This window comes from Carcharodon carcharias, chromosome 4, assembly GCF_017639515.1.
Source record: "Carcharodon carcharias isolate sCarCar2 chromosome 4, sCarCar2.pri, whole genome shotgun sequence".
Classification (NCBI taxonomy): Eukaryota; Metazoa; Chordata; class Chondrichthyes; order Lamniformes; family Lamnidae; genus Carcharodon; species Carcharodon carcharias.
Window position 1 is genome coordinate 48,024,297 of NC_054470.1, and position 576,716 is coordinate 48,601,012.

General features: G+C 43.0%; 2 protein-coding genes and 1 long non-coding RNA gene across 10 annotated transcripts; 1 reads left to right on the plus strand and 2 right to left on the minus strand.

The window, feature by feature from the left end:
- Nucleotides 1-29,189: 29,189 nt before the first annotated feature.
- slc12a2 (solute carrier family 12 member 2) lies at nt 29,190-270,514 on the minus strand. 2 transcript variants are annotated; one of them, XM_041185697.1, is made up of 28 exons: nt 270,375-270,514; nt 269,386-270,078; nt 197,879-197,998; nt 184,174-184,249; nt 175,209-175,304; nt 162,217-162,356; nt 161,914-162,024; nt 161,112-161,220; nt 151,688-151,815; nt 144,574-144,658; nt 142,505-142,659; nt 112,306-112,413; nt 110,247-110,370; nt 108,700-108,801; nt 107,914-108,069; nt 83,056-83,155; nt 77,931-78,042; nt 76,970-77,110; nt 75,469-75,575; nt 74,789-74,868; nt 71,132-71,275; nt 56,830-56,877; nt 54,921-55,043; nt 54,640-54,751; nt 54,087-54,173; nt 53,703-53,838; nt 50,001-50,068; nt 29,190-31,841 (listed from the first exon to the last, which is right to left on the minus strand). In XM_041185697.1, exons 2-28 carry the CDS (start codon nt 270,031-270,033, stop codon nt 31,706-31,708), a joined length of 3,552 nt encoding a protein of 1,183 aa, XP_041041631.1. In that variant the 5' UTR covers nt 270,034-270,078; nt 270,375-270,514; the 3' UTR covers nt 29,190-31,705. The 2 variants fall into 2 exon arrangements, with proteins under 2 accessions (XP_041041631.1, XP_041041632.1); XM_041185698.1 differs by lacking the exon at nt 269,386-270,078 and having other exon boundaries at nt 270,375-270,498.
- A 143,650-nt stretch (nt 270,515-414,164) lies between these two features.
- LOC121277310 (coiled-coil domain-containing protein 192-like) lies at nt 414,165-563,238 on the minus strand. Of its 7 annotated transcripts, XR_005942854.1 has the most exons (8): nt 563,078-563,238; nt 562,828-562,882; nt 557,971-558,075; nt 491,985-492,116; nt 468,718-468,774; nt 466,359-466,491; nt 416,179-416,402; nt 414,165-414,596 (listed from the first exon to the last, which is right to left on the minus strand). XR_005942854.1 is itself a non-coding variant. In XM_041186603.1 (7 exons), the coding sequence occupies exons 1-7, from the start codon at nt 563,173-563,175 to the stop codon at nt 440,200-440,202; spliced, it is 984 nt and encodes a 327-aa protein (XP_041042537.1). In that variant the 5' UTR covers nt 563,176-563,238; the 3' UTR covers nt 439,617-440,199. The 7 variants fall into 7 exon arrangements, 6 of the variants coding, with proteins under 6 accessions (XP_041042537.1, XP_041042536.1, XP_041042539.1 ...); XM_041186603.1 differs by lacking the exons at nt 414,165-414,596; nt 416,179-416,402 and adding an exon at nt 439,617-440,609 and having other exon boundaries at nt 466,359-466,485; XM_041186602.1 differs by lacking the exons at nt 414,165-414,596; nt 416,179-416,402 and adding an exon at nt 439,617-440,609.
- Nucleotides 554,104-557,836, plus strand: LOC121277311. Its single transcript, XR_005942855.1, has 3 exons — nt 554,104-554,543; nt 554,803-555,260; nt 555,411-557,836. It is a non-coding gene; the product is annotated as an uncharacterized LOC121277311 (long non-coding RNA).
- Nucleotides 563,239-576,716: the final 13,478 nt, after the last annotated feature.

Sequence of the window (576,716 nt, forward strand, 5' to 3'; positions counted from 1 at the left end):
GTTCCAAATTTTATTTGCAGTGGTAATCATAGATGGTGGACTTCTCACAAGACAGATCAGGACATCAACTAAAGTAGTTAAGACAGCAATAAACTTGAATCTTACGCTGCTTTTATGAATGGTGCACAGGAACCACTGGGCTTCAGAACATCACCTGATTAAAGGAAGCGGCACGGAGGTGAGAGTTCAGTGCTGACTCTGCCAGACAGCCATCCAGAGATCCAGTGGGCAATGGAAGAGAGGATGGTGAACAGAGGGCATTGCCAGACAATGGCAGAAATTGTGTAAAAGTACCAGCATTGACTGAATTGCAAGTGTCATAGAGGAGCAGTCACATTTGCTCCCAAGGCACTAGGTAGGGAAAGATGTGGGGATAAGTGCACTGGACAGAATGCTCAGGACTAGGAGAGAGCCTACCCATGAAGGACCCAATCCATCCAGTCTTTGAAGAGGAGGAGTACCCAAAGGGTGGAGGCCCAGGCACCTGGCAGGGTACAGTAGGAATGCAGAAACAACAAAAGCAGAGTTTTGGTGGGCATGCTGGAGAAGGTGAAGAGGGGCATCCCAACAACCTCCTGCATGAAGAAGGGTCTATCTCAGGAAAAGAGTCTACTGTACACAGACAAATTATCGGCAAAAGTCCAAAACACAGTGCTAGCGCAGATGAAGCTCTCTAACGAGGTGAACATTAATATCTGTGCCATGCTTCAGGACAAGTTGAGACCCATGAGGTTCGGTGGACACCCAATGCCAGTGGCCTTGAAGGTCACCATGGCTTTCAACTCCTATGGCTCTGGATTTTTCTGGGGATCTATTGGGGATCTGCATGGGATCTCACAGGTTGCAGCTCATCAGTGCATCGAGGAGGTGAGCAATGCCTTGCTCAAGTGAGCCAGTGACTATTTGCTCTTCTGTACAGATCCTGACAGTCAGGTGAGAGGGCCATTGGCTTCAGGGCAATTGTTGGATTCCCTCAAAAACAAGGTGTCATCGCCAACATGTATGTGACTATCAAGGGTCCCACAGACCAGCCAGTGGCCTTCATAAACTGGGAGGACTTCCATCCCATCAATGTACAACTGGTCTGTAACCATGGAAAGCAAATCCTTCAGATGTGTGCATGGTTCCTGGGAAGCAGCTAAGACACCTACGTACTTTGACAGTGCCAAGTGTCACAACTTTTCCAGCCCCCCTGTGTGCCTTCAGGGAATGGATTCATGGAGACAAGGACTACCCATTGAAGACATGGCTACTCACGCCTGTGAGGAACCCACATACTGCAGCTGAGGAGAGGTACAATACCTGTCATAGGTCCAGCCAAGCAATCATCAGGCAGGCTATTGAGCTACTGAAGATGTGATGCAGGTGCCTAGATTAATCCAGTGCTTCAGTATTCTCCAGTGATGGTCTCACAGATCTTGGTTACCTGGTGTGCATACTTATACAGTATTCAGTGTAAGAAGTGTTAAAATTTCAAAGTTCACCATGCTCTTGCTGGCTCAGGGAATTTATCCAGTTAGTACCTAAGCCATACAGACATGGAAGGTCTGAGATTTATTTGTCAAGCTTGGTGAGGCACTAATTGGAAAATTACAAATAACATGGATTCCTGCTTCTAATTGTTAGAGAGAAATTATCATGGAGAAAGTGTGCATGTGAAGATAATAGGCTCAGCTGTAAAACACTCATGGTTAAAAAGCCATTTGACACTCACTGTTCAGGCTCAAGCAGGAAGAATGGACTTCCAAATGAGGACTTGCCAGAGGGCAATCAACTCCAGCAGAACCATCATCATGTTAGTATCCTTGGCAAAAAAAGGAGAAGCAAATTTTTCTTTTAAGTTCATGCAAATGAATGATTACTATTTCCTAATCTGAGTAGTGCCTACATCACAGCATATCTTATTGGAGTTAGCTGCACATAGCTAGTCATATCTCTTCTGTCTGATGTATCTACAATGACTCATTACTAACATAAGAAACCTATCTAGACTTCCAGCTGGAGTGTTGTGCACCTCCCATGTTTGCCTCTGAGATCTAGGGAGACGGTATGTAGGGCTTTCTTGGTCATTAACTAACCAAGATGCTTTGTCCACTTCACCTTTGTTTGTCTGTGATGGCATTTCCATTACTTTTTTTTATTCTGAACTTTAGTGCCTTCAGTTTGTTGTGTTCCCTTGTAACTATTGTGAAATAGTTGGCCTCTGCCTTCTAGCAGTGTTTATTCTATCATTATGTTCATTCCTTTGAATCTTAATTGCTTTGTTGTATGTTTGTCCGTAAGAGATTGTGGAAGAACAGCAACCTGACTGAGAACACCAAACTGTGAGTCTACCATGTCTCTGTCCTCAGCGCATTCGTCTACAGTGGTGAGGTTTGGATAACATATGCTAGGCAGGAGAAAAGGCTGAACAGTTTCCATCTTCCAATATATCCTTGGCATCTCTTGGCAAGACAAGGTCACTCACTCAAAGGTTACGGAGCATGCTAATTCCAACAACATACGCTGTTTGCTAAGCCAACAATGTCTGCTCTGGTTTGGCAATGCTCATCTCTTGGATGACAACCGTGTACCCAAGGACCCTCTGTATGGTGAATTGTCCACCGGGTCGCAACCTCCTGGGAATCCATACAAAGACACATGCAAGTGAGATATGAAGATGGCAGATAGTAACACCCAGAATTGGGAGACAGTCACCAACGGCCGTGAACACTGGAGACTGACTGGAAAGGCATTGGAAGGGATGAGCAGAAATGTAAAGCTCAGCTGGGGCCCAGACAAAGCAGAGGCCAGTAGATTATGCACCTTCTCAGCCCATTCTTTTCCTCTGCATCAAATACAGCAGAGACTGCCATGCCTGAGTGGGGTTCCAGAACCACACCAGGCGACACTTAACACAGAGTTGACCACCATGGTACAAACCATCATCTTACTAGATGGAAGGCTGGCACCGCCTGTCTCTGGGCAGAATTTTCCATGCCCACTGGCGTCGGGCATGTTCGATGGCGTGAGCAGACAGTATGGCGAGAAGGCCAAAAATCGTTTCACGCCATTGGGCATCAGGAATCTCATTGTAATACATCAGCGTATCAATATAAGGCCAGCCCGTAGGACTCATCCCCTCTGGCTGGATCGTCCACCAAAGTCGGCTGGAAAATATGCTGGTGCAGAACACGTCTTGACAACAATGACATGCAGAAGTCGGGACTTACCGCCAGGGCCTTGCTCATATTGCGGACATCCGAGGAACAGAAAATGCTGGAGCCCAACAGTGTTGGGATCCTGGAGGAATGGCCAGGGCATGCTGGTTGGATTCTCATGGACCTGGCTCCACCACAAAGCAGCTCACAAGGGGAAAAGTCACCATTGATGCTCACAATGGATGATGGTAGAGGGGATGGGAGAGGAAGGTCTAGGATCATCTGGGAGAAGAAGAGGTGTTGGGTGAGGTTGGGAGGAGGGGAATGAAGGTGTTGAGGGGGTGAGGTTGGGAGGGAGGGATTGAAGGTGTCAAGGAGGTGAGGTTGGGAGGGGGAATGAAAGTGTCAAGGGGGGAGCTTGGTGTGGGGAGGGGCTCTGGGGGAGGAGGGGGTAATGGGGGAGAAGATGGCAAATGGGGAGGTACATGGAAGGTGCAAGGGAAGGAGTTCAGAGGCAGGTAGGAGTGTGGAGAGGGGAGGGAGTAAGGGTGGAGGAAGGAGTGGGGTGAGGGCAGGGAGTCCAAGGGGAGGAAGGAATGCAGAGAGGGGAGGGAGGGTGGAGGAAGAAGTAAATGTGGAGGAAGGAGTCAGGAAGAAGGAAGGAGGAAATCTAGAGGAAGAAGTGAGGCTGGAGGAAGAAGTCAGAAGGGGAGAAGGATTAAGAGTGGTGGAAGAAGTAAGGGTGCCTGAAGGAATCAGAAAGGCGGAGGGACTAAGCTGGGAGGTGGGGGGTTGGGGTGGGGGGTGGGGGGGTGGGGGGGGGGGTGGGGGGTGGTGGGGGGGTTGGTGGGGGGGTGGGTAATCCGGGGTGGGGGGTTGGTGGGAGGACCAAGGTGGGGGGGAAGGGATTGGGATGGGGGTGTAGTCCAGGTGAAAGTGCAAGGGAGGGGTTTGATAAGGCCATGTTTGCCTCCTGGTGATGCGAACTGAGGGTTGGTGTTGTATGAGGGAATAGTGAGAAAGACTGAGGGTGAGGGTGCGGCGGTAATGGTAGAAGGGATGGCAGCGGTAGTTGGTTGTGATTCAGAGGCAGACATGGACTCTGGGGCTGAGAAGGAGGAAGCTGGGGAGGTTAATGTACATGGGGGTGGGATTTTCAGGAAGGAAGAGAATGTGCACGTTCACCAAGACATCCCCAAAGGAAAAGGGTTGTGGATGGCAGGTCACGGAGGGGAGGCGGAAGGTGATGCCAGGGGGTCCACAGTGATGGGGGAAAGGGGATGGCTGACTGGAGGAGGGTAAAGGATGGAGGAGTGAAAGTAAAACCGAATTAGCACCATGCTGTCCAAATCAAAAGTGAAACGAGAGACATAGTGCTGCAGTGAGTGGGCGGAGATGCAGGTCAGCTCAGATGGACATATGAAATCAAACCCTATCAGGCAGCGATGCAAATGATCAGGGCATTGAGATGAATGTGATACAGGAAGGATCCGCATGTGTGGGAGAGTGCTTGCACGAGACTCCAAAAGGCCCTACTGCACACATATTTCTCCAGAATCACTCGTGGGCCGACTGCTCCCTCTGCAGTGACAGAGGATGAGGTTGAGGGGCTCATAGGCAAAGGGGACTTGGTGGGAGTGGACAGCCTCTGAGGTTGCTGAGTGGATGATCCAGGGGCGTCCCACTGCTGCTCCTCTTCCCCTTGCGTGCCTGAGAACCCAGCCCGACTTCTTGAGGGGAAAGAGCACCTGGAGGGAGGTCAAGGTGACCTGTTTCTCCCTCGTGTTGCCACTGCAGGAACTCACTCATGGCTACCATGATGGAGTGTAGGTCTGTGTGCCTCTCCCCATTCTGCTGGACTAGGATCTCTGTGGCATCCACATCCCCCCCATAGAGACCGCCATACACGCACATATGGGCACCACGTTATCAGAGAGCAGGTGGACGCACTCCTCTGACTCACATGTTACTCTGTTGAAGGCTTCCAACAGCTCTGCATGATGGTCCCCAGCCTTCTGTTGACTCTCCAGGATGAGTTGGAAGGCCAAATCCAAAGGTTCATCACCTGACTCAGACCTCAAAGATGCCTCTTCCCCAGCATTGCTCTGAGTGTCGGGGAGCTTGGCTGAACCGGCCTCCTCCTGCTGCAGACACATGTCCATGAAATGACCACCAGATTGTGAACTCGAGTCTGCTCTAGATCTAGGTCCCACTGAGGTGTGTGTCTGCGCTGATGGAGGATGTGGGTAAGCGCTGTGACAGATCTTCCAGGCTAGTTATTTCAAGCTCTTCAATGGAGGAGGTGTCCTTTTGGCAAGAGGTGAGAACCTGTTGGGGTTGAGGGACTGGATTCCTGAGGGTGCCGGTTGCTTGGCAGAGCTCCCTGTGAACCAAAGTAGAGATAATTAGTGCATGGCAACAAAGTCAGAAGCAGGAGGGAGAGAGAGAATAATCACATTTGTGTTGAGAGAGGGATGATGTGGTGTAGGATCCTCAGGTGGGTGTTCACCGCCGACCTCACCATCACCGCAGGCACGATCCACATCCTCACCAGGCAGCACAATGGCACACTCCTCAAAGTGAGTGACGGTCCTAATGTGGGCCATTCCACTCCAGTCTGGGACCTCTCCCTGCTGATGTGAACAGACTTCTCCTGTGTGGAAGCAGATGCAGAGAGTGTGAGCTGGACAAATGGCACTGCATGGAATGTTTGCGTGGTGAGCGGAGACTTGGACAGGATGAGGATGGGAGCCTGAATGGATATAATCCTGTTGGAGATGTGAGGTTGTGTGTGAGAGTTAGTAGTGTTGTCCCTTGAGGTGTGAGATCCCTGTGGATGTGTGATGGGTTTGTGAGTGTGTGAGCTGAGAGTGATGAGGAGAGTGAATTACCCTGGCTGAACGGATGAGACCATTCATCCTGTAGCGGCACTGAGTGGCTGTCCTATTTTGCAGGGCATTGGCGCTGACCACCGCTGCCACCATCTCCCATGCTGGATTGGTGATGCCGTTGTCCCTCCTGTGGCCAGAGCACCGGTAGAAGATATCAAGGCAGGCCTCCACAGCGTCCAAAAGGCATTCAAGGGATCTGTCACTAAACCTGGGGGCTGCAATCTTTTTGCCGTTCAGGGCCATGTCTTCCTTGCGGCAGGGCTGGAAGCACTGAGAGGTGTGCACTCTGCTGGACTTTAAATATGGTGCCCAGCCTGAAGAAGTGGCGAGGTGGTGGTGTGGCAGGCGAATGAGAGCCTGCCTGTCATGGAAATGGTCCATTTCCCGGGGATGCATAATTAAGACAGCGGATTTGGGACAATACGGCGTGAAAACCTGCCATTGCAGCCGGCAGATAAAACGTTTTAACCACCCGCTACTGCACTTTGTGCAAATCTGGGACCAGTCCACCTGCTATCATTAAACAATTATGTAGCTTTAGAATGTTTGATTTGCTAAAATGATTGTACCATTGCTCTGTTTCCAGGCAGCTGTCTGTTCCTTTCTTTTGATGTGATTAAGGGTTTATTTTGTTTCCTTTTTAAATGCTTCGATGCTGTATCCTACCTATTATTATCAACCACTTCCTCTTTTTCTGGCAAAGCCTATAAACATTCACCCAGCTTCTGCTCCAAATTGCTACGTAATGTACCACATATAAGTTTTCCTATCTCAAACAATATTTTATTTTTGTTTCTAACTTGCATTCATTTGCAATACACTTAGAACTGAATAGGAATCGAATCCAGAATGTAGTGAGTTTCAGATATTTTAAATCTTAATTTCCACTCAATGTATTTGAGTTAATTGAGCCTTGGTAAACATAACTAAAATATTACTTATCGTATATAGCAGCTTTGCATGTTTTTAAGTAGCAACTACAAAGTAACTGCAAAGTATTGAATTCTAGTTTAGACACTGGTATTTTCCTGAAATAGGGAATTGTGAATTTAGAATTGATTTAACCTATTACAGTAATAAATGGAAAACAAGGAAAACATGAAAATAATTTTCTGAGCATTTTACAAATCTGGGATGCAAATTAAAATTCTAAACATAATGCTTGAGGACAGAATACTTGATAATAGCTGCTGAACCTAGTATATTGCATGGGACAAAGAAAGTGTGTCCAGACGATCAAAACAATGCATTTGGAAAGGAAGTTTCCAGAAAAGACATTTGAAATGATTACTGTTATGATTCCTGTAGAGGCTGATATCTTTTAAAGATATTTCAATTCCTGCTGACCAACACAAAGGAACCCCACGGCAAGATCTCAAGTTTTAAGATTTTTACTGTAACAAACAGATTAAAAGCAGTACTACTTAGTTGGCAAATAGAACTCTAAACCACAGAAAAGATATCACTTCTTTAACTTTTTAACATGATCGTAAGCCCCACATCACAATTATACTTCACGGCCTGCTCTCTGCAAAATTGCAGTTTTTACAGGAACCAGTTAAACATCACTTCCAGCTTCTCCCCATTTCACCAAGTCAACAAGTCGAGTGACCCTCAAAACTTCTCAGTTTGCAGACAAGTCCAGAACTGAATACCAGCAGTAAAGCCCACTCTGATGATTCTTCCTCCACCCCAGCCACACCAGAATGAATGTACCCAATTCCTTGGATTGCCATGAAATGTGTCTCTTTGACCAGAGACCATCTTCCTTCCCACATGCTGCTTGGTAGTTCACAGAAAGGCAGCACATGCCTCTCTGCTGACCACACTAGCTGCAGTTCTTTGTCTCTCTTGGAATACTCCCTCTCTCTCTCTTTCTACCTGAAATCTGTTGGAGAAAGAGGGCAGAATTTTATGGCCCCGTCTTGGGTTGGGGAGCATTCAGAAGTCCATTGACTTTGGTGGGATTGGAAAATCAAGCCAGCGGGAGGGGTTGTAAAATTCTACCCAAAAAGTCTGCCTACATTCAGCCCCAGCTGTTCTTGCCTTTGTTTCAGATGTGCACATTTTGCAACTTGCTCTAAACTCTTGACTTGGGCCCCCTGTCCCCATAGCAACCAAGCCACCTGGCCTATTGCTGAGCAGAACTCATAGCAGGTCACATGACTGTCTTTGGTACCCCCATTTTATATTGAATTAAAGAGACAGTCCCAAACATAAAAATCACCTTATAAAACTACATTCATAACATTATCAACCAAAATATACAAGTGATGATATTTCTCAGCCTAAATGTAATCTTCCTTATTTTCCATAAAAGTAGAACCTCTGTAGATAAATGAGATAAACTGTCCCACTCCCTTCTGTAAAGAAAATATCATTTTTTCCATTATTACTGCGGGGGCTGTGTATGTTTGCATATGTGTGACTAAGTTAATTAAACTGAAGACAGTCAGAATGCAAGGTTTAAATCATCAAAGAGTTAGGCATTTTGAAGTGGAGATGAACAAGCTAATATGGGATACCAGCAAATACATCACAAATAGAAATTTGCATTAGGAGATAAATGAAGAGTTGAATTTTTAGATGTTGAACTTCAAAGAAGGAAAACAGAAGTTTTACAACTGACAAAGATCATAAATGAATAAAGCAAAATTATTACGTTTATTTTTCCTGTAAGTAGTGGCCATAAAGACAACATGAAAGAGTTTTATATTTTGGGAAAGGTAACTTCCAAAGAAAGTTAAGAACAATGAATTTAAATATGAAAGAGGAAAGAAACATATTTAAGGAAAGGTTGAAAGCTGGATGGGGTGTGTGGCCTTGTGATCTTGAAGAGTGTGCTGTGCGAGAACAGACCGGTGAAGTAAGCAGCCTCTAGTCACCCCAGAGAATTGTTTGGTTGTTCCAGAAAGCAAGGTTTTGTTACAAGCCTTAGATTTCCACTATCAAGTGAGAGGGTGAGAGACACCTGTGAAATACCTCTCCTACAGCAACAGTGAGTGCCTTGTGGTAATATTACTGGGTTTTTTTATTGATAAAAAATCTATATGGAATGTTGCCTGGAAAAGGGTGTTTATTTGTGAGTCTAGCTAAGTAGAAATATTTTGGGAAAGGTTATAATACTAAACTTAACTGTGTAACTGTAATCTTGTGTGTTTAAATTTTCTTTTCTTTTGTTAATAAATGTTTTAATTTAATATTTAAAATCTCCAAAGGTGGTAGTGGAATCTTTACTTCTGATTTCAGTACACATATCTTCTTGTAATAAATATAAATCACAAATCGTTGGGATAGCTTAGCCAAATTTCCTTTTGGGATTTGGTCAGCCTGGCAATTATCACCTGCCATATCATAATAATTCTGTTGTAAGATGTTGTATGTGCCCAGATGCCATTGTAATGTAAAGGTGCTCGGCAGAGCAAGGTTTAACATGGGATTGGAGCATAGCACCACCCATGGCATTTTGTATAGTGTCACATGGTAATAGACTGCGAGAACAGTCTAGGGAAAACACTCTAGAAACAGCCTACCTACATGGGGCAGCACCATGCATGACAGTAACCTGGGATCTGTACATAGTTAAAGATTAATGACAAATTGTTCATGTTTAAACATACATGTCTCAAAATTTCATCATTGAGACACGACAGCTGGAACCCACACCACAACATGGTGCTCAATGATGGCATCATAATACAACATAATACTCAGCTGTGGTCATACAACATGGTGAGCAGCAGTAGTGATATCACAACACCTTCTAATAGGAGAATTATATAGGATTATATTATAAAAATATCTAGGAACACTTTAAGAACTTCATTAAAATCTGGTAACCCTTCTCCTTTAGACCATATATACAGCCTCATTTGGGAAAATCCTCAGTTTGTTTGATTTGGGAAAGCATCTATAATTGCTCCAGTCCTATAAGGTAAAGCAGAGTACAAGGGTTATACTCTAGCCAATCCTCCAGGATTGTCCTGGAGGCTCTAGGAATTAAAGAATAATTTTGTACACATTGCTGCAGGTAACCCAGCAGAAAATGGGAATAAAACAGTTGATTTTTGATCACTTATTTATTACCTTTAACAAATATTGGAGTTGGGAAGAAAGGCTGTTTGACAGCATGGGGAATTTGGAGGTAGGAGAACATGTGATGAATTCTCCAGGAATACATTGGCAATCCTTGTCAGGGAGTTTTGCATGTTAAAGCTGTGTTTCCTTTGAAGAATGAAGAAACTACGCTTGCTGCAAGTGATTCATGTCTTTAATCATTGTTTACAAATAGGAGTATGCCAAAGTATTACAAAAACCTAGAGGTAATACTCTGGTAAACTGAACTCAGGCAAACATACAGTGTGCTGTGACCTGTGGACAGACTTAGTACCAAGAGAACTTGTCTAGCTAACTCTACACCATCCTAGATATCTCTTAAATATTTTGTAAGCCAGATCTAAGATGGATTTCATTGGCTGAAATTGAAATGATACATTTTCAGACCTGTAGTAATTAAACAAAATTATTCTTCAGTGCAAATAGTTGCACTTTTTGCTTTAGTATCTCTAAGAGAAACCTGATGGAATCCTCAGGGAAATGGCATAAATGGCTGAAAATGAATGTTCAGGCAGGATTTTCTGCTCAGGAGACTAAGTGTGGTGGCTGGAGGGAAAGTCGGCCCGGTTCCTGCAGGCCCTCGTGGCAGATTGCCGCACCAGATCATCCACTTTTCACCTCAGTGTATGCATAAATGAGCAGCACGTCGTATCTCGTGGCAGGGTGGGCTGGGGTTCGTCTGCCCTGCCATCATCTCATCAGCTTATATTTCTGGGCTCCATATTCAAACAGCACCCATGCACACATTTACTCCCTGCAGCTCGGGACTTGTTATAGCAAGCGATGGCTCCCAGAAGAGACAAGCACTGAGCACCCAAGTTCAGCAATAAGGGACTGTGGCAGTTGAGGACTGGCAGGAGATCCTTTACCCCCATGATGGGAGTTGGAGGTCCAGCAACCTCACCACCGAGGCTTGGGATGAAGTTGCCAGGGTGGTCAGCACCAATAGTCCTCGGAAGAGGACAGCTAACTAGTGCAGGAAGAGGATGAATGATCTCCTCAGCTCCGCCAGGGTAGGTCAAACTTCTCAATCTCAACTCACACTCTCACAAGACCATCAGGCATTCACAGGGTTATAGTCCACTGGGGCCTCACACACGACCAGCACAAGGGGCATCATGACTGATTCTCTCACACACTTGACTTCTTTATCTCTTGTCACATCCTGCACAAGTTGCAGCCCTTACATAGGCCCATTGAGCAGCAGGGAGGCATGCTTACCATCTGCTTTGGTATCCATCCTGCTCACAGTCTGTCCATCTGTCCTTATGGAGAACACTGTCGCCCACAACAACAGGGAGAGAACCCAGACAGGAGGGGGTATCCTGAAGCTCAGGCCACTCAGCCGCCTTGAGGAGCAGGCAGCAGAGCTGGCTCGTGAGGACAGGGACCATTCCTGCACCGAACACGAGATCAGCATCTCCCAACAGGTCAGTGTGGTCCCATCCAGTAGTGTTCTCCCACCCTCCGAAACGGTGAGTGGTCTTTAATGCAGGTGACTATCCAGCCAATCACTAATTACCTCTTCTCTCTATTACAGCCACCAGAAAGACGAGGAGGAGACACACCGCTAGCCAGCCCATTATCCTCAGCCCCTAGACCACCTTGGCTAAGAATCCTGAGGAGCCACTAGATGTAGTGCATTTACCTGCACTCTCCACCAGCGCAGAGACATGCACCTCAGTGGGACCTAGTTTTAGAGCAGGCTCAGGGTCACCACCTAGTCAGCACAGCACAGATTCTGGTCCACAGCAAGATGGTTTGTCAGAGACCATCAGCAGATTAGAATGGAGGATGGACAATTCCATCCACGTTCTGAGAGATGTTGTGGCACTGACATACCAGCTCACTGAGGTGCCCATTGGAAGGGTGATGACTGCCATGGAGACCTTGTCCAGCAGCTTGTGCTGAATATGTACTCGGACCTGCACATCATCACTATAGCCACAAGTGGGATCCATCAGTGGCGAAACAAAAGGGAGACGGAGCACCCTGATCTCCCTCCAGGGGCCCTTTCTGCAGAAGGAGTGAAGGATGGGAAGGAGGAGCGTCAGCTGGGCACCCCGGAGCAATCTACCCAGGACTCTCGTGGGCTGTCCAGCTGCTCCAAGCCCCCTCTGCCTGTGACCTTAGCAACTCTAGGCCCTCAGACCAAGGAGGGTGCACCTGCCCCACAGCAGGAGACCCAAAGCAGGCTGGAGCCCTCCAGCCTCGGCCCTCCAGAGGACGGCTGCCAAGGTCATGACAAACATAAGGGCACAGCAGTCAGCAGGCTGCCTCCAGCTCTGCTGCAGATGTTCAGGAGATACCTAGATGTAGTGGTAGGGTAAGAAACATTAAGAAATATTGAGAGCACAATGGTGGCAAGTGTATTCACTCATTTATATACTTTGCACTTCTATAAATATATTTTGCTTATCTGAAAGTCTCATCTAGTGAATGGCTCTTCTATCTGATGCAATGCTTCGAGGTCATTGTAACAAGTGTAACGGGTGCCCCCACCTGACTTATCTCCCATTGTGTGCACAATCTCAGTACAGTAAGTCACCTTTCTGCCCACAGAAGTCACACGAGTAAAGCCTGTTGCTCTATCAACATGGTGGTTAGCAATGTATTTCTTAGGCTTGCCTCAGGGGATCATATCATGTAGTCTCATGAGTATAGATTTTGCAGTTTTGTTTATTCTCCTGATGCTGCTGCACTGAAATTTGGTCTATGGGAATGTTATAGGTTTTAATGGTGACCCGCATTGGAATCGTTCTAACTCTGTGCATCTTTCAATGGCCTCCATGTAATGTCTGTCAGGCTTGGATGTAGGTTATATTTCAAGTAATAGTCGGGCCCTGAGGCATTCATGGCAGCCTGTAGTGTGATAGTGTGATGTCAAGACCGTGTGTACAGCTAGACATCAGCCTTATAGTAGTTCCCACTTTCTACCTGCATGATGCAGAGCTATGGGCCTAGCTTGGTGACTCCTGAAATGTCTGCTAGACGGCCACGACTATGCAAGATTATAGGGGTGTGTTGAGGCCCAGATGCTGGACTATTAAATGGGAGGATGCTGCTTTGGTTGGACCTGAAGGTTTGGCTAGTGTGCCTTGACATAACCCCTGAGCCAGCTCTCCGTTGGGAAATCGGCATGGTTACCTGATCATGACGGTACCATCAGTGTCCCACGTTTCCTTGTGTATATCCATAAGTGCTGTGAAGAAAATGGGATCAGAACGAAGCGATATGTGCTCTTTAGCATCAACAAAGTTACTAAGAAATAGCTAAATGTAGTGTCGTCATTTACTGGGCCACCTCTCAGCCAGATGCCAAGGCAATACTGGACATGAACCTGGGAAGTTCCAGTGCCCCTTTAAGGGGTTATCATTTTAATTTAATTTGTTAATTTGCCCATTCATTAATTATTTTTGCTCAGAAGAGTATAACTGACATGCACCTGGTGAACTGCACTTGGCTCGTGACTTCGAGGTTTGTGTGTACAGCAGCCGCCTACCTTTCACTGCACTGCGCACAGGGCTGCTCCAACTCTGTTCCAAGGCTGCTCAGGCAAGATGAGCGGGAAGGGACATGGCTGGAAAGCACACGCTTGACTAGGGTGAGGGTGGGAGTGAGTGAGACTCGACAGAAGCAAGGGAAGGACTGGAAGGCACACACTTGACTGGGGGCGGTTGGGGGAGGAGGTGGTAGGGGGAGGGGGGGTTGCCTGGAAGGAAGGGGTGGATGGAGACACATGACTGTGGGTGGGTGGATGACTGGAGAACAGGAAGGAAGTGATGAACAGGGACATATGACTAGGGGCGGGGGGGCAGGGTGAAAGGAAGGGGGCATAACTTTGAGGCACTCCTGGGGCAGTGCTCACCATGCTGCAAAGCTGTGCCTGGCACATGTGTCCAGTTCCTAGTCCAGGGAGGGAGGGGCTTGCCTGTCCTGTGTCAGTCAGGCACAACATGGTGTGCAGGGCATGGTCAGTCCTTCATACATTTGGGTTCTGGGTTATGGCATTGTCACAGGGAGGCATCTGCAGCCTGTAAATGGGAAATTGGTAACTAAGTGGGGGCACTCAATGGTTTCATTGAGGGGGTTGTCTCAGTAGGTTGCATAGGGCTTCAAGATGGGGAGGTTTGAGGGCAATATGGGCATCAGGACGTCCACAGAAAACGGTTTAGGGGGAGGACAGGGATATGTATATGAATTATGATGGGCTCCAGGACTAGAGGGGGAGGCAGGAGAGTGATTGGAGGAAGGGAAATTTGCACATGATGCTCTTCCAGGATGATAGGAGGGACTTGAACAGTCACAAGGGGGTGGCTACCTGCAGGGGATGTGGCTGATGATGCCCGTGCGGTGACCTCAGAGTGCAGCAGAGAGATGGTACGATGAGGCTCATGCTGCAGCTTGTACTTTGGTGGGGCAAACCATTGGGATATTGAAATGAGGATTGGGTGCTGGGACCGGTCTGGTGATGCCCTGCAATACAGTCTACAGAGGGTGTCACGTATCGTCGTCACCTGCTGTGCCCTTTACACCCTGGCGCTGCAACAGGGGGAGGGGCTGCCTGAGGAGGAGATGGAGGAGTAGCACATCTCCTCCGATGAGGAGGACCTTGAAGGGGGTGAATGTGATGGGATCCTCAAAAGCCAGAATGACGGCAATGAGGGCATCACATTGTCCAGACGAGGCAGGTGTGCTTGGAAGGCCCTCATAGCTGCTAGATTCATGGAGGTTGATGGCTACATGCAGTGAGAGACTCCACAGATCCTCACGTTGCATCCTTGAATGTTTAACTCCTGTCTGGCTGATGGCAGCACACATACTCTCTGTGATAAGGCCCCCATCATGGACATGCAGTGGATATCCGTAGTCCCAATATCCAGGAGGATGGTGATGACATGCAATGGAGATAATCCATAGATCCTCACATAGCTAATGTGAATGTCTGACTCCTCTCTGGCTGATGCCACCTCGCTTTGCACTCTGTGAATAAGGTCATATCATGGAGATGCAGTGGGGAAATTTTAACTTGCCCTGAACCTATGGCATCCTTTGTAAGATGAACCCTTCAGGATCACACAGTCACCAGGCACAGATGCTGATGAGATGGGGGGCTAGCCGTACCTTAAAGGTGCTAGAGCACACAGAGAGAATGATGGAACAGTGTGCTGTTGGCCCAGGACATTCTGGCAGCAATGATAAGCCCCATCGAGGTGCAAGCGTGACTGACATGTCCATTTACTGTGATGCGCACCATCAATTTGCTTGGAAGGTTACACACTGCACAGGGAGGAGGCCCTGGACTGAGACACCTGTCTTTATCTTGTGCAGGAATCAAGCTTTCATTTCAGACTGACACAAATACTGCTCAACATAACAAGGCACCATAAACAGGGTGACATTGTTGGGAGTTTATTTACAATAGTCTACATTATGTACAAGAATTAATGCCAGTGCCCATGAAGCTACATTTTCTTAACCTTCTTAACCCTGCTGCAATGTCTTGGTGCTCCCCCAACATCCACAGCGGAGGTGGAGGCAGTCTGCTGACTGTTACCTGTGTATCCATGAGTCATCTGTGATGACCTTGATGGGCATCCTCTGGAGGGCTGAGACCTGGAGGGCCCCGGCCTGCTTTCGGGGCCCTGTTGTGTGGCAGTGGCACCTTCCTCGGCCTGTGGAGATGGAGATGCTGGGGTCTCAGGAAGAGGGAATTCAGATAGGCCGGATACTCCCAGAGTCACCTGGGTGGATGGCTGTGGGGTGTGCACCTGCTGATCCTTCTCCCTATGGGTGCCTGAGGGCCCTTGACTGACTCCTTGGGTAGAAGGGAAGGCTGGAGTGAGATCAAGCTGTCCCGCACCCCTCTCATGTTGACACTGTTGGAAGCCAACTATGCAGTCCACAATGGAGTTCAGGCTGCACAGCAGTGCAGGACCGATGTCCTGGAATAAGGTCTCTATGGTGGCCGCCCCCTACCAGTGCTTACCTCGACACATTGGCATTCTAGCGCTATTACCTCAGACCGAAGGCGGACGGACTCCTCAGTTGGTCCTTGCAATCTGAGGAGTACAACGGACACCCCTTCCTGATGTTCCCGAGTTTGCCTTTGCAGCTCCAGCAACTGAGGTAAGACCGAGTCCAGATGCTCCTCATCTGATTCGGACTCAGTAGATTTCTGGCCTCCAGCAGTGTTCCAAGTGCCAGAACTCTTGGAAGTCGCTGCCGGTGCCTATTGTGAATCAGAAAGTACAATGTGCTTACCAGATTGTGATCCTGAGGCTGCTCTAAAGCTAGATTCCAACGAGGTGTGCGTCTCTGTGCTGGTGGAGGGTGTGGGTGAGTGCTATGATGAGACTTCAATTAGGGTGAGATCAGATTCTTCTTCCAAGATGTCTTCGGGGCTTCAATCGAGGACCTGGGACCCCCCTCGGCTCTTTCCAGGTATGCCTGCGAAAGCAAGGAGAGATAATTAGTGTATGGCAGGGCCTGTGGAATAGGATACCTCACCCATGACATGGTTGTCTGATGGATGTTGCACTGCTGGATCCTCACTTGGTTGAGCACCGCCGATCTCACAGTCAGCACAGGAATGGTCCAGATCATTGTCGGCCAGCTGGATAACTCTATTTTCAAAGTCTGTGAGCACCATGATATTGGACATTCCTCCACCAGTCTGCGACCTCTCCCTGTTGTTGTTTGCCAGCTTGTCCTGCATGAATGCAAATGGAGATAGGGTGAGTAGAATGCCTGCCAGGCCAGAGGGCAAGTATCACTGGCTTTTGTGGTGGTGAGGGGTGCCATGGACAGGATGAGGACACGATCTGTAGGCAAATGAAGGCCTGTGTAAGAGCGAATGGTGATGTCGCTTGAACTGGCAGTGGGTGAGATCCCTGTGGATGTGTGATGGGCTTGTGAGTTGAGAATAATGAGAAGAGTGACTTACCCTGGTGGAATGGAGGAGATCATTCATCCTCTTTGGGCACTGGATGGCTGTCCACTTTTGCAGTGCGTTGGTGCTGACCACCACAGCCACCAGCTCCAACTGCTGGATTGGTGACCTTGCTTGGTGGTCTTTGCCCAGACCGGGAATAGAGGACCTTCATGGTGGACCTCCACTGTGCCCAGTAGGCACTCGAGGGAGGTGTCACTAAATTTGGAGGCAGCATGTTTCCGCCCTTTGGCAACCATGAGTTTCCAGCAGCTTCTGATGCCTTAGAGAGAGCTAGCTATGTGTAGGGGCACCCTTTAAATATGGCGCCCAGATTATCGAAGACCTGAGGTGACGGCAGGGTGGGCAAATCAGAGGCTGCCCTGCCAGTGATCTGGCATGTTTCCCGTGAATGCATTACTAATGAGGTGGAATGTGTTGAGAATAGGACAACATGACGCGAAAACCTGCCATTGTGGCTGGCGGGGGAAAAAATCCTTTTTCCCACCCCTTACCAGACTTTGTGCAAATCTGGGACACTTCTGCCCAGTATTTCAATGTTATGACCTGCCAGAATTTGGAAAAATTTGGACTATAGTTATTTTGAGCAAGTGAAAGGGTGGAGGGAAGGAAAGAATAAAAGGGAAGGTCTATCGTAGGGTGGGAGACAGGAGAGATTAAATGACAAAAGGTTTTATGGTGGTCAGAGGATGTATAATGGGACAAGTAAAGAAATAAAAAATGCCTAAAGAAGGTGAATGGCAGGATCCTGCCATACCTGCCATATTAAACAAAAAAAAGGAAATAAAAGAGAAAAAAAATTAAACTAGGAAAGAAAAACTGAACAAAGTTCAGGCAGAGGTTATAATTTGAAATTGTTGACCTTATAAAGTGCCTAATTGAAAAATCATGGGCTGTTCCTCAAGCTTGCATTGAGTGTCACTAGGACATTGTAGCAGGCCAAGGATGGGAAGGTCAGAATGGGAGCAACAGGAAGCTTGGGGTCAAGTTTGTGGACTGAACTGAGGTCTTCCGCAAAGCCATTACACAGTCTGATTTTGGACTCCCAAATGTGGAGGAGACCATCTCATGATCAGCAAATTTTCTATACCAAATTGAAAGAGGTGCAAGTAATTCTGTTTCACTTGGAAGGGAGGTGTAGGGCATTGCATGATGAGGTGAAGGGAGGAGGAAAAAGAGCAGGTATTGCATCTCCTGAGCTTGCATGATAAAGTGCTGTAGGAAGTGGATGAGGTATTGGAGGTGATTGAGGAGTGGATCAGGGTGTCACAGAGGGAATGGTTCCTTTGGAATGCTGAAAGGGTTGGAGTGGAAGTTGTGTTTGGTGATGGAAATGGCAAAGGATCATCTGTTGAATATGGAGACCATAAGACCGTAAGATGTAGGAGCAGAAGTAGGCCATTCGGCCCATCGAGTCTGCTCCACCATTCAATGAAATTATGGCTGATCTGATAATCCTCAACTCCACTTTCCTGCCTTTTCCCCATAACCCTTGATTCCCTTACTGATTAAAAATCTGTCTATCTCAGCCTTGAATATACTTAATGACCCAGCCTCTACAGCCCTCTGCAGTAAAGAATTCCACAGACTAACTACCCTCTGAGAGAAGAAATTCCCCCTCATGGGTGCCCCCTTACTCTAAGATTATGTCCTCTGGTCCTAGACTCTCCCACAAGGGGAAACAACCTTTCAGCATCTACCCTGTCAAGCCCCCTAAGAATCTTATGTGTTTCAGTAAGGTTGCCTCTCATTCTTCTAAACTCCAATGAGTACAGGCCCAACCTACTCAGCCACTCCTCATAAGAAAATCCCTCCATCCCTGGGATCAACCCAGTGAACCTTCTCTGGACTGCCTCCTATGCCAGTATATCTTTCCTTAGGTAAGGGGACCATAACTGTTCACAGTATTCTGGGTGTGGTCTAACTAGTGCCTTGTATAGTTTTAGCAAGATTTCCCGATTTTTATTCTCCATTACCTTTGAGGTAAAGGCCAACGTTCCATCTGCCCGCTGAACTTGTATGCTAGCTTTTTGTGATTCCCGAAGTCCTCTGTGCTGCAGCTTTCTGCAATTTTTCTCCATTTAAAAAATATTCAGCTCCTCTATTCTTTCTGCCAAAGTGCATAACCTCACATTTTCCCACATTATATTCCATCTGCCAAGTCTTTGCCCACTCACTTAACCTGAATATAACCCTCTGTAGACTCTTTGTGTCATCCTCACCACTTGCCTTCCCACCTATTTTTGTGTCATCTGCAAAGTTGGTGATAGTACATTCACTTCACTCATCCAAGTCATTAATATATATTGTAAATAATTGTGGCACAGAACTGATTCCTGTGGCATTCCACTAGTTACAGATTATCATCCGGAAAATGCCCCCCTTATTTATTTTTCATTGGGTGTCACTGGCTAGGCCAGCATTTGTTTCCCATCCCCCTAACTGCCCTCATTCAGAGGGCATATGTTTTAAGAGTCAACCACATTGCTGTCTGGAGTCACATGTAGGCCAGACCAGGTAAGGATGGCAGGTTTCCTTCCCTAAAGGGCACTAGTGAACCAGATGGGTTTTTACAACAATTGGCAATGGTTGCATGGTCATCATCAGACTTTTAATTCCAGGTTTTTATTGGATTCAAATTTCACTAGAGCATTACCCTGGGTCTCTGGAACACTAGCCCAATGACAATACCACTATACCACTGCCTCCCTTTATCCCAACTCTCTGTCTTCTATTAGTTAGCCTACCCTCTATTCATGCTAATATACTATCCCCAACACCATGGACTCATCTTATTAAGTAGCCTTATGTGCGGTATCTTATCGAATGCCTTTTGGGAATCCAAATATATTACATCTACTGGTTCCCCTTTATCTATCCTGCTTGTTGCCTCCTCAAAGAATTCTAATAAATTTGTCAGTCATGATTTCCCCTTCATGAAGCTATGCTGACTCTGCTTGATTATATTATGCATTTCTAAATGCTCTGCTATTACATCCTTTATAATAGACTCTAACATTTTCCCCATGACGGATGTTAAGCTAAAAGGCCTACAATTGCTTGTTTTTTGTCTTCCTCCCTTTTTGAATAAGGGTGTTACATTGGCAGTTTTACAATCCCCTGGGACCTTTCTAGAATCTAAGGATTCTTGGAAGATTACTACCAGTGCATCCATTACCTCTGTAGCTACTTCCTTTAGTATCCTGGATGCAACCCATCAGGTCCAGGGGACTTTCGAAAGGTCACATACCCTTGAATGTTTAGTTCCCGGCTTTAATCTCCTTGTCTCTTTAATGGCTATAAGATCATATCTATTAACCTCTATTTGGGGTGGGGTGATGTAAGATGAGAACAAGGGGATTTCTAATGTGGCTCTGGGATAGAAGGGTATGTGTAAGAGCAGAAGTGCAAGAAATAGAGTTAACACATTCAAGGGCCCTGTTAACCAAAGTGGGAAGGGAATCCTTGGTTGAGAAGAAAGGAAGACATATTGGAAACGTTAGTACGGGAGGTTGAATTATCAGAACAGATGCCACAGAGACAGAGATACTGGGAGAATGGAACAGAGTCCTTATAGGAAACAGATCGTATAGTAGCGGTGTGAAATAGCCAGCTTCACCTGTTGCTCAAATGGATAATGGCTACCACGATCAGATCATTGCTTGCTGCATATCATGCATACTCACAAATGGGCCTAAGGCCACCACTTTCCAGCCTGAATAGTGCCCAGTTTACCTCAAGTTACCCTGGAAGGGTAAAGTAACTCAAAAAATCCACTATGCAGCAGCAACACAAGTGATGTGTTCCACTAACAGGATGCTGCCGTCAAGCCAAAAGGATGCTCTGCCTACCACATAAATGGGCAATGTGGTACCTGAATTTCAGTGCCGGTATGATGCTAGGTATTTACGCCACACATCCCAATACTGCTGGATCATATCAAACAGCATGTCCCTTTGGGTCTTCACAGTAGGCAGAGTAGTTATCACATTCAACCAGCCTGTGCTTGCAAAACTCAGAACTTCATGATCTAACATTAGATGTGATTCTGCGATTGAACAGCACTTTGCTGAACAATGCCTAGAGTGCTAAGACTTACACTACCAACCAATTTAAGATTATCAGTCAGGCTTGCAATGTGGCTCATTGTAGAAGCTACATATATTTATATGCAGGGTCTTGTCCTCAGAAGGCAAAAAGAACGTCCAGGCATTGCACCATTTTTGAATTAAGCAAAGACGTGGGATACAATCGTTCTCTGGTGCATTTTCCATGGCTAAGCCTCAACCAATCAGTGCCAGCTTGCTAACCAATCAGCATCCTTTTCTCTTGCAGTATAAATTGATGCTCCTTTTGAAATTTGGCTCTCCTGCGGCTGTCCTAATGAGTACAAAATGAAAAGCTTTGATAGCATGTCTCTTTTTTCAGCAAAACTGGAAACTGTTAAAGTAATGGAGGCACAGGGAGAGTCACAGATGTAGGTGGGAAGAGATTGGATAAGGGGACAAAAAATTGAGTTGAGATAGGAACAAATTAGTTCAATGGGGCAGGAACAGGCTGAAACTATCCTGTTTGTGGGTTTCGGGAAGAGGGTAGAAGCTGGCTATTTGGGGTTGGGAGACTATGAGGGTGTAAGCTGTGGAGGGAAGATCTCCAGAAGAATTAAGGTCAGTGACTGTCCCAGAAACAATGGCTTGGTGCTCGATGGTGAGGTTATGGCCCAGGGGAGCTAGGAAGAAATGTAAGAGAGTTAGCATTTGACCTCTGCTAGGTAGAGGCCAATATGCTAGACAACATTAACATCACCCGTCAGCAGGTGTGATGAGCAAGAAGAGCAGGAAAATTGAGACGGCCCACGTCACACTGGCAGTTCTGAAAGAAAAGCTATAGACAGCCTAAGAGGTCAGAGAGAGTTCATGGTGGATGGTGAACACTGGAGAGAGGTAAACAGATCCACCATGCAGTGGGGGTGGGGGATGGTGCTCCTGGATAAAGACGTGGACATAGCGTGGAAGGTGACAGAAGAAGCACTCAGCCAGCTGCAAGTCATGTGCTTTGCAGATCTCAATCAAATCACACAAAGAGAGGCAACAATATTGTTTTTAAATATCAATGTAATTCAATGTAAAGGCAAAGTAATTAGCAAGAAATAGAATTCTATTAAGGTTTGCTACAAACTTTAAATATTAGTGTGTATTTAATATCATATAATAATGTATAATTCATGGTAAGTTTACAAAGCTGACAAGGAAAAGCTATTTCATAATTGAGAGTCCTAAAAACCTCCATCCTATATAATGTTAAATAATACACACCAGATATGTCAAAAGTGCAATTCAAACTTATGGATACGATGATGGTTGCAAACTACATAACTGATGATATCTGTACCCTTGGATGAGAACACTGCCTGGTAGCCATGCCACAGTATTTTCTATTTCTATACTGCCATACTATTTCTGTGTTTGTCTTTAGTTTTACATAATTTATATTCTACATCAATGCAAAAAGGTTACGAGTTACATCCTTCCACCTCCAGCCTAAAAACATGACTTCATTCCATACAAATAAAAACACTTTTCCATCTATTGTGTTATTACTTTATTTTATGCTTAGTACTCAGTGACGTCTGGACAGTGGCGCTCCCTTTCCTGTTGATCAGAGGACCCAATTGCTGTCCTCATCCCTTCCACAATTTAAAGCAGTCCTGTCAGGTTCCCATCCACCCAAAACCTTTTGCATATACATTGCTCCATGGAAACCCAAAGTTTTCTGTAAGCTGAAAAATGAAAGATTTTGCATTTTCTTTTCACTTTTTCACCAAACTCCCACCACCTCCACTGTCATGATGCAGTGACTGCATTTTGTTACATGCATTTGGATTGGAATTTCAATGCAGTGTAAGCTCTGTAACCTTTTGATTTTGGGAGGTGTTAAAATTTTTCTTCACAGATCATATTTGGCTTCTCCCCCAAAGACATAGGTTGCTGCAATGTAACTGTGGGAAAATGCGACCAGATTCCATATGCTCTCATGTATTTGTCCAACTTCTTAGTACATGAAATAAATAGGCGAGGTCAAAGTCAAATCAAGAAGCTGGTTATTTTAAAGAACATGTGATTTAACAAACATTTCTAGACCTTTTTTTAAAAAAAAATAACCCCTTGTTTCCTATTCCACACAAAACAACAAAAACACACGGTACTATCTTGAACAGCAAGCAGAGAGCTTATCTTTGAATTCTCCTTTGTACCTGATCACCTCCAGCAGTAAAAGCTGACCAGCCATTTCCTAATTTCCTGCTCAGGCCAAGAATTGCGTCTCAGAAACTTTGTTGGAACTAGCTGATCAGGGCATTCGCTTTTTCTTCTCAGCACAGAAAGTTGAGATTGGTCAGTAGAGCTGCCATTTCTTGCACTAGCTTACTGTTTCTTCCCCTCCCCAAAAACAGAAGATTCATACTGGCCAGCTCTGTGGCTTTGTTCATGGTCAACATTTTAAAAACTCAAGTTGCTTAACTTTTTTGCCTATATATCTTTCATTATTTTCCCCTTTCGTCATGTATATATATATATCACTAGCGGTTTTTGCTCATTGAAACTTTAACTGCTTGCCCATGACTATTTTCCATTTATCTTTTAAGTCTCTTGTCTTTTACTCTCTCTATATGCTGGACACACTTTTGCTCTTTTTACACATCTTATGCTTTCCTTTTCCTCTCCTCTATTATGTTGACTTCCAAACAGACGTGAGCAACTCTGATATAAAATAAAATTTGCATTGATAAAGCACCTTTCATATAATCACTGAACATTCCAAAGCACTTTACAGCTAATTAAATACTTCTGAAGTATAATCACTCTGAAGTATAATATAGGAAAAATGGAAACCAATTTGCATGCTGCATGCAGCCATGTAATAATGCTTTTGTGGTGATGATCAAGGAATAAATATTGACCAGGGCATGGCAATAACTCACTTGCTTTTCTTTGAAATAGTGCCGTGAGATCTTTCATATCCACCTGAGGGACAGGTTTAATGAGGACAGCACCTCAGTGCAGAATTCTCTCAGGACTGCATGGGAGAGTCAGCCTGGATTGTTGTGCACAAGTCCTGCTGGACTTGAACCCAGAATGCTGTAACTCAGGCGAGATAATGTCAGAAGTTATCCTTTCTCTCTAGAAGTAATTGTCCTGCTGCTTGTGCATGAATATGGGATGTAAAGCCTCCCGGCCACATATACAGCCCCGGTCGACCTCCCTGGCCCCGCTCTCAATCCCGGCCAGCAGCAGCGAATCCCACAGCGGAGGCAGCACCAGGAGGATGGCCCAGCTGAGAGAGGCAGTTTTCAGGTTCCATGTGGGGAGCAGCAGCAGCCTCTGCGTCTCTCAATCACAGGAAGTGAGTCAGACTGGTGTCAGATTCAAGAGAGAGGGATAGTGAGAGCTCCCCCAGCCAGGCAGAGGACAGAAAAAATGAAAAGGGCACAATTCCATGATCTAAAAGTCAGCATTCCGGCAAACAGCAGAAATTTCTCACCCCTGTATATTACACTTGGTCCCCTCAATGAAGTCATTGATATAGAATAGAAATAGCTGAGGCCCAAGCACTGATCCTTATAGCACTCCACTAGTTACATACTTCCATCCTGAAAATGACCTGTTCATTCCTACCCTGTTTGCTGTCTGTAAACCAATCCAGGTTATATATTAACCTCAATGCTACAATCCCTACTCTTATTGAACAACCTCCTGCATTGTGAAATGCCTTCTGAAAATCCAAACATTACATCTACTGGCTTTCCCCTCATTTACATTGCTAGTTACACCATCAAAATAATTCTAATTGATGTGTCAAACACTATTTTGTTCTCAATCATTAAACTGTTAACTCGGCCTAACTTTATTGTTTTTCTTGGAGTGTCATGTTACCACGTTTTTAACAATGGATTCTTAATTTCCCAACTCAGGACATCAGGCTAACTGGCCTTTGGTTCCATTTTCTCTCTCCCTCTTTTCTTGAATAGCAGTGCTACATTTGTTACCAATCAATTCACAGGGGCCGTATAGGACATAAAGTACTCTAGAAGATCAAAACCAACGCATCCACCTCTTTTAAAACCCTAGGATGAATGTGATCGGGATTTGTTAGCTTTTAGCCCTGTTAATTTGGAGTACAATTTTTTCACTAAACATTAATTACTACAAGTTCTTCATACTTTTTTTGGAGCTTAGTTCCAAAAAATTTCCAAAATGTTGTGCTCTCTACTGCAGACGACACAAACAAAACATTTGATTAATGTCTCTGCTTCTAAGCGACTCACATTATTTTCACTAACTTCTTCCTTTTTTACATACTTGTAAAGCTCTTAATATCTGTTTTAACATTTTTTTTGATAGCTTAAGCTCATTCTATTTTCTCCATTAATGTATTGGTCATCCTTTGCTAAATTTTTACAACCCTCCTAATCCTCAGATTTGCTACTCTTCACTGAGTTGCTGTAAAAGGCAGAATTGATCATAAATCTACTTAAATTTTTCAATCTTGCATCTATATTCTCCATGTCACACTTTCATTCCAAGTGCTGTAAAGTATTTTTAAAAGAGATAGCCATTTTATCCCGTGTCCTTCTGCCGTGGAGATGAATATGTCCAAGCCATTTTCATGTTCTCTAATATATTTCAGGAAATTACAAACAAATATAATTGCCCAGGTTCCCAAATGAAATAATGGGTCAGGTCAGGTTAAAAATTGAGTATTTTAAGTGATAGAATTTCCCAGCAGATTGCAATTGGAAAGCTATATCCTAAAGTATGGGTGGAATTTAATGCCATCATCCACCTCCCCTCCCCCCCCACCCCACCATCAAAAATAAGTTTAAGGAGGGGCATGTGATTGGGCTGGAGGGTGTGGGATGGGAATCCCGCTACCTTCCTCCAATTAAGTATGGGGTCAGAAGGCTTGTGGGAGGCCCAGAGGCCAATTGAGGCCCGTAAGTGGCTATGTAAAGGCCTCATCCCACTGTTGGTGGGGATGGGAGACTCATCATCCAGGGAGACTGCCCAGCTAGCTCTAGCTACATCCTTCTTGGTAGGCAGTGGGAGTTCCCTCATTCAAAGGCACTCTGTGCTCAATTGATGCACATGACCTTGGGGAGGGGTAGGCCAGTAGGAAGCCATCCCCTGACTTTGCCAGCATGCTCTCCCCAAGAACTCCATCTCATCCCACTTATCTGGCTCCAGAGGAGACATTGCTGATCCTCTGGGTAGGCCCCAGTTCAATACCAGCAGTAGTCACAACTCCTGGCGGTGCTGCTGGTACTGCTGTGCTGCCACCCTCTGATTGGTCGGCAGCTCACAGAGGTGAGATTTCCATTCTAAAACCGCCCTGGTTTTGTGAAAGGGAAATAGTGTTTAACCAACTTATTGCAGTTCTTTGAGGAAGTAACATGTGCTGTGGACGAAGGGGAATTGGTGGAGGTACTGAGATTTTCAAAAGGCATTTGATAAAGGGCCACAAAAGTTATTGCAGAAAATAAAAGCTCATGACATGGGGGTAACTTATTGGCATGGATAGAAGATTGGCTAGCTAACAGGAAGCAAAAAGTAGGCATAATTGGGTCTTTTTCAGGTTGGCAAAATGTAACAAGTGGTATGCCATAGGGATCAGTGCTGGGACCTCAATTGTTTACAATTTATATAAATGCCTTGGATGAAGGGATGGTTGCCAAATTTGCTGATGACACAAAGGTAGGTAGGAAAGTAAGGTACAAAGATGACATAAGGAAGCTACAAAAGGTATAGATAGGTTAAGTGAGTGGGTAAAGATCTAGCAGATGGAGTATAATCTGGGAAAATGTGAAATTGTGCATTTTGGCAGGGGGAATAAAAGAGGAGCATATTATCTAAATGGTGAGAGATTGCAAGCTCTGAGGTGCAGGGGGATCTGGGTGTCCTAGTGCATGAATCACAAAAGGCTAGTATGCAAGTACAGCAAATAATTAGAAAAACTAATAGAATGTTATAAATTATTGCAAGGGGAATTGAACACAGCAGTAAAAGGTTATGTTTCAGTTGTACAGGGCACAAATGAGACCACATATGGAGTACTGTGTACAGTATTGGTCACCTTATCCAAGAACAGATATAAATGCGTTGGAAGCAGTTTACAAAAGGTTTACCAGACTAATATCTGGATTGGGTGGGTTGTCTTATGAGGTAACGTTGGACAGATTAGGCTTGTATTCACTGGAGTTTAGAAGAGTGAGAGGCAACTTGATTAAAACATACAAGATCCTGAGAGCTTTTGACAGGGTGGATGTGGAGAGGATGTTTTCTCTTGTGGAAAAATCTAGAACTAAGGGTCACTGTTTAAAAATAAGGAGTCGCCCATTTAAAACAGAGATGAGGTGAAATTTTTTCACTCAAGAGGGTCATGAGTCTTTGGAACACTCTTTGAAAAGGTGGTAGAAACAGAGTCTTTGAATGTTTTTAAGGCAGGGGTGGATAGATTCTTGGTAAGCAAGGGGGTGATAGTTTATTGGGGGTAAGCGGGATGCAGATTTCAGGTTACTATAAGATCAGCCATGATCTTATTAAATGGCAGAGCAGGCTTGAGGGGCTGAATGGCCCACTCCTGCTTTGTTCGTAATGGGGCCTTAATTCAATGGGAGGCCCGACGCTCTCCAGGTAAATGTTGGATTATCTCAGAAAAGCACCAGGCCTTCCATGGAAAGTGACATGGGTTCTCCAACCAGTGTGTGGAACCCATATCACCACCACTAAATTCTGCCCTGTATCTATTTGGCCAATGTTAATTTACACTTAAATTTCTTGTCAATTTTATTAGCATAGGAACAGGAGTAGGGTTGATAGATGGGTGTACAAGATTGACGAAATTCAGTCATTAGTGTAGAAACAGGTGTAATCACTTACACCAATTTCCTTGATCTCGTGCACTGAACAATTGCATTACACTAGTATTTGAGCTTAATTTCATAGGAAATTTCAATCCCTGAATGACACACCAGGCTGTACATTACTCAAGAACAATATCATAAGAAAACTGCCATATTATAAATGTTTACCTATGTGAATGTTAATGTGCACATTAATTGAGTAATTATAAATTACATCAATAATCATTACAGTAAAATTAGTAAAATAGGAAATGTGTTCGACTGAATTTTTCAGTAGCTGTCTGCATCAGTAGCTGTCTGCAACATAACACTATGAAACTTGACGGCTGAAGACTCAAGTTAACAAAAATGCCAAACAAAACCTATTAACTGGTAATTTATTTAATTTTGATTGAGGCCCTAAGAAAACTAGCTAATTCATTTACCTACAAAACAACTGTCACTGCATTTTGAAACTGATGATTTTTGCACTTTGGGATGCTCTGAAAAGTGATACATAAATTGCAAGTTTCAATGAGTGTGACAAATTTTGCTGCAGACAGTGTAAAAAGACAAGCTCCATTCCACATGCTCTAAAACTGGTGTTTGGCTTAAGACATTTTTGAAGAAAACACTACACAGCAGGGTGACTCTGCTGTTGTGACTGCCGTGCAACTCATCTTAAGGTTCACAGATGTGAAAAGTCACAGGGCATTTTTGAAACATTCACATGGAATTATATGGCTGACCTCAGGGACACCATTTTCCATTTATACAGATGCTGTTTATGCATAACAGAGGGAGAGGATGTGCGTGACAGACAAAATCAGGCAAGCTTACATGTGATAACAAGTATGTTGTGATTATTTCACCCTCCTCCAACCTCTAAATATGTTACCAAGGCTCTTCCTATGTTCCATTTGTGGGATTTGAAGAGAGAGAGAGAGAGATCAGAACAATTATGCATTTCGAAATGCCCGATTGTGGAAGATTTCATCCAATGTTGCATCAGTAAAAGGCAAAGGAATTATATGAAACAGTGCTGAAACAAACTCAAAGAACATATTTTGGCATGTGAAATTGTTTGGATGGCCAAATATCTAGTTAAGTATTTGTATTATAATCTGATTACTACCGAGATAAACCAACCAAGACATAATGTGTTGTGTTGGAGACATAATTATGCCACGCAATAGTGTAACTTATTCTTTATTGCAATAACGATGTACAAAGTATCATCTTTAATACTTTTAATGTTAAAATAATTAGAAAAGCATTTCAGTGAATTATAGTACAGTTTATCAAAATGTTTCATTCAGCCTCTTTGGGTAGTTTACCCTCTGGAAAAAACATGGTCATGAAATCATTTCCAAACATAGCTTTGTTAAACAATTCTGTAGACGCATTTTTTAAAAAAAGATTGAAATTTACAGAATACAGCATTGAGTTTTAAAAAGAACCCCGTAAAATAACCAAATTGAATGTAAAAAGGAAAGGAATTGTGCTGATTTACACAAAATCATTAGATGAATAAATTAACAGAAAAATAAATCAAAACCAGCCATTTCTCCTAGTCACCCTCGCAGTAATTTCCTTCACAATAAAAGGTTAAATACATAAGTATTCAGTGTACGGTGCAATTTCACATTTGTGAAGATTACTTGTGTTTTTTGTGAATTGGTTAGTTGCCAATAATGAACTACAGTAAGTTTTAGCTTTGGCTACAAAACACTTTACAAAAGCAATGAGACCATTTCTGAACGTGGGTAATTGATGCCTACAGCATGGAATGAACACAACACCAGTAACAGCTACACCTTTTGGACAGAAGTGATTTCCGTTTCCTCTTGGAGTTAGCATAAATTGTTGAACAGTGGCAGTGTAGGATACATAAGAGACCACGAGAATGCACCCTGCAATTTGTAAGCTACTCTTTCTACATTTCATCTTTTATGCATATATACACAAAGTTCATTTGGTATTCATTTAAAAAAAAATCAACCTTTAGCTGGCTGAACTAAGCAGTACACTGGCTCACAGAAGATTAAATTTTTGTCCTCTAACAGAACTCTATGTACTGAGCATTATTAAATGATACTGTTCAATATCAGTCTATATAGATTTTTAAGAAATCATTCATATGAAGGAGGAAGCACAACAGCCTTTCAAGTTAGAACATTCCTAATAATTATAAAGATTTAAGAAATTGCTCTTCATTTTTATGGTCACTGTTTACAACCTTTAAGTAATTCAAATTAAGATATATTACTTTGATAATGATTTCAAATGTCATGCATTTAATTGCAATGGGAAAAGAACATAGCTTATTTCATACCCACTTGGTGCAAGAATATTAATGAGCAAAACTGTGATGAAGCCAAGTCTGGGCTAGTGTATACCAGTTAAAGTGACAATACCTTCATGAAAAAGTATTTGGCAAACATTTCAAATGTTAACATTAAAAAAAGTTTGTGAATAGAAATTGGGATAGCTGTGGCTTATTTTTTTTCCTTTAAGATATTACAAGCAAGTGATGCAACAATGCATTTCAGCACAATTCACATTATATCCTGTAATTAACATTTTCATGAAGAAGGTGCCCCTTTAACTTGTGAAGCAAAAGGTGGGGATGAGAGGTGCATTTTCAAGATTTTAGCTGTTTTACATTTCCACAAGTAATAGAAAGGCCAGCTAAAAACCTATAAAGCTGGTAACTTTTTTTAATATTCCCTTTTCAAAGTATTATTCTGCAGTTAAAAACATGTGACAGCATAACTATGATTTTCCTTAAGCCTCAATGCTGTTACAACACGCAAGAAATATTTGCATACAGTGTAAGCAAGTTAAATTCCCAGATTTTCTCAAATGAGGGCTGTGGGAGGGGTGAGGTGTGCACGACAGTCCGAGAGAAATACGGTACTCTTTACAAACCTGGCAGTTGCCCTTCTCTACTTCATCTTAAAACTTAAACTTCCTTTTTCTGATATACAGGCACATTACCACATATAGCAACAATCTTCAAAAATGATTACCCTCAAAATCACTCCCACAGTGCATTTCACAGAAATGGGGGAACTAAAGGGCAACAAACAAGCATTGCTGATGAAACTGGGCTACTTAAATATCAGAGTTTTTGAGTGCTGAACTTAGAACATGTTTTCAATTAATAGCAGCCCTGTGGAAGACCAAAGTTGTGAAAGCAGCTTTTTTTTGTGACAGGTGAAAAATACACCCTCTTTGAGAATTCATGTTCCATCTAAAGCACTAACTAGATTATATTAGACCACTTCATTTAACAACAATCATTCGTTATACATAAAATAGGGAATCAATGAAATTTGGTAAGCAATATTTTTTGGAAGGCACCTCAGTAAGGCTGTAAAGGCTTTTCATATCAATGCAATTTAATTAAGTTACTTCAAAAGAAAACTTATTATTGCTGTTGTTCCAGTAGCAGAAAGAAAACTTTCTGTGTATAGTCAGAAAAATATGCTTTCATTCAAATCAAACTCAGGCAAATTGACAGATCATCAGGGTAAAAATCAAGTAGTTCTTGGATCCTTGTAACTCAAGGATTTCTTCCTTTGTGTGCTTATTTTGTTTTTGATCAATTGGATATGTGAAACACACCAAAGCGCAGGACTCTTCATTATTTCCTACTTTCAGCTGCTGTACTGGAGTTATCAGAGCAATGCCCTGTGCTAAGCATTTAGGAGTAGAAAGTAAGAACGCTCTGGTGGTTTCCTCGCACAAGTAAGATGGGTGGCAAATCCTTTGACAGAGTTTCAATCCAGGCCATATACAGCGCACTGGATACAGCACCTTTTCGTGCCACTGGCAAACTCCTGCAAGAGAAGAAAGTTAGAATTAGCATAGTTCAAATTGACTGGAAAATTATTCTGGCATGTTGGAAGCATTTGTTGATTTATGGTTAAATGCTGATTAGATGGCTATTAGACTGTAGCATATTGTTACAATAAATGATTTTATATTGAACTACTTTACCACTGTCTGGAAAGTCTTTCAGATTCACCTCAAGGCAGATGCAAGCAAGGTCTTTACAAAGACTCTGAAAGTGATAGCCTATAAACTATTACTTATTTACTCACAGGTCCTTTCAGAGCATTCAGAAATGGCAGTGTCTGCATGATGGCACTCAGAAGAGAATGGAAAGTGCAATTCAGCTATTCATGAAACACTATTATAAATACCGGGGGATCGGTTAACTCAGTTGGCTGGACTGCTGGTTTGCGATGCAGGGTGACGCCAAAAGAGCGGGTTCAATCCCCATACCGGCTGAGATAGTCCATGGTCTTCTCAACGTTGCCCCTTGTCTGAGGTACGACGGCCATCAGGTTAAACTCATCTCTCTCTCAGAGAGCAGCCTATGGTCCTCTGGGACTACGGAGACTTTCATTATAAATACCACAGGACCAGAATTCCAACTGGTCAACTAGTTGGGAGCCCAACATAATGGCCATCAGGGAAAACCCGAAGGAATAACCACAATCACCAGACAGATTGGCTCCCTCTTCACTGCAATGCAATGAACGATCAGGCCTGGATCAGAGTCTACAGCCCAGAGCTGTGACACACTTTCTGGGAGGCACTCTATGTTGCTTAGAATTGGTATGGAATGTGGTATCTTCACTGTGGTGTCTAATGGGCTTAAAATGCACCGAGGATCTTTCGGCTCATGGGTAACATGCAAATTTAAGCAGAATTAATTTTTGATGTTTTCAGAGTGTGCATGTTCTTACCCCTGTTCCATGTGGGAACTCTAGGGCCAGGACGGGAGTGGGATAGTGGCATCTTCTGCGGCTCCTTCTGCCTTTTGCTCCCTTTCCTGGCCCTCCCTTCCTCCTCAGAGGAGGTGCCTCCAGTGGCGAGCACAACTCCCATTCCCAGGCTAAGGGAAGGCTTCCTGAAAGCTGCAGGCCCCAAAAATGATCTTTACTGTAGAGTCTTGACCAAGGCTTTTACTTCTGTCCAAGCAGCTGGTATGAGTTTTGAAGTATTCCAGCTCACACAGGCAAGTAGCAGTAACTTTCACACTTAAATATCTGCAAGATCACACTCGTGACCCCACTCACCCCTCTTATCCCACCGGTGGATGAAATTTATACCCGCCTGCTCATTGCACCCGTGCGACAACCTGAACATCGCATGGGCTACTAAAAATCATATTCAATTGCTGCCTCAGGAGCCTTAACTGGCCCATTAGTTGATGGAGGGCACGCATTCAAACTCATATCGTGTCCGCATTCAGAAATATTGCGAAGGCGCGCGGTGATGTCGGGACACATGCCCGACGTTTACTGGACATCATTTTACACGTTGGCAAGTGGGGCTCGCCACCGCATATCAATGGGAAAATTCTGCCCTATGTATTAATTGAATGTAAAAGGAGATTTTACAATCGTACATTTTAAACACCAATTACTGCTATGCACTTAAAAATTGTACAAAATATGTGTTACCTATTTTCTAATTGTTTGTATTAGTACTTTTCAATCTTTTGTATTAGGCCTACATAGCTTTAAGGTTATAAGCAACTTTTCCAAATCATTCTTTTGTTTTAAAAGTAAAGTAACGCATTCCAATCACCAACAACCACAGAGAGAAAAACGTCACCTAGCAGATGGCCTGTAAAGACAGTCACTGACAAATGTTCTGATTTAATGAGGAACCTGTACCAACTGAGCAGAGTCTGAGACGATGAGCTCAAGGTATCGTTTATGAGGACATGACAGTATGCCTCCCCTATCCTAAAGAAATGGTCAAAGGAAGATACCATAAAGCATCCTTTTATTTTAAAAATAAGTTATTAATATAACAGAAATAGACTTTAATGAGGAGAATAGTCCTATAGATAATTGGCATTTTAAGAAACCAGTCAGAACAGCAAGAAGTGATATGAATTGATGACCATCACCCTTGGGGCCAATCACAGACTGATCACGCACCCAAGCCAATTAGAAAATTGCCTCGTCTTGTGTAGGCCAATCAGAATACAATAATGTTGTACACTCCCTGATCCACTTTCACTCTGCCCCCCACCTCTACCAAAGGAACCCTGCTCACTCCTGAATCCTACCAATATGGAAGAAGAGCTCAAGGCCGGAGGGGGCAGTCAAGACGGGGAGCGGAAGGACGGAGGGACAGAGAAAGCGGAAGCGCGAGAGGCAGAGAGGACAAGAGATAGAGAAGGAAAAGGGGAGAGGGAAAAGGGAAGAGAGAGACAGAGACAGCATTTCTGAAGTGTGTTCAGGAGAATTTTCCCAACTGGCCCAAGGAAGAAAGCAGTGCTGGATATGTTTCTGGGGAAAGAGGTGAGTCAAATGGATCAAGCGTCAATCGGAGAGCTTATAGGGAATAGTGTTCATAGTATGATAGGATTTAGGATAGCCAGGGAAAAGGACAAGGAGCAGGCCAATGTAAAAAGTACGAGATTGGAGAAGGGGCCAGGTCTGCCCCAGGTAAAATTGGAATCCATGACCGGCAGGCAAACTATAATGGAACAATGAGCTGCCTTTAAAGATGACATAATTTGGGTACAGTCAAGGTGCATTCCCAAAGGGAGAAGTGGGGCAAGCTAAGCCTTGAGCTGCCTAGATGACAAGAAGTGAGAGAGGGTAGCATTTTGCCTGCAAGCTTTGGAACTGCACCATTAGGTTGAAACGCGCATTAGAAGAATGCACTGTGTGGTAAACAGTCACTTCTAGTAATTTTCCCTGGGGTTGACCAGCTACTGGTCAGGACAGGATCACTGTCAATTTAAGGTTGATGCTTCGGCTTTTGAGAGGCCTTCCAGCTTGGAAGGACCAGCAGCCTGCAATGGAATGTAGGCAAGAGGAGTGTTTGCTTCAAGATGGAGATACCCTCTCCCAAACTTCTTAAAATTTAAATTAAAAAAGGCAGGCAGGCCACAACTGTGTGTGGGGGGGGAGAGAGAGAGTGAGTGAGTTTGGGGGTAACTGGGAAAGAGCCCCACTACAGGGCTGTCCGTGGCTGCTGCACCATCCAGGCAGGGAGGATGGGATGGGCCTCCATGCTTGCCCTGAATGTTGGATCCTCAGGTCTGCCACCAGGAGGCCACCTCCATGCACCAAATTTGGCCCCCACAGTTTGTGACAACCTGAGGATCGACTGGAAAATCCCAGTTGGCTTCCTTTTATTGCCCTTTAAAGTGATCCTTGATGACCCTTGTTGATTGCCTGCTGTGGAAATGGCCCAGAGACAGGATAATTGGGGTAATTGGGACACTGGCCAGCCAGGCTATCTTGAATCCCTGTCAATCGCCATTCCAAGCCCAGGCTGAACATCCTGCCCAGACAAGGCAGAAAAAAGATACGTATGGCAGATATCAGATTGATAATCCAAGCAAGAACCAGGTTGAATTTTTTTCATTTGCCCATGGAATGTGAAAGTCACTGGCTAGGCCAGTATTTATTACCCATCCCTAATTGCCCTCAAGAAGGTGGTGTTGAGCCGTCTTCTTGAATCACTGCAGTACATCTGTAGTAACTACACCCAGAGTGCTGATAGGGATTTCGACCCAGCAACAGTGAAGCAACGGTAATATAGTCACAAGTCAGGATGGTGTGCAACTTGGAAGGAACTTGCATCTGCTGCCCTTGCCCTTCCAGGTGATATAGTGGTTGTGGGTTTGGAGTATGCAATAGGAGCCTTGGTGAATTGCTGCAGTGTATTTTGTATAGGGTATGCACCGGTGCCACTGTGTGTTGGAAGGAGTGAATGTTTAAGTGGTGGGGTACTGATCTAGTGGGCTTCTTTGTCCTGGAGAGTGTCAAGCTTCTTGAGTGTTGTTGGAACTGCACTCATCCAGGTAGGTACAGACTATTCCATCACACTCTGGATTGCTTCTTTGCAGCTGGTGCACAGAATTTGGGGAGTCAGGAGGTGAGTTACTCTCTGAAGTATTCCCAGCCTCTGACCTACTTCTGTAGTTACAGTTTTTATGCGGCTGGTTCAGATAAGTTTCTGCACAATGGTAAGCCCCAAGCTGATGATAGAGGGGGATTCTGTGATGGTAATGCTATTGAATGTCAAAGAGAGATGGTTAGATTCTCTCTTATTGCAGATGGTCATTTCCTGGCACAGAGTGGCGCAAATGTTGCAAAATTTGCCCAAATCTGAATGTTGTCAGCATCTTACTGCATGTCAGCACGGAATGTTTCAGTATCTGAGGAGCTGAAAATAGTACTGAACATTGCACAATCATCAATGAACATCCCCACTTTTGACTTTATGATGGAGAGTAGGGCATTAAAGAAGCAGCTGAAATTCATGGGGCCAGGACACCATCCTGAGAAATTCCTGCAGTGATATCCTAGGACTGAGATGCTTGATCTCCAACAACCACAACCATCTTCCTTTGTGCTGGGTATGACTCAACCTGTGCAGAGTTTTCCCCAATTCCCACCAACTTCAGGAGGCGAGTGGCCTGGGCAGAACCTAAACTGAGCATCAGTGAACAGGTCATCACTGAACAAGTGTCTCTTGATACAACGATTGATGACATCTTCCAGCGCCTTGCTGATAATCAAAAGTCGATCGATGTGGTGGCAATTGGCCAGATTGGATTTGTCCAACCTTTTGTGGACAGGAAATATCTGGGCAATTTTCCACATTGTTGCTGTACTGGAGCAGCTTAACTAAGGGTGGGGGTGGTTCTGAATTACACATTAGAGGATGACTGTTTCCTGATTTGCATGTTCCAGGAGATGGTCACCCCACAGGTGGAGTTTGTTCAGGGTAGTAGACGGCTGACCAGAAGAGTAAGAGGAGGCAGGAAATACAGGAGTCTTTGAGCTGTGTGCCACTCTTGAACCAGTACTCAGCTTTGGAGACTGCTGGGAGTGATGGCACATTAAAGGACTGCAGTCCAGACCATGACACCAATGCACAAGGGACTTCATAGGAGGGAACAGCAAAGAGTAGAAATATAGCCAATAAAGGAGATTTCATAATTAGGGAGCAGGCAGGCATTTCTCTAACTGTTATCGAGTCCTGAATGGTTTGTGTCCTCCTTAGTGCCAGGGTAAAGCACATCATGGAGGGGGTGCAGAATATTCTGCAGTGGAGAGAGAGTGAACTAGTTGTGATACATGTTGGTACCAACGACAGAGAAGGAGCAGTTATTAAGGTCCTATGTTCAGATTTTCAGGACCAAAGAGGAAGTTTAAAAGGCAGTAGAGTTAGTCATCTTTGGATTACTCCCAGTGCTACATGTTAGCAGGAGCAGAAATAGGAAGATGGGGAGGATCAATGCATGGCTTGAGGTATGGCACAGGAGGGAGGGCTTCAGGTTTTAGGGTGGGCTAGGGAAGATTTAAACTAAATTGGCACAGGGATGGATTTCAGCATATGGTAGAAGTGGTGAAGAATAAAGTGCATAAAGAAGTGAGAGTGTTGGATAGTAATAGAGAAGAAAGTAGCACCATATTAGACAGGAGCAGGCTAAGAAGAGTTACAAGGAATACAAAGACAGGTTCACAATACATGTGTGTAAATATGGTGAATAGGATTGGTGAGCTACAAGCACAAACAGCCGTGTGGGAGTATGATATAGTGGCAATAACAGAAAGGTGGCGTGAAAATGGCGAGGACTAGGTGCTTAATATTTAAGGATACAAAATTGTTCAGAAAAGATAAGGAAGGAAAAAATGGGAGGTGGGGAGGAGGTTTGATAAAGTATCACATAACAGACTTGTCAGCAAGTTAAAGCCTATGGAATAAAAGGGAAAATGACAACAAGAATATAAAGTTGGCTGAAAGTAGTAGTCAATGGTTGTTTTTCAGACTGAGGGAAGGTATACAGTGGGCTTCCCCAGGGGTTGATATTAGGGCCACTGCATTTCTTGATATATACTAATGGCTACATTTGAGAATGCAGGGCACGATTTCAAAATTTGCAGGTGACATAAAACTGAAGTACTATGAACTGTGAGGAGAATACGAATACTGATTTAGACGTCAAGACAGGCAGGCAAGCTGGGAGAATGAGGTGACCTGTGGTCGATGAAATTTAATGCATTGATGTATGAAGTGATGCACTTCGATAGGAGAGGCAATATAGAGAACACAATTCTAAAGTGGATTCAGGGACAGAATATACCAAAGGGTGTATATGCACAAAACATTGAAGGTGGCAGGGCAGGTTGAGAAAGTGGTTAAAAAGTCATATGGGATTCTGGGCTTTTAAACAGGGGTTTAAAATACATAAACAAGGATGCTCTGATGAATCTTTTTTTAAAAAAACTCTGGTTCAGCCTCAATTGGAGTATTGTATCCAAACTTGGGCATCACACTTTAGGAAGGAAATGTACAGAAAAGATATGGTTCCAGGAATGAGGGGCTTCAGTTATGTTATAGGTTAGAGAAGCTGGAGTTATTCCCCTTAGAGAAGGTTGAGAGAGTTGTTCAAAATCATCAAGGGTCTAGGTAGAGTAGTGTGTGTGAAACTGTTCCATTCGGCGAATGGATTGTGAAACAGAGGATACCGATTTAAGGTGAATGTGTTGACATGAGGAAAAAACTATTTTTATACAGCAAGTGATTAGGATCTGGAACGCAGTACATGAGAGTGTGGTAGAGGTGGATTGAATTGTGGATTTGAAAGGGGATTGCAAAAATGCCCGAAGAGAAAAAGTTTGCAGGACTACGGGAAAAGGTGAAGGAATGGGACCTACGTTTGCAAGGAGCCGGCACAGAACATGACTGGCCCAATTGCCATCTTTGGTGCCGTAAGCATTCTATGATTCCATTATTTCACTCAGGATCCAAACAGTGATTTTTTAAAAGTCCTGACAAAAACAGCTGAACAGTTTTCAAAAGTACAGTTAGCATATAATTTCTTCTGCCTTTGACTCTTTTGTTCTGTGCGTAAAAACTTTGATCCAATTTAAATTGTTGTATTTATATGTACGAGTTATTTTAGAATTTTTTTTTTAATTCCTCAAAAGCAAAAACATTCCTTTAAGTGATGAACCTTGAAATATAGGCCAGGATTTTCTGGCCCCGTTGTGGGTGGGGCCTGACATGGGCGAGGCAGTGTCCCAGCCAGAAGTCCACTGACTTGTGGCGGCACCGGAAGAACGCGGCGATGGGCGGGTGCAGAAAAACCCGCCAATAATAGATATTTGCCACTTTTCAGATTATACAAAATTAATTTGCGAATAAAGCCCAATATCTCAAACATGTCTAATTTTGACTATCTTTATTTCATCCATATCTATCTTAATTCAATTTTGTTTCCTGTGGCAAATGTGACAAGGGCACTTCATTTCTCAAATCACAACTTCCTACAATCATAGACTGCAGGCAATTGTAGCACATGTAGTGCTATCAGAAATTGTTAATTACTCACTGATAGCTATACATCTAAACAAACATTTGTTTTGTCACTGGAGACCAAGGGGTAATGAGAGCAACAGTAAATCCAAACACTGGTAACTGGATAGATCAACAATAGAGAAACAGAGGGCAAGTGATGACCTTGGGCATGACTTAGAAGGGAATGGAGAAATATAAATAATATATCCCCATATGCTTGGCTGCCTTTTGGTTGTACAGCCTATAACTGGACACGTTCTGATGGTACAGATTTTCCTCAATGTGAAGTTTTAAAAGTCCATCTCCAGCTGATTCTATGGCTAGAGAATTTGATACATCATCATCAAGTAGGAAGACAGTAAAGGAGATTATGGAGGAATTTTCCCCACCAGACAAATTGGCAATGGAATCAACTTGAATCAAACAAGGGGCTTAACACAGGGAGCCAAAATGGAGAGGAGAACGCACAATGTCTGACCAGTAACAGATCAAAAGCAAGCAGCACTTTTTTAAGTGCTTACTACTTGTATGACAAAAATATTAACTTTAAACAATGTCAATGACAGCAATCAATTGCTTGACCTAACCATTCAAACTACATTTTCTAAAACAATGTTTGTTTTAGGTGTATTTAGGGAGGTAAGAGTTTCTGAGAGTTCTATCAGTGCATCCATCAGCCGATCAAAGCACTGCAAAAGAACAGTAAAATTTAAACTGAAGTGAGTTATATCCAGTGCCACTTACATTTGTGTTTTCCACAGGTTTAACATGCAATTTACCTACGATAGAGTGGGAGTCCAGGAACCGGACGGGGATCGTGGACCGAATGGTGGCTGGAGATCTGAGCAGGGTTCCGAAGCAGAGTCATATTCGACTTAAAACATTAAACCTCTCCACAGCTGATGCCAGGCCTGCTGAGTTTTTCCAGCATTTTCTGCTTTTATTTTGTTCCAAAGGTTGTTTTTCCTGCCTGGTGTCAGGGATAACGACATCTTCTGGGCACAGAAGAACTTGGGTGTGGGAAGGGGAGGATCCGGTTGTCATGGTTCAATAAGGAACCAACAATATAGCAGAACATCATTCCTAGTTTTACCCAAGAGATTTTGAGGATTAAGGTCCAAATGAGAAAAGGGAACCACAGAAGTTATAATCTCTGGATTCTTACCCGAATCATGTGCCAATTGGCAGATGAATAAATAGATTAGAAAGTTAAATGTGTGTCTGAAAAAGTGGTGTGGGATGCAGGGATTTCACTTCATGGGTGATTGGCAGCAGTAATCAGGATAGAGGACGTTGTTCCATTGGGAGGGACTCCACTTAAAACAGGCTGGGATGAGCGTTCTGGTGAATTGAATTACATAGACAGTAGATAGGGCTTCAAACTAATTAAGGGAGGATTCAGGAAAGGGCAAATACAAAAGTAGCAAGGGAAATATCAAGGCTCTGGGGCAGAGCAATGATTTGGGTAAAAATAAGCAGAATGGATCAGGGAGGAACAGAAAAAGTAACAAATAATGGAGAACTAGTGACTAAAGTGATCAGGGAAAATATAAAAACATTCAAAGTCAAAAGTCACTGTATATGAATTTCTGAAGTTTTCACAACTCATTTGATGAATAAATGAATAAGTTTGATATAATAGCCATTATGGAGATGTAGTTGCAAAGTGACCAAGATTGGGAAGTAAATATTCCAGAATACTTGACTTTTAGATGAAATAGGCTGCCATGAAAATATAATACTTTGCATGATGGTATTGGGATTTATTGTAAAGTAGGAATAGTGGGGTCCGGAGTGGGGAGAGAGCGAGAGCGAAAGCGAGAGATTTAATTGAATTAAAGATAGCTGGTCTGAAGGCTTTGATGTATCAGAAGAGAAGCTAGGTTTGAAATGCTAAGTAAACATGGCTGAAGTTTTAGAATGTGAGGTGTAAAGGAAACTTTGCATTTTAGATAAATCAGAGTAATTTGAAATTTCAAAGAGAGGGTGAAACGTTACATTTAACCAGAAGAAGCCAAACTGTTAGTTTTTCCCAAAACTTACTGATAAAATCGGTATTAGGGAAGATTTATTATTAGAAAGGTAAAGTTGCAAAGACATATTGGGACAATAGGATTTACAATAAAAAGGGACAAACATGTATAAAGGAGATGAGGTTGTGTGTAAGGCGGCGGCACTCTAAGATGTAAGAGAAGCTAAGAGAATTCACTGTGAATATCCCTGTCCAAGGTATCATGTGCTTTGCCTGGGTCTATTAAAATCAATTATGTTTTTACTGTTGCCTTAATGGGGGTGTAACTGGGAGTCAGATTAATTAGGACAGCCAAAAGTAATTTGTAGACCTATGTATGTGCTTAAAATTATTTCTTTTACTAATAAATGTTTAATTTAGTTTTGTTAAAAAAGCTTCAAGACTTGGACCTATTACTACTGAATTCAAGACAAACATCTAGAAATAAAAATACAAATTGCAAAACAGTTGTGGCAGTTGTTTCAAGTTTCCCCCTGGGATTTGAGCATTTACCATCTGCTGTGCCATAACATAGGCAAAAGGGAGCAGCCCTAATAGTAAAGGATAGGATAGATAGTAGGGAGAAAGAATCTTAGTGCAGAAAATTACAAAAAATCAGTTTGGATGGAGCTAAGAAACAGCCTAGGGCAAGTGGGGGTAGCTCATAGGCCCCCTAGTGATCGTGTAGGGGAGAGCATAAATTAGGAAATTAGAGGTGGATGTAGCAAGGGCAACACAGTAATCATGGGGGACTTTAATCTTCACATAGACTAAGCAAACAAAATGTAAAAGGCGTAGCTGCAGAGATGGGGAATGCATTGGATTCCAGAGTAATGATAAGGGAGAGGTAAAACCAGGACCGAGAGGCCAGTTAGTCTAATATCAATAGTAGGCAAAATGCTAAACTCTATTAGGGATATGGTAACAGGGCATTTAGAAAATCATAATAAGATTAAGCAGAGTCGACACAAATTTATGGAAGGGAAATGGAAACAAATTTGTTTGAAATTTTCTGATGATGTAGCTAGTAGCATGGATAAGGAGCAACTATTGGATGTAGTGTATTTGGATTTGCAAAGGCATCCCATAAAGTGTCATGCAATTACATATGGGATGGGGGCAATATATGAACAGGTTGGGAGAGTGGACAAGGACATGCCAGGTAGAATACAATGCAGTGAAGTGTGAAGATATCCACTTTGGTAATAAAAATAAAAACAACAATATTTTTGCACTAATCACCAGATTACAACTTGGCTTGACCCCCTACTCCTCTGGCATCCTTTCCTCCTTTCAGCATCTCACTTTGTTCCACCCATCTCACCTTTCAGTCAAAGTCATTCTCTACTGCTCTCTCAAGTACAATAATTTTTTTTAATCAAGATATCTTGACTGCTTTCTCTCTTCAGCCTCTGCACGGATAGACTTCTCATCCTCATAGGTTTCATCCTCAACTCATGTTCTCTCTCCTCCAAGTTTACTGCCCTCTTATCTTAAATCTCTCCCTCCATGTAAACTCCTCAATCCATATCTGCACCTCCCCTTGGCCTTACCATTTCTTGTGGTCCCATTATATCAATCACAGATAAAGCCATTTCTGATCACTGCCTTACATCACTCTCCATTCACATCCTTCTTTCACTCACCAACCCTACTGCAGCTGTCCCTAAAAAAAAATATCGCTAATACACATACACCTGCACTTTCAAATTCCTGTCTGTCTAGCCTTTGATCCTGTACGTTTCTGTGGCTATTAATTTGCTTAACCACACCCTCACCTCCACCTTTGATACAGCAGCTCCAATAAAACCATTACACCCTCTCACCCTGGCCGTTCCCCCTGGTGCAACTCACATCTCTGCTCCAAGTCCAAGGGACACCAAAGGATACAGATTTAGACATCTACCACCAGATCTGGCTGGACCATGTAAAACACTATCAGATCCTGCTCTCGTCTGTTAAAATTGCTTACTATTCCTGGATCACCCTGGAAATGCAAAGATAAGCCCTAGATTATTTTCTTTGCTGCAAACAGTCTTTTTAAACACCTCTCTCCTATTCCACCCACCCTACTTTCCAATAATAAATACAAGGAGCTCATTGACTTCTTTGTTCCCAGGATCAAGACTGCCTGATTAGCTGCCTGTGCCACATCCCTCCCTTCCAATAGCCCACCTGGCTAAACCTCCTTGAATGCTGCCCCCGGCCCTACTCCTGAACTCACATCTCTCTCTAGTTTCTCCCTCATCTCCCTTCATGCCCACTCTGAGTTCATCTTGTTCATAAGACCCATCTCCTGCCCCTCAATCCTATTCTCACTAAACTGCTGACCACCCAACTTCCCCTCCTGGTTCCCATATTAGCCTCTATTGTTAAAAGCCTCTTTAGATGTTGCCTTCTCTCTCCTTTAATTCTTCCATCATCATCCCTCTCTTTTAAAAAAATCTTTGACCCCAACTTTCTTGCAAACTACCTCTACAAAGTCCTTGAATATGCTGTCACCTCCCAAATCCATTCCCATATTTCTCAGAACTCTATGTTTGAATCCCTCCAATCAGGTTTCCACCCCTGCCACAAATAACATCCTTATGTGACTGTGACAAAGGTAAAATTTCCCTCCTCGAACTTTCTGCAGCTTTTGACATTGTTAACCATACAATCCTCTGCTAATATCTCTCCACTGTTGTCCTACTGGGTGGGGCTTCTCTTCCAGGCCCCGCACTGTGACCTTTGGTGTCCCCACAATGAACGATCCTTGGCCCCCTCCTATCTCTCATCTACAGGTTGCCCCTTGGCAACGTCATTTGAAAGCACAGCTTTCATTTTCCACCTGTATGCTGTTGACACCTAGCTCTACTGCACCACCACCTCTATGGACTCCTCCACTATTGTTAAATTATAAGACAGCTTATCTGACATCCAGAACTGGATGCAGAAATTTCCTCTAAGTAAATGTTGTGAAGACTCAAGCCAGTTTTTACAATCCCCATTGTGATGATCCATGTGCTATGGAAAGCAGGTAGTTTCTTTTTGTGCAATGTCCCTTTAAGGACAAAATGGGCTGAGGAGTATTCTAAACAAGGATTAATTGTTTCTCTGGTTATGACATCATTAGGTTCCAGGAAATGTCCAGGTGACCGGAGGTTTCCATGAGGAGAAATAGTTAAGAAGCAAAGGGCAAACAGAAAGCTAACTGCAGTGGAGTTGCAGTTAGCCAATGTTTCGGTTTGGTACTTCAAAACACACTGAAAATTTGTGTGAAGAGGAAATAAATAATGTTCTCTCCAAATGGAACAGTTTTCTGTTTAGCAATCTTCAAACAGATCCTGGCATTGAAGCAAGTCTCTGAGAATACATCAGGGATTGTGCTACTGTTTGTATTATACAGTTAAAAAGATCAGAGAGCTCTTTCAGGAAGGGCAATGGATGGTGGATTAGACAAGGTCCATTGCTGCTGTTTCAGTGTTGTCAGAGCCCAACAGGCAGTTTTGAAGGGATTGGAATAAGGAGTCTCTCGGGATTCTGTGTCTTCAGAACTGTTGTGTCCAAGTGAAAGAGGGTTTACAGACACGCATCTTGTCATTGCTAACCACATTCAGGGACTTTGGATGGAATATTTCTATTGGTGAATGCGATTCAAGGGCTGAAACGATTGAGTGGGAAGTGAGATTCTCTACATAGCGGAGGCTGAGTTGGAAAGACTAAGATTGCATGTGGTCCTATATTTATGTAGGAAGTAAGGTGAGTGCTTGTAATATGTGAGGCGTATCTCTGTTGTATTGACTATTTAAAGTGAAGTTTACCTTTTCATTGGAAATATCCATCACCTGTTAATTAATGTTCAAATCATGTTGATTTTAGTTGGTTTGTTACAGTGAAAGTTTTAAAAAGTGAAGTTTTAAAATGTCCAGATGTCTTCTTTCCATTGGAATCACGGGGATTCCTTTCTTTTAAAAAAGTTATTGGTCTCAAAGGGGATCGTAACACCACTCCAAATTCCATTTCTTCGCTACTGACTCCATCCCTTTCCCTGGCAACAGTTTGAGATTAAACTCACCTGTTCACATCCTTGGTGTCACATGAGAGCCCAAGTTGAGCTTCCAACCTCATACTTATGTCATTAATATTGCTCATTTCCAGCTTCATTACACCGCCAGATTGGCCACTGTCTCAGCTCATCATCTGCTGAAACCCTCATTTATATGTTCATAACCTATAGACTTAATAATTCCACACACTCCTGGCTGGCCTCCAACATTCCACCCTTTAAACTGGAGGTCATCCAAAACTCTGCTGCCCATCTCTTAACTTACACCAAGTCCCATTCTCCTACCACTCGAGATCACTGACCTACATTAGCTCCCGGTCAAGCAATGTCTGGGCTTAAAATCCTTGCTTTCAAATCCCTCCATGGCCTCACCCCTCCCTATCCCTGCAATCGTCTCCAGTCCCACAGCTCTTCAAAACAACTGTGCTCCTCTTATTCTGGTGTTTTAAGCTTCCTCAATTTTAATCCCTCCACCATTGGTGGCCATGCCTTTAGTTGCATAAGCCCTAAGCTCTGGAATATCCTCCCTACAACTCTCCACCTCGCTAACCTTCTTTAAAGATATTCCTGAAAATCTTCCTGGTTGACCAAGTTTTAGTCATCTTTCCCAATATCTCCTTATGCATCATTTTATTTTATAATGCTCCTGTGAAGTGCCTTGGGATGTTTTATTATGTTAAAGGGTCTTTATATGTGCAAATTGTTGGTTCACATCAAAAATATGCTTCATATAGTAAAAAACTGAGCAGTGCACATCAATGAAACTACTAAATCATTTTAAAAAATGAATTTTTAGGAGATTTTAAAATTGGGTTACTCAAATGGAGGACTAAACTTGATCAGAAAACATTTGGTAATGAACCTATTTTTAGCTGTATTAATAAAATTCACCAGGTTACCAAGCTTAAACATATCAAAGAATACTCTTTACTGGAAAAGGAAAAATAACGATTATGTTCTCTTAGACGAATTATGCTGGTTTATTAAAGATTTCACTGTGCAATTTTGAAAATGAATTTTAGCGAACTGTATCCTAACTGGCACAACATGGAAGTGCATTTAGGGCCAATTTCTCAATTGCATGAAGTGGAAACTCTACCCGTAAATAAGAGTTTAGAAGGATGAGGGGTGATCTGAATGAAACTTACAGAATACTGAATGGCCTGGATAGAGTGGATCTGGGGAAGATGTCTCCATTAGAAGGAGAGACTAGGACCCGAGGGCACAGCCTCAGAATAAAGGGAAGACCTTTTAGAACAGAGATGAGGAGAAACTTCTTTAGCCAGAGAGTGGTGAATCTATGGAATTTATTGCCACAGAACGCTGTGGAGGCCAGGTCATTGAGTGTATTTAAGACCGAGATAGATAGGTTCTTGATTGGTAAGGGGATCAAAGGTTACAGGGAGAAGGCGGGAGAATGGGGTTGAGAAACTTATCAGCCATGATTGAATGGCAGAGCAGACTCAATGGGCCGAATGGCCTAATTTCTGCTCCTATGTTTTATAGTCTTCTATGAAATTCTTCCGAATTCTAAAGTTGCTTATAAGCACAATGTCTTCTGCAGGAGTTGCTCATCAGGTTTTAGAATAAAGATTCCTCAGCTCTGCCAAAAGAAGAAATAATTTTACCTCCAAATTGAGGTAGTTTCCATCTGACTAACTTAAATAAGTTATTTACATCCCTTCAGGGGAATTGTTATGTTGGCAGAGAGCAAGCAATATGATGCATTGCAGTGCAGCTTAGTAAAGTGACTAATGCTGTAGCAATTTATTGGACAATCTAATATCCATTTAAAAAACAATACTGCATAGATGAGCACTATTGGCAGCATAGTCATGCTACTTGAAAAGCACGAATTTCTCTTCTCTCGTGATGCAAATTGAGAATAGCGATTGGATAATGTTTAGCATTGTATGCTGATGTAATCCTGATGCTCTTTCCTTACTATGTTTACAATAATTAATTGTGTGTCCGGTGCTATGAAATGAAAACGCAAGCGGCGATAAGAATGTAAATCCCAATCTCAAATAAATCTTCCACAGCATAAATATTCTTGAGCATTTTCTTCTACCTAAATGACCCTAAGTGCACTCTCAAAAGCAACCAAATCTTTATATGCTTGTGGTGTATTTTGAGTTTGTTTGCAATAATTATGACCATTCAAGACTCGGCAATTTGAATTTCTTTTGCACTTTGAAGTTTCATAGTGCAATTTGCAACGCAAATACAAATAGGTTGCTTTCCTTTATAGATAGAAATTTATATCTGCATGCTTAGCTGGAGTTCTGATAAACGTAATCGCTCCCCTGCTGGGGTAAACCCATTCTATTCAAAATCTTTATAACAGTAATAGACAGGAAGTTTAAACGTGTGTTCACTTTTTTAAAAAACACATTGCATATCTGGAGTTAAGAAACTAAATACTCTCAAGCTTCGAGTTCATTCATGAGAATGCAAGGCTGAAACAAGTCTTTTGACAGAATTTTATGGCCCTGTTGCGGTGAGGGGTGGGGCTGTACAATCCGGTAAGCTGTTCAAAATTCCATCGACTTCGGCAGGACCAAAAGATCCCGCCGCTGCTGAGTTTAGTATTGCATTGCTTCTATTCCCATTTCTGCAAATGGGAAAAACAACTCATTTCTGTAATTGTTGGGTGGAGAGAGACAGATAAAAGGGAGGATGGTCAAAGTATTAAAAGGCGTCATTGGGAAAAAAAGACTTGCATAAATGTAACGCTTTTCCATGACCTCCCAAAGCGGTTTTACAGTCGATGACGTATAGGAAACCTGGAGTAATTTTAACACCCTCCCCCACAATAAACCAGAAACCCAATTCACCTATTTGTGGCTTTGATGGAGGCGGGCAGTGAGCTAAGTGACCAATTCCTCTCAGGAGACAGGGTTGGTCGCAGATATTTTGAGGGGTTGCACGCTTATATTTTTACAATGTTTCTATTTTTAAACTCATGTTGGTAGATAAAAAGAGACAAGAAGGGCCAAATCTATCACTTAAGTGCCTTTGCTGTAACTGTTGGGAGCACCAGTAGCAGGCATGTTCCCCAGATCCAAATTAATCTGTAAATAACCACATCCTCCTCACACCTGCCCACCCAACAATCTCCCAATAATCCTCAACCTCACATCACTGACCCGAAATCTGCATCTCTCCTTGCTCCAATCACTCCCCGATCTCAGATCTCATCGGTCTCCCCCACAAAACTTCTCTGCTCCTGGGCTGCGGCCCTTCCTGGCATGTTGCCAGCCCAACTGGCAGCCCACGCCCGTCACAGGCTGGCTTCAGGCAGAGAAGCCATTTAAAAAAGAAACAGAGCAGAATCAAACTCCAGGATGTTTGGGGAAGCCCACTTTCCCAATTATAATCATAATTCCTCAGCCTGTTCAGAAACTCCTTCCCTGCGTATAAACACAGACAATTTTTAAACAACCATCTGGAACAGAATTACTCCAGTACCAGTTCAAGCTGATGGAACAAAAGCTGCCTCTGTGTATTAACTAAACTAGTTTATGCAAAATGGATTTAATAACTATGGATCAGTTTATTCTATGAGTGGAATGAATACACTCTTTCACAACTTACTTCATTCAGAAGACATGGGTGATTTTTCCTCTTCAACACCAAGTTAAAAAACTGGGAGGATCATGGCATTTATCGCGCAAGCTCATTTTTTTGCCCATTAATTAATGGGCTAGAAGTTGTGGGTAGCTTTTGCCCAAATGTGTGAAAAGCACTTCTGCCTGCCCAAGCTCTTCTGTTCAGGTGATGGATAGTGAAGATATTACTTGATTATGTCTTTTTGAGTCGATTACAACAGACACCATGCTGTTTCCTCATTCCCAGGGACAGATCAGTTCTACAAAAGCAAAATTCTGCAGATGCTGGAAATCTGAAATAACAGAAAATGCTGGCATCGACATAAAATGTTAACTCTGTTTATCTCTCTACAGATGCCGCTTGATCTGCTGAGTATTTCCAGCATTTTCTGTTTTTCACATTAGATTTAATCTCTTCACTAGTGTCAAAGAGAATGGTAGAGTTGAAACTCTTTCATTTCCTTTATATAATTGAATGTAGAGTTGTTAATATTGGTAAACTATCAGCAATAAAAAGCAGTGCAGCCCACGATTGTCAGGAGTGATACCATTTTAAATCTCGAGTGTGATACCCGTAACTGGGTACAAAATCAGTTACCAAAGTTGCCTTTCATACGGAGGTTGGCATTCAGTCTGATGGAATGAAAGTCTCCTCTATTGCATCTGTAAGGCCCCTGTGTGAAATGAATTTGGGCTGCTTCCAACCATTTCCTAATGCAAAACTTGCACTAAAACGCAATCTCAGTTTCATAGGATCTCTTAGGTGGGAATAGCAAAGTTTTACAGTAGGGTCTGTTAAAGTTGGGTCTGTAACAGGGAATCTTCAGGTGTTCATAACATCAGATTTATAGTCATTTGGGAGTCAAATATACCAAACATAGATCAGAGTCTTGCACATTCAATATCTTACAATTTTTTTGGCTTGCAAGCACTGACTAACTATTCGCCAGTAGCATATTTTTGTGAAATTACTTACATGACGATGAGGTTAGCAGTGCCTGAATTCTCCCGCAGCAATTCATTCAGTCTGATCTGTCGGTATGTCTAAAGTGAAATAATAAATAGTTGGAAATATGCACTATTTTACCACATTGTAAAGTACAATTATTTGAATGGATATCTTCTGCACTGAGCCTGGACCACTGGGAGATTCATCAGAAACTATTCAGAATATCAACCCTTAAAAGAAAAGGCAGAACCTCATGTTATTTATATATATATATACTGATGCAGAATGTCTGCATCATGAAGGACTTGGGAAGCCCTTGTTGCATGTTGACTTTATTACAAATCATCTTTCGTGGATGATTTGTTTTCCCTAATATAAAAGAGATCATAGCGTAAGCAGCAAGCGTGGCATTTTGATTTGGAGGAAATACATGCAAGTTGCTATTTGACCCGGAAGCGGTGTTTGAGACTTTAGCTGGTAGGAAGGAGGAGAAGGTAAAAGGCCAAGTGTTGCATCTCCTGCGTTTGCATGGGAAGGTGCTGTGGGGAAAAAAAACAGGATGCCCGAGGAGTGGAACAGGATGTCAAAGAGAGAATTTTCTTTTGAAATGCTGAAGGGGAAGGGGAAGATGTATTTAATTGTGGTACCATGCTTGAGATGGTGGAAATGGGAGGATGATTCATTAAATGTGGAGGTTTAAGATCATGACAAAAGGGTATCTTATCATTGTTCTGGGAAGGAGGGGAAAGGTTTAGGGAGATAAAACAGTCGAGGGCTCAGACAAACATGGTGGAGGGGAAACTCTGCTGAAGAAAAAGGAAAACATATCAAGTGTATGGAGGTGACATTTTCAGAACAGATAGTTTCAACAATGCTTGCATAGTCACACTGCTCTGAATCTTGCTCACGTTCACTTCCCTCTGATCTCATCCCTTCTTCCAATCTGAGCTCTTGCTGTGTTTTCACCATCCCTTTGACCTCGAACAAGCAATCCTCAGCAAAGGCCTCAGTTTCATGCCTCATATGCCTCTGCCGAAATTAACTCAGCTTGAGCTTAACATATGTTGTTATTCTTCTGTTGTCTTTTACCACTGCTCCCACCTGTTTGGCCAGGAGTCTTCCCCCGACAGACTGGGTCATTTCTTTTGTCTGCAGAATTCTCATTAAACCAGGTCCCCTCCCCTCAAGTCACCACTCCCGCTGGTCATTTATCCTCTTTAGATATTTTCATTGGAAATTGTCAGCATGACATCACGCAATTTCTCTGCTCCCCTCATTAATCATCCTCCGAATGTGCAGCATTCCATTCTGACCTGACCCACTGTTTGTTGCTAACCAACCCCTACACAGCAAAGGCTTAATGTCACCTCTGATGACTGCTCCTATCTCCCCTAGACCATGATCCCACCACTGAAATTCATGCCATCGCTTCCAATAGTGTAAACAACCTCATCTCCTCTGGAGATCTTCCCACAGCCTCCAACCTCAGATCCAACACTGCATATCTCGCTTCTACCTTGGCTCCCAAGATACACAACCAGGACTACCCTGGTAGACCCATCGTTTCAACCTGTTCATAACCCACAAAGTTGATTTCTTCCTATATTGACTATTTTTCCCCTTTTGCAATATCTTCCCACCCACATCCGTGAGTCTTCTGACGTTCTCTGTCATTTTAACAGTTTTCAGTCTCCTTTTCACCATGGGCATCCCCAATTCTTCTACATCCCTACTAGAATATCCTGGGGTCTCTGATTCTTCCTTGAGCATTGGCACAACCAGTTGCATCCACCATTGCATTCCTCCGCCCTACTGAATTTGCACTCACGTTGAATAACTTCTTCTTTGACTCATGTCCTTCACTTCAGGGTCCTGGCTATGGCTGTCTATTCACAGGACACATGGAACATTCTTTGTTCCAGTCCAACTTGGGTCCCCTCCCTTCATCTTGAGACAATATATTGATGCTTGCATTGGTGCATTTCCTTCTCGCCCAGAGCTAGGAAATTGCAACAACTTTGCCTACTTCACTCAAAGGGTGTGAATCTTTAGAATCCTCTACTGTAGAGGGTTGTGGATGCTCTATCATTGAATACATTTAAGGCCGAGATAGGCAGATTTTTGGTCTCTCAGGGAGAGAAGGGATATGGAGGGGGCAGGAAAATGGAGTTGAAGCCCAAGAACAGCCATGATCATATTGAATGGCGAACAGGCTCAATGGGTCATATGGTTACTGCAGCTTCTATTTCTTGTGTTACTGATTTCTACCCTTCCCCCACCTTCCAATGGTCCATCTTAAACTCTTCTCTTTCATTCCTGGGCTTCTCTGTCTCTATTTCAGGGAATAGGCTGTCAACCAATATCTACTAAGACCACAGACACGATAACTACCTTGACTATACGCTCTCCCACCCCTCTTTCTGTAAGGGCTCTATTCTATTTTCACAGTTTCTAAGCTGCATCTATTCCAACCATGTCACCTTCCAGGTCTTCCTTTTTTCTCAACTGAGGATGCCTCCCTACATCAGCTCACAGGGCCCTTGATCACATCCGTTCCATTTCCTGCACTTCTGCTCCCATCTCCCTCCCTGGTTCCCCTTGTCGTCACCTTTCACCCCCACCTCCGTATTCAAAATATGAGCCTTCACTATTTACATTACCTCCAGCTCAATGCCACTAACACATCTTCCTCTCCCCTCTGCTTTCAGCATTCCAATAGGACTATTTCCTACTTGACACCTTGGTCTATTCTTCAGGAGAGAAGGGATATGGAGGGGGCAGGAAAATGGAGTTGAAGCCCAAGAACAGCCATGATCATATTGAATGGCGAACAGGCTCAATGGGTCATATGGTTACTGCTGCTTCTATTTCTTGTGCTATTGATTTCTACCCTTCCCCCACCTTCCAATGGTCCATCTTAAACTCTTCTCTTTCATTCCCACAGTACATTCCCATGCAAGCAGAGAGGGTGCAACACTTGCTCTTTTACCCCCTTCCTTACCACTGATCAGGGCCTCAAACACTCCTTCCAGGTGAATCAGCAACTTAATTGCACTTTCAATTAAGGCAGATTTCACAACTTCACAGTGCAGACTCCTCTATATTGGGAGTGACTAAATGCAGACTGGTTGACCGTGTTGTGGGGCAGTTCCATTCAATTTGTAAGTGTAATTCCGAGCTTCCAATCATTTGCATTTAAATTCTAGCCTCACTCAAGCTTTTAAGTTAGCCTCACTCCCACTCTGACCTCTCTCCTTGGCCTCCTACACTTCCATGAAGTTCAACGCAAGCTTGATTAGGGAATTTACAGCCTCTGGGCTCAAAACTAAGTTCAATAATTTCAGATCATAACCTCTGACCCCATTTTTTACAGAAGGCAGTTGTTAGTGATGATTGTTATTTTCATCTACCTCTAGATCGATCATTGTCTCCCTTTGCCATGCATCATCATTCCTTTTATCATCTGATCTCTCCTGTCTTCCACGCTTTCACAGACTTTCCCCACTCCCCTTTTCATGGCCTCTGTTGAAACTGAAATGCTATCTCTCTCTCTCTCCACAGATTCTGTCAGACCTGAGTATTTTCAGCATTTCAATTTTATTTATTATTGTAAACTTTGGTCCTGTGTTTCATTTTGCATTTGTTTGTTTCCAACAAGTACTGTTGAGGCCAAGTCTAACTGACACAGTGGCATAGCAGTTCAAACAATTTCCAAAATGACGCAGAGACCTTCATTTTGTAGATTTCGAGCTCATTATCCGTGATCCTCCATGGTTCCTCCTCCTTCATTTTCTCAGATGCTTCTTGTTCTTTGTCATCCTCATGAAGTCTGAATGGCTCAATCATTTCTTCAAAAGCTGCAATACTGTTTAATTAAAAACAAATTCTGAAATGCTTGTGCAACATTTTGATACAATACTGAATGGATTCCAATAACCATGGCCAGAAACCTCCACAGCTCAAAAATGTGCAAAATAACTGATTATAAGCTAATAGATTATACCTGAAAAGGTGAGAATTTAGTGACTTTTTAATACTTTTAGGATTATTAATTAATTATGTTCCAAGGCTGTATGATCATCCTGAAATCTATTTAGCATCAAAATCACTTACTTGTCTTTGCTTGGCTTAGTGTTCATATCCCCGAGAACAGTAATGTCTGAAAAATCTATCCTGAACTTGCTGAGTAAAGCGGCCATTCTGAAATTATAAGGTTATTTAATTATTGACAGTATTTTCCATACTCAAAGTGCAAAATAAATGCTAGTAAAGCTGCCCACATCACCACTTCTAGAGAAATTCCTACAGGCAATGTTGTTGTCTATATTGCAGCATAATGCCCCATATTCTGTGTGTGCTGAAAGAAGGATCAAAATTAAGACATCTATCCTTGTTACAGTTGTTTCAGAAAGTCTCTTACTGGAGTACCAGTGAAGTGAAATGCAAGATGTATTTAAGCATGCAACACAGAAACTGATAGGAAATGGTTACTCATGTTACCTTTGCACAGTACAAGTTTGCTCAGAAAATGTACTTGGATGTTTAGCTACACTAACTAAAATACTAACAATTTTATGAAAATAGAACCAGATGTCTACTATTCACACATCTGCAAGTACACATGCATTTAACTTATAGTTTTGCTAAAATAAACAAAATTACTCACGTTCTCCTGTCATGGTCTATCCTGTTTATTTTTCCACCAATGAAGACTCTGATCTTGCAATCTTTCCACTTTTTCTTCGTAGTGAGAAGATATGGGATAAGTAGCGTCAGACCTGTCAAAGTCGAAAACTGCTGTGACATTTAACTATCTCAAAACTTTCTTTTCCAGCTCAGTTCCAAAGTAGAACTTAGCAAACAAAAAAAAGAACTGGGAACCAATACCATATGGGACCAGTTTATTTGTACAACTTAAGTAAATGAATTGCAGAACAGAAGTTATACCTCCATCATCAAAAAGCCACCAGACGTCAATTGTCCCTTTTCCCTGTTTCTTCTGGAAGCGAGAGCTGGCCTGAAGCAGCTTCTGATCAGTCATATTCAAAGGCACAGATGGACCTTTAGCCTCTAAAAGGTTTCACATAAAATTAGGTACTTTTTCAAAGAAAAAAGTGAAAATCATTGTAATCAGTAATTAGAGTTCAGCATGGTAAGTCATTTCAAAAAGGAAAAGTTGATTACAGTGATTGAAGTCTTAAAGAACCAGAAAGATCACTTAAATTTGTATTTTCTGCATTTTTTTTGATGGCCCTTTTTCAGAAAAAAATAAAGTAAGTGATCGAGGACATTTTCTTTACGTGACAAATTCATCTGTATGAATTTATTTTACCAGGTCAGACAAATTTTCCTCCCAAAACCTTTCCTTATTTCAGTATGTCTCAAATTTGCTCAATAGCAGCTCACCACCGCCATCTCAAGGGCAATTAGGGGTGGGCAACAAATGCTGGCCTAGCCAGCAATGTCCACATCCCATGAAAGAATAAATTTAAAACACATTTTATTGTTTCCCTGTGCCCCCCCAAAATTCAAATATTAGCAAGTCACCAAAATATCTAAACATGCAGCAACTATCTCTTTTATAAATTTCTCAAACGGACTGATTATAAAAAGACACCCAGTGACTCTGGTTAAGTCTTGCAAATGCCAGTAAATGCCACCGCTAAAAGATCAGTGCTTGCATTGATTTGCATGATTTACTTCTATTGAGCATAACATTATTTAATTTTCTGGACCGAGATAGTTTATGCAGCATTTCTCTTTTTTTCTGTGCATTTCAATGAAACTCCTTTTTCAAAACAAGATTACATAGCAGACTTTCATTAACATACTGAATAGGATTTCCATTTTCTGATACAGTTAACAGATTCTTACTCTAAATGGGAGGGATAAGTTATTCCTGGGTCAATTACCTACCATTGATTTGAGATACTAGAGCTACATTCACATTTCCATGCACTCTGGTACAGAAGAAACAATCTCATTCCAATGAAGGATACCAAAGTAAAGCTAAACTTCATTGAAGGTCCAATGAGAAAGGTGGTCTCTGGTAACAAAGAGCTCTGCAACCCCACACCGCACCCTCCCAATATTTACAGGTAAAACAACAAACTTTTCACCTTTCGCCCTCCACCACAAACAAACTGAAAAATAAATTAAGAGGTTATACATACTTTGCTATATAGCTTGGAATATAATCCATGTTATATTGCAAACCACAAACACTAACAGAACTGATTGAGGAACACACAAGGCATCTTCAGCTTCTTCTACAATTTAAATTATTGTAAGCAAAGCAAAAGGTAGCAACAAATACAAGTGCTTATTAAATTGGTCAGTCTCTAAAAGAGAAAATAAGTTTCCATTTGAGTGTAGTCTTTTGTCATTTCTGATAAAGGGCTACACCTGAAAACATCAATTCGTCTGCTTTTAGGTGCTGATTGAGCTGCCTTATATTTGCAATGTTTTCTGTTTTTAGTTCCAATATGCAAATCTTCCTTTTTAAAGGAAATTTTTGACTTTAGGCAGCTATCATAGAACTTGTATAGGGCTGTTGGATTGCTATGAGCTGACAGTTATTGGCACTATTTATAAATTTGCAACTGAAGTGCTTAAGCAGGAGTTGCACAAACTTTAAAAAGAATCAGCACCAGCTAATCCAGGAGGGGGTCAGGGAAGGGGAGCAGAGATTTGTGCAAACAAGATACAACTGTTGAGGTATTCAAAATAAAAGGAATCCTTCCAAAATATACAACGGTACAAAAAAAAAGGGCAAAAACGAAAATTCTGGCTTTTAGCACAACTTAAATAATGATTAAGCAAATAATGAAATGAAAACAAAAGATGGGATGCCTGCCTTTTTTCAAGAGTGGCTGTGTTGATGCCTTGCCGTCATCTTCTTCATCTGCGTTATGTTCAAAACAACCAATAAAGTAAAAGTTAATTTCAAATGCATCACTGGATGTAAACAAAGTAAACATTAATTAGTTGGTTTAGAATGCGTTAATGGTGACTTACATTGTGTACGTTAGTTTATTACTTGAAGGATGTGAATAAAAAACATGGGTGAGCCCAAAGTAATAGGCTTGATATTTAATTGTGCTGTATTACTATATTATCTCAACCAAAATGCCAGCCCAGTCCTGAAAGTATCTGTTTGCTCAGAAAGCTATCAGCTAATTTACGTGAGAATTTATATCTGTGGTGGGGAAAAGATTTAATTGAACTACAAACCATTTAGTAACAGTAATCTCAAAATATCTTTTTGATAAACTTTCCCTTCCCCCATCCCCTATTGTAAGCAGTGATCCAGATATGGATAAGGAATCACATTGACACCAATTTGCCAAAAACATGGAGGGAGGCTAGTGGGCAGAAAAATAGGAGGGGGAGGGCTGAGACATGCTATACATGCAAAGTCAGACACACAAGAACATCCCTGTTTGAGGCTGGTAGCTTTTAGCCACCAACATCTTATTTTTGCACTTATTTTTTCCTCTTTACCCATATCTCTGCGCAGCACATGTACCAGAATAAGCATTTACATCAGCTTACACCCCAAATATCAGTGCTGAGGAAGTAGTTTCTCCTCTTGCTCCCTTTAAGTCAGCAAAAATAGGGACACAGTCACTGGTAGACCTCCCAGTCAGCCATTTTGTTCTATGCAGAGTCAATGTGCATGGAAATGTTCCAGTCAACCATAATCACAGTCTTGCCCACAACTTAATCTTGACAAAATGAGTTGATTTTTATTTATTTATTTTTTAAATCAGTTATGTTCAGATGGAAAGAACATTAGAATGCAATAATTATTTTCTTCATGTGTGCTGTGTAGTAGAATCATATAGTGCCTGATATAATGCAAAATACCCTTTAGTTATTTAACCACTCTGGAAAAAATGGAGAGCCTGTTGCCATCTAGAAAGGGAAGGTTTCACAGAAGCTTGAGATATCTTTCAGTCTAGTTTCAGCCAAAATGATGTGCAAAGCTGCAAACCAACAACTATTACTCGAATGGAAACAGATTTCCTGCAATACCTGACAGTACACACAATTATATTTACAAGGCACATTGAAATCTTGACATCTTCCTGTGTAACCACCAGCTTTTATCCAGAGTTTGCTTTAAGATCCTCAGGGTAGGTTTTTTTTTGGAGTCTACACATCACGAGCTTTCATAAAGTTAAACCACAGAATGCTGCTCATGATTTTCTTATGCAAAGACCTGGAAAATCTACCCTCTAGTGTCATCACATAATTAAAACCTATTCAATTCCTGAAAAATAATTGGTGGCGCTTTTTGTTATTAACCATTAGCTATGATAAACTGATGCATTCAATGAACATTTTAGTACCTCATCATTCTATTGTAAAAATGTATTTCCGACATATAGATTTGTTATATGTAAATGTCTTAAACCCATTTTATCTAGCAATGCTAAGTTTACAGAAAGTTAACCATAGTTCCTTTTGTGGCCAATGCTTTGATCTACCAGTGTCTAAAAATACTTTAGACAGAAATGCAAATTGCATTTCAGCTGCAGGACGTTAAATGATTTAAACAAAAATCACAATATATAGAACAAATTTACTTTTTAAATTCTTTGCTAGGATGTGGGCATCGCTGGCAAGGCCAGCATTTGTTGCTCATCCCTAATTGCCCTTGAACGGAGTGGCTTACTAGACCACTTCAGAGGGCAATTAAGAGTCAAACCCCTTGCTGTGTATCTGGAGTCACATGTAGGCCAGAACAGATAAGAATGGCAGATTTCCTTCTCTCAAGGAGATTAATGAACCAGATGGGTTTTTACAATAATCAATGATAGTTTTAAGGTCACCACATTACTGAGGCTAGCTTTTGATTCAAGATTAATTAATTGAATTTAAATTCCACCAGCTGCCATGGTGGGATTTGAACCCATGTCCCCAGACCAATAGCCTAGTGTCTAGATTACTATTCTAGTGACATCAGCATCATCTCCCCCTAAATGTTTCAATATATAATGTATTAATCTAAAATAAAACATTACATATCATTGATTACACATCCAGATTTACTAAAGTTTTAGAATTTGTAATATTTAGAATACAAATACATGTTGAGTCACAGGCACGCAACTAATAGTAACTAATATATAAAACATCATGAGATGCAGTTTTAACACTGGAGCTGCTACTCAAAAAGGATGTAGCATTTCTATCAATTGTATTGGACTTTCATGTTATGTATTTATGTTATACCAGTGAGTACTAATGACAAGAATGCAATTACTAGCCAAGTTTACTGAAGCACCCCAAATTAACATCCATGGTGGGTGGATAACCAGTTTCCCCTGTCTAGTGTAGAATCCAGTTTGATGAACACAAATACCAGATTAAGTTTTAATTCAGTATTTCACATCAAACGTTAGAGTTAAGCTTGCAATGATCTCTAGTTTGCTTTGTCAGCACAGATTCCATTGGGCAGGAAATAACCTTGTACAATAGAGAGCATTCACTTCCCAGGATCAAAACCAAACATATTCTCACCCAATCCAACTGTACAAGTTCTGCCTGCACTTCACTCTTGGAGAAATATGGGTGGTTTTATACATGCAGTGCCAATCATCTGGTGGGTATTGCACAGTAATCATTAAAGACACTAAGAGGTTCAAGTATCAACCCATATTCCATTTAACTTAAAATGGAACTTGTTTGATGATGCTTGAGCCCTGCAATCACCGTTTTCTTTCATATGACAAAAACGGCAGTGTGGCAAACATTTCTGATAACATGCTCACTTATTGTGGGAAAATGCAATGCCAATGCAATTTTGGTATGACAAAAAAAAAATCATTGCTGTTGTGAAGCTCACATTGGTGGAGGCAGGGAGACAAATAAGCATGCCACTTCAATAATTAATTGCAATGCAATTTAAGGTAACATAACATTTGTTGCCATCCCAAATTTTTTTGGTCTTGATCGCTTTAAACAATTCCCTTTCAGGCAGGCTTAATGTGTCCTGCAGTGCCAGTTTAAATTTTGTTCCCGGAAAGTACATGGCTTCCTGTTTGGCAATGCCATTGCTCCTTCTTTCTCTTTCAAACCTCATACTCGATGACCTTGCAGGAATCAATGGCTCAGTGTGAGGACTGGCAAGCATGGACCAGCAACTACTTCATGAAAAACATATCTATATGAACGAAGAAGTTAGATCAGCTACAAGAAATCAAAATTGACAACTCATGGAAAAAGAGAACCGTTTAAGGTAGTTGTCACAAATTAGATAATTTTATACATATTGGATAAAGAAACTACATACTCAATGATCTGCAGGCATCAAAGCAAGTGTTTGCTTTAGGTGGAGGTTCCATCAGTGCAATGGATACTCCTTGCTAACCTGTGCTTTTCAAAAGTCCGTCAAGTTTTTGGGTTACATCAGATGATCCAATAACAAGCTATCACATCTGTAACTTACTGAACCATGGTTATGGAACTAATCATTAGAGGACAGCTACTAAAGTATATTAGGTTTCATGAAAATTAAGATAAAAATCAGTTCCTCAAGGGAAATGAGGGTGCAATTATTCTAAGTTACATCTGTTAGGCAGCTGAGTTACATTCGTGTTTAAACAGTGCCTCACATACTTGCAGCGATCTGTTAAACCACAAGAGAAAAATATGAGTTGTGTCAAATTTGTACAAGAGAATGTTTATATCACAGCTGAAGGGTTGAGCGCTGAACTGGGCACTCCAATATAGAAGGGGCATTAAAGCTACAGAAAGCTTACAGTGTAGTTTTACCAGGAAGGAGAACTAAATCTTTCTAAATAGCAATCATAATACAATTGAGTTCAACATAGTGTTTGAAAGGGAAAGACATGAAACTAAGATTCTAGATTTAAGCAAGGTCAACTCCAACATGACAAGAGATAGCGACTAGTCCAAAGCAAACTGAGTAGACCCATTAATGGGTAAAATGGCAAAAAATCAGTGGGAGGTGTATATAAAGGATTCGCGATACAGAAGCAGTTTATACCTTTACAGCAGAAAAAGCAACCATTAAGACAGAAGAGGTAATAAGGGACAACATAAAATTAAAAGAGCAGGCATAAAGAATGCAAAAAACAACGCTCAGATCGAAGTGAATGAAAGAGGTACAAGTATCAACAATGTGTCAAAAGAGACAGTAAGGGCTTCAAAAAGGGAACGTGAGAAGAAACTGACAAGTGATATCAAAATTAAAAGTATATATTATAAAAAAAATGAGAGCGGTCAGGAGCAATGTGGGCCCCTTGAAAACTTATGACCAGGATACTGCCAATGAAAATAAGGAAATGACATACATGTTGAATAATTACGGATGGTCGGTATCGTAGATGAGGCCAGCATATCAGACATCCTAAGGAAACTAGGTATGGAATCAGAGTCACGAGCAAAATTATTGTAAGCAAAATATTTTGACCAAAGAATGACAAATCCCAGGACCCGATTATTGATTCTGATATCCCTTGCCAGTTTTATTTTTATATACTCACTGTTTGTGACTCTTACTATCTTTTTTATTGCCAATGACACAAATATAGGCATAAATGGTGTATTTGGAAGTGTAAAATTATAAATAGATTTTGATCAAATGAAAGGGAAAAGCTGTGGCAAATGGATTTCAATGCAGCCAAATGTAAGATCATCCACTTTGGACCTAAAAAGGACAAACAGAAAATGTGGAGGCCAAAAGAGACAAGGGTGTTCCTCCATTTACACAGATCATTAAAATGTCAGGGAGAAGTGAACAACATGATCAAAGGCAAATGGAATGCTGACCTTTATATTTAGAAGACTAGAATACAAGGGGACATTAAGTCATGACTTCAGCTATGCATAGCTTTGATTCGACCACACTGGAATATTGTGAAGAGTTTGTTGCACCACACCTCGGGAAGGATATATCTGCCTTCCAGGAAGTGTAACATCAATTTACCTGGATGCCAAAGGTTGAATTAAGAGGAGAGCTGACACAAATTGTATCAACGGATTTCAGAAGTTTCAGGGTGATTTGATCAAAGTTTTAAGATTTTAAGGGGAGCTGATGGGGTAGATAGAGAAATATTTCTGCTCGTTGGGAAGTCTCATTCTCGGTCGGAGGGAGGGGTGGAAGTTTGGAACACTCTTCTGCAAACAATGCTTGACCAAACATCAATTGCTAATTTAAATCGTGAGATTGATGGATTTTTGTTAACCAAAGGTAAAGCAAGATAGCAAAGGCAGGTATATGGAGTTAGGTCACGGATCAGCTGGACACCTCACTGAATGGCCAAACAGGCTTGAAGGATTAAATGGCTTACTACTGTTTCTCTGTTCTCAAGGAGAAATCTGAGATAGGAACACTGGAATTAGGAGGTGGTGGTCATTCAGCCCTTCAAGCTTGCTCCGCCATTCAATATGATCATGGCTGATCTGATCGTTGCCTCAATAGCACTTTTCTGCCTACCCCTGGTAACCTTTGACTCCCTTGTTAGTCAAGAATCTAATCTAACTCAGCATTAAAAATACTCAATAAGCTTGCCTCTACCACTCTCAGGGGTAAAGAATTTCACAGACTCTCGATCCTCAGAGGAAAGATTTCTCCCTATCTCAGTCTTAGCCGGCTAAGAAACGATTCAATAAAAGTTGCTTAAAAAAGATGAGGAATTTTAATAGAGTAAATAGGGTGAGCTGCTGCCTCTGATTAGGGAAGTCAGTGACAAGTTAATTTAAAATAATAAGGGAGAGAGAGGAGGGTTACTATGGAGGAAAGAATGCTTTGCCACAGGGAGATGGTTGCATCTTTTACATTAAGGGTGAATGTTTAAAGCAGGGATTATAAACAGGGAAATTGGGAAAGAGCAGGGTAGCAGGATTAGCTTTGGATTGCTTTAGTAAAGAAACTACACAGATACAATGGCCCAAATGGCTCTCTTTGATTCTGGGGACTTCTATGGCTCTATTCAGTCATTATTTATTATTGATTATACAAGTACCTAAATAAAACTGAAATGAGCACTGTGGCTCCTCCCCCTTCTAAGTGCCTACACACTATGATAACTGCATTGCTGATAAGATAAACAGCAATTTCTGCAAAAGGAATTGAGAGAGCTGTCAATTTATTGAAAGGTTGGGCTTTGCTTGATGGAGATAATGGGAAATATAATTTCCAGTTTGGGAAGTGACATTACCATGTTTGGAGAGGATGTCCGCTGGTTGAGTGCAATCTTCAGGAATTAAAATAAAACAGGGTCAGTGGAGTGAAATAGATATAGAATCCCAACTCTGGTGTCTTTACAAACAACAGGGTACATCCTGTTCACAAAAATCAGGACAAATCCAACCAGGCCAATTACCACCCCATCTGTCTACTCTTAATCATCAATGTGATGGAAGGGGCTGTCGACAGTGCTATCAAAATCTGTTACTCAACAATGACCTACTCACTGAGTTTGGGTTCTGCCAGGGCCACTCAACTCCTGTTACAACCTTGATTCAAACATGGTCAAAAGAGGTGAACTCAAGGGTCGAGGTGAGAGTGACTGCGCTCGACATCAAGGTAGCATTGGACCGAGGTGTGGCATCAAGGAGCCCAGCAAAACTGATGTCAATGGGAATCGAGGGGGAAACTCTTCTAATTGGAGTCATACCTAGCACAAAAGAAGATGTTGTGGTTGTTGAAGACCAAGCATCTCAGTCCCAGCACACTACACTGAGGAACTCCTGCAGCAATGTCCTAGGCCCAACAAGCTTCAGCTGCTTCATCTCCCCTTCATCCTAAGGTCAGAAATGAGGATGTTCACTGATGATTGTATGATGTTCAATATAATTCAAGACTCCTAAGATACTGAAACAGTCCATGTCCATAGGCAGCAAGACCTGGACAACATTCAGGCTTAAGCTGATAAATGGCAAGTAACATTCACATCATACAAGTGCCAGACACTGACCATCTCCAACATGAGAGAGAGAATCTAACCATCTCCCCTTGACATTCAATGGTATTACCATCACTGAATCCCCCATATCAGTATTCTGGGGATTACCATTGATCAGAAACTGAACTGAACCAGCAACATAAACACTGTGACTACAAGAGCAGGTCAGAGGCTGGGAATTCTGAGGAGAGTAACTCACATCCTGACTCCCCAAAGGCTGCCCACCATCTACAAGACACAAGTCAGGAGTGTGATGGAATATTCTCCACTTGCCTGGATGGGCGCAGTTCCAACAATCAAAGCTCTACACCATCCAGACAAAGCAGCCTGTTTGACTGGCACCCCATCTACCATCTTAAATATTCACTCCCTCCACCACTGAAACAGTGGCAGCAGTGTGCAACAACTACAAGATGCACTGCAGGAACTCACCAAGGCTTCTTCGACAGCATTCCAAACCCGCAACCTCTACCACCCAGAAGGACAAGGGCAGCAGGTGCATGGGAACACCAGCACCTACAAGTTCCCCTCCATGCCACAGACTATCCTGACTTGCAATTATATTGCCATTCCTTCACCTTTGTTAGGTCAAAATCTCCTGAATGACCCTTCTAACAACACTGTAGGTGTACCTTCACCTGGGCTACAGTGGTTCAAGGCAGCAACTCACCATCACCTTCTCAAGGACAATTAAGGAAGGGCAATAAATGCTGGCCTAGCCAGTGACACCCAGATCCCGTGAAATAATTTTAATAAGTACACAAAGTTTGATGTAATGAACCTAAAATGAAACAATATTGTTTATTATTTAAGACAGTATCAATCAATAAATAGATTATTGATTTGGATATAATGGTTATGAGGTGCACTAATACTCTCTTTTTTCGACTGAAGAACTCTGGGCCATCAGGAATGGGAGTACACACTGCAGCAAGGCATTATTAGGAGCACTGGCACATCCTGCAATATTCCCATCATGTCAGCAGTTATCTGGCCATGGAGTGTGGAGAATGAATGAGATACTGGTATGGGGAGGTGAACTGAAGAAACATTTTGTCTTCAACCTGTTGTAGCCCAGATACACATGGCTGAGTATAGAAGTCTGTGGTTTGTGCTCGAGCAGCAACAGAATATGCAGAATGTATCTATTCAATTTCATAATTCTGGAGTGTTGAGGTTAGATAATATAGAAAACTAACTGCAACCTATGGAGTTGCTGATTTATAGACTGGTTCCTACTAATCCCCATTATAAAGGCGTTGGGGGGCTGGACCATGCCCAGTAACAGCGGCTAGAATCCAATTATAGGTAATACATGGATTGAACGATAAAAGGCAATACCTTCAAATGCTCTGTAGCTATATCTGTCACAAAGTCAAGGCTCCCTAGCAACTCAAAGGGTTGAACTTACAGGTATTGGAGAACACATTTAATTATCTACTGCTACAAGTATTTATATAGTGACTTTAACGTAATAAAACATCCCACTGTGCCTCACAGGAACATTTAAAAAAATTACAGCAAGCAATATGAGGAGATATTGAGGCAGATGAACACAAGCGTGGTCAAAGAGGTGGGTTTTAAGGAGCAGTTTAAAGGAGGAAAGTGAAGTAGAGGGGTTCTGGGACAGAATGCCAAAGCTTAGGGCCAGGGCAGCTGAAGACACAGCCACCAAGGTGCAGCACTGAAAAATTAGTTTTCTTGAGCATCCCTATCTACAATTTAAGGAGCTCCTGATTTATGGACTGGTTACTACTGACCCCCACTTTAAAGGCATTGGGGGGACTGGACCGTGTCAAGTAACAGGGTGAGGGGTAAAGGGTGAACAGGACATGGGCAATGTTTTGGATGACCTCAGGAGGGTAGAACATGCAAGATGGGCCTGGGGTGTGTTGGAACATTCAAGTTTAGATGTAACAAAGACAGGAATAAGGATTTAAGCAGAAGAATTGTGGCAGGGGCAATGTTATGGAAGTGAAAGCAGGTGGTCATAGATATGGCATAGATATATGGTTTCAAGTTCATGTTAGGGGTCATATATGATGGCTAGGTTGTGTACCTCCCTGACCATATTTGGTCATCTGCCCTAATATCGCCCTATGTGGCTTGGTGTGAAATGTTTCTTTAACGACCCTGTGATGGACATTGGGATGTTTGATTATGTTAAGGGCACTTTATCAACACCTGTAGCAATGGATAACCAAATGTATTTTCCAATACCTGGTTCAACATCAGGCTGTTGCCAAGGACAGAGATGGGAGTTGATGACTGGGGAACAGAGTTTGTAATGGGGATCAAAGACAAAGACAATGGCTCCAATCTTCCCAATATTTAATGAGGACATTTCTGCTGATCCAATAATGGATACCAGATAAACAGTCTGATAATTTAGAGACAGAGGAGGGATCATGACAGATGATGGGGAGGTAGAGATGGGTGTCGTCAATGTACATGTGGAAACTGGCATTGTGTTTTCAAATAATGTTGCCAAGGGGTGACACCTAGTTGAGATCCTTGGGGGACAGCAGAGGTAATGGTAAGGGAGTGCGAAGGCAAGCATTGCAGGTGATTCACTGGCTCCAATTTAGATAGATAAGAATGGAACCAAAAGAGTGCAGTCCTACCCAGCTGGACAGCAGTGGAGAGGCATTGGGGAATGGTGTGGTCAACCATATCAAAAGCTGCAGAGAGACTGAGAAAGATAAGGAGGGACGGTTTACCTTTGTCACAGTCAGGTAGGGTGTCATTTACAACTTTGCGCCATTTCGGTATTGTGGCAGAGATAGAAACCTGATTGGAGGGATTCAAACATGGAGTTCAAGGAAATATGGGCACAGAGTTGGGAGACAGCAACATGTTTAAGCACTTGAAGGGAGGTTGGAGATCGGGCAGCAGTTGGCAAGGACAGAGGGACCGAGGAATGATAATACATTTAAAGGTGAAGAGGATTGTACATGAAGAGAGATGCAACTAAACATGGAAACTAGAAAGGAAAGTTGGGTCGTCAGCAATTTAGTGGAAATAAGATTGAGGGAGGAGGTAGATCTTGTGGACAAGCTGAATTCAGAAAAGGCAAGAAGGGGGATAACAGGGAAAGTTTTAAAAGGGGCAAAGTTTAACCCTCTGAGTACAAAAAAAATTGGACCAATTCACTTTAGCGATTTGCGGATTTCAGGTGATAAAAGGTATATTAAGTGTTCATAAATGGGATGGTTAAGGTTCATATGTATAAGTTACCCAAGGCTGGGCCATGTTAAAACATTAGACTGTTCTTTCCACAGACAGGATAGATCTTAGGAACAAATTGCCAGTTTATGCATTAAGTGCAGACTCTCTGCAAACTTTCTAAAAAGAGTTGGACTAGTTCCTAGCTGAGATGCAGACTAAGGCCTGGATTTTCAGAGTCAGACACACTGCGGCATATCCAAAACAGTGCTGGGAATATAGACCCGGTTTCCCATCCCCACTTCCGACAGATCCTACTCTTACTGGAAAAGGAAAAGGGAGGAACTAAATTCACATATGGGGGCGGGGGGAAGACCTGAACTCAGCAAAGCCATCTGTATTATGTGCTAAGTTCAAACCGACCCCATTTTCACTGCTGCAAGCGCCTTATCCCACTGTGTGAGCTACAAATTTTTTAAAGAGTAGACATAAATGCTTGGGAAGGGCAGATAAGATCTGTGGTGATGTCAAGTTGTTTAAATAGCCTGTCTTAAAATAAAAAAAAGCAGCCTGCCTGTGTCTGAGAGCTGAAAAGAAATCTGTGCTATTAGTTTCAGTAGGTTTTCATTGACACAACCCTAAGTGCCACTAGTATAGCATTATTACGGCTTGACTGCTTCTACAACAAATCTTTATCATAGTGGGAGGGCTGCAAATTCAAAGTTTGATTGACAGCTCCAAGAGGTTATTAAAGGGCTAGCTGTCTTTGATTTGTGGTATTGAATATATAGGTTTGTTTTTAATAAGGGATGAAGTACTTGAGTGGATTTAAATATGTTGAATGGATTTCATGAATGGGAGGTTTTTAAAAAAAAAATATAGTGAAGTCTAATAGATATTTAGAACTTTATTTTATTTAATCTCAGCATGGCTCACAAGGTCTGCCCATGGTGGACATAAGGGGTCATGATTTGGCATTGGGGTTAGGGCGAGTGTGGGACATACGTTGGCACTAAGTTTGCATAGGAGCTATGAGAGCCCAAGGGGGTGGGTGGGTGGGAGGCATGGATTGGCATAAATGGGCATGGTGAGGCGGTGCGATGGGCGAGGCCTAGAGGGTCTAATATTTAGCAAAACAACTGGGACCACGTCCCAGAGAACCCAAGCAGGTCATTTAACCAGCCTGCCTTCACATCCAGAACCTAATGTGGCCACCTTCGGTCTGCACCTGAAGTGAAGTGCAACTCCATCCTGCAGCCATGGCCCAAGAAGGAAGATCCTGCCATTTGAGATGTATTTTCCCAAGGCAGGTGCAGCGAGCCAGGAGATTTCCCAACTCTCCACAACCACCTCAAGAGCAAAAAATTCAGGCCTATGCCTTACAAAATGTGGGTGATATATCAGGCAGTATAAACACATGTGGTCTCCTGGTCTATTTTTAAATGGCATATGGGCATCATAGAGGATTTTAAAAGAAAAAAATCCACAATATACCTTGGATTTTCATCTCTCGCTGGAGATTACACTGCTGCTGATGGGTGTCTAATATGATACTTCACAGCCCATGCTGTATTTTCCTAAGATCATATTTTTGTCCTCATGTCTCAAGCACTATTGTTCAAAGCTTGGTTACAATGTATGAGACACAGGTTCTTACGCATGGACTCTTGTTAACTAGCCTGGGTAATACCTCATTAAAACTACCCCATAACTATTAGCCCCACACCCAAAAGGAAAAGGCTCTATACGCCCTCTACATATTCCAGTGCACATCCCAGAATTGAAACTCCTTCTTCCTCCTCTGCTGCTGCTACACAAGGGATTCATAAACATTACAAGCAGAAGTAAGCCAGCGCTCAGTAAGAATATTGTGTTGAGCAAACCATCAAAATACATACAGTAGGGATAATTTTTACATCAATTTTTCACTTGATTTTGTACATTTATTTCATGTATTGATAAATGATTGCTTAACAAAATTTTGATCTATAATATTTGGAGTGAGGTATTTTATACATTGCTTCCCTCTGCCATTTAATTCAGTGCAAATTTTGCCGTGTTATGATTATATTTAGCAGTATTGTTTAATCAAATGATGTGATAAAATTATACTATGTGAATTGAGATCATTGACAAAAAAAATCTCAAACTGAAGTGATGGGCGGTGAAGTTGTCACAAACCTCATTAGTTTAATCACGTCACCCCCCCAGCACAGGCGTTTAGATCTCCTCCTTGTCCACAGCCACGGCGTGGATCCATCCTTCACTCATCTTGAAGTTAATGCGCCTCTAATTAGCTAGGTTATGTGGCATGTATTAACCACAAAGAATCTGCAACAACTCAGTGGAAGCAATTTTAACTTTTATCGCCAGGTGGAAAGTGAGCAACAGCGAATCGATAAGAGATTTTACACTCTGCCCGGTTTTCTTTTTCATTTGGGAATGCCTTTTTCCCAGCAATAAAAGTTAAAATTACCCAGAGGCTTAGACTGCAAGGTACAAAAGATGACCAATGTATATAAATTACAGCTTCAACAACAAAATATAACTGGGCATGCAGAGGTGTATTTGGTTGCTCTTACAAACAAGCCATACTTAGTGATCCACAAATCCAGCTTTGCTGTTAGTTTTCCTACTGAAACAGAACTCATGAGATTGTTGTAGGGTAAAGGAATTCAGCAGTTATTCTTATATTTTTTTATAAAGATGATACACACCACCTGCATGCTGAAGGAACAGAAACCCTTACAGTGGTTATACTCCATATATTTTGGTGCAATCCAAAGGAGTAAAAATCTTTCCATTAATTTTACCAAAAAGTCATGAAATCCCACTTTGTTCTCATACCAACATTTTTCTCCCCACTACTAACAAGAAGCAATTTACTCCTCTTGTGGTAAAGTTCATCACATAGTTGAAACTTTGTGCTGCTGGATATAATCAACTGTTCTCAGTGAAATGGGCCCACCCAGGTCTTTGAAAGCAGTGAGCCCTTGAATACAGGAAGTGCCCTGACAATACTACTGTACTGACTGATGTCCAGAAGGACCCAATTATTTTTACACCAAAAAAACCCAATTGTAGTCACTATGCAGCCATCCAAATCTAAAGCCAATTTTTTTATGTAACCCCATTTCTCTAGTCAGTGACTTACACTCAGAGGACAAATTATTAATTCTTGGCCTACACCAAAGCTAAAGGCAGTAGGACTTCCTCTTTAATCCTTTTCACCACAGTGCCCACTCTTAAGTGTTTCTTACAGAAAGGGAAGATGTTTTCAAATATGTGTAAAAAGTGTATTTAGGCTGGTTTTTGTATAGTGTCATAAAGTTTTAAGATACTGAAATATGGTCGATTTAGAGGACAAATCCCCTATTAATTGGCTAAATCGACATAATTATTAACATTTTAAGCCCAGATCAGAAGGTGTAGACTATTGCTAAAAGTAGCTTGCTTTTTTAAAAAACTGGTAGCAATGTTGGTTACATTCTGAATTAATGGGGCTATTCAAGTACCAAGTTATTATAAAACAAATTATCGCAGTATGCAATAATGTCTGTTCAAATAAATGGGCTATTTTCTACCCAAGGAAATAGGCTCTCTGAACAGGCGCAGATGTAGGGAGAACCTGAAAATATTGGAAATATACAACAGGTCAGTTAACATTTGAAAAGCAAAAAAAATGAAGACTGACGAGTTCACTTAAGAAGTAACCAAAAAACAAAAAAAAAGACCAGTCGTTGCTTTTGCCAGTCCTATAAAAAAGGGCCCAGCTGTTTCAGTCTTGGTGAAGGGGCTATACCAAAAAAGGTTGCAAAATTGATCTCTCTCTAAAGATATTGACACATCTGCTCTACAGTTGAGGTTTTATTTTCCTTTTTGCATTCACATTGTTTGGTACATTGAAACAGGTACGTGGAGATGAATTTTAAAATGAAAAAAAGTGGTAGTTTTAGTGTTAAACATGTTTAGAATAAAATATTAAACTTTTAATTGAAATTTTAAAAATACAATGTTACATTTTCACTCCATATTAAATTTGTGAATTCTTACCTTTTTGGTCTTGTGACACTGCTGGGCTGTTGGTTTCACTCACTGATTTAGAAGATGGCTTGGAAGACTCTGCATCAGAATGCTCCAGATTCACCACTATATCCTTCGGATGAGCAGATTTCTCCTGAGAAGTGCACAGCTCTTCTGAACATAGGAATAAGACAGACATTGACCATCTCAAAAAGATTAAATGCTCAAATGAATACCATAATTAATTGTGAAACCATTATTGCTTTCACATAAAATGAGAGCATGCAATCGAGTGAATGTGGACAGGGAAAAAACAAACAAAATCATGATTTATTTGAACTAACCTGCTCATATCTGGGCAGACATGTTCAACAACCCCCATCAAGTAAATGGAAATGCTAGCAGTAGTGAGGACAGGAAAAGACAGCAGGGTACTAAGTCACTGAGGCATTTACCACATTATTTTGTTGCCTCTCTGATATACCTCTAGTAGAAGATGTAGGCCAATTCCAAAAGCAGCCAACTAAGAGATGTTGGAAAAGGATGGTCTGGTTGACATTTTCAAACACAGAAGATTAAGTTGCCCAAAGAGAGATATCATTTGTGCCTTTGGCTGAGGTGGATTAGTAATGTGACACTATTTTAAATGCCTGAGAAAATCTGCTATCTGACTAACAAATCTGATGCTGGTAGTTACCAATATACTGCACTAAATTCCCACTGTTCATTAAGGGGCTGGTTGGGCTGGTCACCCCTGACAACATCTGTACTTGGTGATCACAAATATCAACTGCAATTAAGAAACATAAAAACTCTTATTTTGAGAGGCTCTTAATTCTTGTTCATCTGCCTAACCACACAGATACTATTTTAATTGTTATGTTTTCCTTTGGGACTGTTAACTTTTAAAAAGAAATTTGAACTTCCAGTTAATAAATGAAAGGATTACAAGAAGATTTCACATTTTAAGACCTTTCACTGTAAGAAAAGACTAAAAGCACGATTGACTAAACACTAACTTTGCAGGCTACTTATACAGTAAACTGCGATACAGAACATTCTCCTTTTTCTTTTAGCACAACCAAAAACTCACTTCACAGATATCCTTTACACTATCCTTTAAGTAAATGTCCAATTCTCCCAGAACCAGTCCAAAGTGATTCTTAGCTTCTGTGGGTTTACCTCTATTATTTTCCTTTCTTAGCCTGGGAACTTATAATCTCTGAAATTTCTTTCAGTGAGGTTTTCTCCCTGGAGATTCTTCCTCTAGTGCAAACAAGACGAATCTTTCAGCCTTGTTTTAACTCCCCATGAATTCATCTTTTTCAATCTGACTGCAAGCTCTCAGCCACAGTTGTATGTGTTGAGCCAGTGTCTAGTTGCCTATGGCTGCTCTCCCTCTCCTAGATCCTTGCAGACTAACATTGTCTGCAGGTTTTCTTTGAAATCTTAGACTCTTCACCTCTCAAATCCAATCCCCATGGCAGTGAGAGTCACATGGACTATGTATCCAGGTAGAAATGCTGATCAGCTATCCTCAAGACCCCAAAACCCTGGAATCTTAGGAAGTAAATGGATAGTTTAAAGCACAACTGTTCACAACCTAACATTCTCAACATTTTTTCTGGGTCTTTGGAGTTGCTCAGTCTACCAAGTGTTGTCACACAAGCTACTGCGAATGTCTCCAGTGTAAACACCTTGCATCTTCTTCCCAGTAAAACAATCTGGGATCCTTTTAATCTCTAATAATCAAACCGCCCAGACTTTTTGCCAGGCAGACTTCAGAGAAGGTCACATGATCCCCTACATTTTTCCTTAAATGCACAGCACAAAACATAATCTTATAAATCTCATAATTGTAACACAATACCCCCGCAAAAGACGACAATGATGGTGAATGGGAAGGGGTTTGGTCCATTGAGATTCTGTACCCTGGGATGCAGGGTCATTGAGCATATTCAAGTCAGAGGCTGATAGATTTTTGGACACCAAGGGAACCATGCATCTGTGGATAGCGTGGGAGGTGTAGCTGAAGTGGAAAATCAGTCATGATGTTATCAAATGGTGGAGCAGACACAATGGACCAATGGCCTCTTCCTCATGTTCCTATATTCTTATCAAATACAACCACAAGTCATGAGATCTAGGCAAGCTGTCTTTTCCAGGATACTATAACACTAAATACACCAAAAGTGATATTAGTTAGTAACAAGAACAAACCAATTGCAAATAGGATAGCCAGTTTTTAAACACTATCCCTTTACCTCTGGATGCGAGCACAAGATAATCTTATTAGGCTGAAATCCTTTTGCTGGCTGCAAGAATGTTACATGGTAGTTAGACCATAAGACACAGGAGCAGAAGTAGGCCCATCAAGTCTGTTCCGCCATTCAATGAGATCATGGCTGATCTGATAATCCTCAACTCCACTTTCCTGCCTTTTCCCCTCATAACTCTCAATTCCCCTACTGATAAAAATTTGTCTATCTCAGCCTTGAATATACTTAACAACCCAGCCTCTACAGCCCTCTGCGGTAAAGAATTCCACAGATTGACTACCCTCAAAGAAATTCCTCCTCATCTCTGTTTTAAATGGACGTCCCCTTACCCTGAGATTATGCCCTCCGGTCCTAGAATCTCCCACAAGGGGAAACAACCTCTCAGCATCTACCCTGTCAAACCCCCTTGGAATCTTATATGTCTCAATTACGTCACCTCTCATTCTTCTAAACTCCAATGAGTAAAGGCCCAACCTACTCAACCTCTCCTCATAAGGAAATCCCCCCATACCCGGGATCAACCTAGAGAACCTTCTCTGGACTGCCTCCAGTGCCACTATATCTTTCCTTAGATAAGGGGACCAAAATTGTTCAAGGTATTCTAGGGGTGGTCTAACTAGTGCCATGTATAGTTTTAGCAAGACTTCCTTATTTTTATACTCCATTCCCTTTGAAATAAAGGCCAACAATTCAATTTGCCTTCCCTATTAGCTGCTGGACTTGTATGTTAGCTTTTTGGGGTTCATGCACAAGGACTCCCAAACCCCTCTGTGTTTAAAGCATTCTCAACCTGGCTTCTAAGGGCAAGAGCTCAGGACACAAAACTGCATACTGGGTGACACTAACAGGCAGTCTCTGTAAGGAAATAAATATTTATATCCCTTATTGAATATATTAGTGGGGCAGTTAGCTCAGTTAGCTAGATGGCTAGTGTGTGTTCAGAATAATGCCAACAGCACAGGTTCAATTACCATTCCAGCTCATGTAGGTTTAGGACCTGCCTCCTTGCCCTGACCAGGAGAGTGGAAGGTAATGGCAAGGATGAAACATTAGCCAACAATGAGCCAAGGACCTGCCTTTGGGCAGAGCTTACATGAATGAATTGAATAAATGGGCACTTTTCATTTCTCTCTCCTATCCTGAGGAGTAGAATTAGAGTCTTCCTTTCTAGACATTGGGTCTGGATGATGTAAGTACAGAACTAAACCAGGATAAAGTCTATAGCCGTGACACATCCTCAAAGTTGTTCCAATACAAGGCGATTCCCCGCATCAACAGTTCCCAGCATCAGCACAAGTGCAAACCGTGACCAGTGTGGGAGGAAAAAAATTGCAGTAGCATGCTGGTGTTCTATAACACAAACCACCTAATGTAGCGATATTGGAGGATTGCATGTCAAAAAACTCACCTTGCGCTTGAAGATGAGAAATATTAAAACCTTCCTTTAGTCTAATGACGACTACTCCATACTGATAGTCAAATGCATCACTGCAAAGAAAATATGCATTACAATAAACAGTTCGTATACCAGAAAAAGGAAATAATATTCTTATACCAGATCAGGCATAATATTTCACAAGGACTAGCCATATATAGACCTACATTTATACTGCAAAGACATTATAACTATCCATAAAGGGAAATATTACCGGAAAGTTTACTCCCCAATACATCCAAGGATGCACTATCAACATGTGTCAAATGTAGAAGAAAACTGGCTACTTAAGATAATGGGAAAAAATCTATTTGGTGCAAAATGGTCAGGACTTTCTCATGCTTGAACAAAGGTCTTCAAAACTAGCATTGGTATCATTATTTCTCATTTACTGCACTACGTTGAACTGTAAAAAACTAAAATGGCTATATATCTATAATCTCCTCTTTCAGAATTAAAGCTAACAAATTATCTCACCACAATTTTGATTATGTTAGCACTAAAGAAATAAAGGTGTGCTTTTCACTCAACTTAAAACAATCTTAGGGAATTGATTCCTTTGCAGGTGGTTGTGACCAAGGGAAGAAAAGCTTGCTTTTGTTTTCAAAGTTGTGCTTTACTCTACGGAATGGCAATTAGTAAGATTAACTCACTGAATAGTATTGATGTAATTTTCCACATCCTTCATAAGAGCTTGGCGCCAGTCTTTTTTAAAGCCAAAGACTAGTGTGTTGGGCCGCATTCGACCAAGTCCTACAGCCTGGAAATAGACCAGAAGCAGAATTAAAAAGTCACTTCTTTATCAGACGTGTCCTGAATGTGGATATGGGCTGCAGTACAAATTAGTTCCTTTATGTGGCACTATTTGGCAATCTAATTCATAGATCACAAGGCAACTGGAGTGGGAAACAGAAAAGCTGTCACACTATACAAGGGATAATCAAGGTTAGCGATGAGCCATGTGACTGTACTTCTAAATGCAGTTACTTCCATATTAGTTTCACTGATTCCAGGAGCCAAGAATACTGTGCATCATCTTCCAGCATTTGTGCTGTTAGGTCAGTTTCCCATTGGCTAGTGGCAGACTTGTAAATCCAATTTTACCTGGTTTATGAACCTACTGCCAGGCTACAGAAATTTGTTTAACAGCATTAGTCCATGAGCTGGGTTCTCAATATTCAAATTAGGAAAGTATTTTTAAAGACAGTTTATGGAATTTTACAGAAAGAGAGATAAAGGGAATGAGAGTGGAAGAAGAGAGACAAAGGGAAAGAAAAAAGTGAACAAGAAAAGCGTGAGAAAGGGAAAGGGAGAATATTCAGTGTTTACAAAGTGGCTTCCAATAAGAAACTAAACACAGAATGCCAATGCTATTATCATTCCTTATGCTCAAAATGGCACACTAAATATTTCAATATATTATTAATACCATCCAATTACAATGTTTGAGATTCTTACACCAAGTACAACGTGTAGATAGGCTTTGAAAACTTGGTTTCAGTCTAAGAATTTATATATAGTTTTTAAATTTCTGTCATGCTCTATTTTAAGTAGCTATTTTGTTTCTTTGAGGTAATGTACAATATTGTATTGAGGGTGTAGGTAGCAGGCTTTCTGCTGGTTCTGTTCTTTAACCAGTTGACAAGAACCATGCAAAAGCAGCCAGGTAAAACAGCTCTCAATTTCTTATTATCCCCCTTCTTCCACTTTCCCTCCCTACAGATCCTTCCCCGAGGAGATGGAGAGCATTAGAAAATGGCTACACGGTGGAAATATATATGAGAACTTGAAACCCATAGCCAATCTTATTTCACTGATTTAATTTGCCATAAATATAAACAAAAGATTGCTAACTGTGGGGTGTGTTTAGCTTTTTGTTGGTCTTCAAATTTGAATTGTAGATAAATGGATTTGTCCACAAATACTGAAAGACTATTATAAAGAGAGAGAGATTGATCCCATTTATAACCCAAATACAAGAGTCAATATAGGTTGGTAAAACGTTACCTATACGCTTTCAGATTTTTCTTCCTGCCCCTCTGCCCTCCACCATAAGTATTATAAAACTATTATAAAAGTATTATAACCATAAAACCATATCAGATGAAATCAACTTATTGGAAGCAAAACTGTTAATGTGCAAAAATAACTTACCTGAAGCAAGAACTGTGTTCCCTCACGCAGATCTTCTGCATAGACAGGCGCATAGAAGGCTTTCATTTTGTTTTTGATTAACCACCGTTGGTACTTAGCCTGATCGGTAGAAATTTCCTTCAAGGCTTGTCTACGAGGTCCCTAATTGAAACAAATATGTCGATTTCAGCAAACCGCATTTAATTTTTGACACGTTTCTAAAGTATTAGATCACAAAGCTTGGGTTTGTCATGAGTTCAAATGGCCCCAATTAACCAAGGTTACAGTTGAACAAGCAAATGTGAAATGCAAGCAGACTTGTGGAAATCATTATCCAGAATACATTCTGAATGGAGTGGTCTGACCAGGGAAGCGATGATGGGTTCACAATCAGCAATGCTATGATGCAGTTGGATATGCATTTGGCAAGCAAATTAACTGAGTGACATAAGAATTATGAATTCTGTTTCTGAAATCTGGAACTATTCAGAAAATCAAAATGGTCTTTTTCTGTTCTATTCATGCCTATGTTCCTGACTTTACAAACAAGGCAACTGTTTAAAAAAAAAATCAGCAGCACCAAATTTATTCATAACTACTTTTGCAGTTTTACCACGGATTAAAGATAATCTTCTACTGCTGGACATTTATCAATATTTCCCCTCCCATGCTGAAGCATTTGGCCATTGTGAAGGAAAACTGGCAAATTAGTATAAACTAATGCAGAATAAACATATTTTGTGCAAGCCATAATTATAAAATCTTGACAGACCTGAAAAGAAAGGAAAACATTTATCCCATCAGTATAAACTGGATTCAAACCGGCAATCCAAGAAGTGAAAGAATCAATTTGACCATTCAGTTAAGGATTGATAAGCCCTGTGCATACCTCATCAATCATATATTGGCAGTCCAATGACAACAAACTAATAAGATGCTAAAATCTGCTTTAATTGAAGATCAGTTTATCTACTGAACTCACCATATGAACATGTCCACAGACCACTAGTCCAACATTTTTGGTGAAGGCATGAACTAGATGGAGCAAAGCTGGACGGGATGTAGGAGCACCTGTCATCAATAGGCATTGGGGCCTACACAAAAAAGATGCAGTAGTTCAAAATAAAGTCAAGATAGAGGTATTACATTTACAGTGAACCTTGCGTCACATTGATACATAAACTGGATTTTAAAATTCTCATCCTCATATTCAAATCACTTCATGGACCTGCATTGGAGACCTCCTCCACCCCTACCAATCCTCCAAGATTTATGCAGTCTTCCAATTCCGACCTCGTGCACATCCCTGATTTCATTGCTCCACTATTGACTGACCAGTCCCCAGGTGCCGGAAATCCCTGCCTAAACCTCTATCCCTCTCCACTTTTAGTAAACACCTGAAAACTTACCCCTTTGACTAACCTTTTGGTAGCCTCTTATATGGCTCAGTGTCATCTTTTGTCTGATTATACTTACCTAAAGAATCTTACAACATCAACCTGAAACATCGGGGAGGATGTTTCCCCTCATTGGGCAGGCTTGGCGGGGGTGGTCGGGAAGCTGACCACCATTGGTACTGGACCACGATTTCACACTGGCAGGTCAATTAAGGCCGGCCCAGCATGAAATGCGAGCGGCAGCGCTGCCTGTGTGTAAAGGGGGGCGGGGGGGGGCGCGGTGGTGCGAACTTAACGTATACGCGCTGGAAAAACTCCGAGGCACAGAGCTGCCTCAAGGAGATGGATATTTTTTGAAAATAAAAAATAAAAATTTTTGAAATGTTATAAAACATGTCCCCTCATGTGACTCTGACACATGAACAAGGACATGTTAAATACAAGTATTAAAAGTTTAAAAAAAAATTTTAATGACTGGTCGAAACCTCATCCTGCCTCATCAACCACAAGGTTGGACAGGCAGCGAAAAATTTAAATCAATTACACTGTTAACGGCCTTAATAGTCCTTTAAATTGTCAGCGGGCCCGCTGCCGATTCCCGTGTGCGCCCATCAACCGTAATATCGCACATCATTTTACACTCGAGCTGGGTCGGGCGTGCTCCCACCCTCTCAGCGAAAAATTCAGCCCATTAGCTCTGTTTCTCTCCACAGATGCTCCCTGACTATTTCCAGAACTTTATAGAAAGTGAAATATTACCCAGGTATATCCTGTCCGCATAAAGCAAGACAAACCAATCCAGCCAATTACTGCCCCGTTAATCAACTCTCAATCATCAGCAAGTGACAACAGGTGTTGTTGACAGTGCTATCAAGGGACATTTATCCAGCAATAACCCACTTACTGAAGCTCATGTTTAGTCCCAGGAGAACCTCTCGGCTCTTGGCCTCATTACAACCTTGCCCCAAACATCAACAAGGGAGGAATTACAGAGGTGAGGTGATAAGAGAGTGCCCTTGACACCAAAGCAGCATTTGATGTGGGGCACTAAAGAGCCCTAGCAAAATTGAAGTCAATGGGAATCAGGGGAAAAACTGCACTGGTTGGAGTCATTTCTAGCACAAAGGAAAATGGTTGTAGTTGTTGTTGGCCAATGATGTCAGTCCCAGGCTATCACTATGGGAGTTTCTCAGGGTAATGCCCTTGGTCCAACCATCTTCAGCTGCTTCATCAATGACCGTCCCTCCATTATAAGGCCAGAAGTGGGCATGTTCACTGAACACTGCAGTGTTCAGTACCATTCAAGACTCCTCAGATACTGAAGTAGGCCATGTCCATATGCAGTGAGACTTGGGCTGACAAGTGGCAAGCTACACAAGTCCCAGGCAATGACCATCCCCAACAAGGGAGAACCTAACCATCTTTCCTTGACATTCACCGGCATCACCATTGCTGAATTCACAAGTATCAGCATTCTAGGGAAGCTGAACTCTGGGCCAGTCCTATTACTACTGGGGCTAAAAGAACAGGGGCTGCATTTTACATGACTCTGCCGGGGCTGTTTCCAGCAGGGGTCATGTAAAAAAGTTGTGTGCCCATCCCACCCAACTCCGAGCTCAATCCCATAACACGGCGGTGGGATGGTGCTGAAATCAATAGCCCGCGTGTCATACTTAAAAAGGTAATTAGGCTTGTTACCAAGTCAATCGACCCTGATAATATGCTGCTCAGTCCGTAAAATATTTGGGTTGGGCAGTCAGGCCGGCGCTGGCAGCCCAATCTTTTTAACTACATTCAAAGGGCAGGAAGGAAGACAGGGTTCGATCTTTGGGGGCTGCCCTTTGTGGGCTGCAGGGGGAAGGGGGTGATCCACCTAATATGGAACCCCACCTCCTTTTCTTCCTAACCCCCTGCAGCCTTAAACCTAACACCACCACCATCAACCACCAAAATCCTCCCTGCCCAAGACTCCAGACTTACTGGTTTCAGGGTCCACGAGCCTTCTTCCCCCTCTTGGAGTCCCGGCAGCATCCACTAACGTGCTCTTGTTGCTGCTGGGATTGATGGAGCTGCCAGTCAATCAGATTGGCAGGCAGTTCCAGAGGGTGGTGACTTCCTCCTCAATGAGAAGCGGAAACTCCACTTGGCCTTTGTTAAGCCCACCCACAGTGTGTTATGGCTGCAGGGCAGGCTGACATGGTGCAGGTTGGCTCCACGCCAACTTTCCTTCTGTGGGAGTGAAGACGGGAATGAAGGTGGGGGTGAGGATGGGGATGGGGATGGGGGAGGGAGGGGGGTAGGTCAGAGGCTGGCAATTCTGAGCTGAGTAACTTACCTCCCAACTCCTAAAGCTTGTCCACCAACTATAAGACACAAGTCAGGAACGTGATGAATAGCCTTCACTTGTCTGGATGAGTTCAGCTCCAACACTCAAAAAGCTCGACACGATCCAGGTCAAAGCAACCTGCTTGATCAGAACCCCATCCACTACCCTAAAAACTTTCACTCCCTCCACCACTGATACACGTTAGCTGCAGTATACACCACATATAAGATGTATTGTCGGAGCTGGCCGTGCCTCCTTCAACAACACCTTCCTAAACCACAACCTCTACCACCTAGAGGGACAAGGGCAGCTGATTTTCCCACTGGGAACGCCATTTGCAGTTGCTCTCCAAGCCACACACCAGCCTGACTGGGAACTATATCATTGTTTCTTCAGTGTCTCTGGGTCAAAATCCTAGAACACCCTTTCCAACAACACATTGGGTGTACCTATACCAAATTGACTTCAGTGATTCAAGAAGATAGCTCAATACCACCTTCTCAAGAGCAATTAGGGATAGGCAACAAATGTTGACTTTGCCAGTGAAAGAATTACAAACTCACCAATAACCTGTTCACTGATGCTCAGCTTGGGTTTTAGCAAGGATCATTCCAATCCTGACCTCAATGTAGCCTTGGTCCAAACCATAACCAAAGAGCCAAATTCCAGAGGTGAGGTGACTGACTGTCCATAGCCTCATGGCAGTATTTGGCTGAGTGTGGCATCAAGAAACTTAAGTAAAACTGAAGTCAATACAAACTGGGGGCAAGCTCTCCACACTCTCCCTTTGTGCTTACCTAGCACAAAGCAAGATGGCTGTGGTTGATTGAGGCAATCATTTAAACCCCAAGGCATTACTGCTAGAGTTCTTTAGGGCGGTGCTTTATCTTCAGCTGCTTCATCAATGACCTTTCTTCCAACCTAAGACAGAAGGGAGGATGTTTGCTGCTGATTACAGTCTTCAATTTCATTCGCAGCTTCCCAGATACTGAAGCAATCCAAGCTTGCACGTACCAAGACCTGGACAAAATCCAGACTTGGGCTGTTAAGTGACAAGTAACATTTGTGCCACACAAGTGCTAGACAACGAACTGCTCCAATAAAAGAGAATCCAACCATCTCCCCATGACATTCAAAGGCATTACCCATTTGAATACCCCAATATAAATATCAGAGGGTTACCATTGACAGAAACTGAACTGGACTAGCCATATAAATACTGAGGCTATTTAAGCAGATCCTGGGTATCCTGCAGCAACTGACTCACTTCCTGACTGCACAAAGCCTTGCTACCATCTCTAAGGCACAAGTCAGAAGTGTGATAGAATACTCTCCATTTGCATGGATGAGTGCAGCTCAACAACATGCAACAAGCTCAACACCATCCAGGACAAAGCAGCCTGCTTGACTGACACTCCATCCACCATCTTAAGCATTCATTCCCTAAACCATCTGCTCACAGTGGCTAGTGTCGACCATCCATACGATGCACTGCAGCAACTTGTCAAGGCTTCATCAATAGCACTTCCCAAACCTGCGATCTCTACTATCTAGAAGGAGAAGAGTAACAACTGCATGGAAACACCACCTGCCATTCCCCTCCAAGCCACACACCATCCTGACTTGCACTGTCATGGAGTCAAAATCCTGGATCTCCCTCTGTAACAGCACTGTGGGTATACTTACATCACATAGACTGCAGTGGTTCAAAACGGCAGCTCACCACTACCTTCTCAAGAGCTTTAGGGATGGGCAATAAAGGCTGGCTTAGTCAGTGAGGGGAATTTGCAGGCGGTGTTCCAGTGCATCTGCTGCCCTTGTCCTTCTTGGAGGTAGGGGTTACTGGTTTAGAAGGTGCTGTTGAAGGAGCCTTGGTGAGTTGCTGCAGTGCATCTTGTAGATGGTGCACACTGCTGCAACTGTGCTTCAGTGATGGAGGGAGTGAATGCTTATTGTAGTGTAGGGGTTGCCAATCAAGCTGGCAGCCCGGTCCTGGATGGTGTCAAGCCTGAGTGTTATTGGAGTTGCACTCATCCAGGCAAGTAAATTAAACACAAAAGCTGATAAGATATATACTAGCTTTGAGCCTACAATTTTGTGTAAATTTACAAAATATAACTTATTTGTTGCTATATGAACTGACAAAGTACCTCAATACAATAGACAATTGTGCCCATATTAATAATGTGCTCAGTATTCCCCATGGTTAGTTTCAAAGTCAATATCCTTGAGCACCAGTCAAATTAACATTCACATTTTAAAATGATTTTTGTTACTGCGAAAAACCATTATAGATTTTTGAATTTTTCAGGTGGACTTCAGTTACAAAGACAAGCTTTGCCCCCAGTAACTCTGCATTGCAGATTTGAGAGATTTGCAATTACCTGAAATTTTTTACATGGTCCTCAACACCTGTAAGCCGTATGGCATGTTGCAAGGCATTCAGGTAAGTCAAAGCCTGTGTGGAAGAACCCCAATTCACGTCTGCAGAAGAAATATTTTGAGTTTAGTATAACTAAATTAGTTGTATATATCACACTTATAATATTCATTACATTTATAGCTTTAAGCATTCAGGCAAATTAGATCCTAAACAAAATATTACAGAAAACACTGCAGGTCTCATCTCTTATACATCTACTTACTGTCTGCCTTATAGAACAGTATCGCATTATATCTTATACAACCCTTTCACATGGTCTAAATGCTTCTGCATTAATGTTGACTTCATGCTTCATCTCTAAAGGCGCCATTTCAAGCTAAATATCAGTGGTATTGTTCTTTGTGTATGAAAACTCCAGAGGGAGCTTATGTCAAATGTAAGTTCATGTTATTGGGTAATATTCAGATTCCTTTCATCATTTAAAAAAAATGAATGATTTTTCTGAAAGAAATATTATTTAAATTAACTTGGCAGTGGGATTTGAATTAGGATGCAGTATTAGAAAGGAGAAATATGGCATACAAAGAATTGGGAGAGCCAGATCGTACCGGAAGAAATAGTAAGGCATTAGGTTGGGGTCAGAGAGTGAACGTAATAAGATCCAAGATAAAAGCAAAATATTGCAGATGCTCAAAATCTGAAACAAAAACAAAAAGTGCTGTAAAAACTCAGCAGGTCTGACAGCATCTGTGGAGAGAAAGACAGAGTTAACGTTTTAAGTCCGTATGACACTTCTTCAGAACTAAAGAGAAGTATAAGTGTGGTAAACGATCTTATTTCACCACATTTCTACTTCTCTTTAGTTCTGAAGAATAGTCATACGGACTCAAAACGTTAACTCTGTCTTTCTCTCCACAGATGCTGTCAGACCTGCTGAGTTTTTCCAGCACTTTTTGTTTTTGTAATGAGATCTAAATTGGGTTTACAGTGCATGCTTGTTAACACAAAGTGTAGTAAATAAGGTTGGTGAGCTGCATGTAGACAATCACATAGGAATATGACATTGTGGCAACAGCTGAGTCCTGGTTTAATAAAGGGCAGGAATGGGTACTAAATATTCCTGAATACAAGCTGTTCAGGACAGATAGTTAAAGGAGGAAAGGAGGAGGGCTTTTAATATTGATCAAGAAGAATTTTACAATTCTGCAGAGATAGGATGCCATGGACAGATTGAAAACTGAATCTATTTAGTTACAGTTAAGGAACAATAGAGGTACCATTACATTACTGGGTGTATTCAATCAGCCAACTACTGGAAAAGATAGAGATATAAGGTTGCAGGGAAATTAGAGAGGTGCAAAAATTATAGAGTAGTTATAATGCGTGACTTTAATTTTCCAATATAAAGTGGCATAGTAATAGTGTAAAGGGCGAAAAGCAGGAAAAAGTTGAAGTGGGTTCAGGAAAACCTTCTTGATCAATATGTTTCCAGCACAAAGAGAAAGGAGGCATTGCTGAATCTGGTCCTTGGGAATGAGGCGGGTCAAGTTAATCAAATATCAGTAGGGAAAACATTAAGGGACCAATGTTCAAAGCATCATAAGGTTTATACTAGCTATGGAAAGGACAAGGAGCAGTCTAGAATAAAAACAATTAATTGGAAGAGGACCAATTTCAGTGGGGTGAGAACAAATCCAGCCTAAAGATTTGGAATCAAAGATTCACACGGAAAACTATAATGGAGCACAATGGGCTGCCTTTAAAGAGGAAATGGTACAATCAAGGTATATTCACATGAGGGGGAAAGGTAGGGCAAGCAAAGCCAGAGCTCCCTAGATGACAAAAAGAGAGTAAGATGAAGCAGAAAATGGGTGTGTATGACAGATGTCATGTTGTTAACATATAAATGAGAACCAGTCTGAATATAGAAAATTCAAAGCGAGGGAAAGTGGAAAAGGAAATAAGAGAGGCAAAGGGGGAGTATGAGAAAAAACTGGCAGATAACATGAAAGGGAGTACAAAAGTCTTTTCAGGTTTACAAATTGTAAAAGAATAGTACAGGTGGGGTAGGCCCTGATGAGGGACCAAAAAGAGGTTTACACAGGGAGGCAGAAGACATTGTTGAGTGCTAAATGAGTACTTTGCACCTTTTTTCACCAAAGAAGATACTGTCAAAGTCAAAATGAAAGTGGAGTAAGGTAAGTTACTCTTTGGGCTGCAATTTGATAAAGAGGTGGTATTTGAAAGGTTGGCTATACTGGAGGGCTAGATCAGTTGCATCCAAGGATAATGAGGGAAGTGAGGATGGAAATTGCAGAGGCACTGGCCATAATCTTCCAATCCTCCTCCGATACAGGGATGGTGCCAGAGACCAAGAGAATTGCAAATGTACACCTTTGTTCCAAAAAAGGGCAAAACGGATAAAAACAACTTCCACAAGTCAGTCAGTTTAACCTCAGTTGTGGGGCAGCTTTTAGAAACGATAACCTGGGACAAAATTGTCACTTGGACAAGTGTGGATTAATTAAGCCAGCACAGGTTTGTTAAAGGCAGATCGTGTTTAACTAACTTGGTGTTTTTTGATGAGATAATCGAAGGTTGATGAGGGTAATGCAGTTGATGTGATGTACATGGACTTCCAAAAGGTATTTCTTAAAGTGCCACATATTAGGCTTGTCAGCAAAGCTAAAGCCCATGGAATAAAAGGGACAGTGGGAGCATGGATACAAAGTTGGATGAGTGACAGAAACAGAGGGTCATGTTTTTGGGTTGGAAGAAGGTATGCAACGGTGTTGCCCAGAGGTTAGTACTAGGACCACAGCTCTTCTTGATATATATAGATGATTAAAGACTTGGGTGTGCATGGCACAATTACAAAATTTGGAGATGACAAAACTTGGAAGTATTGTGAACTATGAGGATAGTGATAGACTTCAAGAGGACAGGCAGGCTGGTGGAATGAGTGGACGCGTGGCATATGAAGTTTAATGCAGAGAAGTGTCAAGTAATACATTTTGGAAGGAAGAATGGGGAGAGGCTATACAAAATAAATAGCAGGTACAAAAACCGAGGTCTCGGGGTATATATGCACAAAATATTGCCAGGCAAGTTGAGAAAGTGGTTTAAAAGCATCCTTGGCTTTATAAACAGAGGCATACAGTAAAAAAGGAAATTATAATGAACCTTTATAAAAACAGTGCTTCAGTCTGAACAGAAGTATTATGTCCAACTCTGGGCACCTCATTTTAGGAAGGACGTGAAGCCTTTAGAGAAGGTGCAGAAAAGATTTACGAGAATGGTTCCAGGGATGAGGGACATCATTTATGTAGACAGATTGGAGAAGCTAGAGTTGTTCTCCTTAGAGAAGGTTGAAAGGAAATTTGTTAGAGGTGTTCAAAATCATGAGTGGTCAATTGAACAGGTAGAAACTGCTCGGAAGGGTCGAGAACCAGAGGACACATATAAGATGAATGACAAAAGAACCAATCGTGACAAGAGGAGAAAACCTTTATACATTGAGTGGTTAGGATCTAGAATACGCCAAGTTTGGTGGAGGTAGATTCAATCATGGCTTTCAAAAGGGAATCGGATAAGGAACTGAAGAAAAAAAAAATTGCCGGGTACTGGGCAATGGCAATGGTATGGGACTAACTAGGTTGCCCTTGCAGAAGGCCGATATGGACATAATGGTTACAGCACAGAAGGAAGCCACTTAATCCATTGTGTTTCTATTCAATGTCATATGTAGACCTCTCACCTCTAGCGAGGAGGAGGGCAAGTGAGAGAAAAGAAAGAATGGGTGGGGAAGTGGAGAAGGTGGAACCACCCTAAATTGAACTTCAAGGGGATGAGGTATATTCCAACTGGACAGATTAGGCAATATGATTTCCCCTTTCCCTGTAAATCGGTTATGAACCTTTCAACTGCTTAGCCCAAAATAAATCTATCCAAGGGACGATAAGTGAAAACCTGATGGCACAAAACACACAACTTTTGGGGACAGCAATAAACCTTTCAAACTTTTTCTATAGATATTTTGGCAAGTCAAATATCTAGAGCAACATGGCCCCAATTCCTGCCGTCGTTTGGGGATCCAAGGTCCTTTAGGATCTGTTAAAATCAGAATATTGAACCTATCACTTCTGATAATCATCACAAGTCACAAAAATCCAGGTTAGGCTACAAAGTGTAGGATAGAGACATCCAATTGACTTCACAGCTATAAGACAACTGGCACAGATTCAAGCCCTTGCAGTGAAGTGATTATTTTGTCTGCTTTTAACATCAGTTAGCAAATTGCTGTGCATAAACAAACAAGCGATTTATTTTTCATCTCCGCAATGCATAGGTCTGAATCAAAAAATAATTGCTAAAAAGGAACTGGACTTTCCCATTTCCAATGCTTAAATGTATGCTTATCCTAAAATGCATAAATGCTATGCATCATTTCCCCTTAAACAATAGACAAAGAGCAAATAACAAGAAGCACCATTTCCTGAAAGGTTTTGAAACAACTGACAGTTATACAACTTAGTTGTAATTTTTCCCCAGTTGATGCACAATTATTAGAGTGATGGTGTGGTGAGGAGGAATGGTTAGTGGATAAGAACTGCAAGAGAGAATTTGTACAATTTTTCCTCCCCCAGTAAACAATGAAGCACTCTGGTTTATGTCTGAATATTCTGTTTGACAGTAGCTATAAAATAAATGAAAGCGACCAAGTTGAGGAATTTTTTTTTAAGAATAACACTGCACACATCGGTTGCACTATCAACAACTATCAACAAAAAAGCAAAAGTTACAGAAAGCTGACAATTACAATTACTTTGTAAAGTAAATGCCATCATAATTGGCAATAAAATCTTTTCTATTTAAAGATTATGGGTACAATTAAGTACAAAGAGGGTCACTCATTCAAAAATAAATATTTTAAATTAAAAAGCAGCTCTTTGGTTTCAAGTTCCTTTTCTCAGCTTAACTATATTTCCTACACCCAACCATTTTCAGCTGCTTCATCAGCGACCTTTCTTCCATCGTAAGGTCAGAAGTGGGATGTTCGCTGATGATTACAATGTTCAGCACCATTCGCAACTCCACAAACACTGAAGCAATCATGCAAATACAGCAAGACCTGGACAAAATCTAGGCTTGGGCTGACAAGTGGCAAGTAACATTTGCATCACACAAGTGTCAGGCAATGACCATCTCCAACAAGCACGAATCTAACCATCGCCTCATGATGTTCAATGGCATTACCATTGCTGAATCCTCCCACTGTCAACATCCTGGGTACAAGGCACAAATCAGGAGTGTGATGGAATACTCCCCACTTGCCTGGATGAGTGCAGCTCCAACAACAATCAGGAAGCTTGGCACCATCCAGGACAAAGCAGCCCACTTGATTGGCACCCATCCACAAACATTTACTTCCTCCACCACCGACACAGTGGCAGCAGTGTGTACCATCTAAAAGATCCACTGCAGGAACTCACCATGCCTCCTTAGACAGCATCTTCTAAACCCACAACCATTATCATCTAGAAGGACAAGAGCAGCAGACAGATAGGAACACCATCTGGAGGTTCCCTCCAAGCTATTCACCATCCTGACTTGGAAATATATCACCATTCCTTCACTACTGCTGGACCAACATTGTGGAACTTCCTCCCTAACAGCACTGTGGGTCTATCTACACCACATGGACTTCAGTGGTTCAAGAAAGCAGCTCACCACTACCTTCACAAGGGCAACTAGGGATGAGCAATAAATGCTGACCTAGCTAGCGCCACCCACAACCCACGAATGAATAAAAAAACTCAAACCAACATTTGTATACCCCACTTACAATTTACAGAACAGAGGTGAATTTCAACATGTCAATAAAATGTACAAAATAATAATGCAAGAATAATCTTGCTTTGTTCAAGTAACTAGCTACATTATAAATTTATGACATTAAAAACGATATTCAAGTTGTTCAGTGTTACAGTCCATGTATAGACTTGCAGGTAAATTACTTCAATTAGTCCTCCAAATTATCACAACCACATTTTTGTTTGCTGATGCTTAACTGCGGTGTTCATGTTCTGACAATTATTGCCAGTTATACTACAACTCCCAAGGATGAAATTGCAATTTGAAAAAAAAAACTGTGTAAGAATGCAATAGCATATACAGCAGAGCTCAGTCAGCACTGCCAGTTGGTTAATGCTAATGCATGATCATTTTACCATTGAATGTTCACAATCTAACAATTAATTCCCAAGAACACAATTGCATTTTCTTTTTATCCCTTCCCTTATTTTAGTTTTTTTTTTAAGCGCTTAAAAATAATTTTTCTTCCAGGCAGCTTTGATCCTGACCACAGCCTCCACGTGCTGGCTGACCCAAATCTTTATTCCAAGTCTAGACAGTCAGCAATTTACTGACCAGCTCAACCTCTGGCTTTCCTGGAATCGACATTTCCTGCTTCCAAATACAGCCACATGCCAAGGTCCCAGCCCATACAAGGTGCCCCCTCTACCCAAAACCAGAATGGCAGTGTGACATGGGTCTAGTCGACTCATCATATCTCAGCTTCACAATCTATGTTGTCACTCTATTCTGAGAGGAACTATAAAACCAGGGTTGTGGAATCAAAGCATTTAAATAATGAAGTTGGTCAAATAAATCCACAAGAAAATCAATGAATTAAAGATCAAATAAAAAAAACAAAGCGAAAAGGGGAAAGAGTGAGAGAAACAGAAGGCAATGACAGGAAAGTTATGAGAGAAGCACCTAAGCGGCAGCACACAATTGCTGCTCAGTTACTAAAACAGGAAGAAAATTCCATCGTTCAGAAAGTCCCAAAACCCGATTACCCCCTCCACGTCCACCTCCACTGTCTCCCTGTGCCCCAGAAAAGAGCGATTTAAAAACAATCTTGAAGTTTAGGATGTTTTCCCAGCTTTCCCCATTTCATCTACATGCTCTGTTCTCAACTTCATATTGTCCTGTATTCTCCACTTCAAAAAGATAGGCCTCCAGCCACTCCAACTCTTCTCAGACCACTTTCGCCAATGTTGACCCTCTCCTTCTGAAGGCAAGACCTTATGTTGAGATACTTGATTTCAAAGTGTCTTTCAACGTATTTGAGCTCAGAAATGTTAGCATATTTAACCTAAAAGCATCACAGGCAAACCCTACCCTGTACCCACTCAGATCCCAGCTTTTCCATCAGTAATCATTAGATAGCAAAGAAGAATCAAAGTTCTGTCAAATTGTTCCTTTCCCAAGGCCCTGGGTGTTTCTCAACTGGAGCATCTACACGGATATCCTGGTTAAAATCAGGTAAAATCAGCAGAGCTCAGGAATGAAACCTTGGACCTTTTTAGTTTGCACATCACAATTATCCAAGACAATTTACAAAATATAAAGTACCCCCAAAGAGGAATTACATAGCTGGATTGATGGGTTCTTGGTATATTCAGATCTGGCAATACAGGGATGCCTCTACAAGAAAGTAATTTTCTTATCCATTTTAGCATTGTGCACATTCTGTATTATTACTAGTCAGTAGTATCAAGACAATGGGAGACTCTTTTAAGTAAAACAGACTCGATTGAAACCACATAAGTCTTGGCTGTTAAAGGTAACCAGGAATGCATGGCAAAATAATGGTAACTACTCCAAGTGGTGGTGTTACCAATAGAGACATAGGAGTTGGCCCAAAGTAAATATAATTTCAGAGAATTTTTCCTTAATATTTTCAGAAGGCCTACCAGTTAGCCTTGGCTCAGTGGTAGCACTCTTGCTTCAAGTCCCACTCAACTTCAGGAAATCATCTGGACTGACATTTCAATTCAATGCTGAGGGAGCACTGCACTGAGTTGCCCTCTTCCAATGAGATGTTAAACCGGCACTTTGTCTGCAGCTTGGATGAACATAAATTCAAGGGTTACCTGGAAAAACTCAGCAGGTCTGGCAGCATCGGCGGAGAAGAAAAGAGTTGACGTTTCGAGTCCTCATGACCCTTCGACAGTACTAGTTCTGTCGAAGGGTCATGAGGACTCGAAACGTCAACTCTTTTCTTCTCCGCCGATGCTGCCAGACCTGCTGAGTTTTTCCAGGTAATTCTGTTTTTGTTTTGGATTTCCAGCATCCGCAGTTTTTTTGTTTTTATAAATTCAAGGGTATTTGCCTCAGTGCACTAGCCGATATTTTGCTCTCGATCAATACCATTGACAATTATTTTTTAAACTCAGCTCATTGCCATTAGCTGGAGTTTGATGCATACAAATTGGTTGCTACATCTCCCTATATTCTATATTCAAAAGTACTTTATTAGATGTAATGTGTTTTAGGATGCCCTTAGGCCATATCAAAAAATATTTATGAAGAAAATGACTAGTATTAAATAGCTTAGTATAGCTTCTTTGAAGTTATTTTTAGCTATTTTGAAATTGGGTTACTTACAGGTGGAGGTCTAGACACCCTTATTATTAACTTTTGCTGATAAACCCATTTTCAGCTGCGCTAATAAAATACATCAAGGAATATATTTTAAGTGGAAAAAAACCCAATAATACTACCTGGTTGCATTGGTTCATGAAATAATTTATTTTTGTAATTAAAGAGATCAAATTCAGGGGAAACTTGAACTGCAACTTAACCAATGTAATTTCAAGTGCATTTTGGGTATGATCTCCATATTGCGCTGGAAGTGGAAACTCTACCCCACAATGACCACAGCACTATTTTACAGCGAATCCCATTTTCTAATGGTACCCATTTGCTCACTGTACATTTTAAGCATCATTAGTGAAAAAAATAATTGCTAGAAGCCATTATTTGCCCAACATGGTAGGAAGGAGGCCTTCAGCAAACTGGCTGGTCAAATAGAACCTTATTTGGTCTGGATTAACAACTGAACCTAACAAAGTGGACAGAACTGGGCCAATAGAAGAGTGTCATTATTCTATGCTAGATTGTCAAAGAACTTACTTCAGTGATAAAATTCTTCTCATTGCATGAGCCTTTTAGAGTCCATTATTAAAGATGAGATTTCAGAATACTTGGAAGTGCATGGTAAAATAGGGCAAAGTCAGCATGGTTTCATCAAGGGGAGGTTATGCCTGACAAATCTGTTAGAATTCTTTGAGGAGGTAACGAGTAGGTTAGACAAAGGAGAACCAATGGATATTATCTACTTGGACTTCCAAAAGGCCTTTGACAAGGTGCCGCACAGGAGGCTGCTCATTAAGATAAGAGCCCATGGTGTTAGAGGCAAGGTACTAGCATGGAAAGAAGATTGGCTGTCTTGCAGGAGGCAGAGAGCGGGAATAAGGGGGTCCTTCTCAGGATGGCAGCCGGTGACTAGTGGAGTTCCGCAGGGGTCAGTGTTGGGACCACAACTTTTCACTTTATACATTAACGATCTAGATTATGGAACTGAGGGCATCCTGGCTAAGTTTGCAGATGACACAAAGACAGGTGAGGGACAGGTAGTATTGAGGAGGTGGGGAGACTGCAGAAGTATTTGGATAGGTTAGGAGAATGGACAAAGAAATGGCAGATGGAATACAAGATGGGGAAGTGTGAGGTCATGCACTTTGGTAGGAAGAATAGACGCATAGACTATTTTCTAAATGGGGAGAGAATTCAGAAGTCTGGACTGCAAAGGGACTTGGAAGTCCTAGTCCAGGATTCTCTTAAGGTTAAATTGCAGGTTGAATCAGTAGTTAGGAAGGCAAATGCAATGTTGGCATTTATTTCGAGAGGACTAGAATATAAAAGCAGAGATGTGCTGCTGAGGCTTAATAAGGCTCTGGTCATACCACATTTAGAATATTGCGAGCAATTTTGGGCCCCGTTTCTCAGGAAGGATGTGCTGGCCCTGGAGAGGGTCCAGAGGAGGTTCACGAGAATGATCCCAGGAATGAAAGGATTAACATATGAGGAACGTTTGAGGACTCTGGGTCTATACTTGATGGAGTTTAGAAGGCTGAGGGGGTATCTGATTGAAACTTACAGAATACTGAAAGGCCTGGATAGAGTGGACTTGGGGAAGATGTTTCCATTAGTAGGAGAGACTAGGACCCGAGGGCACAGCCGCAGAGTAAAGGGAAGACCTTTTAGAACAGAGATGAGGAGAAACTTCTTTAGCCAGAGAGTGGTGAATCTATGGAATTCATTGCCACAGAAGGTTGTGGAGGCCAGGTCATTGAGTGTATTTAAGACCGAGATAGATAGGTTCTTGATTGGTAAGGGGATCAAAGTTTATGGGGAAAAGGCGGGAGAATGGGGTTGAGAAACTTAGCAGCCATGATTGAACGGCAGAGCAGACTCGATGGGCCAAATGGCCTAATTTCTGCTCCTATGTCTTATGTCTTAAGAGCTTTTGCTTTTGAAAATCGATCACCAAGTGGAAGATTGTGTTCTTGACATTAATCACAGCTCAATCTCTTGATCAGACTGTCTGAGATTCAAGGTACAATAATCATTTTGAACTGCTCCTTCCTGTGAAGTTTTTCAAGGGTTAAGTTCCAGATCAGCCAACTACGCATCCCCAAGTTTTTATAGGTGGGGAGGTAATGAGAATACAACCCTTCCTCCTACTCACCGGAAGGTTTTCATATCCCTAGAATAAAGTAGCTCAGAAAGCTGAATCAGGGACTGTTAATGTGAAGAAACTTCAACTTGCTGATTTCTCTACTTAAACACAAGAGACAACCATTCCCCCACAAAAAGGTTCGCCAACTCGTGTTTGTATACTTCCTCATGAGTCACAGAAAAATGTAATCAATTGAATACTTCAGAATTGGAGTTGGGAGTATGCTGTCACTGGCTTATAGAATCAGAGTCAGACTTGTATTTTCACCTACACTGTGCCTGGCCACGTGCAACCTCAACAGTCGAAAATGAAAACATAAAATGCTGGAAAAAACTCAGCAAGTCTAGCAGCATCTGTGGAGAGAGAAAGAGACAGAGTCAACGTTTTGAGTCCCTACGACCCTACAGGGCTCTGAAGAATGGTCATACGGACTCGAAACGTTAACTGTGTTTCTCCACAATGCTGCTAGACCTGCCAGCATTTTCTGTTTTCGTTTCAGATTTCTAGCATCCACAGTATTTTGGTTTTACCAGGAATCCCAAGATGCTTCTGTGACAAGCTAAGCATCCTCACCCAGGGTCATCACCACCCTCCCACAACCACAGAAAAAAAAACTAACAAAGTGCCAGTATAAAAATCCAGCCGGGTTTTCATTTTTTGAACAACACCCTCAGGAAGGTTTTAATCAAGATAGTGCAGCTTCAAAGATAAACTGCTTTTGTCATATCCAGGGGCTGTTGGTAAATGACTGTCAAATCACAATGGAGGCTGTCTATTGATGACAACATCTCCAGAAGATCGTTGTCACATTTACGGATGATTTGAAGTATATATATTTAGCAGAGATCACCAGACATGGGTTTTCAGATAAGTGACCTTTCATGTCACATTAAATGCAGATGAAGAACTTCCAAAAGTCTCAAAAAGCGACAAAGGGAATTCTTTGTCTTCTGCTTCATGATAGAAGAACATAACAGCCCTCCTGCTCCTTGTACTGAAAGATACACCACAACCTCAACTGCTGAGGCTGTCAATGCTCTCCACCAGCTCTTGAATGGATATACTAACAGGAGCAGCAGGGGAGGCAATGAATGTGGAATGCAGGGAGAATCCTGCAATCAGGAGTTGATGTAGGTGCCTAGAGTCCTTGGGAGTTGAAGCAAAAGTCTTAGTGCTTACTCGGTAATTTATGAAACTCAAGAAATAAGTGAAAATCTATTCAATTCATTTGTTTGTGGCTATCTGTGGGGGGTGGGTGGTGCAGACAAGGGAAGTGTCTAGGTTTGGAGGGCATTCAGCAAATCTATTTTCAGAGATTTTCATCTAACACCCAAGGGATGAGCACTAGTACTCATGTTACCAAACATTTTGCTCTAGTGGAAAAAAAACATTTGCTAAATAGCTAGAAAACAGACAAGGGAAACTGGTAATGTCACAGTTGCCAACCAATATTGTGACCACTTTCATCTCCTCCTTGGAACAGAAATAAACTAGGCTGTACCAAGCTGATCCAAGTGTAGAATGAAACCATGGGTATGAAGAGAACTTCAATATAGCAGATGAAGCCACACTCTGAGCATCAATATCTTCATGGATGGTCTTAACTAACATCAGCAGCCATGGCACTTAATTAATAATCTGACCTATTTTCAGTGGGTGTATTCCTCTAGGATTTTATTTAATTTTTTTAAAGAGCAGTCCCTATGGGTCTTAACAGGAAGGTTAAGCAGTTCTGACAGACTTTTGTATCGCATTTAGATGACACATAGCAGATGCCCACTATGCTCATCTGAAATACTGTAAATCTTTGACAATTTGGTAAAATGCTCAAAATCCAAAGGGTAGAGTGATAATTGATTAGGCATAGCTTTATTCAATAGTTGAAAATGGAAGATCAAATAAGCAACATTCTAACACCACAATAATGTTTGGATCAGTAGTTGCCAATATGATTTTTCCCCACTGATTATTATTGCAGTCGAAATGAATTAGTTGATTGGAATCTCTATGAAAGAGAGCACAACTCCAAAGAATTTTGATTTTTACTACAGTTCAACCACTTTAACAGAAAGCTAAGAATTTTTAAGCACTTACGCTCAAATCCACTTATCCCATCTTCAATTACAAGCTACATCAAGTTACCTGGTTACCAAGAGCAGTCATCTACCAATCCTGTAAATAATTGATTAGTTTTACGCGCTATGAACCAGAAATTAAGACAAAAGAAATTGGAAATATTTGTTTCTGCCAATCTTGGCAGAAGTTACAACCTGACATCTAGAAAACACAGCCACAGAGAAAGTTATTTATGAAGACTATTAAATCTTAACAATGATATTAAGTTCCATACATGACAACAATCTGCAGACAATAGCATAATAAAATAACCACATTTTGTAGTCAGGGTTTTTTTTTTAAAAAGAGGGACAAACATTGAAAAGATTCTTGAATAAAGATCCTATCACACAGAAAATGAGTACCACCTACACAAGGAATTCCACAAAAAGTTTACAAATTTAGCCCAAAGTTCAAAAACCAAAAAATCACCGAAAAAGAGCACCAAATCAAAAGCTTATGCTAAAATTTCCATTTTATATGTAGGGATTTACTTCATATGCAGTTTTGCAGAAGTGTTCCTTTTGCCTTGTGTAAGCTCAAGTGACAAGAGGCATATGATGACATTTGTATACAACAGTGACAAGAGAATTAAACTCTAGACATTGCACTAGAAAAACTGCAGAGAGTTGCAGTTCAATAGATACCACTTTTCAAAACTATTGTGTAAACTACAATGTACTGTTGAAACAGCATTGATAACTAAACAGTTAGCAGTCATAACCTCTGGTCACAGGTAATGTTTCAGCAAAATTAGCGGACCTGTTCAATGCTTTTAAATAAAGTGCAATAGCAAACTAAATAATTCAGACTAGCAAACTAACATTTTTAAAATAAACTCTCTCCATGGCACCAATTCCTTGCTGGAGTATGGTTCCACAGGCAATAGCCACCCTCCAGTACTTGCCCGTTTGGTCATGATCCATGTACAGGGCTAGACAGAGAGTGGTAAAGCAAGCTATTCAACTAGTGTGGCATATCATCTCATTCACTGGCAACACAACTAAGCATTTTGAGTAGTAAGTACGGAATAGTGATTAAGAGTAAATGTTGCAGACAATTTTCCCCTTCCTAATCCAAATCATCTGCACCACTTCCCCGGCTCGGTTCATTTAACTCATTACAGAACAGAAATTAAACCTAGGACTTCAGTACTGCTGAAAAAAAGGAGAGATGCTGTTGAAGCTTTTCATCTTGCATTCATCAGGACAGATACATAAGAATAAACAGAGTCTCTTCTCGTATAGTACAAATTGTTGTTCCTTTTAGATTTCATATTCTTGTTCTCAAGTTCTGTACTACCAAGTGTTAGAATCATATCTCTCAAGACCGAATTTTTCTTCTACAAAATGGAAGGACACGGCATGATTTGGGCATTTGGATGCTAATCTGGGATTTTCTTTTAAAAAGGTCATAACCTCACCTTGGGAATTGTCAGCAAGCAGGCCCCTTCAAAGAAATCACCTGACCTTTTTGGTACTTAAGGAAGACTTGTTGTTTGTTTGTAACTGCATATAACTTTAATTGATGGAGAAAAGAAACTGAAAAGGAAGGTTGGTAACTTGCTGGAAATCACATGGGCGAGAGGGAAAAAAACTTAAGCTGTGAATCTACTTGTTTTGAAGGCAGTCTTGGTGGGGAACAAGCTGAAGGAAGGCAGGCTACCCGAACTGGCTCCCTCTCTCCTCCTTGCCTAAAATTGTGTACGGCTATCAACCTGTAGCCAAAGGACATTCATCTGAGTGTAACTGGTCTGCATTTGAACCTGCAAAGCTGAGACCAGTTGGGTGAGAACTTCCAGGCATTCAACAGGACTGGCAAGGGAACTCCAGGCCAACAGCATCGAGGCCCTGTGGACGTTATCCTTTATTTTATAACACCCATCCTCCAAAGCCCATCTCTGCAGACCTGATTGCTCTTTGTTTGTCTGCACACTGGGGGAATTCCTTAGGAAGAGGTAGATAGTTACAGTTCCCAATTATATTTTTGTTAACCAGTACTTGCAACTTGTGAAAAGAGGTTTTGTTTTAAAATAAATTAATTACTGACTTTTTTTTGGAAAGTAGCCTGGTCATACTCACTTTTCTTCTGGGTACTTGAGATATATGTACACAATTGGCCATTTCAGTGAGAAAATTAAACATGCGAATTAATGGTACTGCCTGCAGAGTAGTGGGGCTTGATAATTCACGCACTCCTCCCACCCAGGTCATAACATAAACTGGGGCTTGTCTGGGATTTGAAACTCAAGACAGCAGGTGATAATAATCAGAATAATAATTGGTAAGGAATAAAAGGACAGAGACCAGGTTTCTTATGTTATGTTAGTAAACTAAAATGGCATTGGAAGTTGCTAAGACTTCTCAACAGATGAAAACTGTAAACCTGACTGATTTACCAAAGCAACCAAGACTCAGCTAATAGAATTTGTGGATAAGTTGGAGTTAGAATTACCATAAAAGAAAAGCAGAAATACTTGAGATAATAGCACAGCATTTGAAATTAGAAGGGATACCAGAGAAACCATGATCTCCAGGATGGGGGGGGGGGGGGTGGTGGGGGTAGTCAATTGAGTTAGCTAAGATCAAGTTGTGAAAGAAGCAACTTGAACAGGAAAAGAAACCAAAAAAACTTGAATTGGAGGCTGAAGAAGAAAAAGAAAGAATTGGAATTGAAAAGGCTAGAGGCAAAAGAAAAAGGAAAAGAGAGGAAAGGAAAAAGAGAGCGCATTTCAAAGGGAGCAAGCAGACAGGCAGGAAAGACAAAGGGAGCAAGAACTTCACCTCTAGAGGGAGAAGTTAGCAATGGAGGAAAGAGAGACGGAATGAAAAAGAGAATACTAGCTTAAAAGGCTGGGCTTTAAAAAAAAAGCCTCCACCACGCTCCCAGGCAGCGCATTCCAGACCATCACCACTCTCTGGGTAAAAAAGTTTTTCCTCACAGCCCCCCTAAACCTCCTGCCCCTCACCTTCAACTTATGCCCCCTTGTGACTGACCCTTCAACTAAGGGGAACAGCTGCTCCCTATCCCATCATGTCCATGCCCCTCATAATCTTGTACACCTCGATCAGGTCACCCCTCAGTCTTCTCTACTCCAACAAAAACAACCCAAGCCTATCCAACCTCTCATAACTTAAATGTTTCATCCCAGGCAACATCCTGGTGAATCTCCTCTGCAACCCCTCCAGTGCAATCACATCTTTCCTATAATGTGGCAACCAGAACTGCACACAGTACTCCAGCTGTGGCTTCACCAAGATTCTATACAACATGACCTCCCTACTTTTGTAATCTATGCCTTGATTGATAAAGGCAAGTGTCCCATATGCCTTTTTCATCACCCACTAACATGCCCCTCTCCCTTCAGAGATCTATGGACACACACACCAAGGTCCCTTTGTTCCTCAGAACTTCCTAGTGTCATGCCATTCATTGAATACTTCCTTGTCAAATTACTCCTTCCAAAGTGTATCACCTCACACTTTCTGGGTTAAGTTCCATCTGCCACTTATCTGCTCATTTGACAATCTCGTCTATATCTTCCTGTAGCTCACGAGACTCAACCTCACTGTTAAGCACCTGGCCAATCTGTGAGTCATCCGCAAACTTACTCATCCTACCTCCCACACAGTCATCTATGTCATTTATATAAATGACAAATAATAGGGGACTGAGCACAGATCCTTGTGGTATGCCACTGGACACTGGCTTCCAGTCACTAAAGCATCCTTCTATCAGCACCCTGTGTCTCCTACAACTGAGCCAATTTTGAATCCACCTTATCAAATTACCCTGTATCCCAAGTGCATTTGCCTTCTTTATAAGTCTCCCATCTGGAACCTTGTCAAAGACTTTGCTGAAATCCATATAAACTACATCAACTGCACTACCCTCATCTACACACCTGGTCACCTCCTCAAAAAAAATTCAATCAAATTTGTTAGACATGACCTCCCTCTGACAAAGCCATAATGACTATCCCAGATCAAACCTTACCTCTCCAAGTGGAGATAGATACTCTCCTTCAGAACTCTCTCCAATAGTTTCCCTACCACTGTCATGAGACCCACTGGTCTGTAGTTCCCTGGCTTATCTCTACAACCCTTTTTAAATAGCGGAATCATATTAGCTGTTCTCCGGTCCTCTGGCACCTCCCCCGTGGCCAGAGAGGAATTAAAAATTTGGGTCAGAACCCCTGCAATTTCCTCCCTTGCCTCCCTGAGCAGTCTCGGAGGCGAATCATCTGGACCTGGAGATTTGTCCACTTTTAAGCCTGCCAACACCTCCAATACCTTGTCACTCCCTATATCAATTTGCTTAAGAACCTCGCAGTCTCTCTCCCAGAGTTCGATACCTTCATCCTCATTCTCTTGGGTAAAGACGGATGTGCAGTATTCATTCAACACTCTAGCGATGCCCTCTGGCTCCACCCATAGATTGCCCCCTTGGTCCCTTATGGGCCCCATTCTTTCCCTGGTTATCCTCTTCCCATTGATATACTTATAGAATATCTTGGGATTTTCCCTACTTTTACCAGCCAGAGCTTTCTCATATCCCCTAATTGCTTTCTTAAGCTCCACCCTGCACTTTCTGTACTCTACTAATGCCTCTGCTGATTTGCTTTCCTTGTACCTGCTAAAAGCCTCTCCTTTCCTTCACATCATAACCTGAATATCTCTAGTCATCCATGGTTCTCTGGGCTTGTTACTCCTTCCTATCACCCTAGAGGGAACATGTTGAAACTGTACCCTCCCCATTTCCTTTTTGATCACTCCCCACTGTTCCTCTGTAGATTTCCCCACAAGTAACTGTTCCCAGTTTACCTTGACCAGATCCTGCCTTATTTTACTAAAATCCACTCTCCCCCAATCCAAAATGTTTTTCTGCAACTTGTCTATTTCTTTGTCCATAACAAACATAAACTGTACCATGTTGTGGTCGCTTACGCTAAAATGCTCGCCCACCACCACCTCAGCCACCTGTCCGGCTTCATTCCCCAGAATTAGGTCCAGCCCTGCACCATCCCTTGTTGGACCCTCTACGTACTGACCTAAAAGTTCTCCTGTACATATTTCAAGAAATCCACTCCATCCAAGCCATTATGTCTATCCCAATTAATGTTGGGAAAGTTGAAATCACCTAATATAATTACCCTATTGTTATTTTTTTTATATACACCTCCGCAAATTGTGCACATATTTGCTCCTCAATTTCTCGCTGACTATCTGGTGGTCTATAATAAACACCTAACAATGTGGCTACCCCTTTTTTATTCCTAAGCTCTACCCACAAAGCTTCATTTGATGCCCCCTCCAAGATATCATCTCTCCTTACTGCAGTAACTGGCTCCTTAACTAATAATGCAACGCCTCCTCTTTTACCCCCTCCCCTGTCTCGCCTGAAGATTCTAGATCCTGGAATGTTGAGCTGCCAACCCTGCCTTTCCCTCAACCATGTCTCAGTGATGGCTACTATATCACAATTCCACGTGTCAATCCTCACCCTTACCTCATCCATTTTACCTGTAATACTCCTGGCATTAAAGTAAAGGCCATCCAGCCTTGCCTTACTCCCTTGAAGCTTAATGCAGCTGTACTCCCTCTGACTTGATTGTTTTACTGTATTATGATGTGTCCCTATTCTGCTAACATTCTGTGTCCCCTCCCCCTGCCGAATTAGTTTAAACTCCTTCCAACAGCACTAGCAAACCCGACTGCAAGGATGTTAGTTCCGCTCTGGTTCAGGTGTAGACCGACCCGCTTATACAGGTCCCACCTTCCCCAGAAACGGTCCCAATGATCCAGGAACCTAAAATCCTCCCTCCTGCACCAACTCTTAAGGCAAGTATTCATTTGCACTATTCTCCTATTTCTGAGCTCGCTAGCACGTGGCACTGGGAGTAATCCAGAGATTACAACTCGAGAGGTCCATCTTTTTAGTCTACTGCCTAACTCCCTGAATTCTTGATGCAAAACCTCATCCCTCTTTCTACCTATGTCATTAGTACCAACATGTACCATGACCTCTGCCTTATCACCCTCCCCCTTCAGGGTCGTTCAGTGACATCCCGGACCCTGGCATCAGGGAGGCAACACACCATCCTGGAGTCACGTTGATGGCCACAGTAGCACCTATCTGTTCCTCTGACTATAGAATCCCCTATTACTATTGGTCTTCCTCCCCTCCTGTACAGACAGGCTGCTTTTGGTGCCAGAAGTTTGGCTCTGTCTGCAATCCCTGAAGGAACCAGTGCCCTCACCAGCCTCCAAAATAGAATACCGGTTTGCGAGCGGGAGCCCAGGGGACTCCTGAACTACCTGCCTGTTTCTCTTGGACTGCCTGATCACCCATTCCCTTCCTTCCTCAAGTCCCTTCATCTTCGGTGTTAACACCTCTCCAAACGTGCTATCCACAATGCTCTCAGACTCGTGGATGCTCCAGTGTCCCCAGCCACTGTTCCAGCTCTGAAACCCGAGCTTTCAGGAGCTGCAGCTGGACACACTTCCTGCACACATGCTGGTCCCGGGCACAGGAAATGTACCCAGCTTCCCACATGGAGCACACCATGGCTTTGAGTGCTCCTGCCATGACTTATCCCTTTAAATTAAACCTTTAAAGTCAATTACTCTAGGGCCCTTCTTTCCTGATTCTCGTTACTATAGAATATACAAACTATAAACCACAAAAAGACCTTAAACTATAAGCGATTAAAGCAGTAAATACCTTACCATTACTTACCAGTGATTCCTTTCCCTTGTAGCCTCTACTGCTGCAGCAGGGCAAGACCCACACTCTGAAGATTTACGAAGTTGGATAGCAAGGAAAAAATGCAAAGAGCACCTCATCCCCTTTGCAGCGAATTCCCGCTTTGCACCAAATTGCCAATACCCACTCTGACTGTGCCCCACTCAGGATGTTCCCCCCCCACCCCTGTTAGTGTGTAAACACTTATGCTGGGGAAAGGCATAACTTTTCCACCAGAGCGCGCATTAAAAGCCAAAGTTTTAATTAATAGTATTGACAGAGAGTATATATACCCATACCTTTGAACCAGGTGCACCTGGAGTATGAACTAATGTCTGAGGCAGTGACGGCTGGTATTGTTCAGAAGTTACCCACAGGTGGAATGGATTTACTCCTGGGAAATGATTTATCTGGAACGAAGGTAGTAGCTTCTCCCATAATTACAGCAAGCCCAAGTGAGGTTAAAGAGATGGAGCTGTTACAGGAAAAGGTTCCAGGAATTTTTCCTTTGCGTGTGATGACCCGAGCAATGGCTAAGCAAAGTCCATCATCGAAGGTCAAAGTGATACCACAGACAGATATGTGGCTGGCTGAAACTTTCTTTAAAGAGCTAGATGGTCCAAAAGAAATGTTTAACAAATTTTCTCTAGTCAGGCTCAACAAGCTGATCCAGAGTTAAGAAAGATATCACTATCAGCCCAAACTGAAACTGAAGCTAAGGCAGTTCCAGAATATTATATTATATTAGAAATGGAATTCTAATGAGGAAGTGGAGACCTCCTCACTGACCTGCAGATGAAGAGTGGACACTTATTCATCAGGTAGTGGTACTGCCTAAATATCGTAGAGATATTACGGATAGCACATGAAATTCCGATGGCAGGGCATACAGGGATACGGAAAATCAAGCGCAGATAAACCGGCAGTTTTAATGGCCAGGTCTTCATAAGGACATGGTGCAGTTTTGTAAAACGTGCCTTATGTGCCAGATGGTAGGAAAACCACAACATGCAATCAAACAGGCATCCTTAATTCCTATACCAGTTTCTGAGGAACCGTTCAAGTAAGGTCTTGTGGGGCCGTGACCAAAAACGAAAGCAGGACACCAGTATGGCCTTCCTATTATGGATATTACAACTCAATTTCCAGAGGCCATCCCTTTAAGGACCATTATGGCTAAAGTAGTGGTCGAGAAGCTAACCCAATTTTTAACTCGATATGGATTACCAGTAGAGGTCCAACTGGATCAAGGTTCCAATTTTATGTCTAAAATTTTTCAGAACACAATGAGTAGCTTGGGTATAAAACAGTTCAAGCCCACAGCGTGATTAAAGCACATTGTCATGAATATCCCCATGATTGGGGCAAAGGGCTGGATTCCCTTTCATTTGCTACCCGAGGTTCACCAAATGAATCTACTGGTTTTAGCCCTTTTGAATTAATTTACAGACATGAGATAAGAGGTAACTCACCTCCTGACTCCCCAAAGCCTGACTCCACCATCCACAAGGTTCAAGTCAGGAGTGTGATGGAATACTCCTTGCTTGCCTGGGTGAGTGCAGCTCCGAAAACACTCAAGAAGCTTGATACCACCCAGGACAAAACAGCTCACTTGATGTGCATGCCCTCCACCACCGATGCACAAGAGCAGCAGTGTGTACCATCTACAAGATGCACTGCAGAAACTCACCAAGGATCCTTAGGTAGCACCTTCCAAACCCATGACCACTACCATCTAGAAGGACAAGGGCAGCAGATAGATGGGAACACCACCACCTGGAAGTTTCCCTTCAAGTCATTCACCATCCTAACTTGGAAATATATCACCGTTCTGTCACTGTCGCTGGGTCAAAACCCTGGAACTCCCTTCCTAATAGCACTGTGGGTGCACCTACAACAAATGGGCTGCAGAAGTTCAAGAAGGCAACTCACCACCACCTTCTCAAGGGCAACTAAGGATGGGCAATAAACGTTGGCCTAGCCAGAGAAGCCCACATCCCATGAATGAATTTTTAAAAATTACAACCAGGGATGAAGTGTTCATATTATTGCCATTACAGGGGAACCTCTGAAAGCATGGTTCAGTGTTCCACAGAAAGTAATTAAGAGGGTTAGCAAAATAAATAGTTTGATAAATACACCAAATCATAGGAAAATGAAATGACTGTCATCTCAACATGTTAAAATGATATCATTGTACGGAGGAAGATAGGAAACAGCAGGTCACATTGTAAGCGTAGTGGAGGATGAAAAAGACAGTGAGAGTGAGGAAGGAGGGGACATAGACAGTTCACAAATTGAACCTCCTACTATCTGTTTAGCTAACACTGAAATATTAGGACAAATAGATACCATATTTTCATACTTAGGGGTCGAACAATGAGAGGAGCTAGTGAGGTTAATTACAGAACTTAAGAGGATCTGTAGGGATAAACCAGGGTCTGCAACTTTAGCCACACGTGATGCGGAGATAGGAGAATTTTTTCCTATATCCTTATCACCTAAGTCCAGAGAAACAAGCAAAAGTGACAGCAGAAATTCAATAAATGTTAGAAAATCACCAAATTGAGCATAGTCAAAACAGTTGGTGTTCTCCAGTAGTATTAGTGCCTGAAGCTGACGGGTCAACCAGATTCTGCATAGACTATAGAAAGATTAATGCAGTAACACAAACAAATTACTACTCAATCCCTCGTCTAGAATATTGTATTGACAGGATTGGCAGTGCCACATTCCTTGCTAAGATAGATTTGTTGAAAGGACACTGTCAAGTACCTTTAACATCGTGAACGAAGGAAATATGAGCTTTTGTTAGGCCAAATGGGCCATACCAAAGCAATTGATGCCCTTCTTACTCAAAAATGCTCTAGCCACTTTCCAAAGACTACTCAGGTGATCACTAATGTTCCTAACTGTGTGGTTTACTTGAATGATGTACTGGTTTATAGCAACACATGGAAAGACCATTTAAAACAAGTGGAAGCCTTAGTTAAACAATTACAGGAGGAGATCTAGTAATAAACCTTGCAAAAAGTGAGTTTGCAAAGGTGCAAGTAACTCGTTTAGGGCACATCGTAGGGCAGGGTCAAGTCTTGCCAAGAACAGCAAAAGGTACCGGCTTTGATAGAATTCCCTGGTCCTAAAACTAAATGGGAAATCATGAGATTTTTTGGGATGTGCGGCTTCTGTCGTAAATTTGTGCCAAACCTCAGCACGATAGCGGCTCCACTAATGGATTTATTGCAAAAGAAAGCAATGGTGGTATGGTGAAGAGTGTGTGCCAGGCAGCTTTTGAGAAGCTAAAGGCTATTTTAACTAATGAACCGGTTTTAGCCGCACCTTATTTCGCTAAACCCTTCAAGCTGGCAATTGATGCTAGTGACTTGGGAGTGGGTGCAGCCTTATTGTAAGAGGATGAATCGGACATAGAGAAGCCAGTGGGTTACTTTTCTAAAAAAATTAAATCGGTATCAAAAAAGATACTCTATGGTAGAAAAGGAAACCCTGGGATTGTTACTGGCTCTTAAGCATTTTGAGGTACATGGCTGTAAAGAAACATTAGTATATACTGACCATAATCCTTTGGCCCCTGTGGAAAAATTTAAGACTCAGAATGACAGACTGTTCCAATGAAGCTTCTAATACAGTCTTATGACTTAAGATTGTTCATATTGCTGGAAAGGATAATATAATTGCTGATGCATTATCAAGAATGTAATTTTTTCATGATTATCTGAAAAGCAAGGAAGTCAAAACTGTACAAACTGTATAAGGAAGGAATGGCTGAGTGACTGCATGTCTGAATTTTGTTTGTGTTGCTCATATCTTTTTCTGCATACATTGCAATAAAACACATTTGGGGATGGTGGGCAGGTTTTTCCAGTTGGCGAGCAGGGGCGGGGCCCGCTCACCGATACATCAAATGACGTCGATATACGTCGGGCGTGCTTCCCGACATCACCCTGTGTCATTTAGATTTTCAGTTCTGCGGGTGTGCAACCGATTCGCCTGCTAGACTGTCGACAGCCTATTATTTGATGAACATTTAAAAGCCCTCATGAAACCTCATCCTAAGGCTGGATGGGCAGGTCCATCAAGCGAGTTAATTAGTTTCTTAATGGGCACAGTGCTTCCTGGCGGACATCACGCTGGGAGGGCCTTAATTCCCACACTTCCCCCCCCAACGGGGTGGGGGGGGGGGGTGGCGGTGGAGAGAGAGAGAGAGAGAATGTTCCCCGGTGTTTCATCTCTTAGGGGCGGAGGTATGTTAGAGTCATATCTCTGAAGACTAATTTTTTCTTTTACAAAATGGAAAAACATGGCATGACCTGGGCATTTGGATGCTAATCTGGGATTTTTCTTTTTAAAAAGGTCATAAGTTCACCTTGGAATTGTCAGCAAGCAGGCCTATTCAAAGAAATCACCTGACCTTTATGGTACTTGAGGAAGATCTGGTTGTTTGTTTTGAACTGCATATAACTTTAATTGATGGGGAGGAAAAAAACTGAAATGGAAGGTTGGTAACTTGCTGGAAATCAAATGGGCAAGAGGCAAAAAAGAACAAGTTGTGAACGTTCTTATTTTGAAAGCAGGCTTAGTGGGGAACAAGCTGAGGAAGGAAGGCTACCTGAGTTAGCTTTCTCTCTCTACTTTGCCTAAAATTGTGTGGGGGTTATCAACCTGTAGCCAGAGAACCCTCGTCTGAGTGTAACTGGTCTGCATTTGGACTTGCAAAGCTCAGGCCAGTTGTTGAGAACTTCCAGACATCCATGGCGACCAGCAGTCTTCACACGGGGGAACTCTAGGTTGACAGCGTTGAGACCCTACAGACTTTATCCTTAATTTATAAAATCCATCCTCCAAAGCTCATCTCTGCAGAGAGACTCTGTTCGTGTGTGGGTGTGCGTGCGAGTGTGCGTGTGCGGGAGAGAATTCTTTAGGAAAAGATAGATAGTTATACTTCCTTATAGTTCCTGATTACAATTGTGTCTTAACCAGTACTTGCAACTTGTGAAAAGAAGTTTTGTTTTAAAATAAATTAATCAATGAGTTTTTTTTGAAAGAAGCCTGGTCAGAGTCTTCTGGGTACTTATAGGCACACAATTGGTCATTGCAGTGAAAAAATTAAACATTCAAATTAAAGGTATGGAAGGCAGAGTAGTGGGGCTTGATAATTTGTGCACTCCTCCTATCCCGGTCGTAACTCAAGTGACTATTTGTAAACCTAGGACCTTCCTGCTTAATACTGGTTCTCCTGTTCCCTTGTTTGAGCCATCAAGAAAGATTCAGTTTTCATGGTCAGTGAGTTTGGAAGTTTTTCTAAACACACCTGTTAAATACAAGTTATCGGCAAGTGAATTGACACAAAAAATTAAAAGCTTGTCCACAACTGATTTGTGTTAACCATACCTGGCTTCTTGTAGGTGACGTAGATATATAAAGCAAGAACAATAACATTTGTCAATAGCGCTGCCCACCAATTGATGACAAACATTACTCCACAGCACAAGATAGCACCAATCAATGAAATCCACATGTTATAGAATCTAAAGGCAGGTCGCCAACCTAAGTACAAAAAGTAAGGAAGAGGTCATTAAATACAGGTAGTTATGAGATTGTGTGAGATATTTATTTAGTAGAGTTTAAGATCTGTAAAACAATAATAGCTGCAGGCTGTGAGAATTATTACATACCATTGGGCTAAGTAAACCATACAGATATAATTTCAAGTCAAAAATCACAAACACACAACAAAACCAAACCATTTATTACTTTACAGAGTAGTGTTGACACTATGCTAACCTTAATAACTGGTGAATACAAGTTGATTATTGAGTTCAGTTGGCAACTGGTGGGGGTACAGGAAGCCAACTGAAAAGGCCGAATCAAAAATGTTCTCAAAACAAAACACAAATGATGGTGCTTGTTTTTCCCAGGTGGGGATGCAGAAAGAGAATTTATTACCTGTATTTTGAATCAATCTCCACAGAATCATTGCCAAGAGTGCAGCAGGCATTTTCAGACCATTGCATAGCTGAAAATATTACTAGCCGGTTTAAATGCAATTTGTTTCTGGTACTACGCCACTCCCTCTCTAATTTGAAGTAATCTCAAAACACAAGAAAACAACAGCACGCAAAATATAAATATGTGCATTCAGCCAGCCTTATTTCTCACTGCTGATTTAATTCTTACCTGGAGATTTAGCAAGTGAAGCATGGAACACTGAGAAATTAATCAAAGCATATGAAGCCAGGAAAAAATTGGAAATAATTGGCGCAATGACATTCAGCTCAGCTGAAAAGTAAACACACAAAAAACATAAAATGTAGTAGGAAGTAATAACTACAAATACCCAAACTATTGCCAGACCAACAAACCATTTAAAGAACTGTCATTCTTACATTGCAACAAAACCTACATTAATAGAAATAGATACAGGCAAACTACAAAACATACTAAACCCAAAAACCTGCCCCTCAAATGATCATAAATTAAGCACAACTGAATCCAATTTAAAATTCGATTTGAAGTAGTGAGCAGTTCTATTTGTTTGTCACTTTGGGTCAGTGCTACATTGCCTTTCTTGTACGTGTGTACACAGACAGAAGAAAACAGATTGAACAGACTAGCTTAAGTGCACACAGTTTGAACACAATATGCAAATATAATTCTCTACATCAGTAACAACATGACAAAATGCAATTCATTGGTTCTGATGCAATTTGGGGGTACTGAGGATATGATAGAGCAGAAGAGTGAAGTTATTCTTTCCTCCCCCCAGTGTAGTTTTCACCTAATGTTGTTGAGGATCATTGTGTAATACATTTCAACCCATTTTCAGGATACAATTATTCCCTATTTCAGGCAATTTACCCCCTCTGACCAATCTTTTCTCCACTTTTGAACACAACCACTTCCTCCCCTTTCATCAAGGCACACAGCCAAGGATTCTGCAATTCTCTCAGCTCCACTACTCTCCTGAGGCTCACCCAGAGTACAGCCAGTGATTTGATTAATACTTTCCCATTTTTTTTAAGCATTTGGAGAAATCTTAGTGCTAGATCAAGATCCATTGTGAAGCACGCTGCCATGGCAGAAACATAGAATGGTTACAGCACAGAAAGAAGTCAAATCAACCAGTCATGTCCACACCAGCTCTCTGCAACAGCAACTCAGCTAGCACCACTCCCCTGCCCTTTTTCACCATAGCCCTGCAAACTTGCTCTCCTTAGATGCTTATCTAACCTCCTTTTGAAAGCCCCAATTGTACTTGTCTCCATCACATTCAGGCAGTAGATTCCAGATCATGACCACTCATTGTGCAAAAATTTATTCGTGTCACTATCGATTCATTTGCCAATCACTTTAAACCAGTTTCCTCTAGTTCGCAACCCTTCTGCCAATGGGTACAGTCTCTCTCTACTTTTCTCTAAGCGCTACCCCAGATTCTCCAATTTATCCACGTAACTGAAGTCCCTCATCCCTGGAATCATCCTACCAAATAGAGATCAATTAAAAATTAGTGGTCATATTTTAAAACTGTAGATTATAGAAAGAAGGGAAGTTAAGATTTGCTGAGATTTCCTTTCTTGCTGATATGAAATGTTTGCCCCAAACACAATGTAATCATAGACAATTGATTCTACTTGATAGGAAGTATATACTAATGCAGTCCATTAGATTAAAATTGCATTTTTTAATGTTTTACAAGTTTGCTGTTTTTCTAAATATTCACTAACCAATTAGTATGAATCCCAGACCAATGAAGAATGTGAGAACATATCCACGTAATGGTTCATTGTTCTTGCCATAACCAACTGAAAAAATGTGAAGACCGGGATATATATTATCCTTACACAAAGCCTGAAGGAAAGAATATTTATTACTGTAGTCCAGGTGTTCAAAAAACCACATAAAAGTAAACACAAACCAAAAAGTTTATAAAAGTTGAATTACATACACAGCAGCACCTCAATGCTCTCTACCTCAGTGTTGTAAAATCTCTCAATTTTCTAGATTGCTGGCAACACAAAGACTGAGATTGTGAAATCTTTATTGATCCAGATGTGCTTTAATGACAGACTAGGTCAAGACAGAATGGTTTTTGGTCAAAAGTAGCTTTGCTTCTTAGGATTGTTTCCTTAATTAAACTGAATCATACCTACAAACAAAGGGTTCAGTGTTATACCTGACTCTGGCTAAGAGGACTAGTAAGCAATAATAATAAAACCCTTGAGAAACAGTCACCATAAACTAATTAGGCTCACATTGAAAATAGAGAGAGAAAAGATTACAAGATAAAGGTATCGGACTGGAATTACTTTACATAAAAATGACGAAGAGGAACAGTCAAGGCTAATCAGTTATAAAAATAGCAGATCAATGTGCATGCAATGGAAGATACTGTAGTACAAAATGGATGATACATGCAACTAGGTGTAAGATGGGTGTGTCAAAAACAAGATTTCATGGTTAAGAGTTTAGAGTAAAAATTATTTTGAAAAGAAAGAGAAGGCGACCTCACCTGTGCTTGTTGTAGAGCATTGGCAACATGAGACCAATTACTTATCAGTGTCATTGGAAGGTCACAAAGATATCAAACTACTGAATCAAAGCTTCCTTAATTTATAAATGATGCAAGCCTCAGTTACATTATTGCTTTTTGTTAGCTTTGTTTAATTTTATACAATTTTTGGTTCAGATTTTATGCTATCACCAGCCATCTATGTGTTTCATATCCAATACATTGACCAGTTTTGTGTCCATGCATCTCTTAATAGGCAAAATGTGCAGCATACACTATTTCCCCCATATACTTCATCTGTCACCTGATCAAGAATTCTATCAGGTTTGTCAAGCGCAATCTTTCTTTCTGAAGTTAGTATTGGATGTTAATTATCTTCCTCATCTTGGGAGACAATGCAGTAATGGTACTGTCGCTAGACTAGTAATCCAGAGACCCCGGGTAAATCTCTGGGGACCTGGGTTTCTAATCCCGCCACGGCAGCTGGTGGAATTTTAATGCATTAAAAAAGCTGGAATTAAAAGTCTAATTGTGACCATGAAGCCATTGTTGATTGTTGTAAAAACCCATCTGGTTCACTAATGTCCTGTGGCGTCCTTACCTGGTCTGGCCTACATGTGACTCCAGACCCACAGCAATGTGGTTGATTCTTAAAACACCCTTTGAGCAAGGGCAATTCGGGATGGGCAATAAATGTTGGCCTATCCAGTGATGCCCACATCCCATGAATGAATAAAAAAAAAATCTGCACTAGGCTGCTCCTTATCTAAAACTTCGTTTTTCAACCACCCTAATGTACATCTGCTGTTGGAAAGTGCCACAGGAAGTGCAGCTGAAACTTTCATTCATTTACTTTTACTCCCCCACACTTTTAGCCAATATAACAGTGGTGCATAATACTAGCTGTATCTGAACACTGTCTTATTGCTGCTATAACATGTTTTGTTAAAGTTGGATTACTCAGGTAAACAAACACCGAGTAAGCATCATCTTAAAACTACTAGCAATAGTTTGCTTGGTTTCTCACTGCAAGAGATTAAAAAATTGAAGTATGAGGAATTTTTAAAATACAGCTTTTACACTTAGGGCAAATCGCATTTCAGTATTATTCACAAGGTTTATGAAATGATGTTTCAAGAACATTCATAATTCACAGACTGAATCAATATACCGATAAGAGTCTTAGGTTAAAATCACAAATGAAAATTACATTTTTCAGGAACCAAATCTACACACACACACCCCACACAAAACATTTGGAATTGTGTACTTACCTGGAATATTTTGGGAGCACTCACTAATGACGCCAGGGCAGAAGAAAGTGTAGCCGAAAAGATTCCTGCAGTAACCAAAGGCCCAAATCCAGATACCAGGCTCATGACCTGAAAATAATTCAGGTTAATATAGAATTATATTACCAATCTCAAGTATTTTGCTGAATAGGGAAGGTCCAATGTTTATTTAGAGCAGTTGGCCACTGTTATAGAGTTAGTTCATTTTACCAAATGAAAACCATTCATCAGCCACTAATGAAAACTGTTACAAATGAGTATTTTTTTAAAATCTGGGGATGAGTAGGGGTGGGGTAAGAGTTTAACCAAACAAAATTGACTATATAAATATACATAAAAACAGTTGTTTGTTCAGCCCTAAAAAAAGCTGTATAAGCTTTTCCTGAAGGCAAAGACACATGTTAATGTCATATGGCAAGAAAGCTAAGTAAACATGCATAGCTCAATGAAAGGCTCCCCCAACCGCAAAATGTGGACAATAAGCAATTCAACTCGTACATTATCAGGAAGCATAAATTACTCAATTCTGCTGCTTTAACTGCTTTGAGTCTGGAGGAATTAAATAAATATTTCTTTCCTCCTGGCCTCAGTGCTCTGGAAACAGCTTTCCATAATAATTTTTTAAAAGGACTCCCAACAATGGTTGAGTCATATACAAACATAAAAGCCACACCTGTCCTTTAAATCAGAATGGGCTGCTATTGAAGCACTCTGACAATAGCCAAATACCATTAAGACGCCCTTGCAGACCTTCTGTCTGACATTTTAAGTAGTCTGACGTTTCAAGTTTATTTTCAGCTTTTCAAAGTATCAATTAGAGACACTTCATCCCATTGTTTTCATGTATGCATTTTCTACTCCTCCATGAGTACCAAACTGGTAATTAAACATCGAGTAAACATTAGATAAATCAAAAAGGAGTATTCATGGGATAAACTAATAATGAAATAAGGTCTCTTCATGACCAGAGAAATACATCATGAATAGGCAGCCAATAGGCTTGCCCCAATATTCCCACAAAACCAAGATCAAATGCATATGAATGTAGAATTTAGGAGCGAGCAACCATCAAGTTTATCAAAATCAATGATGATGGGCTGCCACCGAGCCCACAGAAAAAGATCAGTCTGAAACGAGAGTCAGTGACTTTCAAATTGGGCAGCATTTTTTGAGAAGAACTTTTTCCTCATGCTTATAGGAACACAGTGTAACTTCCTAATACAAAAAAGACTAATATTGCACAGGGAGAGGGTGGGAGATGTGCTTTCCTTTTTCAGGCACTGGAAGGGAGCACTCATTAAAATAGTTTCCCCATGTATTTTCAACATTTTTCTGCACTCCATTCCTGAAGGCAACAGTTCTCTCCAAGTTTCTAGATCAGAGAAATTACTGCCCAGCTTTAAGCATAATTTTCAAACTGAAGTCCTTAGATTCTAAGGATTGCAAGATAGGATTTCTTTATTCCCCCTTTCCTTGTTGATTTCCTGGCACGTCATTTGTTGACTATAATAAAAAGAGGATTCTACTATTTTCCTTTGTTTAGCTGGTTGGGACATTTCAGAGTGGGTCAATATATGCACAAAAGGTCTCCCAGGAGGACCATAATGGAATAACAACTAAATTATTCTCATAGTTTCCGGCTTGTGCAAAATATCACTGATTAGGAGGCCGCAGGGTAAAGGAAGAAGGAATATTTAAGGAGGACCATAATGGAATAGCAACTAAATTATTCTCAATTTCCTGCTTGTGCAAAATATCTCTGATTAGGAGGGCACAGGGTAAAGGAAGGAGGAATATTATACGGGAATAATATATGCTGGCACCATCATAAAATAGCTTTTTAAAAATGACCATCAAATAATGAGAAACTATGCTGAAGTAGTCTATGGCCAGAATACAACACTCATCGGGCAGGCACATGCCTGACCCGACCAAGCATAAAATGACCCGCGATGACGTTGGACGAGCATCCCGACATCATTGTACATGTGCGCGATATTTCAGTTGGCAGACGTGCGTGGGAGTCGGCAGCACGCCTGCCGACAATTAAATGGCCTTGATAGGCCTTTTAAAGTTATAATGACGGGCAGGTGAAAAGGTCAAGCAGCCTTTGCATTTTTAGGAAACCTCATCCACAGGCAGGATGAGGTTTCCAACAGCAATTAAACATAAAATAAAAATTTTAACTTTTCATTAATAACATGTCCCTGCTCGTGTGACAGTCACACGACGGGACATGTTTTGTAACATTTTAAAAATCTTTGTTTTTAATTTTTCATATCTTCATCTGAGGCAGCTCTATACGAACTTGCGCTCTCATCCCCTCCCCCCACACATAGGCAGCACTCCGTGCTGCCGTGCGTGTTTCACGCTGAGCGGGCCTTAATTGGCCCACCAGTGTGAAATTGTGGTCCGGTCCCGATCGCGGGCAGCCTCCTGACTGCCCCATTGAACCCGCCTGACAAAGGAAAAATCCTGGTCTATATAGTTACATCTTGAATTTTTAGAAGATATCCCAGACTTTGTTTTGCCAAGCAGTGCATAAAAAAACTTTGTATGTTTATACTGTAAAGAGTCAGATGGATAGACTTAATAGGAAAAAAACAGCACAACTTTTCATACTGCTCGAAAACAATAGATTTGGGCAAATCACTAACTGCACAAAAGCAGTTTAACAGATTTTACTGCCCACCTCTTTTTTTTTAGTCTGTTAAGGCTCTGTTTTCCCTGATTCAAGGACATGCATCAACTATTAACACCTTTTAATTTTTGCTACCAAGCAAAGTTGAAGACAGAAAATCAATTTACATTAAGGCTTAAAAGAATCACAAGGTTTTCACTTTAACCTTCCAGTAACTATCAGAAGGCCATCTTGCAATTTTAGTGGAAAATTCCCTGCTAGTTCAATGGCAACCTTTTGTTCTTACACAAAAGAGAATTCTGGAAACAGTTCCGCATTTTTTGTAAGCTCCTCAGCAATAACATGGAATAACTTTCACGCAGTAATCTGCTTCTTTCTGTCCGACAGGTAATCAATGCCAATGGCCATTTCTTCGTGTGAGCCAAAATCACATTTTGCTATGAAGCAGTTTCACTTATGTTACAATATATCAAGACATAAAACTGTGAACACAAAAAGTACTGAGACTCCATCCATTCCATGACCACTAATTCAGGCCCAAGTCTTTAGAAACACTATGCTTAGAAACCCGGGGCAGTATTTTATGCTCTCCCCTACGGTGAGTTTGTAGGTAGGGAGGGCATTTAAAAAAAATTCTTCCATGGGATGTGGGTGTCACTGATTGCCCTGATTTCCCTTGAGGTGGTGGTGGTGAACTGCCTTCTTGAACAGCTGCAGTCCATGTGGTATAGGTACACCCTGTTAGGGAGGGCATTCCAGGATTTTGACCCAGTGACAGTGAAGGAATGACAATATAGTTCCAAGTCAGGCTGATGTGTGGCTTGGTGGAGAACTTGCAGGTGGTGGTGTTCCCATGCAGTTGCTGCCCTCATCCTTCTAGGTGGTAGAGATTACCAGTTTGGATGGCCTTTAAATCACAAGGATGGTGGCGGGTAGGGGCCCTACCACACTCCCGCCTCCATCCTGATTAAGTCAGTGACAGAAAGGCCTATGGATGTTTGGAATATTTCCAGATGTATCTATTACATCTGTAAAGGTTCTTCCAGAAGAAATATTAGGTAGAAGCATGGTGGACAGAGCAAAGCCAACAAGGCGGCAGAAAAGGTATTGGGGAAGGAGGTGGGAATTGGTGATCAGTGCTGCCATCCCTTATTCATTTGGAACATCTTCCAGTTGCTGAACCCAAGGCCCTTTCCATACAAGGATTGATCATTTTTAAAACTGCAGCATGATGTTCGAAACCTTTCAAGGCTGTACCGCAGCACTTCCCATAGTGTTAACTAGGTGCTTGAAGCAGGATTTCAGTATCCCAATGGCTTGTTTAATTAGCATTTTTATTACACCAAATATTTCACCGTGCCTATTCTTATATCACCATGTGGCATCATCAGCCATGGTTATAGAGGATTCCCCTGGTTACCAAACAAACTTCCAGCTGAATAATCCTGAGGCCAATAAAGTACAACAGCGTGGCAGCTTGCCATTTAGTGCGCACTTAACAAGGAGAATAATATGGGTGACTTCACACACCAGCTGCCCAGTGAGTGAATAAAATCTCTTTCGGTTCATCTAGTTTCACTCAGTCCTTGTATTGAACCTTTATTTTCATTGATGGAACCCTAAGTTCTGGGAAATCAAGACATTCTGAAAGCTAACTGCATAAGCCCGGTTTTGCTGAGTTCATGGAAAACAAGGTGAACAACGATGCACTGCAAACCAATTCAAGTAGCTTATTTTCCTTGAAGCAGCCTGGAAAGATTCTGTGGCATAAACTTTACAGCCACCAACAATACTGTAACATTGGTTGAAACAGGCTGCAATGTAAGGGCCAGAAGGTAGCAAAGTATAACCTTCTCAGCAATTACCTTAGAGACAGAAAGGATGGCTCGTGTATACATTCCAAACTGGGCATCTAAATTTAGGAGCTAGCATTATGCTGACCTCTAAACTATTCCACTGCCTGCTCAATGGTACCATTGGCAGTGTGATCATTTGGAAGAACTTGAGCAACCACCCCCACCCCCTCCAAAAAAATGTTGAAATTGCAATAGAAACTCTCTGCCTTCATTTTCAATTTTGCACTTCAAGATAAATGGTACTATAAGCAATCAGGGCAGCCTCAGAGTAAAATGTGTGCCAAAATCCTTAGTCACCATGAATTCTTACAATCTTCAATGGCAGTTAAGCTTCTCTATGTAAAAGACTGCATCTGAAGCATTTAATAGCTAACCCCTTATCTAAACTTTATTAGCGCTTTGAAAATAAATAAGCAATTACTTTTTTTCACTCAAATTATACTGAAGTGCCCTTCTGTGCATTTAGGATTCTCAGAGCATTCAAAATATTAAAGGTACTTATATTTATTACAGTTTATTAAAGTTTTCTGTAGCATTTTTAAAACAATCTAAGAAGCCACCATAAACAAGTTAACCAAAGTTAATATGAAGCAAAATTCTTAATCATATAAATTAGTTTACTGTTTATAACAAATCTATACAGCAACAAGCTCTTTGGTATTTGGCTGTTCACAGAATGTGCAACTGAATCTTATTGGACTTCGAATAAACACAATTAAAAAATACACGCATGTTTCAATAATGTTAGTAGAGCAGACACCAGTGCTTTGGTAGGAGTGTACCAACATTAAACCTACCAACAGTGGAAGATTTTTACAAGCCTAAATGCAGCCAACATTTCATGTTTGAAGGTTTAGGACTTTTGAGTTCGCCCTCATTTCTTGAAACCTGTAATTACTACAATTCTCTCAACTCTCACATCATTTCCTTCCATCAGCTGCATCAGTTACTGTAACTAGTTGCTTTTCCAATAGACCCCTGGATCTACCATTGGCATTATCTCCTCCTTTCATTCAAGTCAACTTCAAGCATAAAATGGCTTTGGCCTCCATGTTCTCCCAGGACACAGGCTGCACTTTTTGAACTGTGGCTTGGTGCAATCTAATTATGAAGTTGGATTGGATTCTTATAGAGCTGTCAGTCCCCTGTCATTCCAAACAGCTCATTTGTGCTCTGTACCAGTATACCCTCACAAAGCATTTTGATCTTTATGCCTCTCTGCTTGTTAGCGTCAAAGTAAGGGTGCCAATGTAAGGGCATCAGCGTTAAGCCTAAGCACTCCCTGAACCAAGATAGGAAGAATTATTGTTAGGTACTTTTGTCATAGTTCCCACCATCTAGATACCCTTTATCCAAATGGGTCCAGTTAGGGTAAAGATCAAAGGTGATCTCTTTGAATGGTGAAACAGGCTTAAGGGACTGAATGACCTGCATGTTCTTTTGCAGTCAAAATGAACAAGTCTTAATAAAGGTGTACATAACAAGAAGAGTCAGGATCAAGTGCCATTGTTGGGGTCAACACAGGCTCTAGGCATTGCTGTCGCCAAGAGCTAAAATGTCCCCAATCAGTCCTAACAGGAATGTTCTGGTAGTCTTGGTGGCAGTGAAAAGGATGAGGGAGAAAAATAACGCAAATCAGTACTGCTAACAAGTTCATTATGTTGACAAATCAGTTTAGTTTGTGGCCACTGCCTTAAATTTCAAATAAGGATCTCATGTTCCCATTATCCTTTTAAAAAAGCAAAATTTGCATTCTCGTAGCACTCCCATCCAAGTATATAATGCTGTCAACTTCCAAAGAGCATTTAATAAAATACTACATATACTGCTATTTGAAAATAAATAGCTATCATGAATAGCTATTACAATATAGAATGTAGCCGCTGGAAGTCAAGTAAGCAGAGGTTTGTTATTAATGGGAAGAGTGGATCTGATCCAAGCCAATTATTAATGGATTTTTACAAGATTCCATTGGTCCTATTTCAGTGTTACCAATTCCAAAAGCTTAAATAGATGCAAACGTTTTTGTATCATATATAAATTTAATATATGCAGAGTTAGTACTTCAGGCCATATCAATAAGTTGTAGATGATTTCAATAATTGGCAAATTGGCTTATATGGCAGATACTAGGTTTGTCCATAGAGATAAAAACAAAAAAACTGCGGATGCTGGAAATCCAAAACAAAAACAGAATTACCTGGAAAAACTCAGCAGGTCTGGCAGCATCGGCGGAGAAGAAAAGAGTTGACATTTCGAGTCCTCATGACCCTTCGACAGAACTTGAGTTCGAGTCCAGGAAAGAGCTGAAATGTAAGCTGGTTTAAGGTGTGTGTGTGGGGGGCGGAGAGATAGAGAGACAGAGAGGTGGAGGGGGTTGGTGTGGTTGTAGGGACAAACAAGCAGTGATAGAAGCAGATCATCAAAAGATGTCAACGACAATAGTACAATAGAACACATAGGTGTTAAAGTTAAAGTTGGTGATATTATCTAAACGAATGTGCTAATTAAGAATGGATGGTCCTGCGGTCTGTCCGCAAGAATGACCCAAACCTCCCTGTTGCTTGCCATTTTAACACTCCACCCTGCTCTCTTGCCCACATGTCTGTCCTTGGCTTGCTGCATTGTTCCAGTGAAGCCCAACGCAAACTGGAGGAACAACACCTCATCTTCCGACTAGGGACTTTACAGCCTTCCGGACTGAATATTGAATTCAACAACTTTAGGTCGTGAGCTCCCTCCCCCATCCCCACCCCCTTTCTGTTTCCCCCTTTTTTTTTCCCAATAAATTATAAAGATTTTCCTTTTCCCACCTATTTCCATTATTAAAAAAAAAACCCACTAGAGCTATACCTTGAGTGCCCTACCATCCATTCTTAATTAGCACATTCGTTTAGATAATATCACCAACTTTAACTTTAACACCTATGTGTTCTATTGTACTATTGTCATTGACATCTTTTGATGATCTGCTTCTATCACTGCTTGTTTGTCCCTACAACCACACCAACCCCCTCCACATCTCTGTCTCTCTATCTCTCCGCCCCCCACACACACGCCTTAAACCAGCTTATATTTCAGCTCTTTCCTGGACTCGAACTCAAGTTCTGTCGAAGGGTCATGAGGACTCGAAACGTCAACTCTTTTCTTCTCCGCCGATGCTGCCAGACCTGCTGAGTTTTTCCAGGTAATTCTGTTTTTGTTCTAGGTTTGTCCATGTTAGCTGTATAAGAACGTGTAGGTCATTCAGTCCCTTAAGCTTGTTTAAGCTTAGATCATCTTTGATCTTTATTCTAACTGCATCCATCCACCTGCCTAGAGTACAGCTCATCAGTACTAAACCTTCAAACTGAAGTGTTTGCTCTAAATGTCTGCTCTACTAATATTACTGAAGTATGAGTTTATATATTGTATCAATTTCTTACAAAACCCAAAACCTCCTCAATTAAATCACCCCCTAACCTTATATACCCCAAGGAACCAGCTTTATGAAATCCCACCACATAATTTAACCCTTGGGGCCCAGCTAACATACTGGTGAATCTGGACTGTACTTCTTCTAAGACCAATATACCCAAAGGTGCATGTTCAGAACTGTAGGCAGTAATACAGATGTGAACTAAATAGGACTTTGTATAGCTAAAGCAAACCTTCCCCCTTTCATATTCTAGCTTTCTAGATAGAATACATATAAAGGCTAACATTCCATTAGTCTTTGATTTCTTTTATATATCTGAACACTACATTTTATTGATCTATTTACAGGGACTCCTAAACCTTTTTGGATCTCTACTATTCATAGCTTTCTACTTTGAAAAATCTTCTCTGATCTACTCATATTTGGGTCCAAAATAGATGACCTTACATTTACCTGCATCAAAATTCTCCTATCACAGTTACTTAACTTATCAACGTTTCTGAAATATCATACTCCCTTATACACTACCTACTGTGCCATCAATCCTTGCATCATTTCGTAAACTTAAATTTATGGTTCTCAATCGCATTAAGCGACTTTGCATAAGAAAACTCCTGGCATATTTTTAACCATAAAGTACAGGCAAAAGGTAATGGAAGCAAGAAAGGGACCCAAGACAATTGTGGATTCCAATCAAGATGAACAAGCACTGCAAGCAGCTGTAGGGAAAGTTAGGACCATCAAGTCCAAAGGAAAAAAAGCACTATATTTAAACTTCATAAAACACTGGCACTTCTCATACATGGCAACATTGGGCCTAGTTTTGGTCTTTGTATGGGAACATTGAGTCTAGTTATGAATCCTGTGCATGGTGAAGGAATGTCAAGCCTCTGAAAAATTCAGAAGAGAACTAGAATGACATAAGATCTTCAATCTTTATGATCTCTGGATACAGCTACTAGAAGGGAAAAGTGTGTCAAACCAATGGGAGGGATTCAAAAGCGAGTTTCTATGGGCAGAGTGTAGACATGACCCCACTAAGAAAATAGTACTGCCAAATCTAAAGTCCCCTGGTTACCAAGAAGCATTTTGGGTAAGATAAAGTAGGAAAAAAAAGCTTCTGACAATCACAAAAAGCTTAATACGTTGGAAAGCCTAGAGGAGTATGGAAAGTACAGAGGTGGAGCAAGAAAAGGAAATTAGGAAAGCAAAGAGGGTACAAAAAATTGATAGGTAAAAATCAAAGCAAACCCAAAGATGTTTTACCAGTACATTAAGAGCACAAGAATAACTAAGGGAAGGGTAGGCTCTCAGAGCTGTACATGGTAACTTGTGTGTCAATGCTGAGGATATGGACAGGGTTCTCGATGAGTACCTTGCCTCTATATTCACTAAGGAGGGGGATGATGCAGACATTCTAGTTAAGGAGGAATGTGAAATATTAGATACAATAATGAGAGAGGAAGGGCTGGAGGGACTGGCATCCTTGGAGGTGGATAAATCAGCAAGGCCGGATGGATTGCGTCCCAGGTTGTTAAAGGAAGCCAGGGAGGAAATAGCAGATGCTCTGCAGATCATTTTCCAATCCTCACAAGATACAAGCGGGGTGTCAGAGGATTGGAGGTTGGCGAACTTTGTACCAATATTTAAAAAGGTTGCAAGGGATAGGCCAGAAAATTATTGGCCAGAGAGTCTGACTTAGATGGTGGGCAAATTATTGGAATCAATTCGGAAAGAGAGGATAAACCTTCACTTAGGCACGGATTGATTAGGGATAGTCAGCATGGCTTTTTTTTCTAGGGCAATATTGTGTCTTACTAACTTAATAGAATTTGAGGAAGTTACCAGGAGGATTGATGAGGGTCGTGCAGTGAGTGTAGTCTACATGGATTTCGGTAAGGCATTTGACAAGGTCCCACATGTCAGACTGATCAGAGAAGGGAGATCCCATGAGATACAGAAAAAGATGGAGAGTTAGATCCAAAATTGGCTCAGTGTAGGAAACAAAGAGTAATGGCCAATGGATATTTATGTGAATGGAAAGCAGTTTCCAGTGGCGTTCCACAGGGCTTAGTGTTGGGGCCCTTGTTGTTTGCTGTATATTTATTGATTTGGACTTAAATGTGGGAGGCATAATTTGGAAATTTGCAGATGACACAAAATTGGCTGTGTGGTTGATAGTGAGGAGGATGGCTGTTGTCTCCAGAAAGATATCAATGGTTTGGTTGAGTGGGCAGAAAAGTGGCAAATGAATTCAATCCAGACAAGTGTGAGGTAATGCATTTGGGGAGGGCAAACAAAGAAGGGAATACTCAATGAACAGGAGGATGTTGAGGAGGATTGAGGAAGTGAGATACCTTAGAGTGCATGTCCACAGGTCCCTGAAGGTGGCAGGACAGATGGATAAATAGGGAATAATGGATGAGGTATTGAAGGCAAAAGCAGGATGTAATGATGGAGCTGTATAAAACGTTCGTTAGGCCACAGCTGGAATTAACTGTACAGTTCTGGTCACCACATTATAGGAAGGACATAAATGCTCTGTAGTATGGAGGAGATTTACAAGACAGGGCTCGAAAACTGCAGCTATGAGGAAAGATTGGATAGGCTAGGATTACTTTCCTCAGAACAAGGGAGGATGAGGGGTGACCTAATTGAGGTATACAAAATTGAGAGGCCTGAATAGGGTAGACAGGAACGATCTGTTCCCCTAGTTGAGGGGGTCACTTAGCAGATGGCATAGATTTAAGGCAATTGGTAAAAGGATTAGAGGGGACATGAGGAAAAACTTTCACCCAGAGGGTGGTGGGCATCTGGAATTCACTGCCTAAACTCAGTGGTTGAGGCTGAAACTCTCAACTCATTTAAAATGTATCTGGATTTGCACCTGAAGTGCTGTAACCTGCAAGGCTAAAGGCCAGGTGCTGGAAAGTAGAATTAAAATGAACAGCTAGTTTAATTTATTCTTTTTTTTTTGGCTGGTGCAGACATGATGGGCTGAATGGCCTCCTTTCCGCACTGTAACTTTTCTATGGTTATAAAGTCAGTAGGCGAGGAGCTTGTTTAAATGCCAGGAAATGTTAATTTGCTGCAACAACTGTCGAGACCTACGTAGAATATAGAGTTGTTAGTCTTGTTAAAAGGAAGCTCGGCAAGTTCCTGATAGAGATGGTTGTGGGGGAGCTATGTTACCAGCTAGTTACTACAGTGTGCATGACATGCCATAATCATTTGGAGCTTCTTGGTTGCCCAAGGAAATCAGAGGAATTTCTCAGTTTTTCTTGAATTAGCCAGTGTTAATTTTCCCTTTCCCAGGCCATAGGATACACTAGTGTAGTGTAGAATACAATAGAATAGTGAACAGCATAGGTCATTTCCCAGATAGAGCAGGCTGAAAGGACTGTATGTTTTTTTCCTGCCCTTTTTCATATGTGCACACGAAAGTTGACAGTCAAAGGGAGTTAGCTAATTAAACATCACATTGCCTTAAATTAGACTTGTATCATATCATTGCTTATTGAAGACTTTATATAAGTTCTTAAATGCATGAATAATCCAACATCTTCAAAACTGAACAGGAACATGGCATACCTTTAGCTGACTTGGAGGGTTCTCAAAAGAAGATTTCCCCAAGGCAACCAGTGCAATGCTACTAATGGCAATACTTTTGAAATCACAGAAGCATCGAATGATTACTGCACAGAGGCAGCCGTTCGGCTCATCATGTTCATGCCTGCTGTCTGCAAGAGCAACTCACCTAGTCTCACTCCCTGGCCATTTCTATGTAGCCGTGTGGATTTTCTCTCTCCAGAAAATTATTCAATTCGCCTTTGAGGTCATGATCGAATCTGCCTCCACTGCACTTCAGGTAATGCATTACAGATCCTAACCACTGTCTATGTAAAAAAGTCTTTCCTTATGTTGCCTTTGGTTCTTTTGCCATTCACCTTAAATTGGTGTCCTCTGGTTTTCAATCCTTCTGCCAATGGGAACAGTTTCTCTCCCCATCTATTCTGTTCAGACCCCTCATGATTTTGAACATCTATATCTAACCTTCTCTTAATCTTCTCTTCTCCAAGGAGACCAATCTCAGTTTCTCTAATTTATCCAAGTTACTGAAGTTTCTCATCCCTAGAACCATTCTTGTGAATATTTGCTGCCTCCTCACTAACCTTCACAAATTTTCTAAAGTGGGTGTCCAAAACTAGACACAATACTCCAGCTGGCCAAACCAACATCTTACACAGGCTTATCTAACTTTTGTTTTTGCACTCCATGCCGTCAGTTCTAAAGCCCAGGGTCCTGTATGTTTTAATAATTGTTTTCTTGACCTGCCCTGCAACCTTCTGATTGCGCACATATATCTCCAGGTCATTCTGCTCCTGCATTCCTTTAGAATTGTACCTTTTATTTTATATTTGCTCCCCTCATTCTTCCTACCAAAATAAATTAACCCAGAATCTCAGTCTCTGATATAAAGGCTGATTATCCTTAATTCCCATCTGAAAAACACTGTCTAAGCCTGCCACTTGACTTAGTCCTGAAATCCACAAGTATAAGTTGACTGTAGCATCAATACTGTGATACCACTACATAGGAGTAGCGGAAATGCAAACTGGAAACACAAACCTTTTCACAACATTTCTGCTGCGGAAGCAGTGAAGGGGACAGAATTAAATAGAAAACTTGCCTTCAACAGATTCATTTTTGTAAATGTCTCACTAGATAACTGATGATTGGGGTCACTGGCTTTCACAACAAACCAAGAATAACCTTTTACTTGAACTGATCGAATGCAGATCCTTCGATCAACTTCCCCAGAGATAAACAGCTACAGTACCTGCCTCTGAGCGGTAGTTCTGCTGCTAAATATCTAGGTATTATTCAACAATTCAGAATCTTCTCCCAAACGATGCTTTCTCTCTGACTTCTTCAAGAAGGACCTACCTTCAGAGTTTTGATCTCTCTTCCCGACATTCCTCTCCCCAGATCACCATGTGCATTCAAGCTTCACCTTCCACGCACCCTGAGATACTCAGCTATGCCAACAAAACACCACTGCTTCACAAGCCCATAGTAAGGAGTCAACAACCTTGTCTGCGTCCTCTCAAACCTATTTTGCTTTAAGTTTGCTTCTTGCAGCTCTCTTTTTAACTTGGAGTCTTTTCATCTGCTCCTTACTTTCAATTCCACTGAACAGGACCTTGTTCCGATTCCTGCCCTGGTTCCTTGGCTAAGATGTTTTCTTGGGGCCTTTCTCTGTCCCATTCCCTGGTTTTTGGAACTTTCTTCTTTGCTTTGGGATATGCTCCCTGAAGCTCCCATTCTTTGTGTCCAGCTTCTTCTGCCACATAGTGTTCGCTTCTGGGTCACCTGAAACCCTTTCGTGCTGTTTCACTTCTGGGGTCTCCTTTCCCTTGTGTAGGTGCAAGGCTGGCTTTAAACCTTAAAACACTAAAAAAACAAACTGTGTATGCACGCAGGGCTGTTTACTGACCTAGCGCCAAGAAACCCGACCAACTGCACATGTAATGTCTCCCTAGTTTCCTGGAAACCAGAATCTGACAACGCTATGCGATGTGTGATATCACCAGAGTACGGCATAGTTTGAACACATTTTCTAACCTATTTGTGCAGTTCAACAGTGTATTGCCTTTGCTGCCCCATAATGGTTGAACATGTTGAACATTTTCCACTAGGGCATCCAGGTACACTACAATATGCAGAGTAAAAGAAAGGAATATACCACCATTTGCTGTAGTTGCAGTGCACATTCTTCCACCATTCGAAACACAAAATTTATAGGGAACCAGTTTCTTACTTTCCAAAACATTGTGGACAAAGATAAAATTGCTTTTGCCCCAGGACTGTGTAATGCATTTCTTTTGAAAGGGCAAGAAGTAGGGCTGAGTTCACACTGAAATTATTACAACAGCTTAATCTACAGCATGTGACCAAGTTTACATTGGATTAGCACCCTCGCCTGTTTTAACAGCAAATCTCTAAAACAACAGGCAACTGTACTTGAAGATTTTCAACATCTAGACAAATCTAACTGGTACATCACAGTCTAACAATGTCATATCAATGTCAAACTAAGGTTTGGCACAATGACATGATATGAATGCCCGCTTTCATCTAGATAACCCTTGCAAGTCTTATGACTGAAAAAACAAACACCCATTATTTGAAACTTCAATATTTATCACTTATTATTCAGCATTGACGTTTTTAAATTTGGAGTATAATGTAAGCATTCAAGAAATTGAAATGTTCATTGTACTGGAATTAAACTAAGCATTCTAATTATTTATTGTGTTACGTATTTTCAATAAAAACCTTTAACTTTATGCATTCAAATGGCTTTTTGTGTCCATAGACTAGTAATGTTAAAACATTAGATTAGTAGTTTATTTTAAACACCATACAATCTCAGCTAAAGTTACAGCTGTTTCATTATTTCAAAAAATGAGAGATGGTGGCGTGGTGGTAATATCACTGGACAAGTAATCTATTGGCCTATGCTAATTCACTGGAGAGAGTAATTCAAATACTATCATGGAAGCAGGTGGAATTTAAATTCAATGAAAAAATTCAGTTAACTGAAAACTAGTTTCAGTAATGGTGCCATGAAAATCAGTGATTGTCATAAAAAGCCATCTGGTTCATTAATTTCCTTCAAGAGAGGAAATATGCCATCCTTTCCCAGTCTGGCCTACATGCGACTCCAGATCCACAGCAATGTGGTTGCCTCTTAACCACCCCCTGAAATGGCCTCGCAAGCCACTCAGTTCAAGGGCAATTAGGCGGTTCACCACCACCTTTTCATAGGCACTTAGGGATGGGTAACAAATGTTGGTCTTGCCAGCACTGCTCACTTCCATTAAAGAATTTTTAAAAATCCAATTCACTTTTGGAAATTATTGAATCTGCTTCCACCACCTTTTCAGATTGTGCCTTCAAGATTGTAACTTGTCTCTTAATTTCCACCCGCCTTTTGTGCTTATTGACGTGTCCAAATTCTCACATTTGATGTCATAGAATACGAGCATGGGAGAAAAAAATGGCAAACTTCCATGTTTCCCTCATGGCGGACAACATATTTGGATATTTCCATTTAGCTACTATTGGAAATGACAAACCTACAACTACATGCAAGATCCTCAGCAGCTTTTCAACACTTAAGAATGAATGTGAAATCCACCTCTCGTCAATATTATAAAGCAGAGAAGAAATCGTTTCCCAGCATCAGCTTAATTCAGTTGTACCATTTCTGTAAAATTCTGAAGGTTGCAAGATCAAGTCCAACTTTGGGACTCCTGCAGATAAATCTAGGCTGACACCATCCTTCTCACCTAGTGATTTCCTTGGATGTTAAAGAGCCTATGACTGTATTGAAAAACTCAATATTCCATTATGTGCCACCACCAAAAGAAAGTGATAATAGCTAACTCATCTCATTACTGTTTGTACGATTCTGCTAAGCTGTGATTGGCCTCCAAAATAGTCCAGGACATCTGGGGTATGTCAGTATTCCCTGGAAAGATCCAGAGGTGAAAACATTGAGGCCAGTGGTCACTTTCACAACCACCGGTAATGTATGGCCACTAGGTCAAGCAGGGAAGTCTTTTGTTGATATCTGGCAATAACAGTCTGCAGAAACACTGCTCTTCCAAGAGATAAAGAAAGCAGAGTTTGTAAATCCTGGTGGTGTGGTTAAGTGCCTCCTGCAATTCAGCCCCTCTCCTCACCACATGGCAAAAGAAGATATGCAAAATTACAAAGTCAACAAGCAAGTCAGTTCACGGCACTCATTCATTTTGTGCATTTCCATTCCTTCAGACAGCAATAAAAGCTTCATGTCCAAATTGCAGATTATATAAAAGGGCAGTGCTAAAAATCAAAAGGTGGCATTTGCTCAGTTTGCATCTGTAAATTTTAGTGCAACAATGCCATGTTTTGTTCAACTTGATTTCTAAACTATATAATTTTATATTAACCACAATCACAAAAATAGGCAGTAAATTGTTGATACTTAACCAAATATTGGTCTTTAATGTATCTGCATTTCATGATGGGGTGTAGGTGTTGTAAATGCCAGATCAGTTCTGCTTGTTACGTGATAACGCAGCACAAATATCACATCCTTAATTTTGACCATTTCTGCCAGTTTTATTTTAGCAACAATGCAAGTACATAGCAGCAAGTAGATTACAGACTAAATGAAACTAAGGAAGTTAATAATTCAATTAACATAAAACGTATAGTGTCTAGAATTCCTCTCAGTCACAATGGAGAACCATCAATCCCAATTGGGGTGGGGAAAACAATGCCATTTTTCCCAGATAGCATTGTTTTCTAAACTGCTGAGTGTCTAACACACACAAAAAATATTACTATTTATATTACTGAAGATCCCAACCCCTGCAGAAATAAATCTGCTTCCAAACAATCTCGAAGGCAAGCTAGCGTGAAAAGTACATAGATAAGAGATTATTTGTTATTGAGTGCAGAGGACTGTAGGGACCCATCCTTTCTACACCATATTAGGTACAGGTTGGCAGAGCAGAGACCTGGGTTCGTACATGGGTACTGCCAGAGTATAGTGCAGCCTGTCAGTACAGTACTGGTAAACGTCTCTCAGCTTGTTAGCCATAACTATCTTGCCAGTTAGCCCTATAAAGCAACACACTATTTGGTGTCAAGTGGAAACATCCCAAGCTCAGTGATAGGTCTACCCCTCCAAGTTTTATTAGTGCCTTGGTGTGTTGTTGGCTCATGTATCCAATTGTCAAGTCAGCCACAGAAGGTTGACTTGATGGTGCAGGAGTAGAGTGTACAAGCCCCTCCAGCCTTCAATGTTATCTAATACAATCATGACTGATCATCTGTCTCAATTCCATCCACCCACCCACTCCTCATATACCCCGACTTCCTCAGACCCCAAAAATCTGTCTACCTGCTTCAAAGATATTCAACCTATCTCTCTCATTCTTTCTCCTGCTCCCACCCTTCCCAAGGAAAGCAGTTATTAGCAGCAATTGGACAATCGGCAAGAACAGGCACTGAAACATGCCACAAACAATATTGTGATCAGCTCCCATCAGTCAGTCAGCTGTAAGCACATTTCCAGCTTTGCCCAATCACAATATACCCCAGTTACAGCTTCAGCAGCGGCTGCTTGCCTTTCTACAACAGAATCACGATAGTGGCTCGGTTACACCTCTACTGACTGAGCTTGCCGAGTCCTAAAATGACATAGCTGCTAGACTGGGTCTGCGGCAGGTGGTGAGGGAACCAAAAAAAGGGAAAAATATACTTGACCTCATCCTCACCAACCTGCCTGGTGCAGGTGCACCTGTCCATGACTGTAGCGGTAGGAGTGACCACCGCACACAGTCATTGTGGAGACGAAGTCCCGCCTTCACATTGAGGATATCTTCCATTGTGTTGTGTGGCACTACCACCGTGCTAAATGAGATAGATTTCGAACAGATCTAGCAACTCAAGCCTGGGCATCCATGAGGCGTTGTGGGCCATCAGCAGCAGCAGAATTGTACCCAAACACAATCTGTAACCTCATGGCCCTGCATATCCCCCACTCTACCATTACCATCAAGCCTGGGGAGCAGCACCAGGCATACCTAAAAATGAGATGTCAGAGTCATAGAGGTCTACAGCACAGAAAAAGGACCATAGGCCCATCGTGTCTGCTCCAGTCAAACTATTACCTAACCATTCTAATCCCATTTTCCAGCACTAGGCCCATAGCCTTGTATGACATGGCATCACAAGTGCACATCCAAACACTTCTTAAATGTTATGAGGGTTTCTGCCTCTACCACCCTTTTAGGCTGTGAGTTCCAGATTCCCACACTCTGGGTGAAAAAATTCTTCCTCACATCCCCTCTAAACTACCTGCCCCTTACCTTAAATCTATGCTCCCTGGTTATTGATCACTCCACCAAGGGGAAAAGTTCATTCCTGTCTACCTGTCTATGCCCCTCAATTTTATATACCTCAGTCATGTCTCCCCTCAATCTCCTCTGCTCCAAGGAAAATAACCCCACTCTATCCAATCTCTCCTCTTAACTAAAACTCTCCGGCCCAGGCAACATCCTGGTAAATCTTCTCTGCACTATCTCTCGTGCAACCACATCCTTCCGATAATGCAGATTCCAGAACTGCACGCAATACTCTAGCTGTGGCCTAACCAGCATTTTATACAGTTCCAGCATAACCTCCCTGCTCTTATATTCTATTCCTCGGCCTGGTGAAGCTATAAAACAGGACAGCTTGCGTGCCAAACAGCATAAGCAGCAAGTGATAGAGCTAAGCGATTCCACAACCAATGGATCAGATCTAAGCTCTGCAGTCCTGCCACATCCAGTCATGAACAGTGGTGGACAATTAAACAACTCACTGGAGGAGGAGGGTCCACAAAGATCCCCATCCGCAATGATGGAGGAGCCCAGCACATCAGTGCACAAGGTAAGGCTGAAGCATTCGCAACAATCTTCAGCCAGAAGTGCCGAGTGGATGATCCATCTCGGCCTCCTCCGGAGGTCCCCAGCATCACTGGTGCCAGTCTTCAGCCAATTCAGTTCACTCTATGTGATATCAAGACACGGCTGAAGGCCCTGGATTCTGCAAAGGCTTTGGGATCTGACAACATTCCGGCAATAGTACTGAAGACTTGTGCTCCAGAACTTGCCATGCCCCTAGTCAAGCTGTTCCAGTACAGTTACAACACTGGCATCTACCGGGCTATGTGCAAAATTGCCCAGGCATGTCCTGTACACAAAAAGCAGGACAAATCCAACCCGGCCAGTTACTGCCCCATCAGTCTACTCTCAATCATCAGAAAAATAATGGAAGCTCATCAACAGTGCAAGCAGGTGGCACTTGCTTAGCAATAACCTGCTCACTGACATCCAGTTTAGGTTCCACCAGCTCCTGACCTCATTACAAGCTTGGCTCAAACATGGACACAAGAGCTGAACTCCCGAGGAGAAGAAATAGCGACTGCCCTTGACATCAAGGCAGCATTTGACCAAGTGTGGCATCAAGGAGCCCTAGCAAAACTGGAGCCAATGGGAATCAGGGGGAAAACTCTCTACTGGCTGGTGTCATATCTAGCACAGTGGAATACGGTTATGGTTGTTGGAGGAGAGTCATCTCAGCTCCAGGACATCACTGCAGGAGTTCCTCAGGGTAGTGTCCTAGGCCCAATTATCTTCAGCTGCTTCATCAAGGATCTTCCTTCCATCATAAAGTCAGAAGTGGGGATGTTCGCTGATGATTGCACAATGTTCAGTACCATTCACGACTCCTCAGATACTGAAGCAGTCCATGTCCAAATGCAGCAAGGTCTGGACAATATCCAGGCTTGGGCTGACAACTGACAAGTAACATTCGCACCACACAAGTGTCAGACAATGACCATCTCCAACAAGAGGGAATCCAACCATCGCCCCCTTATGTTCAATGGCATTACCATCAGTGCATTCTCCACTATCAACATCCTGGGAGTTACCATCGACCAGAAACTGAACTGGACTAGCCATATAAATACTGTGGCTACAAGAGCAGGTCAGAGGCTAGGAATTGTGTGACGAGTAACTCGCCTCTTGGCTCCCCAAAGCCTGTCCACCATCTACAAGGCACAAGCCAGGAATGTGGTGGAATACTCCCCACTTGCTTGATTGAGTGCAGCTCCTACAACACTGAAGGAGCTGGACACCATCCAGGACAAAGCAGTCTGCTTGACTGGCACCACATTCTCAAACATTCACTCCCTCCACCACCAACGCACAGTAGCAGCAGTGTGTACAATCTATAAGATGCACTGCAAGAATTCACCAAGGTTCCTTAGACAGCACCTTCCAAACCCACGACCACTACCACCAAGAAGGATAAGGGCAGGAGATAGATGGGAACACCACCACCTGGAAGTTCCCCTTCAAGTCATTCACCATCCTGACTTGGAAATATCACCATTCCTTCACTGTCGCCAGGTCAAAATCCTAGAACTCCCTTCCTAACAGCACTGTGGGTGTACCTACACCATATGGGCTGCAGCGGTTCAAGAAGGCAGCTCACCACCACATTCTCAAGGGCAACTAGGGATGGGCAATAAATGCTTGCCCAGCCAATGAAGACCACGTCCCGTGAATGAATATATTTTTTAAAATGCCATCGATTGGATACACAATGCATTCTCATGCCAGCCTCCTGGCAAATCCTTCGGCAAGCTATCATTCCAAGAAAGTTTCCTTATAAGCCACACAACAGTCTTCTGCCTTCAGCATGGTGAAGAGATCTACGTAGGATGGTTTTCAGCATGGCTACTTCACCTTGCATTCAGTTTGAACACTGGAACATTAAAGGGCTAAACAAAGACATGTGCCTGTTGAAAGTTTGACTCCCTTTGCAGGAAATTGAGCAACCGGTCTGTATAGGCTGTTAAGTCCACCCTACAGCTTTTAGCTGGCTTGCACATATGGGCTAGGGCAGGGTTCTCAACCTTTTTGCTTCTGAGGTCCTCCTCCTGTGTTATCAAAATTCCAAGGACCACCTGTAACACAGCACAAGTACTTTCTCTGTATAAAAATTGTACTTATATTTAAACTTAAATGTGAAACTTGTTGCTGATGCTGAGCAGCAATTCATATCAATATTTGGCAATATGTTCAACAAGCACATGTGCAGGTAACACAATGCAGCTGCACAGATCCCTGGAGCTTGAAAAAGCCTTTAAAGTACATCTGGTCATGAAGGGCAAATGCTTGAATATGGAAATAGGAAATACTCAGATCAGGCAGTGTCTGTGGAGAAACAAAGAATTAACATGTTCTGACAGGAGGTCAGTGGTCTGAAACATTGGCCTAAATTTTCCGGTCCTGCCCGCTGTGGTAATCGTTGCGGGCAGGTTAGAAAAAACAAGGGCGAGAAACAAATGGGGTCATAGTGCAAAATAAAGCTAAGATGACTAACAAGGCAAAAAAGACAAGCCTAAAGGCATTTATCTTAATGTGTGGATCATTTGCAGTAAGGTAGACGAACAAACAGCGCAAATAGATATAAATGGTTATGATGTAGTTGCAATTACGGAGACATGGCTGCAGGGTGACCAAGATGGGAACTGAACATCCAGGGGTATTCAATATTTAGGAAGGACAGACAAATAAGGAAAGGAGCTGAGGTAGCATTGTTAGTAAAGGAGGAAATCAACGCAATAGTGAGGAAGGATATTGGCTCAGAAAATCATGATGTGGAATCTGTTTGGGAGGAGATATGAAACACCAAGGGGCAGAAAACATTGATGGGGGTTGCCTGTAGGCCCCAAACAGTAATGGAGATGTAAGGGAAGGTGTTAACCAGGAAATTAGAGACGCATGCAATAAGGGAACAACTGTAATCATGAGTGACTTTAATCTACATATATATTGGACAAACCAAACTAGCAATAACACTGTGGAGGAGGATTTCCTGGAATGTGTGCGCATGATGGTTTTTTAGACCAATACGTTGAGGAACCAACTAGAGAGCAAGCAATCCTAGACTGGGCCTTGTGCAATGAGAAAGGATTAATTAACAATCTTGTTGTGCAGGGTCCCTTGGGGAAGAGCAACCATAAAATGATGCAATTGTTCATTAGAATGGAGAGCGAAGAAGTTGAATCTGAAACTAGGGTCCTGAATCTAAATAAAAGGGAACTACAAGGGTATGAGGCACAAGTTGGCAATAATAGATTGGGGAACCTTACTAAAAGGGTTGACAGTGGATAGGCATGGCTAATATTTAAAGAATGTATGCATGAATTACAACAATTACTCATTCCCATCTGGCGCAAAATAAAACAGGAAAGGTGGCTCAACCATGGATTACAGAAGAAATTAGGGATAGTATTAGGTCAAAAGAGGGGGCATATAAAATTGCCAGAAAAAGTAGCAAGCCTGAGGATTGGGGGCAGTTTAGAATTCAGCAAGTGGACAAAAAGATTGATCAAGAAAGGAAAAATGGAGTAAGAGTGTAAACTTGCAAGGAAAATAAAAACTGACTGTAAAAATTTCTATAAATATGTGAAAAAGATTAGCAAAGACAGATTTGGTCCCTTGCAGTCAGGAACGGGGGAAATTATAATGGGGAACAAAGAAATGGCATAAAAATTGAACACATTTTGGTTCTGTCTTCACAAAAGAGGACAAATAATTTCTCAGAAATGTAAGGGAACCAAGGGTCTAGTGAGAAGGAGGAATTGAAGAAAAACAGTGTAAGTAAAAAAAAAAATGGTGCTAGGGAAATTAATGGGGCTAAAGGCTGAAAAATCCCCAGGGCCTGATAATCTACATCCCAGAGTACTAAAGGAAGTGGCCCTGGAAATATTGGAAGCATTGGTGGTCATCTCCCAAAAAATCTAGAGACTCTGGAGCAGTTCCTACAGATTGGAGGGTGTCAAACGTAACCTCACTATTTAAAAAGGAGGGAGAGTCTATTAACTAGCAGAATAGATAAAGGAAAACCAGTGGATGTGGTGTATTTGGATTTCAAGGTGGTTTTGATAAGGTCCCACACAAGAAGCTAGTGGGCAAAATTAAAGCACATGGGATTCGGGGTAATGTACTGACATGGATTGAGAATTGGTTGACAGACCAGAAACAGAGTGGGAATAAATGGGTCTTCTTCCGGGTGGCAGGCGGAGACTAGTGGCGTACTGCAGGGATCAGTGCTTGGGCCCCAGCTATTCACAATGTTGGTCTTCTTTGCAAGAGGGTTTGAGTTCAGAAGTAAGGATGTCTTACTGCAGTTATATAAGACTTGGTGAGACCACACCTGGAGTATTGCGTGCAGTTTTGGTCTCCCTACCTAAGAAAGGATATACTTGCCACAGAGGGAGTGCAGCGAAGGTTCACTAGGCTGATACCGGGGATGGCAGGGCTGTCATATCAGGAGAGATTGGTTCCAATGGGCCTACATTCACAGAGTTTAGAAGAATGAGAGGGGATCTGATTGAAACATTTAAAATTCTAACAGGGCTAGACAGACTGGGTGCAGGGAGGAGGTTTCCCCTGGTTGGGGAGTCTAGAACCAAGGGAACAGTCTCAGGATACGGGGCAGGCCATTTAGGACTGAGATGAGGAAAAATTCCTTCACTCAGAGGGTGGTCATCATGTGGAATTCTCTACCACAGAAGACTGTGGAGGCCGGGTCACTGAGTATTGCCAAGAAAGAAATTGATACATTTTTGGATATTAGGGGCATCAAGGGGTATGGAGAGAAAGCAGGAATAAAGGCACTGAGATAGAGGATCAGCCATGATCATTCTGAATGGCAGAGCAGGCTCGAAGGCCTACTCCTGCTACTAGTTTCTACATTTCCAAATTTGACAGAGCAGCAAGAGGTCCATCGACTTCAGGCAGGAATTTCCCATCCCTCTTCTCTTCACGGATTCTATCCGACCTGCTGAGTATTTCCAGCATTTTGTGTGTTTTTTTTAAATATCAATTTCCAGCATCAATTGTATTTTGCTTTTGTATAAAATGTTTGGATATATCTTGCCTATCACAGGCTTAATCTGCATTGGTATTTTGGTCTCTTCACATTTCTTCAGTGACAGCAAATATCTTTCACACTTACTCAGCGTGAGCGTGAAGGATTGAAGACATGCTGCAAGTGACACCCATAGATATAAAAATCAAACAACAGACGTAGATGCCCCTCATGAATTCCAATTTATGTTTCAGTACCAGGGTGGAAGTTCTGGGCAAAAAGAATGGGCAAAATACCCAAGGATTGCTTGATAATGAAGGGGAAAAAAGAGAATTGAAATACACCATAAACAGGTTAAACAATTTCCTATAAGGCCTTAAAAGTTCATAGCACAGAATGGGGCAGTTTAACTTATGTTTTATCAGCTCTTTGCCACACAATCAGTCCAAAAAACGAAATCCCACAGCCTAGTTCTTGATTCATGTCCCAGTAACTTCTTCCATTTCAATAATTTATTATCTCCCCTTACAAACTGCAATGGTTTCTTTGTCCTTCCTATAATGGAAATATCTGTAAGAATTGTACTATTCCTTCCTTTTATTACTTAACAACAAACATGGATTTTATCATAACTCAGCTCTCCACAACATCCTTATATTCAAGGGGCAGTGATGTTTCACTAACCCAGCTACCCAACTTTCCTGAAAAAGTTAGGGCCAGAAATATATTCCCAGTCCTGTGGCTTTTATAGCTACGCTATATTCCTTCATAGCTATTAACTCATTTAACTCTTAATTGTTTTGAACACTGAATTCACATACCTCTCAAGTCTTTTGGAATTCTGACCTTTATTCTTCATCCCAGTTTAATTATTTCACGCTCTCATTTCTCTTGCTCCTTCTATTTTATCTCTATCTCATCCTGTTTCTTTCACTTTCTCCTAATATTCTCACTTTTATTTTTAAAAAACCCTTTGCTTCCATTCTAATGCCCTTTTTAATCCTACTTTCCCTCTCCAATCTCAAAATCAAACTCTCCCCACCCACCTTCCAAATTAAATCTTCCACCGCTGCTCTACTTGCCCTTTCTGCAAGGACATTAGTGAATGTTATCCCTTTGGGATAGCTTTTTTTAATTTCAATATCATCTTCAATACCATAAAAATGTGAACTCTTCGCTCCTGTACCAGCCCATCAACCACACGTTGACTTACCTAATCTTTCTCTCTAACCAGTTAATGTATGGTGCAGGAAGCAATCTAAATATTACTACACGTGGAGGTTTTGTTTTCCCATTGAAAGCCTACTCTTTTAAACTATCTTCTATGGTGTTTCATCTTTAGCATGGAGCAAATCAGTGAAGTTTTCAAGTTCATTAGATTTTTTAAAAAATATAAAATATTGTTTGTAGCAATGAAACGCCCATTTGCAATGAGTGGTTTGCTTCACTGACCAGGTTTCAACTAGCAACTAAAATTTGTACAGAATTCACATTAAAAATAGGGATAATTAAACATAACCTTTAATGTACAGCACTTTGAAGTTATTCCACATCAACACCAATTGTTTTGCAATGAACCTCAAAGCAATTCAATCTAGCAAAATAAATTAAACCAAAGAAAAAACTATTCAACATGAAAGCATTTCAAAATTAATAATTGTCAGAGCCATTACATAAGTAGACTGTTGTCCCTCCAATGTTTCTACACCATCTACAAAACACATAATAGTAATAGTAGCACCGACAGAAAACAATAGATTGCAATTCCAATCACTATTTCATCAATTCACAATTCATTAACCCTATAAACAATTTACTTTAGAATTTAAGAACACAAAAAGATTACTGGTCAAGCTTTTTAAGAGAGTATTAACTTTTATATAACAAACATATTGCTTTAGCTTGTGTCAGGAAATATAGTCTCCACAGAAAATGGAATATGCAAGAGACACTGCTGTTTTTGGAAGTTCATGGCTAGCATATCATGTTGGTCCTACCAACTGCTCCACTCTGCTGTTTTACACTTCTTCAACTAAAGGACACATCAGGGTTGCAAACTTATAACAAGAGGGGGGAAAAGAAATTGGATAAAGTTCGATAACACCATGAGTGATTTACGTGTGTCTGCACATCACAATGCAGGCAGCACACAAAGCTTGCGGTGCCTATTCATTGAAATGATAATAGTGGACAGCCCAACAGTAAATGCATTGCTGAGTGGCTGCAACATCTAAGTAGCCAGAGACAGGCATAGCTGCACATCCATACTCCCATAGGGAAGACTGTGCTAGCCATCATTAGCCTGCCACGGCCATTGACGGTGACAGTAAATTCCTCCCTAATTCATCTTCTCATTTTCCATTTCTCCCTTATCCCACAAAGTCTTCTGATATACAAGCTGTAGATGGCATAAGCACAAACATTTTACGTTCCCCACCTCCACCCCCTCCCGCACTGCAATCTCCCCCTGCATCTCTTTTTAGATACCCAAGGGCTGCCACCTGGCCAAGTACAGATGTGGGAGTGTGAAATACAAGAGAAGTAGGACACAGATGATGCATAAATGCCGTCACTTAATCTCGCACATGAAACCACCACCACAAATGCTGACACTGTATAAACATAAGGGTACCATAGAGGTGAGGTCTGCATGTGGTGAGTCACTAGGCACAAGTGGGCTGTAGCCCGTGTAAGGGGAAAAGAGTAGTGCAGATGCTAGCTCAGAGTGCGAAGTCACTCAAAGTTTTGCTGTAGTGAACTCAGATGTGGACTTTGATGGGGCAGCCTTCCAAAAACGCTGATGGACATGCACAATGAAATGCTTGGTACATTAGCAGGCCTGCCAGAAAGCCTATTATTGCTATCGAAGAGTACGGCAGAGTCCAGGATCAACCTGACACATGACTTTGCACAGAGCTTGGAAACCATCCTTTCCAGTGTGGAAGTGGTGGCCAATTCCATGACAGCACTTGTGAATCAGACCACAATATAGCATCTGACAGTTCATGTCTCAGCTTTCATTGTAGCAGAAGGAGAAGCCACGGGAGATCTCAGTTTGCTGTCATGCAAGCAAAACACGCCATAATGGTTGCAGATAACACTCAAAGACAGCTTGCAAGATCTCGCAAGAACCTAGCAATTTTTTTGCCCGACAGATGACTAGGATTGCTGAGGAATCGCTCGGGGAATGCAGCTAGAGCATGTAGCTCTTGCTTCCCTACCCCATTCCTCACTGCAAGCTCTGACCACTGCCTTCTATCAGCCAGCCTAGACAGTCGCTATGTTGGGGTGGTATAGTCTGAAGGCAGGCATTCCAGGCTCAGAGTTGCTCGAAGCTGTCCTGCAAGGCCAATTACCGGCTCCCGTAATGAAAGTCAGCAGCCTTCCACCAGCCATGCTGCAGCCACTGGAGTAGCACTGGCTAGGCAAAGATACCCACAAACAGTGTTATATTTATGTCCCATGGGGGTCAACAAACCAAATTTATCAAACAATCCCAATGAGGAAAGCAAATGGACAAAATTTTACTTTTTATAAGTTTCACTTTAACAATTAAACCAGAAATCAAACATGAATGAACAGATCAAGTTCTGGGTCAAGTTCTGTCGAAGGGTCATGAGGACTCGAAACGTCAACTCTTTTCTTCTCCGCCGATGCTGCCAGACCTGCTGAGTTTTTCCAGGTAATTCTGTTTTTGTTATGAATGAACAGATTCCCATTCAACAGCAGCTCCAGTACAGCTCATGTTCCACAGGTGCAATTTCTTCAATAATAGAGCATACTTTCCAAAATCTGTTCAGCTCTGCTTATGTCAGTCTTGGTTGTGTGGAGAACTGTACCTGATCCACCAGTTAACCTCGCACTGTCTGACCAATTCTGGTTATTCACTTACTTCAAAGTAAACAAAACGGTGGCAGCAACTTTGCTTTTGCTTCAGAACTTTCTTAGCTTAGCCCTAGTTCCAGTCTTTGGGCTCCCCTTTTCCAACTTATTTTCAACTGTAATATCTCCATAAGAGATTGATCCTTCAAATGGCCAATAGCGCACACCTTTTTTCAGCCTGGAATACTCTCTTGCTTCTGCACGCAAGTAGTTAGTGTGCTACTGGGCTCAAACTCAATGCCCCAGCAGCATCTCATTGCCCAGCTGCTCCACATATCCACTTTACTCCAGTTCCCAGGCTGTGCCTTGAGCCATCCATCGTCACACTCTTACTTCTCGGACCCCCCCCCCCCAATTCCTCGATGCATTGAGTCAACAATCACCGCTCACCGTCTTCTCTCATGCCAAAACCAATCACATGGGATGCTTCTTGTGCCATTTCCCCACCCAGACACATTGCTGCCTCTCACCGAGCTTGGGCTGATGTCTCTCAGAGCCCAGTCCCAGAACGCTCTCCCAAGGTTCACCCCTGCACATTGGTTTCCATGGCTACAGACCACCGCTTCAATCACTAACAGCAGCCTTTCCAACACCCAGCTCAGGCTCACACAGGTCAGGGGCTAGATCAGAGACCCGGGTGCCATGACAACATTTCCCCACTCCATTACCGTGGTTTCCATCACAGCAGGCACTCAAAATACACAAGGGTGATTAATTGACCTGGCTTTTCTATAGGATATTGGATGTTAAATAATTTTGTAAGTAATGGTTATTTTGTAGCAGGTTTTAGTTCAGCATTGTGGCCAAGACGGATCTGTGATGGTCAATGGCAGAGGGAAGGTAAGGTTTGACTGTTATAGAGTGGGGACTTCAGGGTGTGCTCAGTGAACTCCCAGCTGAATGAGGTGATTACAGACAGCCCACCTCGAAAGAGAATATTCTGATCCTCTCCCTTGCTTCTTCTCCTCCTTCTCGTTGCTGTGCCCTTGGTGACAGGAGCTGTGTGTGCCCTCGTGATGTCAATGTTATACAGGGCACAGCAGGCCACAACACAAGTCCGAAATTTATGTTACAGAAGACAGCCATTAGGTCCATCATGCCCAAATGGGACCAAAAAAAAAAAGCTACACAGCCTAATCCCACTTTCTAACTCTCGGTACAAAGCCTAGTAGGTCACAGCAGTTCATATTCACAACTCAAGTGCTTTGATATCAGCGAGATGGGTATGCGCCTGCTTCTCAGAGATTTTCTATCCTTGGTGTGATGTTCAACAATGACACTTGTTCAACAATGACACTTGTAAATCATTCGATATGAAAGCCAGTATTTCTTGCTTTTCAAGGGAAACTGGGCGGAAATCCAGAATGTGGCTCCCCAGCTCCCTTCACACACCCTCAAAAAAAAACCTGTGAAATCAGTCTGATAAAGCAGTGACCTTGCAGAGCCATTTGTGGAGACCAGATGGCCTGAGACCATTGTTCCTGACCAGACTTCTGAGATTATGAGAATTCAGTTTGCTGATTTTGGTCTCTCTTGCAAATTTCCTTTTTTAGTCTTTTTTTTCTAGTACTTATTGTTTTGTCACCCTGTGCTGTTTTTGTATCTTTCCCATTTTCCAGGATCTGTACTATTTATTGCATTTTGGAATGCTTTTTCTTTTAGTCTATGTTGCCCTTTACCTCTTTCAATATTATTTCACAGACCTCTGCTGAAATCTGTCCAGATTGTTGGGAACTAAATATGCCAGTTTGAGAACAGCTGTTTTAAAAATTACTCTAGGCTAAAGTTGTACACTCCAATCTGCACATCAAAAATGACAGAAGCTACAGGAAGATAAAGGAAAACAAGAGAAACCTGGCAATTTCATCTGATTGGAAAAATGACAACAAGATTGTAAAGTTAAGCCATCAAGCTGCTTTCTTAATTGAGATCTTAGTCCATCACAATTGATTTACAGACAATCATTTATGTAAAATGTTGGCAGTTAGACAAGACATATTCATTAGGGCCTAACTAAACTAATCAAATTATTTGAATTAAATATTTTATTGGATTAATATTTCAATGAATGCCTGCATATTGCCAATATGCTGAACGCACTGAGGATTTCAGATCAGCCATGATCTCAATGAATGATGGAACAGACTCAATGGGCCGAACGGCTTACTTCTGCTCCTACGTCTAACAGTCAACAGGCCAGTCAGTTGCAGCCATATTATAACACTAGTGCATGTAGAAGGACTTGACAAAATCTAGTGCTCAGACTACCTGAATTAATGCAGTTGGAAATTGTGACTAAAATAATGCTAGTTTGCAATAATATCGGTGTTCCTCTTTTAATTGACTCATTTTTCACCGAAATCACCTGTGGGCAGCATACACCACCATGGCGATCAGTCACAACAGTAGCTTGGCAACGAGGTGCCAATACCAAAAAATAACAACCCACAACGACATCTGATAACTTCATAAGTGGCACTTGGGGCAGAAGGTGCCTCGCACGGACTGATCTCTTCAGCCATCAGCAATGCTGTATAATATGAAGCTACCCAATCCCCAACAGTTTTGATTTGGTGCATGCCCATCATTACACAGATGGAAGGATGCCAAAGATGACAACTCAATTTAAAAATTCGCTATTTTCTTCCATTTCAAGTCAACAGTCAAGACTTATAAGACTCCCAATACTCTTTAACTTATCTCTGGAATTGGATGCTATCCAGGAACACCAACTCCTAATGGATTATGATTCACCATCAGGACTCAGTGAAATGCCAAGGAGCCTACAAGCATAGCTTGTTAAAAATCACATACAATTTCCTGACAAATTAACCAGGACAGTACACATTTAAAAAAAGGACTTAAAAGATCAGTCTCATTTTTTTCCCTCACCTGGAAGTCATTCATTAAACCATACGCGCATTTATTTGTGGCACAAGAGGAAAAATTGAAGCCCAGTTTACAGGCTGCGGTAGTGCAGTTAGTCACTGTTCCAGGAGGGATAGCATCAGTAAGATTCCCTGTAGCATCACGTACAATACAGGAACCTGACGGAATAAAAATTGGAAAATTAAGTACGTGTTCTGGGCTGAATTACCGCTAAAATCTTTATTCCTGCTCCCCATCTCATTTCAAGATATTTTGCTAAAGATACAAAATTACAGTGCTGAAGATTGAATAAACAACAGCTAATGAAACATTTCTTCACTCCTGTCCATGGAAGAGTTTTAAGTTTGCAATATAGAAACACTTAAATAAATGTAGTCATCTTTGGAAGGTGCATTGAACCTGTCCCTTTAAGATAGACTCAATAGAAAGAAAGTGACATTTCTGGTATTGCATTTAGTTAACAATTAATTTAAAAATAAAAATGCACACGTTTCTGAAAAACAATGAAAAGTTAAATGAATTTCATAAAAATCAAAATCAATTGAATGTTAAAGTTTAAAAAAGGCATCCATCCTAGCATTATTTAAGCAACCTATTTATTAAAGCCTTTTAGCTCTTCTTCTTTTATGATGCAACTAAAAATGTGCTCACCTGCTTTTAACAGTCATTAAAAATGCTTTTTGTTACTCAATCCTTGATTAATCATCCCCAAATACATCAAAGCAAAGCATTGCTGTAACATCTTACAAACTCAGGAGACAAAGTTAAAATTAAGTGGTTTTGTTTTAATTGTACAAGAAATTTCCCATTTAGATATCAAGATTCCTCAATATATTGTTTTTGAAGATTGGCCGTTTCCCAACCAGCAAGAGTTTCATTTTGAGCCTTTCCAGCTGAAGCAGTCTCCATCATAAATCAATGCTTCAGCACTCTTAAAATAGACCAGCAAGAACACTAACATTTCAAGCTTTTACATCATACAGAAAAAAAATCTGTTTATCAATGATGTTTCAGATCTCAGCAGTGGTCAATCCTCCCCCATGATGGCAGCTATTAAACCACAGCAATCTCATATTGAGTTGAGTGTCCCAGGAGAATGGTGAGAACCATTCATTTTGTTGGTTATTTTACACAACACTATTTAGTATACAAGAATTCGCATCATCAGGAGGTGCATTTTCTTCTCCTTAAGGTTACAAATTTTGGCGATTATAAATGCATTTTGCCATCATGAAATCTTGTGCAGATTATTCTAGGGGTCAATATTCCAGGTTTCATTGTAAATTTCATTGTTTTGCTATTCACACCCATTAGAGGCTGCAATTCTAATGAAATAATGTGGAGTGTTGTAGGAGTTAATTATCAACCGTTCAACAGAATTTTCTGAGGTTTTACAGAGTGATGGACATACCAATTCCCTAATGAGATTACTGAGTCAAAAAAAAAAGGTCCTGGGAAGAGGTCACACTGATAAACATTTCTCCATCTTTTACTTCAAAAAGTTAACTCCGAACTCCTACATACAGATTGTTTACTAATGCATAATATACAAAAGACAAGCACTTTTCAAGACATAGATGCTCACGACCATAAAAATGATAAATCCATGATTAAAATTTTTTTTAACTCTGCAGTAACTAAAAAGTTTTGGAACCAAGAATTTACAGGCCACAGGAAATAACCACAATTAAACAAATGTCACAAATCCACTCTGTGTGATTAAAATAAAACCCATGGCCTTGTTAATAAGTTAAGGAAAAGATTTTTGTCAACTTTAGGTTGAAAAGAGAAAAAAATACATAGCGGAAGAACCAGCCACCGCAAACAATTCCAACTCATCATAGGTAAAAAGGTCATAACCAGGCAATTTTAAAGAAACACTCCATTAGTACCCTCACTAATAGTTGTTCTGCAATCTACTTTTGAATGGGATTTAGAATTATAAAATACAAGAAAAGCATTATAAAATTGAAAACAAAGAAACCAATTGCAAAGCCAATATGGAAACACTGATTTTTAATTGTTACAGCATCTTTAATTTAAAAGGTTATGAACAGATGGAGAACCCTTACCTGTAGAAATGGCAGCTCCTGCATAAACTATTGTGGTGATTAAAATAGCCAAGAGTGTGCCTTTAGGTATGGCTGATTGTGGATCCTTTTTAAAAAAAAAGTTACATTTTTTTAAAAATATGTATTGCTTCACAAGCTTATTTTTTCCTTTGTTCTCCCTAGTACTAAAACTGCTGTACAACTATTTTATGGCAACATTTGTTCTAACAAAGGATTGGTATGCAAGAACAGAAGATTTTAATGATTGAAATTAGCACCATATATAAATTGAGAAAATTCAAGTGTCTAGAATCAGAATTGGTAAATCTAATTAGGAGACAACTCCATAGCTCAGTGGAGATTACAAGAGGCAGTGCACATCTTGACCTGGGGGACAGTGACCAGAGTGCTAAATCCAGATTAACATGATCTGGACCCAATTAAATCCATGACGATGACTTCATGTTTATGACTTCAAAAATAGCTAAATTAAGACAGGAAGGAAACATTAAAACAAATGGAGGAGGATACTTCCGTTGAAGAGAAAAGGAGTGCAATTAAATTAATAATACTATGCATGCAAGATTAGTACATGCGCAAGATCAGCAATTTCAGGCTATACGAAAACAAATTTAAATGGATTAAGAAATCAAAAAAGTGAAAAAAAATGTTGTTACATAACATATGGGGAGAGAGTAGGAGGGGGCTCAAGGGGAGAAATATGATCATGCAAAAACAAGTTGAAAGGGCAGAGTACTCCAAAAAATTGGATAAATGCAAAGCAAAATAACAGTAAATATTTCTCAGTACTGCAAAAGCAAGATGATTGCCAGAGAATAAATGAGAACGTTAAAAACAAATACACTGAAACAGGTGAAAAGCAACACAGTAAATATTCAGAACAATGTCTTCCATTAAGTATTCAAACTAGAATATGCCTTGCTGAGGAGAGGACTGGGGGGGGTTAGGGCAAGGCAGTCATGGCGCAGAGAGGCGCTGGACGCAGGCAGAGGGAGAGGCGCTGGACGCAGGCAGAGGGAGAGGCGCTGGACGCAGGCAGAGGGAGAGGCGCTGGACGCAGGCAGAGGGAGAGGCGCTGGACGCAGGCAGAGGGAGAGGCGCTGGACGCAGGCAGAGGGAGAGGCGCTGGACGCAGGCAGAGGGAGAGGCCGCTGGACGCAGGCAGAGGGAGAGGCGCTGGACGCAGGCAGAGGGAGAGGCGCTGGACGCAGGCAGAGGGAGAGGCGCTGGACGCAGGCAGAGGGAGAGGCGCTGGACGCAGGCAGAGGGAGAGGCGCTGGACGCAGGCAGAGGGAGAGGCGCTGGACGCAGGCAGAGGGAGAGGCGCTGGACGCAGGCAGAGGGAGAGGCGCTGGACGCAGGCAGAGGGAGAGGCGCTGGACGCAGGCAGAGGGAGAGGCGCTGGACGCAGGCAGAGGGAGAGGCGCTGGACGCAGGCAGAGGGAGAGGCGCTGGACGCAGGCAGAGGGAGAGGCGCTGGACGCAGGCAGAGGGAGAGGCGCTGGACGCAGGCAGAGGGAGAGGCGCTGGACGCAGGCAGAGGGAGAGGCGCTGGACGCAGGCAGAGGGAGAGGCGCTGGACGCAGGCAGAGGGAGAGGCGCTGGACGCAGGCAGAGGGAGAGGCGCTGGACGCAGGCAGAGGGAGAGGCGCTGGACGCAGGCAGAGGGAGAGGCGCTGGACGCAGGCAGAGGGAGAGGCGCTGGACGCAGGCAGAGGGAGAGGCGCTGGACGCAGGCAGAGGGAGAGGCGCTGGACGCAGGCAGAGGGAGAGGCGCTGGACGCAGGCAGAGGGAGAGGCGCTGGACGCAGGCAGAGGGAGAGGCGCTGGACGCAGGCAGAGGGAGAGGCGCTGGACGCAGGCAGAGGGAGAGGCGCTGGACGCAGGCAGAGGGAGAGGCGCTGGACGCAGGCAGAGGGAGAGGCGCTGGACGCAGGCAGAGGGAGAGGCGCTGGACGCAGGCAGAGGGAGAGGCGCTGGACGCAGGCAGAGGGAGAGGCGCTGGACGCAGGCAGAGGGAGAGGCGCTGGACGCAGGCAGAGGGAGAGGCGCTGGACGCAGGCAGAGGGAGAGGCGCTGGACGCAGGCAGAGGGAGAGGCGCTGGACGCAGGCAGAGGGAGAGGCGCTGGACGCAGGCAGAGGGAGAGGCGCTGGACGCAGGCAGAGGGAGAGGCGCTGGACGCAGGCAGAGGGAGAGGCGCTGGACGCAGGCAGAGGGAGAGGCGCTGGACGCAGGCAGAGGGAGAGGCGCTGGACGCAGGCAGAGGGAGAGGCGCTGGACGCAGGCAGAGGGAGAGGCGCTGGACGCAGGCAGAGGGAGAGGCGCTGGACGCAGGCAGAGGGAGAGGCGCTGGACGCAGGCAGAGGGAGAGGCGCTGGACGCAGGCAGAGGGAGAGGCGCTGGACGCAGGCAGAGGGAGAGGCGCTGGACGCAGGCAGAGGGAGAGGCGCTGGACGCAGGCAGAGGGAGAGGCGCTGGACGCAGGCAGAGGGAGAGGCGCTGGACGCAGGCAGAGGGAGAGGCGCTGGACGCAGGCAGAGGGAGAGGCGCTGGACGCAGGCAGAGGGAGAGGCGCTGGACGCAGGCAGAGGGAGAGGCGCTGGACGCAGGCAGAGGGAGAGGCGCTGGACGCAGGCAGAGGGAGAGGCGCTGGACGCAGGCAGAGGGAGAGGCGCTGGACGCAGGCAGAGGGAGAGGCGCTGGACGCAGGCAGAGGGAGAGGCGCTGGACGCAGGCAGAGGGAGAGGCGCTGGACGCAGGCAGAGGGAGAGGCGCTGGACGCAGGCAGAGGGAGAGGCGCTGGACGCAGGCAGAGGGAGAGGCGCTGGACGCAGGCAGAGGGAGAGGCGCTGGACGCAGGCAGAGGGAGAGGCGCTGGACGCAGGGCAGAGGGAGAGGCGCTGGACGCAGGCAGAGGGAGAGGCGCTGGACGCAGGCAGAGGGAGAGGCGCTGGACGCAGGCAGAGGGAGAGGCGCTGGACGCAGGCAGAGGGAGAGGCGCTGGACGCAGGCAGAGGGAGAGGCGCTGGACGCAGGCAGAGGGAGAGGCGCTGGACGCAGGGCAGAGGGAGAGGCGCTGGACGCAGGCAGAGGGAGAGGCGCTGGACGCAGGCAGAGGGAGAGGCGCTGGACGCAGGCAGAGGGAGAGGCGCTGGACGGCAGGCAGAGGGAGAGGCGCTGGACGCAGGCAGAGGGGAGGGAGAGGCGCTGGACGCAGGCAGAGGGAGAGGCGCTGGACGCAGGCAGAGGGAGAGGCGCTGGACGCAGGCAGAGGGAGAGGCGCTGGACGCAGGCAGAGGGAGAGGCGCTGGACGCAGGCAGAGGGAGAGGCGCTGGACGCAGGCAGAGGGAGAGGCGCTGGACGCAGGCAGAGGGAGAGGCGCTGGACGCAGGCAGAGGGAGAGGCGCTGGACGCAGGCAGAGGGAGAGGCGCTGGACGCAGGCAGAGGGAGAGGCGCTGGACGCAGGCAGAGGGAGAGGCGCTGGACGCAGGCAGAGGGAGAGGCGCTGGACGCAGGCAGAGGGAGAGGCGCTGGACGCAGGCAGAGGGAGAGGCGCTGGACGCAGGCAGAGGGAGAGGCGCTGGACGCAGGCAGAGGGAGCGGCGCTGGACGCAGGCAGAGGGAGAGGCGCTGGACGCAGGCAGAGGGAGAGGCGCTGGACGCAGGCAGAGGGAGAGGCGCTGGACGCAGGCAGAGGGAGAGGCGCTGGACGCAGGCAGAGGGAGAGGCGCTGGACGCAGGCAGAGGGAGAGGCGCTGGACACAGGCAGAGGGAGAGGCGCAGGACACAGACAGAGGGAGAGGCGCAGGACACAGACAGAGGGAGAGGCGCAGAGAGGCTGGACACAGACAGAGGGAGAGGCGCAGAGAGGCTGGACACAGACAGAGGGAGAGGCGCAGAGAGGCTGGACACAGACAGAGGGAGAGGCGCAGAGAGGCTGGACACAGACAGAGGGAGAGGCGCAGAGAGGCTGGACACAGACAGAGGGAGAGGCGCAGAGAGGCTGGACACAGACAGAGGGAGAGGCGCAGAGAGGCTGGACACAGACAGAGGGAGAGGCGCAGAGAGGCTGGACACAGACAGAGGGAGAGGTGCAGAGAGGCTGGACACAGACAGAGGGAGAGGCGCAGAGAGGCTGGACACAGACAGAGGGAGAGGCGCAGAGAGGCTGGACACAGACAGAGGGAGGCGCACAGAGAGGCTGGCACAGACAGAGAGAGGCGCGCAGAGAGGCTGGCACAGACAGAGAGAGGCGCGCAGAGAGGCTGGCACAGACAGAGAGAGGCGCGCAGAGAGGCTGGCACAGACAGAGAGAGGCGTGCAGAGTGACTGGCACAGACCGAGAGAGGCGCGCAGAGAGGCTGGCACAGACAGAGGGAGACAGACTGACACAGAGAGAGAGAGAGAGAGAGAGAGAGAGAGAGAGAGAGTGAGAGAGTGTGAGAGATAGAGAGACAGATAGACAGGGGGAGGGAGAGGCAGAGATTGCAATGGGATAAATACATTCCAGGATACACTGGGATAAATGCACAAACGAGTGGTATACCACAGGTATCATCAATGTGTCCTCAAAATTTTTACAAAATATATCAATGTCTTGGATGAAGAAACTGATGGAATAGCTGCTAAATTTTCTGATGATACAAAAATACCTAGGAAAGTAAGTTGTCATGAGGACATAAGGAGTCTACAAAGGGACATAGATAGGTTAAGTAAGTGGTGAAAAGGTCTGGCTAAAGAAGTATAATGCAGACAAATGTGAAATTATTCAATTTGGCAGGAAGAGTAAAAAAGTTTATTATCCAAATGGTGAGAGATTGCAGAGTTCATATTCAGAGGGATCTGGGTGTCCAGTGAATGAATCACAAAAGGTTAGTATGCAGGTACAGCAAGTAATTAGTAAAGTTAATAGAATGTCATCAATTATTGAGAGGGGAATTGATTACAAAAGTAGGGAGGTGATACTTTAGTTGTACAAGACACTGGTGAGACCACATCTGGAGAATTGTGTGCAGTTCAGAGAAGGATTACTGGACTAATACCAGGAATGAGCAGGTTGTCTCATGAGGAAAGGTTGAACAGGTTAGGCTTGTATCCACTGCAGTTTAGAAGAGCAAGAGGCGACTTAATTGAAACCTTAAGATCCTAAGGGGTCTTGACAAGGCAGATATGGAGAGGATGTTTCCTTTTGTGGGAGAATCTAGAACTAGAGGTCACTATTTTAAAATAAGGGGTCACTCATTTAAAACAGAGCTGAGGAAAAATCTTTTCTCAGAGGGTTGACACTCTTTGGAACTCTCTTCCTCAAAAGGCAGTGGAAGCAAAGCCTTTGAACACTTTTAAGGCAGAGCTAGATAGATTCTTAATTAACAAGGGGGTGAAAGGTTATCTGGGGTAGGCAGAAATGTGGGATTGAGGTATCAGATCAGCCATGATTTTACTGAATGGCAGAGCAGGTTCAAGAGGCCTACTCCTAATTTGTACATTCGTATAAGACTGCGTGTGGGCAGGGGTCAGCATGTGAGAGTTCAGGGCTTGTAAGTCCTAAGTTAGACAAAGTGGCTTAAAATAACCCATTTCCCAGAATGTATTTACCCCAGTGTATTCAGACTAGGAAATAGTTGCAATAATCATTCTGAATTAGTCAATGGACATTGGTGAGGTATTAGTAGATTGGGAATAAAGTAACATATTTGTCCAACCCCCAAGTTTCAAAATAGACATTTTTTTTCTATTAACAGTAGAATTTTTCAAGTCACTTCACTAGAGTATTGTCAGATAAAATTTGACAGCGAGCCACAAGTAAACAAAAGTTTGGCCAAAGAGGTAGCTCAGCTCAGGGTCAACTTGTTCACAACCTTGCTGTTCTGTCAGGTTCAGCCTCAGACTATTGTCAGGACAAGGGATGGAGTCCGTGACTGCAGGACAAAGGTTGTGATGCAGACCATAGACAATGGCTTTCATTTTCCCAATATTTAATTGGAGAAAGTTATGCTCATCCAGTACTGAATATCTGACTAGTAGTGTGATAAATCAGAGGCAGTGAAAAAAGCGTCGAAAGCGGTGGTTGCAAGGTACCATCGCACGTCGTCAGCATACATGTGAAATCTGGTGTTGCTGTGCAGCATCATGTAGATGAGAATTAGGAAGCAGCTGAGGACAGAACCTTCAATTCACAGAAATAACAGTGAGAAGTGCAGGAAAAGAAGCCCACGACAAGACATTTTCCAAGTATGACTGAATAGATGGGAATGAAGCCAGGCGAATGGGAATCCCACCCAGTTGGTTAACAGAAGAGAAACACTGCAGGAAGATACTGTGATCAATTGTGTCAAATGCTGCTGAGAGAGAAAGTTGAGGAGAGATGATTCACCATAGTCAGAGTGATAAAGGATGTCATTTGTGACATAGATAAGGGACATTTCATTACTGTACTGGGGGCAGAAACCTACTTTGACATGTTCAAACATTGAGTTGTGGGAAAGATAGGCATGGGAGTCAGCCTGCTGACAGTGTGAATAAAGCTTCAGATGACTCAGTTCATTGGCTCAAAACTTTGTGCAACAGTAACAATAATTGTATTTAAATGGCATCTCTAACATAGTAAATTGCCCCAAGGCACCTTGTGTAAGTGTAATCAGGTTAAAAATTGACACCAAGCCAAATATTATTGACTAGAAAAGGTTTCCAGAAAGCAGGAAGTTCAAAACAAGGAGATAACTTTCAGAGAGATTTGCAGGTGAATCACAAATGGTAACTGATTTTGAAAAATATACAAGGAAGTATCAAATACATGCTCAAGGACAATATCTACAGATCCATTAGCTTTACTACAATATAGAAATGAGACTTTTTTATTACAAGCAGAGGATTATGTGCACAGTGACAATTAATAAATAGAATTTAAATTCAAATAATCCTAGCATCTCAATGTTGTTTCCCAAAAATATCTAGCCCACTTTTCGTACAATACCAAATTCTGGTAATAATGACGTAATAATGGTTTGAGTCAAGCCTTCAACAGAATAATTAGTCATTAGGTTTGCAGCTGCTGACATTACCGGATTTCACAAATAACAAATCCTTTTCTATACATAAGCAAACACTTACTGCAAGATCACCAGAGATGTTTGCTCCAGCAAGGATACCAGTAGCAGCAGGGAAGAAAATAGCAAAGACAGAGAAGAAACCTTCTCCTTCTCTAAAATCTGGCCCAAAGTTTTCAGAAAATATTTCACCTGAAATAAAAATGCAAAGATTGTAATTATTATTTTACAAAATAATTTTACCAAAATACTTCTGTGTTAAGCTACCATGCCAATACAATTTAGATTTTCAATATAAATTAAGAACCCAAATTCCCTAGTTTTGGTGATCATTGTGAATATTGTATATATAATGTTTATAATGCCTTATACACAGTAATTTGGATCTGCATAAGTGAACTTCTTCTTGCAGCATGTCCACAACAATATGATTTTCCAACACACAATGATGCATACAGGGATCTGGGCTGCAAACACCTCCTTCATATCACTGATCAGCTGAAATGTGCAATTTAAAAGCAATAAAAGGATTTTATCCAAAACTTTGACACTCTATATTCCAATACAAGTTAACCAAACTCATTATTCAGCATGGTCTTCTGTTATGACACAGCAGATGGTAAATACTGAGCTGTTCAAATCCCAGAGGGAAACTTGAAACTGTCACAATTAATTTTCAATTTGTATGCTTTGAGATGCGGGCTTTGAATTCAGTAATAAAGCCACCGGGTCTTGAGGTTTTTATAAAATTAAATTAAACATTTATTAGCAAAGGAAAAGATTGTAAGCTCATACATATATCTACAAAATACTGCTACAATAACTTTTAAATCTCCTAGTTAATCTGATTCCCTGTTACACTTTCGGTAAGACAACGGTAAGACAAAAACATTTTAAAAGACCCAGGATACCCTGAACAAGTCAAATTCAAAGTGAGTTTTCTTAACTTCAGTTCTTTGAAGATAGCAGCTTGGAGGTGTAGATGCTGAAGGCTTTTCACATTTGTTAGATCTCAAAGTGCCTACCCTCACACACAGCTTTCGCTCCTTTATATATATTTTCCCCTTTGAATGCAAATTCCCATTGTTTCACTGTGTCTTTGGACTTCTTCCTGATAATAAAAATCTCTCATAGTACTAAATTTTACCAATAACCTTTGGGGAAAAATAAACACACTGTTTCTAAACTTCACTTGCCTAGGTGACACATTTCACCCCTCCTTTGAAAACAATCTAGTCTGGTTTACTTTAAAATGCAAAAATCCTTATACCTTACATTCTAACTTCGCCCATGTTTACTATGTTTACATCAAAGCCTTAAGACCAACCAACTTTAATCCAACTAAGTCTCTCTCACTCACACACACACACACACACAATTACTCTATTTTACAATAAATTCCAACATTATGAGAATGATTATATCTTCCTGACATTCCTCATTTTTTCCCTTATACGAATCATTCATAGGCAAAGGGTTCAGTTTGGAAATAATTTTGTGCCAAGTTCCCAGAGAATCTTCCCATCACTCAGCTATATGCATGGACTTTGTTCTGGCCATATTTGGTGCTTGACTAGGTTTGGCAACATCATAATTGCATGCACCCAACATGAGAAACACAACAGCAGTATCTAAGTCCCCAGAACACCAGTGTCATTAAACCATAAGAGAAAAGGACTAGATAAGGTTCGAGCTTTATATGTGCAGATTGGAAGTGACATGTGTCCACATTCAATTTATAAATGTATATTACAAGTACAGAAGAGCACTGCAATTCTAAAGACCCAAATCTTAGGATCACGCTCGGGCTCAATGAAACATGCAAACAGTTTCAAGGAGGAATTCCAAAAGAAGTCCATTTTCTCCTGCCCTTACGCCCAACCAAGTAAATGTTATTTCTTGGCGAGCTAATAGATGAATTTCTCTCTGGATGCACATCATTAGCAAAAGCTAATGTTGCTTCTGAGAAAATGATGTGCATCTTTCTGCATGCCTGCTGTTGTTCACCAGTATAGTTAACTGCAAGTCTTTTAATCGAGAAAAAAAAATACTATTTTTCCTTGCAAGGCAACTTGACAACTGCTGCACAAATTGCTACATTGCCCATGCATCAAACAATTTTAACTCAAGAAATAGACATGCAACATATACAGTCACTCCATGTATTTGGTTTGCAACTAAAAAAGAAAGCCCAAAGATCTACATATGGGTTGTATAAACAGGGCTCCCTCCACTACCTGCTTCCAGCAATGTCAACATCTGTACTACAACTAGTATTTAAAAAGCACCTTTAACATAATAAAACATCCCAAAGCTCATTACAGGAGCATTAAACAAAACTGGACAGTCACATTTGGAGATATTGGGCCAATAACAAGATTTGGTCAAAGTGGTAAGTCTTATGGGGTTTCCTAAAGGAGAAGAGGCACACAGAGGAGCACAGAGAGGGAATTCTAGAGCTTAGGGCCTTGGCAGGTAAAAACAATGGTGGGGTGATTAAAATCGGGGATACTCAAAAGAGGCAGATGTGCACAGATATCTCTGAGGGTTGGAGGGCTGGAGTGGATTACAGAAATGAGGAGGCATGAGACAATGGAGAGATTTGATTTAAAAATTCTCAGCCTGTTTTTCCCCAAGATGTTACTTAACTGGCAGCCAACGTAGGTCAGTGAGAACAGAGGTGATAGGTGAAGGGAGCTTGATCTGATTAAGGTTGCAGGTGGAGTTTTAGATGGCCTATGGAGGGTAGAATGTGTAATGCCAGCAAGGAGTGCATTGAACTAGTCAAGTCTAAACTTAATAAGAGGAAGAATGAGGGTTTCAGCAGTTGATAAGCTAAGGCAGGGGCAGAGTCAGGCAAGGGCAGTCAGGCAGCGTGACAGATGTGGTCGTGAGACAAAAGTAGATGTGTAGTAGAAAGCTCATTACTGGGTCAAATATAAAACAATATTACAAATAGTCTGATTCAGACTCAAAACATTTGCCAGGGAGAAGGATGGAGTTGGATGCTAGGGAAGAGTTTACACAGGGACCAAAGGCAATGATTTCAGACTTAGAACATTACATAAGAAATAGGAACATTTTACCCCTCCAGCCTGCTCTGCCATTCAATAAGATCATGGCTGATCTTGTGTTTCAATTTCCACATTCCCATCTAACCCCACTAACCTTTGATTCCCTTGCCTAAGAATCTTTCTACCTCTGCCTTAATATTCAATGACCACCTCCACCACTTCTGAGGCAGCAAATTCCAAAGTCACACAACCCTAAAAAAAATTTCTCCTCATCTCTGTCCTAAAAGAGACCCCCACCCCACAGTTCTGGACTCACCCACAAAAGGAAACATCCTTTCAATGTCCACCTCGTCCTATACTTCAATCACATTACCCCTCACTCTTCTAAACTCCAGTGGAAACAAGCCCAGTCTGTCCAACCTTTCCTCATAAGACAATCCACTCATTCCTATCAATCTAGTAAACCCCTTTTGAAGCGTCTCCAATGCATTTACATCTTTCCTTTAATAAGGAGACCAAAACTGCACACAGTATTTGAGGTGTGGTCTCACCAATGCCCTGCATAAAAGTAAGGATGTTATGCTTCAGTTATGTCTAATCCCTCTCGTAATAAAGGATAGCATTCCATTAGCCTGCTTAATTACTTGCTGTATCTGTATACCAACTTTTTGACTCATGAACTAGAACACTTAGATCCCTCTGCACCTCAGAAATATGCAGCTGTTCTCCATTTAATTAATACTATGCTTTTTTGTTCTTCCTGCCAAGTGAACAGCTTCACATTTTCCCACCTTAAACTCCATTTGCCAGATCTTTGCCCACACACTAAACCTTTCTACATCCATCTGCAACACATGTCCTCTTCACAACACACTTTCCTACCTATCTTTGTGTCATCTGAAAATTTAGCTACCACATCTTCACTCCCCTCATCTAAGTCATTGATGTAAATCGTAAAAATTTGAGGCCCCAGTACAGACCTCTGAGATGCCACTCGTCATATTCTGCTAATTCGAAAAAGGCCCATTTATGCATTCTCTCTTTCAGCCAGCCAGCCAATCTTCTATCCGTGCTCATATGTTACCCACTACATCACGAGCTTTTATTTTCCTTAATAATCTTTGTTGTGGCACCTTATCAAATGCCTTTTGGAAATCCAAGTACAGTACATCTACAGGCTCCCCTTTATCCACTGTGCATATTACTCCTTCAAAAAAAAAAACAACTCCAATAAATAGATTAAACATGATTTTCCTTTCACAAAACCACGCTGACTCTTCCTACTTTCCTTGAGCTCTAAGTGCCCAGCTATAACCTCCCTAATGTTTGATTCTAATAACTTCCCAATATTTAATTTTTGACAGGCACAAAGAAACGCCATGGCACTATTCAAAGAGTTCTCCCCAGTGTACTGAAAAATATTTAAACCCTCAACCAACAGCACTGAAACAGATGATCTGGTGATGGGTTCTATGTCTGTTGTGTCAGACTATCCTGTGTGCAATTTGGCTGCTGCACTGCCTACATTACAATATTAGCCACACTTCAAAAGTATTTCAATGGCTGTAAAACTGCAAACTAACCCCAGAATCTAAAGTTCTGAAAAAGCTACAGAAATGGAAGTCTTCTCTTCTTTTCAGCAGGAGTTTGATAGGCCAGAGGGAGGGGGGGGAAGAGAGAAGAAAGATGCAAAGCACACATCACTGTCAAAGCCAAGTGGCAGTGTGAGCCCAGGAATATTGCGTTAAGAAACAGAAAAACCCAGAATGCTGGCTTGAAGTGGGAGAAAGAGAGAGAGAGAGGGAGAGGGCAGGGGCCGGAGGGTGCGCGCCGCGGGGGGCTGGAGGGCGCACACCGTGGGGGGGCGCGTGCCGCGGGAAGGTGGGGGGGCCGCAGGGCGCGCGCCGCGAGAGGGCGGGGGCCAGAGGGCGCGCGCCGCGGGAGCCGGAGGGCGCGCGCTGAGTGAGAGATGGCGCACGCTAAGAGAAGGCGAGCACTAAGAGAGGGAGATGAGAGATAAGAGAGAGAGATAAATGCCAAGCCATTTATTATTCAATATAATCAGTTCTATATCCATGAGGCCTGGAATGTCACGCGAAATTGGAAACACTTCTATTCACTGTTATGGTTTTTTTTTCAAATATCTACATTACGCAAGTGCTCTCAGAGTTCAAAAAGCAATACCATGTACAGAAGTGGACCCTACTGCAATTAGCTAAAACACTATAGGATGAGCAGGAGAAGATCCACTTCATGCTTTTGCTCAGATACAGCTCCTCAGGGAAAGCCCAAATTCGAAGAGGCAGGCAATGAATAGCAACAAAAAAGAGTAGAAAAGTGCTAGATTCAATTCACAATCAATCAGTGCCAAATTAGCTCTCGGCTGGAAGGGTAGAAGAACTACAATCATAAGGTTTAGGTTAATCATGGAAAAGGGCAGAGAACAATCCAGAGTAGGGATATTTAATTGGGGGAAGGCCAATTTCGATAAGATGAGAATATGTTTGATTTAGAATCAAATGTTGGCAGAAAAGACAGTGGATAAACAATGGGGCACCTTCAAAGAAACATTATTGCAAGCCATGTCAAGTTACATTTCCTTGAAGGGGAAAGGTAGGACGAATAGATAGTGAGTGAGTGGCAGACAAAGGCAGACAGAGAGGGGTAAAGTTGAAAAGGAAGTGCATGTATGACAGATAAAAAGTGAAATGGAGAATCAGGCTGAATACAGAGGGACCAGAGGGGAAGTAAAGAAACTAATAAGAAAAGCAAGGAGAGAGCATGAAAAGAGGCCAGCAGCGAACATAAAAGGGAATCCCAAGATCTTCTATAAGCGTATAAATAATAAGAGGGTGATAAAAGAAAGAATAGGGCAAATTAGGGTTAAAAAGGGGACTTGCATGTGGAGGCTGGAGGAATACTGGGAGGTGTTAAACGAGTACTTTGCATCTGTCTATACAAAGGAAGAACTTGCTACCCAGGCCAAGGTGAGAGAGGAGGTAACTGGTACACTGGAAGAACTAACAATTGAAAGGAAGGTGGTGTTGGAAAGGCTAACTGTATAGAAAATAGATAAGGTATCAGGATTAGAGAGATGCATCCAAGGGTACTGAGGGATGAGAAAGTGGAAATTGCAGAGACACTAGTCTTCCAGTCTTCTTTAGACACAGTGGAGGTGCTGGAGGACTGAAGAATTGCGAATGTTAAACCCTTATTGAAAAAGGGGTGCAAGGATAAAGCTGGCAACTACAGGTCAGTCAATTTGACCTCCGTGGTAGGGAAACTTCTGGAAAGCATAGTATGAGACAAAACCTAAAATCACTTAGGCAAGTGCAGGATAATTAAGGAAAGCCAACATGGATTCATCAAGGGAAAATCGTGTTTAACTAACTTGGAGTTTTCTCAAGGAGGTAACAGAGAAGGTTGATAAGGGAAATGCTGTTGTGATGTAATGTATATTCAAACAGCATTTGATACAATGCCACACAACAGACTTGTGAGCAAAATTCCAGGTCATGCGATGAAAGGGAAAGTAGGCACTTGGATGTGAAATTGGCTGGGTGACAGGAAACAGTAGTAGAGTAGTGATAAATGTGTTTTTTTTCCAGATTGGAGGAAGGTTGGTAGTGGAGTTCCTCAGGGGTTAGTGTTGGGACCCTTGCTCTTCCTGATATATATTAGTGATCTAGACTGGTGTACAGGGCATGATTTCAAAATTTGCAGATGATACGAAGATTGAAAATGTTGAAAACTGTGATGGGGATAGTCTTGAACTTCAAAACGACAGACACGTTGGTGGATTGGGGAGACAAGTGGCAGATGAAGTTCAATGCAGACAAGTGTGAGATGATTTGTTTTGGCAGGAAAGATATGATGAGACAATAAAGGGAGAACCTCTAAAGGAGGTGCAAGAACAGAGGGACCTCAGTGTATATGTACATAGGCCACTGAAGATGGCAGAGCATATTGAGAGAGCAGTTAATAAAGCATATAGTATCTTAGGCTTTATTAATAGGGGCATTGAGTACAAGAGTAAGCAGGTCATATTGAACTTGTATAAGACACTAGTTGGGCCTCATCTGGAGTACTGCATCCAGTTCTGGGCACCATGCTTGAGGAAGGATGTGAAGGCACTGGAGAGAGTAGAGGAGATTCACAAGAATGATTCCCAGAATGAAGAACTATAACTATGAGGTTGGGACTGTTTTCCTTGGAGAAAAGAAAGCTGAGAGGAGACGTGACAAAGGTACTCAAGATCCTGAGGGATATGGATAGGGTAAATAGCAAGAAACTGTTCCTACTGAGAGATCAATGTAATGTGAAGAAAAATGTTTCCACCCAGAGGGTGGTTGGAGTCTGGAACCAACTTCCTGAAAGTGTGGTGGAGGAAGGTTTGACCAAGGTATTCAAAAGGGAATTGGATTGCTACCTGAAAAGAAATAATGTGCAAGGTTACAGGGATAAGACAGGGGAGTGGGACTAGGTGGAATGCTCTTTCAGAGAGCCAGTGCAGACTTGATGGGCCAAATGGCCTCCTTCTGCACTGTAAAGATACTGTGAACGTTTTGAGTTACATGACCCTGAGCTCTGAAGAAGGGTCATACAGACTCAAAACATTAACCCTTTCTGTCTCCACAGATGCTGCCAGGCCTGAGTTTTTCCCGCATTTTCTATTTTTATTACATGAATAATTACAACCTGGGCTAAAAATAGACCATCAAAAAAAATGAATGCTAGAGAAATGGCCAAGACAAATGCAAAAATCAGATGAGAGGAAAATTGACGATGCGAAGGCCTTCATATCCTCAAATGAAAGGTCGCCTTGAGAATGCTGCATTGTGTAAAATGGACAGTATCCTCAGGAATAAATAGGAAAGAGGAGAGAAAATTGAGCTACGTGATAAATCCAATATCAGTATGTTGAGGAATGAATGAGCCTGAAGCCAGTCTGTACTTTAAGACTGATTTATTTCCAAGCCTACCGAGTAAAAAGATGGACTCCTCCAATTCCCTCCCAACATCCAGCGTGAACATCTTTTATATTCTTGTAATGAAACCCTAATGCTTCCCCAGTTGAGGACAGCTGCTCCTAATTATCAACTTGAAGCATGAACTTTCTTGCAGCAATTGCAACGTTAACAATGTGGAGAATGAAGGAAGACAAAAATAAATACTTCCTCATTCAAATGGGATTTTCTGGATTTTCTCAATATTTACCTTCTCCCAAAGTGACATACCTCTTGCATTACACTCAATCCACTGACTAGACAATAAGCGGGTCCACATTCACTTGAGTTGGAATGACAGGTGTGCTCCTTACGTGGCTGACACTGAACTGTGCTAAAGTTCATGGTACAAACCTGTCTTTTCTTTTCAAGCAGCCATACTGTAGGATAGCACTCTAGAAGAGCATTTAGCAGGTTTTTTTTAAAAAGCATTAGTCACACAGAACCAGGGTGTCACAAGAATCTTTTCCTGTCAATGCAGTTTCAGCGTCAATGAGGGCTGCAGTATGTGACCCCACCAAAATGATGAAATATGAGATGTGAAAAGGTAGTAATTATACACAGCAGTGAATGGGGGTTGGGAGGAAAAAAAAGAGAAGCCAAGAAAAGTCTAAACTGACAGTACAAGTCCAGAAAAGGAAAAAAAAAACTAAATAACATTAATCAAACAAACCTGGGTTTGCTGAGTCACAGCACAGACAGTATTGAAGCTTACAAGGAACAGAAACAAAATGCATACAGGACTCTATGAACCCAGTAAACAGAAACTCCAAATGCATTGGATTCTTTACTGATTTAATCCACAGAGGAAATTACCCAAGACTTGGGTGCAATTATTAGAGAATAATATAAAGTTGGACGTCAGCAAGTCAATGTTTAGAGACAAGAAACTGCAGTGATAAAGACATCTGAAAATTAAAAAAGTAGTTTCCCCAATGACTCAGCAGATTTGCACAGATGGTAACCAAACCATTTGGATCAGTAAGGTTCAGTTCAATCCGCAGCCTGTGTTGCGTTAATTGGTCATTGATGGGTTGACTATATTGGCATTGATGGCAGCAATGATGATGGCTTAGGGAGAAGAGAGAAAAAAAAATAGCATTTTGCTCCTGAACGCTGTTGAACTACCCCTGCTGCTGGAATTTGGAGATGCCCAGTTCATGTTACCTGTTGTTTGCAATATTAGCTACCATACCAACACCCATAGCACTCCATTCCAAGGAACCAACACCTTCAAGTAGAGAAAATTTGCAAGGAAAAAAGATGTGGAGGTTAGATAGAATAGCTATAAAACCTGTCAGGTTCATAATTTTAAATGACAGATTTCAAACCACTTCATCCAGTTGTTCCAGTAACATTGCTGTATAGTGCATTTTCTGCACACTACTGTCAGAACTACTTACTTCAATGGCAAGTTTCCACTGTAGAGCTACTACCAATACAAAATGTAATTATATCTTTCACATACCTTGATAATTAAAGAATCCTTTCGCTCGTTTGTCATTGGCTGGAATGAAAGTTCCCACAGTGAAGTTAAATATAGATATCAGCAAGATTCCCAAAAGCACAATTTGAGCCTGCAAAGAAATAAATAATAATAAGGAAAACATTTAAATTACAATTGTTATTCTGAGAAGATCATGAGATATATTGTGCAAAATCCTATGCAAAAGGCAGGCTTCAATGAGCAGGCATGGATTGCATCACTGTGGCATAAGAGATTGGCATGCGGCTCACTGAAAGAGGCTTGCCAACAGGATTAGGCCTCAAAATTTACTCCGATCTGCAGTCCCCCAGAATGTATGCTGGAAAGCTTACAAATTAAAAGGTGTAATAATATTATTATACGCATGTAAAACTGCAATTCATGGATCGCTAGAAACTGGAGTTTATTTTCACAAGGGGACTATACAATTTACAACTGTCTAATTTATGATATTATATTAAAAGTCAACAGTCAATGTTTCCCTTCTTACTCCAAGATCTGAGTTGTCTTTTACTCTATGCAATATACAGGCAATATCCAACCACTACCCTCACTCCCATGTTTTCAAACATTCCTGCGTTCATCACTGTAGGTTTTTACCCCAGATACTTTTTTTTAAATTCAAGCATCTTCGGTCCTCTTCTACCCACCAAAACACAAATTTAAAACAAAATGTCTAAACTTGATGTTGACATCGCAGAAGTTAAGTCTCAGACGAAGCATTTATTGAAGTGTTGCATTCACCTGCCAGTATTCTTTCTGAAAGCATGCGACAGAATCCTACCTTAGCTTCCCATTCCATCCCTGCGACAGATATGCCAAACAGGACTACAATAGTAATGGTTCCTATAATCCGGATGTCACTCATTTCGTCAATCATGAGTGCATTATGTTCCTCAAGAAATGAAAAGAAAAGTCAATGTTATGAAACAAAACAGGTTAAATCATTAACTTCCCACTACTGTAATAAAAAGAGTTCAATAGTTAAAAAAGTCAAATATTGAGTCATATGGATCTGCATATTTGATTTGTGCTTTTCTCTTAAATGTTCGAAAGCGTTTTACTGATTTAACCAAATACAACTTACCAGAAGCAGATCTCGAACTGTCTCTGCAAAACCAACCACATACATGGCTACAGCTACTGCATTGGCAAAGGCAAAAATGAGGCCAATTGCGCCACCAAATTCAGGTCCCAAACTTCTGGAAATCAAATAGTATGCTCCACCTGTAGAGGGAAATGAAATTTTATTGGCATCCATTTTGGGGGACATAGCATTTCCTTTTCCATTTTGGAACATCTTAACCTGGCAGAAAGAATGAATAATATACCCAAATCAAGCCAAAAATCTAAGTTAAATCATTTGAATCTAAAAGTGCCATACTGCTAAAGCAGCTAAATAGACTTGGATGCATAGGGCACAATTTCAAAATTTACAGATGGCACAAAACTTGGCAGTATTGTGAAATGTGAGGAAGCTAGTGACAAACTTCAGGAGAACGTAGGTTGGTGGAATGACTGGACAAGTGATAAAAGAAATTTTACACAAAGAGACAAAGTGATTCATTCTAGTAGGAAGAATGAGGAGAGGCAATATAAAACGACGAATACAATTCATAGCGGGTACAGGAGCAGAGGGGCCCCAAGGGTATATGGGTACAAGCCATTTATGATGGCAGGGCAGATTGAGAACACTTAATAAAGCATACAGGATCCTGGGCATTATAGGAGCATAGTGTACCAAAGCATGGAGGTCATGATAAATTTGTATAAAATGCTGGTTCAGCCTCCATTGGAATTATGTCCAGTTCTGGGCACCATACTTTAGGAAAGATGCGAAGGTATTAGAGAGGGTGTAGAAAAGCTTCACAAGAATGGTTTGATGAATGAGAAACTCAGTTACATGGATATATTAGAGAAGCTAGGGCTGGTCTTGATGAAGAGGAGAGGTTGAGGGGAAATTTGATTGAGGTATCCAAAATCACAAAGGGGCTGGACAGAAAAACTGTTCCCACTGGTGGAACTATCAAGAATCAGACACTCCCAAGTTTAGGTGATTGGCAAAAGTGCTAATGGCAACATGAGGAAGAACTTTTTTTTAAAAAACGGAGTGTTTAGGATCTGGAATGCAGTGCCTGAGAGTGTGTGTAGTGGAGACAGATTCAAAAATCGATAATTGGATAATTATCCGAAGAGTAGAAATTTGCAGAGATTCAGAGAAAAGGCAGGGGAGTGGGACTCGGGGAGTGCTGCTTTTTCAGAAAGCTAGCACAGACACGAAGGACCAAATGTCCTCCTGTGTTGTAACTATTTTGCGATTCTATCAAGCGCAGAGCCCCGAAAAGTTATTAAGTTTTCGGGTTTTACAAAAGCCAATTTAAACATCCACATCCAGGGCCCCACACACATACACACATCAAACTGAAAAAAAAAATCTGTGCTAGATGGTGTTGTGTTACTCAGTAATAAAAGTAGTCAGATTCTTTTTATGAAGATGATTCATCCATGATGGGAACTTCACAAACAAGCGGGGACTACATATGCAACTCTTTGTTCTGTGGTACAAAATAGTAACCTCTTGCTTTAGATCACATGTAAATTCTTCCAATTTAGAATGCTACCAAAAACCCTTGATTACATTAAACCCCTGGAACTCAACTCCAAGTGGGCGTTAGTATCTTAAAAGCCATATGAAAGCAATTCACAAACTCAGCATGAACCTACAAGGAACAACTGCAATCATAATCTAAATGCTCAGTTCTACAAGTTAACTCATTTGAATTAATCATCTGGAGTGGCTTGTTGCCAGTCACTTATCCAGCATGACTCACAGGCAGGGTTATTGGGAGGAACAGGCTTGCTATTCATATTCTGTTCCTTTGCCCTGGCCTCAGTTGGTTCCTACCTGCATACTACCACCTGTAGTGAGATAAGAAGTCATTATAAATTATCCCATTCAACTCTCCTGGCATTTTTTTTTGGATGACCTTCATTCTATAGCAGTAAGAAATATGCCAGCAACAAAATAACATTAAAATATGTCACAGAGCAAGATAGGTGAATCTAAGGTCCCAAAATACTCTGGTTCTAAAACTAAGGAAAAGAAGCCTCAACATAGCTGTATATAACGTAATTTTTAGTTTTGAGCAAAGTCCATAAGCCCAGTGCTGCCGGGAAAACTGGTGACTACTTTAACGGATCTTCTTATTTCTCAATATACTTGTGTGAACTTGCTAAGGCCATGCCTGTTGAGGTACCAGGACTAATGCAGAATAGAGGCATACAGTTCCATGATATCTAATGGTCAATGCAAGTATCATGAGATTAATTAGTTACTACTGGTGGGCAATATAATTAAGTCAATCTATCATCTGCATTAAGTTCGTTAATACATATGGCTCAGGCCTGCTCCTCTATTATTGAATGCAATAAGTACTTATACATCCTGGTGATGGATGAGGATGTATTTGCAATAAAACTGTCCTTCCCTGTCAGCAGAACTAAAATATAATAGTTGCAGCAAGGTAACACTATGAACAGTGTCAAGGAGTTATCATATTTTTCCAAATATTATTGTGGGATACTATATGTAGGGGCATGAGTGGCTAATTTAATTAAACTAGAGACAGTTAGGCTGCAAGGTTTAAATGATCAAAGAAGGGAGGTGTAAAACAGGCATTTGAAATGGAGATGAGTAAAGCAAGGGTGAAGTCTCAGCAGAGACGGCATGAAAGAAATTTGCATTTTTAGATAAGTGGAGAAGTGTTTGATTTTCAAAAGGACACGGAAGATGTTTACAACTGGCAAGATAAGTAAGGCAAAGCGATTACATTTTTATTTTCCAAAAGTACTGGTCATAATGATAACATGAAAGGTTTTTATATTCTGCGAAAAGTAACTTTAAAAACAAGTTGAAATAATGGGATTTACAGATCAAAAAGGGAGAAATATGTTTAACGGAAGGCTGTGTGAAGGATGGCAATGTGAGATCTGGGAAGGTGGCTGTGTGAAACAGACTTGGGGAAAAAAGCTTCGAGCCACCTGCAGAAGTTTGGTGTTCCAGTGACCAAAGTTGTGTTAAAGGCCTTTGGAAGTCTATTGTCCAGTGTGTGCTTGTGGCAAAATTGCTGGATGACTTCATAAATTTGAAATCTATTTGGACTGTTGCCTGAAAGGGGGAGTCTGCTTAAGTAGAAATTTAGGGAATGGTTATAACTATGTAATGGTAACCTTGTGTGTGTGTTAATTTTTTTCTTTTGTTAATAAATGTTTTAATTTAATCCTTAAAATCTCTGAAGGTGGTAGTGGACTCACTGCCTCTGACTTTAGTGCACAAGCCTTCTCGTAATAAATACAAATTGAAAAATCATGATAGCTTGGCCAAGTTTCCCTTGTGGATTTGGTCAGCCTGGCAAACACCACCTGCCATATCATAACAACAAAAGCTCAAAACATATGTAGCTGAGAGACTGTTATAGGCTGCAAAATAAGGTCATCTCCGAAGCCTCAACCGAATTCAGGTGAAATATAGAGCAGCAATCCTCAAAAAAGCTAAAAACTAGCAGAATACCCAATTAAAATTAAGCTTGTAATTTGGTTGTCCTTTTTAAGTCATTTGCAAGAGTTCACCAAGCATATGGTGCTTCTTTACAAACATGCATGAGTCTTTCCAGGGTTTCAAATATTTCAGGAATCATATACTAGTTTTCTAGAGAACAAGTGGTGCATCCATTTACTTAAATTCTTTAAAAAAATGTTGCCGTGTATCTAAAAATCAATTTCTCAAATTAAACCGAACAATTCTAAAGTAACATGATCTTATAATGTAAAAGTTAAAATTTTAATGTGAGCTGTCAACTCTTCCACAGCAATTCCAAACTACTTTCTAAATTTGAACTTTCAGGGGATGAAAGTGGACATTGGCTGGAGCACAAAAGCTATGATTAAAAATAAAGCTAATTAGTTAATTAGTGGATAAATCAAGAGTAAATAGACAATTCCTGATTCTATTCACACTTTCCTGGTCTATTTCATCTATTAATTAAAATAACATTTAATATTTCAAAAGTGCTCAAAATGTAATTACTGTTTGTAACTTGATACAGTTATGGGAAATCATCTATTTGTTAAACGTGACAGCAACTTTATAAATTTGTACATATCCTATTTTATTAACTTGTGATACACAGCACTGAGCTTTTCTGTGGTATGCAATTATTTCTCCAGCATCATCACAATCACGTGAACATAACTACATCAAGAACATTCCCTCTTATTGTATTGCAGAATTTCATTGACGCAGGAAAAACCTCAAAGATAAGGCTTTCATCTTCTCTGGGTCTTTTTTTTTTTGCAACATCATGACTAGAATCTTTAATCAATCAACTAGACTAAATGAAATCTAATTTAAAGTACGTTGACAGGTTAACCACAGATTTAATAAAGATGCTCACATTTTCATAAGACTAATCATAAAGCGTTTCGTTTTGATTACACAAATGCTTTGTTACTCGGGTTCACGTGATTTTGTCAAACATTGGACTGGATCAGATAAGCTTGCAGATCAGAGGACATAAAGGTCATAAATCCGAAAGTAGAGATTGAAACAAGTGGGGGGAAAAAAACAAGGGGAATTACATAGAATTACACTTGACAATGATGTCCCCAGCAATCTGTACCATAAGTGGAAGCTTTGGTGTTACTGTAATAATTAGACTTGTATACTTCATTTCATAAAGAAGAATGTCCTCATGCCCAGGTTTAGTTACTGCAAGTTCTGAAACTATTAAATCAGAATTCCATGGATAGAGATTGCACAGTCAAACCCGAACACAGAACGCCATAGAAGAGAGGAAAGTCAAAAGCTCAGTGCCTCACTTTGTTCAATTCCTGGTCTGAGCTTAAAAGGACAAAAAGCTGCAAGGGAGTAGCAAGAAGAAGAAACAGGATAGGTATTTCCTAAATGCACTCTACCCTGGCAGTTTACCAAATTGGATCTAAAAACAGTCTGGGTACAAGCAGTTTTCAAAAAGAAGGAGAAGACTCATCCACATCAAGAGGAAGAAATAAAATGGCAATATAAAAAGTACTGTGTTTCATTAATCTTTACTTCCAAACTGGTTCAATGGTGGATTGGACATCTTACAAGGCATCAATATTTACAGCAGTACAGGATGTCAAATTCTCAAAATCCTCTCTATATTTGCAGTTTTCCCTGACTCAAAATTCCTATGATTCAACCATAGGCATTTCACTTCAACGTTGTTGAATGTGGGAGTGAAGGAATTGGGTCTTTGCTAGGAAATAAAGCTAATGCAATGAAATTTCCGTGCATTTCCTAAGCTGCTCTTTAAAATATTATATTTTGCTAAATCCTTTGAAATAGAATATTTCCTTTTCTCCAGCTCCAACTATTTTGGCAATCAAGACTCAAACTGTGGGTTAGAGTTTCCGCTTTGGGCGGTATTATCAAACTGGGTGCTTGAACGTGCAGTGTTTTTCTGAAGCAGTTATGGTTCAAGTTTCTACCAAAGTCATTTGCATTATCGCAAACACAAATCCTCCATAAGCCATGACAAGCAGGCAGCATAAAGCATAATTGCCTTTTCTTCCGCATTCAAAAAAATTATAGATGAGTGGCAAAGTGGTGCAGTTTTAAGGGTAAATGTATTTTTAAGTGTTCAACACGAGAGTAGCTATTTTAAAATCGACAAAGATTAGCTTAAAAACTGTGACCCATTTACTAGTTTCATTGTTCAACGCTAGCCAGTTTCTTAACAAATTAAATATTTAACTACTTAAAATTATTCAAAACATGTGTACAATAAGCCCTCGCTTAACGCTGTGGTTACATTCCTGAAAAGTGCAACTTCAAATGAAACAACATTAAGCAAATCAGGAATCTAGAGGCCCAAGCTAATGCTCTGGGTACACGTATTCATAAATTGAATTAAAAGCTAGTCTAGTAATGATGACCATGAAACCATTGTTGATTGTCATAAAAACCCATCTGGTTCATTAATGTCCTCTAGGGAAGAAAGTCTGCCATCCTTATCTGGTCTGGTTTACATGCGACTCCAGATCCACAACAATGTGGCTGACTCTTCATTGCCCTCTGAAATAGCCTAGCAAGCCACTCAGTTGTATCAAAACGCTACAAAGTCTAAAGAGGAATGAAATTGGACGGACCACTTGACATCGACCAAGGTGCTAGAAATGACAACGGCAAACCAGGCCCTCTTGATCCTGCGAAGTCCTCCTTGAAGTACTGGCTTATTTCATAGGAGTACTGCATTCAAATTAGCCCCAACATTTCTAACATGGACAAAGTTGGTTTTTCTTCTCAAAACAAGCCAAAGTTCCCACTCTTGGTCAGCGTGTGGTTACAGGTTCCGGCTTGACTGAGATAACTTGTTAACATTAATTGATAAGCCTCAAAGATTTGTGCACTTAGTTGATACTGAAGATAGTCACCATATTTTAAGTGACTTCCTTTGAGGAACCAGAGAAATAAAAGCAATGAGGGGACATTTTGACAACTTAGCCCAGGAAGGCTATAAAGTCTTAAAAGATGATTAGTTTATAATTTGTGTAAACTGTTTTGATACAGTAAATTTTGGGTTTAGCCTGGTTGCAAAGAACATTTTATGCAAACATTTTAGTAAAAAACCTAACAAGTTTATTAATAATGATATAGCCATCAAAAATGTAGAAATAAACATTTTCAAACAAATTTTTCTCATTTAGTATGGGTGCCTCTCAGTTCTCGTATTGATAATTTAGCATTTTTTGTTTCTATTTTAGTCACTGTAGCAATTCTTGAAGTAACAAAAAAAAACGAAGTTACAGAATTGAGTTCCAAATACCCCGAGTGAAGTGTTTCAAAGAAGCAAGCCAAGCAGCCCAACTAGTACTTATGCTCCAAAACGCCAGCTCTTTTCATCTAACCATGTCAGCATATCCTTCTATTCCTTTCTCCCCAATATGCTCATCTAGCTGCTTCTTAAACAAAGCAATCACACTGTGAACTGAGGTCCCATAAACTGCACTGGGATGAATGATCAATGAATTTGCTTTTGGTAATGTCAGTCAAGGGCAGAATGCTGGCCAAGGCAGCAGGTATGGCAAATCAGCTATATAATTGTTTAATGACTTCAGGAAATGAAAGAGAGCTAAGAGACAGAGTAATGTATCTAAGTTTTATGATATAAAGCTAGGTGGAAATGCAATTTGTGAGAAGGATACAAAGAGATATTGACAGGTTAAGTGAGTGGGCAGCAAGATGCCAGGTGGAGTATAATGTGGGGAAGTATGAGGTCCCTCACTTGGGTTGTAAGAATGGAAAAACAAAACTTTTTTTTTCAAAAAAGATGCATGAAACCTGTAAATTTTGACATTCAGAAAGAATTGAGTGACTCATAATGGAACCTGTATGCAGGTACTGCAAGCAAAGAGGAAAACAAATGGCAAGTCGTTATTGCAAGGGGATTGGGGGTACAGGAATAAGGAAATTTTGCTACAATTGCACAGGGCTTTGGTAAGACCACACTTAGAATAGTGTGTGAAGTTTTGATCTCCACATTTAAGGACGGACATACTTGCATTGGAGGCAAGTACAGAAAAAGGCTCACTTGATTGGTCCCTCGGATAGGAGTGTTGTCTTATGTTGAGGGGCTGAGTAAAATGGGCCTATATTCTCTCAGCTTCAGGGAGTAAGAGGTGATCTCATTGAGACATTCAAGATTCTAAAGGGTAAGCAGAGGTAAGCTGGCTGGGGAATCTAGAACACAGGGGCAGTCTCAGGCGTTGATTATTTAGGACTGAGAAAAGGAGAAATTTTAGGGAGGGGGAGGAAGGAAGGAAAAGTATAACCGTTTGAATGTCCCATTTTAATTGTACTAGAGACAGTGAGCACAGGAAAATGCAAGGGAGTGACAAGAGGGTATCCTTTCCGAGCAGTGAGAGCTACAAAAATAGAATCAAAGAATAAATAACAATCAGAGCAAGTGAGCTATATAGATAAGAGCTGAAGCCGTGAGATAGAAATGGGTAAGGGAACAAAAGCAAGAGGATAAAGAGTGAGTGTGATAGATATGCACAAGAGAAACTTCTAATCTGTGGAATTCTCCTGTTTTTCTTTATTATTCCTGATCTGACATTACCTCTATTTTCAATATTTGTTCTGCATCGAGTTATACCATTTTCACCACATTATTGTGATGTGTGGGCGCCCCGCCGATGCTGCCAGACCTGCTGAGTTTTTCCAGGTAATTCTGTTTTTACCTTGATTTTAGTCCTCCAATTGTAAATGTGAAAAAATTGATTGTTCTTTCCAAAGAAAAATATGCTTTCTTTGCATTTACCTACCTACATAATGGCCAAACAATTTTGCAACAATGAGCACTGCAGCTTTAACAAGGAGGGATTAAGCATATCATTAAAAAAAAGTTACCCTGCACAAAATAGCACTTGTTCTAATGATTATATATTATATAATATATATTATATATATATAAAAAATCAAAATGATAGTTAAAGAACTAATAAATCTTACTCTGGAACATTGCTCCATTGTCTATCTGTTAGAGAAATATTGAAAATCCTGATTGTTTGGGCCCAAACATCCCATTTTGGCAAGCACAATTTCATTATTACAACTTTTCTGCTGAGAACCAATGTGATCTTTCTTCAAAAAAAAGAGCCAGGAAACATTTGGGACTCAATCTTGAAAAAGCACTGAATTCTAAGTAAAAGGTAAAGGCAAACAAAGCCAATTGCGATTCATCGCCGAGGCCATTTACTTCCACTCCTAGTCACAAACCAATGACCCCTGTTGGAATGTGCACACAGCTAGGGCAGGATCAGGCTTAGGTAGATTTCCATATAGGTATAGCTAGCCAATACAACCTATGCTCACACATTTAAAAAAAATGAATACTTGCACCAGTTGTGTTTCAACCATGTCTCAAGTTGGGAGCACCCTTGTCTCAGAGTCAAATCAAGACTGACACTCGAGGGAGTGCTGCATGTCAGAGGTGCTGTCTTTCTATTGAGACTTTGAAATCAAGACCATGTCTGTCGTCTCAGGTGGCACTGTTTCAAAGAGCAGGGGAGTTATTCCCTGTATCCTGGCCAATCAGCATCACACAAAAAAAAAATTCTGGTCATTATAACACTGCTGTTTGTGGGAGCTTGATGTGTGCAAATTGGCTGCTGCATTTCAACTTCAAAAGTATTGCATTGGCTGTTAAGTGCTTTGGGACATCTGGTTGTCATGAAAGGCACTATATAAATACTGCAAGTCTTTTTTCTTTGGAATAGTTTTGGCTGCTGGTATTTGCACATCCTATAGGTTGAATTTTTCCAACCTAGCTTCCCCCCTTCCAAGAGGTAGGGACCATTTTCAGGCTGAAGACCTTATCACTGGAGTAGCAAGCCTTCCGATTGCACTTTGTCAGAGCAAACCAATTAGGAGCCTGCCTCTAGGCGTTGTGTGTGTCATCTGTGGCTCCGCTGACAGCACACTCACCGCTGAATCACAAGGTTATGAGTTCCAGTCCCACTCCGGGGCTTGAGCGCAATATCAAGGCTGACATTCCAGTGTAATGTGTAATACTGAACAAGCAATCAAAAGCGCTGTCTTTTGGATGAGGCATTAAACCAAGGCATCCACCTGCTCAAGTGGATGTAAAAGATCCCATGGCACTACTTTAAACAAGAGTGGCTGTGTTATCCCTGATGACTTGGCCAATATTTATCCCTCAATCTACATAAAAATTATCTGGACATTATAGCTTAGTTTTGAGGAGTTTGTGGAGTACAAATTAGCTGCCACATTTCCCACTTTATAATAGTGGCTACATCTCAAAAATTACTTTATTGGCTGTAAAGCACTTGATGTCCGGTGGTTGTGAAAAATGCTATACAAGTACAAATATTGCTGAAGAAAGTTTTGCACTCAGAGCAGACACAAGAATGCCAAATTTCAAAGGTAACAACAACTTCTACGCCATGAAAAAGGGGGTGTATATTCATTGACAAGTTGACTCTGATTGGTCAAGATGTTGCCATGGTGAATGCACTTGGAAGCTATTGTCCCCCATGCTTTTGTTTATTCAAAAAGGTGCTATGTCTGGACATATTTCTTTTGCCTGCAGAGGCCAGGCTCCTGCTTATGGATAGATGTAGTTTCTAGCAACCACAAGCGAGCTCATTGCGAGCTTGACCAATAATCTTAAATTGGTTGTTAGTGTAATTGTTAGTGCACACTCAGGATTGCTCAGCAGATGCTCAGCATAGTCGTGAAATCACATCTAACGTTATATATGAGTTTTGCAAGCACAGGTTGGGTCAGTACTGTCAGTTCTCTGACTATTGCAAACAGCCGAAGGGATGCCCTGTTTGATGTGATCTGCCAGTCTTTGAGACAAATGGCCTATATAGCTGGCATCACAACCGCAGTGAAATTCGTATACATTTGTGTTATAGGCAGAACATCTTTTTAGCTTGACAGCAGCATTCTATTAGTGGAAAATACCACTTGTATTGTCACTGCTTAATTGTAGTATCAAGTGGCTAGCTTCACCTATTGCTCAAACACATACATTGACTAGTGAAGGTAGACTTGCCTCAAAACGCAGTCATATTGCCCTCGCACACTCATCGCACACAAATATCTGAACACAAGCCTAACAATCCTGAGGGAGTGGTGGTGCAAGAGGGGGCAGGAGAGTGCGCGCAGGGAGAGAGAGAGAGGAGAGATAGAGAGAGGAGAGATAGAGAGAGAGGAAAGGGAGAGAGGGGAAAGAGAGAGAGAGAGAGAGAGGGGAAAGAGAGAGAGAGGGGAAAGAGAGAGAGAGGGGAAAGAGAGAGAGAGGGGAAAGAGAGAGAGAGGGGAAAGAGAGAGAGAGGGGAAAGAGAGAGAGAGGGGAAAGAGAGAGAGAGGGGAAAGAGAGAGAGAGGGGAAAGAGAGAGAGAGGGGAAAGAGAGAGAGAGGGGAAAGAGAGAGAGAGGGGAAAGAGAGAGAGAGGGGAAAGAGAGAGAGAGGGGAAAGAGAGAGAGAGGGGAAAGAGAGAGAGAGGGGAAAGAGAGAGAGAGGGGAAAGAGAGAGAGAGGGGAAAGAGAGAGAGAGGGGAAAGAGAGAGAGAGGGGAAAGAGAGAGAGAGGGGAAAGAGAGAGAGAGGGGAAAGAGAGAGAGAGGGGAAAGAGAGAGAGAGGGGAAAGAGAGAGAGAGGGGAAAGAGAGAGAGAGGGGAAAGAGAGAGAGAGGGGAAAGAGAGAGAGAGGGGAAAGAGAGAGAGAGGGGAAAGAGAGAGAGAGGGGAAAGAGAGAGAGAGGGGAAAGAGAGAGAGAGGGGAAAGAGAGAGAGAGGGGAAAGAGAGAGAGAGGGGAAAGAGAGAGGGAGGAGAAAGAGAGAGAGAGGGGAAAGAGAGAGAGAGGGGAAAGAGAGAGAGAGGAGAAAGAGAGAGAGAGGAGAAAGAGAGAGAGAGGAGAAAGAGAGAGAGAGGGGGGAAAGAGAGAGAGAGGGGGGAAAGAGAGAGAGAGGGGGGAAAGAGAGAGAGAGAGAGAGAGGAAAGAGAGAGAGAGAGAGAGAGGAAAGAGAGAGAGAGAGAGAGAGAGGAAAGAGAGAGAGAGAGAGAGAGGAAAGAGAGAGAGAGAGAGAGAGGAAAGAGAGAGAGAGAGAGAGAGGAAAGAGAGAGAGAGAGAGAGAGGAAAGAGAGAGAGAGAGAGAGGAAAGAGAGAGAGAGAGGAGAGAGAGAGAGAGGAAAGAGAGAGAGAGATGCAGAGAGCGAGAGAGGAAAGAGAGAGCGAGAGAGAGGAAAGAGAGAGAGAGGAAAGAGAGAGAGAGGAAAGAGAGAGAGAGGAAAGAGAGAGAGAGGAAAGAGAGAGAGAGGAAAGAGAGAGAGAGGAAAGAGAGAGAGAGGAAAGAGAGAGAGAGGAAAGAGAGAGAGATGTGAGGGGGGGAAAGAGGGTGGAAAAAAAAGAGATGAAACACTATCGCCATAATTTTTCAAAAATTTCATTCATGGGATGTGTGCTTCGCTGGCTAGGCCAGCATTTATTGCCCATCCCTAGTTGCCCTTGAAGTGGTGGTGAGCTGCCTTCTTGAACCGCTGCAGTCCATGTGGCGTAGGCACACCCACAGTGCTGTTAGGAAGGGAGTTCCAGGAGTTTGACCCAGCGACAGTGAAGGAACGGCAATATATTTCCAAATCAGGGTGGTGAGTGACTTGGAAAAATTGCTGGCATGTGTGTTAATAGCAGTGTCAACCTATTTAGTTACTTAGCTACTATTGGTCATAGCTTCTTGGGAGATGAACTCCATATACACAGCTGCCCTTCTCACAACCAAAAGAGTGTCAGGGTATGTCTGAAAACTGGGTAATAGCCAAACCAATTTTGACTACTACAAACATGAAAGTGGGCATTACATGCTTACTATCAAATTAAAACACACCAGTGGGAATTTAATATAAACCTAGATGATTTTTGCTTTTTGAATACAAATGATCAGACATGTAAATGCTTATTTTTCCATCAAACTTTAGATATATATTGAACAAACTAGACAACCAGTGCCCTGTATTCAGTGTTTAAAGTACCATCAACTAGTCAAGCACATTAAATTCTGTCATTGTGTTTCACTGCAGGAAGTTAAGTCAGCTAAGTGCAAATCAAAGACAGTCAAAAATAAAAGTTCACCTTGAAGTGAAGTTCACACCCATCAGAGGCAGCTGCTTTTCAGCTGAAAATAATCTAGAAATTATTTCTAGAGCAATAAATATACTAACTGAATGCATGAATAAAAGCATTGTTGCATTATTTTTTTAAAATTGTTTCATGGATGCCAGCCATCTTTTTTTTTCCTGTTGACAAAGGAGTGAAGAAGGGGAAAAAAACAAAAGTGATCTGAAAATGATTCCCATCAGTCCTCAATTGCTCCTTTTACATCTGATGCAAATAATCACATGCAGAACAGAGGAAATGTGATGAGATGCTTTTCAGATCCTGGAGATACAGAATATCAAATACACTTCATTGACATCAATACACTGCAAACATGGAAACCTGAAACCATTACCTCCACGAACAAATCCATTGGTAGTTATAGCAGACGTTGATAGTCCTGTAATAGTGGTCACAACAGTCGCCGTGCCAATGACTACAAGAGCAAGACCTGTTTACAGAATAATAAACGTTATTCGTACAAAGAGGTTTGAAACAAAATTCAAAATCATGCTTCAGCAAACAATAAGATCATTGTATATTTAAAACATTGAAAACTACAATGAGACAGGTGCTAGAGACAGCAATTTGAGGCATAATATTTACTTGGCAGTAAAGAATAGATTTAGACAAGACTGTAATGGAGAGGGACTACAAACCAAAGGTATTAGATTCCAATGTGACTTTAAATTTTACAAAATAATCAGCTTTAAAGTTAATCACTACCCCCCTACAATGTAGCCAACATACATTGTTCTGTTTATAAGCCAGACTAATACTGCTCCTATCCGTCACTGTACCATAAAATTCAGTCCTTTCAACCACATTGTTACTTCATGCAGAGTGGTGTCAGGGAACAATCTCCTATTTCATACAATTAAAGAGCTTGGGTCAAACATCCAAGCTGCCTTGCATTTAAGCAGTTAAAGAATTTTGTTAAGTACCATTTTAAAAAAAATCAAGATCTTCAGTGTAGTTGTAAGATTAATCTGAAAGGTATAAAGTTGCAACGTTAAATCTAAGCTTTTTAAGATTATGCTAAGATTCACACTGATGGCACTGGTTCCTAATGTTTGGGAGTCTCAGGTACAGGTGTTGTTAGCACTGATCTTCAGCAATGTAGGAACAGCTTTAACAAGCCACTTTAAAACTATCACTTTAAAAGAATCACTTTAAAACTATTTTTCCCGGTCCTCCCGATTTAGTTAACATTTCCGCAGCTCCCACATTGAGCAAGTGAACAATGAGAGTGGTCTGCATTGTATAGGAAACAGGCAGTTTTCTTTTAAATCTCCAAAGATCTATTGTCTATAAAAAGAATGTTATTTAGCAGATCCATATAACAAATGATTAAAAACAAAGGAAACATAATGGGCATCCAGAGACAAAAATGCTTCCAGATGTAGAAGTAGATTACCATATAACTGAACAAAGATAAGCGCACAAAAGATATCACCAACACCCTGTGCTTGAAAGGTTAACATTGCATTATTTTACAAGCCCTTCCCCTCCAAGGACTCCCGTTTAGCATTGAGCTAAAATATTTCCTAAATGGCAGTTACCTCACATTTGATTCTGGTTTTAAACGCTGAAGGTTAAAAAGCAGATTTAACTTTCAAAAGATAATGGACGGGATTTTCCACACCCACCCACTGCCTGGATCGTCCGGCCCCGCTGCAAGTCAATGGACTTCTAGTTGGGGAGCCGCTCTGCCGGAACGGGGCTGGAAAATCCCGGCCAATGTCTGCTACATATAATAAACAATGCTCCCATGGCACTAAACACTGCTGTAATGTCAATTAACAAATATAGAAATGTGATGGAAAAGTTAAAAATCCAACAGTATTGGGGCACTTTTTTAAAAAAAGTTTCGCAACCTCCAAAGACCTAACATCTCCTTCATGAAACTTATGATATAAATACAAGCTTACAAGCTATACTGCCAAATTTCCTTCACTCCCCATTTGCACTGCACCAATTACTAATTCCAGAGTGAAATATTACACACTCATCTGAACTTAAGCTACCATGTGACCAATCTACAGCCACCTTTTGTCATTGGTATACTGGCTAATCAGGTGGAAAATATTTCAGTGCATAGAGAGAGAGTTAATGTACTACACAGACCACATATTTACTGTCCAGGCAGACTTTTATTAGCAGATTTATAGCAGGCCCACATACAACACTGCAGCACTATCAAGATAAAATTAGAGGAGGAAAAGTAATGACAAGTTTGTAATAAAGAAATGGCAGTCCAATAAAACCATCATTCCCACTTTTAACCTCTTTTAGTGGAAACGGGAAAGGTCTGGGATGTGGAAAAGAGACACCAACAGGGAAAGGAGAGTAAAAATAAAGAATACAAAGCCATCATCAAACTTTATTGGAGTTTGTCGAATTTTAGTTGTCCTGTGCATTTAACGACAGCTGCTACTCAGGTTGTCATAAACAACTCTACAAAATAACACCTATTCGTGAACAGCTGAATGTCAAAATACACAGGAATTCATTCCACACATTACAAATCATAAATCTATAGACAGTTCGGCAGTTTAATAGAACAATCAGAATGTATACTAGCTATCAGCATTCTCCTTGCATCAAATATTTTCATGTTCGACTGAAGTAAACAATGTGGATATGGAATACACACCAAGTGCACTACAGAAATAAATATAATTTGCCCTGCATCTAGTGAAAGAAAAAACCCTGTAAAAGTAGTACAGCGTGTCTCAATGAAAGATATTACAATTTATGTTGGAACTCCGCTTTCAATTAACAGCATTTTACACATTTATTAACTCAGTAGCCAATTCACCATATGTCATAAAAACAAAAAAACTGCGGATGCTGGAAATCCAAAACAAAAACAGAATTACCTGGAAAAACTCAGCAGATCTGGCAGCATCGGTGGAGAAGAAAAAAGTTGACGTTTCGAGTCCTCATGACCCTTCAACAGAACTAGGTGAATCCGAGGAAAGGGGTGAAATATAAGCTGGTTTAAGGTGTGGGGTGGGGTTGGGTGAGGGGGAGAGAAGTGGATGGGGGCGGTGTGGTTGTAGGGACAAGAAAGCAGTGATAGGAGCAGATCATCAAAAGATGTTACAGACAAAAGAACAAAAGAACACATAGGTGTTGAAGTTGGTGATATTATCTAAACAAATGTGCTAATTAAGAATGGATGGTAGGGCACTCAAGGTATAGCTCTAGTGGGGGTGGGGGGAGCAAAAAGATTTAAAAAGATTTAAAAATAATGGAAATAGGTGGGAAAAGAAAAATCTATATAATTTATTGGAAAAAACAAAAGGAAGGGGGAAGAAGCAGAAAGGGGGTGGGGATGGAGGAGGGAGTTCAAGACCTAAAGTTGTTGAATTCAATATTCAGTCTGGAAGGCTGTAAAGTGCCTAGTCAGAAGATGAGGTGCTGTTCCTCCAGTTTGCGTTGGGCTTCACTGGAACAATGCAGCAAGCCAAGGACAGACATGTGGGCAAGAGAGCAGGGTGGAGTGTTAAAATGGCAAGCAACAGGGAGATTTGGGTCATTCTTGCGGACAGACCGCAGGTGTTCTGCAAAGCAGTCGCCCAGTTTACGTTTGGTCTCTCCAATGTAGAGGAGACCACATTGGGAGCAACGAATACAGTAGACTAAGTTGGGGGAAATGCAAGTGAAATGCTGCTTCATTTGAAAGGAGTGTTTGGGTCCTTGGACGGTGAGGAGAGAGGAAGTGAAGGGGCAGGTGTTGCATCTTTTGCGTGGGCATGGGGAGGTGCCATAGATGGGGGTTGAGGAGTAGGGGGTGATGGAGGAGTGGACCAGGGTGTCCCGGAGGGAGCGATCCCTACGGAATGCCGACAGGGGGGGTGAAGGGAAGATGTGTTTGGTGGTGGCATCATGCTGGAGTTGGCGGAAATGGCGGAGGACGATCCTTTGAATGCGGAGGCTGGTGGGGTGATAAGTGAGGACAAGGTGGACCGTATCATGTTTCTGGGAGGGAGGAGAAGGCGTGAGGGCGGATGCGCGGGAGATGGGCCGGACACAGTTGAGGGCCCTGTCAACGACCGTGGGTGGAAAACCTCGGTTAAGGAAGGAGGACGACATGTCAGAGGAACTGTTTTTGAAGGTAGTATCATCAGAACAGATGCGACGGAGGCGAAGGAACTGAGAGAATGGGATGGAGTCCTTACAGGAAGCAGGGCGTGAGGAGCTGTAGTCGAGGTAGCTGTGGGAGTCGGTAGGCTTGTAATGGATATTAGTGGACAGTCTATCACCAGAGATTGAGACAGAGAGGTCAAGGAAGGGAAGGGAAGTCTCAGAGATGGACCACGTGAAAATGATGGAGGGGTAGAGATTGGAAGCAAAATTAATAATTTTTCCAAGTCCCAACGAGAGCATGAAGCAGCACCGAAGTAATCATCGATGTACCGGAGAAAGCGTTGTGGAAGGGAGCCGGAGTAGGACTGGAACAAGGAATGTTCCACATACCCCAGAAAGAGACAGGCATAGCTGGGGCCCATGCGGGTACCTATAGCCACACCTTTTATTTGGAGGAAGTGAGAGGAGTTGAAGGAGAAATTGTTCAGTGCGAGAACAAGTTCAGCCAGACGGAGGAGAGTAGTGGTGGATGGGGATTGTTCAGGCCTCTGTTCGAGGAAGAAGCTAAGGGCCCTGGTGGGGATGGAGGTGTAGAGGGATTGGGCGTCCATGGTGAAGAGGAAGCGGTTGGGGCCAGGGGACTGGAAATTGTTGATGTGACGTAAGGTGTCAGAGGAATCACGGATGTAGGTGGGAAGGGACTGGACAAGGGGAGAGAGAAGGGAGTCAAGATAACAAGAAATGAGTTCCGTGGGGCAGGAATGTCACCATATGTCATACAGACTTGGCAGGTCCCAGATTCATTTCCTGGTTTGCACTAACTATCAGAGAGAGTCAATATGAACATACAAATGAACAAGGAACAGAGTAGGCCACTTGATTCAATAAGATCATGGCTGATCTGATTTTAACCTCAACTTCACATTCCCATCGACATCCAAAAGCCTTTCATCTCCTTATCAAGAATCTACCAATCTTTACCTTAAAAATATTTAAAGACTCTGCTTCCACTGCCTTTTAAGGAAGAGAGTTCCAAAGACTCTCAAACCTCAAAAATATTTCTCATCTGTCTTAAATAAGCGACCCCTTATTTTTAAATAATGACCCCTAGTTCTAGATTCTCCCACAAGAGGAAACATCCTCTCCACATCCACCCTGTCAAGACCCTCAGGATTTTGTACATTTCAATCAAGTCACCTCTTACTCTTTTAAACTCCAGCGGATACAAGCCTAGTCAGTCCGAACTTTCCTCATAAGATGACCGGCCCATTCCTAGTATTAATCTAGTAAACATTCGCTGAGCTGCTTCCAATGGATTTACATCCTTCCTTAAATCAGGAGACCAATACCGTATACAGTACTCCAAATCTGATCTCACCAATGCCCTGCTACTTTTGTATTCAATTCTCCTCACAATAAACAACATTCTATTGGCTTTCCCAGTTACTTGCTGTACCTGCAGACTAACCTCTCGTGATTCATGCACCAGGACACCCAAATCCCTCTGCATCTGAGCTCTGCAATCTCTCACCATTTAGATATGCTTCTTTTCTTCTCGCCAAAATGGAGAATTTCACATTTTCCGACATTATATTCCATTTGCCAGATCTTTGCTCACTCACTTAGCTTATCTATATCCCTTTGCAGTTTGCTTGTGAACTTTTCACAACTTGCTTTCCTACCTATCTTTGTGTCATCAGCAAATTTAGCAGCCATACCTTCAGTCCCTTCATCCAAGTCATTTATATAAACTGCAACAAGGTTGAGGCCCCAGCACTGATCCCTGTGACACGCCACTCATTACACCTTGCCAACCAGAAAATGACCCATTTATGCTTCGTTTCCTGTATCTAGCCAATCCTCTATCCGTGCCAATACATAACCCCGTACACCATGAGCTTTTATTTTCCACAATAACCTTTGATGTGGCACCTTATCAAATGCCTTCCAGAAATGGGGTACCATAATTGTCTCCGCAACCCTCCCCCACCCAATATCCTCCCAGTACTCATCTTGTAGAAGTTCACACCCACAGAATAGCCATGTGCTTGTGATACTGGAAGACTAAATAAATGTGGAACAATGTCCCAGCACCAATCAATATTTTTTGGAGATAATAGAAGAAAAATAGATGCTCCTCCACTACACTACAGTGGAAATCAAGATTTAAACTCTCCAAACTACAGCTGGCAACTTTTTGAATCTGTTCAGCTTAATTTTAGAAAAAATTAACACATTAAAAATCCTAAAATGAAAACAAAATTATAAAAAGAGACTGATCACATGACTTGAATGTCATTATTTAATGCTGAAAATCAATGTTAAACATTGGTACTCCTGTTCAGTGACCATGAAACTTAGGAGCAGTGGGCCCTTCAGCCCATCAAGTCTGCTCCGCCATTAATGAGATCATAGCTGATCTGATGATCCTCAGTGCATTCAGCACATTGGCAATGTGCAGGTATGCACTGAAATATTAATCCAAAAAAATTTAATTTAAATAATGATTAATTTAGGTAGATAAGACACATTCATCAGTGCCTAGCTGCCAACAATTTACATAAAATAAGGTTGTGTCTGTAAATCTGATGGACTAAAATCTCAATTAAGAAAGCAGCTTTATGGCTTAGCCGTTTAACACCAAGATTGTAAAGTTAATAATGTAAATAAGTCCCAACCACAATAATAGAGTTGCCTCCAAGAGGGATGACGGTGGATAGGCAATGGCAAACATTCAAAGAGCACATGGGTGAACTGCAACAATTGTTTATTCCTGTCTGGCACAAAAGTAAAACAGGAAAGGTGGCCAAACCATGGATTACAAGGGAAATTAGAGACAGTATTAGATCCAAGGAAGAGGCACACAAATTGGCCAGAAAAAAACAACAGACCTAAGGATTGGGAGCACTTTAGAATTCAGCAAAGGAGGACCAAGGGATTGGTTAAGAAGGGGAAAATAGAGTATGAGTGTAAGCTTGTGGGGAACATAAAAACTGACTGTAAAAGTTTCTATAGGTAGGTGAAGAGAAAAAGATTGGTAAAGGTAAACGTAGGTCCCTTACAGTCAGAAACAGGGGAATTTATCATTGGGAACAAAGAAATGGCTGACTAACTAAATTGATACTTTGGTTCTGTCTTCACAAAGGAGGACACAAATAACATACCAAAAATGTTGGGGAACACAGGGTTTAGTGAGAGGGTGGAACTGAAAGAAATCAGTATGAGCAGGGAAATGTTGTTGGGGAAATTGATGGGATTGAAGACCGATAAATCCCCAGGGCCTGATAATCTACATCCAAGAGTACTTAAGGAAGTGGCCTGAGAAATGGTGGATGCATTGGTGGTCATCTTCCAAAATTCTATAGACTCTGGAATGGTTCCTTCAGATTGGAGGGTAGCTAATGTAACCCCACTATTTAAAAAGGGAGGTAGAGAGAAAACAGGGAATTATAGACCAGTCAGCCTGATGTCAATTATAAGAGATTTAATAGCTGAACTCTTGGAAAACAGTGGCAGAATCGGACACGGTCAGCATGGATTTATGAAAGGGAAATCATGCGTAACAAATCTACTGAAATTTTTCAAGGATGTAACTAGTAGAGTTGATGAGGGGGAGCCAGTGGATGTGGTTTATTTGGACCTTCAGAAGGCTTTTGACAAAGTCCCACATAAGAGACTGGCGTGTAAAATTAAAACGCATGGTATTGGGGGTAGTTTATTGAGATGGATAGAAAACTGGTTGGCAGACAGGAAACAAAGAGTAGGAATCAACTGGTCTTTTTCTGAATGGTAGGTAGTGACTAGTGGGGTACTGCAGGGATCGGTGCTGGGGCCCCAGATATTCATAATATATATTAATGATTTAGATGAAGGAACTAAATGTAATATCTCCAAATTTGCAGATGACACAAAGCTGGGTGGGAGGGTGAGCTATGAGGAGGATGCAGAGATGCTTCAGTGTGATTTGGACAAGCTGAGTGAGTGAGCAAATGCATGGCAGGTGCAGTATAATGTGGATAAATGTGAGGTTATCCACTTTGGTAGCAAAAACAGGAAGGCAGATTATCTGAATGGATATAAATTGAGAGATAGGAATGTGCAACAAGACCTGGGTATCCTAGTATACCAGTCGCTGAAGGTAAGCATGCAGGTGCAGCAGGCAGTAAAGAAGGCAAATGGTATAAAAACAAAAAAAACTGCGGATGCTGGAAATCCAAAACAAAAACAATTACCTGGAAAAACTCAGCAGGTCTGGCAGCATCGGCGGAGAAGAAAAGAGTTGACGTTTCGAGTCCTCATGACCCTTCGACAGAACTAGATCTAGTTCTGTCGAAGGGTCATGAGGACTCGAAACGTCAACTCTTTTCTTCTCCGCCGATGCTGCCAGACCTGCTGAGTTTTTCCAGGTAATTGTATTTTTGTTAAGGCAAATGGTATGTTGATCTTCATAGCCAGAGGATTCTAGTACAGGAGCAGGGATGTCTTGCTGCAATTATACAGGGCTTTGGTGAGACCGCACCTGGAATAGTGTGCGCAGTTTTGGTCTCCTTATCTGAGGAAGGATGTCCTTGCTACAGAGGTTGTGCAGCGAAGGTTTACCAGACTGATTCCTGGGATGGCGGGACTGACATATAAGGCGAGATTGATTCGGTTTGGATTATATTCGCTGGAGTTCAGACGAATGGTGGGCCGGCGGCGGTGGGAGAGATCTCAGAGACCTATAAAGCCATCAGGTGCTTTTGATGCTTATTTACAAAGATGAAGATGAATCTTGAAGAACAGAAAGCAAAGCATTCAGTTTTTCCCTGACACAGGGGTATGGGAAGGACATGATGCTCATAACCATGCAGAATAGCCATTTGAAAGGTTAGCTGATTAATTTACATTATATTCAAGAGTTGCAAGATACTTGGGAAAGGTTCACAGATCTTTTAACAATTCTCCCATGAACTAGATAATTTGTAGTTAGTTGTACCATGAAAAATTATAAATGTTTCATTGCTAACTGTAAAATGTGCTCAGTTTCAACACCTAGCATTTAATTAAGATCAGGACAGAAGACAACCACATGTTACATTTAACACACTACTGCAAATGACTGAACCATTTAACATGTGAATTAGCATTCAACACAAAGGTGAAATTCACACTTGAACACTAGTGCACATAAAAAAATTAGAAATCAACAGAAAGATCAGTAGAAAGAGTTAAGGTTTTCCACATACCTATTCCAGCATGGCCAACAATCCATGTCAAACGGATAAAGAGCATCACACCCCAAATATTTAGCATACATCGCACCTAGTGGATAAGGAAAGGTTCCAAGAAAGAACAAAAAAGGTTGTAAATCACATATTCCAAATTCTTACCAATCTGCAGTGACAGCCAAGCAGACAGTGAATTAAGCATAGCCAAATCATTCTGCTTGAGTTCCTTCTTAACTGCATTTAAAATGTTATGATTTAATGGTATTGTTTTGCTGATTATGGCCTCTTGTGCATCCCCAATTTTAAAATGCTCCAGCAATGGTGGCCACGTCTTCAGTTGCCTAGGCCCCAAGCTCTGGAATACTCTCCCTACACCTCTCCATCTCGCTTGCCACTCCTTAAAACCTACCTCTTTGCCCAAGCTTTTAGTCATCTGACCTAATATCTCCCTATGGGGCTTAGTGTCATATTTTTATAATGTTTCTGCAAGGCATCTTGGGATTTTTCATTACATTTAAAGGCACGACACAAATAAAAGTTGCTATTGCTCAGAAGGCAGTAAAGCCTAAAATATGGGCACCAACTACACAATTGATTTGAAAGAAGAATAAAAGAGACTGACATTTATATAAAACCTTTTGTGATCACCAAATGTCTCAATGCTTTACAGCCAATTAAGTATTATTTTGAAGTGTAGTCATTGTTGTAATGTAGAAAATGCGAGAGCCAAGTTGCGCACAACAAGCTCCCACAAACAGCAAATGTGATAATGATCAGATTATCTGTTTTTGTGATGTTGATCGAGGGATAAATTTTGGTCAGGACATTGTGAATAACTCCCCTCCTCTTCTTCAAAATAGTGTCATGAGATCTTTTATGCCCACCTAAGGGGCAAATGGGACCTTGGTTTAATATCCCATCTGAAAGATGGCACAGCCAACAATGCAGCACTTCCTCAGGGATTGAAACCAGAACCTTGCAACTCAGTGGTGTGAGTACTACCAACTGAGCCACAGCTGACATGAAGGTATTGAAAAAATTATCTACATCTGTCAAAAGAAGCTCTCAATTTTCAACACATCACTGAAAGTCACCTAGTTTTAAAAGGATAATTGAAACAAAAATTTTGATAAATTCTTTGAGTCACAACTTGTAAAAGATAAAAATTTTAATCAGTAATTTTATAGAATTTGTCTCCCTTTGGTTATTGTAATAAGGATAATGCACTCTAATAGCTGTAGATTTCTATATGAACATGAAGCATTTTTTCACACAGGCACTAATAACAGCTACAGCTGTAACATCATTTTTAACTAAGTCAAGGAACTAAAATAGCCCTATTAGTTTCATGACTCATTGTTGATAATGATGTTTTGAAGACTATAGAATCTAAATAACAAAAGTTCTGTTTACTAAAATGTCATAAGACATCAAGCTAAATCACATCAGCGGAGTGGCTCCAGAAGGGGAGGGTGCAGGAAAGATAATAATGAATAATTTCATAGGGCAGGGGAAGCAGTTATAATTAGATGTTGAGGCTAAAAGTCCATTCAACAGCTTCGGCTGGCACAGTGTGAATCGTTGTGATGCCACCAGGAATGGATCTCTCAGGGAAGAAGTTCTGTGTTTGGACAATGGTCTGGCTTAGATGACCAGAGTCACAATTTGAGCTATTCTCACATTGCATTCATAGAGCAAGTGGTCACAACTTCCCTGGCCTGTCCTCAAGTGTCAGAGGGTTGCCAGATTTTCCACGGAAGGTTGAAACCTGGGACTTCACCACTCAGGTCAGTTACCAGGTTGCAGTTGATGTTTGCAGTCGGTCAATCAGTCATCAAGAGGTGGGGTTGTCATTAGTTTCTAGGGTGTGGAGTGCATTCCAGTAAGGCTAAGGGGATTGCAGAATGATGCATGAATTTTTTTGAGGCCCTGTGTCAGTGGGAGTGCTTCGCTGGCTGTCAGCCATTGGTGTCTTTTGATGAGGATGTTTTCCCTGCAGCCATCACGAGGTTCAATGTGTGCTAACACAGGAAGCCATTTGAGCTGTTTTGGCCTCAATGCCCCAGAAATAATCCTCATGACTTCTGGGAGGTGGGTATCTACCATGTGTAGCAGCTCCTGAGTCAGGTTGAATAGTAGTACTCTGCTGTTGGATAGACAAAGGTGAGTGAAGCAGTGTGGTAGTGTATTGGAAAGGATTGTCCCTGCTGGAAAAAAACTTCTCAAAATAATTGAATATCTACATTTCTTCTTTAAAAAAAAAGGAAAAATGAGTTGTGATGGAAAACAAAAAAAAAGTGACTGCATGAAGAACTACACTATGGAGGGTGCTGTTGTTTGGCAAGAGATGCAAACCTGAGCGCCCCCCCCCCCCCCCCCCCCCAACTACCTTTTTATTTATTCTTTCACAGGATCTCATCAGTAGATAAACGAGCATTTGTTGCCTATCCCTAATTTCCCTCGAGAAGGTGGTGGCAAGCTGCCTTTTTGAGCCTCTGCAATCTATGGGTGTAGGTACATCCACAGTGCTGTCAGGGAGGGTGTTCCAGGATTTTGACACAGTGATAAGGAAGGAACAGCAATATTTCCAAGTCAGGATTGTGTGCGACTTGGAGGGGAATTTGCAGTGGTATTCCTGTGTGATTGCTACCCTGGTCCTTCTAAATGGTAGTGGTTGCAGTTTTGGAAAGTGCTATGAAAGGAGGCTAGCTGAATTTCTTCAGTGCATCTTGTAGGTGGTACACACTGCTGCTACTGTGCATCAGTGCTGGAGGAAATGAATGTTCAAGGTAATTGATGGGGTGCTGATCAAGCGGGCTGCTTTTCCCTCAATTGTATCGAGCTTCTTAAATTCTGTTGGAGCTGCATTCATCCAGGTAAGTGGAGAGTATTCCATCACACTTGTGACTTGTGCCTGGTAGATGGTGGACTTACTTTGGGGAGCCGGAAGGCGAGTTACTCACCGCAGAATTCCCAACCTGCACTTGTAGTCACAATATTTATATGGCTAGTCCAATTAAGTTTCTAGTCAATGGTAACCCCCCAGGATGTTGATAGTATGAGATTCAGTGATGGTAATGCCATTGAATGTTAAGGAGCGATGGTTAGTTCTCTCTTGTTAGAGATGGTCATTGCTTGGCACCTGTGTGTATGTGAATGTCACTTGCCATTTTTCAGCCCAAGCCCAATGTTGCCCAGGTCTCACTGCATATGGACGCTTCAATATCAGAGGAGTTACAAATGATACATTGTGCATTCATCAACCAACATCATCACTGCTGATCTTATGACGGAGGGAAGGTCATTGATGAAGGAACTGAAGACAGATGGACCTAGGACACTACCCTGGGGGACTGCTGCAGCAATGTCCTAGGATTATGATTATTGGCCTCCATCAGCAACAACCATCTTCCTTTATGCTAGGTATGACTCCATCTAGTGGAAAACTTTCCCCGATTCCCTTTGACTTCAGTTTTGCTAGGGCTCCTTAAAGCCATCTTGGTCAACTGCTGACTTGATGTCAAGGCTAATCACTCTCACCTCACCTCTGGAGTTCAGCTCTTTTGTCTACGTCCAGGGCAATGCTGCAATGAGTTTAGGAGCTGAGTGGCCCTGGCAGAATCCAAATTGAGCATCAGTGAGCAGGTTATTGTGGAGGAAGTGCCATTTGATAGCACTGTTGACAATACCTTCCATCACTAATGATGATGGAGAATAGACTGATAGGGTGGTAACTGGCCAGGTTAGGTTTGTCCTGCTTTTTGTGGACAAGACATACCTGGGCAATTTTCCACATTGCCAGGTAGATGCCAGTCTTGCAACCGCAATAGAACAACCTAGCTAGGGGAGCAGCTACTTCTGGAGCGCAAGTCATCACTATTATTGCCAGAATCTTGTCAGGGGCCACAGCCTTTGCAGTATCCACTGCATTTAGTCACTTCTTGATATTACACGGAGTGAAGTGAATTGGCTGAAGACTGGCATCTGGTGATGTTGGGGGCCTCAAGAGGAGGCTGAGATGGATCATCCACTCAGCACTTCTGGCTAAAGATAGTTGGAAATATTTCAGCCTTGTCTTTTGCACTGATGTGCTGGGCTCCCCCATCCATTGAGGATGGGGATATTTGTGGAGCTTCCTCCTCCCCCCATTATTTGTTTAATTGTCCACCACCATTCACAATTGGGCATGGCAGGACTACAGAGCTTAGATCTGATCTGTTGGTTGTGGGTTCACTTAGCTCTATCTAATGCATGCTGCTTCCACTGTTTGCCATGCAAGTAGTCCTGTGTTATAGCTTCACCAGGTTATCACACCCATGCAGTTATACCCATTGCTATATAGAAAAATGGACAGTACTTTCATAAATGAAACGGAGAAGAGACCAATTTGCTTTAAAATAAGATGGAGTTGAGAGACCTAGTGACCTCTGTTCTCATCTGCCAATATACATGGACAATATACATGGAACTGCATAAGGCTGGAAGTTATGGACCATTTGAGTGGAACAATGTGGAAACATATACTAAGGTCACCTGGCAAAAAAAGCTTGTGATAAAGGAACATTTATTAACACACATTTTGGAGGGCAGTCTGAGTCATCAGTCTGGGAGACAAGGGCCGGGATTTTCCACTCGTTTGCGACAGGCAGGAACAGAAAACATCGTGAGAAGGCCAAAAATCAGTTTTATGTCATCGTAAAACTAATTCGTGATTCTGTGATGCAGCCTTCAATGGTAGACCATGTTTCCTGCAATGGCATGTCAGGAATGTAATTTCAATACATTTGAATCTCATAAAGGACTCGGCACTGGAATCATCCTCCACCCTGGATCATCAGGGCACTGCAACATGCAATTAGAACGATGTATTTCACAATGGTAGACAAGCGATGTGCACCTGGCGACCTGCACTTCGTTAGTGACTTCGAGGTTCATTCGTCTGCTTTGCGTTGCACAGCTGTCGCGATAATCAGCGCCCGGCTTTTCAGGCAGCACGTACTGCTTTTAGGGGGCTGCCACAGGCTCATCTCTACCTACCAGACCAGTGGTAAGGGAAGGGTGGCTTTTAATGGGTTGCAGGGTAAGGGCTTTACTGTGGCAGTAGAAGAATGGGGAAGGTTGCACTCAACAGATACATGACATGGGGTGGGGGGGGGTGGGGGGGGGGGGGGTGTAGTGCACATGGTTAGTGCCTTCAGTGCCAGGATGACAGCGGAGTGTTACAGAATTACATAGCGCACCTCTCAATCTGGTTCCAAGTGACCTTAGTGAAGAAGCGCTTTATTTTATATTGCTGAACTTGCAAAGGCTGTCCTTGTCCCAGTCCAGGGAGGAAGAGGAAAAGAGCACGTCAGTGTAGTTTCCATCATTCTCATCATATTGTGCGCAGGGCATTGTCGGAACATCATGCAGCTCAGTCCATGGGACTTCTGGCATCTAAGTGGCTTCAGGATGGGGAGGGGTGAGGTCTACATGGGACATAGGCACATCCAAGTCAAAAACATTCAGGGGCTAACAAACGGATATCCAACACAATCACAACGGGGTCAAGGAATACAGCAGGAGGACTGAGGACCTCTCCCTAGGAGGGAGGCAAACCTGAACACTAAACTTCTCTGAGGTGAGGGAGAGTTTTCCACACTCACAAAGGGAGGGCCCAAGCTGATCTGGCAGTTGAGAGCTCAGCACCACATCTTCAAACCTGTGGCGATTGGCGCAGCACAAAATTAAAAATGAGGAAAAACTCTGCTAATGAGGGCTCTGACAGCCAACTGGAGGACAGGTGCAGGTACCGGGGGGCCAATTAAAAGGGGCACCCAACTGAACTGTGTATTCCTAAAATGAGAAATGCACCGCTGAGACATGTAAGGAGCTTTTCAGTGACAATGCAGGGAATCAGGAAAGTGAAGCAACGATGTGCTTTCATGTGAGACTAATCCAGGAAAAAGTTACTCTAAAAATCAATCTCCTTTTATTAAACCCCTGTTTTCAGCACATAAGATCGCCAGAGCAATTGGGCAACTGGACAAGCTTCAAATGTGTGTTAGAATCGTGGCACTGACAGGCTCACGGAAGAGTTATGTCTCAGACCCCCCCTCAAATAATCTCATGTCCTTACTAAACATTTCCCCTCATGTATATTTTAGAGTGTAGTATTAAAGTGCAGTGAATGAGGATCCCAGTGCCAAAGCAATCTCATCACAGTCAAGTCATAAAATGAGGTGGGAAATGCAAGCTGCGCTGGCCAGGATTTTAGCAGTGAATGGTTGTAGATACTGGAACAAGCCCCTTAAACCTACATTCAATAACAAGTAACTGACAGAGATAGGATGGTGATTCATGGCTCTCTCTCGAGACCATCAGAAAGATGGAGCCTGGCTTTATCGCTGCCTTCATAATTGAGGGCGATGAGGACAAGACAAAAGGCATCTGGCTTGCCAAAGCGAGGAGCCAAACCCTCAAGACCAAAGGACAGCAGCTGGACTAGAGGATGGCATTCTCAGAAACATCGTAGTAGGCAGCTCACAAGACCGAGGGCATACAGAACTTATTTATCATCTGCAGATGAGTGAGACAGTGTTGTTGATGCTGTCACATGTTCAGGGATCTGATGACTCATTTGACACATTCTCCAGAAATTGGCACCATAGGGACTGGGAGGGCATCAAATGCCAATGGCTCTGAAAGTAACGACTGCTCTGAACTTCTACGACAGTGGCTCCTTCCAGGGCTTTACTGGAGACCTCAGCAGCATCTTTCAGGTGTCCACACAAACACATACATGAGGTAACGGCAAATGCAACAGAGATCAAGCAAGCCAGGACACCAGAGCACTGGGCTTTGCAAAGATTCCTGGATTCCATAGGTGCAGGGTGTTATTGACTGCACCCATGTGGCTGTAAAGGCTCCCTGGCAACAGGCACTGCAATACACAAACAGGAAAGGCTACCATTCACTCAATGTCCAGCCGGCCTGTGACCACAAGAAAATTATGCAAGTTTGCAAAAGATACCTAGGAAGCATCCAAGGCTCATCCATCTTGAGTACATCGCAGATCCCGGACATCTTCAAGGGACCACAGAGAATCCAGGGCTTGCTCCTCGATGAAAGGGGGTACCCGCAAAGGGAGTGACTGATGACACCCATGCAGCAGCCACAGCAACCTGCAGAGTGAAGGTGCAATGAAGCTCATGCCGCTACCCGAATATTGGTGGAGCACACCATCGGCATCTTAAAGATGCAATTCCAATGCCTGGACAGATCTGGTGGACCACTCCACTACACTCCCCAGAAGGCCTCGTGGGTCATCGTGGCTTGCTGCGCACTGCACAACCTGAAACTGCAAAGGTGGGAGGACTGCCGGATGCTAACATGGAGGAGCTGCATGTCCACTCCAATGAGGAGGGCATCTAAGGAGATGAGAGCATTGAGTTCAAGGATGTTGAGGCTGCAGGGGAAGAAACCATAGCATGGGCCAGACGAGGCAGGCGTGCACATGAGGCCCTCAGTCACCAGATTCCACAAGGAGGATGATGAGTTGTAGCGAGTACCTTCTTGGACAAGTGCCCTCCATCATGGGCCAACGTGAACACCAACATTGCTACTTCTCTCATTTTAACCGTGCACTTCAATCTAAGAGCGAATAGTTACACACGAGGCTCACAGTGTCCTGATCTTTTGAAGGATGAATCAGCCTCGGGTGTCCTTGCGGAAAGGAGATGCTAACTGGAGGGGGGCAGCGTTCTGGCATCAGAAGATGCCGCCACTTCAAGCATCTCTCCAGCATGCTAGTCACAACGGCACCCTACAAGAGCCAGGAGCTTTGTTTTTTAAATTTGTTCATGGAATGTGGATGTTGCTGGCAAGGTCAGCATTTATTACCCATCCCTAATTGCCCTTGAGAAGGTGGTGGTGGTGAGCTGTCTTCTTGAACTGCTGCAATCCATGTGGTGCAGATACAGCCACAGTGCTGTTAGGAAGGCAGTTCCAGGATTTCAAGCAAGCGACAGTGAAGGAATAGCAATATATTCCCAAGCCAAAATGGTGAGTGGCTTGGAGAGGAGGTTCAAGTGGTGGAGTTCCCATGCATCTGCTGCCTTTGCCCTTCTAGATGGTTGCGGTCATGTGTTTGGAAGGTGCTGTCTAAGGAGGCTTGCTGAGTTCCTGCAGTGCATCTTGGAGATGGTACACACTGCCCCACTGTGTCAGTGGTGGGGAGAGTGAATGTTTGTGGATGGGGTGTCAATCAAGCAGGCTGCTTTGTCCTGAATATTGTTGAGCTTCTTGAGAGTGTGTTGTTAGAGCTGCAATCATCCAGGCAATTGGAGAGTATTCCAGCACACTCCTTGCTTGTGCCTTGTAGATAGTGGACAGGCTTTGGGGAGTTTGGTGGTGAGTTACTCACCACAGGATTCCTAGTCTCTGACCTGCTCTAGCAGCCACAGTATTTATGTGGCTAGTCCAGTTCAGTTTCTGGTCAATGGTAACCCCCAGGATGTTGATAGCGAGAGATTCAGTGATGGTAATGCCATTGAAAGTCAAGGGGCAATGATTAGATTCTCTTTTGTTGGAGACAGTCACTGCCCGGCAAGAATGTTACTTGTCTTGCCAGCCCAAGCCTGCATATTATCCAGATCTTGCTGCATTTGGATACGGACTGCTTCAGTATCCTCATCTGTTCCACTATCCTCAGTGGGCTCATAGCTGTATGCCTACAATGTGACAGCTCCTCCGCTTGCTGTGGACCAGGTTGTGCACTGTGCTCACCAGATTGTGTGACCCTAAGGCTACTCTAGAACTAGGCCCCACAGAGATGTGTGCCTCTGTGTTGCTGGAGTGTGGAGGTGACCACTGTGACGGGTCTTCAACACTGCTGTCCTCAGGTTCCCCATCTGAGGTGCCATCGGGGCCTTAGGCGCTTGGCAGAGGTACCTGTGAAAGAGATAATTCATACATGGCAGGCAGCTGTAAAACAAGACAGTGCACTCAAAAGTTTCATTGTCTGCAGGATGAGCAGGGTCTTCATTGTCGTCAACCTGACCATTGCCACAGGAACAATTTGTGTCCTCTCAGGACAGCTTGGTGGTCTGTTCTCAAAGGCAGTGATGACCTTAAATCCTGGAATCCCCACCCCCCCCACCCCCCCCCCACAAGTCAATTGAGAGAGCTTGTCCTGCAGAAAGGCAGATGGAGATTGTGAGCAGGGTGCATGCCAGGGCGGATGATAAGGACTCCGGTCATGCATGGATGGTGTGTGGAGCCACGAGGACAAGCTCCAGAGGAGATCGCTCCAGATGGAGAGGTGGAGGTGGTGTGCGCCCGAGAGAGAGAGGCAGGCAGGCAGACGGACAGAGAGAGAGACACAAAGGGGTGATGTCCCTTGAGCTGACAGAACGTGATATCTGTGATTGTGAGATCAGCTTGAGTATATATGAGTTGAGTGCGATGAGATGGTTAACTTAGCCTGGCAGAACAGATATCATCTATCCTCTTTCTGCACTGGTTGACTGACCTCTGTGCAGCATTAACATTGGCCACCACCGCCACCGCTTCCTAAACCCGAGTGCTGAGGTTGGTGGATCTCCTCGAGCCATCATCGGGATAGTAGACATCACAGTGGGCCTCCAGGTGTCCACATTCATCACTAAATTTGGAGAGTGTTGTCTTCTTCCCTTTTGGGGCCATCTTTCTCATCTGTGGCAGTCCTGGGTTGCAAACATCGACAAAGCTTTCATGGGTGCTGTTTAAATATGGCACCTGGAGTGAGGAAGCAATGAGCTCACAGCGGGGCAGGCAAAGCAAAGGCCACCCACCCGCAATCCAGCATGTTTCCCGTGCATGCACAATTAATGTGGCAGGAAGCAGACGATACAGCGCAAAAACACACCATTGTGGCCAGCTATTTTTCATGCCCTCTACCGCACTCAGTGCGATCAAGGGGAAATCCCGCCCAAGAGATTCATTGCAGCAAAGATAGGTCCTAACTAAAATCCATTCACAGGCAGAGAATTGGGGCTAGCTTGTTACCTGCTGATTTTAAGAATCAAACCAGATTTTCACTACAGGGGTGCAAATGCATCTTAACTGGAGCAAAGCCCAAAACCTGCTGCTGTAAAGAGTAAACCACTGCAGGTTTGTTGCCAAACATTTCCAGCTCCCCTTCAGCAAAAGAAAAGGGAATCATCAGGCCTGCAACATTTCAAGCTTCCATCTCAAATGGCTCGAGTATAACAGTGAAGTGCATGCTTTACCTCTTTTATAATCACTTTTTCTTGTGTACGTGTGTTTCTGTGCACAAATCAGTGGGTGCCGTTGCAAATACATTCAGGTGTTGAGAAATAAATAGTTATTCTTGGCGTATGAGAAAACCTGTCCTTTGTCTATTCTGGAGAATCAGTGCTCAAGTGGTTAACACTTCTTTAAAATGTGTCTATCTGCAGTCAATTGAGAGGTGAAAAAAGGAGGAACCATCCGAACATCCCTGCCCTATCCAGAACAAAGCGGACACCTCATTTTTAGGTATTCCATAGTGCTGTCCCTAGCATGCTCTCATGCGCTCGTAATTGAACCAGGACTGATCCCCCAGCTTGATGGTAATGGTAGATTAAGGGATATGCCAGATCATGAGGTGACAAATTGTGGTTGAATACGCTGCTGCTGCTGCTGATGGCCCACAGTGCCTCATGGATGCCCAGGTTTAAGTTGCTGGATCTGTTCTAAATCTATCCCTTTTAGCACGACGGTAGTGCCGCACAACACAATGAAGGGTACCCTCGATATGAAATTCGGATTTTGTCTTCACAAGGACTGTGCGGTAGGCACTCCTACCAACATTGTCACGGATAAATATATCTGCAATAGATAGATTGGTGGAGACGAGGTCAAGTGGGTTGTTCCCCTCACCACCTTCCGTAGGCCCAGTCTAGCTACTATGCCCTTTAGAACTCACCCAGCTCAGTCAGTAGCATGCTACTAAGCCACTCTTGGTGACTGAAGTCCCTCACCAAGAATACATTCTGTGCCTTGCCACCTTCAGTGCTTCTTCCAAATAGTGTTCAACATGGAGGAATACTGATTCATCAGCTGAGGAGAGCTGGTATGTGGTAATCAGCAAGAGGTTTCCTTGCCTATGTTTGACCTGATACCATGAGATTTCATGGTGTCCAGAGTCAACATTGAGGACTGCCAGGGCAACTCCCTCCTGACTGCATACCACTGTGGGTGGGTCGGCCCTACTGGTGGAACAGGACGTACCCAGGGATGGTGATGGTGGTGTCTGGGACATAGTCACATTCGCCAAATCATACCTTACAGACATCAGGCTGTTGCTTGACTAGTCTGTGAGGCAGCTCTCCCAATTTTGACACAAGTCCCCAGATGTTAGTGAGGATGGCTTTGCAGGGTCGATAGGGTTTGATTTGGCATTGTCATTTCCGTTGCCCAAGTCAATGCTGTGTGGTCCACCCGGTTTCGTTCTTTTTGACTTGGCCTAATTAAGAGAAAGTAAAAAGTTCCTTCCCAGAGGGGAGCTCTGTGCCTTGGCCAACATTCCTCTCAACTGTCATTTATCTCATTGCAGTTCACAGAATTGATTCTCAAGTTCATCAACATGACAGTGAATATACTCCAAATGGACTTCATTGGCTGCATGACATCTGCATGGTGCTATATAAATGCAGTTCTCTCATGGTTTAAAAGCGTTTCTCTCTTTCCTCAGTGATAATCTGTGCCTCTAAAATTCTTTCATAAATTTAAATTCAAAACTAAGCCTTTTAAAAGCAAAACAAAGCTCATATAGATTATTGCAAAAGCCTTTCAGAAAGTTTACTATAATGCCCTTGGGGAAGTTAAAGGGGGTGGCAGCCTACATTTGCTCTGATTTGTTGCTGCTGGTGCACCAAATACACGTTTGTTTTGAATTGGAGCAAATTTCTCCCTGGAAATTTATGACTGCTTTGGTAGGAGAGAAAATCTCAAGTAACCACCAAGTTCCTTTTTAAATTCAGTGCCAATATTCAAAGAAACATCAGGGAATCCTTAGCAATATATATATATATTATTTTAAAATACAAATCACTTTGAGAACAAAAGACATACAAATAATTGCATTAGTGAGTACAGAAGTTGTAGGTCATGGAATGCTTTACTACAGGAAGTGGTAGATGCAGGGACCATTTCATATTTTAAATGGAAAATTGGATGAACATTGGGAGCTGAGCAAGTTACAGGGGTATGGGGAAGTAAGAGGACAAGGGGGTTAATGTTGGATTACTTGACGAAAGTCCCAGCAGAGATACAAGGGGTCAAATGGTTTCATCTTGTACTGTAATCAATGGTTTTAATCAATACAAAACATTTCTCAACTATTCATTTCAAATCTCTGGCAGTTGATTAGAAACACAGACTTGCATATTTGTAACTGTTCTTTTAAAATAGTGGTTGTCAAACTGGGGTCCATAGGTACCTTCCAGGAGATCTGCACAGGGCAAGCCATATGGTGGGGTGACTACCCAGGGCATTGTGGTCAAGTGTAATATAGCCCTCATGGCCTCATGGTGCCTGAGTTTGGTGTTGGGGGAAGAGGAGAAATGGATTAGGTCAAGGGAGATGTGTGTTCTCCTTCCCCCAACGCTCTTGTTCTGGATAGACAGTGTACAGTGAGATAGGCAGAATGATATTTGTAAGTAAATACCTCTTTTCCTAAAAGCATTTTTAAAGCAGCCTTTTTGCACATAGCAGTTCATATCACAAGTATTCTATGGTTTGCAATTTAATTGGGGTGTCCATGATCACTAATTCGTTTGAAATGGGGTCCTTCAACCATGAGTTTGAAAATCACTCTTAAAAATCTTTAATACATTCAGAATCATACTGATTTAATGAGTCTTACATTATTAATAGACTACTCTGATATAGTTAATTCACTCTTAAAATATGATTGAATTGAAAGCAGCTTTAATTAAATTCATTCCTCTTGTCCATTTCTTTATGCTGCAGATTGCCATAGTGATGTGGTGTCATGGATTTTCTAATAATTCCAAAAATGTTACAAAAGGATAATTTCACATGGCTCATGTCTATGAGGTCTTGTACAATACACTAAAGATAGGCATCAACTAAAAATCAACTTTGTAATTTAACTAGTTAATTTCCTCACATGCAAATTTTTTTTAAAAAAAGGATAGAGAGAGCACCAAGTGGTCACTTGCAGTAACATTACAATAAATGATGAAGCTCCTCTCACAAACATCTCGTCTTTGTAAGAGATCATCTGCTTTTATTTTTTCCTACTAAGTCACATCATGATCAAGTCACTAGTATAAGGCAACAGTTTTGCATGAGCCTCTACAATAGATTTTTTCCCTAAAGATAAAAAGATATGGGAATATGGTTGCTATGCCTTCAAAGTCCAGAAATTATCAGTTACGCAAAAGAAAGTAATTTTTTCACCACAAAGATAAAAGGCATTTTGCTTTAGCCAGCCATTTAGCAGTTACTCAAAGCTGCACCTGCAATGCATGCTTAGTAGAAACTTTACAGTTTTTAAGTTGATAAAGGTTTCTAAAAGACCCCAATAGCAGTCCTATCACAAAATTATTCCAAAAAACACTTTTCAAGGACAATTGGTGATGGACAATAAAATGCTAGCCTACCCAGTACCACCCACATCCCATGAAAGAATATGCAAAAAATCAATTGAAAACAAAGCTGGCAATTTACCTACCAGAACACCTTTAACCCAGCCAAACTTTACAACACCTTTATTGTCAACAACATGCTTTGACACAGCCTCCACAGCTGGACTGGTTTCTTCTCCGTTTACATAGCCATCCTCAAAAGGCTCCTGAAAAGCAGATGAGAAAGGTTTTAGTTTTATTACCTGTCACTTCAAATCATATACTATTTATAAATTCATGCTTAGGTGTCTAAAACAGTTACTCCAGATTTATCTTACGAGACAACTGTCAATTATTGAATTCCAAGTTTAAAAAAACAAATTGTGCACATGCCAGCACCAGCTTTTCAACCTGTGTCATTACATTGAAGTGAATGCAAGAACATAATATATAGGAGCAGGAATAAACCACACCTCAAGCCAGATCTGTCAATCAGTAAGACCATAGCTTCAACATTGTTCCTGGTAAGTATTAAATTGTGGTTCAGGTTCTGAGCTGGCATAGAGACAGAAAGGGAAAGAGCCAAGTTTCCAAAAGAAATTGTAGCCAAAGCAACAACTTTATTCAAAAAAGAGAATTAACTGAGTAACTATTAGTCAAGTAACACTTGTAGGTGAACTCAGAATCTATAATTTGATTGATGCATGAAATAATCAAGTGCAGATTTCATGAAAGCAAGTTATGATTCAAAAGTCTAAGGCTTTTTTTGAGAAGATGGGTAATGGTACAGGTAAAAGGAAAAGCATTTGGATTTTCAGAAGGCACTCCATAAGGCGTCTCACATGAGGGTCTATACCATTACCTGATTTTTTTTCTCAGAGAGCAAAGCAGAGATAGAAAGTTAGTTGTTAAAGATTAGGGTTGGTTGCTCAGGTTGGAAATAAGTGAGAAGTTGCGAGGATACGTCAGGATACTTCAACTGGGACAGAGAAGCCCATGAGAATTTTTTTTAAATTAAGACAGATTTTGATAGGATGAACAGGGAAAGACTGTTGCTTTATAGTGGGGAAGTCAATGATGACCAATGCCAATTAAAAAGATGCAGAGTGAGGAGCAGGGTTAAGAGAAATTACCATTATGGAGTATGGGATGCTTTTACTATATAGAGCAATTGAGACAAAGACAATAGGTTTTAAAAAGGGAAAAGTTGAAGCAGAGGAAGATACAGGGACCGACGGCAAAAAGAACGCACAATGGCTTGAATGGTCTGCATCTGCACTATAAACATTCAAGTTCCTACAGAGTGGCAGGACAGAGATTTATGCCCACTATTTCTTTATTTTAGAACTTCCCAACCCAGCTAGATCTGCAGGGGAGGTAACAATCCCTGCAGCCATATCCTGGGGCTGCTGTAATTGATCTTGAATAATAACCGCCCTCCTTTTCATGCTTATCTAGCTATCCCTTAAATGCATAAAAGGGGAACAGAGTAGAAGAATATACCAATATGGTTGGATGAAGACAGGTGGGAGAAGGCTCAAGTGGGGTATAAATGCCAGCACAGACCAGAATTGGCTTATTCATATGCTTTGAAATCTGTTTAACTCTAATTATTTTATCCTTGCCCCACTTCGCTCACACACAAACATAAACACAGTTAGTATGCACGTACAGCAAGTAATTAAGAAGGCGAATGGAATGCTATCCTTTATTACAAGAGGGATTGAATATAAAAGTAAGGATGTTATTCTTCAGTTATACAGGGCATTGGTGAGACGCACCTCAAATACCATGTGCAGTTTTGGTTTCCTTACTTAAGGAAGGATGGAAATGCATTGGAGGCTATTCAAAGGAGGTTTACTAGGTTGATACTTGAAATAAATGGAGTGTCTTATGAGGAAAGGTTGGACAGGTTGGGCTTGTTTCCACTGAAGTTTAGAAGAGAGAGAGGTGATTTGATTGAAGTATAAAAGATCTTGAATGACCTTGATAAGGTGGACCATCAAAAGGACGTTTCCTCTTGTGGCCGAGTCCAGGGCTAGGGGGCACTGTTTTAAAATTAGGGGTCAGTCTTTTAGGACAGAGATGGGGAGAAATTTTTTTCTCAAGAGGGTTGTGCGACTTTGGAATTCTCTGCCTCAGAAGGTGGTGGAGGCAGTGTCATTGAATATTTTTAAGGCAGAGGTAGATCGATTCCCTTGCCTAACAAGAACCAAAAGGTTATCAGTGTTTGATGGCAATGCGGAAATCAAAACACAAAATGATCAGCCATGATCTTATTGAAGCAGAGCAGGCTAGAGGGGCCGGATGGTCTACTCCTGTTCCTATTTATGTTATGATCAATGCAAGTTGCATTTATATCTTGACATCACAGACTCCAGAAGAACAGAAAAAAAACAACCTGAATTGCTGCTCAGTTGCTTTGGAAGGAGAAGCATGACCTCACTTAAATTAAGCACTGCCAAGGACATTGATGATACATTGTCAATGTGCCATTATAGAGAACATGATGATAGATATTGGCACTACTCTAAAGAAGTGTAACATCCAAAGCTTCCAAGGCGATTACCATATTCCAGTATACATAAAATTGAGAGTTTTGACATTTAATAATTCACAGTGCTCCTGCGCACCATAAAAATACAACCAAGCTACAGACCGATTTCATTTTTTAAAATTATACACTAATAATCACAAACAAGACCAAGGTTAAAACCAGATGTTACCTGTAGCACCTATGAAAAATGAACTGTGTGCAAACATTAACTGTGTGCAAACAAAGGAGTTAGCATGTTCCCTTTTACAATGTGGTGATATCCAGTATTTCCATCAGCAATCAACCTAGATAGAGAATGTTGCTTTTTAAAGATGCACTCCACTTTAATACTAATCATTAACTGCATTTGGATCATAACTATGTCTAATTGAACCAATAAAGATATAGCTCATAAAGGATACTCCTTATTTTTTAAAAAATTATTAATTTATTTGCTTACAAAACTAGGTGGTGACAAAAGTTAAACTGCATCATCAGGTACTGTGATAAAAATATACTGCGCATTTCCCTTGGCCAAATATTCCCATAAAAGCAAAGACCAAAATTACATTGAATTATGATTAAATGTATACAGTACCACTCTCACCAAGCATAAAAGCTTTGCTAAACATTCAAGACAGTGTTTCTTGAAAATGTTTTGTAATTCCAATTCCTGTTCATGCAGCTATGACCAAAATATACCTACAAGATCATCAATTTATCCATCAGGGGACAACTTCTCTTGGAAGGAGAAGATGATCAGGGAGAACTGCAGTATCCAAATGTGCTGCATGATCATGTTTTCTGCCAGCAATAAACCAAGACAGATTTTCAACATACAAGATGAGGGTGTCATGCTTTGTCTAAATTTAAACTTGGACTGAAACCACTCTTCAGCTTTTATCTATTTTTATTTGAATTCAAAGCTTAAAGAATCAAACTGAACATCCTGCACCGCAAACTAAATACAATATTTTGATCATGAATGGTTTTTGATATTGAAATTATGATTTCTACAATCAAATAATGTTCAAAAAATTATGAATGGAGTGATTAGTTATACTAACCTTCAGTGAATACTTCATAAATGAGCAATTTGGAGTCACTGCTTAATTGTCACAAGTCACCTTATCTACAATTCACCAAAAGTCTATATTGGCAAATAATTTTACTTGTAACAATTTTACATGTAACATGAACTAAGGTCAAGTTATAGCAGTGGGGAACGATGACGTCGTAGAAATAGATTATGATTACCCTGGTATGTGGAACAGAGCACAAGACAGGAGTTTTTTTAAAAAAATTCATTTATGGGATGTGTGTGTCACTGGCAAGGCCAGCATTTGTTGCACATCCCTAATTGCCCTCAAGGGGGTATAGAATGTTTAGGAAGAATAAACTAGATTTAAGACAGATTATAGTGTGTAGTTCTTTATGAGACACACATGGATGCTTAATAAAGTAGATCCTGTTGGAAGGAAAGAAAGTTATCTAGTAATCTGGCCAGGGTTTCTAAAGCAAGCAGAATATAGATAGTTCGACGTTCATTACAGATTGCCAGCTTAGAATAAGAGGGAGGACAAAACACCAAGTTTAAGATGAATGTGCAAATAAGGCGGCTGCATTTATTGGGGAATATCAAATAACTAAAAAAAAGGGTGATCTTGACAGTTAGAATTGGCAAATACAATGCACAAATGTTTTGTAACAATACTAGGAAGTCAAAAGAGGGAATTCAGTGTAAGCAATTGACCCTGAAAAGAATCCTGAAAATAGAACATGCAGCACCATTGGGTGACAACAACTACAAAATGAGGAGGACATCAAGGATCATGCGCTGGAGTTCCTATGCAGTTTAAAGCTCAAAATTATCAGAGCCCCGAGGATAGACTGTATTCATCCCAGAGAATCAAGACAGACCAGAAATGAGATTAGCAAAATGTAATCACATGGAAGTCAATGAGTGTTGGGAGAAATTCAAATAAGATAACCTAGTATCCAATTTGAAGAAAGGGAATAAATGAATACAAGCATCCACTGATGCTTTAGTCTAAAATCAACACAGTGTAAGTTAATCAATCATCAGGGGCAAACATACCAGAATAAATCAAATAAATACACACAACATAACATTTAAAAGATGCCCAACTAGCTGACTTTACTTTTGAGCAGGTGACATCCCAGATGAACAGGGGAATTCCATATAATTTACAACACTTAGACTTTCAAAGAGGCTGTGATAAAATTAGTCACAAAAAGCTGCCACTGAAAATAAGGTTAACGTATAACCTTTGCGTAGAGAAGTTTAAGTATAGAAGCAACAGGTGCAGATATGGAGATGCTGAAAAGGTATTCTTTAGGCAAGTGATATCAGGGGAGTGGGAAAATAATGGTACTGAGCAGAATGCCACAGGGTCCATTGCTGGAACCCCTAATCTACAATAAATGACCAAAAAACCCATGCATCCTAGCCAAATTCACAGATGATTATACAATTGGGGAAGTTGTTGAAATGAGTGAAGCAGTCAGGAACTTGCATCAAAAAATGTGGAGATAAAATATTGGAAATGGATTTACAAATATGCTATGTACTTTGCAGAATTAACCATTTAATTTGAGAAATTGCACACTGCAAAAATATTCCCATCAAGAGACAGCATAGAGAAGAGGTACAGGATTGATCTGGATTACTGTAAAAAGCTGAGGTATGAGGAATGGCATGAAAAGGAGAGATCCTATAATCTTGAATTGGAAATGACAGAAAAGGGAGCTTTACAGAAGTACTATCGGATATTAAATGACAAAATGATGTTCTGGATTAAATTAAAGTTATATTACAACAAGGGCCGACTGACTAAAACTGACAAAAGCAAACTTGAATAGACTTTAGAAAAATGTCATACGAAAGGGTGATTTACATGTGAAAAGGTAGTGAAGGTGAAAACTTCAGATTTGTTAAAGCAATCAAGGACATGAAGTCAGGGGGCACTTTTGTAAACAGTTATAGCAACTTGCCCATTCCTGAAAACTTTTCACTTTGATTTCTGGTAGCATATAAAATGTATATTGTGTTTAAAATCCATTTACTCAGTAATATACATAATGGCATTATATATTTTTTTTCAAAAAGTGAAGAGTCCATTTGAAAGCACCATTATAAATTGGTTACACTCTCATTTGTCTACAAACCATGTACTTTCAAGATTTGATATAAAAAAGACTAACTTGTGTGCAACTGCATCAGAAAAAAGCACGTACATCTTTCTTTTAAATGCCTCAAATTTTTAAACTTATAGAATTCAAAATTTAATTTCAAGTATATAATTTAGTTTTTCTGATATCAACTTTAGTAAATATTTGCTCCTATACTACCAATTAGATTGTAGCTTATACCTGTACTGCAGCATAATTTCATGGAAACATCAATGGCATGAAGTCTCTGTAGATAGATTTAACTTGCTTCACTAATTAGCATTCAATGCAATGCTTGCCCCACAGCAGCGAGAACATGTTCATAAATCTTTGTTCCTATTGTTAATGCCAACAGCTCTCTACACTAGACATCGCTTCATCTATAGCTCAACATGATTTAGTGTGAAAAGTGCTGTATCATAGTTTCTAGGTTATAGTAATCGAGAACTTAAAAAACTGACACTAGAATAGTCATCCTAAAAAAGAACTTCAAATCTCCATTAAAAATTCTCCGAGTAGTTGTTCCTCCAATCACGCTTGACACCCAAGCAATTTGAAAGAGAAGTCCAGTTTTGAATATGCACTAACCTATTCATGTGAACTCATTACCTTATTGACCTGCCACTTGTTCCAGTGTGGATTAGATATAACATTTTCCCCACCCTCCAATTACAAAAGTCACAATTATTAGCGCCTACCACTCAATAATCAATCACCATGCAAACCATCGAAAGTACATTAACTGGCTGCGGTTTTGCAATATACTGCAGTTTTAAGTTATCCAGATGCCATAAAAAATATCACAATAGTAGTCAGATGCACATCATAGAACATGATAAGAATTGAGGCAGTTTGTTTCAGCCACAGTTTTTGGCAGCACAAAGTGGGATTTTCTATTGCTGGCTTCAAATTATGCAGTTAGTCTTAGTGCAAGAGCAATACAGAAGTTTGAAACCAAAACCCCTAAAAGCACAAGGGAATGTCAGAAGAATTTTATACAGTGTCACAAATTGTGCTTCATAGAACAAGTCTTCCGAAATAGAATAGAAACCATAGAATGAACTGGGACTAAGTTCCACTGGAACAGAGAAGCCAGGTTTAATAGAGGTTTTAAAATTATGAAGAGCTTTTGTTACAAGTTTAGTGCTTGCCTCAGATTATCTCGAGATAAAATAATGCTGGGTCGCACCCATAAATGGTCTGAGCATCTTAGTTTAGCAGTACAATGGTTTTGCCAAATATCTAAGAGTACAATAACATAACTCAGGGATACAGTACAACTTCCTATGTGTCTTTCACACCTCTTCTCACATGGGATTCTTCAATCTTTTTAACTGCGGATTGAGAAATGCTTGACAAAACGAGGATAGGTATGAACTGTTACTATTGCATTTGTTTGCTCTCAACATAACATTCAAATCAAGTTTCATTTAATTCAATTTCACAATTTGCAAAATAAACTACACAATCCTTCCCTTTAGCAGGCTAACTGAGGAATATCGAAACAAGAGTAGGCCTTTTTAGTCTCTGGAGTCTGTTCTATCATTTTTATATCCAAAGTGGCAGATCTCATTCACCTACATTGTAATCCAACTTTTTTTTTAAATCTCATGTCCTTTTCTCTAAAAAAATGTCTAATCACAAGACCTAATTTGGTTTCATCCCTGATCACTCAGGCAATAGATCTGGGATTAAAACCAGATGAGCCAGCTTTGAGAGATGTTACAACTCAAGACTATTTCAAACAGACCCATAGGCCTCAGCCTTAACCCCATTCCTCTCAAGCTAGTCAGACAGTGGAATGGGAGGTTAAACAATTAAATGTGAGTAATGTATCTCCAACACATCGAAGAAGCCACCTTTACTTATAAAAAAATACAAACAGCAGAGTGTCCAGCCAGAGCCAGGTGAGAAAATGTTATGGGACAGCAGGTGGTTATTCAGCCCATTGTGTCCATGCCAGCGGGAAAAAAAAAGCTAGCCAGTTTAATTCCAACTTCCAGTTCTCCATCTGTAGGTTATGGCACCACAAGTGCGTAGCCAGGTTTTTTTTAAATGAGGGTTCCTCATGGCAGGAATTCTTCATTCCTGGCAACATCCTCTAAATCTCCTCTGTACTCTCTCTAGCGCAATCACATCCTTCCTGTAATGCGGAGACCAGAACTGTACACAGTGCTCTAGCTGTGGTCTAACTAGCAATTTACACAGCTCTAACATAACCTCCCAGCTCTTACATTCTTGTCTCAGCCAATAGAGGAAAGTGTCATGAATGCCTTCTTAACTACCTTATCTATCTTTCCTGATACTTCCAAGGTCTGTGGACTTGCGCTCCAAGATCCCTCCGTTCCTCCACACCTCTTAGAATCCTATTATTTATTGATCATGCCCTGGTATTGTTAGTCTTCTATAAATGTATTACTTCACATTTCTCTGAAAAGAATTCCTTGTGCTACTTTTCTGCCCACCTGACCAATTTATTGACTTTTCTTCCTTCAGTCTAGAGTTACTTCCTTTTTTACAAACCACCTGGCCAATTTTATAGTGCCTGCAAACTTCTTATTCATATGCCCTACATTCAAGTCCAAACCATTGATACATACCACAAAAAGCAAGGGACCTGGCACTGAGCCCAGCAAAATCCCACTGGAAACATCCATCCGGTCACAAAAGCATTCATTATTACCCTTTGCTTCCTGCCTCTGAACCAATCTTAGATTCAGCTTGCCACTTTGTCTAGGATCTCATAGGCTTTATTTTTGTGACCAGTCTGCCACATGGGACCTTATCAAATCCTTGCTAAAATCCATATAGACCGAATCAAATGCATTACCCTCATCATTGACTTTTTTTTTGGGTGATAGGAGGGTTAATCATATTAGTCAGACAACACTCAGGCACAACATTCCCACCAATGCTGACTGTTCTTGATTAATCTGTGCTTTCTAAATGGTGCTTATTATTACATAATTTGTCCACCAAGGAGGTTAGGCTGACTGGCCTGTAATTGTTCGGGCTACCCCTTGCCTGCTTTATAAAATGGTACAACATTAGCAGTTGTCCTGCACCAGGCCTGCAGCTAGAGAGAATTGGAAAATAGTGGGGGGCTTCCACTATTTCTTTCCTTGCTTCCCCCAGCAGTCTGGGATACATTTCATTGAGGCTTGGGGATCTATCCATGTTCAAGGATACTAAACATCTAATATTCATCATGCTTATCCAACAGAATATTTCACACTCCTCAACTACATGTTTGCATCATCCCAATTTTTTATGAAGAGAGACTTGAAGAATCTACCTTTTATCATGTCTTCTGCAAGTAAACGTTTTGGTCTCTACTTAGTTCTGCTCTTTTTCATTCATTCACGGGATGTGGGCTTCGCTGGCTGGGCCAGCATTTATTGCCCATCCCTAGTTGCCTTGAGAAAGTGGTGGTGAGCTGCCTTCTTGAACCGCTGCAGTCCATATGGTGTAGGTACAACCATGGTGCTGTTAGGAAGGGAGATCCAGGATTTTGACCCAGCGACTGTGAAGGAATGGTGCTATATTTCCAAATCAGAATGGTGAGTGACTTGGAGGGGAACTTCCAGGTGGCAGTGATCCCATCTATCTGCTGCCCTTGTTTCTTAGTTATCCTCTTACTCTCTAATTATAAAACATATTTGGGTATTTATAAAACAATTTTGGGTTTTCCTTGATTTTACTTGCCAATATTTTTCATGCCCTCTCTTTTTGCTTTCCTCAATTTCCTTTTTAATTTCACTCCTGCACTTTCTATACTCCTCTAGACTTTCTACAATATTGAGCGTTTGCCATCAAAAGTTTCTTTTTTTGCCTGATCCTATTCTACTCTATCCTCATCCTACTCTATATGCACTCAAACACAGGGTTTGGGGGTGGGAGTTCTAGATTGGAGATTTCCACCCTTTTTCTTTGGAGAAACATATTTGTTCTGAACCGTCCTTAGCTCCTCCTTGAATGCCTCCAAATGTTATTGGCACGGATTTACCCTTGAGTAGCTGTTTTTAGGCCCACAATTGCTAAATCACATCTCAGATTGGCAAAATTGGCCTTTCCCCAATTTAATAATTTACTCTTGGTCTAATTATATCCTTTTTCATAACAGTTCTAAATCTAACTGCATTATAATCACTACCACTAAAATGCTCCCACTGATACCTCTTCCACCTGTACATGCATTCCAGAACTATCCTCTCTATTGTAGGGCTTGCTGTGTACTGGCTAAAAAAGAAATTCTCCCCAATACACTTTAAGAATTCTATGTCCTCTGAACCTTTTACACGGAATGTATCCAGTTAGTTAATAGTAGGGTAGTTGAAATCCGCTGTTACTACCTTTGCTTTTTGCACTTCAGAATATTGCTCATCTAACATCCTCCAACTGTTTGTGGACATACAGTATACTCCCAAGCAGTGTGACTGTCCCTTTTCCTTTTCTCAGTTCAACCGGTATGGCCTCATTTGATGCACCTTTATGATATCATATCCCTCCTCACGGCTGTAATTGTTCAAAAAAGTGTTTCACAGAAGTGTCTCATAGAAAAGTCACCAATAGCCTATCCTATTATTTGGAGGGAAGATTCACCACACAAATCAAAGTTCATCTCCAGATTTTGATGTACCCAACAGCCTTTTACGCAGTTTCATCAGGAGAACATTCTCAATATATTCCTCATTGCAGCACAAGATTTATTTTAGAAGTTACCATGCATATTATATTCTCTGGAAGAAAAAAAATCTTTCAAAAAATACATCCATTCATTTGGCAACGCTTTGATATGTTAAATCAGTCATGCCTCATTCCTTTTGCTGAACTGTTTCTTTCATGCCTGTTTCCAGTTGGAAAGTTATAAAAGGGATCCCTCTAAATTCCTCTGATTATAAAATTGTGAAAAGCAGTAAAGTGGTCACTGATGAAACAGTGAAAATTCTCTAAACGGACCAGTTGAACAACTTTTAAGTTGAAATATTCTAGTTTTTAAAACCACACTTCATCAACGATGAAGTTTGAAAAGTATCAAGTTACAACAAAATTCAACCCCATTGCCTTGCCCACTCATTCCTTGGCAAATACTTCCATTGAACAAATCACTGAGATAATTCAAGGTGGAACACAAGATTATTCTGATATTTATGTTTGGGCAATGTTTAATAGGAAAGTGGTTTCGCTGAAGAAAAAGTATAGTACAAACCAAACAAAACTGATAGTTCAGCTTTTGCATCGTGTGAAACAAAAACAAAAATACCTGGAAAAACTCAGCAGGTCTTATCTTAGCGTTTGCATCTTGTGATGTGGTGCTGATCAGTATTTCAGGTTACACCTGGTTTGTTATAAGGTAACTGATTAGCTGTGACACCCTCACAAAGTGTCTGATGAGATCAACTGCCTAAGCTCACATACAAATAGCCTCCAGGGTATGCATTAGATAGAAGGCAGGAGCGGAAGTGGAAGAAAGGAGGAGAAAAAAAAAAGCTACAGTTCAAATGGGAATGGATTTCTGCATTGCTGCTTTGTACAAGCCTAGCTTTGTAAAGTCACTACATCTAGGATGGTAGCAGCTTGTCATTCAGAAAACAAAATGCATAAATAAATAAGAGCTGGCTAGAAATAACATTTCAAAAAATGTGATTAACATTTTCAAAATAATTCAATTTTGGACAGCACAACATTAATAGCATTTTTTTCTGAACAAAATCTTCATATGCAAGTTTAAATGAAGTAAAATTTCAGTTATCAATTCAAATTCACAAAAGAAATTGCACTTCTTTTCAGTGGCAGTTTGGTATATTTTGTTATAACAAAGGTGAAAGCAATTGAAAAAGTTATTTTAAAATAGATCTTGTTATGGTTATCCATTCTGCAATTCCAAGTTCTATTTACAATGTTGCAACACTCAAATTAACAATACTTTCTGACATCTCTTCCAATGTTAAAAGGGTAAAGCATAATTTTGCAATAAAGCATTGTTTAATTCAAGTTGGTTAAGATATATTGAAGCATCTAGATCAGTTTCAATTATAAAAATTGCAAAATTTTCCAGGCCAAATGCAAAGTTTTTTGAAAGGCTATATTTTGTGCCCCGGATTGCAAACTGATTTAAAAATGTAATAGCTTAGCCTAACAGATCAAATAAGTGCCACTTTCAATTCCCAGGCTGCAGCAAATTAGCACAAATAGACTGTTCTTAGCTTTAGGGAAGCCTACTTCTGGTTATTATCCAGTCTTCACTGCAATGGCTAGATCTCAAATAATGACCAGAACAGACTCAGTACGCAATAAAAAAATGTACCAACATATATTGCAGTGCTTTGCCCTTGGATGAGGTACCAGAATACCTGTGCAACCAGCAAGGGCAACGTTTAAGAGTGTGTGTGAGAAAGTGAGAGAATGTGCATGTAGAAATTTGCCTCAAAAAGTTTTAAAAGATAAAGTCAGTAAGCTTCACTGCATTAATCAAGTAAGTTATTAATGAAATTAGAGAGATAACTCTGGCATCTGGCCAAGCAGGTGACAAGGCTCTTTGTATTCCATTTGGTTGCAACCTCAGTTTAGTACAACCATTGAATGCACTAGCAAACAATGGAGATTGGTGAATTCAGCTTTTATCGCTAAATATTGAACAGAGTAGTAATCCAGTGCCGAGGGAATATGAAAAATACTATTATTATAAAGCAAAACACCATTATTTTTCTGCACTGTGCAATGTTTTATGCTAATTGTGAAGTCAATTGCACATAACTGGATGCATTGTTCAGTCCTGATGCATGTGGGTGCCATTTAATAATGCACAAAACTGTCAACAAAAGTGCAATTTGGAAAGCGTTCCACTGTGGGAGTATAAAAACCCACAATGTATAATACCAGGCTATTGTATAATAAACAACTGGTTTACAGGAAGCTACAAAATATTGTCTGTTACATAAAATAACTTGCTCACTTTCTGCCAAATTTTATCAAGGTAACAAATTAAGAGATGCAGTTGGACTACAACCCCGAGCATAATACAAGTTTGTTCTCCAATAAAAGAACAAGAGTGGGGTGCAGTGGGGGGGGGGGGGTGGGGGTGCGGAAATATAACTGATCAGAGAATGCAGTTAAGTATTTGTGCACAGAGCTTACATTTCCTTCTGTAGGTTATATGGTGGGTGAGAGTCATTCTAGTCACTTTTTCCAAAAAGTTACAAGTGTTTGTGTATTATTAAAGCTACTCACGTATCAAAGACCTTAATGAACATTTATTTCCAACCAGATAAATTTTTTAGATTGTGCCCATAATTTAAAATCGATGTTTCAAAGTCTGGATTGGCCCAGTGCACATGCAACTACTATCTGAAGTTGCTTCAATTTTTCAGTGAACCGAATACAACAATCCTATCCTGCAATTCAGAAGAAAATCATTGGTTTCTAAACCGCTACTATTTATATTTAGTGGTAACTTAAGTGCAGCACTTGTATACCTCATTTGTCTTTTGAGAATTACCGCTATTAAATCATATAATTAAGTAATATTAAGATTACTGAAAACTTGAATCCTGCAATCTTAAACATGTGCTCTTAAGACATAGTTGCATATTACTGAAGGTCGGGCAAATACTGAAAATGCAACATAAGCCACACTTGCTATTCTTAGAAGACTGCAGCTGCTCAAGAAGCCACTCACCACTTGCTTCTCAAGGGCAATTAGGGATGGACAACAAATGCTAGCCTTGGCAGTGATGCTCGCATTCCATGAACGAATAAAAAAAAAATTTTATATAATGACTTGTTGTACGTCGCAGAAACACGTGACATTTTCTCACATCCACTAGAATTTTAAAAAGGTTCTAATTTTATGGCAGATATACATACACAAATATGAAAAAAAATTGTAACATGATCAGAAACCCTGAGCTTAATAATTAGCTAGTTTGAGATTTTTAGCCCTTATTCTTCGATATTCTACCAGTACACTCCAAACCCTGAACTCAAAGGAGGTGGAAGGCGGGATGCAGGTTTCAGATTACTATCAGCCATGATCTTATTAAATGGCAGAGCAGGCTCGAGGGGTTGAATGGTCTACTCCTGCTCCTTGTTTGTATGTTCAGGGTTGGTAGAGCGGGCTGCCATTTTGAGCGCTCAATGTCATCTTCCAAAAAAAAAAAATTGCCTAATTTTAGTAGCTCTAATCTAGCATTGCAGTCACTTTTATAATGGTTGCCTTCTCAAGGCATCAACTCCTTGCTAAGGAGAATGTCACACAACCTATCTCACCCAAGTAGCCATTATTATGTAAAAGCAGAATATTGTGAAGCTGAAAATCAGATAAAAACAAAATGCTGGAAGTACTAAGGTCTGGCAGTGAATGTGGAGAGAGAAACACATAGCATTTTAGGTCTGTGACCCTTCATCAGAATTGGGATGAAATATCAGTGGCCATAAAATTCAATCCTATTTCTCTCTCCACAGATGCCTGCAGTGTATTCCAGCATTTTGGTTTTATTTCAGCCATTATTGACATGAAAGTTTTCTACCATGGCAGCAGGGAGTGGGGCAAGGAGGAAAAAGGATGGCATCACAACCAAGTCACATTTTGTTCTCAATGGTCATTGTTGGATGTGTTTATGTAAAAGTGCATGATAAACACCAAGTACACCAATCCTAAAGCAGAGCTCAAGGCCAATGTAGAAACCGCAGCAGAGATCAGTGAACAGGCCGGGAATCAAGCTTGGGACCACCATGCTCCATGTGTTTCAGCACTGAAGCATAGTTAGCCAAGAGGGAAGCTTGACCAGAGATAATCTGAACGATACCCAGGCAACAAGAACAAACAATGTTATGGTTTTCTTTTCCTTTTTTTAAAAAAAGGATGAAATGACATAACTCCTTCCTTCAATCAAATTAACAGCTCAGCAGGCTGATGCCTCTTGCTTTCTGTGGAGAATTCAGCACATCTTCCAGAATAAGCATTTACAATTTGAAAAGGCAAGGCTGCCTTATGGAATCGGGCTCACATGCTGTTACAGTCAAAGATGCAATGCAATATCACATGACCTGTAAGGGTCCCAACACCTGAGAGCTTGTAGAGTATCCAGCAGGCAATTGGACGTTGCATCATGCTTTCTAGATATTGATGGTTTTAACATTTTTAACCAGGCCACCCAGAGCCAACAGTATGAAAAAATTGCATAATTAAAAGAGAAGGTTAACATTAAACTGATCCATGGAGTTATATTATTACAGGAAGCAGCCAACAAAAACTCAAAATCCTGTATCCTCCTTGGTATACTGCCAATGACTAGCAAGGATCCCCTTCTTGGCAATATGGCTTTGGGGAATTACCCATATATCACTTCTTTGCATCCTATCCTATGATGAGATCCAATTCAGCCAGCCACTGACTGGGAGACTTACTCCATTGTTACACAATAAGCTTCTTCTCCATGCCCATGAAACTGAACTGGACTCACCACATAAACACTGTAGCTACAAGAGCAGGTCAGAAGCTAGGAATCGTGCAACAAATAACTCACCTCCTGATTCCCCAAAGCCTGTCCACCATCTACAAGTCACAAGTCAGGAGTGTGATGGAATACTCCCCACTTGCTTGGATGAGTGCAGCTCCTACAACACTCAAGAAGCTCGACACCATCCAGGACAAAGCAGTCCGCTTGATTGGCACCACATCCACAAACATTCACTCCCTCCACCACCGACGCACAGTAGCAGCAGTGTGTATCATCTACAAGATGCACTGCAGGAATTCACCAAGGCTCCTTAGATAGCACCTTCCAAACTCACGACCACTACCACCTAGAAAGACAAGGACAGCAGATAGATGGAAACACCACCACCTAGAAGTTCCCCTCCAAGTCACTCACCATCCTAACTTGGAAATACATTGCTGTTCCTTCACTGTCACTGGGTCAAAATTCTGGAACTCCTTTCCTAACGACACCACATGGACTGCAATGGTTCAAGAAGGCAGCTAGATAACCACCACCTTCTCAAGGGCAGCTAGGGATGGGCAATAACTGCTGGTCCAACCAGCAAAGTCCACATCCCGTGAATGAATTTAAAAAATGCTTTAAGGAAAACAAAGTTGACGACTACATTAGCAATTGTCATTTTAACTGGTTTCTACTGGGTGTCAATAAACAGAATATTGGCTGTCAAAGCAGTTTATGTAACAGCACAGATTCCTATAGGGGTACTTATCTCAGCGCTTCTCCTGGGTCCCAGAGATTTAATTTCACCTTCTACAGCTGCCAAAGCTTGGTACCACAGGTTTAGCTAGGCTGCAGTGGGAGCGGGTGGCAGGAAGGCTATTCTTATGTTTTAGCTCTTCCCGGCTACACCTCAGTATGATTTACATCACCTTTCCATTTCATTGATCACCAGTTTTACAATGAAATTAAAAACTAATTAAGTTGAAAGAGTGTAAAGTGCCTTAAGGTGTTAAGTAAAGCAAAGCACCATAAAATGCAAGTTTATCAATGAAATAGAACTAGCATGGCACTCTGTGACCTTAAGACTTGTCAAACAGCTTCATAGCTATCAATTATCTTTTAAGTGACGGCACAAGGTGGAAAATGAGATTTGAACAAGTTCCCACAAATAGCAAATAAGATGCTGCTGGACCTGCTGAGTTTTTCCAGGTAATTCTGTTTTTGTGATGAACAAACAGTTATTTTGCTATTGGTGGCATTCAGGATCACTAGCCAGAGCACTGGAAGAAACTCCCCTAATCTTCTTTGAAATAGCACCTTGGAATCTTTTACATTCATAGAACCATAAAATACAGAAGCAGGTCATTTAGCCAATAGATAAAAACAAAAAACTGCGGATGCTGGAAATCCAAAACAAAAACAGAATTACCTGGAAAAACTCAGCAGGTCTGGCAGCATCGGCGGAGAAGAAAAGAGTTGACGTTTCGAGTCCTCATGACCCTTCAGCAGAACTGGGTGAATCCAATGAGAGGGGTGAAATATAAGCTGGTTTAAGGTGGGGGGCGGGCGGGGGCGGGGGGTGTTGGGTGAGGGGGAGACAAGTGGATAGGGGTGGTGTGGTTGTAGGGACAAGCAAGCAGTGATAGGAGCAGATAATCAAAAGATGTCACAGACAAAAGAACAAAAGAACACAGAGGCGTTGAAGTTGGTGATATTATCTAAAGGACTGAGCTAATTAAGAATGGATGGTAGAGCACTCAAGGTACAGCTCTAGTGGGGGTGGTGGGGGGAGCATAAAAGATTTAAAAATAATGGAAATAGGTGGGAAAAGAAAAATCTATATAAATTATTGGAAAAAACAAAAGGAAAGGGGAAGAAACAGAAAGGGGATGGAGGAGGGAGTTCAAAATCTAAAGTTGTTGAATTCAATATTCAGTCCGGAAGGCTGTAAAGTGCCTAGTCGGAAGATGAGGTGCTGTTCCTCCAGTTTGCGTTGGGCTTCACTGGAACGATGCAGCAAGCCAAGGACAGACATGTGGGCAAGAGAGCAGGGTGGAGTGTTAAAATGGCAAGCGACAGGGAGGTTTGGGTCATTCTTGCGGACAGACCGCAGGTGTTCTGCAAAGCGGTCGCCCAGTTTACGTTTGGTCTCTCCAATGGCTTGATGAACCAGTGCTTCCAGGACTGTCACTGACCTCATCTCCTCTGGAGATCATCCTCCCACAGCTTCCAACCTGATAATCGCCCAACCTCGGACGTCCCGCTTCTACCTCCTACCCAAAATCCACAAACAGAACTGTCCCGATAGACCGATCGTGTCAGCTTGCTCCTGCCCCACAGAACTCATTTCTCGTTATCTTGACTCCCTTCTCTCTCCCCTTGTCCAGTCCCTTCCCACCTACATTCGTGATTCCTCTGACACCTTACGTCACATCCAGTTCCCTGACCCCAACTGCTTCCTCTTCACCATGGACATCCAATCCCTCTACATCTCCATCTCCCACCAGGATGGTCTGAGGGCCCTTAGCTTCTTCCTCAAACAGAGGCCTGAACAATCCCCATCCACCACTACACTTCTCTGTCTGGCTGAACTTGTTCTCACACTGAACAATTTCTCCTTCAACTCCTCTCACTTCCTCCAAATAAAAGGTGTGGCTATGGGTACCTGCATGTTCCTCAGCTATGCCTGTCTCTTTATGGGGTATGTGGAACATTCCATGTTCCAGTCCTACTCCGCCCCCCCTTCCACAACGCTTTCTCCGGTACGTCGATGATTACTTCGGTGCTGCTTCATGCTCTTGTCGGGACTTGGAAAAAATATATTAATTTTGCTTCCAATCTCCACCCCTCCATCATTTTCATGTGGTCCATCTCTGAGACTTCCCTTCCTTGACCTCTCTGTCTCAATCTCTGGTGACAGACTGTCCACCAATATCCATTACAAGCCTACCGACTCCCACAGCTACCTCGACTACAGTTCCTCACACCTCGCTTCCTGTAAGGACTCCATCCCATTCTCTCAGTTCCTTCGCCTCCGTCGCATCTGTTCCAATGATGCTACCTTCAAAAACAGTTCCTCTGACATGTCCTCCTTCTTCCTTAACCGAGGTTTTCCACCCACCGTCGTTGACAGGGCCCTCAACCGTGTCCGGACCATCTCCCGCGCATCCGCCCTCACGCCTTCTCCTCCCTCCCAGAACCACGATAGGGTCCCTCTTCTCCTCACTTATCACCCCACCATCCTCCGCATTCAAAGGATCATCCTCCGCCATTTCCACCAATTCCAGCGTGATGCCACCAACAAACACATCTTCCCTTCACCCCCCCCAGCAGCATTCCATAAGGATCATTCCCTCTGGGACACCCTGGTCCACTCCTCCACCACCCCCTACTCCTCAACCCCCACCTATGGCACCTCCCCATGCCTACGCAAAAGATGCAAAACCTGCCCCTTCACTTCCTCTCTCCTCACCGTCCAAGGACCTAAACACTCCTTTCAAGTGAAGCAGCATTTCACTTGCATTTCCCCCAACTTAGTCTACTGCATTCTTTGCACCCAATGCGGTCTCCTCTACATTGGAGAGACAAAACGTAAACTGGACGACTGCTTTGCAGAACACCTGCGGTCTGTCCGCAAGAATAACCCAAATCTCCCTGTCGCTTGCCATTTTAACACTCCACCCTGCTCTCTTGCCCACATGTCTGTCCTTGGCTTGCTGCATCGTTCCAGTGAAGCCCAACGCAAACTGGAGGAACAGCACCTCATCTTCCGACTAGGCACTTTACAGCCTTCCGGACTGAATATTGAATTCAACAACTTTAGATTTTGAACTCCCTCCTCCATCCCCTTTCTGTTTCTTCCCCTTTCCTTTTGTTTTTTCCAATAATTTATATAGATTTTTCTTTTCCCACCTATTTCCATTATTTTTAAATCTTTTATGCTCCCCCCACCCCCACTAGAGATATACCTTGAGTGCCCTACCATCCATTCTTAATTAGCACATTCGTTTAGATAATATCACCAACTTCAACACCTCTGTGTTCTTTTGTCTGTGACATCTTTTGATTATCTGCTCCTATCACTGCTTGCTTGTCCCTATAACCACACCACCGCCCTCCACTTCTCTCCCCATGCCCCCCACCTTAAACCAGCTTATATTTCACCCCTCTCCTTGGATTGACCCAGTTCTGCTGAAGGGTTATGAGGACTCGAAATGTCAACTCTTTTCTTCTCCGCCGATGCTGCCAGACCTGCTGAGTTTTTCCAGGTCATTTAGCCAATTATGGTTCTTTGAAAAAGCTATCCAATTAGCCCTACTTGTCCATATTTTCCCTATAGCTCTGCAGATGTTTTTCCTTCAACTGCTTATCCAATTCTATTTTGCAAGTTATTATGGAAGTGGATTCTGCCACCTTTTCAGGTAGTACAATGCTGATCATTGCAATAGGCTACTTAAAACCTTTTCATCTCCCCTCTAATTCTTTTACCACTTGTCTTAGTTCGCTAGCCTTGGGTTACTGCGCTGCTACCACTGGAAACAATTTCTTTTCATTAACTATCAAAACGCTACATAATTTTGAAGACAGCTATTAAAGCGCCCCCTAACCTTCACTGCTCTGGCAGAACAATCCCTAGTCTCAAATAACTCAAGTCCCGCAACCCTGGTACCATTCCAGTAAAGCTTTACCACACCACCCTCTTCAACGTCTTGACATTCTTACTAAAGCATGATGCTAGAGTTAGACCAAATGCTCCAGCTACGGCCTAGCCAGTGATTTGGGAGGTTTAGCATAACTTTCTTGCTTTTGTGTTCATTGTATCTACTTATAAAGCCATGTATTGCATTTTTTAAGCAGCTTCATCAACTTTCCCTGCAACCTTCTGGTATGATAGCCAAGTGGTTATGGTACTGGGCTTGTAACCCCAAGATCAAGAGTTCAAATCTCACAATGGCAAACTATGAAACAATGTAACTTCATCTGAAACAGATGGAAACGGGTTTGTACTTGAAAGAGTTACAGATTTGTGTTATGCAAATCCCCAAATTTCTGTGCTCCTGCAATCCCCCTTTAAAAAGTTTATATTTCCTCTCTTCATTCTTTCTTCCAAAATGCATCGCTTCACCTTGCAATGCATATATCATGTCTTTTATCTGCTCATTTCACCAGTCCAAGTGCTCCTAAATTATGCTATTTTCACTCAGGCAGGCCCCAGTTTTCTCATCTGAAAGGCAACTGTCATTGTACACAATAGATGGGAGGACATTCAAAAGTCAAATCAATTGAGAGGAATTTATCTATAAAGCTTTCAATTATGTCCAGATATTATTGTCCATTTCTAAACTAGATGTAACCTAGTTTGCAAGAAACAAAACAATAATGGCAGCATTATTACAGACATGGATCTACTTCCTATATTTCAAAATTCAGCAACTCTTCAATGGAAAGCCATAAGCAGTTAGAGGAAAAATAGTTCGTTCCAATAAAAATCACTTTGTTCAGAATGTATTCCTGAGATTAAAAGTCAGGACTTACTATGTCATGTGGCTAGGAACTTTACTGAACAACACACCTATCAAGCAGTGAACAAGTACCTGTAGACAATCCAGTTCTGCAACAATGCCAAAACATCAGTCTCTGAAATATCTGTATTCACGTCAGGACATGACTGTGCATCTGTTGCATCTTGATCCATTCCCTCAAATCTTTTACACTTGTGGCCCTTGCCACTCTACTCAGGCATGAAATATAATTTTCTTAAGAGGCATTTGCTAACGGAGAGGTTTATTCTATTTCAAGACTTGACTAGAGATATTTTTCACTATTTAAAATGCTTTGGTTTATTTTCAAAAATGCTTCAGTACTATTTTTAAGTTTGTACACTGGATTTTTTTAAAAATTAAACAAAAGGACTAGAGTACACTAGTAAAATGGAATTGGTGGTAAAAATGAGGTGGCCAGTTCTGGACATAAATCAGTCAGTCAGTTTCAAACCATTTTATTGGAGATTTATGCTTTGCAAAGATAAAATCAAAATAGCATAACCACATTTGGTTGACCAGATTAGACAAGGTGAAACTTAATTCACTGCAATTTATTCAAAGTCCTTCCAAAACAGTCAGAAATTTCCAGAATTTCCTGCTCCACTGCTGATGCCCTTGGGCTGAACAGCAGAGCACAATGCAATACTGTTCTTGTACACGAATCACAAAAAAATTAAGTTTGTTCCTGCATTCTATGAAGGCACGTGGAATGTTGGCCTTTATTGCAAGGGAGATGGATTGTAAAATTAGGGATGTCTTGTTCCAACTGTACATAGGATTGGCAAGGCCACATGTCGAGTACCATGTGCAGTTTTGGTCTCCTTCCTTATTAGACAATTCATCCTTGTCTGTACTGTGGAGAGTCACGCGAGCCTGCAATCAAACTCCACAGCCACATTAGAATGCACAACAGATGATGCTACACATACAAGAAGCGGCTATCCTCAATAACAAAGGCACAGCAACAACGATGACTTGAAACAATACTTGCATTGGAAGCAGTCCAGAGAATCACTTGGCTGATTCTTGGGACGTAGGGTTTTCTTATGAGGGAAAGTTGAGCCTATACTCATCGGAGTTTAAAAGAATAAGACGTGATCTGATTGAAACCTAAGATTCTATGGGGGCTCGATAGGATAGATGTTGAAAGTATGTTTCCCCTTGTGGGGGAATCTAGAACTAGGGTGCACAGTTAAAAATAAGGGATCTTCCGTTTAAGATGGAGATAAGGAGAAATTTCTTCTGAGGGTCGTTAGTCGGTGAAATTCTCTTCCCCAGAGAGCAATGCAGACTGAGTTATTGAATATATTCAAGGCTGAGTTGGACAGATTTTTTCATTTACAAGGGAGTCAAAGGTTATGGCGGGGGGGGGGGGGCAGGAAAGTGGAATTAAGGTTCCAAATCAGATCAGCTATGAACCTACTAAATGGCAGAGCAAGCTCAATGGGCTGAATGGCTTACTTCTGCTCCTATTTCTTATGACCTTACATCATATCAGTTTCAATAATGTTCAGGTCTATGGGGCCTCCTGGGTTCTTTACAAAGAAATGTAAAATACATTTTTTTTCTAAAACATTTTAAAAAAGAGGTTTATTGCATGGTCTCAACACAATATAAGTTGATGAACTGTGAACAGGGCTCTGCTGCCATATAGCTGCATGGAACTCTGAGCACCTTGAATGCAAATCACAACTTGTAATACAGCTCATATAGCTGCAAAGTGAGAGTTACAGCTGGTCGAACAAGTCTCAGAAGTAACACAATGTAATCACAATACAGACAGTTTGGAGAAAGTTTGTCAAGGAATATCATAAGCATTTGCTTACCATTTTCTCAAACATTTGTTTATGAGAGGAGACAAAATGGCTAATTTTTTTTCCCATTGATCCAGTTGGGACAGCAAGACATTCAATGGTCTAACTAAAATGGTTAACAGTACGTTACAGTATTCACAAGTAATGCTATTTTCATTGTGGCAGCAATTTGAAAGACCAACCGTAGCAACCTTTTCCAAGCTTTGGATAATGCTGCTAAAGTATGTACATGGTCTACACAACAATTCTAAAACTTCTTGACCATCTGTTGAAACAACTATCTGTAACAAAAATATAATTACTACTCTGGCCAACAGATTCTGAAAGAATGATTCACGTCTTCAGTCTGTCAAGTTAAAATGGTCAATTATACAGATATCCTAAAAGTGAATTGGCTCCAAAATACCGTAGTCAGCCCATCATTACCATACAATTGAAATAACCAAAAGTATAGGTCCGAATTTACTGGAATCATTAGTCAAGTGGTGTTTGAGAAATGCGCCCATAAAAGGAATTTAAAAATTACAGCATAATTACACAACTTAACAGGTGCTCACGAATGGACCACTGAATGCTCGTAACTGCTTTCATATAAGTTCACTTCAAACATTAAGAATTGGGACCCAACAACCACAAAAGATCAATCTCATAACTAAAAGGGCTTGGTTACTGTGCAGCAACATACTGGATAACACTAAAATTTCCCCTCCTAGAAGTATTTAGAATTAAGGGCATAGTTTCAGAATAAGGGTCACCTATTTAAAGGAGAACTTCATCTCTCAGAGGGTTGTGAATCTTTGGAATTCTCGACTCCAGGAGAGCTGTGGAAGCTGAGTCACTGAATCTATGTTAAGACTAAAATAGGCAGATTGTTGAAATATTTCAGAATCGAGGTTTATGGGGAACAGACAGGAAATTGGAGTTGAGGCCAAGTCCAGTTCAGCCATGACCTTATGGAATGGCAGAATCAGGTTCATGGGACCATATGGGCAGACTCCTGCTCCTGTTGCATCTCATAATAATACCATAAGACAACTTGGGAGCCCACTCCACCACTCAACGAGACCATGGCCAATCCAAGAATCCTCAACTCCACCCTCCTGCCCTCTCCTCACAACCCCCGACTCCCCCACTGATCAAAAATCTGTCCATCTCAGCCCCAAATGCACTCAACGACCCAGCCTCCACAGTCCTCTGCATTAGAATGGTCAAAACAATAACAAAAAAAAATCTTCCAATTTCTGGAAGAGTACATTTGAGGCACGTGGCATACTCCAATCTATAGCAACTGAGGTGTTTAGGGAGCAAAAAAAGTAAAAGAAGCAGGTTGACAAATGCCAATTTTTTTGTTAGTGGGTTCTGATTGCAGCTAGAGATGTACATCCATTGACATATTAAGGCACTCAATCATGAAGGAAATATAGGTAGAGGGGGTTCCGAATCACCTTTCTGCTGCCTATAATGCCTCTGTATTTTGAAGTAAAGGGGATGAGAGGGTGCGTTGCACTAGCATTGAACGCTTATGCAAGTGATGAAATGGAAAGGATTTGAACATACAGCAATTTTGCACATAACCCACCTGGGTTTCAACTCCATTGTGTTGCGTGCAAAACAATCATGGTATCAAGGGACAATCACCAATCTGCCTGTTCTATTGTTCCAGAACTGGCCAAAGCAAAATTTCAAAATACAGTTATCTCAACAGATATTTATTGATACTTTGCTTTGAAATACTCCCAAAGCAACCATCAACACACATGCCAAATGCTGCATGATTAGTACACGACAATGGAATCAGAGGCAGAATCCAGGATAAAAGCAATCGATGTTTCATCATACAATCTGGTTGGCTGTGAGGCTCTAGGATCTGTATAAAAACAAACCTGCTCAAGCAGTTAATTTGATTCCACTTATGTTTTTTCAAGGAGAGATCCAGAAGAGAACAGTGATTAAAACTCAAATGAATCTGCTTTGACAACTTCCCACTGAGATGGAGGCAGTAAGGTGACCCCCCTAGAGCACAGATAACACCAGTATAATAATCATTGATTTTTCTGATATGGCTAGATTAGCTGGTCTCTACCAAAAAAGCAATGTCAAAACAGATCTTTATCCTTACAGTATTTTGAGATAGTGATTTTTTAAAAATTCAGAATTTACTGAAAATAGATTGGGTGACAGGAAAGACCATATTGCAACTTACATGTGTTTTTTTTAAAATTAGGACTTTCAAGTTCAATGTGCTATGAAACATACCAGTTTTTCCATTCCTACAAGCTAAAATCAGGTGCAATATTAAAATGTTAGTACCATTGTTCAAGCTAGGTTTGATATGTGCTGACAAACAAGCTTTAAAACACATGCAAAGGTTGTCTCAAATTAGTTTGTCATAAAATTTCCTCCAACAGGACCTTAGGTGATCAAACACAGGAAAATCCACCTTGTATTATGTATAACCCACTAGATTTCCTAGTTTAAAAGGAAATCATTACCGCTCTCCATTGCATCAGTTGGTTGAGACAACAGGTAGTTCAGCTCAAGAGCCCAGCTAAGTTCCAACTTCAATCCTCATTCTGCATGCAGTTAATTGATCTGAAACAAGGCTTACAAGTGGCCTCACCTCCTGATCTCAACTCAGCTGTACCCAAGGTGCAGGTATATAGACAGAATTAGATTCTAGAGTATGTTCATGCGATTAAGTAACCTGCTGACACTTACTGAGCTCATATAAACAATCCATGATTGAAATCAGCATAATGGAGAAAGAAAAATGAAACTGGACAAGGTGTTACAACGGAGCCCTGCACGATAGTTTTAATTCATTTAGTCTGTTCATTTTCATTTTGCCTGTTTTAGGAAAAGCACAAACAGAAAATGAAGTCTTTGCTATCAGCTTATGGTTAAGATTCTGTATTTAAGCCATGGCAAACGATGACTGGATGAATGTCAATTGCTTGAGAACAAAAGTTTTGAGACACAAAATAAGAGAAACAAGCACTTTAATGCACCCTGGGATCAGTTCGATGACTGAAATACAACTATATATTACAAAATGCATTTCAGCACATATAATGAATAACTTCATCAGAGCTCATCACAAATTAGTGTAACCAGTTAAATAAATTTTGAACAAGAGCAATATATGAGTATTCTTTCTTCCTGGCATCAAAGGCTGTGCAGTATGTTTGGGTATGCCTTATCTACAGTTTTTTTTTGCCCCTTTTTTGAAGGAAGGAACCAGATGTAGTGAGGAGGACCAAAAAAAAACGTTCAACCTAAAATCATGAAACTTTGTTGGATTAGCCCAACAAAACTCAATATTAAAAGAGTTTATTACATATTAAAACTAAAACCAGGTCCTTACAAAAATAGCTTATTTTACTATAGCTGGTCTCTAGGATATCAGGTGATAAGCCTGCAGTCTAACAGTAGAATACCCCAACAACCTTTTTCTCAGTCATACTAAGTTATAACCACTATGTAATGACGACAGCGGGGAGGTGAAAAAGCATAGAAGGAAAGCAAACAGGCTGTATGAAAAGAGACTGTCAGCCAACATAAAAGGGAATCCCAAAGTCTTATATAGGCATATAAATAGTAAAAGGGAGGTGAAAAAAAAGAGAAGGGACAATTAATGACCCACAAAGGGTTTTACAGATGGAAGCAGAGGGCAGCTGAAGCATTAAATGAATACTTTGTATCTATCTTTACTAAGGAAGACGATGCTACCTAGGTCATGGTGAAAGAGGAGGCAATTCAGACAGGAAATATTAGGCTCTCTGTATTAAAAATTGGTAAGGCACCAGGATTGGATCAGGTGCATCCAAGGATACAAAGGGAAGGGAGAATGGAAATTGCAGAAGCACTAGCCATAATTTTCAAACTTGCATAGACTCAGGTATGGTGCCAGATAGCTGGAGAACTGCAAAAGTTACACCATTGTCTATCGAGGAAAAAAAAAGGATGTAAAGATAAGCCTAGCAACTACAGGTCAGTCAGTTTAACTTCTGTGCTGGGGAAACTTTTAGAAACAATAATTTGAGACAAAATTAATAGTCACATGGACAAATGCAGGTTAATCAAGGAAAGCTAGCATGGATTTCTTAAGGGAAAATCATGTTTAGCTAACTTGGAGTTTTTTTGATGAGGTAACAGAGGGTTGATGAGGCCAATACTGTTGATCCGGTGTACATGGACTTTCAAAGGCATTTGATATAGTGCCGCACAACAGTTATTGAGCCAAGTTATTGCATAAGAAATAAAAAGGGACAATAGCAACATGTGCATAAGTAATTGAAAGTGGCAGGACAGGTTGAGAGTGCAGTTAATAAAGCATACAGTACCCAGGCTTTATTGATAGGGGCATAGAGTATAAGAGCAAGGAGGTTATATTAAACTTATATTAGGCACTAGTTCAGCCTCAGCTTGAAAATTGCAACCAGTCTGGGTACTGCGCTTTAGGAAGGTTGTGGAGGCAATGGAGTGTGTGCAAAAAAGATTCACGAGAATGAGGTTTCTCATCCCTAGAACCAGTTATAAAGATAGACTGGGGAAGTTAGGAGTGTTTTCCTTGGAGAAGGCAATGAGAAGACCTGATAGAGATATTCAAAGTCATGAGGGGTCTTGTTAGAGTAGATAGGGAGAAACTATTTCCACTTGTAAAAGCATCGAGAACAAGAGGCCACAAGTTTAAAGTAATTGGCGAAAGAAGCAAAAGCAATATGAGGAAAACCTTTTTTCTCATGCACAAGTGGTTAAGGTCTAGAATGCGCTGAATATGTGGTGGAGGTAGGTTCAATTGAGACACTCAAAAGGGAATTAGACTGCTATCTGAAAAGGAACAATGTAGGGTTACGGGGAGAAGGCAAGAGAATGGCACTAGATAAACTGCTCATTTGGAGAGCCAGTGCACCATGGCTAAACAGCCTCCTCCTGCACTGTTACAATTCTATGATTCTGAGATAAAGATTCAGATTGCGAAACAGAAACAATTGCTCCATTCTACAATTCAGGAAGTATGAACTTATTTCCCATTCTTGGCTCTAGTAAAAGTTGTTAAATCATGAGGATTGGATGAAATGAATCCAAGGATATTGAGGGAAGTAAGGGATGGAAGTTACTGGCCATAATTTCTGAATCCTTTTGAGAAACAGGGTGCCAGAAGACTGAAGAAAAGCAAAACATTGCACCTTTTTTTGAATAAGGCTCTATGGATAAGCCCAGCAATTACAAGTCAGTCAGTTTAACCTCAGTGGTGGGAAAGCTTTTTGAAACAACAAAGATAAAATTAAGTCATTTGGACAAGTACCAAAATGGATTAAAGGCAAATAGTGGTCAACTAGCTTGAATATTTTTAATGACAGAGAAGGTTGATGAGGGTAAGGCTTTGGATGTGGTGTTCATGGACTTCCAAAAGGTGTCTGAATAAACACCACATAAAAGTTAAAGCCCACAGAATAAAAGGGGCAGTGGCAGCAAGAATAAGATATTGGCTGAGTGACTGGAAACAGAGCAGCAGTGAACGGTTGATTTTCAGACTGGAAGAATGTATATTATGTGGTCCCCCAGGTCAGTATTAGGACCATTGCTTTTCTTGGTCTATATTAATAACATTGAATTGGATGTATAGAGCAAAATTTCAAATTTTGCAGATGACACTAAATTTGAAAGTATTGTGAACTATGATGATGATAGTAATAGACTTCAAGAGAACATAGACAGGCTGGCAGAATGGGCAGACGTCACTGAAGCAATAATGCAAAAGTGAGATACTTTTGCAGTATGAAAAAGCAGAAGTAATATAAAATAAAGGAAGCATTGGGACCTGGGGAGTATATGTGCACAAATCATTGAACGTGGGAGGGCAAGTACAGAAAGCAGTTAAAAATGCATACGGAATCCTTGGATTAACAAATAGAGGCATAGAGTATAAAAGCAAGGAAGTTATGGTGAATCTTTATAAAACATTGGTTTGGCCTCAACTGGAGTAGTGTGTTTAACTCTAGGCTCCAAACATGTAGAAGGGTGTGAAGGCTTTAAAGATGGTACAGAAAAGATTTACAAGAATGGTTCCAGGGAACCTTCATCCCTGGAAGAGGGACTTCAATTACAAGGATAAATTAGGGAAACTGGAGCAGTTTCTTAAAAAAGGTTGAGAGGAGATTTGAGTGTGCTCAAAATAACAAGGGATCTGGACAGAGTCATGAGAAAACTATATCCATTGGCGGAAGGATTGAAAACCAAAAGATAGAGAGAGACAAAAAAAACTCTAAGTGATTAGGATCTGGAATGCACTGTCTGAGGGAGGCAGATTCAATCATTGCTTTCAAAAGGCAATTGGTTAATTATCTGAATAGAAAAATTTCAGAGTGGGATACTGGGACTAGCAGAATTGCTCTTGCATGGAACTGGCAAGTATACAATGGACTGAATGATAGCAGGACTGAAGGAGGCCATTCTATGTAGTATTATAGCATATGGATATCTAAACACATAGCAAGGCTTGACACTTCACTGCAAATCTGTTGAGTGACAGACATAACATGGTTATGGTTTATTCTGATTCATATATCTGCAAAGCCAGTTTACATCTTGCTTATACTAAACAATACAAGGAATTGCATAAAAATGCATTGTGTATACTGCCAGAAACACTGACAGTAATTCAGGAATCCCCATTTTGCAGAAAGTCCACAACAAAACCAGGATGAGACGATGGATGGCAAGACAAAAGAATAGTGAGTAATGATGTGGTAGAGAGAATCAGAGAGAATAAAAAAAATAGCATAACAGTCAGACCCCAGACATAAATAAGAACAAGCACAAGAATCAAGAGACAGAGAATTGAGGAGGAGAAAAGAAATTCATGAGATTTAAGAAAACGCACAATTTACAGAAGGTATCCTAACGGTCAGGCTAGTATCCTATTGTACTGGGTTGGGAGAAAATTCTGAGGACTACATAAATTTGTTCCACTTATTCTCAAATTGTTCACATTATTGAATAAGAAAAAGTAGAGTAGATTGTTGTAGCTCATGATACATGAATTCTGGATGGGGGTGCCAGACTCTCAAATAACCCACCACAGGCAGATACTGAGCTCACAAGGGGAAATTTCAAATTCCACCCATAACAGGCATGAAGTCAGTGGAAAATTTACACTGCTTACCTGAAGTCAGGGTTGGGAGGCCCCAAACATTTTCAGATTTATGATTCATGCTGTGGACACCTCAGGGGCTCCACTGCAGCTTACCAAATGTGGGAGGTGGGAAATTCAGCAAGCTTTTAGGCCAAAATAGCCAAGTCAGCAAAAGCAGAGTGGAAAGAAAATGGAAGGTGGTAAGGAGTTTCTCCTAACCTTTTAAATTTACCATCATTCTACAATGCTGACTTCCACCATTTAATGCTCAATTATTAGATTTAAAAATAATTTAGGGAAGTGGCACACGTTACAAATGAGGGGGTTTTTCTGATGGAAGTAAAATAACCCACCTAATTTCTGGCTTATTTTACCATAAACCATTGTACAGTTACGCAAGCAGACAGTTAAATCGCTTTTACTGCAGCAGCCTACCTACGCCAGAGGTCTAAAAATTGAAATGATCCACTCAGACAAAGCTATATTAATTCAGCCTGTTCTTACTACTACCAGACTAAGTTGAAGCTCTAGAAAAAAAAGTGTCATGCAAAACTGAATTTTCTTTGAACGTAAAGTGAAAAAAAATTGATTAAATGCAGAGTGCTTTAAAGATGCATATTGCTAATATTTAACAAAGCGCTAACAACAGAATAAATTGGGATTTAGAAAGCACATTTGACAAGATGGACGAAGGATAGCGAATTCAGGAGGAGAATGCAAAGGGATCAGAGTTGGAGATTAAAAACTCTCGAGACAATCACTCAGCGCATATATGAAAAACCGATTTTAACAGTGATCGTTTCTGCATAGGCATTGCTAAATATCACATTTTGAAGTATCTTGAGGTTGGCATAGAAATTCACCAACTGCAAGACTTTAAATAGAAGAATGGTTATGTTGCAACTGAGTGAATAAAACATTTATTTCTCAATGGATTCAGTTCCATGTGTGTGCCTTATAGTGGTCATTAGTTGAACTATATCAATATCAGCTGGTATGTCTAGCAAGTGAGATCAAAAAATGTGGGTCAGACTGGCTGTTTTCACACAGCTACATTTTAAAAAAAGGACTTGCTCCACAACATTACTGATGGAAGCCTGGGGAGGAGGTCACCTGCCTTCCCACATGGATGGAGATAGAAACAAATTAGAGTCTCGTCCATTACAATTGTATTATGTAACAGGATCTGAACCAAATTAGGCACTTACTGTACATTCTCCATAAGGGCAATTTTAATTAAACTCCAAAAGTACACAAAATCTAGGATTATAAGGCTAGTTACAAAAAGTATCTGTAAAATCACTGGCAAACAGGCTTACTCGATTCACTGATCATTCCCATAAATAAACTGATATGTTATGACATTCCGCAGAGATAAAAAAACATACAGTTCATGCAATTTTATGCGTACTTAAAAATAAAGGTGTCAACCTGACAAGGCTAGAACACAAAACTACTTGTGTGCCAAACAACGGAAGCAGGCTGCAATAGACAGAGCTATGCGATCCCACAGTCAACGTATCAGTTCTAAGCTCTGCATCGTGAATGGTGGTGGACAATTAAACAATTAAGAGGAGGAGACAGCTTCACAAATATCACCATCCTCAATGATGGGAGAGCCCAGTAAATCAGTGCAAAACACAAGGCTGGAGCATTTGCAATCATTTCAGCCAGAAGTGCTGAGTGGATGAGCCATCTCGGTCTTCTCCAGTGGTATCCAGCATCACAGATGCCAGCATTCAGACAAATTGATTCACTCCAGGTGACATCAAGAAATGGCTGAAGGCACTGAATACTGCTAAGGCTATGGGCCCTGACAACATTCCGACAACAGTACTGAAGACTTGGGCTCCAGAACTAGCCATGTGCCTAGCCAAACTGTTCTAGTACAGCTATAACACTGGCATCTACTCAGCAATGTGGAAAACTGCCCAGGTATGTCCTGTCCACAAAAGGACAAATCCAAACCAGCGAATTACAACCCCATCAGTCTACTCTCGATTAGAAAAGTGATGGGAAGGCATCATCAACAGTGCTATCAAGCAGCACTTGCTTAGCAATAACCTGCTCACTGACCCTCAGTTTGCTCTTGCCAGGGCCACTTGGCTCCTGACCCTATTACAGCCTTGGTTCAAATGTGACCAGAAGAGCTGAACAAAGGAGGTGAGGTGCATGTAACTGCCCTTGGTACCAAGGCAGCATTTGACCAAGTATGGCATCAAGGAGCCCTCGCAAAACTGAAGTCAAGGTGGAATCAGGGGAACCTCTCCAATGGTTGAAGTCATACCTAGCACAAAGGAGGATGTTGCAGTTGCTAGAGGTCAATCATCTGAGTTCCAGGACATGGCTGCAGGAGTTCTCTGCCTCAGAAGGTGGAGGAGGCAGGGTCATTGAATATGTTTAGGGCAGAGGTAGATTGACTCCCTTGCCTAACAAGAATCTAAGGTTATCATGGATAGAAGGGAATATGGAATTTGAAACACAAACAGATCAGCCACGATCTTATCGAATAGCAGAGCAGGCTTGAGGTGCCACAGCTTATGCCGGCTTCTATTTCATATGTTTGTGTGTGTTTCTCAGGGTAGTGTCCTAGACCCAACCATCTTCAGCTGCTTTATTAATGGCCTTCCATCCATCTTAAGGACAGGAATGGGGATATTCACAGATGATTGCACAATATTCATAACCATTTGCGATTCTTCAGATACTGAAGCAGTCTGTGTACATCTGCGGAAAAACCTGGATAACATTCAGGATTGGGCTGACAAGTGGCAAGTAACATTTGTGCCACACAACTACCAGGCAACGACCATCTCCAACAAGAAGAGAATTAACCATCCCCCGCCATGACATTCAATGGTATCACCATTGCCAAATCCTCCATTATCAACATCCTGGGGATTACCATTGGCCAGAAACAGAATTGGAGTATAAATACCATGGCTTTAAGAGCAAGTTGGAGGCTGGGAATTCTGCAGTGAATAACTCACCTCCTGACTTCCCAAAGCCTGTCCACCATCTACAAGGCACAAGTCAGGAATGTGATGGAATACTCTCCACTTGCCTGGATGAGTGCAGCTCCAACACCATCCACTCGACATTTGATTAGCACCTCATCTATCAAACATTCACTCCCTCTACCATCGATGCACAGCAGCAGTGTACTGAATATACAAGATGTACTGCAGCAACTCCAAGGTTCCTTCAACAGCACCTTCCAAACCCACGACCTTTACCACCTAGAAGGACAAGGGCAGCAAATGTAAGGGAACACCATCAGCTGCAAGTTCCCCTCCAAGTGACACAAAATCCTGGCTTGGAGTTATATCACTGCTCTTTCATGGTCACTGGGTTAAAATCCTGGAACACCCTTCCTAACAGCACTGAGAGTGCAACTACACCATATGGACTGCCACAGTTCAAGGCAGCGGTAGCTCACTACCACCTTCTCAGTGGCATCTAGGGATGGGTAACAAATGCTGGCCTAGCCATCAATGCCCACATCCTATGAAAGGATTGAAAAGAAAACAATTCTGCAAGCTAAATCTATTCCAGGGTTAGATCAAGAGCATATGCACTGTTCGATCCAGTCCTGAATCCATTGTCAAATTCTAATTATACTGTGCTTCACAGAACTGAATGTTAGTCATCTGTGAATGTTGTGGTCCTGCAGGCAGTTCTTTGCTCCACATGACAATTAACAATTCTCAACTAATGCATATCTGATTGGTGAATTTCAATGGAACCAATTAACATTCGGAAATGGATCATCAGAACTGACGTAAACGATGAAATTCAGTCAGGGTCAAATAAAAGTTGCAACTTTTCAAACAATTTATCCCAGTGGAATATAGTACTAAGAAAAGAGATAAAAATTTGGATCTCAAACACTCCACAACAAATCACCACTGTTATGACTGCTTACATGGCAGCTAATTTGCACATGCAATATAGGGTACTTGGTATTGGTTCAGGGATGAGTAATGTCAGCCAGGACACAGAACTGCCATGAAAACTGAAATCAGTCTTATATTTTTCCCGTTCAACTAACACAATCTAGTCCTGCAACAATTATGTCTAGGATAACCATAGAGCCATTTGACTCAAATAACCATATTGTGATCCAATAGTTTGTAGCAATTGTGCTTCTCTCCCCCACCCCCCAACTCCCAAACCCCCACCTGAAAGAAAAGGAGATTACAGATCAATGAGATTCGAAAGACCGATCTTTGTTAAAATGGTCTTACCCTGGCACAATAATAGAGCTCAACACTAAACATTTAAAAACATTCCATTTAATGCATCCAAGAATCAAAAGTGAATAAATGTTCTTAAGTCATTTTCCTCCATTCCTGTTTGAATCTAATCTATTCACTTTTACTCTTTGCATCTAGCTTCCTCCCAATAATAGTTCTTTGCGCATGCATAGCATAAAGTAACCAGTCTGAGCTTTTGAGTTTGGGTGGGTGAGAAGAAAAATATTGCACAATCAAGATATTTTTAAAATTAATAACCAAAATTCAACAATTAGTCACTTGATGTCTATATTTACTTCCAAAAATAAGCTCTTTTGCCTCTACCATTGTACAATCATTGAATATTTGAACATTACTGACAAAACATTAATACTGGAAACTTAGTCAACCGTACAAAAAAGTGTCATCACAACCGAGCACAAAAAAGGTGCAGATAGCAAAAAATGGACAAGGGTTTAATGGTCATGGTTAAGAAACAAAATCAAATCAAACAAATAAAATATGATATATCAAATGTTGTACTGGACCTTCTGGTTGAAGAGTTGTTTGTACCACGTGGCTGGATCAAGTTGGAGTTGCAAAATATGGGGCTAAAGATGCATTAATGTTCTAGCTTGCACCCAAGTTATTTTGGGAGCTTTATTTCAGCTAGATTCCACGACACAGAAACTGGCAGATGGCCTGTAGAGAGAGAAAGCTTGCAGAGCCTCTTATTTAGTATTCTTATACACTCCAATTTATATTGATTTAATAAAGACTGATGCTATGAAAGCATATCACAACACAAATTTCAAACAAGATGGGAAGTCTAAAATCCATTGCGAAATATACATATCTAAACATTTAGTTTCTGTTCCATCTCGAATAGGATTAACTACTTGGGTATGTTAAGCACATTACAGTTCTTTTGAGCATTAATATTTCACATGTTAATACTTCCCTGCAATGGATGCAAAATATTAAAGCTATGTTTTATTGGTCTTTGTTACTTTGGCTTTTGCAAACTCCAGCAGCAAAATATTTGTGATAGAATTAAGTGGGAATAGAAACAGAAAGCCTTAGAAATTGCCATTGTATCCTGAATCAGGGATGCTCGATTCAGCAGTGGAATTTTTTTTTTTTAAAAATTCATGAAACCCCCACATTTTCTGAAAAAATAGGTTTTAGTCAGTTTTAATTTTTTTTTAAAAAGGACCAAAAAACTATTCCAGGGTGTTATATGGATTTTCAACAGAATAATGAACTCAAATAAGGTAAAGGTTTAGAGTTTATCAATGTAATATAGTGCATTGTTAGACTTCACCTTGTTGACACATTTGTGTAAGTAGTAAGTAGTAGCCTTCCTACTTAATGATGAAAAGCCTTAATTGAATGTATTAGTGGAATATTGTTAAGTCTTTAATTTGACATCTCCAAGTGCCAAAATACCATAAATGAGACTTTAAGAAAGAATACATGTAGTTACAGCTGGAGCATGTTTGCACATTTGGGCTCCAGTGAGTCTAACACTGGCCAAAAATGGGATGCTGACTGGCTAGAAGGATGATCTGAGGGCTAGAACTACAAGGAAAGGGTACAAGTTAGTTTGTCGCAGGGAAGCCAGAAGCACTCTTCCCATTGGGGAAAAAAATTACAAATATAGGGTACAAGTAGAGGGAGAAAATAAACTTTGAATGTAAACAAGCAAGTAATATAAAAACAGATAGTAAGAGCTTCTTTAAATATCTAAAAAGAAAGCGAGAGGCCAAACTGAACATAGGCCCCTTAGAGAGGACAAGGCTGGAGAAATAATAATGGGCAACCAGGAAATGGCAGAGATGTTGAATAAATACCATGCATCAGTCTTCATGGTAGAAGACACTAATAGCATTCCAAAGCTACTAAATAACCAAGGGGCAAAGGGGATGGGGGGAAGAAACACAATAACTTTAACTAAACAAAAAAGTACTAGGGAAGTTAATGGGGCTAAAGACCGATAAGTTCGCTGGATCCGATGGGTTGTATTCTAGGATATTAAAGGAAGTAGCTACAGAGATAGTGTATGCACTGGTAATAATCTTCCAAGAATCCTTAGATTCTGGAAAAGTCCTAAAGGATTGGAAAGTTGCCAATGTAACACCCTTATTCAAAAAGGGAGGGAGACAAAAAAAAAAGATAACTATAGGCCAGTTAGCTTAACATCTGTCATTGGGAAAATGTTAGAGTCCATTACGAAGGATGTAATAGTAGAGCATTTAGAAATGCATAATGTAAACAAGCAGAGTCAACATGGCTTCATGAAGAGGAAATCATGCCCAACAAATTTATTAGAATTCTTTGCGGTGGTAACAAGCAGGTTAGATAAACGGGAACCGGTAGATGTAAGATATTTGGATTTCCAAAAGACATTCAATAAAGGTGCCGCACGTAAGGCTACTTAATAAGATAAGAATCCATGGTGTTCAGGGTAGTATATTAGCATGGGTAGAAGACTGGCTAACTAATAGAAGACAGAGTTGGGATAAAGGGGGCATTTTCAGGATGGCAACCTGTAATTAGTAGAGTGCCACAGGGATCAGTGCTGGGGCCTCAATTATATACAATATATATTAATGACTTAGATGAGGGGAGTGAATGTACTTTCGCCAAGTTTGCAGATGACACACAAATAGGTGGGAAGGATGAGACAGAATCTAGATGGATATAGACAGGTTAAGTGAGTGGGCAAAAACTTGGCAGATAGAATATGATGTGGGAAAATATGAGGTTATGCACTTTGGCAGGAAGAATCAAGGAGCTGAATATTATTTAAATGGAGAAATACTGCAGAAAGATTTGGGGGTCCTCACATATGCTAGCTTTTTGTGATTCATGCAAGTTCAGCAGGTAATAGGGAAGGCAAATGGAATGTTGGCCTTTATTTCAAAGGAAATGGAGTATAAAAATAGGGAAGTCTTGCTAAAACTATACAAGGCACTAGTTAGACCACAGCTAGAATACTGTGAACAGTTTTGGTTCTCTTTATCTAAGTAAAGATATACTGGCACTGGAGGCAGTCCAGAGAAGGTTCATTAGGTTGATCCCGGGTATGGAGGGATTTTCTTATGAGGAGAGGTTGAGCCTGTACTCATGGGAGTTTAGAAGAATGAGAGGCAACCTTATTGAAACATAAGATTCTTAGGAGGTTTGACAGGGTAGATGCTGAGAGGTTGTTTCCCCTTGTGGGAGAGTATAGTATTAGACAGCACAATCTCAGAGTAGGGGGCCACCCATTTAAGACAGAGATGAGGAGGAATTTCTTCTGAGGGTAGCAAATCTGTGGAGTTGTTTACCATAGGGGGTGGTAGAGGCTGGGGTGTTAAGTATATTCAAGGCCACGATAGGCAGATTTTTAATCAGTAAGGGAATCAAGGGTTATGAGGGCAAGGCAGGAAAGTGGAGTTGAGGATTATCAGATTAGCTACGATCTCATTGAAAGGTAGAGCAGATTCGGTGGGCTACTTCTGCTCCTGCGTCTTACAGTTAGGTTGTAGTTGAAAAGGATACTTCGGGCTTCCTTTTAGTCAAGGATTGCAAATATTTGGTTAGAAGTTATTAGTTGTGCTGACACAAGTGCTCAACTTGGGCTGCATGTTGCTAAGGTTTTCTGCAAAAAGGGTATAAAAATAGAACACTCACCAGAGATAACATTAATCTCAGGACATTTTTTTGAAGGGGGCTCTTGCTGGGGAAGAAAGTTAGAAGTTAGTAGTAGGGCACTTGCTGGGAAGTTGAGCATCTCAGGTAATTGCTCTAAGAATCCAGGTGCCCGAGAGTGGGCGCCTGAGCAAGCTGCTGTTAAACATGCATCTACAGCAGTTAAAGTAGACTGGGAAACTACGGTTGAAGACTTAAAGCTGCAAAGGGGTTTTTGCACATTTGTTAGAGCTAAGTTGACAGAGTTAAAATCTCAAGAACGTTGAGAGTCAAGAGACCAGGCTTGAGGAATCAAAAGGCCCTAGAAGTCCCAGGATCCACAGAAAAGAGAGTGCATTGTGGACTAATGGAATGTTAAGCATTAATCTTTGCTGTCCAATAAAACACATTAGTTTGCATTCTAAATTCGTGATTTTCCTTTTTGCCAATAAGACTATTTCCCAACAAGAACTTTCTTACTATGAGGTTTAGTATAGAGTTCCAATCCCAACAGCATTCACAAATCCAGCACTCAAATTCTTATCATACATTTAGTACACCACAAATCAGTCACTAATAGCCATAAGATATTTAAGATTCCTTTTCTTCCTCTCAATATTTAAAGTTTTAACCTTATTGCTTTTCCTTAAATATCAATACTCTCATTGATGCATGAGGTTTCTTTGCTTTTATGATCCTCTAAAGGTTGCTCGCACAACATTTTGTTGGACAAATATAGTTGAAATCCCATCATCATATTTCAGTACAACCCTGCCAAAAGAGATTCTGCCAATATAAATTTACCTTGTTTGATTATATACATGGTCACCCCGCAATGTTTTTCCATATTTTTTTTTTTAAAAGCATCTATTCTCAATACAAGCGTTGAAGGAAAACCAATCATCATATAATCACACATTGATCTACACAGAACAGATGAATAGGAGGGTGGACACAGATTGACAAGAAGCATGAAAACGATGGGGCATACAATTTCCTGCTGGCAACATACAGCTTTAGGATGAATTTTATCATTCAAGGGGAATGCAAGCTTTGCTCCTGCTGTTTAAGCAGATGGAATGCGTTCTCTACTTGCAATGAATCAGAGGGGCATCTTTTTTTTAAGGTTCACAATACACCACATTCCATATCTGTTGAATTCCCTCCACAATCTTGTCTACTTGCCAGTAGGGATCAAAATGTAAAAGCAGCCCCATGCTTTTCAGCCCAGCCAACTTCTCACACAGGCTACTCACTTAGGTGAAGGCAATTTATCAAATAGAGGCAATGTATAATTGACCCTTCAAGACCAGGGTACCTCAGGGTTTATACTAATCTCAGAGTCAAGGCAGCAGGAAAAGACAACTTCTGAGCTGACATACATAATCTAGCATCCCCTTCACCCTGTTTAATGGTTACCCCATAATGTTTAGAGATGGCAAGCAAGTTTCTTTCAGCTTCATCCTACCCCATGCACAGGCTACAAATGACACACAATATCACACAAATGCCTAATTTGAATTTCATTTGTCACACTGATCAAGCTAGGTGTAAACCTGTCCAAACTCCTGAGTCCACAATCCTCAGCTTCATGATTAAACTAAATTCTCTTGTATCAAGACTGCAATTCCAGGTCATTTATGATTTGTAATAGGAAGAATTATTGTGTCTCTGAAGCTGCTGAAACTTCCTTTCCTCAATGGCCTAGTTCTCCAAGCAGAAACTTCTGACTTATTCCGCTGAGCCAACAACTCGCTAATTCCCATCTACACTTTATTCTTAATAGTCAATTACCTTATTTTGTTACAAAAGAACTCCTGTAGTATTTTAATTGGAGACCTATTAACATATCAGTGTTGTAAATATAGTTAAAGCAGTGCGCAAACTAAAACAGAATTTCTGAATACCTTAAATGGCATTCTGTGACAAGTTAAGCAGAAATTTAAAACATCAAAGAAAATGTAGATGCTTCACAACATCAAGATTAATGAGCTCAATGCGGTAGAGCAAAGATTAGAAGTAAATTCTTATGTGAAAAAAAGTTTATGAAACGGGAGGAATACTTCAAGAATATAAAGTTGCTGAGGGAAAAAAAAACTATGATCCTAGCTGGACAATTAACATGGAGATAAAAATTAAGAAAATGTGACATTGTTCATTTTAAGTGTTTCTTGAAAGAGGAGACACTGAATCAGGAGAGTGCATGAGGAATGGCACAGTTCATTGAACTAAAATATTAAATTGCAAAGAATGAAGATAACTTCACTATTCATCTCAGTTAAATCAATTTTTTTGGACTTCTTGCATCACTGGGCACATTTTTGTAGAGTTTGCATATTCAAGCTTCAGTCATGGCACGCAACCAATTATGTTTTATCAGTACTTCATGTATTTTGTACCATACTCTAATTGGTCCCAAAATTTTCTGATCTCCATTAGATTTAGATGGGGTTCTCCAAGATCAAAAACAAACAGAAAATATTGGAAATACTCATTAGGCCAGGAGGTATCAGTAGAGAAAGGAAAATTTAGGATAGCATTTCAGGTTTAGTATGTGACCAGGAGGAGCAGGTGCTGAGCAAGGTCAGAGAGGAATATGAAGCGCTAATGGGGAGCTCCATAGTGCTCTGATTGTGCTCCAGAGTTTGAAAAAAAAATCAGTGCAAGGTCACAGAAAAGCAGGTAAATGATGAGTTGGTAAGTATTCATTTTGTTTTGCTTTTTTTCTCTCTAAACTAGGGCATTGCTTTACACTAAGAACTGAGGAATTAAAAAATTCAGTTGGGGTAAAAAGGTGAATTAGTAAACATATCAACAGAATAGCTTCCTGCAAGCACGTGAGCATTCAGTGAGGACAAGGTGTACTGCTTGATTGTAAAAATACATATCAACAAATAGAGTTAAATTAGGACTGTGGGCTAAGTTACAGTAAAGACCTAAAGCATATTACTAAATTTAAAGTAAGTAAATCAGGTTATTAATCTAGATTAAAAACTATAAATAGACAATAGAGCGATATTTCAAAACTTGACAACCTAATTAGTTAAATAAAATAGAGGTGACAGGGCAGATGTGTTGCAACTATAGCATATAAGGGGCGCGCGTAAGATGACAGGTAATGGCACTGGAGTGAGACAGAGATCCAGTGAGTAGCGTATTACTTTTACGTGGCCAGTTCAGCCATTTTCAGGTTTTAACTATAGATTAAGAATCATAGCCTTACATAGTAACAACTGTCAAGTAATTTAGGTTAGCTTGTTAAACAGAAAACTGTCTGCAGTGGCAGTTATCTGTCAAATCACCTGAAAGCAGTTGGTTCAAGTGATGTTAATTTTTAAAAATTCATTCACAGGATGTGGGCTTCGCTGGCTGGGCCAATGTTTATTCACCATCCCTAATTGCCCCTGAAAAGGTGGTGGTGAGATGCCTTCTTGAACCACTGCAGTCCATGTGGTGTAGATACACCCACAGTGCTGTTAGGGAGGAAGTTCCGGGATTTTGACCCAGCAGTGAAGGATTGGCGATATATTTCCAAGTCAGGATGGTGAGTTACTTGGAGGAGAACGTCCTGTAACAGGAAGCTAAACTAGCTATTGACTCAGAGGATCCATAAGAAAGAGAGGCTTTTCAAACCACACAATCAGTAAGGGTTGCACAAGGTAACAGTTGACTACACCGAAGTGAGACAGAGACTGAGTGAGTAGTGAATTAAGTTCACATAGAAATTTGATGCATGGAGGAAAGAGGTTTAGTAGAATAATTCCTATGTATAAGTTAATTAAGTAAGTAATTGAATTAAGTTAACTAAATAACATAAGTAACAATGAAAGGACAGGTGTTACGTTGCAGCTGTGGAATGTAGATTCTTTTTGGACACTAGCACAATCCATGCCAAACACTTTTGCAGAAAGTGTAAGCAGCTAGAGGAATTCCCAATCAGGATTATTGATCAGGAAGCCGAACTGCAGACACTGCGCAACATAAGGGATGGGAAGATATACCTGGACCCTGTTCCAGAAGACGGTCATGCCTCTTAGAAGAGGGTCATCTGTTTTGGTCAGCAACAAGAGACAGGAGGATGTGACCAGAAGGCAGGTAATGGGGCCAAGCAGACAGCAGTGGAGGACTTTACAGTTGTCAAATAGGTTTGAGGTACCCAAAACCTGTGTGGACAAAAGCAAGGCCTGCAAGGTGGATGAGCAGGCTGACCATGGTACAGGAAGCCATTCAAGCAACGGGGGGGAGCAAGCAGGAATGTGGTGGTAGTAGGGGATTGACACTATTCTCCTCAACAAAGAGGAAGAGTCTAGAATGTTGTGTTGCCTGCCCAGTGCCAGGGTGTAGGACATCTGCTCAGGGCTGAACAGGAACTTGCAGTGTGAGGGTGAAGATGCCTTTGTTGTGGTCTATGCAGGTACCAACAACATAGGCAGGACAAGAAAGGACATTCGGCATGGTCAGTATGAAAAGCTAGGTACCAAATTAGGAAGCAGAACCTCAAAGGGAATAATCTCTGGATTATTACCTGAGCTATATGCAAATTGGTATAGAGCAACTTAGATTAGAAAGATGAATGCATGGCTCAAAGGCTGGTATGGGAGAAGTGGGTTCCAGCTTGTGGGGCACTGACATCAGTACTGGGGAAAGTGGGGATTAAACCATCAGGAGGGTCTACACCCTAACTGTACTGGGACCTGTGCTCTTGCAAATTGCATAAGTAGGGAAGTAGAAGGTTTTAAATGAAATGGGGTGGGGGGGGGGTGCAAGAGCGAGCGATAGCAAGCTTGGGTAGATGTGGCAAATCGAAGGGGTAGATTCAAGATAGGACACCATAAAAGTCATATGGGAAATGAGGGTCGTGGAATAGCAGGGAGGAACAGAGATAAACTCTAAGAATATACCTATAGTCAAGATTATAATGTTACAAAGATAACAAAAGGACAAAAGTAAAGTTCTGTAACTGAATGCATGCACTATTCAGAACAAAGTAAATGAATTGACAGCACACATTGAAGTAAATAAATGTGACCTAATAGCAATTACAGAGACATGGCAAGAGTTAGGTCCTGAATATTGAGGGGTGTATGATATTCAAGAAAAATAGGGAGCTAGGTAAAGGTGGAAGGGCAGCACTGTTGATCAAGGATGGCATTTGTGCAATGGTTAAAGAGTTTACCTTGGTTCAGGAGAGCAGGCTGTAGAAATATTTGGATGCAGACGAGGAATAGTAGGGGAATTATTGGGGGTGGTCTACAGGCCCCACTGCTTGTTTGTTTGTCCCTACAACCACACCCCCACTCCACTTCTCTCTCTCTCTCTCCGCCCCCCACACACACACCTTAAACCAGCTTATATTTCAACTCTTTCTTGGACTCGAACTCAAGTTCTGTTGAAGGGTCATGAGGACTCGAAACGTCAACTCTTTTCTTCTCCGCCGATGCTGCCAGACCTGCTGAGTTTTTCCAGGTAATTCTGTTTTTGTTTTTGTTTTGGATTTCCAGCATCCGCAGTTTTTTTGTTTTTATATTTGAGGAGTTCATAGAATGCTTTCAAGATAGTTTCTTAGAGTAGCACATTCTGGAACCAACCAGAAAGCAGGTTATATTAGACTTGGTATTGTGACAGGATTAATTATGGCCTCAAGAGTGAAGACACCCCTAGGTAGCAGTGACCACAATATGATTGAATTTTATATCCAGTTTGAAAAAATGAGGAAGAATGGGTCTAAGACTAATATTTTAAGCTTAATTAAGGGCAACTTGGCGGGCATGGAAGCTGAGCTCGCTGAAGTGAACTGTGATACTAGGCTAGGGGGATGTAGAGAAGCAGTGACGGACATTTAAGGGGATATTTCAGAATACTCTAAGTGTATTCTTACTATAAAGAAAAATTCTAAGGACCCATCATCTGTGGTTAACTAAAAAAAAGTTGAGGAAAGCATCAAACTTAAGGAAACTGCGCAAAGATGAACGGCAGGTCAGATGATTGGTTAGATAATCAAGCACAGCAGAGAATGACCAAGAGGTTAATCAGGAGAAAGAAATTAGAGTACGAGAGGAAGCAGCTAGAAATGTAAAAAAACGGGTAGCAAGTGTTTCTACAGGTACTTAAAAAGGAAAAAAAGTGAAGTGTGTGTTGGTCCTCAAGAGAGCGACAGTGGAGCTTAATAATAGATAAGGAAATGGCGGATGAAATGAACAAATTTTGCTTCTGTCTTCACTATAGAGGATACAAAAAAATTCCAGTAATAGCTGTAAAAATCAGGAGGTGGAAGGGAGAAATTACAATCACTAGGTACTGAGCAAACTGATGGAGCTGCGAGCTGACAATCTCCAGGTTCTGATGGACTTTATCCTAGGGTCTTAAGAGGTGGCTAATGGAGGCAGTAGATGTGTTGATGTTAATTTTCCAAATTCACTAGAATCTAGAAAGGTTCCATCAGACTGGAAAATAGCAAACATAACCCCTCTATTCAAAAAGGCAGGGGAGGCAAAAAACAGGATATTATAGGCCAGTTAGCTTGTTGTCTGCTGTGGGGAAGGTGTTAGAATCAATTTATATGAAGTTACAGCTGGGCACTTAGAAAAACGCAAGATAATCAGGAAGAATCAGCATGGTTTTGTGAAAGAGAAATCATGTTCAATCAATTTATTAGAGTTCTTTGAAGGAATATCATGTGCTCTGGTTAAATGGGAGCCTGTAGGTGTGCTGGACTTGGATTTCCAGAAAGCATTCAGTAAGGTACCACATCAAAGGTTGTTGTGGAAAATAAAAGCTCATGGTATAAGGGATAACTTACAAATTAGGAGGAGTAGACCACTCAGCCCCCTCAAGCCTGCTCCACTATTCAATACGATTGTGGCCGATCTCAACGTAACCTCAGCCCCACAGTCCTGCTTAGCCCCGATAACCTGTTATCCCACTGTTAATCAATAATCTATCTACCTCAGCCATAAAAATATTCAAAGGCTCTGCTTCCACCACCTTTTGAGACTCAACCCTCAAAAAAATTTCTCCTCAGTCTTAAATGAGCTATCCCTTATTTTTAAACAGTGATCTCTAGTTCTAAATTCCCCCACAAGAGGAAACATCCTCTGCACATCCACCCTCAGGGTCTTAAAGGTTTCAATCAAGTTGCCTCTTACTCTAAATTGTAGTGGACATAAGCCTAACCTTTCCAGCCTTTCCTCATAAGACAACTCCTTCTCCCAATTCCCCTCTCACCAAACTACAAGTCTTCATTCAGTTTGCCAAGGCTGCACTAAAGAGCCCTGAATTTATAGTAAATTGAATTGGCGCTAGTGACCAGTTTCAATCAGTCAGCTAATTAACTACTCAGCTCCTACAGCTGAGAGTGAGTTTAATCCGTCTAAACTGCAAGAAACAATTTAGCCTGCTTACACGGTGCTTTCCAGTTACTGCTAATTACAGACTAGATTAGATTTAAAGATCAAAATTTAAGGACAAAATTAAACACTTAAAACTCCCCTCTCACCAAACTCAAGTCTTCAGTTAGCTCAGCTGCACACCATAACATATTAGCATGGATAGAAGATCCAAGAGTACCACCCAGTGGAAAATGGGTCCTTTTCTGATTGGCAGGATGTGGCAAGTGGAATCCCACAGGGGTCTGTGCTGGGGCCTCAACTTTTTACATCAATGACTTAGATGAGGGGAGTGAAGGCATGGTAGCTAAATTTGCAGATGACACAAAGATAGGTAGGAAAGTATGTGGGGAAGGAGGAAAATATGTGGAGAAGACAACATAAGGTGGTTGCGAACAGATATAGATAAGTTGAGTGATGGGCAAAAATCTGGCAGATGAAGCATCATGCAGGAAAATGGGAAGTTGTTCACTCTAGCATGAAGAATAAAAGAACAGGGTATTAATTAAACAGGGGACAACTGCAGAATTCTGAGGTGCAGACGGATCTCGGTGTTCTCATGCATGAGTCACAAAAAGTGAGTATGCAGGTATAGCAAGCAATTAAGGCGGCTAATAGAATGCTATCCTTTATTAAGAGAAGAATTGAACATAAAAGGATACTATGCTTCAGCTGTACAGGACACTGGCAAGACCACATCTCAAATAGTGCACGCAATTTTGGTCTCCTTCTCCAAGGGGTGATGTAAATGCACTGGACGCTGTTCAGAGGAGGTTTACTAGATTAATACCTGGAATGAGTGGGTTGTCTTATGAGGAAAGGTTGAACAGACTGGGCTTGTTGTTTCCACTGGAGTTTAGGAGAATGAGGAGTGACTTGATTGAAGTGTATAAAGGTCCTGAATGGTATTGACAAGGTGGAAGTGGAAAAGATGTTTCCTCTTGTGGAATAGTCCAGAACTAAGGGACAATGTTTTAAAATTAGGGGTTACATTTTTAGGACAGAGATAAGGAGAAATTTTCTGAGGGTTGTACAACTTTGGAACTCTGCCTCTGAATGTGGTGGAGACAGGATCAGTGAATATTTTTAAAGGCAGAGGTACATTGATTCCCTTGCCCAAGAAGAATCAAAAGGTTCAGGAGGTAGATGGGAATGCGGAATTCAAAAACAAACAGATCAGCCACGATCTTATTGAATGGCAGAGCAGGCTCAAGGGGCCGAATGGCATACTTTTGCTCTGATTTCGTATGTTCATACGTGACAGCTGGTGGATACTGGTATGATCCACAGCAACCACATCAAGCATCAGCAGCTCAAGGAACTTCAGCTGAGAATTGATGAGCTGAAGTCCCAGCTTTTGACACTGCAATGCATCAGGGAGGAAGAAAGTCACCAGGGCATTTTGTTCCAGGAGGTAGTCACACCTATGGAGGTTAAATACTTCAGATTTGATCCATGGCAAGGATCAGGAGGGTGTGGCTGAGTAAGACAAGTACTGTGATCCAGAAGCACTAGATAAGGCTCAGCCCTTGGTATAAGATACAAGGTTCTTGCAGCTTGGGAGGATGACAGCAGGAACTGCAGGGAGGATAAGCAAACTTATTACAGCATCTCAGTACAGGGAGGCATTCAAGTAGGGGAAAGTAAAAAGAATGTAGTTTTAGTAGGGACAGCATTGTTTGTGTGGGGGGCTGTGGGGGGCAGGGAAATAGTATATTCTGCTCTCTGCAGCCAAGAGCACAAGTCCCGAAGGTTGTGTTGCCTGTCCAATGTTAGGGTTAACTGAAGACTTGGCTCAAAGTTTGGTATGGGAGCAGTGGGTTTCATGGGGCACTGGCACAAGTACTGGGGATAGAAGAAATTGTTCCATTTGGTTAAGCTTTACTTGAACTGAGCTGGGACCAGTATCCTGGCAAATCAAATGACTAGGGTTGTAGATAGGGTGATATATTAGTGTAGAAAGAGAACTGGCTAACTAACAGAAAACACAGTCAAGATAAATTGGTCGTTTTCAGATTGGCAAACTAACTAGCGGAGTGCGGCAGCCTCAACTATTTACAATCTATACTAATGGCTTGGATAAAAGGATCAACTGTATTGTAGCCAAATTTGATGGTCCAAAGATAAGTAGGAAAGCAAATTGTGAAGAGGACAGAGTCTGCAAGGGGATATAGATAGGTTAAGTGAGTGGGCAAAAATTTGGCTATTGGAATGTAATGTAGAAAAATGGGAGGTTTTCCATTTTGGTAGGAAGAATAGAAAGCCAGATCATTTAAATGGAGCCTGATTAGAGAATGTCACAGTCTAGAAGGATCTAGGTGTTCTCGTACAGGAAACTCAAAATGTTAGCAGGCAGCTAAGGCAAGTAAGTAAGAAAGCAAATGGAATGTAGGCCTTTATTGCATGATGGATGAAGTGAAGTAAAGAAGCCTTGATACAACTATATAGGGTGCTTGTGAAATCACATCAAGAGTACTGTGAACAGTTTTTGTCGATGGATATGTTTACATTGAAAACAGTACAGAGAAGTTTCACTAGGATGATTCCTGGGATGGAGATGTTGTCTCATGAGGAAAGGTTGAGCAGGTTGGGCCTATACTCACTGGAGTTTAGTAAAATCAGGAGGTTGACCTTATTGAAACCCAAGATTTTGAGGGGGCTTGAATAGGTAGATGCTGAGAGGATGTTTCCCCTCATGGGGAAACTAGAACTAGGGGGCATAATTTCAGAATAAGGGGTTGCCCTTTTAAGACAGATGAGGAGGAATTTGTTCTTAGCAGGTCGTGAATCTGTGGAATTCTGTACCCCAGAGGTGTGCAGACAGAGATCGACAGGTTTTTGAACTATAGAGGAGTCAAGGATTATGGGAACTAGCAGGAAATCAGTGTTGAGACCATGGCTTGGGCAGGGTGGGGGGGGGGGGGGGTGCTGACGGCAGGTTCACCTAGTCTTGCTCTTATGTTTGTCAGAAGGATTACAGATGTCAAATATTTCTCCGTACTGAGATGCTATTGAAAACTGAAATTAAACCATAGATTAACCTTCATGGTGTAATAATAAGAATCAACAGATCCATTTGCGCATTCCTCTAACCAGCAGTTACCATGTAGATACATTTTGTTCATGATCAGTGTGGATGTATATCTATAAATAGTTTAATAACAAAGAAAGGGATTACAATGCATTCCTGGATGGAGGTGGTGGATGTGGTGGTAGTGGATGTGGTGGTGATGGTGGTAGTGGTGGCGGTGGATGTGGTGGTGGTGGTAGTGGTAGTGGCGGCGGATGTGGTGGTGGTAGTGGTAGTGGAGGCGGTGGATGTGGTGGTAGTGGTAGTGGAGGCGGTGGTAGTGGTAGTGGCGGCGGTGGATGTGGTGGTGGTGGTAGTGGTAGTGGTGGCGGTGGATGTGGAGGCGGTGGTAGTGGTAGTGGAGGCGGTGGATGTGGTGGTGGTGGTGGAGGAGGAGGCAGGAAAACAGTACATCTGCCAGCATTGATGCAAAGCAGCTTTAGTTCATAGTGATGCCAAGAATCTGATTTTTCAATTTACATGAAGCTTAATATGCAATATCAGGATGACAGACCATACAGCATAAGAATGCAATTTTTTTGCATTGGCAGGAAGTGCAGGATATCACAGGAGTCCTTCCAATGCACTTTTGACTCTAGGTTTCAGCACAACTCAAATCGCAGAAATAGATCAGCAGAAGCTAGTAAGGTATGAATTCCAGGTAACAAATAAGAGTACCCAACAGACTGTATTTTCCAAAAGAAACCCAATATCTAATAAAAGAATGTTAAATTTAATTAATAATTTCTTGTTTATGGTTGTACAATCGTTTTGAGTGCAATTACTTAAGGAAAAGCAGCACTGCTTCAAAATGTGATACATGGTCTGAGAAAAGAATGATGTTGGTCAGGACACCATGGTACTGCCTCCTCTTCCATTTCAAATAGTGTCAGGGATTGTTAAAACATCCAAATCACCAGATCAGGTAGACAGGACTTCAAATGTAATGAAGATTTGAAGGAAAGCATTTCTGGCAATGCAGACCGTAATATCACACTGAATTGCCAACACATTATCTGTTGAAGTCTCATACTACAGATTGTAAATTCAATCTTCTAACACAGGCAAGAATGCTACCAACTAAGCCAAAATGACAACTGCCATAGACTATAAGTTACAGCTGCCAAGTTAGCTAATTTTAAAAACACAATGGGAAAACTACAATTGGTCTGTGTTAAGGAGTGCAAGGGAGCAAACAACTGTATACCTTGCTGAAAGTAAGCACGCATGTCAAGTGAGGGCAGAATCAGACTTAATTTTGATACTCACTGTAATTAGCATGCACCAACTATACACAAGTCTCAAAGTTACTGTACCAAATTTACTTCAAATATTACTCTAATAAAACTGCATTTATTAAAAATAAGATCTTATGCAAAACTTGTTTTCAATCTCAGTTGAATACATATTTGAAAGCCAATACAATGTATTCTGCAATTTTTAACAGAATAGAAGTAGGTACATCTTAAGCTGCTTGTATTCAGAATGTCTAATATTAGGTTAGATTCTGCAATTAAACAGCACTTGCTAAACAATCCTGATCATGCCAAGAGTTACACCAGGAACCAGTTTAAGCCATGGTACCAGGCTTGCAGTGTGGCTTACTTACATGTGCTAGAGGCTACATATATTTACATACAGGGCCTTGGACTTTGTAAATAGAAAGGTCACGCCCATGCATTGCACCTTTTTTAATTAAACAAAAGCCTGGGGACAGCCATTCCCTGATTCATTCCTCATGGCGATACCTCAACCAGAGTTGGCCAGCCTGGTTTGAATTTAAACAAAAGCCTATCAGCTAACTGTTCCCTGGTGCATTCTCCATGTCAACCTCTACCAGAGACCACTTGCTAACTAGCTAGCAGTCTTCTCATGGAGTATAATTGTTGCTCCCTTTAAATTTGGTATTCTTGCAAATCTGTCCTGGTGAGTGCAAGACGAAACTTTTCAAGCAGCATGTCTTTTTTCAGCAATATAACATTAGTTGTGTCAGGAGGACAGCAACATGGCATTAAAATTAAAATTTAAATCAGAAGGTGGAGTTTTTTTTTAAAAAAGTAGGGGATAGCTTTAATGCCTTGTATGCTCTGGACAATTGCAGAGACAAACTGGGAAGTCCAATGGGGACCTAGAAGAGGATTTTGATATCTGACAATAAAAGCTTTTGAGCTATACAAGAAAATTGATCAAAGGAAGAGTAACATTTCACTTTTAAAAACTGGCTTTGGATTTAAATCCAGCTTAAAGAACAAGTGTCCTCTGCTGGCTGCAAGGGTTCCAAGTAAAGCGAGTTCATGTAGTTCATCACTGGACCAAATAGACAAAGGCTCAATGTTAATTGGTAAAGCCATAAGGCTGACCTTTGTAGGAACAAAGCTTTTTATATCAAGTGTGCGCACATTTTATCCCTCAGTGGCTACAAATTCGGAATGGTGGCGGCTTCTAACCTGCAGCCTCAAACCAGCAAGCAATTTTCCAATCTCCTGTTCCTTCACTGAACCATTAAACTTAGATTAGCCTGAGATTGCGCTTATTTAAACAGAGCACTTGTCCAAGGTGCTGATCATTTGATATTTGATTGATGTAAAATTGAGACAATAAAATATTTAGCCAAAATTACAAATCCAGTGTAAGAAATAAAGGAAATGTTTTAGGAATATATGTACAGGATTAAACACTTTGGCTCCTTTTACCTATTCTGCCATTCAATTGGATCAGCGTTGATCTGTATCTTGATTCCAATTGAATGGCAAAATAGGTAAAAAAAGCCAAATAGCTTAACTCCTGTACATCTCCTTATCATAGGATACCCTTATTGAAAATAAAAACTATTCACATCAGCCTTGAAAATTTCAATTGAACCAGCAACCACAGCTTCTTGTGGTAGCAATTTCCAGATTTCCCTGAACCTTGGCACAAAAAAAATTACTTCCAAATTTCATTCCTAAATAGGCTAGCTGTAATTTTAAGATGATGCCCCCTTAGGATTCTCCCTGAGTGAACAGTTTGTCTAGTAAATCCCTCATTTTAAAATACCTCAATTTGATCACCCCTCAACTTTCTAATCATGAAAATGAGAACAACTTCATCTTTGAACACTAAGCCTTAATATCATATTGATGAATTTGTGCAGAACTTGCTCAAATCTCAGTATATGTTTGAGGCTGTGAGAATAAACAAGGTACTTGCATTTCAAGCAATCAGTGAAGACACATCGTAGGAGGCAGTGAAATCATAAAAGCTTTTGCAGCAGTTACTTTAAAATTGCAAGTTTTGTTCAGTGATGTGTTATGGTACTACCAATTTATCTGCACGTTCCTTTCCTTTTGCATTAGAAAAGGTGTACTCTAATACCTTGTATAGTATAGGGATATGACAGTGTGTCATGCAACAAAGTTACTGCAAGCAGCTGAAGTGCTACTGCAGTTAACAGCACCTGCTCAAGGGCAATTAGGGATGTGTAATAAATGCTGGCCTAGCCAGCAACACCCACATCTCAAAAATTAATTTTAAAAGCTGCATTCCATCCTGCCCTATCACTGCCCACGGGCAACAGAAAGAACAAATATAAACTTATATAGTGTACTTTAGAAGTAAAGGATGTCGTAGATAAATGGTAGCCAGAAGACCAATAGAACCACCCTGCTACTCTTCATATAGTGCCAAGGGATATTTTGTGTCCAGCTGAGGCGAGTTGGGGTCTTGCTCATCTGAAAGAAGGAAGCTCCAACCGTGAAGGACTCTCTCGGTAATACACAGAAGAATCAGCGTACGTTATGCACCAAGTCTGAGGCTACTCGAAGCAAGACTGAGGAAGCCTCTCAATGCTGTAAAATGTTTTTTTTTAAATATAGAATTCCTCAAAAAAACTGTTGAGGTGCATAAAAATAAGATTGCATTTAAGCAGTCCTAGAAGAACTTCATGACCCATGAAGTGCAATCACTTGTTATGCAGCCAAACACAGCAAGTGAATAAAAGAAAAGTTAATTAGTTGGTAATGATTGAGACAATGGGAAATTTTCTTGATATTCTTGTCATGTACTTTGCAAAAACTAGACAAAATCCATCAATTACTAAGACAAGTTACTACATACATTAACCTGGATTAGGATTCAAGCACATTCATGAGAACATGGATACAAGGCATTTCTTGCCAAAAATTAGATTTAGTGCAAATATTTGAACAAATCTTAAGCTTACTCTACACAAAAGCCAACATGATACAACAATGCCTGAAATTATATTCTGATTTTGTATCTGGACAACATTCAAAACATTGGAGATAAAATTATTACTGGTCCAAGTGCGTAAAGTCAGAGAAATGGTTTGCATCCTACAAAGTACCCAACAGCAGATAAGCTGGATGTGGAATTCCAACAAAAACGGCCCTCCTGTCTGAAGCTAGGTTGGCATACAATGTCTCAGTTTATACATGGTGATATTGCGGCAAAATGTAAATGATCCCTTCCCCTACCCCACCCCCACTAGGGCTATCTGTCCCTTGCCCATCCTGTTTTCTACCCTTAATGTCACCTATTAGCACATTTCTTAGCTAATATCACCACCATCAACACCTCTTTGTCCTTCTGTCTATGACATCTTTTGGCAATCTCCACCTATCACTGGCCCTCTATCCTGCTCTACTTGTCCCACCCCCCTTAAACCAGCTTCTATTTCACCTCTCTTCTATTTTTTCTTAGTTCTGTTGAAGAGTCATCCGAACTCGAAACATTTAATGTGTCCCTCTCTGCAGATACTGTCAGATCTGAGAGTTTTTGTTTTGGATTTCCAGCATCCGCAGTTTTTTTGTTTTTAGCAAAATGTATAATTGGATATGGGACTGCTTGATAGTATGACTAAAACTGCTATTGCAATAGTATGGAAAAAAAAATGTTGGCAGCCATCAATAGTACCCAAATTCCTCAAATGATGAATGGTATCTTAGAGAGTCTGGCAGTTGATCAAGTTAGTGCTGACTGTGAGGTAGTAAAAGGAGGCAGGAAAAATGTCCTCAAAAATGTTACTGAAGAAGTGTTTTCTCTCAATTCCTGCAGTGAAACAGTCATCAGCATCGGGTCAGATAGAAAACTTCTGTCATTTTACATGGTAAATGCATACCAGTCTGCATGTTTTTTGGTAATAATGCTCTGAAAAGAGTAAATTATTAGCTTAAAATTCGTGACTACCATAGTATACAAAGTATATTTTCTGTGCATATTTCAATTTCACATTGCATTTTTATATAAAGCAGTATGAGCTTCAAAAGGAGAGACAGTGATGTAGTGGTAATGTCAGAGGCCCAGGCTAATACTCTGGGGACATGGGTTCAAATCCTACCATGGCAGCTAGTGGAATTTGATTAATAAATCTGGAAAGAAGTTAGTCTCAGTTTTGATTGTCATAAAAAAAACCCATCTGGTTCACTAATGTCCTTTAGGGAAGCGAATCTGCCATCTTTACCCAGCCTGGCCTATATGAGACTCCAGACCAGCAGCAATGTGTAGTTTACTCTTAATTGCTCTCTGAAATGGCCAAGCAAGCCACTCAGTTCAAGGGAAATTAGGGATGGGCAACAAATGCTGGCCTTGCCAGCAATGCCCACATCTTATGAAAGAAAAAAAATTAAATCATACCAAAAACTGATAAGACCACGCTATTTTGAAGATTATAATAATCCAAATAAATATGTTCTAAATTAGTATTAATGCAGGACAGTCCTCCAAATCAGACATTGGGCATGCATAATTACATTGTTTGCTTCACCTTTGCTGCATTTCCCATACAAGATGGATGTTTGCACAATCTCTAAAAAAGTTGCTTCAATGTTTTGAATCTCAAACTTGCCTTAGTGTTGAGTTCAGAAGAACGCAAAAGAAAAAAAAAGAGCAACAGGCTCCAAGTTTGAGAAAGGGCTGCAGGGAGCAGATTTCAAGTAAAGGGGGCTCATGAGAAGCCCCGATAATTGAAAAGGGCCACTAGGGCAAAGGTACTCCTTTGGAGTAGTAGCGTCCTGATCAGCGCAGTTGAAGATTTGAAGTCTGCCTGTAGTTTCGTGCTTGGGTGTATACTCGGGAATCCAGGGAAATGGAATTTCAGAAGGAGAGATTGAAGCTCTGCAAGTTGAGCCATCGTTGAAGCCATCTGAACTAGAGCATCTTTTGTTGAAAATTCCAAGGCAAGATCTTCAAAAGATGAAGATTGGAAACCCTCATGAGAAAGAAAGTTTCAGAGACATTAGTTGACTCTGTTATGACATCTGGGTGGGTTTTTGAGAAATATATGGAATCCATTTTGGTCGCATTTGGCATTTATTGTGCAGTGTGGTGTGTTCAACCACAGTTTGCCTGTTAATTCATATGTACCTCATAGTAACCTTGAATGTTGGAGTATAAGATAGATGTTGCAAATTGTTTTATCTTTCTGACCTTGTAATGTAAAGTCTTTTTCGTTTGTTTGCTCAAAACCTGTGGAATCTTCTGGCTTTATTCACTCAACAAGTGTTTTCAATCTCAAATTTTGTTGACTTTAAAACAAAACATTATCAGTCACTAACCGGATCTTACCAGCAACTTGGGGGTCTGGCCAAGGATCATAACAATGTGCATGGATGCTTGTTAGATCATGTACTTGTAGAACAGGCGTTTATAAAATTGTAAAGACCATGACATTTAAAAATCACAATACCTCTATTATACTGTTAAAGCCATGCTTGATATCAAAAATGAATTTATGGATTTACTGGCTGAAGACCACGGAGTTTTAACAGACTAAAACCACATTCTAGTGATTTGATATAGCAGTTTCTAAGATGGCTGAACATTTGCATGACCGCAAGTACATTCCAAACCCATTAAAATTGGGAGTCAGCCTGTCTAGAAAACCCCAGTGATAATTAGCTTGTAGGAAAGTGAACCCACTCACAGAACAATCTAGTACATCATCTGGATGGGGACTATACATTAGATGTAATCACCTCATACAATGAACTCTGTCTGAGAAAGGAATTCAGCCAGTCATAATCTAATCATGTAAATTATGGAGCTGGAATCCACTCGCCATGACCATATTTTGGGTCACTGGTTAGTTGAAAAGGGAGGAGCATGTGACAAACCAACTAGCACTTATTTTTTTTAAGAACTGTTTTTCCGCAGGCCACAAGCCAAAGAGATGCCAGAGAAGCAGGACCCATAAGTGGGCCACTCTCTCCATCCTACCTGCAAGTTTGAGCTCTGTCTGCTGATTGGCCATTCACCCACTACAGGTAGGGATTTAAGAACTAACCCAGCAGCTGCTGACTCTACCAGAACAGATATAAATTATCCATCAACATATCTAAATTGTCTCAACGTTGGATCCAGAGGAGCCATCCAACTCAGCCTACAAGACCAGTAGCACTTTTACTGCATTCTAAAGACTGCTTAATCTATCCTCCCACTAATGACTGGTGCACATGCGTGAAAGTTGGTGTGTTTTATTATTTTTACTTAGGACAATTAAGTACATTAAATTTTACTTTATTTTTAAAAAACAAGGAAACCAGTCTGTGTGTCTTTTACCATCACAGCACAGTTAATCACTCAATGAATTAGCAAGCATATCCTTTAAAAAAAATCCTGTTGCAGTCGAAATAGGAGTGGGAAAAGGAGCCATTCCACCTCTCCTCACCTAATCATAATGCTTAAGACAATTTTAGATGCTAAAAGCTGTAACATGCTAATACTTGCAGTAACAAACATGTTACAATTATAAATCATTTACCTATACACAAATTGAGTCATAAATCTTGGCATTCTGTTACAGATGGTTTACAACAGATATTCTGTGGCTTTATTATTCCCGCCCCCTGTATCAACTTATGCAAAATTGGCCATATGGGAATATCAAACAACAAGCAAGTTGTTTGGGTTGAATTATATTCTCCCAAGACTCAAATATTAGGCAAAAGCAGAAATCTGCATTGCCAGGTAGGGCACTTCTCCAACAGGCAATGCTGTTCATCTTTTTAAAGGGACTTTAGACATTTTCCATCAGTGTACACTGGGCAGGCAACAATTAAAATACTGTTCTCAGGTTAGAGATACCAGAAATCCATGATGCCGAGTACCTTGCATCCTCAAGGTGCATCAGTACAGCCAACCTGCTAAATGACTTAGCACGCTTGTTCAGGTGCTGCATTTAAAAAGCTAGAAACAGAACAACATACTCCAATAGCTAGTGCTGTAAATTTATAAAGAGCCATCTACATATGAAGTTTTCCATTTTGCTGGTGTTATCATAGCACAAAGCATTCAGTGACCTACAATAATGAATTTATCACAAGGAACTTACAATCCTATAAAAACTTGCATTCAGTTTGAACAATTAGATTGGAATAACAAATACCAGAAATTACTGACTCGATGTTAAATAAGTGACTTCTGGAGCAACACAGAAGTAAACATCCAGCGGAAAAAAAGCCACAGGAAAAGAATTGCACTTCTTACAGAACTATTACACTGCTGTTTCCCGTTTAGTAATCATATATAGGAACCAAGCAGAATATTTCAAAATTTCATATAAGCAGCCCAAGTAGCGTGTACACTAAAAGTTGCATTTATGCAATGTCTCAACACATGTCAAAAAAACCCATTTCAAAAGCACTTCACCTACAAATGAATTTGATGTGCAATGCCCTAGGAAAGCAAACAGCAGCCAAAGCTCACAGATGAATCAACCATTCAGAATTTCACTTTTTTGAAACATACACTACCATTGCCAATTTCACAGATCAGAGGCTGGGATCACCATTCGTAAAATTAAGTTTACCTGACATCCAATTACCAATGAGTGATACAAAACACAAGTTCAAACTGAAATGATTCCCATGACTCAAATGTTCAATGTTAGCTGTTCTAGCATTATATTAAATTGTGCAATGAAGTTCTAAAATGGGTCAGAACAAAATTTGTGTAGCCTAAGAGGTGTGAATTCCTATGGCACTCAAGAAATATTGCAACTTGGAGACTAGATTTGCTTAATTTCATAAAATCATTCCTTATACAGCACAGGAAGCTATTTGACCCATAATTCCTCTGCCAGCGGTTGAAAGAGTTATCCAATTAGTCCCACTCCCCTGCAAATTTTTTTCCTTCAAGTACTTATCCAATTTCCTATTGAAAGTTACTACTAAATCTGCATTCCTCATCATAACAAAGAACAAAGAAAAGTACAGCACAGGAACAGGCCCTTCGGCCCTCCAAGCCTGCGCCGATCATATTACCCGTCAACTAAAACATTTTGCACTTTCAGGGTCCGTATCCATCGATTCCCATCCTATTCATGTATTTGTCAAGCTGTCTCTTAAACACCGCTATCGTACCTGCTTCCACCACCTCCTCTGGCAGCGAATTCCAGACACTCACTACCCTCTGTATAAAAAACTTGCCCCGCACATCATCTCTATAGTTTTCTCTTCTCACCTTAAATCTATGTCCCCTAGTAATTGACTCTTCCACCCTGGGAAAAAACTTCTATCTACTCTGTCCATGCCACTCGTAATTTTGTAAACTTTTATTAAGTCGCCCCTCAATCTCTGTCGCTCTAGTGAGAACAATCCGAGTTTCTCCAACCTCTCCTCATAGCTAATAACCTCTAGACCAGGCAGCATCCTGGTAAACCTCCTTTGCACCCTCTCCAATGCCTCCATATCCTTCTGGTAATGTGGCGACCAGAATTGCACGCAATATTCCAAGTGCCACTTATTTATTTTCCCTTCACGTCACCTGTGTTTTTTTTTAAATTTGGTCATGGGATGTGCACATCACTGGCAAGGTCAGCATTTATTGCCCATTGCTAACTGCCCTCAGGTGAGCTATTGGATAGGGAGCTCCAGGTTCTTTTGGCTATTTCTGAAAATTATCTAAAATTATGCCGAAAAGACTAAAATGTTATGCTTAAACAGTTGCATTCTAGTTCCAACACACCAGCAAAAAAGTTTTCTAAAAACCAAAGCATAGAAATCTCAGTTCAAGTCCCCATCAGCAAGATAGGAAATTAGAAAATTATCTGCCAACTACTATATTGATCTGCACTTAATTACTACTTAGAGTTAGCTACGGTGTTCTGTGATAATCCCTTAATAATGGAAGAGAAAGAGGAAAGGTACCTATCAATGTTACCATTTGCTTAATTTTAGTATATAAAAAAATGTTTGATTGTCTAACCAGGATAGTCCAAATAGAGTTCAACATGGGACTGAAGCTCTGCTCAAAATGAAGTAACAGGTTTATATTTTGCAAGAAATTTCCTCCCATATATTCCAGGTCTACAAATACCAAACTCAATAGGATAGCATTTAATCTAAAAATTTCGGAAAAAGGGATCGGCCCTTTTGGTATTGCTGTAATTAAGCAACTCATTTTCTCAATTATAATCTGCTCTTAATGCTAAAGAAATGGCAAAAACTTTGAGAGCTATTATTATGAGCTAACCAGCTGTAAATTCAAATTCTCATTTGTATACAAACTGTATTGTTGTTCCTTCATGGTAGTGGGTCAAAACTTTTTAACTCCCTCCATAACTGCCCCATGGGTGTACCTCCACCAATGGACTACTGTAGTTCAAGGCGGCAAGCTCACCACCACCTTCTCAAGCACAATTAAGGATAGATAATAAATGGTGACCTGGCCAGTGATGCTCACATCCCAAGAATCATTTTTTTTTTTAAAAAAGCTTTAAAGTAATCTTCACCATGGACGATATAGAATCTTTAAATTATTCTTCTTCCTTGGGATGTGGGCATCATTTGTTGCCCATCCCTATCTGCCCCTCAGAAGGTGGTGAGCTGCCTTTGTGAACCGGTGTAGTCAGTATGGTGCTGCTAGGAAGAGAGTTCCAGAGTTTTGATCCAGTGACAGTGAAGGAACAGCAATATAGTTCCAAGGTAGGATGCTGTGTGACTTGGAGGGGAGCTTACAGGCGGTGCTCCCATATGTCTGCTGCCCTTGTTCCTTTAGCAGAGACAGTGGTGTAGTGGTAATGTCACTGGACTAGTAATCCTGAGGCCCAAGCTAATGTTCTAGGAACAAGGGTTCAAATCCCACCATGGTAGCTGGGAGAATTTAAATTCGATAAATAACCTGGAATTGAAAAGCTAGCCTCAGTAATGGGAACCATGAAACCATTGTCAATTGTCACAGCAACCCAGCTGATTCAATGACACTCTTTGGGGAACGAAATCTGCCGTCCTTACCCGATTTGGCCTACGTGCAACTCCAGACCCGCAACAATGTGGTTGACTCTTAACTACCCTCTGAAATAACCTAGCCAACAAATGCCGGCCTAACCGGTGACACCCACATCCCATGAAAGAATTTTTTTTTAAATGAAGCAGCTGAAGTTAGTTGGGCTTAGGACACTACCCTGAGGAATTCCTGCAGTAACGACCTGGGGAGGAGATGATGGACCTCCAGCAACGACAACCATCTTCCTTTGTGCTAGATATGACTCCAACCAGAGAGTTTTCCCTAAAACTCCCATAAACGTGTTGCAGATGCCATGCCTTTTACAGGCATGAAGATATCACAAACTTTAAAGCTATATTTTTAAAAATAATTACCAAAAGTCATTTAAGATAATATACCATGTGACTAGACAGTATCCTGCTCCAGACAATCCTGAAACTCAAGCAAATACCCAATTAAAATATGGACAATCACATCTACTTGTGAAATTCACACATCCCTTTTGTTAAGGATGGATCATCAATAGAAAGAACCGTGAATAGAGACATCGAAACTCAATTGAGTGGTAGACGAATATGTAATGGATCTCATCAACATTTCATTGTATTGTGATGACTCCTCATCCCAAACACACAGGCTTGGCTGTCTGAAACATGGAAAAGCCACAACACAATAACTACACAGTCTAACTCACCACCCTATTTGGAAAAGGGCTTTGGGCTTGTAACAAGTCACATGGGTTAGGCAGCCATATTTGCTACCTCCTTTAAAAATATAATAGCTATCATAAATATAACATATCATCAGAAACATCATTTGAGCTATCAAACCAGCTGCAAGACAACTACACAACCAATGTAATTTAGCGCTCTGGTTCGAAAGGGGGAGAAGGACTCTTCCCCCAGCCTGTTCCAACTTCAATTTTACCTGAGAGCTGACCTCTTGGCAATTCAACTACAAGAGGCCTCATAGGTCACTGAGAATCCTCTGCTTTTACAAGATCTCCACTCCAGCTAAAGCGTCAATTTGTCCAAGAAATTACAGGCCTGCTACAAGAGACTGAAATGATTCCAGATTGTAATTATATTGCTTTTTACTTCATCTGTGTCTAACATGTGTGTGCGAGATAATGTAAGACATTGCATTTAAACTTCCGGGACACATGCGTGCTAATAAATAATCTTTATTTTTAAATTCACAAAAGCTTCCTACCTGAATCATTTAAATTGGGACAAGTCACGGAGGGTAAGAAAACACACTAGCCTCCAACATTAAAACACTTTGATCACAGACAACAATAAACCCTGTCCCTGACACAGACAATATCCATTCAGACGTGTCAATGATGGGGAGTTGGTTCAATTAAAAATGCTATATTTACCCATCATACTTTATTTATTGCACTGCTTGTAAAAGTAACTGACTATATTCAGTACAGCATTTGATCTCTCAAGCCTTGGGTCTGAATTGAAGCCATTGAGAAACAAAAGAAACAACAGTCCAGCATTCTCTTTTTTGGAGAGAGTTAGCTTGAATCACTAGTCATTATTTGGCAAGGAGGGAAAAAAGGTCATTAAACAAAACATGCAGAGATAAACATAGGGGGAAATATGTAATTAACTTGACTAGTTCAAATTCAATTTCAATAATTTCCAATCTGAAACAGATTAAAATTAATGCTGGAGATGCCACTAATTCTTATAACTTAATTTAACTAGATATAGAACAAAATTAAGAGGTTAGTTCAAGCCTAATTTCCAGTCACAAATTAAAATAGAAAAAAAAATTTATACCCCAGAACAAATGCAAATTATGGTACTTTTTATTTAAGACCACCAATACACCAATTAATTTATAACTGCAAACAATATTAAAATGTATTTTATTAAAATAGTTAGCTTTCATCCAAATCCATCCATCTCCAAACTATAAATTGCATAAGTACAAAACTGTACAGGCTCCATGTTCACAAATTGCATTCGTGTGGATCAATCATTTTATTCTGTTAAAGGCACTTCTGTGTACCCACCAATGGGAGCATAATAGTCTGAACAGCTGCTTCCCTTTTCTCAGCCTCAGAAGCAGGCTTTCCAGGAACTTAAAGGGATCAAGAACAGGGGCCATAGATGCAACAAAATTTACTACTCAGACAAAAGAACCTGCAAAATTAGATTAGATAGTTGGATGGGAGAAAAACAGCTGGAGAGAGAAAATAGCAACAGGGCAGCACCATCATTTCATGATGGTGAATGTCAGCATGGACAGATTCAGTGCAATGGCCCATTTCTGTGTCGTAACATTATGGACGTATTACGCTGGCTCAGAGCTCAGCAGCACCTCCCCTTTCCCTACTAAATATCCCCCCATGCCATAACACTCTATTCTTCTGACTTTGGTCTCTTGAGCATCTCTCTTTTGCATATCATCTACCACCAACTATAGCTCGGTTGGTAGCATTCTTATCCAAGTCAGATGCTTGTAAGTTCCAGTTCCACGCCAGAATCTGAGCACAAGACGACTGATGCTCCAGTGCAGCACTGAGGGAGTTCTGCACTATTGGAGGTACCGACTTTTTGTTGAGACATTAAACAAAGGCCCATTTGTCCTCTCAAGTTGATGCAATGGATCTTGTGGGAGTATTTTAAATTATAGCAGGAGATTATCCTTGGAATCCTCGTTAATAATTATCCCTCAACAAAACCACAAAAAACAGTGTGTGTTTGTGGGAGCTTGCTGCTGCTGTGCATGCAATTGGCTGGTTTCCCATATATCACAACAGTGACTACACTTCAGAAGCACTTCATTGCCCCAAAGTGGAGCAATTCAGCCATCCTGCAGTCATGAAAAACACTATAAAAAAAGCAAGTCTTTCTTTTAACTTTGGCATTATAAGTTATACATTCTAGAAGTACCTAAACCCATCTCTGCCTGTCCACCCCACTACATTCATTCTGAAAACCAGCCTGCTTGGCAATGCTTCTGGTTACTTGTCCTAATATCACCATCTTGGGCTCGGTGGCTAATTTAATTTTACTGCAATTTGGGTAGGTCAGGGCAAGAGCGAAAAGTTGGTTCAATTAAACATGGACATGAGACACAAAATTAAAACTGAAGCTTTTGAAAAACCAAAGGCTTTATCAAGTTTTAATGTTTGTTCTGATTGTATATTTTGCTCAGTTTTCTTCTGCCATGGAGTAGGAAGGCAAAAGAGGCAGTAACCTGATATAATCTACCCATCAAGAGTTGATTTTCCACTATTTGGAGAATGGTTTGATTATATGGCTTTTCCCTGTGAGACAAAAAAAATGACAGCCAGTTTTAAAATCCTACCAACATTAAATGTGACCTTTGCAGTATCACCAACACCACTAAAAAGAAAATACTTATTTATAAAAGTGCCTTTAACATAGAAAACCATCATAAGGTAACTTCAGAATTGTACTCCAAACCAAAAGAGGACATATTTGTATGAAAATACTTTGCTGCTCATACATTAATCCTCCATAGTCTTCAATTGGTCCAGATTCTTTACATATCGTGTCTCTCTCAGCCACCACCGCTGTCCTTGCTGGGTCCAGATACCCAGTGCCAAAGATTTTAAAATTATCATCCTTGTGTTTAAACTCTTTCATAGATTCACCACTTTTAATCCCGAACATTCTTCAACCCCAAAATCTCAATCCCTCACTTCAACTGCGTGCATCACAACAATTTACACAGCACTTTTAACATAATAAAATGTCCTAAGGTGCTTCACAGGAACATAATGCAACAAAATACGAGCCACAAATGATATTAGATCAGATGATGAAAAGCTTGGCCAAAGAGGTAGGTTTTAATGAGTGTCTTCAAGGGTAAAAGTGAGTTAAAGCAGCGGAGGGGTGTAGGGCAGGTATTCTTGAGTTGAAGAGCAAGGCTCAAGGCACAGCCACCAGTGATGGAGCATCCCCAATTTTCCATGCTTAAGGGGAACCAGAATTTGAGGAGCGCAGAAATCTGGGAGCATTGTGGGGTTGAAAGAGCTGAGAGATAGGGAACAGCGAGGTCATGGAGGGATTTGAAAACAAAAGCGAGCATTTTAAATTCAAGGCATTGCTTGACTGGGGGCCAACATTAGTTAGTGAACCCAGGCATGATAGGGGAATGAGATTTGGTGCGAGCTAAGACATGGGCAAAGTTTTGGAATGACATCAAGTTTATGGAGGATAGAATGTATGAGATCAGCCAGGATTGCATCAGAATAGTCAAGTCTAGGGGGAGCAAAATCATGAATGAGGGTTTCAGCAGATGAGCTGAGGTAGGGACAAAGTTACAGAATAGAAAAAGGCAATCTTAGTGCTGCTGCAAATATGAGGTCAGAAGCTCATCTCCGGGTCAAATGTGACACCAAGGTTGCAAATAGACTGGTTTAATCTCAGGCTGTTGCTAAGGAGAGAGATTGAGTCAGTAGTTAGGGAACTGAATTTGGACTTGGGACCAAAAACAATAGCTTCAATTTTCTAATATTTTAGATCAAGGAAATTTCTGCCCTGCTCATTAAATACTGAATGTCAGAAAAGTAGTCTGATAATTGAACAATAGTGAGTTATTGAGAATACTGTAGTGGTGAGGTGGAGCTGGGTGTCATCATTATACATGCGAAAACTACCTCTGCTTCTGATGATGTTGCCGAGGGGCAGCATGTTGATGTGAAATGGAGGGAACCAAGGATAGATCCTTGGGGATACCAGAGGTAACTATGCAGGAGCAGAGAGGTGGCATAATGAGTGATATTCTGGCTTTGATTAGATAGATAAGAGTTGGCTGGGCAACAGTGGAGAAGCGTTGGAGAAGGATGGTCTAAGGTGAACCATTTCAAAAGCTACAGTCAGATTGAGAAGAATGAGGATGAAAAGTTTACCTTAGTCACAGTCACACAAGATGTCATTTGTAACTTTGATAAAGACTGATTCAGTACTCTGGCAGGGACAGAAACCCAATTGGAGGGATTCAAACATGGAGTTGCAGGAAAGTTTGGAGCAGATTTGGGATCACCCCACCAATGATAGCTTTGTCTTAACTATGCCAGGTTCCACTTACCCACCATTCTCTGCTTTAACCTGTTTAGGCACCCAGTCCCTCAACATTTTTTTTTAAAAACAATGTCTCTCTCTCTCAAATCTGTGCCTATAGCAAAATTATGGTGCCAAGTTTCCACGTAAACCTGGTTAGGCCCCTAGTCCCACAACACCTCAATTTTTTTTTTTACATTCCCACCTAGTATTAAATTTTTTCCCCCCATCTGTTGCAATTGTATCCACCAGCCCTGCTACCGCCTCCACCCACTGCTAAAACAAACCTGAAACTCTTGTTCAACTCTACTGTCCCTTTGCTGCATCATTTGCAGCCATGGCTTCAGCCTCCTAGATTCCAAGCTCTGGAATTCCTACCCAGTCATCCTTTTATGCATCTGCTGCCCTTGTCCTTCTAGGTGGTAAAGATCACAGGTTTTCCACCATAACTTGGCTGAAACCTATTTATGGGCCTAACCAGGATTTCTGAAGGTGTGGGAAAAGCACTTAGGGAAATCCACCTTCCTCTTTAAAAACTTTTCATCCCCTTCCTCCATCTCATACCCCACAACCAACTTATAGCCTTCCAAGTTATTGCAGAGTGTTCTGCTATCAAACTTGGAATTTTTCACAATCATTTATTTGGCAGTCTTGATCAAAGGAGTTGTCAGTATTGTTTATTGCATTGGTTAGAATATCGAACAAAGTTCTCAGCGTGTAAGTCGACCTTTAAAGCCTCAAAAAAGTCCTTCCAAAAACAAGTCAATTTACACACCAAGTATAAAAGTGAAACTGCTGGCTTGGGTATGGGTGGGCACCATTTTGAAACATCAGCATCTGACGCAAGCAGTGGGCATGCCTTAAAGTCCCACAACACAGCCTGTATCACCAGTTTGATCCTTTGCACCCAGTTGAAAGGTACAAGTAAAATATGCATTTTTGCAGCGAAAATTTGAAGCTTTACTTGCATTAGTCAGCATGCCATGGCTAAAAAGGAGAGGAGAGTGGGAAGGTTGACTTATACATGAATACATGCAAAAGCATGAATTTTGGGGCTGGAAAAAATGTGGTCATCATATGCACCACAATTTATAGCGTCATTTCATTTCTTTCCCCACAATGCATCTTTTAATGACAAGAAGTTAATTTCAGGTAGGCAAAAATTTGGAAAATGCTTTCGAAATATCATCTCCAGGTGTCTCAATTTTGGAACCTCGAGGCTATTCTGATATCCTGTTCTTACAAATTTAAGAACTCACAAATTGCAAAAAGTCCCAAAAGATAATAAAAAAATACTGGGCATAACTACAGTTCATCACTTCAGGTACTAAAAATAATAGATGATCAAGTATGGAGAATTATTGCCATGTGAATGCTCCACTGTTTTTAGTGGGAGTGAATACAACAAGCACAATAGAGTCGCAGTGCTAACATTGTGTTATCATTAGACATTTTCAGATGCATGAAAGACCTTGCTCATAGTTTTGAAGAGCTTCACGAGCAAAAGACCACTGGAAATGAAACCTCACACAATGAAATTCCTTATTTTTGTGGGTACTATCTCAATAGGCTTAAACTGCCTTCAGTGATTGAGATGCTATTGTTTGCAAAAACAAGTCTGTAATACAGCTGGGAACTGTACTGTCCCAAGGTCAACTGATATCAACCAATGAATCTCACATAGCCCAAAAATGGCATAATATGCAAGAGATGCGAATTAGCATCAAATATTTTGGAGTATGGGTGCAAAGGGGAGCTACTGAATTAATATGTACAATTAGACAATTCAGGCACATATCCAAAATTGGATAATTTTGAAAACAATCACTGTAAAGTTTCATTGCCACAATGTGACTGTTTACATTTCAAAGTGAAAGATGATGGCCATATTAAATGGAATGTTAAACAATTTGATGCAAAAGATATGCACATTCATATCAGTGATAAAACACAAAGTTACAATGATGACTTAAAGGTAAATGCACTGTGTGTTGTAAAACTAAAGAGATCAGAAAACTTCCACTGAAAATCTGCACTGAGTGTGGCACCTCTACAGTCAAAATAGCTTGATGTTTGCTGCCTAGACTTAGACTTGAGTCACAAGGATAAGGCACCAGATGATGGGTGACACCAAAAGAGCTGCATCCCAGCATAAGCCATTGCCTTCTGGATAAAGGCCTACTTCTCGCAGAAGAGAAAGGCACCCATTACACAATGGATTTGATTTTACTGCTGGAAATGACCACAAGTAATAAAAGAACTGACCATCAAAAAGTCAAATTTCAAGTTGTGGTTGCCATCAGATTCTTCTGCCAGAATTTCATTTTGCTGGGAGCAGCTAATTAACAAGGAGCCCCAGCGGCAGCCACTTAAGAATGGTAACCACCCCAAGAGCTGCCAGTCCATTCAGAGGGCCAGCAACACCACTGCTAATGGTAGTCATTGCTGGGACAGCACCTGGCAGGAAGGTGACATCATTACTGCAAAGATGGCCACTGTCACCAGGGGCCCTGCTGTGGGCCATGGAGCCCCCATATTTACCTTGCAGTCTCTCCACACAGCAGCAGGCCCTTCCAATGTGGGCACAATGCCCACAGAGACAGAAAGTGGCCCTTGGTTAGCCACTTAACTGGCTCAGACTCCTGGCAAGGTGGCCACCCTGACACCTTTCCCACCACTGGCAAAATGACACGGTGAAGTCAGTGGTGGGGTGGGGTGGTGCAAAGAAAGGAAGTCCTTTTCCCATCAGTTTGCCTCTCAGTCTAGCACCTATTAGCCAGTAAAATTCCAGCCTTAGTTATTTTATCATTTGATGTCAAAGAGGAAAAAAAAATTCTAAATCCAAAAAGGCGGCAAGGAGTTTGGCAGTCAAAAGTGGAGGCCAAGTCTATCCGTTGAAGGCTGCAGCCATACCAATCTTTCATCCCTTTTGATAACGCCAACAACAACAAAAAACAAAAATGAATCTCATGTACATTATGGTTCAATGTTCATTCACAGCTGGAATTCTAACATAAGCAACTTTTACTAAAAACAAAATCTATATTTAACAGAGCACATGTTATATTTGAGCAGCAGAGAATGGAGTCTACAATTAAATGCTGTTATATATTTTTGAATTCATTCATGGGATTGGAGTGTTATTGTCCATCATTAATTGACCTCAAAGTTGGTGGTGAGCTACCATCTGGCACGGCTGCAACCCACATGCTGTAGGTATACCCACAATGCCGTTAGGAGGGGGAAATCAAGGATTTTGATCCAGTAACAGTGAAAGAATGGCAATATAGTTCCAAGTCAGGAGGTTGTGTGACTTGGAGGGGATCTTGCAATTGGTGGTGTACCCTTGCATCTGATGCCTTTGTCCTTCTCGGTTGCAGAGGTCACAGGTTTGGAAGATGCTCTTGAAGAAGCCTTGGCGAGTTGCTACACTATATCTTGTAGATGGTACACACTGCTGCCACTTTGTGCTAGAGGTACAGGGAGTGGACATTTAAGGTGGCAGATGCCATTAAGCTGGCTGCTTTGTCCTGGATGTGGAAAGATTTCCCGAGTTGTTGGAGCTACACACATTTAAGCAAATGAAGAGTATCCCATCACACTCCTGACTTGTGCCCATATCTTTCACCACATACAGTATTTTATGAAGTCGTGACGCAATTTGAGTTAACAATTGTTAATTCTTCGAGTTGAAATCCTGTTTTCTGCAGATTCAGGAGCTGTGTTCTTTGCCACAGGATACCCAGCCTCTGAATTGCCTTGTAGCCAGTATATGGCTGGCCCAGTTAATCTTCTAGTAATGGTAAGCCCCCGGGATGTTGGTGGTACAGGATTCAGCAATGATAATGCCATTAAACGTCATGGGGAGATGGCTAGATGCTCTCGTGTTGGAGATGGTCATTGCCTGGCACTTGTGTGATGTAAATATTGCTTGCCACTGATCAGCCCAGGCCTGATTATCGTCCAGGTCTTACTGCATGTGGACACGGACTGCTTCAGTATCTGAGGAGTTAAGTGATTATTAAGAAATAACAAAATGGTTGCTGCTAGGGAAAGGAAAATTTGCAGAAAAATGGTATCAAACTATTTTGAAGTCACCTTGTTTATAGGGTTTGAAGTCAAAGCACAAAGAATATTTAACTTAATAAACTGCATCAGGGCTTCATTAGATACCTCTGCAATTAGTGTGCATGCCGTGAAAGATATGGAGTACTTTAATTTTGGTGGCTAAGGTCGTAGCTCCAAAAACATGGTAGCTAAGACAACATGGCATCCAGCTCCTCTATTTTGTTTTAAAATACTATGGTACAGATTTTACAGTTAGCAGCGAAGTGATAGCTCTCACCACTGACGAAGAAAAATGGCCAGAAAAGATGGTGTTCTGTGGTATGGATTTCACTTTGGCACCAGCTGCAGCATCCAGTAGGGGATGTTATCGTGCAGTGTAAGCACCCAATAACATTGAAGAATTCTCACAGACAGCAACATCAGGAAACAAAAAGTGCAGATAAACCTTCACTTTTTATTCATGCTAAAGAAAGCAAAATAAAAAAGTCAGATATAGGCTGTCTGAAAGGTAAAAGCTGAAATTTCAAACATTAAAAAAATCTGTGGTTTTAAAAATCTGTGGATTATCACTGAAGAAATTTGACATTCCTGTAGTGGTTCAAGACAGCAGCTCACCACCACCTTCTCAAGAGCAATTAGGGATGGGCAATAAATGCTGGCCTAGCCAGTGACACCCACATCTAATGAATGAATAAGTATATAAAATTTAGTTTTTGTTGGACCGTAGAGGCTGTTTAGTAATAATGGCTTAGTACACATTTAAAAATGCAGTTACACCTCATTTTGAAGCAGCCCATGTCCAAACGCAGCAAGGCCGGGACAATGTTCAGCCTGGGGCTGACAAGTAAGATTCGCCCCACAAGTACCAGGCATGACTATCACCAACAAGAGAATTTAACCATCACCCCTTCAACAGCATTACCATTACTAAACCCACTACCATCAACATCCTACGGGTTACCATTGACCAGAAACTGAACTGGACTAGCCATATAAATACTGTGGCTACAAGAGCAGGGCAGCACTTCTGGAGTTCCATGTTTAGCTGGGTATGTCTGGACAGCACAAGTTGCTGTTGGTTTCACAGTTGTAATAGCTGTGAGTGCGAACAGTTGTGTTATTCCACCCACAAAACCCAGGCTAATACTATCCAGGTGATTCATTTGGAGGCCATAGTTTAGGTATTCGCAAATGAACTTTGAATGTATTTTTACGACATTCCAAACAGTATGTAGCCATTTTAAATAATTGGGTTAATGCTCCAACTTAAAAAAGGCAAAGAGGCATGTCATATGAATGCACTGTGGTTGTGCACGAACAACAATTTCTATGCTCAAAATGCATAGTGCTGTAGCAAGAAATAAATGTATTATCTTTGTTTACCAATACACAATTCATCATTATATTTTGGACCAGCTCAATGGTATGCACTCTTATACAAAGTACTGTATATATCAGAAAATATCTATACATAAAAATGTCTACACCCAAAAACTATAAAATGCAGGTAAAGTGTAAGAAACACTGGGGGTTGGTTAGTATATCCCTATTTTACATCACCGCCCCACCCCCACACACTGACCCCAGAAAATGAAGTTCATGTCTAAATAGCATGTTCACGAATAAAACTGCCACACAAAATGGTCCTTATCACTATTTTTCAATCATAGTAAACATTTTAGTTTTTCATACCCCTTTCCCACTATGTAATGAAAGGTCAAAGGTCACTAGTATTACAATCAGCTACTGTCAAAAACACTACCGCGTGCACAAATTGGGAGGAAAGATTACCCTGTTAGTAAAGTAGCATCCAATATGCTGAACTTTTCACAAGGATAATAATCTACAATATCCTTTATCCTCAATTTAAAATGGAATTCAGATTAGCACTACCCAAATGAAGTGCAATAACCCCTGTATAATCCTTAACATTTCAACTAACTACAGCAGGTTAGCAGAAATTGAATTCCAGTCTTCAGCAATTGCCAATGTGACTTCTATGAAGCCAGTTTCGGATAAGGTGCCTGTGAAGAGAAAAACTGCCCAGAAGATCCAACATCTCCTGGCATGGTTGGACCATGTGGGGATGTTCAAAGAGCTGGTTTACTCTGAACAAGCCACAAATGCAGATAGATAGCTACAGAGAAGGAAAAGAGGAGCAGGTCAAAAGAAAGGAAGAAAAGAAATTCCTTCGCAACGCCTCGACCAGAGTAGACATGCTAAACAAGCAGCATCCCTTTTCTCAGTATAAACTGTTGCTCCTTTTGAAATTTGGTATTCTTGTCTCTGCCCTGATGAGTGCAATTTGAAAAGTTTTGACAGCATTTCTCTTTTTTCAGCAAAACCGAAGAAATTCAACACCCCATGGATACATTTTAAGAATAGTGCACAAATGTCACCACAAGGCTTATTACATATACTTATTACAGCACTCCCACTTTCTCAAAACAATAATGGAGTCAAAGCCTTAACATGGTTATTTACTGAAATTATTTATAAACCACTTCAACTTCATCTTCAAAATTAGACCTTAACACTTTGGATTCCAAATCAGACTCTGGTATCCATTTTGTATATTGTTGCAATTATGGCTACAGATGATTGCTGAGTGAATGTCATGTCACCAAAGCAGCGTTCTTTCCATACACCTAGAAATCTGCAGCTAAGGTTCAACAGTCTTAGGACCCACATATGTATACAACTTTTTGAGAAAGAAAAAGTAATTATATGCATGCATTTCCAACTAACTTCCCTATTATACATGTCTTTAATGGAAACTATGCAACCTTGTCACACCAAGTACATCACCACCATATCCCATCCAGCATATCCAGCAGGAGGGCAGAATGACAGATTGCACAATTTCCATTATAAATGTGGACATAGAGATTTTTTTTTTTAAAAAAGGTCAGAATATATGACTTTACTAAATTGCATCTAATCCCTTGGCCCAACTAAGTTCCATCCACGTAACACCATTTGACCTAAAGACCACAATTGATTTTCACATTCCTAGTGAGCAGTGCCACTGGGGATCAACTACGCTATGTTACAAATCTTGGATGCCGGCATACCATCATATGCCAACACACCACATTTACAAGAAAATAAGGAAAGGTATTGCCAGGGTTTTATTGAGCTTCATCCAAAGCTTCTAACCACCAAGGTTGTGTAAAATTGCTGCTTTGGAAATGGTAACCCTGCACCTACATGTATTCTAGAGAGAGATGTGCTAATGTACCTTGTCGAGCTCATCGTGCAGTTCAGCCAGACTGGGTCTGATGAGCTTCTCTCCGAGCTGAGCCACCGTGTTCCTGTAGTGATCGATCCTGGGCACCGCATCGATGGTGTTGTGGCCGAAAGTCCTGAGATAGTAAGTGTTGCTGTGCGTATCGTAGTAATGATGAGTTGCGGTACCGGCCGAGTGCAGGCTGCCCTCACTCAGCATGGTATCGCCATTCTGGGGGTAGCCGTTCATACTCTCGCTGGCGGCTTGCTGCGGCTGACCGTGTAAGTCCGATGCCGAGCCGTGGGGCGGCGGGGTGGACGCCGGCGGCTTCTCCGCAGCTGGGTCGACGAAATTCACCCGGAATCTGCCTTTCGCCTCTTCTGCAGCCGCAGTGGCGGCGGTGGAGGGTGGCTCGGGGGCAGGTGGTGAGGCTGAAGACGGAGCTCCCGCCCCGCCGCCACCGCCATCCCCCCGCTCCTGGGCTGGGCTCGGAGCGTCACCCTTCGGCCCGTCTCCCCCTCCTCCCCCCTCGGTCACCAGGTCGACCTGGAAGCGGCTCTGACTAGCTACGGGACGTAGCGGCATCGCGGGCTCGGGGGGGCCGGCCTGACCCTCAGTCTGCTCGCCACCGGCCGGGGAAGCAGGAAAGCCGGACTCCATCCTCTCTTCTTGTCCTCGATCCTCCTGCCCCGCTTACAGCCCGCGCTCAAAAGAAAAAAAAACACACACACACCAGTCAAATTAAATTGAACAAAAAAAAAACCCCGATACCAATTCCTCCTTCCCCCCACCCCCCCTCTCTAAACTTTACACCGGGACTTGGTGCTATTTTCACCGGTCCTGCACCGTCAGCCTCGATCTGCAGTGTAAGAGCGGCCGCTCCCGGACCCCCAGCATTAATGAGCTGCTTGTCGGAGCCGGCTGCCCGCTCACTCCCTCCCTCCCTCTCAATTCCGGCTACTCAGTAATCCCAGCCCTCACACACTGTCTCACTCACTCACTATCTATTTATCAGTCTCTCCTTCTTTTCCTCCTTTATCTCTCACATCCCTGACCGGCCTCAGCTGTTATAAGCCGGCGCTCTCCTCTCCTCTCATTGGCGGCTGCAGAGTGCGGCGGGGGTGTTGCCGCTGGAGACAGCGCACAGCCTGATACACTCACTCACAAGCTCAATGCTGTACAGCACAGGGCAGGGCCAGGCTAAATATCGCGAGAGACAGACAGACAGGCTGCTCTCAGCTGCGGTTTTCTCTATCTCTGCTGCTCCGTTCCGGGGCTTTCAGTTTCAAACACGCTCTGTCCCCAGTGCTTCTAAACGTCGACCCACAATATGAGAAGACACGAGCAAAACAAAATTACTGCCGAAGCTGGAAATCTGAAACAATCCAAGGAGAGAAGAGTGGCCAAATTGAGCAATGAGTACATTGTTAAACAATAGCCTGTTCAAAATATTTTCTTACGCGTATTGTGTTTCACGGTAGGTAGGGAAGCTCAGTAGGCAATGGCAGGAAAGGTGTCCCCTTTTTAGCCAAGGGTTGGAGACATCTTAAAGAGAAAACCCGTCCATAATTTCAATTTTTAAAAAAATGATGAGGAAAATAGCCTGCAAATGCTGAACAACTGAAATGCACAGCACGTCAGTCAACATCTGTTCAGAAGAAAAGGCAGATTGTGTGGTTTGGGGTTTGCAGATAGGCCAAGCGTAAAGAAGTAAATTGAAGAAGTAACTGCAAACTGTTTACTAGAAGATTGTTAGATGACACAACAGGTCAAAGGTGAGATGATACAGATATCTAAATAAGACCGAAGTGTATGTAAATACCGAGGAGTTAAAAAGGAAATCAACACAATAAGAAAAGGGAAATGGGGAAAAAAAACAAGGGGCAAGTTCAGCAAACCGGAAATTACAAAAAATTGAAGCAGGGTTCGAAATAATTTTTTCTCAAGGGGTCTTGAGATTTTCCAAGGGGCCACTTTTTGGGTTTCAGGGCAACTCTGGTTTTTGGTTACTCTTTTTTATTTTCAAAAGAAGAATTCAGGATATCATTCATCCTTAGTTCCTTGTTTTTTTTCCTCAAATTTGGATTCTAAATACAACTCCCAATTCACAATAATAAACTTAAGAATCAGATTAATCTCGGATTCCAACTATTTGATACAATGAAATGGCAGATCTATAGAGAAAGACCATGGGTTTAAATCTACAGAAAATGTTTAACATATGGAATGAAGTTCAATAATGTAACCTAATTAAGAATTTCAATTGTAAGCCAATTGAGCTTCACTGACAACTTAGATGAGCGTTTCCTCACTCTGCAGGACAAATAACATCTTTGCTGCTCAATTCTGGCTTATGGCACTTGTTTGGAATATCAGTTCAAAGTACCAAGTTACTGCACAGAATTAAAAACAGAACCACAAGATACGATAATGCTCTACCACCTGTCTCCACCCACCACTGGGATGGGAGGGAGACATAGATACACACAGCCTGGCTGCTGCACGCCAGTGCCAGCTGCTCCCAAAGTGCAAACCCTCCCTAGATGAAGTTAGGCCTAGACATAGTTATAAGCGGATTCCCCAGGACATGCAACCAGCGCCTAGCGACCCTTGATTGGGAGGAGAACAAGCACAGGAGAGAACCAGAGCCCGCAGTGGTGCCTCCCTGTCAAGCAGCAGCCCTAGCCAAACAACCTAGCTGCTCCAGCCAAAACTAAGATCCACTCTTCCGGAAGTGGTCTCCATCAGCCACATCCACCTCTACTGCCGAGCATGTCAAGGGGCAGTGCGGGGGGCGGGGGGGTGGGGGGGCGGTTCGCTGCCTACCTGACTGCCGTGGAGATCTTAGAGCTGGCCAGCAATGTGGCCCAGGACAAGAAGACTCACATCATCCTCTGCCACCTCCAACACACCATCAATAATGAAAAGGAGCTCAACCAGCTGCTGGGAGAACTCACCATAGCCCAGGGCTTGGTATGGTCCTGACCAACATCCAAGTTGTGCTGCTGCCCGAGAAAAGAGGACACCCAACAAGGTAAAAGGACAAGATCAGAAATAAAAGAGCAGGAAGATAGGGACTTGTGATTGGAGGAGCTGGAGAGACAGAATCTGTGATTGGAGGAACAGCTCCACACAGATTCTGCCTCCCGCACTCAGTGCTTCTCCAAAATATACAGGGGTGACCTTATTGAATTTTTCACCCTCATCATTGAGTTTTTGGGCTATTTGTGAGGTTTTCAGGGTGAGTTTGCCCACTGCCCCCATGTATTTTGAATCCTGCAATGAAGTGAAACTTGGACCAGTCAGACCAGAGGTCCAAAGGAATGAACGGTCAGAACATAAGCTAAGCCCTCTGTCACTGCTGTCCTCTGATGAATGGTCTCTATCCCAAATGCCAACTTGCCTCCTTCTCTCGGGTATTGATAAACCCTTCCTGCATCACAAGCACCCACTGCTGTGAAGAAAGCTGAGGGTAAAACTAAGATCTGGGCCTGAAACAGGCCTCCAGCCGTGATTGGCCCCAGACCGCGATTGGCCCCGGACCACAATTTCACGCTCGCTGACCAATTAATGGCCAGCGGATGAATGCTTCTAATGAGCTTCCTGAAGGCAGACAGCTGCCCCAGGGAGCTGCAGACCTCCACAAAATAAAGGAAACAACAAAAATGCTGCAAAATATGTCCATGCAGCACTATCAAGCACCTGAAACCATACCTCATAAAAAACTAGTCCAAGGATATCTCTTTTTACTTTATTTCCCCACGGAGATTTCATCCCCCATTGGATCGAGGTTTGAGCAAAAATGTGAATGCCGCCTGGGAGAATGGCCCATCCGCCAACTGTAAATGTGGACGGACCACATAAAATCGATGTAAATTGCCCGACGTCATCTTGCACTATTTTATGTCCGTTCAGGTTGGGCGCACATCTCCCCGCTGGATGTAAAATTCTATCCCTGAAGTTGCTAAATTAACTTTTCAGTCCAGAGTGTGCAGTGTGCTCAGGAGAAAGATGAACATTTTCCTTAACCTTGCATTGAGCTTCAATGGAACAGGGTAGGGGAATTTAAGGTTGAAAACTTGGAGTCGGAGTCAAAACTAATGTGGCGAGCAACATGGAGGTCACACTTGTGAATAGAACTGAAATAAAAACACTCAGCTGGAAACACTCAGCAGTCTGGCAGCATCTGTGGAGAGAGAAACAAAGTCAACCTTATGGGTCAAAGACCTTTCGTCAGAACTGAAATGTTTGCCAGTCACCTGAATCTAAGTTTGCATCACTGCGCTCACCCCTCCATCCCCTTTCAACCCGACCTCACAATCAGAAACAGAGACTGAATGAAATAAGTACATGAAAATTGCTGTCTGAAATGGAAAGAGTATTTGGGGCTCTAGTCAGTAACATCATGAAGATAAGCGGGCACCTCAGACTTGAGTAAAGAACTGGAGCTCTTTAGAAAGAGAAAGCTGAGAAGTAACCTGATAAAGATCTTTAAAGTTATGAAGGGGTTCAAAATGGTAAACAAATAGAAGGTACTGCCATTTGAAGGGGTGTGCAAAACTAGGGGCCGTAAATATCAGATAGTCACAAATAAATCTAATAAGGAACTTCTTTACTCCGAGTGCAGTTAGAGTGTGAAACATGCTACCACATGAAGTCGTTGAGCTGATTAGAATAGATGCATTTAACAGGATGCAAGCTAGGTATATGAGGGAGAAAGGAATAGAAAGATGAGTCAAAGGGATGAGATTTTTTTAAAATGGCAGGAGCTTCATGTGAAGCATAAGCAACAGCATAGGCCTGATGAGCCAAATGGCTCTTTTTGTGCTGTAAATACTATGTAATATATATTGTGTAATCTGAAACTGCACGAGATGTTACAGCAGAAGGTTAGATCGACATAGAGGCCCATAACTTCCGATCTCCTGGAGGGTTGTACCCAGGAAGTACCTCAGGACTTGCGCTGTGGACCCCCATAGGTCCCCATGCAAGGACTGTACAGCAATTGCCCAGAAGTTCAGACTTCCGTTGGACAATTACCCAGCACTGGGGACTATCCAAAACTCAGATTTAAATTGGAGACTTCCGATGTTTCTGTCTGTCTTACCAGAATAGTCACCGAGGAAAAGTTAGAAAAATTAAAACCACTTCTAACTCCTGGGTAACTATAGTACTGAACCCCAGGGGACCCCACCACCGCTACTAACCCTCTGACCCTCCCATTGACTACCCTCCACTCCCCCCAATTACTCCTCTCCACCCCCCTGACTATCCTCCCCCCCTCCCAACTACCGTCCTGACACCACCCCCCCCCCAAACTACCCTTTTGACTCCTAGATTACACCCCACCAACCCGGCTACCCTTCCAATCCCCAGCTAGCTCTCCAGCCCCGACTACTCCCACCATACCCCTCCAGGTTGCCCCCAGGCACTCTCAATGACCCCCACCCCCGACGCCTTACCCCAACTGACCATCCTGACCCTTCATTCCCCCCCCCCCCCCCCCAACTGACCACTGGACCCTCTAACCCATCCTACCCCTGCCCCACTGACCATCCGAACCCTCCCCCACCCCGGCTCTTCTCCAACTGACCATGCAACCCCCCCCCATTCGATGTACTTACCATACATTCACCTTCTCCCTGGCTTCTCAAAGTGGCTTTAGTATTTCAACTTACCTTCTGTATGACAGACGGTGCTGTTAAAATAAGGATCGTGGCTTCCTTTCCTCCAACTCTGCAGCACTCAACTGAAGGCCTCAGGAACTCCCTCCACTGCACCTTTCTCACCCAGCCTGAGTCAGGAGGTTGTGCACTAGAGGTGTGGCTGTATTCCAGTAAAAAGGAGCGGAGCATAAAATCTGACTGTGACTGCCATTCCTTGGATGTTCTGGCCCATTATACTCGAGGATATAGTGGAATGACCAATCTGACAATAAAGTGAGGCGGAGAAAAGAGAGGAAAATTTGATTTGTAGTGGTATAATATTTTAGGTGGTGGAAATAACAGATAACCTGAAAGATTGGATGGTGAGGATAAAGAATATTCTGTTGTTATATTGAGAAATGGGGGGAAGGGGATAAGGTCAGGGACCTAGTGAATAACACAGGTTCGGTCAAGAATGCTGTGGAGAAGAAACCTCAACTCAGGGTAAAAAGGACAATTCAGAAGCTCTGATTTGGAAATGTAAGCATGCAAATATGAAGAGAGAAACTGGAAGAAAGGAATAGAGTTCTTAATGAGGTGGAATGGGAAGACATATGATCAAGATGGCTGTGGGATTTGGTAGGTTTTTGATAGGTGTCTGTAGAAACCACATCAACAGGTTGCAGGGCGAAGTCTAGGAAGGGAAGAGGCAGACAAGCATGGGATGGATGGAAATTAGAAGCATAGCAATTGAAATTATCCATATCAGAGCAAAAACAGAAAGCAACACTAATATAGTCATCAACATGATTAAGGTATTGGGAGGAATTTAAATGTAAGTGGACTCGTGAACTAGGGTACGAGTGGGGCTGAAATCCAAGAAAAATAGGAAAGCATTAGAAAAGCAACTCCCAACTTGCTTACTGCCACATTTCACTTTAGCACATTAGCAGGCATGCCCGCAACCCCCTTGGGCGAGGGGGGCTTTCAATTTCAAGGTGTTAATTGCTTAATTAGAGCTATATTTACATGCTTTCTGACTCCACAGGTTTCCTGGGCTTCCTGGAACTCACCAGTGAAAACAAAGTGAGAAGCAGCAGTAAGTGAGGAAGCTGAAGCCATGACAAAAAATATGCCAGTCAGTACTCACAGCTGCTTTCTTACCTGTTTGTTCGAAACTGTTTGATCACATTACTTGTACTAAAATGTTAATTTACACACTTTGGAGGTAACTTTCCCCACCCTTTGGAAGTTTGATGGTCTGATCTGCACTTTTCAGATTTAATCTATCAGATTAACATGGATGCTGCATGCAGTGTTACTTCAGGCCTCAGATGAGGACCAAGGTGGCCAGTAGCCGCCTGCAGCACATAGACAAGCAGTCCGCACAGTAAAGAGGGAAGGAGCAGACAGTGCAGCTCGGAGTAGGTCTTGCCCGGCACATAGGCTTTTCAGGCGGTGGATAAATTTCATCAGCATGTCGGAACGCTCGTGTCTCAGGTTGCTTAGAGTGTCATGTCATGTGGGGGCAAATATTTACAGTCTGGTGGAGCAAGATCTGCGCAGCTGAACTTGGTGGCCATATACTACCAGTGACTACCACCCTCTTTAACTGTATATCATTTGTGGTTAATTGTATGTGGGTAATGGACATTAACTGGAAATTTACTTATGCTCCTATAAATAGAACTGACAAACTGTGGTGGTGCTTCAGGAGGTGCACATTTGTAATGTGTAACTTTGTAAATAAATGCTTATGGAATTATAAATATTGGCTCCACTTGTATCCTTCAACACTATGTTTCCTGGAGTATATCATGGTAGTAGAGGATGGTTGCCTAGACTGAAGATTGGAAACTAAGATAAAAAGTTCAGACACAAAGCTAAAATCCTAATGTCCTATGTGAAAAATGGCAAAAAAAAGATATAAATTGTCAAGTATGATTACCCCCCCAATGTTCTTGGAGTTTGAACCAATTGGAGTCAATGGCAATCAAGGGAAAACTCTCCACCAGTTGGAGTCATACAGGGCACAAAGGAAGACGTATGTGGTTGTTGGAGGCCAATCATCTCCGTTCCAGAACTGCAAAAGTAGGGTAGTATCCTAGGCCCAATCATCTTCAGCTACTTCATCAATGATCTTTCTTCCATCATAAAGTCAGAAGTGAAGATGTTCACTGATAATTGCACAATGTTCGGCACCATTTGCAACTCCTCAAGTTATGAAGCAGTGCATGGTAATATGCAGCATGATCTGGACAACATTCAGGCTTGAGTTGATACGTGGCAAGTAACATATGTGCCACACAAGTGACAGACAATGACCATCGCCAACAAGAGAGAATCTAGCCAACTCCTCTTAACATTCAATGACAGCATCGCTGAATCCCCCACTATTAACATCCTGGGGGTTATCAATGACTGAAACTGAACAGGACCAGCCATATAAACACTGTGACTACAAGAGCAGGTCAGAGGCTGGGAATTCTGAGGCAATTAACTTACCTCCTGACTCCCCAAAACCTGTCCACCATATCTACAAGGCACAAGTTGGGAGTGAGATGGAATACTTTCTACTTGCCTAGATAAATGCACCTCCAACAACATTCAAGAAGCTCAACACCAACCAGGACAAAGCAGCCTGCTAATTGACACACCATCCATCAATTTAAATATCCACTACCAACACACAGTGGTAGCAGTGAGTACCATATACAACATGCACTGCAGCAACTTACCAAAGTTCCATCAACTGCACCTTCCAAGCCTGTGAGCTCTACCCCTAGAATGACAAGAGCAGCAAATGCATGAGAACACCACCACCTGCAAGACCCCTCCAAGCAATACAACATCCTGACTTGGAACAATATCAGCATTCTGTCACTGTCATAGGATCAAAATCCTGGAACTTTCTTCCCAGCAGCACTGTGCTGTACCTGCACCAGATGGACTGCAACAGCTCAAGAAAGTGCTCACCACCACCTTTTCAAGGGATATACAGCAAATGCTGGCCCTGCTGGCGATGTCCACACACCATGAAAGAATATGAAAAATGGCCAGTGGAAGAATTAAATGGACATGTGTACACGGATTACGTCCTTACCAAAAAGAAACCAAGGTATGGTCTTGGTGTTGTCGCTTCCTACAAGAAGTAGAATCAGAAGTAATTTTTGAGCTGGATGCCTGTGGTTTGGATAATGATGAAGGTCTGGATCTTATATTAAAATCCCTTGATAAAATCTACAAGAAAGATGGTCTGTTAAATGCCTGTGAATCATGGTCATACTTTGATAGATTTCGGAAAACAGATGCTCATTCCATAAAAGAATATATCATGGACTTTAATAGATTGTATCAACGATTAACACAATTCAATTAATACTATTTAAATTGCTGGATTGTGTTAAGTGTCTCACATGGACAGGAAACTGGCTCTAACAAATTCTCTTCATCATGTCTCATTCTGAACTATTTTGAAATCTGGCAATCATCTGTCACCATGGAATGTCTCATTATGGTTCTAACTGCTGTTCGGTTCTCAGAAAAAAGACTCAGTTGGACCAGATGTCTGCTGCCTGAAAAAAAATCCTGGGGAAGGAGTCATTTCCTTCAGCCTCAAGGAATAAATGAGACATTCTATGGTGACACAAAGAGTAGAAGACTTAATGATTGCCAGATTTCAAAATAGTCCAGATACCAGATGCAAACTGCAATACAACAGTAGGATTAAAGATGGGCTGAATGGGGATGAAAGCACCTTTAGTAGATCTGGGTATTACAATAGAAGACACAATTGAAACAGAGGTAATAGATGAATGAATCCCAGGAATGTTCGAGGAACATTTAAAAAGTGCTTCAAATGTGACTGAAAATATCATTATGTGGTGAACTGCCAAAACAAAGGGGCATGGTTCTCAACATGAGACATGATGAGAATTTGCAGGAAGAGGAAGAGGATAATGATGAAACTAAATAAATTATACTGGACACAAGGAGTTTTAGATGTGCGATGAATATGTTTGTCACTGTCTCCTTTAACTGTGTGGTACTAGGTAGTGTTGTACTTCAACAGTATGTGGGAAAATTGGTTAAAATGTTATCTTGATTCACTATATATTAAGGATCAATGCAAGATTAAGGAGTATACAAGTACTACTTGCTTTAGGTTTGACAATGACAACACATTAAATTCACTAAAGAGAGTTGCAATTCCTTGTGAAAAGGCTAGAGTAAGTCATTTTATAAATATGGATGTAAACTCTAGTGAGATGTCTATCCTGTATGGTAAACCTTCTATGATAAGGATACAAATGAAACTTGATATGGAGTATTTTTGGAAAGTCAGATGATCTGCAGTTTATCCAGGGAAGACATTATTGCACCCCCTTAACAAAACCTATTGTTTCTTATTCGAACATAAGACAAATATTAATGTCGTCAGGTGATAAGTATGAAAGAGAAGAAACAGATTTTCCTAACATTACATTGGCAATTTTTTCACCCTACTTTTCAAAGGTTACAAACCCTGCTAAAAAATAATGCAGGTATTGTTGATGAACAGCATACAAGGCTAACAGAAGCAATTCATGAGAATTGCAAAATCTTCAAAAACTATGAACGATGCCACCACGTCCTATCATAAACTTTCTATTGGCACATTAAGAAGGTAGATGCCATGGATCTAACTATATAGGACAGGGACAGAAATATTTGCTTTCTACATTTTATAGCTTTGGTGACCAGATTTAGTATCCAATAATTCATAGAAAGAACAAAAGGGTTGTCATAGACAAAATCATGAAGAAATGGATAAGGATTGAACTTGACACATGTGCAAATTTCCTGACTGAAAATGGAGGGAGATTTGCCGATCTCATTCAGACATGTGAAAATATGGACATCTTGGCCATGTACACCACAGCTGAAAGTCCCTGGGTGAAATTCCAAACGGCCTTCTGTTTTCTCCAATAGTCCTCCTACTCTAGAAGGTCCTACAATTAGTTCAATTTTTTTCTCCACAGTTGAGTGCTGCACATGCAGGGAGGCAGGCTTTCATCAAGACTGAAGTCTCAGAGAAAATTCAGAGAGCATTAAAGCATTGTATAGGACAACTGAAACAGAATTTAATTCAGAAGATTTGGCATACTATAAAAGAGAGGGTTATAGGGAATGGAATGGCCCTGGTAAGATAAAATACCAGGGGTGGCCAACTCTTCTGAACCACATACGATAATCTTCAGGCATTCAAGAGCCACAAGACACAGACATGGACACACATTACAGACACACTTCTGTGAGGAAACCTCCCAATTTTTTCCTCTCTAATCTTCCAGGTTTCCTTCACAGACAATTCAGATCAAGGCAAAAACAAATCTGTTAACTGACACACATCAGAGCTAGCACATGCTCACTGCTTAAGTGACTTTGGCGGCCTTGCTCTTCCATTGTGGAAAATCAGTCAAGAGGTTAAAATCACGTACTGAACAACAAATTTGATTCAGAATACCTGTGTCCCAATACACTAGATTCTTACATTCCTGTTCTGTATTAAAAGTTTTCCTCCCATTCCAGATAAAGGCCACAATTTAGAGGGTCAGCAGCAAGAGGGTGGGTTAGGGAATCATAGAAATGCGGCTGGGGTCACGTGGCCCTATGTAAGACCAGCAGAAAACTACAAAAGAAATTTTGCGATGGCACTGGAATGAATTATTGACCTTAACCCTCATTTAGTAGACTCGGTTGGATCAGGTGTCTGCAGCCTGCTCTCCGGTTCTCTCCTTCTGCAAAGCTGTGCATGGCCAAGGCTGCAACCGATTGAATACCTCCCTCCAATGCATGATTTAACAAGTTTTACAGCACAAGGAATGAACGCACTGTGTGTGTCAAAGAGCCACATGCAGCTCACAAGTCACAGCTTGGCCACCCCTGGAATAGGCCATAATGGTAAGACAGTACATATCAGTCATGCCAATCAAACCGATAAGGGGCCTTTAACAGTGAGAGAGTGAGAGAAGAGTGTGAGACCATTAAAGAGAGGGAAAAGAATGCAGAGAGCAGCTGATTGAGTAGGATTGGTGAGTATTTCTAGTCTTTAAATAAAAGTAAGGTCTTTAGTTCATGTTTAGATCTCTTGTCTTTTGTTCCCCTTTTTCTTAAAGATAGCTTGTTAAGTATAAGGTTAATACTGGTGTGTATAAAAAATAATTATAATAAAGCCTAAAGAGTGGGGATACTAGAGTAATTAATTAATAAATTGAATAAAACATGATAGTGATGGCAGCACGGGTGACGTGTTGCTGCTGCAGCACGTGGAAACTGTTGGACACCAAGGTGATCCAGAGTGAACACATCTGTACCATGTGAAGGAATGGCGATATAGTTCCAAGTCAGGATGTTGTGTGACTTGGAGGGGAACTTGGAGGTGTACCCTTGCATCTGCTACCCTTGTCCTTCTCGGTGGTAGAGGTCACAGGTTTGGAAGGTGCTCTTGAAGGAGCCTTGGCACGTTGCTGCAGTGCATCTTGTAAATGGTACACACTGCTGCCACTTTGTGCTGAAGGTGCAGAGAGTGAACATTTAAGGTGGTAGATGAGAGCCATTGAGCAGGCTGCTTTGTCCTGGCTGTGGAAAGATTTCCTGAGTTGTTGGAGCTGCACACATTTAGGCAAGTGAAGAGTATCCCATGACATTCCTGACTCGTGCCCATAGCTTTCACCACATCCAGTTATTGCACAAGTATTTTATGAAGTCGTGATGCAGTTTATTGAGTTAACAATTGTTAATTCTTCAAGTTGAAATCCTGTTTTCTGCAGATTCAGGAGCTGTGTTATTTGCCACAGAACTCCCAGCCTCTGAAATGCCTTGTAGCCAGTATTTATATGGCTGGCCCAGTTAATCTTCTAGTAATGGTAACCCTCAAGGATGTTGATAGTGCCGGATTCAGCAATGATAATGCTATTAGACGTCAAGGGGAGATGGTTAGATGCTCTCGTGTTAGAGATAGTCATTGCCTGGCACTTGTGTGAAGTAAATGTTACTTGCCAAGGATCAGCCCAGGCCTGAATATTGTCCAGGTCTTGCTGCATGGGCTTTGACTGCTTCAGTATCTGAGGAGTTAAGTCGTTATTAAGAAATAACAAAATGGTTGCTGCTAGGGAAAGGAAAATTTGCAGAAAAAAGATGGTATCAAACTATTTTGAACTCACCTTGTTAATAGGGTTTAAAGTCAAAGCACAAAAAATATTAACATAATAAACTGCACCAGGACTTCATTAGATACCTGTGCAATTACTGTGCATGTCGTGAAAGATATGGAGTACTTTAGTTTTGGTGGCCCAGGTCATAGCTCCAAAAGCATGGTAGCTAAGACAACATGGCATCCAGCACCTCTGTTTATTTTTAAAATACTATGGTACAGATTTTATAGTCAGCAGCGAAGTGATAGCTCTCACCACTGACTGAAAAAACATGCCCATAAAGGTAGTGTTCTGTGGTGTAGATTTCATCTTTTCTGACATGGATTTCACTTTGGCACCAGCAACAGGGAAACTGCAGCATCCAGTAAGTGATGTTATCAAGCAGTCTAAGCAGCCAATCACATTGAAGAATTCTCATAGACTCCAAATCTGGAAGCAAAAAGCACAGATAAACCTTCACTTTTTATTCATGCTAAAGAAAGCAAAATAAAGAGTTGGACATACATTGTATGAAAGGTAAAAGCTGAAATTTCAAACTTTAAAAAATGTGTGGTTTAAAAATCTGTGGATTATCACTGTGAAGAAAATTGACATTCCTGCAGTGGTTCAAGACAGCAGCTCACCACCACCTTCTCAAGGGCAAATAGGGATGGGCAATAAATGCTGACCTAGCCATCAACACCCATATCTAATGAATGAATAAATATATAAAATGTCATATGAATGCACTGTGGTTGTGCACGAATAACAACAATTATGCTCAAAATGCATAATGGTGTAGCAAGAAATAAATGTACTATTTTTGTTTACCAATACACAATTTATCATTGTATTTTTGGACCAGCTCACTGGGATGCACTCTTATACAAAGTACTGTATACATCAGAAAATATCTAAACATAAAAATGTCTACGTCCAAATCCTATAAAATGCAGCTAAAGTGTAAGAAACACTAGGGGCTGGGTAGTATATCTCTATTTTACATCACCACCCCACTCCCGCATACTGACCCCAGAAAATGAAGTTCATAAATAGCATGTCCACTTGTAAAACTGCCACACAAAAATGACCGTTATCGCCACTTTTTGGTCATAATAAACATTTTGGTTTTTCACACCCCTTTCTCACTATGTAATGAAAGGTCAAAGGTCACTAGCAATACAATCAGCTACTGTCAAAAACACTACCATGTGCACAAACAGGAGGAAAGATTACCCTATGTTAGTAATGTAGCATCCAACATGCTGAACTTTTCACAAGGATAATAATCTACAATATCCTGTATCCTCAATCTAAAATGGAATTCAGGTCAGCACTACCCAAATGAAATGAAATAACCTCTGCATAATCCTCAACATTGCAACTAACTACAGCAGGTTAGCAGAATTTGAATTCCAGTCTTCAGCAATTGCCAATGTGACTTCTATGAAGCCAGTTTCAGATAAGATGCCTGTGAAGAGAAAAACTGCCCAGAAAATCCCCAACATCTCCTGGCATGGTTGGACCATCTGTACCAAGTGTTTGCAGCTCGAGGAACTTCAGATCTGTGTTGAGGAGCTGGAGTGTGAGCTGCAGACATTGCGCCACATCAGGGAGGAGTAAAGTTACCTGGACTCTTTGCTCCAGGAGGCGGTCACACCCCTCAGATTAGGTAATTCAAATTTAGCCTGTGATCAGGGCAGCCGGGTGTGTCAGTAGGTGAAGCAGGTGTGGGGACCCAGGGGGTAACGTTCGAGGAGCCTTGGACCCTGCAACTGTCCAACAGTTACAAGATTCTTGCAAGCTGTGTGGACGAGAGCGGGGACTGCAACAAGGATGAGCGAAATGACCTTGGCACCATGGTACAAGGAGCCATTCAAGTGTGGGGAGGAAATGGGAGCATAGTAGTGTTAAGGGACAGTATAATTAGGGGGATACTGTTCTTTGCAGCTGTGAGCATGAATCCCAAAGGCTGTGCTGCCTGCCTGATGCCAGGGTTAATGACATCTCCTCAGGGCTGGAGAGGAACTTGGAGTGGGAGGGGAGGGATCCAGGTGTCATTGTCCATGTTATTATCAATGACATTGATGGGACTAGAAAGGAGGTTCTGCTGAAAAAATGCGAACAGTTAGGAGCTAAATTAAAAAGCAGAACCTCCAAGGTAATAATCTCGGGATTGCTACCTGAGCCACAGGCAAACTGGCATAGGGTAAATAAAGTCAAGGAGTTAAATATGTGGCTCAGCGATTGGTGTGGGAGGAATGGGTTTCAGTTCCTGGGCACTGGCACCAGTACTGGGGTAGAAGGGAGCTGTTCCAGTGGGAAGGGCTTCACTTGAACCGTGCTGGGACCAGTGTCCTGGTGAACCGAATAACTAGAGCTGTAGAGAGGGCTTTAAACTAAATAGAGGGGGGGGGAAGGGTTCTGGAAAGGTAATAAGTAGGCTTACAAAGCAAAAGTAAATGGCAGCCTTGCAAAGCAGCTGTTTAAGTAATCATACCCAGAGTGTGACAGGAAGGGACAGAGTGCAAACATATTTAAAAAAAACAGCAAATAGGGTAGAAGGGGCAAAAATGGTAATAAGGCAAAATTAATGGCCCTTTATTTAAATGCACGTAGTATTCAGGAAAAAAAATGAATTAATGGCACAAATAGAGGTTAATGGGTATGATCTTACGGAAACGTGGCTACAAGGAGAACAAAGCTGGGAACTAAATATTCAGGAGTATGTGACTTTTTGAAAGAACAGGCAGGAAGGAAAGGGTGTTAGGGTGGCTTTATTAATACGAGATGGAATAAGTATGATAACAAGAAAGGATCTTGGATCAGAAGATGTAGAATCCATAGAAATGTGGAGGTAAGAAATAACAAGGGGAAGAAAACACTGTGGGGAGTAGTCTATAGGCCCCTTGACAGTAGCTATACTGTAGGACAGAGAATAAATCAGGAGATAATGAGGGCATGTAAAAAAGGCAGTATATTAATTACGGGTGACTTTAATCTTCATGTATTTTTGGAAAATCAAATTGGCAGAGGTAGACATGAGCACAAATTCATAGACTGTATTCCGGACAGTTTCTTAGAACAATATGTTGTGAATCCAACTCAGGATCAGGCTACTTTTTTTGGATCTGGTAATGGGTAATGAGGCAGGTTTAATAAATGATCTCAGAGTAAAGGATTCCCGAGGAAACAGTGACCATAATCTGGTAGAATTTAGCATTCAGTTTGAGAGTGAGAAGTTTGGGTTGGAAACAACTGTGCTAAACTGAAATAAGGGTAATTACAAAGGAATGAGGGCAGAGTTGGCTGGAGTGGACTGGGAAAGGAGTTTAGCAGAAAAGACGGTTGATGAACAATGGCAGACATTTAAGAAAATAGTTCATGACTCTCAATAAAGATATATCCCAGTGAGGAAGAAGGATTCAAGGAAGGGGATAAACTAACCATGAAAGTTAAGGACAGTATCAAATTGAAAGAAAAGCAAACAATGTAGCAAAGATTAATGGTAAACTAAGGGATTGGGAAAGTTTTCAAAATCAACAAAAGATAACCAAAGAAATAATAAAGAGGGAGAAAATAAACTTTGAAGGTAAATTAGCAAGCAACATAAAAATGGAAAGTAAGAGCTTCCATAAATATACAAAAAGGAACAGGGATGAGTGTTGGGGCCTCAATTGTTACAATATATATTAATGACTTAGGCGAGGGAAGTGAATGTACTATCACCAAGTTTGCAGATGACACTAAAATAGGTGGGAAGGCAAGTGGTGAGGATGACGCAAGGAGTCTACAGAGGGATATAGACAGATTAAGTGAGTGGCAAAAACTTGGCAGATAGAATATAATGTGGGAAAATGTGAGGTTATGCACATTGGCAGGAATAATAGAGGACTTGACTATTATTTAAATGGAGAAAGACTGCAGAAGGCTGCACTACAGAGGGATTTGACAGTCCTTGTGCATGAATCCCAAAAAGCTAACATGCAAGTTCAACATGTAATAGGGAAGGCAAATTGAATGTTGGCCTTCATTTCAAAGAGAATGGAGTATAAAAATAGAGAAGTCTTGCTAAAACTATAAAAGATACTAGTTAGACCATACCTAGAATACTGTGAACAATTTTGATCCCCTTATCTAAGGAAAGGTATACTTGCATTGGAGGCAGTCCAGAGAAGGTTAGAGAAGGTTCACTGGGTTGATCATAGAATCACAGAATCATAGAATCACACAGTGCAGAAGAAGCCCATCGGCCCATCGAGTCTGCACCAACACGTGAGAAACGTGACATACCTATCTAACCCCATTTACCAGCACTTGGCCCATAGCCTTCAATGTTATGATGTACCAAGTGCTCATCAAGGTACTTTTTAAAGGATGTGAGGCAACCCGCCTCCACCACCCTCCCAGGCAGACCATTCCAGACCGTCACCACCCTCTGGGTAAAAAAGGTTTTCCTCACATCCCCCTGCTAAATCTCCTGCCCCTCACCTTGAACTTATGCCCCCTTGTGACTGACCCTTCAACTAAGGGGAACAGCTGCTCCCTATCCACCCTGTCCATGCCCCTCATAATCTTGTACACCTCGATCAGGTTGCCCTTCAGTGTTCTCTGCTCCAACGAGAAAAACCCAAATCTATCCAACCCCTCTTCATAACTTAAATGTTTCATCCCAGACAACATCCTGGTGAATCTCCTCTGCAACCCCTCCAGTGCAATCACATCCTTCCTATAATGTGGCAACCAGAACTGCACACAGTACTCCAGCTGTGGCCTCACCAAGGTTCTATACAATTCCAACATGACCTCCCTACTTTTGTAATCTATGCCTCGGTTGATAAAGGCAAGTGTCCGATATGCCTTTTTCACCACCTCACTAACATGCCCCTCCACCTTCAGAGATGTATGGACACACACGCCAAGGTCCCTTTTTTCCTCACTTCCTAGTGCCATGCCGTTCATTGAATACTTCCTTGTCAAATTACTCCTTCCAAAGTGTATCACCTCAAACTTTTCAGGGTTAAATTCCCTCTGCCACTTATCTGCCCGGGTATGGAGGGATTTTCTTGTGAAGAGTCGTTTAGGAGTTTGGGCCTGTGCCCATTGGAGTTTAGAAGAAGCAGAGGCAACCTTATTGAAACGTTTAAGATTCTTAGGGGGCTTGACAGGGTAAATACTGAGAGGTTGTTTCCCCTTGTGGGAGAGTCTAGGACCAGAGGACATAATCTTAGAGTAAGGGGGCACCCGCTTAAAACAGAGATGAGGAAGAATTTCTTCTCTCAGAGGGTAGTGAATCTGTGGAATTCTTTACCGCAGAGGGCTGTAGATGCTGGGTCATTAAGTATATTCAAGGCTGAGATAGACAGATTTTAATCAGTAAGGGAATCAAGGGTTCTGGGGAAAAGGCAGGAAAGTGGATTTGAGGATTGTCAGATCAGCCATAATCTCGTTGAATGGTGGAACAGGCTTGATGGGCCGAATGGCCTACTTCTGCTCCTATGTCTTATGTTCTCATGGTTTTATTCATTCCTCACAATTAATCAGAATTGATTAGAAAAACTCAGACCTTGAGCAGCTGCTAAGGCACCTTGTACCTCAAGTGCCACTTGCCAGCCAGCAACCAAGAATGGGCAAGATGTGAAAGTGGTTTAAAATAATGCTATTAAATGGCTCACATTTAAAACACAACATTGTGTAGCAGGCCAGTGTGCACATCTCTGTGCAACTATCAATTTTACTCTTCCTTTTCTGGCTTCTATGTGGTGCAATCCTTGTTGCTTCAACAGTGGTAGAGGCAAGTTGCTCAAATCCTTGCTCTGCTTGCTGAGATGCTTTTGGCAGATGTCCTCTGGGTTTTTGAGCCCACAGGACCCTGCCAAAGACTGGTCCTACACAGGTGCAGCTGGAGCAGACTCAGCCATTGTGACAAAAGCAGCATTGTGGGGGTGAGGGGAGATGGTAATGGCCGAGAAATGAAAGTGCTTTGAGCCAAACCCCATTTCCATCTCCCCTTTCACCATCATCCCTCATCCCTCTCATGGCCCAGCATCACTTTCCTGCTAGCAATGAACTATGGAACATCTCACTACAGATCAGCGGGCCAATGAACAACCAAGGCTAGGATGACATTCATCCTAATTAAAGTTGCATTCATGCAAGCCATTGGTAAGGGATTGCATGCACTTGTATGATTGCTGTATTTGATGATCCACACAGGTGGCCACTTCTTTGATGCATCAAGATAGCATCACAAAGGCTTGCGACACCAGGCCACTCATTTTTGAGATGGGCTCCTGTAGTCTCGCTTCAAGCGTACACAGTGCAGCTGGAATGCCTGCTAGTATACCCACATTCCTGTCCATCAATGGCCCCAAGGCACAGCATTTACATCTAGCAGAGCAGATTTTGAAGTATCTTATGATCTTGGATGTGGACTCTCCACTATTGTCCCTGTCTTTAGTACCTTCCGTTGCTCACTTGTGATGTACAACTCACCTTGTGAAAACCCAACTATCTGTTTTATTGTTCCCACTGAAGTGTAAATATCTGAACTGGTGAAGGGTTTGCATGAATCCAGTGATGTTGCATCCTCAGAAGGAGTGACCTCCTCTGAGGAATTGGCAGCAACATCAGTGACCTGGATCATCTCCTGCGTGAAGGCCCCATGGGAGGTAAAAGACATAAATGAGTTCTGTCAAGATAAGAACATTTGAGCTCATTGTTATGCACCTGACCATATTTTGTGTGCTGTCAAATCAACATGAATGAATCGTATGCCATGTGGCTGTCTGATATTTAATTCGATCACCAAGTAGCTAGGAAGATCCATCTCAGATGGCTGGACAGACCTGAATGCCACTGATTTCCGGAATCAGCTCTTCTGCACTTGTTAGCTGTGAGATGACTGGGGGGCCAATCTCTGCTTCTCCCTCGTGTCCTATGCAGTGTACTCTTTCAAGGAGGTAGGGAAAAGACCTATGGCTGAGAGTAATAGTATGTGTTGACTGTATGGATGGAGACCATTTGTTGAGGATGACTATGAGGGAAAGACTTGACATTGCATAAGGATGAGGATGAATGTTAATGTCAAAGTCAATGAATGTCAAGGATGGGCAAATGGGGTATTGAGGAAGTACATAGACAGAGAGTGATGTTAGTACCTGTGTGGTAATTTGTTGTGATGATTGGCTTGAGAAGGCAGCGTGAAGGGGTTGACATGCACATCAAGACATTGAATGTACCATTGTTCTCACCTTTCTTGTCCAGCTTAGGTTATTGAACCACTTCCTGCATTGTTTCCAGGAGGGTGGCACCAATTTCCTTCTGCTGACTTCTTATGTCACCTCTAACCACACCTTCTTGGTGTCCCTAGCTGGCTTCTTCTTCCTATCGCTAGGGAACAGTATTTTGCTACGGGTTCTCATAGTCCCCAGCTGCACATCCAGGAAGGCATCACTGAAGTGGGTAAAGCCTTTGCTATTCTGCCTTCCACAGTAAGACTTGTTTCTCTTTCCTTTCCAGAATGTCCAAATGTTTCACCGTCCCTGTTTGGAGTTCCCTTTAAATGGCGGAGTGGAAAATCACATTGTGCAGGGTCATCATCATGCCTCTTGATGTTCATTGGTCAGGAAACCTGGAAATCATGGCCCAGATCTTCTGGTCTCAGGATTGTTAAGAGTATGATTCAAGAAGAAAGTCAGAACCCAGTGGAAGTCCTGACACAGTGACCTCCATGGGAATTGTCCAGGAAGTTTCAATTTCTGATGGGCAATTCCTCTGCCCCCGGGGACCCTCCACAAATGTCTCCAACTCTGAGTTAGAGTCGAAGACTTCGGACAGTCCAATTTACTTACCTAGATAGTTACCCAGGAAAGGTTGGACAAATTAAAACCTAATCTAACATCTGGGTAACTACAGAACTGATTCTGCAATGGGACTGAACTGCCCCAAATCCCAACCACCCCCTGAACCCCCAACTCCCAACCAATCCCTGATCCCCCGACTACCCCCTGACCCTTGCCACTCCTCAGAAGATCAAGGCCAATATGTTAATACAGTGGCTAGTTTAAAAAGCTCCTGACAGGTGTGCTGCACTCACTTTCAGGTTTCCCATGCCATAATTGATTTCCTCCACTCCCAGCGTGTCACAAGCATAAAATCCAATCCACAGAGTTTTGGCATCCCTGGTGAAAAAAGATGCTGCTAATGTCGTACAATGTCCCAATGTGCAAAGAACGTCAAGAAACATTCTCAAATAGGAAAAGGTCATTCCATCATACAACAGAAATGCTTCCCTTGTGAACAAGGATGTTCTACTGTTCCCTACAGCTGGTGAAATTGTAAACCTATCTATAAAGCCCCATTTCTCATTAAATTGTGTATTTGCAAAGAAATAAAAATGGTTTGCCAACGTTTCATGAGGACCACGTTTATTTTTGAATAAGCATAAGTTATTACTGGAATTCTTCAATGTTAATTTCATTGTATAAAAAATGTTAAGCACATGATGTTTCAAAAACATGAAATGTCATTATTGCATTGCCTATTCTAAAAATGCATCCAGTTAAATTATGTTTAAAAAATCTTTGGCGAGGTTACTTTCCAATTACAGTAACTTCATGAGAGCTGTGAGGCAAAACCAGCATTGGTGTGCTGTTCAACACCTTTTAACTTACTTTGATTTCAGTATGCCAAGCTGCAAGTCAATAAATGTGTTGGTTTTCAACAAGTCTCTGGGTGCTTCATTAATTCTGCAGGTGAAGGGCAACCCATGATGTTATGAACAACTTGTTTGAAATGGCACATAGTTTATGTTGCTGACCAAGCAAATGTTCTTGTCAAGTATTGAGTACGGAGCCTGCAGCCCTGGCATGTGTTGGAGGTTCATCTTTGGTAGGCTAGCTGAAGGAGTGTTAGATCAAAGCCTCCCAGGTGTCCCTGCCTCCCTGAAGGTTGCCCAGGTCAGTGTCTATCCCCTCAGCGTTCTCCTGAGTGTGCTCACCCTCGGACTCACTACTGGACTCATTATCTGCTGCCAGAGCAGCTGCGTCAACATCTTCTTCCTCTACTGCGTCCTCCCATTCCAGCGCCAGATTGTGGAGAGCGTAGCATGCAACCACTATCAGTGACGCACTATCTGCGGAGTATTGGTGTGCACCCCCTGAACAGTCCAGGCATCAGAAGCGCATCTTGAGAAGACCGATGGTTCTGTCCACCACAGCCCTTGTGGAGGCATGGCTCCTATTGTACCGCTGCTCAGCTTCTGTTCTTGGATGGCAGAGAGGCATCATGAGCCACCTTTTGAGGGGATAGCCCTTGTCACCCAGCAGCCATCCATCCAGCCAGGCTGGAGCACTAAAGAGCCTCAGCATCTGCGAGTGTCCCAGGATCTATGCGTCATGGGAGCTGCCTGGGTACCTTAATCAGACTTGTAGAATCAGCATCCTGTGGTCACACACTATCTGCACATTCATGGAGTGGAAGCCCTTCCTGTTGACGAAGGCACCGGGCTCACCTGCTGGCACCTTGATGGCCACATGTGTACAGTCTATAGCACCCTGGACACGGGGGAACCCAGCAATCACGGCAAAGCCTCTGGCTTGCTCTGCCTGGCTGGCCTCATTCGTGTGGTAGTGAATGAAAATCAACGCATGTCTGAACAAAGCATCTGTCACCAGCTTGACACAACTGTGAACAGCTGAGTGGGAGACTCCACAAAGATCATCCACTGACCCATGGAAAGAGCCGGAGGGATAGAGGTTGAGGACAGTTGTGACCTTCAGAGCCATTGGCATGGGGTGCCCACCCACACAGTTGGAGCTGATCTCATGGCTGATCATCTGACAGATGGAGGTCACTGTCTCCCTTGAGGGACGGAGCCTCCTTCAGCATTGCACCTCAGACATATTGAGGTAGCTGCATCGCTGCCTGTAAACCCTGGCAGCAGGATAGTGGCATCTTCTGCAGCCCCTTCTGCCTTGGACCTCCTGTTGGCCCTGTGCCCCTTGTGCCTGCACCTCTTCTCCCACAGGTGGCACCCCTGGAGGATGAATATGGATTCCTGGCCTCCTCCCCCTTCTGCCCTTCTGTTCCTCCTCAGAGGAGTTGCCTCCAGCAGAGACCAGAATCCCCATTCCCAGGGTAAGAGAAGGCTGTCTGATACCTGGAAGGCTCCAAGTGTTATGATTTCTCCAGAGTCCTGAACTGAAGCCTGTTCTTTCTGTCAAAACAGCTCTGAAGCTAAATGAATTGTCCTGTTCACACAAACAAGTAGCAGTAAATAAATAAATTAAAGTTCTAACAACTCGCATTAGCAAGCCTACTCACCCCTCCTATCCCAACTGTGGATGAGGTTTTTAAAAATGTGGCCTACCCGCCTGCCCACTGTGCCCGTGCGACGCACTGAAAATCACACAGGTTACGATAAATCATATTCAATTGTTGCCTCAAGGCCTTGACTGGCCCATTATTTAATGGCGGGCTGCCTCTGAACTCATACTGCGTCCACCTTCCGAAATATCGTGATGGCGCGCGATGACATTGGGACACACGTCCGACATCATCATGCGTCATTTTACACGTTGGCGTGTCGGGTCCACCCCGGCACGCTGACTGCAAAATTCTGCCCCTGGAGTTTTTGCTTAATTATCATTTTTAAGGGGTGGTGATCAGGGAACAATTTTGGCATTCTATCTTTTGTTATTCATCTGCCTCAAATGATCACATTTGAGAGAGTAAATGCTAATAATGTACACAGACCCAGAGTGAGGTAAAAAATAAAGATGTGTGAATAATGTGCGTTATTATTAAAATGAAAATTAGGCAACAACTTGTGTCAAGGAAGAGATAACCCATGAATTCTGAGGTGCCACAAGTTTCTGTCCATTTTGTTCTGCGCCAGCGGCAACTTCATAAAAATGGTACCTCCCTCTTAACTTCCTCGTGATTTCATAAAGTTGCAGCATTTTCACATTAATTAGCTATTAAATTCAGTATAAGTACACTTTTATTGGCACGATAATTGTTAATGATTGCCAATCAACCTCTCTTACCCAAAAATAAAACAGTTAAAAGTATACTTCTCAACCTTTGAATTGGAAATTTTTAAAGCGTTAAGTTTTATTTTAAAAAAATAAGTTCTTGGTCTTTGTCACTTTTTTCCTCCCTTATTTCAATTTCTATTTCCATCTCTATTTCTCTTTGAATGATTGGACATTGAATTCACTCAATCTAGTTCCCCCTCCTGCTCAGTTCTTTCTCTATTTATTATATTATTTATTTATTTTGTTTCTCAATCTTTAAATCCCACTGTTTAAAGAGATATACTGTTTGTCCCATTTTTTTCACCAAGGTCACAGGAGGCCTGTTGCTCTCTCTGCACCATTAACAGGTCATACTTCTAGAAATTTTGAAGGAAAACTTTTATTCAGCTGAAGGGTGTATGAACAAGTTTAATTAACAGGACACATCTTGAAATGCTCCACTCCAGAAAATTCTGGCCAAAGTGTATGGTCTGTTGGAGGATTGTCTATTTCTCTTTCTATACTTCATTTTATATTCAAATCAAGATGCATGAAGTTGGCGCTGGGAAATACAGCTTTATTCCATCTTGTACTCCCAGGTCAGCTTTATATAAATTTCCTTTTAGCTTGCTCCAATAATGCTTTTAAAAGGTTACAATTTGCATTGATATAGCATCTTAAATGTAGTAAAAGTCCCAAAGTGCTTAACAAACAAGAGCGAATTGACGAAAAGTCATTGACCTTATGCATTAACTCTGTTTCTCCATAGATGCTGCCTGACCTGCTGAGTATTTTCAGCATTTTATGTTTTTATTTCAATTTTCCACCATCTGCAGTATTTTGACTGTCTAAGAAGAAAGAGATGCTGAGCATTAATTGTAAATTTAGTGAAGATAACCAAAGCATGGTCGACGAGATAGTTTTTAGACCATAAGACCATAAGACATAGGACCAGAAATTAGGCCATTTGGCCCATCGAGTCTGCTCTGCCATTCAATCATGGCTGATAAGTTTCTCAACCCCATTCTCCCACCTTCTCCCCGTAACCTTTGATCCCCTTACCAATCAAGAACCTATCTATCTCAGTCTTAAATACACTCAATGACCTGGCCTCCACAGCCTTTTGTGGCAATGAATTCCATAGATTCACCACTCTCTGGCTAAAGAAGTTTCTCCTCATCTCTGTTCTAAAAGGTCTTCCCTTTACTCTGAGGCTGTGCCCTCGGGTCCTAGTCTCTCCTACTAATGGAAACATCTTCCCCAAGTCCACTCTATCCAGGCCTTTCAGTATTCTGTGAGTTTCAATCAGATCTCCCCCTCATCCTTCTAAACTCCATCGAGTATAGACCCAGAGTCCTCAAACGTTCCTCATATGCTAAGCCTTTCATTCCTGGAATCATTCTCGTGAACCTCCTCTGGACCCTCTCCAGGGCCAGCACATCCTTCCTGAGATACAGGGTCCAAAATTGCTCACAATATTCTAAATGTGGTCTGACCAGAGCCTTATAAAGCCTCAGCAGCACATCCCTGCTTTTATATTCCAGTCCTCTCGAAATAAATGCCAACATTGCATTTGCCTTCCTAACCACCAACTCAACCTGCAAGTTAACCTTAAGAGAATCCTAGACTAGGACTCCCAAGTCCTTTTGCACTTTTGAGAACTTTTGAGGAGGTTTTTGAATATGGGCAGGGACAAAAAGGCAAAGAGATTTAGTTAAGAATTCTATGCCTAAACTGATCTCAAAAAAACTCCTTTTGCATCCCTAGAACACTACTGTTAACCACACTAACATCCCTTGTATTCTGTTTGAGTGAGATTCCTAAATGTTACATTGTGAACAGTTTTGTGGGACCAACGCCTATGGAGTGAATGGGAAAACTATTTTAGTCAGAATTCTTGGAGCTGATATAGAAGCATGCGAATGTAATGATGATTAAAAAACATAAACCTAGAAATTCCTCTGCCATTAGTCTAACAAAAGTGTGATCCCTCTTATTTTAAATGGGGTAACAATTCAGTTAAAATAGCAGACAGAAGGGTGTCATATAAACACACTGACTGTTCATCTGCTAATACATTCATAAGTAATTTCTAGGCTACAGTTACAATAAAATTTATATGACAGCATGTCGTTTTAAATAGAGTACTTTTTTTTCCTGTGCCTACTCCTCCCCTCTTCTGAAGCAGTTGCTTCACGTTGGAGGAATAAAGCACTATGTCCTGAGATTCCTAAAGTATATATTTAATGTGTGAGACAAGACAGATGATGTTGGTGGGTTCAGCCATGGTGGACATCATAGCCCAGTCAGTTTAACCTCAACAAATGAGCACTTGCCAGCAGAGGTCCCCTTTTGGTTGCTTAGCTGGAAAAGAAAACCCGGTTAACTTTATTCGCTTTAATCTAGGAACATGGAGGCCCTTTGTAGTGCTGCCACTATTGCCCCAATGAAATTAGTTATGTCAGCACAGCTTGGAAAGTGTTGGAAAGTACAGGTTGCATGATTTTGTTATACAGCAGAGTTTTAATAATCAAGTTGTTTGGTGGGTGCAAGGTTATTCTGCTATCTTTTTTGTACAATTGAAAAATACTTATTTGATTGTTCATATTGACATGTATTCGTAACTTGATTTTTTTCTATGTATGCCAGATATAAATATTTAACTAAAGCAGCATTGTTTAAGGTCAAAGGCTATGTTAGGGGCCCACCTTCCATAACCACCATTGTAATCTAAGCACTATTAATTCAAAAGACAAAGGGAAGGATTTTGCCCTTGGCGGGGGATGATTGGGAAGCCGACCACTGCCCACAATCAGCTCCGCACTGCGATTTCAGGCTGGCGGGCCAATTAAGGCCCACCCTGCATGGAACACGAGCAGCAGCACTGAGCGCTGCCTGTGAGGGAGGAGGGGGGAGTGTGAGCGGGCCTAGTGCGATCTTCATGCATGTGCACAAAAGAGCGCTTCAATCTCCCTGAAGCACGGAGCCGCATCGGGGAGATGAAGCACTGTTTAAAAAAAAATTAAAGGACATAAAATTGTCATAAAACATGTCCCCTCATGTGACTCTGTCACATGAGCTGGGGCATGTTTTTAATTCAAAAATAAAATTTTTATTTCATGTTTATTTGCTTTAGGAAACATCATCCCGCCCATGGATGAGGTTCCCTAAAAAATGTAAAGGCCGCTTGGCCTTTACACCTACCTGCCAACTGTTAGGTTGGACAAGCAGTATAAATTTGAATTTAATTAGCTTCTTAATGGCCTTATGAGGCCTTTTAATTGTTGGTGGGCATGCAGCCAACTCCAACGCGTGCCCGGCAAATGAAATATCACGAGACTGCACGATGACGCTGGGACACTCGCCCGACATCATCGCGCGTCATTTTACACTCAGGCATGTTGGGCCCGCACAAGCCCGTAGGCCGGGATTTTCCGTGCCCTCTGGCGTTGGGCGTGTTTGGTGACATGAGCAGACAGTATGGCATGAAGGCCAAAAACCAGTTTGCCATCAATGGCGGACCATTGGACATCAGGAACCTTATTGGAATATATCGCCATATCATGATAAGGCCAGCCTGCTGGACTCAACCCCACCCCCCCACTGCTGGATCATCTGCCCACATTGGTGGGAAAACATGCTTACATATTTCACAACAGCATATATAAGGCATGCACCTGGTGAGCTGCACTTTGCTCGGGACTTCAAGATTTGTTTGCCTACATTGCTTCGGTCTGCACTCAGTCAATTCACAGACAGCACCTCATCACTGTTAGGGGGACTCACGGGCTGGTCTGTGCCTATTAGATCAGCCACATGTGGGTAGATTTTCAATGGCTGCAGGGCAAGGTCTTGCTTGGGGAAGGGGGGAAAATAGCCTTTGGCAAGGGAAGAGGCTGCAGGACGAGGGCTGTACTGGGGAAGGAGGGTAGCCCAGGGTGTGTGTGGGGGCCACATGTTGATCTGTGCAAGTGGCCTCAAGATGGTGATGGCTGAGGAGGCTGTACTTTAAATATGGTGCCTGGCGATGTGACGGCACTGCAGGCGAATTGCAGCCCACCTGCCATTGAAACGGTGTGTATCCCAGGAATGCATAATTAATGTGGCGGGTTTGTGATGACACGGCGTGAAGAACTGCCATTGTGGCCGGTGGGTAAAACATTGTTTTTCCCGCACTTAGTGCAAATCTGGGATGATTCCACATATATGTTCTGGATGATAACATAAACATAACCATAGAATAATAAGTTACGCAATACATTGAGAAAAGGCAGGAAATTTTATTAATTGACAGAAATGTCTCATTTTGTGGTTTTAGGTTTAGTCTTCAAGTTGTGGGACAGATGGAACTCCATGGTGGACAGTCAGACTAATGTAATGTTAGATTAAAATGTTCATTTAGTCCACATAGTTAAATGGTATCCAGTGTTCTGTCCTCAACCCAAGCTGGATTTTGAAATTTGTAAGAAATAAAGATAAACTTACATTTACATAGGGCAGAATTTTTCCGTCAGTGAGCTGGGGGCGGGGCCCGCTCGCCGACGTGAAAATGATGTGGGATGACGTTGGGGGGAACCCCTGACGTCATCCCGCCCCATTTAAATATTCAGGAAGGCGGGCGGACAGCTCAATCAGTTGTCCGCCCGCCAACCTGCCAATGGCCAATTGAGGCCATTGACAGGGTAGTTAAACCAATTAAAGGCCCTGCCCGTCCAACCTTAAGGTTGGTGGGCAGGCCAGGAGCCCTGGCGGAGAATAGGAAAAACATGCAACCTCATCCACCGGTGGGATGAGGTTTCATGTCGGTTTTAAAAAAGTTTAATAAAGTTTTTGTGATATTTATTAACATGTCCCATCTCATGTGACATTGTCACATGAGGGGGACATGTTAATAATTTTTTTATTTTTCTATTTTTAAAGTTTCAAACACTGTCAGCGCTCTCCGTGAGGCAGCACTTAGTCTCAGGGAACTGTGCGCATTCTGACAGTTGGGGAATCCCTGCCCCCTCCCCCCAACCCCCGCACAGGAAGCGCATAGTGCTTCCCATTGGTGGCCCGCTGGGTGGGCCTTAATTGGCCCGCCCACTTAAAATGGCTGTGGGGCATATTTTGGTGGTGGCGATCAGCTGCCCACCCGCCGCTGAGCCGGTGGGGCCCACCCACCCATCAAGGGCAAAATTCTGATTATGCATTTTTCACACAGCAAGATCCCACAAATAAGAAGTAAATGAATCCTCAGCTAATGACCTGTAAATTCCACAAGAGGGTCTCCTGATCATTTGCTGTAATGTTGGCAGGAGAAGGGAACCCCCTGAGAAATAATTAAGATTTTCCATTGTTTGCACCATTTCTTTGGGGAGTTCTGGTAATCTGCTGACCAAGTTATGAAGAAGACTTGGAGAACCCGACTGAATGTGTTTTAGGTTTTGGTTGAGAGAAAGGTATTGGTCAGATATCGAGAACCCCTTGCCAGCCTTGTCTGGTTCCCTGTTCCACTTCCACTTTGATCTCTCCATCCTTGGTCTTTTTCACCCTTCCAAACATGCTCAACATAAGTTTGAGGAACAGGTGATCTTTCAAGTAAATACTTAGCAGTGCTCTGGCCTCAACATCAACTTTAATAATTTCAGACCTTAACTTTATCTCCCACTTTATTTTCAGCAGGCGATGCTGCCAAGTGGGGAGCTGAATGTGAGTGTGTAGGCATTTCATTGAATTACAGAAATAAAAAATCTATGGTGCAGAAAGAGGCAATTTAGCCTATCATCTCTATGCCAGCCAAACAGAGAAAAAAGAAACTAGCCGCTTATTTTAATTCCACTTTCCAGCATCTGGTCTGTAGCTTTGCAGGTTACAGCACTTCAGATGCAGATCCAGGTCCTTTTAAATGAGTTGAGCATTTCAACCTCAGCCATCAACTTAGGCAATGAATTCCTCCCTCTGAGTCAAAAAGTTTTTCCTCATGTCCCATCTAATTCATCCACCACTCACCTAAAATTGATGTCCTAGGTAATTGACCCCTCACCTAGGGGAAACAAATCTTTCCTGACTACCCCATCTAGGCCCCTCATAATTTTGTACACCTCAATTAGGTTACCCCTTAGCCTCCTCTGCTCTAAGGAAAACAACCCTAGCCTATCCCATCTCTCCTCATAGCTGCAATTTTCAAGCCCTGGCAACATTCTTGTAAATCTCCTCTGCACTCTCTCCAGAGCAATTATGTCCTTCCTGTAATGTGGGGACCAGAACTGTACACAAAATTCCAGCTGTGGCCTAACCAGCATTTATACAGTTCCATCATTACATCCTGGCTTCTGTATTCAATACCTCGCCCGACAAAGGAAATCATTCCAAATGCTTTCTTGACCACCTTGTCCACCTGTCCTGTCACGTTCAAGGACCTGTGGACATGCACGCCAAGGTCTCTCACTTCTTCAAACCCTCTCAATAACTTCCAGTTTATTGTGTATTCCCTTGTTTTGTTTACCCTCCCCAAATGCATTACCTCACACTTTTCCAGATTGAATTCATTTTGCCACTTCTCTGCCCACTCAACCAACCGATTGATATCATTCCGGAGTTGAAATCTATCCTCTTCACTATCAACTACACAGCCAATTTTTATGTCATCTGCAAATTTCCCAATCATGCCTCCCGCATTTAAATCAAAATCATTAGCATATACAACAACAGCAAGGGACCCAACATTTGAGCCCTGTGGAACACCACTAGAAACCATTTTCCATTCACAAAAACATCCATTGACTGAATCTAACTATATTATGGTCACTATCTCCAAATTGGTCACCCACTGCTACTTCATCCGCTTGCCCAGCTTCATTTCCTAAGACTAAATCTAGAATTGCACCCGCCCCCCCCCCCCTCCCATTGGGCTTGTTACATGCTGGCTAAAAAATGTTCTCTTGAATGCAATTCAAGAATTTTGCACCCTCTGTGTCCTTCACACTGTTCGTATCCAAATTGATGTTAGGATAGTTGAAGTCCCCAACGATTGCTGCCCAATTGTTCTTGCACTCAGAAATCTGCCTACATGTTTGCCCTTCTAACTCCCTTCCACTATTTGGGAGTCTGTAGTACACTCCTAGCAGTATGCCAGCCCCTTTTTTATTTCTGAGCTCAATCCATATGGCCTTATGCAATGCTTCATTCAGTATATTATTCCTCCTCATAGCTATAATTGATTCTTTAACCAATAATGCTCTATATCCAGGGATGTTGAGCTGTCATTTTGCCCCTCCTTAGACCTAGTTTCCATTATAGCGATGATATCATGTTGCCATGTGTCTATCTGTGCCATCAGTTCATCGGCTTTATTTACTATGCTCCTTGCATTTACATATATACCTTTTAACGCTGCCAAATTCCTGTGCTGTACAGGTTTTAACCTGTGCTGCTTCTGTCTTTCAGAGCCTCTCACTAATTCTCCATCTCCCATTCCCTGCTCTGAATTTGCCCTCAGATGCCCATACCCTGCCAATCTAGTTTAAACTTACCACAATAGCACTAGCAAATCTCCCTGTGAGGATATTCATCGCAGTCCTGTTCAGGTGTAGACCCTCTGGCTTGTACATGTCCCACCTTCCCCAGAACCAGTCCTAGTGCCTCAGGAATCTGATGTCCTCCCTCCTACACTATTTTTCCAACCCTTCTGTTTATTTACTCAATTCTCCTATTTTTATACTCGCTTGCATGTGGATGGAGAAGGAAATAATTTGGTGTTTGGGATGGGAATCATCTGTCAGATCACCACATCGGCTGGGCAGCTGGTGTTCCACATGTCCACAAGCTTCTTTCTTCTCCTAGGCTGGACAGATTTGCCCCTGTCTAGTTCAGGCCTGACTTGCTGCACACCAACTCAGCCATACACGTCTTATCAGTATCTTGTAAATGTCTTTAATTTCTTTTATGCTTTTTCATATTGTTTCATGCTACAAACACTTTAGTCATGTAACCATCTCATGTTTTCCATTTAGATATTTTACAGGTCATTGTAATCTCATGTATGTTTTTCACAACTCATGCAGAACATCAAATTGCCAATGCAACTACCTAGATACCAGGGCCTGGATTTTCCTCCAGTGATCTACCCAAAACACTTAGATTATTAGCAGAACCAGCAAGGAAATCTGTGTGGTAAAACATGCCATCACCTAGTCACCCTCAACCTCAAAATATAACCCTCAACCTTGGTGAGACTACTGCTGGCTGCCCTTTCTCCACCAGCTAAATGTAAATACTGGTAGCGGGGCCTGAGTTCTGAGCCGATTTCCCTCCCAGCTGCAATCCCCTTACCACCGCTCTCTCAGACTGCTTTATGAAGGATGGTGGTTGTCCCAGGATCATGGTAATTATAGCCCTGAATGTCAGGATAGTGCCTAGAAGAGGCCTCAACTCTCTTCATTTTGCTCACCTGGTGCTGAATGATCTCAGCTGATGCCTATGGTGAAAGAATTGATGGAGTCATTGGGGCATAATGAACCCTTAAGTTATCTCCTACTTTTACTGGTGTTGCATTGGAATTCCTGATGTAGCCTTACTCATGTTCCAGGGAGTACTGGTTGCCTCCTACTTGTTAGCAGGCATCTTGCCAGGAGACCACGATGAACACCTAATCCCAACCCCAGAAACAGAGATGAGGTCATGGCAGGGTCAAGGTAACAGACAGAAACATTTGTAGAGGTATGTAAAGGAAAATCGACTTCTGCCTGTCCAGCAATTAGAGATTGTCCCAGAGCTAAAATAAGAGGGAAAGCAACTAACCACAACACATAATTTTATTGTTTTGTACACAACACAAGTTGATTTTTATTTTACAAATCTATACGTGTGTTTTTCTTTTGCTCCATTACTACAAAGTAGTTTACACTTGAATAAAACAAGGGCCTAAGCTGTACTGCAAATTACCTGTATGTCAGTTTTATTTCTTTGACAGGCTGTACAACAATACAGTGCAATAGGAAATATCTGCTCATAGGCATATCAATTCTGATCGCATGTTTTTGACTTGACAAACAACCATTATCCCAAGAGATTGCTATTATCTAATCAGACAGTTATTATCCTTTCTCAGGAGCTCAGAGTTAATTTGAACTCAACCTTCTGATAATAGCAAAGATGCTAATTAATTGTAACTTCTTTGCTTCTAGCTTCTCTCAGGCCCTCCTAGAAGGAAAAAAAAACAGTAAAAACTGGGAAATAAGAATACTGGTCCGAACTGGTCTTGTATACCTTAAAGTGGAACACCAGTAAAAGCTGGGAAATAAAAGTACTGGTCTGAACTGTTTTCTTTCGTTCTGTGCTCCTAGTTGTTACTGCAGTATAAGACCCAGTCAGCTCACTATGTGTTTGTGTAAGCCAGGTGACAGCTGTTTCATGCAGAGTGGCAGTTTGCCATATTTGTTTTCCAAATACAAAGGTTCGGTCAGGAAAAACACAGATGGATAATATTGCTAAAGCTCACTTCCCAAGAGTAATAGGAGCAATACATTGTGTGCACATTTGGATTTACAGAACCAGATCAGGGATCAGTAGTTTCTGGAAAATAAACGCCAAGTGTTACTGGTTATACAACATATAAATGTTGTAGGAATAAATTATGTCAGTTAAAAGGCAAGTGAAAATTCTGCCCAAAAGTTAATAGAACCACATCTGGAGGAAGTTAACAGGTTACAGTAGCTTATTGAAGGATGCTTAACAAAATGGTGGGCCAATTAAATATGGTATAATGTGAGAAAATGTGAAATTGTCCATTTTGACAGGAAGAATAAAAAAGAAGCATATTATCTAAATGATGAGAGATTGCAGAGCTCTGAGATGGAGAGGGATCTGGATGTCCTCATGCCTGAATTGCAAAAGATTAGTATGCAGGTACAGCAATAAATAAAGAATTATTTAATAAAGAAATCTAATAGAATGTTATAATTTATTGTAAGGGGAATTGAATACAAACGTAGAGAGGTTAGGCTTCAGTTATACAGGGCATTGCTGAGATCACATCTGGAGTACTGTATACAATATTGCTCTCCTTATTTAAGGAAGCACGCATATGAGTTGGAAGCAGTTCAGGGAAGGTTTACTAGACTAATACCTGGAATGGGTGGGTCATCCTATGAGGAAAGGTTGGACACGTTAGGCTTGTATTCGCTGGAGTTTAGAAGAGTAAGAGACTACTTGATTGAAACATAAGATTGTGAGGGCTCTTGACAGGATGGATGTGGAGAGGATGTTTACTCTTGTGGGAGAATCTAGAATTACGGGTCACTGTTTAAAAATAAGGGGTCGCCCATTTAAGACAGAGGTGAGAAGAAATGTTTTTCTCTGAGGGCTGTGAGTCTTTGGAGCTGTCTTCCTCAAAAGATGGCGGAAGCAGAGTCTTTGAATATTTTTAAGGCAGAGCTAGATAGATTCTTAAGCAAGGGGCTGAAAGGTTATCAAGGGTAGGCAGGAATGTGGAGTTGAGGTTATAATCAGATCAGCCATGATCTTATTGAATGGCAGAACAGGCTCAAAGGGTCGAGTGGCCTACTCCTGCTTCTAATTCATATGTTCGCATAGGAGGCCCTGCAGCTATTCAAAACTTTTGAAATGCTGTGAAAGACCTTTTGCTTGTTGTTTAAGATTTCTACATCTACTTACAAAATATGGGTCTGTTATGTTTTGTTAATACATTCATTCAGAATTTGATCCCTTCTTGAGTGTCAGAAAACAATCTGACCTGTTATTTACTCCTGTCACTCTTGTTTTTATTCTCAATTCAACTTGATGCATTCTGACACAAAAGCAAAATACTGCCGATGTTGGGCCATCTGTCTATAACCTCCCACCCTGGCTTCCAATAACCTCCCTCATGGCCTCCAATTTCTCTACACCCAGCCTACAACCTTATCCCAATGACTTCGATCACTCCCTCTAGGCCAATGATACACTATTCAGGCCTCCGATCACTGCTCCCCTCCACAAAGGTTTCGAATTCCCAGCCTCCTCCACTAAGTCTCTACCCTGCCCACCCTGCAACCCTGAGATCAGCACTACCGCCTCTCAGGACTGGCCATCTTCCCAGCCCCCCAACCTTGCCTAACCCCCCAAAATGCCCAGCCTACCAGCCTCAATCCACCACAGGATTGGCACCTGCCAGGGATCAGCATTTGTTTGCCATTTGCATCCAAGGCATGGACCAAATTTGTCCTGCTGCCTTGTCTGGACTGCTCCCTGACCAACTGGATGCCAAGTCTGTCAAATCAGGCTAGCTTCCGATGAGCAATCTATTGGTGACATCACATAAAACTGTGGAGTTAAAATCCCACAATATGCGATCCCTGACTTTCAGGTTCCCTGTGCTCTTCTGACAGGGAGGTTGCAGGAGTTTCTGCCCCATATACAGTTGACTTCTCCAGCCACTTGCTCTTATTCCTTTCCTAACAATTGTCTTGAGGGCCTCCTGTCCCCCTGTGGAAATGTTACTTCTCTCCACCTTTTGCCATCTTACACTAATACCTCCAGGGAAGGTATGTGGCGCAATGGGTAGCACCCCTGCCAGTGAGCCAGAAGCTCTGGTTCAAGTCGCACCCCAGGACTTGATGGCCAAGGAAGGTGTGTTCATAAACAGCCTGCGTTTCAACACGGTTTGTGCATCAACCTGCATATCCATCCAACACACACCAGTGGCAGGAGGTAAGAATGGAAGAGATTCCTGGTCAGCCATGTTATGGAAAGAATGTTGGGGCCTCTACCATCACTATCCATAGCTCTAGACTACAACATGTGTGTAAAAAAGTGCATGTTGCCACAGCAACTCAGACTCTGAACGAACTATAACATCCAGCACCACATCCAAAAACCTGACAGCTCTCTCTTGGCTGTTGCTCCATTGGCGTGCTTCTCCTTTCAATAGTCAGCAGCAGCTTCTGTTTAACAAGCACAGCTTCTCTTTAAGCACCAGGCTAGCTGAAACACATGCTAGGCTAGGCACGTGTGAGGTGATTCATTTGGCAGGAAGAATATGGAGAGACTGTATAAAATAAAGGGAGAAACTGCAAAGGACGTGCAGGAACAGAGGGACCTCAAAGTATGTGTACATAAGTCATTGAAGAAAGGCGGCAGGTTGAAAGAGCAGTTAATAAAGCATATAGCATCTTAGGTTTTATTAATAGGGGCATTAACTACAAGACTAAGGACGTCATGTTGAACATGTATGAGACACTAGTTAAGCCTCATCTGGAGCCTGCATTATGTTCTGGGCACTATACTTGAGGAATGATGTGAAGGCATTGGAAAGAGTACAGAGGATATTCACAAGAATGATTCCCAGGATGAAAAACTGTAGTGACGAAGATAGATTGGAGAGGCAGGGACTGTTTCCCTTGGAGAAAAGAAGGCTGAACAGAGACTTGATAGAGATATTCAAGATTCTGTGAATTATAGACAAGTTGAATATTAGAAACTGTTTCCACTCAACAGAGCATCAAGAGCTAAAGAGCACAATTTAAGATAATTGGCAAAGGAGTAAAGGTGATGTTAGGAAAATTCTTTTCATGAGAGGGTAGTTGGGAGTCTGGAATGAGCTTCCTGAGAGGGTGGTGGAGGCAGGTTCGGTTGAAGTATTCAAAGGGAATTGGATTGCTATCTGAAAAGAAAAAATGTTCAAGGTTTTGGGGATAAGGCAGGGAAATGGGACTTGGTAGAATGCTCTTTTCAGAAATCCAGTGCATACTACATAGGCCGAATGGCCTCCTTCTGCACTGTAAAGATTCTGTGATCCTGCTGCTGGGCCTCTTATTAAATATGTAGCTGCCATCAATGTGTTCAGTGCTGGGCTGCACATGCAATCATTCAGATGAGTAGCCAGCATGAAATTTGCATGCTGCCTGTCTCAGCAGGACCAGCGGCGTGGGCTAATCTAGAATTCTGACCCTCGTGCCCAAAAGCAGAGGTGATCAAATTTTTACCCATTATCTGTTTCTTTATATGCTGCCTGACCTGCTGAGTATTTCCAACATTTCCTGTTTATAATTTATGATTTCTAACTGATATTTTAAAAAAATCATTCATAGGATGTGGGTTTCGCTGGCTGGGCCAGCATTTATTGCCCATCCCTGATTGCCCTTGAGCAGGTGCTGGTGAGCTGCCGTCTTGAACCGCTGCAGTTCATGTGGTGTGGGTAGAGCCACAGTGCTGTTAGGAAGGGAGTTCCAGGAGTTTGACCCAGCGACATTGAAGGAACGGCAATATATTTCCAAGTCAGGATGATGACTAACTTGGTGGGGAACTTCCAGGTGGTGGTGTTCTCATCTATCTGCTGCTCTTGTCCTTTTATGTGGTAGTGGTCTTGGGTTTGGAAGGTGCTGTCTAAGAAGCCTTGTTGAATTCCTGCAGTGCATCTTGTATATGGTACACACTGCTGCTACTGTGCGCCGGTGGAGGAAGTGAATGTTTGTGGATGTGGTGCCAATCAAGCGGGCTGCTTTGTCCTGGACGGTGTCCAGCTTCTTCAGTGTTGTGGGAGCTACATTCAACCAGGCAAGTGGGGAGTATTTCATCACACTCCTGACTTGTGCCTTGTAGATGGTGGACAGACTTTGGGGGGTCAAGAGGTGAGTTATTTGTCGCACGATTCCTAGCCTCTGATCTGCTATTGTAGCCACAGTATTTATATGGCTAGTCCAGTTAAGTTTCTGTTCAATGGTAACCCCCAGGACGTTGATAGTGGGGGATTCAGTGCTGGTAATGCCATTGAACATCAAAGGGTGATGGTTGGATTCTTTCTTGTTGGAGATGGTCATTGCCTGGCACTTGTGTGGCATGAATATTACTTGCCACTTGTCAGCCCAAGCCAGGATATTGTCCAGGTCTTGCTGCAATTGGACATGGACTGCTTCAGTACCTGAGGAGTCACAAATGGTGCTGAACATTGTGCAATCATCAGCGAACATCCCCACTTCTGACCTTATGAAGGAAGGAAGGTCATTGCTGAAGCAGCTGAAGATGATTGGGCCTTGGACACTACCCTGAGGAACTCCTGCAGCTAAGATGACCTCCAAAAACCACAACCATCTTCCTTTGTGCTAGGTATGACTCCAACCAGAGGAGAATTTTTCCCCTGACTCCCATTGACTCCGGTTTTGCTAGGGCTCCTTGATGCCACATTCAGTCAAATGCTGCCTTGATGTCAAGGGCAGTCACTCTCAGCTCACCTCAGGAATTCAGCTCTTTTGTCCATGTTTGAACAAAGGCTGTAACAAGGTCAGGAGCTGAGTGGCTCTGGCAGAACCCAAACTGGGCATCAGTGAGCAGGTTATTGCTAAGCAAGTGCCGCTTGATAGCACTGCTGATGACCCCTTCCATTACTTTACTGAAAATAGTGAGTAGACTGATGGGGCGGTAATTGGCCTGGTTGGATTTGTCCTGCTTTTTGTGTACAGGACATACCTGGGCAATTTTCCACATAGCCAGGTAGATGCCAGTGTGGCTTGGCTAGGGGTCTTTGCAATATCCAGTACCTTCAGCCGTTTCTTAATATCACGTGGAGTAAATCAAATTGGCTGAAGATTGGCATCTGTGATTTTATATATATGTATATATATTTGGATTTTAAAAAGGTCCACGTAGATCCATGACTTGGGATTCAGGGGAAAGAATGACTTTAAAACAGAGAGTAGGGATTAATTGTAACTACTCAAATTGCAAAAGGTGAGAAGTGATGTTCCACAGGAGTTGGTTTTGGGTCCACTGTTCATAATTTACATCAACAATTTGAACTCTGATATTGAACATACAATTTCAAAATTTGTAGATTGAGGGTATAGTTATTATTAAGGAAGAATCCAACAAAATACAAGGTAAAACATTACTTAACTCTTAGAATGGCCGTGTAATTGGTAAATTAGTTTTAATATTGTTAAATATGAGATGGTGCATTTTGGTTGGAAAATAAAGCGGTCTCATACTGTTTGGATAATAATCATGAATGAGTCAGGAAGAAAAGGGAACTCAAAGTTAAGAGTAGCAACACAGGTTAATCAAACAATTAAAAAGGAAACCAAAGAACTGGGGTTCATGCCTAGAGAGACAATATTAAAAAGTCGAGAAGTTATGTTAGACTTGGTTAGATCACGCATCAGTTTTGGTCTCCACATTATCAAAGTGATTGAGGCATTAGAGAAGGTGCAAACAAGATTCAAAGATACTGGAACTGAGAAGCTGCAACTATCAAAAAAGAATGAAGAAACTGAGGCTCTTTTCTCTAGAAAAGTCTAAGTGACCTGCTAGAGGTCTTTATCAAACACTTTCATTTATCTTAAGGTAGAGTGGAAAAATGTTTCCACTTGTGAGGAAGAGCAAATCTAAAGGCCATAAATATAAGACATTATTAAATCCAGTGGGGAACTCAGGAGAAAATTCTTCACCTAAAAAGTGGCAAGATAGTGGAACTCGTTACTACAATGAGTATTTGAGACAAACAGCATGGATGCATTTAAAGGTAAACTAGGTAATCACAGGAGGGAGAAAGGAATAGAAGGGTACGTTGATGGGTTTAGATGAAGAGGGGTGGGAGGAGACTCATGGGGAGGATAAATGCCAGCACAGCCGAGTTGAACCAAATGGGCTGTTTCTATGCTGTAGATTCGATGTAACTTGATGTACTTAATAAAAGATGTCAGGCCACCTAAGGGAAAAGCTAGAGACAATCAACTTAAATTTTTCCTGTGTCCAAAAATTGCAGCACAGCATTCAAGGGAAACAGAATGTAGGCAAAATTCCCACCCAAAGTCAAGTGTTGTTTGGCTGCCTCTCCAAATTTTCTGTCCCACCTGTGACAGATCCTGCCATGGAAGGGATTGGAAAATCCCAGCCACAAAGCTGAACATGGCACAGGCCAGGGGTGGAAAATTTGACTTGTTTCTTTTTTGAGGTGACACATGCACTATACTTTGCCATCATATTTTACTTTCAAACCAGGTCTGGCTTTCAGGGCTAAAAATGTGTTGACACTTGCTTTCAGGCATGAAAGTGGCAGTGCCATTGCAGTGGTCACCCAAACTTGGAGATCCCAGGCTGGTATCATTTGCTTTGGGTTTCATTAATTAGCTGAGAAAGCTGTAAGGGCCTGTTGTGCCCCTGCAGGCAGCTTTCCCATTTGAACAAAATGAATACTGGGCCACCTGCATTGTTAGTGGCAGCCACTGTTCCAGGCCAGCTACTTGTATTTATATAGTACCCTTAATGTAATAAAATATCCCAAGGTGCTTCACAAGAGTGCTATAAAGCAAAATTTGACAGTGAGCCACATAAAGTAATATTAGGGTAGGTGGTCAAAAGCTTGGTCAAAGAGGTAGGTTTTAAGACGTGTTTTAAAGGGAAAAAAAGAGAGTTAGAGAAGTGGAGAGGTAGGGAGTTCTAGAGTTTAGGGCTCAGGCAGCTGTACACACCAAATTGTGGAGAAATTAAAATCAGGGATGCTCAATAAACCAGAGTTAGATAAGTGCAGATATTAGAGTGTTGTGGGGCTGGAAGAGAAGGCCGAGGTAATGGATGGATTTGAAAATAAGGATTTGAATTTTAAAACTGAGGTAGAGTTTAACTGGAAAACACTATAGGTCATGGAGCACAAGGATGATGAGTGATCAGGACTTGATGTGAGTAAGGATATGGGCAGCAGAGTTTTGGATGACCTCAAGTTTACAGGAGGGATCAGAATGTAGGAAGAGTGCATTGGATTAGTCAAGTTTAGAGGTAACAAAGGCATGGATGAGGGCTTTAGTAGTAGATGAGCTGAGACAGAAGTGGAGTCAGGTGGTTATGGGGTGGAAGTAGGCAGTCTTAGTGATGGTACAGGAATGTAGTTGAAAGCTGATAGAGGTCAAATATGACACCAAGGTTACAAAGTTTGATTCAGCCTCAGACGGTTGGCAAGGAGAAGGATAAAATCGGTAGCTACAGAACAGCATTTATAACAGGGACTGAACACAATGGTTGTAATCTTACGGCCCCGTTGGCATTGAGCATCACGGCAAACAGGGCGGGGACAATATGGTGAGACGGCCAAAAATCGGTTTCATGACATCGCGAAACAAGTTTGCGATCGTCCTCTCCACCTGTCAATGGTGGGTCATGTTTCCCGCCGCCGTACAGCAGGAAACTAATTTCAATACTTTAACATCTCATTATAAGCCCAGCTCGCCGGAATCACCCCCCACGCTGGGTCATGTGGGATTACGCAGACGCGTTTCACAACTGTGCATAGCGATGTGTATCTGGTGAGCAGGACTCGCAGTCATCACTTTTTCCCTGCCTGCAACCACACTTTGTGCAAACCTGGGACAATTCCATCCAATGGCTTTGGTCTTCTGAATATTTAATTGGACAAAATTTCTGATTATCAGTGGTGAATGTTGGCTAAGCAGTCTGATAATTCAGCAATAATGGAGGATTCAAAAGAGGCAGTGGTGAGGTAGAGCTGGGTGTTGTCGGCTTACATGTGAAAGCTAGCGCTGTATTTTCTGATGATCTTGCTGAGAGGCACTATGTAGATGAGTAAAAGGAGGGGCCAGGGTGACACCAGAAGTAATATGAAAGTGGGAAGAGAAATCATTGTAGGTGATCCTCAGGTTATGATTAGATTGATCGGCATGGAACCAGGCAAGTGCAGTCCCACCCAATTGGATGACAGTGGAGAGGCATTGGAGGAGATGGTGTGGTCAACCCTATCAAAGGCTGCAGATAGCTTGAGAAGGACAAGGAAGAATAGTTTTTGTCACAGTCATATGGGATGCCATTTGTGACTTTCTTAAGGACAGTTTTGGTACTGTGGCTGAGATGGAAACCGGATCAGAGGGATTCAAAAATGATTTTCAGGGAAGATGGGCAGTGATTTGGGAGATGCTTTCAGGTGTTAGCCCCTCATTAATGTATGAGAGGGTTATAATGCCTATTTTAGGCGATTGCCGAGAATGCCTAAAAATGGGCACAACTAATTTAATCGTGACCTGAATACCTGCACATAATGGGCATGAGCTGCCCTGTTTTCCATCTCCCATTTTCTCATGTTCTACATTTCTTTACTTTGTTTAATGCCTCTTTCCATTGCTTGATTGAATTGACCTGTTCCATCATCAATCATTCACTAGTATTTCCTCTCATTATTTGTTTTTGTATTTGTTCTTTTCTTCCAAATGAATGCTTGCTCATCCCTTATTTCTCAGTTCTGGCCCAAAGCATTAACTTGTTAGGTTTCTTTTCAGATGCTGTGTTTTTCCAGGTTTTTGTATCATGTTTCTGATTTCCAACATTTACTGTATTTTGCTGTTCATTGAAATGCTGAGCCATTTTACCAGTTTAGTTGAGTGCAAGTCTCAAACCATCGTATGTAGTATTCTGATCACATTGACGAGAAATGAGCACAATATTCAAGTTGCGAAGTATAGTGGAAAGGTCCAAGCCCTGGAAGTAATGGAGACAAGGGCTATGAGGCTGATCCTAAATACTAAGTAGATATAGACCAGGATTTTCCAGTCATCGGGTAGGCTTGGTGGGAGCAGGTGGGAGTGGTTGCGGAGCTGACCGCCAACTGTGATTGGCTGTGCACCAAATTTCACGTGGGCAGGCCAATTAAGACCCACCCTGCGTGGGCTGCGAGCTGTTAGCCCTACCTGTGTGGGTGGGGGGGAGGAGGGACTGTCGGGTCAGCACTCTTTTGCACGTGTATGGAAGAGACCTTCAATCTCCCTGAGGAACGGAGCTGCCTCAGGGAGATTGAAGTGCTTTTCAAAAAAAAATATAAGGACTGTGTCATATGAGATGCGACATGTTTTTATTTTCAAAGTTATGTTTTTATTTCATCAGTATTAGCTTTAGGAAACCTCATCCCGCCCATAGACGAGCGTTATTAAAAAACGTAAAGGCCGCTTGGCCTTTTTGCCTGCCTGCCAACCATAAGGTTGGACATGCAGTGTAAAATTCAACTTAATTACCTTGTTAGTGGCCTTGATAGGCCTTTCAATTATTGGCGGGCGTGCAGCCATTTCTGGTGCGTGCCCGCCAAATGAAATATCGTGTGAGTTCGCAATGATGTCAGGACGCCCGCCATTTTATGTTCCTTTTACGTCATTTTACATTTTGGCATGTCCGGTGTGCACCCGCATGCTAAATGTAAAATTGTGCCCTTAGCTATGAGGAATCATTAGAAAAACACACTAACTTGCAATGCAATAAATGACAGAGACTTTGCAGTGACATATATTATGTCAAGTGGAATACATTATTTCAAATTAAATGAAAAGAGGGAATATGTACAAGCTTGCAAAATGCAAATTCTGGACTGATTAATCACAAAGAGTGATTAATGCCTGGAATGATGTCTGGCTAAGGTTATGATGGAAAGACCCTAGTATCATTGAAGGGGCAACCAGACGCCATGGTGGTGGTACTTTCAGTTTTTATGGAAGGATAAGCCAAATGAACTTAACTGAACTGAACTGAGACATCCAATTCCATTAAAATGGTGTTGTTCTAGTGGGAATGCTGAAAATATTTGTGTCAAAATGAAGACTCTATCATTGTTTATATCAATACCTTCAACATCTCAACATTGTACTGGTACCCAGGGCTACCCTTTCCAGAGCACATCAACTGCCACTTTCAGAAAATGTGTTTCCACAATATAACTAATAGCACATGACTATGTCTAACGGTCTAGTTAGAATGCAAAAGCTAAACTGTAGGAAATGTCATATTTCAGAATCCCAATACAAGTGGAATATTTTAAATAACCATTCTTTACCAATCATAGGTTTCTAAAATTGGCATAAATTTTCTAAATCTAATCCCAGATTTATTTTTGTTTTTTTCACTTCATCATATATTTAATAGTTTGACTGGTTTGAGAAATACAATAGGGATGAAAAATGAAGTCGTCTGCTTCTATTAAATGACACCTCAGTGTCTCAATACTAACTACAGTAATCTTAAAGTATATGTGGACCTAGATTGCCATATACTTCCCTGAAAGCAAGGTGGGGAAATTTATCTTCCTGAAACTCTGAAATCAACTTACTATCAAACAGTCATATAAAGAGATCAAGTCTTTCTCTCATCCTTCTAAATTCTGACTTACTACCAATTTTCTCCCCACCTTTTCTAGCTTTATTGCAGATATGAAAAAGGTTTCAAAAGACTGTGATAGTTGAAGACCTGAAGTACATTTTTAGGTTGCAAATATGCAGTGATGCCAAAAGAATACATAAAGATAAATAAACTCAGATTAAACAAGTGTAACCCTAAATAGATTGACAAACAAATCTGAAGTGAAATAAAGAAGAAACTTACCTTTATAATTCATGCAGGGAGAAAGTAGAAGGTGCTCACTGGGATAAATACAGGATTATGCAGAAACAAGTTAAAATGTAAGTGACACAAAGGGATACCAAGAGAAAGCATGGCTGCAGAGGCAAAGTATGGTAGCAAAAAAACCTTTCAGTAGCATGATGGTAAGAAAACTATGAAAAAGAGCTAGGAACATGACAAGATACAAATGGGCTCACAACCAATGAGCCCAAGCTTGTAAATATTCCAAATATTTACTTTCTCCAAGAAATCACAAGAGAAGACTTTAACAGCTTCTTCCCCTCCAAAAAAGCACCAAGGTCTAATGCAAAACTTCAACACAGGAATGGATTAAGTATTTGACAGGCTCAAAGGGCTTAAATCATCTAAGTGCCAAGTGTTAAATATTTGTTCCAATGTGTTGAGAGAGACTAGTGAGAATATTTGTAAAGCAACCAAAATTAGCGAGTTAAAGTACAATGATGAGGTGTGAGTAAATTAGAAAGTGCAAGCATAGTGCCTATCTTCAAAAAAGAGTAACAAAATAGGCATGGGCAACTGCAGACCCATTTTTCTTTCTATTGCAAGTAAAATAATGAGATTGAGTTTCAGATGTAACCTTGAGGATTATCACGCAAGAACATAGAAAGGTGCAGTCAACATGGCTTGAGACAAGGAAATTCCTGCCTGATCACCCATGTAGGTTACTTTGACAAGTCACAATCTATGAGGCCTGTAGTATACATCAATGGGTTTACCTAAACTTCCTAAAGGCATTTGATAAAGCTCCACAAATAAGATTAAGCTCAAACATATGGGAATTCAGTGCAAAATATGAGCACACATAAGAAACTGCTGGAGGCTAGAAAATTATGGATCCTGGTTAGAGGAATAATGTCAGGCTAGGTGCAAGTACTCAGTGGAGTGTCTTAATGGTTCAATATTGAGACCACGACTGTTTCTAACTTACATTATTGATTTTGATTTTGAAAGTCAATTAAAGTTAGTTAACTTTAATACAATACCAAATTGGGAAGGGCAATGAAATTGAAGGAGCCAGATCAAAAATGATAGAATGAACTAAGTAAAATTGGTAAGTGAGCTGAGCAAAGGCAGATGCAATTTAATATTGACAAATATAAAATATAGTTCTCTAAGTTTCTTCATCTCTGTTGCATCTATTCTGATGATGCCACCTTCCAGAATGGTACTTCTGACAGTTCTTCATTTCTCCTGAACTGAGGATCACCCCGCACCACCCCCTCCCCCCAAGTGTGAGTGACAGAGGCCTCAACCATGCCTCACCCCTTCCCATCTCCAGAACCACAGCAGTGTTCCCTTTTCCCTCTTATCCACCACATCAGCCTCCGTATTCAAAAGAATTATTCTCTGCAATTTCTGCCACATCCAGCTTGATGCCGCCACCAAACACACCTTCCCCTCCCATGTCAGTATTCCCAAAGGACTATTCCCCCCGCATCACCCTGATCCATTCTGTCACCCACAACACCTTAAGCCCTTCCCATGGCACCATCCCACACAATCGCAAGAAGTGTAACACCCGCTCCTTTACCTCCTCTCTCCTCTCTGTCCAAGGCCCCAAACACTCCTTCCAGGTGAAGCAACAAGTTACTTGTACTTCTTTCAATTTAGTCTACTGTATTCACTGCTCACAATGCGGTCTTCTCTACACTGGAGACTGCAGACTGAATGATGGCTTTGCAGAATATCTTCACTCAGTCTGCAAGCATGACCCTGACCTCCTGGTCACTTGCTATTTCAATTTACCATCTTGCTCACATTTTTGTTCTTAGCCTGCTATGATGTTCCAGTGAAGCCCAATGCAAGCTGGAGGAACAGCACGTCATCTTCCAATTGGGCACCTGACAACCTTCTGGACTCAAAATAAAGTTCAACAACTCCAGGCCCCCAAGTGCCAGTTTGTATCTTGTTCTCATGTTTTTTGCTTTCAGACATAGCTGACCTTTATTCTGCTATTAACACCTAATCTAGACCAATGCTTTGCTTCTTCACTACTACAATTACCACTCTCTTTGCCTTTGGCTCCAGGACATCTTTTGTATTTAATCTCCCCCACCCTCTAGCCTATCCCTGAACTTCCCTTTTGTGCATCATGACCCACTCCCCTTTTTCAACAGCGTAAAACCCATCACATTTCTACCTCCCTTCAGTTCCGAAGAAGAGTCATATTGAACTCAAAATATCAACTGTTTTTCTCTCCACAGATACTGCCACAGACTTGCTGAGTTTTTCCAAGACTCTGTTTTTATTATAAAATATGGGAAAGAAATTGGACAATACACATACTTCATGAACAATGTTGAAATAGCTAAGGATGAAGCTAAAGGAGATCTGGGATTCTTGATTGACTTTATGCACAACGCCACCAACTTTCATTTACATAGGCCAGAATTTTTACCTCATCGGGCAGGTGCACATCCGAGCTGAATGAGTATAAAATGACATGCGATGACATCGGTCGAGCGTCCCAATGTCATCGCGTGCTTGCGTGATATTTTGGTCGGCGGGCACGCGCGGGAGTTGGCAGCATGCCCGCCGGCAATTAATAGGCCTATTAAAGTCCAAATTAAATGTAATTTTTCGCTGCCTGTCCAACCTTATAGTTGGTGGGCAGATGAAAAGGCCAAGTGGCCTTTGCACATTTTAGGAAACCTCATTCACAGGTGGGATGAGGTTTTCAACAGCAACCAAAAATAAACCAAAAATTTTAATATTTCATTAATAACATGTCACATGAGGTTACATTTTTTTACATTTCACAATTCTTTATTTTTCATTTTCAAAACTCTTCACCTCTTGAGGCAGCTCTCAGGGAGCTTTGCCTGTGTACACCCGCATGCATGCGCGAACTTGCATGCTCACCCTCCTCCCCCCCACCCCTGAAACAGGCAGTGCTGAGTGCTGGAGCATGTGTCTCACACATGAAATCTCGATCGCGGTTCAATACAGGTGGCGGTCGGCTTCCCGACCGCTCCCGCCAGCCACTGCTGAGCCCACCCAACGAGGGAAAAATACTGGCCATAATGTCCCTAACATGGTAAAACATTCCAAACCATTTCACAGGAGTGCTACCAGAAAAAATATGACATTGAGCTATACAAGTATACTAGGATAGGTGACCAAAAGCCTGGCCAAAGAGATAGATTTTAAAGACCGCTTGAGAGTAGGAGAGGGAGGTAGAGAGGCAAGAAGTTTAGGGAGAGAATTCCAGAACTTAGAGTTTAGACAGCTGAAGTACAGCCACCAATGGTGGAACAATGGAAATTGGGGATGCGTAAGAGGCAAGAGTTGGAGAAGTGCAGAAATCTTCATATGTAACAGGACTGAAGGAGCTTACAATGATAGGAAAGGGTGAAGGCAAGGCAGGATTTGAACATAAGGATGAGAATTTTAAAATCAGGAGGATTAGCAAAGATACATTCCAGGAGGAAAGAAATACTCTAGGAGACGGATACGCCATCTGTGGTTAAGGAAGCTAAAGAAAGTATCAAATTGAAAGAATAAGCATACAATTCTGCAAAGATTAGTGGTAGGTCAGGAGATTGGACAGAATTTAAAAACCAGCAAAGAATGACTAAAAAAATAACAAGGTGGAGGAAACTAGAGTATGTGGGAAAACTAGCTAGAAACATAGGAGCAGATAGTAAGAGTTTCTACAGGTATTTAAAAGGGAAAAGAGTAACTAAAGCGAATGTTGATCCTCTAGAGCGTGAATCTGAAGAATTAATGGGAACTAAGGAAATGGCAGGAGCAATAAATAGATATTTTGTGCCTGTCTTCTCTGTAGAAGACACAAATAACATCCAAGAAACACTTGTAAATCAAAAGGTGAAAGGGAGGGAGGAACTTAAAACAATTACAATCATCAGGGAAAGGGTAGGGAGAAAACTATAAGTAAGTAAAGTAAGCTTATTGTGTAGGGGTAACATATTAGAGGGTTGGTTAGCTAATAGGAGGCAGACAGTGTGGATAAATGGGTCATTTTTAGATTGGCAAGCTGTAACTAGTGGAGTGCGACAGAGATTGGTGCTGGGACCTCAACTATTTACTTCTGCTCCAGGATATTTTGGGTATTTAATCTCCATTACCCTCTAACCAATCCCTGACCTTCCCTTTTGTTCTATATCAATGATTTCGATAAAGGGACCAAATGTATGGTTGAGACTTTGCTGATGATACAAAGATAAGCAGGAGAGTAAATTGTGGGGAGTCTGCAAAGGGATATAAACATGTTAAGTAGGCAAAAATTTGGCTTAACATGGAAAATTGTGAACATATCCACTTTGGCAGGAAGAATAGAAAAACAGTAAGTTATTTAAATGGAGAGAGATCACAGAACTCAGTGGTACAGAGGGATCTGGATGTCCAGGTACATGAACCACAAAAAGTACAGTAAATGATTAAGAAGGCAAATGGAATGTTGTCATTTATTGCAAGGGGAATGGAATAAAGAAGTAGGGAAGTTTTGCTACAGTTGTACAGGGCTCTGGTGAGACTATATGTGGAGAACTGTGTACAACTTTGGTCTCCTTACTTAAGGAAGGATATAATTGCATTAGAAGCAGTTCAGAGAAGGTTCACTTGAATGATTCCTGGGCTGAAGGAGTTATATCATGAGGAAAAGTTGGGCCTATACCCATTGGAGTTTAGAAGATTGAGAAGTGATCTTATTGACACATAAGATCGGAGGGGACTTGACAGGGTAGATGCTGAGAAGATGTTTCCCCTTGTGGGAGAGACTAGAACTTGGGGACACAGTTTCAAAAATGGGGCCTCTCATTTAAGTTGGATTTGAGGATAACACCTTTCTCTCAGAGGATCATTAGTCTGTGGAATTCTCTTACCCGGAGAGCAGTGGAGACAGGGCCATTGAATATTTTTAAGGCCGAGTTAGATAGATTCTTGACTGACTACCGAATTAAAAATTATAGTGGATAGTCAAGAAGTAGGGTTGAGGCTACAGTCAGATTAACCATGATCTTATCAAGTGGCAGAGCAGGCTTAAGGGAATGAATGGCCTACTGCTGCTCCTAATGTGTATGTTCATATGAGGCTTTGCCGGCCTGGGAGACAATGTAGGTCAGCAAGCACAAGGGCTGGGAACACAGGTGAACAGGACTAGAATACAGCCAGCAGAGTTTTGGATGAAGTCAAGATTGCAGATGATGCAAGATGCAAGAATGGCAAGAACAGCTTTAGAATATTCGAGTTTGGAATAATTGAGTCTGGAGGTAACAAAGGCATGGAAGAGCATTTCAGCTGCCGATAAGCCAAAGCAGTTGATATAGAGCAGCAATCAGCGAAATCAACAGGATGTTGAACCACCCAGTTAAAACAGAATACCGGGTAGAGGAAGCTGTGTTCAAATTGTGCTGTGTCATTGTCAGCCCTTAACCTGAGTACTGCTAATTCAGTCTGAAGCCATTTAGTGATGTTGGAAGCCAGACACCAATATTTTACTTAATACTGGACTTATTTACAGAATGTAACATTACAAATGTTTACCTCCTCCCTAACCAACATCCAGTGTTCCAGAAGTCTCTCTTTTTATTGTAATCATATGGTGGTGGTGTTATAGTTCACCCAGCGAGTCCAAATTGCTGTGGAAACATGCACTTTTTACATGCATGTTGTAGTCTGGAGCATAGCAGTGGTAGAGGCTCCAACTTTCTTTCCATCACATGGTTAAACTGGAATCTCTCCCACTTTTACTGCCTGCCTTTGGTGTGTGTTGGAAGGATTTGCAGGTTTTACTCAACCCTGTTTGGCCACATTATGAATACATCTTCCTTGGCCATCAAGTTCTGGAATGGGATTCAAACCCAGAGCTTCTGGGTCAGAGGCTGGGACACTACCCACTGCGCCATGAGACCTCATTGTAAGTCTTTCTTACATGTGCTCAAGATCTTAACCAGTCAATGCCCTCTACCTGTATACCTTTAACCTTAATAATACAATTAACATACCATTAACAAGCAATTAGCCTAGGTCCAGTCCCTGAGAAACAAAGGAGACATTAGTATAGGGATTGTTGTCAGCCTGGTCGAATATTACCAGTGGAGTACCAAAGGGGCCTACTTGTGGGATCTCTTTTATTTAATATCTTTACAAATGACCTGAAGCTAGGAATCACAAGCATGCTGGTTAAATACGCAGATGATATAAAGGGAGTGATTTATGCGGCAGCGGTCGGGTGCAGAAGATCCTGCAGCAAATCTGAACAAGATGAAATACAGTTGAATATACTTGGAAATTGAGCAGACAGTTGGCATATTGGCAGGTGAAATTCAGTACATAGAAATGCAAAGTTCTTCACAAGGGGAGAAAAGTCTATTACTTAAATGGAAAGAAGATAATGTGGGTGGAGTATTAAAGAGTTCACGGGGATCCAGATAAATAATAAACTAAAGCTAATGCAACAATATTCAGTCAAGGTGAGTAAAGCAAATTAGATGTTGGGATGTAGTTTAAAAAAAAGTCCATTTTGAGCTAAAATAGTTAAGTAGTCCTGTGTCTGTGGTTAGAATGTTACATACAGTTCTGGTCACAACAGTCTGAAAAAGATAAATAGTTATTAAAAGGATACAGAAGAGAGCAACCAGAATGATGGATGGGTTGGAAGGATTGAATTAGAAAAAGCGATTGCATTAATTGGGTATGTTCTCGCTGGAAAAGAGAAGGCAGATACCTGATATGACTATAGTCACTGCTGTACCTGACCTTTCATATCCTTCCTTCTCATCATTCAAGACTCCAAACACTCTTTCCAAGTGTAACAGCAATTTAACAGCATTTGTTTCAGATTAATGTACTGTATTTGCTGCTTAAAATGCAGTCTCCCCTACACTGGAGACCAAATGTAGAGTGGGGAATCATTTTGCGGAACACCTCCATTCAGGTCAGACTCTGAGCTTCTGGTCGCCTGTTATTTTAATTCTCCACCACACTCCCAATCTGACCTCGGCCTCGTACACTGTTCCAATGAAGCTCGAGGAAAAGCTCCTTGGGTAGAAGTTAATAGGCATGGTGAGGGGCCCTTTTATAAGTTGGAAAATTTTTGGGAGGCCCAATGGAGTTAAGTATCAGTCAGACACATCTTCCCGCCATCGGGCTTGCCAGTTCCTTTGAAGGGAACTCCGCACCCCCCCAGGAAATCCTGCTGCAGAGCGGATGTCCTGCCCCTGAAAGCTGCCAGTCAATCAGAGGCTGGAGACTCTCCAGTATTGACAGTGCCACCAAGAGCAGTGGCCACCATCAGTTCTGCAGTACAGCCAATACCAGGGAGCCCAAGGATAAAGGTGAATGGGGTAAGTTTGCCAGGGCCAGACATGGAGGCTGGTAAAGTGGGGGGGACAGGGGTTCAATTTAAAGAGCAGATGGGGGTCATTCTCAGGTCCTTTCATTCCCATTGGCAGGTACCTCCATTGGGTGCAAAGTGTCCAGCAAGGAGGGACCATCCCCATCAGGTCCCAGGTCTACCCACCAGAGTTTTCCTGACGGTAGATCTATATGGCGTGACCCCCGTCCGCTGCTGGTTGAATACCAGCTGCCACTTCAGGGTTCAGGATCTCAATTGGCCTCCTGGTGGGAACGCTGTTCTCAAGGCTTCACGTCCTGGACTAAATCGGAAGAAGTTGGGAAGGCTGCTGGATCACCATCCAACACCTTCCCGCTTAATCACATGCCCTCCACCAGCCTCCAAACCTGCTTGTGGAGTGGTGGGGGGATGGTGGGGGGGGAGTGGTGTGGAAGTGTTCATAAGATTCCACCTCTCATCTTTCAATCAGGAACTTCACAGCCTTCTGGGATCAGCATTGAGTTCAACAATTTCAGATGATAACCACTGTTCCTATTTTTTTGGAACAGCAAGTGATGCTAATGGTTCTCCTCTTCCAATTTACATCTCCTCTGGATCCATCTTTTATTTCTTTACTTGTCCAATTTTCTCACCCCATTTTGCCATGCACTATCATGCTTTTTGACATTTAAATCCTTTCTGTCTTCTATCCTATTACAGATCTTCCTTTTGTTGTTTCCTTCCCTACCCTACATTCTTTGCCCATTGTTGGGGGATTTTTCAATTACACTTCTTGGGGTCTATTAATTTGCTGAGGGCTTCCTGTCAAATTAGTGTGGCCTAGAGAAAACAAGAGAAAGCCACGAGACCCCTGCTGGAGGCAAAGACACAGTTGATTTTATTATTGTTGCAACGTGAGATGTGGACTACACCAGAGTCATATCTAACGAATACAAGAATGTATCCAGTTTTTATAGTAAGACAGTTTCACTCATTGCTATGCCTAACAATACAGCGGAGATAATAAACAATACGCGGAGATTGCTTCCCATTTCATATTAACAATTGTACACAGTCAAGTTCATGTTACAATGCAGTCGGAGGTAAACTCTGATAAGTATTGATAGCCTATTAACGATTGGAGGTGAACTCTGATGAATATTGACAGTCTATTATTGTCTACTTACAGACATCCATCTCTCTTTAACTGCCCTCCTGTAACAAGATTATGGGTGTTCACAATGCCCAGACGATTCTGATTGTTTTAAACACACAAAATACACAGACAACCCATGTCAACGTCCGTCCCTATCTTACACAGACTTACATTATTAACTATCTCAGCCTATTACCTTTGTTCTCAACTGACCCAGGTTGGTTCACGAGCAGCAGGGCCCGAGCACCAGCACTAAGGAGTTGTCCCTACATACCTTTTCGTCTAGCTGATGTCGGGGGGACCACCACACAGCCAAGGAACCATGTTCCCTGACTGAAAATTCCCCACAACACACACTTTCTTAAAACCTGTTACATTTGTAATATTTTCCAGTTCTGACAAAATGTTACAGACCTGAAGCATTAACTCTATTTCCCGTTCCACAGATGCTGGATGAGCTGCTGAATATTTGAGTATTTCTGAATGGAGCAGTCAAATGAGCTCCCTTTCCTCAATGTGCTAGTTGAGAAATCTGCCATACCACAAGTCTACTTTCACTGGTCAATATACACGCTGGGATTCCTACAGTTCCACTTGATATAAGGTTGGCCTTATTGGCAAGCACATAAATAGAGCCCAAGCCATTTGCTCACCATACAAACTTGATGCTGAAATAGGGCACATCAAGGCGGGATAATGGCTACCCTGGTCAGATCGTTGCTTGCTGTACATCATGGAAACTCATGAATGGGGCCTAAGGTTGCCACTTTCGGTCCTGAAAAGTGCATCAGGTTATCCTGGAAGGGTAAGGAGTCCCAAAAATTTGAGCAACAGGTGAAGCTATCCATTTCACCCTGCTACTATGCCGTAGCAACACGAGTGGTGCTCTCCACTAACAGGATGCTGCCGTCAAGCCAAAAAGACCACACAAGTGAGCAATCTGGTATTTAAATTTCAATGCTGGTGATGCCAGGCATGTAGGCGGTACGTCCCAATGACTGGGGAATCGTATCCAACAGCATGTCCCTTCAACTGTTTGCAACAGGCAAAGTACTGACCATACTCAACCAACCCATGCTTGCAAAACTCCGAACATAGGGTGGAATCGTCCCAGATTTGCACAAAGTTCGGTAGCGGGTGGGAAAAAGGATGTTATACCTGCCGGTTGCAATGGTGGCTTTTCGAGCCATATCATTCCATTCTCGGTGCATCCCACCTCATTAATTATGCATTCACAAGGAATGTGCTGACTCACTGGGGGACAGCCTCAGATTTGCTCGCTATGCCATGACCTCAGCACTTCCTCACTCCAGGAGCTATATTTAAAGATCACACCTACTTTAAAGAGCATGCCTACTTCCTGTCTTCAGACCAGGACTGCTCCAAGCGACAGATGGCCCTGAAAGTAAAGAAGATGACAACCCCCAAAGTTAGTGATGCCTCTCTGGGGCGCCTGCTGGATGCAGTGGAAGGCCTTTGCAATGTCCTCTATGCTGCTCTGGCTGCAGGAGGTCCACCTGAGTCACCAATCCAGCCTAGGAGGTGGTGGCAGTCAGCGCCACAGGAGCACAGAGGAGGTGAGCCATCCAGTGCAGGAAGAGGATGAATACTCTCAGCTGTTCCACAAGGCTAAGCCAACCACCTCACCGCTGTCACAAACCCATCACACATCCACAGGTATCTCACACCTCAAGGGACAACACCACTAACTCTTATACACATACCCTCACATCTCCATCAGGCTCGTCCTCTGGAGCTCATGTCCTCATCCTGTCTATGGCTCCTCTAATCTCACAAACATTCCATCCTGCTCACATTCTCTCCATCTTTTATCACGGAGGAGAAGCTGGTTCACAACAGCAGGCAGAGGTCCCAGACAAGGGGTGGATTGGCCCACATTAGAGCCCTCACTCACTTTGAGGAGTGTGCCACTGCACTGACTGGTGAACATATGGACCATGCCTGTGGCAACATTGAAGCTGGCGGCGAACACCTGCATGAGGATCCTGCGCCGCATCATCTCTTTCTCAATGCGACTCTGAGTGCTCTCTTTCCTGCTTTTGACTCTGCTGCCATGCACTAACTATCTCTACTTTGGTTCACAGGGAGCTCTGCCAAGCAACCAACACTCTCATCCAGCCAGTCATTCAGCTCCATCCAGGTCCTCATCTCCAGCCAAGAGAACTCCTCCATTGAAGAGCAGGAAATAAGTTGCCTGGAAGACCTGTCACAGTGCTTACCCACACCCTCCACCAGCACAGAGACACACACCTCGGTGGGGCCTAGATCTGGAGCAGACTTGGGTTCACAATCAGGTGGTCACCGCACGGACATGTGTCCGCAGTGGGAGGAAGTCAGTTCAACTTAGCTCCCTGACACTCAGAGGACTGCTGGGGAAGAGGCATTTAGATTTAACCTTCCAACTCATCGTGAAGAGTCAGCAGGAGGCCAGGGAACATCATAGAGAGCTGTTGGAAGCCCTCAACAGAGTGGCTCACGAGTTGGAGGAGTGTGTCCACCTGCTCACTGATGATTTGGTGCCCACCCGTGCGCATACGGAGGTCTCTATGGGAAGGATGGTGGACACCATGGAGACCCTGGTCCAATAGAATGTGGAGATGCACACAGACCTGCACTACATTGCGATAGCCATGGGTGAGTTCCTGCAGTGGCAAAGTGAGAGGAAAATGGGGCACCTCAACATCCCTCCATGTGCTTTTTCCCCTCAAGGAGTCAGGCTGGGGCTGTTGGGCATCCGAAGGGAGGAGGAGCTGCAGCTGGATGCCCCTGGGTTATCCACTCAGGAATCTCAGAGGCTGTCCCCACTCTCTGAGTCCTCTGTGACCCCCTCAACCTAGTCCTCTGTTTCTGCAGAGGGAGCAGCTGGCCCGCAGGAGGACAACCAAAGCAAACCGCGGCCCTCACATCCTTGGCTCTCCAGAGGACACATGCCAAAGACACCAGAGGCCAGCCATTGCACAGGCCTCTCCTGCAGATGTTAGGGCAGCACCTAGAAAAAGTGGTAGGCCTAGAAAAATTAATAAATTCTGATCACAAATGGTTGCATGGGTAAACACATTTTCTCACATTATAATCTGAAATTATGTTCACTTTCACTGAATAATGCGTAATGTTGCCTTTCACCTTCATTTACAGGCTTCACGAGTCCTCACCCTGCAATCCCCACCACTAACAATTCAGCTGCATGAGGGAGAAGTGTATGTGGCAGGGCCTTTCACAGCCTTGTGCAAGCACGCATGCAGAGCCTTCCTTAATCACACTCATCTCAATGTTTTGAGCATTTTCAATGCTGCATGCTGGGGTTCTCTTTCAGTGGTCCATCTGAACTGACCTGCATCTCCACCCACCCACTGATCACATTCCCATGCAGCACCTGTTCCTGTCCAACAAAAGGCTCCGCTCACTTTCGATTTTGACAGCCAGTGCAGTCGTTAAGTTTCTTCTCAGCTACCCCATCCTTTCCCTTTCCCCAGTCACCCACGTCCTTTCCCCTATCACTGTTGACCCCATGGCATCGCTTTTCACCTCCCCAACATCACCTACCAACCAGAGCCCTTTTCTTTCCAGGATGTTCAGGTGAATGTGCATATTCCCTATCTTCCTGAGAATCCCACCCCTATCCATACTGACCTCCCGAACCACCATCTTCCAATCCCCAGGGTCCATGTCTGCCTCAGAGTACCCACCAACCACCCTCACTGTCCCTTTTGCTGCTACCGTTGCACCCTCAACCTCCCATCCTTCTGACTCACTCTGTCCTCTCTCATTCTCACCATTCCCCCCTACCACACCCACCCTCAGTTCACTCTCCAGGAGACAGTCATTGACTCCACAGACCCCTCCTTTGCATGTTCATCTGGACAGCCCCCAAGCTTGCTGCTCCCTCCTGCACCCTTATTCCCTCTTCCCCCGGGGCTCCTTAGCCCCCGGACTCCCTCCTCCCCACAGACTCCTTCCCCCCTCTGAACTCCTTCCTCCCCCCAAAGTCCTTCACCAGCCCCCTGGAACACCTTCTTTTACAACTTCCTCGCCACTTACACCTAGCACCCCAGTTGCCACATTCTCTCCCATAACACTGTCTCCCCCTGGGTACTCCCTCTTCCCACAACCTCACCACCTGACACATTTTTTCCCCTCTTCACAACCTCACCCCCTCCCCAATACCTTTGTTTCTTCTCCTCCCAACTTCATCCCTCCCAGCCAGTACACCTTCCTCTTCCAGTCAGACCTCGACCTTCCTCTCCCAACTGCCCCTGCCGATACACCTTCCTCTCCCACTCACAGCTGGACCTTCCTCTTCTGCACACTCATTAATCATCCATAGCAGGCCATGGCCAAGACCGTGATGTCCCAAAGCAGACCCCAGAAATCAACGGAGACTCCCATCTTCCGTGAACTGCTTCAGGGCAGAGCCATGGCCATGCGAATCTACCCAGCATGTGATGCACATGTTCCTGCAGGGTTCAGTAGCTGTAGGGCTCCAGCATCTTGTGCTCCTCGGATGTCCACAATGTGAGCAAGGCCCTAATAGTAAGTCCTGACTTCTGCACATCACACTTGTCCAGACATGTTCTGGGCCGGCCTGTCTTCCCGCCGACATGGGTGGTAAATTTGATGTGGGGAGATGATTCTGGTGAGCAGGCAAGATGATGAGATGCAAATTAGGTTCCTGACATTGGATGACAGGAAAGGCAGCCCACCATTGATGTGCAGAGCAGACGATCGCAAACTAGTTTCACGACAGCATAAAGCCAATTTTTGGCTGCCTTTCCGTATTGTCTGCTCATGCCTGCCATTACACCTGGTGCCAACAAGGACGGAAAATTCCGGCCAGTGTCCAACATTAAATGTGATTCCACAATTGCGCACCATTTGGGAAACAATTCTGATTGTGCTAAGAATTGCACTGACAATTGTTTTAATATTAACAGTCAGGCTTGTAGTGTGGTTCACTTACGCTTGCTAGAAGCTGTATATATTCGCACACAAAGCCTTGTCCTTTGCAAACAGAAAGAACATGTCCATGCACTATACTATTTTCAACTAAACAAAGCTCAGAGGACAGCTATTCCCTAGCTCATTCCCCATGGCAATGTCTTGACCAATCAGAGTTCACTTGGCTGGTTTGAACTTAAACAAAAGCTTGGCAGTTAACAGTTCCCTGGGGCATTCTCCATGCAAATGGCTGTATCAATCAGAGACCACTTCACAACCAATCAGCACCCTCTTCTCATGCAATATAAATTATTGTTCCCTTTAAGATTTGGTATTCTTGTGAATTTGTCCTGATGAGTACAAGATGAAAAGCTTTGACAGCATGTCTCTTTTTTCAGCAATACTCAAGTTCTGTACTCCCAAGCGGCTGTATGCTGAGTATTTCTAGCATTTTCTGTTTATACAGCTAATATAGGGAGGTCTTGCGGTGCATTGGTAGTGTCCTCCAGTGCTTTAATAGGAACGTAAGGATTGCCAGATGGAAAATGACCACGGTTCACCTAGTTTTAGGAACCATATTCCAAAGTCACCTATTCCTCCCAAGCATGCTACACACATGCCATGCTACATATTACTCATATACTGTATCTTAAAATGTTAATTTCTGTATGAAATCTATTAAATTTTCATTTGAATGAATCAATGCTGGCTGCTTCTACTGTCTTCCCAATGAACCTGTTCCATAGATTGAACACTTGCTTATGAAATACTGATTCCACAGATTTGTTTTGAATTTACCTCCTTCAATGCAGATCATTCTCTGGTTCTACTGTCCTGGACAAGAGAAATTGCTTGTGATGTTCTAGCTGTATAAACAGAAAATGCTAGAAATACAGCCGCTTGGGAGTACAGTACTCCTGTGAAGAGTCAGAATTCTCATCTCTAGCATCAGAATCCTGAATTATGAGGGGAGACTTGGGCTTTCATGCACAATAGGACATTTGAGAAATGGAGGCATGCAAGAATAGTGAGATGTGTGGAAAAAGTTAATCTGGAATGCTATAAAATAATTTGTGAGTGTAGGAAAGGGGATACAGGTTAAAACTAGTAAAAAATAACGTTAGTACTGATAGCGGAAGTTTATCCTTCACACAGAGAGTGATCAGCATGTGGAATGAATCTCTGCACAGATTGATGAAAGCAAAAACACTGCAGATATTTAAGAAACAATTAGATTTAGCCACTGGGAAATTGTAATAAGATCTATTAGGATTGATTAAATGGTCTTTCTTACCCTTAAGGATCTTGTGATTTCAGTAATATGCAGCTTCTTTTAAAAAAAAAAGATTGTACACCTGCCAAAATTCTGCATAAAACAGTAGTAATATTTTCAAATTGCAAGCTTAATTGTGCAAAATCAAAGCATTGGAAGCAATCTTTTTATGTGTATAACTGAATTGGTGCCCATTGTGTACGTCTAAATGATGTGCAATGTGGCATATAGAAAGGGCTGTGACTGATGGGTAACCCGTTTTGCTTGTGATTTTTTTTGTTTGTGTCTATCCTTATCCAGCAATCCATGAAAACTTGGCAATGGATAACTTTTGAAGATTTGTAACTGTTGTAATGAGGGGACATGGGGCAACCAATTTAACATACGAACATACAAAGAGCAGGAGTATGCTATTCAGCCCCTTGAGCCAGCTCCACCATTTAATAAGATCATGACTGACCTGATAGTAGCCTGAAATCTGCATCCTGCCTACCCCCAATAACCTATCAGCCCTTGCTTACCAAGAACCTATCCACATCTGCCTTAAAAATATTCAAAGAATCTGCTTTCACCACCTTTTCAGGAAGAGAATTCCAAAGACTCACGACCCTGTGAGTGAAAAAATTTTACCTCATCTCTATTTTAAATGGGCAGCCCTTTATTTTTAAACAATGTCCCCTAGTTCTAGATTTTTCCACACGGGGAAACATCCTCTCCACATCCACCCTGTCAAGACCCCTCAGGATCTTGTATGTTTCAGTCAAGTCAACTCTTACTCTTCTAAACTCCAGCAGATACAAGCCTGGTCTGTCTAACCTTTCTTCATAAAACAGCCCACCCATTCCAGGTATTAGTCTGGTAAACCTTCTCTGAACTGCTTCCAATACACTTATATCCTTCCTTAAATAAGTTGACCAATATTGTACACAGTATTCCAAATGTGGTCTCACTAGTGCCCTGTTCAACTGAAGCATAATCTCTCTACTTTTGTATTCAATTTCCCTCACAAATTATAACATTCTATTAGCTTTCATATTTACTTGCTGTACTTACATACTAGTCTTTTGTGATTCATGCACTAGGACACCCAGATCCCTCTGCACCTCAGAGCTCTACAATCTCTCACCATTTAGATATCATACTTCTCTTTTATTCTTCTTGCCAAAATGGACAATTTCAATTTTCCCACATTATATTCCATCTGCCAGATCTTTGCCCCCTCACTTAACCGATCTATATCTATTTGTAGCCTCCTTATGTCCTCTTCACAACTTACTTTCTTACCTATTTTTGTGTCATCAGCAAATTTGGCAACCATCCCTTCAATCCCTTCATCCAAGTGATTTATATAAATTATAAACAGTTGAGGTCCCAGCACTGATCCCTGTGGCATGCCACTTGTTATATCTTGCCATCCTGAAAAAGACCCATTTATGCCTACTCTCTGCTTTCTTTAGCTAGCCAATCTTCCTTCCATGCCAATGTGTTATCCCCCTATACCATGAACTTTTATTTTCCGCAATAACCTTTGATGTGGCACTTTATCAAATGCCTTCCGGAAATCTAAGTACAGTACATCCACCAGTTCCCCTATATCCACAGCACATGTTACTTCCTCAAAGAATTTCAGTAAGCTGGCTTAACATGATTTCTCTTTCACAAAACCATGTTGACTCTGCCTGATGACCTTGAGCTTATCCGAATGGTCTGCTATAACCTCTTTAATAATAGCTCCTAACATTTTCCCTACAACAGATGTTGATCTGTCTGGCCTCCCACTTTCTGTCTCCCTTCCTTTTTGAATAATGGACTTACATTTGCTGTCTTCCAATCTATTGGGACCTTCCACAAATCTAGAGAGCTTCAGAAAATTAAAACCAATGCATCAACTATCTCACTAGTCACTTCTTTTAAGTCCCTTGGATGAAGTCCATCAGGACCTGGGCACCTGTCAGCCCTCAGCTCCAACACTTTACTCAGTACCACTTCTCTGGTGACTGTAATTTTCCTGACTTCCTTCCTCATTTCCATTTTCTGGTTTATAGCTGCTTCTGAGATGTTATTTGTATCCTCTATAGTGAAAACTGATGCAAAATACCTGTTCAATTCATCTGCCATCTCCTTGTCTTCGATTATCAATTCTCAAGGCTCAATTTCTATAGGACCAACACTCACTTTGTTAACTCTTTTTTAAAATATTTATAAAAACTCTTACTATCTGTTGTTATATTTCTGGCAAGCTTTCTCTCATACTCTATGCTTTTTTCTTAAGTTTGATGCTTTTCTTAACTTCTTTATTAATCCACAGATGTTCGGTCCTCCCCTTAGAATTTTTCTTTTTAGTAGGAATGTAATTATTCTGAATACTCTGAAATATCCCCTTAAATGTCTGCCACTGCTTCTCTGTTGTTCTATCCTCTAGCCTAGTTTCCCAATTCACTTCAGCTAGCTCAGCTTTCATCCCCGCAGAGTTGCCCTTATTTAAGTATAAGATGCTAGTCTTAAACCAATTCTTCCCCCATTCAAACTGAATGTAAAATTCAATCATATTATGGTTGCTGCTACTTAGGGGTGCCTTTACTCTGAGGCCATTAATTAATCCTGTTACATTACACAATACCAAGTCTAAAATAACCTGCTCTCTGGTTGGTTCCAGAACATGCTGCTCTAAGAAACTATCTCAAAAGCATTCTAAGAATTCCTCATCCAGGCTACTACTGCCAATCTGATTTTCCCAATTTGCGTGTAGATTAAAAACACCCTTGATTATTGCCATCCCTTTATCAAAAGCACACAATATTTTCTCTTGAAGACTTTGTCCTACACTGTGGCTGCTGTTAGGGGGCCTGTAGACCACTCCCACCAATGACTTTTTTCCCCTGCTATTCCTCATCTCCACCCAAACCGATTCCACATCTTGATCTCCTGAATCAAGACATCTCTAACTATTGCAACGATGCCCACTTTGATTAATAGTGCTACCCCTCCACCTTTACCTAGCTTCCTATTCTCCTTGAATGCCATGTCCCCCTCAATATTAAGTGCCAAATCCTTGTCATCCTGCAGCCACTTCTCCACGTCACTCACTGTATGTTCAAGTCATTTGCAAATGCTGTAAGCGGATCTTGCAGGTGTGCTTGATGTTTCCAGGAAGCTGCCATAATGCTTTCATCCTTAGACAGTTCCAAAGATCTCAGCTCTTCAGGCCACCTGAACGCTTTTGTGTTTGGATACTGGGGTACAAGGGGCTATCCGCTGAAGACATGGCTGCTGACACATGCATGCAGCCTTTAACTCTCTGCAAACATGTTAGGTTGTTGCATTGAGTAAAGAAGTATCACCCAGTGAAACCCCAAGTGCTCGTTGGTACATTTACATACTCGCTAGCAGGTGCTTCTACTCGATTCTCACCATGTCTGGCGTTGACGTGGGAATTGCCTGCTGACTTTCTTGCTCTTGTGCATGAGATGACTGCGGTGTGTGTCCTCTGAGCCCTACAGGTATCCGGTACATTTGCAGCCACTTACATCAGTGCAGGGCCTGTCTCAGTCATCGGGCCAACATGCAGCATGCATATAACTGCCAAAGAGATCAAGGCTCTGCTTTCAGTGACTGAAGCACCTTGAGAGCAACCCCCATTGCCTTCAACTTTCCACTCCTCTGCACTTTCCGGACCCACATACTTTCCACAGGTTGCCTGGAATGATTCAGTTCCTGGCAACAGGGAGATGCATGGTTGTCCCATCTCGCTTACCCATCGCTGCACGCATTTCATGGATGAGGCCATACCGTGGAGATCTGTGCACGCCTTGCATCTACACAGTGCTCTGCTCCATGAGTCTCTCCATGAGGGTTGCCATTCTGTCAATAGAGGAGGCCACGTGCTCACAAGTCAGAGATCGTCTAACGTTTGTGCATGGGGGTGTACAACTTCTGGAAATTCTGACAGACGTTCACAAATTTCATGAGGCAGCTCCAGCATTTGCTGCTTTGCTGATGGCACTCAAAGCTCACCATCTACATGAAACTGAGCAAAGCAGAGCTTCTTATCACTCTTCCAAGGGTAAATGACTGTCAGAGTCACTGCCTCTGTTACCACCTGTGTATGTTTGTGCATAGGATTACATAGGATATACAGCTCAGAAACAGACCATTCAGCCCAATCGGCCAAGGTCAATGTATATACTCTACTCAAGCCTCTTCCTATCTTTCCTTATCTAAATCTACCCTCATAACCACCACCAACCCCCCCATTCTCTTCTCCCTCATATGCTTGTCTAGCTTGCCTTAAATGTGTTTATACAATTCGCTTGAACCATTACCTGTGGTAGCAATGCTCACCAGCTGGTGTCACCATTTCTATGCCCACAACAATTGTCCACAGACGTGAGGGTATCTGCACTGGTGGAGGGTGTGCTGGACTGAAGTGATGATGACTCCTCAGATTTCAGGAAACCCTCTGAGTTGTCCAATGGAGCAGAAGCCCTTGTCTCTGTCTCATCCACTGCTAGAACTGCTGGGGAGACATATTTTACGTGAAAGATCTGCTCCTTCAACCAACCCCTGGTGCCTCCCCTTGATCAGGAGATTCCAGTAGTGTGAAAGGCCCTCTCAAGGCCCCACAGGTCACACATGATGAAAAGAATGATGGATGTAAATATTGCTTTACTCACTCTCCATTGCTTCCACACCTGTCACGCCCTCAGGGCAGGCTGCCCTGCCGCGACCCGTCCCATCCCATTTCTATTGCTTCCTCCTCCATTGGCATCACCACAGCGATGAATGGCACTCCATGTCCCATCCCTTTAGTCTCCCTGACATTGTGGGCAGAATTGTCCCAGAATGCACTAAGTGCAGTAGCAGATGGGAAAAAGAACTTTTTACCCGCCAGCCACAATGGTAGCTTTTCGCACCGTACCATCCCATTCCTGGTGCGCCTACCTCATTAATTATGCCTTTATGGGGTGGATGGGGGGGAACACTGGCTCGCTGGTGAGCGGGCTCAGATTTCCTGGCCATGCCATGACGTCAGCGCTCCCTTGCTCCGGGTGCCATATTTAAAATACACCAGAATGCATGCCTACTTCATGTCTTCACCCCAGGACTGCTCCAGGTGACAGATGGCCCTGAAAGCAAAGAAGACGGCAACCCCAAATTTAGTTACTCCTCTCTGGGGTGCCTGCTGGATGCAGAGGAAGGCTGCTGCAATGTCATCTATCCCTCTCTGGTGCAGCAGGCCCATCAGTGTCTTCACTCTGGCTTGGGAGGTGGTGGCAACAGTGGTCACTGCCAAAGCTGCACAGAAGAGATTGGCCATCTAGTGCAGAAAAAGGATGAATGATCTCATCTGTGCCACCAGGGTAAGGCAATCATCTCACCACTCTAAACTTGCACATTCAAGCCCATCACACATTCACTGGCATCTCACTTACTGCCAGCTCAAGGGACATCACCACTCACTCTCTCACACACACCCTCACATCTCCATCTGGTGTCATCTTCTCTGGGGACTGTGTCTTCAGCCCTCACCCTCTTGAGGCCACTTGCAAAAATCAACATGTGTCCCCAACCTTGGACACCCCCTTCCCCTGTACTGTCCTCGCCTTATAGCGCCTTCCTTTCCCTGAGTCCATTTCTGCCCCCTCCCCAGGAAAGCCCTAGCTCTGCAGCCATTGAAAAGCCTTATGGCTGGTCTGGTAAGTAAAGACCTGCCCATGAGTCCCCCTAAAAGTGATGTGGTGCTGCCTGGTGCTGATGACTGTGAGTACAAGAAAAGTAGGCAAACAAACTTCAAAGTCCTGAGTGGTGCACCTCGCCACATGCACATCGCTTATGTTCAGCTGTGAAACACTTCGGCATGATTGTGCCTGAATGATCCAGGGTAGGAAGATGATTCCAGCAGGCAGGCAAGATGATGAGTCTCAGGCCTGATAGAGCAGAGGGCAGTGGTGATATAACAGAATTGAAAATGAATACTGAAGCGCATTACAGAATTGATAATAAGACTTCAACTACATTCTACAAGACCAGTATGTAGTTTTATAATTTTTTTTTTCCTTTTGTGACTGTACATGAGCCTGTTATGTTTTACTGCCATACTACTTGTTCCATTTCTGTAATTAAATCTAGTTAGTTCATTCTATATCTGATCCCAGCTCAAGTGTGGCATATTGAGAATTCCGTGTTCCAAAGTAGAATGGATAAAATAGAAGGGGCGCTAGCAATCTCATATGGTTTGACTCTTAAATGGCATAAGGTTTCTGCCAAAGCACAAAAGTTCAAGGCCCAACTTCTGGCCCAGGTGATGGGAAATCTTTTTTTGGGAAGTGGAGTGAGATTAGGACAAGAAGGACATGCTTATTAAATAGCTTGCTGGTGTCAGCAAGTTGTGAGGTATATCTTTCTCATCACATATGAAAAAGGATGCCCTAGATTCAGTATAGCTTCTTTGTTGATAGGAGACCCATTATTTTATATTTCTCTTGTTGACCAAAGCCCTAATTATTCATCAAATATGCACTATATCCTTGTTCTTCAAAGGCAATGTTGTACTTTCCTATGTCAGCATCGTCATTATCATTTGAATCTTTTTCTCTTCCTCTAAAGTCATTTCAGTGCACTGAAAAACCAAAGGATATGAATTTGGCCAAATCATCTGGAGACAGGAAAAAGAACTTTCAGTATTGCTTTTCTTATCATTTAATGCTGCACCAAGTGGTCAAAAGGAATAAAATTTATACATTTTTAATAAAAGGTCATACCTTAATTGATTTCATTCTGGAAATTGAAATAGCATGGCTGGTACCGAGGCCTAAGCTTTGTATGATTTACATTTATTAGATATAAATCACACTGTTCCTATTTAAACCCATTAGCTATAATGAACTACAATAATGCAATTAGAATAATTTGTTTGATTTTATATACACATACAAAGTTGTCATTTTTGCCAGTTCCCAATATTGGGTGCCATGATAAAGATCATTTCAAATCAGACCAAAGCAAATGATCATATTGTGTTTTTTTTTAAATTAAAGAGGCAGAAAGATTTCCTTTGAAGCATGAATAAAGAATGTGTTTATAAGATTTTTCTAAAAATAGCACACAGAGGAAACCTTGCTCCAAAATATCTACAGTTCCCAGACAATACTGAAGCAGGTTAGCTTGAGGAAAAGCTTAGTTTAAAGAGAGACTGTAATTTGGCAGATGAATAACAGATGGTGGTTAATGTGATGAAATCTAAAATAATGAACATTGGTATTAAAATAGCAGAAAGGTTTAGTGAGTAAGTGAAAGAGGTTTACAAAACATTGAAAATGCTATCGTAGTGCCATTGTTTCATAATGATGCAGTGAAATTCCAGTTTAAGTAAATGGATTCCAGGAATTTTACCAAAGTTTTGAGAATTTTGTTTGATAATTCAAAGGATTCAGAAATGGCCCATAAAGATGATAGCAGGCTTTAGAATGAAGAGAGGGGAAGCATTGGAGAAAAGATTGAGAGGGAGATATTTCAAAGAGTACTTTTTGTGCAAAACCGGAACAGGAGAGCCAAAATTCTAATTATGAACTGACACAATCAGAAGCTAAACTTAACAGATTATCATTGGCCAGGTTTTTTCCAATGCCAGAATGCCAGAAGCCAATGTATTCTACACCCTTATTTCATCTGTCTGAAAATATTGGAAGTACCAGGAGGAATGGGGAGTTTACATAATTCCAGAGGAAAACTCTGCTCATTGAATGAATACAAGGCCACTGATATGGAGCAAGGAAAAGATAAAACACAATATAGCAGTTCCTGGTGCTGTTGTTGAAACAGGACCTGCATAGGAGAGAGAACTGACTGCACTTAATGGTTTTGTTCCTATATTCTTGTTTCTTAAAGTATGTTTGAAAAAGTAAGGATGTAATGTTCAACAGCCACAGAATAAGTTTGTCTGCAGATATTTTCTTTGAAGCTGTACTGTTTGAGAAGAAAATAAATTTGTATTGCACGAGATTAAAGCAAGCCTTTTATGTATATTGCTTGCAGTACATGCAATGCCACTTCATGAAGCCTGATGATCCAATGTAATGTGCCACAAACACAATTCAATCAAATATATGATTGTTTCATGGAAATAAGCATTAAGTCTTGAAAACTGAATATAAAAGTCTTCTTAAAACAACCTGGGCAGCAGGAAAAACATTAACGAGATATCATCATTAACCAAATATTGCATATGCTAAACAATAAAACTGAAAGAAAGGAAACTCATGAGGACCAATCCTGGCTGAACTGCTGGAAGGTGCTCCTGAAGATTCCTTTAAAACAGGAGATCGGAGTAGCGCTGGTCATGAAGCCAGTAGAGCACTGAAGCACTTCTAAACTGGAGACTGTTCTTGAACAAAGTGACACTGGCAAGGAAAACTCTGAATGATCTCATGGCTCAAAGGTACAGAAAACTTTATTATGGGAATATTCATGGGCAATCACATATTTTACAGCGAAAATGATGTGTTTAGAAATGGGAAGAAAGCCGAGGAAACCTGATGATACTCAGGGATATGAAAAAGAGATTGAAAGAGGGAGACTGTAAGTACTAGTGTTTTACTAAAAGGTGATTAACAGGTTGCACACATTTTATTATTATATTCATACAACTCTCTATGTGATTACAGAAATACGAGAAAAATATCTGAGACTTACTAGAGAAAAGAGTTATCAAGAAAATAATGTTTACAGAAATAGGTCAGTCATGATCTGGAAACACTATACAAGTTAGCTATCCAGATACTTCTTTCGTGTTTGTACTTCATTCGGTTCGGAATGCTTACAAACTGTTCTTCACGGATGTAAAGAACTGCAAAGAATGCAACAATGAACAAAGACAAGTCTCGTGCAGAATCTTAAAAGAACTACAATATCAGGATCAGTAGCCATGTAGAACATGCTTTGTTCTTATCTTGTGCTACGAGTCTCATGCTCAATTGTTGTACTTGGCAAGCTTCATATATTAGTCAAGCATGAGACTGGTACTATACATCAAGAACCGACCTGCTGTGCATAGCTACCAGTATTCTGTTTATTGCAGGTGATTTTAAAATTGATATCTCACTTTTTATTAATTAGTTAACAATATATTTGAATTCACTTCATGTTTATTTTAAATTTAAATTTTATGAGTTGATTTCCTGTGTTATTGCAAAAAATAACATTGCAAGCTTCTCTCCCTGTAACTGTCTCGGTTGTTTTCTTGCTCTAATCCCTTTTGTCTAAGACATGTGTCTCATTCTCTTATTTGCTTTTCTTTCTCTCTCCATATGGTTCTCAAACATTTCTCTCATTATATATATTTATTTCCAGTTGTCATTGCTTTTCTCCTTTTATCCTTCTTTCTGTCTCATGTTCCTTTTGTATGTGTCACTCTTGACCTTTCTGCATTTGAGTGTGTGTGGCTTTCTCTGTGTACATCCTCTCTCTGCTCACCTCCTAAAAACAGCACTGACCTAAGGCACTATGAAATTCAGGGACTCCAAATGCAAAGGAACCACGAGAGTGTTTAAAGTACGTCGGGCCTCACACCCGTTGAAAACATCTTGAAAGGAAATTGAGGCAGGCCTCAACTCTTTTCCCCAACTCTTTTCCCCATGGTTTAAGGCCTCTAAACAATTATCTACTAGTCATATACTAATCTATGAGAATTCCACTTGTGCATTAAGTATTTGTTTAGAGCACCCTGACGTGATTTAAGTTTTTGTCAGCTGAATGGGTATAAGGAACTATTCCTTTTGGCAACTTAAAGCTGCCACGTTGTAACACATTATTACGATGTGTAATGTGCATTGTGTTTTTTGAAGTTTTCAAAAGGTTCAATGAGGCAAACGGGCCAAAATAGGTTTTTAAAAGGCTAAAATTTTGAAGTTGCTAATCACCTTCCTTGTTTCATACCTAGAAAAGGAAATAAATCAATATATTATAGTCACGCCCAAATATCAAATGGTGTGTTATGAAATAATTGATGTAAAATCTTTCACTGATGCAGTCATTTGATTGCCTCTCATTTCTCATTCCACTTGAAGAAGTTTATACAAATAAACATTTGCTTACTATAACTGACCAGTACCTGCATCTTGACAATCCTCAGTTATCTGTCATCACTTTGCTAATGAAAATCTCCTTCTCAGCGTTACATTACATTGGATTAATCAGATCAGGACAAAAACAAATAAGCCAGCTATTTTCCATGCTTTTATTATCAACCTCCTGTTTTTCAACATCGTTTACTTCTTAAGTGATTTAAGATGCTATTTTCCTCCCATATGCCCAGGTTCATTTAGAATATCGGTTCCCCACACCCCTCTTGCAATGCTTGGGCAAGGTAAATACGTACATGTACGAACCTTTCTAAATACAACAATTCATGACCATCAAACGGCCCATTACTGTAAGCACAACATTTCCTTGTAACCTGCCCACGTACACTCAAATGGATCTGGACCATTGTGTCTCGGTATAAACACTGTAATATAAACACTATAATATGTAGTTGCTTACTTCCTAGTTACATTGGAATAAGTTTAAAGAATTGAATTATTATGACAATAAAAATGGACCCCATTTATAGTGAGGCACATTGTTTTCATTCAATGTTTGTTTTTGCTCTGGCTCCCTCTCCCATTTTCTCAATTTACTCCACTTCTCCGATGCTGTAGTATGGTACCGTTACAGCTTGTAGCCCTTAGTAACTAAACTCAGAGCCTTAAACTTGGATTCATCCTGAAACGCAATCAGATTAATTTGAAAGTGCTTTTTAAAATATGGAGTGGAATCATCCCAGGTTTGCACTAAGTCCGGTAGTTTACCCGTTGGATGCAACAGCGGCTTCTTGTGCCGTATCGTCCCAATGCTGCCACATTAATTACACATTCCTGGGAAACATGCTGTTTCGATGGCAGGCAGGCTCTTATTCGGTGCTTCATCATGCTGGGCGCTATATTTGAAGTGCATCTGCGCACACACCTCTCAGTACTTCCAGCCCAGGGCTGCAGCACGGAAAACATGGTTCCTAAAGGCACAAAGACTGCAGCACCCCCCACCCCTCCCCGGTTTAATGATGCGTTCCTCGGGTGCCTTTGGGATGCAGGGAAGCCTACCATGATGTCCTTTACCCCCACTCTAGCCATGCGAAGGGCAGCAACATCACTAATCCAGCACAGGAGGTGGTGGCAGCGATGGTCAGTGCCAGTGCCCTGCAAAAGAGGACAGCCACCCAGTGCCACTACAAGATGAATGGTCTCATCCATTCTGACAGGGTAAGTCACTCTTATGACAGTCAACTCACCCAGTCACAAACCCATCACATATCTACAGGGATCTCAGACCTCAAGGGACAACACCGATAACTCTCACACATACACACCCTCACATCTCTATCAGGCTCATATCCTCTCGAACTCGCATCTTCATCCAGTCCATGGCTCCGCTCACCACACAAACATTCCACGCAGTGCCATGTGTCCTGATCACACTCTCTACATCTGTTTTCATGCAGGAGAAGCTGGCTCACAACAGCAGGGGGAGAGGTCCCAGACCGGGGGTGGAGTGGCCCACATTAGGCCCTTCAGTTACTTTAAGGAGCGTGCCATCACACTGCCTGGTGAGGACATAGATTGTGCCTGCAGTGATGGCGAGGTCGGCAGCAAACACCCTCATGTGGATCCTGCACCACATCACCCGCTCTCAACACAAATGTGAGATCTCTCTCTCCTGCTTCTGACTCTGCTGCCATGTACTACTTATCTCTACTTTGTTCCACAGGGAACTTTGCCAAGCAACTGATACCCTCAGCCAGCCACTCCCTCAGCTCCATCCAGGTCCTCACCTCCAGCCAAGAGGACTCCTCCTCCGTTGAAGTGCTGGAAATAAGCAGCCTGGAAGACCCATCACAGCGCTTACCCACACCCTCCATCAGTGCAAAGACACACACCTCGGTGGGACCTAGATATAGAGCAGGCCCGGGTTCCCAACCAGTGGTCACTGCATGAATATGTGTCCCCAGCAGGAGCAGGCAAGCTCAGCCGAGCTCCTCGGCACTCGGAGCACTGCTGAGGAAGAGGTACCTGTGAGATCCAAGTCAGATAATGAGCCTCTGAATTTGGCCTTCCAACTCATCCTGGAGAGTCAACAAAAGGCAGGGGAACATCATGCAGAGCTGTTGGAAGCCCTCAACACAGTAACATGTGAGTCAGAGGAGTGCATCCGCCTGCTCTCTGATGAAATGGTGCCCACATGTATGCTTATGGAGGCCTCCATGGTGAAGATTGTGGACACAATAAAGACCCTGGTGTCATGGAACGTGGAGATGTGTGCAGACCTGCATTCCATCACGGTAGCCATGGGCGAGTTCCTGCAGTGGTAACGCGAGAGGGAAACTGGGCAGATCCAGGTCTCGCCAGGTGATCGTTCCCTCAAAGAGTCAGGCTGGGTCCTCGGGCATCCAAAGGGAGTAGGAGCAGCAGCTAGCTACCCCTGGGTCATCCACTCAGGAGTCTCAAAGGCTGTCCGCTCTCTCTGAGCCCCCTTTGCCTGTGACCCACTCAACCTCATCCTCTGTCATCGCAGAGGGAGCAGCTGGCCCACAGCAGGTCTGCCAAAGCAATCCAGGACACTCAAGGGCTCGGGTCTCCAGGAGGCTCATGCCAAAGGTATCAAAGGCAACAGGGCCAACCATTGCACAGGCTTTCCCCACTCCTGCTGCAGATGTCAGGGCAGCAACTAGAAGTCTAAGGCGTTCAAAAGTTAAGAAATTCTGATCACAGTTGTTTGCATGGATGAACACATTTTGTAACTTTACAATCTGGAAATATTTTCACTTTCACTGAACAATGTGTAATGGTGTCTTTCAGCTTCATTGACAGGCTTCATGAGTCCTCCCCTTGCATTTCCACAAACCTCGCCCTCCCCACCCCACTAGCAGCTCAGCTAGATGCAGCCACTCCATGAGTGATTCTGGAGGGAGAAGTGTGTGCGTGGCAGGGTTTTTTGAGCCTCGTGCAAGCACTCTCCCATGCACATGGATCCTTCCTGTATCACACTCATCTCAATGTCCTGAGCATTTTCAATGCTGCCTGATGGGGTTCGCTTTCAGTTGTCCATCTGATATGACCTGCATCTCCACCATCCGCTGATCACACTCCCATGCAGCACCTGATCTTGCCCACCACGACTCTCATCTCACTTTTGATTTATCCAGCATGGTAGTGCTACATCACACCATCAGTTGCCCCATCACCTTCCACCTCACCTCTGTGATCTACCAGCCACAACCCTTTTCCTTTGGGGATGTCCTGGTGAATGTGCACATTCCCTTCCTTCCTGAAAATCCCACCCCCATGTACATTAACCTCCTCGCCCTCCTCCTTCCCACCCCCAGGGTCCGTGTCTGCTTCCAAGTCCCCATCAACCACCCTTGCCGTCCATTCTACCACTACTGTCGAACCCTCACTCTCTCACCCTACCACCTCACTCTGCCCTCAATCATTCTCACCATTCCCCCATTCCATGCCCACCCTCAGTTCGATCCCCAGGAGGCAGTCATGGACTCATCAGACTCCTCCCCTGCACATTCACCTGGACATGCCCCACCCCTTAGAAATCCTTCCCCCATTGGAACTCCTTCCCTCCGCTTTGGCCCTTCTCTGTCCCCCAACTCCCTTCCCCCACCTTAGTCCTTCCCCCTTCCTGACTCCTTCAGACACACTTACTTCTTCTGCTACCCTTACTCCTTCCCCTCTCTGCACCCTTTCCTCTCCCATGGACTCCTTCCTATCCCTGGATTCCTCTGCCTCTCTGCACTCCTTCCCCACTTTGAATACTTTCCCTTACATCTTCCATCTGCCTTACATCTACCTCCCCGGTGGCCATCTTCTTCCCACGTTACCCCCTCCATCAACTGTAGTCCTTCCCCCCTCCCAACCACCCCCAAAAAATTTTCGTTCCGCCCCAAAGCTCCCCGCCCAACAGCTTCGCTCACCCCCAACCTCACCCTCCCAACACCTTTGTTTCCTCCCCACCAACCTTAACTCCCTGACACCTCTTCCTCTTCCAGTTGATCCAAGATCTTCATTCCCCACCCAACCTTACCCTCCCGACACCTTTGTTCCCTCCCTCACAATCTATTCCCCTGCCGACACCTCTTCCTATTCCAGTTGATCCTAGACCTTCCTCTCCCACCACCCTCTGGTACATCTTCCTCTCCCATACACAGCTGGACCTTCCTCTCCACCCCTCGACCATCACCTATTGTGAGCAGACCCTCAACGATGTCTTTCCACCTTCTGTGAGCTGCTTCACGGCAGAGCCATGCCCATGAGAATCCACCCAGCATGCCATGGACATTCCTGCAGGATCCCGTTGTTGTTGGGCTCCAGCATCTTCTGCTTCTCGGATGTCCGCGATGTGAGCAAGGCCCTGGTGGCTAACTTCTGCACGTCACACTTGTCAGGACGTGTTCTGCACCGGTGTGTTTTCCTGCCGACGTGGGCGGATGATCCGGGGTGGGGGAGATGATTCCAGCTGGCCAGCCACCTTACAATGATATGCTGATGTATTACAATGAGGTTCCCAATGCCTTACACCGGGAAACACAGTGTGCCATGATGAGCAGAGTGGATGATTGAAAACTGGTTTCACAATGTCGTGAAACCTATTTTTGGCCTTCTCGCCATATTGTCCGCTCACGACATCAGCCCGAAAATTCCATCCATAATTTTTCTGCAGAGAAATAATTAGATTTTGGTAAATTTAGAGCAATCTGCCATTACCTTTTCCAATTACTCATTTTTCATGCCCTATCCTATGCCCAATGATAGTGCAGCAATATGACTTTGCACTAAAGAAGTATTTGCAGCAGAAGCTCACATGCCAACGGACTCACATGCCCTGCTACTCTTGAGGTACTATAAATGGATGACAAGAGACAAAAGTTGAAGTCAACTGTCAGCTGGGGTCTGACAGGGTGGTGGCTACTACAAATCAAAGTTGTATGGCTAGGGAAGACCTCATCTTGGTTCAAGTTTCAGGTCAGATAAGTTTTAGGTTGAGCATGAAGGCCAAATTGGTATCTTGTTAGGTGAGCAAGCTGGATTAGGATAGATTTGGTTTGGCCAGAGAGACAATTAGGCAAAACAGGTATTCTTGCCAGTGGAAAATAGCATTTAAAATTGGAAAGGAAACTAAACAATATTGAAAAATAGAAAGCTAATAATAAAAGCATGGAAAATGACCAAATTATTTGTTTTTGTCCTGATCTGATTAATCCAATGTAATGTGTGATTAGTACAGAACACCTAGAATACTACAATATTAAGGGGGCAAATTGTGTAGATATATTGGGGGAATGCAGACTTAACGTTGATTCCCCGAAGGTGGTCAACACCATGGCTACTATCTGCTCAACAAGCGTTGTGTTCTTATATGAAAGCACACCTTTCATGGTGCATTGAAATGTTAGTGTTAGATTATATGCTCAAATCCATGGTGGGACTTGAATCCATAATCTTAAGAATTTTGCTTTATAGAAATGGCCACAGATGAACATAATAGTTACCGGAACCATCAAAATTTACAGGTGTTGACTTTCATCACAAAATGCAGAATTTTCAGGTCTCTACGCCTCTCTGAAAATTTAACAGGATATCCTTGGCAGTTAGGCAGCAGAAAACAAACTTGAAAATTACAACTTTTTTAACAATTGTGACATTACAACAAGGCACCACTAAACAGTTGCAACAGGTACAATATGTTGTAGTGGTTCTCTCTATGTGATATGCAGTATATAGAGAGGGTATCCTAGGGGAATCCAGGACAGAGTCTATTTGGTTAGAGCTAAGAAACGATAGAGGTATCATTACACTACTGGGTGTATTCTATCAGCCACCAATTAATGGGAAAGATATAGGGGAACAAATTTGCAAAGCAATTACAGCAAGGTGCAAAAATCTTTTAGTAGTTATAATGGGGGATTTTATTACTATCCAGTCAGTAATAAGATAATTAGTGTAAAGGGCAGACAGAAGGAAGAGTTCCTGAAATGTGTTCATGAGAATTTTCGAGATCAGTATGTTGCTGGCCCCTTGGGAAAAGAGGCATTGCTGGATCTGGTTCTTGGGAATGAGATTGATCAAATGTCAGTAGGGCAACATACCAGGGGACAATTATCATGGTATCATAATGCTTTGCTTAGCTATGGAACAGGACAAGGAGTAATCCAAAATAAAAATAATTAACTTTTGGAAGGCCAATTTAAGTGGGGTGAGAATGGATTTGCCCCAGGTTGCCCCAGAAATTGGAATCAAAGATTGGCAGACAAAACTGTGGACTACCTTTAATGGGGAGATGGTTCGGGTACATTCAAGTTACATGCCCACAAGAGGAAAATGTAGGACAAACAAAGCTAGGGGCTCCCCAGATGATGAAGGGAATAGAGAGTAAGATGAAGCAGAGAAGGGTAAGTATGACAAATGTCTGGTTGATAATGCAAGTGACAACTTAGCTGAATGTAGAAAATTCAAAGGGGAAGTGAAAAAAGTAATGAGAAACAAAGAGAGAGTTTGCGAACAGACGGTAGTTAACATAAAAGAGAAGACAAAGTCTTCTATAGACATATAAATAGTAAAAGGAGGTTTGGAGTCAATTAGGGACAAAAAGGACAATTTATGCTTTGAGGCAGAGAACATGACTGAGGTACTAAATGAGTACTTTGCATCTGCCTTTACCAAGGAAGAAGATGCTGCCAAAATTATAGTGAAAGAGGGGGTACTTGAGACACTGGATGGGGAAAAAAATGATAATGAGGAAGTATTAGAAAGGCTGGCTATACTTTTAATTTCTTAAGTCAACAGGACTGGATGAGATGTATCCGAGAATACTGAGGGAAGCGAAGGTAGAAATTACGGTGGCAGTAGCCATAATCCTCCAATCCTCCTTAGATACAGGGGTTGTATCAAAAAAGGATATAAGGATAAGCTCAACAACTACAAGCCAATCAGTTAATCTCGGAAGTAGGAAAACTTTTAGAAACTATAATCTGTGACAAAATTTAACAGTCACTTCAACAAATGTGGATTATTTAAGGGAAGCCAGCATAGATTTGTTAAAGGCATTTCATGTTTAACCAACATAGTTGAGTGTCTTGATAAGGTAACAGGGAGTGTTGCTGAGTGTAATGCAGTTGATGTGATGTACATGGACTTCCAAATGGCATTTAATAAGGTGCCACATAACAGGCTTATCAACAAAGTTGAAGGCCATGGAATGAAAGGAACAGTAGCAAGATGGATACAAGGTTGGCTGAGTGACAAGAAACAGAGTAGTGCTGAATGCTTGGTTTTTGGACTGGAGCAAGGTAGGGCTCTCCAGGGGTCGGTATTGGACACTACTTTTCTTGATCTATATTAGCGGCCTAGACCTGGGTGTGTAAGGCACAATTTTAAAATTTTCAGATGGCACAAAATTTGTGAGTATTGTGAACTGTGAGGAGGATAGTGATAAACGTTAAGAGGATATAGGCAGGCTGGTGGAATTGGCAGACACGTGGCAGATGAAGATTAATGCAGAGAAGTGTAATTATTTGTTAAGATACCCAAGAAACAAAAATCAATGGAATGCAATCATTTTAGAACTATAAGCTTAATGAGTGATCTCATTAAAATTGATCTTGAAAATCATAATAGAAAGAAATAATAGCACATTTGAAGCAGGAACTGGTGAAACACAGTCTGGATTCCGACCTGGAATAGGAACCAGAGAGAGTATTTAACCTCAGAACAATTATTATCTGGAAGTAAACAAGAACATTTACATATGCTTTATAGACTATGGGCAGAATTTTGCCCTTGGCGTGCGGGCTTGGTAAGGGTGGGCGAGGGAGGGGCGAGGGGGTAGGGGTTGTTTGGGAAGCTGACCATCGCCTGCGATTGGGCCCTGAAGGCAATTTCACATCGGTGGGCCTGTTAAGGCCGCCCAGCATGCAATGTGAGCTGAAATGCTTAGCACTGCCTGTGTGGACGGTGGGAGGAGTGCGAGCCGGGCAGGCACTTGAGTGCTCGCTACATAATCTCCCTGAGGCGGAGAGCTGCCTCAAGAAAATGAAGAGATTTGAAAAAAATTAAAGATTTGATAAATGTTATGAAACGTTCCCTCATGTGACTCTGTCAAATGAGCAGAGACGTGGTATTTATGAAAAATTTAAATATTTATTTATTTTTTATTTGCTTTTGGGAATCATCCTGCCCACGGATGAGGTTTCAAAAAATGTGCAAAGGCCGCTTGCCCTTTTCATCTGCCTGCCAATCGTAAGGTTGGATGGACAGCTAAAAATTTACTGCAAATACCTTTTAAATAGCGTTAATAGGCCTTTTAATTGTTGGTGGGCGTGCTGCTGACTCTGGCGTGCGCCCACCGACCGAAGTAGCACAAGAGTACGCAATGACATCAGGACTCACGCCCTACGTCATAATGCATCATTTTACGCTCGGTCGGGTTGGGCATGCACCCACTCACCAAGCTAAAAATTTTACCCTATGAAAAGTTGTTCAATTTTATTTATCACCAAAAACTAATAGACATGTTGCCAAAATGTGGCAGTGACAGATGTGATTAAAGATGTGAGATTTATCCAGACCCTATATTGGGACAAAATAGTGAGCATCAAACAAGAGAATGGACAATCAGAGAGAAGTTTCAAGTGAAGAGAGGAGTATGAAAAGCCTGTGTATTGTCACCAAAATTATTCAATCTATACACAGAACAAATAGTCAGAGTGTCAGATGTACTTCCAGGGGTAAAAAATGGAGTCAAGAACATAACAAACTTGCGGTACAATTATGACATAGAGCTACTTGCAGAATCAGAAGAGGCTGTACAAAATATTGTAGATCAAATAAAATCTAGAAGTGTAGAACATGGTTTGAGTATGAACACCAAAAAGACAAAAGCAATGACAGTTAGAAGGAATACATTCGAAGAAACTAAAGTGAAGGTTGAAATGGATGGTGTCACACTGAAACAAGTAGATAAGTTTGTCCAATTAGTACAAATGATGAGAAGATGGCAGATGCAGTGCCGAAGACAGAAGGATAGAGAAAACCAGAAGTGATTTCGTGAAGATGGAGGTTGTGTTAACAGCAAGAAGACTCAGGCTTGTAACAAGGGAAAAGCTCATATGATGCTACATTCTATCCATTTTCTTGTCTGCCTCAGAAACCTGGACAACAATTAAAGATCTGCAGAAGAAAATAGAGGCCTTTGAAATGTGAATACCAAGATGTCTGCTTAAAATTCCATATACAGACCATAAGACAAATGAAGAGGTGCTTGAAATGGCATGAGCGAAAATAACTCTTAAAAAGTGCCATCCAGAAAATAAAATGCCAGTATTTCAGCCATTTGATCAAAGCTGAAAAGCTACAGAGATCCCTTCTAGAGGGCAAAGTGGAGGGCAGCAGAAAGAGGGGTTGACCAAGGTGTAGTTGAACTATGAACATCACAGAGCCTTCACAGAGGAGCTACAGTGGATGTGTGAGGGTGGAGCAAGACAGACAAATGTGACATACCATGATAGCAAATCATTTGGTAGGAGTAACTACAAGCAGAAAAATTTCTTTCTCTAGAAAATGAGTTCTAGGAATGTTATACTCATTAAAATAGGTAGGTGTTATGTTTGCTTTGTACAAGATTGGAGTAATTTTGCCACCCTTTTTGCTCTACTTATGTTAGAAATTTAACTTCTGGTGCATTGTGTGTCAAATTGTACCTTTTCTATATGCAAAATATGTTTTGTTGAGTAAAACATAATTTATCAATAATGTACTTTCAAGTCCTCATGGTATAATGCTCCAATTATGCTGACTATGCTCAACAATGTCTTTTTTTATATATTACCTACAGCTGTGAGAGTAAGCCCTCAAACCTCTGACAGGCCAGAGCCTACACTTTCTGTTGCAGCCACTTGCAACTTTCCCCTTCCCTTATAAAGAGGTGCTATAGCCTCTGAGTGGTGTGTTCCTGCTCAATGAAGTTAAGATGAGGAATAGAGCGGAGACCAGGCGTGAACAACTTTACAATACAAAGTGTTAGCAGCACTCCCCACCATCCTGAAAATTGTTTAACTGCTAGTGTGTGAAATTTACTGGGCACTACTTGTGGGGCAGGCCTGGGGTGGTGGGGCGGGCCTGGGGTGGTGGGGGGAGGAGCGGTTAATATCAGTATAAATTAGGGGAGACAATACTTTGTTGCTTTGATTATTTATCAATTATTCCTGTGAATTATGATTGGGTACTGTATTTTCTATGCTGTACAAATATTTGTTCCAATACCATGAATGGAAAGTGTCTTGCAATTTTCTGAAAAAAATAGAGATAACTCATGCCTCAAACTGGCCTTCAGCCTGAAAGAGTGACCCCATTTCCCTAAAATCTTCACTCGAGTCAAATATACAGTTAATAGTTTAGATTTAGGTGATTAATGAAATGAAACAATGGCCTGAATCTTAACTCTGAAAACGGGTGAGTTGGTTTGAGTCAAGGGTAAAAGTGCAAAAAGTTGTGAAGCAAGAACCAAAACCGCCTTAAATCCACTCACTACTGGTTTTAATGGAGGTGGGATGAGGGGTGGGCCCAACCAATTCCTTCACGTGAAACGATTGGTCATTTAAATATTATATCTGCCTTCATTTAAACTGTCATTCCATTTTTAACCACAGGTGGTTGGGGTTCCCCGGCTTTGCAAAACTCAGCAGCTGAAAGATGCCAAAAAGCTGATTCCATGAGTTAAGTGCCTTTACAACATTGCTTGTTGGCTAGGAGGAACAGGAGTATTTCCTGCGTGCCTGACACACTTATCCAGTAAACCACTTCTGTGCAATCTGTCTGCACCTCCCAACTACCAGTTATTACTTGCCTCTTTTGTGTCAACAGTTGCCTCAGCATCAGGAAGCTTTCTAAATGGCCAAAACCCACAACATTTCACAAGTCTAAAGTTTGCAAAGACTTGACAGCGGCTTACCTGAGAGCAGCTCAGGATCCCTGTAAAAATCACTGGAACTGGTGTCCTCTTGACTCATACCGCCCATGGGGTATTGGTGGTTAGTAGATTTATCAATAGCACCATAAATGGTAACCAAAATGGGGTTTCAATTGTTCAAGCAGCACAGGCCCCAGATTTGCATTTATACATTAGTCTCTCATTGGTTTTGGGTGGGAGCACTAGCTTCCTGTTTCAAGACTTGTTTGAAATCATATTGAGGGCAAATTAAAAAAAAAAGTTGTGCTGAAAAGCAGGGTGGTGGGCAGATAAAAATTGCCCCCATTTTCTCTTTAAAGTTCGGAACGCTGCGAAGCACAATATTTCTCACAGGGGAAAAGTACAGAGATCTCAATGTCACCCAGCCGAATATACTCATCATGCGTATGGACTCATTTTTTATTTAAAATAATTCCAAGCTGTTATGTGATCATTTTCACACCTGTGTTATTGTTTTTTTTTATTTTTATTTGTTCGACGCACCATTTCCATCTGTGGAATTACAGTAAATGGCCACAGGGGAAAAATACACACAGGATTAGCAGTATCAGTGACACAGCTGCATTAATCAGTCTGTGTTTAAATTCAGTTCTTCTTTCACACACAAAGCAATCCTTCAAGTGCTTTGGAAATGCGTTCATTGATTTTTCTTGTAAGCATTATATTATTGTACGTTTTTGAAAACGCAACTTCCATTAACAAGTAAACAACATGCAGCACAGACTATCCATAGACCAATTCTGAGCATTGCAGCACTTGCAATGAATTGTGATTAGAACCACAAATTAGTAAATAGTGTTTCTCTACAAATAGAGTTACTGATTAAAATGGATTTTTCCTTTAGCCATTGGATTATTTACTAGAGTGGCATGCAGGATTTTTTTTTGAACAGCGGTGAAAGAAGTTCTGTCATGATCTTGTTATATTGGTATTAGGATTCCTAATAATCAAGTGTTCAATGATAAAGGAAAAAGCATCTAGATTTATTATGGCTGAAAACAGACTAACGTGCTACAAGCTCCAAGCTCTGTTTGCAGACTGATTAATTGCAGTTTCACTCTGATTGGTTGCTTCATTATAACTTTCATGCAATACTTGCTGATTTTAAGGGAACATCTCTATGTGCTTGTATCAAACTAACATATGAGTGAAATGCCACAATAATGTTTCATGTTTAGATTATTGCTATAGCATGCATCCATTGTACTATTGTGGTTCAGTTAAAACAGCAGGTCGATTTGCCACATAGACCAAGAGAGCTGCAAAGAATTAATCCTTTCCCTTAAAATATGCAAGTGCAAAATAATGGGTCAGAAATTCGTCATGGGTGGTAGTGTAAAACAGGCAGCGCTGATTCACTGCCTGTTCTGCTCTCCGCTCAATATTCAGTTCCACTGACTTCAATAGAACTGAGTATCAAGCAGGTATATAACAGGCAGCCAAAGCAATATTGCCTGTTTAACACTACCAACCAAGATGAATTTCTGCATCAATGAATCAAAGATGAAAGTAGCATCATGAAAATTTAAGCCCAGAAATCAATTATGAGGCCTCTTATGGACAGATCTGAGATGGGACTGAATTTTTGCCCAGCCCATAGATGCACAATTTCTTAATTTCAAATCCTGCAGTCATGAATATTTGTCCATACCATTTTTGTTGCAACTGGGATGCCTGCCTCAGCAGAGTAGGAGAGGGAGATGGATTTTACTGTGTTCACTGCTAGTATACGTTTTCTGGCAGAAATGCATGGCAGTGGGAGCAAATAAGGCAGTATTTGTCCATTTTGGCAGGAAGAATGGAAAAGCAGCATATTATTTAAATGAAGAGAGATTGCAGAACTTGGTGGTACAGAGGGATCTGGGTGTCCTGGTACATGAATCAATAAACATTAGTGTGCAGGTAAAGCAAGTGATTAGGAAGGTAAATAGAATTTTGCCTTTTTTTGCAACTGTAATGGTTTATAAAAGTAGGGAAGTTTTATTGCAGGAATACAGGGCATTGGTGAGACCACATCTGGAGTATTGTGTACAGCTTTGATCAGAGAAGATTCACTCAACTGATCCCTAGGACGAAGGGCTTATCTCGTGTAGAAAGATTTAACTCATTGAATGAGAGGTGACCTTATTGAAACATATAAGATCCTGAGGGTACTTGGTAAGGTGGATACTGGAAGATGTTTCCTCTTGTGGGGGAGACTAGAACTAGGGGACACAGTTTAAAAATAAGAGGTACTCCTTTTAAGACGGGGATTATAGCTCCCATTTTTCCTCCCTGCCTGGTCTCCATATCTCATCCCCCCAGCCCCCCTCCCTAGAAGCCTGGGACTTACCTTAGGGATCCATTGCCCTTCTTCTCGGGGCCTACTTGCAGTCCCATCAGCGCTCACTACTGTGTTCTGGTGCTGCTGATACTGCTAGAGCTGCCGACAATCAGATTGGCCAAAAGTTCTCGAGGACGGGACTTTCTTCCACTGAGCCATTAGGGTGCTACAATCCATTTTGTTTTCATTTATCTTTATATAGGGTAGATTGACTGAAATTACCATTTTGGTTGCACAGATTTTTTTGCAATGTAGGGAAACCTTAAATTTTCCTTCCTGAAACTTTCAGTATTTCTTGTTTCTCACAAGTTAAGACTCTGTTTAAGTATGATAATGACAATATCAATGTATTAGTTAGGCAAGTACAACAATGACAAACTGAATTCAGTTAAAAGAAGTGTGAGGTAATGCATTTGGGAAGGCTAACAAGGCAAGGGAATAAATGGTAGGAGACTGAGAAGCGTAGTGGACAGAGGGGCCTTGAAGTGCATGTCCACAGATCCCTGAAGGTGGCTGAACAGGTGGATGAGGTAATCAAGAATGCATATATGATACTTGCTTTTATTAGCCGAGTCATTGAATATAGGAGTAGGGAGGTTATGCTGGAACTGTATAAAACACTGGTTAGGCCACAGCTGGAGTACTTCATGCAGTTCTGGTCATTGCACTATAGAAAAGATGTGATTGTATTAGAGATGGTACAGAGGAGATTTACAAGGGTGTTACCTGGACTGGAGGATTTTAAGTTGTGTGGAAAGTTTAGATAGACTAGGATTGTTTCCTTCAGAACAGGGGAGACTGAGTGAAGACCTAATTGAAATGTATAAAATTATGAAGGGTCTATATTGAGCAGATAGAAAAGCCCTGTTCCTTTTCTGAGGGGTCCATAACCAGGGGACAAACATTTACAGTAAAAGGTAGGAAGTTTGAAAGGAATTTGGGGGAGATATTTTCACCCAGAGGGTGGTGGGGATCTGGAACTCACTGTCTGAAAGGATGGAAGAGACAGAAACACCTGTAACATTTAAAAGGAATTTGGATATGCACTTGTCGCATCATAACCTACAAGGCTACAAACCAAGAGCCGGAAATTGAAATTAGGCTGGCTCCATCTTGGCTGATGTAGACACAATGGGCTGAATGGTCTCCTTTTAGGCTGTAAATTTCTTTGGTTCTATGATTCTATTTATAAAATTGGAATTTACAAGTAAGTATTATAATAGTGGGTAAGTGCTTGAATGTATCAGTAGATAGTGAATGACATTTGGGTGATTTTACAGCTGGCTTCAGAATGCTGTATTACATTTCTTGCAGCCTTGAGTTATTTGCAGAATACTGCTAATGCATTGTGTGCTTTCTAATTGCTGGAGTGTGCAACAAGAGTTGCAGTTGCAGCCAAATCAAAGTAGGTACCATTTCTAGTCAGCTATTTTGATATCAATTATATACTTCCCATGTTTTATTACTGACATCATAGAATAGCTTGAAAGTATTTGGTCACAATTTGAAGAGCATTGTTGCTGGACTTATTCTTCCATTTCCCCACTCCCAGCAGCTTTTATGGCCTTGCTTAAATATTTCCTTGAGCTCAGGTTTAGGTTAAATAACATGTGCCTGGATGTTCTGTATTGGGTAATGTTAACAGTAATTCTACTAGGTTACTTTGGGCAGTCATATCTATCATATTCATGTAACATTGACCCTTTGACCACCATTGATAAAACTACTTGACTGGGTGGTGTAAGATTCCAAAGGAACGAGACAGCAAACTTATCGGTGTCTCCAAGATTTTTATGCATAAATGTGGGTCAGTGATTGATTAGTTCACATTTATAGATGTTCTAGGTCCAAGGTTTCAATTAGCCAAAGAAGGTTAGTGGGGTTAATTTTCATGTTACTACCAGCCAATTTGTTTCTAAAAATGGGGTAATAGGGAGAGAAAAATCTGGAGCGAAGGGGAAGCAGAGCCTTGATGTTTATCAAAACTCCCTTTCCCAGCCATATTACCTTCCTAGCGACTATCTGCATTTCCGACTTATCCTATGTGAATTCCAATTGAAGTTTCATCCCTCATGTTTTGAATCCACCTAGGATTACTGGTATCTTGGGGACATACAATGTTCCTCAGAATGCTGTTCTCACTGCACCCTGAAATCCACACTCAGTGCCATGCGCCGCCATATGTACACACTCTACCTCTCTCTCCAGCAGCACTGACTCATTCTATCTCAAAGCTGTCCTTGTCCCCAGTTTCATTTTATTCTTCATCTCTTCCGATGCCTTAACTAGGAACTTTGTCTCTTTCTTTCAGGTGCTAAGGAACGCAAGCTCTAACAACTTATTGATACCAACACTCACTCAACCTCCACACTTTCCTGTCCCTCTGACCCCATCCCATCTTCTAATCCTAGCCCTTGCTGTGTATTCACCATACCCCCTGACCTTCCCCTCTCTGATGCTGAACGTTCTGTACTCAGCAAAGGACTCAGTTTCATACCCTTATGCCCTCATCTCAATGAATTTTGGGCTTGGCACAATGCGGAATTCTTTTTTTGTTGCCTTTGTCCCCATGCTCACTTCTCTTGGCAGGAATCCTTCCCTCTGTTCAACAGTCTTTTCACCCGCCTCCAGTATTCTCCCTCTACCTGGATCCCTCTCACTGGCCTCTTACCTGCTCTTGATCTTTTCATTCAGAACTGTCGGCATGAGTCTTAGTTTCTCTGCTTCTCTCATCCAATCCAACCTGTCTCCTGAACTTTTTTTTTATTCATTCATGGGATGTGGGCTTCGCTGGCTACTCCAGCGTTTATTGCCCATCCCTAGTTGCCCTTGAGAAGGTGGTGGCGAGCTGCCTTCTTGAATCACCGCAGTCCATGTGGTTTAGGTACATCCACAGTGCTATTAGGAAGGGAGTTGCAGTGTTTTGACCCAGCAACAGTAAAGGAACGGCGATATATTGCCAAGTCAGGATGGTGAGTGACTTGGAGGGGAACTCCCAGGTTGTGGTGTTCCATCTATCTGCTGCGCTTGTCCTACTAGATGGAAGTGGTCGTGGGATTGGAAGGTGCTGCCTAAGGAGCCCTGGTGAATTTCTGGCAACAAATAATGTCTCACTTACCCCATAAAGAGACAGGCATAACTGGGGCCCATGTGGGTATCCTTAGCCACATCTTTTATTTGGAGGAACTGAGACAAATTGAAGAGAAATTGTTCAGTGAGAGAACAAGCTCAGCCAGGCAGAGGAGAGCGGTGGTGGATGGGGATTGTTTGGGCCTCTGTTCAAGGAAGAAGTGGAGAGCCCTCAGACTGTCCTTTTAAGGGATGGAGGTGTAGACGGATTGGACAATCATAATGAAGAGAAGACGGTTAGGCCAGGAAGCTGGACATTGTTGATATGACGTAGGGCATCAGAGGAATTGCGAATGCAGGCGGGAAGAGACTGGACAAGGGGGAGAGAACGGATACAAGAAAAGAAGAAACATGTTCCCTGGGGCAGGAACAGGCTGACACCATTGGTCTACCAGGACAGTCCAGTTTACAGATTTTGGAAAGGAGGTAGAAGCAGGCTGTGCGAGATTGGGAGACTGAGGTTGGAAGCTGTGGAGGGAAGATCTCCGGAGAAGATGAGGTTACTGACAGTCCTAGAAACAATGGCTTGATATTCAGTGGTGCGGTCATGGTCCGGGGGAGGTAGGAGGAAGTATCTGAGAGTTGACAGTCAGCCTCTGCAAGGTAGATGTCAGCACGCCAGACAACAACAGCACCACCCTTGTTGGCAGGTTTGAAAACAAAGCTAGGGTTGGACCTGAGAGAACGGAGTGCAGCAAGAGGCTAGGAATCATGCAGCGAGTAACTCATCTCCTGACTCCTCAAAGCCTGTCCTCCATTTACAAGGCACCAGTCGGAGTGTGATGGAATACTCCACACTTGCCTGGATGAGTGTAGCTCCCATGACACTGAAGAAGCTGGACACTGTCCAGGACAAAGCAGTCCGCTTGATTGGCACCACATTCACAAACATTCACTCCCTCTACCACCAATGCACAAGGTCCTTCTAGGTGGTAGTGGTCGTGGGTTTTGAAGTTGCTGTCTAAGGAGCCTTGGTGAATTCCTACAGTGCATCTTGTAGATCGTACAAACTGCTGCTACTGTGCTTCGGTGAGTCAGAAGATGAGTTACTTGCCGCACGATTCCTAGCCTCTTGTTGCACTCTGTTCTCTCAGGTCCAACTCTGACTTTGTTATCAAACCTGCCAACAAGGGCGATGCTGTTGTTGTCTGGCATACTGACCTCTACCTTGCAGAGGCTGACTGTCAACTCTCAGATACTTCCTCCTACCTCCCCCTGGACCATGACCCCACCACCGAACATCAAGCCATTGTTTCCAGGACTGTCATTGACCTCATCTCCTCCGGAGCTCTTCCCTCCACAGCTTCCAACCTCAGTCTCCCAACCTCGGATGGCCCGTTTCTACCTCCTCCCCAAAATCCGTAAACAGGACTGTCCTGGTAGACCGTTTGTGTCAGCCTGCCCCATGGAACTTATTTCTTCTTTTCTTGACTCCGTTCTTTCCCCCTTGTCCAGTCTCTTCCCACCTACATTCGCAATTCCTCTGATGCCCTAAGTCATATCAACAATGTCCAGCAGCCTGGCCTAACCGTCTCCTCTTCACTATGAACGTCCAATCCCTCTATACCTCCATCCCTCACCAGGACAGTCTGAGGGCTCTTCGCTTCTTCCTTGAACAGAGGCCCAAACAATCCCCATCCACCACCACTCTCCTCCACCTGGCAGAGTTTGTCCTCTCACTGAACAATTTCTCTTTAACTTGAGCCTCTTCCTCCAAATAAAAGGTGTGGTTAAGGATACCTACATGGGCCTCAGTTATGCCTGTCTTTTATGGGGTATGTGAGACATTACTTGTTGCCAGAAATTCACCAGGGCTCCTTAGGCAGCACCTTCCAAACCCACAACCACTTCCATCTAGAAGGACAAGGGCAGCAAATAGATGGGAACACCACCACTGGAAGTTCCCTTCCAAGCCACTCACCATCTTGACTTGGAAATATATTACCAGTCCTTCAATGTTGCTGGGTCAAAATTCTGGAACTCCCTCCTTAAGATCACTGTTGGTGTACCAATACCACATGGACTGCAGTGGTTCAAGAAGGCAGCTCACCAGCACCTTCTCAAGGGCAATTATGGATGGGCAATAAATGCTGGCCTAGCCAGCAAAGCCCACATCCTTTGAATGAATAAGATAAAACTCAGCCCCCCCCGCCTCCCCACCACCACCGCCCCCAATAACTCCTTTTTCAGTACATCGATGACTGTATTGGTACCACTTCATGCTCTCATCTGGACCTGAAAAAAAATATTGATTTTGCTTCTAATTTTCACCCCTCTCTCACCTTCACATGGTCCATCTCCAACACTTCCCTTCCCTTTCTTGACCTTTCTGTCTCCATTTCTGGTGACAGGCTATCCACCATTATAAGCCCACTGATACCCATAGCTATCTTGTCTACAGCTCCTTTCACCCTGCTTTCTGTAATGACTCCATCCCATTCTCCCAGTTCCTCCATCTCCATAGCATCTGTTCCGATGATGCTACCTTCCAAAACGATGCTTCTAACATGTCTTCCCTTTTCCTTAACCAAGGTTTCCCTCCCACTGTGGTTGACAGGGCCCTCAACCATGTCCAACCCATCTCCTGCACCTCTGCCCTCACCCCTTCCCCACCCTCCCAGAACTATGACAGGCTTTCCCTTGCCCTCATTTTTCACCCCACCAGCCTCCGCATTCAAAGTATCATCCTCTGCCAACTCAAGTATCATGCTACCACCAAACACAACTTCCCATCACCGCCCCGCCCCGCCCCACCCCACCCCTCATCAGCATTCCGTAGGGACCATTCCCTTCATGGCACCCTGGTCCACTCCTCCATTACTCCCAACTCCTCATTTCTTTCCCACGGCATGTTCCCATGCAATCGCAGAAGGTGCAACATCTTCCCCCTTACTCCTCCCTCTTCACCATCCAAGGCCCCAAACACACATTTCAGGTGAAGCAGTGCTTCACTTGCACCTCCTTCAATTTTGTCTATTACTTCGCTGCTCCCAATACGGTCTCCTCTACATTGAGGAGACCAAACGCACTCTGGTGACCACTTTGCGGAACACCTTCGGTCTGTCCACAAGCATGACCCAGACCTTCCTGTTGCTTGCCATTTCAACACATCGCCCTGCTCTCATGCCCCACATGTCCGTCCTTGGCCTGCTGTAATGTTCCAGTGAAGCCCAATGCAAACTGGAGGAACAGCACCTCATCTTCCGATTAGACACTTTACAGCTTTCTGGACACAACTTCAGACCACGAGCTCTCTCCTTCATCTTTATCCCTCTTTTAATCCAATTATTTTAAAATTTTTATTTATTTATTCTTTAAAATTTTCTTTAAAATCCTTTTTCTCCAACCGCCCAGCCCCCAACCTCCTGCCACCAACCGCCCGACAATGCCATCTGTCACTTGTTTTTATGTTGTGCTTTCACAAAGCGCTGACCCTTGTTCTACTATTAACACATTCTGCTATCTTATCACAATGCCACTATCAGCGCCTCCTTTAGTCTTTGTTACTTTTAACATTCCTATTTATCTCTGACTTATTATTTTCCTCCATCCAGTCTTATACAGTATAAAATTCATCACATTTTTACTTCTCTAGCTCTGAAGTCATACACACTCAAAATATTAACTCTGTTTCTCACTCCACAGATGTTGCCAGACCTGCTGAGTTTTTCCAGCATTTTCTGTTTTTATTTCAGATTTCCAGCATCTGCAGTATTTTGCTTTTATATTAAAGTAGAGCCTTACCCTTGGTTGTTCACCTATTCTGATTTCTAGGTGAGTTTTAATTTAAGTCGCCACATTTCCCACTGAAACAGATAGAGGCTGAATGATTAAATGAAATTGAGGTCAGGTGATATAGTGAGGACCTGCAATTCCATTTTGCTGTCAGCTTTTCTCTGATATTGCCCACAAACCGTGGGTGGGACAAATCTACAGGGGGGCTTTTTGAGAGTTATTTAACTTGATTCTCAACTGCTTCTCATGTAAAATTCAAGAACATTTTAGGAAACATTCTGTGTGTATTGGATGTTTTGTTAGTTAGATGATTTCAAAGTGCTTGTTGTGGATGTAGAATGTTCTGAATTCTTAAGGGGCTTCTGGCAAAGCACCTTTTTCTTCATAGGAATCATGCTAATGATTGTGGAGGAAGACCAGAAGCAGCCGGACAAAAGAAGCAAATAGAGTAGCTGCAGACATAGCTAACGCAGCATTACCTGTCTCAGTCAATGACTCTGCAGCCTGAACTTCTTTGCCTTCATCTCTTTCCAGGCCAACATTATCCCTCAATCAACATCATTAAAACAGCATTCCAAAATTAATAGTTCAGATTCCTGCAAAATTATTTTCTACAGCATAGCCCACGAGGTGTCCCTTATCATAGTGACTTGATGTAAGCTGCATAACTTTGTTCGCAACATGGACAGTACATGGGACCCGTCATTAGATAAAGACCTTCAGCAGAATGAGGGAGGGTCACTGAAGACATTGAACAAAGAAACAGGCGTACCAACAGGTGCTTGCAGCCAGAATTATTTGGATATAACTTGTTTTATTATAGCTCATCTGATCTATCCCTGCTCCTCTGAATTAACAGCTATGCCCAAGATTTCTCATGGTCTTTCTACTCTAAACTGCATCTACTCAAAGACCAACATTGATATCACATTAACTAACATTGCAGGGTCACCATCTAAGACAGGAACGCTTTCTGTGCATAAAGTTTTTAAAGAATATTAGGATTACCACTGGCTTATAGAAATGTTTAACACATTATTATCAAGGTGTGAATCCTAGTTCCAGTCTTAAGTGCCTTCTTACCTATTCTGGTGCTGAGCTATATCTCTGATAGCAACAGCGTAGATGCTGTAGCTCAGACGAAGGCTCTTGAGATGTGTGTGGTTGCCAATCTCTTGGAGCTTGGGCCAGATGGGGCTGGCTGCAGAATGCATCAACACAACTGCTGCCAGAGTAGTCCAGCAGAATCAGTTTTCTGACACTGGAATGGGCATTGGTTTAGGGGATTTCAGATTGTTGGCGGCAACATGTCCATTTCCATTGTAAGACTGCCCCTGCTTTTGGCAGCATCTCAGCATTTCCAATTATCTGTGGAAGAGCAGACTGTTGAAGGTCTTTGATCTGGCTGCAGAGCCCATCCTGACCTGTTCATAACAACATAAGAAATAGGAGCAGGAATATACCACGTGGTCCATCAAGCCTTCTCTGCCATTCAGTACAATCACAGTTGATCTTGGGCTTGTTATGAAATCCATTCTTTATGTGCCTCTGTGTGCTATGTAAGCTTACAGTCTGTGGAGATTGTAACATTTAAAGCACAGGATGTTGCAATGTTTGTTACATTTTTTCCTGCCTAGTAACAAAGATGGGACCCTCTTGGAGTGTTTTGATAGGTCACCAGATCAGTTAACAGGTCAGTGAGTCAGTTTTAATCCAAAGAGAAGTATCCCAGAGAGAGAGGGACAAGGGAGGGTGACAGGGAGAGGTCCCAAGAGAAAGTCCCAGATAAGCGACAAAGACAGGGGACAGAAACAGGTCTCAGTTAAGGTAAGGAAAAAGGAACAGAGAAACAGGGTCCAAGTTAAAGAAAGGGCTGCAGGGGCAGACTTTAAGTAAAGAGGGCTGTTGGGGCAAAGGTACCCCTTTGGAGTAGTGGTGTTCTGTATGGCATGGTGGAAGATCTGAATTTGTGCTTGTTAGTTGGTGCTTAAGTGTGCTTGGGAATCCAGGGAAACAGAATCTCGGAAGGTGAGATTGAAACCATGTGAGGTAGGCAATAGTTGAAGGCGTCTGAGCTGGAGCGAATTTTGGAGAGAATTCCAAGGCAAGAACTTTGAAGATAAAGATTGGAAGCCCTCTTAAGAAAGATGGAGTTTCAGTGAGATTGGTTGACTTACAGTTGACTAACGTCTGGGAGGGTTGTTGAGAAATCCATGGAATCCATTTTGGTCATACTTGTCATTTATTGTGTAGAGTGGTGAGTTCAACCACAGTTAACTTGTTAATTCACATGTACATCATACTTAGCCTGAATGTTAGAATAGAAGATAAAATTGTAAATTGTTTTATCTTTTTGACCTTGCATAATAAAGTTTATTTTTGTTTGTTCAAAACCTAAGGAATTTTGTGGCTTTCTTCACTTAGTAAGTGTCTTGAATCTCAAACTTTGTCTACTTTAAACAAAACATTGTTAGTCCCTAACAGGATCTCACCGACAGCTTGGGGTGTGGCTAAGAATCATAACAGGCTTCAACTCCATTTTCCACTCCCCATATTCCTTGATTCCCTGGGAGCCTTTAAATGCATCGAACGATGGAGCATCCACAACCCTCTGGGGTACAGAATTCTAAAAATTCACAACCATTTGAGTGAAGAAATTTCTCCTCATCTCAGTTGTATTTGAATGGCCCATTATCCTGAGACTGTGGCCCCATGTTTTAGATTCCTTGACGAACGGAAATTATCTCTGAGCATCCATCCTATCAAGCCCCTTCAGAATTTTGTAGATTGTAATGAGATTGCCTCGCATTCTTCTAAACTCCAGGGCATATAAGTCCAATTTATTCAGCCTCTCATCATCCCAGGGACCAATTTAGTGAACCTTCACTGTATCATCTCCAATTAAAATATATTCTTTCCTACATGTGGCGACCAAAATTGCACGCAGTACTGCAGAGGAAATGGTTGGGCCCAAGCCCCTGGTCCCAATATGAGCATCTCTGGGAAATGTTACTACTGGTGTCACAGACACCTACAGGAGAGCCCAGGTATAGTGTCTATTGAGGTGGCCTCATGTGCTTTGGTTGACTGTAGAGTGTTGATGTGCCCTAGAATCCCACATTCTGATATCTTGAAGGAAGTTTTCTGGCAGTCCAATCACTGGTACACAGATATCATCTTTCTTTTAAAGGCTGAGTTTCTAAAGTTTGCATCTCTGTTCTCTTTTGCAGAGTTTGTATTCCAATGAGTTGTTTTTTTGGGCATCCTTTCCATCTGCATTTCTTCCTGCTCATTTTTGTTCATTGCAGACTCCATTGACTCACTAGCTCTACCATATGGGCTGTTGACTCCTGCACTGGATCATAGAAGGCGAGAGTGAGGCACTGGACATCTTCCGTAGGGGTGTCCGATCAGTTTGTCCAACTGCAAGTCCCAAGCCACCTTATATACCAGTAAAATGGTAGAGGAAGAAGGATTAGCACATCATGGCAAAGATAAGCTATAGCAGACGAATGGTTCTGCAATGTGTTGCCAGGTTATTGTGCTGAGTGTTTGCCAGTGTAAATGCCTGGCTGATGGAATTAAGTAGAAAGAGAAAAGGAAGGGATGGAGCTTCAGAATCCTACTGCATGTTACCTCCAGCCTGGCCACCTCCAATGCTGTATACCCCTCTCCACTAGTAACATTGGCAGCAGCCCCATCCATTATTGGCAAGACCTGATTGGGCAGTATCTCCTCTGTTGTAGTCTGCCAGCTTCTCCTGCAAGAAGAATGGAAGGGGGTTAGTGTGTGCTCCATTGTAGTGTTTAAAGAAGTACAAGGTAATGTAGCATGGTGTGTATGATGACAAGAAGAAATGGTAGCACTAGCCCAGAGGAAGTATTGGTTGCGAGAACAGCAGTAGGTTTTCAGGGTGTGTGTGAGTAATAGCAGAAAGAAATACAATAAATGTTCTTTGTTGATTTGAGGAGAGGCATGGAAAGAAAACTGGGACTAAAATAGGGTAATGCAGGTATATGAAGAGAGTAAGAGAGATGTTGAAGGAAGTCTCACCTTGACAGTCCTGAAAACGTCATTGTTTTTTCCTACACCACAACTATATCTTGGATACAATGCTTCTGACATTTGCATGCTCTGCTAATTCTCTCCGTTCCTGTTGAGAAATTTGTCTGGATACCCATCATCCATGGGAAAGGAAGATTACCTTCTTCTTGCATGGTTTATGGGTACCTTTACCTCTCATCCCAGAATCTGTGGACTCTGGTTAAAGTCATGCTGCCTGCTGCTCAGAATAGTGTTGCCTGCTATCTAGCATAGTAAAATGCATTTCCCATTTAAGGTACTGCAGACTGTCATGAAGTAATGGCTACTCTGACTGAGTTGCTGCCCTCCAAGCCAGGAGTTGCCAATAGAAAACATAACTCCAGTGACTCATCAATTCTATATAAATTAAGCTCAGCCATGCAAAGGGCCTGGACCCTATGCTGATTTGTGTCACCCATTGGGCATGCCCTGCCCACTGCCTGCCAGGTTTACATCACTTAGGAAAATTGCCCCCAGGAATTCCAAACTGGCTGCCAGCTTTAAGATAGACAGTGATAATGTGGTGGAAAAAGAATAAGGAACAGGTATAAGAATTTGAACTATTTTTAAAGTGAAAAAATAGAAAAGGCAAAACTGATTAAAGGTAAACTGAAAAAACTGATTAAACAAAAAAATGGAAAAAGTAGGTTGAGCAGCATTTTTTCAACAGAATTGTGTTTATTTTCATTCTGTCAGGTCAATACTATAATATTGAAGCTGGATTGAACATTGGGATAACTTTATTGCTACAACTCTAGTGTATATTTCAACATCAGTGTGTATTTGCTCAAAGTTTGGAAAACTGTCTGATCTGGGGGAGGTTGTTTTTTTTCAACCGTCATCTAACCTGTTTTCTGAGCTCTTCCATCAAAGCTACAGCAGTTGTACAAGACAACCTATGCCATAATTCATCCCCAATTTTTTTTTTCATTCACGGAATGTGAGCGTCACTGGCTAGGCTAGCATTTATTGCCCATCCTAATTGCCCTTGAGGAGGTGAAGGCGAGCTGCCTTCTTGAACCGCTGCAGTCCATGTGGTGTAGGAACATCCACAGTGCTATTAGGGAGGGAGTTGCAGGATTTTAGTCCAACGACAATGAAGGAACGATGATATAGTTCCAAGTTAGGATGGTGTGAGACTTGAAGGAGAACTTGAAGGTGGTGGTGTTCCCATGCACCAGCTGCCCTTGTCCTTTTAGCTGGTAGAGGTCATAGGTTTGAAAGTTTGACTAAATTAAGAGAATTGATAAGACAGATTTTATCTGAATGTAGGCTAATTAGGTGATAGTCCTATTTATCCTGAATACTTGCCCTTTCATGGCCAACTGAATTACAGATTAACATTTGTTTCCTACATCACCGTTCATTCTACATATATATGGATGGAATTTAATGGCCTCCCATGGAGCAGGCTCGGGGGTGCCATTTAATAGGGTGGGAAAGCATGTCCATCATCTTTCCAACTCCCACTCTGATTAAGTCAGGGATGGAGAAAGTCAAGGTCAGCCCGCCTACCTCTAGATCAATTGAAACCCTTAAATAGCCAATTAAGGACCAGTTAAGGGTCTCAGTCTACCGGCTGCAGGGGGAGGGCCAAAGCAACATGGGCAAATTGCCTAGTAAAAGTTGGCAGCCTGACAGCAGGCCTGGGGGTGTGCCCAAAGGAGGGCCCCACTGCTGGCAAGGACCTCCCCCGTGGGAAGACACCTTTTACCCTCCACATCAATCCTCTCCATCCCCCCCCCATTGTTGCTGGGACTGCTTGACTGGCACTGGTGAGGCAACACCAATTACCTCTCCTCCATGCTTCCATGGGTTCTCCTCTTCCTGAGCCTACTGCAATACCAACAGTGGCTAGCCCTCCTGGAGGCAATGCTGGGCCTGAAGAGTTGGCAGCCCTCTGATTGGCTGGCAGATTTTGGATGTGGGATCTTCACCTCCAAACACCTGAGAACTCCAACTGCAGGCAGGTAAGTGCCTGACTGGGATTTAATTCTATTGGGGCTCCTGAAAATGACAATGACAAGGTTGCCACCACCTCTCAGGGCAGTGGACTAGCCCAATGCTGTAGCCATTAAATTCAGCCCCATGGGTGCATACTAATTTTCTATTAGCTGATCAGCTTTAGGGCCCATTATTACTTTACTTCATGTCATTCTTAATGCTTCCTAATTTTATTATGCAATATATTAAAATCATTATACCAGCAATCATACAGAAACAGAGAAATTTATGGTACAGAAAGAGCCCATTCGGCCTATAATATCTGTGCTAGGCGAAAAAGAGCTATCCAACTGAATCCCACTTTCCGGCTCTTTGTGGCTCTGAACGTTATAGCACTTCAGTTGCATACCAAAGTACTTTCTATATGCAATGAGGGTTCTTTCTCAGGCAGTGGGCAGAATCATCCCAGATTTGCAGGTGGAAAAAAGGAAGTTTAACCCGTTGGCTGCAATGGCGGCTTTTCACATCTTATCATCCCAATCCCGCCTCGTTAATAATGCATTCACAGGAAACATGCCGGGTCGCTGGCAGGGTGTCCTGTCAATCGCCCCACCCTGTCATCACCTCAGGCCTTCAGTAAACCGGGCGCCATATTTAAAGGCTACCCCTGCAAAGAGCTAGTACTTTTCAAGGAATAGGAAGCGGTTGCGAACTGACAGCTGCCAAAGGGAGGAACATGCTGCCCCCAGATCTAGTGACGCCTTACTCGAGCGCCTACTGAATGCAGTGGAGGTCTGTCCTCTACCACTGCTCTGGGCATAGGTCAGCAAGCAAGGTCACCAATCCTGCATAGGAGGTGGTGGCAGCGGTGGTCAGCACCAAGGCCCTGCAAAAGAGGACAGCCATCCAGTGCAGAAAGATGATGAATGATCTCCATTCCACCAGGGTAAATCGCTCTTCTCATCACTCTCAACTCTCATGCTCACAAACACATCACACATCCACAGGAATCTCACTCACTGCCAGTTCAAGGGACATCACCATTCACTCTCTCACACGCACCTTCATCTGCCCTGCAGATCATGTCCTCATCCCATCCATGGCACCACTCACCACCCAGGCATCCTTCTCATCCAGCTTGGCAGGCATCCTGCTTACACTCTCTCCATCAGTATTCATGCAGGACAAAGTGGCACATAACAAAAGGGAGAGATCGCAGACTGGTGGAAGAACGCCTGAAATCAAGATCCTCACAGACTTTAAAAATAGAGTCATTCAGCTGGCCGGAGAAGATCTGGACCGGTCCTGAGCTGACAGTGAGGTCGGCAGTGCTCAAACAAGTGAGGGTCCAACAGTGCAACATCCATCAGACAACCATGCTGTGAGTCAGTTTCACAGGCCACTGCCATGCACTAATTATCTCACATTGCTTTCACAGGCACATCTGGGAAACAGCCAAGGTCCTCAACTCAAGCCCCGAAAACACCTCAGAAGAGGAATCTGCTGAAACCCTCAATGACTGAAACCCTCATTGAAGACCCGTCACGGTGCTCACCCATACCCTCCTCCAGGGCAGAGAAACACTTCGGTGGGATCAAGCATTAGAGTAGCCTCAGAGTCACAATCTGGTGAGCACATTGCACTGTCTGATCCACAGCAGGTGGCGGCAGCGACTTCCCAGGTTTCCAGCACTCAGAGGGTTGCTGGAGGCCAGAAATCTGCTGAGTCCGAGTCAGATGTCAAGCCTCTGGACTCAGTCATGTCACAGTCGCTGGAGCTGCAAAGGCAAGCTTGGGAACATCAGGAAGGGATGTCCGCTGCACTCCTCAGATTGCAAGACACAATAGAGGAGTCCATCCGCTTTCAGTCTGAGGTGATATCACTGGCATGCCAACGCACTGAGGTCAACACTGGTAGGATGGCAGCTGTCATGGAGACCTTGCTTCAGGATATCAGTCCTGCAATGTTGTGCGGACTGAATTCCATCACTGATCCCATAGTTAGCTTCCAAGAGCATCAACAAGAGAAGGGTGCGGGGCAGCTCGATCTCACTCCAACTTCCCTTTCTCCTCAAGGAGTCAGCCAGGGGTCTTTGGGCACCCATAGAAAGGAGAATCAGCAGGTGCACACCCTAGGGCCATCCACCCAGGTGACTCTGGGAGTGCCTGGCCCATCCGACTCCCCTCTTCCTGTGACCCTAGCAGCTCCAACTCCACAGCCAGAGGAGGGTATCACTGCCACACAGAAGGACCCCAAAAGCAGGCTGGGGCCCTCCAGGTCTCAGCCCTCCAGAGGACACCCATCAAAGTCATTACAGACAGGGTGTAGTCCTCCACCTCTGCTGTGAATATCGGGGTCGCACCAAGATGTAGTGGCAGGGTTAGGAAGGTTAAGAAAATGTAATTGCACAGTCTGGGCATGGGTGTTAATCACTTGCACATAATGTTTACTCTGTTAATAAACTCCCAAGAATGTCTCCTTGCGTATGGCTCCTTGTTATGATGAGTAGTGTTCATGTTATTCAGATGTGAAACCTTGGTTCCTGCACAAAATAAAGGCAGATATCTCAGTCCAGGTCTTCCTCCCTGTGCTTTGTACATCATTCCCAGCACACTGATGGTGCGCCTTCACTGGTCACATCAGTCATGCCTGCACATATTATTATGGCTTATTATTGCTGCCAGAATGTCCTGGGCCATCGGCACAGAGTTCCATCATTCTCTCTGTGTGCTCCCAGCACCTTTGAGGTGCAACTGGCCCCCCCATCTCATCAGCATCTGTGTCCAGTGATTGTGAGGTCCTGAAGGATTCAGCTCACAAAGTACGAAATAGGATGAGGGGAAGTTTAAGTTCCCCCATTGCATCTCCATGATATGACCCTGTTCATAGAGCGCAAGCATGGTGCCATCAGCCAGACAGGAGTCAGACATTCACATAAGCTATGTGAGGATCTATGGACATCCCCACTGCATGTTGTCATCATCCTCCTGGAATGTAGGTAGAATGGGCATCTGCTGCATCTCCATGACAGGGCCATTATCACATAGGATATATGCGCTGCCATCAGGCAGACAGGAGTCAAACGTTCATAGATGCAATGTGAGGCTCTATGTTTTCTCCTCAATATAATGTCGCCATCATCTTCCACAAATCTAACAGCTATGAGGGCCTCCCGCGCATGCCTACCAGACTGGCCACCGGTCTGGCCAGTGTGATGGACTCATCATGGTCATCCTCACCTTCAAGGACCTCCTCACCCTCATCCCCATTGACATCCTCCTCATCAGAGGAGACATGCAGCTCCTCCATCTCCTCCTCAGGCAGCTCCTCTCCCCGTTGCAGCATCAGGTTGTGAAGGGTGCAGCAGGCAACGATGATACGTGACATCCTCTATGAACTACATTGCAAGGCTCCAACAGACTGGTTCAGGCACTGAAACCTCATTTCAACAGTCCAATGGTTTGCTCCACCAAAGTGCAAGTTGCAACATAAGCCTCGCTGTACCTTCACTCTGCTTCACCCTGAGGTTGCCTGACGGGTGTCATCAGCCACATCCTCTGTGGGTGGCCCTTGTCCCCAAGGAGAAAACCCTGCAGTCTCTCTGGGCCCTGGAAGATTTCAAGGAACTGAGGCCTACTGAGAATGTTGGAGTCATGAACACTCGCTGGAAACCATGAGTCGACCTGTAGGATGCATTTGCGGTGGTCACACACTAGCTGAACATTTAGCGAGTCAAAGCCTTTGCAGTTGACGTAGGTGCCCTCTTGTTGCCACAGAGATCTGAGTGCCAAATAAGTGCAGTCAATGGCACCCTGTAGCTGTGGGAAACCTGAGATCTGGGCAAATCCAATCGCTCTTGCATCCTGGCTTTCTTGGTCCTGGGCGAAATGCACAAAGTTGAGTGCCCTCGTAAAGATGGCATCTGTGACTTCATGGATGCATTTGTGCATGGAGGCTTGTGGAGCCCTGAAAGGAGCCTCTAGTGTAAAAATTGAATGTTGTGGTCACTTTCACTGCCAATGGTAGTGGATGCCCTCCATGTTCCCATGGTGCCATATCCTGCAGCAGATGGCAGATGTGACTGACCAATTCCCTGTACATGCGCAGTCTTCGGTGACACTGGCTCTCAGTCATCTGCAGGAATGATAAACACCAGCTTTAGATGCTGGAGCTAGCTAGACGCCGACCAGTGACAGCTTGCTCTGGCTCTTCAGCAGCATGAGCAGAATCCCCAGCTGCTCCTTCTTCCTGAGGGTGCTGCTCCTCCCTCTGCCCAACTAGGCGCCTCCGTCGCTCTCTTCTCCTTCGTCTCTGCTCTCTGTAAGTCATGAGGCATACAGCTATTTCACCAGGCTCCATGCTTTTGATATACTCCTCCTGCAGGATGAAAGAGAGAGATGTGTGGGTTAGCACGGGTGTAATGAGAACCTCTTTTGGTTAAATCTGAAGGCCCTTAATGGATCCCGGAGAGTGCTGGCCACCACTTGGATGGCCAGAGTTTAGTGCGCTGCATGGCTACCAGAAACTCCATCCATCTCTGCTCCACTCCACCTAACCAATTGATGGCAGCTTCGCCCACTGGACTGCATGCTGTGCTCTCAGCTCAGACACAGGCATACTACTCACCTTCACTGCAAGGCTGAATTGTTAGCTTGAACCATGGGGAGACTGGTCCAAATCTGAATGATGACATTGTAAGAGGTTGTGAGCCCCTCCACCAGTGACTGCTCAATGGCCAGCTTTCACAAGGAGATTATACAACTTGACCTGTCGTCCATCTGTTCTGCAGTCCACTAAGATGCTCATTAGTTTGCGGCTGTGCCCGAGGGGTGAAAAGCTCTGGAGCATTTGGTGGCATTTTGATGCCTCTGTGTTGCTTGTGTGGGCAGATAAGCTAGAGGCCCAATTTGAAGCATGTCAATATAAAAATAAAATACTGCAGATGTTGGAAATGTGAAAGAAAAACAGAAAATGCTGGAAAAACTCAGCAGGTTTGACAGCATCTGTGTAGAGAAAAACAGAATTGATGCTTTGAGTCTGTTTTTCTCTCCACAGATGCTGTCAGACCTGTTGAGTTTTTTAAACATTTTCTGTTTTTCTCTCGAAGCATATCAATGTGGCTGCACCTGGATTGTCTCAGCTGAGGAGGAATGGTCACTTTATACAAGCTTTCTCAAATGCATGGCCACTTCCCTCCACCACCTCCCCCAACCCACACCGCATGTGCTTGTGCACCACCATCAACCGCAGTGCAGCCCTTGCCCCATCACCTTGCCCCAACTGTAGTGCAGTCTTGCCCCGGCATCACACTGTCTGCCAGCTGGGAAAAAGCGACTTGCCTCTGCCCTCACCTGAATGCGCGGTGCCTCAAACTTGATGTCCAACAGTCAACCCTTTTGAGAACTGCACAACGTTACTGTGAACTCGCCTCCGAGTTCCCCTCAAAGTGCAGCTCACCAAGTGCACGCCTTATAAATGCTGCTGTGAAACACATCAGCGTGCTCGGATGATCCAGTGTGGGGGGATGATTCCAGCGAGCAGGGCTTATAGTGATATGCAGATGTGTGAAAATGAAGTTCCTGACATCCGGCGGTGGGAAATAAAGGGAAATTGAAGGGTGGAGCGGACAATTGCAGCAGATACATGAGAACACCACCACCTGGAAGTTCCCCTCCCAGCCACTCAGCATCCTGACTTGGAAATATATCGCCATTCCTTCATTGTCACTGGGTCAAAATCCTGGAACTCCCTCCCTAACAGCACTGTGGGTGTACCTACACCACATGGACCGCAGTGGCTCAAGAAGGCAGCTCACCACCACCTGCTCAAGAGCAGTTGGGATGGGCAATAAATGCTGACCCAGCCACTGGCGTCCACGTCCTGTAAATTAATTTAAAAAAAAACTGGTTTCATGATGGTGTGAAACCGATTTTAGGTCTTCCCACCATATTATCTGCTCACGCCCGCCCTGACACACGATGCCAACGGGCATAGAAAATGCTGCAATGAGTTCCAGACCACCACCATCCTCTAGGCAAATAAAAAATCCTCAATTCTCGTCTAATCCTTCTATTAATTACTTTAAATCAATGCCCCCAGTTATTGAAAGTATTGAATGTCACTGCCACCATATTGCATGCACTTATGTACATATAAGAGACACAATTATGTTCTAACATATACAAACATAAATCATTAGCAATGTGTATAAATTATGTTAATTTAGGCCTAGAGGATAAAAGAGCAAGCATCACATGCAACACATTTAGATACAACAATAATGACTTGCAGCATCTTATTTATTAAGGTGTCAATTAAAAGTAGTAATTTAATAATAGGAAAGTATTTTATTAATTTTGCCAATTAACAATATTGTGAATTACAATTACCTTGATATTCCATTAAACCACTTGAAATGTAAGTTTGTGACTTACTCATCATAAGGACACAGAACAATGCTGGGCTCTGACTGAAAAAAACACTGCCACGCTTGAGTGAGTTCCAACTGTTGTGGACTCTTGGGCCGCAAAACTTGGATACACAGCACTGTTTTTGAGATGCTACAATTGGTCTTAAAGGCCCAAAAATAGTGTCTGTGGTACACAGTCACTTGTTTGATGTGAGTCACACTGGATGCCAGATTGGTGAGTGTGTTAGCACGCATGCAGTTAGGACCTACTGGAAGTATGCAAAGTAGGTGGACCATGGTATCACACTGAATTGATGCCAGTGTTGTCATCAGTGGAGTATCAGACATTCCCCTTGGAATACAGCATGACTGTGAGAATGAACAGAGGGCATACACAGCAACATCCGAGAACCTCAATGCTCAGGCTGACACCATCTTTTCAGCACATCCAGCTGAACATATTTTCAGCAGCAGGAAGAAGCACCCTCCCCCCATCCTGCGTTATTTAAAGGGATCATTGACTACTTTAGATTAGTTGTTGATTGATCTATACAAGAGTTTGCTAGATCATAAGACTTAGGAGCAGAAGTAGGCTATTCAGCCCATCGAGTCTGCTCCACCATTCAATGAGACCATGGCTGATCTGATAATCCTCAACTCTACTTTCCTGCCTTTTCCCCATAACCCTTGATTCCATTACTGATTATAAGACCATAATGATTATATAAGTGTTTGGTGCCTTCTAGAGTTTCTTAAAGTTGCTAAACTCTACAGGGGGTGGTGTGTCAGGTATTGAAGGAGTTGGTCCGGACTTCTAACGTTTCTGTGCAAACCAGTTGCTCCTGGACAGAACATTAGAAGAACATAAGAACATAAGAAATAGGAGCTGGAGTGGGCCATTTTGAGCCTGCTCCACTTTTCAATAAGATCATAGCTGATCTTCTACCTCAACTCCACCATCTCACATTATCCCCATAACCTTTAATTCCCTTAGAACTCAAAGATCTATAAATCACTCTTGAATATATTCAACAACTCAGCAACAGCTCTCTACAGTAGAAAATTCTCAAAATTTGAGTGATGAAATTTCTCCACATACTTGTTCTAAATGGCTGATTCCTTATTCTGAGATTGTAACCCTTTGTTCTAGATTTCCAGACAGGGAAACACCCTCCCAGCATCTGCCCTGTTAGCCTCTTAAGAATTTATATAGTTCAATTAAATCAATTCTCATTGTTCTGAATTATAGGGAATTTGGGCCTAGTCTAATCAATCCATTCCCACAAGACAATGCTCTCATCCCAGCATTCGTCTAGTGAATATTTGTAGCACTCCCTCCCTCTAAGGCAAGATGCAGTGCAGTATCAGACATTCCCCTTGGAATACATCATGACTGTGAGAATGAGCAGAGGGCACACACAGCAACATCCGAGAACCTCAGAGCTCTCTCTCTTTCTCCCCTGCTGTGCCATTCTCATGTCTTTCCCAGGTCAAAATCAGCTGTAGATTGACTTTCAGCATCTGCTCAAGCCACAATGCACTTTCCCTTTAAAAGGTTCTGGCTGGCTCTAAGTAGAGTAAGCTAGCATTAAAAGGTGTTCGCCTCTTACAATTTTGGACCCCCGGCTGAGGTGTGCAGCCATTCAATAGCACATTTTGTGCAGCCTACACCCTACAGTCGTGTACCTACCTACAGTCATGGTAATGGGCAGCCAACATAAATTTTGATGCGACCCGCATCAAAAGCAGGGGATGCGGGTTAATCGTGACCCCTGTGCCTGTTTTGGGAGGTTATCAAGTTTCGTGACCTTGATCTTGTATTTATAAAACTTACTAAAAATTATGACAAAAAGTGATTGTAACAGGATTTCATTAATATAATGAGGTTTTATTTCATATGCAAATACATATTAGAAAAATCCAAGTATTTAGTAATTTTACCAGAATATCAAATAGTGGGTAATTTTCCACTTGCTTTTTCTCTCCAGATTTCTTGCCTCACTCCTTGACTTCAGGTCAGTTTCCTGAGATTGTCATATAGCTTAGTTGGGTTAATCTTTCTATAGCTTATCATGAGTTCATCTGAGTCACAATTTAGATGCTTTAAATAACTGATTGTAATTTGTGGAAATCCCCATTGTCTCCAGTTTATATGAATGCTTGGCACCAAATCAGCATGAATGGTCCAAGAAATAATATTCTCTCAGCTTCACGATAGTTTGACTCTCTAAGAGCATGCAAAGGCATGCCATGGCTACCACCTTTGGTTTCAGGTAAAGGTAGAATCCCTGCAGATTAATTCTGATTGGTTTTTTTTAATACATGTGCAGGTTTGAATTTTATTTTCATGTTTTTGCTTTCGGACAGAGATGTCCATTATTCTGACATTTACACTGGAAAAATGTGTTGTCTCTTTACAAGCATTACTCCCTATGCTTCTGGGACATCTCTGTCATTTAACCTCTCCGGCCCTCTATCCCATCCCAAACCTTGCCTTCTGTTCTTTCCCCTTCCACTTTCAATGGCATAAAACCTATCACATTTCTAACCTCCTTCTGTTCTGAAGAAAAGTCATATTCAACTCAAAACATTGACTGTTTCTCTCTGCATGGATACTACCAGACCTGTTGAGTATTTCCAGCATTTTGTTTTTATTTCAGGTTACCAGCGTCCACATTATTTTGCTTTTATTCCCTGCCAATTAATAAAGCATAAACTGACAACCATAGCAATCTGGCTTGCACTTTTAGACCCCACAAAGGATCAGGTGAGATATGAAAAATTAAAGAACCTCAATTCAAACCTCAATCAGTCTCCAATCTGCACACTTCTGTATTAGCTTTTCTGTTGTGATGTGAAAATTACTGCATGGTTAAAATTGCACAAGGGTTTATCCCTATGCCAACACTTGGCTTAATTGCTGTTGTTAAGTTATTTGCCTGGTAAACTCTTGCTATAAAATATGAACTGACATTATTACCGCACAACAGCAACTCACGTCATCCACATGGAATTTAGGACAAATGAAAATTATGTCCAGGTGAATTATTAACCTTTTATTTTCAAATTCTGCAACCTGTTACTCTGAAGTGACCTTGTATCCTCCATTTTGCAATTCCTGCAGTATTCTGGCAAATGTGTTTCGACTGCAGCCCCTAAATCCCAAGTTCCATAATATAGGTTATCTGGAAAGTGACCTGTTCCATGTAAGCTACTTCATCAAAAAGGTTGGAGAAGCAGATTATCTATTTGTGTCATCTTTGTGATATTCTCCTTAGTACCAGCAGATATGTTTTACAGTTCCAGCTGGTCTTACAATGGCATTGCTCATGTGAGGCAGAGGATTTTTAAAATATATAATATAAAGTATTATCAGGGTGACTCAATTTCATTTTATTGCCAAGTATTAGTGTTACTGATATTTTTGGGCACAAATTCTATAATGGTGTGCTTTTTAACCCATGGAAACCGTGCATCAGTGACCTTGGATACTACATACGAACCATACGAATTAGGATCAAGGGTAGGCTACTCGGCCCCTCGAGCCTGTTCTGCCATTCAATAAGATCATGGCTGATCTGAACATAACCTCAACCCCACATTCCTGCCTCCCCCGATAACCTTTCACCCCTTTGTTAATCAAGAATCTATTTAGCACTGCCTTAAAAATATTCAAAGACAAAGAAAAATATTCCAGCGACTTTTGAGGAACAGAGCTCCAAAGGCTCACAATCCTCTGAGAGAAAAAAATTTCTCCTCATCTCTGACTTAAATGAGCGAACCTCATTTTTAAACAGTGACCCCTAGTTCCCACAAGAGGAAACATCCTCTCCATGTCCACCTTGTCAAGAACTCTCAGGATCTTAAATGTTTCAATTAAGTCACCTCTTACTCTTCTAAACTCTAGTGGATACAAGCCTAACCTGGCCAATCTTTCCTCATAAGACAACCTGCTAATTCCTGTATTAGTCTAGTAGACCTTCTCTAATCTGTTTCTAAGGCAGTATTACTTTTAAAAATTTACCAACAAGTCACTAAATTACCTCTGACCTTTTTCTTTTAAAGAAGGTACAAATGAACATCGTAAAAAAGATACTCCAGGTTGCAGCTAGACAGGAAGTTGGCTGTAAAAGCTGTATGTGGCAATACAGGGGCAGTAGATCTGTGTGGGTTTGTAAGGTTGAGGGAAGGATGATGGCGATCATGGGGTCTGAGGGAATTGTAGAAATGAAATGAGGATCTGAGAGAATAGAGAGTGGGTTGCAAGATGTGGAAGCACTAAGCAGGGCAGGAGTATTGTTTTGGAAAATTGTAAGTAGTTGAGTGGATGCCATAGCAATGGGAGAGGGATATCAGTGTACAGGAAGGGGTCTTAATATAGAGAATCCATCTTATTGGAGCATTGAGAGGGAATGTTGTAAATGGCAGTGATGTGAAGGTGGACTTGCAACATGGGGACATTGAGATGGCAATAATGGGTTGTGGGAGTGCCAGGAGGGGGTGTGGTGGTAAGGGTGGCAGTGGTGCAAAATATGGGAATACTGGGAGGGAGTTGCAAGGTTTAGGAATACTGACAGGAGAATGTGTGGTATGGGAATACTGGGAGAGGATTGTGTGATGTGGGGATACTGGGAAGAGATTGTGTGGTGTGGGAATACTGGGAAGAGATTGTGTGGTGTGGGAATACTGGGAGGGAATTGTGGGCTGTGGGAATAATTGGAGGGAGTTGTGTGGTGTGTGAATACTGGGAGGAGATTCTGTTGTGTGGGAATACCGGGAGGAGAATGTGGGCTGTTGGAATACTGAGAAAAGATTGAGCAGTGTGGGAATACTGGGAGGGGTTTGTGTGGCGTGGGAATACTGGGAAGATATTATGTGGTGTGGGAATACTGGGAGGTGCTTCTGTTGTGTGGGAATACTGGGAGGAGAATGTAGGCTTTTGGAATACTGAGAAAAGATTGAACAATGTGGGAATAATGGCAGGAGATTGCACGGTGTGGGAATACTGGGAGGGAATTACAGGTTCTGGGAATACTGGGAGGGTTGGTCTGCTCTGAGAACACCGGGAGGCTATTGTGTGTTGTAGTAATACTGGGAGCGAGTTATGGGATGTGGAAATACTGTGAAAGGGTTACAGGGTGTGGCACAACTGGATGGAGGTCAAAGGATGGAGCCAAGTGGAGTAGATGGAAATGGATGAGTGCTTGGTGTGGGGGCATGAGGTAAGGGGGAATGGAAGTAGTGAAAAGTGGTAGGGAGAAGAGAAATTTTTAGGAGGTCATGGCAGAGGGGTCCTACTTTTGCTGGGTGGCAGTGACAAGCTAGTGGTAAATATTTCAGAAGTGTATTCCTTGATTTCCATTTCCACCTTGAAGATAAGTGCGGCATGCAGCTTTAACATAATGACTATGTATATACAAGGGAGCAGTGATTATATTTGACGCTTTAACTGCATGCCCCAACCAGTGCAGCTGGATTCAACTTGTATTTGTGCCATGGTTATAAAGTGAGAACCACATTTCACATGATTTTACTGCTGATATCAGTAAACCTCTTTCTTATTTGCAACTAGTACAAAGAGCGCAGGTGACTATATTGACTTAGTTATCAATCTCCTTCTCTGCAGCTTGTATCTATGCTTTTCTTGAACAATAGTCCTTCAGCCCCACATAGGGCCACCCACCTTTGACCCACCTATTGCAAAAGGACCTCCAACTCTTCAACATTGATGCAAAGTGTGTTTGCTCACAAGTTTCTGCTGGGCTACTGTGAACAATTAGTTGACTTGTCATCCACCAGCAGTAGTGTCCCTTTAAAAACAAACTGCATCACTTTGAGAGATGCTGCCTTTCCTTCATTTGCTACAGGCCAAGAATTAAGGGCAAGTATTTTTATATGGCAATATAATGTCCTTACCCAATGTCCATCCAAATGTATTTAGAAGCAGGAACAAGTGGAAATCGGCACAACCACCTTTATTCTCTCCTAGTTAAGAGCCATTTTAATATCTGCATTGCTGTCCTGGTTGAGGTCAGTGAACTCAGCATCGATCAGGGACTGAATATGTGACCTTACTGGTCTGCACATATTAAAAATATAATTTACTGACTGAAGAAAACCTCCATTCTTGTTTCATTTTATCAAGCTGCCTGATGTGGACAATAGGTTCTTCATTATCATACTTACCTCCCAATTATGCTAACCTATGCTATTATATGTTAAAGCCCTCTAGTGGCTGGGAGCCCATTCCCAAGTGGGAGCGGCCATTTTGCATTGCTTATTGTACTGCTTGATTTCATGGTTGCATTAAAGCTCGACATTTTCATTTAAACACTGTTGATACTGTGATCCAGCTTATGTGCCAACCTGAAACACAACCTATTGTGATGGCAGTGGCAGAATGTTTTCATGCTTTCAAAGGGAATTGGTGAGCTTATGCCGCGCATACACATGGGTATTGGCCTCTCCTTAATCCACAGTATCACCCTCACTGGAGAACATAGTGGTCCTATGTTGGCTATAACTCATTCAACCTAGCCTGCCACGTCTAGTGAAGCGGAGATACCACACCGAGGTCAGGTTACACAACCTGCCATCCATCAAATGAAAGATCTCTCAAGCTTTGGGTTCGTTGTTAGGTGAGATTCACAATAAAGTAACAGTTGAAGTATGGCAGCCACACGTCAGACACAAAGCAGTGGTGTTTAGGGAAGATCGAAACAGTCAACTCAGTTGATCATTGGCTTCAGAAACAAACCTACACTCTGATGCTTGAATTTAACTTTCCCCCTTTCCTTATTGATCATTTGACTTGGGAGGAGAGAGCCAAGATTAACACTTATCATGGGTTCAGAGGCACAGGAGGTGATGGGATGTCTCCATAGGACCCACTGTTCCATTAAAAGTGAACTTATTGGACCTGATGCTAGGGCAGATAGCAAATGACTGCCTTGTTATATCACACAACTCTATAATTAAAGCATCAATATCACTTACTTCGATAAGTCAGACCATCCACCTATATTATGGTTTCCAGGCCATGGGTGCCCATCTCTTAGACCTGGCTGATTCAGAATGCAGTCAAATGAAAGGTATAAGGATCTGTATCAACGTATGATGGCCTTCTTTGAGGATAATCTTATGTGAAAGGGGGCCTCAGTCATCTTGGTCTACCCTTTGGGGAGGATAAAGAGATGTCACTCTCCTTGGAGAACACAGTGGTCCTATGTTGTCTGTAACCCATTCACCCTAACCTACTACTTCTAGTGAAGCAGAGGATATCCCACCGAGCTCAGGTTACACACCCTGGCATCCATCAAGCTTTCCAAGCCTCGGATTTGCTGTTAGATGAGATTCACACATCTGCTGATGCCAAGGCTCTCCGTGCTGCCATTTCCTCCTGCCAGCGGTGCCAGACAATTTTGCCCTCACCTAACAAGACCAGATTCTGTAGCTCCCTTCCTTCACACAACAGGACTCATGCCCATTATGTAAGCAAGTGGGTCAATCAGAAAAACATTTCCTCAGCAAATGTAATTTTCTGCCAGATCAAGACTGTCAATATAGGCTAAAGCGGGTAAGCTAGCTGCTATCCTGGATGATGGGGTATCATTACAGATGCCTGTTTAGATTAGGTGGAGGAAGAACTAATGGATGTCTTGTTGAAATCAGCCACACACCCCATGTACAGATTCAGCTGTCAACCTCCTTAGACATATCCTTCAAGCACCATGCTCTTTGAGTGACCATTGACAGTGGAGCCACTGTCCATATGACAGATTGAAGAACCCCAACAAGAACTTGGTAGTAGAGAAGACAGTTAGGAACTGGAGGGTGAGTTTCTACGCCACAAGCAACATGAAGGCCCTGCACACCTTTGGCCCTGTCTATTGCCACCGCACGACTCAACACACGCCTTTGTTCCCAAGTCCTTTCTGCAAGAGAATTATGAACACAGAGAAATCAGGTCACCAATGTGTACATTCCCCTGTCCAACAAGAAGGTTATTGAGACTCAACAAAGGGGTGATTGATCTGGTGGAGCCTATAGTCAGAAATCCAAGGCCTCCTAGCAATGCAACCAACAATCACTTCAATTGATGTTTGTGATCTGGTCAACCTTCTTGCCAACTGCAACAAGTCATAGGCCCATCAACACTATTTGGTTACATCTGCCAAAGATGGCTGGTGCAATATTCACAAGTTCATCGGTTCTCACCCATGTAGCACTACTTATCGAGCCAAGACATCTGAATACTACAAGGTCCCTTCCTTCTGCACTGGTCCTGCAATCTGTTCCACTTCGGGTCTATCAGCCATGTTGAACGTTCCCCATCTGTCGGACCCACGCCTGCAAATTCTAACATACCGGCTGAACTGTCTACAACTTCCATACCGCAGTGCTGTCAACTACGGAGACAACCATGCAAAGTCCACAGTCTATGATGAGTCACCCAGTCCTGTCCTAATCGTGGACTTTGGAACAGATCCCTCAGCTGACCCCTGATTCCTGATCCAAAGAAAAAGTCTTTATTGCCTAGTGCAGTCTTGCAGTCCCCAGCATAGGCCACTGATCCTATAGCACTGGTATATAGCACATTTAACCAGTCATCTATATGTACCACTAGCCTTGTTCCCTTGGTGCCTGCTTTGATGCTCAACTCGTGAGAGATGCCTCCTGAAACATCTAGCAGATTAATGCTAATATGTGGGGGCAAAATAAACCCCAGTGGCTGGAGGGTTGTTCATCCTTGTGAACTTTGTTTATATATGGCCAGTATGCATACAATTTGTTGTGATTCCTATGTATGATTGGAATGACTTTCACAGACATTTTTGTTTCTTATGTTTATGATGTTGCATTCTTTGAGCACCCATGTTCATTTGAAAGTTCATTTTGACGTGAAGAAGCTGTTTACATATATTCATCTTGGGTTTTTTTGGCATTGTTAATTAAAACAAGGAGGGAACCTGATGTTGTCGGCTGTCTCTCGGTTCAAGGATGACTTCTACTCAGGTTCACGAGTTTCTGTCATGTGTCTTCATGTGACTGAACAGGCAAATCCTTGAACTGTAGGTCTTTGGGCACATGGGACAGGACAGTGGGATCCACAGTGTTGGAGTTGCTTCCTTTTCTTTTCTTCTCTGTCACTGGTCTGCCTCACATTAAGGCGTTTGGACTCAAAGCATGATGCAGCTTGATGGACAGCCATTTTGAACGATTGGTAGCAAGCTCCTCCCAGTCATTAATGTCAGTGCTGCCATGCTTCAAAGAGAGCTTCAGGGTGTCTTTGAAGCATTTTCTTTGTCCTTCTTTGGAATGTTGGCCAATTGAGAATTGCCAAAACAGGACCTGGTTGGGGAAACAGCTTTCAGCCATCCGGACAGTGTCCAGTCCATCACAATTGATTTTGCAGGAATTTTTCCTGAATGCTTGTGGATCCTGCTTCAAGCAGGGCATTAGGTATGTTCATTAGTTCTCCCATTGACTCTGGAGGTTGTGGTTGAGGCATTGCTGATGGAATTTCTCTAGCACTCTTATGTATTGCCGAAATATAGTCCAGGGGTGTGGTGATGACAACTATTCTGTACATTGGGGCTTTTGTTGACTTGTGGAGGTCTTGTTAAACACTCATTGCCATAGTTTGTAGAAGGTTGAGCTGGTGTAGCTGATCTTTTGTATGATCTCTTTATAATTGGCGGCCTTTTGAGCCAGGTAGCTGCCAAGGTATGGGAACTGCTCAACATATTCCAGAGTCTCTCCTTCAACATATATAGGAGGTGGAATAATTGGCTGACCAGGTGTGTATATGAGTTTTGCTTTGGCAACATTCAAGCACAGGCTGCACCTCTTGTATACAGATTGAGAGTGGTTTGCCAAACTGGTACAGAATGTGCAACGACACTGCAGTCATCCACAAACTGAAGATCATGTATGGTGGTTCATTATGTCTATGGTGGTCAGTTTAGTTTTGGCATAGAGGCAACTGAAGCTAAAGAGGTTTCCATCTAGGCGGTATTTAATACTCAGGCTTTTATTTAGATTTTAAATAGTATTGGGGCCATCGCACAGCCTTGCTTGACATTGGTCTGGATTTTGAAGTCAATTGTTTCAGACCTCCCAATCAAGACAGTTGCAGCCATATAATCATGATGCATTTGCAGAGTTGTGATGGGGTTTCTTGGACATCCAAATCTTTGGTGCACAATTCAAAAAGCCTCAGGATTTGCTGAGTCAAATGTTTTAGCCTGGTTAATGAATGCAATGAACAGTTCCTGATGCTGTTTTCAGCATTTTTCTTGGATTTGTCTGGCAAGAAAGACCATATCAGAGGTTTCTTTCAAGGTCTAAAGCCACACTGCATCTCTGGGAGGATTTCCTCAGCTACAGGAAGTAGGTTTTCCAGGAGAATGTGTGTCAGGATTTTCCTTGATATGGACAAGAGGGAAATATCTTGATGATTTCCACGGCATGATTTATTACTCTTCTCAAAGGTAGATATAATGGCATGACCTCTTTTTGTTTCTCTTCCCTGCAATTGTCATATTCCTGAAACTGGCAGAGTTCCTTTTCTTCCCAAATTTGTAGGATGAGTGCACAGAATCTTGATTTGAGCAAAAGTCCAATAGCTTTGAAAAGCACAGCTGGAATACATTGGGGCTGCAGGCTTTATTTTTCATCCATTTGATTGTTTATTGCAGCTCTCCCATGCTTCACCTATTGATTCTGCCCAGAGCATTGGGAGTATATCCTGGAGAGCAGCCACTGTGGATTCATGGTAGAGGAGTTGTTGAAAGTGTTCTTTCCAACATTGACGTATGGCAATATCATCCTTAAGAGGAAACTGTTTGCATGTATTCATCTTGGTTTTTTTTTGGCACTGTTAGTTAATACAAGAAAGGAATTTGATGTGCAGGGAAGAGAAACAAAAAGAGGTCAAGCCATTACATGCTATCACCCCCTGATGACTGGGAACCTGATCCCATGTGAGCACAGCCATTTTGTATTGCTTATAGTACTGCTTAATTTTGTGGTTATATTAAAGCTCGATGTTTTCATCTTTTGATATTCTGATATTATTTTGATATTATGTGCCACCCTGATGGTAAACACAGCCTACTGTCGCAGGCTATTTTGGGGTAGGCATGATGGGGGAATAGCAAGGATTTTCCAGATGGCCTCAAGGTTCCCAGTGGCAGCGGGGGCTAGTTTAGGTGCCTATAGGCGGCTTCCCAGCGCAGACCAGGGTCCAACACTCCATGCAGGCCAAGAAGCCCTCCAGGCCTGCCAAAGTGCTGCAGCAGCCACAGACCACCCAGCAGTGGAGCACCCCTCTGACAGTGGAGAAGGGGGAGACAATGGCATGGCAGTATTCTTGCTGGATTAGTAATCCAGAGAATCAGGGAACATGAGTTCAAATTGAACCAGGGCAGCTGGTGGAAGTTGAATTCAGTCAGTGAAATCTGGGATATAAAGCCGGTCTCAGAAATGGTGACCATGAAACTATCATTGATTGTCATATATTAAAAACAGCATTTGGTTCACTAACATCCTTTAGGGAAGGAAATCTGTCATCCTTACCTGGTCTCTTAACTGAAATGGACTAGCAAGTCACACAGCTCAACGTCAATTAGGGATAGGCAACAAATACTGGCCTTGCCTATGATGCCTACATCCCACAAAAGAATTTTTAAAAGTGGCCTAGCTGCAAAAATCCATTTTTTTCCCTTAAATTTTAAAAATATTGGAGAGTGGGAGCCTCCATTTTGAAACACCCTCTCTCTTACTTACCTTCCATTGCAGCCTTTCAAGCTGGAAGGCATCTGATTGGCCCTCCAGCTTTGATAGCCCACTAGATAGCCTTAATTGAAGGGCGATCCTGCCCTCTGACCATTAATTGGCTAGCCGTGGGAAAAACACAATGAGTGACTGTTTCCCATACAAACCGCAATTTTCTGGCCCCATTGGCATCGGACATCATTATGGGCAGGTTGGGAGAACAATATGGCAATAAGGCAAAAAAATCGGTTTTACGCCGTCGTGAAACCAGTTTGCGATTTTCCACTCCACCTGTCAATGGCGGACCGCGTTTTCCTCCATCGTAAGTCGGGAATGTCATTTTAATACATTTGCATCTAATTAGAAGCCCTGCTCGCCAGAATCATCCCCCCATGTCAAATTTATCACCCACGTCACTGTGACTTCAGAACAGTGAGCTTCACAACTGCCTTTAAAAGGCATGCACCTGGTGACCTGAACTTCGAGTGGAACAGGAGGTGATTGCACACAACCTTGCAGAGCGCTCACAAGCAGCACCTATAGGATGTCAAGGAAGAGGTGCGGTGCATTCGGAGTTGGTGGTATGGGGGCGGAATAGGCAAGTCACTTTTTCCCCGTTGGCTTTCAGTGCGGTGCTGGGGCAAGGCCTCCAGTGTGGGGCAGAGTGGAGGTGAGGGTTGTAGGGGTCAAGGCAGCCAGGACAGACTGAAGGAAATACTCAAGGACATGCCAGGGATGGGGCCAGGGTGCGGTTGTGGTTGAGAGAAGCGGCCACACATTTGGAGAGGTTTGTCAAAAGTGAGCATTCTTCCACAGCTGAGACCATTTAGCAGCAGCTCCAATGACATGTTTGGAGTTGGGTCTCTGGTGCTTTTCTGCCCACTCAAGCAACACAAAAGCATGAAATTGCCACCAAATGCTCCAGAACTTATCACCCCTTGGAGGGTGACTGCAAATTAGGGGGCTGCAGAGCAATTGGCCAACTGGGCAAGTAGTACAATCCCCTTGCGGAAGGTGGCCATGGCACCTTCCTGGTCTCTTAACTGAAATGGACTAGCAAGTCACACAGCTCAACGTCAATTAGGGATAGGCAACAAATACTGGCCTTGCCTATGATGCCTACATCCCACAAAAGAGGTGGAGGCACTCACAGCTCTTTTCAATGTCTTTATTAAGGTTTGGACCAGTATTCATTATAGTTCAAGCTAACAGTGCAGCCTTGCAGTGCAGATTAGGAGAATACCTGTGCCTGAGCTGAGATCACAGCCTGCAGCCCAATGGCCAAAGCTGCCAGCAATCAGTCAAGTGGAGTGGGGCGGAGGTGGGTGGGGATTTGGACAGCCAATGAGCACACTACACACTGGCCATCCAAGCGGTGGCCAGCACTCTCCTGCATGCGTGAACTGGCCTTCAGACTTAACCAAGCTTGGAGAATATCAGGATCATGGAGCCTGGTGATTTAGCGGTATGCCTCATAGTTTACAGAGACCAGAGAAGTAGTAGTAGTACTAGTAAAGGAGAGCGGTTGAGGTGCCTGGTGCAGCAAAGGTAGGAACACCTCCCTCAAGATGAAGGGGCAGCTGAGCACATCCTTCAAGATGAAGGCGCAGCAGGGTCTGCTGTGCACACAGCTGAAGATCCTCAGTGAGCCATCACTCATAGGTGCTTCGCTATACCCAGGGTCTATAGATGGCGTCTGTCATTCCTGTAGATGACTGAGAACCAGTGTTGCCGAAGACTGTGACACTCCATAGATCTTCACGTAGCCTCTATGAATGTCTGACTCCTGTCTGGCTGAGGACAGCTTGCTTGCGATCTGTGATCAAGGTCATATCATGGAGACACAGCTGTGAAACTTTAAATGCATCATTCCTTTGTCAGCCTTCAGCACCTGGCTACTTCAGGAGCACACCGTCACCGGTCATAGATGCTGAAGAGATGGGGGTCCAGCCCCACCTCAAAGGTGCTGAGAGCACATACTGCCCATGACATTCTGGCAGCAATGACAAGCACCATATCAGATGCAGGCATCACTAATGCTTCCAGTGAGTGTTAAGCCAGACCATCACTTTGGTCTGAAGGTTGCACAAAGCACAGGGAAAAGGCCCTGGACTGAGACACCTGCCTTTATCTTGCGCAGGAACCAAGGTTTCACATCTGAGTGACATGAACACTGCTCATCATAACAAGGAGCCACAGGCAAGGAGACATTCTTGGGAGTTTATTTACAAAAGTGAACATTATGTACAAGTGATTAACACCCGTGCCAACGCTGTGCAACTGCCGGGTTTCCCTGGAGAGGGAGCATGCAGTGTCTGCTGGCACCATCGAGGCTTCCATGCTCAGTGTGCACTGTGGGGACTGGGGTGTTTAATCGACCCCTTTAATCATGTTTTGATTTAATCAAAGTTTCCTTTGCATTTTGTCTTTTGGTTTTGCAGTTTCCCTTTAAGGGGCTGCCTTTTACTTTGTCCCTTGAGAGAGAGAGAGAGAGAGAGAGAGAGACAGACAGAGAGAGGAGGTGCAGCAGAGTGGGGAGGCTAGGAGGCAATGACCTTGTTTGAAATAACATCAGAAGTGGGTGTTGGAATTTCTGTTCAGTGGGGGCTGAAGACCACCGTGTGTTTTATGGTGGGAGGAGCGAAGACTATTGCAGAGGCTTGGGGAGAAGAGGTGTGTGCGTTGTCTAAGATCTTGCCACCCCCTCCTCACTCCACCCGTTTCTGAGTCCAGATAGCTGGTGCTGCCTGGTGAAGAGAGACAGAGCTGACTCCTGTGTGTCAGGCAGTACTGGCTACCTGATGAAAACTTTGCCCTCCCACTATGGAAAGAACAGTGAGGCCCCACCCACACTCCACTCCACCGAGTGACACCCACATGCCCTGCACACTTTCCCTCCTGTATCTCTCTGTCCTTTTCCCTCCCTTCTCTACCTCTACTTGCCGTCAGGAGGGAGCGGTTACGCCATCTTCCCCCTCCACTCTCCCCATCGGGCCATACTGTCTGGACTTGCCAGAAAGAGCTTGGGGTGGGTGTGGCTCAGACCCTCTGGCTGCAACAGGGTCACCCGTTAGCTGGGCCTCCGGGACAGCTGTGGAGACGACACTATCACCGGTAGCGAGGCCCCCCCCAAGGAAGACCTATGTGGGAGTGGCTGCTTCTGTGGCCTCCGCTGCTTCCGCAGCCCCGTCACTGTTTCACCTCCTAACAAAGACCCTGCGGATAAAGAGCTACACTCACCCCGAGATGAGCAAAGAAGCGTGCATGGATGCTTTGGCCAGAGTTGTCGGCCCCTCGGCTATCGTTGCGGCCCACGCATGTATGGGAAGGTGGTGTTCTTTCTGAGGTCTGCACAGGCAGTGCATCTGGCCCTAGCCAGGGGGGCTCACCATGGGTGGGACCTATCTGGCGGTGGACACTTAAGAGGCCACCGCGGAGAGGCTCATGTTATCCGATGTCCCGCCCTTTGTTCCTGGTGAGTTCCTCCTCCCTCAGCTTCACCAGCTGGGGGAGATCAGGTCCAGGGTTGTGCCAATCCCGCTCAGCATCAGAGAGCCCAGTCTCCGACATGTGTACTCCTTCTGGTGCCAGGTCTTCATTCGCCTGGCCTGGGAGGAGTGGACAGAGAGGCGGTTTGACGTAGTTTTTGAGGGGGCCACCTATTACTACTGCCTATTTTGGATGGCGGATGGCATGTGGTGCCATGCCTGCAAGGAAATGGGGCATGTTAGGATGAACTGCCCCACCTGCAAGGCCACCAACACCACCCAGGTAACCACGGCTGGCATTGTTGTGCCTCCCGCCACCACCCCTTCATCTGCTGCCGGCTAACATCACCTCAGCTGCTGGCGAGGTGGGGGAGAGAGTCTACAAGAAGATACAGAGAAAGACCCACCACCCAGAGGCGGCCCCCAAAACCCACTGAACACTCCAAAAACACCCTGATTCCAAGACCCTGAAGACACCTGCTTAAGGGAAAAAACACCATCCGGTCTCGGTGTCAGGGCAGCGTGTGCTCCCGGGCCCGTGGGCACCTCAGTGCCAAGGGCTAGGCCTGGCATCAGCCCTGCACAGGTTCCTGGGTCCGGCGGTGATGGGGCGTGCAGCCAAATTCCCGATCCCTTGCTGCTGGCCCCTGAGCAGGGCCCCTCGGGTGTCGGTGAGGTCATCACCCTTGCGGTGGTGTCCCACTCCGACCCACCTTGTAACTCCGAGATTCCATCTGGCCCACCAGAGGGCTGCGGCAGTCCCTTCATGGCCCCAAACCTTGAGTCATCAGGCAGCAGTGGCAAGGAGGGCCTCCCTGCTCCCTCCCAACATTTAGCGCTGGGCGCATCCGTCCTACAGCTTTATCGAGACTCGGCGGGTGACCCGATGCCTGCTGGGGAGGGGCGCTCTGAGCCACTGCCACCCTTTGGCCCATATCCCCAACAGGAGACCACAGAGGACCCCTCTGCCCTTGATCCTGGGGGTGGGATCGAGGTGGAGGTGGAGCTGACTGACAGCTCTGAACCAGCCCCCATACTCAATACGGGGGAGGGGCTGGAAGCTGGAGGTGATGGCCTGGAAGAAGCTGGGGTTTTGGTGGTGTGCACCGCTGATGACTTAGAGTCGTTGTCGGGTGAGATGGTGGATCGCTTTGTGCCCCTCACAGATTCTCCCCTCATTCCTTTACGGGAGCTCCAGGATTTTTTATTGAGTAATCACAGTCGCCGACACAGGGTCCAATCGGCCCTGGAGCGGTGGCATAGTTTTCCTCATATTCTGGTCCGCCCGCGAGGCCCTCAAAACCCCTGGGCTGGACTGGAATGCTAAGAGGAGGGTCCACACGTTTCTTGCTGGGCTCCCGAAGGAGAGGAAGGATTAAAATAGTCCTCTCCTTCTTAAGCTAGGCATGGTGATGGTAGCACATACTTCTGACAATGAAGACTACCATAGCCAGCCTCAACATCCACGGCAGCAGGGACGCACAGCGCAGGTTCCAGAACTTCTCGGTCCTCAGGGATGGGAAGTATGCATTGTGCTTCCTGCAGGAAACTCATACTGTTCCGGGAGATGAAGCTACGTGGCTCCTGGAGTGGCGAGGGGGGGTCTACATGAGCCTCCAATTCTGGCGGGGTGGCTATCTTGTTGGCCCCGCATTTTCAGTCTGAGATCTTGGGGGTCAAAGAGCCGATGCCAGGCAGTTGCTGCATCTTACTGTGCGCCTGGGAGGTGCGGTGCTTCACTTTGTGAATGTGTACCCTCCCCTCAGTGCGCAGCAGCAAGCGAGACTCTTTGAGGAAGTGTCCACTCATCTGGGCTCCATCGATACGGGTGAGTGCATTGTCCTTGGGGGGGATTTCAACTGTACCCTTGGCGCCGTGGACAGTCATGGTGCCCAACACCACTCAATAGGTACAGGACCTGGTCGGGTCCTTCGACTTGGTGCATGTCTGGTGACATCTCCATCCTGAATCCAGCATTTTCACTTTCGTGTCACCTGGAGCTGGAGCATCCAGACTCGACTGTCTTTACGTTTCCAAGGCATTTGTGTCCGGCTTCTGTGCAGCAGGTGCTATGCATGGTGTGGGCGGAGCTCATTTCGTTCTGCGCTCGGACGGGATCCGCGTACTGGCACTTTAAAAACCTGTTGCTGGAGGATGAGCAGTTCCTGGACTCGTCGTTTCTGGGCTGGCTGGAGAAGGAAGCGGGGAGGCTTCCCCTCCTTGAGGCTATGATGAGATGTGGGCAAGACTCACGTCCGAGTTTTCTGTCAGGAGTACGCGAAGGGGTCGACAAAGAGGCGAAAATCCAGCGTTGAGGAGTTGGAGAAGGAGGTGCTCGATCTGGAGGCATGTCTCCGTCAGCCCGATGCAGACCCGGCCCTGCGGTCGGTGTACGATGAGAAGAGGGGCGCGCTGCGGGACCTGCAACTCGTCGGGTCTCAGGGCGCGTTCGTGAGGTCGCGGATCCGGTTCCTCAAGGAGCTGGACCGTGGCTCCCCCTTCTTCTACTCGCTGGAAAAAAGGGATGGGGTCCGTCAGCAGCTCCTTACGCTGCTGGCCGATAACAGATCCCTTGTCCCAGATCCGGAGACTATTACACTGCCCTGTTCTCTCCAAATCCATTCAGCGAGGATGCCCGCAGATTTTTGTGGAAGGACATACCGCAGGTCAACCTGGAGTGCACTGGAAAGCTTGACTCCCCTGTAAGTCTTGGGCTATGTCCCCAGGGCTGGACGGGCTGACCGTCAGGGACCTCTGGGATGTCCTGGGGAATGACTACACTGCAGTCCTGGGGGAGATTATTGCTACCAGGGAGATGCCCCTCTCATGGCGCAGGGTGGCCTTTGCCCTGCTGCCTAATGTCTCACCATCTTAAGAGCTAGTGCCCAGTCTCCGTCCTCAGGGCAATGTCTTCTTACCTTGGCACCATGCTGGACCACATGATCCACCCTGACCAGTCCTACATGTCCTGGGCCGCACTATGTTTGATAATATCCATCTGGTCCTGGATATCATCCACTTCTCCCAGAGGACTGGTCTGTCGAGCACCTTCCTGACTCTTGACCAAGAGACAGCGTTCAGTAGAGTGGATCATGAATATTTATTTGGGGCTCTGCGATCATTTGCATTCAGGATGCATTTCGTCGCCTGGATCTGACTTCTGTACGCTGCCACAGAGTGTCTAGTTAAAGGTAGCGGGTCCTTAACGGCACCCCTTCACTTTGGGAGAGGAGTGCGTCAGGGCTGCCCCATTTTTGGCCAACTGTATTCCAACTGCATGGAGCCTTTCCTGCGCCTCTTGCAGAGGAGATTGTCAGGATTGGTTCTGCACAGGCCGGGCATCGGGGTGGTCCTCTCTGCTTATGCCGGTGACATGCTCATGTTCACCAACCCAACTGACCTGCAGAGGAAGCTTGAGTGCCAGGAGATATACTCTACCGTGTCCTCTGCCAAGATCAACTGGGTCAAGTATTCTGGACTCCTGGTCAATCAGTGACAGATGAATCCCCTACCTGAGGAGCTCAGGCCTTTCACCTGGAGCAGGACCAGTCTCATCTGCCTGGGGGTCTGCTGAGGAATCCTGGCCAGCGATCTGCAGGAGCTGGAAGCCAAAGTCACCACTCGCCTGCAGCGCTAGACAGGACTGCTCCGAGTGCTGTCTTATCGGGGTTGAGTGCTGGTCATAAACCAGCTGATCGCTGCCATGCTGTGATACCAGCTGGTCACTTTGACCCTCCCCTGGACTTTGTCACAAAAATCCAGAGAATGCTTGTTGACTTCTTCTGGGACAAAAGATTGCACTGGGTCGCTGCTGAGGTACTGAGTCTCCCGCTTAGGGAGGGTGGTCAGGCGCTAGTGTGCCTACGCACACAGGTGGCGACTTTCCGCCTTCAGACCCTGCAGCGATACCTTTATGTTGAGACCCCTCCAAGATGGTGTGCCCTGCTGATGTATTTCTTCCGCCAGGTACACGGCCTGAATTATGACGTGTAGCTCCTATTTGTAGACCTGAGGGGTCTTTGTGACTCCTTGCAGGCGTTGCCCGTCTTTTACCAGGACCTGATCAAAGTCTGGTACTTGGTCACCTTGCGACGCAGCTCTCCGCCATCAGGAGTAGTGGCTATCATCAGAAAGCCGCTGCTCAGGAATCCACATTTCCTCCTTTTTCAGTGGCTGGGGGAGAGGAGGGCTGTGGCTGCCGGGGTGACCAGGATCAGGGACATGCTGGGTGGTGGAGGAGGTGGCTGGATGGTTCACTAAGAGTTGGTGCAACCTGTCTTAGTGCACGTCTGGCTCGTGGCCAATGCCATTCAAGACCCTTAGGACGGTTATGCTCAGCCCCAACGTTATACTGGGCCTCGAAGTAGCCCAGGTGCGCAGTGGTCTTCTGTCTGAGCATACCCCTGTTCAGACGGAATTCCACATTGTCCCCAAGCCCCGAACCCTTCCTCGGGAGCTGTTGTCCTGCAACTTGAGTCACCTTGTGGAAATGCCCTCCGTGCCCTTTAGCATGGCATGGAAGGGTTTCCTGAATGGCTGCTGCTGCACACCCTTCACTTTCTTGCCCTCGCCCACCGCTCGGACATGCCCTGGTGTGCCGTGTTGCCATCCGGTGGCAGAGGTCCCCAGTGGGGGGTCCGCTATGGGAGTGTCCTCTCCTTTTCCATCGGGGACCTGGGATGGGGGCTGTCCCATATAATCATAGGACGTGTCAGTTCATGGACTCTGAAGATGCTTACGTCTCTTGCGGCCTTGCGGAGTCCGTGGACCAAGCTATTATAGGTTGTTATAGGCTGCACCCCCTTTTTAGTTTCTTGACGAAACTTTTGCTGTTGTTTTGTTTGCACTTCATTGCCCCCGTGAATGGTATGACACCTGGTGAAGGGGGAAGTGATGGATATAAATAACAAATAACTGAGGCAAAGAAACAAGTGGCTGAAGAAGAGGGGAATGGAACATCCTGAATCTGTAATGTGGAGTTCACCTGATCCTATTAACTTATAAGCACTGGCATGAAGTTTGTTTGCAGTAATCGAAGTTTAAGTGATCTTTAATTCCTAACGTCTGGCTATCTTGATTCCAAGCCTGTAACGTGATTAATGTGGTGTAACTGTGCTATTGTTAAAGGAATTGAATGGACGAAAACCTGCAAAATGGTGCTTTAGATAAGATTAAATACTAAATTGATAAGGTTAAGATTATTATTAAATTTGGGACAACCGTGCTATATGGGCTGGTTGCTTGGAAACCGAGAAGTTGGTGGAGATGAGATTATTGCCTTGTTAGTCATGTGAGGGCTGGAGAACAGAGAAGTAGCTATGTAAGATGATCAAAAACTTGATGAGACTGCCAAGAGACAACTGGCCAATTGCTGAGCCTCGAGAAAGCAGGTTCGGCCTATCCAGAACCGATCATGCTGGTAGTGAGCACTGAGTGGGGTATAAGAAACTGTGCCCCAAGATGATTGCTAGTTAGCTCAGGACGAAATAGTCTGAACAATTACTTGGAGACCAGAAGAAGAGAACTTCCTCCGTTCCGACTATCGGACAAGCCCAGGCAACCTTCCGCACATGGATGCATGAGTATAAGTCTTATTGAGTGTAAGAAGTTTTTTGAGTGCTGAATGAACGTGTTGTGTACCAACAATAATTCGGGAGCCTTGAGTTGTTGGTACCCAGAGAAAGTCTCCCGAAGCAGAAAAGGGGATATTAACTGACAAAATGTGTTATTTTATTAGGTTACAGATTTGTGATGGGTTTGTGAGTGAGAGTTCAGAGTGATGAGATGAGTGACATACCCTGGCGGAACAGAGGAGATCATTCATCCTCTTTCGGTTCTGGGTGGCTGTCCTCTTTTGCAGGGCATTGACGCTGACCACCTCTGCCACCACCTCCCGTGCTGGATTGGTGACCTTGCTTGCTGGTCTTCGCCCAGAGCGGGGATAAAGGACTTCACAGCAGACCTCCACTGCATCCAGTGGGCGGCTGAGGGAGGCGTTGCTAAATTTGGGGGCAGCGTGTTTCCTCCCTTTGGCAGCCATGACTTTCCAGCAGCTTCTGATCCCTTACAGAGAGCTAGCTCTGTGCAGGGATGCCCTTTAAATATGGCACCCGGATTACTGAAGGCCTGAAGACAGGGCAGGCGGATCAGAAGCTGCCCCACCAGCAATGGTGTGTTTCCTGTGAATGCATTATTATTGAGGCAGGACACGCTGTGAACGGCACAAATGGTGCAAAAAGCTACCATTGCAGCCAGTGGGTAAAACGTCATATTTCCTGCCCGCTACAGCTCTTTGTGCAAATCTGGGATGATTCCACCTACAGTGTGGGTTTCTGACTCACATTTCAGTCTGACAGCGGGTTCAGAAGCCTGCAGGGAAAATCCTACCCATAATGTCAGACCCGGTTAGAGATAAAGGGAAAAAAACCCGATAAAGCCAGTTTTCATACATGGCCGATTGTGCTACATGATTACCCTGTGCCTAGTCCCATTGAGACAGGTAGCATGTAAACTTTGTGCTGCTCGCTCATTTCAATAATTGGAGCTGGCGGCTCAGCACAAAACTGACTGCTGACTGGCTGCATGATCGACAGGGGGCCCAGCCCCATGTGTGGCGAATACAACACACAGCTAGCTTGGAGCTCTTAAAGGCAGGCTGCTCCTGTTAAAGGGGAGTTGCATTCATGCAACAGGAGCTACTGCATCAGTTTTAGGAAGGTTTGGCTGGTAGGACAGCAAATGGAAGCAGAGAGAGGATGAGAGGGTTCCTGGATTTCTGAATGTGGTGCTGAAGGCCTCAGGGATAGAGTTCAAAATGAGGAGAGATGTCATGTTTTCATGAGGGTTAGGGGGATCATGAAAGCCTTCAAAGCGCACCTGAGAAAGGAATGGGCGCAGGTTGCCAGGAAGGTCAATTACTGGAGTCTGACCCTGAGCGCCTGGCTGAACTGAAGTAAAAAGTTCAATGACCCCACATAAGTGGTCAAGTCAGTAAATGCATCTTTAAATACTATACTCTACTCAAAGCATAACAAAACTCTCACATTACTCAATGCCCTACAGCCCCATCCCTCACCACCAGCAGTTGATTCCTGCCTAACATTCAGAGACCCTTTCTCATCCTCACATGCTTACCAATGATGCCAGCCTCGTGTTCACCACTTGCTGATTCCACATGCTTCCAGATATTCAGCTATGGCAGCACATGCACCATCCAAACAGATCGCAACACACTTACTGACATTCTTCCTTCATTCCTGCGTGACAAGGTAGTTCATAATTGCAGAAAGCAGCAGAGAACTGGCTGGAAACAGGCAAACCCGAATCACCTGATTATTATTCTGAAATATTCCCTTAAATGTCTGTCACTGCTTCTCTACTGATATATCCTCTAGCCTAGTTTCCCAGTCCACTTCAGCTAGCTCAGCTTTCATCCCCACATAGTTGCCCTTATTTAAGTATAAGATACTAGTCTTAAACCAACTCTTCCCCCTTTCAAACTGGATGTGAAATTCAATCATATTTTGGTTGCTGCTACTTAGAGGTGCCTTTACTCTGAGGTCATTAATAATCCTGTCACATTACACAATATCAAGTCTAATATAACCTGCTCTCTGGTTGGTTTCAGAACATGCTGCTCTAAGAAACTATCTCAAAAGCATTCTAAGAACTCCTCATCCAGGCTACTACTGCCAATTTGATGTTTCCAGTTAATATGTAGATTATAATCACCCATGATTATTGCAGTCCCTTTATCATAAGCACACAATATTTTTTTTTTGAATACTTTGCCCTACACTGTGGCTACTGTTAGAGGGCCTGTAGACTACTCCTACTAATGACTTTTTTTCCCCTACTATCCCTCATTTCCACCCAAACTGATTCTACATCCTGATCTCCTGAACCAAAGTCATCTCTAACTATTGCACCAATGAACATTTTGATTAACAGTGCTACCCCTCCACTTTTACCTAGCATCATCAAGAACATTCAGGCTGTATTCCTGCCTTTTACTCCATCTCAAATCCTACATTACACACATCCTGCTACCCGGCATTGTACAAGCTGCAGATGGTGTGATCTTGAACTCTTGTGTTTCACCCCATCCCTTCACTCAACCCAACCCTTCCCTTATGCAATTCTGCTTTCAGATACAAAAGAACTGCTGTCTGGCCAGCCAGTGAAACCTCATCATGAAGAGAGAGAGCTACACCAGACATCTGATGAAAAAGCACCATCACTTGATCTGACACTTGCAATCACCAGCTCAGACACAGGCACTGCCCAAACTTTAGAGTGTAATATAGAGTCAGGATCAGCACATGGTAAGTCACCAGACATAAGTGAACTATAGTCAGGCGGAGGGAAAGGATAGTTCATGTGCCAGCTCACCAGAGGATGGGGTTGCAGACAGGTTCTGTTGCAGGGGACTAAGATGAGGACTTCAGTTGGGTGGTATGCATTAGAGCACTGATGGACATACAGACTGTGATGATTGGTGCATTGGCAGAACCACTTCTGAGCCTCTTATCACTGTTAAGGAACATGAAGGAATTTAGCTCCATCTTGGCACAGGCTGAACCTGCAACCCATGTTTTCCAACAAGGAAATGGTGGACAACTCCAAGACAACACTTGGGAATCCACCCACGATGGCTTACACGATGACCGATGTCTCAAATTCCACTGTAGCACAGATAGAAGCCATCCAACATCTCAGTGCTGCAGTGGAAGCTCAAACTGAAGTCATTAGAGCCTTGATTGTTGCCATGTAAGATAAGGCTGCTGCCATCATGGCTGTGAATACTAGTGCTCAAAGGAACTAGCAGACTTTCACGGCAAGCCAGCAATCTGTCTTTCAACAGGATTGCTAAGGCACCATCCTGGAGGAATGGTGGTATCTCCGTAGTGCAAAAATGTCCTGTTCTCTTTCAAGATGACAGCATTGGTCCTCCCACCATTGCCACTTCGACACCACCCTTGCTGTTATCAATCAGCCTAGCCTGCTGCTGCCCATGTTGAAGTGTTACAGTCCTAAGATGAGTCAGCAGACCCTAGAACTACTCGAGGCCTTCCTGCAGCTCTACCAGTGTAAGCCATCAGCCTTCCACCAGCCATGCTGCAGCTATTGTGGTAACATTGCAGAGGAGCATGAGGATAGGAAAAGGCACCAGGCCCTAAAGAGAATGCACAAGGGTGAATAGTTCTCTTTTGTATGTATTATTGGATCCATTGTTGGATAAACTTGCTATGGAATGTTTTTTTGTTGGTGACTTTTAGTTCAGGATTTTGGCTAAGATGACACTGTGTAAAACTGTAGCAGATAGATTGCAAGATGGGAATTGTGAAGCAACTGTGACATCTCAAGGGAACCACAGTCCAAGTATCTGCTCACAGACAGCTCATCCGGAGTAAAGGGGTTCCAGATGCCTTCTGCTTTCCTCCTCCTCTGTACAAGCTCTTATCACAACTAATGCCTGGTGACAGGGACTGCACCCTCATGATAACAGGTTCTTGGAGGATGTAGCACCTCACCATGAATTTGGTGACATGCTCCAGTGAGTACTGCAGTGCTCCCCCTGAGTGGTCCAGGCAGCAGAACCATTGTTTGAGGGTGTCAATGGTCTGCTCCAAAACAATCTTGGCTGCTGCATGGGTCTCACTGTAGGTGTGCTGTCGTTGCCTGATTAGGTGGCAGAGGGTATTTAGCCATTAGCCAGGTATAGAGCAAGCACTCCTTATCACCCAGCAGTCAGCCTCTGGTTCTTCATAATGGGCCAAAGATGGCAAGCAAAACTGCCTGCTGCAAGCTGCAGCCAAGGTAGTGGACATTCACCAAGAGGATCCTCTATGGATGGTCACACACCAACTGGATGTAAATGCAATAGAGGGCTTTGCAGTTTGGGTAAATCTCCCCAGTAACAGGTGGGTTTCTGAGAGCCACGTGCCCGTAGTTGATGGCACCCTGCACAATTGGGAATCTGCTAACCTGGCAAAGCTACATGCTCTCTCCTCCTGCCTCTCTCTAGTCAAAGCATTTTAGACTAGTGAAGATAACTGTAGTACTTAGTGTTACTGCTTTTCAGAATAACTGCATTTTATTTACCATTATATTTTTATATTTATTGTAGAGTCCACTTAGCCATTTTTCTGGCTTTCTTTTCCTCATTCAATCTTACAAACCCATTTCATGGGTTGGACCTTTCAATATGATACCTAGTCTAGAAATGTTTAGCCTCATTTGGCGCCCTTTCTCCTGACAGTGTTACACCATGCACTGGCGTATCCAGCTTATGATGCAGAAAGTCTCCTGTGGCATCAGTACCGTGCAGTTAATTAGTTTTGTCATTGGGATTGTGTACAAAAGAAAAAAAAATCAATTCTCAGTACACCGACTGGCATTAACTTTAATCATGAAAGGAGTATGCCAACCAAAATCCAAACAAATCTGCTTTGTTACAATGTGAAAATTACTGCATGGTTAAAATTACACAGGGATTTATCGCCATGCCAACCGCTGGCTTAATTGCTGTTCATTGAGTTATTTGCCTGGTAAAGTGTTGCTATAAAAGAAGAACTGACATTTTTACCACCTGACAGAAAATCACAAGACATCAACATGGAATTTGGGACCAATTAAAACTATTTCCAGGTGAATTATCAAGCCTTTTATTTTCAAATTGTGTAACCTATGTTTCTGAAGTCACCTTCTGTCCTCTATTTACGATAGCTGCAGTATTCTGCAGGATTTCTGCAGCTTCAACTATTGCTCCTAAATCCTGAGTTCCATAATTTATGTTATCTGGGAAATAAACTGTTTTATGCTAGCTAATAGTTGAAGAAATGGATTGTCCATTTATGACATGCTTGCAACTTTCTCCTGCAGTATATAGTGCCAGCAGATACAGTACCAGCAAACAGAGTATACCGTATAGAATGCAAGTTGATCCTCAGAGTGCTATATAACGCTTAGTTGTCTCAGAACATCTAATTTACAGTGATGAATTGCATTTTTGTATTAATATTTTTCAGCATGAATTCTATAATTATGTGCATATTTCTATGGAAATCATAAATTGATGGCCTTGATTACTATTGAAAATTATCAAATAAATCGATCTCTGACTTTTTGTTAAAGCTAAGGAAACAAATGAAAATAGTAAAGAAGGCAGTCCAAGTTTCAGATTGTAGGGTGTGGGGGAATACGGGGAGCGGTTGTGGAGTGCAACTGGCAGTCGCACACTGTTAAGGCTTGCTAACAGGTGGGAAGTTCTGGGTGGGAATAGTTGAGTGCTCGGTGTGGGTTGGTTATGGAGGCAGCAAAAGATGGTAGGAAGAAGGGGGGAAAGCTTTGGGAGTCATGGCGTAGGGGGCCTACTAGTGGTAGGGAACAGTGATAAGCGAGTTGATAAGTATCTTAGAAGCGTATTCCTAGGTTTCCATTTCTACCTTACAGAAAAGTGCAGCATGCAGCTTTAGCATAATGATTCTGTATATGCAAGGGAGCAGTGATTGTATTTGATGCTTTAATGACATTTCCCAGCCAGTACAACTGTTCCTACCATGCGTTTGTGTCATGGTTCATGGGACCCACATATGTAGAAAAGTGAGAACCATATTTAACTTTGTTTTACTGCTGACATCGGTAAACTTCTTTTTTATTTGCAGCTGGCACAAGTGACCCGGGTAAATATATTCACCCAAATCATCCATTCAGGTTCAGAACCCCTATTTCCAACTCTGATCAGACAAAAAAAATATACACTTACCTTCCTCTGAAATTTCTGGGCAATCTTCTGATGGATGATCCTGCAGAACTTAGTCAGCACAAGAAACCTCGAAGACATCAGCAAAGGGAATCCACGCATCCACACAGAAGCCATGCCCCCTTTTTATGGCACGAGTTGCCGTATTCTGGTAAGTAAAGAGTTTAAATGTCCCAAGAAAAGCTACGAAGAGAAGCTAAATGTGTAAAATGATAGGGTAAGGCAAGTTGATAAGGGGATAGGGTAGGTAAGGGGTTAGGGTGTGTACTGGGGAAGACAGGTTAGTGGGTAAGGAGGAAGGTGGGTAAAGGGGTGAGGTGGTAAGGGGATAAGATGGAAAAGGGGCTAGGGTGGCAGCTGGGTAGGTGGTTAGGGTGGTGAGGTCAGATCAGGTTGAGGGGGCAGTCGGGAATGTCAGGGAGGAGTTGGGGGATCAGAGGGGTAGTCAGTTGGTGGGGGTTAGTCAGGTCAGGTTCGGGGGAGAGTCGGAGGGTCGGGGGTAGTTGAGTGGTGGGGGCTAGTCAGGTCACGTCAGAGGGTCAGCGGAGAGAGTTGGAGGGTTGGGAAGGAGTCATGTGTGTCAGGGAGGAGAGAGTCGGGAATCAGGGGGTAGTTGGGTGCGTCAGGAGATTGGGGGTCAGGAGGGCAGATGGAGGTTTGAGGGGAGTTCGGGGGTAGGAGGGAGTCAGAATGAGTGACTGGGGGGTCAGTTCTGTGATTACCCTAGTGTTAGACTAGGTTTTAATCCATCTAACATTTCCTGGGTAACTATCTAGGTCAGTAAGTCAGAACAGTTCATAGTCTCTGACTCCAATTCAGAGTTGGAGACTTTTCAGAGGGTCCTAGGGTGCAGAGTAATTGCCCATTGGAAGTTCAAACTTCCCGGCAATTCGCATGGAGTCGTTGCGTTTGGACTTCTGAGGTGTTCTATAGTGTACCTTGGGGGGCACTTCTGGTCTCTAACTATCCAGACACCGGAAAATCTGGATCATTGACTCGGATATCAAGTTTCTTCTGTGCAGTCTCCACCTGTGCTTTTGCTGAACAATCGTCTTCAGCCCCATATAGGGCCACCCGCCTTTAACAAACTTACTGCAATAGGACTGCCAACATTAAAGCCATGTGGGTTTGCCCACCTGTTTTTGCTGTGCTATTGTGAACATGTAGTTGACTTTTTAGCCAATTCACAAGTGCTCATGACAAACTGCATCACCTTGAGAGCTGCTGCCTTTTCAGATTGTGCAACAGATCAAGGACTAAAGGCAATTTTTTCAAATGGCATATTTAAATTAGGGAGTGGAATTCCTGTTGAAAAGTTTGTGAAATCAATTGCCCTGCACACCCCACCTGAACTATCAGCACAGGTTTGTTGCACTCTGTCAGTTCAAACTGCCATTGCAGTAAAATCAAAGCTCATGTATGAAAATAGCTTAATATGTGGCAGATTTGTGAATAGGAATTTGTTAAACAGAGTTGAAGGTCCTGAGTTCTATCTGGTGTTTTATTGTCAACACATTTAAGCGATAAAGAAGTTGTGGGAAATAGCTGCTTTGGATTAATTTAACGTACTATATGGATGTTTTAGTCACTTTCACCACATGAAGAAGAGTGGTTCACTTTATGTACTGGTAAAAATAAACTGTAAAAATAATGGCAACTTTAGCATGGTACTGCATTGTACATTTGTTTTAATATTTCACTTGAACTGTTTGCTACTAAGTGTACACAGTGATATACCACCAATCAGTTTATTTAACAGTGGAAAAATGAATTTGCAGTAAGGAGTTGAATCAACAGAAAAATACTTGTTTCCGTGGCAAGAGCAGACTGGTGGCAATGTTACAGCAGACAGAATAATCCCACACATATTCATTCCTATGGAAAATTAAACTCTATATAAATATAGCCTAATGCCTCCCAAAAGGATTATTTCAGCCATTCAACTGTACTGTTTTAATAGCTTTCTTTGACATTAAAGCTAGGCAGCCCAAATTTTGTTGTCATTGTTTTTGGCCTTGACTAAAATGACTTAAAATTGGCGCTAACATCCGTAGATGTATTATTTCCATTGTCAGGGATATAATGAGAATTCCAATTCTCACCTATTCCTGTCCCTTACGTGAAGAGACGGAGATAACAATATTCACAAGAGGCCGGCACTTGCCATGACTCCTGTCAAAAAAATTGCCACTGTACTGCCTCACCTCACAACCCGATCACTGCACGCCCACCACATCCCTCACCCCCAACTCCAAAAATTCATTTTTGAGGAGTGCTCTTCTGGGCCTCACAAAGAATGCTTGAGCCTCCTTTAAGTGGGCTACTTTCACTGATCACTATCCATAGCCTCTCCCCACAACATTCCCCTTCCATCTGACCAGCCGGGCTGTCCGTTTGGCTAGCTGCTGAGTGGGGGATGACCCAACAATAGTCTAAGAAAGTCCTGTCCTTATGATTGGCAGGGCCTTTTTAGTCCCAGTTTTGCTGGGTTCCTTAGCCAATTAAATGCACCCTTGCATTCTCCCCAGCTCCCCATGAAATATCAGGACCAATTTTTATGGGTCTGTGCTACTTACCCCAGAAACTGGTAAAGTATCCTGAATGGAGCAGAATCAGCTGCTGTTCTCTGAGAACTAATCAATTCAATAGGCATTAAACTTCCTTCATTAGCCCAATTGCTGTTGGTGGCCACTTGAAAAATGCCTCATCCAAATTGGTCCCAGAAATTGGTACCATAGCAGTTGGTGAAACTTAAATTAAATGAATACATCAGTAACAGTGACCATGACAACTATCATCAATTATTGTAACAACCCATTTAGTTCACTGATGCCCTTTAGGGAAGGAAATCTGCCATAATTACCTAGCCTACATGTGACTTCACACCCATAGCAATGTGGTTTACTCTTAACTGCCCTCTGAAATGGCCTAGCAAGCCACTCAGTTCAAGGGCAATTAGGGATGGGATGGTATGAGCAACAAATACTGGCTTTGCCAGTGACAGCCAAATCCCATCTGAAACTGAAGATAGTTGTTGAGAAGAAACCAGCTCCCAAGAAGGGAGCCAAGAAAGCCTTAAAGAAACCAGAAGCAAAGGGCGGCAAGAGGCGGTGAAAGTCGAGGAAGGAGAGTTACCCCATCTACATCTACAAAGTGATGAAGCAGGTTCACCTGGACACCGGCATCTCCTCCAAGGCCAAGAGCATCATGAACTGATTCATGAACGATATTTTCAAGCCCATCGCAGGTGAGGCTTCCCGCCTGGCCCATTACAACAAGCGCAGCGCCATCAGCTCCCAGGCGATCCAGACCGCTGTGCGCTAGCTGCTGCACAGGGAACTGGCCAAGCACACTGTGTTGGAAGGGACAAAGATGGTGACCAAGTACACCAGCTCCAAGTAAAACTCCACGATGGACTGAAAAACACCCCAAATCCCATGAAAGAATGAAAAAAGATTACGATTTTCCTGAAATTAGGCTGGTTTTCATGCTGCTGCCAGGACACTTAGACTTAAAAATAATGGATTAAGTGGCCTGGCAGCAGTGTGATTTATTGCTCTGAGATAGCAATGGAGATCCAAAAAACGAATAGATCTGAATGAAAAATTCACCTGAACTGTCAGGTAAACCGCAGCTGTGGCAATTATCATCAAAGTACAATCCCAAGTCTCATGTTTCTTGGCAAACAAATGATTCCTTTATCAGGACTCAGTTGATCCATAATGGATAATGTAGTTCCATAGTCATACCTATCCAGTATTCACATACATCCATAGTCACACACTCGTATTCTGAATGCATTAATCATATACATGCTTGAAATGTTCACACTGCTAATTTTGTCAATTATCCTTAAATTGCACGACAGTTATCTTCACTGGTTGATTAATTAGTAAATAACTATGTTTTCATAAGCAGCACAAAATCCATAATATGCAGTCAAAATTATTCACTAGTTGTCAGCAGAGCATGAAAAATAAGTATCTTATATGTGTAATGGAGGAATCTGATTGTCAACATCAATTGGTCAAGTATTTTGATGAAAAGCTAACCTGCGTCAGCAATATGCATGTGTTGCAAATCATGTTATGTAAAGCAACTAATTTGCCTAGAGTTGTGTTCGCAGCCCAATTGGCAACAGTAGATGAGAGGAGGCTGGATTTAGGCAGTGGCAGGCCCAATTGCTGAGGCTGCCGTTTGCCTAAAAGATGGAGGAAGGTGTAGAGCAAATGGCAGTGAGAAACAAGGCTCCCCCGTGCCAGGGTAGCACCCCCACAACCACCACCCTCATCTCCCTGTTTATCAGATGTCTCACTGCCTCATTGAAGGTGCTGCTGGAGGTGGTGACTGAGAGAAGAATTGTGGCCAGTGGCAGCTGAAAGCCTGTAGGGCTCACCAAGACAGCATGTCTGGAGTGACACAGAAGGTCAGCAGCAGAGAATTGGGGAGGAGAACTGGGTGCAGTGCATGAAATGCTTAAATCTCCTTGTTAGGTCTGGAAAGTTGAGCCCACAGAAATATCCAGGTGGTATCCCTCCTAGTCAGCAACTACCAGAGTGCAAAAGAGAGGGTCGTCTTGAGGGCACATAGAGTTCTCCTAACCATGGAAAAAAGCGTGCTCAGCAGCATTGACGTCTCCCTAAGCAAAACTCAACTGAAGGCTGCAGTGCAGACTGCAGGACTTGAATGCCAGGGAGAATGAGAGGGCATGTCTGGGCAATTGGCTGCCAAAGTTAGCATTGCTAATGCTCCTTGAGGAGCTGGCACTTGACCTTGTCAGATTGTCAAGCCACAGGGATGCTGGGGATGAAGAAATGGGAGTCCGCTGTAGACAGTGTGAAATCATCTCAACATCACCATGATTTCAGTGGATGCACAACTTTGCTCCCTGTGCAACCAGCTGTCAATTCATAAGAGGTCACTTCATTAGTTTTAGCAGCAGCACATCTGTTGATATTTCTGATCTCTCATCATCATCTTAATTCTCCTTAGTCTCCCACAGATCTAGTAGCAGAGAGGAAGGAGCCTACACCACACCAACAGATTCCTGAGGAGTCAGAGGAGGAAGACACCTCAGAACCTGAACTGTCAGATCATCCTTGCACAACCTCTAGCAGCGCACACCTCAGTGAGTCCTCATGCTATTAGAGAGGATGGCACAGGATGAAGCACACATCACCTTAGAGCATGAGGATACGAGGATGCAGGGTTGGCTGTTGTCAGTGGCCTTCAGAGGATGAAGGGCAGGCACAGTCCTGCTGAGCAGGGTGGAGATACAATGCCTCATGAATCATGAAATAGGTGGCCACATGTCAGAGTTACCTAAACACCACAGGGTACTGGGATGAGAACAGAGGAGCCATTTATTTCATATGCTCCACAATGACTCAGTAGTGCTTTGAGTTCAAGGGCTTCTCCAGTGAGAGAGTGGTCAACCTAATGGAAAGCCACGTGCAGCATCACTCAGGTTGGATGCAGGAACAGTGCACTGATACCGTGATCTGTAGCATTGACTCATCCGTGGCCCAAGCAGCATAATGAAGCATGCAGTGGATGCCAGCTGCAACACAGCTGGAGGTTACCTCCAATGATCAAAGCTGCTTGAAAGGGCTGAGGTGGCAACAGATGGTGATAAAGGGGCAACTCCTCATGGGCTGTGTCATCATAATCCATCTCCATGGCCCTTCTGACAGGAAAAGCATCTGTATATATCTATACACTGTGACAGAGGCTAGTACTGCCAGTGTAGCATACTTTGGAGGTACTGCACCATCCTCCCAAGCCCTGGCATCACCACACTAAGGACAACTGCCAAGGGCATCTCAGACCCAGACAGGCACTGGGGAGCAGTCTGCCTCTACCTGATCCTCAGCCACAGGAGGAACACCTCATAGGGATGGTCATAAGCACAGATCAATGATGGATGCGCTGGTGAGAATCATGTAAGGTGAGAGGCTGGATTGTTCCTGTCTCACTTTCCTCATCTTTGTGCCCCTGGGGTTTGAATCTGCCCTGGTAGATGCTGCTTCTCATCACTGGTTGGAGAAAGCTTGATACCGTGTTGGTGTTGGTGAGGCCATGCCTGGAGTACTGTGTACAGTTTTGTTCCCCGTATTTAAGAATGGATATACTGACATTGGAGGCAGTTCAAAAGAGATCCACTAGGCCGATTCCTGGGATGAAGGGGTTGACTTATCAAGAACGGCTAAACAGGTTAGGCCTTTATGCATTAGAGTTTAGAAGAATGAGAGGTTATCTTATTGAAATGTACAAGATTTTGAGGGGGCTTGACAGGGCAGATGCTGAGAAGATGTTTCCACTATTTGGGGAATCTCGAACTAGGGGACATAGTTACAGAATAAGGGGACACTCATTTAATACTGAGATGCAAAGGAATTTCTTCTCTCAGAGAGTAGTGAATGTCTGGAATTCTCTACCTCAGAGAGTTGCAGAGGCTAGATCACTGAAAGTGTTTAAAGAGAAGGTAGATAGATTTTTAAAAATATCAGGGAGTTAAGAGCTATGAGCAGCTGGCACGAAAGAGGAGTTGAGGCCTGGGGCCAGATCAGCCATGATCTTACTGAATGGCGGGGCAGGCTTGAGGGGCCGAATGGCCTACTCCTGCTCCTATTTCTTATGTTCTTATGATCTTTTCCTCAAATGGAGTCTTCCTGTGAACCCTCTTGCTATGAACCCATGAAACCCATTAGCAAAGAGCCGATCACCCAACACCCCCACCACGCCGCACCCCCCCACCAAATAGCCTCCCTCAAAATGCTCTTGTCAAGAGTGCTGAAATGTGAAAGATAATTCTTCTCACTGAGAACAACTGGTTGCCAGTGAATGAGATCCTCTGAGCCTTCCCTCTTCAAAGCCGCCTCTTGTTTCTGTCGAGCTCGCTCCTCTCTGTCGTGGTTCCACGAGCATATCGAATCCACACCTTGGAAAGAAAATACAAAACTGGCCCCGCTGACAACAAGCTCATTAATGGGTTGAAGTGTCAATTTGGATAGACTGAGCAAGTTGCCTCTTCCTGCTCACGACCCTCCCCTTTAAACGTGCCTGTTTCGCAGGGGATGGGGACGCACCTGTCACCTGCCCTGCGAGACAGGTTTAAGTGACCGCCCTCCTGCCCGCATGAACCAATAGAAACCCCGCCCCTGGTGGGAGGTGGAATTTGGTGGCAGGAGGCGGGAACCAGAGTCTCGTGGGAACAGTCAGTGGAAGGAAGGTTCTGGAGCTGGTCAGGGATGTGGGAGGTTCCAGGGAGGTCGGGGACACAGTGGGGATGGAGGTTGGGCCTGGAAGGTCCATGAAGAGTTCTAACAAAAGTAATTTGTAAAACCTACCTTGGTCTCCACTGGCCAGTCGACACCTCCCACTGTGGTTCTGGTGTCAGACTGCAAACAGTGTGGGACACCCCAGCTTTAACTTAATATTACATCCAAGTGCCAATGATGCAATTGGCTGTGACTTTTGTATAGTAAGCAGGCCCCCCACTTGCCCTTAGTGAGAGATGAGAGACTGGTCATCTTAATTCGCCATCATAATACTTACAAGCAGCCAGGAGTGCAATGAGTCGGAACTGGGCGCTAGAATATTCAAATTTGAACCACCCCCGTGCACTATTTTTACTGGGGGAGGCAGGTTAAAATCTTGACCTTGAAGTGAGTGGACAAAACTGTGGTGAATGGAGCTCGGTGTGGGCTGGGGGGAAATGAGAGGCCATTTGCTTTTGACCGAAGGAAGACAAATCACAATATTTTCTACAGGAGAGTTTGGACAAACTGCTAACTCCTGACGAACTGAGTAAGGCCTTTGAGTCCTTTGAGAAGAGTAAAACTCCCGGAAGCGATGGCTTGCCGAGTGACTTGTATTCGGCTCTACGGGATTGGACTGGCCCAAGCCTGCTGGAAGTATACACCCTGGCTGGCAGCATATCAGAATCCATGAGGAAAGGCATCATTACCCTCATCTATAAGTGGAAGGGGGAAAGGCAGCAAATTAGAAACTAGTGACCCATCTCACTGTTGAATATGGACTATAAGATTCTGTCCAAGGTCATCACCAATTGGGTCAGGTCAGCTCTGGAGTTGGTGATCCACCCTAACCAGACCTGCGCTGTACCCGACAGGAAAATCTCTGACAGCCTCGCACTACTCAGGGATACGATTGCCTATGTACAGGACAGGGGTGTGGACAGCTGCCTCATCAGCATAGACCAGGAGAAGGCCCTTGGCAGAGTATTGCACACCTACATGGTGGATGTGCTGTCCAAAATGGGGTTTGGGGAGGCAATCCGCAACTGGATCCAACTGTTCTGCGCAAACATCAGTAGCGCAGTTTCAATCAATAGGTGGGAATCAAAAAGCTTTCCAATTAAATCTGGAGTCAGGCAGAGCTGCCTTCTCTCCCCTGTCCTGTTCGTGTGTTACATAGAACCCATTTCTGAGTCCATCAGGAAGGATCTTGGGATAAGAGGAGTGACAATCCCAAGCAGTGGAGGCACTCAGGTTAAAGCCTCCCTGTACGTGGACAATGTCACCGTCTTCTGCTTGGATCCGCTGTCGGTGCACAGACTGATCGACATCTGTGACCAGTTCGAACTGGCCTCAGGAGCCAAGGTAAATCATGGCAAGAGTGAGGCCATGTTTGGGAACTGGGCTGACTGATCCTTTGTTCCCTTCACCATCAGGTCAGACGGCCTGATGCTGGGGACCAGGGCATGCGTTAAAAGCTGGAAGGAGCAAGTGGCTATGGTGAAAAGAAAACTGGGCATGTGGGAGCGATGCTCCCTCTCCATTGCGGGTAAGAACCTGGTCATCAGGTGTGAGGCACTCTTTAGTGTTGCTGTATGTGGCACGGGTCTGGCCCATGCCTCACTCCTGTGTGGTGGCAGTCACCCAAGCCATCTTTCGTTTTACCTGGAGGTTGAAAATGAATCGTGTTCACTGGGACACGATGTACAAGTCTCTAGTTTGTACCACCTGTCCCTCGTGGAAAAATTTATGCAGAGAAACACCTGTGACCACAAGTCCATCAGGCAGTGGTCTGCACGTAACGTCCTAGAGGCCTTGAGCGAAAAGGAGGTGGTGGATTCTGTTGGATGGTTCCCCAAGCAGACTGTCAAAGTCATTTGGCAGAATGCATCATCGCTAGAACTTTCCAACAAGCACCAAAATGTAGTTTGGCTGGTGGCAAGAAAGGCCCTCCCCATCAGATCCTCCTTACACTTGAGGTTTCTCACCCCCTCTGCACGTTGCCCTCGAGGTAGCTATGGTCGGGAACAGACCATTGTTCAAGTCTTTGTGGAATGTGCCTTTGCAAAGAAGGTCTGGAGAGAGATGCAGTGGTTTTTGTCGAGGTTTATCCTGAGCAGTTCTGTGACACAGGACTCTGTGCTCTACGGGCTGTTCCCAGGTGTGCACACTGAGACAAACAGCAACTGCAGCTGGAGGACAGAAACTCGATGAAAGATGCTCTTTGGTATGCCCGAAACTTGTTGGTCTTCCAGTGCAAAGTGTTGTCTCCGACCGAGTGTTGCAGACTGGCACATTCCAAGATCCAGGACTACGTGCTGAGGGATGCACTAAAGCTTGAGGCAGGTGCCACAAAGGTACAATGGGGAAAGGTCGCTGTCTAAGACCTTTCTGCCACAGTGCACCGAGGGGCTAGGAACTGTATAGACCCCTTGGGCTGTATGATTCTGAAGGAATGTATGCAATGAATACTTAATGTATCATAATTGTATTGAAGCACCTCAGAGTGCAACATGATCTATGTCGATAACTCCAACACCATTGCACCTTCTGACTGTCTGTCTGTAATCATCATATTGAAATGCCTGTAATGTTCATTGATTGTATTGAAGCACCGAGTGGTCCATGTGGAAAAGTTGAATATGATTGCACTTCTTGTGATAGCCATTTTGAAATGTTTTGTAATGTTCTTTCAGATATTTTATGAATAAAGTTTATTTTTCAAAAAAAAAATATTTTCTAAATGGTGAGAATGGAGGGCTGAAGATATTTGGGTACCCTTGTACACAAATCAGGAGAAGTTAGTGGACAGGTATCTAAAGTAATTAAAAGGCTAATTTAAATGCTGGTCTTTACCTCAAGAGGGTTGAAATGCAAAGCAGAGGAAGTCATGCTTCACTTGTATAGCACCTTGGTCAGATCCCATCTGGAGTATTGTATTCCATTCTGGGCATTGCACCTCGGAGAGGATATATTAACCTTGGAAGGATAGCAGCATAGATTTGTCAGAATGATCCAGAGGTTAAAAGGATTAAACTTTGAGCACAATTTGCATGAACTTTGTTTATGCTCATTTGAGTATAGGATTTTGAGGTATGATCTAATTGAGATGTTTAACATGATAGAAGGATTCAATAGAATAGATAGAGAGAAACTATAGGGAGGGGAATTCAGAACAGAATATCTTCGAGTTAAAGCCTGGTCGTTCAGAAGTAAAATCAGGAAGCACTTTTTCACACACACGGCAATGGAATTCTGGAAGTCTCTCCCTTAAAAACCTGTGATTGCCAGTTGAATTGGATATTTCATAACTGAGATTGATAGATTTTTCTTAGGCAAGGGTATCAAGGAAAATGAACCAAAGGCAGACAAATGGGGTTGAGGTACAAATCAGCCAAGATCTAATGACAGAATTGGCTCGACATAGAATGGACTATTCCTATTCTAATGTTCCAATATAGAACCCACCCAGCTAGATCAAGTAATCAACCAAACTAAGTGTAAATAAAAATTGGGTTTCCTGCACTGATGCATTTTATGAATACACCTATATTTTAACTGCTTTACGGAAACATAGGGCAGAATCTCGTGAAGGTGACAAGGATCACTGCCACCAACTGGAGAGCTAGCAAGAGCCCACGTCACATCTTTTCAGGAAGGCCCGTCACATCTTATGTCACTCAGATACTTAATAGGCCAGTGGTGGACTTTCCCTCGGCATCAAAGGCCACTTGGTGGAAATCCTGCCCCCCGAAGATGACAGCTCTTTTGTACTCAGCAGTGCCACTGGGGAGGTGGTGGCTGCTGCCTGTACTACATCCATCCGTGTCCTCAGGTTGAGGAGGGATGCAGGGTCAGGTGGGTTATGGCAGGAGCGGGATTGCAGGAGGGGTGGTTGAGGAGGGCTCTCAGCGGGCCCTCCCCTTCATTAAGCCAGGTCCCTCAATGAGGTTCTGAGTGCCTTTGAACAAGGAATCCCCTCCCCTCCATCCCCGCCCCACTCCCCACCCAGAGGCTGCAAGCAAACACGCCAGAGTTTGCTTGTCATGCTGCCTGCATGGCCAGCCCCCTACTCGCAGCTGGGTTAATACCAGCAGCTGCGAAATGAGATGTGTAAGTGGATATTTATTGGCCACGTAAGGGCCTCAGTTGCCGGTGGGACATGTAGGATATCCCCAAGCCTTCCCACTAAAGACTTAAACAGAGTGGAGGCAGGAAAGTAGTGGGGCCCCTACCCGCCAACATCCTGCCTGCTTAAATGTTTCTGTCCCACCACCAAGGCGGGCATGGAGGAGGGCACCGGCTCCACTCATAGACTTTACCTACTTTTCTTTAAACTTTTCGTTAAAAATGCAGAAAAATATTAACTTATGTTATCTCAAATTGCAGGCCTCCTTTAAACTTGTCATTGAGTTAACTTGTACAATTTTACCACCATGGCAAATAAATCACGTCATTACTGGCAGGGTCAATACACTGATCTTCTGATTCACCATCATGCTCGCTGTGGCATTTTCTAATTAGAAATGTAGGAAAACATAAAGGAGGTTCTCAATAATGAGATTGCCATGTAATTTCCAGTGTATGCCACTGATTTCACCATTGCAGGAAAATCTGGACCATTATATTGCTTTGTACAATTGGTGGCAAACAGGACAAGTTAAATATTACACTGAATGTACAATACAGTTCCATGCTAAAGCTACAATTTGTTTTACAACCTCAGAACCAGTATATTTGTGGACTATTTCTACCAATAACTATTCTTTTAGTGAATGGTCGCTCAGGTCTAATTGGAGGCAGGGCTGAAAATTTATATTCAAAATATTATTTGGATGTTTTTGAATTTTACCTGACTAGTGCCACCAACACATTTTTTCTTGTTATGTTAGCAAAATAATTCAAATTTCAACACCCACCTACACATACACAATCCTCTCAATTCCCCACTGTTATACAAGAGATGAATACTAGAGTTGTGATTAATTGCTAGGAGGCTACACTCAGCTGAGTACGACACCAACGAACCTTCTAAAAACTGAAGTCTGTGGGGATTCACTGGAAAACAGATACGCAGGAAGATGGTTTTGATTGTTGTCACAGCAACAGAGCGCTGCTGCAGAAGTTCCTCTGATTAGAATCTTGTGCTCAACCACCTTCATCAATGACCTGTCCTCTGCAATAAGGGAAAGGGTGCAACTGCTTGCTGACAGCGTCACAGTCATTCACAACTCCAATAATGAAGCAGCCTATGCCAATCTACAGCATGACCGGGACAATGTACAAGCTTGGATTGGCAAGTGACAAGTGATACTTATGACACAGAAGTGCCGGAAGATCTCCAGTAAGAGAAAGCCCAACCAACTCCCACACCCATTCAGCAGCACTGACCTAATCAAGTAGGCAGGTTACGTTGAGCGTAGGAAATTAAGAGGTGATTTTAAAAAATTCATTCTTGGGATGTGGGCATTGCTGGCTAGGCCAGCATTTATTACCCATTCCCAATTGCCCTTGAGATCTGATCAACGTGTTTAAAATTAACAGAAGAATGATTTGATACAGTAGATATGGAGAACTATTTCTTCTGTTGGGAGAATTAAGAACAAGTGAGCACAGAATTAGAGCTGGGGTATTCAGGAGCAGAATCCGAAGGACTTTGGGGAGGCAATGGTGTATTGGTATTGTCACTGGATGAGTAATCCAAATAATGCTCTGGGAATCCTGCCACGACAGATGGTGGAATTAGAATTCAATAAAAATCTGTAATTAAAACTCTGATGATGACCATGAAACCATTTTCGATTGCTGTAAAAACCCATCTGGTCCACTAATCCCCTTTAGGGAAGGAAATCTGTTGTCCTTACCTGGTCTGGCCTACATGGTTCCAGACCCATAGCAATGTGGTTGACTCTTAAATGCCTTCTGAAATGGCTTAGCAAGCCACTCAGCTGTAACAAACTGCTACAAAGTTACAACAAAGGAAAGAAACTGGACGGACCAGCCGGTATCGATCTAGGCATCGAAAACGACAATGGCAATCTCAGCCCTGTCAAACCTGCAAAGTCCTCCTTGTGCCAAAATTGGGAGAGCTGTCTCACAGATTAGTTAAGCAACAGCCTGACATAGTCATCCTCATGGAATCATACCTTACAGATTCCTGACACCACCACCACCATCCCTGGGTATGTCCTGTCCCACCAGCAGGACAGGCCCAGCAGAGGTGGTGGCATGTTGGTATACAATCGGGAGGAAGTTGCCCTTGGAGTCCTCAACATTGACTCCAGACCACATGAAGTCTCATGGCATCAGTTTAAACATGAGCAAGGAAACCCCCTGCTGATTACCACGTACCACCCTCCCTCAGCTGATGAATCAGGGCTCCTCCATGTTGAACACCACTTGGAGGAAACACTGAGGGCAGTAAGGGCGCAGAATGTACTCTGGGTGGGTGAGTTCAATGTCCATTACCAAGAGTGGCTTGGTAGCAACACTACTGACCGAGTTGGTCAAGTCGTAAATGAATAGCTGCCAAACTGGGTCTGCAGCAGGTGGTGAGGGAACCAACAAGAGGAAGAAACATACTTGACCTCATCCTCACCAATCTGCCTGCCACAGATACATCTGCCCAAGACAGTACCGGTAGGAGTAACCACTGCACAATAGCTGTGGAGACGAGTCCCTTCTTCACATTGAGGATTGTGTGTGGCACTAGCACTGTGCTAAATGGAATAGATTTCGAACAGATCTAGCAACTCGAGACTGGGCATCCATGAGACGCTGTGGGCCATTAGCAGCAGGAGAATTGTACTCGAACGCAATCTGTAACTTCATGGCCCGACATATCCCCCACTCTACCATTAGCATCAAGCCAGGGGATCAACCCTGGTTCAATGAAGAGTGCCGGAGGGCATGCCAGGAGCAGCACCAGGCTTACCTAAAAATGAGGCGTCAACCTGGTGAAGCTATAACACAGCACTACTTGCATACCAAACAGCATAAGCAGCAAGTGATAGACAGGGCTAAGTGATCCCACAACCAAAGGATCAGATCTAAGTTCTGCAGTCCTGCCACATTCAGTCATGAACGTGATGGACAATTGAACAACTCACTGGAGGAGGAGGCTCCACAAATATCCCCATCCTCAATGATGGGGGAGCCCAGAACATTTGCTACAATCTTCAGCCAGAAATGCCAAGTGGATGATCCATCTCAGCCTCCCCCAGAGGTCCCCAGCATCACAGATGCCAGTATTCAGCCAATTCAATTCACTCCATCTGATATCAAGAAACGGCTGAAGGCACTGGATACTGCAAAGACTATGGGCCCTGACAATATTCCAGCAATAGCACTGAAGGCTTGCGCTCCAGAACTTGCCACGCTTCTAGCCAAGCTGTTCCAGTACAGCTACATCACTGGCATCTACCCAGCTATGTGGAAAATTGCCCAGGTATGTCCTGTACACAAAAAGCAGAACAATCCAACATGGCCAATTACCACCCCATCAGTCAACTCTTGTTCACCAGTAAAGTAATGGAAGGGGTCACCAACAGTGCTATCAAGCAGCACTTGCTTAGCAATAACCTGCTCACTAACGCCCAGTTTGGGTTCCACCAGAGCCACTCAGCTCCTGACCTCATTATAGCCTTGATTTAAACATGGACGAAAGGTGAGCTGAGAGTAACTGCTCTTAACATCAAGGCAGCAGTTGACAAAGTGTGGCAACAAGGAGCCCTAACAAAACTGCTGTCAATAGGAATCAGGGGGAATCTCACTGCTGGTTGGAGTCATAACTAGCACAAAAGAAGATGGCTGTGGTTGTTGGAGGTCAGTCATCTCAACTCCAGGCCATCACTGCATGATTTCCTTAGGGCAGTGTCCTTGGCCCAACCATCTTCAGCTGCTTCATCAATGACCTTCCTTCCATCATAATGTCAGAAGTGGGGATGTTTGCTGATGATTGCACAATGTTTAGCACCATTCACGACTCCTCAGATACTGAAGCAGTCCATGTCCAAATGCAACAAGACCTGGACAGTATCCAGGCTTGGGTTGACAAGTGGCAAGTAACATTCACGCCACACAAGTGGCAGGCAATGACCATCTCCAACATGAGAGAATCCAACCATCGCCCCTTGATGTTCAATGACATTACCACCACTGAACCCACACTATCAACATCCTGGAGGTTACCATTGACCAGAAACTGATCTAGACTAGCTGTTTGAAAGTTGTGGTTACAAGAGCAGGTCAGAGGTTAGGAATCATGCAACAAAATAATTCACCTCCTGACTCCCCAAAGCCTGTCCACCATCTACAAGGCACAAGTCAGGAATGTGATGGAATACTCTCCACTTGCCTGGATAAGTGCAGCTCAAAACTCAAGAAGCTTGACACCATCCAGGACAAAGCAGCCTGCTTGATTGGCACCACATCCACAAACATTCACTCCCTCCACCACTGACGCACAGTAGCAGCAGTGTGTACCATCTACAAAATGCACTGCAGGAATTCACCAAGGCTCCTTTGACAGCACCTTCCAAACCCACAACTACTACCACCTAGAAGGATAAGGGCAGCAGAAAGATGGGAACACCACCAGCTGGAAGTTCCCCTCCCAGTCCCTCGCCACCTTGACTTGGAAATATATCGCTGTTCTTCCACTGTTGCTGGGTGAAAATCCTGGAACTCCCATCCTAACAGCACTATGGGTGTACCTACACCAGATGGACTGCAGCGGTTCAAGAAGGCAACTCACCACCACCTTCTCAAAGGCAACAAGGGATGGGCAATAAATGCTAGCAAAGTTCACATCCCATGAAGGAATATAAAACAAAACTTTTTCACATTATTATATAACTGATATTTAATAAATTCTCTGAGAGCCAGCCTGCTATTTTTGAAGGACAATTGCATTTTAATTTTCTAGAGAATATAGTAGGCATTCAAATTATGGGTCCAAAAGGGAAATTCAAACAACGGATTTATTTATGGGCTGCAATATGTCAGTGACTCTTTCTGAAGTGACACAGGAGTTAACTTCTGATACTGTAACTACCTTTGTTCTAATGGTTACAGTGAAGTTTTGTTCCATGTTGTAATGTTAAGCACATACTCCTGCACAGACAGCTTTTTTAAATCCAACTTATGGAATCTTATATTGACTTTCCCGGGTCTAGTTTTTTTTTAAGTAAAATAGTGGATCAGATTTTCATGTTTCTGTGTCCACATGTGTTGGATTGCCTTGGCACAGTGTGAGGGAGAAAACTTGAGGAGTCCATGTTCCTTAAAAAAACATCACCAGTAAATGTTCCTCTTCATGCTGCCTCCACGTAATAGAGTAAATCTAAGGTACAAGAACAAGAAAATCTGTTCCATTAAATCTTAATTAGAATAAGACTTTATATTATTCTTTATATGGCACCTACGTTGTATTACTAAGGCACAAATGATGCAAGTGCATCAGATTGCAAGCTGCAGAGTTTATTTATTTTTATTACTTTTTATGTAAACGGGTTGCAAGCAGCCGTACAAGATTTTGGAATAAAAACAAAGGACAATCACAATTATTCCTTTTGTACTATATATTCCATGTAAGTATCCTAATATTTGCCCACTTTAACTTTTCATTGCTTCAAGTGCATAACAGGGAACATTTTTCCGAAGTCATGAAGTAAATCAATACTCTTATTTTCCTAGGAATGTTAACTTCCTGTAATTTTCAGAAGAACTACAGAATTAGAACAAGAAGGTTTTAAACTACTTTTCAAAACACTAATATTTAAATTTGATTTGTCCTATTCAAAGGCCTGATGTTAACTCAGGCGAAATGTCAGCATGGGGCCAACACATGTAAGCAACAGATTTATTTGGCTCGCTGATGTGAGGCCCGAGCAGTCCTATTCCCTCTGGCCCACGAGGAAATTTTAATAAAAATGCACCTTTCTGGCCTTCTTTTGGACCTGCTGCTCCTTGGTGCTTTAAATGCCTGCCAGGTTTGGCACCAGGCCCTAAACACTTGATAGAAAGTAAAAATAGGGCTGAATTTTCATTCCCCACTTGGGAGTGTAGGGCCAGGGAAATTCAAAGAAAGTGCCCCAAATGGTCTGATTTATGTTCCAGAAGGGGAGGGAGGGTGGTGTGCTGGAAAGAATTTGGATGTTCGGAGACAGTCACAGCGGCTGTTGGGTGCTGAGGTGGACTGGTTAAAAGGGCTGCCTTGGTGCTCTGGGACTTTGTTCCAGCTGTAAAAAAGTAATACAACCAAAAACATTCTTCGAGTCCTCACCCCACACATTCCCCATGCCCCATGCATGACATGTCATGCAACCTCGTGCCTCCCACCCGCCTCCCTTGGCCCCTCATGCCCTCCATGCCACTTCATGCTCCCCACCCACCACCCATGGGCCTTTATAGCTCCTTTTCCAGCTTAGTGCCAACTCATGCCAGCCTATGACCCCTCACTCATCCTGATGGCCCTTTACAGCCCATTTGCCAACTTAGTGCCAACTCATGCCAAACCATGCTCCACCACCATCACCCTTTGCCCTTAAACACTCCATGCCAACTCACCCAATATCCACCAAGGGCAACCCTCAGGAGCCATGGTGAGATGAAATAAAATAAAGTTCTAACTGTATATTGCAGACTTCACTTGTTTTAAAAAACAAATCATTCATGAAAACCCATTCAATACTTTAAAATCCTTCAAGTACTTCACTCCTTAAAAAAACTAACACTACCTTCAAGTACTTAATCACTAATCAAACTCTGTTTAACACAACAATTTGCAGTCCATAATATGAAAATAATTTCTTGAGTCAAGGAAACTTTAATTTGAATTGACTGTTTCTATGTTGAGAAGGTGCACCTTGAGCTCGACAGCATTTAATTATTGTAGTAAGTGATAACTTGCTATATAAGTGTACCTGCACATGTAGATTTCTCTGTTTGTAACCACAACTGCCAATTTTGATCCATTGGAAAGTTGATGGAAAGAGAGTTGACAGGAGGCTGGCTGCCAGGTAACAGATTAATCTGAAAGCATCAATGATTCTGCTGTGCCTTTGTTCTTTGAAATAAATATGCCATTGTTTCTTGCAGATGTGAGGCTATGATCTGAAGCCATGACTCCAGTGTCAAATCTTCAAAGCTGAATAAAAAGGGTACAATACAGGACATTTTACCATAAACATAATAATACAACACACATGACATTTTGAAAATGACATTTATTTAATTGAACAGGTTTTACACAGGCTGCAGCACAAAATATATGCGGGATCATTACAAATATAACCCCTCTTGTCGATGTTGTAACACAGTTTGTGTGTTGTACCATATTTGGTGTAATACTTTGTCTCTGAAACATACACTGCAACGCCTCTAACATATATGCCAAAGCCACGAAACTGTTAACTTGAACATTGTTGCTTTTGTAATGCCAATTCAGAAAAGGCAAGAATGTGTATTAATATCTTTTAAATTTTGTTGAAACAACCCATAAAAGAAGTGCCCTAATTATTTTGATGTGTTGTAAAAAGTCAATTTATTGATGGACATAAAACTGTACAGAAACAAGGACTGGATTTTATGGCCCCCTGCTGGCATATTTGAAGGTGGTTGGGGGGCTCATAAAATACAGTGCATCGCCTTTCCATTGCCTTCCACTCACCACCTACCCTTGACATGTCTCCCATTTTACGGTGGGTGGGGGAGGTGTCAGGCAGCTCACTCACCCTTGGACATATTGAGGCCCTTAAATGGCCACTTAAGGGTTTCATTCTGCCTCTGCTGTTATTTTACCCCGGCAGGGGGAGGACCAAGCCAAGCGGGTAGCCTGACAGCTTTCACTGGTGGGCAGCCAAGGCGTGGGGGGGACCTCCTTTGTTGGTGGGGGAAGGTGGGGTCATTTGTGCCCATCAGAAGCACATCCCGCCCCACCACCACCCACCCCCCCCCCCACCCCTCTCAGTGACATACCCCCTTTAATCCTTCCCCACTGGCCTCTTAAACCCAGCCCTCCTCTCCCCTCACCTTCCTCCACTGGGGCCTGCCACCTAGGCCCTGCTGGTACTCCAGACTTACCTGTCAGTCTGAACTCCATAAACTCTTCTTCTTTGGAACTGACTGTAGTCCCAAAAGTGGCCACCACTTGAACCTGGCGCTGCTGGGTCTACTGAACTGCTGGCCAATCGATCAGCCAGCAGCTCTCTAAGGCGGGTCTTCTTCCCCAGATGGGGCAGAAGTCTCGACTTTCAACAATTAACACTGCTTCCAGGGCAGGGCAGCCGGCTTTTGGGTGGGCAGGCTCACAAGTGACTTTTCAGGCGGGTGGTGGTGGATAAGCAGTGGGCAGGGAATACAGAACCTGTAAAATCCAGCCCAAGATCTCCCACATATCATGGACAGTGCACTTTGGGGGACATGACTCCATTTAATGTTATGATCTTCTTTTGAAATATGTTTAAGCAGGCTTGCCCACCTCACATAAACCCTGCTTACCTGGCTCATTGCTAACGTAAATGGATTAATATCTGTAGGGGTAGAACTAGGTAGTCGGAAGCAGGAGGACAAAAATAAACTTGTTTAAATGACAGCCTTGTGAATAGCAGACAAAAAGGAATGCAATTGTGATCATACTATTTTCCACCAACCATACAGATTTCACCTTTTAAATGAAATTTCCACCCATGATCATTAAGTTGTGCAGGCGTATTTGGCAGCACAAACAATATTTCAGTCAAAAGGCAATAAATAAATGGGTCTGTTGAGTGGAGTATTATATTTTTGACTGTATCAGTGCCCTTGTTGACACCCAATGCACTTTGGCACACTACAACACTAAAAGAGGCAGTTTAGTTCAAGCAAGGGTGTTATTACAATGTTTTATTTTTGTTGGCACTATTCAGGTTGTTTAATGCCGGAAATGTTATTTATTAGTTGTCAAAAGTGGAATTATATCCTCTATGGGGAAGAATCCAGGTCATATGGTGCCACATATTCAAGGATTATGTTAAAAAAAAGAGCCTCTGCATACAGGAACACAGGGTTTAGAAGCTGGAGTAGGTCATTTGGCCCCTCGAGCTTGGTCCACCATTTGATAAGATCCTGGCTGATTGTGGCCTCAACTCTACTTTCCTGTTCCCTCTGCGACCCCCCCCCCCCCCCCCATAACCTTTGACTTTCTTGTCAATCAAGATTCCATCGAACTCAGCCTTAAAAATTTTCAATGATCTTGCCTGCACGGCTTTCTAGAGAAGAGAATTCCACAGACTAATGACCCTCTGAGAGAAAAAAATTCTCTTCATCGCTGTCTTAAAAGGGAGACCTATTATTCTTAAACTATGTCCCTCAGTTCAAGTCTCCTCCACAAGGGGAAACATCTTCTCTATGAAGTGTCCTCAGGATCTTATATGTTTCAAGAAGACCATCTCTTATTCTTCTAACCTTCAATGGATACAGACCCAACCTGTTCAACATTTCTTCATAAGATAAGCCCTTCATCCCAGGAATGAGTTGAGTGAACCTTTTCTGAACTGCTTCTACAGCAATTAGATAGTTTTCAAATAAGACCATCTGAATATAATGTGAGAAAATGTGAATGTGTCCACTTCAGCAGGAAGAATAGAAAAGCGGTATATTATTTAATTGGAGAGAGATTGCAGAACTCTGCAGTACAGAGGGTTCTGGGTGTCCTGGTACATCAAAAAAGTTAGTATGCAGGTACAGCAAGTGATTAGGAAAACAAACGGGATTTTATTGCTTGTTGCAAGGGGAATGGAATATAAAGGTAGGGAAGTTTTGCTGCTGTTGCACAGTGCATTGGTGAAACTACGTCTGGAGTGCTGGCTACAGTTTTGGTCTCCTTAATTAGGACAGAATATAATTCCAACAGGGCCAGTCAGGGAAAGTTCAATCAACTGATTCCTGGGATGAAGTGGTTATCTTATGAGGAAATATTAGACAGGTTGAGCCTGTAACCATTGGATGTAGCAGAATGAGAGGTGATCTTATTGGAACATATAGGATCCTGAGGGGACTTGACAGTGTGGATGCTGAGAGGATGTTTCCCCTTATGGAAGGGACTAGAACTAGGGGACACGGTTTAAAAATAAGGGGTCTTCCATTTAAGATGGAAATGAGACGAATTTTTTTCTCTCAGAGGTTGGTTAGTCTGTGGATTTCTCCTCCACAGAGAGCAATGAAGGCAGGGTCATTGAATATTTATAAGGCTAAATTAGGCAGAATCTCCATTGACAAGAGAGTCAAAGGCTATTATGTCACAACCGATGGTAAATGCTGAGCTGTTCAAATCCCAGAGGGAAACTTAAACAAATGTAAGAACCCATTTTTGCAATTTGTGTTTTTCAAGATGAATTCAGTAGTAATAAGATCACTGAGTCTCACGAGGTTTTTATAAAACTAGATTAAACATTTATTAATACATGAAAGATTGTAAGCACATACATATGCCTGCAAAATTGCTATTATAATGACTACAAAAATCCCCTAATCAATCTGACTCCTAGTTACACATGCGTTAAGGTAACAGTAAATCACAAATTTAAACAGACCCCTGGCAAAGTACACTCTGGACAGTCACATTCAAAATGAGTTTCTTTCAGCTCTGGGTCCTTGCAGACAGCACATTGAGGCTTACAGGCTGTAGGCTTTAGATCTTAGAGTCCCTCTCCTTTTTACCAACAGCCTTCTCTTGCTTTATACATATTTTCCTTTTGAGTGCAAATTTCCATTGTTTTTGAACTTTACCTCTTCTATTAATAAGACCCTTTCATAATGCCCACTTTTTAAATAAGTCTTGGGAAAAATAAACAAACACGCTGTTTTTGAGCTTCACCTGGTTAGGTGTAATATTTCACTCCCTCTCTGTGAATCTAAGCTATACTAATTTGTTTAAAGAAAAAATGCAAATTGCCCCCTTGTTTACCTAGGGAAAAATTTTCCCCTCGTTGGGGGGGGGGGGGTGGTTGTGTGGGGACGGGCACAAACCTGATCATTGCCCCATATCGGGTCCGTGCCGCCATTTTACATGGGTGGGCCAATTAAGGCCCACCCAGCATGACGTGCACCTGGAAGTGCTGTGCACTTCTTGTGTGGGCAGGGGGAGGGAGCGGATTCCCTGAGCACGCGAAAGAGCACAGAAATCTCCCTGAGGCACCCAAAGTCACTGCCTGTCATTTTATGTGTTGGCGAGCAGGCCCCGCCTCCGCTTGCCGACCCGATGATTCAGCTCCTAATTAACACTTCAAGCCTACTTCTATACATCGAAGCCTCTAGACTAGCTTAATCCAATTAAGACACACACAAACATACACACACACAGACACCATTAAACTCTATTTTAAAATAATTTCTAAAAACATTATAGATATTATTATATCTTCTTACCAAGGGGTAGACAGGGAAGTAGAGCTGAGGCCACAATCAACCATGACCTTATCAAATAGCGGAGCAGGCTCGAGGGGGCGAATGACCTCCTACTGCTCCTAAGCCCAAGTTGATATAACGATGGATGCAATGGAGAAAGCCATAACACAAGGCTGCACTGCCCCCATTATCACTAACAGAGGCATGTTTAGAGTATGCCAAGTCGTTGTCATTCAGGCTAAGCGATGTCTATCCAATTTAAGCGCAACCCATTCAAATAGGGCAACATGAAATTCGATAGCTCTTTCAAAGAGCTGACAGTCACAATGGGCCAAATGGCCTCCTTCTGTGCTGTAAGATTCTATGATTTATATACCAGAAAGCAGACAAGTCCAGCCAACTACTCCAGCAACAGATGTGGTGGCCAAGCTTGACTGTGAAATTCCTTATGTTGCTGGGATTGTACTCAATGGTGCCCACCAGTGCTGACTCCACCTTAGCTTTCGGCGTCAGCTGGAAGAAGCAAGTACCATTTTGGGGATTTCTACAGAATTTGCTGAAAACCCTGGTACCCACAGGATGGCATACATTAACTTTCTGATCCCTTGATGGTGCACTATGTGGTCCAGTCCTGACCTAGGCCCCACCAATCTTTGGGAATTTCCAGCATGTCCAGCCCCTATCTGTCATTTGCTATTGGAAGTGGCACACTGAAGCTCTGCCACTCATAAGGCATTGAGGAATCTATGCAAATAACTAAACCCTACTGTTTTCCCTCAGATTCCACAAACTTCCTGCTGGAGTTATGCTGGGAAACCAGTGCAGCACCCAATGAATTTCAGGACCCTTTGTCTCCCACACCTAATTTGAGTGGTTAGAGCTGATGCTAAATGAAACTTGGACCCAAAACATGGAAAATCCAGGGTTAAACGTCAATGCCCTGACTTGCATGCCGTAATTATAATGAAATATAATCCGTGCAAAAGCATAATATACTGAAATGACTGTCTGGCTGGAAAATTGAGTGATATATATTCAGAATGTGAACCAGCAAGATCTTGGAGACAACATTTTCTGCTCTTCACTCAGACATTATCATAGGAGAAAGTGTCTCTTACATCCAAATTGCTCCCCTTGTATTTATCAATCAAACACACGTTTTACTCATGATAGTGAAAAAAATAATGTTGCTGTGATGTAACTTGATGTGAGGACGTTTTGCCCCCACCCCAGTAGTTAATAAAAGAAACAAGCCAACGTCTTAAAACAATTGCAACTGCAGCAAATTATTGTTGCACAAAACTCCTTGTTTATCTGTTTAATATTCATGCTAATTATGTAATAATTGAATAATAACAATGTGTTCATGAAAAGATTTTGACAAATTTTGTTTGTTTGCAAACATGACAGGGTGGCATCAGAAGCGTAATTCTCCTTGACAATCCTGCGCAAAATTAAATGGGGGTTTGACGAAGAATTTTGGAAAATTTGAGTACTAAGCCCTATTGCCATCTCACCACCTGACCAGCATTTCCCTTTCAATTGTTTCCACTGCTACTGCTGCTTGGAAATGGCATCAGCTTTGTTGGTGGTGGTGTGGAATGTTGGTGGGGGCGGAGCTTGTTTTCCACTGCACTTACCTCTGCTTTCGGAGCTGCAATCATGGCAAGGGGGAGGCAGTGGTGTAGTGGTATTGTCACTAGACTAGTAATCTAGAGACCCACCATGGCAGATGGTGGAATTTGAATTCGATAAAAATCTGGAATTAAAAGTCGAATGATGACCATGAAACCATTGTCAGTAGAAGTAGAAAGCCATCAGGTTCACTAATGACTTTAGGGAAGGAAATCTGCTGTTCTCACCTGGTCTGGCCTACATGTAGTTCCAGACCCACAGCAATGTGGTTGACTTTTAAACACCCTCTGAAATGGTCCAGCAAGCCACTCAGTTTATCAAACTGCTATGGAATTTTATAAGGAATGAAACTGGACGGACCACTTGGCATCAACTTAGGCACCATGAATTATAATGGCAAACTCAGCCCTGTTGACCCTACAAAGTACTCCTTACTAACATCTGAGGGCTTGTGCGAAAATTGGCAGAGCTGTCTCACAGACTAGTCAAATAACAGCCTGAAATCGGCATACTCATGGAATCATACCTTACAGATAATGTCCCAGACACCACCATCACCACTATCCCACTGATCCAGCAGAGGTGGCAGCACGTGGTATACAGTCAGGAGGGAATTGCCCTGGGAATCCTTAACATCAACTCTGGACTCCATGAAGTCTCATGGCATCAGGTCAAACATGGGCAAGGAAACTTCCTGCTGATTACCACCCCTCTCAGCTGATGAATCAGTACTCCTCCATGTTGAACACCACCTGGAGGAAGCACTGAGAGTGGCAAAGGTGCTGAATGTACTCTGGGTGGGGGACTTCAATGTCAATCACCAAGAGTGGCTCTGTAGCATCACTACTGACCGAGCTGGCCAAGTCCTAAAGGACATAGCTTCTAGACTGGGCCTGCAGCAGGTGGTGAGGGAACCAGCATGGGGGAAAAGCATATTGATCTCATATTCACCAATCTGCGTGCTGCAGATGCATCCGTCCATGATAGCATCGGTAGGAGTGACCACCACACAGTCCTTCTGGAGACCAAGGCCTGTCTTCACATTGAGGAGACCCTCCATTGTGTTGTGTGGCATTACCACCTAGAAACTGACCTAGAAACTCAAGACTGGGCATCCATGAGGTGCTGTGGGCCATCAGCAGCAGCAGAATTGCACTCACCCATAGTCTGTAACCTCATCGTCCAGCATATCCTCCACTCTATCATTACCATCAAGCCAAGGGATCAGCTGTGGTTCAATGAACAGTGCAGGAGGGCATACCTGGACCATACAGCACCAGGCATTCCTAAAAATGAGGTGTTAAGATGGTCAAGCTACAACTGAGGACTACTTGCGTACCAAACAGCATAAACAGCATGTAATATACAGAGCTAAGCGATCACACAACTAAAGGATCAGTTCTAAGCTCTGCAGTCCTGCCTCATCCAGTCGTGAATGGCGATGGACAATTAAACAACTCACTTGAGGAAGAAGCTCCACAAATATCCCCATCCTCAATGATGAGGGAGCCCAATACATCAGCGCAAAAGATAAGGCTGAAGCATTTGCTACAATCTTCAGCCAGATGTGCCGAGTGGATGATTCATCTCAGCCTCCTCCTGAGGTCCCCAGCATAACAGATGCCTGTCTTCAGTCAATTTGATTCACTCCACGTGATATCAAGAAATTGCTGAAGGCACTGGATACTGCAAAGGCTATGGACCCTGACAATATTCCGGCAATAGTGCTGAAGACTTGTGATCCAGAGCTTGCCACACCCCTAGCTTGGCTGTTCCAGTACAACTACAACGCTGGCATCTACCCGGCAATATGGAAAATTGCTGAGGTAAGTCCTGTGCACAAAAAGCAGGACAAATCCAACCTGGCCAATTACCGCCTCATCATCCACTTTTGATCATCAGTAAATTGATGGAAAGTGTCATTTTGGGTTCTGCCAGGGCCACTCAGCTCCTGACCTCATTACAGCCTTGGTTCAAACATGGACAAAAAAGCTGCACTCCAGAGGTGAGGTGAGAGTGATTGTCCTTGACATCAAACCAGCATTTGACCGAGTGTGGCATCGAGGAGCCCTAGCAAACTTGGAGGCAAAGGGAATCAGGATGAAAACTCACCACTAGCAAAAAGGAAGATGGTTGTGGGTATTGGAGATCAATCATCTCAGTTCCAGGACATTACTGCAGGTGTTCCTCAGGTTACGGTCCTCAGTCCAACTATCTTCAGCTGCTTCATCAATGACTTTCCTTCCATCACACGGTCAGAAGTGGGGATGTTCGCTGATAATTGCACAATGTTCAGCACTATTCGCAATTCCTTAGATATTGAAGCAGTCCATGTCCAATTCCAGCAAGAACTAGTCAATATCCAGGCTTGGGCTGACAAGTGGCAAGTAACATTTGTGCCGCACAAGTGCCAGGCAATCACCATCTCCAATAAGAGAGAATCTAACCATCACGCCTTGACATTCAATGGCATTACCATCGCTGAATCCCTCACTATCAGCATCCTGGGGGTTACCATGACCAGAAACTGAACTGGACTAGCCATATAAATACTGCGGCTACAAGAGCAAGTCAGAGGCTAGGAATTCTGTGGCATGTAACTCTCCTCGTGACTCGCCAAAGCCTGTCCACCATCTACAAGGCCCCATTCAGGAGTGTGATAGAATACCCTCCATTTGCCTGGATGAGTGCAGCTCCAACAACACTCAAGAAGCTTAACGCCATCCAAGACAAAGCAGCCCACTTGATTGGCACCACATCCACAATCATTCACTCCCTTCACCACCCTCGCACAGTGGCAACAGTGTGTACCATCCACAAGATGCACTGCAGGAACTCACCAAGCCTCCTTAGACAGCACCTTCCAGACCCACGACCACTATCATCTGGAAGGACAAGGGCAGCAGACACATGGGAACACCACCACTTGGAAGTTTCTCTCCAAGCCACACATTATCCTGACTTGGAAATACATCACAGTTCCTTCACTGTCGTTGGGTCAACATCCTGTAACTCCTTCCCTAACAGCACTGTGGGTGTACCTACACCACATGGGCTGCAGTGGTTCGAGAAGCAGCTCACCACCACCCTCTCAAGGGCAGTTAGGGTTAGGCAACATGTGCTGGCCTAGCCAGTGACGCCCACATCCCATAAACAAATTAAAAAAAAGCTTGCCAGTAAGACCTGAAAAGTAGTTGTAAACACACAAATGGAGCAGTATTGACTGGGACTGGTAGGATCTCTCTTAATGGTAGGAATCCTGTCAAGAGAATACCATGTATCTCAAATGTACCCACCAGAAAATGGATTGGGGCTGGACAGGCACAGAAAGTGGATGGATGTACTGGACTGCTTTAATTAGGCCCCAAAGAGGAGAATCTTGACCATTTCATCTTAAAGAAGTTCTTTCAACTGTTTCCCACCTCCTCAAAATCAGAGGGTCTTTTCATTACCTTTTTTTAAATTAAAGCAATGAATGCCCCTTTAAGCATAAAAACATTAGTCTTCATTTTGCCTTGTTAAAGTCCTTATTTGTAGACCAGTCATATTTAAAATTGCTGATAACCTTTTGTTTGGTCCTGGCTAAAGAAAATATATAAAAATACTGGAGGATTTAAACTCTACACCTTCCCCCACCCCCCCCAACCCACCCACCCATGCATGAGGGGCTAGGAGAGGGTCAGAAGGGGGTAAATCAACATATATTTAAATTTAACGCTGAGCTCCCCAAACCCCACAGCTAAATGGAGGTGGGAGTAGTCAGTTCCATCAAGTAAGTGCTTTTAATATTGCTGCTTGTGAACCAGGAAAAATAGAAGCCTTTCCCTGAGTCCCTCAAGCAAATTTTCTACCATAACTAGCTGATCCCCTAACCCCTAAAACTCATGATCCCCTGTTTACAGGTTCAACTTCCACCCCCATCAACTCATGATCTTTCCAGATTACAACCAGTCAGTCTGGTTGGCTGCTAGGTGGGGAAACAGAATAAAAGATAATGAGGTTCTGCCATTAAATTTGTAAGTGTCTCCACATCCCTGGTGTTTCTGGGTGTTCCCTCTGCTCCTGTGCAAACACCCAACACTGCTCCTTCCTCCCCTTTCCCCAAGTATCAGGGCCACAGTATCAAAACAGTAACTCATACACTGTGACACTTTCCTCCCCATGCAGATGTCTTATGCCCCTTCTCCAGACCTTAGGAAATGTATGATAGCAGTGACACCTCCATGCTGTGTAAATGTAAACAGTTAATCAGTGCTAAACAAGGATCATGTACTTATAATGAATTACTGGGCGTTTAACCTCAAATAGCACAATAGAAAGTTTGGCAAGAAGTTTAAGGTAAAAATTCAGTCAAGAAGATTAGTCACAAGCTATGAGACTAAAGCTTGAGAGGTTTATCAAGCTCAGCAAAACTGCAGGATTGAATTATTGTCTTAAACTCTCTCTTACTGTTTGTTACATTTTATAATATATAAAGTTTGCAAAATACTTTATAATGTAGCATGCCAGGTGTGCTGAATGCAGTTGAGGCAGGATCTCAGCTTTTATATCACATTCATATTACTTCTTTTGTTTTGGCAGCAGATTAGCAGGACATCTATGAAACAATGAGACATATATTCATAATTATGCATTGAAAGGTACAAGTTGATGGTAACTGAATAACAGCCATGTTCAATTGGTACCAAACACCAATATGCAACATTCATTCCACAACCTTTTATCTTTTCATTGAATCTAAGTTAAACCTTCCGATATGCAGTAACTTCCACTTTTCTCCCTTGGTAGCTCTCACATCTCTAAGGTTCAAGGATTTTGTCGACCTTGCATTGCTCACCTAAAAATTGGGCATCTCACTATTGATAATTAGGGAGGAGGGTCCCTTGGCCGTTCCACTGACATTCAAGGCCTGGTTGTTGCAATTTTCAGATGGGCCTGTAAATGGATGAGCAGCATATGTCTGTATCATGCAGCAGGCTGCTGAAATAGGCACCACGCACACTCAGCTCATTTGTACCAGTTGAGATCACTGATGGCCACAATAGAGAAGACCCAGAAATTTTAAGGGGGAATTCGTGTGGGGCCAGGATGTGTATCCTACTCCTTCTGACTCTGCAAAAATCCTTCAGCTTACTGCTAGCCCATGTTCAATCCCCTCCAGGAACCATCTCCTCCCCAAAGCATTTTCCTGCTGGCCAGCTCAGAATAGAAGCCAAAACAATGCCATGCCTTCCCACAGCCAGCAAGGTACAATGTTGTGCCCAGAATGGATGCTAAGTCACACCGCTGAACTTTGAGGTAGGCCCCACTCTTGCTGGTTGGGAACATATGGGCTGGCTCATACATGACTTTTGTTTCACACAGAAGTTTCAGTCAAAAAAGAGCCAGTGACTGGTGGAGAAGACCAGGACCATTTGTACCCAGCGATGTTGATTTCCCTTCATTATTGAAGGTGCCCTCTTCTTGCGTGCAGAGAGTCATCTGTTGTGCATTCTAACGCAGCTATGGAGGCTGATTGTGGGCCTGCATGGCTTTCAACAGTACCGGCAAGGATGAATTGTCTGATTTTGCTGGGGCTGCCCAGTCTTTCTAGTTTGCCTTTTGACCTTGCTGCATGTATTCTTTGCTGGTCGAAAGAAACACCATTCCTTGAGATTGCTCCCCAAGTGGTTCTTTCTTGTCCATTTTTCTCCCAGTCTGTGGTGCACATGCCACATTTTCTGAGGTTCGCCTTCAAGGAGTTCAGAAACTCGGCCTACCTTGCAAGTGGTGTCTAAGTTGTGAATACATGATCACCTTAGGGATTTCACCATTAGTCATATGTACTATATGTCCACGCCATCTGACCTAGGCTCTGATGATGAGTGGTTTAATTCCTGACTCTTGTCAAATTTACAGTCAGAGCTGGCAAGAAGGCACTGGTGTTTAGCCCCCTAATTTTATCCACTCAAGGTGGAAGGATGCCCATTATTGATATACTTGTTCATAAATTATGAAATAAATTTGTTTGATAGTTTAGACTTAAAATGAGGTCTGGAATTATGCTTTACTACTTTTGAAGAGGATATTGGGATCTATTGGAGGTGGAGATATAAACAACTGCCAGGCACACAATAGCAAAATAGAGAGGATGCTAGAAATCTGAAATGAAAACAGAAATGCTATAAAAAGTCATCAGGTCAGGCAACATTTATAGAGAAAGAAACAGTCTGTTGTTACTGGGTAGAGTTTGTTATTCATTTCCTGCACAGATTACTGAAAGATTATCTAGCTCTCAAAGCACTGAGAGTGATACAGGGCTGGTGAATTCAGAGTAAGTATCATGGGGAAAGCAACAAGGCTAGTACACTCAGAGTTAGTATTAATATCGACAAAATAACTTGTAATGAAACAACACATTTTAACAAACATGTAAAATCCCACATTAGGGTGATACAGAATACATTAAATTTATTAAGGACTTGCATATGTCACTCTTGATTCCTTGTTTTATGAGTTTACCCGTTCCTAGATTATCTTTTATGTAATATCTAGGGCCTAGATTCATGGTGTTAGCACTATTATTGTCACTCTCTATTTTAAAATATGGGTTTAGTATCCAGCATAATCTGTTCAATAACATAATATTAGTTTGCTTTTCACTATTTTCATAAAGCAATTTTCAGTATTGCTCTAACTGGACAAACTAAGTGGATTGCTCTATGAAAGAGCTGCCACAGGCTTAATAGGTCAAATAGCTTACTTTTGTGCTATTCAGTTCTAGGATTCTACTTAAGTAATTGCTGCCTTTTTGAAGACAGTTCCAGTTCAGGCCTATTATCTCCGCCAGCAGCAAGCGTGATGGGCAAGGATCTTTGTACATCTGCCTAACCTGATGCTAATCTCAGAGAATTGTCTGCGGTCATACATATATTTATGTTTATATATTTAAAACAAGTCTCCAGGAGTTTTGCCTGCATTTCAGAGCTCATCACTTTGGGGATGGGAAATGGATGAGCTGCAAGACTCCCATAGCGTTTTAAAAGTTCATTTACAGGGTGTTGCTGATGCTGGCTAGGCCAGCATTTATTGCCCATCTCTAATTGCCCTTGAGAAGGTGGTTGACAATAGCTGCAGCAGCTTAAGGGGCCAGGCTGCATTCTTAAAGTTTTCCATTGATTTCTCTCCTGGAAAAAGAAATATTACTACTCAGCAATGTTAGATGGGACATGCCTCTAGTCATTCAAGTTCTTGATGTGACCTTCAAACAGTTCCTCTCATTTCCAGTCAATTAGATAAGAATGTGACTGTTAAATGTTGGCATTGAGCCATGTCATATTTCTGAAAATTTTGAAGAGTTTTGCACTGAAAAGGATCTAGCTATGAATTAGTTTTAAACGTGCTTTTAAATTATAGTTTGCTTTAAAGCAGTTCAATCTACAGGACAACAAGGCTGAATGATTTCCCTGACATGACATGATTGGACTGTTCTGTGCCAAAGTCACTCTTCTCCCTGTACTGTGCACAGGATGATGTCATTTGACACTGAATATAATGTCACATGTTTGCCCAAAATCAAGCTGAGTTTGTCAGCTGTGTGGCTGATGCTAACAGAGACACCATCACCTCTGCTTAAATTGAGACGTCTGCTGTAAGTGTTATTTTGTAGCAGTTATCTTGTCAGCTTTCTCATCAACATGCTTGGGAATAAATATCTTGCTCTCCTTTTGCTCAGGAAATGGAACAAAGAAAAGAGGAGAAGATGAACAAGGCTTGTGCATGGCCAAATATTCATTTTATAATTACATATGAAACTCCGCGCCATTGTCTTTTCGTCTTCTCATTGCATTTTGAATTTTGCAGAACAACCTCTAAGAACACTGTGCACAAGGGAACTCTTCCAAGTAAAGCTCCCAGTTTTAGTTTTGTGTTGTGGTCCCTCTGCAGATCATAACCTTTTTAAAATATTTGAGCAATAAAATAAATTTCTAGTCATTAAGCAAGATGCATTTGGAAGGCCTAGGTTCAGTCTTGATTAGTGATGATGGTTAATGTATGTTAGAAAGGATAGCAGTAAGGGTGCCCTAGTTAGTCTTAGTGCTCCTGGTCTGGTGGAAAAATCAGCAAGAGTTCTTTCCCTTGCTCATTGCCCACTGACGGCTGCTGATTGTGTATGCCTATGTGCTTGTATTTGTATATCTATTAATGCACATGCATATTATGTTAAGACAGGGTTGGCTTGAATGTAATAATGCCTGTTGACATATGAAGTGGATAGGGTATTGGTGGAAAAGGGGAAAAACTTATTTTGGCCTACCCTTGCCAGTTAGGACCAATGCTGGCTGTTCCTTCATTACTGTCTATTTTCAGGTGACTTTTGGAGGCTTTAGTGCTGCAATGACTTGATGGAGCAGACAGGTTTCAACAAGAACAGATAAACTTTATTAGAGAGAGCATTTCAGGTGCTACATGCTTGATCAGGACTCTCGTCAGGAAGAACCACCCGCCAGATTACCTGCGCTTAGGGCTCATTGGTCGGAGCTTCCCAGAATGTCACTGAACCTCGATAGACAGCAAGAGAGTCTATTCCCAGTTATTACAAGGGCCTTGTGGACCTTCTAAGTCTTCTTTAGGTATCTTTTTGTGGGATCAAGAATACTGATTCCTAATTTTTGTCCACTTAATAATATCACTGTGAAATATAACCTAGCCATATAGGTTTGAAGATAAAAATAAAAGAATGCAGTAGCAAAATGAGTATACAATGATTGAGGTTTCTCTGCATTTGTATGTTTCATGTCATGATATTATGCCTTTCTTTATTAAAACTAACTTAAAGTATCATTTTTAAAATGAATAAATGAAGCAGTTGAATTTCTGTAGCAGTCTGCTGATTATTTGCCGCAACTTTTGCGGAAGATTCCCAGAATGTTGTTTCTCCAGGCTTTCTGCTGAAGTTATGGCGGGTGATCAGGAGGAAATTCAACCTGAGATTCACTCATATATCGGTAACACTAATCTTCGGCCAACTAAGTCTAGTCATAGTCCAGGGTCTAGTCATGTCTCATGTGAGATAAGAGCAATACTAGAAGAAGTGGAAACTAAGCATGTAAAGATATCTTAGCCAGCAATGTAATATTATACCCTCACAAGTAAAGCTGACTCATTTCTGATTATGTTGTGAGTGGCTTATGCTCTGGTTAATATTTATCATATGTTATTGCTAACAAAAACATATTCTGATTATCCCATTTTAAAATTACTTATCAAATAATTAAAATTTATGTATTTAATTTTAATGAGAAATATTATAAGCTCTTGCCTTTTTGTTACACCTTTCATCTTCGTCCTAAAAATCCTCCTGATAAAGCCTTCAGACTAAACCCAATATTAAAATCCATTGCTGCAAAGTTGATTTAAATTTAATCTATCAAATTATGAAAAACTGAAATAAAGGGAAAGGGACATTTTGGTAAAACTGGTGCAGCTTGTGAGAACCATTGGGAACAGCAAAGGGTCAATAGGCTAACGCACCTGTCCCATTCAGTTGAGGGAGCTATTTGCCTGCATGTCTACATGGCAACTGTTCAACATATGGTGCTGCATGGAACAGTGGGGGTTTTATCAGCAAGCTATAATCAAACAAGTTTCAATTTTGTAGAATGTTATAACGAAATAAACTAGCTACACAATTTTAACTAGCTCAATGGCAACTGATCTTTATTTTAGCTATTATGTACATTGTGGACAGGAAGTCTGATTTAACAGTGTTCTACTAGTCGCATGGAGAGTTGCTGTGGGCTTGCAAAGCCCAAAAATTGGCTTCACAATCTCACTTACCCACTCTACAGCAGGCAAAATGACGACTGACAAGTCTCGCTTACTTAGTTGCTTCTTATAACTGGGTTTTTTATTGCGTAAACTTAGGAAGTTGCTTGACTTAGTGTTTTTGTCTCATTCGCTGTGTATTTCTAGCATTTTCTGTTTTTTTTTTCAGATTTCCAATATTAACACCTTTTTTTGTTAAAGGCAGCACAGGTAGAGAGGGCGTCCTAAGGACCTAGAGATTTTAAATACTGCTTTTTTGGAATTTCTGAAACTCTTCCACCAAAATTATGGTGGAAAAGTGGGAGAAACCCCTCACAGAAATTCAGTCCCAAAAAGCCTAACCCACATTACCGAACCAGTGCTTCCTGGGTTGCATCATCACTTAAAGACAGCAGTAGACACTCTCATCCCTGAGTCAGACAATTGTGAGTTCAAGCTCTGCCCTATGACTAGGACACATAACCTTGGTTGACACTTCAGTGTAGTGGTGAGGGATATGCTGTCATGTTGGAGGTTTGATCCTTTGGATGAGGTATTAGGCTCATCTGGCCTCACATATAAAATACTTGCATGCTGTTATGTGTAGAAGAGGAGGGAAGATCTCCCAGCAGGCTGGCAATATCCCTCAGACAACATCAACGAAATAGCACATTTTCTCATTGCTTTTATGGGACCTTGCTGTGCGTAAATTGGCTGCCATCTTTCTCTACATTGCATTTCATCTGCATCTATATTAATTGGTTATGAAGTATTTTGAAATGTTTTGAGATTCTGAAAGATGCTATACAAACACGCAATGTCTTTTTTTTCTCTTCTGTAATTTACCACTTTGATGATTCTTGCACTCAGTAACTTTAGAAACATAGGCCAGGATTTTCAGCTTGGCGTGCGGGAGCGTGGTCAACATGCCTGAGTGTGAAACAGTGCGCAATGACATCAGGCAAGTGTCACAACATCACCACGCACTCGCATGATATTTCAGTCAGCGGGCACATGCGAGTTGACAGTGCGCCTGTCGACCATTAAGAGGCCTATTAAGTCCCTTGAAGCAGCCAATGAAGCAGAATTTTTTGCTGCCCGTCCAGCATTATGGTTGGAGGGCGGACGCATAGGCAAGACGGCTTTTGCATCTTTAGCGAAACCTCATCCACAGATGGGATGAGGTTTCCAAAAATGAATTTTAAAAAAATAATTTTTTTTGAACTCAGTTTTAACATGTCCCCTTCATGTGACTGAGTCACATGTAGGGACATGTTTATATTAATTGTCGATACTTCTTTTCTCATGTTAAAAATCTTCAGCTCTGTGCCTTTAGGGAGCTTTCAATGAGCGCACCCCCGCGGATGCGCAAACTTCAGCGCTCGCACTCCTCCAACCCCCACCACGGCAGCGCTGAGGCTCTCAGCACATATTTCACTTTGGCTGCCCGTGTTAATTGGCCAGCCAGTGTGAAATCGTGGTCAGGGCCCAATCGCGGGCGGCGGACCGTTTCATGGCCGCTCCTAGGCCTGCCCACCGTTGCCGCCTGACGAGGAGATAATCCTGCCCATAGAGGCATAGAAAATAGGAGCAGGAGTGGGTCATTCAGCCCTTCGAGCCTGCTCCACCATTCATTATGATCATGGCTGATCCTTTATCTCAACGCCATACTCTTGTGCTCTCCCAATACCCCTTGATGCCTTTAGAGTCTAGAAATCCATCTCTTTCCTTCTTAAATATATTCAGTGACTTGGCCTCCACAGCCTTCTGTGGTACAGAATTCCATAAGTTCACGACCCTCTGAGTGAAGAAGTTTCTCCTCATCTCAGTCCTAAATGGTCTACCCTGAAAAGGAGAGTGCAAGAGGATGACCCTGCAACAGACAGTCAGCAGCACCTAGCGGAAAGTGTGACAGCAGGACCCTGGAACAGGCAGTGAGCAGCACCTAGAGGAGAGTGCGAGAGGAGGACCTGTTTCTACCTGTCAGAGTTGAAGTGTGACATCAAAGGAAAACAGGTAGGTGATTGGTGGGTATCTCTTCTGTGTCTCCTTTTATTGGCCAAGTGGTTTAAATCAGGAGACATTAGGCAGAACTTTGCCCTTGATGGGTGGGTGGGCCCCACCGGCTTGGCGGCAGGTGGGCAGCCAATCGCTGCCACTGAAATGGGCCCCGCCGCCATTTTAAGTGGGCGGGCCAATTAGGGCCCGCCCAGTGGGCTGCCTGACGGGAAGCACTATACGCTTCCTGTGCGGGCGGGGGGGGGATTCCCCAACTGTCAGAGTGTGGTCTTTTGCACATGTATGTGAAAGAGAGCACATCTCCCTGAGGCAAAGTGCTGCCTCAGGGAGATCGCTGAAAGGCTGTCAAATACAAAAAATAGAACGATAAAAAATTCATTAACATGTCTCCCTCAGGTGAAAATGTCACACGAGATGGGACATGTTAATGAAATAAACAAAAACTTTATTAAATATTTTTAAAACAGCTATCAAACCTCATCCCGCCACTGGATGTGGTTTGTAAATAAATCTCCTACGGGCCTGCCTGTTGGGCCCATGCGCCAAGCCGAAGTTCGCACGGGCCCCTCAAAATCATCAATGATTGGCAAGTTAAGGGCTTTAACAAGGCCTTTAATTAATGGCAGGCGCACGTCCCACTGCATAGCACGCCCGCCGACCGAAATATCGTGATGTTGCGCGCTGATGTTGGGACGCTCACGCAACATCAGCGCACAACATTTTAAGTGCTGGCGAGCGGGCTCCACCACCTGCACACCAGCCAAAAGATTCTGCCCAACTTATTACGGCTGAAGAGTGCAGCTAAGGAATTCACTTTTAAAGTATTTAACGTCCAAATTAATTAATTACATAGAATAGAGACGGCTGAGCAGATGATGTGTTGCAGCTGTAGTATGTGGGAACTGGTGGATGTCCATACGATCTACGGTGACCACATCTACAACAAGTGTTGGCTGCTCAAGGAACCTTGGCTCAGTTTTGATGAGCTGGAGTCCGAGCTGTGGACACTGCGACACGTCAGGGAGGGGGAGAGTTCCTAGATACTGTGGTTCAGGAGTTAGTCACACCCCTTAGATTAATTTAATCAAATTTGGATTGTTGTCAGGGGCAGGAGGGAGTGACTGTGAGTGAGGCAGGTATGGGGATCCAAAATTTAGCTTAGAAGGAGCCTCAGCCAGTGCCCTTGTCCAATAGGTATGAGGTTCTTGCTTCCAGTGTGGATGACGGCACAGACTGTAGGGAGGATGAGCAAATTGACCACAGCACTGTGATACAGAATGCCATTCAAGTGGGGGGAGGAAAGAGGAATGTAGTAGTAATAGGGGATAGCATAGTTAGAGGAATAGATACTGTTCTCTGCAGCAAAGACAGAGATTTCCGAAGGCTGTGTTGCCTACCTGGTGCCAAGATTATGGTCATCTCCTCAGGGCTGGAGAGGAACTTGGAGTGGGAGGGTAAGGATCCAGCTGTCGTACCCTACCAGCGACATAGGTAGGACTAGGAAAGAGGTTCTGCTGATGGACTATGAGCAGTTCAAGACTAAAGTAAAAAGCAGAACCATAAAGATAAAAATCTCCCAATCACTAGCTGAGCCACGTGCATCTTGGCATAGGGTAAATAAGATTAGCTAGGTAAATGCGTGGCTCAAAGATTGGTGTGAGAGAAATGGGTTCCGATTCATGGGGCACTAGCACCAGTATTGGGGAAGGAGAGAGCTGTTCCATTAGGATGGGCTTCATTTCAACTATGCTGGGACCAGTGTCCTGGCGAATCATATAACTAGGGTTGTAGGTAGGACTTTAAACTAATTAGTGGGTTGGGGGGTTCAATTGTAGGGAAGTTTAAAAAATTAAAAAGGAATGAGAGAGCAGAGATGCAGAGCAGTGAAGAGGCGAATGATAATCAAAGTGCGACAGGAAGGAACAGAAAATATAAGCAGAAGAGTGCAGCAGAAATTAGAACCAGAATGGATAATAAACAAATGCACGCAGCATTTGTAACAAGATAGATGAGTTGACGGCACAAATAGAAACAAATTAATATAACTTGATAGCTATTATAGAGATGTGCTTGAAGGGTGGCCAAAACTGGGAACTCAATATTCAAGGGTATTTGATGTTCTGGAAAAATAGGCAATAAGGAGGTGGGGTAGCTTTGTTAATAAAGGAAGGTATCAGTGCAGTGGTGAGTAGTGATTTCAGTGCAATAGATCATGATGTGGAATCAGTTTGGATGCAAATAAGGAAAAGCAAGGGGAAGAAGTCATGGGTGGGACTCATCTATAGGCCCCCGAAGCGTTGCCTCACTGTGGAACAAAGTATAAATTGGGAAATAATAGAGACGTATAAGAGGGGCACTACAATTGTCACAGGTGATTTTAATCTGCATATTGACTGGACAAATCAGATTGGCAGGTGTAACATGGAAGATGGATTTGTGGAGTGCATCAGGGATTGTTTCTTAGAGCAATACATTGTAGAACAGACTATTTTAGATCTAGTAATGCGAAACGAGGTGGAATTAATAAGAGATATTGTGGTTAAAGATCCTCAAGGGGGTAGTGATCACAACATGGTCAAATTTCAAATTCAGTTTGAGGGCGAGCAACTCGGGTTTCAAACCAGTGTCCTCAACTTAAATAAGATCAATTACAGAGGTATGAAGAAAGACTTGTCTAAAGTGGGCTGGGAAAATGGACTAAGAGGAAGGTCAGTGGATGAGCTGTGGCAGATATTTAAGCAGATATTTCATAGTGCTCAGCAAAAATTTACCCCAGTCAAAAAGAAGGATTCAGTGAGAAGGGTGAACCACCCGTGGTAAACATAAGTGGTCAAGGAGAGTATCCAATCAAAAACTAAGGCATACAAAGTAGCAAAAACTAGTGGTAGGCCAGAGGATTGGGAATTTTTTAGGAACCAGCAGTGGATGACTAAAAAGCTAATAAAATTGATTATGAAAGTAAATTAGGAAGAAATATAAAACAAATAGCAAGATCTTCCATGGGTATGTAAAAAGAGAGTAGCTAAAGTGAGCATGGGACCCTTGGAGGATGTGACTGGAGAAATGATAGTGGGGAACAAGGAAATGGCAGATAATTTAAATCAATATTTTGCATCGGTCTTCAAGGTGGAGAACACTATAAACATCCCAAAGATATCAGATAAGCAAGGAGCTAATGGGAGGAAAGATCTTGTAACAGCTTCTATCCATAAGGGAAAAAGTATTTGAGAAAATAATGGGACTAAAGGCAGACAAGTCACCAGGACCAAGGGTTTTAAAGGAAGTGGCTGCAGAGATAGTGGAGGCATTGGTCGAAATATTCCAGAACTCACTGGATTCCAGGAGGGTCCCAGTGGATTGGAAAACTGCTATTGTGATGCCGCTGCTCAAGAAGGGAGGGAAACAAGAGCAGGAACCTACAGGCCAGTCAGTCTAACATCTGTCGTTAGGAAATTGCTAGAGACCTTTATTAAGGAAGAAGTAGCAGGAAATTTAGAAAAGCTTAACTCAAGCAAACAAAGTCGACATGGTTTTGTGAAAGGGAAATCACGTTTGACAAATTTGCTAGATTTCTTTCAGGATATAACAAACAGAGTTGATAAAGGGGAACTGCTAGATATAGTGTATTTGGATTTCCAGAAGGCATTCAATAAGGTGCCGCATAAAAGGTTATTGCATAAGATAGGAGCTCACAGTATTGGGGGTAGTGTATAAGCATGGATTGGTTAACACAAGAAGACAGAGAATCAGGATTAATGGGTCTTTTTCAGGTTGGAAAGATGTAACTAGTGGAGTGCCACAAGGATCAGTCCTAGGACCTCAATTATTTACTATCTATATTAATGACTTGGAGGATGGTAATGTATCCAAATTTGCTGATGATATAAAAATAGGTGGGAAGGCATGTTGTGATGAGGACATAAAGAATCTGCAAGGGGATATAGATCGTTGAGTGAGTGGGCAAAAACTTGGCAAATGGAGTTTAATGTAGGAAAGTGTGAGGTCATGCACTTTGGTAGGAAGAATCAAAAGGCAGACTATTATTTAAATTGAGAGAGACTCCAAAAAAGTGCAGCACAGAGGGATCTGGGTGTTCCTTGTGCATGGAACACAAAAAGCTAGCATGCAGGAGCAGCAAGTTACTAAGAAGACAAATGGAATTTTGGCCTGTATTGCTAAAGGGTTGGAGTTTAGAAATAGTGAAGTCTTGTAACAACTGTTCAAAGTGTTTGTGAGACCGCACCTGGAGTACTGTGTACAGTTTTGGTCCCCATATTTAAGAAAGTATATTGGAGGCAGTTCAAAAGAGATCCACTAGGTTGATTCCTAGGATGAAGGGGTTGACTTTTCAAGAACAGCTAAACAAGTTAGTCCTTTATTCATTAGAGTTTAAAAGAATGAGGGATGACCTTATTGAAAGGTACAAGGTTCTGAGGGGGCTTGATAGGGTAGATGTTGAGAAGATGTTTCCACGAGTAGGGGAATCTCGAACTAGGGGGCATAGTTACAGAATAAGGGGACACTCATTTAAAACTGAGATGAGTAGGAATTTCCTCTCTCAGGGGGTAGTGAATGTCTGGAATTCTCTACCCCAGAAAGTTGTGGAGACTAGATCACTGAAAGTATTTAAAGAGGAGGTAGATAGGTTTTTGAAATATTGGGGAGTTGAGGGCTATAAGGAGCTGGCATGAAAGAGGAGTTGAGGCCTGGGGCGGATCAGCCATGATCTTATTAAATGGCGGGGCAGGTTTGAGGGGCTGAATGGCCTACTCCAGCTCCTAGTTCTTATGTATCTTAAGACTCATGTATTGGCCCCATAGCCAAATCTCTCAATTAAAAAAAAACACTTCTGCTTCACTCATTTATGCTGCGTGTTTTCATAACTATGGTGTCAAAACTATTAAATAAAACAACTTATTGTAAGGCATAACATAAATAAATGCTATTACAAAACTTGGAAAACGATCTCTCTGCTGAAAGGTGGTGAGCCGACAACTTACATTTATATAAAGCTTTTAATAGTGCAAATGGTCCCAAGGTGTTTCACAGGAACTTTATCAAAAACGACTTGACACTGGGCCACATTAAGGATATATGAGGACAAGGTGACCAAAAGTTTTGTCAAACTTGTAGGTTTTAAGGAGCATCTTAAAGGAAGCGAGAAGTATAAAGGCAGAGAGGATTAAGAGCCACCAATCTGTTGCAGGGAATGTTTTAAAAGTAACAGATGCAGTCCGGTTACACAGAAGCACACCATCAACACATCTCAACCAGTGCAGCTGCCATTGTACTCAGAATTGTTTTACAGTAACTATGTTTGAACTGCTGGTGCATAATGAAGCAAAAACAGTTTAGATGAGGAGACACAAAGATGCAATGGCTCTGTGGGTCAACTTCTACAGGGCTTAAGGAACTCGGAAAACCACACTTTAACATATTCAACAGAATCAAGGACAAAAATGGCAGTAATTTTAGACAGAATGCAATATGATACACGTATCCTCTTTTGCTACATTTAGTTCCATTTTCCTAATTGTACTGTGTGACTTTAGATTTATTCAGATACCACTATAAAAATCACTTTTTTAATGGTAATTTAAATCCAAAAATAAAATGTACATAAATTATACTGTTTTACATAATAAAGTTATGCAAACAAATAGGCAAATGCAGCTAATAACAGGCTAATATTGTTGCTACAGTTCCACTAAATTGTAACTCTAAAATTGGCTATGCATGACTCTCATGCTGAAATTTAGTTGTACCACAGCTGTTGCCTAGAAGGCAAATGGAAACATGCATTCGCTGTCTTATGTTGGATTCCTTAATAAGTTTGAATTAGAAATCTGTTTTACAAAAGCAAAAAAGACTTGCATTTAGATAGCATTATTCACGTCAGGATGTCCCAAAGCATTTTGCAGCCAATGAAGTACTTTTGAAGTGTAGTCATCATTGTAATGTAGGAAATGTTAATTTAGTTCATATTATTTACATTTTCCAAAGCACCCATCTCATCTGCTGTCCCGGATATCCTGCTCTCAATGGGCATGAGAAAAGCAACACAATTGCCCAAATGATCTTCAAATGTACTGCTGTGACATGTTTTTGAATTAGTGTCCTTAACTTCCTTGTATCTTAAGATAGGATTCGCCTTGAACAATTTTGCCATTACGAGACCTATCTGAGGTCAAGTTATCCGCTGGAAAGGGCAGTATTCCTAAACTTTGATCACATTCTGTTGTGCAGGTGTTATTGTTGAATGGTGCTAGTAAATTAGGCAGCAGCAACCCATGCGCTGAGGCTCCACCAGCTGGTTGAGCGAGTAGTTGTGTTTCAAGTCCACTCAGCTGCGCTTCTTTCTCTTTCAAAGCCTTTTCCAGAAAGAATATCTTTTCTTGTTGTTGTGACAATTGACTTGACAGCTCAAGGACAAGACGTACTCGACTTCCACCTACAACACTAAGCTCATGATGTTCAATGTCATCGCTGCTGACTCCTTCTTTGAAATGCTTATTATTGAATTTTTGTTCTATAAAATGAAAGATAATAAACATAGTAATCTGATTGTTCACATTTTCAACATGCTAAAGGATAATTTTATGATTTTATGCTGTTGGTAAGGACCCTTGCTCGCTAGCAACATGGACTTATAAATTATTCCCTACACACCCTCCATCATTTTTATACTGTAAGGCTTCAAGGCCCTGGAAATCTGCACAGGTATGATATCATGAAAATATAATAATTTTCACAGTGTTATTGTAATTTATTGTGAAGCTAGGTTAATAGTTGGGTTTGGATTGGTTTCTCTGTGTGTAGGTGTGTGTGTGGGTTTTGACTGAATTTTAGACAACTGGTCTGGGTGCTATGATGAATCAGAAGGAAACTAGGTTTAAAATGCTAAATACGTAAACATGGCTGAAGTTTTAGAATGTGAGGTGTGAAAAACATTTGCATTTTTAGATAAACCAGAGTAGTGAATTTCAAAGAGGTAGTAAGGTGTAACACCCAGCCATAAGAGGCTAAGCCAAACAGTGTGTTTATTTTCCCCAAAGATTTTTGATAATATGAGTATTATGAAAGATTTATATTATGGAAAAAGTAAAGTTGCAAAGACATATTGGAACAATGGGATTTACATTAACAAGGGAGAAACATGTATAAATGAGGTAAGGTTATGTGTAAGGAAGAAGGCATTCTAAGATCCAACAAGTGTGAAAAGCCTCCAGCCTCTATGTACCAACCTGCTGTCTCCAGGAACTGAAGCTAAGAGAATTCATTTTAAATATCACTGCCCAGTGTGCTTTGCATGTTTCTATTGAAATCTATGTTATTTTACTGTTGCCTTAATGGAGGTGTAACTTGGAGCTAGATTAATGAGGGGATTTAGGAGTTATTATATTAGTAATTTCTAGACTTATGTATGTCTTAAAATTATTTCTTCTGTTAATAAATGTTTAATTAAGTTTCGTAAAAATCCTCTAATACTCGGTGGTCTTGTTACTACTAAATTCAAGGCATGCATCTCGAAATAAAAATACAAATTGCAAAACAGTTGTGGCAGCTATTTCAAGTTTCCCTTTGGGATGTGAGCAGTTCAGCATTTACCACCCGTTGTGCCATAGCAATGATCTGCACAGTTATGGCAGGATTGCATGCGCTGCACAGCTTTTCTGCTGACTCCTCTGAATTTGTAGAGTCAAGGGACTGGCCTCAAAGTGTGAGTGTTTGTTGGCGTGGGGCCAAATATGTGGAGCCCCAGCTAAAGACCCTTGAAACACAAGTTGTTGGCCTTGGAGGAGGAGGGAATAGGCAAATAGTATCAATGATGCTGCTTCAAAAATATTGAACCAAAATGTCCTCTTTGGCAGCTCAGATAAGTTGCACCAGTTGTGATAAGGTGCACCTAGCGATACCAAATGTGCCTGTGATGATGCTGCAGCTGATCTATACTATGGAGCAAAGACCAGGAACCCCAGACATACCGAGCTCTTGACTATCCCCATGAGGTGATTCACAAAAATGCAACTTGAGGCTAAAACCCAGTCTTCTCATTTGCAGCAGTTCCCCCGGATTTCTACCAAATCTATGGCAGAAATCCACCAAAGTATCTAAAGGTTTTTGGCCCTACCTATATATATTTTCTGCTTCTCCCATTTTGTTCCCTCCAATCCTGAAAGCAATTTATGCATGGATTCTGGCAATACTCCAGTAGCAATCTGTGATCAATCTTTCTGTTTGGGTCTAGGCAGCAAGCATTTGGAAGTTATTTGATCACGGGAGGCAGAAGAGCTGATGCTGGTCCAATATTCACAACATCCATACTTAGCAACCAGTGCTATTATGTAGCAATCAGCCGTAGGAAGCTCAACTGATATTGTGTTTTCTCCCTGTCTGGAGTATTGAAGCCAATTGTAATATGCTGCTCGTGATTAGCTAACTCAGAAATTATCGATATGGCTCATCAGTTTTTGTGAAGTTGTGAAAAGCACTCTATAAATGCAAGGTTATTTCTATTTAAAACTTTTACAAAACATATTTGAACACAAAAGATGTGTCCAACAGATAATATAAGTAAAGCATCATCTTCAAATACACTCAACAAGAACATCAAGAAACCATTGAGAGAGATTGTAGTTCAGGCATTAAACTTAAGATGCTCCATGGGTATTATTACCCGCACATCCTGCCTCATGGTTTCCTGAGGCAATGTCCCAGCTCCTTTGTCCCTGGCACCACATTACGTCAAGTGTCCACAAATCAAAGACAAACTGCAAATTAAATGTGTGATTGCATATGGAGGGAAACAAAATAACTAAATGCAACAGGCGTGACAGGGTTGAGCAGTTCATTAGAATGAGGTAAAACCAATTCTTGGCAATGATACAAGACTTTAATTGTAAGGAAGTGGTATAGATAATCCAAACAATTATGAGTAAAAGTTCAGAGATTCAGAGACATTCTTATTCAAGCCATGTCCTAAGTTTAGCTAGTTTTCAAGTTATTTTCTCAAAAGTAATACAGTTGTTCAGTTGCGTTCTTGTTGATGTGACTGGATTTGAAGATGATGCTGTACTTATATCATCTGTTGGACACATCTTTTGTATTCAAGTGTGTTTTGTAAAGGTTTAAAATTGAAATAACCTTTCATTTATAGAGTGGCTTTCACAACTTCCAGCTACGCAAGTACTTTTGCGGTCAATATTGTTATGTAGGAAATTTTGAAACCCAACCAAGAATCACAAACAGGAAGGACTGATGCTAGGGGCAAAATTGGGTTTTTGGGTGCTACAAAGCTCCTTAAAGTTCCAAAATGGTGTTCGGGTCATATGTACACACTTCTGGGGCACAGTGTGCTGGATGCCATATTGGTAAAGGGATTAGTGGCACACACCTAATGTTCTCGGAAATATGTACAGTAGGCAGATCATGACATCAATCAGTGTGTAACATTGATCTAATGGCATTAACCTGTATCCTCTCTTAAATTTGCATAGCTGAACGCGTGTTCAGCTGCAGAATTCACCCTGCCCATGTCTCCAGCACTATTTAAAGATATCATCAACTATTTACAGGTTAGTTGTTAGTTGCAGTTGCTTCAATTCAATTCGCTTTGGGTGCTTTCAGGCATGTGATGACTTAAAAGCTTCTGCATTGATGAGTTGTTCCCACATATGCCTAGACTAGGAAGTTTTTCTGATGGCAATGAGCATGACTGGGAGAATGAACAGAGCAGATCAAGCTGCTAGAATATAAACAAGATGGCGAGGGTGGAAGCTGTGGTTTGGGGGAGGCGGGGGGGTGGGGTGATGGTGATGAAACAAGGCTCTCAGAAGGAAGTCTGGGCTGTGATTTTCTGGCCACGTTGTGGCAGGTTTTCCCACTAGATGTGGGGAGCCATTCAAATCTCTGTTGGCTTTAGCGGGACGGGAAAATCCTGTCGATGGAAGGGGCCGAAGGATCCCACCCCTTATCTGCAGAGGGTCTTAAAGAAGCAGATCTATTAGGGAACAGGTTGCTGTAATGCCCTAGAAGCCAATTTGCACACAAGTATCCAAAGCTATAATGGTAGCAATCTGATCATCCATGACAGCAATCTGGGATTCCACTGCAGCCCTCACACATTGAATGGACGTTGCTTGTTCAGCAATGGAAGCTAACATCAGTACAGGCAGTCCCAGGACTTACGACAAAATTTCTTCCTGAAAACTGCGTCTTAAGTCGAAACATCATAACTCGGTACCAATTTTCCCATAAAAACAATGTTACAAATGGGGGGGCGGGGTTTGGTTCTTGAACCAAGGCCTGATACCCTATTTTCGTAAAATAACCCCGAATTTTGTACTCAATCAATTATAGACCAGTAATATAGCAACATTAATGTAGTTATGTTGTAAATAGCAATCTTAATGGCATAAAACCACATAATAAGTTAAAAATATATAGAAATATAGTATAGTACTGTACTGTACACTGTACATTACCCCTACCTACAAATGATCTAAAAAGCATAGGTAAATTTTAAAGCCTCTTTTTTTTACATACCTTGTCTTCAGCATTCCTGGACTCATGGGTGGGTCTGACTGGGTGAGGTTTTCAGGGTTTTTGAGGTGATTTGGAAGGACTTCTTTGAGGTGACTTTGCTGAACTTCCTGAAGGGCTCCTGGTTGGACATTTTGAAGGATTCTTGGCTGGAGTCTTCTCAGGATTCTTGGCTGCAGGTTTCTCTGGAGCCTTGCCTGCTTTCTTAAAGAAAAAGTCCAAGGAAGTTTGGACAGATGTTCTCCTCTTTTCCGTCTAAATTTCTCTGTAACAGCTGTACATGTTGTATATGTCCCTATTCACTGATCCTCTGCATTCAATGTTGGGGTCATATTCCTCAAACAGGGACATGGCAGGTTCCAAATATTGAAATGCCTCAGCCAACGCTTGTGTTGTCAAGGCTTCATGAGGAGGAGTCTCTTCAACAGTGGGTGCATCTTCTTCTTCCTCTGCCATTTTCTGCTGTTCCAATTCAATGAAGTTCTCATTATTTAATTCTTCAGAATGCAATGCCAGCAACTTACCAACATCCTCTGATGCAATGCTTAAGTTGAATTCTTTGCCCATTTCACCAACATTTTTGGTCATCTCTTCAACAGTGTCTATAAAGCCTTGGAAGTTAGACACAAACTCAGGACACAATTTTCTCCAAACACCATTCAAACCTGATTGTTTGACTTCATTCCATACCTCATCAATGTTCTTAACTGCATGGTAAATCTTGAAGTCCTTCCAGAATTCCTTCAGAGTTGGTTCACCTTCCTTCTCTGTTGCCCTGATGGCCTGGGCAAATGTGCGCCTAAGAAAGTAGGCCTTGAAGGATGCAATTACCCCCTGGTCCATGGGTTGCAACAATGAGGTGGTGTTGGGAGGCAGAAACACCACTTTGACGTCAGGATGCATGTCATCAAGGATGGTTGGATGACTAGGAACATTTTCAAGGGTTAACAATGCTTTAAATGCAAGATTGATTTTGCTGTAATGATCCCTGACACTTGGCACAAAATGATGATTAAACCAATCCTCAAAAATGTTCTTATTAAACCCAGACCTTATGATTGGATTTCCATATCACTGGGAGAAATGCCTTAGAATATCCTTTGAAAGCCCTGGGGTTTTCCAAATGGTATACAAGCAAAGGTTTAAGTTTAAAGTCATCTGCAGCATTGGCACTGAGCAAAAGAGTGTGCCTATCTTTGGCACCTTTGTCCCCTGGCATGGATTTCTCCTCTTTGGCAATGTAGCTTCTCGATGGCATTGTTTTTTTCAAAAGAGCCCAGTTTCATCAACATTAAAAACTTGCTGAGCACAATCCTCACCCTCTTCAATGATTTCAGCCAATGTTTAGGAAAAGAACTCCTCATCAGAATTGGCAGCTTCACCTGAGACCTTGAGATTATGCAAATTGGCCCTGGCTCTAAAACGCATAAACCATCACCTACTTGCATTGAAAGGCTCAGCATTACAACTCTCCCCCTGTTGTTTTTTAAGATCCACATAAAGGCTCCTAGCCTTTTCCTGAATTATGCCTAAACTCATAGGAGCATAGCATTGATTTTGGTCCTGCAGCCAAATGATTAACAGTTTCTCAACTGAGCAATAAGCCCAACACGCTACTTAGTTACCACAGTTGATTGCATAGGAGCCGAGCCCTTAACATGTTCCTCAATTATTAGCTTGTTTTTCAGGATGGTCATGATAGTCGTTCGGAGGATATCCAAAGCTCTACCAATTTCAGTGTGCATCTTACCTTTTTTGGACCTCTTAATTATTTGCAATTTTGTTTCCATAGTAATTGTTCCACGTTTGTTAAAAGAAGAAACAGCATTTGCATCGGATTTTCGCTTTTCTGCCATTATTATGGCAAAGGAATGCCAAATTTTAAGAAAAAGTTTGGAAACACAAGAATTCACAAAGAAAAATGGCTGCAGAACAGCAACTGAGTGTCTTGAGTCAGGGAGATGCAGAATGTCAATGTGCACGTATGAATGTTTGAATTTGTTTGCTGGTGTGGCGTCTTAAAGTTGATACCAACGTGGGAAAGTCAAAACAGGGTACCAATTTATAAACATCGGTAAGTGCCATTTGTCATAACTCGGACATCATAAAGTCGAGGACTGCTTGCAACCAGACATTGCACCATGGCTGCTTCTACAACTGCTGGAGGTAGCCACCTGTTCCATGCCAGAAAGGATGAGCTCTAAGCTCTATGCCAAGTTGGTGCAGGACTACTCCATGCACTTTGGAATTAAAGGCAGGCTTTCTGGCAAGCTTCCCAGTATACCAAGCATTTGTGTGTGTAAACTTAATAGCCTTCTTCAGTATTGACCTATTAAAGTCATCATCTGAGCCCTCTGCAGCAGAACTAATATGTGCCATCACTTTCTAGCTGGTATCTGCACTATTTTTTCCTGGCTGCAGTGCATTCGTGCTCAATGTCTCGCCACATGCAGATCCCACCTCTATCCTGTCCTCTTAAGTTATGCACAGTGTCAGTATTTGAGCTGGTGGCTGTGACAGCAAAATTGAGTGATAGAGGAACAGTCATATGTTCTATTGTTCTTATTTGTGTCTTCATATTTGAGGTATCTAGCTCTTCCTGACTGCCTGAGTAAGTTGCAATATGAAAGGAAAGATACAAAGGATAGGATTGTGGTGATGGGAGAGGGAAAAATTGTTTTACGGACATGCTAGGTCATGTATCCTATGAAGAGGGATTGTAGCCTGACTCAGGTGGTTATTGCAAACAGGTTTATTTACACTATGTGCACTATATACACCGTGAGTTGCTGAGTAGGCACATCTCCCCTGAATGCTGCCTGTCTTTTGTACCAAGTCTCTAGCATCTTTTGATGTCACAGATACATCATAGTCTATATCATTTGTTAGCATATCTATTCTAATAAACCAATACACCACACAAGAAAGAAATGCATGCTTACATCATTAGCAGTTTCTCTGTCAGAAGAGATTGTGGGATAAGGGAGACGTGGGAAGTGAGGGGGAGGATTAGGTATGAAGATATCCTCACCTTCAATTGATTCAGTTGCACTGGTGGCCACAGTATCAGCAAAGGCCCTTCCCATATAATGGTCAGCACCATAGGGGTTAGAGCATGCAGGTACACTTCTGCTCCAGTATTTAGTTCCTGCCATGTCTTGTTGTATGTCACTTTATCCTGAAAAAGAGGGAAGTTTGCCAGTGTGTGTTGTGCAAGCTGTGTTGGTAATGTGGCCGTCATGTTTGAATAGCTGGTAGTGTGTGCAAGCTGTGAGACATGGGAACAAGGCTTGCAACAGTGCTAAGGTTTTGAGGGTGAGATGAAGCACACAAATTAGTTAGTTATGATTCCTGACTGATAGACATTGTTGGTAAGGGAGTGATGGAGGTGTGATGAATTGAATTGTGACTGAGGCCAGTGATGCAGTTGACAGGATATGGCATTTAAAGATGCATTTGCTGACCTTGAGTATTAGTGTGCTATCATTAAACTTCCTCCTGCACTGCATCTATGTTCTTGGATCTAAAGTCCTGGTATTGATCTCCCACTATCTCTTGATATTGCTTTCTGAACATGTGTCTGGAGGACCCCCGGCCCCCCTGAGGATACAGAACATCTCTCCGCCGTTTGACCACTTACACCAAGACTTCCAGTGCAGCATCCGAAAACCTTGGTGCACATCATCTGCCATGGTCAGCCATTGTCGATTGTTGCACAGCACACAATTCCCAATGATCTTGCAACTCCAGCAACCATAATGCACCTTCTCTTTAAAAGCTGCGGGCTAACTTTTAGTAATGCGGGCTAACTTTGAATAGCGCTAGTAATTAACCAAATTGGACCCCGTGCTGATAGATTAAACAAATGAACAGTGCAAGCAGCACTGATTGCATGCAGAAATCGTCGGAATGACAAGCTGCCACAAAGTTGGTGTGCTGCCTACATTCCACTGAATGGGTGTAGGTTAATTGTACATCGCAGTCCCCTCATCTGTTTTCAGGGATTAACCAATTTAACCCCGAATCTACAATTACTATTATTTGAAGGGTAAATGCTGGCCAGGACAACAGGAGAATTCCCAAGCTTTTCTTTTAATGGTACTGTGAGATATTTCACATCCACCTGAAACAGCAGATGTTGCCTCGCTTTAGCAACTCATCCTTAAATACTGCTCTGATGTGGTTGGCTACATTGTGTGTTCAACCCCTGGAGTATGCCTTGAACCTGTGACTCTCTGACTCTAATGCAAGAACACTGCCATTGTGGCAAGGCTGACACTTTTACACTATATATGGAGACGTATTTAAAGAAGCACCTTAAATTATATATTTTCAATGCTTGCCTTTGTTTTTCATGTATAGTGCAATTCAAAGCTTTATCAACTGATATGATAGTTGTTTTCCAATTTAAAATCATTTCACTGGGCCAAGATGCCTCTCAGCTACTGTCTTACCAATTTCCTCTCCCCTACCCAAACTGACTCAGTTACAGATGTTGAGAGAAATGTTAATCTACAATAACATTCAGTTCAAAGATCACATTATGACATAGGATTTTACAACAAAATCAAAAAGGACGTTGGATTTTCATGGAGTCGGGGAGACTGGGTTCAATATGACGGGCAGGACCCTGATTCGGAAGTCCCACCTCTGCTCTCAGCATTTCCAATACTGTGTGAAAGAGGATGGGGCATAAGGCACACACGGGCCATTTATGAATCAGTCAGGCTATTGAAACAAATGGAAGAGAACAGGAAGTTGTGATTTTCACTGTCAGAAGGTGAAAAAATTGCTGTGTGTGTTCCACGACTTGGCATTGGAGACGTGGGCAGCTCTGAAGGCCTGAGATAAAGAATTCTAAGCCTTATATCGAGCTGTGTGAGGTATCAGATTTAAAGCTGAATTTGCCTCTGAGATAGAGGCTGCTATATGACCTCAGGGAAGAGGAGGGTGGGATGGCTGATAAAGATTTGCGTGAACTCCTCTTCATTCCTTGCCTCATAAGACAAGAGGGTGACATTTCAGACTGTCAGTTTTTCTGGGTGTACAGAATTTTGTCCATGAGGAAGGAAGGTTGAAGAAATGGGTGCAGGACCCTCACACACGGCATGTAGAGGAAAGATGGTGGCAGCAGCCTGAGGCTAGAGCCGTGGTAACCAGGCATGAGATGGCAGAGCAAAAACAGAATTACCTGGAAAAACTCAGCAGGTCTGGCAGCATCGGCGGAGAAGAAAAGAGTTGACATTTCGAGTCCTCATGACCCTTCGACAGAACTTGAGTTCGAGTCCAGGAAAGAGCTGAAATATAAGCTGGTTTAAGGTGTGTGTGTGGGGGGCGGAGAGATAGAGAGACAGAGAGGTGGAGGGGGTTGGTGTGGTTGTAGGGACAAACAAGCAGTGATAGAAGCAGATCATCAAAAGATGTCAACGACAATAGTACAATAGAACACATAGGTGTTAAAGTTAAAGTTGGTGATATTATCTAAACGAATGTGCTAATTAAGAATGGATGGTAGGGCACTCAAGGTATAGCTCTAGTGGGTTTTTTTTTTGAATAATGGAAATAGGTGGGAAAAGGAAAATCTTTATAATTTATTGGAAAAAAAAAGAAGGGGGAAACAGAAAGGGGGTGGGGATGGGGGAGGGAGCTCATGACCTAAAGTTGTTGAATTCAATATTCAGTCCGGAAGGCTGTAAAGTCCCTAGTCGGAAGATGAGGTGTTGTTCCTCCAGTTTGCGTTGGGCTTCACTGGAACAATGCAGCAAGCCAAGGACAGACATGTGGGCAAGAGAGCAGGGTGGAGTGTTAAAATGGCAAGCGACAGGGAGGTTTGGGTCATTTTTGCGGACAGACCGCAGGTGTTCTGCAAAGCAGTCGCCCATCTTACGTTTGGTCTCTCCAATGTAGAGGAGACCACAATGTGATTCTCCCAATGTGGTCTCCTCTACATTGGAGAGACCAAACGTAAGCTGGGCGACCGCTTTGCAGAACACCTGCGGTCTGTCCGCAAGAATGACCCAAACCTCCCTGTCGCTTGCCATTTTAACACTCCACCCTGCTCTCTTGCCCACATGTCTGTCCTTGGCTTGCTGCATTGTTCCAGTGAAGCCCAACGCAAACTGGAGGAACAACACCTCATCTTCCGACTAGGGACTTTACAGCCTTCCGGACTGAATATTGAATTCAACAACTTTAGGTCATGAGCTCCCTCCCCCATCCCCACCCCCTTTCTGTTTCCCCCCTTCTTTTTTTTCCAATAAATTATAAAGATTTTCCTTTTCCCACCTATTTCCATTATTAAAAAAAACCCACTAGAGCTATACCTTGAGTGCCCTACCATCCATTCTTAATTAGCACATTCGTTTAGATAATATCACCAACTTTAACTTTAACACCTATGTGTTCTATTGTACTATTGTCGTTGACATCTTTTGATGATCTGCTTCTATCACTGCTTGTTTGTCCCTACAACCACACCAACCCCCTCCACCTCTCTGTCTCTCTATCTCTCCGCCCCCCACACACACACCTTAAACCAGCTTATATTTCAGCTCTTTCCTGGACTCGAACTCAAGTTCTGTCGAAGGGTCATGAGGACTCGAAACGTCAACTCTTTTCTTCTCCGCCGATGCTGCCAGACCTGCTGAGTTTTTCCAGGTAATTCTGTTTTTGTTTTGGATTTCCAGCATCCGCAGTTTTTTTGTTTTTATCTATGAGATGGCAGAGGCCCCAGTCAGAACAGCAAGGAGGAGGGTGAGATACGACCCTGAGCAAAGGGTATAGCGAAATAGGTATAGTTTCTTCGAAATAACTGAAAGGCAGCGCAACGCTTAGAATATCTTGGGAAATGGTCAAAGAAATCTGCACCATGTTGGAGGGAGACTTTGCACCTCAAATAACAGTCCTGCCAATTGCAGTGAAAGTTATCCTAACCCTCAATTTTTATGCAGCTGGATCCTTCTAGGATTCTGCTGCAGACCTCCGTGGCATCTCACAATCGGCCACCTACAGTAACATCAGTAACCAATAGCCTTTTCGCTAAGGTAGGGAGCACATTAATTTTCCCAGAGATGTGGAGTCTCAGATCCAAAGAGCAATAGGGTTTGTGTCAATAGCTGCTTTTCCACAGGTGCAAGGTGTGATAGATTGCACATACATTGCCATCAAAGAATGATCACAGGAGGTGCACAGATATATGAATAGAAAGTCTTTACATTTCATCAACACACAGTTTGTGTGTGACCATAATAAGATTTTCCTCTATGTCTACGCATGATTTCCTGGAAGCTGCTATGATTCTTTCACCCTAAGGGAGTCAAACGCGCTGCACTTTTTTGAGCTAGACCCCAGGTCTGTGGCTGGCTACTGGATGTCAAAGGCTACCCATTGAGGACTAAAATAGAAGCAAAATACTGCAAGTGCTGGAAATAAAAACAGAAAGTGCTGGGCAAACGCAGCAAGTCTGGCAGCATCTGTGGAGAGAAAAACGGAGTTAATGTTACAAGTCCAATATAACTTTTCTTCAGCATTATAACAGCAGTCACCTTCAGACCAGTGCACTTATCAAGCACACCATTGGCTTTTTAAAAATGTATTTTGAATGCCGTGACCACTTGGGAGGAACACTACAATACTTTCCTGCGAGTTTCAAGGATAGTGGCAGCCTACTGCATGCTGCATAATATGGCACAGTGAAGGGGTGCACAGATTCAAGATCCAGAGCCTGGTGAAGTAGACTGTTCATTGGACAAAGAGGTGGAGGAGGAGGTGGAGGAGGAGGTGAAGCCATCTGCCTCAGTTGAAGATGTAACCAAGGATGAAGAGCAGGTGGATGAAGGGGACAAATGGGGAAAATGACGAGAGGCATACCTGGATACCGAGAGGTGGCTCAGCATATGATGCCATAGTCAACAGGGAAGGTCTAATACAGAGCCACTTCTGCTAAGCAACATTGAGGATACAGATCTACCCTTGGAAGCAAATGGCTGTCCAGCCATCGCTAGGTGAGTGCCTTTGATAACACTGCCACCTCACATCCTCCAGGCGATGCCAATTTCACCATTAGAGAAAAAATCCAAAAGTGTTCTTGAGACTCTCTGGCAGCAAAATGAATAAACCTTTACTTCATATTTCAGCATTCAGACCTTGAGATGCTCTGTGGCAGAGAGGCTTGCAAATGGCTGTCAAATACATAGTGAAGAAGTCACCGAGTCACTAACCGAGGCCTGCCCCTATGTTAAGCATACTCCTTTGCAGTGTCAGTTCAGACTCAGGGCATGCACATATAATGGATACAGCAACAGAAATGCTGCAGTTCAAGACCAGATAACAAAGTAACATTAGCACCACACAAATGACCATCTCCAACATGAGAGAATCTAACTATCTGCCCTTGACATTCAAAGTCAGTGCTATCACTGAATCCCCCACTATCAACATTCTGGGGGTTACCATTGACCAAAGACTGGACTGGCCAACCATTTCAATATTTTGGCTACAAGAGCAGGTCAGAGGCTTGGAATTCTGATCTAAGTAACTCAACTCCTCATTCTCCAAAGCCTTTTCACCATCTACAAGGCACAAGTCAGGAGCGTGATGGAATACTCTCCACTTGCCTGAATGAGTGCAACTCCAACAACACTCAGGAAGCTTGACACCATCCAAGACAAAGCACTCTGCTTAATTGGTGCCCCATTTTGCACCCTAAACATTGTCTCCCTCCAACATCGATGCATTATGACAGCAGTGCGTTCCATCTTTAAGATTCATGGCAGCAACTCACTGAGGCTCTTTTGACAGCAACTTCCATACCTGCAACCTCTACCACCGAGAAGGACAATGGCAGCAGATGCATGGGAATGCCATTACTGTCAAGGTCCCCTCCAAGCCACACAATATCCTGACCTGGATCTATATCCCTGTTTCTTCAATGTCGCTAGATCATAAGCCAGGAACTCTCTTTCTAACACCTCCGTGGGTACACCTACAACACATAGATGACAATAGTTTAAGATGGTGCCTCGCCATCACCTTTGCAAAAGCAATTAAGGATGGGCAATAAATGCTGGGCTGGCCAGTGACACCCACACCCCATGGTTGACTGTTATCAGCAGTGTAAATTTCACTGAGCACTGAACTTGACTATGATGGAAATGCATGACTTCACCTTTCACAACTGTCAGGTGACTGAGGGTTGGACTTCTGGCCCCAATCTTCAGTGACACTCATAAGATCACGGAGTTCTAAGTTTACCCAGTTAATGTATGCACCACTTAGCAAGTATAGCCCAATACATCCATCCTCTGATTTATATAGTGTATTTACAGAAAATGGAAAGGCACATTTAACAATATGAGCTATAACACCACGTGAACCCGTCAGTGATTGAAATGGCGTGGCTCTTTTCTAGCCTGAACACTCCTTTGTGTTGCCCCTGGTGTTGCCTCAGAGGAGGTGGAGGCAGTCTGCTCACCTCTCTATCTGTAAGGCATTGAGGAGCATCATGTTGGATGTCTTGTGGCACAGTGAGACCATCCCTGCCTCTGAGCCATAAGCTCTGGGTTAAAATCCTACTCTAGGACTTGATGGCCAAGGAAGGTGTGTTCATAACTCAACCGAAAAGGCTGAGTATCAACTTATAAATCCTTCCAACATAAGTCAATGGTAAGCAGTAAGAGCTGGAGAGATTCCCAGTCAGCCATGTGATAAAAATTGGAGGAGTGTTGTGGTCAGCCTCCTTGTGCAGGTACCTGATGCAGACACACATTGGGGAACTGCAATTCTGCAAGGGCAACCATGGTCACTGGAACATGTAACATAGTCGAGGGGTCTGGCAGAGGAGCCAGGGAAGCCACGGAAAATGAGGGTGCAGAACTGTTCTCAGCACTCTCATCTGTTTAATAGGTAGATATCCATTTACCAAATCAAGCAACAAAAGATATTTGGTGAATCACAATTGTTTTATTGTTAAACTGTAGTTCAGTACAAAAAATACAATTTCCACTGCACCCTTCTGGATCTTTTCCCTGCCCAGAAGCAAACCCAGTTACTGAGGAAAAGCCCAGCTCTTAATTGTAGGCTTCAATGAGCATCACCTGCTCTCAATTCACTCTGAAGCTTGTCCTCATTTATTTTTAAAGGAATCTGCATTTCCAACATTGTCATCATCCTAAACAAAAACAGAATTACCTGGAAAAACTCAGCAGGTCTGGCAGCATCAGGGGAGAAGAAAAGAGTTGACGTTTCAAGTCCTCATGACCCTTCAACAGTACTAGGTGAATCCAAGGAGAGGGGTGAAATATAAGCTGGTTTAAGGTTGGGGGGGGGGGGGGCGAGAAGTGGAGGGGGGTGGTGTGGTTGTAGGGACAAGCAAACAATGATAGGAGCAGATAATCAAAAGATATCACAGACAAAAGAACAAAAGAACACAGAGGTGTTGAAGTTGGTGATATTATCTAAATGAGTGTGCTAATTAAAAATGGATTGTAGGGCACTCAAGGTATAGCTCTAGTGGGGGTGGGGGGGCATAAAAGATTTAAAAATAATGGAAATAGGTGGGAAAAGAAAAATCTATATAAATTATTGGAAAAAACAAAAGGAAGGCGGAAGAAACAGAAAGGGGGTGAGGATGGAGGAGGGAGTTCAAGACCTAAAGTTGTTGAATTCAGTCTGGAAGGCTGTAAAGTGCCTAGCCGGAAGATGAGGTGCTGTTCCTCCAGTTTGCGTTGGGCTTCACTGGAACAATGCAGCAAGCCAAGGACAGACATGTGGGCAAGAGAGCAGGGTGGAGTGTTAAAATGGCAAGCAACAGGGAGGTTTGGGTCATTCTTGCGGACAGACCGCAGGTGTTCTGTAAAGCGGTCGCCCAGTTTACGTTTGGTCTCTCCAATGTAGAGGAGACCGCATTGGGAGCAACGAATGCAGAACCCCATTGTCATCATCCTCCTCTGCAACCTCTTCAATCCTGGGTTGGCTTTCTGGATGGTTAGATGAGGTGGGCTGCTGGGGTGCAGCAGTCATCCATTCCAGCATCTGTTTTGCGAGAACGTTCTGTTATGGATACGCAGCTCCTCATGTATTCCATGGAGGACAGTGCTCATACTCTGAACGAATGCTCCAGGCTACTGAGTGAGCCTTGTTCTCTTTTCAGGAATTCATGCTGCTCTTATATCTGCTGTGGGTGATGCTGCATGTGACTCCCCATGAGATTGGCCAGACTCTCATGGTGGAGCTAATGTGATTGAGCAACTGATACAAGGTTGAGCTCATCAACACCATGGACTTCTCCACTCAGTGCACAAGTGCGCATTGCCTCAGTTAACTCCACCAGGTATCCGCACAGCTGCTGCTGATCCAAGCACTGTGCCCCATAAAGTTCCCACAGTCGAAAACGTGACAGGTGAAATGGCATGTGGCTGGACATGAAGGGTTTGCATGTCTGGTCCTGATACGAGCCCTTGAGGTGCCATGCTCATTTCACTTGTGTTGTGACCTGCTGTAGCTGCAAATACACTGGTTTCTGCATGGCTGGGTGCGGTGGATCTTTGCAAACAGTGAATGTCAGCTGTATAGACTCTCCTTACACATTTGCAAAAGGCCGACTTCAGCATCTGAAGTGTCCTATGAAGGCTCTTAATGGGCCAGCTCTTACAGCAAAAATAGCTAGTTGGCCAACATTGGAAACTTACACTCCCATGACAATGCAATTAAGTCTCCTCCCATGTGACCTGAGGATCCCCTCACAGCCTCCTTCCTGTCATTGAGTGACTTCCAGCTAGTCCTTTATATAGGGCCTGAGTCATAAATCACCTGCCACCTAAACCTGTTCCATCTCTGCCTCCTATTTCCAGGGTCAGCTGGCCTGACTTCAGCCCACACCTGCCTCCTACCTATGAGGATCGCACCCCTAGAGCTACTTTCTCCCGAAGCAGGTGTGCAAAGCCGGGAATTTTCCCAACTCCCACTACCCGACTCGAAGATGAAAATTCAGCTTAAAGTGAAGGACTGACTGCTGGCCAGCTTCTCTACAGTCTGGTAGTCAATAGGAACTCACTCCAAGGACACAAACAAGACCCTGAGAAAGGGGGAAGAATAAGGTGGTGCTGGTGGGTGGTTCTAGAATCTATTTCAGACACAGACCTGAAGAAGGAATACTCAGCACATGACCTGCATGTAGACATTATGGTGGGACCAGGCACAAACCCCGATGGGCACAGGAGAACAAGTGAAATTAGAATAACCCAGACAGTTGGGCCAAAATTCTCTGGAGTTTAGAAGAATGAGAGGCGATCTCATTCAAACATACAATATTCTGAAGGGGCTTGATGGGGTGGATCCGAGAGATTGTTTCCGCTGTTCAGGGAGTCTAAAACACTGGCGCACAGTCTCACAATAAGGGGCCAATAATTTAGGACTGAGATGAAGATAAATTACTTCACTCAAAGGGTTGTAAATCTTTGGAATTCTCTAACCCAGAGGGTTGTGGATGCCCCCTTGTTGAATGGATTTAAAGCTGGGATAGGCAGATGTTTGGAATTAGGGAATCAAGGGATATAGGAAGCGGGCAGGAAAGTGGAAATCAAACTCAAGATCAAGCAGGATTGTATTGACTGGTAGGGCAGGCTCGACAGACCATGTGGTCTACTCATGCTCCTATTTCTTTTATCTTTATGGTAGCTCCTCAGTACTATGGGCTTAATGTTCAAGAAAAGCACATATCAAACTCATCCAAAACAAAAACCACTCATACACAACATATTAGCCCATTGCTGCCAACCTTGCACCCCCCCACCCTCGTATCCCCCACTCCATACAGTATATATCAAAATTGCCTCACTAAGGGCCAGATTTTCATGATAATATAAAAGCAAAAAACTGCGGATGCTGGAAATCCAAAACAAAAACAAAAATAAAAATACCTGGAAAAACTCAGCAGGTTTGACAGCATCTGCAGAGAGGAACACAGTTAACGTTTCGAGTCCGTATGACTCTTCAACAGAACAGATTTTCACGATGTTGGGATGACTCAGGACTCCTTTCAAAATGATGGGTGCGACTTGGATGCAGAAGTCCTGCCCCCATTTTCAGTCGATACAATTAGGGAAAATGGGGAGGGACATGAATCACACAGATGTGAAAAACAAATCTGCAGGGCCATTTGACAATAGTACTGAGATTAAATGGACCCCATTTTCTCTGTTCCAAGGGCCTTATGCCACAGTTTGGGAGTCACAAATTAATGGAGGAAACATAAACATTTTGAAGGGTGGAGAAGATCAGTTAAGTTCCATAATCTGAAATTAGTTAAATCCCTAGTCCATTAAATATGAAAAAAAACTAGGCCACAGCTGTCAGTCAGAGTAAAAGAAACCACACTGCTGGAGTACATTGATTTAAAGGCCGTTTGGTGTAGCTTAGAAAAAAACCATTGCCATCTGTTCTTGCAACTTCAATAGACTTCACTGTTGATATTTTCCAAGGGTTGTTATCACAGCTGAACACATTATGAATGTTTGACTGAGTCTCTAAAAGTTCAAAACCACTTAGGGAGTTGAATTCACATTTCAATTGGCAGTTTTAAGGGGCTATTAAAGGATTATCGGTCTTTGATGTGCTACTGATTAGATGTTTGTTTTTATAACAGATTGACTATCTTTGAATGGGTTTCATGAGGCTTTCTCTATATCAAATGTGTATGAGTGAGAGCTCTATTAGAATGTTAGAAGTTTAATTTCTTTTTCATCTCAACATTGCCCCTGAAGTCTGCCCATAGTGGATACTGGGTGAGTGGCTTTAAAGGTGGCATGGGGTTGTAGGGTGGCATTAGGGGACATGGGATTGTGAGGTGGCAAGGGGAAGACATGGGTTTGGATTAGGATGGGTGAGAGCTAGAGGGCTTAACAGCCTTTTATAAGACTGGGTGAGGTCTCAGAGAACCAAGGCAGGTCTTCAAACCAGCCCAGCTTAGCATTTGCTTGCCTTCATGGCTGCCTCTTGACTACCTCCAGAAGCAGCAGACCCAACTCAATCACACCCCTGCCTTCCTCAAGCGAAAATTGCATTTAATGGAGCTCTCTATAGCGAGGCAGGTCTGTGAAGTCGGGAAATTTACCAAGTCGAGCTACCAGCCTCAGTAGTGAAAATCTGGCTCAAATGTCAAGGCACTCAATCATTCAATTATCCAAAGGAAAATTCTAACTAACTATGACATCATGGGGTCAAATACAAAGTGGACTATAATTTACATAGGTGGTCCAACCAGAAATTGGGATTCAGACCTCATCATTTGCTAAAAGTTCAATGAAAATGTTAAAAAAGCAAAATTTAAGGAAAAACAGTGAAACTCAGAGGTTGGGGGAGGGGACAGGGGAAAATGATGTTAAGGATTACCCAAGCTAAAGCCTTCATTTTATAGAGTATTGATTTGGCATATTGTGAGTTGTCTCGGGGACATACTTGCATTGCCGGCAGTTAATTGAAGATTCATTGGGCTGATTCCTGGAATGAAGGGGTTGTCTTATGAGAAAAGGTTAAGCAGGTTGGGCCTATACTCATTGGAGTTTGGAAGAATGAGAGATGATCTCATTGAAACAGGTAAGATTCTGAGGGGGCTTGACAGAGTAGATACTGAGAGGATGTTTCCTATTGTGGAGGAATCTAGAACTGGGGGCACAGTTTCATGTCACCTACTTAATAAAGAGATGAGGAGGAATTTCTTCTCTCTGAGGGTCATTAGTGTTTGGAATTCGCTCCTTCAGTGAGCAGTGGAGGCTGGGTCATTGAATATATTCAAGGCTGAGTTAGACAGATTTTTGATTGACAAGGAAGTCAAGGATTATGGGAGGCAGGCAGAAAAGTGGAGTTAAGACCACATCAGCCATGATCTTATTGACTGGCAAAGTAGGATTAAGGGTCCGAATGGTGTACTCCTGCTCCTATTTCTTATGTTTACTGTCCTTCGTTATCTTAAATTTAAAATAAAATAACCTCTGCCTTCATTCATATAGCTGTTGTTGAAAAACATTGTGACTAATAATGCCCCGTAATCAAATCAGAGTTCATGACCTGGCAAAAAGCCATTTATAGTAGCGGTTTCCATGACCGAAGCCAGTGCTGGTTTTAAATTAGAAACAAAGGAAAGAATCAACAGACCACAAAACATCATACAGAGAGACAGTTAATCACGGGATGCATTTACCAGCTCAGTCATGCACAAAGCTGTGGAACTGTTTCAGACACTCTGCAAGGCATTGCACCTGCTGCTTTTAAATAGTATTGACTGCACTTAGTCTTTGTGTAAATAAGCCCTCCTGTGGACAGGTGCAGACCAAACAGAAGCACTATGGATACAAACTCCCTCCAGAAGGCATCTTGTTACTGCCTGTTTGGAAATTCCAAATCACAATGAGCACTCTGTGAAATACACTGTCATTTCTGGAAGGTTCAATCAAATATGGCTTAAATGAACATGGCTTTTCATATTCAAAGAGGATGTGAACACAACCTGCTGCTTTAATGTGTTAATGAGTATTTTTGTTGTGTGAGTGGTTATGCAGAAGTCTGGTTGCAGTTTAATTTGATGATTTATTTTAGGATATTGATTTCATGATTTTTCCAGTTTGTAATTGTTTTAATTCTTTGTTTGTTTAATTCACTCTTGAAGTTTTGATTTAAAAAATAATTAATTAGACTTTCAATCTTGGGTTATTTTGACAAATTCTCACGTGTCGGTGCAGACTCGATGGGCTGCAGGGCCTCTTCTGCATTGTGATTCTGAAATTCGCCAATCCCATGTTCCCATTGGAAATCCATATTCAAAGGGACCACGAGTCGGAAAATCGACATGGTAGTATGTGGTTTTTTTTCCCCTTTAAGTCCAGTTCTCCACTGCAAACATAGGATCATTGAATTTACTCTTTATTTTCCTAAATACCAGTTAAAAAACACATGAAATCCACTGTGCACAAATCCATGCATTTTTGGGTCCAAATAAAACGAGATGTTTGCAATCGAATTTCAGGTTTAATGAACAAAAGCAATCTTGGAAGGAATGAATTAAAATTCTTAATAAACATTTACAACTACCACTGAAGAGTATAAGGCTACTAAGAGTTAACATAGAATACTGCGTCGTCAATATCTACACCCTATGGAATTGCATTCAGCTATCTGTGGATGAAAGTGTACTTTAAATATATCTTCACTTACCCAATAGTATGGAGAAAACATGATGTGTTCCCTGTGCCAAACAGGGAAAGCAGCTGTGTGTGCTGCACCTGAACTACCATAATGTTCATGTTGATGTTAGGCTCAACCCTAATTTTAGACTTTGTTTTTTTTCTGGGAACGAATGCAAAATTTACTTATAAAAATCAGAATGCTTAACTAACTACACGCTATTAAAAATTGGGGTTCTGATTTCCAACTGTGTCAGGGGAGGCGGTGGTGTAGTGGTATTGTCACTGGACTAGTGATCCAGAGACCCAGGGTAATGCTCTGGGGACCCAGGTTTGAATCCTGTCATGGCAGATGGTGGGACTTGAATTCAATAAACATCTGGAATTAAAAGTATAATAATGACCATGAAACCATTGTCGATTGTTGTAAAAACCCATCTAGTTCACTAACACCATTCAGGGAAGGAAATCTGCCATCCTTACCTGGATTGGCATACATGGGACTCCAGCAATGTGGTCGACTCTTAAAAGTGCCCTTTAAACAAGGGCAATTGGGGATGGGTAATAAATGCTGGCCTAGCCAGTGATGCCCACATCCCATGAACAAATCAAAAAAGGAAAATAAATACTGACTTGCTGCTGGAAGCTGGCCACAATTTTTGGGCAGATCTAGATTTAGGCAGCCAGCACTGCCGTCAGAAACAGGCAGAGCCTGAATTAAAATGTTCAAACAGGAGTCAACCAACATTATCCAAAATCCTCAGTGCCAATCAGTATTGCCAGTACTACTTCCTCAAACTGCTCACAAATCATGGGTGGTAAAGGTCATCAAATAGTCAGTATATTTAAATGAATATTCATCTTTTTTTATTCATTCCTAGATGTGAGCTTCGCTGGCTGGGCCAGCATTTATTGCCCATCCCTAGTTACCCTTGAGAAGATGGGGGGGAGCTGCCTCTTTGAACCACTGCAGTCCATGCGGTGTAGGTACACCCACAGTGCTGTTAGGGAGGAAGTTCTGGGATTTTGACCCAGCAACCATGAAGGAATGACAATATATTTCCAAGTCAGGTTGGTGAGTGACTTGAAGGGAAATTTCCAGGTGGTGGTGTTCCCATCTATCTGCTGCCCTTGTCCTCTTAGATGGTAGCAGTCATGGGTTTGGAAGGTGTTGCCTAAGGAGCCTTGGTGAGTTTCAGCAGTGCATCTTGTAGATGGTACACACTGCTGCCACTGTGAGTCAGTGGTGGAGGGAGTGAATGCTTGTGGATGTGGTGCCAATCAAGCGGAATGCTTTGTCTTCGATGGTGTCAAGCTTCTTGAGTGTTGTGGGAGCTGCACTCATCTAGGCAAGTGGAGAGTATTCCATCACACTCCTGACTTGTGCCTTGTAGATGGTGGACAGACTTTGGGGTGTCAGAAGGTGAGTTACTCATCACAGTATTCCTATCCTCTGACATGCTCTTGTAGCCACATTATTTATATGGCTGGTTCAGTTCAGTTTCTGGTCAATGGTAACCCCCAGGATGTTGATATTGGGGGATTCAGTAATGGTAATGCCACTGAATGTCAAAGGGCGATGGATGGATTCTCTCTTGTTGAAGATGGTCATTGCCTAGCACTTGTATGGTAGGAATGTTACTTGCCACTTGTCAGCCAAAACCTGGATATTGTCCAGGTCTTGCTGCATTTGGATATGGACTGCTTAAATATCTGAGGATCTGCTCTAAGTTTAAAAGTTGCAATTATTTGGAGATGGTTTGCTGACAATGTTTGGCTACTTGGGGATGAGTTTAAAATGTTTGTAGTGCCTGAATAACCTTCTGAAATCTTAAGATACTTCTGGCAACATAAGGGTCCTTCTGACATTTCCATTCGGGCCACAGAAATAGAAACAGCAGCTACAATTAAAGAACAAATAGAGCTGGAGCAGGAGTTTGCAACTGCAGGAAGGCCAGGTGAAAGGAAGTGTGCTTGCAGGAATTATTACCCTCCCAACAGACTGTATAGGGTCAGGACAACTTACTTGTACTTATTGAGGCCTACTGAAGTAGACTGACTGGGATTTTCTGATGGTTCCAATACACGATGGTGCCGCGGGACAGGTTAGCTGCCTGGAGGCTTAGAGGCTCTCCTTGCCTGTATGGGTTCCGCAGCAGCCGCAGACCATCTTGTAGAGAGGTGCCCACCCCTCTCCCTCCCCCAACACTGGTGGCCTGGCTGCAAAGGCTTTTTTATACTTCAAATTTTAAGAAGTTGGAGAGAGACACCTCCATTTTAGGGTCTCTCTCTCTCTCATTTACCTGCCATGCCCATCCTGCTGCTGCTTCCAGAGGCCTCCTATTGGCACCACACCTGCCATTCTTAATTGGATGGTAAGTCCACCCTCTGGTCACTAACTGGCCAAGTAGGGGAAAATCACAGTGAGTGACTGTTTCCCCATTTGAGCCTGACAGCCGGGCTCGGAAGCTCACAGGAAAATCATGCCTACTGTTGTGTTACCATTTACAAGAAGCCTGGAGTCTCTGCCTCAGGTATCAATACATTCCAGTAAAAGTCACTGCAGCTCTGAACTTCGCCTTTAGCTCCTTCTCGGGAAATCAGTAACATCGATCATTAATTGGATTAAAGTAGGTGGCAGGTGTGAAAGCAAACACATTCATCTCTTTTCCCAAGGAGAGCTGAAACCAGCAGGGATGGGGCTCTGGGATCTGCATAGACTGCGGGCTTTCCTCAAGTCCAGGGTATTATTTTGGGATTCTTCACCTGTTGCCACACATCATGAACTTCAACCCTATTAATGTGCAACTGGTGTATGATGACCTGCAATACATGAAGGAGGTCTATGCCCACTTTCCTTTTAGCTGCCATGAAGCTTTTACCTTGCATCTGTCTTCAGTCCTCCCATTCTTTAACCCTGCACAGAGTGAGAACCTGGCGGGCCAGGACGCCCATCCTCCTTTAATGGTACTGCCAGATCTCTTAGGACTGCAACAGGACTGTCACTAACAGGAGTTTGTGCCCTCCATCCATAGGCTCTCTCCTGCCAGTAGGAATCCTGCTGGGAGTCTGCTTTGCGCATAAAATAACTCTGACCCAAGAAACTGCAATAGGATTCTATTAGTGTTGGAGAAGTGAGCAGAAGTCCCATCTCGCCTAAAGAATGCTTCAAGAAGGAGAACAACAGTCATAAACTCTATGTCTAGATTGATTATAGAAATAACCTACTTGCAACACTAATCGTGGTTATTCGGAAACAAAGAAACCTCAGAATAACAGTCACTAAGGTTTATGAGAGCCCCAGCGTAGCAGAGAAAACAAAACAAAAGAAATGCAGAAAAACAGAATCAGAAACGGTTTTGCGGTTATCCACTGAATCATTTTATTAGGCCTCCAAACTTATTTCTATATACAGCTCAGTGCCACCTAACCCTGTGCAACTCCAAGGGCTGAATTTTCTGGCTGACATGCGGGTGGCGCTTAAAAGGTCGCGCGCGCGTCCCGATCCCGGCATCACGAAGTTTAGGTCGGCAGGTGTGCTCAGCAGCGGGACGCTCACCCGCCATTAATTAAAAATCTTGTTAAGGCCATTAATTCAGCAATTGACGATGATTTTGAGGGGCCCGTGCAAACTTCAGCTCGGCGCACAGGCCCAACGGGCAGGCGGGTAAGTGATTTTTTAACAAACCTCATCCAGTGGCGGGATGAGATTTGATTTCAGATTTAAAAAAGTTTAATAAAGTTTTTGTGTACTTTATTAACATGTCCCATCTCATGTGACATTTTCGCATGAGGCGGACATGTTAATGATTTTTTTATTTTTCTATTTTACAACTTTCACAACCTTTCAGCGATTTCCCTGAGACAGCATTTAGCCTCAGGGAGATGTGCTCTCTTTCGCACGCTCTGGCAGTTGGCGAAACCCCCCCGCTTGCACAGGGAGCACATAGCGCTTCCCTTCGGGTGTCACACTGGGTAGGCCTTAATTGGCCCGTCCACATAAAATGGCGGCGGGGCCCGCTTCTCCAGCGGGGATTGGCTGCCCGCCCACCGCTGAGTCGGTCAGCCCCACCTGCCCGTCAAGAGCAAAATTCAGCCTCAACTCTTTTGGGCATGAAAATTCTTTAACATAATATTGGTAAATAAGCTGCACAATGAGGTGATGGGCCGTAACCTCCGACTAACGTCGGAAAGTGCTGGCCCGCAGAAGTTAGAAGAAATAAATACTTACTTGCCTGGTCTTGAAAATTGCGTGGCCAGTTCCGTTCGTCGGAGCTGCTTGCGGCTTGCAGCGAAAGACTCCTCACAGGCCCCAGCGAAGTTTAGATCCAGCGTATTCAAGGAGGCCATGCCCCCTTTTTTACAGCAATTGCTGCTGTGAAGCAGGAAAGTTTAAAGGGCCAGGGAAACTGACAGGCCAGGGACAAGGTGCGTGCCTAAAGTAAGTTGATAGGATTTGGGGATTTGGGGTGCTCGGGGGGTGGGGATTGGGGGTGTTCGGGGTAGGGGGTGTTGAGGATGTCCGAGGGAGGAGGATGGTTGGGGGTGTCCGAGGGAGGGGGTGGTTAGGGGTGTCTGAAGGTCATGGGGGGGTGGGTTGGAAATGTCCAGAGGTCAGCAGGTGGGGAGGTCAGGGGGAGTGGTGGTGGTGGGGTGGGGGGGGGGGGGTTGTCGGAGGTCGAGGGTGATGGGGTGGAGACCCGTGGGGTCGACTTTACCCAGAAGTTAGAAGAGGTTTTAATTCTTCTAACTTTTTCTGGGTGACTATTGGTAAAACCCTGGTGCAGCCATCCAAAGTTTGCGATTTAAATCGCATTTTTGGATGATTCCCAGCACAGCACAATTGTCCAGAGGAAGTTAGCACTTCTGGACAATTTCAGTACAAACCCCTGCTTGAGAACTTGCCAGAGGGATTCCCCAGCACATCTTTGGTGTACCCCGAAATCCGACACTGGGGAGTGCAGAAACTACAGAACGATATCACTATCATTTGAATATCATTATGAATCTGAATTTGTTTTCGAACTGAGACACATGAACCACAAACACAGCAGCGGACTGCTGAACTTATTTCTTTTTGCCCCACTAACTAGCATGTCTGATATAATGGAAATTAAAATTAGCCCTGCTCTCTTTCTATAGTCTTAATTATAAAGAGATACATATATTTCTATTTGTCAGTGTGAGTATAAAGCAGGGGAAACCCATTGCTTTTTCTTTGTGAACACTAAGGAAAATAAACCTCAAGATTTCAGAACTGAAAGATTGATCAAGGATGCAACGCTACTCAGTACAGTACTGCCATCTTCTGGCTATACAAAGGCACTCGAAACTCCTGTTGAGTTGCCATGTGGGATCAAATATCTACAGCTCTTCTGGCACACACTTGCCATAAATCCAGACAACAGTATGAAACATGACTATTACCAATGGAAATTAAGTAGTACGATTACTACCAAGCTGAATTCCAGGACTACACACTGGACAGGGAGCTCTGTGGTTGTGTTTCATTGAACAGTAAATGTACCGACGTACTGCTTCATAATAATTATCATACAGACCCCTGGTGAATTGATTTTCTTTCTCCAATGTCTGAATTCTTCCTCTTGCTTCCATCACACTGATTGCAGCATCTTGCTTGACTTGAGCTAGCTGAATCTGTAGATTCTTCACAATTCTTTTGTGCTTCTGTTTCTTGATTCAAGTTAAAATACAAAGTCACATAATAAGGTAAATAAGCAATGTAGTTCTGATTCTCCAATCCACGATCCCAATAATTTATTACCCTGAAATGACAGATGTTATGTGAGCAAACATATCAACTGTTTTGTGCACAGTGAAGTCCCACAAACAACAATGAGAATGATTAGTTAATGTGGTTTTTGGTGGTGCCGAATGATGGTGTTCACTAGGCTACTGGTAGAATTCTCTGACCTTCTTAAAAAAGTCCCATAACAACTGAACATACAGACAGGGCCTAGGTTAACATCTTAGCACAGGATGGTATAGAAACATGCTCTGGGAGGCTCCTTAGTCAAATAAAAAGAACTTCATTTATATGAGAGCTTTAGTGGCTGCTTGCATCCGCCAGCCCCTTATACAGCCATCTTTTTCCTAGGAAACCCCTCATTAGGATTTATTCCCCCGTGCTAGCTACACATTGGTTGAACAAATCACATGACCCCCTACTCAGTTGAACTGATCTTAAAGCGGCAGTCATCACAGATGGCATCTCCAACAATTCGATGCTCTCTCAGTGCTACTTGGAAAGGGGTAATTTTGACCTAAGCCACCTGGTAGGAATCTGATCGATCAGATTGGCATGAATTTTATTCAGCATCCAATCTTACTTTCTGTTGAAGCCAATGGACGGTAAGATTGGGTGGTGTCTAAAGCAGGTGGCATCTGAACATGTCAGTGGGTTAGGTTAAGTCCTATTGTAGCGAGTCCTGAATCCACACTTCTGTACCATGATTGCCACCAACTCAGCTGGGGCTGATCAGTACACTTTATTCTTACTCTCCTTAAAGTTTTCAACATACTTGCAAATATTGGAAAGAATGTTAAGCTATGCAAATCTACTAGAAGGCATGAAGGGAAATCATTGTTCAAAGCTTAATACTGTCATGCCAAAGAAAAAGAGAATCATTGTGAAATAACTTCCCAATGTGTAAAACAAATATGGGACCTAAATTTGTTAGTGCCCTAAACCAGATGCAATTCTGGCAGCACATAACATTGGTGCACCAAAACAGTGATGTCCAAACTAAATCGCTATTGTCCACCTTCATCCTAGTTCTTGTATGGTTAAATGGCAGCAGGCGGAAGGGTGTCAGGACCTCATTGAGTTACATCAAGCCCACAGGACAGAAACAGACCATATGGTCCATATGATCTAGGCTGTCATTTATGCTCCACATAAGCCTCCTTCCACTCTTCCTCATTTCATCCTATTAGTATATCCTCCTATTCCTTTTTCTTTCTCATATGCTTCTCTAGCTTCCCCTTAAGTGCATTGATGCTATTCACCTCAACTACTCCCAGTGGCAGTGACTTCCACCTTTCTTTCTCCTAAATTCCCTATTGGATTTATTAGTGAGTGTCTTCACTTATGTCTTCTAGTTTTGGATTCTTGCCCACAAGAGGAAGCATTTTTTTTTACCTCAACTCTATCAAACCTTTTGTTATTTTAATGACCACTATCAGGTCAGCCTTTTCTTTTCTGGAGAAAGGAGCCCCAAACTGTTTAGAGTTTCCTGCAAGCTATAACCTCTCAGTTCTGGTATCATCCTTGTGAATTGTTTTTGCAACTTCTCTAATGTCTCTATGTTTTTTTAATAATCTGGAAACCAAAAATGTGCAAAGTACTCCCAAGTGTGGTTTAACTGAACAAATCACAGCTCATAAAGAATTGGAAGGTATTTTAGGAATAAGAGAAGACCATTTGGTCTTTTTCGATTGACCTTCAAAACATGCCTTTGCTGAAGTATCCCCAAGATTGCAGGATTAGTCCTGTCTTAAATGAGCCGCTTATTTGACAGCTGCTGGCATCTGTGACCAACATTACAGCAGGAAGCAGCTCCTTCGGAGGAGCTGAGTTAAGCGGAAAAAGGGAAGAAATAACCCACGAGCACAGCTTGACTTTATTGTCAACTTATCAATTCAAAGAAGCATTGCTGTCTTGTAACACACTTCAAACTTATGTTTTCTTCAGTAATGTAAAATCCATGGCAGACAACAAATTCTGCAAGATTTAATAGGGATTAATAATTTTCAACCACATGACTTGAGATGGAATTAATTGCAATAACTAAGAGAATAGGTTATATTAAAACACATTTATTTGATTTCTAAACCTGTGGACTGAAGTTAAATATGCTAGTAAATTAATTAGAATGATAGTAATATTAATTTACTTACTAATTGCACCAATTGTCCTTGAACACATTTATTTTCTGCTTCTAACCTCTCGATGTACTACAAAAGAGCAAAGAAAAGTAGTTTTATTTAAAAAAAAGCCCCCCCCCCCTCAGAGAAATGCAGCCTGGAAATTACAACATGCAATATTATCTTTTAACACTTGTTTGTATCAAATTATTCTGTCCAATGCTTTAGTGGAAGTCAATAACAGGTCTATTTTAGACAGTTTAGCACCTCTCTTAAAACATCAACCAAAGGAACTTGATATGAATGTACTATTTGTTTGCCAACATCACATAGCATATTTTCCAAGCATACATGTTTAGTGGAAGTCCTGGTAATTTCCGTACTTTAAATGCTATATTAGCTTTATTACATATTTTATATTTTTTAACGATGGATGATAACTTTTTAATATATAGATTCGATTACTTTTGTGCATGTATTTACAGAAGCTGAAATAATTTAATTGTTATTTTAGTGGGAGCTGGGTCTAATGATAGCACTACATAAGAACATAAGAAATAGAAGATGCAGGCCATGACATTTGATAAAACCCCAAATGGCCGTGGGCATCAGATTGCATGATTAACCCAAGCCCTGATGCAGGCAGTCTGCAAAACTTTATACTCCTTGCTCATTGTCATGTGTGGGCAGTGTTAAGCATGCTATTAATTGCTGAGTGCCTGAGCCACAGGCACAAAATTGTGAGCGGCTAGCACCAATTAAAGCTGGCCTGCACCTCTTAAAGGGGAGGTACACTCTGGCTGGAGCAGGTATTGGAACTGATTGTAGAGGAGAGTGTGAGCAAGAGGAACACTGAACTAGCATAACAGAGGACAGAGTGGACTCCAAGATTTTCTGATGCTGCACTGAAGGTGCAGAGGAGCAAAGATATCATCTATCCCCAGGAAGCCAAGGACCCTCCAGACAAACTGTAAGAAGGTGTGGTAACCTGAGGTGCAATACACCTTTAAGAGAATGTGAACACATTGACCAAGTGACTGTATGACTCAATTGCTGTGTAGTGCGGGCTACAACGTTAAGGGTTAGTTTAGAGTAGGGTCTGGTTGGAGAAGCAGACATCATGTTAGTGCTCTGTTGTCTGTGTAAATAAACAGCACGTGCTTCATTTTATATTGGTCTCTGTGTCTGCAGTATATTGTTGCCAACTCACCCTCCGACAGATAAGCGTGCAACCAGTTCGCAAGCAAAGCGACCCAACAGTAGAACATAACAGAAGGAAATGTGAGTAGATAGATATGGCAGTCAAGACTAGATTCTAGTCTCAAGAACAAGACATTCAATGGCTGCACATGAGTGATTAAGGACAATGTATCTTCAAACACCATGTCCCACCAATTCCCTAGTAGCATCACAAACTGCTCGATACACCGCATCCCATCACTCACCTACCAACAATCTCTATGAATCATGACTCATTCCTAGCATTCATATTCCACACCTCACCCTCACACAAGTAGCTGCAATCCTCACTCCCACACCGCAAAGCCCACACATAGTGCCAGCTGTTCAACCATAACAGCCACATCACCCAAATACATTGTATCACACTCAGTGATACTTCCCTCTCTCTTGCAGGGCATGGAAAGGCAAAACCAGGGTCAGTAGGGGCTTACTAGTTGGAGACAGTCACCCCTGCATTTCTTTATCCCATGGTCGCCATTACTGGAGTGACCAAAACTGAAACCATTGAAGATGACAGTACACTCATACCTAAATCTCTCCTCCTTACTACCCGCTTTCTTCTCATCATACACTTTCATCTGATTTACAAGGTGTAGATGGTATAAACATGCTCTTTCTTACAACCCATCCCCTCCATTCTCATTTGAGAAACCCAAGAGGTGCAACTGGCTAAGAGGTGGTGGAGGAAACAAAGAGTAGAAAGACAGGGCAGAAGCATTCCAAATTTGCACAAAGTGCAGTAGCGGGTGGGTAAAATAACGTTTAACCCACCGGCCGCAATGACTTTACACACTGTATCATCCTAAACCTGCCGCATTAATTACATATTCCTGGGAACCATGCCGTTTCCATTACAGGTGGGCACTCATTCACCCATCACACCATCACCTCACAGCTTCATCATGCCGGGCACCATATTTAAAGTCCAGCCACGCACACACATTGCAGTGCTTCCAGCCCATGACTACTGCAGGGAAGATGTCCACGAAAAGCAAGCAAACTGCAGCCCCCAGGTTTAATGACGCGTCACTGGAACGCCTTTTGGATGCCATGAAGTTCTGCCGTGATGTCCTCTACCCCTGCTCTGGCTGCAGGGTGGGTAGTGACATGACCAACCAGGCTTGGGAGGCTGAGGCAGTGGTGGTCAGCGCCAACGCCCTTCAAAAGAGGACAGTCACCCCAGTGCTGCAATAGGATGAATTACCTCCTCTGTTCTTCCAGGGTAAGTCACTCTTCTCATCACTCTCAACTCACACTCACAAACCCATCACACATCCACAGGTCCTCACTCACTGCCAGTTCAGGGAACATCACCATTCACTCTCTCACACACACCTTCATTGTCTTCGTCCTGTCCACCACACATGCCAGGTATACTTATCATCTGGCCTGGCAGGCATCCTGCTTACCCTCTCTATTCATACAGGACAAGCTGGCGCACAACAAAAGGGAGAGGTCACAGGAATGCCTGACTTTGAAAACAAAGCCATCCAGCTGGTTGGCGAGAATCTGGATTGTTCCTGTGTTGTTGCTGATGGTGAGGTCGGTGGTGCTGTACAAAGTGAGGATCTAGCAATGCAACATCCATTAGACAACCATACTGTGATTGATGTGTCCTGTTTCACAGGCTACCGCCATGTACTAATTATCTCCCGTTGTTTCCGCAGGCACATCTGGGAAATAGCCGATGTTGTCCATGACCCAGGGCCTCCAATCAAGCCGCAGAGAAACTTCCGAAGAGGAATCTGAAGGCACCAGTCTTAAAGTCCCATCACAGCGCTCATCCACATCCTCCACTAGCACAGAGACATACAGCTTGTTGGGACCTAACTCTAGAATAGCCTCAGGATCACAATCTGGTGAGCACATCGTACTGTCTGATTCACAGCAGGAGGCTGCAGGGACTTCCCAGGTGTCCGGCACTCCGAGGACTGCTGGAGGCCAGAAATATGCTGAGTCCAAGTCAGGTGTCAAGCCTCTGGACTTGGTCATACCTCAGTTGCTGGAGCTGCAATGGCAAGCTTGGGAACAGCAGGAAGGGATGTCTGCTCTACTCCTCAGGTTCCAAGGCACAATGGAGGAGTCTGAATGCCTTCAGGCTGAAGTGCCAGCGCTGGCATGCCAATGCACTGAGGTCAACACTAGTAAGATGGTGGCCGCCATGGAGACCTTAGGCCATGATGTTGCTCCTGCACTGCGGCCTGGGCTGATTCCATCGCTGACGCCATAATTGGCCTCCAACTGTGTGTATGTGAGGAATGTGGGGCAGCTCAATCTCACTCCAGCTACCCCTTCTCCTCAAGGAGTCAGCCAGGGGGCCCTTGGACACCCAAAGGGTGGATGACCTGCAGGTGTACCCCTGGGGCCATCCACCCAGGTGACTCTGGGAGTGTCCAGCCCATCTGAATCCCCCCTTCCTGTGACCTCAGCAGCTCCAGCACCAGAGGCCAAGGAGGGTGCCACTGCCACACAGCAGGATGCCGAAAGCAGGCTGGGTCTCAGCCCACCAGCAGACGCCCACCAAGGTCATCACAGACAGGGAGCAGCAGTCAGCAGGCTACCTCCACCTCCACTGTGGATGTCCAGGGAGCACCAAGACATAATGGCAGGGTTAGGAAAGTTCAGAAGAATTAGTTGTTTAGCCTGGGCATGGGTATTAATCACTTGTACATACTGTTCACTATTGTCAATAAACTCTCAAGAATGTCTCCCTGCGTATGGTTCCATGTTCTGATGAGCAGTGTTCATGTCACTCAGATGTGAAACCTTTCTGCAGAAGATAAAGGCAGGTGTCTCAGTCCAGGGCCTCTTCCCTGTGCTCTGTGCGACCTTCAGACCAAAGTGATGGTCCGGCTTCACACTCGCTGGATACATTACAAATGCCTGCACCTCAACGATGCTTGTCATTGCTGCCAGAATGTCATGGGCAGGTGCCACAGAGTTCCATCATTCTCTCTGTGTGCTCTCAGCACCTTAAAGATGGGGCTGGCCCCCATCTCTCCAGCATCTGTGACCAGTGACACTGTGCTCCTGAAGGGCTCAGGTGCTGAAGGAAGACAAAGCATCAGATGCTTTTTCAAGGATGTAACTAGTAGAGTTGATGAGGGGGAGCCAGTGGGTGTGGGTTATTTGGACTTTCAGAAGGCTTTTGACAAAGTCCCACATAAGAGACTGGCGTGTAAAATTAAAGCGCATGGTATTGGGGATAGTGTATTGGGATGGATAGAAAACTGGTTGGCAGACAGGAAACAAAGAGTAGGAATAAACGGGTCTTTTTCTGAGTGGCAGGCAGTGACTGGTGGGGTACCGCAGGGATCGGCGCTGGGACCTCAGCTATTCACAATATATATTAATGATTTAGATGAGGGAACTAAATGTAATAGCTCCAAATTTGCAGATGACGCAAAGCTGGGTAGGAGGGTGACCTGTGAGGAGGATGCAGAGATGCTTCAGTGTGACTTGGATAAGCTGAGTGAGCAGGCAAATGCATGGCAGATGCAGTATAATGTGGATAAATGTGAGGTTATCCGCTTTAGTAGCAAAAAGATTATTATCTGAATGGCTATAAATTGAGAGAGGAGAATGTGAAACGAGACCTGGGTGTCCTCATACACCAATCGCTGAAGGTAAGCATGCAGGTGTAGCAGGCGGTAAAGAAGGCAAATGGTATGTTGGCCTTCATAGCCAGAGGATTTGAGTACAGGAGCAGGGGTGTCTTGCTGCAATTATACAGGGCCTTGGTGAGACCACATCTGGAATACTGTGTGCAGTTTTGGTCTCCTTATCTGAGGAAGAATGTCCTTGCTACAGGAGGGAGTGTAGCGAAGGTTTACCAGACTGATTGCTGGGATAGTGGGACTGACATATGAGGAGAGATTGAGTCGGTTAGGATTATATTCACTGGAGCTCAGAAGAATGAAGGAAGATCTCATAGAAACCTGTAAAATTCTAACAGGACTATACAGGGTAGATGCAGGAAGGGTGTTCTCGATGGTGGGGTCACAGTCTGAGGATACGGGGTAGACCATTTAGGACTGAGATGAGGAGAAATTTCTTCACCCAGAGAGTGGTGAGCCTGTGGAATTCGCTACCACAGAAAGTAGTTGAAGCCAAAACATTGTATGTTTTCAAGAAGGAGTTAGATATAGCTCTTGAAGAGAAAGAGATCAAAGGATATGAGGAGAAAGCAGGAGCAGGCAATTGAATTGGATGATCAGCCATGATCATGAATGGCGGGGCAGGCTCCAACGGCCGAATGGCCTACTCCTGCTCCCATTTCCTATGTTTCTATATGCTTCTAAAGTTTCTTGGCTGCGTCTCTATGATTTGACCCTGATCACGGATGCAAATGAACTGCCCTCAGCCAGACAGGAGTCAGACATTCTCAGAGGCTATGTGAAGATCTATGGAGTGTTCCCACTGCATGTCATCATCATCCTTCTGCGATCGAGCGACTATTAGGACCTCCACTGCATCTCCATGACAGGAGAATTATAACAGAGATATGTGAGTTGCCATAAGCCAGGCTGGAATCAAACATTCATAGATGCAATGTTAGGATCTATGGTGTCACCTCACTGCATGTCGTCATCATCCTCCACAAATCTAGCAGCTATGAGGGCCTCCCGAGTGCATCTGCCTCATTTGGCCAGTGCGATGGCCTCATCATTGTCATCGCCACCTGCAAGGACCTCCTCACCCTCATCCCTGACCTCCAGCTCCTCCTCAGCCAGCTCCCCTCCCCGTTGGAGCACCAGATTGTAAAGGGCGCAGCAGATGATGACGATGCATAACACCTTCTGTTAACTATATTGTAGGGCTCCACCAGGCCTGTCCAGGCACCGGAACTTCATTTTCATCATCCTGATGGTCTGCTCCACCAAATTGCGAGTTGCAGCATGAGTCTCATTGTACCTTTGCTCTGCTGCAGTCTGAGGCCGCCGCATGGGTGTCATCAGCCACGGCCTCTACAGGTAGCCCTTGTCCCTGAGGAGCCAACCCTGAAGCTTCTGTGGAACCTGGAAGACTTCAGGGACCTGTGACCGACTGAGAATGTCAGAGTTGTGCACACTCCCTGGAAACCGTGCGCAGAATGTGGGGATGCGTTTCTGGTGGTCACACACCATCTGCACATTCAGTGACTGGAAACCCTTGAATTTGATATAGTTGACAGTGTGTTGCGACAGAGATCTGAGCACCATGTGAGTGCAGTTGATGACACCCTGCACCTATGGGAAACCCGAGATCTGGGCAAATCCAATCGGTCTTGCTTCCTGGCTGTCCTGGTCCTGGGCAAAATGCACAAAGTTGTGTGCCCTCGCAAAATGGCCTCCATGACCTCATGGACGCATTTCTGGGTGGGGCTTGTGATATCCCCTAGAAGTCACCCATGGAACCCTGAAAGGAGCCACAGGCATGGAAATTGAGCACCGCTGTTACTTCCCTGGCCACTAGCAGTGGATGCCCTCCATGTCCCTTTAGCACCAAATCCTGCATAGCTGGCAGATGTGACCGACCAGTTCCATAGACATGTGCAGCCTTCGGCGACACTGGTTCTCGGTCATCTGCGGGAATGAAAGGCGGCATCTATAGACCCTGGGTCTAGCTAGGTGCTGACCAGTGACGGCTCACTGTGGCTCATCAGTAGCGTGTGCTGGACCCCCAGCCACCCCTTCTTCTAGAGGGTGCTGCTTATCCCTCTGCGCAGTCAGGTGCCTTAGTCGCTCTCTTCTCCATCATCTTTACTCTCTGTAAGCCACAAGGTGGCAGCTTTGCCCACTGGACTACAAGCTGTGCTCTCAGCTCAGGCGCAGGCATTCTCCTAACCCGCACTGTAAGGCTGCACTGTTAGCTTGAACCATAGGAGAGACTGGTCCAAACCGGGATGACGACATTGCAAGGAGCTGTGAGCACCTCCACCAGTGACTGCTCTATGGTCAGCTTTAGCAAGGAGATTGTACAACATGCCCAGTCATCCAGCTGTTCCGCAGTCCACTAAAATGCTCATTACTTTGCAGTCGGTGCCCGAGTGGGCAGAGAAGCTAGAGGCTTGACTCTAGTTATATCAATGTGGGTGTGCCTGAACTATCTAAGATGCAGAGGAATGGCCACTATATATGATGTTTCCCTAATGCAAGGCCACTTCCCTTGCCCACCAGCATCCCCTCACCTCGCATGTGCTTGTACACTACTTTCAACTGCAGAACAGCCCTTGCCCCTACAAAACCCCTCTTCCCCCCCAAGTTGCCTCAACCACACGGCAACCATTGCCCATGCCCCCTCCCCCCAACTTGCCACAACGTTGAAGTCCAACAGGCGACCTGGGCAAGCCCTCCGCAACGATACCTACTACTCACATCCGAGTTCCCCTCAAAGTGCAGCCCGCCAAGTGCACGGCTTTTATGTGCTGTTGTGAAACAGGCCAGCGTGCAAAGATACCGACATGGTCAAACGATCCTGCAGGATGGGACGATTCCGGCAGGCTGGCCTTAAAATGACATGCTGATGTATTACAATAAGGTTCCCAATGTCCAATGGTGGGAAACACAACATGCCATTGGCAGGCAGAGTGGACAATTGCAAACTGGTTTCACAAAGGCGTGAAACCGATTTTTGGCCTTCTCACCATATTGTCTGCTCATGCCATCAAACACGCCCTACACCAGTGATCACGGAAAATCCTGACCACAGTAAAGAAGAAGAAACACACTGGGCTGGATTTAGATTAGGGTCTTGCCGATGAGTCTGAGAACTGGTGGCGAACCCCCGCCAGTTCCATGGAGGAGGCTTAAGTGTCCTTCAGGCTCTGAAGTGGGCACCGTTGGGCCTTCCACTGGATTCAGGACCCCAGCAGTGGAAGTTCCACCTGCTGAGAGCTGCCAGTTAATCAGAGGCTGGCAGCTCCTTATTGCAGTCTGTGCCAGCAGGAGTGGTGGCAGTTGTCGGCGATGGACACACCAGAGGCCCAGGGTCGCCCAGTGGCCCCAGGCCAAAGGTGAGCGAGTGCGGTGTACGGATTGCAGGGTGAGGACTGGAGAAGGGGGGAGGAAAGAGAAGGGTTGAAGGCAAGAGCATAGGGTGGCTTTCAGTGCTCCCCCTCCCCTTTCCCGATGCCATGTTTCTTGATCAGTACAGAGTGCCTGATAATGAGGGACCACCCTAGGAAGTCGCTGGAAACCCGGCAGAATTTGCTGGGTGGCTGTCGGGAGGCACAGGAAAGCTGTGCAACTCCCATTGAACCCCTGCGCCAGCACTAAATTGTGGTGGCCTCAGAGATAATAAGTGTCAATTTATTAATTCATTAATGAGCCTAATTGACATACTGCTACTGGCGACTGGCAATCCCATATCAGCCCCTTCTGTCCTCCAACTTAATTGGGGGAGGTTTTTCTATCACCGGGAAACTGACACATAGACTCTCCTGCAATTAAGTGGGGCTGTCCACCATGGTTCCTGTACAACATGTTACATTAAATCCAGCCCGCTGTCACGCAATCTCATACTTGCAGTCAGATACTCAGATACTGGCTCAGATACTGACACTACTTTAGATGGTGGCCTAGAGGCAGGGTCTGCATGTGGTGAGAGACCAGGTATGACTGCCCTCCAGTTAGGATAGGAGACAAGGGCAGTCGAGGCGCCAGGTCTCTGAATGTTACAGATGACCTCTGCTGTGGAGGCCTCAGAAAAGGACTTGATGAAGCAGCATACAGAAAAAGGCTTGGTGCATTGGCAGGCCTGCCAGAAAGTTTGCAGTAACTGTCAAGGAGCGGGGAGAAGTCTGGCTCCAACTTGGCACAGGGCTTTTCTCAGAGCTTGGAACCCATACTTTCCAGTGTGGAAGTGGTGATTAACTCCATTCAGACCCATTCTTGACGCAATGCCTGATGGTTGATATCTCAACAGCCATTGCAGCACAAGCAGAAGCCACCCAATATCTGAGTGCTGCAGTGGAAGCTCAGACTCAGGTCATGTAAGCTTAGCTGACAATTCTCTGTTCAATGAGAGCTAACTACATTTCACTCTGTCTTGCCAGAGAGAGGCAGGTAGAGTGAGCATGTCGCTTCACGTAGGTTGCAGGCTTCCCCATGGTGCACATCGCTTTTGGGGCACTGTCAGTTGTATATTAATTGAGTGTTTAATTGTATTCAGTGTTGGTGTTTCACTTTTGCTCCCATATATAGGAGCAGGTCGAATGTGTGGTTATTGGGTTTGGAGGTGTGTGTTTGTAATGTGTGTCTCTGTAAATAAAAGCTTACAAGGGTGTAAAGATTAGGCTCCAATCCTATACTTCCTATACCACCTGACTTTACAGGAGATACAAGAGATATAATGGGTGCTACATGTCAATTCTGCCCTACAACAGAATCTAAAATGATTCCGCTCCCTCAACATCCAGATGGTGTGTGACCACAGGCAATGAATCATCCAGTTCAGGGTTTGGTATCCTCTAAGCAATCATGATACCTTCATTTTACAGCATGCTTGCTGTGCTAGATGCAATTGAGCCACCATGGCAAAACAAAAGGTGGCTACTGGGCGACAAGGCCTATCTGCCAACAACATGCAGATGTCCCTGGTTCACAATCCATGCACGAGTGCAGCATTCACACAATGTGTGGAATTTAATCCATCCCACGGGAGAGGGGTGGGAGGTGAGGGGGTATAGAATCGGGAGGGAAGGCGGAGGGTGGGGTGCCTGATGCTTTCCTGACTCCCTGTGACTCGGTTTGGGTGAGGAAGGTCGAGGACAGTGCACTCGCCCAGAGTCCAATTGAAATCATTAAGTGAACCAATTGGGAAACCTCCCAGAAACCTCCCATTAATTGGCCAGCCAGTGTGAAATCGCATTTGGGGGCAGATCGCAGTCGGCGATCTGTTCCTGGGCCTGCCAATTGTGCCCGCATGCCGACCTAAAAATCCTGTCCCTGATTCCCTGTGGATGGAGCACATCTCTCCTACCTTCCATCACCTCCTCCAAGGGCCCAAAGTGCAGTGGCTAAAAAGCTTGAAGCCTGGTCTCCCCTTTGCTGTGCCATTAATTAATGTTTCACAGGTCATGACTGTCAGCACCTGCTCCAAGCACAATGCACCTACTCTTTAAGACAGGGGTTCCCAAACTGTGGGAATGTGGGGCCTGGAAGAGCACTCCTACTCCTTCTGATTCTACATTTAGGTAAACACGTATTAAAAACCTTAAATTGTTTATTGTATTCTGACAGGTGGTCCCTTTAAAGATGTACATTTATAATTTTCCAGTACATTGCTGTGTCAGCCTAAATCCTAAATGTTTCAACATTTGGGGCTTAACACTCTTTTAATTGCTAATGCTCAGTTAATTTGTAATAAGCTCATGCTTTAAGTGGTGCTAGCCACCCACGATATTGGACCCCTGCTGAAGTATCCACGCAGTGAACAATGCCGTTAGCACTGGCTGAACGCTGGAATCACTCAAAACAGCAGGCAGCATAAAGTTGGCATGTTACCTACATTATGAGCAGGCAGGGGCTATCAAATTTAGTCCCTGGAATCTGTCATTTATGCGCCCTTCCTCTTACATTGAATAACTCTCTGGGCTCTGAAATTGGTGCCATGAACTGGATAGAGCTGATATTTAAATGGATGTTTAATTAAGAAGTGGGACATTCCAGACATATTTACTTCAATTCTAGACCAGCCACTGGAAGGGCTCATTACAGATACAGGACACAATTTTAGCTCCCCCACCTAGCGAATTGGATATCTGACAGTGGCCTGCATTCTTTGAATGTGGGGCCTGGGAGAGCACTCCCACTCCTTTCGTTATTACATGCGGGTAAATATATTTTTAAAACTTTAGATTGATTGTTGCATTTAATATTGATATTTATATAGATGTGCATTTATGGTTTTTCAATACATTGCTATGTCAGTCTAAATCCTAAATATTTCAATGTTTGGGGCTTTTAATTGCTCTTTTAATTGCTAATGCTAGTTTAATTTATCCTAAATTCATGCATTTAGGATTTTTAAAAAATTCATTCATGGGATGTGGGCTTCATTGGCTGGGCCAGCATTTATTGCCCATCCCTAATTGCCCTTGAGAAGGTGGTGGTGAGCTGCCTTCTTGAACCGCTGCATGGGGCCCATGGGGTACACCCACAGTGCTGTGAGGGAGGGAGTTCCAGGATTTTGACCCAGTGACAGTGAAGGAATGGCGATGTATTTCCAAGTCAGGATAATGTGTGACTTGGAGGGGAACTTTTAGGTGGTGGTGTTCCCATCTATCTGCTACCCTTGTCCTTCTAGATGCTAGTGATTTTTCAATGAAGTGAACAAAAGTCTTCTGAGAACTAGATTTCAGTATAGAAACATATCTTTCTAGACAATTTGGAAGTTACAATTGAAAATGTTGAACAGAACCTATGAACCCATGGCATATTTGATGTTTATTAATTCGCATAGGGTCATATTTGTTCTGTGGACATGTTCTGGCTGCCATTTTTAGGGGTCAGTGTTCAAGAGAGTACTCTTATCTACCAAACAAATACAGATTATCAAATGTAAACAGGCTATAAATCACCTCAACTATGTTTTTCTCATACAAATTTTCTCTGGGAAATTGAGCATACAAACAGACACAGGTTTCATCTGGAACATTTTCCACTGTGACTTAAGAGTAGAAAATTCACTGCTTCGCTCTGTTAATAAAGTACAATAATTGTTATAAGTATACTGGGATAAGCAGTTAAGTAGAATGTTGACTATGTAAAAGATCTGAGAATGTGTTGAGTGTTGCAAAAAAACTTCTCAACTAGATCCTTGCAGTACAAAAGCACAGAAGAGGCACTCTTAAAACAAAGCTAGGTACCTACTAGTGCCTAGCCATAAGAGAACAAAATAGATAAAGCAACAAATTTTCCAACCATTACTTTGGCCGAATAATCTGTGAATCCTTAACTTCTAGAAAGCGAACATCGCTGAACTGTGTTGAATCTCCCTCCAATTTTTCATCTCTATTGTAGGGAAGTTCCTCACTTCCATAGACCTAGATGGTCAGCAATAATTTCATCATGCAAAAAATAGGAGATACAAGCCAATGCCTAATGTTATTAACATAAAGTACCCCAATAAACTCCATGATGCTAGAAGACATGCTCAATGTGTCATGTCTAATGAAATCATAAACAGATTTATAGTTTTTGCACAATGCAAAGAAAGTAATTTTCACTTAATTCATTTATATTCAATATCCGTTCTTATTGAACCATTTACATTTATATGCTGCAATAAAAGTTTTCTTTGCAGTAAAGTTTATATTTTCAATTGGAAATTAAATATACAGACTTTTTCATACTCACAAACCTCAAAGCAAGATATGAAGAAAGAGGTATAGGCACTTTGTGATGCAGTGTTCTGGTATGCCACTACTATGAAATGGTAGGATGAGGTATCAGCCACTGTGATTCCCCACATTGTCAGTTCCCATTCTTAGTGTGATGACAGATGGATTTAATGGACTGAATTTTTGGGGTCGGGGTGGGAAACAAGAACTGGGACAATTTCCGGGTCACAAGCTTGCCTCCAATAAGAAACAGAAATGATGCATAATATTCACTGGGATGACCCCTTACTTGATATGGAGACAGGTTCGTCATCCAATTAACAGCCGTAAGGCAGGAACAAAGGCAGGACTTTTAAATGCAAACCCAGTTTAAACAGCAGACCATGGCAGTCATTACAGTGGCTGCTGTTTAACTTAATCTGCTGTCATCTCTAAGGTGTCCCAGGAGAGTCCGTGGCCTGGAAACCTTGACAGGACTGCCCCACTGTTCTCCAGTGCAGACTTTGAGGCTATGTTAGAGGCCATGAGGGAGAAGAGGGAGGTCCTATTCCTAGGGGGTTGCAGGAGAAGGCCACAACACAGACAAAAAGGCCAGATAGGATATCGCTGTGATTGTGAACAACAGAAATGTCACCCAGAGATCCTAGAGCCTGTGCCAGAACAGTTCAATGACCTCATATGCTCTGGAAAGATGAGTGCCACCCTTAACCCTCACTACAGGTCCCTGGGGATTCAGCCTTCAGCAGTCACACCAGCTGAGGGATTCCAGGGTACGTGTTGCTTCTGAACACGGGAGGAGTGCATATCCAGGGCATTTAATGACCCATCAGAAAGACTTGGGTCATTAGAGGTGGTGCAGCAAAGGTTCACTAAATTGGTACCTGGGATGAGGGGGTTGTCCATGATGAGTTTAGAAAAATGAGATGCAATCTCATTGAAACCTACAAAATTCGGAAGAGGTTTGATAGGGTGGATGCTGAGAGGTTGGCCAGGATTTTCCGCTCCTGTTCGCACGGTGTGTCCTGGCAGACGGAAGCAGAAAATATCGCAAGAAGGTCAAAAATTGGTTTTATGGCATCATAAAATTATTGAGCTTACAAAGACTGTCCATACCCTAGTCCAGGGAGGGGGGGACATGTCACTCCAGTCTCAGTCGTGCCTAGCATGTTGTGTGCAGGATGTTGTTGTAACATCACACGCCTCGATCCGTGGGGTTTCTGGTATCATACTGGGCTGCAGATAGCACACTTAGTCAGGGGTGGCATATGCAGCCTCCAGATGGGGAAAAGGCATTGTGGGGATATCCAAGGGTGTGGGGTGAGTGGGTATATGTTTAACTGTGTATATGGTCTCAAAAAGGGGAGGGGTGAGGTCCACATGGGGTATAGGCACATCCATGTAAAAATGTTCAGGGGCAAACAAACAGATATCCACCACAATCATGATGAGATCAAGGAATACGGGGTGGGGGGGAGGATGGTGAGGCCTTGGAGGGAGGGAAACCTGAACTTGAAGCTCCTCCGGGATGATGGGAGGGGTTTCCGCACTCACACAGGGATGGTCTAAACTGGTCTGGCAGTGAGATCTCAGCACCAACATATTCCAACCTGCAGCAATGATGCAGTACAAAGTTAAAATGAGGAAAAGCTCTGCTGGTGAGGGGTTCGCGGGCAGGGGTGCATGCACTCGGGGCAGGGGGAGGTGATTAAAGAGGCACCCAACTGAACTGTGCATTCCCAAATGAGGAGAGAGGCACAGCTGAGAAATGTTAGGAGCATTTCAATGACAATGCAGGGAATCAGGAAAGTGAATCAATGATGCGCATTCATGCGAGACTAATCCCGCAAAGTGGCATTAATTGATCTCCTTGTTTTAAGCCTAGTTCACAGTGTGGAAAGCTTGGCCTAAATAGCCAAGTGGTTATGGTACTGGGTTTGTAACCCCAAGATCAAGAGTTCAAATCTCACAATGGCAAACTATGAAACAATGTAACTTCATCTGAAACAGATGGAAACAGGTTTACTCAAAAAGAGTATCAAAAGTTCAAATCTCACAATGGCAAACTATGAAACAATGTAACTTCATCTGAAACAGATGGAAACGTGTTTGTACTCGAAAGAGTTACACACCCAGGTCTCTCTGCTCCTGCAACCCCTTTTAGGGCTTGGCCTAAATAGCCAAGTGGTTATGGTACTGGGTTTGTAACCCCAAAATCAAGAGTTCAAATCTCACAATGGCAAACTATGAAACAATGTAACTTCATCTGAAACAGATAGAAACAGGTTTACTCAAAAAGAGTTACACAAGTATTTATCCGATGCCATCCAAGACCTGAGAACGGTCGTGCTCGGACCCGACGTTATTTTGGGTCTTGAGGTGGCCCAGGTGCGCGGTGGTCTTCCGTCTGAGCGTTCCCCTGTTCGGACGGAATTCCACATTGGCCCCAAGCCCCGAACCCTCCCTCGGGTGCTGGTGCCCCGCAATATGAGCCGCCTCGGGGACATGCCCTCTGTGCCTTTTGGCACGGCAAAGAGGGGCTTTTTGTACGGACTGCTGCTGCACACCTTCCATTTTCTCGCCCTTGTCCGTCGACCGGACACGCCCTGGCGTGCCTTGTTGCCGTCCGGCGGCGGAGGCCCCCGATGGGAGGCCCTCTACGGAGGTGTCCTCCCCCTTTCTATCGGGGACCTGGGTTGGAGGTTGTTGCATGCAGCAGTCCCTTATAATAAGAGGATGCATAGGTTCACGGACTCTCAGGACACGTGCCCTTTTTGTGGTCTTGTGGAGTCCGTGGACCATGTATACATAGGGTGTTGTAGGCTGCACTCCCTTTTTAGTTATTTGAAAAACCTTTTATTGATGTTTTGTTTGCACTTCAGCCCCACGCTCCTGATCTATGGGCACCCGGTGCGGAAGGGGGTCGGGAAGGAGGAGGACCTCCTCGTGAACCTGCTCCTGGGCCTGGCCAAGTTGGCCATTAACAGGTCCAGGCAGCGGGCGATCGACGGGGGAGTCCCGCCCGATTGTTTGTCCCTCTTCCGTGGCTACGTTCGCTGCCGGATGTCCCTGGAGAAGGAGCACGCGGTGTCTGCTGGCACTCTCGAGGCCTTCCGTGCTCGGTGGGCACCGCGGGGACTGGGGTGTTTTGTTGACCCCTTTAATCACATTTTGATTTAAAGTTTGTAAGTTTCCTTTAAACTTTGTTCTTGGTTTTACAGCTGACCTGAATTAGGGGCTGTGCCTGATTTATCCCAATTTTGTTGATTTGGTTTTCATTTAAAAGATTATCAAGAGTTCAAATCTCACAATGGCAAAACTATGAAACAATGTAACTTCATCTGAATAGGAACAGATGGAAACATGTTTGTACTCGAAAGAGTTACATCTTCGGCTTGGCCTAAATAGCCAAGTGGTTATGGTACTGGGCTTGTAATCCCAAGATCAAGAGTTCAAATCTCACAATGGCAAACTATGAAACAATGTAACTTCATCTGAATAGGAATAGATGGAAACGTGTTTGTACTCAAAAGAGTTACAGTAACACTATTCTATGAAATAATGTAACTTCATCTGAAACAGATGGAAACGGGTTTGTACTCGAAAGAGGTTCACAGTGTGGAAATTCCCTAGAGCAATAATAAACTTTAAAATGCACCCCACATTGGCCATCATTTCAGGGTGAGAAGTTGCTGATGCAGGAACAAAGTCCTTGAATCCACATTCACTGACGAGTCATTGACATAAAGAGGACCTTTGAAGACTAATGCTGATTCTTGTCTGTTTCTCATTATTACTGAAGAGGGGAGACCATCAGGAAGGTGGAGCCTGGATTTATTCACACACAGGCAGGAGAGAAAGATAAGATTGCAACAGAGGTACCTGGCTCGCCAAAGGGAGGTGCAAAACCCTTAAGACCAAAGACCAGCAGGGCCCTCGCCAGACGCAGAGGATGATGCTCACAGAGACATCGTGATTAAGCAGCTCGCAGGACCCAGGGTATAGAGAACTTGCATGTCTTACTTGCAGATGAAAGAGAACCAGTGCAGCTGACAGCTCCACATATCCAGGGATCTGATGATTCACATTTGCCATATTCTCCAGGGTGACTGGGAGGTCATCCATTGCTACTGGTTGTGAAAGTAACCGCCGCACTGAACTTGTACGCAAGTGGCTCCTTCTACAGCTCCACTGGGGACCTCTGTGGGATCTCACAAATGCACTTTTTGCCAAGGTCCATAATTACGTCAACTTCAACAGAGATTAAGCAAGCCAGGATGCCAGAGCACTGGGTTTTGCTGAGATTACTGGATTCCTACAGCTGCAGGGTGACATTGACTGCACTCATGTGGCTATAAAAGCTCCCTGGCAATAGGCACTCCAATACATAAACCAGAAAGATTACTACCCTCTCACTGTGCAGCTGATCTGCAACCATGCAAACTTATCATGCAGTTTTGCGGCAGATACCCAGGAAACGTCCACGACACATACATCTTGAGTAGATCGCAGACCCTGGACATCTTCGAGGGACCACACAGGATCTAGGGCTGACTCCTACATGACAAGGTTACCCACAAAGGATGTGGTTGATGATGCTCAGGCAGCAGCCTCGGACTGCTGCAGAGAGAAGGTACAACAAGGCTCATGCCTCTAGCTGAACAGTGATGCAGCACAGCACAGGGATCTTAAAGATGTGATTCCAATGCTTGGACAGATCTGGTAGAGCACTCCAGTACACTCCCCGACCTGACGCTGCAAAAAGGAGAGGACTTGCCAAATGCTGACATGGAGGAGCTGCACATCTCCTCTAATGAGAAGGACATCAAAGGCGATGAGGGTGTTGAGCTGGAGGAAGCCGAGGCTGCAGGGGAAGAATTATAGCGCAGCCAAATGAGGCAAGTGTGCACGTGAGGCCTTCATTGCCACCACATTCCACGAGGAGGGTTAAAAGTTGCAATGAGTACCCTCTTGGACAGGTGCCCTCCATCACGGGTCAACATGAACATCAGCATTGCTATCCCTCTCATTTCGTCCATGCACTTCAATATGTGAGTGAATAGTTACACATCAGGCTCCTTTGAAGGAGGATGAGGTCTTGGCAGCATGTGATCCTTGTGGAAATGAGATACTAAATGGAGGGGGGAGTCCCGGCATCATGATGTGCACTTCCAGAGCATGCTCAAAGACTGTTGACTGCCAAATATCACTATTTTCAATTAGCATCACTCATCTTGGCGAGTGTTTACATGATGGGACGCACAGCGCTGCATCCCAACATTGTGACGAGAGCCTTGTGACAACCACAGGTTGAAAAACACTCAAGGTTGTAGGTTTGAGCACCAGGACAATTATGCAGCTGAGAGGGACAGAGCTTCATCGTCTTGAGGTGGAAAGGTACCCTACTTTTTGGTAAGCTTAGCAGATGTACACTCTGAAAGTTGAAAACGCGGTTGGCCGACAGCGGCACACATGAGCTCTGAGTATGAGTTCATAAAATGAAAAACCTGCCAAGAGACAGAGAGCACATGGAGTTGCATGATATATGACCCTTGTCCATGCAATAACACATCTCTCCTTGTACACTACACCTTCACCTTTCAATAATGCAGAGGAGATAGGAGAACACCTCTGCCTCAATCTTACACAACTGAGAATAAACATGAAATGACTCTACAAAGCATGTGAATGAGATTCGTTTCACAGGCACACTTAACATTAACGTTGAGGCATGGCTGATGTCGAGTATGATCTGGAAAAGGGCCACACACTGTGATGATATGGAAGCACACTACATAGGGAAAGGTCCGTGATAGCGATATCTGTGATAAGTTTCTCCTGCAGCAGTGCAGGACCAACATCACCATGGCGGCCGCCATCCTACCAGTGTTGACCTTGGTGCGTTGGCATGCCGGTGTTATCACCTCAGACTGAACACGGACGGACTCCTCCATTGTCCGTTGCAATCTGAGGAATGCAGCTGACATCCTTCCTGATATTCTCGTGACGGTCACTGCAGCTCCACCAACTGATTAGGCCTCATTCCAGAGGCTTGTCATCTGACTTGTACTCTGCTGATTCCTGGCCTCCAGCAGCCCTCTGAGTTCTGGCAACCTTGGATGTCCCTGCCTCCCCCTGCTGTGGACCAGATTTTGTGCTGTGCTCACCAGATTGTAACCCTGGGGCTGCTCTAGAACTAAGTCCCATCGAGGCGCGTGTCTTTGCGATGTTGGAGGGTGTGGGTGAGTGCAGGTGTTGTTGAGGCTGGAGCTGAGGGCCTGTCTAGTGTTTGCCCTTGGGTGCTTTCCAGAGGTGCCTATGAAAGAAAGGAAAGATAATTAGTGTATGGCAAGCAACTCTAAAACAGGACAATGGATCCATTGTCTGAGGGATGAGCTAATGCAGGATCCTCAACTGGGTGTGTGCTGTGCACCTCACTTTCGCTGCAGGCACAGTCCATGTCCTCTCTGGCCAGCTCGATGGCTCAATTTTCATTGGGAGTGAGGACCTTAATTTTGGCTATTCCTTTCCCTCTGATTATGTTCAAGGTTGTCCTGCGTAAAGATAGATGGAGAGAGTGAGCAGGACGCATGCCAGGGCAGATGTTAAGGATGCCTGCCATGTGTGGGTGGTGAGCGGAGCCATGGATGGGATAAGGACATGAACTGCAGAGGATATGTGGCCAGATGGATATGTGAAGGTGTATGTGAAAGAATGAGTGGTGAGTCCCTTGGGCTAGCAGTGTATGAGATCTCAGTGAATATCTGATGGGCTGGTGAGTGTGTGAGTTGAGAGTGATGAGATAGTTGACTTACCTTGGCTGCACGGATGAGATCATTCATCGTCTTTCTGCGCTGGTTCACTGACCTCTTTTGTGCTGCGTTGGCACTGGTCACCACTGCACTTGCCTGCCAAGTCAGTGCGGTGAGGTTTGTGGACCTCCTCCAGCAATCATGGGGGTAGAGGATTTCGCGGTGGACGTCAACTGCGTCCAGCAGGCGTTCCAGGGAGGCATCACTGAATTTGGGCGCAGCTGCCTTTTGGGGCCATCTCGTTCATCTGTGGCAGTCCTGGGCTGCAGACATTGAGAAAGCTTTGTAAGAGTGCCATTTAAGTATGGCACCCAGAGTGAGGAAGCAGTGAACTCACGGTGGGGCAGGCGAATCAGAGGGCCACTCGCCCGCAATCCTTCCATGCGTGCATACTTAATACGACGGGAAGCAGAAGATATGGCATGAAGACCCGCCACTGTGGCCATCTGGTAGAACACCATTTTTCAAGCCCTCTGCAGCACTTAGTGCAATGGAGAGGAGAAGTCCCCTCATTGTTTCCATTGGTCAGGGAATCTAAAATACAGGGGCAGAGTTTTAGAATAAGGGGCCAATCATTTAGGACTGAGAAGTGGAGAAATTATTTCACCCAAAGGTTTGTGAATCTTTGGAATTTTCTACCTTGGAGGGTTGTGGATGCTCTATCATTGAATATATTTAAGGCTGGGATAAGCGGATATTTGATCTCTCAGGGAATTAATGAATATGGGGAGCGAATGGGAAAATGGAGTTGAAGCCCAAGATCAGCCATGATCATACCAAATGGCAGAGCAGGCTCGATGAGCCATGTGGTCTACTCCTGCTCCTATTTATTTTGTTTTTGTGGTCTTATAGTGCTGATGAGGACCTGTCACCACTGAGACATGCAGCTACTAATAAATAGGAGCAGATGACGTTGGCCATACAGGGCAGCAGTGCCTTATCTTGCTCTCTTTTGTCCTTGTAGGAGAAATGGGAACACTGCACAGTAGTGGGCCCAATCTGGAGAAGGTGTCCCCTGTATGGTTCCCATTGAGGACTGAACGATGGAAATAGCCAGGATCGCTAATCAGGAGGAAGTCAGCCCTAGCGAAATGGGCAGTCATGGTGCAGATTGTGATTTCAGAGAACACAGCACTGCACTCTACACAGCCCTACAGCATGTCAAACATTGATTTCCATTGGGTAGCCTCAACACTGCAGAGTGTTTCTGCTCTCTAAGGCTCGCTCTCATAATCTCCTCTTGTTTTTTCCTACAGTTTCAGATATACATGCACAGCAGCAGCAAGCCCTGTCATGTCTTGGAAGCATACCATCCACCATAGCAGATAGTCTCACCTCAGTGGATCGTCATTGCATGGTTAGATAGTGTGGCATTGGGTGATGAACATGGCACCAGTGTGTAGGAGGAGGTGCCAGAGGCTGAGGGAGCTTTGAGCAGTTCCCCTTGAAGGATGGAGGACAAAATTAGCCTGCTACACTGTGCACAGATGCAGCACCTCAGGAATCACTGGAAAGGAAGTTCTACCTGGAACAGCAGCAGGAGATATGTTCCAATATGTCAGAGTTCCATGAGGCAGTGCAGGGTCAAGGAGTGAGAATGGAGGAGTCCATCCAGCTCCTGTGCACAACCATGGCTGAAGGCTATGAAAGTATGAGTTCCTCCATGGAAAAGTGGCCAACCTCATGGCGAGTCACATGTGTCGGCACTTGCAGCTTACGAAATAAATGTGTACTGACATGCTGGTAGCCTGGACTGGTCAGTGACACTGGTGGTACAGAGATGTTTGGAGGAGATGCCAGATGCGTTCCAGCTGGTTTTCCCCCTCCAGGCATCCAATATGCCTGGCAAGGGTAGAGGGTGTCACAGAGGGAGATGAGGGTACCACCCCTCACAGGACATCTTCATTAACTTTGACCTCCTTGACTCAGTGGGAACCTCTGTGCAGCAGAGCCAAGTGACAGAGACTGTCCCTGCAATGATGCAGTTACAGCAGCTCAGTTGAAACATTTTTGAACCGAATGATCCCTGTTACTTGTGGCATCCTGATGAGGTCTTCACAACTGGCATTGTGCCCATTCACCACCTTGTGCAGCCGGAGTACCTTGGTGGTCTGTTTCCTCCTCCTCCCCGTCCACCTCCATTTCCTCCTCCCCTCTCCCTCCAGTGAGCTATCAGATCCTAGGACCTGACTGTCCTCAAAGTCCACATCTCTCTGGAGGGCCATATTGTGGAGGGCACAGCAGAACATCCTGATATACAAGTCCTTGCAGGAGTGTACTGCAGGGCACCACCTAACTGGTCCAGGCACTGGACTGCGTTTTGAGAAGCCTGATGGCCTGCTCAATGGTGTTTCTAAGGAGCAGGTTGTATTGGCTGTATCTCCTTGGTGCTTCGAAGTAGGTCTCCCTTACAGGGGTGAGTAGCCTTATCCCTGAGAATCCACACACGGATTTTGGGAGTTGGAGTGAAGAGTTGTGGTAGTCTGCACTGGCGGAGCTTGAAGGAGTCATGGTAGCTGCGAGGAAAGTGAGCATGCACATGGAGGAAGTTCTTGTTGTGGTCACATACCAGCTGAACGTTGAAGGAATGGAGGCCCTTCTTATTCATTAATCTAATTGGATGGTCACTGGGTGCCTTGATGCCACATGGATGCAAAGCCTCATCTATTGTGAAATGAATGTATTGGTCAGCTCTGCCAAATAGGGCATCAGTGACTTCCAAGATGCAGTGATGTGCAGCTGTTTGTGAGATGCCACCACGGTCCGCAGCTGATCCTTGGAAGGAGCTAGAAGTGAGTGACTTCAAGACCACAGTGACTTTGATGGCTACTGACTGGGGATAGTGACCAGTGCTGTGAGGTGCAATGTCTTGGCAACAAGGCCACAGATGTCTCTGACTATCTGCCTGGAGCATCGTAGACTCTTACGGCCCTTGGTTACAGTCATGTCAAGGCTGCTCTGTCTTCAGTAGTGGATCCTATGTGGATAATATGACCTCCACATCATTTCTGCCCCTCATTCCTGTCCCCTGCTCTCCTGGCACTCAGTGCTTTGTCCTTCCTGTGGATGGTGTTGCTCCTCATCACCACTGACCACAAAATCTGAGAGTTGTGATCTATTGCCAGCTGCTGCTGTCCGTGTAGTCAGCTAGTTGCCCAATTGTCCTCGGCAGCCTTGCCCACCGGCTCTTCCGTCACCGCAATAGTGGGAAACGACCTCCCACAACCACCTTCCCCCACCCCACCCCACCACTGCATTGCCTAAGCACTAGCTTCTAAATCTTCCTGTGCAGCACCAATGGTCAAGTCCCTCTCTGAGCCGTTTAATCTATTATAGCTTCAGGGTAATTCCCTGAAGCTGCCATGACTGGCTTCCTGCACTTTGTAAAGGCCTCCCTTCAGCTATTCTGCCTCAGAAAGTGCATGTAACCCATGCACCCCGTGAAATTCTCAAAACCCCCTGTTGTCAGGTTCTTAATAAGCTCTCCAAGCATCCGATTAGCCTTAATGTCAGGAACGTCATCAGGAAACCTGCATGACAGCCAGTGCAGAGATTTTCAGGCCCTGTCCATCACTAGCAGGATCTAAAAATTAATCTCATCAAGTGCCGGTACACAGTTAGCAAACTGAATCACCTTGGGACATTCTCATCGACTTCCAAGTGCATAATTACACAGTAGCATTGGTAGATTTGGGTCCCCTAGATACCCTTTACTTGAAGAATGGAAAACTTATTTCTACTTTTTTGACTTTGCAGAAAATAAAATGATTTAAATTCAACTCAAAACTTTTTTCAGAGCAGGCACCTCTTTTTTTTTGCATTACAGGATAATTTAACCCCTATTTACCTGCCTTTTTTTTGCAGTATTCTATTTCATTACAAAATGAAACATTAGTCAAATGCATAATGAGGAATACATAATATACCTTGTCCTTGGCACAAAGCGTTTCCTCATATAATCCTGCAGATTTTAGCTTGTTTCTCATGACCTCCAGTTGCTCTTCCAGCCACATGACCTGGTCACTGAGCTGTATTTTGCATCCTTCCACTTCAGCCAGCTATAACGCAAAAAAAACAGTTCTTATAATATTTCATTTCAGAAAGAACAGCTTGGTTTCTCAGTATTATCTATTTTCATTAGTATAAACAGAGATTACATCAGAGCAGTAATAATAGCAGGCAGCAGTTTACACCAAACATAGTTCACGTAGCTCAATTTAAAACTAATGTCTGTTCCAGTCAAGTTTTGCCATAACGTAGGCTTTTCCATCTGAAGTCATCAATCTCTATACTAAATGCAGATGTCATTTTAGTGAATTATTAATATTTCATGAATACATACTGTAAGATATGGTATACAAGCCATATTGAAGGCAAAATTTAATAACCTCTAGCATATATAACTTAATGACCCAGGTTTTGTGACCAGGAGTGACAGCACATACATTTTTGTACTGGGTCCCAAGGTAATTAGAAATCCATTTCAGCATGACACCCACTGCAGGGGATTGGGGACCTGTGAAGGCAGGCAACTCCTTAACCAATCAGATTGAAAAATCCTTACTGAAGAGCACAAAATCTGGACCAGGAAATGTAAGTTAGAACAGTTAATTCAATCATGTTCAGATAGCTAAATAAAAAGAAGGAAAAAAAGATGGGATTAAAAGAGATCAAAAATTCATAAAGTAAAAGTTCTTTTAAAATTTAAAACAATAATTAAAATCTGAAAGAGACTCCACACTTAGAACAAATTAATTTTCTATGCCAGAGTTGTTGGCAGTAATTAAGACTTCTTTTTCAGTTCTCTGTCCAAAGGCAGGCGATTATTGGCTGAAATACGGCAATGTACCATGATTTTTTACTATGGGTCGGGTGCAAGAAAGGCCACGAATCTGCCTCAGCCCAAACAGGGATCAAACCCTGTGCTGTTGGCATTAATCTGATCCAGACACTAGCAGTCTAGCCAACTGATCTAACCACCCCCCTCAATTATGACTTACTACCTTGTTAAAAATTTTATTGAAATTGGAATGGAAAGCCTTAACATGTTCTGATAAGTTTCCTGGTATCTATTATGAAAGTGCCTCAATCTCTCACCATTCATATGTTTCAATGCCTTGTCTCTAAGTGAGATACTGGTGTAATGCAGGTTCTGGAGAAGCAGGCAACACTCAGAGAGCAACTTTCTGATTTTCATGTTTAACTGCACATGTGCAGTCACCAGCTTCACTCTTTGCTAACAATAATAATAAAAGCCACAATTGTTCTTACCTCAAGATCCATGCTAGTGTAATATTACTGTGTAGGTATAAAACCATTGGTGCAAATTTTACTTTCTACTTCATTTCACTTTATGAGCACAGCTAAATGTTTTTTATGAATGGATACAAAAATTTAATTTCTCTTCAACTACTCAGAGTTTCTAAAGCTAGATTATATTTTATCTGCTTGTCTGCATTGGGAGTTTGTTTTTCTAATTGCATGAACAAGGTCAATGTCAATTTAGTTACATTTAGCCCAATGCAAAAAGGATTAATTGCCTGTCAATATGATTACAAGAGTCAAGAGATTTTTATATATTATTGATACTGATAAACATGATCTAGGGGTAAAGGAACTCCATAGGAGTTTTACTTGTATAATTACTCAAGATAAAAGAAGTGACATTACTTTCATAACACATCTGGGAGGTTTTACATTGAAAGATTGAATGGTCTGATTTGGGGTTGTTCGGCAGCATTTGGCTAGATTCAATTCCTTTCCACTCTTCTGTCAAAAAAAAAATGTTGGCCAGATGAGAAGAGCTACTCAGTAGTTATTCAGGGGGCTTTAATATCACCTACTAAAGCTCAAGCTGCCATTCTTGGTCATGTTTTCATAACCTGTATCCAAATCAAATTTATCCCTTCTGTTATTTGCACACATTGGGAAGAATTTTCAGTTCGGCGGTGGGTGCGATAGGCGATTTCACAATGGCAGGCTAATTAAGGCCCACCCAGCATGAAACGCAGCTCCCCAATGGTCAGGGAGGGGTGGGTGGGGGCAGGCGCCTGTGGGCTGCCAGGTTCAAGGGTGACCCGGCAGCTGGTTTAAAAATGGGCCAGGCAGCTCCTCGAAGGCTGCCATGGATGAACGTCTCTTTTGTGTTTTCAATATTCAAGTTATGGAGTCAAGTGCAGCTGGACACAGCAGGCGGCAGGGCAGGTTAGGTGGGCACTCTGTCCTCCCACTTTTTGGATGACTGCCTCGCGGTCCTCCTGGAGGAGGTGGCAGGCAGAAGGGATATTGTCCCCAGAGATGGGAGGAGAAGGCCGTTGCACCTCAGGGCATGGGAAGAGGTTGCAGCAATGGTTAGCAGCCATGATGTGGTGCGACACAAATGGGTGCAGTGCCACAAGAGGTTCAATGACTTGCTGAGCCCAGGAAGGGTAAGTACTGTGTTGGCATGGGTCAGTTTGCAGATGTGTTAATATGTGGCCGTCCCCCTGTGGACCTCAGGGGTGCTAGAGTCTGAGTGCCAACTGTCAATGATGCCGGGGCTGGCCAAAGGGGTGAGTCCTGGCTGCTTGGACTGAGTGCCATGCAGCTTGAGGGCCATGACTTGAATGTGCCCTGTGAGGTGTTCCCTCAGCTGGGGTTGGTCAGGTTGCAATGGTGCTGCAGTTACAGAGTGGACTAATCAATGCTCCTCTGTCCTCTTGGGAAAAGACGAGCCATAACTAATCAGAGAGATCACATATAGGCGGAAGCCCGCCCAACCTGCTGCTGCTGCTCACCAGATTCGAGCGGCACGCCCTAGGGCTAGAGAGCCAGCACGCTCCATGTACAACTAGGCACGGAGAGGCGGGGGTGCCAGATGAAGGTAAGAGTGCACAGAGGTGAGAGTTCGGTTTGTGGGACCATTCTAGTGTAGTCTCTTCATTGATGAGAGCCTCAAACCTGGATTTCCCATTGATCATTGAAAGACAAGGGCACCATGATGCAGATCTCCATTGTCTCACCAGGGTGCCTGGCATGCACAGTGATAGTGTGATGACTTTAACTAATGACATATCCTTGTTCTCCCTTAGATTCACCAGCACGCACTTGTTCTCTGGACCCTAAAGGGCCACCCCTGATGCCTGATTACCACGGAGCTTCTGTTGAATCTGCGTCACACCCGCTCTCTGAAGCAGGGGCGCCAGTGCAGATACCAGCACCACAGTGGGCATTAGATCAGGATCTAGAATCTCGGTGCACATTGGTGAGTTGCACATTCACACTTGCTTGGGGTGCAGGAAGAAGTAGAGCGTGCCCAGGGAGCCTGCAATCAGAGGACTGCTGGGGACCAGGACGATGCTTAGTTCAGGCTGATGATGAGCCTTTGGAGTCGTCCATTAAGCACCAAATGCTGGATGTCCAGTGAGATGCGCGGGAGGATCTGGTGGAGATCTATGAGGGTGTGCATGCCATTGTCTCCATGATGGAGGAGTCCATGCGGAACATCAGTACCACGTTGACCATCATGGCCCAGTACTCTGCCTCCTCCACTGAGAGAGTGGTGACTCTCATGGAGAGGCAGCTCCAGCAACAGGATGAAGGCTTGGACCTGCAAGCCCTCACACAGAGCACTGACCTCAGATGGTCAGTGCCAGTGTGGGAGGTGGATGAGATACCCAGTATCCCAGCTAGGTGCCCGTCCATCAAAGGTGAGCAGGGAGGTCCAGGGTGACCTCACGTTGGTGCACAAGTTGCTTGTTGTCTCTGCGGGCTCCTTTCAGGGCGCTCTGCATGATGGCAGCAGTTCCTCTGCCCCTCTGCCAGTAACCCTGGCACATGACTGGGGATATGCCAGACATGGCACTGGCTGCTCCTTCCCAGGCGGGGCCAGCACAGGCTCCACTGGCCAGAGGACGACTGCGAAAGTCATCAAGACCAACAAGATAGCACAGATAGCAGGCTGTCTCAAGTGCCGGTGGGGAGCACCAAGACGTAGCACTCGCAAACCTAAGTTAAAGGCACCATGAGCACAAGAGGGACAGATCACGGGTGATTTTATGTTCATTTACATTGACTTTATGTATACTGGTCTGGGATTGAAGACGAGAAACATTTATGTAAATATTATTGAACTGTCAGAATGAGATAAATTGTGTTTTTGTCATCATGCTTGAGCATGCTTCACTTTTTTATTTCACTGATGCAGGGAATGTCAGTATGTAACGCTAGACATAGGTGGCTCTGAACTTTATTACACAGGGACTGAGTGTTCTTTGTGTTCAAATGAAAGGGTCCTTTCAAACATCTGGGATGGAGGCAGCAGTCTTGACATGTAGTTGATGCTGATCTTTTGTAGCCTAGCTGAAGGAGTGTTGGATCAAGGTATCCCTGGTGTCCCTTCCTCCCTGCAGGTTACCGAGGTCTGCCTTCATGCCCTCAGTGTTCTCCTCACCGTGCTCCTCTTCGGACTCACTACTGGACTCATCATCTGTGGCCTGTGCAGCTGCATCAAGATCCTCTTCCTCCAGTGGGTTCCCCCTTGCCAGTGCCAGATTTTGGAGAGCACAGCATGCAACCACTACCAATGACATCTGCTCTGGGGGGTATTGCAGTGTTACCCCCAAACAGTCCAGGCATCGGAAGTGCAACTTGAGAAGACCTATGGTCCTCTCTATCATCCATCGCCCTTGTGGAGGCATGAGTCGTATTGTAATGCTTCTCTGCCTTTGTCCGTGGGTGGCAGAGAGGCATCTCTTCAATGGATAGCCCTTGTCACCCGGCAGCCACTCATCCAGTTGGGCTGGAGCACTGAAGAACCTTGCACCTGGGAGTGTCTCAGGATTTAAGCGTCACGGGAGCTGCCTGGGTACCTTGCACAGACTTGTAAAATCTGCATCCTGAGATCACACACTACCTGCACGTTCATGGAGTGGAAGCCCTTCCGGTTGACGAAGGCACTGGGCTCACCTGCTGGCGCCTTGATGGCCACAGTGTGCAGTCTATTGCACCCTGGATGCAGGGGATCCCAGCAATTGCTGCAAAACCTCTGGCACACTCAGACTGGCTGGCCTCATCTGTACGGTAAAGAATAAAGGTCAGTATCCGCCTGAACAGAGCTTCTGTCACCAGCTTGACGCAACTGTGGACAGCTGATTGAGAGACACACAGATCCCCCACTGAGCCCTGGAAAGAGCCGGAGGCATTGAGGTTGAGGGCTATGGTGACCTTCAGAGCCACTGGCATGGGATGTCCACCCACACAGTCAGAGCTGATCTCAGGCCCAATCATCTGGCAAAAGGAGGTCACGGTTTCCCTCGAGAGGTGGAGCCTCCTTCAGCATTGCACCTCGGACATATTGAGGTAACTGCCTTGCTGCCTCTAAATCCTCATAGCAGGATAGTGGCATCTTCTGTGATCCCTTCCACCTTGGACTTCCTGCTGGCTCTGCACCACTTGTACCTGCGCCACTCCTCCCACAGGTCCCTCCCTTGGAAGCCGCACTGGGACACCTGGACTCATCTCCCTTCTGCTCTCTTCCTCCTCAGAGGCGGTGCCTCCAGCAGAGATCTCAATCCCCATTACTAGGGTAAGGGAAGGCTATCTGAGACCTGAAAGGGTCCACGTGGTCTGAATCCTCTGGGGGCTTACAGGCACAAATAAGGCCTGAAATGAAGCCTGGAAATTCTAAGAATGAAGCCACGAACAGGGATGAGGCTGCCAAGTACCAATAAGCAACCAGCAGCAAATGATCTCCAAGACTCCTCACTACTCACACTGGCAATTCTGCTGACCCTTTTTATCCTGCCCATAGATTAGGTTTTTGAACATATCGTTTGGCTGCCTGCCCGTTTTGCCAGTGTGACCTGCGCGAAATCGCATGGGCAAAGAAAATTCATCATCAATTGGATTGTTAAGAGTCTTAAGTGGACTCTTAATTAATGGTGGGCAGGCTCCAGCACCAGCGTGCGCCCGCCGGCCGTAATATTGCACAAGTGTGCAAGACGCTGGAACGCTCACCCAACATCATTGCGCATCATTTTATGCCCGATCGGGTCAGGTGGCACCCGCCCGCGGGATGTAAAATTCTGCCCATAGTGAAAAGAAATTTCCTCTCTATATTTATAAAAGATGCATGTCAAATGTTGCACAATTTTGTCATACGTGGAGTTGGTCCACATTTTTCCAATTTATTTTAGTCTGATTTCAAATACTAGTACTTCAAGATAATTTACCTGATAATCAAAAATTATAGCATTTCAAATGTTTTAGTTCCCTGATAAATTTGTAAGAAGATTTAAGAGAACAGATTTGTTTTCTTTTCACAGTGCATTACATGTAGATAAAAGAAACTGCATAACTATTAATCATATAATCAAACAATTGTACAGAAAACAAAGAGGCCATTTGATCCACTGTACCAGTGCCGCCTCTTCAAAAGAGCTATCTAATCTCATGCACCTGATCTCCCCCATAGCCCAGCAATTTTTTTCAAAATACAAAGTTAGATTTGTTTACTCCTTATCTGTTTTCATAGTAAGTTTGTAATGCTGAGGAAGGAGTAAATAAAGGATTTCTCCTACGAATTTTCAAATACAGAAACCAATTTTTCAGAAGAATCTCATTTTCAGAAGATGAGAAAAATCACCACCTTGATCTTCAATCTTCACATGAAGTGTTTTGAAGGGGACCTCCCAAACACATTATTGTCATTAGCACACAGCCTTGCACTTCCCACAAAGTCACTGATCACTGCTTAATTAATTGGCTCTGTGTGCGCAGAAGTGAAGACAAAAAACCTGTTCAAGAAAGTATAACTTTCTATGTTTCATTTGCTAAAAGGTAACAATATATATTAGCCATGAAAGCAATCCACAAGAACATGGAGAATTGTCTGGGTACCATAACTGACTAATTACTTCCCACAAAACTCAAGAGCTTCCTGGGATAACCAATTAGATATTTTAACCGTATCCTTGTTAGGTGCCTGACAGAGGAAATTCCACTTCCGTTCTGAAAGAGGTGGAAACACAAAGAGAAAAACAGAAGAAGTAACTGGTCTTGAGTGAAAAGGTATAGTACATTATGTATATAAAAAAGGAACAAAAGGAGAAAGAAAACACCAGCCTGAGCATTGCTAAACATGACGTAGTAGGGAACACTCTTCACAGTTTGGAGCTACAGTACATTGTTGGGCTGGTACGCTGACATCTTTTGTATATCTCTCATATGTGGCAATTGTATATTTGTAACTGTGTTACATCGTAGGCAGGCGGTAGGGATGGAGATGCACTTGAAATCCTATAGACACAGACTAAAATTCTAGTGGTTGGGTTCAGAGATGTATGCTTGTAATGTGCAACTTTGTAAATAAATAAAAAGGTGTGCAAAGGTTGGTTCCAGTTCTGCCTTTCACTAACTGGATTTCTGGAGTAAAAAAATCTGTGTTCTTCATGGATATACTCGATGCTGCCCCTGGGTGCTTGAAATAAAAAATGTCCTGCTTCCCAATGCCAACTCCCATCATTTTAATGAGCACAAAACAAGACCGTTCCTTTATCGTCATCTCATTTTCTTCCTTTCTTTTTTTAAATTTATTCTTTCATGGGGTTTGGGCATCACTGGCTAGGCCAACATTTATTGCTCATCCTTAATTCCCTTTGAAAAGGTGGTGGTGAGCTGCCTTGCTGAATCACTGCAGTCCATGTGGCGTAAGTACAATCAGAGTGTTCCAGGATTTACACCCGGTGACAGTGAAGGAACGGCTATACAGTTCCAAATCAAGATGGTGTGTGACTTGGAGGGAAACTTGTAGGTGTTGATGTTTTCATGCAACCGCTGCCCTTGTCCTTCAAGGTGGTAGACGTCACAGGTTTGGAAGGTGCTGTCAAAGGAGCCTAGGTGAGTTGCTGCAGTGCATCTTGTAGATGGTGCAAACTTCTGCCACTGTGGTAGAGGAAGTGAATGTCGAAGGTGATGGATGGGGTGCCAGTCAAGTGGGCTGCTTTGTCCTGAGTGTTGTGGGAGCTGCACTCATCCAGTCAAGTGGGGAGCATTCCATCACACTCCTGACTTGAGCCTTGTAGATGATGGACAGGCTTTGGGGAGTCAGGAGGTGAGTTATTTGTCGCATAATTCCCAGCCTCTGATGTGCTCTTGTACCTTAGTATTTATATATCTGGTCCAATTCAGTTTCTGTTCAATGATTAGCCTCCAGAATGTTGAGACAGAAGGATTCAACAATGGCAATGCCATTGCATGTAAAGGAGAGGTGGTTAAATTTCTCCTGTTGGAAATGGTCATTGCCTGGTACTTGTTTGGTGCAGGTGTTATTTGCCACTTATCAGGTCAAACCTGAATGCTGTCCAGGTCTTGCTACATTTGGACATAGACTGCTTCAGTATCTGAGGAGTCACGAATGGTGCTGAACATTGTGAAATCATCAGCGAACGTCCCCACTTCTGACCTTATGATGACCGAAGGTCATTTATGAAGCAGCTGAAGATAGTTGGGCCTAGGACACTACCCTGAGGAACTCCTGCAGCAATGTCATGGAACTGAGATGATTGATCTCCAACTGTGGTGTTTTACAATCCTAGCCCCTTATATGGAGCTAATGAGATCAGATCTATCCCTCGATTAATTTCCCTCAACTGCGCCAGAGGGAGCTAGACTCAAGGACATGTAATTGGGTCCAGTGAATTCAACTTGCCCCCAGCCAAAGGAAGAAAATCACTCGATCTAATGAGACTGCTAGAAGAGCTTGCCAGATAAATGTGAAATTGAATAAGAAGAAATTGCAACTGAAGATGGCTGAAGTCAAGTGCGTAGTTCATGTACTGACGGCAAAAGGAATTTGCCCTGATCCTGATAAGATGAGAGCTATAGCAGAAATGCAGCAATCAACAGATGTGTACAAGTCAATCCTAGAGTGGATATCCTTACAAAAGTCTATATTTCAATTATATTTTAGCTAGATGGTAATTTTCTCAAATATTATAACTATCTGGGTTAAACTCCTCAGTAAATATTCCCTCACCATTAAGGGAATAGGAGTTGGGTTCACTGAGTGTTCCATACAGAAGACTAGGTGAGTCAATTTAAGTTTTAAGTATACACTCAAATTTATTATAATAAGAAAGCAAGCAATTGGTGGTTATACAAAGACTATGGGTGGAATATTATGACCCCGTTGTGGTGGGGGTGGAACCAGGGCCAGAAAATGCAGCGAGCCATTCAAAAGTCCATCGACGTCGGCGGGACAGGTAAATTCCACCAGTGGGAGGGGCTGTAAAATTCCGTCCTATAACTCGCAAAGCTAAATAAGTCCCAAAAAGAAAAGATGACTAGTTCTTATTTCTATATGAGAATCCAAAATTTAAACTTTACTTGTTGCAGATATAAGAATTCTAAGAGTAAGTAAGGATGTCCATCAAATATCAAAGTAATCTGATAAGAAATGTGCACACCTAGAAAATGGTATTTTATAGTCCTTGCTATGACATTATGAGGCAAGCTCTGATAAGTAAAACTGCAAAACAGATAAACAAATCACTAAGTTTTATTATTTTACTGGACACAATACCTTGACTAAGCAACACTGACAAACATGACTAATGTAAAGTCCAGTTTTCAGGAATAAATTTAAAGTAATATTTCCTAATTGAACGGGCACCCATTTTATAACAGGTGGTCCTTTCACCAAGTAACCTTAATACCCGAGTGAAGTTTGCTAGGTTCAGACCAGGTCAGAAGTCAATCTAACAAGTCTCCCTAATGAACCTGAAGATTCGAGTTTAAGTTGAGATATTTATAAAGAATTTTGGAGTTGTATAATTAATGGCTATATGGAAGATGTTCATTTGATCAATAATGGTCCAACCCTAATTAATATTGTATTTTGATCCATTATTGATGGCCATCAGAGACCATAATCAGAATCTCATGAGACTGCTAGAGAAATAAATGTGAAGCTGAATGAGAAGAAACTGCAACTGAAGATGGCTGAAGTCAAGTGCGGAGGTCATGTATTGATGGCAAAAGGAATTTACCCTGATCCTGATAAGATGAGAGCTGTAGCAGAAATGCAGCAATCAACAGATGTGTATAAGTCAATCCTAGAGTGGAGAAACTCTTCTACTAAAGGCACGGAAAACAGTCCAGTTTAGCAACTAATGTCACACTGCACCCAAGCTACTCTTCCAATTGCTGAGAAACTACGGAAGCCAGAAGTACAAACAGAGTGACAAAATCAAAGTGAAATGACAGAGAGTCAAATTTCACTTTGATAAAGCTGCCAAATCATGGCCAGAGCTGAGAATTGGAGACAAAAACAGAATTACCTGGAAAAACTCAGCAGGTCTGGCAGCATCGGTGGAGAAGAAAAGAGTTGACGTTTCGAGTCCTCATGACCCTTCGACAGAACGAGTCCAAGAAAGAGGAAATAGAAGCTGGTTTAAGGTGTGTGTGTGTGTGTGTGTGTGTGTGGGGGGGGGGGGGGGGGGGGGGTGCTGGGGGGCGTGTGCGGAGAGAGAGAGAGAGAGAGAAGTGGAGGGGGTTGGTGTGGTTGTAGGGACAAACAAGCAGTGATAGAAGCAGATCATCAAAAGATGTCACCAACAATAGAACAAAAGAACACATAGGTGTTAAAGTTGGTGATATTATTTAAACGAATGTGCTAATTAAGAATGGATGGTAGGGCACTCAAGGTATAGCTCTAGTGGGGGTGGGGAGAGCATAAAAGATTTAAAAATATTTAAAAATAATGGAAATAGGTGGGAAAAGAAAAATCTATATAATTTATTGGAAACAAACAAAAGGAAGGGGGAAACAGAAAGGGGGTGGGGATGGGGGAGGGAGCTCAAGACCTAAAGTTGTTGAATTCAATATTCAGTCCGGAAGGCTGTAAAGTGCCTAGTCGGAAGATGAGGTGTTGTTCCTCCAGTTTGCGTTGGGCTTCACTGGAACAATGCAGCAAGCCAAGGACAGACATGTGGGCAAGAGAGCAGGGTGGAGTGTTAAAATGGCAAGCGACAGGGAGGTTTGGGTCATTCTTGCGGACAGACCGCAGGTGTTCTGCAAAGCGGTCGCCCAGTTTACATTTGGTCTCTCCAATGTAGAGGAGACCACATTGGGAGCAACGAATGCAGTAGACTAAGTTGGGGGAAATGCTATACCTTGAGTGCCCTACCGTCCATTCTTAATTAGCACATTCGTTTAGATAATATCACCAACTTTAACACCTATGTGTTCTTTTGTTCTATTGTTGGTGACATCTTTTGATGATCTGCTTCTATCACTGCTTGTTTGTCCCTACAACCACACCCCCACTCCACCTCTCTCTCTATCTCTCTCTCTCTCTCTCCCCCCCGCCCCCCACACACCTTAAACCAGCTTATATTTCAACTCTTTCTTGGACTCGAACTCAAGTTCTGTCGAAGGGTCATGAGGACTCGAAACGTCAACTCTTTTCTTCTCTGCCGATGCTGCCAGACCTGCTGAGTTTTTCCAGGTAATTCTGTTTTTGTTTTGGATTTCCAGCATCTGCAGTTTTTTTGTTTTTATCTCTGAGAATTGGAGAGCTGTTCAGAGTGCAACCATTCAATGCTCTCACCAAAAGTCAGCCCACTTGGCAACTTTGAACCTGTGTTGAGAAGTTGTCACCTCGATGGTACACGATGAAAGTGAATGATCAGATGCATTGTCATAACTGCAGAAATATATGTACAACAAGATAGGCTGCTCCTTCACAGCAGACAGCTGGTGAGGAAGATGTAAGCTCACCAACCATACAAGGAACTGAACAATCATCAGTCCCATTGGTCAGCCATTCACAACGGCAATAGATCAGCAGCAACAATTACCACAGTAACAATACTCGCCATGGTAACAACTTCTCCGGAGAGGCAACATCACCCCAGAACAAGCAGGCATCAAATGATTAGCCAATGACAACCTGCGTGCATATCATTAGAAGACCTGAATGCTTTAAAGATGATGTGTATAACGCATGTGTAGGTTTGAAAGAAGGTCAGAGTAGAGTGAACAATTTTCCGTACATGAGTATTGATTTTCATTGTAGACCATGTATGTGCCTGACTTGCAACTGCAAAAGTGTAGACAGGTTGTTTTATGTTCTTTTTATGAAAAGAGGGATGTTTGGAGAAGTGCCTGTGTGCAAAGTGGCTTGCCATAGGCCTGCTGTGGTCATATGATCTCTGATGTCATCCTTGGTATATAAAGGCTTGAGAGCAGAGATCATTTCATCCACCTCTTGGAGCAGACAAATGCACCTGCGACAAGGTAGATTAATGAAGATGAGGTCAGGTAGGTTTTTCCCTCGTGTTGGTTCCCTCACCACCTTCCACAGACCTGGTCTTGCAGCTATGTCCTTTAAGAACATGGCCAGCTTGGTCAGCAGTGGTGCTACTGACCACTCTTGGTGATGAGACATTGAAGTCCCCCACCCAGAGTGCATTCTGCACCCTTGCCACCCTCAGTGCTTCCTCCAAGTGGTGTTCAACATGGAGAGTACTGATTCATCAACTGGGGTGGGGGGGGGAGCAGTGGTGGGGGCAGTAGGTAGTAATCAGCAGGAGGTTTCCTTGCCCTTGTTTGTCCTGATGCCTTGAGACTTCATGGAGTCTGGAGTCAATGTGGAGTGCTCCCAGGGTAATTTCCTCCTATTGTGCCGTCACTTCTGGTGGGTCTGTCCTGTTGGTGGAACAGGACATACCCAGGGATGGTGTCTGAGGCATTGTCTGTAAGGTATGTTTCTGTGAGGATGACTATGTCAGGCTGTTACTAAACTAATCCATGGGACAGCTCTCCCAATTTTGGCACAAGCCTCCAGATGTTAGTAAGGAGGACTTTGCAGGGTCAACAGGGTTCGCTGTTTTGCTATTGTCATTTTCAGTACTTTGGTAATTATAGTTTTAAGAAGAATGCTTGTTAAGGAAGGTCACATTATCTTCAATGACAACAGGAGAGTTGTGCAGCCTACCTCAGTAATTAGTAGTCAGTAATTAGTAGTTTAGAGATAGAGTTTGAAGTGAAAGCACAGGTGTAGTTGCTGCTGAGTATCTTTGTAAATAAACTAGAAGTTATCCACCTATCAATATTACCAACTCGGCCACCTTTCACAACAAACTGGCAACGAGGATCCACAGGATCCAACAAACTGGTGACAAGGAGAAAATAAGTTTAACAGAAGAAGTCAAGTGAAACAAAGCCTGCACTGTACCTTGCACAATAATTACAAGTAGAAGTTCCGTTCGAATCAACGAAACAATTCCTTCTCAGAATGCTGCAATTCGGAAGAATTGATCCTTTAAATCCAGCAATGGACGATTGGTCTCATTATATTGAGCATCTCACGTTCTTTTTCCAAGCGAATGAGATTATGGGGAAGAGAAGAGGCGAATGATCCTCTTACATACATGTGGGAATAATGTCTTGATTTGAAGTTGGATGCCACACAGTGCTCCACATTCAAAAAATTTTAATGAATTGGTGGACCTCGTGAAGGGCCATTATCAACCAAAGCCCTCAGCAACAATGCAAAGGTTCAAGTTTAACTCGAGTAATAGAGCCCAGGATAGACAGTTGCATGCTATGTGGGAAGTTTGAAGCAGTTAACGGAACACTGTGAGTTTGGTACATCTCTAAACAGCATGCTCGGAGATTGTTTAGTGTGCGGTGTAAATGAGGACACGTTTCAGAAGAGATTGTTATCCAAAGTGAATTTGGATTTCAAGAAGGTGCTAGAGATAGCACTAGCTATGGAGGGCGCAGTAAGAGATTCCAAATCCATACAGGGTGTGCAAAATAGCGCCGTCCTCCACATCAGGTGGGAAACCCCAGACAAAAAGGACACAAAAGTACAAGACTCTGCCAAGAAGTGGGAAACAGCCCCCACTAGCTGGAAAATGAGAAAAATTGACTTAGCAGCCAAAACAAGGAATAATTTCAACAGAGGTGGAAACGAGCAGTGTTTTAATGATTGGCAGCTTAAAAAAATTGAATGGTTTTTATTGTCACAGAAATGGACATATAATGAGACAGTGCAAGGAAAGAGTCAAGCAGACTTTTAAATAAAAGAGAAAACCCAGCGAGATCTACAATGTAGAAGAACTTGAAACAGAAAATTCAGATATTTACTTGTTGTTTAATTTGAAAGTCAAAGACAGAACCAATATTTGTAATAGTGAAAGTGAATGGTAGACCTATTAGAATAGAAGAGGACACAAGGGCCAGAATTCTTACCTTGGTGGGCGGGCAGGCCCCACCGGCTCGGCACTGGGTGAGCAGCTGAACTCCACTGCTGAAATGGGGCCCGCCGCCATTTTGAGTGGGCAGGCGAATTAAGGCCCGCCCAGCGGTTTGCCCGACAGGAAGCGCTATACGCTTCCTGTGCAGTGGGGGGAGGGATTCCCCATCTGTCAAAGTGCACTCTTTCGTGCATGTGTGCAAAAGAGCACACTGCTCCCTGAGACTAAATGCTGTCTCAGAGAGATTACTGACAGTGTAAAAAACATTAAAAATATAAAAATTATTAATATGTCCCCCTCATGTGACAATGTCACATGAGATGGGACATGTTAATAAAAAGGACATAAACCTTATTAAACTTTTAAAAAGCGGACATGAAACCTCATCCCGCCAGTGGTAGAACAGCAGAAGGAACTCAAAGAGACCCTGCTTATTGACAGAGTTCGAGACAAGGTGAGCAATCTTCGAAAGGAAAAGGAAAACCTGCTGAAAGACCTTCACACACTACAAGATTCCCTCAGGCCAAATTTTGTACCTCTGGAAAAGGATGAAGAGAAACAGAAAGAATTCAGCACTTCTCTTAATAAACTGAAGGATGAGTTGGCAGAGAAGGCAGAACAATGCTCAATTTTCCAGGAGGCAGCAAACATACAACACAGAGACGAAAGAACTGAAGAATCAGCTAACTGAAACCAAAGAGGCTTTGGAGACAAAATTTGCAGAATTTTCTAAGAGGCAGACAGATGATGGAATTTTGGGAGACTCAACCACTGAGTTCACTCAAGTTGAGCTTGCATTTGAGAGAAGTCTGGCCAATACTGAAGTCAAAAAGAAGGCTGAGATTAAAGTCAGCATTTGAAAGAAGAAGGCATGTAGAAAGAAGACACAGAAACACAAATAAGGTTTTCATCCTGGCAGCATATGAATACACTTTCGTACATAAGCCTGGAAGTCAGATCGCAAATGCCGATTCACTTAGTCGATTGACTTTACAAGAAAATGATGAAGATGTCTCAGTTCCACAGGAACTTGTTTTATTGTTAAATTTCTTGGATTCCTCGCCAGTATGCGCTCGACAGATCAGAGGATGGACAACTCCTATCTCAAGTACGAAGACAAGTGCTTCATGGTTGATCACAAGAGCCTGCATCTGATTAAATGAAACCGTACTTTAACAGAAGACATGAAATAACCAGGCAGGATGACATCTTATTGTGCGTAGCATGAGTGATAGTTCCTGCAAGGGGAAGAGAGCCACTTCTAATTGAACTACACAGTGGTCATCCAGGAATATCCCGAATGAAGACCCTAGCGCGCAGCCATCTGTGGTGGCCTGGGATGGATGGCGAAACAGAGAGTTTAGTGAAGAATTGTGTGCAATGTCAGCAATTGCAAAAGCTGTCTGCAACAGTTCCATTACACCCCTGGATGGCCAGGAAGGTCATGGGTGCGATTCCACCTAAGAAGTGTCTGCTGATCAACTCTTTCAATAGTACCAACTGGGCCACCTCTCACAGCAAACTGGCAATGAGGATCCACAGGATCCAACAGGTGCCTAGATCAATGCCAGTTCATTCCTTATTGACTTTTCTGTAGTGTTTTGATACAAACTGCTACAATCTCTTGTATGATCTTGCACATTTAATCTAAAAATATAGTTTGAAAAAAAATGGCCTCACAATAATTTGCACCCTTTTTGTATTAAGTACTGCTTCTGGATTCAAAACACAATTGAAAAATTCAATAATTGCAAGACTCCAGCCTCTTAATTCAATTTCATACCAAGATCCGTGTGATGGTACTGGTATTTAGTAACCCAATTGATGTTAATTCCCAGTCACCACAAAGATTACTGAAGATAAACCTGATGAAAATCTCACATGAATTCAGTTTCCAAATTAGACATTCTTTGGTAATATCATTGGTACTTTACTTTTGATGTCTTTGGGAGTGGATATATTTAAATGTACTGTATTTAGATTTCTTTCACAAACTTAAAAGATTCAAGAAAGCTTCAGTTGAGACAAGCAGATAGAGCATCAACCTAATTCAATACAGAAAATATCCAATATTTTTTTGAAATTTCCTCCCCTTTTGTTTTAGGTTGTTTTTTTATTAGCTTTTCTGTGATCTTGAGCGTTTAGGCTTAAAATTATAATTGACCTAAAGTTGGCTCTTGCATGAATGTATGGAGAATGCATACCAATTAAAGATGTAGATTTGTCTAAAATTTTATCACAAGGTATTATAGTAGATATAATTGAGGAAGCTCACTTTAACCCATCTTAAACCATCTATTCAGAAATAGCACACAATGCCCTTCCAAGGTATCTGATTCCACATAATTTTTCTCAAAAGTCTGTTACTTGTGAAGAAGTTGTTTCATACATTAGTCCTGAATTAGTTTTTTATTCATTTAAGCCTGTGCCCCTCATCCAAGTGTCATGATATTGTTTGAAGTAGTCATATTTGCCTTTTCCATATTTGCATACTTCTGTAAAATTATCTGAGTGTGTTCTGTCAAGGCTGAAAGGCTCAGATTTCTCTCATCCCAGTTTTCCTAGAGTGGGGTAGTTTGAATATATATCCAGTAGGAATGGGCCTGAGGTCTGTGTTACATCCTCCTCTGCCTAATTTCGCATTCCACTGGAGAGTAAAATCAGGCTAGATGTTAAATTCTAACCTGTCCCATTTCCACTGGGTGAGATATGTTAAAATTACACCCTAGGGATCAATATCGTGTCATAGAGTTATACAGCACAGAAACAGGCCCTTCGGCCCATCATGTCCGTGCCACCCATCAAGCACCTAATCCCATTTTTCAGCACTTGGCCCATAACCCTGTGTGCTATGGTGTTTCAAGTGATAATCTAAATACTACTTAAATGTTGTGAGGGTTCCTGCCTCTACCACCCTCTCAGGCAATATGTCCCAGATTCCAACCACCCTCTGGGTGAAAATATTTTTTCTCAATTCCCCTCTAAACCTTCTGCCCCTTACCTTAAATCTATGCCCCCTGGTTATTGACACCTCCACTAAGGAGAAAAGTTTCTTCCTATCTACCCTATCTAAGCTCTTCATAATTTTGTACACCTCTATCAGGTCCCCCCTCAGCCTTCTCTGCTCTAAGGAAAACAAGCCTAGCCTATCCAGTTTCTCTTCATAGCTCTCTTCATAGTGGCTCTTCTCTGAATCAGCTTCAGAGCTTGAAACTGTCCCTTGTGTCTTGATGACCTGAATTCGACCCACTGCTCAAGGTGTATTATTGTCATAATATAATTGAAGTATTAGTTCATCTGAACTATATTGTTTTGGCTATATAATTTAGTAGTCTGTTTATTTTGTTGATTTCCGCTCGGCTAGCATGCTGAGTGTCAAGTGAGCTAAAACTCCGAGATCAGAGATTCCCCCAAATTTTTCTTTTTGTTAAGCTCCTTTGGAGATTCATTCTATGAACTGGGAAAGGTGGGAGTGACAGGTAGGGGCTAGTCTGTGGTACGGGGGAACTTTCTTTGTAGGGCCCAGAGGAGCATTCCTGCTTCCTGCTGGCCCCAAGAGGGAAATAAAGAAAGGACTTTAAAAACTTACCTTTTAGTGTATCTTTTGGCCCTAATCCATCATTAAAGCCATCAGAATCTACTTACATCGGAGTGTACTAGTGCAAGGCAGGATGTATGCTCATCACAGGTATAATGATTTCGTGCTCTGCCAATGACTAACTGCTGAATGTCTGTCTGTACTTCTAGGGAAGAATTCTTACAAACACAGAAAGTGGTTGAATTCCTCCTAGGAGTTCCTCCTTTAAAGGAGCTATACAGATTTGAGGAGATGATTCATCATTTTTGGCCATCACATATGGAAGGAATAGGGAAAATTTGCAAGCATTTTACCACTGCACAAAAAATAGCCTCTTTTTCTTATTCTCTTATTCACACTCTCAACTCAGTAACATGGAGGCATGTATTTTACACCAACAGCATGGCACATATGTAATGGCATCTTGCCTCTATTTGAAAGCATTCCATTCTGAAACCCATTGTGTCACATCTTCCTTTCTTCTTTCTCTTCCTAAGATGAGGCAGTGTCATCTTGTGACAAGAAAGCAAGAATACTTCACAATAGTTTGCATGACACACTCAAACTGGCACAAGGACCATCACAGATTCATGCACTCCATGGCTTTTAGATAGTCAGTTTGTGGAGGAAGCACTAGATGAAACATTGAATTAAAGTGAGGAAGAGCAAGTGGAGGAGGCATCCACGCAACAACCAGTGGCTGACCAGAGTTGCTTTCCTATGTGGACAATGTCTTGGTACCCTGCTGGGCCTGTCTTCAGAAGGGGGTTGAACAATGTGAAAAATGTTTTTGTGACATCTTTTGAGACTGCACTGAACACAGTATAAAAACGAACCTCCAAGCTCTTAACGTCAAATGCATTGATCGTGCTAAACAGTTGCATGCACCACAGAATGCGTGTCAACTTCTGGGCTATCTGCAGGAGAACACCAGACATCAGAGATACCAAGCTAAGACAAGTCTCTCACAAACTCTGCTTGAGACCTTGGACTTCAACATAGAGGTGGCTGATTTACACAATAAGAAATCAATTCAAGGGAGCCATGATGCAAGGCTATGGTCCCCTATGGCTTGTTCTCATGTCGAATGCAGAATATTCTGCAGGAATGCCAGAACATGGGACACAGCAGGAGGAGAGACAGATGCGGCAGCTTCCTCTTAGAAAGGCCACATAAGATGTAGAAGCAGAAGTAGGCCATTCAGCCCAGCGAGTCTGCTCCTCCGTTCAATGAGATCATGGTTGGTCTGGTAATCCTCAACTCCACTTTCCTGCCTTTTCCCCATATCCCTCAATTCCCTTATTGATTAAAAATCTATCTCAACCTTGAATATATACTTAACGAACCAGCTTCTACAGCCCTCTGCGGTAAAGGATTCCACATATTCACCACCCTCTGAGAGAAGAAATTCCTCCTCATCTCTGTTTTAAATGGACGACCCCTTACTCTGAGATTATGCCTTCTAGTCCTAGACTCTCCAACAAGGGGAAACAGCCACTCAGCATCCACCACTGTCAAGCTCCCTAAGAGTCTTATATGTTTCAATGAGGTCGCCTCTCCATTCAACCCAAGTTGCTCTTCATAGGGTTAAAGAAATGTTAATTTGTAGGTAGACACTGGCAACCATTGTTTCCTCAGATGTGGCTACAGCTGCACAAAAGGCATCTCATGGGCTTGTCACCTCCATCCTTTGATTTCTATAGCCTACCAAAACACTTTCTCAACTGAGGGAACATTAAAACATTAGTAGAATTAGCAGCAGAAAACGCACACATAACAGGGTGGGAAGAACAATATTTAAGTATTGATTGTAAGGGGATCAAAGATTATGGGGAGAAGGCGGGAGAATTGGGTTGAGAAACTTATCAGCCATGATTGAATGGCAGAGCAGACTCGATGGGCTGAATGGCATATATCTTATGGTCTTATGGTCTTAAATAAAAACAAATGATGACATGGCAGTTAAGATGTAGTGTACAGAAATGACTAGCATGTTGTTTTGGGTACACTTGTGGTGTTATATTTATTAGCAGTACTTGTGCAGGAGCTAGATCTGGGAATTACTGGAAACTGTTATATTAATGAGTGTTTACCACATCCCTCCTCCTTCCATTTCCTCCTCTTCTTTGTTTCATAGACATCCTATCATGTATTTACTCCAACTTGTAGTTATGCTGGATGTTGCAAATCATTATAATTTTGTGTAACACTCCCTGAACAGCCCAAAGAGCAGAACCTTTGCACCAACATCCCTATGGTCTGCTTTATAATCCAGTTGACTCTTGGCAGCAGTTGTGATAACCTGTCAGAAGAGCTGTGGCTGTGATAGGCAGAGGAATGTTCAGGTAAGAGTCCTGGCCCTATAGCATGTCGGAGTAGGTGAGTTGATATCTATAAATGTGGACAGCACTGGGGTATTGAAGAGGTAAACACAGGCCAGAACTTTCAATCTCTGGCGGGGTTGTACCCTGGAGATACCCCAGAAGATGCATTGTGGGAACTCTGAGGTCCCCACGCAAGGACTACATGGCAATTGCCCAGGAAGTTTAAACTTCTGATAGGCAATTACCTTGAACCTGGAACCATCTATTTTAATCTGAGATCACACCACCGCACCCCCCGCCCCCCCCCCGCCCCCCCACCCACCCCCGGTCTGGCTAACCACTCTCCCGACTATCCTCCTGATCCCTGACTACACCTCCAACCCTTGCCGCCTCCCCAACACTCCCCCCAACTGCCCACCGGATCTCCCTGATCACTTACCCACTTTCTGAGAAGCTTGTGCTTCTGAAGTACTTGGATCTAATCCTGGAAAGCTGTGCACCTGACCCCAAGTCAGGAGGAGGTTCCCCATTTTGAATAAAAAATGACAAGCACCTGTGCCAATGCAGGTTTATCACAGATACCTGCTAGAAAGGAGGGGTGTTGAAAATTCATTACTGAACACACCACCCCCTGAGATCCCTCCAACACTCCTCCAGTTAACCCATCCCCCCAATCCTTCCCCACCCCACCAACTCCAAGCTCCTGAAGCACCTGGATCCACTTTCTGGGAAGCCATGCTCCTGAAGTACTTGGATCCAATTCTGGAAAGCTCTGCTCCTGACCACAATCGGAGGAGGTTCCCCAATTTGAATAAAAAATGGCAAGCACCTGTGCCAATGCAGGCTCCTCTCAGGGTACCGTCTAGAAAGGAGGGGTGTTGAAAATTCATCACTGACCAGCTGCTTGCCATCCCGCTATCACTTGTGGCCCAGAAGAGGGTACAGTTTGGCTGCCACCTACCTACTTTATCAAGATGCTATTTAAAAAAAAAACCTTTGGTTCAAAGCCTTCAGGGGTGTAGCCATGTTGTGTGCCTGTGTAATGCAAGTGTGGAATTCTTTCCACCAAAAGGATGAAGGTACAGGGGCAATTGCATTTTCAAGACTGAGGTCAATATATTTTTATTGGGTAAAGATATCAAGGGTTATTGACAAAAGTGAGTAAATGGAGTTGTGGTATAGATCAGCCATGATCCAACTGAATGATGGAACAGGCTAGAGGGGATGAATGGCCTACTCTTGTTCCTATGTAACAATGCAGGGAACCTCTGTTAAAATTTTCTCCACTGTTTGAATTTTGAGGTTGGCATAGGCACTGGAACATGAAGACATGAATCTATGGTTACTGTGTTTATGTAATTTCCTTTTTATCTTGGCCTCAAATACTGAATTAGTGCTCAGCCACTGTTGTTTAGAATCATTATAAATTATTTTAAGAGGACAGAATATCAACCCTGGTATGTCATTTCACAAACAGCACCAAATTAGGTGTGATGGTCATGATTATGTGGCATATCAGAGGGATCTGGGCCAGCTAGGTCAATGGATAGAAAGGTGGCGGATGAAATCAACACAATCAGGAATAGAGTTATGAGATTAGTTACAAGAAATAAGAATAGAGATTATATATTAAATGGCAACATACTTGAGGTAAACAAAGCAGGCAAATATTTGGGAGTTTTGGTGTATGGGTCATCATTACTTACAGGCATGGAAAAGAAAACAAATAAATTGGGACAGTTAAGACGTGACTTTTAAGCCTAAGCAGCCTGAAAGTCTGTTGTCAATTACCACGGCGAAAACCAATTTTTATTTCTGGTGTCATGATCTTGTGCAATTTATTTTTGCAGAGATACTTATGATTTAGCTTGAGTAATAGTTGGAGAAGGTGAGGTTGGACCGACGATGCAGACTGGGTCTGAAGTCTTTTCTATCATTTGTTTGAAAGAATTTGATTAGTATACTGAGGTAATTGCATTCAGTTGAATAGCCAATAAAACTAGCCAATTTATGAAAGAAGGAACTCGTTGACACAATGAAACAACTAATTAACTTGCTTTCAGTTTCTGGCAGAGTTTCTAATATATATAAATACATTTCTTAGATAATTAGGAATTCTTCTAAAAGCTGTATAAAATCCAAATGGGATGTTGGAGGAGAATGATAGAAAATATTTGATCCAGGCAGCAATGAATTTCTCACATTCATTGTAGGAGTGTGGCGACACTGAATTCCACATAATTTGTAGATCTGTGAAGTCCTAGTTCGATAGTCCTCTTCTGATGCTATGCTAATCAATATGTTAAACTGGGGTATGTTTGTTCTCAGTTCAATCAAAGACGGATCCTGTTTCCACAATGCCGGTATACCTTCTTTCCTGCGATGTGGTCCTATAGAGGGGATGTCTCTTGAACTTTTTTCTGAGACACTATTTGTAACAGAAAGATGAAACAGTTAAAAAAATAGACTTGGGCTGTTTTGTTGCTTGCTGCTTTTAAAGTATTTTAAAATATAAGTTTGAGGCCCATTGCAACAGGGAGGGTCTCAGAAGCACTGCTGTTCGAGTTTGCAAAATAGGAAGTCCAATTCACAAGCCCAGTTCATTGCATGTTCAGTATGACAGGGCGTAATTTGTAACCAAATAATAAGACTGCACTTGTATGCACAGCCTCCTTTAAACATCAATTAAAAGGTTTAGCCACCCAAATTTTGAGAATTTGCATACATTCTTGGCTCACAGAAACAGTTAAACCTCTGGTCCTATGAGCTCATCTGCTGAAACAGACATCTTAAAGGGAGGAGGTAGGTTTTCTTAAGAAATGTTTCTTTCTGTGGTTTAGTGTTCATTTTGTTGCATTTTTCTCTATGCTTTCACTGAGTCATCCTCCATTTTTCATTTTTAGAGGTTTTTATTCCTTAAGAAAGAAAAACTTTGTTATAATACAGCAGGCGGTATTTGCCAGGCTGACCTAATCCCAAAGGGAATCTTGGCCAAGCTATCACAATGATTTTTGCAATTTGTATTTATTATGAGAAGGTTTGTGCATAGGTCATAAGTAATGAGTCCACTACCACCTTTGAAGATTTTAAAGATTAAGTTAAAACATTTATTAACAAAAAAGAAAACTTAAACTCTCGAGATTACAGTTACACAGTTAAACTTAGTCTTATAACAGTTCCAAAAGGTTTCTACTTAACTGGAGTCCCAACTATGCATCCCTTTCAGGTAACAATCCTAATAGATTCTTAATCTATAAAACATCTAGCAATATTACCACAAGCACCCATTATTGCTATGAAGGAGGTGTTCACGGCTTCTCTTTCCTTTCATTCAACAATGGAATTCCAGGCCTTTAACAAAACCTTGTTCTCTTGAACAAGTAAACACTTCTCTGCTTTTTCACAGGTTTGTTTCACCTTTCATGATCTCACATGGCCACTTCCCATACAGCTTTCCATCTTTCTTTAAATATATTTTCTCCTTTTGATCTGTAAATCCCATTGTTTCACCCATGCTTTGGAAGTTACTTTTCCCAGAATATAAAAATCTTTCATGTTGTCATTATGGCCAGTGCTTTTGTGAAAAATAAACTTAATGCCTTTGCCTTATCTATTTTGCCAGTTGTAAAACATCTTATCATGTCCATTTTAAAATCAAACAACTTCTTAACTTATCTAAAAGTGCAAATATTAGCTCTAACCTATTTACCTATCTTTCTTAACTCATCCATTTCCATTTCAAAATGCCTGTTTTTACAGTAATCCCTTTGATGATTCAAACTTTTCAAAGGCAGACCGTTCAAAGACACTCTGACTGTCTTTAATTAAATTAGTCATACACACACAACACAGCCCCCTCAAGCTTCCTTTATAGTATCCCACAGTAATGTTAGAAAAAATAATGGCCTGAATCTTCTGGTCAGCTTGCGGGGGCAGGCCCCACTCGCCGACACGTAAAATGATGCGTGGTGACGTCGGACGTGTGTTCTGATGTCACCGCGCGTCATTCCAATCTTCAGCACCGGAGTCAGCTGTGCACCCGCCTAACTGTCAAAGGCCTATTAAGCCCATTTAAAGAGTAACAGAGCTGCCTGTCCAACCTTAAGGCAAAGGCAGGTAAAGAGCCCAGGCGGCCTTCGCATAAATCATGAAACCTCATCCACAGGTGGGATGAGGTTTCAGGAAGTGTTTATAAATTGAATAAAATTTTTTATTAAAATTCATTGACATGTCCCAGCTCATGTGACACTGTTATATGAGTAGACATGTCTGAATATTTTTTTCCATTTTTAAAAAAGTTTTAATAATGAAAATAATCTCCCTGAGGCAGCTCCATGGTCCGAATCTCCCTCCTCCCCCAACCTGCACAGAGAGCGCTCAGCACTTCCGGGTGCACGTGGGTAGGCATGACTTAATTGGCCCACCCATGTAAAATGGCGGTGTGCAGCCAATCGCGGGTGGCGATCGTTTGTACGCCTGCCTGTGCCTGCTCCCGCTCAGCTCCCCCAAACGGGAAGAAAATTCTCCCCAACATTTCCTTCACAACTTGAATTTGTAAAGCACTTTTTATGTCCTCAGAATTTCCCAGTGTACTTCACAGCTAACAAATTACTTCTGATGTAAAGTCACTGCTGTTTTGTAGACAAACACGAATTTATGTACAGCAAAGTCCCACAAATATGAATGAGATAATCAGGTTTTTTTGGTGTTGGATGATGGATAAATACCATGATTGTGTAAAACCATGAGATTTACTATAGCACTACACAAAAGGTGAGGAGATGAGTTCTATGTAGACTACATCATTGAAATGAGGAACAGGAGTTTGTGACAGGACAAGAAATGCAGGTGCAATGACCCCTGAAGCATCTTGGCCATACCCCTTCAATACTATGGGATCAGCAACTGGAAATATTTTCGTCTTCATCATTTATGATTCAAATGACAGGCCACCACAGAATTTGTACCATGTTGACCAGCACAAAACATCTGTTCTTATAAAGGTGAAGTTTACCAAATCATGAAGCCTTCATGCTACCACATCTCTTCAAAACACTCCAAGAAGACATCTATCTCATCGGTCCATACACATTATCTAGGAAGTTACCTAACCCTGTTATAGTCTTGAACACCTCTATCAGATCTCCGCTTAATTTTCTTTGTTCCAAGGAGAACAATCCCAGCATCTCCAACATAACCTTGTAGCTAAAATTCCTCATCCCTGGAATCATTCTCATAAATCTCCTCTGCTTGCTCTCAAAGACCCTCATATCCTTCCTAAAATGTGGTGACCAGGACTGGATGCAATCCTCTCGTTGTGGCATCACAGAATCACACAGTGCTGAAGAGGCCCTTTGGCCCATCGAGTCTGCACCGCCACGTGAGAAACACCTGACCTACCTACCTAATCCCATTTACCAGCACTTGGCCCATAACCTTGAATGTTATGACATGCCAAGTGCTCATCCTGTTACTTTTTAAATGATGTGAAGCAATCCTCCTCCACCACCCTCCCAGGCAGCGCATTCGAGACCACCACCACCCTCTGGGTAAAAAAGTTTTTCCTCACATCCCCCTAAACCTCCTGCCCCTCACTTTGAACTTATGTCCCTTTGTGACCGACCCTTCAACTAAAGGGAACAGCTGCTCCCCATCCACCTTGTCCATGCCCCTCCTAATCTTGTACACCTCGATCAGGTCGCCCCTCAGTCTTCTCTCCTCGAATGAAAACAACCCAAGTCTATCCAACCTCTCTTCATAACTTAAATGTTTCATCCCAGGCAACATCCTGGTGTATCTCCTCTACAACCCCTCCAGTGCAATCACATCCTTCCTATAATGTGGCAACCAGAACTGCACACAGTACTCGGGTGTGGCCTCACTAAGGTTCTATACAACTCCAATATGACCTCCCTACTTTTGTAATCTATGCCTCGATTGATAAAGGCAAGTGTCCCATATGCCTTTTTCACCACCCCACTAACATGCCCTTCCGCTTTCAGAGATCTATGGTTCCTTTGTTCCTCAGAGCTTCCTAATGCCATGCCGTTCACTGAATACTTCCTTGTCAAATTACTCCTTCCAAAGTGTATCACCTCACACTTTTCAGGGTTAAATTCCATCTGCCACTTATGGGCCCATTTGACCATCCCGTCTACATCTTCCTGGAACCAAGACACTCAACCTCACTGTTAACCACCTGGCCAATCTTTGTGTCATCCGCAAACTTACTAATCCTACCCCCCATATAGTCATCTATGTCATTTATATAAATGACGAATAATAGGGAACCCAACACAGATCCCTGTGGTACGCCACTGGACACTGGCTTCCAGTCACTAAAGCATCCTTCTGTCATCACCCTCTGTCTCCTACAACTAAGCCAATTTTGAATCCACCTTATCAAATTACCCTGTATCCCATGTGCATTTGCCTCCTTTATAAGTCACCCATGTGGGACATTGTCAAATGCTTTGCTGAAATCCATATAAACTAAATCAACTGCACTACCCTCATCCACACATCTGGTCACCTCCTCAAAAAATTCAATCAAATTTGTTAGGCATGACCTCCCTCTGACAAAGCCATGCCAACTATCCCTGATCAAACCTTGCCTCTCCAAGTGGAGATAGATTCTCTCCTTCAGAATTTTCTCCAATGTTTCCCTAACACTGATGTGAGACTCACTGGCCTGTAGTTCCCTGGCTTATCTCTACAACCCTTCTTAAATAGCAGAACCTCCAGTCCTCTGGCACCTCCCCCGTGGCCAGAGAAGAATTAAAAATTTGGGTCAGAGCCCCTGCTCCTCCCTTGCCTCCCTCAGCAGTCTGGCACACCAATCATCTGGACCTGGAGATTTGTCCACTTTTAAACCTGCCAACACCTCCAATACCTATATCAATTTGCTTAAGAACCTCGCAGTCTCTCTCCCCAAGTTTGATACCTTCATCCTCATTCTCTTGGGTGAAGATGGATGTGAAGTATTCATTCAGCACTCTAGCGATGTCCTCTGGCTCCACCCATAGATTGCCCCCTTGGTCCCTTATGGGGCCGACTCTTTCCCTGGTTATCCCCTTCCAATTGATATACCTGTAGAATATCTTGGGATTTTCCCTACTTTTACCAGCCAGAGCTTTCTCATATCCCCTCTTTGCTCTCCTAATTGCTTTTTTAAGCTCCACCCTGCACTTTCTGTACTCTACTAATGCCTCCGCTGATTTGCTTCCCTTGTACCTGCCAAAAGCCTCTTTTCCTTCTCATCGTAACCTGAATATCTCTGGTCATCCATGGCTCTCTGGGCTTGTTACTCCTTCCTATCACCCTAGAGGGAACATGTTGAGCCTGTACCCTCCCCATTTCCTTTTTGAACGCCCCCTACTGCTCCTTTGTAGATTTCCCCAGAAGTAGCTGTTCCCAGTTTACCGGCCAGATCCTGCCTTATTTTACTAAAACCCACTCCCCCAATCCAAAACTTTTTTTGCAACTTGTCTATTTCTTTGTCCATAACAAACTTAAACTGTACCATGTTGTAGTTGCTATCATTAAAATGCTCCCCCACCACCACCTCAGCTGCTGGTCAGGCTTCATTCCCCAGAATTAGGTCCAGCACTGCGCCGTCCCTTGTTGGACTCTCTACATATTGACCTAAAAAGTTCTCCTGTACACATTTCAAGAAATCCACTCTATCCAAGCCCTTAACACTATGTCTATCCCAATTAATGTTGGGAAAGTTGAAATTACCTAATATAATTACCCTATTGTTATTGTTTTTACACACCTCCGCAAATTATGCACATATTTGCTCCTCAATTTCCTGTTGACTATCGGGGGGTCTATAATAAATACCTAACAATACGGCTGCCCTTTTTTATTCCTAAGCTCTACGCACAAAGCTTCATTTGAAGCCCCTTCCAAGATATCATCTCTCCTTACTGCAGTAACTGACTCCTTAACTAATAATGCAATGCCTCCTCCTCTTTTACCCCCTCCCCTGTCTCACCTGAAAATTCAATATTCTGGAATGTTGAGCTGCCAATCCTGCCCTTTCCTCAACCACGTCTCAGTGATGATTTCTATATCACAATTCCACGTGTCAGTCCTCACCCTTAACTCATCCATTTTACCTGTAATACTCCTGGCATTAAAGTAGAGGTCATCCAGCCTTGCCTTACTCCCTTGAAAATTAAGGCAGCTGTACTCCCTCTGACTTGATTGTTTTACTATATTATGATGTGTCCTTTTTCTGCTAACATTCTGTGTCCTCTCCCCCTGTCGAATTAGTTTAAACTCCTCCCAATAGCACTAGCAAACCCGCCCGCAAGGATGTTAGTCCTGCATTGATTCAGATGTAGACTGTCCTGCTTGTACAGGTCCCACCTTCCCCAGAAATGGTCCCAGCGATCCATCAGCTGGAGAAAATACATAATTTATAGTGGGTGACTTCCGCTGTGATGATTAAGTTACACATGATACCTACGTGGAGATCAAGGATTATCATAGCATCCCCATCCCCTTCAAGAATTGGAAACATTCACAATAAACGTTCAGGTGGTGCCTTATCACAGAACCATTATGCAGAAAACAACCAAGTTACCATAAAACAACCATGGTGCAGCTTCCCAAGTTTCTGATATTATTTGAAGAAAAAATGCTGAGTGTGTGACTTTTTAGATACCAGAGCCATCCTCTGCAACAATAATTGCTGACTCTTCTAAAAAACATCCCTTAACAGCAGAACAGAAAGTCAGCCTGGACACCTCAGCATCTGTTTACTGTACTTTGGTTCAAGACAGGTGCTATCTTATTTCGTGCAATAGAAAAAATTATATAAAAGGCCATTGGCTTTCCACATGCTTCACATATTACCTTCCAGAGGGTTGGTTAGTTGGTGGACTCCACAAGAAATGTGTAGTGGTGAGGGGTACGTTCATCTTTGCTTTGCTCCTGACACTAACACATTTTTTTCTCAATTGCAGCTAGGTACAAGAGAACAAGCTGTTGATCCCTTCAGTGCAGGGAGCACCTCTGCTTTTACCTCAGCTGCAAATATGTCCACTTTATTTTGATGCACCTCTAAGCAGCAGCTTTGGATCCTTCTGAAGCTTCAGACTATAGCATCAAAATGAGCAGTGTTTTCCATGCCATTGTGAACAATTTCATTTCTCTGTTATCACCATCACCTTTTAATGCAAGCTGCATTCCTTTAGAGACATAGAATGATACAACACTGAAGCGGGATATGACCCATCGTGCCTTTGCCAGCAGCTTGAAACAGCCATCCAATTAGTCCCACTTTCTTGACCTTTCCCCATAACCCAACAATTTTCCCTTTTATTGGATGGTTTCTCATTGGATTTTATCCTGCCAGCCAAATGTGCCACAGGCCAAACATTTTCTATCCTTCATATTTCACCCCTTTCTTGGACTCACTCAAGTTCTGTCGAAGGGTCATGAGGACTCGAAACGTCAACTCTTTTCTTCTCTGCTGATGCTGCCAGACCTGCTGAGTTTTTCCAGGTAATTCTGTTTTTTTTTTGGATTTCCAGCATCTGCAGTTTTTTTGTTTTTATTTTCTATCCTTGTTGGCTATTGAAATCACACAATTCACACAGAGCTCTGGCAGAAGTGTGCTGGAACATGGAAGTTATTTTTGAATGTCTCACAAAATGGGGATTTTTGTTTCCTACTTGCTTTAGATTCTGGTGATGGGTTGCGCTCCTGTGTTCTAACAGACTGCTGCCCTGCAGCCCACCTTCCCTCCCTCCACCACCACCCCCAACTTCTGGCTATGAAGGGTACAGGTGGGCCTTTCAGATGTACTTGTGAGGTAAATTAACATGTCCAGGCCTTCTATTTCCTCCTGTTCATGATTTACAGGGCCTGGTCATCATGTACATTCAGTTGTTATTAGGTGAGTATGGTATTCTCCTGTGGAATACTCACCTTACATTTAAGGACTTGAATTCTTCTTAGGATCTTGTAAGTGGTACTCATTTTTCTAACAATTTATGCTAAGGTTTAGCAGTCAACAAGCAGCCTTAGATGAATTAGAGCTGTTGCTAAAACCCATCAGTATTTTCTCCATGTAGAAATGTATCTTACAATCTAGAAACTTCTCTTTTCTGATTCTTCTTTTGCCTTCAGTGTTTGTTGTGTTTATTGCAAGGGCAATGGAATATATAAGTAGGGATGCTTTGCTAAAGTTGTACTGTTGGTGAGACCACATCTGGAGTACTATGTACAATTTTGGTCTCCTTATTTATGTGTTAGAAGCAGTTCAGAGAAGGTTCACTTGACTTAAACCTAGGATGGTGGGGCTTTATCTTATGAGGAAAAGTTGGATAGGCTGTACTTGTATCTATTAGAATTTAGGAGAATATTGAAACATATAAGATGCTGAGGGGACTTGACAGGGTGGATGGTGAAAGGATGTAAGGGGTATCCCATTTAAGATGGAGATGAGGAGAAATTTTTTTCTTCTCTCAGAGGGTTGTGAGTCTTTGGAGCTCTCTTCCACAGAGACCAGTGGAGGCAGGGTCATTAAATATTTTTAAGGCAGAGGTAGATAGATTCTTGACTAACGAGGGAGTCAAAGTTTATCGGTGGTAGGCAGGAATGTGGAGTTGGGGCCGTGATCAGATCAGCCATGATCTTATTAAGTTACGGAACAGGCTTGAGGGGCTGAATGGTCTACTCCTGCTCCCAATTCATATGTTTGTATGTTCATATGAACCAGTCATGAAACCTAAAGGAAGCGGAAAATAAAGCGAGCATTCTGCTTGTGCCATGCAATTCTCTACATTTTGATGCAAAAAAGGAATAACTGCTATATCTATTCACCTATGCTATTCAAGAGGAAAATTGTAATTTTAATTTGTGGTGGAGTAACTCACTAGCTGGGGTACAAGAAATTACATAAAATGTGAATCCATCAAAAATAAAACTGCTAGATGGTGCTGACGAAATATCTACCAAGTGGTGAGATAGCAGGAAAACAGTCAATCTGCAGCTGCTGGGTAATGGGCTAAATTAGATGATCCGAACAATGGAGACTTATGGAAATTTGGAAGAACAGAAACCCTAGTATGAAGTGATTCATTTTGGTAGAAATATCGAGGCAATATGGATAAAGATAAAGATCAGGCTGAAGCATTAGCAACAATCTTCAGCCAGAAGTACCGAGTGGATGATCCATCTCGGCCTCCTCTGGAGGTCCCCAGCATCACAGATGCCAGTTTTCAGCCAATTCTCCTTGAGATATCAAGAAACAGCTGAAGGCACTGGATACTGCAAAGGCTATGGGCCCTGACAATATTCCGAAAATAGTACTGAAGACTTGTGCTTCAGAACTTGCCATGCCCCCAGAAAAGCCGTTCCAGTTCAGTTAGAACACTGGCATCTACCCGGCAATGTGCAAAATTGACCAGGTATGTCCTGTATACAAAAAGCAGGACAAATCCAACTCGGGCAACTACCGCCCCATCAATCTACTCTCCATCATCAGTAAAGTGATGGAAGGGGTCATCAACAGTGTTGTCAACTGATTAGCAATAACCTGCTCACTGATGCTCAGTTTGGGTTCTGCCAGGGTCACTCAGCTTCTGACCTCATTATAGGCTTGGTTCAAGCATGGACAAAAGAGCTGAACTCCAGAGGTGAGTTGAAAGTGACTGCCCTTGACATTAAGGCAGCATTTGACTGAGTGTGGCACCAAGGAGCCCTAGCTAAACTGGAGTCAATGAAAATCGGGAGAAAATCCTCCATTGGTTGGAGTCCTACCTAGCACAAAGGAAGATGGTTACGGTTGCTGGAGGTCAATCATCTCAGTTCAAGAACACCACTGCAGCAGTTCCTCAGGGTAGTGTCCTTGGCCCAACCATCTTCAGCTGTTTCATCAATGGCCTTCCTTGCATCATAAGGTCAGAAGTGGGGACGTGCGCTGATGATTGCACAATGTTTAGCACCATTCGCAACTCAACAGATACTGAAGCAATTCATGTCCAATGCAGCAAGACCTGGACAACGTCCAGGCTTGGACTGACAAATGGTAGGTAACATTCGCACCACACATGTGCCAGGCAATGACCATCTCCAACAAGAGAGAATCTAACCATCACTCCTTGACATTCAATGGCAATACCACTATCACCATCCTGGGCGTTACCATTGACCAGAAACTGAACTGGACTAGCCATATAAAAACTGTGGCTGCAAAAGCAGGTCAGAGACTAGGAATCCTATGGCAAGTAACTCACCTCCTGACTCCCCAAACCATGTCCACCATCTACAAGGCACAAATCAGGAGCGTGATGGGATACTCTCCACTTACCTGGATCAATGCAGCCCCAACAACACTCAAGAAGATTGACACCATCTAGGACAAAACAGTCTGCTTGATTGGCACTCCTTCCATAAACATTCACTCCATTCACCACCAATGAGCAGTGGCAGCAGTCTGTACCATCTACAACATACACTGCAGAAACACACCAAGGCTCCTTAGGGAGTACCTACCAAAGCCATAACTGCTACCATCTAGAAGGACAAGGGCTGCAGATACATGGTAACACCATCACCTGGAAGTTCCCCTCCAAGCCACTCACCATCCGGAAATACATCGCCGTTCCTTCATTGTCACTGGGTCAAATTCCTGGAACTCCCTCCCAAAAAGCACTGTGGGTGCACCTACACCATGGGAACTGCAGCAGTTCAAGAAGGCAGTCCACCACCACCTTCTTGAGGGCAATCGAGGATGGGCAATACATGCTGGCCTAACCAGTGATGCACACATCCCGTAAATGAATTTTAAAAAATGCTAAAGAGGGTCCAAGAGTAAAGGAAGCTGGGGGCATATGAACACAAATCATTGAAGATGGCAGGGCTGCTTGAGAAAATGGTTAATAAAGCACATGGGACCCTGGGCTTTATAAATAAGGGCATAGAGTACAAAGCAAAGAAATTATGATAAACCTCTATGAATACCTGGTTCCGCCTCAACTGGAGTATTGTGTCCAGTTCTGGACACCACGCTTCAAGAAAGATGTAAAGATATTAGGGAAGTTGCCGAACAGCGAATGGTTCCAAGAATGAGGAACTTGAGTTACGTGGATAGATTGGAGAAGCTGGGGCTACTCTCCTTGGAGAAGAGAAGATTTGATAGAGGTATTTAAAATGATGTGGGATCTGGACAAAGTAGATAGGGAGATAATGTTCCCATTGGCAGAGGTTTGAGAATTTAAGGTAATTGGCAATGATGCAAAGGTGACATGAGGAAATGTTTTTGTGCACTGTGTGGGTGGGATCTGGAATGCTCTGCCCAAGGGTGTGCTGGAGATCAATTCAAACAAAGCCTTCAAAAGAGAATTGAATAATTAGCTTAAGCAAAAAAATTTGCATAGCTACAGGGTAAAAGCAGAAGAGTGGGACTAGGTGAGTTGTTCTTTTAGAGAGCTGGCATGGACATGACGGGCTGATGGCCTTCTTCTGTGCTGTAACCATTCTATGATTCTATGGTACTACCATATGTGGAATGTTATATTTTGTCAAAAAATTCAAAAGGGAGCTGTTTGGATATTGGGCAAGAAAAACAATTGGGACAAGAGTGACAGAGTGGTGGGTGGTATTTTCCAGACTTTATAAGTGTAATGGTCTTTCTGATTCTGAACATTTCTATTCTCCTCTGTTTCAAAATTTCTCAAAAGATGTTTTTCATGGCTGGTGGGGCTGGAAGCTTCAGGAGGGTCCAAAGCTTATAGCTGTGGAGGCCAGAATATAAATAAAACTTAGGTGTTTATCTAAAGCTTCTTAATTTCATACAAAATAAAATATTCTCAGGATTTCACAGGAATCTGTAGGTCACTGTACTCTGGAGTAATAATTATTCAAATGTAATGCATATATTTCTCTGGAGAATTATTAGAAAGAAGGAAACTATTTAATCAGAACAATTCTAAATTCATGGGATAAAATTATTAGTCTCGCAACCTTTCCTTTATGAGAGATAATTATATTCCAGGCAATATGTCCCAGAAGCCTACTGGCTGTGCCAATGGCAACAATTCAAGAAAACGAAAGACAAAAAAAAATTAACATTTTTTAGCCTAAAGAAAGGAACATCAGAAAATAAAACATAAAGCAGGTAGAAGGCATCAGAAACCACAGGGGAAACTTAAAAACTTTAATACACAAGGATGAAAGCAAAGCAGAAAGAATCAGGAGTTTAAATCAAATATATATCATTGTGCACATAGCTGACTAACCTCAGGCAGTCAATGATAGAGAAGGTGAAATCAACTTATTGTCATCTACAGGCTGCAGGCCTAACAAAAATGCTGGTGTTCAGCTTGATGTGGCAAAAGGAACCGACAAAGATGGTGATATATGTTTAGGTATAATACAAGTGTTTCAGGTGTTAAAGTTATTAAGCTAAGACTTCCCTGTGTTATAATATGGGAGAGATGGTGTTGTAGTGGTAACCCAGAGGCCTAGGGCAGAATCATCCCAGATTTGCACTATGCGTGGTAACAGGCAGAAAAAGGATGTTTTACCCATTGGCCGCAATGGCAGGTTTTTGTGCCGTATTGTCCCATTCCCCCCATCATACATAATGCATTCCCGGGAAACACTCCAGATTGCTGGCAGGGTGTCCTCTGAATTGCCCCCCCGCCGACACCTCAGTCTTACAGTAAACCGGGTCCCATATTTAAAGATCGCCCCTGCATAGAGCTAGCAAGGGATAGGAAGCTGATGGGAACTGATAGCTGCCAAAGGGTGGAAACATGCTGCCCCCAGATTTAACGATGCCTCCCTGATGTGCCTACTGATGCATTGGAGGCCCACCGCAATGTCCTCTACCCCACTCTGGGTAAAGGCCAGCAAGCAAGGTCACCAATCCAGCATGGGAGGCGGTGGCAGCGCCAATGCCCTACAAAAAGAGGACAGCCACCCAGTGCAGGAAGAGGATGAATGGTCTCATCTCTTCTGCCAGGGTAAGTCACTCTTCTCATCACTCTCAACTCACACACTCTCAAACCTATCACACATCCACAGGGATCTCATGTGTCAGGAGACAACACCACTAACTCTCTCTCACACACCCTTACATCTCCATCATGCTCAGATCCACTGGAGCTCATGTCCACATCCCACTCATCACACAAACAATCCACACAGTGCCATACGTCATGCTCATAATCTCTCCATTTGTTTTCATACACGAGAAGCTGGCTCACAACAGCTGAGGTCCCAAACCGGTGGTGCAGTGGCACACATTAGACCCCTCATTCACTTTGAGGAGTATGCCATCATACTTAATGATGAGGATGTGGATCATGCCTGAGGCAATGTTGAGGTCGGCGGTGAACACCCTTATGTGGATCCTGCATCACATCATCCCTCTTTCAACGCAAATGTGAGTGTTCTCTCTCTTGCTTCTGACTTTGCTGTCATGCACTAATTAACTCTACTTTGGTTCACAAGAAGCTCTGTCAAGCGACCAACACTCTCAGCCAGCCAGTCCCTCAACTCCATCCACGTCCTCACCTCCAGCCAAGAGGACTCCTCCTCCATTGAAGGGCTGGAAATGAGCAGCCTGGAAGACCCATCACAGTGCTTAGCCACACCCTCCACTAGCACAGAGACACACACCTTGGAGGAACCTAGATCTAGAGCAGGCTCAGATTCACAATCTAGTGGTCACTGCACAGACACATATCCGCAGCAGGAGGAGGCAGGTTCAGCCGAGCTCCCTGGCACTTGAAGAACTGCTGGGGAAGAGGCACCTGTGAGGTCCAAGTCAGATGATGCAACACTGGATTCGACCTTCCAACTCATCATGGAGAATCAACACAAACATCACGCAGAACCACTAGGAGCCCTCAACAGAGTGGCACGTGAGTCAGAGAAGTACGTCTGATGAATGGCTGAGTGACAGGAAGCAGAAGGTGATGGTCGAGGAGCAATTTTGTGACTGGATGACTGTGTCCAGTGGGGTTCCACGGGGATTGGTGTTGGGTCGCTTGCTGTTTGTATAAACAATTTAGACTTGAATGTAGGAGAGTTGATCAGTAAGTTTGAGGATGACATAAAAATTGGTGGGGTGGTAAATAGTGAGGAGGATAGCCTTAGTTTACAGGAGGATATGGACGGGCTGGTCAGATGGGCTGATCAGTGGCAAATGGAATTTAATCTGGGTAAGTGTGAGGTGATGCACTTGGGCAGGGCAAACAAGGCACGGGAATACATGAAGAATGGTAGGACCCTTGGAAATACCGAGGATCAGAGAGACCTTGGTGTGCATGTCCACTGGTCCGTTAAGGTGGCGAGACAGGTGGTTAAGAAGGCATATGGGATACTTGTCTTTATTAGCTGAGGCATAGAATATAAGAGCAGAGAGGTTATGCTGGAACTGTATAAAACGCTGGTTAGGCCACAGCTAGAGTATTGCATGCAGTTCTGGAATCCACATTATAGGAAGGATGTGATTGCACGAGAGAGAGTGCAGAGGAGATTTACCAGGATGTTGCCTGGGCTGGAGAGTTTTAGTTATGAGGAGAGATTGGATAGACTGGGGTTATTTTCCCTGGAGCAGAGAAGATTGAGGGACGACATGATTGAGGTATATAAAATTATGAGGGGCATAGACAGGGTAACAGGAAGGAACTTTTCCCCTTGGTGGAGAGATCAATAACCAGGGGGCATAGATTTAAGGTATGCAGCAGGAGGTTTAGAGGGGATGTGAGTAAGAATTTTTTCACCCAGAGGGTGGTGGGAAACTGGAACTCACTGCCTAAAAGGGTGGTAGAGGCAGAAACCCTCATAACATTTAAGAAGTATTTGGATGTGCACTTGCGATGCCATGGCATACAAGGCTATGGCCTTGTGCTGGATAATGGGATTAGAATAGTTAGGTACTTGCTTGACCGGCGCATACTCGATGGGCTGAAGGAACTTTTTCTGTGCTGTAGACCTCTAAGACTCTATGACTCTATAACTCTATGAAGTGGCGCACTGAAGTCTCGATGGGAAGGATGGTGGACCCCATGGAGACCCTGATCCAGCAGAACACGGAGATACACACAGACTAGCACTCCATCGCAGTAGCCATGGGTGAGTTCCTGCAGTGGCTACGTAAGAGGTAAATAGGGCACCTCAACGTCGCTTCAGGTGCTTCTTCCCCTCAAGGAGTTAAGCTAGGACCCTAGGGCACCCGAAGGGAGGAGTGGCAGCTGGACACCCCTGAGACATCCACTCAAGACTCTCAGAGGCTGTCCTCTCCCTCCCCTTTGCCTGTGACCTCCTCAACCTCATCCTCTGTCACTGCAGAGGGAGCAGCTGGCCCACAAGAGGACAACCAAAGCAAGGCGGGGCCCTCAACTCCTCTGCTCTCCAGAGAACCCATTCTGAAGTCATCAGGGGTAACAGGGCCAACCATTGCACAGGCTGTCTCCACCCCTTCTGTGGATGTCAGGGCAGCACCCAGAAGAGGTGGTAGGCCTAGAAAAGTTAAGAGTTTCTGATCACAAGCGGTTACATGGGTGAACATATTCTGTCCCTTTTTAATCTGAAAACATATTCACTTTCACTGAATAATGTGTAATAATGTCTTTCAATTTAATTTACAGGCTTAGCAAGTCGTCCTCCTGCATTGACACACCCCAGCCCCCCAGTCCCCACCAAACATGAGCAGTTCAGCTGTATGCAGCCAGCCCACGAGTGATTCTGGAGGGAGCAGTGTGTGTGGCAGGGCCGTTCAGAGCCTTGTGTGCTGATGGCACTCCCAGGCAGCAACTGTGCCCACCCAACACGAGGATCCTTTCACTTTCAATTTTACAAGATGGTTGTTGTAAAATATGTCTTTAGCTCCTCCATCCTTTTCCCTCCCCCTGTCACCTACGTCCTTTCTCCCATCACTGCTGACCCCCTGGCATCACCTTCCATCTCCCCACAGTCACCTAGCAGCCAGAACCCTTTTCTTTCCGGGATGTCCAGGTGAATGTTTGCATTCCCTATCTTCCTGAGAATCCACATTGACATCCCCAACCTCCTCCTTCCCATCTCCAGGGTCCATGTCTGCCTCCAAGACCCCACCAACCACCCTCGTCATCCCTTCTACCACTACCATCGCACCCTCACCCTCCCACTCTACCGGCTCACTCTGCCCTCTCATTCTCACCATTCCCTCCTATCAGGCCCACCCTCATGTTGCTCCCCAGGAGGTAGTCATTGACTCCACAGACCCCTCCTTTGCACATTCACCTGGACATCTCCCCTTCCCACCAACACTCTCGTCCACACTTACTCCTTCCCCCCAAACTATATTCTTCCCATAGACTCCTTTCCTTCTCCAAACTCCCTCCTTCCCCTAGATTCCTTTCTCCTCCAAACTCCCTCCTTCACTGACTCCTTCTCCCCCCCCTCCAAACTCCCTCCTTTCCCTGGACTCCTTCCCCCCTCCAAACTCTGTCCTTCCTCTAAACTCCTTCACCCCTTCAAACTCCTTCCCTCCCGCCCCCCCCACCCCTCCCCCCCACCAAATTCCGTCCTTCCCCTAGACTCTTTCCCTCCTCCAAACTCCTTTCCAGCACACCCCCACCAAACTCCATTCTTCCCCTGGACTCTTTCCACCCACACCCCCCCCCGCCCTGAGTTCCTTCCACCCAGCCCCTTGAACTCCTTCCATCCACCCACCCTGAACTCATTCCACCCACCCCCTGAACTCCTTCCACCTCCCCCAAACTCCTTTCACCCCCCCTCCCTCCTTCCTCCCAACCTCCGAACTCCTCCCTCTCAACCTCCGAACTCCCCCACCTCCAAACTCCTTTCCCCCCACCTCCGAATTCATCCCCCCCGAACTCATTCCACCCCGCCCCAAACTCCTTCCACACCCACCCCCCCCCCAACCCCCCGGAACTCCTTCCCTGACACCTTTCTCCCCTCCTCACACCTACCTCTTCAGTTACCATATTCTCCCTCATTACACCCTGTACTCCCCCGAACCTCACCCAAACAACACCATTGCTCCCCCCATTCCCAACCTCACCCATCCCTCTCCCCACCGCTGGTACACCTTCCTCTCCCAGTCAAAGCTAAACTTTCCTCTCTACCCCCTTGACAATCATGGCCAAGACACTGTTGTCCTGAAGCTGACCCCAGACATCAATGGTGACCTTCCACCTTTCCGTGAGCTGCTTTGTGGTGGAGCCATGTCCATGAGAATCCCAACAGCATGCGATGTATGTGTTCCTCCAGGGTTCAGTAATTGTAGAGCTCCAGCATCTTCTGCCCCTCAGATGTCCGCAATGTCAGTGAGGCTCTAACGGTAAGTCCTGACTTCTGCACGTTTCACCTGTCAGGATGTTTTCTGGGCCGGCGTGTTTTCCTGCCTACATGGGCAGTAAATTTGATGAGGGCTGTGATGATTCAGTGAGCAGGATTTATAATTAGATGCAGATGTTTTAAAATGACATTTCTGATGTGCGGCGGTGGGAAAAGTGGCCATTGATAGGCGGAGCAGATGATTGCAAACTGGTTTCACAACATCATGAAACCGATTTTTGGCCTTCCCACCATATTGTCCACTCACCCCCACCATGATGCTCAATGCCAAGGGGGATGGAAATTTCCGGCCCTAGGCTCATGCTCTGGGTACATGCGTTCAAATCCCACCATGGCAACTGCTGGGATTTAAATTCAATTGATAAAATCTGGAATTAAAAATTAGTCTAAGTACTGGTGATCAGGAAATTACCATAAATTGTTCTAAAAAAAATCCATCTGGTTCACTCATGCCCTTTAAGGAAGGAAATCTGCTGTCCTTATGGTTTGGTCTACACCTCACTCATAACAATGTGTGGTTGACTAACTACTCTTTGAAGTGGCCTGGCAAGCCACTTAGTTCAAGGGCTATTAGGAATGAGCAACAAATGCTGGCGTTACCAATAATGCCCACATCCCATGAACGAATAAAAAAAAATAGCCATTCCATTTCAGAAGTACTTCAGGAGCTATGAAGTGCTTTGGGGTGTCCTGAGGTGGTTAAAATCACTTTAGAAATACAAACTCTCTCAAGTTATATATGGTTCAGTTGAACTAACCCAAGTTGGACATGGAGTCCATTAACAATAAAGTACAGTTGACACCATCCATCAAGTGATAGATTAACAGTAATAAAGTACCTAAGAAGAAAATTAGCCTCTAATCAGGAAGGTATTTCTAAATAAAATGACAATATTAATAACTGCAGGCATACTTGAAGGAGGTGTGGAAGAGTGCAGTTGGAATGTGGGATTCTCTGTCACAAACTGTTGCTTAAGGAAAAATTATCAATACCTTCACAATGAACTTAGATTTTAAAAGATAATATTAAAGGGCATGGGAAGTAAATGAGAGAAGTGACTCATGATGAAAAACCCTGCCAGATGGGTCAAATGGCCAGTTTCTGTGTTACAACATCAATGCTTCCATTTTTGTATTCTAATAATGACATTGCATTTGATTTTGCAGGCAATGGAAAAGAGGGCTGGAATCTTTTGCCCCCACAGGAGGCGAGGAAGGAGGCGGAAAGGCCTGAAAATTTGGGGGGTTGGCATCGGGGCCAATACCCGACACCTTCCTGCCTCCACTGGAAGTAAGTTCTGGGCAGGAGGGCCCATGGTTGACCATCCCTCCCCACCACCACTTGAGTCTCTTAAGTGGCCAATTAAGGGCCTCTCCCCACCTCCACTTCAACCCTCCCTGCTCCAGGCAGGCCTGCTGATATGCAACCTGCACAACTGGTAAAACTGCAGGCCGCATGTCAGCTGGAGAGGAGGGTCCCTAAATCTGCCCTGATCTTTGCAACATCGAGGGCATGGACATGGAGCATGAGATTGGCACTGACAGCCACATCCCTACCCTTCCTGCCAAACCCCATGACTCCCCTCTCCCCACAATCCCCACCCCGTGAGACACCCCCCCCCAAACTTCACTTAACTTTTTCCTGGGTCGCTCCACAGTCATAGGACTCCAGGGGGTGTTGTTCAGGCAACAGCTAGGGCCGCCTCCATGGCGCTGCAGAGTGCAATAGCTGCCAGCATCTGACTGGCTCGCAACTCTTGGCAGGTGGCATGTCATCTTCTGGGGTCCTCAGTCTGGAGGAAGGCCTGCTGCTCTCCACTTAACTGCCAAATGGGCAGAAGATACAGTGGGCCTTCTTCCTCAGAGTCAGTGCAGGTGTCTCACCTCTTTTTCAGGCAGCGAGCAAGACACCCAGAGAGAATGGAAGATTCCACCCAAGGAATACCAGTGACAGCCCACCCACCATTCCCTGATATTGCTATTAGCAAAATAAAAACACTCTACAAAAGAGAAACAGGATTCCACCTTATATCAAATCATTCAACTATTTGAAATGGTGAAAACAAAAAAAATAGCTTGTTGCTATTAGGGGAAGATAACACCACAAGGTAAGATTTCTTCCAGTTTTTATGATTAGTGTTGTTGTAACTAAACTGGCAAAGACTTCCTTTAGTTACCTTACCTAGTGAAATTGCAAACATGTTCTTATATATTGTGTAATTCATCATGTCATGTTCTACATGTGTGACTACAGGAACTGGAAAAATATTGACTATAAAAATGAAGAAAGTTATGTGAACAGCATCACAATTTACAATTCAGAAAATGTTATATAAGTTGTGCAGTTAGGAAGAATGGATTAAAATGAACTTGGGAAGAGGAGTAGACCATTCAACTCCTTGAACCAGTTACTCCATTCAGTTACATTATGACTAATCTATACTTCTTTTACCCACCTTTATTTTATCTATTTCAATACCCTTACCTAATAAAAATCTATTGATGGCATTTTTGAAAATTACACTGACCCAGCATCCATAATCATTTTGGGGAGAGAATTCCATATTTGTACCATCTTTGTGAGATTTCCACGCCAGAGGATATCGTTTCTTTGCATCAACTCCATCAAATCATTCGGCCGTTAGAGCCTGTTCCACCATTCAATATGATCATGGCTGATTCTCTATCTCAATGCCATATTCCCGCACTCTCTCCATATCCCCTGATGCCTTTAGAGTCCAGAAAACAATCTATTTCCTTCCTAAATCAGATAACCCTACAAGCTTCCAAGCTCAAAGGAAATAAGCAAAATGTATGTAAACTGTATCTGTAATGGTATCATTCTGCTGATTCTGTGCTGTACACCTTCTAATACCAATATTTCTTTCCTGATCTTTGTGCCCAAAACCTATGAGCACAGTTTACTCCTGATTATTCAGTCATTTTATGCAATTTTAAAAATCCAATGATTTGAAATAAGCAATGCATATGATTGTTTTTCATTCTGTATGTTGCTGTACCTTTTAAAAGGTATTATTTTGTGAAGTTAATTATAGTCTTTGGTCTTTGAAGATAGAAGCAGTTAAGATCAATGTAATAGCTACAGTTGGTTGTGCAGTACACAACATGTTGTAAAGCATGTTAGAAAGATGTGAAATTCAGGTGTATAGATGGGTTTAAAATTATCTGCATCAGGAAAGATGCACAGAGGGTTTAGCTGTTGATGAAATCTGATGCATGTTTCAGGCTTTTCATGGGACAGGGAAAGGGATTGTTAGAGTTATTGGTAGGTGTAATGTGTCATTTGTTTTGTGGATAATTACATTTTTTTATGAGGATATAATGAGACTAAGGGCGAGATGTCCTCCCCATTGCACTAAGTGCGGGAGCGGGCGTGAAAAATGGCATTGTACCCGCTGGCTGCAATGGCGGGTTTTTGCACCATATCATCTGCTCCTCACCTCACTAATTATGCTCGCAATAAAAAACGCTGGATCACTGGCGGGCAGCCTTTGATTTGCCTACCCCTGTGTCAGTTCACTGCTTCCTCACGCCAGGCTCCATTTTAAAGTGCAGCTGCACACGGCCCAGGACTGCTCCATTGAAGGCAAAACCCGAAAAGACTGCAGCCCCCAAATTCAGTGACACCTCACTGGAGTGCCCACTGGACAGAATAAAGCCAATCACCACGTCCTCTACCCCGCTCTGGCCGCAGGAGGTCTTGCAAGGTGCCCAATCCAGCTTGGAGCAGTTGGCAGCAGTGGTCCTTGCCAACACGGTCCAGAAGAGGTCAGCTACCCAGTGCATGAACAGGATGAATGATCGCATTCGTTCTGCCAGGGTAAGTCAACCATCTCATCACCCTCAACTCACACACTGACAAGCACATCATGCATTCACTGGCATCTCACTCACCACTTGCTCAAGAGGCATCACCACTCACTCTCTGACACACCTTCACATGTCTATCTGGGCTCATCTCCTCTGGTCCTCATCCCGTCCATGGCATCCCTCACCACCCACACATGTCAGGCATCCTTATCATCTGCCCTGGCATGCCTCTTGCTCACACTCTCTCCATCTGTCTTTATGCAGGACAAGCTTGCACTCAATAATAAGGAGATGTCCCAGAATGCAGTGGAGTGCCTGACATCAAGGTCTTCTAGGAGTTCAAGAATCAAGCCATTGAGCTGGCCAGAGGGGACACTGACCGTGCCTGCACCAATGGTGAGGTTGGCGACACAACAAATGAGGATCCACACTGTGAGTGCTTTGTCCCATTTTAGAGTGCCTGCCATGCATTAATTATCTCTCCTTCTACTCATAGGCACCTCTGGAAAGCTCCTGATGGCATCCGCAAGCCTCACCTCCAGCCGTGAGAACATCTCGAGTGAGAAACCAGAGGAGAGCACCATAAAAGACCTGTCACAGCACTCACCCAACCCACACCCTCCACCAGTGCAGAGACACATGTCTTGGTGGGACCTAGATCTAGAGCAGGCTAGGGGTCACAATCTGGTGAGCACAGTGCATCAATCTGGTCTGCAGCAGGTGGAGGTAGGGACAGCTGAGGTCGCTGGCACTCTGAGGACTGTTACAGGCCATGATTTAAAAATTAAATTTTTAAAAATTTATTCACGAGATGTGGGCTTCGCTGGCTGGGCTAGCATTTATTGCCCATCCCCTGTTGCCCTTGAGAAAGTGGTGGTGAGCTGCCTTCTTGAACCACTGCAGTCCATGAGGTGTAGATACAACCACAGTGCTGTTAGGAAGGAAGTTCCAGGAATTTGACCCAGCGACATTGAAGGAATGGAAATATATTTCCAAATCAGGATGGTGAGTTAACTTGGCGGGGACCTTCCAGATGGCAGTGTTCCCATCTATCTGCTGCCCTTGAACTTCTAGATGATAGTGGTCGTGGGTTTGGAAAGTGCCGTCGAAGGAGCCTTGGTGAATTCATGCAGTGCATCTTGTAGACGGTGCACACTGCTGCTACTGTGCGTTGGTGGTGGAGGGAGTGAATGTTTGTGGATGTAGTGCCAATCAAGCGGGCTGCTTTGTCCTGGATGGTGCCAAGGTTCTTGAGTGTTGTGGGAGTGGCACTTATCCGGGCAACTGGAGAGTATTCCGTCACACTCCTGACTTGTGCCTTGCAAATACTGGACAGATTTTGGGGAGTCAGGAGGTGAGTTACTTGTCGCACAATTCCTAGCCTCTGACCTGCTCTTGTAGCCAAAGTATTTATATGGCTAGTCCAGTTCAGTTTCTGGTCAATGGTAGCCCCAGGATGTTAATAGTTGGTGATTCAGTGATGGTAATGCCATTGAACATCAAGGGGCGATGGTTGGATTCTCTCTTGTTGGAGATGGTCATTGCTTGACACTTGTGTAGTGCGAATGTTACTTGCCACTTGTCAGCCCAAGCCTGGATATTCTTCAGGTCTTGCTGCATTTGGACATGGACTGCCTCAGTATGTGAGGAGTCACAAGTGGTGCTGAACATTGTGCAATCATCAGTGAACATTCCTACTTCTGACCTTATGATGGAAGAAAGGTCATTGATGAAGCGGCTAAAGATGGTAGGCCGAGGACACTACCCTGAGGAATGCTTGCAGTGATGTCCTGGAGCTGAGATGACTGACGTCCAACAATCAGAACCATCTTCCTTTGTGCTAGGTATGACTCCAACCGGCAGAGATTTTTCCCCTGATTCCCACTGACTCCAGTTTTGCTAGGGCTCCTTGATGCCACACTCTGTCAAATGCTGCCTTGATGTCAAGGACAGTCACTCTCAGCTCACCTCGGGAGTTCAGCTCTTTTGTCCATGTTTGGACCAAGGATATAATGAGATCAGGAGCTGAGTAGCCCTGGCGGAACCCAAACTGGGCGTCAGCGAGCAGGTTATTGCTAAGCAAGTGCTGCTTGCTAGCATTGTTGATGACCCTTTCATTACTTTACTGATGATCGAGAGTAGACTGATGGGGAAGTAATTGGCTGGTTTGGATTTGTCCTTTTTGTGTCAGGCCCCATAGTCTTTGCAGTATCCAGTGCCTTCAGCCGTTTCTTGATATCATGTGGAGTGAATCAAATTAGCTGGAGACTGGCATCTATGATGCTGGGGACCTCCAAAGGAGGCCGAGATGGATCATCCACTTGGCACTTCTGGCTGAAGGTTGTAGCAAATGCTTCAGCCTTATCTTTTGCACAGCTGTGCTGGGCTCCTCCATCTTTGAGGATGGGGATATTTGTTGAGCCTCTTCCTCCAGTGAGTTGTTTAATTGTCCACCACCATTCATGACTGGATGTGGTAGGACAGCAGAGCTTAGATCTGTTTCGATGGTTGTGGGATCACTTAGCTCTATCACCTGCTGCTTATGCTGTCTGGAACACAAGTAGTCCTGTTTTATAGCTTCACCAGGTTGACACCTCATTTTTAGGTATGCGTGGTGCTGCTCCTGGCATGCCCTCCTGTACTCTTCATTGAACCAGGGTTGATCCCCTGGCTTGATGGGAATGGTAGAGTGGGGTGTATGCTGGGCCATGAGGGTCCAAGGCAGATGAAGAGCCTCAGGATTTGGTCCTACATCAGTTGCTGGAGCTGCAGCAACAGTCAAAGGAATATCAGGAAGGGATGTCAGCTGCATTCCTCAGCTGAAAAGTATGATGGAGGAGTCTGTCCCCCTTCAGTCTGAGGTGATAGTGTGGCACGCCAATGCATCAAGATCAACACTAGCAAATTGGCGGCTGCTGTGGAGACCTTGGACCAGAGCATTGGTCTTGCACAGCAGCACTTCATCGCTGTAGCCTTTGGTGGCACCATCAGTGGCTATGCGAGAGGGTGGGAAGGGCACCTGAATCTCACTCCAGCTGCTCCTCCTCCTCAAGGAGTCAGCCAGGAGCCCTTTGGGCACCCATGGGGAGGAGGACGAGCAGCTGGACACCCCAGGGGCCATCCACCCAGGCGACTCCTGGATTCTCCAGCCAATCCAAATCCCCCCTTCCTGTGATTCCATCACCTCCAGATCCACACGCTGAGGAGGGTGCACCTACCCCACCACAGGACACCTAAAGTAAGCTAGGGCCCTCCAGGTTTTGGCCCTCCAGAGGACGCCTGCCAAGGTCATCAAAGGCAACAGGGCACAACAGTCAGCAGGTTGCCTCCACATCTGCTGTGGATGTCGTAGCAGTAGGGTTAGGAAAGTTAAAAAGATTTAGGAGCACAGCATTGGCACGGGTGTTCACAACATGTATGGTAATGTACAGAAATGGAAATAAAATCGTATCATTTCTCCTCTCCTCTTGTGTATACCTCCTTCTTATGATGAGCTGTGTTGATGTCAATCAGGTGCGCTACCATGGTTCCTCTCCTCAATTATCACAGATGTCGCTATCATAGGCCTCTCATTTATGTAGTGTGCTTCCATATCACCACAGTGCGTGTGTCCCTTTTGCACATTATTCTTGACATCAGTGATGCCTCAAACTTAATGTTCGGTGTACTTGTGGAAGGAACCTCGTTCACATACTTTGCAGGGCCATGTCATGTTTACTCTTGGCTGTGTAAGATTGAGGCAGAGGTGATTTCCTAACTTGTCTGCATTGTTTAAAGGTAAAGGTGCAGTGTACAAGGAGAGATGTGTTTATGCATGGAGAAGGGTCATATATCATGCAAATCCATGTGCTCTCTGTCTCTTGGTAAGATTTTCATGCCATGAGCCCACCCACACTCTGAGCCCATGCATGCTACTGTTAGCCAACTGTGTTTTCAACTTTCAGAATGTACATCTACTAAGCTCACCAGTAAGTGAGGTACCTGGCCACCTTAAGATGATGAAGCTCGGCCTCTCTCAGTCACATTATAGTCCTGGCGCTCAAACTTCCAACCTTGAGTGTCTCTCACCCTGCAGTTGTAAAGCTCTCATCACAAACTAGGGATACAGCACTGTGCATCCCCTCACCTGAGCACTCTCCAAGGTCACTGGTACTAATTCTAAATGGTCATTTCTGGCAGGCAATAAAGCCTTTGAACACGCTCGGAAAGCGCACATAGTTGCTTTAGACAATGTGTAGGGGAGCAATGGGATAGCAGCAAGGACGTACTAAGGCTGAAATGTGCTCTTCATTTGCAATGATGTGTGCCTTTGAGGGCTTCATTGTGTGTGTGCATTTTGGGCTTGGCAAGGGCCAGGGGTGGCCACAAGGACACAACTTCAGAGTTAATGAGGAGGCGTTTTAATGTCTGGCAGGCAAGTGTTTGACGTCGTCATGCTCAGGTGGTCCATATCCATATCAAGCTGAGGATAAATGCAGCTCAGGATCCCTAACTGAGAGTGCCAGATGTCGGTGTGATTTGGAAGAATGCACCACAGGCAGTTGAATCATCTCTGAATGGATTCACAGCAGCGGGACGTCATCAGCTGCCTTGTCCCAAGTGTGAATTGTCTGAATTAACATTGATGTTACACAAAGTGCATATTCTGTTGCTTACGATGGATCTCCTTGAGAAGCCTTGTCACATTGAAGGCATACAGCTATGAGACCAACGAAGATTGACCAACAGCTCCTGGCCCTGGTAGGATGCCGTTGCGACTGGGATACTGGAGAGACGCTTGAAGAGGCAGCACCATCTGACGTCTGATGTCGGGTTACCCTCCTCCAGTTAGCACCTCATCTCAGCAAGGACGCATGCTGCTGAGGGTTCATCATACTTCAAAGGATCAAGACAATGTGGTCTGATGTATAACTATTCACTCTCATATTGAAGTGCATGGATGAAATGAGAGGAATTGCAACACTGGTGCTCATGCTGGCCCATGATGGAGGGCACTTGTCCAAAAGGGTACTCACTACAATTCCTCATTTTCCTGGTGGCTTTCAGGGCTTCACATGCACGACTGCCCCGTGTTATGGCTTCTTCCCCTGCAGCCTCAGCTTCCTCAAACTCATCACTCTCATCCCCTTTGAGGTTCTCCGCATCACAGGAGATGTGCAGCTCCTCTGTCTTGTCATCTGGCAAGTCCTCCCCACTTTGCAGCTCAAGGTTGTGCAGCGCGTAGCAAGGCACAATGATCTATGAGACCCTCTGATGACTGTACTGGAGTGATCCACCAAATCTGCCCAGGCATCGGAATCACGTCTTTAGCATCTCTATGGTGTGCTCCACCAATGGTTGGCTAGTGCCATGAGCCTCGTTGTACTTCTCTCTGTAGGAGTCTGAGGCAGCCAAACAGACGTCATCAGCAACTTCCTTTGCGGGTACCCTTTGTCGCTGAGAGAACAGCCCTGGATCCTGTGTGGTCTGTTGAAGATGTCCGGGATCTGCAATCCGTTCAAGATGTATGAGTCGTGGACACTTCCTGGGCATGTGGTGCAAACCTGCATGATCATTTTCTTGTGGTCATAGATCAGCTGTATGTTGAGTAAGTGGTAGCCTTTCCTGTTTACGTATTGCAGTGTCTATTGCCAGGGAACCTGAGTGCAGTCAATGGCACCCTGTACCTGTGGGAATCCAGCAATCTCAGCAAAGCTCAGTTCTCTTGCTTGATCTCTGTCGACATTGTTGTGGGCCTTGGCAAAAAGGGTGTCTGTGACCCCATGAATGCATTTGTGCATGGATGCTTGAGAAATCCCACAGAGGTTCCCAGTGGAATCCTGGAAGCAGCCACTGGGGTAGAGGTTCAGAGCGGCCGTTACTTTCAGAGCCACTGGCAATGGATGCCTTCCCAGTCCCTGTGGCGCCAAATTCCTGGAGAATGTGGCAAATGTGAGTCACCAGATCCTTGAACATGTGGAGCTGTCAGTGACACTGGTTCTCTCTAATCTGCAGATGAGACATGTGAGTTCTGTAGATCCTGGGTCTTGCGAGCCACCTATGCATGACATGTCTGTGAGCCTCATCCCCTGTGTCCGGAATAGACCCTGCTGGTTCTTGGTCATGAGGGTCTTGCTCTTCCGTTTGACGAGGAGCAATCTTCTCTCCTGCCTGTAAGCAATAATGCAGGCAATGATAAATCCAGCCTCCATCTTCCTGATGGCCTCCTCTCTGCAGTATCAAAGAGCAAGAGACAAGTGTCAACTTTCGTGTCCAAAGGTCCTTTTTCTGCCAATGACTAGTCAGTGAATGTGGGTTCAAGGGCTTTCTTCCCGTGTCAGAGAAAACTTGCCCCAAAATGATGGTCAGTGTGGGCTGTATATCAAGGCTCTTCCCACCCCCACAACATGACCATTTGTTATGACATTGCTTTGGCCAGGTGCTTGGATGCACTGCTTTCAGTCCAGGCACTGGGAGCCTCATTCACTGCATTCTAATACTGCACTGCTGGGAATAAACATGAGGGTAAATGTTCATTCAGGAAATTAGATTATTTGAGGGGGGCTTTTGAGGCTTCTCTTCGGTGAAACATTGCCAACTTTCTAACAGGCTTCTGGATCTTGTCCATTCGCCCAATTGCTCTGGAGTTCATTATTACTCTGGGGAATTTCCACGCTGTAAACAAGGGATTAAATCAAGGAGATTGATTAGTACCACTTTGTGGGATTAGTCTCACATGAATGGGCATCATTGCTTCATTTTGCTGATTCCCTGCAATGTCATTAAAAGGTTCCTAATGTGTCTCAGCTGTGCCTCTCTCTTCATTTCGGAATGCAATTTAGTTGTGTGCCAATATAATCAGCACCCCCAGTACATGCAGCTGCCCTTCAATCCACCCACAGAGTCCTCACCAGCAGAGCTTCTCCTCATTTTAATTTTGTACTGGCCATTGCTGTAGGTTGGAAGACGGTGGTGCAGAACTCACTATCAAACCAGCTTGGACCTTCCATATGTGGAAACCCTTCCCATCATCTCAGAGGAGCTTCATGTTCAGATTTCCCTCCCTCTCAGACCTCCAAATCCACCCTCTACATTCTTTGATCCCGCCGTGCTTCTGGTGCAAGTCCATTTGTTAGCCCCTGGGCATTTTGAACTGAATGTGCCTATGGCCCATGTGGATCACACCATCCCTATCTTGAGGCCACTTACACTATTCAACTTCCCCTGCCACTCACCCTGCACCCTCCCCACTGTCATGTGAATGCAACCTTCCCAACTCTTAACCCCAGTACAACTCTAGCCACATCTCCTGTGTGAGGCCACTTGACCCCCACTTCCCTAAATACAGTCCAAGTCTTGCAGCCCCTTCTCCTGTGTGAGGCCACTTGTCCCCTTCCCCAGTGCAGGCCTACCCCTGCAGCCTGGTCCGGTAGGTACAGACTCGTCTGTGACAATCCCCTGAAAGCCAAGTGGTGCTGCCTGCAAAACCGGACGCTGATTCCCACGAGCACTACGTGACGCAAGTTAGGTGAACAAACCTTGAAGTGACGAGCGAAGTGCAGGTCGCCAGGTGCATGTCGCTTATATCCCATTGTGAAACATGTCATTCTAATTGCAGGTTGACATGCCCAGATGATTCAGTGTGGTTGGATGATTCTGGTGAGGAAACCTTATAATGGCATTGAAAAATATTGAAATGATGTTCCTGACGTTCCACAGCAGGAAACACAGTCTGCCATTGATCGGTGGCACACACAATCGCGACCTGGTTTTATAACACCTGTAAAACTGTTTTTTGTCCTTCTCACGTTATTTTCCACTCCCACCCGCCATGATACCTGACACGAACAGGAGTGGAAAATCCTAGCCTAAGTTTATTTCAGGGGTATATAGTAAGGTCATTGGGGGAACTGTCATACCAGATGTATTTCAGGACAAGTGTTTTTTGGCATCTGTGATTGGTCATTTATCATAGATGTGGTTGGTTCTTTGAAGTTTCCAGAATATATCTGTTTAGTATTTTAAGGAGGAGAGATTACCTGAAGTTGACCTGTATTCCCTGTAATAGAGAAGTTTAAGAGCTGATTTGAATGAGGTTTTAGGATTTGAAAGGAATTGATAAAATGAAACATTTTTCCACTGGAGAATGAGTTTAGGACAAGGGCACATAACGTTAGGATCAGAGCCAAACCATTCAGAAGGGAAGTTAGGAATTACTCCTTCAAGTAGCGGTTGAAAGTTGAACTCTTCCATAAAAAGAAATAGATTTAAATGCTAATTCTAACCCAAGGACGCTCAAAATGAATTTTGTCAATACTTTTACAATATGTTAAAGTCCTTAAAATGGAATGACTATGTGTAACCCAAAATCAAATTCTGACCATGTTGCATAGTAATTTAACAGGTAATATTTCTTTCAGCTTTTATCCAAGAACTCCAATAGAAGGTATATACCTTTGCTACTAGATAACTGAAAGGAATCCATTTCAAAAAATTCTTTATTTTTGATTTTACTTCTTGTAGAAAGAGACAACACCAAGGCCATATCTTGTTTTCTCTTTGGTAGGGATGTAACCTGTGTCCACATCTCCACTTCATTCTTCCACTGGTCATATGGTTCAGTCTCAGAGAGCACTGGAGGGCAATCATACCCTGAACAATTACACTTGCTCTCTACCGTTTTCCACAATAGCCACTATGATTTTAGTTCTCTGTCTGAAAACCTTGTCTTAGTTTCCAACCTTCACCTTTAGGCAACCATCCTCTGCCAACGTGTATCATGAATGCTGAGCTTTGCAAGACAAATGTATTTTAAAATGTACCTTTAACTCAAAGTAAAACTGATAGTTCTGAAAGGGGAGTTGGTGAATTCCTGATAAATATTTCAGTTGGGAGATGTGACTTCAAGTTGCCATGGGGATGAGAGTTAATTGAGAAGGGATGGAAAGTCAAAATAAACCCATTGAGGTGTTGCATTTTAGTTGCGTTTTTCTAGCGTTTCTCACAGAAGCTCATAGAACAGAAAAAAGTTGCTGCTGAGAAGCAGGGAGAAAAGATTTGGAACTCTCCCTGGATCATGTCTTCTCAATTCTTTAGGAAACAATGGGATACAGAGGTAAAATCCCTATGGAGCAAACAGTTTTACCAGAACCAACTAAACTATTTGAAGGCATCGGATACAGGAATCTCTCAAATTCTGAGTTGTGAAGTGTGCCATGCTGGTGATAATCGGATCCAGGAAGACTCATAAGGAGTGGAACAATTGTCGAAGGATGCTAGAAGTTTCGATCTGATGCGGTGGGGAACCTCTGCTGGAGAGCTAAGAGTAACTTTGGGATAATCCCTTTAACACTACATATTGGCCAGTAGCGTGGTGTAAAGAGTTTGGTAAGGCATATTCTGGTTGTGTTAGTTAATGTGAAACTTCAATCAAACTAAAGAAAAAGTTATCAGCTGCCTGTTAATGAATGTTTGATACTTATTGATTTTAGTTTGTTTGTTACAGTAATAGTCTTAAAAAGTGAAATCTTGTCCTTCAGTTATTTCCATTAGCATCATGGGGATTCCTTTCTTTTCAAAAGTTATCAGTCTCCATGGGAACATGTTATATATCAGAAAGTCAGGTGGTGAAGGATAGGGCAAGAACCAATCTGTACATACTTTTATAAGCATTTATTTATAAACATGCACCTCCTAACTGAACAACCAGTTTCAGTCCATTCCTATTTATGGGAGCAAAAGTAAATCTACAGTTAATACCCATAATCTGCATAGAATGAAATACCATTAATACACAATTAACAGAAATTGTGGACTTGAAACATCCTGTTGAAGACACTATGGTGAGTTGTTTACACACACAGTTCATTGTAGGCAGCAAACACTGCAGACACGATTTGCTGGTGGTTGGAGGAATGAATGGTTAACCTGGTGAAAAGGGTATCAATCAAGTTAGCTACTTTGTTCTAGATAGTCCTGAGATGTTTGAGTGTCATTGGAGCTGTGCTCTTCCAGGCAAGTGGAGAATATTCTATCACACTCCTGATTTGTGACTTGAAAGTGGTGGAAAGGCACTGGGGAGTCAAGAGGTGAGCTACTCACTGCAGAACTCCCAGCTCTGACTTGCTCTCGTTGCCACAGTATTTATGTAGCTGGTCCAGTTCAATTTTTGTTCAATGGTGACATCCAAGGATATTGTTGGTAGGGAATTCAGTGACGTTAATGCCATTGAATGTTACAGGGAGATGATTAGTTTCACTCTTGTTAGAGAGGATCATTGCTTGGCACCTGAATGGCACAAAGTTACTTGCCATTCATCAACCTAAACCTGAATGTTGTCCAGGTCTTGCTGCATGCAGGCATGGACTGCTTCATTATCTGAGGAGTTCTAAATACAACTGAACACTGTGTAATTATCCCTACTTCTCACTTTCTGATGGAGGGATGGTTATTGATCAGGCAGCTGAAGATGATTGGGCCTAAGACATTACCCTGAGGAACTCGTGCTGTGAATTCCTGAGGCTGAGATGATTGGCCTCCAACAATTACAACTATCTTCCTCCGTGCTGGGTATGACTTCAGCCAATGGAGAGTTTGCCCCTGATCCCTACTGACATCAATTTTACCCAGGCTTCTTAATGCCACACCTGGCCGAATGCTGCCTTGATATAAAGGGTAGGCACTTTCACCTCACCTCTGGAATAAAGCTTCCTTTGTCTGTTGTTTCGACCAGGTGAGAAGGGGTGAACTGGCTCCCCTCTATTCAACCTCCTTGGTTGGTCACAACAAAAGTTTAAGTTTCTTTTAAGCTAGGATATGCCTTTTTCAAATCAGAATTTATTTAACTATTCATGCAGTGAGCAATAAGGAGCCAATCAAACAAGGTCTTATTGAGTCAAAGAAAGAGCAAATTTATTAACCACTAAGCCTGAGAAAAAAATAACAACTCTGACGTCACAAACAGGTATCAGAAATAAGGGAAGTTAGAGTCCAATAATAAAAAATTAAAGTAATATACGATTAAGTGTGCTCAGCTTGTCCTTGAGGCTTAGATTATTAAACATTTAGCTTAGCTGGTTTCTTGGATGTGGTCAGATATAGAAGATGTTGCAATTATTATGAGATCTCAGTTCACTGGTAGTTTCAGATAGTAGACTTCTTGAACTGGGTGACACACCATGAACCAACCACCTTCAGCTGCTTCATCAATGACCATACTTCTATCATAAGGTCAGAAGTGGGGATGTTCGCTGATGATTGCACAATGTTCAGCACCATTCGCGACTCCTGAAGCAGTCCATGTTCAAATGCAGCAAGACCTGGACAATATCCAGGCTTGGGCTGACAAGTGGCAAGTAACATTCATGCCACACCAGTGTCAGGCAATGACCATCTCTAACAAGAGAGAACCCAACCATCATCCCTTGATGTTCAATGGCATTACCATCACCGAATCCCCCACTATCAACATCTTGTGGGTTATCAATGACCAGAAACTGAACTGGACTAGCCGTTTAAATACTGTGGCTACAAGAGCAGGTCAGCGACTAGCAATCCTGCGAAAAGTAACTCACCTCCTGACTCCCCAAAGCCTGCCTATCATCTACAAGGCACAAGTCAGGAATGTGATGGAACACTCCTAACTTGCATGGTTGAGTTCAGCTCCCACAACACTCAAGAAGCTTGACACTGTCCAGGACAAAGCAGCCCACTCGATTGGCACCACATCCACAAATATTCACTCTCTCCACCACTGACTCACAGTAGCAGCAGCGTGTACCATCTACAAGATGCGCTGCAGGAATTCACCAAGGCACCTTAGACAGCACTTTCCTAACCCATGACCACTACCATTTAGAAGGACAAGGGCAGCAGGTAGATGGGAACACCGCCGCTTGGAAGTTCCCTTCCAAGCCATTCACCATCCTGAAATATTGGAAATATATCGCCGTTCCTTCCCCGTCATTGAGTCAAAATCCTGGAACTCCCTTCCTAATAGCACTGTGGGTGTACCTACAACATGGACTGTAGCAGTTCAAGAAGGCAGCTCACTACCACTTTCTCAAGGGCAACTAGGGATGGGCAATAGCGAAGCCCATGTCCCCTGTATGAATAAAAACAAACACACTTTTTCTAGAGGGAGAGAGCGCAGCTTTTCAGCCTGTTTCCTCTGCTGAAAAACTTCTTGACACTCCCTGTCTCACTTGGAATCTCTCCTCAGTGACTGCAGCCTGGCCTGTTATACTTTGTGTATTTCCAAAGGGTTTTGGGTGACTCTGCCTGTGGCAGCCATTGTTTCAATATCAAGCATATGCATTTTCATGTCCCTTTCTTAAGAAGTGATGAGCTTTGATGAATCTTTGAATTATAGAAAACAACCCTACCTTCACACCCTGCTGAATGTGTCTTGTTTGTTTTTTTCACCTTCCCCTTGCAAGGTCGCTTTGCATTTTAAGTAGTTTCTTCTGTCTCAATTCAAATTGCAAAATTTCCATCCAGTTGAAAGTTAAAAAATATTTTTTTTCAAAATTAAAGGGGAATAGCCTTGGAACACCATGGCCTGAATTTTGTGCACATTGTGCGTGCGTGATTGGTGGGCTCAGGAGCAGCCACGATTGCCACTTCTGCTCGAGAACATCAAAACAAAGTGCTTTCACATTGTGTGGCCAATTAAGGGCTGGCCAATGTGAAACATGCCTCCACATTGTAGAAGGGCTGCAGCAGGGGTGGGAGGGTGGTGAGCGCTGGATCAATGGGGGCCCAGCAGGGAGTTTTAAAATGGCTGAGGCAGCACCCCGAAGGCTGCCAAATCTAAGCTGAAGTAATGACATCAGCACCCACTCAACACACCAGGCAGGAGGGCAATGCAGGTGGGCATTCTGCCCCCCGACTTCTCGGACAAGTGCCTGCGCAGTCTCGTGGAGGCAGTGTGTGCCAGGCGGGACTTCCTGATGCCGTGAGATGGCAAGAGGAGGCTACCCCACCAAATGAAGAGGGCCTGGACAGAGGTGGCAGCCCAGTTCAGCGGGCATGATGTGGTGCACTGTACCTGGATTCAGTGCCAAAAAAGGTTTAATGATCTCGGGAAGAGTGAGCATCAATTCGGTATGATGCCGGGTGAAGAGGTTGTGAAGGGTGGATGTCCTTCATGGTGCTCAGGAGTGTAAGGTTCAGAGTAACAGAATGCACAAAAACCTGTGTCTGCTAAGGCTGGGAGATCAGATCAGTAGCCTTGGGTGCATATAAGGGTCAGGTGTACAAATATGATGGGCACTTCAACCTGCTTCCTGGGGGGCGTGGGGGTGTTGGTGAGCGATCCTGGAATGGTGTTGCAGGTAGAGGGTGGACTAATTAATGGACCTTTGTCTGTACATAATGCCGTTGCTTGCACAAGAATGGGTGGTGAGGTGGCCAACCTGCTCACCCTAAGCAAATGTCAGATGGATGTCCTAGAGTTCAAGTGTGAGCATACATCAAGGTCATCAGGTCATGGAGAGGCAGGCATCTCAAGGAAAGTAAGAGTCCAGTGGACAGATGCGGGACATGCAGGAATTGCAAACGATGTAGGGTCCTCTCACTTCAAAAGATAACTTCTAATCTAGAGATCCCAGTGATCCAGCAATGACGATGGCACCATGATGCTGCTGTCCATAGTCGCACCAGGCCACCTACCATGTATATTCAACATGTGATGATTGATACCATTGACATATTGTCTTCCTCCCTCAGATGCGCCATCCTCCAGAGGCACCTGGGACCCCGAGGACACTCAATTGGCACCGGAGGAGGAGCCACACACACATTCACCCATGTCACACCCTCTCTCGCTACCAGGCACCAGCTCGGATACAAAGACATTGGTGGGCTGTAGTTCATCTGCTCAGATGGTTGCGCACTTTGGGGAGATCACAGCACACTTGCATGAGGAGCTGGCAGAGGCAGAGGATGCATAGGGCACCAGCTGTCAGAGGACTGCTGAAGACCAAGACGATCCTGAGTCTGAGGCAGATGATGAGCCTCTGGATTTGTCCATCAAGTGGCAGATGCTGGATGTTCCACGGGATGCATGGGAAGATGTGGTGGAGATCCATGAGGGTTTGCATGCCATGGTCTGTCATGGAGGAGTCTTTGAGGAGCTTGAATACTGCATTGACCCTGAGCACCAAGTGCACAGCCTCCTCCATTGATAGAGTGGTGACTCTCATGGAGAGGCAAACCTAGGAACAGAATAAGGGGTTCCTGGGGTCACGTTCAGACCTGCACTCCCACACACCGGCACTGACTTCAGGAGGTCACTGCCAGCGTGGGAGTTGGATGAGGCACCTAGTCACTCTGCTAGATGCCTGTCCATCAGTTGTGAGCAGGCACGTCTAGGCTCACGCTGTGGTTGAGCTGCCCGCCATCTCTGCAAACTCCTCTCAAGGTGCTCCGGGCAAGGACGGCAGCTTCTCCCCACCTCTACTAGTGACTGTAGCATCTTTTAAGGCCATGATGACTGATGAGTGCCCAGCCATGTCACTGGTCATACCTTCCCAGGCAGAGCCTGCTCAGGCCCTGCTGGCCACAGGATGACCTCCAAGGTCATCAGGGCCGACAGAACAACACAGTCAGCAACCTGCCTCCAATGCCGCTGACAGCAGGGGGACTGGGGGAGGGGGGGGGGGGGGGGGGGAAGTGCACCAAGGCATGGCACTTGCAAGCGTAACTTTAAGGCACCATGAGCACAGGGTGGGGTTATCATCATGCATGACATTCTTTTATTTCATCAGTGTTATGTGTTTGTGTGACCATAGCAACAAAATGATGTTATGTTCCTTTTTTTGCAACTCTGGAAAAGATACAAGTCGAGATTTTGTTTCAATGCCCCGAGTGACCTTCATGTTTTCCATAGATGCAGAGCTCATCAGTACCTTATGATAGACGGCAGGGGCAGAAAACTTTATTACAGAGGTTGTGAGGCGATATTGGGGTCATGGGTTTGCCTCCTTAGAAATGTGTGTGGAGGAGGTGGCGCCCTTGCCATGAGTTCGAAGCCATGTCCTGACAGCCCAGCTGAAGGTGCGTTGAATCAAGGCTTCCCTGGTGTCCCTGCCTCCCTGAAGGTTCTTTAAATCTGCCTCCATGTCCTCACCCTGTGCCTACCCGGACTCCTCATCAGATCCATCAGTAGAGTCATCCACTGAGGCCTGTAGAACTGCATCGCTATCCTCATCCTCGAGTGGGTCCCCACTTGCCAATGCTAGATTGTGCAGAGCATAGCATACAATGCTAGTAATGTCCTCAAAGAACTCCAGTAGGTTTGTCAAATGTGATTTCCCTTTCATAAATCCATGTTGGCTTTGTCTAATCCCGTTGATATCTTCTAAGTGACCTGTTATCACATCCTTAATAATACTCTAGCATTTTCCCTACTACTGAGGTTAGGCTAACCAGTCTGTAATTTGCTTTTTTTCCCCTCACTCCTTTTTTAAATAGTGGGTTACATTTGCCACCCTCCAGTCTGAGAGGATTGTTCCAGAATCTATGGAATCTTGGAAGATGACAACCAATGCATCCAAAATTTCCATGGCCACCTCCTTTAGTACCCTGGGATGTAGATTATTGGGCCCTGGGGATTTATTGGCTTTCAGTTCCATTAATTTCTCCAGCACAATTGTTTTAGTAATATTAACTTCCTTCAATTCCTCCTTCTCATTAGACCCTTGGTTTCCTAGTATTTCTGGGAAGTTATTTGTCTTCCTCTGTGAAGACAGAACTAAAGTAGTTGTTTAATTGCTCTCCCATTTCCTTGTTTTCTCTTATAAATTCTCCCATTTCAGCGACCTACATTTGCTTCACTAATTTTTTCCTTTTTACATATTCATCGAAGTTTTTACAGTCTGCTTTTATGTTCTTTGCAAGTTTTCTCTCATACTCAACTTTTCCCCTCTTAATCAATCTCTTGGACCTCTTTTGCTGAATTCTAAACTGCTCCCAATCCTCAGGCTTGCTATTTTTTCCTAGCAACCTTATATGACTCTTCTTTGGATCTAATACTATCCTTAATGTCTTTTGTTACCCATGGTTGGGCTACTTTTCCGGTTGTGTTTTTGTGCCAGAACGGAATATATAACTGTAATATTGCATACATTCCTTCCTTAAATATTAGCCATTGTCTATCCACCTTTTAATTAAGCTCCCTAATGTATCTTAGCCAACTCACGTCCTATACCTTTGTAGTTTCCTTGTTAAGATTTAGGACCCTAGTTTCAGATTGGACTACTTCACTTTCCATCCTAATGAAGAATTCTATATTGTTATGGTCACTGTTCCCTAAATGACAAGATTATTAATTAAATCCTTCTCATTGCACAATACCATATCTAGGATAGCCTGTTCCCTAGTTGGTTCCTGGTCTAAACAAAACATCTCGAACACACTCCGGGAATTAATTCGCCACAGCATTATTGCTAACTTGGTTTCCCCAATCTATATATAGATTAAAGTCACCCATGATTACTGTAGCACCCTTGTTACGTGTATCTCTAATTTCCTGTTTACTTTCGTCCCCTATCTTATCACTACTGTTTGGAGGCCTATAGACAATTCCCACTAATGTTTTCTGCTCTTTGTTGCTTCTTAGTTTCACCAAGACTGATTCTACACCTAGATTTTCTGAGTCAATGTCCGATCTCACTATCGCACTGATTTCATCCTTAATTAACAACACCAAGCCATCCCCTTTAACTGTTTGCTTGTCTGTCCTAAATATCGAATAACCTTGGATATTCAATTCCCAGCCTTGGTCACCCTGCAGCCATGTCTCCGTAATCGCAATCATATTGTACCCGTTTACATCTATTTGCACTGTTAATTCATCTACATTATTGCAAATGCTCTGCGCATTCAGATACAGTGCCTTTAGACTTGTCTTTTTAACATTTTTTTTGCATGTCCCTATTTGTTGCTAGCCCTTGTTACCTCTGCCTTCCATTTTTGCTTTCTACTTTTCTGTCTTTCATTCCTATCTTTGTTTCCCTCTCAGGTTTCCATCCCCCTGCCAATCTAGTTTAAACCCTCCCTCACAGTACTAGTGAATACCCCTGCGAGGATATTGGTTCCAGTCCTGCTGGGGTGCAAACTGTCCAACTTGTACAGGCCCCATGTTCCCCAGAATCAGCCCCAATGCCTCAGGAATCTAAATCCCTCCTTCCTATACCATCTCTCCAGGCACACATTCATCTGGTCTATTCTCCTGTTCATGATCTTGCTAGCACATGGCATTGGAAGTAATCCTGAGATTACCACCTTTGAGGTCCTGCTTTTTAATTTATTTCCTAGCTCCCTATATTCTGGTTTCAGGACCTCATCCCTCTTTTATCTTTGTCGTTGGTACTGATCTGGACCACAACCTCTGGCTGTTCACCCTCCCCCTAATGAATGTCCTGCAGCTGCTCAGTGATATCCTTGACCTTGGTACCAGGGAGGCAACATACCATCCTGGTGTCCCATCTGCAGTCGCAGAAACAGCTATCAATTCCCCTTACGATAGAATCCCCTATCACTATTGCTCTCCCACTCTTTTTTCTCCGCACTCTGTGCAGCTGGGCCACTCATGGTGCCACGGACTTAGCTTTTTCTGCATTCCCCTGAGAAACCATCTCCCCCAGCAATATCCAAAATGGAAAATCTTTGGAGAGGCAGATGGACCCAGGGGATTACTGCACTTCCTGCCTAGAGCTTTTACTTTGGCGGTCACTCATTCCCTTTCTGCCTGTGCGCTCTTTATCTGCAGTGTGACCACCTCACTATACATGCTATCCACGAAGATCTCATCCTTGCAGATGCTCCCAGTGACTCCAGGTGCAGTCCAGTTCCAAAACACAAATTTCAAGTAGCTGCAGCTGATTCCCTCACAGATCCCCCACTGACCCCTGGAAAGATCCAGAAGCAAAAATGCTGAGGGCTGCTATGACCTCCAGAGCCACTGGCATTTGGTGTCCATCCACACATTTGGAGGCAATCTCCAGCTCAATCATCTGGCATATTGATGTCATGGTGTCCCTAGAGAGGCCGAGCCTCCTGCGGTACTGGACCTCAGACATGTTGAGGTAACTGGATTGCTGCCTGTACAGTCTGGCAGCAGGATAGTGGCATCTTCTGCGGCCCCATCCGCCTTGCTCTTCCTGCTGGCCCTGCACCCCCTGTGCCTGCACCTCTCTTCCCACAGGCCTGTGCCTGCAACGCTGCCTGCGGGTACCTGGCCTCCTCTCCCTTCTGGCCCCCTCTTCCTCCACAGTGGAGTAAACAATCCCTATCTGCTAAAATGCAGGTGGCACTGTCCCATGCACTGAAGGCTGCATTCAGCGGAAATGCTGCAAGAAAGTTGACAAAGTAAGAGTCCTCAGAACAAAGCTAACAAAGCAAAGCCTTCAGAAGAAACCACAGGAAAAGCTGTGAAATCATAGCAAACAAGCAGCAGCAAACTCTCACCTGAAGTCCTAACAACTCCCACAGGCAACGCTCTGCTCCCTTTTTATTCCACCGAGTGAGAAAAGTGAAAAAACGATTTGGCTGCTCACCCGTGTTGCCCGTGCGACGACTGCAAAGTCACACAGGCAACATAAAATTGCCTTCAGTTGCGCTTTTAATTGCCTTAAGTGGCTGATTAATTGTTGGCGGACGCACTTCTGAGTCCTGCATGAAACCCATGACCGAAATATTGCAAGAGTGCGCGATGACGTCAGGACGTGTGCCCGACATCTTCTCACGGGATTTAACGCTCTCCCGGTTGGGCATACGGATAAAATTGTGGCCCATGTCTAGATTAAGACAGTAAGCTGGGTGGTCCTGTTGGAAACCAAAATGAAAGCCAATCAGCAGGTTGTGGCCCACAAGAAGTTCAACGTTTGATTTTATTCAATTTGATAATTGTGCGCAGTGTGGCACCATACACAGATTCTTCTCCTGGCGTGCTGGAACCAGACAGGAGGCGGTTTCCAATCAGAGGAACCTCATTAGCTCATGAAGATTTTGATGCCAGTTCCTGACCCTGCCCCCAAATCACGAAATCTGAGGTCATGCTGAGGTCTGGTCAATCAGCTTCATGCTAATTGGCTAGACCTCAGCAAAGCTAAAATATGATTGGCTATTTTGAATGGCACTCAGCAGGGGCCGGCAGTTCAAATCTACAGCCTACAAGAAGCCATCCACATGGTGAGTGTTCTGGGAGAGAAAGATGAGAGAAAGAGAGAGAGGGAGAGATTTCAGCAATCAATAATCCCCCAAAATCTGAAGGGATATGTTGCTGATCAGTTAGGAAACCCATTTTTAATTACTTTACTTAAAATTGTAGAGAAATATAGAGAGAGAAACTATTGAGAGAGTTTGAAATTTGAGACAGTGCTGCATAATTGTGCTATTAGAAAATCTTTTTTGTTACTGGAATTTATCTATATTTTTCCTCTGCTCTTAGAACACCCGTAAGCCAGCTGTGGGACACAGCCTGCTTGGCCAGTTTCCTAAAGTCCTGCGTGGCCTTTAGACATCCCTACTGTTGCTCCTGACTCCCTTGCGCTGTGAAAACACGCAAGCAAAAATTGCAAAGTCACGGCAGAAAGTGGCACAGCTGAGGAAAGGGAAGGCAGCCCTGCAGCAGAAGATGGAGTGGGAAGGTACAGTCCTATGCCACAGGGTGGCAGTACTCGTGGTGCAAAACATTAAGCTGGCAAATGTGCCAGCAGAGTCAGGTAACTTGTCTATCTGTATATCCCTCCCCCTTCTTTCAAAGCAGAATGGCACGAATGACTTTCCAGCATTCCGGTTTGAAAGGCAGCACCCAGAGGCACAGTAACAGCAAGGTCAAGCCATCCCTAAATGCTTCTGGATCCTGGAGACACATCTGTGGACCTTTACAATCCAATTGATGGCAAGGTGATTAATCTTAAATGATTCTCATCATCTGGAGCTTAGCTGCGTGTATAATACAATAGCAATGACTGCAATGTGAACCTTAATGGAATGTGATTTTTACCTAGTTTTTTTTAGAACTGTAATAACTCTGTGCCTGTATTTCACTTACAGGTTTAATTACAGGGTGGGTTGAGATCCTGGAGCAGCTGTGGGACTCAGTCCACGGCCAATGGACAAAATTGCAAAGTCTCTCGCTGTTAGCACCTGGAGCACTGAGAAGCTCCGGGAGACAGTCAAATCAGAATCTGAACAAGAAGATGCATTCCATGGGCATTTAATACATTTTCATTTTGTAGATAAAGTGTTTATTTTAGTTTTGTTTGATTTTGTAAAAACGCGTTTCTTTCAATTGAGTCTTGCATTGTTTAATTTCTGTTTTTACAAGAAAAGTTTGAAGTCAGCTACAGTCTCTTTTAGTTTCTTGATTAACAGTTTAGTTACAATTCTGCACATCATTCCTGCGCACTTAAGGCCTACTTTACTCGGGGTGGGTTTTCTAGGAGATTAGGAATTCATTCACTTATATAGTGATTATGTTGACTTAATTCAAATTTTCCCCATTATACTTGAAACCTAGCTCAGCCAGTGTCTCACTGGATTTTCACTGTCACACACAGCAATGACGTGGCAAAGCACAAATTTCACCATGGTGGAATCACTAACAATAATATCATGGCAGATAGTGCTCAACCCAGGGGCCAACCTGAGATTACTGCCTCCAATCACTAGCAACAGATGAAACAGAAATCAGCGCCAACAGCCTTTCAACTCTATGGAGGACGATTGCCCACGAGCTGGGATCAGCTAGTTTTCAATGAGCTGAGGTTAACTGCCCGCTATCCGGGGATCAGACGGCTCCCAACCTGGGCAGCCACGTGCTAACTGGGGATTAACAGGCCTCCAATCTGTAGGGCAGCCATGCACATGCTAACCGGGGATCGACTGGCCTCCAACCTGCAGGACAGTTGCACACACTAACCGCAGATCAACCAGGATTGCAGTTATAATCCAATGCACAGTTATAACAGGTCCAGTAACTGTTTTTTTCCCTTTTGGAATAGTGCCATACAAAACAATGAATGATGTCCTTGATCTCTGCAAGAACTGTGCGGTGATAACTCCTGTCAATTTTGTCACAGATACATGCATCTGCAACAAACAGATTGATTAGGGTAAAGTCATGTAGGTTTTCCTTCAAGTTGGTTCTCTCACCACTTGCTGCATGCCTAATCTGGCAGATATGTTCTACAGAACTCAGCCAGCTCAGTCAGCAGGGGTGCTCCTGAGCCACTCTGGGTAATGAGATTGAAGTACCCCATTCAGAGTTCATTCTGTGCCCTTGGTATCCTCAGTGGTTCTCCCAACTGATGTTCAACAAAAAGAAATACTGATTCATCAGCTGGGGGAGGGAAGTAGTTAATAATCAGCAAGTGGTTTTTCTGCCTGTGCTTGGCCAGATGTCATGAGACTTCATGGGATTGGGAGTCAATGTTGAGGAATCCTAGGTCCATTCTTTCCTGACTGTATGCCACTGCTGCTACCTCTGGTGAGCCTGTCCTGCTGGTGAAACAGGTGATGCCCAGGACTGATGGTAGTGAAGTCTGGGACATTGGTTGTAAGGTATGATTTGATGATAATGACTATGTGAGGCTTTTGCTTGACTAGCCTGTGGGATAGCTCTCCCATTTTTGGCACAAGTCTCCAGATGTTATTGAAGAGAATTTTGCAGGGTTGGCTGGCAGTGTGTGCCCCTGTCGTGTCCAATATCTTGGTTGATGCTGGGTGATCTGGCTGGTTATATTCTTACCCTTTCATAATAATTTGATACAATTGAAATGGGCTATCAAACCAGTCAGAGGGTAGTTAAGAGTCAACCACATTGCTGTTGGTCTGAAGTCACATGTAGGCCAGAGGGATAAGGATTGCTGATTCCCTTTCCTAACTGGCACTGGTAAAGCAAATGGGCTTTTACAACAATCCGGTGGTTTCATAGTCACCATTACTGATACAAGCCCTATATCCCAGATTTAAATAATTACTTGAAATTAACTTTCTTAGCTGCCATGAGGGGATTTGTACTTATGTATCCAAAGAGTTAGTCCAGGCCTCTGGATTACTAGTCATAATCACTATCCTTCCGCTCAAATATGTAAAATGAAGAGATGTTGCTAATCACAGTGATGTTCAGGAGTGTATGTTCAAACTCTAAATTTGACATTGACAAATATCCACTCATGTGAAACTGAGTACATGAGCTAAAAGCAAGATCAACTCAAAATGGATCAGAGTTGCTGTATAATGTAGATTTTGCCACCACTATATAAACAGAAGCCACAATGAATGTGAAGTAAAGCTTATTTTGCTTTTTGTCATTTAGATTGATTGCTGTTTTTCTGTGACTAATTTGTAATTTTTACTTATGTTCACCATAGCTTCAGTTTATTTGACTTTCATCTGTCTCAATTCAATACTAAGTGCAGTAGAATTTAAAATAAGCAAGGATTAAGCATACGAGACCAATAAACAATGTGGTTGAATATATGCTTCTATGCTTAATTTACTAATATTTGTAGAAATATAACTTTTGGTGCACATTTTACACACTGAAGAGATGTTGAGAATTAAATTTATGTTTTTAAATTTCACTTTAATATATTTCAAAATAAGTTACCTCCTTCATTAGTGTTCTCGCTTTTTCCTTCACTTCTTGAAGCTCACTTTCTACTTCTGATGAATCTGGGATAGAACCAATCTGTGTGAAGTTTAAACCTTGTATCTGAAAAAGAAAATAAATCAGCATTTCTACATCACAAAGCATAGCACTAATTAAGATCATGCTATCACCAAGAAGGTGACATGTTTTTCTCATTTAATGTACCTTAACACCAGTTGTGTACCTTTTATATCATCATTTTTGTAAAACATATCTAACATGCAAGTCCCAAGAATCAACGGTCCTGCATAATGAATAGTTTGATCACATCTTGTAATATGAACTAGAGGCAACTCATGGCTTTAGAAATGAGTTAAAGAGCCAAGGCTGTGCTGATTAATTAAATTATGTTATTACAATTATGTGGAGAAACACTAGTGTAAAAGAAATCACATGGACTGCAAAATACCATAAGGTTCAAAAAAGGGCGCAGGAATTGTGATGCACGATTAACCCCACCCGTTGTTTCTAATGCAGGCAGCATGCAAGCTTTGCGCTACCTGCACATTTAAATGATTGTATTGTGGAATCACTACTAACCATGCTGTTCAGCAGGTACAGGCCTCAGCAGGGGGCCCAAAGATGTGAAAGGCTAGCACCAATTAAAGCTAACCTGAACTACTTAAAGCCAACCTGCATCTTTTATAGGAAAGGTAGATTTTGACTTGGTAGTGCTGTAACTGATTGCAGAAGCAAACATGAGCAAGAAGACTTATGGATTACAAGAACATAGCAGAGAATGGGCTCCAAGATTTCCCAGTACTGCACTGGATGTCTTAGTTGAGGAGGTGCAGATGAGCAGGTAATATGTCATATATCCAGAGGGGCCAGGAGACCCTCCAGACAAACTCTTAGACAGCAATAGATACAGATAGTAGTGATTTTCAATGACAGGAGTGTAGCCCTGAGGACCTGATGTAGTGCTGCAAGAAGTTCAATAACCATAGACAAGTGGTCAAAGTCAGCAAATGCAGCATCAAAATCCATATCCAACCAACAGTCCAGTAGCCTCAAACACTGCTGAATGCACAACAAAAAAAATAAAGTGAGGGAGAGAAAGATGGGATAAGGAAGAGAAAGAAATAAAAGAGAAAGAAAGAAAAAGTAAAATAAATTTCAACAATGATTAAAATCTGAAGGAATGAAATTCCACACTGTTAAAAGTAAATTTTCAATGCCAGGGAGGTTGTTTGGCAGCAACTAAAACTTACATTCCTGTTTAAAATTAATTTACATTTGAATGGACAGGCCCTAACATCTTCCGATGCGTTTAATAGGTATCTAGTGGGCAAATTCAAACTGTTTCTGTAACTGGACACTGAGTCTCTGAGTAAGATACAGGCAGAGCAAAGTTTCTGGATAAACACGGCAAATTGGACAACAATTTCCTGATTTTGGTATTTAATTGCATATGTGCAGAAGCCAGAATTGCAGTCTGATTTACTCCTTAATAACAGTGAGCTCTCTTACCCCAAGATAAAAGCAAAATACTGCAGATGCTGAGAATCTGAAATAAAAACAGAAAATGCTGGAAAAACTCAGCAGGGCTGACAGCACCTCTGGAGAGAGAAACAGAGTTAACATTTCGAGTCTGCATGACCCTTCTTCAAAGTGAAAGAGAAGTAGAAATGTGATGAAATTTATACTGTTTAAAGGGGGGCGAAGCATGTGAAGTTGGAAAGAAGATCAGCGATAGTTGGAGGCTGAGGAAAGATTGACAAAGATGTCATGGGTGAAAGGACAAAGCGAGTGTTAATGATAGTGGTAAGGGCTAAAGGAGGTGCTGATGGTGGAATAAAGGTAAGAAAGCAGAATGTGTTAATAGCAAAACAAGGGTCAGCACCCTGTGAAAGAACAACATGGAACAAATAACAGTTGGCCCTTTTGGGGGTGGAGTGGAGGAGGGATGGTGGTTGGGGAAAAAGGGTAGAAAAAGGGATTTAAAAAGGGGGAATAAAACAATGAATAAAGATGAAAATGTGGATAAAAAATAACATTTTTTAAAAGGGGATTAAAAAAGGGGTGAAGGTAGAGGAGAGTGTTCATGGTCTAAATTTGTTGAACTCAATGTTAAGTCCTGAAGGCTGTAAAGTGCCTAATTGGAAGGTGAAGTGCTGGTCATCTAGTTTGCATTGGGCTTCACTGGAACATTGCAGCAGGCCAAGGACGGACATGTGGGCATGAGAGCAGGATGGTGTGTTGAAATGGCAAGCGACAGGAAGATCTGGGTCATGCTTGCAGACAGACCAAAGGTCACCCAGTCTGCATTTTGCCTCCCCAATGTAGAGGAGACCGCATTGGGAGCAGCGAATGCAGTAGATCAAATTGATAGAGGTGAAAGTGAAGCGGTGCTTCACCTGAAAGGAATGTTTGGGCCCTTGGATGGTGAGGAGGGAGGAGGTAAAAGGGCAGGTGTTGCACCCTCTGCGATTGCATGGGAAGGTGCCGTGGGAAGGGGATGAGATGTTGGGAGTGATGGAGGAGTGGACCAGGGTGTCCTGGAGGGAACAGTCCCTATGGAATGCTGACAGGGGTGGCAAGGGAAAGATGTGTTTTGTGGTGGCATCATGCTGGAGTTGGCAGAAATGGCGGAGGATGATCCTTTGAATGCAGAGACTGGTGGGATGAAAAGTGAGGACAAGAGGAACCCTATCATGGTTTTGGGAGGGAGGGGGAGGTGTGAGGGCAGAGGTGCTGGAGATGGGTCGGACACGGTAGAGGGCCCTGTCAACCACAGTGGGTGAGAAACCTCGGTTAAGGAAGAAGGAAGACATGTCAGAAGTGCCGTTTTGGAAAGTGGCATCATCGGAACAGATGTGACAGAGGCAAAGGAACTGAGAGATTGGGATGGAGTCCTTACAGGAAGCAGGGTCTGAGGAGCTGTAGTTGAGGTAGCTGTGGGAGTCGGTGGGCTTGTAATGAGTATTGATGGACAGCCTATCACCAGAAATGGAGGTAGAGAGGTCAAGGAAGGGAAGTGTCGGACATGGACCATGTGAAGGTGATAGAGGGGTGGCAATCAAAAGCAAAACTGATCATTTTTACCAGGTCCAGACAAATGCATGAAGTGGCACTGAAACAGTCGTTGATGTACCAAAAATAGAGTTGTGGGAGGGGGCCTGAATAGGACTGGAACAAGGAATGTTCCTCATACCCCATAAAGAGACAGGCATAACAGGGACCCATAAGGGTACCCATAACCATATATTTTAGTTGGAGGAAGTGAGAAAAGTTTAAGGAGAAATTGTTCAGTGAGAGCCATCTTGGTGGGGGATGGAGGCTTAGAGGGATTGAATGTCAATGGTGATGAAGAGGTGGTTAAGGCCAGGAAACTGGAAATTGTTGACATGATGTACAGCATCAGAGGAATCACGGATGTAGGTGGGATGAGACCGGACAAGGGGAGAAAGAATGGAGTCAAGATAGGAAGAAATGAGTTCTGTGGGGCAGGAACAAGCTGACATGATCAGTCTACCAGGACAGGCCTGTTTGTGGATTTTGGGAAGAAGGTAGAAGCAGGCTGTCCGAGTTCAGGAGACTATGAGGTTGAAAGCTGTGGAGGGAAGATCACTAGAGGAGATGAGGTCATTGACAGGCTCTTACCCTCACTACTATACTTAGCACAAAACCTGCGCCAGTACTCCTTTAAATATCTTTACTCAGAATGTGTTATTGATTGGGAAACTTTAGACATATTTGAAATAAGTTATTTTGTAGTATATTTATTGAGGTATACAAAATTATGAAGGATTTAGATAGAGGAGACAGATGAAACCCATTTTCACTGACAGAAAGGTTGATAACCTGAGGACAAAGGCAAAAGAATTAGGAGGGAGTTGAGGATTTTTTAATCGCAGAAAGTTGTTATATTTGGAATGCAGATTCAATAGTAACCTTCAAAAGGGAATCTATTCTTGGCCGTTTTATTTCTCATCTACATGCTACCTCTTGGGGACATAATCTGAAAGCACATTAGGATTCACATATAAACTGACATCACTCACGCCTATCTCATCACCACCTCTTTTGATCCTTCCGCTGTCTGATATGTCATACTACTTGTCCGACATCTAGTATTGGGTGAGCAGAAATTTCCTCCAACTAAATATTGGGAATTCTGAAGTCATTGTCTTTGTTTCCCACCTGGTTCTGTCCAATATTTCCATCCCTCTCCCTGGCAACTGTTCAAAGCTGAACCAGACCATTCGCAACTTTGGTGTGATCTGAAACTTCTCTCAGGGTCAAACACTTATCTGTTCCATTGTCAAGACTGCCTCCTTCTACTTTTATCACATCGCCCGACTCTGACCCTGTTTCAGCTCATCAGCTGCTAAAGCCCTCACCCACACTTTGGTTCCCTCTAAACTTGACTACTCCAATGTTTTCCTGGTTGGCTTCCCATTTTCCATGCTATGTTATCTTATCTAAAGTTCTGCTGTTCTTATCTAAACTCCCACCAATAGATGCTGTCTCTTCAGCTGCTTAGGCCCATGCCCTGGAATTCCCTCCCTAAACTTGTCCACCTTGTTACCTCTCTCTTCTCCTTTAAAACGTTCCTTAAAGTCTACCTCTTTTACCAAGCTTTTGGTTATCTGTCCTGGAATCTTCTTAGATGTGTCCTTTTTTATTGATAACACCCTTTTTAAGCACCTTGGGATGTTTTGCTATACGAAAGATGATGTATACATGCATGGTGTTGTTTATTCTTGCTTCAACATTAAGTGAAGCTGGCATATGTGCAATTTGTTCTATAAAATTATGTTCTGGAACAAACTAACGTGGAACTAACGAAAATGTTGACAATTTTATTCTCACCAAGTCGTCAAGGTAATTTGGAGTTTCCTTTACACATCTGTTAGCCTGTGCTATTCTGCAAGTAAGCAAGTAAAATAAATTACCAACGATTATACAGTTATACAGACCAATTTTACGAAGTACATCAAATGCTAATTCAGGCCACAGGGCACGTCCACTTTTACTTATTATCTTAATCCATCAAAGGAGATTTCAAAAATATTAACCTAAGATTTTAATTAGGATGGAAATTGGAATGGGAATGCGGTACCTGTGTGCTTTTCGCAAGGTGGCAGCGTTCGACACTCGTTTATTCTCTTCAGGTTTAACAGAGATCATTTTAACATTGGCACTTGCTGCATGCCCCATCTCTTTAGCAGGGCCTTACTGCTGAGCCGCTCACACTGGGAAGGGGGTACATCAGTGCAGTGCTCGAGCATCTTGCTCCTTTGTTTATTGATGCAGCTGCGTTTCCTAGCAACGTTATTATCAAGCCACGGCACATTGGATCTGCGACGACGTCATCCCACGCCACGCGCCGATTGGTACAAGGGAAGGACACTCTCTGCTGAACCATTTGATAACTAGTTGCTCGTAAGTTGCTCTTTGTTCCGGGACAGGAATTTAAAGCAGATGGTAACAGGGTTTGGAGAGGTGGAGAATGTTTTCTTGTTGGATATGAGCTGCGACCAAAGATTGTGCATAGACAGCCCAGAGCTTTCTGTTTCTGCACTCCGTTTAAAATTGAACTATTTACTTCATATTGCCTCTCCCCATCTTTCATACCAAAATGTATTTTCCATTAAATTCCATTTGCCGTGAATCTATCACCGGTCTATCTTGGTTCTCCTGAAGACTATTACTCTCCCCCTCTTTACAACACTACATTTCCGAGTTTTGAGTCATCTGCAAACTTTGAAATTACGTCTTGAATACCCAAGTCCAGGTTATTATCACGTTAAAAAGAGCCCTGGTCCCAGTACCGACCATTGGAGAACACCTCTACATACATCCCTCCAGTCTGAAAAACTATTCATCACTACTCTCTGCTTTCTGTACCTTAGCCATTGTGTATTCATGTTCCAACTATCCCTTTAATCCCACTGCCTTTAATTTTACTAACAAGTATTATGCAGTGCTTGTCAAGCACCTTTTGAAAGTCCATTTACACACCAACCACAGTAGCTCATCAACAACGTTACTTAATCAAATAACTAATCAAGTTAGTCAAAGAGCTTGGCTTTACCAAATCCAAGCTGATTTTCATTAATAGTTCATACTTATTCAGATACCAATTAATTTTGCCTCAGATTATTAACTAAAAATTTTCCCACCACAATATTAGGCTGACTGGCTTGTAGTTGCTAGGTGTATCCCACTCTCCTTTCTTAACTAAGTGTAACATTTGAAATTCTCCAGTCCTCTGGCATCACCCCCATAGCCAAGGAGGTTTGGAATGTTATGGCCAGAGTCTCTGCAATTTCCACCCTTACTCAGTAACCTAGGATGCATCTCATTCATATGGAATGAATTATCACTTGACCACTGTTGCTAGGCAAGAGCCCAGTTTTTTTTCCAAAATCACTAAACTTCTAACCCCTCTTTTTTTCACCCATCTCCTTAACTTCAGGGGTTGTAAAACCTCATTAAAAATGTATATGTACATAAGCAAACCCAAATGACTGACCTTTCAGCCACAGGTTTGCCCAGACTTCTAGGTACCAAGATTCATACCAAACCTACATGAAACTGAAACCCTTTTTACCTTAGTTAACATGCAAATATATATATATATATATATTCAACTTAAAAATTATACATTATTTCTAACACTTGTTAAGACAAATGAAAGTGCTCATTTAGCATCTCATTCATGCCCACTGCCGTCAATGCCTTTCCCTTTTTTGACCTAATAACTTGTTGATGGTCAGGCAATCAAACATTAAAACCGTTTTTAACATGGGTATACAAAATCTCCATGCTTGAACTGAGGCTTTGCATGGTCTAATAACCTGTTTTTCTCACTTGTTAGCAATTGAAAAACATAATCCATCTGTGTAGCTAAAGTGGAATTTCTAATTAAATCACCCTTTCTTGTTCGAAGAACCTGTAATTTAATTAATTTTAGGATCAAATCTTACTGGGCTCTGAATTATTATAAATTATTATAGCACAGAAAGAAGCCATTTGACCAACCATGGCTGTGCTGACTCTTTATAAGAGCTATACAATTGGTCTCACTTCCTTACTCTTCTCCATTGCCCTGCAACTTTTTCCTTTTTTAATATATATCCAATTCTCTTTTGAAAGCTACAATTGAGTCTTCCACCAACTTTCTTGCAACGTCTTCCATATCATAACAATTTCACTATGTAAATGCACAAACTAAATACATAATCTTACAGAAACCAGTGTTATTTTACAAGAAACCCTTGGACAACATTTTACGTTGATACAACACTGAAATTATATATGTTTATGTTTGTATGTGTGCCTTTATTTTTGTCATGGCTCAACACTCCCCAGGACATGTTTGGGGTTTGAAATCAAGGTAGCAGAATTGCTGTAGAAGGATAGGTTGAATACCAGCCTGACTAGAATGGTGCCTGCTTTTATTAATTTCCATCTCAGAAGATGCACCAGAGAAGGCTACTTCCATAATGTGTGAAATGGGGAAAAAAATATATGATAGCACAATGAAATGTCACTGTGCAGGGTAGAACAGGTTATTTTCTCTTACTGTGAAGCAAAAGCAGTTTGTGCTCATCCACTCAGCCTGTCAATGGCAGGCCCCATTCCCCACCATCAGACACCAGGAACAAAGAAATGAACTAGTCTTCAAATAAAACTGGACCCTGCTTCATCCGAGTTTTAATGATTGGAGTTCTCCATTTATTCTCAGTTCCCTGTTGCTTATATTATTAATAAATAACAAGGATGATCTTGCGTTATATGTAATATTTGAAACACTGTGGAACAGGACAGTAGTGATACTACCACTTACATATTTATTACCTTACTATTGAAATGTGAGCCTGCAGCCAGCAGCTGAAGCTGTTTGTAGTTCATGAAGCATTACAGATCCAGGCTTCTTTTCATCTTTGGGACAATGGACAGTGTGCTAAGACTTCCTTTTCACCCACATTGTCCTAAACTGCATTTGATTTTAATCCAAAAATAGTTATAGTACCTATCATTAGTTGATGTAAGTCTTGACAGCCCAAACTTGTCCTTGCTCAGAATCCACATGGATCCAAGACATTAAAACACCAATTAGTGGGAAATGGGAAGCGGTTAGGAAGAGGTAATTAGAATGGGAAGAGTATTGTGTAGCATATATACGCTGGCTTAGGTGACTTGAATGCAAATAAATTTTCTGCACTTTAGATCCTTTGTAATTCTATGCAATATGCCCCCAACACCTCCCCCCAACCCCACTAGGCCATGTAACATAAAAGAAACATAAAGATGGACAGTGAAATCTATAGTTATTGCAAAAATTCTAACTCAAATTGCACTGCACTTAATATTGCAATGTTCCATGAGAACAGTTATTAAATAGATTTAACACGTACGAAATCCAATCGAGGTGGCTCCTTCACCCTGTCTATTCTGTGCAACAATATGTTGGAACTGACAAGTTTTAACAATCAGCAACAACTTATATTTATATAGCACCTTTAAATGTAATGAGACATCCCAAGGTGCTTCGCAGAAGCTTTATGAAACAAAGGGCAAAATCGTCCGTGCCCGCTGGCATTGGGTGTGTTCGGTGGTGTGAGCAGACAATATGTGAGATGGTCAAAAATCGGTTTCACAATGCCGTGAAAGCAGTTTGTGATCATCCACTCAGCCTGTCAATGGCAGGCCCCATTCCCCGCCATCAGACACCAGGAACCTCATTGTAATACTTCAACATATCATTATCAGGCCAGCCCGCTAGACTCATCCTCCCACATGCTGGATTGTCTGCCCACATCAGCAGGAAAACATGCCGGTGCAGAACACGTCTTGACAACAGTGAAGTGGAGAAGTTGGGACTTAACTGGCAGGGCCTTGCTCACATTGCGGACTTCCAGGGAGCAGAAGATGCTAGAGCCCGACAGCAACAGCACACTGGAGGAATGTCCATGGCTTACTGGGTGGATTCTCATGGACATGGCTCTGCTGCAAACCACCGAAGTTGGAAAATCACCACTGATGCTTAGAATGGATGATGGTCGAGGGGGTGGGAGAGGAACATCTAGGATCGACTGGGAGAGAAGAAGGCAACGGGGAGGTTAATGTTGATGGTATGGGATTTTTGGGAAGGACAGGAATAGGCACATTCAGAGAGATATCCCCGAAGGAAAATGGTTGTGGCTGGTAGTTAACGGAGGGGAGGTGGAAGGTGATGCCAGGGCCAGGGATGTCAACAGTGATGGGGGAAAGGAAATGGGTGACTGAGGGTGGGGAAAAGATGGGAGAGCTGATGAAAATGTGAATCCAAACCATACCTTCTAAATCAAAAGTGAAACAACAGTTGTGGTGAGCGAGATCAGGTGCTGCATGGGATCCTGATCATTGGGTGGGCAGAGATGCAGGTGAGCTCAGATGGACAACTGAAAGTGAACTCCACCAAAATGCTCAGGACATTGAGATGAGTATGATAGAGGAAGACTCCGCATGTGTGGAAAATGCTTGCACAAGACTCCAAAAGGCCCTTCTACACATCCCCTTTTCCCTCCAGAATCACTCCTTGGTCAGCTGCTCACTCTGCGGTTACAGAAGATGAGGTTGAGGGGCTCACAGGCAAAGGGGACTCAGAGGGAGAGGATAGGCTCTGAGCTTCCTGAGTGGATGACCCAAGGGTGTCCAGCTGCCACTCCTCCTCCCTATGGGTGCCCGGGGGCCCCGGCCTGACTCCTTGAGGGGAAGGAACACCTGGAGGGACATCGAGGTTCCCCATTTTCCCTCTCGCATTGCCAGTGCAGGAACTCACCCATCTGATGAGTTCTGGCAGGTCTGCACACATCTCCACATTCTGCTAGACCAGGGTCTCCATGGTGTCTGCCATACTACCCACGAAAACCTCCATACACGTACATGTGGGCACCACTTCATCAGAGAGTAGGCGTACGCACTCCGCTGATTTGTGTGCCACTCTGTTGAGGGCTTCAACAGCACTGCGTGATTTTGAATGCCTTTTGCTGACTCTCCAGGATGAGTTGGAAGGCTGAATCCAGAGGCTCCTTATCTGACTCAGATCTCACAGATGCCTCCTCCCCAGCAGTCCTCCGAGTGAACGTAAGAACATAAAGAACTTAAGAAATAGGAACAGGAGTAGATCATTCAGTCCCTTGAGCCTGCTCCGCCATTCAATAAGGTCATGGCTGATCTTCTTGTGTTTTGATTTTCACATTCCCATCTAACCCCAATAACCTTTGATTCCCTTGTCTAATAAGAATCTATCTACCTCTGCCTTAAAAATATTCAATGACCCTGCCTCCACCAGCTTTTGAGGCAGAGAATTCCAGTCGCACATCCCTCAAAGAAAAAATTTCTCCTTATCCCTGTCCTAAAAAGGTGACCCCTAATTTTAAAACAGTGACCCCTATTCACTGGACTCACCCACAAGAGGAAACATCCTTCCGACATTCGCTTTTTCAAGGCCGTTCAGGATCTTGTATACTTCAATCAAGTCACCCCTCACTCTTCTAAACTCTAGTGAAAACAAGCCCAGTTTGTCCAACCTTTCCTCATAAGACAACTTATAAGACAGTGCCAAGGAGCTTGGCCAAACCTGCCTCCTGCTACTGTGGACACAGGTCCATGTGGTGACCACCAGCTTGTGAACCCAAGCCTGCTCTAGATCTAGGTCCCCACAGAGGTGTGTGTCCGCGCTGGTGGAGGGTGTGGGTAAGCGCTGTGACGGGCCTTCCAGGCCACTTATTTCTACCTCTTCAATGGAGGAGGTGTCCTCTTGGCTGGAGGTGAGGACCTGGATGGAGCTGAGGGACTAGCTGGTTGAGGGTGCCACCGCTTGGCAGAGCTCCCTGTGAACCAAAGGAGAGAAAAGTAGTGCATGGCAGCAGAGTCCAAAACAGAAGACAAAGCACTCACGTTTGCTTTGAGAGAGGGATGATGTGGTGCAGGGTCTTCACGAAGGTGTTCGCCACCGACCTCACCATCACCGCAATCAGGCTCCTTATCCCAACCTGTCAGCGCAATGGCACGCTCCTCTGAATAAGTAAGGGGCGTAATGTGGACCACTCCACCCTGCGGCTGGGACCTCTTCCTGCTGATGTGAGCAGGCTTCTCCTGCATTGAAACAGATGACAGAGGTGTGAGCAGGACAGATGGCACTGTGTGGAATGTTTGTGTGGTGAGCAGAGCCATGGAAGGATGAGGACACAAGCTTGAGAGGATATCAGCCTGATGGAGATGTGAGGGTGTGTGTGAGAGTTAGTGGTGTTGTCCTTTGACGTGTGAGATGCCTGTGGATATGTGATGGGTTTATGAGTTTGTGAGTTGAGAGTGATGAGAATGTATGAGACCATTCATCCTGTGGCCGCACTGGGTGGCTGTTGCAGGGCATTGGTGCTGACTACCGCTGCCTTCGCCTCCCATGCCAGAATGGTGATGCAGCTGCCCATCCTACGGCCAGAGCGGGGGTAGAGGACATCATGGTGGGCCTCCATGGCGTTCAAAAAGCGTTCAAGGGACACGTCACAGAAGCAGGAAGCTGCAGTCGTTTTGCCTTTTGGGGCCATCCTCTCTTCCATGCGGCAGTCCTGGGCTGGAAGCACTGAGAGGTGTGTGTGCGGCTGCACTTTAAATGTGGTGTGATGAAGCAGTGAGCTGATGGTGTGGTGGATGAATGAGAGCCCGCCCACCATGGAAATGGCGTAATTCCCTAGAATGCATAATTAATGCAGCGGATTTGGGACCAATAGGGCATGAAAGGCTGCCATTGCGGCCAGCGGATAAAACATCACTTAACTCACCCACTTCCGCACTTAGTGCAAATCTGGGACAAGTGTACCCAAAGTATCTCACTGAGCCACATAAGGAGATATTACATACATACGAACATACGAATTAGGAGCAGCAATAGGCCATTTGGTCCTGAAGACCAGTCTGCCATTCAATAAGATCATGGCTGATCTGATTGGGGCCTCAATTCCACATTCCGCCTACCCCTTATAACCTTTGACTCCTTTGTTAGTCAAGAATCTATCTACCTCTGCTTTAAAAATATTCATTGACCGTGCCTCCACTCTCTCTGGGGAAGTGAGTTCCAAAGATTCACAACCCTCTGAGGGAAAAAAATTCTTCTCATCTCCATCTTGAATAGAAGACCATTATATTTAAATTGTTTGCCTAGTTCTTGTCTCTCCCACAAGGAGAAACATCCTTTCAGCATCTACCCTGTCGAGCCCCCTCAATTTCTTATATGTTTCAATAATGTCATCTTTCAATCTTCTAAACTCCAATGGATATAGTCTATCCAATATTTCCTCATAAGATAACCCCCCCCCCCATGCCAGGTATCAGTCGAGTGAACCTTGTCAGAACTGCTTCTAAAGCATTTATATCCTTTCTTAAGTAAGGAAGCCAAAACTGTACACAGTACTTCAGATGTGGTCTCACCAATGCCCTATACAACCGTAGCAAAACATTCCTACTTGTATATTCCATTCCCCTTGTAATAAATGACAATGTTCCATTTGCCTTCCTAATCACTTGCTGTACCTGCATACTAACTTTTCCTGATTCATGTACAAGGCCATCCAGATCCCTCTGCACCCCAGAGATCTGCAATCTCTCTCCATTTAAAAAATAGTTTGATTTTCTATTCTTCCTGCCAAAGTGGACATGTTCACATTTCCCCAAATTTTACTCCATCTGCCAAATCTTTGCCCACTCACTTAACCTATCTATGTCCCACTGTAGACTCCTTATGTCCTCTTCACAAGTTATTTCCCTACCTATTTTAGTGTCATCAGCAAATTTAGCACCATACATTTGGTCCCTTCTTCCAAGTCATTGATATAAATTTTAAATAGTTGAGGCCCTAGCACTGATCCCTGTGGCATTCCATTCGTCACACCTTGCCAACCCAAAAAAGACCCATTTATCTCTACTTTCTGCTTTCAGTTAGCAAACCAATCATTCTAATATGTTACCCCTGCACCATGAGCTCTTATTTTGCTTGACTTATCTCTTAACCTAATTTACCAGTTCACTTTAGCTAGGTCTGCCTTCATGCTCTCATTGTTGCCTTTTTATGTTTAAAACACTAGTCTTAGATCCACTCCTCTCTCCCTCAAACTGAATGTGAAATTCAATCATATTATGATCACTGCTACCTCAGGAAGCCTTCACTGTGAGGACATTAATTAATCCTGTCTCATTGCACATTACCAGATTGAGTATAGTCTGCTCTCTGGTTGATGTTAAAACATGCTGTTATAAGAAACTGCCCTGGTCATATTAGGTTAGATGACCAAAAGCTTGAACAAAGACATGAGTTTTAAAGAGTATCTCAAAGGAGGAAAGTGAGGTAGAGAGGTTGAGAGGTGTAGGGAGGGAAATCCAGAGCATGGTGCCTAGGTAACTGACAGCAAGACCACCAATGGTGAAGCAATTATAATTGGGGATGCACAAGAGGCCAGAATTTCAGGAGCACAGATATCTTGGATGGTTGTGGGACTGGAGGAGAGTACAGAGATGGGGAGGCAGTGAGGCCATGGAGGGATTTGAAAACAAGGATGAGAATTTAAAATCAAGATGTTGCTTGACCAGAGCCCAAGTAGCTCAACGAGTGCTGGGGTGATAGGGAGATGGGACTTGCTGTGATTTAAAACACAGGCAGCAGAGTTTTGGATGACCACAAGTTTACAGAGGGTAGAAGGTGGCCAGCCAGGACTATGTTGGAATAGTCAAGTCAAGAGATAACAAAGACATGAACGAGGATTTCAGCAGTAGATGAGCTGAGACAAGGACGAAGTTGGGCAAAGTTATGTAGGTGGAAATAGGCCTTAGATATGGCATAAATATGAGGTTGGAAGCTTTCTTCAGGATCAAATGCAACACCAATGTTGCAAACAGACTGACTTAATCTCAAACTGTTGCCTGGGAGAGGGATGGATTTGGAACTCGGGAACAGATCTTGGATCAGACAAACATACTTTATTGGCTGCTTTTATTTTTAACGTGATTTTGGATTCTGCAGAAGTCACATGGACATTGTCTGTATTTGATATTAATTAGTATGAAATAATCTATAAGTAATGCCAATACCCCCTAAATTTCTGCTTTTGGTCTGTTGTAAACAAGTAAATGTGAATTGTGAAACATTCTGAAATAGTGAATTTATCACTTTATCCTATCTACAATTCCCATCGCTACAGGGTCATAATTGCTATAATCAATAATGACATCTAGTTATCATCAACATTCTTTTAACTTGAGCCACCAATTTTTGGATTAAAACCAAATGCAGTTTGGACAATGTGAGTGAATAGGAAGTCTTAGCACACTGTCCATTGTCATGAAGATGAAAACAAGCCTGGATCTGTAATGCTTTGTGAATTGTAAACAGTTGTCATCAGCTTCTGGCTGCAAGCTCCCATTTCAATAGTAATGTTATAGGAATGAATGTCATAAGTGGTACCATTATCACTGCCCTGTTCCAGGGTGTTTCAAATATTGCATATGACCTAAGATAACCACCGGATGTGTGGTGACAAAAATCTTTGTCATCCTGAGATCAGCGATTGTGTGGATGCTTAGAACAGCTTAATTGTTGCTAATTGTAGCAGCGGGCAAAAACTTCCTGTTTTTTTTCCCAGCAAATATTGAGGTCTGGAGTTTCCTCCGCATTTGTTCCTACAAACAGCAATGATTATATAACCCAGATCTTCTGATTGAATTAGCAGAGAACATTCAGATGTTCGATACTGTTGGGCGTCGGGACCCTGAGGGAGCCCCAACGTGCGCATATGCACGGGACTCGCCTGGAAATTTCAAAGGCCCGTTGGGTAGAGATATTCTGCCCGAACCCCTCCATGGAAGTAGACTTGGGCCAGATGCCCTGAACTTGTCCAGATATTTATTCCAGGATACTCACACTGCTTAATCACAGGCGTAGGACCTGGGTTGAAAGTGATTGACAGGCATGTTGGATCAAGAAGGACTCAAAATGTACTTAAAAGCGAAGTTGCGGAACAATTAACATCCTGCTCACCTTCCCTGGGCTTTTCTAGCTCATTTTACTACAAAGGCCTGCTTACTTGCACACTTTTCAGAACATTTTGGCCCCCCACCCCTACTCCCTACTACAATATGCTGGCCTGGTTTGCTTAACCTTCTGAACTCTGCTCGACTTTGTCCAAAACCCACAGTCGCTGCATCAGCACTCCATTCAACTGCCTTTAGCATCTCCCACTGCGCATGCAGACTCCCAACCCACACCCTTACCTGTGCCGATGTAAATGGCCAATGCCAGAAATGGGGTCCAGAATTTCAGATCCAGGCCCCAGGCCGCCATTTTTTTCACCGCCCAGCACAATGAGCTCCCATGTCGGGATTGCAAAATCTGGCCCAGGCTTCTGATGAGAAAATACCATCTACCCGCTGCCACCTGCTCGGATATTGACAGTGCACAGATCTTAAAGTGTAGTGTCGAGTCGTGATCAGCACGTGCTGAATCATGGGCACCAGTGTGCTGCAGCCAGGCCAGTGGGAAAGGATAATGCGTGTGCCACTTCACCAGATGACAAGGTCACAGGCAAGTTCTGCCACAGGGGCCTCAGATGAGGACTTCAATAGGATGGTGTACAAGAGAACAGTTATGGCATTTACACTGAGATACTTGTTGCACTGGCAGATCTGCCAAACAGCCTGTTGTCACTGTCAAGGAACATGGAGGAATCCGGAACCAACTTGATCCAGGGCTAGTCACAGAGTTTGGAACCCACCCTTTCCCACACGGACGTAGTGGCTAACTCCACGACAGCACTTGTGAACCCAGCTATGATGCAGTGTGAGTGGCTGATGTCTCACCTTCCACTGCAGCACGGACAGCAACCAACCAACATTGCAGTGATCCATTGGAAGCTCAGACTGAGGTTGTAAAATCCATGCTTGCTGTTATGCGGGCTCAGACTGCTGCCATCAAGGCTGCAGATACCAGTGTTCAAAATGGCATACAGGCTCTCACAGTTCTAGCAACCTGTCTTCCACCAGGTTACTCAGATTGCTGAGACACCATCCCAGCAACTCTGTGGAGCATACACCTGGTGTCTTCACACACAATGACAGGATTCATACACCCACCAATGCCACTCCATCATGGCTCTTCTTGTTGTATTTCAACTGACCAAACCAGATTGCTGCCACCCATGCAAAATTGGGGCAGTTCGAAGCCTGTCCCACAAGGCCCAGAGCTGCTTGAGATCACCCTGAAAGGCCATCTGCAGTCCACCCCAGTGAAAGTCAGCAGCCTTCCATCAGCCAGTTTGGAGCCACTGGGGTAGCACTGACTAGGAGCACTAGGACAGGCAAATAAATGCACAAGGGTGAATCATTCAATTTTGTATGTATTATTGGAAACATTATTGGATAAAATTATTAAGGAATTGTATTTTATTGGCAACTTTTATTTTAGGACTTTGGCCTAGAGGATGCTGTGAATGTATATACCGTTGAATTGAAAGTCAGGGGGTTGTATAAGCGTGGTGTTGTGATAATATCTTAGGAGAATGGAACTCTCAGTACCCACTTATTGACAGCTTGTTTGGAGAGAAAGGGGCCCCGGATGTGTTCTCTGTCTCTTCTTCCTCCTCCTTTTCTTCTTCCACTTCCTCCTCCTCCTCCTCCGAAGGCCTAGTAGCATGGGCTATGCCTTCAGGATGGCTAGGTTGTGGAGAATGCAACAGGCCACGATAAACTTGGACATGTACATTTGAGAGTTCCCCCAATTTATCCAGGCAGCAGAACCATTGCTGCAGATGCCAATGGTTTGCTCCAAGACATTCCTGCTTCTGACACGGTTCTCATTGTAGGTGCTGTATCTTTGAGTGATCAGGTTGTGGAGGGGAGTTATCAGCCAAGTGTATAGATGGTGTCCCCTGTCACCCAGCCAGCCTCTGGGTCTTCGTGTTGGCCCAAAGATGCCAGGTACAGCTGACTGGTGAAGGACGAAGGCGATGTGGCTGCTGCCAAGATATTGATTGAGAGAATCATGGTCATGAGCCAACTGCACAATGATAGAGGGCGAGCCTGCAGTTACTGAGCATCTCCTTACCAGCCCCATGGAGGGGACAAAGTGGGGCCTTGATTTAACATCTCACCTGAAAGGCAGCGTTTCTAACAGTGTAGCATTTGCTTAATGGAATGTTAGCTAAGATTATGTGCTCAAAGTGGGGCTTGAACCTACAATCTCTGCTTCAGAAGCAAGATTGACACCTAAATAAGTTTTGTTGTTCTGAAGTACACAATAAATTAAAATAAGGGAACTGAGTTAGAAATTAAGTTACTATATTATTAAAACACAAAGCTGGATTTATGTAGAAACTTTTTTTCTGTTCTATCATGAATACCTTGTGTCTTTTTCTTGCTATTGTTAAGAACATTTATTGGTAGCTGACTAAATCTGACTGAATCATTATTAAATAATTTGGGACAGGACTCATTAGACCAGACTCCAATTGACGAGCATACATACATACCTAGACAATAATTAAGCAAAATCTACAAATTTCGACTGGGAATTGAATCTCATCTCAATTGTCTATGTAATTAGTGCAGCATTAATAAATAATATTGCACCTTTCTGGAATGGAGCCTCTGGAGTGTGACACTCACTTGGTCCTCAACCTGCCTTTTCGTGCAAAGCACATCTACTGTGAGGGCTGGGACTCTGTGAAACTGCAGCAAATGAGGGCAGAACGTTCCACTTTTAATACAAAAGAGATAACAGGAGTACTTGAATATATTATGATAAATATTCTCATTAGAAAACTACTGCTGCCATCTACTGCTAACTTCCTGTTTCAGCCAGTAGGCTTGCATGATTTTGGTCTTACGTTTTTCTACATGCACTATCAATACTGCTCCATAAACAGTAATTATTTTGTTTTTCAAGTCATTTATATATATGAGGGCAAATTCTTATTCCCAAATTATAACATAACTATTCCAGTATTGGGGACAGATTTGACTTTGGTGCAGGGGGATGGACATGGTTGCACTGTATGTTTGCACTATTGTCTGATCTCTCCAAGAAGCTGCCCTGTATACGTTGCAATCTGTTTGGTATTGATGGTGATCCTAGACCTACAATCCTTATTTCAGTACCTCTACATTGAGTTGACTGGTTTGCCCAGATCATTCATGAAACAGATCGTTTACAGATGTTTTGTAACTGCACTTACTTCAAGCTGCCTAGCAATCAGACGTTGATGAACAGGATGACAGTAGACTCCATTGTTATCCCATTCATTTGTCTCACATCTTGGGAAAACAATGCAGAAAATCATTATGTGTCGAATGCACTCCTGATATTCTTCTCTTCATGAGAGGACCATAGAAATCATCATCTCCATGCTCTACAGTGGACATGACTTGAACTTTTGCTTAACTATATTAGGCTTTCCTCATGCATTTGCGTTCTCTTGTTTTCTGTCTCTGTGTCTTTAGATAAACTGACACGCTTTAGATGCTTTGGATAAACTGACTTTTATGAAGCAAGGAATATGGACCTATGTCAGGGGATCTTTGGAATATCTGAGCCTAGATGAGACAAAATCATGAATGATGATTTTGGCAGCAGATGGGCTGAGGCAGGGGTAGTGATTGGTGATTATGGTATAAGTAGGTCTTTGTGATAGAGAAGACAAGGAGTCCAGAGCTCAGCCCAGGAT

Coding starts and splice junctions, on each gene's coding strand:
- LOC121277310 (XM_041186602.1), bottom strand. CDS start 563,175: ATGGGGCATGCAGCAAGTGCCAATGTTAAAATGATCTCTGTTAAACCT. Junction 558,076..562,827: donor CAAATTACCTTGACGACTTG/GTGAGAATAAAA, acceptor TTTCTTTTTCAG/ATACAAGGTTTAAACTTCAC. Junction 492,117..557,970: donor CGAGAACACTAATGAAGGAG/GTAACTTATTTT, acceptor TTTGCGTTATAG/CTGGCTGAAGTGGAAGGATG.
- slc12a2 (XM_041185697.1), bottom strand. CDS start 270,033: ATGGAGTCCGGCTTTCCTGCTTCCCCGGCCGGTGGCGAGCAGACTGAG. Junction 162,357..175,208: donor CAATGGATTTGTTCGTGGAG/GTAATGGTTTCA, acceptor TTCCCTCTACAG/GTGGAGCATACTATTTGATT. Junction 78,043..83,055: donor GACCATGTAAAAAATTTCAG/GTAATTGCAAAT, acceptor TTTTTTGTGTAG/GCCCCAATGCCTATTGATGA.